Source organism: Maniola jurtina, chromosome 8 (genome assembly GCF_905333055.1).
Source record: "Maniola jurtina chromosome 8, ilManJurt1.1, whole genome shotgun sequence".
Classification (NCBI taxonomy): Eukaryota; Metazoa; Arthropoda; class Insecta; order Lepidoptera; family Nymphalidae; genus Maniola; species Maniola jurtina.
Genome location: NC_060036.1, coordinates 13,216,678 through 13,650,252, shown reverse-complemented (window position 1 = coordinate 13,650,252; position 433,575 = coordinate 13,216,678). Strand labels below are relative to the sequence as shown.

The following is a 433,575-nucleotide window of genomic DNA, read 5'->3' as shown; positions in this document are numbered from 1 at the left end:
ACTCAATTATTTTGCTGATTGTACATATTAAAGTGTTAGGAAAATGACTGCGTAATAATAAATTATTAAGTATTTTTATACATTAAAGATAACAGCGATATCTATTACAATAGTCAGAAACGAATGCAAAACCACAACGTACCACGAAGTATTATTTCTACGCGACAATAGATGGCGGTGTTACCCACAACATTGACATTTGACAGATCACGTTTCGGACGCGATGGAATGTCATCACAGTTTGGTAATGGCCGCCGCCGAGGTGGTCTGTTCGTGGTATTATCAGTGAAACACGAGTTAATTGGTTGTTTACCTTATTTACATCCACATTCTTATCATTACAAACGTTGTGACAAGTGTTCTATTGTTGTTTGATTGTCGGTTTGTGTTAATGGGACACTGGGGAGTGTAATTTGTGTGATTTTCGGCTGCGATGGCCGCGTTTACGTAGCATTGAGATGGGAAAGCGTCCGGCATAGTGTTGTGTTGTGTTACAAAGGTATCTTGCCTAGATGCTGGGGTACAGGAGCACGATGTGCAACCGGCAGCACACGCAGGCGTGTCTGAACACATCTCTGTCGATACGGCAAGAGATCCAAAGGTTCGAAAGCGTGCACCCCTCTATTTACGCGCTTTACGATCTCGTGGAACTGGTCCCCGACCCTTTGCTGGCTCAGCAGATTCGTGATCACGTCGTGGCTATCGAAGGTTGGTTCATAACATTGTAATACCTATCCGTAATACATAAACAGCTGTTAGTTTAATGTTTACATTCGTATTTTGCTCGCGTTTCTAAGGAGACGCTGTGTTTGGTATTGATAACGCTAAGGCACGCTGGATAACCTATTTTATCGATTGCTCTGCGTGTGCCGTGTAAGTAGGTAAACAATTTAATAGGTACTTGAACGCTAGTGGTGGCTAAAGTAAGTAAGTTAAGGTGGTAGAGTCTATTTGGTTAGTGCATGTTCATAGTGTTCAAAATAATTTTAGTAAATTGAACCCTAGACAGGTTGATAGTAGGTGCCTCTCTACCTACTTACATTCTTATTTTCATATCCGTAAAGTATAAAATATGATAATATTGGTAATGCATCTAATGTGATAAATAATACGTAACTTAATGGGAACTTAGATACTTAAGTAGGTAAGTACTAAGTACTAGATATAAGTTGAACTGACTTGCAGACTAGATAGCTGGGTACTTGGTAACCTAGTTCCTGCTAGTTTTTATCTAAGGGTAACTCTGATGACTTGACTTAGCTGCAAACCCCAAACCCATCAGTCAGATTTTGGAGTAATCCCATACTTACTTAGGTACCTATTATTTTCGTGATAAAAGGAATAGTCAAACTCCACGTGGGAAAGTCTCCAGCGAGTAGCTAGCCAGAATATCTTAATAAATAAAACGAAGCGTGAAGCAAAAGTTGTACATCGTGATCTCATAACAGTAATCTTCGGTCTTGCGTGTGGAACTGTTGACGTAGGTACAATACGCGGTTTTGTAGAGCGAATTTTGAGAACTCCCTCGCCATATTTGGTCTATGTGTTAACTTCATGTCCAAAGTACGGTTCATCCTTAAGAGGATCGTCTAGTTGTTAATTTTCATACAAAAATCGATAACTTTTTTAAAAATTCCCCCGGGAAAAAATTCGCTGGCTTTGATTTTCCGAAATAATGTGATAATTTAAAGTATAAGCTAATGCGAATTTCAACTAAATTACTTCAGTCATGGTGGTGTGAAGGGAGGAGTGAGAAACATCCAAATATTCAAACTTTCACTAATATTACAGTACCTAAGGCAGGTAAGAAAGTAAGATTAAAGTTTAGTCTAGAGGTGGGGGTGAAGGGGTTGCCAAAGTTGCGTTTTCCGGCGCAAAGTTACCATCCCAGAACCTTGGGACCACCAACGAGTATCGGTTCTTCAAACTATGTGCCCCTCACACTTCGCATTGCCAATACAGTTTCACAACCCGTTGAGCTTTGTCGGTTACTCTAGTTCTTCTACGGGTCTCCTCATTTCTGATTACCTCACATGTTAAGTGGTGCAGATAGATATTCACCCCTTTGGAGGAATATAGCACCGGAGGAACCCCCAATGCATTGCCCGCCCTTGAGGGATTTAGGTATTTATCCGCCCTTCAGCCAATGTAAGTACTAAGTATGTTGTTAGTTTTCAGGCTACGCAGCAGGTGAAAGCTGGTTCCACAATTCGCAAGTACCAGGCAGAAACGTCCTGGAATATTGGCCAGTGGAAAAATATCAGGCATCCAGGAGGTTAGGCCGTGCAAGTCGTATTGGTTGCTCACTTGGCAAATCACACTATCACACTAATATTATAAAGGCGAAAGTTTGTATGTGTGTATGTTTGTTACTCCTTCACGCAAAAACCACTGAACGGATTTGGCAGAAATTCAGAATGGAGATAGATAATATCCTGGATTAGCACATAGGCTACTCTTTATTCCGGAAAATCAAAGAGTTCCCACGGGATTTCAAAAAACCTACATTCACGCGGGCGAAGTCGCGGGCATCGGCTAGTACAATATAAAACCACAATGTGAAGAGCCATATGTGAACCACAATTATTTGCCAAAGTACTGGCCAAAGCATTGCAAAGCACTAATACTTCCTTCCAACGGTGCTCTACACGGAAGTGGAAATCAGCTTACTTGTTCTCCGAAAAGAGACATTGAACCTGAAATGTATTTGCCCAGGTACTGGCCAAAGAATGGGCCCTTGTAACATCTTTCAACGGTGCTCCATATAGTTCGGCGAACGAACTCTTCAGAGTATTTGTCGAAGTACTGGCCATTGGCTAAAGGCAATTGTACATCCTTCCAAAGATTCATTTATTGGTGACAAACTCTGCACAGTGTAGGTACTGGCTATTGGCCAAAGTTTCGGCACTTGTACTACCTTTCAACAGTGCGCCATATTGTTCAGTGAAGAAAGTCTGCAAGGTATTTCCCAAAGTACTGGCCGTTGGCCAAAGCTTTGGTAATCGTACCACCTTCCAACGGAGACAGTGAACTCTGCTAAACCACTTCTAATGCCAAGTTCGTGCGTGAGTCCATGCGCATGACCAATTACATAATTGATCGCGATCAATATTAATAGCTCCGTTGCGTTCGAAATCTAACGATGGATTTAATGTTGATCCACAAAAAATATGATCTGTCTTAGATCAGAGCGAAATATGTAATTAAGTAACTACATGTATGATGATTATTCATTAATCGTTTTTAGAAGATCTCTGTTTCAGTTCTCACTTGTATTAATTATTTAATTGTATTACTTAATATCACATTATTATTAAAAAAAAAGCCAGTCAGGAGACAATTTCAGAAGTGCATTCTAACTCTTTATCGAGAAAGTGCGCACTTAACTATGCTTAACTTACTCGTAAGTAAATAAAATGTAATGTTCATTATGACAGTAAAACCGACAGCATTATATATCTAATAAGCAATATTAACAGCACTTGAGCATAAGTTGAGCTGTTATCTATATAAATGGCAATCAAATAGGCTGTATTGGTTTTCCTTATCAGTGTCATGTGTCTAGCAGCTTTGCGCTAATAATAAACGATCTGATTGTATTAAGTTATTAAATAAATGCCAACTAGTTATTTACTTAACAAGTATATGTATTTAAGTTTTACATTTAACCTATGTTTTAAGACGTAACTAATCTGCTATTAGTTGATGGTTCAATTCAATTCAATTCAAAATATTTTTATTCAATTAAACTTTTACAAGTGCTTTTGAATCGTCAAAATAATCTACCACTGGTTCGGAATGCCGTTCCTACCGAGAAGAACCAGCAAGAAACTTAGGTTAGATACAACTTGATGTGTGTCATTGCGTTAACTTAGAAGTTGGATTTTTTCACAGCTCCAAGGTATTGCAAATTAGCTGGTCGATTCCGAAAAACCTGCATCAATCATTATTACAATTGCAATTGTTGTGATTGGCTGAATTTGTTCTAAGGTTCCGGTACGGCAGAATGATAGCTACAGAGTCACGATCGCAATCACCTCTGATTGGTTGCCGCTCGCTCACTATTGTCTACAATCCATTGTTGCAACAAGACTACCAAAAATTCAGCCAATCACAACAATTGAGATTGTAATCATGATTGATGCAGTTTTTCCGCAATCGACCAGCTGAGTATTTCATATTAATTCCAAGTGTTCCTGAGAAAAGTCAGCCAGACAACGAAGTGATCTTATAAGGGTTCCTTTTTTCCTTTTAACGTACGGAACTCTAATAAGAAAATGGATCCTAACCGGAAGAAGACAATAAAGTTCTATGAAATCGATCTACTTTACTTACCTTCCCTCTAGTTTAGTGCAAACAAACCATGTACAAAGTCGAAGCCATGAAATAAGCTATTGTTTTGACACCGGAAGTAAGTCCTACAAAGCTTAAAAATAATGCAGAATAACAAAACACTCCAAATAATTAAGTACCTTTTTTAGGGTTCCGTACCTCAAAAGGAAAAACGGAACCCTTATAGGATCACTTTGTTGTCTGTCTATCTGTCCGTCGTGTCTGTCAAGAAACCTATAGAGTACTTCCCGTTGACCCTAGAATCATGAAATTTGGTAGGTAGGTAGGTCTTATAGCACAAGTTCTGGAATAAATCTGAAAACCGCGAATTTGTGGTGACATCACTTAAAAAAAAAATTAAAATGTGTTTCAATTTTCAAAATAAGATAACTATACCAAGTGGGGAATCAGATGAAAGGGCTTTGACCTGTACATCCTAAAACAGATTTTTATTTATTTTTATATATATAGTTTTTGATTTATGGTGTAAAATGTTGGAAAAAATACCCGAGTACGGAACCCTCAGTGTGCGAGTCTGACTCGCACTTGGCCGGTTTTTGTAATTGTTCGACGAAACAATATGACCCGTTCAAAATGAAAGCAATGGGGAATGTAGAGTTTTATGGTACTGCTGTTTAGGGCGAACGATTGGCTTAATAGCGCGGGTTAATGTACCAGAACGATTCGCCGACTTCGGAATACCCATTGGAAGTTTGCTAGTAAATGTTAGACTGACGATAATTTCTCTTTATTTTAATGGTTCTCTATCAAATAAAGAAAATGCTTGCGTTTTAGAGGGAAGGGTGCCAACGGGACCCTAAGTATATCCAAGGGTAAGCCCGCACTGGAAATTTTCACCGCGCAATTTTATCCGCAGAATTCTGTGACACGAGGAAATTGTGTGAAGCCGTACGCACTTGCGAAACAAAAAGCGCGAACATCTAACTATGCTCGTGACTTCTCCGCGTGGTCCGATTGGTCTGGTCTGCTGGGAGGCTTCGGCCGTGGCTAGCTACCACCCTACCGGCAAAGCCGTGCCGCCAAACGATTTAGCTTTCCGGTACGATGCCATAGAAACCAAAGGAGTATGGGTTTAGTGAAAACTGCCCTTCCAGGTTAGCCCGCTTCCATCTTAGACTATCATCACTTACCATCAGGTGAGATTGCAGTCAAGGGCTAACTTGTATTTGAATTTAAAAAAAGTGGACTACTCAAATTTCAAATCCCTGTTTTACCCCCTTAGGCATTGAATTTTCTAAAATCCTTTCTCAGCGAATGTCTTCGAAGCTCGATCCGTCCAGTAATTTAAAACTAATCATGACTGACGCAGTCGTGATCAGTCTGTCAGTCACTTTTTTTAACCCCCGACCCAAAAAGAGGGGTGTTATAAGTTTGACGTGTGTATCTGTGTGTCTATGTATCTGTGTATCTGTGTATCTGTGTATCTGTCTGTGGCATCGTAGCGCCTAAACGAATGAACCGATTTTAATTTAGTTTTTTTTGTTTGAAAGGTGGCTTGATCGAGAGTGTTCTTAGCTATAATCTTAAAAAATTGGTTCAGCCGTTTAAGAGTTATCAGCTCTTTTCTAGTTTTCTTGTAGAAAAGAAGGTTAGATAACCGTAAGGTTCATAATATTATGTCAATAGACAAATGTCAAGCTGTCAAGATGGACGTTGCCTAAATACATAATTATTTATTTGAAAATGATGTTTTGGAAAACTCAAATACTTTGGATCGTCGGGGGTGTTATAAATTTTTAATTTACACTTGTTACATTTAGAAAATAGTAAGCAAATCAAATGATTCAGGATCGGTTTTTCTGAAAATGTGACTACACCGGATGAAGCGGCCGTTACAGTGCGATGAAAATAACATTCGAGATTAGAATATTGTAGTTATGAATAACTTTATCTAAATACGAATCTGCTGGGAACATGTTGTTTTCACAATTTAATGATTTATGCTCAGCTTTACACAGACGATATACCTACCCATTTTTAGGGTTTCGTAACTCAAAAGGGAGAACGGAACCCTTATAGGATCACTTTGTTGTCTGTGTCCGTCTGTCTATCAGTGTTTGTCTGTCTGTCCGTCTGTGCGTCTGTTAAGAAAACCTATGTGATGTAACCACTAATTCACGGTGTTCGGTTTTTTTTCTTTATTTGTACTATAAGACCTACCTTCCTGCCAAATTTCATGATTCTAGGTCAACGGGAAGTACCCTATAGGTTTTCTTGACAACAGATAAGACGGACATACAGACAGACACCAAAGTAATCATATAAGGGTTCCTTGTTGCTTTTGAGGTACGGTACCCTAAAAAACAAAATATGTATTACAATATAAGTAGGTACTCACGCGCATATTATGTATTGTTTAAAACAATAGATAGCAAAACAATGATTGCTTAAAAGCATTATCTAATCAAACTTAAGAGGAATCTCTCCGTCACTCGCTTCATACAAACGTAGTTCGTCTCTCATTGGAATACTAACCAATCATACTCAATATGGAATTTTATAGAAACGTTCCGGGAACTAATATCTATGCCTGTGGTTTTCCAGATTTCCGTTAAAATATTCGGTTTCAAAGTTACGCGTTCTTAAAAATTCTCATACAAATCTTTGAGCCCCTGTAATTTTAAAACTACATATTTTTAGAAAAATCTAAAACACCACAGACACAGATATTAGTTTCTAAAATATGTCTGCAAAATTTCATGGACTTTGGTTGCTTAATATTCAAATGAAATTGGAACTACGATTGTATAAAGCGAGTGACGGATAGAGTCCTGTTAAAAGCTTTATCTAATCAAACTTACTCGTAGGTTCAACAATCCCATATCTGCCCACAATAAACATTGGGAATATGTAAGGTCGATCAAGACGTTCTTGCCTCGAAGGTCATTCCCATTTAAGGTCGGCCGATGAGGCTCTAACTAATGAATATTACGCAATAGCCGTGAGTAATCGAGCCTTAAATTGAAAACGGCTTTCCTAAAAAGGCGATCAGTTTAATTACAACAAGAGGCCGGAGAGTTGTTTTTTTATACAATACTACTAGCGGCCCGCCCCGGTTTCATTGCTTATTGCAATGTTCATAGGGATCTCTAATATTTTTGAAAATAAAATATAGCCTATGTTACTTAGGAACAATGTACGAGTAGCTTTCTACTGGCGAAATAATTTTCAAAAGCAGTTTTGTAGTTTCAGAGATTACGCCTTACTTTCTACTGGTGAAAGAATTTTCAAAATCAGTTAAGTAGTTCCAGAGATTACGCCTTACAAACACCTCTTTATGATATTAGTATAGACTAGCGACCCGCCCCGGCTTCGAACGGGTGCAGTGTAGATATATTGAATTTGTGGTGTGAGTGTGGTTATTTTGTTAAATGTTTCAAAAGAATAAGACACCACTTTTGATAAAAACTCTCAAGCTGCTTGATTTCTTCCGACGCGACATCTTGTACAGTTATCGTCATACCCATTTCGACAAGTTAACACAATATTAACTCTTGAATCGCTCTATCTATTGATGAAAACCGCATTAAAATCCGTTGCGTAGTTTAAAAGATCTAAGCGTACAGAGGGACTGACGGCAGGAAGCGACTTTGTTTTAAACTACTAGAGATAGGTAATGACTATTGACTACCACAGCAATGATTAAGTGATGATGCAGACTAAGGTAGAGCGCGCCCGCATAGGAGATACCTATTCACGCTTCTTAACCTCCGACCCAAAAAGAGGGGTATTATAAGTTTGACGTGTGTATCTGTGTATCTGTCTGTGGCATCGTAGCTCCTAAACTAATGAACCGATTTTAATTTAGTTTTTTTTTTGTTTGAAAGGTGGCTTGATCGAGAGTGTTCTTAGCTATAATCCAAGAAAATCGGTTCAGCCGTTTGAAAGTTATCAGCTCTTTTCTATTTACTGTAACCTTCACTTGTCGGGGGTGTTATAAATTTTTAATTTATTTTGAAGGATGTTATTAGAGAACAAATCTTTTTTTTTTTTTTTGACGCTGGGGAATGCATTTACGCATCCCCCCCGGAGGGAGGGTATGTGGGACTCGCCGGCCGAGAGGCGACCGGTATACCCACTAAACCCCAGCGGCGCTACTGCGCGTCGCCTGGCGACTGGGTCACGGGAACGGCCGAAGCAAACAACCGCGACCCAGCCAGCGACGTCTGCCGAGGCAGACCCTCCACTGGGGACCTGCTCGGTCCCCATCGACGCACCTCCGGGACGCACCAACGAAGTGCGTCCCCCGACCTTGGGACGCGCACGTCGCCCGCGTCCCATCCTCCGCTTCATCCACTGTGCCCTCTGCTAGTCAGAGGGACACGCGGAGAAACCTCCCCCCCTGCCAGGTCATTAGCCATAGCCAACAATATCTCCGAAGAGAAATTATTAGCCATGTTACCGGGGCGCACCGGCCCGAACACTGCTCTTCCCCTCGGACGCATCCAAAAGGGACCAGCAGCATCCAGGCACACTGGGAGGTTACCTGGCGCAATCTAATATATTATTAAATGTTTACTTTTTCAAGTAGGGGTCTACTTGAAAAAGTAAACATTTTATCGTAACTAGATAAATATTGCTGAGAATCGAACGTTAGAATGTCACTTCTTTATCAAACTTCTAGCTTCGTGTTAGAGCAATCGGCAATACCTAGTTTCTCCTTTCATCAAAGGTTGCCTGGTGGAGATTGCTCTAAGCAATAAGGCCGCCTTTGCATACGATTGTTATTAGTTTTTAGTTTCTTTGTTTTGTCTTGCTCATGTTTTGTGTGCCATACAGTTTTCTACCTATCTTTCTACATTTACTTACAGCTCCGAAGGGGCACTGATTATTATTAACCGACTTCCAAAAAAGGAGGAGGTTCTCAATTCGTCGGAATCTTTTTTTTACCTGACTACCCGAAAGGAAGGGTTATGATTTTAGCAGTCTATGTATGTATTTTATGAGTGCTGTGCCCATACTTATATGTATTGAGCATTGTTCTGAAGCACGATAACGAGGTAAATCATCCCTTACCATCTATATTGTTCATGTAGTTTCTGTTATTAAATTGTTTCCTATTCAATGCATGCTGCATCGCCGCGAGCAATTCAGGCTAGTTTGTTTGCGCGGCCGGCATCAACACAAGTAAAGCAAATAACCGCTATTTGCCTTGCATTTTCGCCGATGTTGGCATTGTCAATAAACACGGAACACTTGCTACAGACGCCGTTTGTCCTTGTCCAAGTACGAGTACGAGTGCGGTGAGTGTTTTTAGGGTTCCGTACCTCAAAAGGAAAAACGGAACCCTTACGGAACGGATCACTTCGTTCATCTGTCCGTCGGTGTCTGTCAAGAAACCTACAGGGTACTTCCCGTTGACCTAGAATCATGAAATTTGGCAAGTAGGTAGGTCTTATAGCACAAGTACAGGAATAAATCTGAAAACCCCGAATTTGTGGTTACACCATTAAAAAAAAAGTGTTTCAATTTTTTTATTTAATGTTGTGCTTGACAACAACTTATATTTTGTAGGACATACCTTGCTACTTAATTTTGTATCTACAATTTGTGTGATATACCTACGTACTTATTACTTCTCATTCTGAGAGGATACTCATTCTCAGTAGTGGACCGGCCATGAATGTTTCCGCCTTCCACCATTCACCAGTTTCCCAAAACAGGTATGTATTCCAATCTGAAGTTGCAACATTGCGGTTTGCGCAGATCATAGACTAAAGGATTAAATACACAAGCCCGGCTAGAGTCCGGCTGTGATCTGTCTTTTTTGTACAACGCACAATGCATTCATATCCATATTTAATATTATAAATGTGAAACTGTGTCTGTCTGTCTGTCTGAGAGCTTTCATGGCCCAACAGTTTAACCGAATTTGATGATTTTTAGTACTGAAGTAGCTTGCATCCGGGAAACTGACATAGTCAACTTTTTATTCCGGAAAATCCAAATCAAAGAGTTCCCACGGGATTTCGAAAAAACCTAAATAATCCACGCGGACGAAGTAAGAGTGTGAGTTCAGTATTATGCCTCATGTTCATATTGGACCATGTACTTTGTCACACTAATATTATACAGGCGAAAGTTTGTATGTGTGTGTGTGTGTGTGTGTGTGTATGCTTGTTACTCCTTCACGCAAAAACTACTGGACGGATTTGGCTGAAATTTGGAATGGAGATAGATAATATCCTGGATTAGCACATAGGCTACTTTATCCCGGAAAATCAAAGAGTTTCCACGGGATTTCAAAAAACCTAAATCCACGCGGGCGAAGTCGCGGGCATCGGCTAGTGCACAATATAACTAACCCGCTTCTGAATATTTGGATTTGATTTGACGCGATGCTATCAAGCGAAGGCCGAGATGAAACTTATTCCACTCCACTTAGCTCGCCGAGTGTGAAATCGCAGGTGTACCGTTCCTAGATGATAACGGTTCATCATAAAGAACTCTTAGATAACACCGTAACATAGCCGCTAAGTGATCTGTCACGTATTTTTATTTACGAACCGTGAAGATGTACCACTTAGATACCCGATGTGCTTCTTTTTAACCCCCGACCCAAAAAGAGGGGTGTTATAAGTTTGACGTGTGTATCTGTGTGTCTGTGTATCTGTGTATCTGTCTGTGGCATCGTAGCGCCTAAACGAATGAACCGATTTTAATTTAGTTTTTTTTTGTTTGAAAGGTGGCTTGATCGAGAGTGTTCTTAGCTATAATCTAAAAAAATTGGTTCAGCCGTTTAAAAGTTATCAGCTATTTTCTAGTTTTCTTGTAGAAAAGAAGGTTAGATAACCGTTAGGTTCATAATATTATGTCAATAGACAAATGTCAAGCTGTCAAGATGGACGTTGCCTAAATACATAATTATTTATTTGAAAATGATGTTTTGGAAAACTTAGATACTTTGGATCGTCGGGGGTGTTATAAATTTTTAATTTACACTTGTTATGAAGGCAATATAGAAATAGGTAATTTTCTAGAAAGCTAACTAACTATGAAGATAAATTACTCAATTCACTATGTACCTATTTGCTCGATTTTTAGGATTCCGTACCTCAAATGGAAAAACGGAACCCTTATGGGATCACTTTGTTGTCTGTCTGTCTGTCCGTCTGTCCGTCCATCCGTTGTGTCTGTCAAGAAACCTATAGGGTACTTCCCGTTGACCTAGAATCATTAAATTTGGTAGGTAGGTAGGTCTTATAGCATAAGTACAGGAATAAATCTGAAAACCGCGAATTTGTGGTTACATCATTTAAAAAAAATTAACTATGTTGGCTCGTCTGTTATTGGGAACCAGTATGGTCAGTCAAATGGAAGATCCACCCACGTCGCGAAATAAAATATCTCATTAGTTTGACCTGGAGCAACGCACTCTTGTCTCTTGGGGACTAATAAGTTATGGTCTAAATTTAGACTCAGACTTATTTAAAACGGTCCAGTCATGATAGGATGTTATGAACGTGGCGTCATTTTCAAGTTTATTAATTAACTGTTCCCACTCAAACTTGTTGGAGTATGTAGGTTAACAATTAGACTTAGATAATACCACAGTTATATTGCATTTAGTTGGTACTTAGTAGATACTAGACTGTTTAACTTCTCATGTCTGTTAGCTTTTTACGGTGGTTTTTTAACTGATAAATAGATCGGCTTAGATAAGAGCTTAGATAAGCTGTAGATAAGGGCTTAGATAAGCTGTAGTTTAGTGGAAGGTCCCTGGTATGAATCTCGGTAGGGTCAATTTGGGATTTTTTATTATTTAAAAATAATTAAGTAACTCAGTGCTGATCTGATAGAAGACATCGGCCGTGGGAAGATTTTTTTATTTTTTTAAGAACATAAGTACTACGATACAAGCGTGATACAAGTAAGTCCTTAACTGCGATTTCCCAGCACGCTAAATCGCTTAGCGGTACAGCTTTGCCGATAAGGTGGTGGTTGTTGTCGAAAAGATTCGGATCTACTCCACTCCGTCTGTATGCGCTGACCCTTAGCTCAATTTACTCACACTTTTTAGCGAGGAATGCCATTGTGGTCGTTTAATTAAATATTCACTAATTGAGCAGAAACTTTTTCATTTTTTATTTTGTAACAATAGAGCTCGTGGGTTTTTTGCACGCGCCATCCAGCGAAATCAAGGTCGCAGACACTCAACAACAATTTCAACAAAGGGTTATGTTAGAGAACTTTTATAATCTTGTACACTTTGAGTTTGTATCACATTAACTGGCTAAACTGTTGACCAAAATTACAACTTTTTAACCCCCGACGCGCAGCGAGCTGAGTCCCTATGATAAGGGACCCCGGATGTGTTCGAAACTAGTCGGGCTTACGTCGACGAAATTACGTGAGCATAGCCAGAACAATCTGTACTTAACAGAGCTCTCTCCGTCACTTACTCCATACAATCGTAGTTCCCATTTCATTTGAATATTAAGCAACCAAAGTCCATGAAATTTTGCAGACATAGTCTAGAAACTAATATCTGTGTCTGTGGTGTTTTAGATTTTTCTAAAAATATGTAGTTTTAAAATTACAGGGGTTCAAAGATTTGTATTTTTCTTTAAAAAAAGGCCCAACTTTGTGCTCGTTTTTCTAGACAACGAAGCAATTTAATGAAATTTGGAAAAACCACAGACCTAGAAAATTTAATGAATATCATGCAGTAAAAAAATTATCGTTATATATTTTATATTGTTATAATTATGTTGGAACTACGAAAACCAGAAATTACACCCAGAAATCTTGAAAATTTCGTGCTGTCTCGATTTCTGCAAGAGGGGTGGTGAGGTTCGGGGGACGACCAACCCCCGACGGTGACGGGGGGCGGAAACTGACAGTCTAAACTGGTCTAAACACACGGGCCACATTTAAACTACACCCGACTCTAAACTTGTCGATAGGTCTAACTAAATACACTGGTACATTTCAACTTGCGTTAGACGTATGCGTTACCTACTCAGACGTTGCCTGTAGATAAAAATATGTCTCATGTTTGCTAGCAATAGCGCATGCATCAAACCCTGCAAGTTGCACCTATTCCTCACGCAATACGCAATTCCTCACGCAATACGCACAGCTTTAATATTATAATTTTTGACAATGTATACTATATGTAATGCCATATCACAGGTCACTCTCTGATTTATTGCTAACAATTTACTTCCAAATCAATTCCAAATGCAAAGAAATCTAAGTGTGTTCAATTCACACTGCCCAATACCAGGACCTTAAATGACATAAATTCATTGATTAATAATCATATGTTGAAAATAAAGGAGAACCCCGTGTTTCTCGGTATAACGTTAGATGCAAAGCTTCTATGGAACACCCACATATCAACACTTGATGGTAAACTCAACTCTGCTGCTTACACTGTTAGAAAAATTCGACAGGTACCGACGTGGAAACTGCAAAAATTGTATATTTTGCCTATATTCACTGTATTATGTCTTACGGACTCTTGCTATGAGATAAAGCGATAGATATTGAGAAAAAAATGTATTACAGAAAAGGACAGGACGTGCAATTTATAATTTAAAACCGCGCGCTGCCATACAATAAAAATATAAGGAAATAAGTACCTTATTTATTATCTTATAGTAGCTTTTAAATATATTTACAACTAGCTAATGCCCACAGCTTTGCTCGCGTGGATTTAGGTTTTTGAAAATCCCGATCCTTTCATTTCCCAGAACAAAAGTTGCCTCTCCGTAATAGCCCGTCCCCGGGATGCAACTTGTTTCTGTATCACGTAAGAACATTTAAACGGATGATCCTTTTCAAATCCCGAGGGATCACCAGGATTTAGGAATGCAATTTCTTACAGCATCAGGGTTGAGGTCAACGACAAAGTATTTACTTGGTATAGATACCTTCAATATCAATTAATAATCGACACTTTTTAAATCCCATTAGCTTTAGTAGTCAGGTCCCCTGCAACATCAGGATTGAGGAGTTGGAATCCAAATTTTTTATTGAACAATGTCGCAAACATTCTTTATCGATTAAAAAAACTAGCCAAAATTACGCAGTTAGGTTACCTGCCAAATTTCATGGTTTTGAGTCAACGGGAAGTACCCTAGAGGTTTTCTTGACACACTCGACAGACAGAGAGATAGACAACAAAGTGATCCTATAAGAGTTCTGTTTTTCGTTTTGAGGTACGAAACCCTAGAAACGTAGGAACGGCATTCCGAACCAGTGGTAAATTTTTCTGACCAAAAAACACTTTGAAGTTTACCTAAAAGTTTACAGGAATAAAAATTTATCATTGTACTCCATTCCATTTCATTCTATTCCATTCTGTTCAAAGATAAATAGATTATAAAAATATTTGTCACCGAAACAATAATTTACGATACATCAACCAATATCAATTTTACTGATGACAATCTGACTATTACCAAAGTGAACGACTACTATAATATCTATTATATACGACTAACATAATATGTATTATAAATTGTGTGCCGTTTGCATTCTCACTAAGTTCTCATTAAGTTTGTTTTATTTGGTTAAACTTTCTGGCATTTATATTGTTATGACGTTTAATTGGCAAACAGTCTGTTTATTGGCTGAAACTCAAAAATTCAGCCAATCACAACAAATAAAATATTTTAATAATGATTGATGCAGCTTTCTGTAATCGAAAACAAAATATTTGACATTAACTTGAATGTGACAGTGATTTCCGAGTAGGGTTGCCAGAGGCCCCGTATTTTACTGGTTACTGGTTGGTATTTCAGGATACAGAAACCCGTAATTATGAAAATAAAATATGGGGCAAATAAAACTAAATATTTTTAGGGTTCCGTACCTCAAAAGCAAAAAGGAAATAGGATCAATTCGCTGTCTGTCTGTCTGTCCGTCTGTCTGTCTTTCCGTCTGTCCGTCTGTCTGTCTGTCCATCTGTCCGTCTGCCCGTCTCTTCGTCTGTCATGTGTTCATGAACAAATATTAGTATTTTCAATTTTCAAAGTAACTAAATATTAAATCAAGTGGGTTATTATATGAAAGGACTTTACCAGTACATTCTAAGACAGTTTTTTATTTATTTTTATGCATATTTTTTTTAATGCATAACAGTTTTGATTTCTTGTGTAAAATGTCGAAAAAAAATACCCGAATACGGAACCCTCGGTGCGTGAGTCTGACTCGCACTTGGCCGGTTTTTTACAAATTCAGCCGGGCTGGCTTGCGAAACCAAACGCTGACGTTATGTCCAGTAGAAAGAATACATATTTTCCTTGTGCGACAATGCGTAGAATAATACCTGCGTAGCCGAAACCCACTCGATTTTGATCATGGCCGTAGCCAAAGAGGCGGAGGTTGGTTTTAGGATCTAAGCCTTTTTTTATACAAGTTAGCCCTTGACTTTAATCCCTCCTAGTGGTAATAGTGCAGTCTAATTTCTTGGCCGGTAGGGCCATACTAACCATATAACTAGCCATGACCCAAGCCTCCCACCAGACCAGAAATTTAGAAATGGCCACTGCGTCTGGGAGACCGTCAAAAACCTAAACCTAAAATAATACTTACACTATTTCTTGCATTTGCTTACCAATTTTTTTTGGAAATATATCAAACATTTCGCGCTCGCTTCACTCGCGTTTTGAATTTGTATTACTTGGTGATGCCCCGCAATTTCGTCTGCATGAATTTAGGTTTTTAAAAATTCCGTGGGAGATTTTCCGGGATAAAAAGCTTATGTTCGTTTCTGGGGTACAAGTTACCTCTGAATAGTAAGTATCAAAATTTTGGTAAAGAAGTATCTTGCTATGGCTAAACTCGTTTCCCTTTCACTTATTTTTTTCTGTATTGAACCAAAAACACTTACGCTCACTGCGCTGCGCTTTTTCATTGTTGTATTTTATTCCACTATCAAATTGAAAGGCGAAATTCAACTAACCAGGTAATTAGCCCATAAAGTTGAGCGAACGTATTTTTCCTCATGACAGGATTCAGTTCCGGCCCTGATAAAACCTCTCCCGAAATCAATTCCTGGCTACGGCCATGGTATTGATACTTTGAAGGTGGAATTACAAGTTAAATGTAATTTTAAGTTAACATGCAAAGATTGTATGCATGAAATGTATAACATTTTATTTTACAAAATGAAGAGTTTTTAAAAACTATTGAAATAAATAAATAATCTTTTATTTAAAACCACATTGTAAACACAGTTCACCGATCAAGACCCGGCAACATACAGAGAAAAAATACAAAACATACAAATAAACTGAAATACCTAAATAAGCTTTCAGAGAGAACCACCGCCTATTTCTTCAAATACAATAATAAACAATACAATAATACAACAATATATAAGAAACAATGTCTCCCGTAAACAAATCTAAACCCCGTATTTTTGATGGTGGTAGCCTGTAAATCTAAAAGAGGCAGGTGGCAACCCTACACCTACCCTACACCTAGACAGAATGAAAAATTTGTTTTCATTACTCGGCAGGCCTACTGCCAAAGTTTGACAGAAAGTGTGGCGGTAGTTGTGACCTCTGATTGGCCGACTCTCTTTCACTATTTGCTAAAATTGATGATTGCAACAACAATTTTTGCTTTTTTGTAATCGAAAACAGAACACGGACGTCAAACAGGTTGACTAATTGCAATCATTTCTGACCGGCTAACATTGTTCCGCTAGTGGCTCAAACTCACTGTCGCAGCAAGAACATGGTAAATTCAGCCAATCACAGCAATTTGAATTGGTTATCACAAATGTACCGATCTAGGAACCGAGAATGCACGAACCAGGGCAAATAGAGATAAGAACAATAATATCATACGTAGGAAATCGACGGGGGCTCGTTGACAAGTATCCTCTTAAAAATATTATATTAAACCAAAAAATACCATGGCCATGGAGTCTTAGTGCAAAGAAATTTTTACGAGACATTTCACCGCGTTTAATAGCCTCATCGGGTGACAGAAGGGCTGGCTCATTTTTTGCGCAACGGATCAGCCTGGCTGTCCAACGCGGAAATGCAGCCAGTATTCTTGGCACCATTCCACGCGGGCATGATTTTATAGTAATTAGATAAGGCTAGCTTTAAGTTTTATTGTAATATTTTCAATTAAAAAAAAAAAAATAACAAATGTTGCTTATCGACAAATTATAGATATAGATTAATTATTATTATTATTTATTAATGATTAAACTTCGGCCGTTGTTCTATTTAATATAAGATTTGTATGTAAACCTACGTAGACTAATCTATCAAACTTAAGTAAGTACGATCCCACCAAAAACATTTCATGTAAAATGTTGCCAAGACTCACAAGTTCATAATGCTTTCACTGTTAAAAAGTTATGAGATCTCTAGTAGAGCCAAGCCCCTAGCTGAGCTTAGAATTGCGCTGCCCATGGGACCTATCCCAAGTCCAAAGTATATAGCTCTTAAATGCTCTTGAGTATATCACATTTATAACAATAAAGAACAAATAACTCTACTTACAAGCTCTGATTTTACAAACCCTAAATCTTGGTTAAAAAAGGACGGCTTGGCCGTTTAATGTTCGTGGTACTTTTATCTGATATGACATTTAAGCCCGGAATAGCTTGTGCGACAATCATGAAGTATAATACAAATTAGTAATTGTCGAACAAACTATTCCTATGACCTTAATATAATATGTTATGACATGTAATAGTTTCACGAACATTAAACGGCCAAGCCGTACTTTTTTAACCAAGATTTAGGGTTTGTAAAATCAGAGCTTGTAAGTAGAGTTATTTGTTCTTTATTGTTATAAATGTGATATACTCAAGAGCATTTAAGAGCTATATACTTTGGACTTGGGATAGGTCCCATGGGCAGCGCAATTCTAAGCTCAGCTAGGGGCTTGGCTCTACTAGAGATCTCATAACTTTTTAACAGTGAAAGCATTATGAACTTGTGAGTCTTGGCAACATTTTACATGAAATGTTTTTGGTGGGATTTCATTTCTTTTTGGCAGGTGCCCTAGATTTTTTTTTTGGATCTATTTTTTGTAGGTACCTACATCATTTTCATGGCCCGCTCTCTATCGTTACCTCTTTTTTTAAAAGCTTTTATTCCACTTGCAATGTATGTAACTATGTTTGTTTGGTTGGAATCTTGCAACTCAATTTTAAAGCAGATATATCAAATTTCAGTCTTTTAGGACTTCAGGAAACACATTTTTTAAATGTACAGACTGGGAAAAGTTTATTTTCCTGTTGTTTGAATGAAATCCCTAGCCTACATACCAAATTTCAGTCTTCTAGGACTTAGGGAAGTACTTTAGAACTTTTGACTAGAGGGGTTTTGAATGGCAATAAATCTGAAACCATAACGGGTAGACAATTGATACTTGGTACGTTTGATAAGTCTGTCAAGGACATATTATCCTGAAAATATCAGCATTCTAGCGATAGACTTTACAAATAATTTGCTTCCCCCATACGTGGGAGTGGAGGGGGAAAATTTTGAATTTCTTAATTTTCCTGTAGTTTGTATGCAATTTCTAGTGTACACACCAAATTTCAGTCTTCTAGGACTTCGGGAAGTACCCTAGAATTACAGACTAGAAGTTTTGACTGTCAATAAATCTGAAACTATAAAAGCTAGACAATTGATACTCAATGCGTTTAATAAATTTACCAAGGACATCTTATCCTGAAAATATCAGCATTCTAGCGACAGAATTTACAGATTTGCTTCACCCGTAAGAGGCGTAGAGGGGGGGCATTTCCAATTTCTTAATTTTCCTGTAGTTTGTAGTCAATTTCTAGTCTACATACCAAATTTCAGTCTTCTAGGACTTCGGGAAGTACCTTAGAGGTTTTGAGTAGAGGTTTTGATGATCATCAGTGAGGGACGAAATCGGCGTATTTTAGGTATCAATAAATCTGTAACCATAAAAGCTAGATATTTGATACTTGGTATATTTGGTAAATTTGCTGAGGACACCTTATACTGAAAATTTCAGCTTTCTAGCGTCATCCAGACCGAAGTTATGACGAGTCGAAAATACGGCGAAACACTTCGAGAAAAAGGTACGTAGCGCCCCGGCCGCCGTTTGGCTCGTCTTGGCGGGGGCACTGCCGTGCCCCCTGATTTAAGTAGCAACCCTAGGTGATGCCCAAAATAGTGCCATTGTCTCAGTGTTAGATGACATCATTCAATTAAAGTCCCTTAACTTTGGATTCACAGTTATTATGCTGTTTGTTATTCAGAGTTGCGATGACCCAGTAGTTGGAATGTGTGGGTCACGCTTATGGCAGACGGTCCAACGGCCCTAGGTGGCTTTGCTTGGATTCTGGAGTGAGCTCGACTGGTTGGAGTTATCCGATAGTACTCCCTTAGTTCCAGATTAAATCGAATATAATCATAAAAGGTATCTCGATACAAAAGCAAAAAAAAATTAAGACCCCCACTGTTTTTGATGTAGGTACCTAACATCCGTCAGGTCAATTTTTTTTCGTATAAAATATAGCCTATGCCACCCGGATTTTTACAACGAATCAATTAACAACTCATTCATCAAAATCGGCTCAGTAGAGTAGGCGCTAGGGTGGAACAAACAGAATCTGGATACAAACATAGGTACATACAAACATAGACTGCTAAAATCATAACCCTTCCTTTTGACTTTGCCGTAGTCGGATAAAACAGCAGGATATAATAACGTTTAAATACTAGAAGGCTCTTCATCATTCTCATAATTCACCTGTGCAATTAATGTCTTGGAGTTGGTACGTCTACTTACGTAGTATGTACGTCACGACAACCTAGGAATTATATGAAAAAATATTGAAATAGGTCGCAGTAGTAAAACCATAACTTAACTAAGTGTAAGAATCTCGATGCTTGTAACAAGTTTGCGTTCGGTTTACATTGTAAAACATACCTACTTGTACTTGTGTCGATAAAAATAACTAGGTCTAAAAATATTGCAACATATTATACCTGTGAACATACAGGTCTTGGAGAAACATTTCTTAGGGCCAGTTGTACAACAGGTGATTATCTACTTTGATTTAAAAGGGTTGCAAAAATTAGGGCTTAGTAGCTTTGACCCAAAATTTAATGGAGGTGAATACGAACTTGTGTTATTCATTTTGATTTTTGTATTATTCCATAAAATCAAGAAGGTTTTACGGGTTTTTCCAAAAACAATATTGATATACCACGCGGCCTAAGTCGCGGGTCTAATAACATAGGAAAAATACATATAGCCGTAAATATTAAAAGCATATTTGGTCGAAAGTTTTTCGAATATTATCTTCAAGGCACTCAGTTTTTATGGCAATAGTTCCGCGCCAATTATTTTCATGAGCTTAGGGTTGCCATCCGTCCGGGTTTCTCCGGATTTGTCCTAGTCCTAGTGTCCCCACCCATACAAACTCCAGCGTCTAAGCGGGGGTCAGCATATTGAGTAGAGGTTTCAAATTTTCACGCGCTATCTATTAGGCGCGATTGAAATACCAACAGTCAGTTAAAAATATTTTGCTTTTTTAACCCCCGACCCAAAAGAGGGGTGTTATAAGTTTGACGTGTGTATCTGTCCGTGGCATCGTAGCTCCTAAACTAATGAACCGATTTTATTTTTTTTAAACCGATATCCATGCGGGCGAAGCCGCGGCCATCCTCTAGTAATTTATAAATGCGAAAAAGTGTTTTTGTTTGTTGGTTTATTCGTTTGCCCTACAATAACGTCGCCATGGAGCAACGGATCGACTTGATTTTTTACATAACATAGACTTACTTTTTATCCCGGCAAATTAAACAGTTACCAAGGGATTTTAAAAAATTTAAATACATGCAGTTAAAGTCGCGGGCAGCAGCTAGTAGACTGATATGATGTGTCCGGCTTTTAAAAACGTTTTGTAGTTTTGAAAGTCCGGTCTTTGTCCTAGTTTATCGATTTTACAGATGGCAACCCTACGTGAGCCAAATGTAACAGCAATGTTGCTGTACCGAAATGCCAGATGCTCACCTTTACTATAATAACTTACCGCTTTTGAAAGGCACAGCTAAAAGCTATGTAGGTGAGGTATACTCTATGGAATTGTTTTGGCGTCTTATCGTGGGAATTTCAATTATTAGATCTTTATGATATTGTTTATGATAGATACGAGCAACATGTAGAAACAATGTGATATTGCGAGTGAAACTTGAAGTTACCTATTGCATTTTTAGGGTTCCGTACCTCAAAAGGAAAAATGGAATCCTTATAGGATCATTTTGTTGTCTGTCTGTCTGTCTGTCTGTCTGTTGTGTCTGTCAAGAAAACCTATAGGGTACTTTCCGTTGATCTACAAAAAAAATGTGTTAGGCGTACCTTGTAGGATGGTGCGGAACCCTTCGTGTGCTAGTCCGACTCGCACTTGACCGGTTTTTTTTTTATTTTTACTTCCACCACTCTGCGAATGAAACTAACTCAAATTACTTTTACCTCTCTCGCAAAATTATTATATTACAACTAAACCCTCTTTGAGGAGAATTAATTAAATACATTCTCTGCGCGAAATTATTTTATTCCCCCGGGATGTTTAAAACCTGACGTCTAATTGAAAGCTTTGCCCGGGGGTGCGATGTTATTAGTTCGTCAAACTACTTTGCTTTCAAAAAACCTGCCAAGTGTGCGTCAAACTCGCGCACCGAGGGTTCTGTACTCGAGTGTTTTGTGGACATTTTGCACGATAAATCAAAAACTATCATATACTACTATACATAAAAATCTGTTTTAGAATGTACAGGCAAAGCCCTATCATATGATATCCCACTTGGTATAGTTATTATACTTGAAAATTGAAAATACTAATTACATTATTATTTGTTCCTGAACAATTTTTTTTGTAATGTAACCATTTTACGGTTTCCGGGTTTTGCCTTTAATTGTGCTATAAGACCTACCTACCTGCCAAATTTCATGACTAGGTCAACGGGAAGTTACCCTATAGGTTTTCTTGACAGACACGACAGACGGATAGACAGACAACAAAATGATCCTATAAGGGTTCCGTTTTACTTTTAGAGGTACGGAACCCTAAAAATGGTTCTAATTTAAATACTATATATTTATAGTTAGTTATATTTGAATGACTAAGTTCTGTAATATTTTATTGTTTGTTTCAGGTAATTAATCTACACGTAAGGTCCTGTAAGTAGATTGGTATACTATCCCACTGCGATGTTCAAAGTAAGTGGTCTCTTTTCGTGAGGCCAAGTTTAACTACTTCCCTTACCACAGGTAAAAATACTTAGGCCCATCACTGTTTTTGTATAGAAAATCTATCAAAACGTCAAATTTATTCCTCAGATAAAAGTTATTTGACGGTTGAAAAATCGGGCCTTAATACTTAATTTATTTTAGCTGTGGTTATAAAGTTTAGACTATAACTAATAACTAGCTTATTATTGTAACGGTTAAAGACAGAGCGAACGATGACTAACGAACGAAAGCGAACGAGTATTTTATTTTATTTTAGGAGTAGGTGTGGATGTCAAAGCGAATGCGAACAAATCGAAGCGAAGCTTTGACTCGTTTTCGCGATCAGCCCCCCGATTGGGTAAGAAAAACGTATTCATGGTTATCGTTATCGTCAAGAAATTCTGCCCTTTGATTGGCTGTGAAAAAAAGATAAACAGCGAATGAACCAATCAAAGGGCAGAATTTCTTGATCAGATCCAGATGTTCTCTCTATGGCGACAACCAGTGATGGCGAGTGAACGTGCGTTGTCCATCAATGAAAGTGGAAACCAACTGTTCGCCTTTGCTCGCCTTCATTCGCTTTATCTATACCCGCCACGTACTATAGCCGAGCTATTTAAATTATTGCAGTACCCTTCCCTGTTAGTTATTAAACTAGAAATATCACCCCTTGTAATTTCCGCCGCAGCCTACATACGTACCCACTCGTGATATATTACAGCCGTAATACGCCTAGCTATTACAGGATTGTCCTGTACCCCACGGCCGGATGCGGACAAGGGGCCCCATTAACTGTAGCAACATTTCTATATGCAATAGTAGAAACATATTTTAACTAACCCCGCTGTATTAACAGAACCAGGACACTGTATTAACAGGGTCAGGACTCATGAAACTCGCATGTTAAAGTCTTTTTGATTAATAAATTTGCATTTCAATTTTCATTTTCATTTTTCAAATTACAGAAAGCAGTGAAAGATTAGTGGTTAAGACTATGGCCTTCTGGTCGGGTGTTCCAGGGTTCGATCGCAGGCGCTACCTTTAACCTTTCGGAGTTTGAAGCTATAACACTTGTTTTAAAGGGGAAGGAAAACATTGTAAGAAAACCTGTAGGTATGCCCGAGAGTTCTCCATAATGTTCTCAAAGGTGTGTGAAGTCTGTCGATCCGTACTGGATAAAAAGTAGTTTATATCCGTTACCGGGATGCAAGCCATCTCTGTACTTAATAGACGATGCCCGGTACTTTTTCCAAGTGATTTTAGGTTTTTTATAAATCCTATGAGAAGTCTTTGATATTCCGGGACAAGAGGCAACCTGTGTCCATGAAATGCGAACTATTTCTGTATCAAATCTTGTCAGTCTGTTAAACGGATAGGCTGTGAAATGCTAGCAGACAGACGGACGGAATATTCCGCATTTATAATTATTATTAGTATGAAAATGAAGTCTGCTTCCATACAACATTTGTTAATTTTCGTGTAAGTGAAATATGTAATTAAATTATGTATAGCTAAATTACTCCTCGGTACCTACTCGTATAAAACAAATGGCTCAAAAATGCAAATACGTTTTGTTAAATGGTCTCTTCACATTGACCGACATAGCTTAATCTAATGAACGGTTCGTTGGCCGGTCTGACCCAATGCCCTCGACTTCACTCGACCTTTAAAACAGGCCTCACGCATCAATGAACTAACAACCCTTCTGTTTGTTATATCTACTTAAAACCACTGAGTAAACACATTTAGAGCTAGCCCGCACAGCTAATAAAAATCATGCAATATTTTATTTCGTAATTCTGTAACACTTACGATTATAGAGATGCACGCAATGCGATTTAAAATTAGCTATAATCCAAGAAAATCGGTTCAAATCCTTTGAAAGTTATCAGCTCTTTTCTAGTACCTAACTGTAACCTTCACTTGTCGGGGGTGTTATAAATTTTTATTTACACTTTTCTCTACAAATAAATAAGAAAGTCTAAAGATCCTTTAAGACGTCTTTTTCTAAGAATAGTTTTATCTTTTGATAGTCTTCAACCCTGGGGCTTAAGACGCTTACCAACTCAGTGAAAAGTGTTAGTTTTCAATAAAAGTTCCTGGAAGATTCCGGAATTCAAAAACTACACAACATTTAACAAGTTGGATGAGCTTTCGAAATGCAAACGTTAGGGGCGAACGCAATTTTCGAGAGTTTAGAAATTACAGTTTAACAAATAAATAACCTTTTCTGGTATTTCAAACAACTATTTCTGTACAAAGTGCAGTTGATTCATGCTGTATGCTGTTTGACTTGTTAAAAAATACTAAAAATGTTTTAGTTTTGGCTATCTTAAAGTATATTAAGTAAAATTTAATTTTAGAAATTTAAGTTGAGTTAGAAAATTAAATTTTAGTAAATTATCGTCTTAATCTCTTCTATAATATTCTAAAGATTGGTTTATGAAGTATAAACTCTGAATCTGGACCGATTTTAATAATTCTTTCATCTTTGAAAAGCTACTTTATCAAGAAGTACCTCAAGGCTGGGTGGAGTCTAAGATAAAGAATGCCTCCTTTATGTGAATATTTTCGCGGACACTTTTTGACGCCCATAGAACATCTTGTATTTTTTTGTAACAAAACGCTCCTATGAATAAAATCTGACGGTCCATTCTATAGGCAGTAGCATTTAAAGTGTTCTACAGTTCCACGAATAACCAATTGAGAAGGCGTTCAAAAGAACTGTCCGATCAGCTTTTGATGTTTTAAGCGGCAAAAAATTCGCCAACAATAGACCGTACAGAAATGTATGAAGGGGAATTCCTACAGCAAAAATTCCGAACCGGGTTCGTAAGTGGCTCTGCAAAATGTCGATTGTGTTCTATTGAGCGTGCTGAAAGGTTAGTACGACTCGAAAAGTCTAAAGTCTAAACTACTCTAAACCATCGAACTTCGAAACATAGCGATGGTAAAATGGACCTAAATGCAATTGTTTTAAAGTCTAAATCATCACTATACATACCTGGGTAAGAATCCGATGAGCGAATTCTGCCGATGACCAAAGCTGGACCTTTTTGGGGCTAGGGCGTGTCCTCATAGCTAGCATTTTGCTACGTAGCATCTTTTTGCTAACAGAGCCGTCGCCATGCCAATCCTGTGCTGACCTTGTTGTAATTTTAAGTAGGATGCTCGATATCTTTAGTAATATCGTCCAGTGATGTCAATTCCGGTTGTTGAGGCATCAAGTCAGGTGCGTTATCCTTTTCGTCGATTCCGATGCCAGCGTTGGGAGGTGACATTGATGCTGAAGGCAGAGTTGCCAGGCAGGGGATGCCGGTTCAGTGGCCTCCCTTGAATTGAGACTATTATTTTGGAGAAGGATGTGTTTACGCTAGCGAACAGAGCGCGTTAAAGTTGACTTTACGGAAAAACTTCTTTACGGTTGGTGTCCAGGTGTCTCTATAGGTAGCGTCATGAAAGACGTATCTCTATTCAAATTCAAAATATTTTTATTCAATTAGACTTTTACAAGTTCTTTTGAATCGTCAAAAGCATCTACCACTGGTTCGGATTGCCTTTCCTACCGAGAAGAACCAGCAAGAAACTCGGCGGTTGCTCTTTTCAAAGATTTGATATACAATATTATGCCATGTATAAAAGCAATTGAAGTCCTGCGCATTGCTGGAGCGAATTGCAGGTCAAATCCACGCTTTTTTATCATTTACATAATCTTCGATAGTATAATATGCTTTTCTCAGGAGCATATTTTTAATAGATTTTTTGAACCTGTGTAAAGGCAAGTCCAAAATTGGCTGAGGAATTTTGTTATAAAAGATTATACCCATTCCCACAAATGACTTTTGGACCTTCCTCTCTTACAACTAGGTACAGGTATCTGTCCTGCTGGATCATGTTTTAAGAGGTTGGTGATAGGGCGCTGACGTTGGACGAATACAATCCTAAAAACAAATGAGTTAGGGTCCATTTTGCTTTGACTTTATAATGTTTTGATACTCAAAACATATCAACATTGTCGAAATGGTAAGCTTGTACTAACCCTGCAGGAAGCCGCCTTATTCGGGCTCTCGAGCGGCCGCCTCGATGAATATGAAATGTATTTCAATAACCATTAAATTGTAATGCCCGGCCGATTTGGTGTCTGCTTCTTTTTTACTCGACTACGGCAAAGCCAGAATTTTGGCAGTCTATGTATGTATGTTTGTAACAAGATAAAGTTGAAAACTAAAACGTGACTGCGATCGTCTTAATTAACGCTGAAATATTAGAGTAAAATTGTTTTTCTGCCGCTTGGTATATTTTAATGTTGTTGTACATTTATACCAATCTGAACCGATTTTTTTTGATTATAGCTAAGAACACTCTCGATCAAGCCACCTTTCAAACACAATAAACTAAATTAAAATCGGTTCATTAGTTTAGGAGCTACGATGCCACAGACAGATACACACGTCAAACTTATGACACCCCTCTTTTTGGGTCGGGGGTCAAAAAGAATAAAAGTTGCCATTTCCTCTTAATCATTCTCATTTCTTTAACTTTGCTTAATGGCTTTAAATGCCCTCTGAATTCGTAAGTTGTTTACGCACTTTTACAATTTAAATTTAATGCAAATAGCAATAAAGCTCTGCATTTAATGTGCCTTTTGAATATGAATCGAGTTAACCAACTTCGCTGCATTATTTAAACAATTGTTGCGATGTAGCTGAAAGCAGTAAATAATAGCGCGCTGAAGTGAGATTAAACTTGTGAAAAACCGGCCAATTGTGAGACAGACTCGCGCACCGAGGGTTCCGTACTCAGGTTTTTTTCAAACATTTTGCACGATGAATCAAAAACTATTACGTATAACAAGTGTTAATTAAAAATTTTCAACACCCCCGACAAATCATTTTCAAATAAATAATTATGTATATCTAGGCAACGTCCATCTTGACAGCTTGACATTTGTCAATTGACACTTGAATATTATGAACCTAAGGGTTATCTAACCTTCTTTTCTACAAGAAAACTAGAAAATAGCTGATAACTTTTAAACGGCTGAACCAATTTTTTTGGATTATAGCTAAGAACACTCTCGATCAAGCCACCTTTCAAACAAAAAAAGTAAATTAAAATCGGTTCATTCGTTTAGGCGCTACGATGCCACAGACAGATACACAGATACACAGACACACAGATACACAGATACACACGTCAAACTTATAACACCCCTCTTTTTGGGTCGGGGGTTAAAAACAAATAAAAATCTGTTTTAGAATGAAAAGCCCTTTCATATGATACCCCACTTGGTATAGTTATCTTAATTTTAATTTTAACATACATTTTAAATTTTTCTTAGTGAAGTATCGAATTCGCTGTTTTCGGATCGCTCGCACTTGGCTGGTTTTTTTAAGGTTTTTACACTCATAAAATATTTACTAGGTCAAATCCGTCCCGCACAAACTACACCCTTTAATCATTTTAGTCTATATGTCATCAAGGAAATAAAGTTGCGCCATAATGTTTATGTGTGACCATCAAAACCCCCATCAATATGATGAGGCGTTTTATGGCGCCCGACATGGGACCTAATAAACTTAATCTGTCTTCCGTGTAACCCATGCCTTTGCGTTATGAAGTATTATCCACTATACCTGGGTTTATTAGGTTTATCTTCTGTACTAAATGTAATAAACTTTCATAATTTCCTGATAATAATTAGTATTAATTGGACTTCAGTTAACACAGATGTATGTAAAACACGTTGATTTTTACCTTATTTCAAGTACTAAAAAAACTGCGCTACTGGATTTTACATCTACCAAAGCCTTAGGCCTTAGGGTCATAGAACACTTATCGACTCGGAAACGAATCGTTACTGTATTATAAAATCGAGCCTTCCAGTATTCTTTGTATGGAACTCCTAGTTGATATTGTGTGCTATGACCATTATTCTACCTACCTATGCTACTGTACAAAATAATAGAAATGCATTATGCATATCACAGAATAATAAAAATCGGTCGTCGTCGGTCAAGGGTTCCGTAGCATAGTACAAGAAATAACACTTTTAATTTTTTTTTAATTTTCATAGCGACAATATTGAAATCTTAGTATTTCTTGTTATAGCGGCAATAGAAATACACATTCTGAGAATTCAACTCAACTTCAGCTCTCTACCTATCACAGTTCATGAGATATATAACCCGCTGACAGACTGACGGACGGACGGACAGTTATAGTTAAGTAATATGGCTCCGTTAGCACCCTTCGATTACGGAACCCTAAAAAGGAATTCCTAATAAGCTTCAGGCATTCCATTTTCAGAACTTAGTTTTCAATGCACGTAGCTGGAATTACGAAACAAATTCAATAGTCTGACCGGTCAGCCGTATGCAACAGATACGCCAAAACATCCGGCGATTTTTAGGGTTCCGTACTTCAAAAAGGAAAAACGGAACACTTATAGGATCACTCTGTTGTCTGTCTGTCTGTCTATCTGGCAGCCGTGTCTGTCAAGAAAACCTATAAGGTACTTCCCGTTGACCTAGAATCATGAAATTTGGCAGGTAGGTAGGTCTTATAACACAAGTAAGGAAAAAATTCGAAAACCATGAATTTGTGGTTACATCACACAAAAAAAAATTAAAATATGCTTCAATTTTCAAAGCAAGATAACTATACCAAGTGGGGTATCATATGAAAGGGCTTTACCTGTACATTCTAAACACATATAAAATAGATTTTTATTTTTATGCATAAGTTTTTGATTTATCGTGCAAAATATCGGAAAAAATACCCGAGTACGGAACCCTCGGTGCGCGAGTCTGACTCGAACTTAGCCGATTTTTTCCTACAAACTTGGACATTTTCCAAGCGTCGACGTGCCTCCTGTGATGGAAAATTTCTATGCACGGTGTAAGTAAGTGAATCTTGGAGCTAGTATGCTCCTGATTTTTAGCCAGGCCCTAGAGCCTGAATAACTTTCTAGTGAGAGAGATAGGGAAACTGGCTGGGGGCTAACGTAGTCTCCGGTGATTGGAGGAATGTAAAATTATATATCACCGATGGATGATATTTTGAAACACTGGCTTTCTTTCTTTCTTTTTTTCTCTCTGGGCTAGTTTCCGCACTTAAACGTTTCCGTCTGTTGTGTGTGAGTTGCCCCTCCCCGCCGAAGTCTTCACTCTAGCCATCCAAGCTCGCTCCAGAAGCCGAATAGACCGCCCAGGTTGCCGAGGGCTTCATGAAGTGAGGCTGGGGATCCCAGATGGCGTTCTCGTTGTTCTGTTCACGGTTTTCGGATTTTCTCCCTAATACCTTTGTTATATAATAACATCATCTACTGTTAAAGGTAAACTCAGTTTAAATATTATACTAACTAACTTTTCAATTATTATAAACCAGACCGCCATCGTCAAACGTTCCCAGAAAGTGCATAGAGTTGCCTAAAGCATAGACAAGGTGTATACACTATACACTATGAAAATATCAAGATTGAACTCCTATTATCCTATTATGTACAAATACAAATACAAATAATTTATTTCCACAAAAGATTAATAACTAAGTACATACAATTCAATTTACATCTTATTAAATACCTACAATCCTAAGTACCTACAACAAAGTGACTTTAAGCATATACAATTAGTAAGATAACTTATTTATTAAGCATAAGCATATAATTAAGCATATACAATTAGTAAGATAACTTAGTTATTAATACAATTTAGAGTGTTGCAAGATCAAGGACTGGCTATCCTAGCTAGATTTTTATATCTGTATTAAGGATAGCCAGAACTGGAAGTAACCTATAGGTTTCTTGACAGATAAACAACAAAGTGATCCTATAAGGTTTCCGTTTTTCATTTTGAGGTACGGAACCCTAAAAAAATTTTAAAAGTCAGGCCTAAAACGAGTTCAGCTATCTTTTGCTTCATAGCCATTACCATATTCTCGTGTCAACAGTCCCCCAGCCTCTTCGTAAACAGTGCAAACTTTGCTTGCGATAAATCTGTGATCAATTTATCCAATCCGGTTCCAACATTCCCGACACGTTGTGAATAAAGCCCACCGAAGAATACATCATCTCCATCTTTATGAAATGCGCGGGTAATAGAGTAGAAGGGTTATTTCCCCTTTTCATATTTATTGGTGCTCTTTTGAAGAACATTTTCTTTTTCATTTTGTTATTTTTGATCTCTCTTTGATATTTTGATTTCAAAATGGGCATTGATTTATTCATGATTGAATGTATGGAGTTACTTTGATGTTTATACTTACAGATTTTTTTATTTAAACGTAATCTCTACCCTTGGAAAAGTAACGTTATGCGAAGAACCGAACCCCCATGCAAAGGGTAGGAAGGACTATTGCAGTTTTTTTTAAAGACAAGATTCTCCCGGTACTGATATACTTAGCCTAGACTAGAATGACCACATTATCACACTAATCACACTAATATTATAAAGCCGAAAGTTTGTATGTGTGTGTGTGTGTGTATGTTTGTTACTCCTTCACGCAAAAACCACTGGACGGATTTGGCTGAAATTCGGGATGGAGATAGATAATATCCTGGATTAGCACATAGGCTACTTTTTATCCCGGAAAACCAAAGAGTTCCCACGGGATTTCGAAAAACCTAAATCCACGCGGACGAAGTCGCGGGCGTCAGCTAGTAGTTAATAATTGTAAAGGTAATTAATTATATTCAAATCTGATTACTAGATTCAAATTTCTTTCTTAAATTTTTAAGTACGCACCTATCTATTAATTAGGTCGTGCCAAAAAATTACAGCTATGAAAAAAAAGTCTATAAAAGTAGACTAAGCTAAATTAATAAATTCTAAAGCTAATATTAAAAATGCCGTCAATCACGCTGCAAATCGCAACGGAGCAAACGATTGACGTGGTGTTTTACAGGAATATTACATATAATAATAATAATAATAATAATCTCTCTCGGCTCTATTGGGACCGGTCCATCATCACGGACAGGACTATTCTAGCGAATAAGCCTGACATCGTGGTGGTGGACCGGGCACAGTCGAGGGTGTTTTTGGTGGACATCACCATTCCATATGACGAGAACCTCGTGAGAGCTGAGACGGAGAAAAAACGCAAGTATCTTGATCTGGCTCACGAGGTTTCCGACATGTGGCATGTGGAGTCCACCGAAATCATCCCAATCGTCATATCTGCAAACGGGTTGATCCCAGTCAGCCTCGCTCACCATCTGAGGCGACTGGGGTTCCGTGGCAGTTCGCTCGCAGCCAGGATGCAAAAAGCGGTCTTGCTAGACTCGGCTAGGATAGTCCGCCGCTTTCTCAACCTGTCGCCCTGACCCCCGGCCGTTTGGTCTCCCCTGCCGGGGCGTAATCCTCCGCCCGGTACAAGTATGTATTTATGTAAATGTGTATGTAGGTTTATTTATTTTTATGTATGTAAGTATATTATATTCCCTTTGGCTTTTATATATATCTATTTTGTAACCGGGCGTGAGAGTGAGTTATATACATAATAATAATAATAAAAACCTTTTATTCAGCCAAATTTACAAATACAGACAGGTAGGGTGTCGTAGTCCCTGGGGAACCAAGGAGCCGACCAGTGTCCATGCTCCCTGGTCCCCCAAGACCCAGGCACCCATTTCTTAATACTAGCTTAATGTCTATCTTGGCCGAACGGGGCGCTGCCTCAGCTTATTGCTGCAGTCGGTCGACTGCAGCGCTGATTTTCGGGCATGGCCCCCAAGTGAATATCACGGGCCGATCGGGAGCGCGAACATACCGTGCCTCTTTAATATTGACATATGCCAAGTTACTTGGTGCTCTTTTGGTAGTAAATTGTTGTTAAATCTATTGAATATATATCTATTGAATATATCTATTGAATTTATATCTAAAATGTCTACTTAACTATCTATTTTAACTATCTACATATATAATAAAATTATCCACTATCTATTTATAAGTCGCTAGGCGTTGTCCTGTAAAATTTGAAAAAAAATTAGATGTCCAAAAATGCTGTGTTACCTCTTACAACTGTTTCTGTCTTTCTAGTAAAAATTTTTTTATGGTTTGTTTAAAAGAGTATAACGATTTCGCTAAACGGGCTGGGGGAGGCAAGTCATTCCAAATTTTACAGGCTGCATACTTAAAAGTCCCCTTGAAGGAGGCAGACTTATGGTGTGGCCACGCAATTTTAGGAGCCGACCTTGACATATGTGTACTATTCTCACGAGCCCATTTTATCCTTGAGCGTAAGTAGCTAGGTTTACCCGTGGATATAGTTTTATCTTGAAAAATCAAAAAGCTCCCTCGGGATTCTTAGACCTAAATCCACGCGGACGAAATCGCGGACATCATCCAGATTCTAATGTTAAATATAGATGTGTAAGTTATATAGATCCACAATAATCTATCAGGAATTTATAATCTATCAGGAATTTTTAATCCATTACGGAGACGCTTAAGCCTTGATTTAGCTATTTCCGTTTTCCACCGGGCGGCCATTAATTATTTCAGTTTTGCGCGGCACCTGCGCTCACTTCACCCACTTAATTTGCCGGTGTTATTAAAATGGACGTTGGTATTATTTACTTGAAGGTCCTTAAAGGGCGCGATCATTGTTTGTTATTAATTATAATGTTACGTGTCAGGAGGTCTTAATTTCAATGACTTTTGCAGTGCAAGAAACCAACTTACCTAAATCCCAAAATATTACTTTGTGTAACTAAAATAAATCTCCAAATACTGCAGGAAAATAAGCCACCAAGCAAGCAGTAATAATATGAGATTAAAGTATAATTACGGCCCACCACCACGCAATACCACACAGCTTCATAACACACTCTACGTCGTCTCATACCGACACGAGTATTCTCAGGAAATGGTAGACCTACCACTGCCAACTTACCAATTATAAAGTTTTTGCAATGGTGCATTGTCAAGGTTGTTGTGGTTGTCAAAATTTAGTTCCGTGATCTTCAACTCTGCTACGTATAATAAAACTTGACAGCAGTTTTCTCGAATCCCGTAAAACCTGCTACGCAATTATTACTAAAGAACTAAAAAAACCGGTCATCCGCGAGTCGGATTCACACACGCAGGGTTCCGTACATCGTACAAGAAATAACACGTTTTTAAATTTTCATGGCAGCCATTTTGAATTTTTTATTATTTGTTGTCCAAGTTGTTGTCATAGCGGTAACAGAAGTACTCATTCTATGACAACTCTACCTATTACGGTTCATGAGATACAAACCGCTGACAGATAGACGAATGGATGGAATGACAGCGGAGTCTTAGTAATAGGGTCTCGTCGGCATCCTTCGGGAACGGAACTTTACAAATACCGTTTTGTAGTACAGTACCGAAGTTTTGTATAAAACACATTCCCCTAACGTTATTAGGGTTCCGTAGCTCAAAAGGTATTTATATGGTAACACTAGTCACCCTTTTACTGCAGACGCGGACGGTTTGGAGAGTGAAAGGTAATATCCCAGTGTAAATATTTTGGCAACATCAATCTTACCCCTTGGACGTCGGACGTTGATGAGATTGGATTTGTTACCGCAATCTGACTCGAGTGGGCCGGGGATACCGGTGTTCGTCGTAAATCAACAGTCAGGTAACTGCTGATTTACGACGAATTACAAGTTCTCGTCGGAATCATAATTTAACTGGAGAACTATTACAGAGATTTATTCTCGTTCGTCGAGATTTGTTCTCGGTGTTTGACCGGATTCTGGTTATAAAAGTTAAATAATGTTTGTAATAATTTTTGCATTCCGGCAAGCTGAGGTTAGGACAGATTATGATGTGAAGATGTACTAAGAGTTAGGTTAAAAAATAGAATCTCGTAACGTGATACCCATGGGAGATAATCTCTTGCACTATGGACTGACGATACAAAGAAGGTGGCAGGAGGTGGCTGCATGGTCTATGGTCAACAGTTTTATTTATTTATTCAGATACGAGTTAGCCCTTGACTGCAAACTCACTCGTAAGTGGTAATGCAGTCTAAGATGGAAGCGGGCTAACCTGGAAGGGGTATGGTAGTTTTTCATTAACCCCATACCATGACCGGTTTTGCGCCATAGTGCCGGAACGCTAAACCACTTGGCAGACAGCTTTGTCGGCTGGGTGGGTAACTAACCACGACCAAAGCCTCTCATTAGACCAGACCAGAGGAAATTTAAAAATTTCTAATTTTCCCCTGCCGGGATCGAATCTGGGGCATCCCACTCATAAGGTGGGAGATCCCAGCACTCAGTACTGTGCCAGGAACTAGGTATGACAGCGATAGTTATGTCAGTATAATGAATCTAGTTTAAAGTAATTTTTCTCTGCAAAATAATGAATATTGTCATTGTATTTGAATATAAAAGGCTTTTATGGTGTCATAATGGTCTAAAGTGCTAACCATTGTGCGTATGGACGCAGGTACGTGTCCATGCATATTGTACGCGCTCAAAATTTTATCATGATGTAATTTTTAACGCTATGCGAGTTTTTATTGTGGGACATTTCTTTGTGACTTATTGCTGTGAACAATGTTGATGCAACGAAATCCATCCATACTTCCATATTAATATTATAAATGCGAAAGTGTGTGTCTGTTTTTCTGAAACAAATAGTAAAAACAACATTTATAAAATTGTTAGCTGTACCAAAACAAACGAACATTTTTTTGGGTATTTCTTTCACAGATTATTGCGATGTTCTAACTCGGAAAAGAAATATTTCATAGGTACACCCAAAATAATATTGTTTACGGAACCTAAAAGAGCGAGGTCCGACTCGCACACCGGTTTTTTTTAAATATTCTTGAACTCGTGCTGGAGTTCGGGGATAACACCAAGCAAATCCAAAAGACGTGTTCGAGTAAAGTTTGGTCGCGTGCAGGTACCTACTTTGGTAAAAGAGGGTAGGTACAATTTAAATACGCATTATACATTCTAAACGGCTGTAGAAACACAGATAAAAGCTAGTAACTATCTAACCATTGTGAACCTCATTAAAGTAAAATAATGTTATCTTAACTGTTAGGTGCGAGGGTCGTTCTGCCGACCGTTAAGGGTTAACCTTTACGGGCTTATAAATAGTACTTATAGGAGTCATCCTGAATTTATATGCGGGGTTATAAATGCGCCTCTATGGCCCGGAGCCTATATGCCATAGGGGGTGCCTATATTATGTCATGGTGTATTTTTTTTTACTTCAATTCGGAAAATTATCTTTAAGTATCGGGTATCTTTAAAACAAGAGTGAATAGGCACCTTCTAGGTAAACGCGTCGCATCTTAGACCACATCATCACTTTCCATCAGGTGTGATTGTGGTCAAGCGCTTGCCTATAGTGAAAAAAAAGCTCTTATGTATGTATCACACACACACTTCACACAAATATTATAAAGGCGAAAGTTTGTGTGTATGTTTGTTACTCTTTCACGCAAAACTACTGGGCGGATTTGGCTGAAATTTAGAATGGAGATAGATTATACCCTGGATTATACACATAGGCTATTATTTATCCCGGAAAATTAAAGAGTTCCTACGGGATTATTAAAGGCTCCTCCGTTTAACCAATTTATATGTTTGGTACAGAGGTAGCTTGCATCTCGAAAACTGACTTCTTTATATCCCGGAAAATCAAAGAGTTCGTACGAGATATTTGAAAAACCTAAATCCACGCGGACGAAGTCGCGGGCATCATGATATATAGGGCTTAATCAGTATAGAGAATGTACTGAACCGTTAAAGGAGATCTCATTTAGGTATCAGAGACCATTCACATGCACTTAGACGAGCTAAGAATTAGGTTTAAGTGCAGATTACCGACTGATTCCTGTGATACTACGAAAAGAGAATAGAAAGGTGAAAACAATGTTATCGGATAACGGTCCATGAGTGTGGATTTACTCGATATGAGTCTTTATCTCAAAGGATTAAGAGCTACTAAAGTGTTTTTATTAATGGCAATGGATGCGAAGGTAGTTGGTAATATTTTAATGGGCATGTTAGTCTCTAAATGAGGGTAAATTGAAAACACTCTTGTTGTCAAACAAAATAAAGGTTTTATTCACATTACCGTTAAATCCGGAATTCTTGCGGATTGGGTAATTTTCTTGACAAGTTCTATGGTACATGCAATTATTTACTGGCTTATGCCTGTGGCTTTGACCGCAGTAGACTACACAAATTTTAAACCTCTATTTTACCCCTAAGGGTTCAATATTCCTTTCTGAACGAATGTCTACGTCATAATAGCTATCTTGCAAGGCTTTAAGCCCGATCTGTCCAGTAGTTTGAGATGTACGTTGATAGATCAGTCAATCCGATCATATGTCCGGTTTGAATCCGAGATATCGTCACGGATGACGAAAGTCGGAGCTAGTCCGTAAGCTACCATACAAATAGTTCTATGACTACTTCGGAACGTATTTTCACGGATTCGGATCGGATGCAGTGCGAAATCGCCCTTAGTCAAAACTCGACGAAGTTACTCGTATTTCATATAACAACTATGTACCTAGCTTCACTTGCAACTAACATTTAACAGGGCTCTCTCCGTCACTTACTCCATACAATCGTAGTCCCTATTTCATTTGAATATTAAGCAACCAAAGTCCATGAAATTTTGCAGACATATTCTAGAAACTAATAACTGTGCCTGTGGTGTTTTAGATTTTTCTAAAAATATGTAGCTTTTAAATTACAGGGGCTCAAAGATTTGTTTGTGAATTTTTAAGACCGCGTAACTTTGGAACCGAATATTTTAACGGAAATCTGGAAAACCACAGGCATAGATATTAGTTCCCGGAACGTTTCTACAAAATTCCATTGAGTATGATTGGTTAGTATTCCAATGAGAGACGAACTACGTTTGTATGGAGCGAGTGACGGAGAGATCCCTCTTAGCTGGAATCAAAAGCACGGTCATAGAAGGTAATTATCAAAGAACAAACTTATTAGCTAACTTTGCAGTTGGCACCAACGTGAGTGCCCTGAAGCAAAGTGCTTTGTAAGCACAAAGCTGCCCCTTGACTCGTAATAGGATTATTATGCACAAACCGAGTGATTTAAGCCGATTATAAGTTAAAATAAACTTATTTCAGTGTTTGTTGTTACAAGACGAATGTACTTAAAGCTCGGACCAAAACTCCCGTATGCATTCTTTGATTCTCTGGGATAAAAAATATCCTAACTTAACTTGGTAGAGGTACTATGGTAGTTTTAATAACTTACCCTTACCTATCGGTTTCTAATTTTCTACACGGCATTGTATGTCATGATCAACCCATTTCCGCCCCACTACTGAGTACGGGTCTCCTCTCAGAATGAGAAGGGTTTAGGCCATTGTCTGCCACGCTAGCCCAACTTGCAGACTTCACACACCTTTGAGAACATGGAGAACTCTCAGGCATGCAGGTTTCCTCACGATTTTTTTTTATTCACTATAGGTAAGCGCTTGACCACAATCACACCTGATGGAAAGTGATGATGTGGTCTAAGATGGGACGCGTTTACCTAGAAGGTGCCTATTCACTCTTATTTTAAAGATACCCGGATTGTAATTGGATGTTTTCTTTCACCGTTAAAGCAAGTGATATTTAATTGTTTAAAACGCACATAACTGAAAAGTTAGTGGTGCGTGCCCGGGATCGAACCCCCCACTTCCGATTAGCAGGCGGACGTTCTAACTAACCACTATGCTATCACAGATTTCATTTTATTGTATGTACCGAACGCTAAATTGCTTCGCGGCATGACTCTGCCATTAGGGTGGTAACTAGCCGTGGTCGAAGCCTCCCACCAGACCCAATAAATTCCCAAAATACTCCTGCCGGGAATCGAACCCGGGACCTCCCGCATATAAGACCACAGCCCTCACCACTGTGTCAGAAAGGTCGTCCAAACTGAACTTCCCGCCTTACCTATTTATTTACTAAGAGTAAAAGGGAGGTGTATTCAATTTCAGCAAGATCTTATTTTAAGGATCCGATTATGCAAACTGCAACTGTTTTCTGTAAGGGGTTACCTGCTGCCATTTTGCATGTATTTGCCTAAGTGAATCGAGAATCCAATTTACATTATATCGGCTTATCGTCTACGGTAAATATTGCCCTTATAGAGTTAACTTTTAATGGGATATTTTTATCGATAACTGGCTTGCGAGTTGCGACTTTTCCCACGGATACCTATCGATAATTTTTCCATTTAGGATCATCACTTTCTGTCATAATATATGAGATAAATAGTAAATTAATGTAAGTAATGGTAAAATTCTGCATGCATTTATAGGTTTTCTAAAGACATCGTATTCTTTTATAATGAGGCCTTAGTTACATATTTAAGAGTTACTAGAGGATGCCCGCGACTTCGTCCGCGTGGATTTAGGTTTTCCCGTGGGAACTGTTTGATTTTCCGGGATAAAAAGTTGCCTATATCAATTACAGGGACGAAAGCTACCTCGGTACCAAATTTCATACAAATCGGTTCAGCGGATGGGTTGTTAGGAATCCCATAGGAACTCTTTGATTTTCCGGGATAAAAAGTAGCCTATGTCCCTGAGCCTCAACCCTTTTGAGAGATCTGAGCTCAGTAGTGGCCCGGCGATGGTTTGAGATGATGATGATGAAATTGGTTCGAATTCGAATAATATGGAAACCCTCGAGGGGAGTATTAAAAACTCTTTTTGTAAAGTCGATACCCTTTGTCCTAATTTCCGAAATCTTTAAGCAAATCTGAGATCATTGATTGGGATTTAGAGGGAGGGGCTGTGAGGGTAATTGTCGCTCGGAACAATTTATCACTTCGTAGCTGGAGGGTAGAAGGCAATTAGTTTATGCGACAGATTCCTTTGCAGGTGCGAGGGGTGCGAATAATGCAAGGTGTTAAGCCGGTTCAAAGAAAGAAGCAAAGAAGAGGGAAGCCCGTTTTTTTCTTAAATTATGCCAAACATCATATTATGTTATAACCATGGGTTGGTTATCCCGGAAGCACCGGAATAAACTGTGTCATGTGGCACCACCCGAAAAAATTAGCTTTATGCTGTATGTCTTGATATGCAAGATCATATAGCGCTGCTTTTCAGCCAGGAACCTGCACCGGTTGTAGATCAAGGACTAAGCTAAGTTACGCTGGCAATACTTACACGATCAAAAATGTGTCGAGTGGGATATCAAATAAAAGAGCAAAAAATTCTGGGTTCAAGGTCAAAAATTTCCAGGGGAAAGATGGGGAACTTTCATATTTATAATTTTATATTTTGAACGATTTCACCAATTTTCAGCTTGTTGTAAATTTATGTAGCTGCGAATGTCTATTTTTTTTTTAAGTCAAATCATTTACTCATTTATTCAAATAAATATAATTCCAGGCATATTAATAAAATTAACAATGTACTTAAATTAATAATTATAAATTAAAATTACTATTAGTTATCGTCGTCACTCGTCAAAAAGACCACCCCTGGTTGCCCCTGGACCAAAAGTGCCCATGTCTATATTGACCGGACTATCTCATTTTCTTCATTAGTAGGTACATTGCACTCGTGCGAAGTGCAGACATTTAATAAGTGAGTATATGAGGTAATTGTACTATAGATAGGAACTTAATTCATATTTAATTAGCTGAAACCATTCATAACATAGTCTTTATGAATGAAATCCTCACCACAAAGCGGTCCTTTCATCGTAAAGATCAAAAGTAGGCCCGATTACTGGATTTCTTAGAATGTAATAATTCTCACAAAACATAATTACTTTTATTATTCCCTTCGACATTCAGTTCAAAGGGAGCTCTCATATTTATTTAGCGTGCTCGCTTTTTCTGCCAAAAATAATATTTTGTATAAATGATAAAGAAAATTTCCACAAAACGTCTACAGTATATCCAACTAATCAATGATATGATAGGTACCTACTAATCCATACAAACATGTATTATACAAAAGTCTGTCTGTCTGTCACGTCTGTTCGTGGCCCATCCATTTAAACCGGTTTTGACGAAATATTACGGAAATAGCCCGCGTCTCGAAGATTGACATTGGCTACTTTTAGTCCCCAAAAATCAAAAGTTCCCAAAGGATTTTTAGAAAACCTGATTCTACATGAGCAATGTCGTGGGAATCATCTTGTTTGTTAAAAAAATCATCTATGTCCGCCTTTGGGCAAGTGTATTACGTCCAAATTGGTTAATCGTAGGTATACCTAAGTATTGAAAGGGAGACACACTTTCGCATTTATGCACTTATTTTTTCGCACAAACCGTACCTAACCGTACCTAAACGCAGGTATTAATTAGACCCCCTTTTCTAGAATCTTCCAAGATTCAAGTGTAAGGAAACGGCAGCAAACTTTGATCTTGAATATTCAGTGGGTTCGGGGGCGAACTATTAAATAATTTGCATTACAAACACCCTTCGAACCTGTCGCCTTCATTTGAATAACAAGTTATTACCTGGCGCTTATTCTGACATTTTCAACATTCTCAACCCTGCTCGATATCTTGAACTATGTAAATCAACTTTGTGTAAACTGTGATTGGCAAACTTCACACACCTTTGAGATCATTGAAGAACTATGCAGCATAGCAGTTTCCTTGCAATGTTTTTCTTCACCGACCGGTAACTTTTCTTGTTGCAACAATGCATTGATTGTAACCAATGGTGAGCGAATATCAACCAATCAGAAGGTACCCTCAGTATAAGATTTTACTTCTCACCAATTTTGATAGTATTCGAGAGTCGAAACAAAATAACGTCAATGTAAATGGAACTAAAGTTTCTTGATACAAAAGTTAAAAATTCAGTACCATTGATTTTAATTTCGCAACATTTCCGCTTGGAGCGCTGGCTGTGCAAACTTGAGCACTAAAACAAGTCAGTTAAGGGTTATTTTACTTTAACGCTAAAGTTTTTCAACTAATATTCGACTATAACGTTGGTGAGATGTAAAATATTGTACAGAGGTGATTGTGATCGTCCTTAATTTCAAACAACAGCCAGGTCGTTCTAGTGAGCAAACATCTGTATAATTCCTAGTAACTCAAGGTCATTTGTGGCCCATCTATTTTTAGTATAAACCTTCGGCAATCCCGTATTAGGGCGGATAAAGAAAGCTCTCAAAAACTCTTTTCGAATAACTAGAGCCCTCAACGCCGATGTTTGCATTGAAAACTCGTTCGAAGAGTTTGATGTGGCGTAGTTACAGAGTCCTTCAAGTTTTAACTTTCATCGGATGCCTGGGCTTTGCGAATAAATGGGTAAATTGGAATGAAAGTTGTGCAAGAATTTAGGATTCGTGAAACTGCTTTGTGTATTATTGTATAGTCTGTTGGAAAAACAAAACTAATTTGCGGGATTTTTGTTGGCGTATTTATAGTGCTTGGAATAAATGTGCTTGTGGATTTAGGTTTTTAAACTTCTTGTGGGAACTCTACGATTTTCCGGGATCAAATGTAGTCTATGTCACTCTCCAGGACTTTAAATATATCCATGGAAATATCACGTATCCGTTGGTCCGTTGGGGCGTTAACGAAGGACAAACCCACAAACAAGCACACTTTCGGATTTATAATATGAGTAACAAGATGTACAAGCTAAACAAGTGTAAATTAAAAATTTATAACACCCCCACAAGTGAAGGTTACAGTAACTAGAAAAGAGCTGATAACTTTCAGACGACTGAACAGATTTTTTTGGATTATAGCTAAGAACACTCTCGATCAAGCCACCTAGCAAACAAAGAAAAAATGTTTTTGCTTGTAAATTAAAATCGGTTCATTAGTTTAGGAGCTGCGATGCCACAGACAGATACACAGATACACACGTCAAACTTATAACACCCCTCCTTTTGGGTCGGGGTTTAAAAAACAAGCAACTTGTAAGCAACATGTGTGGGTTTTGAACTTTGATACAAACTAACGGATTTTCAACATCAAGAGTCTTTCTAGTTTAAATATCATCAAAAATGATATAGCTAGCTTGCATGGCATTGATAAAAAATTAAAGGTAGCTACGACGTAGAGCTATTATCTATTCTGTGCCTGAAATAAGTCGTTGACCCGACGCGATGGTAACTCGTAGCTACTAGCTACGAATAGCTACAAGAAGTTTTCGCTTTCATGAACATTTCACTTCTCCGTACTCCGGCCGGGGCGGCTCGTTTCCATCACTATGAATATTTTATCCCACGAATTCGTTCCTCTCTGTTACTTGTTCGCGCTGGTGTTTAATACAAAGCAATTTGCTATGGTAATCAAATATTTAACCAGCCATTTTCATGTGTGCGCTAAGTACGTAGTATATTATTACTTACGTAGTACGTTATAGCCTAGTGGTTAAGATCTTGACCTCCTATTCGGGGGGAGGCCAGGGTTCTATTCCGGGTATGCACCTCTAAGCCCTTCTCATTCTGAGAGGCGCCTGTTCTCAGTAGTGACCTGGCGATGAGTTGATCATGATGATGATACGATAAAAACTTAGTAAATAAACTTCAACAAGTGTAAATTAAAAATTTATAACACCCCCGACAAGTGAAGGTTACAGTAACTAGAAAAGACCGAAAAGACCTGATAACTTTCAAACGGCTGAACTGATTTTCTTGGACTATTCCGTGCCTACGATCTAAAGTATCTGAGTTTTCCAAAACATCATTTTCAAATAAATAATTATGTATTTAGGCAGTCAATTGACATAATATTATGAACCTAACGTTCTAAAGGTTATCTAACCTTCTTTTCTACAAGAAAACTAGAAAAGAGCTGATAACTCTTAAACGGCTGAACCCTTTTTTTTTGGATTATAGCTAAGAACACTCTCGATCAAACCACCTTTCAAACAAAAAAACTAAATTAAAATCGGTTCATTCGTTTAGGAGCTACGATGCCACTGACAGATACACAGATACACACGTCAAACTTATAACACCCCTCGTTTTGGGTGGGGGGTTAAAAAGGTCATTAGTGCGACAGGTTTTTGATGCAATAGTTTCGCGGAATTGCTTCTCAAATTCTGAGACCGACCGTACTTTTGAAAAGTGTAAGGTACTAAGAACCTTTCCCTAATAAAATCGATTGCTTTTAAATTCGTTCATTTTCCCTAAATCGATTTTGTAAGCGTTCGAAGCTGCTTATCGCTTAGTGGGTGATTGCGCAAATGATTTGTTGAATGGCTGCAGTACTTGCTTGCTTTTATTGGCGACGCTCCAACGGGACCGCGGCAATATGACAAACAATATTTATTTGACCTTCCATATTTAGAGCGGCCACGCAGGAGAAGCTTGAGCAGTTGATCGTTGAATAACCGCTCGAGCAGTCGTTGTCGACTGCTCGAACAATCAGGAAGATTATGCAGTCGCAGTTTGAAGACGTCAGTCGAGTCAGTATGCGAGCTTCTATGAAATACTGGCATGTGACGTCACAATGATTTGACGTTCTTATTTAGTTTAATCGATAATTTAAAATAGTTATTATACTTAAAACTAACAAAAGACGCGGATATTGCCTATTTTGGAAGACTCTCTATTTAATGATGCCCAAGAAATTTTTTGACATGGGCAAATACCGTATTGCCCCTGCTGGGTATTGAACCCGGGACCTTCAACTTATAAGACCGCTGCGCCATGGAAGTCCTTTATCCCAAAAGGTCCAAAAAGGCAGCCTAAGTCTAAAATACAGTCCTTTCATTCGATCGAAATTAGAAAGTATTTTGATAAAACGACCAACCAATCTTTTAGTTTCAACCAACCAGGTCAAACCGCAGAATAAATATTGTATTTCACCGCAACTGATCAGTCACTGGGTTAGACCGCATTTAGTCCGAATTTAAATTACTTTTGCCAACCAATATAATTAATGGAAACAATACACTTACTTTTTATTCGATGACAAATTAGTCTCTTTGCGCATTGCATCCGATCCGAATGCGGGAAAATTCAGATCTAGTAAGCTCGGTTGTTTGCGTATTCTTGCTGGCATTCGCTCGGATTCGGATCGGACGCAGTGCGCAAACGTTTGCACGAGCGGTATTGTGGTTGATTTGGTCCGTGAACAATGCTCCAAATTATACATATACTCGGCATTAGAAAAGGCAATTCGGATCTAGTTATTAACCCTTTATACAAAAGTACGGTTGCTTCGGATCGAGAATTCTTAGGTCTTGATTGCGATCTTCTTGCTGGTTCTTCTCGGTAGAAACGGCATTCCGAACCATTTGTAGATTATCTTGATGATTCAAAAGCACTTGTAAAAGTTTATTTAAATAAAAATATATTCATTAGACATTTATTTTTAATCCATTGAAGGTTTTCTACGAAAAACTATTTTCGTATAACTCAATGAAGCAGCAATGTGGAACCAACCAAAATCAAAGGAGCTCGGTGACTATCATTCAGTGCTAGACTCCGAGTGATGACCAAGTATGCACAAGTCATTCCTGGATTTATTTTTGTTTGTCTGTTTAGATGGGCCCCTGAACAGATTAAATGGGTCTTTTAAGGTGCTATAAACGGGCAAAGTTACAGCTCTTACAGATTGTGGTACGCGGACCAATAAAAGCTTTATTGATTAACTACTTTCGCTACGTTGAAAGTTAAATTGAAAGAAGTACCTTTTTATGTTTCCCTTTTTACTATGCTTTTAATCATCTTTTCAACCCATCGCAGACCCACTATTAAGCAGATAGGTACTCCTCTCATAATGGGAAGCGTTTAGGCCATTGTTCATCACGTCGGCCAAGTGCGGATTGACAGACTTGAGAATATTGTGAAGAACTCCCAGGTATGCAGGTTTTACTGTTATACTGGTAAAGGTACATAATCGGTTACGCTGTTTCTGTTATACCTATTACGCCGACGTTAAGGTCTTGTTGTCCAAAAATACCTCCTCCACGGCTCCATTCTACTCTGCAGGTGTGCTTTGCCCCTTAGAACATAATATGTCTACTTTAGAGATAGCTCGCGCGTTCTATTTGACAATCAAAAACTTGAATAGTACATACAAAAAAATTCTAAAGAAAAATAAAACCGACTTGAAAAACCACAAACACTAAAAGTAAAAAATAATTTTTGTTTAGCTACCACGTGTAATGTACCTAGGTATGAAGTCGAGCGAGCATAATAAAACAAAAAAAAAAACCAAATCGGTCCAGGAGTCTTTGAGTAATCGGGGAACATACATAAAAAGAAGATTCCGACGAATTGAGAACCTCCTCTTTTTTTGGAAGTCGGTTAAAAACAAAGCAACGCTATAGCAGGGTGCTAGTAAGCGACGCTATTACGTCTTAACGCGCGATAACGCGTTCTGTTTGACGCAAGCTTTAGCTAGGTACTTCCATTGCCCCTTAATACAAAATCTCACCCCTAAACCCCATTTGTCCAGTTCACAGCACCCCATCAGCTCAGTAAAGTAGTTTCAAATCCACAGCATAATCCTGCATCCACAGGGGATTATTTTTGAGTGCATCTCTCTGATGTAGGTACTTATTAAAGGATCAGATCTGGTTATTACTTCCATCTGATAATAATGTCGCTGAAAATTCCGCTATGTGAAAAATCATAAGTTTTCAGGAGACTATTAAACTTTTTTGTGAAAAATCTTGCTTTACTTTTAGATAAACGTCGATCAAAAATCGAGGGTTCCGTACTCAGGTATTTTTTCGAGATGTTGCACAATAAATCAAAACTATTATGAATAAGAAATAAATAAAAATCTGTTTTCGAATTTACAGGTAAAGCCCTTTCATATTATGATACCCCACTTGGTATAGTTACTTTGAAAATTTAAAATACTAATTAATTATTTGTTCATGAACACATTTTAATTTATTTTTTGTGATGTAACCACAAAGTTACGGTTTTCAGTTTTTTTCTTTACTTGTGCTATAAGACCTACCTACCTGCCAAAAATGATTCTAGATCAACGGGAAGTACCCTATAGGTTTTCTTAGTCAACGGGAAGTACCTTATAGGTTTTTTTGACAGACACGACAAATGGATAGACAGACAGACAACGAAGTGATCTTATAAGGGTTTCTTTTTCCATATGAAGTACGGGACCCTAAAAATGACATTAAATTTCAAAAACGAAAATCGTAATTTACTTAGCGGATTTTGAATGCGTAGCGACGCTAAATAACTTTTGCAGGAATACATACCAATATTATATTTTTCAAGTCTTTCTGTGTGTTACAAATTCACGGCCCATCCGTTCAATTAATTTTGATGAAAGACACAGAGATAGCCAAAATTCAATAGTCCACTGCCAAAATTCTGGTACCTACCTTGTACTTATAGTGCCACTTGGAAAAGTTTGCTAGAAAAATAATTTGCATACTTGACAATTTTTTTTCTTCTTTTAACCAACATTTCGTAGATACTTACCCCGGAGACTGGCAGATTTCTAACAACGTGAACTAACTAATAAAACTGTATGCTTAAATGAAAATCTCGTACTAAGCACACTGTATCCACATGGCCATACTACGAATATGAAATGACAGGGATAAAATGAAAAGAGTTCCCGCCTTTGACGCCAGTGCAGTCGGGCGACAGAAATATGTAAAATATTTTATAAAATTTCCACTGTACAAAAGACGAAAACGCGGTAAGCCTGGCTGAATATTTCACTCTCATGAATACTGACTCGTATAAGGCCCAACAGGCTAACTTGAAGCCAATATATTAAAAGGGTGCTAGAATTTGGTTTCAATACCTTATAAATTTTCGCAGTACGTATCTACTATACTCTATCCGTGGAAAGAAGTTAGCATAGCGCTCTCTCTGTTACGTAATGCCATACCAATGATAGAGACAAAAATCTCATCATCATCATCATCGCGTGCCTTCTTCGAAACGAAGTTTGGCGATCATCATCCGAAAAGCTTCTCTATTAAAAGCCGCCTCTTTCAACTTCGGGTAACTAAGCCCTGTCCACCCCCTTATATCGTCCAACCATTTACGTCTTTGGCGACCTTGAGCTCTTTTGCCTGCAATTCTCCCTTCCAAAACTAATCTTGGGAATGAGAATTGCCCTCCTCTCTGTAAATGCCCAAAGAAAGCGAGCTTCCTTCGCATGATGGTGGACATGAGTTCTCTCTCTTTGTGGACCAATTCCAGTACCTTGGTGTTCGGTGTAAAACTGTTCCAGGTTATCTTGAGCATTTTCCTGTAAATCCACATTTCGAAAGCTTGTAGGCAACCGCCTACAGCAACTAACCAGTTGCTTCCTTTTTGAGAACCCAAGTTTCACAACCATACAAGAGGGTGGACCAGACATAGCACTTTACAAGGCGGCATCTCAGCTCAAGCTGTAATTTGGTGCTGCAGAGGATCTTGGACATCTTGTGGAACATGATTTTGGCTTGGCTAAACTCATTAACAAAAATCTCAGTGGACGCTAACCATTTTGAGTCACCGACCAATCACAAAGGACACTAGGTATGTTTTCTAATTGAATTTCGAATGTTTTTTTGAAAAAGTTTTCGAATTGATTTTCGAATGTTTTTGGAAACATGCTTGTGATTGGTTGGTGACTCTAAATGGTTAACTCTCACTGAGATGTTTGTCTCTGTCATTTGTATGTATTTCACTACCCTGTTACGTAGTTCACTGTTCCTGACTTATTCAAGCAGTCAGTCTTGACTGCTTCAAGCAGCCCGTGTAAGGCCAGCTTAAATTGTTGGTGGCAACTATCCACTTAAAACAGTACTTAAGTTTGGTAACTTTTGGGTTTTACTGCTTTGTTTTATTAGAGTTCTGGACCCTTGGAGCGTGGCATGAAAGATTTACAAATTGTCGCCCAAACTAGGGTCTCTTGTACCCTCTTCACATCTCTACATAATAGTAGTATACACTATATTATAGTCACATCACACTAATATTATAAAGGAGAAAGTTTTTTATGTGTGTGTGTGTGTATGTTTGTTACTCCTTCACTCAAAAACTACTGGGCGGATTGGGCTGAAATTTAGAATGGAGATAGATTATGCCCTGGATTAGCACATAGGCTACTTTTTATCCCGGAAAATCCACGCGAACGAAGTCGCGGGCATCAGCTAGTAGTAGTATAAAACAAAGTCGCCTCCCGCCGTCTGTCCCTATGTAGAAGAGTCTCTACATTTTCAAATCATCATCATCATCATTCCAACGTATCACCACCCACTGTGCACAGGTCTCCTGTCAGAATGAGAAGGATTTAAGCCATAGTCCACCACACAGATGGCAATTAGTATGACTCGGCTTTAGTTGTTCTATATTATCACACTAATAAAGGCGAAAGTTTGTCTGTATGTGTGTCTGTGCATGTTGTTACTCTTTCACGCAAAACTACTGAACAGATTTGGCTAAAATTCACAATGGAGATAGATTATACCCTGGATTAACAGATAGGCTACTTTTTATCCCTGAAAAATAATGAGTTTCGTCGGGATTTTTAAAACACCTATATCCAGGCGGGCGAAGTCGCGGGCGTCAGCTAGTAATAAATAAAACAAGTGTAAATTAAAAATTTATAACACCCCCGACAAGTGAAGGTTACAGTAACTAGAAAAGAGCTGATAACTTTCAAACGGCTGAATCGTTTTCTTGGATTATAGCTAAGAACACTCTCGATCAAGCCACCTTTCAAACAAAAAAACTAAATTAAAATCGGTTCATTAGTTTAGAAGCTACGATGCCACACGTCAAACTTATAACACCCCTCTTTTTGGGTCGGGGGTTAAAAATAAAAATAACTAAAAGTTTGAAGTGCGTGCCCGGGATCGAACCCCCGATCTCTCGAATAGGAGTCCGACGACGTCTTAACCATAGGCTATCAACGATTCTTCCTATTACCTATGTTATCTTAGGTCTCTTATTATTCCATTCCTTTTGTAACTAGACCGGGGTTAATGTTAAAATTGTAAATGTAACCCGGGCGCGTTTGTTCAGCTGTGCCCGGTCGGTCCGTACGCTGTCCCGGGTCGGCCCGGGGCATACGCTTCATAGGGATCCGTACCTCAAAATCTATTAAAGCTATGCTCCTGAGAAAAACATATTATACAATCGAAGATCATGTAAATGATAAAAGAGCGTGGATTTGACCTGCAGCTCGCTCCAGCAATGCACGGGACTTCAATTACTTTTATACATGGCATAATATTATATCAAATCTTTGAAAAGAGCAACCGCCGAGTTTCTTGTTGGTTCTTCTCGGTAGGAAAGGTATTCCGAACCAGTGGTAGATGCTTTTGACGATTCAAAAGTACTTGTAAAAATCTAATTGAATAAAAGTTATTGAATTTTTTGATTTTGAATGAAAAAAGGAACCGCCATAGGATCACTTTGTTGTCTGTCTGTCAAGAAACCTATAGGGTGACTTAACATCATAAAATTTGGCAGGTAGAGAGGTCTTACAGCGTAAGTAGAGGAAAACATCCGAAAACCATTAAATTGTGGTTACATTACAACAAAAAAAATGTGTTCACGGGAAAATTAATTTACTAAATCACATAATATAGATGGCGCAGTCCGTCATTAATTTGCAGTGTTCTACATAAAAGTGTTAGGTACCTATATCTTGTACGAGGGTACGGAACCCTTCGTGTGCGAGATCGGCTCGCACTTGACCAGTTTTATTAGAAGGATCGAGTTAAAGTACTTCTAAGGACTTTACCGTAACATGTAATTTAATTTCATATTATTTTTCTTGGGTTTGACCGTATTTGAATTACCATAGCGCTGCGATTATTGTTCTTTGTTTATCTTTATGCAGTATTTTCTTTATTCTATTGTATTTTTGTACTAAATGATGCCCGCGACTTCGCCCGCGTAGATATAGATTTTAAAAAATCCCACGGGAACTCTTTGACTCGGTCTTAAAGTGTGTGATATTTTTTTTGCAACATTTTGATAAACTTTTTAGGAAGCTTGAATTTTCTAAAAGAAATATCAATATATTTTCTCTTAGAAATCTTACGAAATAAATTAATTTACCTATTTTGCCAAAAACCCCATGCTGCTTAAGGCCACAAAATAATGTTTCCATTTGTAGCAGACCGCATTGTCGCGTCTTGTAGCTCCAGCGTAAAACAGCCTTCAGTTCTTAATCACTGAGAAGTGAGAACAATTTAATAGATAGCATTTATGAAAGCGAGCACTCATCCATTACTTGATATCCGATACTCCTCGTGTACGAAGGTACGCTGCTGATCAATCAACTTTTTAATCAATACCCAAGTTTCGGAGCGAGCATAGATTGCGTTAATAACAAAGTTTACAGGCACCTACTAACTTTGTGAAACTTTGAGACTCTCGGTACAGTACATAATTACTTATGTAATTAAGTACTACATGATGCCCGCGACTTTCTCCGCGTTGATTTAAGTTTCTATCACATTACTGATCGACCGATAAGGCGGTAACAAATTATCGGAGCCGGAAAGTCTTTGAGTTGAGACTGTTTTTAAGCAAGCGTGCTGGAGGGACGCCCTCCAGCACGATGGACCGACGATATAATGAAAGCCGCTGGCGGGAAGTGACTGGATCATGGATGAGGAAGGCTGAGGACCGGGTGTGGTGGCACTCTATAGGGAAGGCCTATGGCCAACATCGGACTTCGACAGGCTGATGATGAAGAAATAATTTAATTTTGACATAGGCATCATCCCCACTGTCTTATTGTTGAACAAATTACAGAATTAACCTTCTAGTTGAAAATAATTAATTTAATATTACAGCCAAGCTAATACACCCGCATATGCAGAGTGTTTAGAATAAGCGCAGGTGGTAAAGCCGTAATAATTAATGGCATGCTCGACGCAACAGGGAAATAACCGAAACAAAGCGGAACAACATCTCGCATAGATTCAACTTAGTTGGTCGGCGTTCTACCTGTTATATACGGGGTGTTTGGAAAACGACTGCAAACCTCTCAAAATAGAAAAAGTCTCGGAAAATGTACCATGTTTTAGGCTAATAAAATTAATCTAATATAGGTAAACTTTCGGCACAGGATTGCCGCTACTTTATTTAGTGTTTAAGTTTAAAATAAAAAATAACTTAGATAGTAATTTTCTTACACATATTGGCCACGTTATAAACTGGCATACCTATGCGGAGTGTTTAAACACTAAGTCATTATAAGCGCAGGTGGTAAAGCCGTAATAATTAATGGCATGCTCGACACAACAGGGAAATAACCGAAACAAAGCGGAACAACATCTCGCATAGATTCAACTTAGTCGGTCGGCGCTCTACCTGTTATATACGGGGTGTTTGGAAAACGACTGCAATCCTGTCAAAATAGAAAAAGCCTCGAAAAATGTACCATATTTTAGGCTAATAAAATTAATCTAATATAGGTAAACTTTCGGCACAGGATTGCCGCTACTTTAGTTAGTGTTTAAGTTTAAAATAAAAAATAACTTAGATAGTAATTTTCTTACACATATTGGCCACGTTATAAACTGGCATACCTATGCGGAGTGTTTAAACACTAAGTCATTATGTAAAGCCGTAATAATTAATGGCATGCTCGACACAACAGGGAAATAACCGAAACAAAGCGGAACAACATCTCGCATAGATTCAACTTAGTCGGTCGGCGCTCTACCTGTTATATACGGGGTGTTTGGAAAACGACTGCAATCCTGTCAAAATAGAAAAAGCCTCGAAAAATGTACCATATTTTAGGCTAATAAAATTAATCTAATATAGGTAAACTTTCGGCACAGGATTGCCGCTACTTTAGTTAGTGTTTAAGTTTAAAATAAAAAATAACTTAGATAGTAATTTTCTTACACATATTGGCCACGTTATAAACTGGCATACCTATGCAGAGTGTTTAAGAGGGCTCTCTCCGTCACTCGTTTCATACATTCGTAGTTCCAATTTCATTTGAATATTAAACAACCAAAGTCCATGAAATTTTACAGACATATTCTACAAACTAATATCTATGTCTGTGGTTTTCCAGATTTCTGTTAAAATATTCGGTTTCAAAATTACGTGGTCTTAAAAATTCACATACAAATCTTTGAGCCCCTGTAATTTTAAAACTACATATTTTTAGAAAAATCTAAAACACCACAGACACAGATATTAGTTTTTAGAATATGTCTGCAAAATTTCATGGACTTTGGTTGCTTAATATTCAAATGAAATTGGAACTACGATTGTATGAAACGAGTGACGGAGAGAGCCCTGTTAAACACTAAGTCATTATAAGCGCAGGTGGTAAAGCCGTAATAATTAATGGCATGCTCGACGCAACAGGGAAATAACCGAAACAACGCGGAACAACATCTCGCATAGATTCAACTTAGTCGGTCGGCGCTCTACCTGTAATATACGGGGTGTTTGGAAAACGACTGCAATCCTCTCAACCGGAAAAATGTAGCAAGCTTTGAAGCAAAAAAAACAAGTCTGTGCTAAAAGAATGAGTATTGGGTGCAAAATTGCCGGTACTTAATTTTCGTTTCTCGAAAACCGTTTTAGTAACTAGGTACTTTTACCTACGGCCGAAAGTATAGGTAATTTTTTCTAAAACTTGTATGCTTCGTAAAAAGCTACAACATTTTTTAGGGTTCCGTATCCGAAGGGTGACAATGGGACTTTATTTCAAAATGAAAATCCAAAATCATTTATTCATAACTAGAGGATGCCCGCGGCTTCGCCCGCGTGGATTTCGGTTTTTTAAAATCCCGTGGGAACTCTTTGATTTTCCGAGATAAAAAGTAGCCTATGTCCTTCCCCGGGATGTATCCCATGTCTATACCAAATTTCATTCAAATCGGTTCAGCGGTTGGGCCGTGAAAACGTAGCAGACAGACAGACAGACAGACAGACAGACCGACACACTTTCGCATTTATAATATTAGTATGGATTACCGATCCCAATACTTTTTCGTAATAAATACGTCCGCAATGGTGGCTCCTGCGAATAATAAATTTATTAAATCGGGTAATTTAATAAACGATTGCACACGTGTTCAGAAACATTTACCTACGCAACACCTATAAATAAATCGCAATTTGAATACATTAACATAATCATGCCGAAAAATAACACGTTAATTATATTATGAGGTCCTTCTCTTTGAGAATATAATCACACTAATATTATAAAGGCGAAAGTTTGTGTGTATGTTTGTTACTCCTTCACGCATAAACTACTGGAAGGATTTGGCTGGGAATGGACATAGATTATACCCTGGATTAACAACATATGCTACTTTTTATCCCGGAAAATCAAAGAGTTCCCATGGGATTTTGAAGAACGTAAATCCACGCGGACGAAGTCGCGGCATCAGCTAGTAAAGAATAAATAATCTGTGCACCAAACTCTAAAATATTCCCTAACCGAACCAATTTTCAATTTATTTCGTAACTAGCTGTGCCCGCGACTTCGTTCGCGTGGAATAGTGACTTTTCGCGCTTTATATAGCCACGGACGCTCAGGCGCGAGGCGCCGTGATTCTTTAAATTGACATAACTTTTTTATTTATGAACCGATTGACATGAAATAAACACTAAATCCTAAGTGAAGCTTACTACAATATATTAGTGAAAACCGTATCTAAATCGAATAAGCCGTTTCTGAGATTAGCGTGCACAAACACACAGACAAACAGACAAAAAAAAAATTAATTACAATTTCGGGTTCGGCATCGATATAATAACAACCCCTGCTACTTTTTTTTTATATATTTCCATTGTACAGACACCACTTTTCTACAATTTTATTATATGTATATAGATAAGTACATTTTGTTTGTTTGATTTGTTAGATTTGAAAGATGATATAGTGGTGATAATTAATTACGTAGATTTAAAACTAAAGCTACGAGCTAAACTAAAGCTATTATATGTATATTATACCCTCCGCTGTCCATCCTTCTGTCCGTGTGTCTGTCAGCGGGCAGTATCTCGTGAACCGTAAAATGTAGAGACTTGAAATTTTCACAGAATGTGTATTGCCGCTATAACAACAAATACTAAGAATTTCAAAATTGCCGCCATGAATATTAAAAACCAGCTTACGTCCGCGACTTCGTCCGCGTGGATTTAGGATTTTCGAAATCCCGTGGGAACTCTTTGGTTTTCCGGGATGAAAAGTAGCCTATGTGCTAATCCAGGATATTATCTATCTCCATTCCGAAAGCCAAATCCGTCCAGTGGTTTTTGCGTGAAGGAGTAACAAACATACACACAAACTTTCGCCTTTTTAATATTAGTGTGAAGTGTGATAAAATAAAAAGTGTTATGTGCGTACGATGGTATAGAACCCTTCGTGTGCGAGACTGACTCGAACTTAACCCGTTTTTTATAGGGACGGTCAACGCACCCCGCAAAATATTCTAACAAATATAGTGAGAAGGCCTGCTCACTCTGGCACTCCATCACGCAAACATTGCGTAGAGATGGAAATGATGTATCCATGGGAGGATTTATTTACGTGTCGGGAATTGGACGGGATCGGATAAATTGGTTAGGGGTTTATTGCGTGGAATAATACGCCGCTTACGGGCCCCTAATTTTGAAACCACTGCCCAAAAAGGGGTATGTTTTCAGGGTTCATGCATGTTAGAGTCCTTATTCCTCCTTAACTTCTAAATACCTGAACAGACCCAGATGTTTGGTGTTTTTGATGTTTATATCCTTAGAATCCTTAGATCACCTCAAGTGACACTGATTATGATTTGTTTTTGGAAAAAAAAACTTTTAATATGTGGCAATTTTTTAAAATGTGAAAATTTTACTTTATAGTTAGTTTTTTAGGGTCCCGTACCTCAAAGGAAAAACGGAACCATTTTAAACCATTAAATATCACTTTGATTCAACGGTGAAGGAAAACAACGACGTGAGGAAATCTGCATACCTGTGATATTGTTCTCGGAGGTGTCTACCAAACCGAACTTAGCTGGCGTGGTGGACTATGACCTAAATCTTTCTCATTCTGAAAGAAGACCCATTCTCAGTAGTGAGCCGTCGACAGATGATGATAATGGTGATTATCATTGCAGACAATAGAGTTTATTTAATTTAAACATTCGCAAGCAACTCCCATTAAAACAGAGCTTTTATTGCCATTCGCATTAAATCTGAATTGTTAATGTACGTAAACAACTGAACGTAGTACAAACGTTCATTAAGTGCCATTACACGAAGTTAAAGACTTGAAAACGATGGCTGAAATCACATTTACATTCATCTTCTGAACGTCCAGCATTATATTAGAAACTAAAGGATGCCCGCGACTTCGCCCGCGTAGATTTAGGTTTTTAAAGATCCCGTGGGAACTGTTTGATTTTCCGGGATAAAAAGTTGCCTATGTCAATTACAGGGACGCAAGCTACCTCGGTACAAAATTTCATACAAATCGGTTAAGCGGATAGGTTTTTGGGAATCCCGTGGGAGCTCTTTGATTTTCCGGGATAGAAATAGCCTATGTCCGTCCCTGGATATAAGATTTTTTATTGAAATAAACTTTATAAGAGTATTTTTAAATTGCCATGTTATAATAAAATATAAATGCACTAGCGACCCGCCCCGGCTTCGCACGGGTGGACACTACCACGAAAAATCCTATCTATTTTCCGGGATAAAATATAGCCTATACGGATTCGGAAGAATCCCTCTAAGTAATGGTAAAAGAAATTTTGAAATCGGTCCAGTAGTTTTTGAGCCTATTCAATACAAACATACAAAAATACAAAGGTTTCCTCTTTATAATATTAGTATAGATATATAACTGGTTTGGAATACCTTTCCAATCGAGAAGGATCAGCGAGAAACTCAGCGGTTGCTCTTTTTAAAGATTCGATTTACAATGATTTAAACAACTAACTTATACCCGCGATGTCGTCCGCATGGACTACACAAACAAACTTCTATTTTACCCCTAAAAGGGTTGAATTTTCAAAAATCCTTTCTTAGCGTATGTCTACTTCATAATAGCTACTTATCTGCATGCCTTTCAGCCTGATCCGTTCAGTAGTTTGAGCTGTGGATTGATATATCAGTCAATCAGTCAGTCAATCAGCTTTTTATTCTATATTCAAAATATATAGAAGAAAAGGTGACTGACTGACTGACTGATTGGTTTATGGACGCACAGCTCAAGCTACTGGACGGATCGGGCTGTTTGGCATGCAGATAGCTATCATGGCCTTGTCATCCGCTAAGAACTGATTTTTAACCCCCGACCCAAAAAGAGGGGTGTTATAAGTTTGACGTGTGTATCTGTGTATCTGTGTGTCTGTGTATCTGTGTATCTGTCTGTGGCATCGTAGCGCCTAAACGAATGAACCGATTTAAATTTACTTTTTTTTGTTTGAAAGGTGGCTTGATCGAGAGTGTTCCTAGCTATAATCCAAAAAAATTGGTTCAGCCGTTTAAAAGTTATCAGCTCTTTTCTAGTTTTCTTGTAGAAAAGAAGGTTAGATAACCCTTAGGTTCATAATATTCAAATGTCAATTGACAAATGTCAAGCTGTCAAGATGGACGTTGCTTAAATACATAATTATTTATTTGAAAATGATGTTTTGGAAAACTCAAATACTTTGGATCGTCGGGGGTGTTATAAATTTTTAATTTACACTTGTTATAAATTCGATTCCCTAAGGGGTTAAATGCGTAGTCCATGAAGCCGTGGACTTAGGCTAGTAGCTCATAATACCGCATTCGCCAATCAAATGAACGCTAAATGTGGAACAATGCAACTCTGGCACCTTCAAAGCTATTATTGCTATTCAGTGTCCATTGAATACAATCTAAATTCACCACGGGCGTTCGCAAAGGATAGACGAATAAGGTAGCTTCCTGCACACTCAGTCGAATACAATCGACATTTCGCTATGCCATTTATGCGCCAAATGGATGATGCTTCTTCAATAGCCGTAATGGCTAAGTGGTTAGACATTGTGTATTGTAGATAATTGGTACATACCATGATTAATTTGATGTTTTTAACCACCGACCCAAAAAGAGGGGTGCTATAAGTTTGACGTGTGTATCTGTGTATCTGTTTGTGGCATCGTAGCTCCTAAGCTAATGAACCGATTTTAATTTAGTTTTTTTTTATTTGAAATGTGGCTTGATCGAGAGTGTTCTTAGCTATAATCCAAGAAAATTGGTTCAGCCCTTTGAAAGTTTTCAGCTCTTTTCTAGTTACTGTACCCTTCTCTTGTCGGGGGTGTTATAAATTTTTAATTTACACTTGTTAACGAAACCCTAATTATTAGGGCCTTTTCAGTGCGATGCGGACGTCCGCGACGGACGGTAAAATGTATGAAACCTCTAGCTCTCGCGACGCGGACAGCTCCGCGACGCGGACAGCTCCGCGTCGCTCTGAACGCGCTGTTAAGGTTTCATACATTTTACCGTCCGTCGCGGACGTCCGCGTCGGTCATCCGCGTCACACTGAAAAGGCCCTTAGTGGTAAATAGCCGCTATCTACAATATACCAATCCTTGACTATGCTCTTGAGTTTTTAATCAGACAAACACTAGTATGAAATACATGCTATGCTAGCTAGTCCCCAACTCGATTGCCATCTAGATTCTAGACCTGTCGCGTACAGCCAGTTATAGGTACATTAATATCTGCATTTCACACATTTTGCATATATTCACGCTATGGAAGCTTTGAAAGCTTTGGCCCTCCAGGAATTCCTGCACATACAAAGCGTTAACTCGCAAAGTATCTCCGTTAACTATGTTAAGCTCAGCTTATTCTAGAATGTGCATTATTAATTCTACATATTATGTAGCACTACAAGCACTAATTATCCTGCAACTAAAGTTAAACAGCACTAAAACCCGAATACATACTGTGGTGTAACCGCAAATTCACGTTTTTCGGTTTTTTTCCTAATATTACTTGGCTATAAGACTTAACTACCCGCCAAACATAATTCTAGGTCAACGGGAAGTACCCTATAGATTTTCTTCACAGACACGACAGACAGACAACAAAGTGACCCTATCAAGGTTCCGTTTTTCCTTTTGAGGTACTGAACCTTAAAAAATCTAAATGGCGAATTTTAAGCGCTTTAATGCGCGGGCTGGAAAAGATGCAGTGCAAACCGCAGTCAGGGTTTTTAGTTAAACTTTTTAACACTCACTTAACCTTACGGATATAACCCAGAAAACAGGCTAGAGCTATTCAAATTAATTTCAGCGTATTTAAAAAAGAATTTTAAATGTGACCTTTAATGGAGACAATTGAGAAAAGTGAAAGACAAAAGTTAATTGAAAAAGGAAGATTAAAGCAGCATTTTTACATAGCTAAGGGACGAAAAGCGGCTTTAATAAAAAATTAACGCATAAGTACAAAGAATGATTGCTAACAATAGCGGCCCTTATCTTTGTCGTCTTGCTTATCCAGATGTTCAGAAATTCAGTCCAAATACCGTTAAGGACTAATTTACACAGTGCGAGCTACTGACGGGACAGTAGACAGCTGCTTGGATTATGTACTCGTACGCCAGTAGCGCGGCTCGGCTTAGCTGTGTTCACGAGAGAGTAGCTGCCTAATCTCATGTGAGTTGTATGCCCATAGGATCTTCTCGCCACTGGCGAGCTACCTGCCGAACGCGTCCGACCGTTACGAGTGACGGGCGAACTGCTGTCATGTTTTTTATACAGATACGAGTTAGCCTTTGACTGCAATCTCACCTGGTGGTAAGTGATGTTGCAGTCCAAGATGGAAGCGGGCTAACCTGGAAGGGGTATGACAGTTTGTATAAATAAATCCACACCCCTTTGGTTTCTACACGGCATCGTACCGGAATGCTTAATCGCTTGGCAAAACGGCTTTTCCGGTAACTAGCCACGGCCGAAGTCTCCCACCAGGCCGGACCAGACCAGTCCAAACAGTGCAGCATGCACTGCAGCTACTGCCCAGGCAAGCTTGCTAGCACCATGTAAACCAGGCATAACAAAAGAAAATTACCACTGTTAATTGAAAAAAAAGTATTTAAAAAAAGCATTTTCACATAGAGAGTAGAGACAAGAGTGGCTCAAATCAAAAATTAACGCATAAGTACAAAGAAAAATTGCCAACAATAGCGACTTTAGTCTTTGTCGTCGTATTTATCCAAATGTTCATTAAATCTTCGGAGATAATGAGAATCAAGGAGTAATTAGTAGGATCCCCCGTACGTAAATTACTTATACTCCAGTTAACAAGGCAAGGAATTGACAAAGCATTTGCGAAGAGAAAAAGAAAGAAAAAGTGGACAGGGAAGCACTTTTTTCTATAAGAGATCTCTACCAGTGACCCTTGGCAGTGCGAGAGGTTGTAAAGGAAGTAGAATACCAAAGATAAATAAATAAATAAATAAAAAGATAGAATAAAATATAAAGATAGAAAGTGTTCATGAAAAAAAGCTCAAAAGTAAAAAGTATTCGTGAAAAGTTTTAAGATTTGATCACGATAGATAGGCATGATAGCCCGGTGGGTAAGACGTCCGATTACATCATCACTTACCACCAAGTGAGATTGCAGTGAAGGGTTATTTTATAACTGAATAAAAAAAGACCTTTTATGTCCGGCTGTGGATGTCTATCGGTTGATAATGATGATGATGATGATGATAAAACCCCTGGAAGCGTTGCTTCCGTTTTCAACATTTTCATAAAGGCCTAGAGCTTTTGGTGATTCAATAAAACGATATTGATACAGCCGAGGTATACGTATGCGGAAGCACGTACGCACTCCGGTTAGCACTTTTAAAGCATTGTACACCTAGCGACGGCTTTCATAATATTCATGAAAGGAAAAATATTTTAGGTTACTCCTAAAATAGCATGATGGTGCCTATTTCTCTTGTACATCTGCGGTAAAACTCAACTAAATTGGTAGGTCTAGAAATCTAGTGTGGTTCCATACCTCAAAAGGAAAAAAGGAACCCTTGGAAGAAAGGTTGCCTGGAAGAGATCGCTATTTTAGCGATAAGGCCGCCTTTTGTACATAAATCTACAATGTTATTTATATATTACTGTCTTGTTGGTGTACAATAAAGAATATTTTACTTTTTACTTTACTTTACCCTTATAGGATTATTTCGTTGTCTTGTCTGTCAAGAAACCTATAGGATACTTCCCGTTGACCTAGAATCATGAAGTTTGGCAGGTAAGTAGGTCTTATAGCACATGTAAGCTGGAAAATCCGAGAACCGTACTTTTGTGGTTACATCACAACAAGTAATATTAGTATTTTCAACTTCCAAAGTAAAATTAATATACCATATTTTATAATAAAATTCCACATTTAATTTTAGACTTGCCTTTACACAAGTTTAAAAAATCTATTAAAAGTATGCTCTTGAAAAAAGCTTATTATACAATCGAAGATTGAAATGACAAAAAAGCTTGGATTTGACTCTCTCCAGCAATACACGGCGCTGCAATTGCTTGTATACAGTATGGCATATTATTGTAAATTGAATATGTACTTGAAAAGAGCAACCGCCGAGTTTCTTGCTAGTTCTTCTCGGTAGGAACGGCATTCCGAACCAGTGGTAGATTTTTTTGACGATTCAAAAGCACTTGTAAAAGTTTAATTGAATTAAAACATTTTGAATTTTGAATTTTTTTAAACCAAGTGGGATATCATATGAAAGAGACTACTAGAGCAACTAAAACTTCAATAGAATAGAATAGAATAGATTTTTATTCAAGTAGACTTTTACAAGTGCTTTTGAATCGTCAAAATAATTTATTTACCACCGGTTCGGAATGCCTAGAATAACTAGACTAATTTAAAATCTGACCTAGTCTGTGACTAAGTTTATAAATTGCAGACTAAGTGTAATTGTGCTAGATAATGCAAAGGAGTTAGAAAGCCTTGACCCTCTAATAAAGAGGTAAGTAGAGTCAACTAGTAATTTGGTCAGTTAATTGCAAACTGGCAGTGAAGAAGGGACGTAAAATGACCTCATTGCGTCAGTGCTTGTCAGTCTGTTGTAACCTAAGGTCATTAGAGACACCTTGCACCTTACATTACACTTAGTCCTTACATTATCCCGATTGACCCGGACTATAATTTTTTTGAAAACTATTCAATATGGCGGCTGCATGGCGCCATTTTCAAATATGACAATTTTTTACCTTTTTCTCGTACTTAGTTTGTGTTTTGGCTGGGCATGATATGTATTCATGGTTCATGTATGTATGTGAGTTTTTTTTTATTCCATCATAACTTCTAAATGCCTGAACAGATTTGGATGTATTTGGTCTTGTTAAAATCCTACATCACTTTCAAATTATAAAAAAATTAATATGCCAGAACAGTTTTGTAATTTTTTTAATCGCGACTTATTTAATTTTTTTTATTACCTAAGTAAACTTTTACCGTTTACAAGTTGATTATACCGTGCATGTCTGTCTACCTTTAATTAATTAGGCAGATGCCTATAGGTATTCTGAGCCTCGGGGCTTAATTTGTAATACTGATTACTATACCGCCTACACAAATACCTTTTGATGAAGCTTTAATTATAGGTATTACTTATTTACGAACCCGAAATTGGCATTCACTTTGAATATACACTATAATAGTTCTTATTTCTAAAATAATTAGGGTTCCTTTTGCCATGTGGTTCCATCAGAACCATCAGAACGTTATTATACCATCCGAATAGTGGATTCGAACGTAATAGACACATGCTTTTGAATAATTTAAGCCGTTGGGTGTTATTGGTAGGCAGCTTCTGAATAATATATTTCATTACACAATATGATGTCTAGTAGTATCAATGCGGTACATATATATACAGTAGATATTAGTATTATTTTAGGAATAATCACACTTCACACTAATATTATAACCCAATGCCGGCTCACTACTGAGTCTCCTTTCTGAATGAGAAGGGTTTGCCATAGTCTACCACGTATGCTCAACTCTGAGGTATGATGAATTCCTCATGATGTTTCCCTTCACCGTTACACCAAGTGATATCGCATATAACTCCTAAAAGTTAGAAGTGCGTGCCCGGGATCGAACCCCCGAACAGGAGGCTGACTTCTTAACCTTACATACAACCATAGCTCGCTCGCATCGATCTACAGTGGCGATCGATAAGAAACCAGCCAAGTGCGAGTCAGACTCGCGCACTGAGGGTTCCGTACTCGGGTATTTTTCCAACATTTTGCAGGTTACCATTAAAGCTGCTAATCGTGTATGTATTACAGAAAATCAATGAGATAGGTAATCTACTCATTACTCGACTGAATTGCAGTTAGATTCCAACATGGATTACAACCATGTAGACAGGTATTATATCGATGCAATAATGAGCTAAATTGTGGTCGTATTAACCTGTCGTACAGAACCGTTGTTTGATCTGGGTTAATTAACAAATACTAAACTTCGTTGTTACTAGCTTATGCCCGCGGCTTCAACCACGTGGGCTACACCAAACCCATAATGTAATGGTATGGGTTTAATAAAAAACTGCCATACCCCTTCCAGGCTAGCCCGCTTCCATCTTAGAGTGCATCATCACTTACCACCAGGTGAGATTGCAGTCGAGGGCTAACTTAAGAATAATTAACAAACCTCACCCGTTGCACTACTGTCGTACCCACTCCTGGCACAAGCTTTATGGTTAATTGGAGGGGAAAGGGGAGTACTAGTCATGATTAGCATGGCTAATATTCTTTAAAAAAAAGATGTTTTCAGCCTTTCATTGTAAAACAATTTTATTTGCTTAACTAGTTGATCTGCCCCGGCTTCGCTTGATTAAAATTTTCAAAATATACATAAACAGAAATCCCCCAGATAAAGTTTTATTATAACTAGAAGTATAGATAGATTAAACAAAAAGTTTAAGATGGCCTCTAGTATTAAGTACTTAGAATGTTATTAGTATTGTACGGGCGTAACAATCATATCAAGACTTCTACAGCGCAAGCCAGCAGCAGGTGCAATCCGCAAATTGGTTCCATAAATTGTGAACTTCATAATACCAGCCCTCCTTTTCCAATTTCGAGTACATTTTCCTTAACACAAACCCGGACAAGAGCTAGTTGTTCTTGCACAATCAGTGTTCCGTAACAAATACAACTTTTTGTGGTGGACTTAGACCAAACTTACTTGAAAAGAGCAACTGCCGAGTTTTTTGCTGGTTCTTCTCGGTAGGAACGGCATTCCGAACCAGTGGTAGATTATTTTGACGATTCAAAAGCACTTGTAAAGTTTGATTGAATAAAAATATTTTGAATTAGAATTTTTTTTTGAAAAAAAAAACGAGAAAGATGGAAAAATTTATCTAAAAAAGTATTTATATTTATATTAAAATAATATAAAAGTATTTATATTATATTTATTTATTATATTTTTAACTGAGCTAAGTGTCAGATTTAAACGTTTCTTTCCATGACAGACTGACACCAAAGTTAATCCATAAGTTTTCCGTATTTTAATTTCGCGTACAGAACGCTAAAAACAGAAGCCGTTTTGTAAAACATCCCCCAGGGAGTATATTTTCCTTAAATTAAGGCAATTTCTCGTCTGATGATCCAATTTGAATTACGGCTCTGTCCCTTAATGAAATATGTTTTAGGGGCCTCTTATTGTATAAACAACTTTTTTCCTGCGGCGGAGTAAGTTGCTAAAGATTATAACCACAAATATTTAGGTAAGAAATGTCATAGCTTTTCATCTATAGAAACTTGAGAAGAGTTCTATCTGAACCGATTTATTTTAAAATTGAAGTACATTTGTACGTAAACTGTAGAATAGTTCACTTTAAGAGCTTCCGAGCGCGCTTTATACAAACGTAGTTTGCCTTTATTTGAATATTAAAATGAATCAAATTCTTTATATTTAAATGACAATCAAATTACATTTGTATAGAGCATGCTCCGAATACACTTCTCTTTAAGTGTGACTACAAAACCCGGCTGAGTTAGTAAGGGCTTCTTTTCAGAGCCGCATTTAGAGCCCTCGGTGCTTAATTTTAAGATTTAGAAAGTTCCTAGTAGACTTCTAGGTAAACGCGTCCCATCTTAGATCACATCATCACTTTCCATCAGGTGTGATTGTGGTCAAGCGCTTACCTATAGTGAATAAAAAAAAAAAAAAAAAAAAAAAAGTTCCATGCCTAAGATTTTTATAATTCGTAAGACGAAGTAGAAATACCGTGAATATAATATCAAAGTCGTCAGTCAGTTCCAAGATAATTAATTCTCTCAGTTTGTATGAGCATTTCGGGTCACTGAGCTTAGCATGCTATCTTATCTAGTATATCTCAGTTCGGTTGGCCCGAAAGGAAACTCCACGCAAAACTGTGAATGGACTGAGTGAGCTTTGAGCTTTGGCCCAAAATATAAACGGAGCGCGTGTATTATATCACAAAAATTTGACTCTTTGACCAGTGGTTAAAGTTAAGTTAAAGTAACTTACGGTTACTAGTGTTAACAATTAAACTCTCAGATAGTAAAATCAACCCGTATAATGCAATGTAAATCGGTCGGAGCGCAAACAGCAACTGAAGCTTGTCGTTCCACGCCACGTCCTCGCCCTAGCGCCATCTTTTTCGTCTCGATGGAGGGGGCTCTGACGTCACGACCACAGCATAACCACCAACACCAAGCAACACCGAACGTGAGAACGAGGTGTTGCCAACACGGCCATGCTGCATGGTGCCCGCCCCGGGCACCCCACGAGTCGGGATAAAATTACTGCAAAATAAACAACCGTTAACACCTGATTCACATTACCTACTTGTAAGGATCCTTCCTAACTTCCTAAGGAATATTGCCCATTCATTGTCACTTATCACTTCACAATCATACGACAGCTTGCAACTTAACAAGACACCTCCACTATGTACTCGTAAGATCCAGGAATATTGTCCATTCGTTATCACTCATCACAACAACAGCTTTCAATTTAAAGAACAAAACAACCGCATCTAAAGGGACTTTGCCACACTTAGGGGACCAGATTTGTCGTAGTTGAAAACCAACTGCACTTAAAGAGCGTTTCGCTCACTTAAATGCAGCAAGTTGGTCAAGACCACTTGCACTTAAAGAACATTTCGCTCACTTAAGCATACCAAGTTGGTGAAGACCACTTGAAGATCACTTGCACTTAAAGAACATTTCGCTCACTTAAGTGTACCAAGTTCACCTTCAAGTTCCAAGCATCATAGAAGACCACTTGAAGACCACTTGCACTTAAAGAGCATTTCGCTCACTTAAGCGTACCAAGTTCGCCATCAAGTTCTAAGCATTATAGAAGACCACTTGAAGACTACTTGCACTTAAAGAGCATTTCACTCACTTAAGCGTACCAAGTTCGCCATCAAGGTCAAGCATCGTAGAAGATCACTTGAAGACCACTTGCACTTAAAGAGCATTTCACTCACTTAAGCGTACCAAGTTCGCCTTCAAGTTTAAGCATCGTATTCCAATGTGATATTTTATATTCATGGTACAATATTCCCAATTATCTTTCGAATATTTTATCAAAGTTCAAGCTTCGTATCCCAGTGTGATATCTTATATCCATGGTGCAATATTCCAACTAATTAATCTTCCAAAATTTTATCACGGCTCGCTGTATCAATTATGTTGCTATACATACTTAATTTTAAATAGATTACTCAACATAATACACAAGGTAGCCTTGCCAACACGGTTTTTAATACTCCATGAATATTCTTTAAAGAAGCAATGCATTAGCAGTCACGATTAAAATCAGATCATACCTCTTTACTAAATCTCAAAATTCTTTACTAAATTCTGAACACATACTCAATGCCATAGCATCGTGCACCCACACAGTGCTCCGACACTATTCATCCATGTATGCATCACCTCACTATCTTTATCTACCGCGCATCCACGCAAGGGATCACCGGTGCCTAGTTCACCATAATACAAGGTATTTGATCTCATAAGAATCATATTTGATCTTATCCATTTTATTTTAACTATCAATGCTTTATTATTATAAACGGATCATTTGATTGTAAAGCTGGTGCTATCAAAGTTAACTTTAAATAATTATTATCATACTAAAACTATCACTTTTTAAACTAATCAATATCTTAACTGCAGTTATATTAATGATTTCACTAGTTCACTGCATTATTAATTACGAGGGTTGGTCACCAAATATAATCTTATAACCCACAAACTATTTTAATTCATGAATTACTCTAGTATCAAACAATAATAATAATTGGTATTTCATATTCCATATATGCAAATATTAATTACGCTATCTCAAATAATTATTAGTCTAATTAAAAATGATAAACAGAGAGTCATGGATTATGAGCGACACTGATGCATGCCACTGCCAAAACCAAGACTTTCTTTTTAACTCATTCATCTGTCCATTCGCGCAGGGAATTCATCTACTGCCACTGTATGCTATCTAATATTCCTATTCGCACAATATACTCTTACTGTCACTCTTTATTATTTTCGGCCTGTCCTGATTATAGCACAGAATTGCAGCTGAGAGCATAAAAATGTTGCATTTGTCTACCCTCTTATTGTAATCTTTTAAATGAGAATTTCTCAAGTTAATAATACTCACTTAGCTATCCGGACAAGAATATTTCTTTGTTCAACGCATGTTTAAAGCATTTGTTACTCACTGTTGTTATTCTATAGGGCACACAATTTAAACATCACTGCACTTTTGATTTACACCTTTATTGCTAATAAATACACTATTTCACTACTCTTATACTGCTGCTATTGTTGCTCGAAACACAAATATGATTATCTCAATATATGGCTCCTATGGGCTTACATTTTAGCGTGAAGTAATATTCAACTAACGCCATCTATCGGCTGATAGGAAAAGTTCTCAAAAAACCTTTAATTAATTTAGACATACCGCCCATCAAGGACTTGTCCTTTAAATAATCAATTAACATTTAAGTGAAATTTACGACTCAAAGCAAATGTATTGACAATTTAAATGTTAAGTTGTCTACTCAACTAAGGTGATTTAACAATTAAGACAAGTGAAATCTATCATATTATCTAAGTTCGCTTAGCACTATAATGACACTGAAATTGATACTAAAAACAAGGTGATGTTGTTAGTTAGTAAGTACACAATGAATGACGTATTTAGATTGAGAAACGACATAAAATCAATTAAGTTTAACATTGTCTGCAAAGTAAAATACAACCAGATATAAGTGAACTGAACAATTAAATAACGTAAATTGATTTGACAACTCAGAACATTGTGACGTTGCAAACAAAGCATAAGTTAAATGACTAATTAAAATTAACTTGATAACAAACAATGTGTTGAAAATTACAACTAATTAAAGCTAATAATCAAAAACAAAGAGATTGAACACAGATTTAGATTAATCTCGTAAAATGTTATGATAAAATACAACTCAACTAACAATGTTATTGATGAGGTGGCTGCCGCCCATCATGACAACTATAAGGATACATATCACTTTGATACTAGAAATGTTTTTGATAGAGTGGAAGCCGCCCATCATGACAACTTCAATATACATAACATTTTGAAGTAATTTAGATAACATGGCAAAACAATTCTGATTTGATTAAACTCTGAATTTTTAAACAATTGTACATTTTTTATTTTATTTTTTACAATAAATTTTATATCATTGTATGCTAGTGATAGTATTCTTTTCTTCAGCTTCCCTGATGAATCTTTGTGTTCTATAAACCAATATTTCTCATGTAACAGATTCAGTATCATTTGAGGTTTGCTATGCAATGTTTTCTCATGAGTATCCTCTACTATCAACTTGATAAGAGGTCTCTTGTCGTAGCGTACCTTTAGGAATGTTATTGATTTAGTAGCTCTCAAAAGTGCTTTTTCATCTATGAAAGAGTGACGAGGGTAGATTGTGCTTTTCTTTCGTACATATCCTCGTTTTAGGATCTTATTCAAGCCTTCGTAAACTTCTTTTTCTTCCGACTCTTTCAAGTGATTTGGTAGCGAAATCTTCATTTCATCAATAGTTATAGGAACTTTTAGTTTATTTCTCTTTTCTTTTTTCGTTTCAGCTTCAGCTAAATTCTTGAATGTTTTCTCTGCCTTGTGTGTGGAGACGTCTGGTTTGTTAGGATAAATTATATGATCTTTCGTTCGTTGTTTGTATTCGATTATGTTGATGATTTCAGAGACTCGGTTGTTTATGAAATTCGAGCAATAATTTGGCAAACCCCTCAGCCATGTCAATATCACAGCCGAGTCACTCCAAACGTGAAGATCATAACATTTGAATACGTTTGAAATTCGGACCAACTCGTATATCAATTTTGCAACCAGAAATCTATCACAAAGTTTTAATCTTACAGTAGTTACTTTCTTTTGTATTGATGTAACCTTTATGTGGGCGGGAATCGGACTCATGTGAATTTGGTCTCCAGTGGCATGAGCTGATTTAGATGTATCGTTTGAAGCATGCACTTCTCGGCTAAAACTATCTATCAGTTGAATTTTTCTCAGAATCTTAAAAATCTTCATTCTTACTTGCTCTTTCGTTATTATTGTGTCATCCCATTCTAAATTTACTGCATGTAACCTTTGGAAGTGATTTTCTAATACTCTTAATAGCTTACTCATTTCTATGTAAATAACTCCTTCTACAGCTTCTCCTTTAGATCCATGAGTAGCCACAAGGTTGTCAACGTTAAATTTCATTTCCAAACCCTTTTCTACAGCGATTGCAAAATTATGTTCTTCGTCTTTAATTATTTGTTCCGAATACTTTTTATCTAGATAAGGTTCACAAACTGTTGCAAATTTTGAAGTTAGTAATTTATAGTGCTGCACTGGCTGAAAAGAATTATGTCTCCAGAATATACGCTGATATTTTGTATCTTTTTCATGTACTTTCACTTGATCGTACATTTTGTCTTCCCTTATTTCAGCGTGTTGATGGACAATATCTGCTGCAGAATCTTTTGTCTCTTTATTCTTTTCTATGAGTTCTATATTTGAATTTAAAGTGATATCTTCTTCCTGAATTTTCGGATCTTCTTCATAGTAATTAGAATTTTTCTTTAGTTTAATTTCTATAGAATGAGATCTCTTTAAAGCCTTGAACTGTTTTTCTTCACAATCAGGTGATTCTTTCTCTAACGGCAGCACAACGTACCGCCCATCGTTAGCACTCATAGTCGTTGGTAAGTTTTGTGATTTAATTTCTTCTCTAGTTAGATTCTTGTGGTAACTATCTATAAGCTCTGTCTCAATCTTCGGAAACTGTTTACGTTTGTTTTCTACTCTTATTTTGAGGTGCATGTTAACTACTCTTTTACTGTGTGAATTTGTATCATTCGATACTTCTCCGGTTACTATCCATCCAAAAATGGTGTTTTGTGCAATTAAGTTACCTTTTGGATGTTTGATCATGCCCTCAGTTAATATCTTACTGTACACTTCAGCTCCAAGCAAAAGATCAATTTTACCTGAAGTTGCGTAGCCTGGATCAGCTAGAACTAAATCTCCAAATTCTAGACAGTCAGGTGATGTAAGATTACTCGACGGAAGTACCCACGAAAATGATCTCAGCACATATGCATCTACTTGGATTGATTTTTCTGGGTTCTGGCGTGATTCGACATGGAGAGAAACCATGTACTTAACTCTCGTTCCACCAGGCCCTAGACCTGACACCCACGCATTGACCGGTGAGCGCTTAAGTCCAAGCAGTTGAATTGTAGCTTCCGTGATGAATGACGCCTGTGAGCCCTGATCTAAAAGAGCTCTAATGTGGTGCTCACAGCCGTTCTTTGCTCTAGTTTTAACAAGCGCGGTGGCCAGTAGGACTTCGTTAGGTTGTAGTTTCTCTTTTGCAAAGTTAGATATGATTCTCGTCTCAGTTCCCAACGAAGTTGATGATTGCGCATGTTTCTCAGAATTGTTAGTGTCAAGGTGTAAGTTCTCAGTAGTACTCAGAAAGCCTTCTTGGTCTCTGGCTTCTTTGTTGAAGTGCAATAATGTGTGGTGTTTTCGCCCGCATTTTTGACAAGATTTTGCCAGCCTACAATTTTTCACTGAATGAAATGGAGCTAAGCAGTTAAAACAAAGTCCCTTGGCTTGTACGAAGTCTTGTCTTTCCTTCGGTTGTTGCACACCAAATTTCTTACAAGCGTAAAGGTGATGATTTTCTTCGCATAGTGCACAAACTGGCTCTTTCTTATTCTGATTGTCAAGTGTGGTATGAAATGATTTGGGTTTTGATGCTTGGTTACTCTGAACTGGATGTTTGGCCTTATTAGTATCAATCATTTCTAGCGCTCGGAATCTAGCTTCTAAAAACTCAGCAAGTTGACTCCACGTGGGCATTTCTTCAGGTGCTAAATGGCTCATTTGGATTTCCCACTGCTTATGAGATTCAACATCTAATTTAGAAACCACTAAGTATATCAAAATTGAATCCCAAGATGTGACTTCAATACCCAAGTTCTTCAATTGTTTCAGACAGCTCAATGTTGTATCAAGAATAAGTTTAAGTGCACTAGCCGACTCATGGCTCGTTTGTTTAATGGAAAATAATGATTTAAGAACAGCGTTGCAATTAAATCTCTTGTTGTCGTATCGCCTTTTTAATAGCAACCACGCCTCCTCATAGTTTGCATCAGTAATAGTTAAGTCGCGCAATAAAACTTCAGGTTCTCCACTTAAGCAACTCTTCAAGTAATGAAGTTTTTGAACACTCTTTAACTTGCTGTTGTTGTGAATTAAACTATCAAATAAATCATGAAAAGATTGCCATTCATTATATTTTCCACTAAATGAGGGTAGTTTGATCAAAGGTAAATGTACTTCATCACGCGCTGAACATGATCCAGAGTTAGATATTGAAACAGTTTCAGTGTGTTTTGTAGGCTTAAATTGCTCGAGTTTATTTTTTAACATTGATTTGTAGTTAGTGTAAAGTTCTTCAAATTGCTCATATAAATCTTCTGTAAAATATGCTAAATCTTTTCTTGTGTCTTTAGTAGCCTGCGCCACTATTTGTCGATGATCCAACTTAAATTCGCTCCACAATGTTTCTAAGGACTCTAATCTAGATTCAGTATAACCCTTAGTTAGTCTCTCTTTAGGTGTCTTTTTGTAATTTTTATCAGCCTTGACTAAGTTTTCAAAACGATCTTCTTGAACAAGTATTAGCGGATTCATTTTTATTTGTAATTTTTTGAAGCACTAAGTTAACACAATACTAATGTTCAACAAAAAATAAAGTCCAGTTGTATCACAGAAATAATTTAAAAATGTCCAAAATACTTAAAACTTGATAGTGCAAGCATTACAAAATCATCCAGTTATTAGCTTCAAAGTTCATTTAAGTTCTAAAAACGAAGTCACTATTATGTTCAGAGACTAAGTCCACAAATGATTAAAAAGTTCTCTAAGTTTATTCACAAGTAAATGTTCAAAGTTAATTTAAATCGAAATTTTTATATGTCTTTACACAACCAATTTTTTTCTAAGTCCTTTTGAAGCGAAATTTAGTTTAAGTTTTTTCACATACGAAATTTTTCTAAGTTTTTTCACAGACGAAATTTTCTAAGTTAATTCACAGACGTTATTTTTCTAAGTTATTTCACAGGCGTTATTTTTCTAAGTTATTTCACAGACGTAATTTTTCTAAGTTATTTCACAGATGTAATTTTTCTAAGTTATTTCACAGACGTAATTTTTCTAAGTCTTTTTTAACACGATTTTTACTAAGTCTTTTTTCAACACGATTTGCACTAAGTCTTTTTTTCACTGATATTAACTTAAGTTCTATTACTTACAGTTTATTCCCGGGTTTCGGCACCATAATGTTTAAAGCATTTGTTACTCACTGTTGTTATTCTATAGGGCACACAATTTAAACGTCACTGCACTTTTGATTTACACCTTTATTGCTAATAAATACACTATTTCACTACTCTTATACTGCTGCTATTGTTGCTCGAAACACAAATATGATTATCTCAATATATGGCTCCTATGGGCTTACATTTTAGCGTGAAGTAATATTCAACTAACGCCATCTATCGGCTGATAGGAAAAGTTCTCAAAAAACCTTTAATTAATTTAGACAACGCAAATGTGAAGCTTTTACCCAAATTTGTAATATTAGGTATTAACTACCAACATAAATCATAGTTATTTTTTTTTAATATTATTCTAATTTGAATTATTAATGATATACTATGACTTTACAAACTAAATAAAGCTTCCTTATCATATTATACACACCACAATCCGTAATTATTATTTGTTTTTGAAGCAGGTACCCAACAAATGCAACAAAACTTTTGAATTGAACAAACTACAGGCAATAGTTCTAACTCTGAAGAGAAATATTACTTTCATCGTTACTAGTCTGTCTGTGTCTATTTTATTAAAATAAAATGTACAATCCTTTTACCTTCGTTCTAGTTCAATCTAATCGACTTGTACATGTATACAAAACGGTTCTCTGTTTGGATGGACAAAAAATAGCTAAAATGCTTTCAGAGGTCAATGTGTATACGAGTCTACTACTATTACATTACTTTTCTCGGGGATAAACCAAATCGGATCACTCTGTTACATTCCGTCCAAGCAAGTTATTACTCCCTAGTACCCAATAGGTACATACCTATAACGTAAAAATAAATTCGCTTAACGCAATTGAATCAAAAGGAATGTAAACACATTTTGTTTTTTATTACCTTTTTGTAATTCTGTTAAAAACCCTTGTATCAACAAAAAAAATCAGCTTTATCTTTAAATAGAAACCTTACGTGAAATTATTCATCTTGTATGCCAAAAGTACGCCCTAATATTATAACAATCTAGTCAAACATCATATTGTAATGCATGGTAAATTATTTTGACGATTCAAAAGCATTTGTACAAGTTTACTTGAATTATTATATCATATTCTATTCTAGTCTAGTCTATTCTATTCTATTGTATATTGAATAGTATATCGAAAAGGGGATGCCTATGTCGATGAGCACGCAGAATATAAAAAAATAAAACTAAAACTTCATATGTAAATAATCTTAACTGTAATAATTTAAAGTTATTATCTATCTAATTAATTATTTACTTAGGTAGCACTAAGGTAAACCTGTACAGTACTTATTTAAACTTAAACTTAAACTGCAACAAAGGCCCTTTTTTTAAATATTTACTGATTTAAATAACCTGTATAGCAATAATAATAGATGAAACAAAAGAAACAATATTTAAACAAAACTAAAAAAATGGCTAATCCAAAAATGTTACTACAGCGTGCATGAACTATTGAATGAATATACCTCAATAATATGATAATACGATATAAGAAGATTGTAATAACTTTGTTAACCACTTTTTATTTGTAAGTACTTTTTTTTAAAAGTCTGATTAGTTATAATAGGACATAATTTGAAAACTCCCATAATCTTTATTTATATGTGACCTTTTTATTTTATTTTTATTTAATGACCATATAATTAATTTATAATTTTTGCTATTCATATTTCATATTTCATAAGAATTGTAATATTACCTTTGATTATTTACATATGTTTTACTTTGCAACGCCCCAACGGGGCTTCATGTTGTAATATTATGATATTTTTTATTTATGATGTAAGACATGAATGCAAATAAAGAAGGAATAAAGAATTACCTCTATAAAGATACGAAAATTCTAAATATAAGTCACTCGTACGCGCTTCAAACTTGTATTCCTATCAGGAAAATTCCTATTCCTATCATAACAGGATATATACACTCCCAATTATGCTTTAAAAGAAGAACAATTACGAAAACTTCCCTAAAAACTAGTATTATAAACGTATGGATGTTATTACTTACCCACACAATTATTCGATGTAGATAATATGAAGTACTAAAATGGATACTTGATATCATGTGCGTAAGTACCTACCATTGTAAATGTAAATAGCTGTAATTCCTGATATCTAAAAGACTGTTATGCTCTTTATTGATAAATAAATGTTTTTAAACTGAAATCCCTTTACTAACGATTTTGATATGCGCGGACAACTACTTCCGGTATCTATAAACGCCTCGTGACATGTATCAAAAATATACACTTTTTAACCCCATATATTATGTAACATTTACTTACAATTAATATAATAACTTATTATTATAATATTAATATTGACATTTAATTAAGAGACATGTTACCATAGAAATTAATTCACTTTTTGGTCTCATCAGGATTATTTGTACGGATTATTCCTGATGAGTATTAAATATTTGCATGCTTATGAAGTAGAATATAAAGGTCGCTACTTAGTTATAATTTTGAACTCAACAACTGATATTCAGCAAATAAATAAATTTCATTTCATTTCAGTATACGAGTTCGGGATTGGTTATCATGATTTATATCTGAGCTAACATTTCACTCGTGAAGTTTGACTAACCTAAGACATTCTTCGATTACTTTTACCACTACCACTATAACATTTTAACTTGTTCGTCACGTATACTACCCACATGTTTAATATTTTTATTATAAAAACTTCTATGTAAATAACTAGCTCAATCGTCACACGTTTTTAAATTATTATCTTCTAAGGACGTATATTACTGATGCTACTATAATAATTGACCCACTATAATTTAAATAATATTTTGTTCGAAAAAAAAGTTGAGACAAACGTGAATTTAACATTTAGTTCCAAAATAAAATTCGAACAAACTAAAAATTAACCATTTTAAAAACATATTCCTTTGAATTTGGAACTAAAAGACAATTTCGTTTACCGATCACTATTCCCACGAGGACCACTTATAGACTGTACGCAATATTAAATCGTGCCAGACTTTTAGCTGATACCTTCAACTTAGTTTAGTAACGAATTATCTCACCTGGCTATACAAACGTTTGAGAATACGATTTAGTAATTTAAACCATATTCACTTAATCTTTAATAATTATTCAAAGTACTCACAGTTTCGGTATCTTTACGAGATACCTTATTACGTTTCCATCGCGGCCGACGGTGTCCTGGCACTTGAAGACCTCTAGGTGGAAAAGTACGTTTGCGTTTCGACCGATTTTTCCTCAAAGCGTAAGTTACTACACACTTCTGATGTTAACAATTAAACTCTCAGATAGTAAAATCAACCCGTATAATGCAATGTAAATCGGTCGGAGCGCAAACAGCAACTGAAGCTTGTCGTTCCACGCCACGTCCTCGCCCTAGCGCCATCTTTTTCGTCTCGATGGAGGGGGCTCTGACGTCACGACCACAGCATAACCACCAACACCAAGCAACACCGAACGTGAGAACGAGGTGTTGCCAACACTAGGAAAGTTGACCACCAATAAAAATAACGAATTCAAAAACAAGAAGAAAGAAGAAAATTCAGATATTATGATCAAGCCACTAGCCTTACTAATTTGCGTGACTAAGATTGATCAGAACAGTAAAACAAAGCCTGGAACTAAATCTTAGCCGATTCAATAAATTACCCCTTATTTATTTAATTGCCTATCGGCGTTCTTGACATTTTCATTTTTTTTTCTCAAAATGGGAAATGGGGAAATGACCAAATTATTAAATACAATATTGAGTGGCACCCTACAATAAAATTAGATAATTCGAAAGTGAAAGGTTTATTGTTTAAATAGTGCTACACATCGCATGTTATACCTGAAACCGAAGATTTTAACGGAAATCTGGAAAACCACAGGCATAGATATTAGTTTCCGGAACGTTTGAACTACAAAATTCCATTGAGTATGATTGGTTAGTATTCCAATGAGAGACGAACTACGTTTGTATGGAGCGAGTGACGGAGAGACCCCTCTTAAAGCTATCTGCTGAGCTGTTATTTTAATTTATATATTGAGACAGATAGCACCTATGACTTGCACCATGGAAAACTCTAGCTACGATAAGACGTCAGAGCCGTGACGGACAATAGTGGGTCCGACGTTGACGTTCATTGTTAGTTCACAACAGACGCCACGGACAGGAGTTGGGACGAGAACGATTCTTAAAATATACTTCTATTGTTTTTCAGCAAAATTGTCTGTCATATAAATACTTTACGATTATATTTAACCCCCGACCCAAAAAGAGGGGTGTTATAAGTTTGACGTGTGTATTGTGTATCTGTGTATCTGTCTGTGGCATCGTATCGCCTAAACGAATGAACCGATTTTAATTTACTTTTTTTTGTTTGAAAGGTGGCTTGATCGAGAGTGTTCTTAGCTATAATACAAAAAAATTGGTTCAGACGTTTAAGAGTTATCAGCTCTTTTCTAGTTTTCTTGTAGAAAAGAAGGTTAGATAACCGTTAGGTTCATAATATTATGTCAATTGACAAATGTCAAGCTGTCAAGATGGACGTTGCCTAGATATACATAATTATTTATTTGAAAATGATTTGTCGGGGGTGTTGAAAATTTTTAATTTACACTTGTAATTTATATATTGAGACAGATAGCACCTATAACTTGCACCATGGAAAACTCTAGCTACGATAAGACGTCAGAGCCGTGACGGACAATAGTGGGTCCGACGTTGACGTTCATTGTTAGTTCACAACAGACGCCACGGACAGGAGTTGGGACGAGAACGATTCTTAAAATATACTTCTATTGTTTTTCAGCAAAATTGTCTGTCATATAAATACTTTACGATTATATTTTCAGGTAAGTGTTTTTTTCGAGAGCCCCACTCCGATTGCCATCTCGACCTGTCGCGTACTATAGTAACGTTCTTAACATAAGGTTTCAATAGGAAACACGCTGAGAATGTTGATAGGGTTTGGAGGGGCGTCGAATTGCATTGAGGTGTTGCGTCCCGCTGTGAGGGTCCCGTTATTTATGTCCCCACATAATGTATTTTGTACCTACTCCTGCTGGACAGCCGTGAAGAGAGGCGGTGAAAATAATCGCAGCAAGTTAGCCCCAAACTTCGAACTAACCTGGTGACATATAAGTGATTATGCAGCCTAAATGGAAGAGGACTAACCTGTGCTGTAAGGCATGATTTTCACTGGCAGAATCGGAGTGAATGTCTAAAATTTTACACACATAACAGCATATAAGCTTGATAATAGAATAGAATTGAATAGATAAGAATAGAATAGATTTTTACTGTTTAATGGTCAAGAACTCTCGCTTTATATACTATAACTCTTGTGTACTTTATTATTATCTCCTGTCTTCCTGTCTCCATGTCTTCGTGGATACGGATATCCATTGCCGAGGCCGAAGTTCGACCGGGACCATTAGCACTAGGTAGTAGGTACTATTGCCACGAGCAACATCTAGTCATTCATATTCAAACTTGTTATTTGTCATATCATAGAACTTCAATATTGATGAACTAAGTGGAATCGCCTATCACATTTAAGGGGAGGATTCGAGAGTAATTGTCGTGAAAACAATTTATCACTCCCTAGCTCGAGGGATTGACAGATGATGATGAGGTATGAGCGTTGTGTTAGTGACAGATAGGATAAAGCGATTTAGAGCTGGGACACACCAAACGCGTATGCAGCACGTACACGTGACCACGCGATGACAGCACGCATTACGTCTACGCGAACGTTCACGTCACGCAAGCGGTATGCCATATCTCATACAGTTCCATACATTACAACGTCATGTTACGCGCTACGTCTACGCTTACGTGCTGCACACGCGTTTGGTGTGTCCCGGCTTTTAGGGTTGCTGGGTTGCTGCCTGAAATACACGCACTTTTCCGTCGCGCGTAGTGTTTGTTTCATGGCTCCTATAGACGTAAGATAGTCTGTTCAATATATTTCTGTCTCCTTTTATCGCTCAACCCAAGGATTTCTTTTGCTAAAATGCACTGGATTGGCCATTCCAAACAAAAATATTTCTGACTAGACCTCGTTTTTTCTTATAAGTACTTGATGAGTGATGACCCGTGTCGTATTAAGTTTGACAGCAACATGGCTATTCCGAACAAAACTTTTGTTCGGAAAAGCCATTTTATACTTTTAATTGAGGTCTCGACTCCTGAACTAATCTCGACTCAATTATTGGGACAGACATAGCTTACACTCTGCAACCAAAGCAAACTTTTTATCTGGAAAAACATTAAAGAGTTCCTTCGGAATTTTTAAAAACACAACACAGGGAGGTTGAACACGTGAACGAAGTCCGGGAATAAACTAGTATAAAATACTAGCGGAATTCGGAACCTCCTCCTTTTCTGAAGTCGGTTAGTAAAAACTATGAAGGCATTCACACTGGGAATCCCGAAGTCCAAACACAAATGTTCTCAATAGCCGCTCTACACTTGAGATAAATCTCTTCACGGGTGATTAATTAGACGGATCAAATTCCCAGGTGAGAGGAGAACAATGTACGTGAACAAACAACTCAAGTGAAACGGTTCAAAGGGTGAGAATGTGATTTCGTGAGTTGGAGGAAAGATTAAGGAATGCTCAAGGAATGATACGAATTTCTGCCAAAAACAACGGAAAAACAAATTTTACCTTACTTATTTTACGAGGGACCTGCGGTACAGATCACGACATTTATTTACCCCCTACCCAAAAAGAGGGGTGTTATAAGTTTGACGTGTGTATCTGTGTATGTGTCGGTGGCGTCGTAGCTTCTAAACTAATGAACCGATTTTAATTTAGTTTTTTTTCTGTTTGAAAGGGGGCTTGATCGAGAGTGTTCCTAGCTATAATCCAAGAAAATCGGTTCAGCCCTTTTCTAGTTACTGTAACCTTTACTTGTCGGGGGTGTTATAAATTTTTAATTTACACTTGTGGAGCTTGCATTTCAGAAAACCTCAAGGCTTCACCGATCAAATGTAGGTTTCTTCGCTCTTGTCTCTGGGCTGGTTTCCGCATCTAAACGTTTCCGTCTGTTGTGCGTGCGTTGCCCATCTCCACCGAGGTCAAATGTAGGCTATGAAACGACTGGGTCTGTGACATGAGCCGTCGTGACAGCTGTGTCACAAAAAGTTTATAGTACGCGACTGGTCGAGATGGCAATCGTGGTATGAGGCGAGGGGATGCTCTCCACACCCGCAATATCCCGCACCGTGTTAGCGCGGGCGCTGTATCGTCGTCTTAGAGTGAAAACCTCGGGAATGCATTTTTGCTCAAATTTATTTTATTGCGCTTCTAGGAAGAAAACCTCGCAACGCACATCCTGATCTGACTAATTTGTTCATTCGATACTCGTAACGCCATCTATGTATGACATTAAATGAGAAACTCGTAAATACTCGCTTCTGTTAGTTACAGCACGCAGTTTTTTCTTCCTCCTGAAAAGTTACTTCTTTTACACTTACGAGGTTTTCATTCTAAACCGTCGGTATGGGTCTGCGAAGTGTCCCCTGCCCCCGATTGCCATCGCGACCTGTCGCGAACTATAAATATAATATTCCATCATCCATGTTACCCCTGTACCCTATACCTAATACTTGACATTCCATTCAGGATCAAACCGAGAGCTTCCTCACTCTAGTTCACTCTGCCTGTGACCTAGTTGTGACAGCGCATGTCAGTCGATCGCGCTGTTTAAACAACGTTGATTCAGGTCGGTAACTGGATGGGTAACAACCTTGACAGCTTGGAATTTGGCCTTAATCGTTTCCTCCGTGTCTCGATTAGTATTATAAAGCCGTTGCACTTCGGCTCCGATTATTATCACTAACGATTTTGATTAGAGCCAAAATCTCGCTTACTCGAGACTTTGACTTGAAGAAAAAAGTGGTAAATTGCAAAACTTATTGAATATTACAGTGATTTCTTTAGTTATTTATCTCGCTTCTCTTCACAGAATATAAGAGATTCCACCATCACCATTGGACACACCACCATACATAAAAAGTGTCCCCATTTGTCCTATGATTTGTATATAAATAAATCCTTTTTCCCGTCACCAAAATCCAATATCTGTACGTCTCGATGCCGTAAAAAGAAAATATTTTCGTATCGGGAACACAAAAGGCAAATCGATACAGTGCTCTTGAAAAGGCAACAAGATAAAATAACCCACTCTATTTTACATAAATCCTTTTCCTTCTTTGACAAACCCAATACATGATTACGGCATACAAGAGACAAATATTTCGTATCAAATACGAGACAGATCGATTCAATAACCCTCGTAAACACACTTATATGAAATAAACCACTACACGAATATGAATCAAACTTGTATGACAGCTTCTAATATATTGTATTGTATAAGTCATAAGAGATGATATCTGGACGATATTTTGGTACAGATTAATTATAGCTATGTTCTGCATTAAATATTTCAATGCATTATTTAAATCCTTTCTTAGAGTATGTCTGCGTCATGAAGCCTCGATAGCTCAACGGTTGAGGAGCGGAATGAATTCCGAAAGGTCGGCGGTTCAAACCCCATCCGTTGCACTATTGTCGTACCCACCTTGGCACAAGCTTTACGCTTAATTGGAGGCGAAATTAGTCATGATTAGCATGGCTAATATTCTTTTTTCAAAAAAAAAAAAAAATATTATGAAGCCCTATTAGTGAAATGATCCTTATTTCTACGACTAAGCAATTTGAGAAGATACCAAATATGGGATAAAAAGAAGCTTATGTCGCTCTCCAGATCTTTGTATCAACGTAAAAAAATCACGTCGATCCGTTGATGATTGTTCCGTTGTGTTGTGACGTGACTGAAGGACAAACCTATGAACATACTTTCGCATTTATAATAATTAGTAGGATTTAAAAAAAATGGCATCGCATTTTGATGCACATTTTTCTAGAGTGCTGGTAACAATGCAAGCAATCTGCAGTTTCCTGTATTCAATGTCATATTGCCGCTTGACCGCCCGCGCTCTTGTTAACTCTGACATAATTGAACTCACAATGAGTGTAGTAGGGAACTGAGACTATGTATGGTAGAATCTTTGGACAAATTGTGAGCTATTTCTGCATAGACATTTTAGGGTTCCGTCCTGAAGGGTGCCAATGGGACTCAAAGTCAAAGTCGTTTATTCAAATTGGATACTATTACACTTTCTGATTGTCAAACAATGATGTAGTGGTGATAAATTAATTACGTTAACTTAAAACTAAAGCTACGATGATTCCAAACGCGCCCTAATCTGAGAAGAGCCCACAACAAACTCAGCCGGGTATTCTTTTTTTTATGCATAATAGTTTTTGATTTATCCTGAAAAAAGTAGAAAAAATACGATTGTAGTGCGGAACGGAACCCTCGGTGCGCGAGTCTTACTTGCACTTGGTTGATTTTTTAAATGAGATCCCATAATTTGGTAGGTACCTATTGGTAAACGTATTGAACTTTGTTTTTAAAAGCAGTCGAGAATACTGCGTCTGCCAACGTTTTCAGTTCAGAAACTCATTGGATTTGTTTAATGTTGTGCAGCTTTGCAGTTCAGTTTACTCAAACTTTCTCGACAACTGGATCTTTAAATCAATAGAATGCAAGAACAAAAACTTTGGGAAAGCAATTTACACCGAAAGCGCTCGCCATTGCCTTTTAACCCGACTAGGTACGGCAAAGCCAAAAGGAAGGGTTATGATTTTGTTTGTATTTATGTTGTTCGATTTTGAATTGTTATAATGGTCCATATTGATATTGTTCGTATAAAAAGTGGCCTATATGTCATAGGCCACATTTTATACGAACAATATCAATATGGTAGATGTTATATTTAAACAAGTGTAAATTAAAAATTTATAACACCCCCGACAAGTGAAGGTTACAGTAACTAGAAAAGAGCTGATAACTTTCAAACGGCTGAACCGATTTTCTTGGATTATAGCTAAGAACACTCTCGATCAAGCCACCTTTCAAACAAAAAAAAAAACTAAATTAAAATCGGTTAATTAGTTTAGGAGCTACGATGCCACAGACAGATATACAGATACACAGATACACACGTCAAACCTATAACACCCCTCGTTTTGGGTCGGAGGTTAAAATTTGGGGGTCTCTATCAATATTTTTTTGCTATCGCATTGAGTGGGATGTCTAATAAAAGAGGAGAAAATCCTGATTTCAGAGAACATTATGGAGAACTCCTAGACATGCAGACCGCAAATCACAGAAATCAATTTGATTATTCCTCTACGGAGCGACACATGACAATTGATAAAGGGGGTCAAATGAGGTGGGGTTAGCCGGTCAATGGTTATATTTGATTACGCAATAGCCCCTGCCGTGCCAACGGACAAATCGCATTGGGTTATTATTCGTATTTCCTACTGTACCTACTACATTCAGATCTATTTCCCATTTGTTTAAATTTTTATATTGTCAGATTATTTTTTAAATGTTTTTGTCTATCTGTCGGTACGTCTGTTACTTTCTTAAGATCCATCTGTTTAACCGTTTTTGACAAAAGAACAATAACTTGCAGTTCGGAGACGAATACAAAAATAGACTACTTTCTGTCCCAGAAAATCAAACAGCTACCGTGGGATTTTTAAAAACCTTTATCATCATATTTCATAGATATAAGATACTCGTAATGTATTTACTGAAGCCGCAACTGACTGACGCAAGTTGTAATAAATGGGGCGCCAGCCAGGTAACCTCCCAGTGTGCCTGGATGCTGCTGGTCCCTTTTGGATGCGTCCGAGGGGAAGAGCAGTGTTTGGGCCGGTGCGCCCCGGTAACATGGCTAATAATTTCTCTTCGGAGATATTGTTGGCTATGGCTAATGACCTGGCAGGGGGGGAGGTTTCTCCGCGTGTCCCTCTGACTAGCAGAGGGCACAGTGGATGAAGCGGAGGATGGGACGCGGGCGACGTGCGCGTCCCAAGGTCGGGGGACGCACTTCGTTGGTGCGTCCCGGAGGTGCGTCGATGGGGACCGAGTAGGTCCCCGGTGGAGGGTCTGCCTTGGCAGACGTCGCTGGCTGGGTCGCGGTTGTTTGCTTCGGCCGTTCCCGTGACCCAGTCGCCAGGCGACGCGCAGTAGCGCCGCTGGGGTTTAGTGGGTATTCCGGTCGCCTCTCGGCCGGCGAGTCCCACATACCCTCCCTCTGGGGGGGATGCGTAAATGCATTCCCCAGCGTCAACAAAAAAAAAAAAAAAAGTTGTAATAAATAACGCAATAACAAAACCCAGAACAAATAAATAGAATAACCCAACAGCAATTAAATAGTTACTGAATATCGTAAACGCTATTTTATACGGTGCTAACATTTAATCGATTTTCATTCGATGTTTTCTACACATTCCTCTTGAACCTGGGCTTTAAGCTACGGCCACACCTGACGTCATCAACCGTCATCAACGTCATCAACCGTCATCAACCGTCATCAACTGTCATCAACCGTCATCAACCGTCATCAACGTCATCAACCGTCATCAACGTCATCAACGCGGGACGCGGGAAGCTATGCGGGAGCGTCCACGACGCAAATCTATACGTGCACACTTACGCTACTCTTTTGATGATAATCACACCTGATGGAAAGTGATAATGTGGCCTAAGATGGGACGCGTTTACCTAAAAAATGCCTAAATAAGGATGGAAACTCGCCCGACGTCTTGCGGTTCGGTGGTAAAATTGTGAAGGGGGACCATGACAGACATATTTCCTCACCAATTTTAGCGATGTAGTATTTATCAATCCCGCAATGTATAGTGTGTAAAACTTTAGGTTCCACCTACAACGCCTCATTAGCCCCGCAGCACTTATCTACGAAACGTTCGTTGACCTCTTGAGTCAGCCAGATGTTTTTTTTGCAATACATTGCGAACTATTGCAAATGCGGGTTATTTTCGGGTTTGTTGTGGTATCTTGTCACTAAAGTCATCAGTACTATCATCTGTCTTCGTTTTGATACCGTTCTACTTATACTTCTATAATAATATAATAGTAAGGAATATGTGCGACTAGCCTATCACCGAGACGGCTTCCGACAACGATTAAACGTGTCTTTTATGACCCTATAAACGGTTAAAGTTAACGGTCGTTACAAATTTCTGGGAGGAATAACGATGAAAACTTTACGCTCATTAATCTTTCAGTTTGGGAAGTGCAATTATTATGTTGTAATATGAATTCTAATATTATGATCTCCCTGTGTTATACATGACACTACAAGCTTGTTATAATCTACTAATACAGAAGGCCAGAGACCATTTTAAGAGTTCGCCATACAAATGAATGATTTCGTCAAATAAGCCGAGCTGATTCCTAGTTCTACGACAACAATAAATTGAATCAACTCAAACAGTGCCTACTGGAGGTTCTATTTGAAATCTTTGTCTAATCTGCTGGTACATAATTTGCTAAGATCACGTAGCTTTTTAATCTAGTGTTACCTAAATATCACACTATATGTGTATACTAGTGACCATCCGGTCTACTGGTGAAAGAATTATCAAAATCGGTTCAGTATTTCCAGAGATTACTGTCTAGAAACATTAAAATTTACCTGTTTATAATATTAAGTATGTAATAAGTATAGATGGAATGTTATGGATCTTTACATGATACTTATTTGTTTCAGGTAAGGCACCCCGAGGCTATACAATTTTATTCAAATAAGAAACAACGGGACGGAGGAAGGTAAATATTATGCGATCCGAAAACATTTTAATTAAACGTTTCTTGTAATGTACCTGTACAATCTGCTAAGATGTTTTATAAAATTCGTAGTTATGTATGTTTGGTTTTCACAACCGCGGATAGATGGCGTTGTTGCACAATTACGTCGCGCGGTAATTTCTGACCGTCGTCGGAAGCATATAGTATCAGGTGCGGTGTTGATCGTTGTTGTACTCAGTGGTATACGAGTTAAGAAATAAACAACCATATAACCAGTGACCTGAAGTATCATTTTACTGTACACACCTGAAGTTGTAGCGTGTACATATGGTCCTTCGAGCCGGATATAGCGGACTATAGGGTTGGTGGTTTGTACAACCTAGTCGGCATCGACGTGGTGGCGGATTGTCATCGATGGTGTCAACCCTGGAGATTGGAGCCAGGGGTTTCAGCCTGAAGAGGAAGACCAGGCTGTGACGTCAGCGGCCAGTGGTGGAGCGAGAGGGAAGTTCAACCGAGGACGTCACGAGGACCCGATGACTACATGACCCGACCAGGAGTGCGAAGTTGGTGCGGAATATAGTGAGTGAAGTGTGCCGTGATAAATTGTGAGTACTTTATTAATTACTTATTTGTCAAGCTAATTTGGACCTTCAGTCAAAGAAATAAATTCAAGCAAAATTGGACCTTAAGTCAAAGAACAAATTAACTTTAACAAATTAAAGCTAGTGCATGGACATAGACTAATTCTCGAAGAAAAGTGAAGTGACGGGGAATCCATGCCCAAATTTCGTCTATGTCTGTAATTCTCAAACACTTAGAAAATTTTCTTGTAGATTGTAACATAGAATTAGTTAAGTTTAATAAGGACTTGTGATTTTTTAAGTTGAACTCTAACTTGTAAAATATTTTGCGTTCTATTTTGGACTTCAAATGAAATTTTCAAAATTGAACTTTAACTTGTGTTTTATGTTTAAATCTATTTATTGATTAGTTAAAAATTTCCTTTGTTTAAGTTTAAATTTCTCAGAGTTATTTGTTTATACACCACATATAATGGCCATGGAAGTTTTCGATAAACTTCAGGAGGATAATAAGGAGCTTATCTCTAAAGGTAAAGTCAACTTTAGGAAATCACCTAAAGATCGTATAACGATTTCATATGTAGAGACGCGTTTGGAGGCTTTAGAGAATCAATGGCAATTATTTGTGGACGTGCATAGACAGATAATTACAGAAGTAACTAAGGAAGAATTTGAAACGTCTAATTATTCTAGAAATTCAATCTATGATAGAAGGGAAGAAATATATTTAGATTATAAAACTGAATTAAAAGAAACATTACTAAAATTAAAAGGCAAAGGTAAAGCACCCGTAGAGTCAGTAAGTTTGTCAAGTGAAGATAGTAAATCTAAATATTTTGTTAAATTGCCTGAAATTTCTATACCAAAGTTTTCTGGAAAGTACACAGAGTGGACAAGTTTTAGGGATCTTTTTACTTCATTAATACACAACAATCCTAAATTAGATAACGTTCAGAAACTACATTATCTTAAGAGTCATTTGTCTGAAGAAGCAGAGCAGCTTTTGAGACATTTTCCCATTACTGATGAAAATTATAGTGTTTGCTGGACTCAGTTAACTAATCGTTATGATAATAAAAAATATTTGTCTAACAGCATTTTACGGCGTTTTATGAGTCAGAAAGTATTGCAAAATGAATCGTCTAGTGGCATTAGAGAATTATTAGACAATATGAACGAATGTCTTAGTGCTCTACAAAATATAGAGATAGACATTAGTAATTGGGACATTATTATCATTTACATTATGAGTCAAAAGCTGGATCCTGAGTCCAGGAAGCAATGGGAATCAAAGGCAAATGAATCTGATGAATTGCCTACTTTGTCTGCTTTTAAAGAGTTTCTTGAACATAAGTTTAGATCTCTAGAGTTTTTGGATGTTAAACCTAAGCCTTCTAATGTGAGCAATAAGGTCAATGTTTTTCATGTAGCGAATTTTAATGGTTCTAATACACCCAATCTGTCCAAATTTGGCTGTCAATATTGTAGAGGCGATCATAAGTTAATGAATTGTAAAGATTTTGCGAAGAGTGACTATAATACCCGGCATAACTTTGTCCAAACTAGTAGGCTGTGTTTCAATTGTATGAGCCCGGACCATTTTGTCTTTTCATGCCGTAAATCCTCTAGATGTAGAGTATGTAGAAGGAAACACCATTCTCTACTTCACCCCCAAGCAACGGAGAATGTAGAGTCAGAGAAGGTAGAGTCAGAGAATGGAGAGTCGAGTGAGAAAGATGTAGTTGTTTCGTCAGCAACCACATCACAAAACGAAGAAATTTCCCGTTTTTCAAGGGTTTGTAGCCAAGTCCTCTTGCCTACAGCTCTTGTTGAAATAGAGTCGGGAAGAGGTGCTGATGTAGTTGTTAGATGCTTGTTGGATCAAGGCTCAATGGCTTCTCTAATCACCGAGTCAGCTGTACAAGCGTTAGGACTGAAGAAAATTCCCAACACGGTTTACATTTCAGGAGTTGGTAATCAGGACAAGTCTGTAGCTTCTATGTCGATGGTAGAAATCAAGCTGAAGTCTATCCATGATCCTCAATACACTTTGGTAGTCAAAGCTCATGTGCTTAACAAACTGACGCCCTTTCTTCCCTCAAAGAAGGTAAACGTTCAGCTATGGCCAGAACTAACTAGGTTGAAGTTAGCTGACCCGAAGTTTGATATACCAAATAAAATAGATTTGCTGCTTGGTGCAGAAGTGCATAATCAGATTTTAGCTGAAGGTCTCATCAAGGGTCCTCCTGGGTCCCCTGTGGTCCAAAACACTCACTTTGGATGGATATTATATGGCCAGATCCATGCAAATCCTCAAAAATCTAAGTTGTGCCAAGAAAACAGTGTCATGGTCAGCATGCACACTCAGATAAATGAGAATGATATGTTGAAGAAATTCTGGGAGCCAGAATTACATGATATTTCATCCAAGGAGAAATTTCACGCTCGGACTGACTCTCCCGTAGTACTTGCGTCGCGTAGCAGTCAGCGAAGTAGGTGGAAGACGTTCAATCCTAATCGTAGATCGGATATTTTGAGAGCTGTCGAAGATCGCGATAGTTTAAATTTATGGAAGCAAGGTTCCTCTTGGCTAAGCAAAGTAAAAATAAATTACAGTCCACATAAAGAATGCCAAGATACCAAACTAGTTGAGAAAGATAGACAGACGTCACCGAAATCTTTTAGTCGTATTTCGCCATATAGTCAATCCATGGTACGTCCGATGGGTCAGTTTTCTCACTCAGCTAGATGGCTATAGGACGTAATCGTTGACAAGCATGCTGGTTTGGACAATGTTACGCATGATGTAAGATTAGATACAAGATTACTTTCTTGCGGTTAGCGATTAAGTCATTGAATTACAACCATCTTATAGATACCTCTTGTAGTCAAGAAATTTGAGAATTTTGTAATTTAGTTCCTAAGTAATTTGTTAAGTTGTGAGTAAATTGCTTTCTCGTGTAAGTTAAGTTTAACCTTTGTCAAATGTGTTACTTTGTGAATTTATTCTGTAGAGCCACCATGGACTAGAGATTAATGATCATCAAATTGTTAAGTTCTATAATTATTGTTATACTAGTTACTTATGAACCAGCGGTTCATGGTGGGCGGAATGTACAATCTGCTAAGATGTTTTATAAAATTCGTAGTTATGTATGTTTGGTTTTCACAACCGCGGATAGATGGCGTTGTTGCACAATTACGTCGCGCGGTAATTTCTGACCGTCGTCGGAAGCATATAGTATCAGGTGCGGTGTTGATCGTTGTTGTACTCAGTGGTATACGAGTTAAGAAATAAACAACCATATAACCAGTGACCTGAAGTATCATTTTACTGTACACACCTGAAGTTGTAGCGTGTACAGTACCCATCCCTTTAGAGGTCCAAAGTCCAAAGCGATCGTTGAGTCCAAATCAACTCGGACATACACCGACATCATTCAATGTTAGACAGTGTGTTAGCGAATCAGTAGGCTGAACTAGGCATGCATCAGATGCCCTTACAACATAACAGGTGATAAGCAATCAAGCTTTTTAGATTTCCGTACCTCGAGAGAAAAAAAAGGAACCCTTATAGAATCACTTCGTTGTCTGTCTGTCGTGTCTGTGGAGACCCGTCAAGTGAATACCTAGACCTATAGGATACTTCCGTTAACCTATTTAAGTCATGAAATTTCATGGAAAGTTTCAGAAGTCAGGGAAAGTTAGAAAACCGTTAATTTGTGGTTACTGCAGCGGGGTCTTCTCCATCTGACCTAGGTCAAGACGGGGGGTACGGGCCTCGAGGCGTGGCCTCCTTGCCCGGGTGTGGCGCGGGGAAGAACACTTCCCCGGTAATGTCCTTTAAGCCGTTATCGGCTAAGGCCTGCCTTCTTGGCTTTGGGCCTCGAGGTCTCGGTTGTGTGTTGGATCCAGGGCCCCCGTACTATGGGTGACAGGCTCGCCATCGCGCACAGGGGTATTGTCAAGTCCAGTAATGCTTGCGTCGTCCTCGTCGTCATCATCTTCATCAGCAAGTTGCGCTGGTGCGGGTGACTGCAGAAGCTCACGAGGTAGAGGACGCCCATTTGGTGGTCTGTATTGTAGTGGTGCTATCCCACGGAGGTGTATGTACGGTCCATGGTCCGCGCGGGCAAACATGCGCCGCGCAAGTGCGTGGACGTACTCCTCCACGGTGGGCGTCTTGGTGTCCCGATGAATGACGTCATTTCTGACGTACCTCGGAGCTCCTACAATCAGGCGCAGGCACTTGTTCTGTTGAACCTGTAGCCGGCGCTTCTGGTAAGCTGAACAAAGAGCGTACCACGCAGGGGCCGCGTACGTCAGGCGCGAACGGACATAGGCTCCGTAAATTCGAAGTTTGGTCTTCAGTGTTAGTCTTGAGGTGAGGACTTGGTACAGCATCGACGTGGCTGCCTTTGCATGGTTCACGGCGTGGTCCACCGTGGGAACCATGTTTAGGTTACAGTCAATGCGGCACCCCAAGTAGCACACCGAAGTCTGCCACTCTATGTCCTGGCCTCGAAGTTGGAGCTGACGTAGCGGCTTTCGAACTCCGAACAGAATGGCTGCCGTTTTCCCCACGTTGACAGCCATTCTCCATTTGTCCAGCCATTCAGGAAGCAGGTTCAACAGGCGTTGCATGCGATTAGTGGCAACGATTTGGTGATAGGACGACGCAAGATACGCACTGTCGTCAGCGTAGAGTGACAACAGTACGTCTTCCTCCCCCTCGCGCAGGTGTCCGGCGAGGGTAGGGATATCGTCTGTATACACCGCGTACAGACATGGTGATAGACAGCTGCCTTGGGGTACTCCGGCACGTATTGAGCGAGGCTGGGAGTCCGCGCCTTCCACAGATACATAAAATGACCTGCCTTCCAGGTATGATGCTACCAGCCGCACGATCGCGGGTGGCAAGTTAGTGGAGAGAAGTTTCGCCAGGAGTCCGACGTGCCACACGCGGTCGAAGGCCTTTTCAATATCGAGAAAGACCCCGACGGTGCAGTACCCTCTGTTCTTCTCACTGGCGATGTGGTGTAGTCCTCTTGCCAGCTGGAGCGTCGTGGAATGATTGCTGCGAAAGCCGAACTGCTCATCCCTCGGTTGTAAATGGGGAGTGAGCCTTCGCAGCAATAGACGCTCAAACAGCTTAGCAATGTGCGGCAGAAGGGTGATAGGACGGTAGCTCCCCGGCAGGCGGCGGTCCTTTCCTGGTTTGGGGATCGTGATAATCTTTACATCACAAAAAAAAATAGTTAACTTAATTCACATGTAGATAGCGCTGTCTGTCATTAACTTGCAGTGTTGCGTATAAAAGTGTTATAATATCTTGTGCGATGGCACAGAACCCTTCGTGTACGAGTCAGACTCGAACATTTTTTTAAATTTATTTGTCCATAAAGCCCCTAAATTAAATTTTTAATCTAAACTAATAGATTCTTCAATCGAATAGCAATAATCTGCGGCGCGGCGCCGGACGGAGAGCCAACAACGGCGTTCACTTTCCATTTCAATTTGCATTACAAGTCTAACGTAATCATCCGCAAACACCAAGATCCGATTTCCGCCCCCGAGATCGTTTTTACCCGACCGCGGCAAAGGAGGATTATGTGTTTGACTTTTATATGTGTATGTAATATGTATGTATGTAGTCCGGTCGTAACTTCTCGTAACCGATTTTGATAAATGATACGTGTTACGTCATTAGATTCCTCTTGATGTGTCATCTATACATATAATAAAATTGTAGAAAAGTGGTGTCTGTACAATGGAAATATATAAGAAAAAAGTAGTAGGGGTTGTTATTATATCGATGCCGAACCCGAAATTGTAATTAATTTTTTTTTGTCTGTTTGTCTGTGTATTTGTGCACGCTAATATCAGAAACGGCTTATTCGATTTAGATACGGTTTTCACTAATATATTGTAGTAAGCTTCACTTAACATTTAGTGTTTATTTCATGTCAATCGGTTAATAAATAAAAAAGTTATGTCAATTTAAAGAATCACGGCGAACATTTTTAACGTACAGAGTACGTACCTACTACACGCCTCGCGCCTGAGCGTCCGTGGGTATATAAAGCGCGCTGATTTCACGCGAACGAAGTCGCGGGCTCAGCTAGTGTGTACATAAATTCTTAAAATTCAAAATGGCGGAGGCGCTTGCCCAGTCGTGGGACAGTACAGGCTAATTTGGATTAGGTTAGTTATTTAAAGTAAAGTAGCAACTGTTACGTATGAAAAGGCTTCTCTCGTGATTTTTCACAACCTACCTACCTGTGAAATGGTCCACCTCTACTACAAACGATCGGTTTAATCAGTTAATTTATCTCGTTAACTTTCTGTCGATACTGTTTTGCATAGCTTCGTGTATTTCTTGCGAATCTTGCTAGGGATTTTTTAATTACTCAGACTGAACCAATTTATGTACATAGAGTGCTAATAATAATCTTCTATTAAACAAGATCTTATTCTGTTAAGATGCAGTGAAAGAATAACAAGTGTAAATTAAAAATTTATAACACCCCCGACGATCCAAAGTATTTGAGTTTTCCAAAACATCATTTTCAAATCTTTCAAATAAATAATTATGTATTTAGGCAACGTCCATCTTGACAGCTTGACATTTGTCTATTGACATAATATTATGAATCTAACGGTTATCTAACCTTCTTTTCTACAAGAAAACTAGAAAAGAGCTGATAACTCTTAAACGGCTGAACCAATTTTTTTAGATTATAGCTAAGAACACTCTCGATCAAGCCACCTTTCAAACAAAAAAAACTAAATTAAAATCGGTTCATTCGTTTAGGCGCTACGATGCCACAGACAGATACACAGGTACACAGACACACAGATACACAGATACACACGTCAAACTTATAACACCCCTCTTTTTGGGTCGGGGGTTAAAAAAGATTCCGACAGATTGACAACCTCCTCCTTTTTGAAGTCGGTTAATTTTTTTTTAAAAGATCAGCTTATATCAACAAGCTACTCTCATTTCGTTTATTATCTCAACACTAATTACTTGAACATTTTAAAATATGTTTACAAAATGCAACAGATGAGATTTTAATTACGAAATCTTTATAACTTGGTTCTAAAGTCTGAAAAACTTATAACAAACTTTTACATTAAACTTGAGAGCCAACGTAGTAAAACATACTCTGCTAACTAAAGGGTTTATTCCACTTTGATCTCCTGAGCGATACGAGCGAGCGAAATAACCTCCAATTTTAATATGCGTATTTTCAAAACAAGAGTCAATAGGTATTTTCTAGACAATTGCTTTAGCTTTGAAACCCATTAAGCTATGTTGGTTACTCTAGTTTTTCTACGGATCCCTTCGTTTCGATTTTATCACGTAGAGAAACTCCGGTCATATGTCCATCTCGCGCTGAATGACTCTGAACTTGATCTTTACTTTGACTTTGACTTTGATTTCTGACTTTGAAAGTGGATGCAGAACTCTTGATCGATAGAAAAGGAGGACTTAGAGTTTCGCAGCCTGTATCCAGGTGTAAGATGGCGACATGCGAAATTCCTTAACTTGTTTACAACTATATAGACTTGCGCTTGACTGCAATTACAGCAAGCAGGAGATGCTGCAGCCTAAGGTGGTGCGGAAAGTGCCTATTCAATCTTCTATTGAATGTACCAATATTATAGCTAGCGGGAAAAACGGAAGGTGGAGCTCTGTTCCTCAGAATAAATGAGTGGCGCTAGCAACATCAATGATCTATACTCATGTGCTATGGACGTCTTATCAGTTGATAACAAACGACAAACTTAAAGTTTCAAAGATTGTTTCTTTTTAACCCCCGATCCAAAAAGAGGGGTGTTATAAGTTTGACATGTGTATCTGTGTATCTGTCTGTGGCATCTCAGCTCCTAAACTAATGAACCGATTTTAATTTAGTTTTTTTTGTTTGAAAGCTTGCTTGACCGAGAGTGTTCTTAGCATTAATCCAAGAAAATCGGTTCAGCCGTTTGAAAGTTATCAGTTTTTTTCTAGTTACTGTTTAGGTAACCTTCATTTGTCGGGGGTGTTATAAATTTTTAATTTACACTTGTTGAAGTGTACCGTCGTGATCAAAGAGGAATAAACCAAGTAAAGGGCATCAGCCCGGGCGCGTCCCGGGGTATTAGCCCCACTAAGCACAGGTTAATTAACGAACTTAAATGTTAAACTAGCTAATGCACCTGATTTTCTTGAAATGTTCTTGAAGAAAATGCGAAAATGCACTTCAGAGAGTTGAGTAAAGTAAAATCTGTTCTTTCAGTGGGAATACTACCCGTATTCTATTCAAGTTTGGCTTGTATACAGCTAGACGCTGTAGCCTTAAATGGAAGGTCTCGGATTCGATTCCCGGCATGTGAATGGCTCTTGTATTATTTGGTGGCAGGCTTCGTCCGTGCCTAATTACCAGCGTTGTAGCAAAGACGGCTGCCATACGATTTAGCAATCCCTACAAGATCCCTTGGATGAATTAGATTCCTATTAACTACCAATTTTTTTGTAATTTCTGTTTGATGGCTATGTATTCTTCTGTTCTACCACCGGTTCTAAATGGCATTAGACATGAATGGCATGTTGTTTGAATTTCTTTAATTTGATTTTTGGTATATTGAAAAATTAACAAGCGTAGTGTGGGACGCCCTCCAGCACGATGGACCGACGATATAAAGAGGCTGGCAGGAAGTGGCTGGATGAGGAAGGCTGAGGACCGGGTGTTTTGGCGCTCTATAGGGAAGGCCTATGTCCAACAGTGGACATCCACAGACTGATGATGATGATGATATTGAAAAATCTCATTCCTCCAAAACAGGAAGAAAATTTAACGTTTTAAAATTGCTTGCATATTTCGCTGTCTACTAGCACCAGCAACACAAGATTAATGATGTTTTCCACATCTAATGCAACTGGATATTGAAGTTACCTACCTCGAAAGGACGCTGGAATCGGAAGTGAAACAAGTTACCTATATAACATGCAGAAACGGGAATTCTTGTTACATACACACTCGTCCCTTCAATGAAAGGGAAAGTTACTTTTCCTGTTTTAGTTTACCGTCGCCTATCGTTATCACTTATCGTTAAGTTCTAACACCGCTCATACACACACACACACACACACACACACACACACACACACACACACACACACACACACACACACACACACACACACACGCACGCACGCACGCACGCACGCACGCACACACAAACACACACACAACACACACACACACAATCGCTCAGCTTAAAGCGGTTACGCGGTCATCCAATCCAAGCCTCACATTAAATATATCAGTATCAGTCAGTAAGTTAATCCTTATATTAACCCCCGACCCAAAAAGGAGGGTGTTATAGGTTTGACGTGTGTATCTGTGTATCTGTCTGTGGTATCCTAAAACTATGAACCGATTTTAATTTAGTTTTTTTTTGTTTGAAAGGTGGCTTGATCGAGAGTGTTCTTAGCTATTATCCAAGAAAATCGGTTCAGAGCCGTTTGAAAGTTATCAGCTCTTTTCTAGTTACTGTAACCTTCACTTGTCGGGGGTGTTATAAATTTTTAATTTACACTTGTTATGTATATGTATGGAAGATAGATGAAGTTATAGTACTAGTAATCGATATAGAAGTGCAAATACTCATACGTATGGATTACGAAGTGACGGAGTGAAGCAGGATCGAGAGTGTTGCAATGGAGAGGGGTGAACGGGTTAATACCGCCTGGCGTAGCGCCAATGTTCCCATCGCTCAGGACAGATGGAAATCGACAAATCTCTTACACGCAAGCTACAATAAGAGGTAAGACTTTCATGATGGGCAGATTTTGGTTCGTAAACTTTTGATGACGATCAGAGTTTAACTAAGTACAATACCTATTAGGGTTCCGCATAACAAAAGGGAAAACGGAACCCTTGTAGGATCACTTTTTTTTTAGCAACAGGTACGAAATTAACTACATCACTGCTTATGCTGCTTACTAGTGGGAGGTCCCGGGTTTGAATCTCGGCAGGGTTTGAAATTTTATAATTTCTAAATCATTGGTCGGGTCTGGTGGTAGGTTCCGTTGTGCTATTGTGATACCGTGTAGAAGAAACCAAAGGTTTAATGAAAATTGCCATATCCCTTCCAGGTTAGTCCGCTCCCATCTTAGACTGCATCATCACTTACCACCAGGTGAGATTGCAGTCAAGGGCTACCTTGTATCTAGATAAAAAAATCAATGTGCTTCCAGAATAGCTGTCAATGTTTGTGAGCTGTTTGCAAAATGATTACGTCGGATACGGAATAGCGGAAATAGCGTCGTTCGGATCGATCTGGGAATACGCAATACATCATGTACGGGGCACGCTTAGTGGAGTATGTATTTGTGCGATTTGTGTCGGGGTAAATGAACACATGTTATCCCTATCCTATCTACTGTGATATTCAGTCACTATCCCTGTTATAAATGCGAAATAACTACCTAATTTAAAAAAATTGTATGTCAAGATATTTTGACTGGATATGTTGCGATTTGTGTCGGGATAAATGAACACATGTTATCCCTATCCTATCTACTGTGACATTCAGTCACTATCCCGGTTATAAATACGGAATAACTAAGTACCTAATTTTCAAAAAATTTGCATGACAAGATTTCCTGACCAGATGTGTTGGCTCAACTCTGTATTGTAAACACCTTGTCATTCCATATTTCACTCATTTGTTTTTTTTTTTTTTCATATCTCTTCCATCTGCAATCAGTCGGTGGACTATGAACAGATTTGAGGACCAAATGTTTTAAGTGAAGTGCATGCATACCATAGATATGATGCATACACAGAAATCCCCACAGTAAAGGAGGAAATAGACAGGTCACTTGAGGCCTACAAACAGAGACTTGAGGGTCATAAAAACAGCCTAGCAGACCAACTTCTGGATGCCAGTTACAGCACGTTCCGCCTTAAGAGGACACGATTGGCCAGCATATAGTAATTAATACTTATCTTGAAGGGATGTCACATCGCTGGATGTGCAAAGCCTAAACTGATAAAACTCATTTCATTTGAAAGTGTGTTTGTTGGTTTTTTGAACATTCACCCCCTAAGGTGGTTAAATTGGGGTTTTAAATTTGTGTAGTCCACGCAAATAAAGTCTAGTACTGTATAAGAGAAGTAAAATGATTATGTTGGATATAGCCGGAATAGCGGAAATAGCGAATCGGAATAGGATCGATCTGGGAGCTCGTAATAAATCATGTAGCCGCTGTGCAAGCGACGGAGCCACGGACACGTTTCATATGAGGATACTCGTGCAACTATTAGGTTAGATTAAATGAACAGATGTTATCTATGCTCAATCTACTAGTACTGAGACATTCAATAAGAGAAACAATGCAAAATGATTATGTTGGATATAGCCGGAATAGCGGAAATAGCGAATCGGAATAGGATCGATCTGGGAGCACGCCATAAATCATGTAGCCGCTGTGTAGGCGACGGAGCTATGAACACAATCCAGACTAGAATACTAGATACTATTGTGACTAGTATCAGAGTATATTAAACAGATACTATTTCTAGAGTATTTAATTGTATTGTATATACATATGTAATTGTACAGGATCTGAGGATTCTTTGCATGGATACATTCATCGACGGAGTTACGAACACGTTTCGTAATATGAGGATACTAGTGCAATTGCTGGTGTTGGATTAAATGAACAGATGTTAACCCTGCTGTATCTACTACTTATCATCATCATCAGCCTGTAGATGTCCACTGTTGGACATAGGCCTTCCCTAAAGAGCGCCGCCACACCCGGTCCTCAGCCTTCCTCTTCCACTTCACACCACTTATATCGCCGCTTTATATCGTCGGTCCATCGTGCTGGAGGGTTTTTTTTTTTATTCACTATAGGTAAGCGCTTGACCACAATCACACCTGATGGAAAGTGATGATGTGGTCTAAGATGGGACGCGTTTACCTAGAAGGTGCCTATTCACTCTTGTTTTAAAGATACCCGGATTGTAATTGGTTAAATTATATTTATATTGGTTTCCCGCACTACGCTTGCTTATGCGCGATCTCCACTCAAGGACTTTTCGGCTCCAACGGTTACCACCTCTACGACACCCATCGCCTGCCTACTGCCACTTCAGCTTGCTAATAGTTTGGGCCATGTCAGTGACCTTAGTTCTCCTGCGGATCTCCTCATTTCAGATCCTATCCTTCAGGGAAACTCCTAACATAGCCCTCTCTACCTACTAGTTATGCTCTGTTCAAATCCTGAAACTTGACATAAACTACTTTTTATCCCGGAAAATTACCAGAGCGTTACCGTAGGATTTTCAAAAGCCTAAATTCACGTGGACGAAGTCGCATCATCTACTTAGTAAGTATGTATGTAGCTATTAATTCACTCTATAGTCAATACTATCAGGATTTGGAATTATTCTTTAAATACCAATCCATTGCATTGGATAGGTACCTACCTATTATCTAGGTACCTATCACACACCCAATCCATCACACGTCATATAATATTCCATCTCATCCCAATCCATCAGCGAGGCAATTAGGTTAACAGTTTCCACTCGGTTTCAATGCAATGGCAAAAATGGCAACAAGAGTGAATAGGCACCTTCTAGGTAAACGCGTCCCATCTTAGACCACATCATCACTTTCCATCAGGTGTGATTGTGGTCAAGCGCTTGCCTATAGTGAATAAAAAAAAAAAATCTTTTATTGAACATTATAACGGGCTACCATCTGGATGTTGTGAAAAGAAGACAGTTGACTATGCGTCGATAGATCTTTAATCAGTCAGTTGAGACAAGTCTTTTTATATGCAACAAGCTTATGCCCGCGGCTCCGTCCGCGTTTATTTTACCTCCCAAGGGGTTGAATTTTCAAAAATCCCTTCTTAGCGGATGTCTATGACAAGCTACCTGCATGCCAAATTTTAGCCCGATCCGTCCGTTGATCAGTTAGCCAGTCAGTCACCTTTGCCTTTTACTAAAACTTCCAAAAAAAATACTGACGAGAACTGGCTAAAAGCACTGTTTGTAAAATGGGTCATCGGTAGCTTTTCTACCTGACCATTTCAAAGGCTTTATCCACTCCAGTCCATTGTTCCTAAATCCTTTGTAGCGGCTCCAAACCGATAGAACGTGTTATAAAACATGCCTTATATCGAAAAGACAAGCTGTATCATTTTTCCCGTTCCCGCAAATCACCCTTTCAATAAAGGAAAATCTGAGTCGTAAACATTGGTACCGCGAGCTGAGGTCGCTTTCTTATTTCAGCTCAAAAATGAAACTATAAAGCTGATATTATTACACTCTGGTACAGTCTGTCCCTGATGTACCTACTCGGAGAATATATGAACTCCTTAATAAGCATACACTTATTCCAAAGTAAATATTATATTAAGCTTAATTGGAGTTGTTATAAAATAATTAATTAATTATTCCACCATCACACCACTCTCCTCATAAATCTAGATTCTAGAGCATCGATCAGACTAAAATAAAAATCGTGGGGCAAGTCGTGGTGGCGGCCATGTTGGATTTGGAATTTTCCATTTCATTTGCTTGATTGCTGCGTAGGGGATAGGAGGGTACGCAAGATACTCTATTCCATCACTCCCATAATCCGATCGGATGGCAGTTCGTTACGACTAGAAAGATACCAGGCGCAGGTCTGACGGCATTACTGCTGGGGAAACTCATGCAGAGGACTAAATCCCTTTTAGTAATTAAGTACTAACGTAGTTTTTAAGTTTTTATTGTTACTAACTACTTAGTGTTAAAGTACTAACATAGTTTTTAAGTTTGTATTGTTACCAACTACTTAGTGTTTAAGTACTAACATAGTTTTTAAGTTTTTTGTTAGTAACACTATATAGATTTTTGTTGTCCGGTTAATAAATAAATTGAATAGAATTACATGTTCTCCTGTAACACTCCCAAGAATTTGTAAACAGAAAAACCCAATTATATTTTCTTTACTACTACTATAACTTTACTAAGTATTTGATAAAATCTAGATTGCAGAGAACTAATTCACACTTAAAAGGTAACTAACAGAGCGATAGAGATCGATTTATCTTAATGTTAGGAAGTGGTTTTTGTCTTATTTCCTCAGCGTCTATTAGATTGGCGCGCAGCCAGCGTTATTAACTCATTCGCGCCTCCCTCGCCGATGCGATCCTCTCAATGATTCTGCAATGCCCTCTGCAACTCCACAGCTCTACAATGATAGAAAACTGCGTACTTCGTAGTGTATTTTTTTTTCAAACTTCCAGTATCACATCACACTACAATATTATAAAGGCGAAAGTTTGTATGTGTGTGTGTGTGTGTGTGTGTGTGTGTTTGTTACTCCTTCACGCAAAATCTACTGGATGGATTGGGCTGAAATTTAGAATGGAGATAGATTATACTCTGGATTAGCACATAAGCTACTTTTTATCCCGGAAAATCAAAGAGTGCCCACGGGATTTTTAAAAAACAACATCCACGCGAACGAAGTCGCGGGCATCAGCTAGTATAGTATATGACGGAGGCAGAGGGTGTTATCAGGTTATCGTGGGCATATTTTCACTTTTTATTACTTTGTAGGCGCTTCTAATGATTATTAAGATTGAAGCATGATCTAACCACTAGTACCACTTTAGGTAACCACAATTCTACAGTACGACAGACTATGCCTACTGAGAAGTGTCCTCGGCAACAACCGGACGAATAATGCCCCGCTACGCACAGCGTGTCTGATTTTATAGTCCAATGACGACAGTGGGGAGATGACGTAATGCTCAGTGAGCAAAGTGTTGACAGCTAAAAGTCGGTACCGCCGACATACCAAAACTTACAATAACAACAACAATTAGTCATGTCTAAATCAACTCTGAGGGTATTTTAGTACTTGATGAACAAAGTAATGTTTAACTTTTGATTTGAATAGTTTGATTATTAGTAACTATTAACGCCTTCGCGCCGACATATATATAGGCTTGCACTTAACTGCAATTAATACCCATATTATAAATGAGATAATGTGTTTGTCCTTCAATCACTCCGCTGCAATGGAGTAGCGGATTAGTACTCGTCTATGTAGTCAAATCATATAGGTAACCGAATTTTAGACCAGTTCCCCCAACCGTTTGAGCTGAAATATGGAACACATGTATGTAACTAAATAAAAGCTTGTTTTTACAAGTGTAAATTAAAAATTTATAACACCCCCGACAAGTGAAGGTTACAGTAACTAGAAAAGAGCTGATAACTTTCAAACGGCTGAACCGATTTTCTTGGATTATAGCTAAGAGCACTTTCGATCAAACCACCTTTCAAACAAAAAAAAAAACTAAATTAAAATCGGTTTTTTAGTTTAGGAGTTACGATGCCACAGACAGATTCACAGATACACAGGTCAAACTTATAGCACCCCTCTTTTTGGGTTGGGGGTTAAAAAAGGTTTTTTAATTGAGAGTTTTATTTTATTCATCTGGGAGGTCGTCTACTGTCTGAAGCGGTAAGAGTATATCTTCAAAAATCGTTTACAGACTAAGCTAGGATCGTACCCAAAATATTCTAAGATCTTTTGATCTGGAACAACAAACATGTTAAGCCTTGAGATTCGCTGGAATATTAAAGCAAATAAATGGGATTCTCCGAGATTTATGCTCGTTTAAGTAATGCCACTTTATTATTTATGCCTCGTGTTTTCATCTCGCTATTTAATAATAACAATTTGGGAATTCAAATTTCGCGTTAAACGTGGATCCATGTTTATTTGAGGAGCTCCATGTTTATTAGGTTATGAAAAATTCTGTTGAATTTTTAACCCCCGATCCAAAAAGACGTTTTATAAGTTTGACGTGTGTATCTGTGTATCGTAGCTCCTAAACTAATGAACTGATTTTAATTTAGTTTTTTTTGTTTGAAAGGTGGCTTGGCTTAATCGAGAGTGTTCTTAGCTATAATCCAAGAAAATTGGTTCAGCCGTTTGAAAGTTATCAGATTTTTTCTAGTTATTACTGTAACCTTCACTTGTTGGGGGCGTTATAAATTTTTAATTTACACTTGTGACACCTACCATCCTACTTCAAAAATTGGCTGGAGCAATGGATTGGCGTGATTTTGTTCTCCCGGAAAGTTAACGAATTTAGTTTAGAAAATTCACAAGGAAGAAGTCGCGGGTGACAGCTAGTGTTATTGTTATATTTAACTTATATTACAAGTATGCGTGTTGAATGATAAATGAGGTATTGTAATCATGTTTTACCCTTACCTCTCTCCCTACCCCCTTTTATTTGCTCCGTCGCGGAACATTGTCCGCGCGAAGCCCCGCGGCGGACAATTCCGACATGAAACTAATTTATCTTATTCCGAGGGTAGGTAGATGTACAACACAGTTTAGCTAACATACAGTTCATATAGTATCATAGAGGAACGATAGATTTATTAAGCCAGTAGTTAAATGTTTGTGTGTTTGGTAAAACAACCGGCAGGAAAGATTACATATAGAACTTTAGAGCGATATCGACTTCATAGAGTGTCGTCTCTATCATTTAATAGTAAGTTTTTTTTTTTGTTTACTTAAAAGATAAACAAGTATACAAGGAACCAAAAGCTTAATTTGCTATAATCCGCCAAACCAAAGAAATCTGTATGGTGCAACATGCAGTTGCACCTTATTGCACCTGTATTTGCTACAAGAAGGTTAACTTGAGATATCAGTCTAACTAGTCTTATGAGCTATTTTGCAAACTACGGGCGCATTTCCACTCAGACTATAAGAAGATTACGTGACAAAATTATCACATTATACAACAATAAACTGATTGGTCTATTGACCACGTCTCCGCACCGCTTCGCTTCAGTGGATACGCACCCTAAGAGTGGGACGCGAGTCGCGACTCGCCCAAAGTCGTAATGTGTGCGTTATTTTCTGAACTGTATGATTGCTTAACAGTATTGTACAGTGAACACCTACTGTTATATTATACGAAAGCAATTAATTAAAACAAGTGTAAATCAAGGTGTAAATTAAAAATTTATAACACCCCCGACAAGTGAAGGTTACAGTAACTAGAAAAGACCGAAAATACCTGATAACTTTCAAACGGCTGAACCGATTTTCTTGGACTATTCCGCGCCTACGATCCAAAGTATCAGAGTTTTCCAAAACATCATTTTCAAATAAATAATTATGTATCAAGGCAACGTCCATCTTGACAGCTTGACATTTGTCAATTGACATAATATTATGAACCTAACGGTTATGTAACCTTCTTTTCTACAAGAAAACTAGAAAAGAGCTGATAACTCTTAAACGGCTGCACCAATTTTTTTGGATTATAGCTAAGAACACTCTCGATCAAGCCACCTTTCAAACAAAAAAAACTAAATTAAAATCGGTTCATTCGTTTAGGCGCTACGATGCCACAGACAGATACACAGATACACAGATACACAGATACACAGATACACAGACACACAGATACACAGATACACACGTCAAACTTATAACACCCCTCTTTTTGGGTCGGGGGTTAATGATACTAAAATGTCGCGGCAATTTTTAATTGCATTAAGTTTTTGATTGATGTTTTATATTATAATAATAATCGCTCAACCACACACGCAATTATCTATTTCTTTTCCTGTTTCTGTACCGTATATATTACAAATATATTATACAGAGTATTTGATAAATCATATAATATGACTTTATTCAATTCTAAAGTCTTCGTATCTGTATCACGCTTAGGAGCTCATTATTTTTTTAATACATTTACACATCGGTCCCAACCTCAGCTTGGCGGGATGTTACGGGCATTATTTCATACTTTGTAACTCTTATTAACAGAGCTCTCTCTGTCACTCGTTCCATACAATCGTAGTTCCAATTTCATTTGAATACTAAGCAACCAAAGTCCATGAAATGCAGACATATTCTAGAAACTCATGTCTGTGTCTGTGGTGTTTTAGATTTTTCTAAAAATATGTAGTTTTAAAATTACAGGGGCTCAAAGATTTGTATGAATTTTTTTAAGACCGCGTAACTTTGAAGCCGAATATTTTAACAGAAATCTGGAAAACCACAGACATAGATATTAGTTTCTAAAATATGTCTGCAAAATTTCATGGACTTTGGTTGCTTAATATTCAAATGAAATTGGAACTACGATTGTATGCAACGAGTGACGGAGAGAGCCCTCTTAAGAAAGGATTTCTTCAATTTTTCTCAAATATATTATATTTTAAAAATCCCGGCCAAGTCCAAGTCAGACTCGGCGAGGTTTCTGTACCTACTACAGTCGTATTTTATTACATTTTGCACGATAAATCAACAACTATTATGCATAAAAATAAATAAAAATCAGTTTTAGGATGTACAGGTAAAGCCCTTTTATGTGATACCCCGTTTGGTATAGTTATCTTACTTTGGAAAAATTGTAACATTGAACACGAGTTCTCTCGTATAACATGGCTAAATCTAAGTTGGAATCCAGCCGGGACGTGCTACTAATTGCAGATTTATTCGCCATCGAGACCACCTGCGCCCCCCCTCTGCATGCCTGGTTGTAACTAAATAACTTTATTTTTCTGCTGCAGCATTTTTAACCCCCGATCCAAAAAGAGGGGTGTTATAAGCTTGACGTGTGTACCTATCTGTGTATCTGTCTGTGGCATCGTAGCTCCTAAACTAATGAACCGATTTGTAATTTAGTTTTTTTTATTCGAAAGGTGGCTCGAGAGTGTTCTTAGCTGTAACCCAAGAAAATCGGTTCAGCCGTTTGAAAGTTATCAGCTCTTTTTTAGTTACTGTAACCTTCACTTGTCGGTGGTGTAATAAATTTTTTATTTACACTTGTTTTCACAGGCAATATCTGACTTTCTCTAGCTTCGGGGGGCTAAGTGGGGGTCTATGTTATAGAGAAACTCTATATTATCTCTAGCTTCTAGACTCAGCGTTTTGAGCTGTATGTCGATAGTCAGTCAATAACATAAGGTTCGAAAGTAAGTACAGTTGAAATTAAGTTGAGTTGAATATTTTGTTATATAAAACTTAAATACCCACGCCATGAATTAATATTAGTTAGGCAAAGTTATTCTAACACGAGTTCCCTCGTAGAACACGCTAAATCTAAGTTGGAATCCAGCCGGGACGTGAGACTAATTGCAGATTTATTCGCCATCGAGACCACCTGCGCCCCACCCCTGCATGCCTGGTTGTTACTAAATAACTTTATCCTTTTTTGCTGAAGCATTTTTATCAAGAACTCTCAGCCTTCCGATTGTGTAAGAAAAATGTATTTATCGTAATCGTAATCGATAGCAAATCCTGCCCCTTGATTGGCTGTAAAAAATGTGAACAGCGAATTCAACCAATCAAAGCACAGAATTTGCTGTCCATTACGATTACAAGAATACGTTTTTTTTCTTACCCAGTCGGGGGGCAGACTCGCTCCAGATAGATAGATAGAAAACTTTGTTGCACACAAAACATGAAATAATCAAGACGAAATAAAGAAACCAAAAACTAAAGACAATTGTATGCAAAGGCGGCCTTATTGCTCAGAGCTTCGAGACGTGGAATTTCGGAGAATTATTTCGTAGGGGAGTCTAGGTCTTTAGAGGTCTAGGTTAAACCCTTTAATAGCCTAATGGTTAATACGTCCGCCTATTAGGGAGCTCGTGGGTTCAAGTACGGACACGCACCTCTACCTAACTTTTCGGAGCTATGTGCGGTTGATATTTAATTACTTAATATGCGCAGAACTCCGATAATTTAGAGGGGAGTGCCCGGGACCAAACCCCCGACCTCCCATATAGAAGGCCGACGTCCTAACCACTGCGCTACCACCGTTCAATTAAAGACTATTTTTGCTAAATTATTATTTTAAAGAAACCTTGAAGTTGCCAAAGATTTCCTTAATATAATTCTATCTAAACGTTTAAATATCATCTCGTTCATATTTCTCTTTGTTTATTTAAAACAGAGTTTTACTTGCAAAGTAGCCGCAGGCCGGTAGTTACAAAGAACTTACTCGCCATCAAGCTACACGCCTAAGAGAAGACAGCCCACTCGTCTTCAATCCAATACAAATAGGTCTACCATTTCATTGGAATTCACTGGCATAGATGTGGTGTATTGATCGACCCTGGTTGATGAATTTTCAAAAATCTTTACATATTAATATAAGAAACTCTTCAGAAAACATGCTTCTAGACCCACCAGTTTAAGCTGTGCATCTGTCAGTTAGTATTGAGGGTTAAGCAGACGATCGTTCGCATCACAAAAAATAGAGGACCACATCATTACCATTATGGTGCAATTACATCGAGAAGGCAGCGGAGAAGAATTGAACGAACCTTTAACACTTCCTTTCTCTTTCCTCTGCATTTTCTTTCATCCACTTTGCACTAAAAATAACAATTAAATTTTTTATACGAAGATCCCATTCTATACTCGTATAATATAGCACTAGGCTATGGGAAGTCAGTCTTTCCTTCGAGATTACACATGCTTGTACGATATTGTTTAAGACCTCGTGGTCCAGCTCTTTGGCGATTGGGGGGACCGCGTCGCTTTTTGCTCTTTGCTATTTCAATTTGCATCAACTGAAGTTTGTCGAAATTATTATCTAATGTAAACATCGCGATTCGATTTCGCTTTGAAGATGCTCCGTCGTTTCCCGACAGCGAGTTTTATCAGCTAATCGATTTCGTAGAGGAAGCACAGTATTCCTTTTTCTGTTTTGTTATTTCCGCAGAGCTTCCTCAATTTCATCTGTTTGCAATAAAACATCGCTGCGAATTTTATTCCTGGAACGCTTTTTCCAGATAATAAAATCTAAGTCCAATTAGCAACTTTACATGAGAATACACGATACGGAGAGCGAAAAAAAACTTGCTGTTTTTAACCGACTTCAAAAAAAGGAGGAGGTTCTCAGATCGTCGGAATCTTTTTTTTTAATTTTTTTTATATACTTTTTATATTTTTATGTATGTTCCCCGATTACTTAAAGATGCCTGGACCGATTTGGTTTTTTTTTTAAATTTTAAAGGGTAGGTATACTTTTCAGATGGTCGCATATAAATTTGATGAAGATCTGATGAATATCTTCGGAGACTGAGAACAGAACTCAATGGATAAGAGTCGATCAGTGTTATCTATCAGTGTGCTATTGCTTAGTAAGCAGTAGGGTTTTAACTGTGCATAGCATACAGTGGGGCCACTAAAAATTGTGAAATAAAAAAATTTCAAAAGAAAAGTGCTTGTGGTTTTTGAAGTCGGTTTTATTTTTCTTTTGAAAATTTTCTGAAGTTTGGGTTGTTATGGATACCGTGTAGCTTTTGGCCCAGAAATCGGTGTTGGTAAGAAACGCATTAAATTGAGAACCTCCTCCTTTTTTTGAAGTCGGTTAAGGAACCAATATTTATTTGGAGTACACACACGCTATGAACCTTATGGCGTGTATACTCGAAGTAACTATATTTCTACGTGTTGTTTACGACTTAGTTATGCTAATGAGTCTGGACTGGATATAGAGCACCTTGACACTTTGCACCTCATTTGCACCTACGTCCTACACGGTACTTTCGCGAACGTTATTCACCAAACGTACCATAAATAATCTTGGCAACTACTATTTATATTCTTAGTACCAAAGCTTAGAATTTACAGTAGCCGGCAGGAAATATTGTACATCGGCCTTTAGAAAAGGATTTCGGCTTCGTAGAGCGTTGTCCCTGTCACTCATACCTAAGACCATAGAAAAAAAAAAACACTCCAAAAAGGCAGAGCACGCCCGCCAGCTAACACCAACACAGACGAAGTCCCGGGTAAAAAGTTATTTCAGTATTAAATCTAGGAAAACAGACTATATTTTATTTCCATATCACAGGCCTCAAGCGAAAAATTACCCAAACTATTTTACTCGCTATCCTGAATATATGGCAGCATTATTTTCTTTGTGCAATGGTGTAAAACGCTTACCCAAGTGCGTGCGAGAGCCGGGACGTGATCCTGCATATACTTACAGTTTGCTTTGTGCCAGCTCTCTTAAATTTCGTCCTCATTTTTTAGGGCTCCGTACCTCAAAAGGAAAGACGGAACCCTTAGGTATAAGATCGCTTTATTGTCTGTCTGCCTGTCTGTCTGTCCGTCTGTCAAGAAAACCTATAGGGTACTTCCCGTTGACCTAGAATCATGAAATTTGGCAGGTAGGTAGGTCTTATAGCACAGTAACGGGAAGTACCCTATAAGTTTTCTTGACAGACACGACAGACGGACAGACAGACAGACAACAAAGTGATCCTATAAGGGTTCCGTTTTTCCGTTTGAGGTACTGGTCCCTAAAAAGTACCAACCACTAATTTTTTCAAGTCTTTTTCTACCTATAGGACTCTACTGTACAGGGTCGTAGAGGCAGAGACAATCTTAACTGTTTTCCCCTAATAAGTATAAATTGAGTGCACTTAAGCGAATACTTAATATTTGTGTTCTCCCTAAATTAATGAACATTAAGATCGAGATTAATGCCGCAATAAAGATAAGAACCTATTTATGAGACGAGAATCTCCGGAGTTGCGCCCCTGTGCTCAGATTTAATAGGAAAAACCGGTCAAGTGCGAGTTGGTCTCGTACACGAAAGGTTCCGTACCATCAAAGATATAACACTATGTACTTTTTAATTTGCATCTTGCAATCATCATCAGCATATTAGATATGATAAAAATCCAAAGCCATCTTGGTTTTATAGCGGCAATATATACACACTCTGTGAAAATTTCACTCTATATACCTAACGGTTCATGAGATACAACCCGCTGATAGACAGACAGAGGTGTCTAGCGAAATTGTATGGGCAGAATATACCACAAAGCAGTTCGGCTTCACCTCCCAAGTATCGCTATCAGTTTTCAAAGAACTTATCAGTGTTGAGAGCCCTTTGAATGCGAGTGGCCATTGACTATTGAGCAAAGTGGCCCGGTCTGTTCCCCAACTCCTAATAGGATTATTATGATGTAGCGGTTGCCACATTCGCAAGAAGATGTCGCTTCTAAAACTCAATGAATCAACAACGCTCGAAACACTAGCTGATGGCAGCACGGGTAGCCTAATTGAAAAACTCAAAATAGAACACGCAACTTTCAATCGCAATGACAGAGCGTTTACCAGATTGCACTATATTATATAGGAGTTTCGACGCACAACGGTTGGCCCAGCTGGCGCTACCGAGCACAACACCGTTCGGTGGGAAATTTCCCTATTGGTACGGTCGAGCACACAGCACAGCTCCCGTACAATAATATAGGACAAAGCTATCATTATCATAAAATTGTATAGTATCTTTTGATGAGTAATTGGATATGCTTGTTATACCTATTATGTTGTTGACCATTGAATACGGTGTTTTGTAGTTCTGACGAAAGTTAGTGCTTCGAACCAAAAAAAAAACCCCTGACACAACGTACACTTTTAGCATTTAAGTAGCAATTATCGTAAGTTTAGATTCTCTAAGCTAAAGAGCTAAATAGGAGGTTTCTGGTAAAACAGTATGAGCTGAATATGCCACAAGCAGTTCGGCTTCACCTCACAAGTATCGTTATCAGTTTTCAAAGCACTTATCAGTGTTAAGAGCCCTTTGAATGCGAGTGGCCATTGACTGAGTAAAGTGGCCCGGCCGGTTCCTCAACCCCTAATAGGATTATTATACGGAACATAAATGTACTGTTATTTGGCTGTTATCTGGGGCTCATTTTGCATTGACGGAGTAGCCTGCTACTTTATACCATTTGAAAATTTTATTGAGCGTTATTTTGAGAAGGTTGCGTGTATCCGTAAACTGATTATAGCCGATCCTTGAATAAGATTCCAGTAAATCATTGCGTGAGCATATTTCTAGTAGCAAAACTTTTGTGTAATGTGCATACGATAGCGTACTTTTCATAGTATAAGAGCCAACTTTTCTCATGAGTAGTTGTTGAAAGATATCGTCACGTAAATTATTTATCGCCGGCCCACTACTGAGTACGAGTTTCCTCTCAGAATGAGACGGATTTGGGCCAGTATCCCACGGTGGCCAATTGCTGGTTGGCAGACTGCTCACACTGTTGAAAACATTATGGAGGTTTCCTCACGATGTTATTCCTTATAGATAACTAGAGGATGCCCGCGACTCCTCGAGGACTCGTCCACGTGGATTTAGGTTTTGAAAGATCCCGTGGGAACTGTTTGATTTTCCGGGATATAATGCCTATGTCAATTACAGGGACGCAAGCTACCTCGGTACCAAAGATACAAATCAGTTAAGCGGATGGGTTTTTAAGAATCCCGTGGGAACTCTTTTATTTTCCGGGATAAAAAGTAGCCTATATCCGTCCCCGGGATATAAGCTAACCCTGTACCAAATTTCGCCAGAATCAGTTAGACTGTTGGGCCGTGAAAAGGTAGCAGACATGACACTTTCGAATTTATAATATTAGTATGGAAGTATGGATGAGCTTAGAAATCTTCAGCTTGCGCCCAGCCTTACGTCATTATCCTGATTATAGTCCCTTAAATACAGAGTGCGACTACAGTCTACACCCTTTGTTCCCATTAAAGCCGTAAAGTCCGCCCTTGACGAAGATTTCAGTCGTTTCCACGCGGCCTTATCTCTAATAGCTGCACATAAAAGGGGTCACAATGATGTGTGTGTGCGTGCTCGAGCCCTAAAAGGTTGACGGTAAAGGACTTTATGGAATTTTGCCTTAAAACAAGAAGTATTATTTTCTGAGAGGATTTAGATTATAGGTTCTATTCATCCATACTAATCGACCATCCATACTAATATTATAAAGACTAGCTGTGCCCGCGACTTCGTTCGCGTGGAATAGTGACTTTTCGCGCTTTATATAGCCACGGACACTCAGGCGCGAGGCGCCGTGATTCTTTAAATTGACATAACTTTTTTATTTATGAACCGATTGACATGAAATAAACACTAAATCCTAAGTGAAGCTTACTACAACATATTAGTGAAAACCGTATCTAAATCGAATAAGCCGTTTCTGAGATTAGCGTGCACAAACACACAGACAAACAGACAAACAGACAAACAGACAAAAAAAAAAATTAATTACAATTTCGGGTTCGGCATCGATATAATAACAACCCCTGCTACTTTTTTTTTATATATTTCCATTGTACAGACACCACTTTTCTACAATTTTATTATATGTATAGATGAAAGTGCGCCTCTCTATTTGTCAGGTTTTTATAGTCCATCCTTTTGGTTTTACCGTTAAATCAAGTCATATTCATTGCTTTGAACCTAGGAATTGTCATTTGTAACTTAAAACGCACGTAACTCCAAAGAGCTAGAGTTCGATCGATCGACCCGAATTGATTGATCCCCGGACCCCCGAGTAGAGAACCGATGTCTTAACCACTGGGCTATCACTTCTTTCCTTTTTAACCCCTGACCCAAAAAGAGGGGTGTTATAAGTTTGACGTGTGTATCTGTGTAACTGTGTATCTGTCTGTGGCACCGTAGCGCCTAAACTAATGAACCGATTTTAATTTGGTTTTTTTTTTGTTTGAAAGGTGGCTTGATCGAGAGTGTTCTTATCTATAATTCAAGAAAATCGGTTCAGCCGTTTAAAAGTTATCAGCTATTTTCTAGTTTTCTTGATGAAAAGAAGGTTAGATAACCCTTAGGTTCATAATATTCAAGTGTCAATTGACAAATGTCAAGCTGTCAAGATGGACGTTGCCTAGATATACATAATTATTTATTTGAAAATGATTTGTCGGGGGTGTTGAAAATTTTTAATTTACATATTATTCTACAACCTTCTACAAGATATTCATAGCAAATACAAAAATTGTAGTACCTAATGTCAGAGTCGCTTCACCACCGTACTTCAATTCTATAAAGTCCTGGTCTATTTCAGGCACAGTTATCGATTTTCCCTCTAACTGGAGCCAGTGGGACAAAGCTTTGCGTATTGACAGGACATCCCAGAGTGCTGACAATAGCGACCTGTTCAACAACAACTATTGTTATTCGCACAACCGAACGGGGGATGTTGAGCAAAAAGACTCTTGAAGTCTAATCTTTGAATTAAACTTTCTATCCTAAGATTTTTGGCCTTTTAATCCACAGTATTCTAACAAAAACAATTGGGGTTTATCCTTTCGTCCTCCTACATAAGTCAGTAAATCGTAGTAGCATGGAAGTATCTCTCTGACGAATCTAAGTACCTATTCCTAGCAAATACAAAAAACCGGCCAAGTGCGAGTCAGACTCGCTCACTGAGGGTTCCGTACTCGGGTATTTTTTCCAACATTTTGCATGATCAATCAAAACTATTATTCATAAAACATGATGTACAGGTAAAGCCCTTTCATATGATACCCCACTTGGTATAGTTAGGTATCTTATTTTGAAAATTGAAACATTTTAATTTTTTTTTAAATGATATGTAACCACAAATTCGCGGTTTTCAGATTTATTCCTGTACTTGTGCTATGACCTACCTACCTACCAAATTTCATGATTCTAGGTCAACGGGAAGTGCCCTAGAGGTTTCTTGACAGACATGACGGACAGACAGACAGACAGACAGATAACGAAGTGATCCTATAGGGGTTCCGTTTTTCCTTTTGAGGTACGGAACCGTAAAATGACGGGTAGAAGGAGGTGGGTATAGGAATAGGATAATTTCCGAGTTGCTTCTCCACCTACACCAATTCTATAAAGTCCTGTTCTATTTCAGGCACAGTTATCGATTTTCCCTCTAACTGGTGCCAGTGGGACAAAGCTGTGCCGGCTTTGCGCTTCGACAGGGCGTCCCAGAGTGCTGACAATAGCGACCTGTTCCATGCCAACTATTGTTGCTCGCACAACCGAATCGAGAAACTGGATTGGATCATTGAGCAAAAAGATTCTCTGAAGTTCAATCTTTGATTAAAACCTTCTATTCTTGGACTTTTGCCTTTTAATCCACACTAATATAATAAAAGCAATTGGGTTTTGGCAGGTTTTGACCTCTGCTGCAATGCCTCGCTGCGGTGGTCCCGATGAGGTTTTAGATTTAATTAAATTCAGTTTTATTTAAGTTTATTTTATTACTAGCTGATGCCCGCAGCTTCGCCCGCATGGATTGATGATTGATGGTCAGATCCCCTGCAGCATCAGGATTGAAGAGTTGGAATCCAAATTTTTTATGAAACAATGTCGCAAAGTTCCTCTATCGATTAAAAAAGAAATGACGCAAATCGGTTCAGAAATCTCGGAGATTTCGGTGTACATAGGTAGAAAAACACAACTCTTTTCTTGAAAGTCGGTTAAAAAAGTAGCCTATGTTACACCCTGGTCAATCCTCTACTTGTATGTGAAAATCGCGTTAAAATCGGTTCAGCCGTTCCGAAGATTAGCCTTTTCAAACAGACAGACAGACAGACAGACAGACAGACAGACAAAAATTTTAAAAACGTGTGATTCAGTCATGGTATCGTTCAAATAACCATATGACCTTAATATGTGGTGGTTATTTCAAAATTACAGACAGACACTCCAATTTTATTTATTAGTATAGATGTATAAAATAATTTTTAAACTTCTTAACAATATTATAATAAACTACAAAGCATTAAAGTCAGCACACTTCTACCTTTAGCCTAAGGCAAAGAGTCTATGGGTCATCTGTTATTAGTATCTCGTGAAAAACTTAGAGTTCATTCATAGACTACAATTTATTAAGAGTACCTACGATGCTTTGAGATCGTAGAAAATGTTCTTGTAAAAATAATGAAAAGAACATTCTTTTAATAAAGAAGAAAGCGTAATCAAGTTTCAATTAAAAATTATGAGAATACAATAGGTATAACTAACTAACTATACTTTCTGGCGCAGTTTGCAGGAAGTGCTTTATCATCGAGAATGGACATTCACCAAATATTTGCTCATCATCATTATAATCAACCCATCACAATCCCACTATTGACCACAGGTCTCCTCTCAGAATGAGAAAGGTTTTTTTTTAATTTACAGACTAGCGCTTAGCTGCAATCAGACCTGCTAGCAAGTGATGATGCTGCCTAAAATGGAGCGTGCTTGCCTAGAAGTTGCCGATTCACTCTTGACTCGAAGATACCCATATTAAACGTGGAAGGGAAAACTAATGCCGGAAGGACGTTCCATAACCTAGCGGCTCGGATTAGAAACGAGGAAGCAAATCGCTTCATACGTGTCCGAGGAATTTCAACTACGTACGAATTACGGTTTAGACAAAAGTCTGCCACGCTGGTCGAAGTCTGCCAGACTTCAAACATCTATGAGAAGATTATGGAGAACTCTCAGGCACGCAAGTTGCCTCACGATGTTTTCCTTCACCGTTGAAGCTAGTGATGAAGTGATTAAATATTTGGTCATGTTTGCAACGCTTACCGTTGGGAAATCTCAACTGTGTGATGCTTATAATAAGTGGTCAAATATTTGAACCTGTTTGCTCCTAACAGAGGAACAATGACACAACTTTACATGGAGATTTTAGCGAGCTCTCTATACCTAGAGATTACTTATACGAGTATATGGCAATGCATCATTATCATCATCATCACAGCCCGTCATCAAGCTACTGGTTACGCCCGCTAATTTAGGGGTGGCGCTCCACAATGGTCCAATGGTTGAAGCCTAAGTTTGTCAAGAATAAATTTTATTCCTTAGGTAGTCGGATAAAAAGAGGGTCTTCCAAAATTCGTAAAATCCACATCCATGCTTTATCGATTTAACTAAAAAATCATCGGCCAAGTGCGAGTCTGACTCGCGCACTGAGGGTTCCGTACTCGGGTTTGTTTTCCGATATCTCGCACGATAAATCAAAAACTATTATGCATAAAAATAAATGTGAATATGTTTTAGAATGTACAAGGAAAGCTCTTTCATATCATACTTGATATGGTTATTTTACTTTGAAAATTGAAAATACTAATTATATTTGTTCATGAACACATTTTTTTTTGTGATGTAACAACAAATTCACGGTTTTCGGATTTTTTCTTTTACTTGTGCTATAAGATCTACTTGCCTGCCAAATTTCATGATTCTAGGTCAACGGGAAGTACCCTATAGATTTTCTTGATACACACGACAGATGGACAGACAGACAACAAAATCCTAAGGGTTCCGTTTTTCCTTTTGAGGTACGGAACCCTAAAAATGTAGAAGAATGAAGATGATGAGCCCTTATATTGTGTCGTACGTGTACTGTTACAACAAATTGTGCTTTAAAGTTTGAACAGCAAAGTTTCCGCCTCTGGCCGTTAAATGACTTTCATTTCCATGAAACTTTTACAATATCAATATTTTGTTGAAGCACGTACGGCGCGGCGTAGGTAAACCGGCGTTGAGTTTCGATGTAGTTTGCTGTTATTATATTTTTCAAGTTTTGTTCGGTTTTCGGGGCTTTTTCGTGTTACCGAATTTTTACCCGACTACGGCTAAGCCAAAAGGAAGGGTTATAATTTCAAAAGGTTTGTATTTATGTGTGTTCCACCGTAGCGTATAAACTACTGAGCCGATTTTGATGAATGAGGTGTCAATCGATTCGTTACTATGGTCCGGGTGACATAGGATACATTTTATACGACAATAAATGGACCTGAAGGATGTTACATCCAAAAAAGTGGGGGTCTCCAAATTTTTTTTTGCTATCGTATCGAGTGGGATATCAAATGAAAGAAGAAGAAATTCTGAGCTCATAAATATAAATGTAGTACAATGTTAAATACACCGAGCGACAGAAAAACAATTTTATTATATCTATCGCTATCTATCGGAAGTTCGCGGGTAGTAGTCGGGTTTAGTGCTGTTTAACTTCATCTTGTATTTAATAACCCCCGACCGAAAAAGAGGGGTGTTATAAGTTTGACGTGTGTATCTGTGTATCTGTCTGTGGCATCGTAGCTCCTAAACTAATGAACCGATTTTAATTTAGTTTTTTTTGTTTGAAAGGTGGCTTGATCGAGAGTGTTCTTAGCTATAATTCAAGAAAATCGGTTCAGCCGTTTGAAAGTTATCAGCTCTTTTCTAGTTATTACTGTAACCTTCACTTGTCGGGGGTGTTATAAATTTTTAATTAACACTTGTTCAAGTTTTGTTCGGTTTTCGGGGTTTTTTCGTGTTTCCGAATTAAACCCGACTACGGCGAAGCCAAAAGGAAGGGTTATAATTTCAAAAGGTTTTTATTTATGTGTGTTCCACCGTAGCGTATAAACTACTGAGCCGATTTTGATGAATGAGGTGTCAATCGATTCGTTACTATGGTCCGGGTGACATAGGATACATTTTATACGCCAATAAATCGACCTGACGGATGCTACATCCAAAAAAGTGGGGGTCTCAAAATTTTTTTTTGCATCTTACCATATCTATCGCTATCTATCGGAAGTTCGCGGGTAGTAGTCGGGTTTAGTGCTGTTTAACTTCATCTTGTATTTAATAACCCCCGACCGAACAAGAGGATATATTTAGATTTGTATGGAAGTATGGATTTCGTAAAATTATCGTTTTAAGTTGCTAGCAGAAATCAATCGTTCGAAATGTAAGTCGTCGCCGTCGCAGTGGGTTTCTGAAATGCCGTCAACTTGGAATCATTCCATTCCCATTCATTCATTTCCATCGCCCCATTGAGCTCGAAGCTGCAGTGGAGTTGACAATTGAACTCGAGTATTTCGTGTTATTAGACCACTTGTGGGTGCGAGAGCGTGTTAGAGTGCTCCTTCGTGTACAGAAACTATGTTAGAACAAGTTGTGTTTATTTTTCTTCCTCAATTTTGAACTGAAATCTAACGTACCTTTTTCTGATTGCATTTTGGCCGTTACAGTTTTTTGGAGAAATTCAGTGGTACAAGTATAGACCTTATTTTTTTATATATATAAAAAAGAATATTAGCCATGCTAATCATGACTAATACTCCCCTTTTCCCCTCCAATTAAGCGTGAAGCTTGTGCCAGGAGTGGGTACGACAATAGTGCAACGGATGGGGTTTGAACCGCCGACCTTTCGGGATTCAGTCCGGTCCTGAGCTATCGAGGCTATATATTTTACTTCGGCACCTAATTATTTATTACTAGTGCTGCTGGGGTACATCTTAGCTGTGGGTATACTGAAATCTATTCCAATTCGCCGTCCCCATTGAGTGTGAGGCTTTGTGCCGTTGACAATTGGACTCGAGTATTTCGTGTTATTAGACCACTTGTGGGTGCGAGAGCGTGTTAGAACGCTCCTTCGTGTGCAGAAACTGTTGAAGCAAGTTTTTTTTATTTTTCTTTCTCTATTTTGAATTGAAATCTAAGGTACCCTTTTCTTATCGTACTTATTTTGGCTGTTCTAGTTTTCTGAAAACATTTAGTGTATAATTAAGTACAGTTGTAATTTTACTCCGGGTCCGGTTTAATACGAGAGGATGCCCGCGATTTCGTCTGCGTGGTTTTAGGTTTTTAAAGATCCCGTCGGAACTGTTGGATTTTCCGGGATAAAAAATAGCCTATGTCCGTCCCCACGATATAAGCTAATCCTGTGCTCGTCGGAATCGGTTAAACTGTTGGGCCGTGAAAAGGTAGCAGACAGACAGACAGACACACTTTCACATTTATAATATTAGTATGGATTTATGCTGTGTGTATACGTTTGCTAATCCACACTTGACCAGCGTTGTGGACTTTAACCAAACGCTTTTCATTCTGAGAGGAGATTTGTGCTCAGTGGGTGAGCGATACGTTAAGATGATGAAAGAAATTTTGTTTAATCTAAGGTAAATGTTGAAACTAATGGTATCGTTTGAAATGGTTGAAAGGTACAAAAGATTTTTTGAAGGTTTTCGCGCCGCTTTCCTGTTTGATTTTATAAATTGACGCAATTAATCATTCCTTTGTTAATTAAGCAGCCACTCGGCGGCTGGGTCGACTTGAATGGCTTTTATTAATTTCACTTTTTACGTTAACGCGATGCGATGACTGTTATTTTTTATGGTTTCTTTTTTGACGCTCAATATACCTAATGACTTCGAATATGAGAAAGTTTTTATCGACTGTACAAGTGTGTTAATATTTGGTAGTAGGTCAGGTGTGTGTTTAATTAATTTTATATAAATTCAATCCCCAATAATATTAGAAATGCGAGAGTGTGTGAGCTGTGGCATTTATCACGCCTTCCCATTCAATCACCCTGCAACTGATATGGTTAACAGGACTCTCTCCGTCACTTACTCCATTTAGTCGTAGTCCCAATTTCATTTGAATATTAAGTAACCAAAGTCCATGAAATTTTGCAGACATATTATTCTAGATCTAGAAACTAATATCTGTGTCTGTGGTGTTTTAGATTTTTCTAAAAATATGTAGTTTTAAAATTACAGGGGCTCAAAGATTTGTATTTGAATTTTTAAGACCGCGTAACTTTGAAACCGAATATTTTAAAGGAAATCTGGAAAACTATAGGCATAGATATTAGTTCCCGGAACGTTTATACAAAATTCCATTGAGTATGATTGGTTAGTATTCAAATGAGAGACGAACTACGTTTGTATGGAGTGAGTGACGGAGAGACCCCTCTTAAAGACATAGAGAATAGATTTTGTACGGTTTTCTGCATGAAAACAGAACAATAACTTATAAACGAAATAAATAAACCTGAATATAAAAATTCCATAACAAAATTTCTACAAACTAATAAAACATTTGGGGCAGGTAACTGGAAAGATCCGAATTCATTTTCCCGGTCTTGGAGTCACAATGGGCGGCGGTCCCTGGACTATCTATTGTCCAGGATTCCGTCCGGGAATACCCGTTGTACCATGAAGTAAACTTAATATAATAATTTTTTAGGGTTCCGTACCGTTTGCAAAAATTCTTAAAAAAGCCTATAGGTGCTTTAGCACCCTTTAGGCTTTTTTAAGAAATTTGTGGGCCCATCCCTTAAAATAACTCATATTATCAAAGTTTAGTAAGAAAGCTAAAGGGAGTCTCATCATCATACAATGAGTCATAACTAACGGCAAACAAATGGGCTGTCAGTGGCAGAGGTAACCTCACCACACTAATATAATTACACACCTTAGGCAGCTCCCTGTGAGTTGCGACCCTTGTTAGCAGATCGCTAAAGCGAAGTCACGGCGAAGCGGGGTAATAGCGCCATGGGGCAACTTAGTTCATTATTACCCCGTATGTCTGTTATAATGAATGATGTTAAATAATAGGAGGATTATGCATAGTTTTCACAACGTTGTATAAACCTTAGAAATACGTTGCTAGCTTTTTTACGAATATGTTGATCTGTTATTCAAATAACTCGTACCAAAGTTTAGTAAAAACACCGCTGAAGGGAGTTGATCCCAATAATGCATAGTTATGGTGATATGTCATTAAATTTTGTACGAAACAACGAGTCACAACTAACGGCAAACAAATGGGCTGTCAGTGGCAGGGGTAACCTCGGCACGTTAATATAATTACACACCTCAGGCAGCTCCCTGCGACCCTCGTTAGCAAACCGCTAATGCAGGCCCGCGGCGGAGTGGGGGAACTGTGTTCATTATTACCCGATATATTAGTTAAACATTGTTGAAGTTAATATTAGGAGCAATATTTCGGGCATAGTTCTGACAAGTGAGAAGTGTGAATGATCATAAGTGTAATTGCAGTGTTCTGTTCGCCAGCTCTTCAAATACATAGTTTTGAATGCTTGAATATTTTTCTTGTTCCATTCCCATTCATTCAGCCTGTATGCGCCTGCTGGACATAGACCTTTCAAAGAGCGCGCCACCGAACAAGGTCCACCACCTTCCTCATCCACCCGCTCCCCTCTACCTTCTTCAGGTCATCGGTCCAGTGGACTGGAGGTCGTCCCACACTGCGCTTACCGGTACGCGGTCTCTACTCGAAAACACGTCTGTTCCATCGGCCGTCGGTTCTGCGACAGATATGACTAGCCCATTGCCACTTCAGCTTGCTAATCCTTTGAGCTATTTTGTTCTTCTGCGAATTTCCTCGTTCCGGATTTTTCTTGGGCTAAGTAGTAAATAATAAGGCAAATGCTGAAATAGAGCATCAGATCCGGACGAAGATGGAAAAGATAATTACACTCTCGCACAGTTGCATCTTGAAGACTCGAGTTGAATGCATAATTATAAAGTTTGAGAAGTTCTAGTTTCAAAAGTTTTCCCGTTTCCTGGTCATATTACGAGTTTTCCTTTCGAAAGTCTTCACTCTTATTTCAAACAATTTTACTTTATTAATGGATGGTTGGGTATAGAGTATAGAAAAACGTGTCAGGGAAACTTGCATGCCCGAGAATTCTCCATAATGTTATCAAAGATATGTGAAGTCTGTTAATCTGGTAGACTATGGCTTAAATCGTTCTCATTCTCAGAGTGACCCGTGCTCGGTAGGGGACCAGCGATAGGTTGATCACACACTTCATCACTTTACATCAGGTGTGATTGTGGTCAAGCGCTTGCCTATAGTGAATAAAAAAAAAAAAACATGATGACTTTGCAATTTTCTTGGTTTTAATTTTTAACTATTATTGCTTTGTGTGTAAAAATTTACCTAATCTAGCAAATTTTCACTTTTTCCTTTGCGTAGGCATTTTTGTTCGCATATTTTTCCACCCAGGCTTGTCAGGTATCGTTTATTAGATTATTAGAAGAAAGCTGTTGAAATAGACTCAAAAGTTAACGACTTAAGTCCAGTTGTATGAGAGGTGGTTAAAGTTACTTAGGGTTACCGTTAAACTTTGACCATCAATAAAAGGAAGGCTTGCACTGCACAAGTCAATATAATTATGTTAAATGTGAACCAAAATTGTGCCTTTAACCTTAATCATGGAGGTAACCATAAGTTAACTTTAACCGTCTTTCGTGTAAATGGACCTAAGTAGTAAATAAACACTATTTGTTCGTTCAGTTTGTGCAAATAGAAAATCAATCGGCTTTCACAGGAACATAACGCCAGTTACACAGTTTCATACTCGTTAGCAAATTTCCATTTGCAAATTGCTTGGTGAATAGTGGAAACTGGGGCTAATATTTATATGGGGTTCAACTATCGAGCTACATGTCGAAGAGAGGACATAGAGATACCTCGTCCATAGCAAAAAGTTCTGGTATTTTATAGAAGTGGTAGATGCATTTAATAATTTTCAAAAGTAGTAAACGTTTTACTAAAGTAGAGAATGTTTATTTGAATAAAGAACTTTCAATTCTATTCTGAGCAGAAAAAAATCCAAGTAATACTTCTTGACAGTATAGAAGCAGGCGTTATTTTTCGTAAGTCCGTGATATTCAAAGAACCACAAAAATAATTTACTACAACATGCACCACAGCAACGCAACACTACATTTTATGCATGTGCTGCTTGCTAGCTAGCTTTTCCTGGATGTTTAGCAGAGGGAGGGCGGGTGGTGCATATCACGCGCTGAATGTTGCACCATACAGATTTGTCTGTTTCAACGGATTATAGCAAATTAAACTTGTGGCCCCGAGTATATTTCTTGACCCCCGGATCCAAAACTTTGGCAGACGAGGTTGAGCTCTTCCGCAAAGATTCGTCGTGTAGCTTTTTGGGTTCAACTGATCAATCCAGCGTGGCAGTTTGAAAGCTCTTTGATTGCTCCATTCACAACCCCTTGCATAAGCCCCGTGAGCGAGGCAATTAGTCATTCAAACGTCCTGGAACATTAAAGATCGATTAATATCCAACTGTTACTCGTAAACGTATAACCAACTAGCTCCTGATGCCCGCGACTTCGTCCGTGTTAGGTTAGTTTAAAACCCCGTGGGAACTCTTTGATTTTCTAGGGTAAAAAGTAGCCTGTGTTAGTCCCGGGATTTCCCATACTATTTATTTATTTAAACATCTTTATTGTTTAGTACTTGAAAAAGAATAAAATAAGTATTTAGTATCATAATATCATAATAATAGTATTTAGTAGAATTAATCATCGATTAAATGAATGGGCCTGTCATAATCCCGTGAGAACTCTTTGTTTTTCCGGGATAAGAAATAGCCTATCTCCATCGCCGGGATGTAAGTTAACTCTGCACCAACTTCTTCAAAATCGGAAAGCTAGCAATCAGACAGACACTTTTGCATTTATGATATTAAATGGATTTCTTTATTCCCCGGGGAAATCGGTCTCAGGTCAAAATAAGCGGCGATGTAAAAATTTTATCATTAAAATTTTTCAATGAAAATTCCCTTACATATACACCCACTCAAAAGATTTTGTAAAGATGTAATGAAAACATGTAAAAAAGAGAAAAATTGGCGTATCTAATGAAGCCGCCATTCAAAAACCACATCGTCTAATGACGTTCTCATTCCGAAGTTTAAATAGGACCGGCCTAGGACAAAGCTGTGACCCAGAAACCGAATGGCCCACATTACATGACGTCTTGATCATACAAAATGATTTTTATCTTTTGATTGGCATTCCATTCTATTCTGGGATTCGATCCTTCTCATCGTCATGATTATCAAGCGACAGACGTCCACTGCTGGACAAAATATGTCTCTTGTAGAGACTTACACACGCCACGGTCTCGCCGCCTTAATCCAGCGGCTGATGGGACTTTCTAGGACTTCTTGTTAGTGACCACTTTGACACACAGTAGTCACATAGTTCGAAGAACTGATATAAGTTAACGTCCCAAGGTGCTGAATGATGGCACACCAGAAAGCGCAGTGTTGAAAAGTCTCCACAGTAGTGGACAAACGAAATCAAACAAATCACAGGGAAAGTCAAAGTGCGCTCTATAAATTTCAAGCTAAGAGTCTCTGAGCTGAGCCATAGACGGACGGATACATAAGGGTTCTTTGTTGACTGCGGAGCCCTAAAACTTGAATGAAACAAAAGCACAAATGTTCCTAATAATGGTAACAAGACTGGCAATAAGGCCGCGTGGGTAAGGGAAGCCGAGGAGAATCGCCGCGAGCTAATTGTGAGCTTTGCCGAAGACCCGCCGAGACGTGAGGCGAATACTGGGAAACTTTCGCATGGAGGAGGAAAAATTTATAAAGACAGACATTCTTACTGCAGGAATTTAATTTCATGTGCAATTGTTTTTATAATTGTGGTACTGGTTGCATTAACTGGACGCAAAATTCTGATTACATATTGAAGCTTAAAACAGGATGAGGTTAGGGAGAGAACGTTTTCTTTTAGGACGCTGCTATATCTTTTAGGATGCAAGTTCCTAGGTCCCTATATGAGCCGCGCTCACTTTGCGATTTCGTGCGTCTGATGGCGAGAGCACGTACGAAAAGGCATGAACGATCCCTATCCTTCAAGTAAATACTATGGGAGCGTTCACACTGGATGCGTATTTCGATAATCGCTTGCATTTGCAAGGATAGGTACTACGAAAACTTCTGAAATATAACTAAAGAAATTTACGAAATCCTTGAAATCTGATTCAATTGGTGAGATAATCTGCACTGGTGAAAATATCGGTCCATACTAGGGCGAAAACGCACTGCATCCAATCCGAGTCCGTAAAGATACGTTCCGAAGTAGTCATAGAACTATTTGTATGATAGCTTACGCACTAGCCCCGACTTTCGTCATCCGAGTTCTGTCCATCATCCGTGAGAATATCTCGGATGTGCATCGGATTCAAATCGGACATATGACGTAGATATGACCAAGATGTCCACTGAAAAGCCTAGATTTAGATCAGAGATCGGATTAGTGCTATGTTTGTTTGATTAGTGTGATTAGTATTGCTATAATCGCAAAGTAATAAAGTAATATCACAACTTAATTTGTAAGTTCAAGACATAATGGCGAAGCTATAACGGCTCATTTCTTGTAAGAGTTCCGAGTGATATTAATTTCCTATGGAGGGGAAATATACTAATAACGAAGACTGCGGCAGAATTCCTCATATACGTGAGATCAAACGAAGATCCCGGTTTATTGAAAAATTTCTTTGAAAATGACGTGGCTTAGTTTGGTTAGGTACCTAATTAGTTTTTTCATTCAAGAGAAAGAATTTCGGATTCTATTTACATGATTTTGTTAACTTGAAGTTTTTATGTAAGTTATCAGTATTTGGGTTCCGTACCTCAAAAAGAAATAAGGAACCCTTACAGGATCACTTCGTTGTCTGTCTGTTTGTCTGTCCGTCTGTCGTGTCTGTCAAGAAAACCTATAGGGTACTTTCCGTTGACCTACAATCATGTTTGGCAGGTAGTTAGGTCTTAAAGCACAAATAAGGGAAAAAACTGAAATCCGTGAATTTGTGGTACCATCACAAAAAAAAAATGTATCCATGAACAAATATTAGTATTTTCAATTTTCAAAGCAAGATAACTAACTAAACCTATATAGTGGGATATCATAATATGAAAGGGTTCTAACTGTACATTCTAAAACTGATTTTTATTTATTTCTATGCATAATAGTTTTTGATTTATCATGCAAAATGTAGGAAACGATATTGTTTGCGTTTTTATAAGGGAAAAGGTTTTTCACCCGTACCATGATTTTATTGTCAATTCGCGGTAACAAGGTCGTATGGGCCGCAGCGCCTCTTACTTTCAGCGAAAAGCTACTTGTTTACCTTTTACGTAAACTAAGGAAAACTAAATCTACCTTCAATGATTCCTATTCCCACAATGCAGGGAAGCATAGTGGGTTTATGAAATGAAATGTTCGTATCCTGTCATTCTGTGGACAGACGCCGTCAACAGCAGACGTTGCGCAGCTCTGATGGAAGCCAAGATGAAGCTTTTAATTAATTCTGTAATAGGATTCATGTCGTCGCGTCCTGTATGTGATATTTTGATGTTTAGAAGCAAATAGAATGGAGCTTTTTACTAATAGATAAACTGAAATAAACTGTTAGTTTTTTGGCCTTTTGTGTAACGGGTAAACGGATACCAACAAACACATTTCTCATTTATCATATTAGTATGGTTATAGAAGACGTATAATGAACATTAATGTTTGAGGTTCTGAAAAATCCTACTCAGCTAATTTCCATGGAACCCTTAGGGCCCAAACGATGTTTGTAAAGAAATAAAACTGTTTACGTTCCACCGCCTGAATATATTACGCTCATTATGGACTTTATTACCAGGGCGCCACAATCGTTAAGGGTAATGGCGAAACCTTTGCTGACGAAGCAACGTTTGCAGTTTGAATTGAAATCTGTTAGACCGGCTTTACACGGGCAGCATAAAGCAGTCAGGATTGACTGCTTCAAACTGCGACTGCATAGTTTTATTCTATATTCTATCTATACATGGAACCGCTCGAGCAGTTGCAAGTGCTCCGGGCAGTCAGCAGCACGTTGAAATTTTATCATGCGGTCAAGCAGTTGCCAGGCATACACTGATTACTCAAGCAGTCGACTGCTCTCGCGCAGTTACCCTCTCCACAAGCATCCTACCTCTGCGTCCGGTTGCCGCTGCGCAACTGCCCTTGCGTGGTTTACAACAAGGGTTGCATCTGTGGAAGCACTGTGGAATACGTGTTTACAACGGCGACATCCACACGCGGATGACAACGCGCGTCCGTTCACAGAGGTTGTTGAAGGTCAAACGAATTTTTGTTGCAAACAAGTGTTTACTCTGTTGTAAACCGCCGCCCGTTGGAGACCGATGTGGAGGGCTTGTTTAAAACAGTCTGGCCCAGGCTTTAGGCCGATCTCTGAATTTCACTAACGAGATTAGATATGTGTAAAAAGCAGTACTTAATAGAGTATAAATTATATTACTGCTTTTCATACTTTCTCTGATATTATAGACAAGAGAACAATGGAACTTAGTGTAAAGACCATCATTTTAAAAATGCTGAGCCATTATCAAAATGAGCCATTATCTCCACTATTGGGATTTGGCAAATGATGCATGATATCGCGTATTGCGAAAAAAATAAAAAAATAGGAGTTATAATAAATAAACGATTAGTGGTCGGGGAACTATCAGGAAACGATAAGCCAGATTGATGAATCAACGTGGAAAAGTCCCGTTAAAAAGAATTAAATTGCGTAAAAACATAAATAGTTACTTGATTGATGTATGAAACCCATTAAATAGTTTTGAAATAACTTTCTTAAAGTTCCGTCCTCGAAAAGTGCCAGGGGGGTACCCTATTATCACCAGCTCTACATATACCTACTCTATCGTCGCTGTCTGAAATAAAGTCATCAAATAATAATATGGTTCGGTCAAAACAACTTCAGCGTCCACCTGCAACCGAGCGCAGAGTTAATTGCTTGCATTCTGTGACCAGTCGCCGTCGAAAACAGACGTCAGAACGGTTGAAGTTTTTAATTACTTTCATAATGGGACGCGTGGCGACGCACAAAGCCTCTGTTTTGTAGTTTGGAAGCGAATGATAAAACGAATTGCGGTCGAGTCGGAGCGAGACTAAAGTGGTGTGATGGAATTCAGCCATTTTGGCGTGTGGCGTTTTAAATGAGGCATTATGTATAGGTACATGCAGTAGATCTCTCTGCTGGTCCTCTCCCTCCTCCCAGACTGCAAGGCGTACACAATGCGGAAAAAATATATTCAATACGAGTCAAACCTTTTTTTGCGGAAACCGGCCCAGAGAGAAGACCTACTCGTATCTCTGGGCGGGATGCGCACCTTTTTTTTTATTCAAATACAAGTTAGCCCTTGACCGCAATCTCACGGTATGGCAGTTAAACGTAGACCTACTCTTAACTTAGTCAAGTGTCAGTCAATTGAAATATGGACTAAATTGTCACTTGTATAGTACGCGACAGGTCGACATGGCAATCGGTCTCGGGACGCCCCGCACATCCGCACAGCCTCCGCGCCAATCCGGTGCGGAATAGCGCGGGTGACGTGCGGTTGCGCGGGGAGTCCCTCTGCCTCCCCGATTGCCATCTCGACCTGTTGTCAGGTACTATAGTTGTGTTGTATAGCTGTACCACGTCAGGTGCCTAAGCTACTGGAAGGAATTCGTCTGTGTTGGTGTTGGTATTAGCTGGTGGGCGTGCTCTGCTTTTTTGGAGTGTTTTTTTTTTTTGTTAAAACTGACTGGAAAGCGCTCTAAGGGGGTGCCGTGCGTGTGTCGACGAGCGCCGGCACAGACGGGGTCCATACTTGTATAGTTTCCCTAATTTGTTACAAATAACTACAAACTTGACATTGGCTAATCTTTGTAAAGCCAGACGAGAGAGATAAAAAAAGCTACTGGAAATAGCTCGCGCCCGCGCCCCTTATAAGGTAAGTTATAACCTAAGGTATCAAAAACTACTGGGTATATATGTCCCTCGACTCACAAAGTTCGTGTTTGTTCGGGTATTTAAATACAAATATAGCATTGTGGCATGGAAATGAGAACTGTCTATATTTAGGTATGAAACTGAGCGAGCATTATTCATTATTATGATTTTGCACAAGTATTATCATCGAGCGGATGTTTGGTACTTGATGTATTGCCTAGTGCCTACTGTCCGATAAATCGGTTGTATCTCATTTATGAGACGTACTATTTTGCGATTAATAGGGTGACAATATTTTTAACTGTTCCGAAAGTATCACAGATCTATGTGTATGTGTATGCATGTCATCAAAATGTTACAAAGGAAGAAGATTTATCTCTACACAGTACCATTCTACTCAACAAAACAATATGATTTGAAAACTGTAGATACCACGGCGCTTAAGAGGATACTTGTCAACGAGCCCCCGTCGATTTCCTACGTATGATATTATTGTTCTTATCTCTATTTGCCCTGGTTCGTGCATTCTCGGTTCCTAGATCGGTACATTTGTGATAACCAATTCAAATTGCTGTGATTGGCTGAATTTACCATGTTCTTGCTGCGACAGTGAGTTTGAGCCACTAGCGGAACAATGTTAGCCGGTCAGAAATGATTGCAATTAGTCAACCTGTTTGACGTCCGTGTTCTGTTTTCGATTACAAAAAAGCAAAAATTGTTGTTGCAATCATCAATTTTAGCAAATAGTGAAAGAGAGTCGGCCAATCAGAGGTCACAACTACCGCCACACTTTCTGTCAAACTTTGGCAGTAGGCCAGCCGAGTAATGAAAACAAATTTTTCATTCTGTCTTACTAGACACTACTACTACTACTTACTAGTAGGGTTGCCACCTGCCTCTTTTTGATTTACAGGCTACCACCATCAAAAATACGGGGTTTAGATTTGTTTACGGGAGACATTGTTTCTTATTTATTGTTGTATTATTGTATTGTTTATTATTGTATTTGAAGAAATAGGCGGTGGTTCTATCTGAAAGCCTATTTAGATATTACAATTTATTTGTATGTTTTGTATTTTTTCTCTGTATGTTGCCGTGTCTTGATTGGTGAACTGTGTTTGCAATGTGGTTTTAAATAAAAGATTATTTATTTATTTCAATGGCTTTTAAAAACTCTTCATTTTGTAAAACAAAATGTTATACATTTCATGCATACAATCTTTGCATGTTAACTTAAAATTACATTTAACTTGTAATTCCACCTTCAAAGTAACAATACCATGGCCGTAGCCAGAAATTGATTTCGGGAGAGGTTTTATCAGGGCCGGAACTGAATCCTGTCATGAGGAAAAACACGTTCGCTCAACTTTATGGGCTAATTACCTGGTTAGTTGAATTTCGCCTTTCAATTTGACAGTGGGATAAAATACAACAATGAAAAAGCGCAGCGCGCAGAAAAGGCACTGCGCGCATTCTTATTATTTTTCATGGATATATCGATGGTAAAAATGCCGTACAAAAATATATGACCAAAATGTACTCACTCTACCTGCACTTTTGAATTTTCACCAGCACTCAGTTGAACACCTTACAAGTGACGGCATCTTATTATTGCATGGTCTTATATCGTACTATATACATCATCTGGTGGTCCATATGACCCATCCATTTTTGAATATGGGCCTGTAGTCTATAAGTGTTTTTGGTTCAATACAGAAAAAATTAAGTGAAAGGGAAACGAGTTTAGCCATAGCAAGATACTTCTTTACCAAAATTTTGATACTTACTATTCAGAGGTAACTTGCACCCCAGAAACGAACATAAGCTTTTTATCCCGGAAAATCCCCCACGGAATTTTTAAAAACCTAAATTCATGCAGACGAAATTGCGGGGCATACACCAAGTAATACAAATTCAAAACGAATTTGTATTACTTGGTGAAGCGAGCGCGAAATGTTTGATATATTTCCAAAAAAAATTGGTTAGTTATATGGTTAGTATGGCCCTACCGGCCAAGAAATTAGACTGCACTATTACCACTAGGAGAGATTAAAGTCAAGGGCTAACTTGTATAAAAAAAGGCTTAGATCCTAAAACCAACCTCCGCCTCTTTGGCTACGGCCATGATCAAAATCGAGTGGGTTTCGGCTACGCAGGTATTATTCTACGCATTGTCGCACAAGGAAAATATGTATTCTTTCTACTTTATATTCTTTATACGCACCATTATTTCAGACTCACGCACCGAGGGTTCCGTATTCGGGTATTTTTTTTTCGACATTTTACACAAGAAATCAAAACTATTATGCATTAAAAAAAATATGCATAAAAATAAATAAAAATCTGTCTTAGAATGTACTGGTAAAGTCCTTTCATATAATAACCCACTTGATTTAATATTTAGTTACTTTGAAAATTGAAAATACTAATATTTGTTCATGAACACATGACAGACGAAGAGATGGACAGACGGACAGATGGACAGACAGACAGACGGACAGACGGACAGACGGAAAGACAGACAGACGGACAGACAGACAGACAGCGAATTGATCCTATTTCCTTTTTGCTTTTGAGGTACGGAACCCTAAAAATATTTAGTTTTATTTGCCCCATATTTTATTTTCATAATTACGGGTTTCTGTATCCTGAAACACCAACCAGTAACCAGTAAAATACGGGGCCTCTGGCAACCCTACTCGGAAATCACTGTCACATTCAAGTTAATGTCAAATATTTTGTTTTCGATTACAGAAAGCTGCATCAATCATTATTACAATATTTTATTTGTTGTGATTGGCTGAATTTTTGAGTTTCAGCCAATAAACAGACTGTTTACCAATTAAACGTCATAACAATATAAATGCCAGAAAGTTTAACCAAATAAAACAAAACTTAGTGAGAATGCAAACGGCACACAATTTATAATACATATTATGTTAGTCGTATATAATAGATATTATAGTAGTCGTTCACTTTGGTAATAGTCAGATTGTCATCAGTAAAATTGATATTGATTGATGTATCGTAAATTATTGTTTCGGTGACAAATTTTTTTTTATCTAAGTATAATCTTTGAACAGACTGGAATAGAATGAAGTGGAATGGAATAGAATGATAAATTTTTATTCCTGTAAACTATTAGGTAAACTTCAAAGTGTTCTTGAATGGTCAGAAAAATTTAACACTGGTTCGGAATGCCGTTCCTACGTTTTCTAGGGTTTCGTACCTCAAAACGAAAAACGGAACTCTTATAGGACCACTTTGTTGTCTATCTGTCTTTCTGTCGTGTGTGTCAAGAAAACCTCTAGGGTACTTCCCGTTGACTCAAAACCATGAAATTTGGCAAGTAACCTAACTGCGTAATTTTGGGTAGTTTTTTTAATCGATAAAGAAAGTTTGCGACATTGTTCAATAAAAAATTTGGAATCCAACTCCTCAATCCTGATGTTGCAGGGGACCTGACTACTAAAGCTAATGGGATTTAGAATGTGTCGATCATTTATTGATATTGAAGGTAGCTATACCAAGTAAACACTTTGTCGTTGACCTCAACTCTGATGCTGTAAGAAATTGCATTCCTAAATCCTGGTGATCCCTCGGGATTTGAAAAGGATCATTCGTTTAAATGTTTTTACGTGGTACAGAAACAAGTGCATTCCGGGGACGGGTTATTATGGAGAGGCAACTTTTGTTCTGGGAAATGAAAGGACCCCACAGGATTTTTAAAAACCTAAGTCCACGCGGGCGAAGCCGCGGGCATCAGCCAGTTGAAAATATATTTAGAAGCTACTATAAGAATAGGTACCTATTTCCTTATGTTTTCTTGTATGGCAGCGCGCGGTTTTAAATTATAAATTGCACGTCCTGTCCTTTTTTGCAATACAATTTTTTCTCAATATCTACCGCTTTATCTCATAGCAAGATTCCGTAAGACATAGTACAGTGAAAATAGGCAATATATACAATTTTTGCAGTTTCCACGTCAGTATCCGTCGAATAACAGCGTAAGCAGCAGAGCTGAGTTTACCATCCAGTGTTGATATATGGGTGTTCCATAGAAGCTTTGCATCTAACGTTATCCCGAAAAACACAGGGTTCTCCTTTATTTTCAACATATGATTATTTGAATGAATTTATGTCATTTAAGGTCCTGGTATTGGGCAGTGTGAACACACTTAGATTTCTTTGCATTTGGAAGTAAATTGTTAGCAATAAATCAGAGAGTGACCTGTGATATGGCATTATACTATACATTGTCAAAAATTATAATATTTAAGCTGTGCGTGTTGCGTGAGGAAGAGGTTGCAAGAGAGCTGCAGGGTTTGATGCATGCGCTATTGCCAGTGAACATGAGACATATTATTACCTACAGGCATACGTCTGAGTAGGTAACGTATACATACGTCTAACGCAAGTTGAAATGTACCAGTGTATTTAGGTCTAGATAGTAGACCTATCCACAAGTTTAGAGTCTGGTGCAGTTTCAATGTGGCCCGTGTGTTTAGACCAGTTTAGATTGTCAGTTTCCGCCCCCCGTCACCGTCGGGGGTTGGTCGTCCCCCGCACCTCACCACCCCTCTTGCACAAATCGAGACAGCACGAAATTTTCAAGATTTCTGGGTGTAATTTCTGGTTTTCGTAGTTCCCACATAATTATAACAATATAAAATATATAACGATAATTTTTTTACTACATAATATTCATTAAATTTTCTAGGTCTGTGGTTTTTCCAAATTTCATTAAATTGCTTCGTTGTCTAGAAAAACGAGCACAAAGTTGGGCCTTTTTTTAAAGAAAAATACAAATCTTTGAGCCCCTGTAATTTTAAAACTACATATTTTTAGAAAAATCTAAAACACCACAGACACAGATATTAGTTTCTAGACTATGTCTGCAAAATTTCACGGACTTTGGTTGCTTAATATTCAAATGAAATGGGAACTACGATTGTATGGAGTAAGTGACGGAGAGAGCTCTGTTAAAGCACCTAGGTATATAATGTCACGCACTTAGAATAAGTAAGTATCAGTAAAGCAGATACAGAAACATTTCTTTCATTAGGCGTCCAACATTACATAGATAACATACTAATATTATAAAGGAGAAAGTTTGTATGTGTGTGTGTGTGTGTGTGTGTGTGTGTGTGTGTGTGTGTATGTTTGTTATTCCTTCACGCAAAAACTACTGGACGGATTGGGCTGTTTAGAATGGAGATAGATTATACCCTGGATTAGCACATAGGCTACTTTTTATCCCGGAAAATCAAAGAGTTCCCACGGGAATTTTAAAAAACCTACATCCACGCGAACGAAGTCGCGGGTATCAGCTAGTATAAAGATATGGTAGATGCTTTTGACGATTCAGAAGTACTTGTAAAAGTTTTTTGAATTTTATTTAGAAGAATTTTGAATTTTAAGGGTAACAAGTAGGGTAGGGTAACTAACACATATCAACGCGGAAACGGATCGGCATCGCCGCAACTCGAGCCGTTCGATACCCATTGTGTGAAAATTCAAAATTCAAAATATTTTTATTACCCGACTGCGGCAAAGCCAAAAGGAAGGGTTATGATTTTAGCAGTCTATGTATGTATGTATATACGCCTGTATGTTTGTATGCAGATTCTGTGTGTTTCACCATAGCGCCTAAACTACTGGGCCGATTTTGATGAATGAGGTGTCAATTGATTCATTATAAAAGTCCGGGTGACATAGGCTATATTTTATACAAAAAAAGTTGACCTAACGGATGTTACATAAAAAAAGTGTCCAAAAATATTTTTTTGCTATTGTATCGAGTGGGATGTCAAATGAAAGAGAAGAAAATTTTAAATTTCACTATAATATTACAGCGTTTATTAAGACGATATCGGTCGGTTTTTAGTTTTCAACTTTATCTTGTTCAATTAAACGTTTACAAGTACTTTTGAATCGACAAAAGCATCTACCACTGCTTCGGAATGCCTTCACTACTGCAACGCACATTCAGCAACGTAACGACGACTCGCACTTGGTCGGTTTTTATGTAATTGAGATTGAGTAATACAAAAATAAATTATAGCCACCCTATTGATAATAAAGTGTAGGCGAAAAAATCCTCCGATATAGAATAATGTGTTGTGTGAATAATTTCTCATTTTGTCATTGTTCCGAGAGCGATACTGGTGCGAAAATAAAATTAATACGCTTAAATAATGGTTATACAACATGTTTCCGCCAAACTTAATGTTTAGAGCCAGTGCGTTTGTGCTGATTGCTGTGCTATCTTGTGCGGATTGTCAAATATGTAGTAGAAGAGTTCAGTGAGTATCAACCTTTGAGATATATATTAATTTTTTTAAAAGGCAAACATCTAACACTAAAATGAGGTATATCTTATCGCCGTTTAACTTAAGCCAAAGGTATTGAACCTCATCCATTTCAATTTTTTTTTCTTTATTTTTTACACTCCAAAATATATCTTCGCTTTAGTTACCATGAGACGCTAGTAAAGTACCTAGTCTCATTTTTTGCCAATTTTATTATTTATTATTCGAGGATTATTATTCAAGAGCTAACTTGTATCGGAATTTAAAAATATACATATTGGTTTTTAACCCCCGACCCAAAAAGAGGGGTGTTATAAGTTTGACGTGTGTATCTGTGTATCTGTGTGTCTGTGTATCTGTGTATCTGTGTATCTGTGTATCTGTCTGTGGCATCGTAGCGCCTAAACGAATGAACCGATTTTAATTTAGTTTTTTTTGTTTGAAAGGTGGCTTGATCGAGAGTGTTCTTAGCTATAATCCAAAAAAATTGGTTCAGCCGTTTAAGAGTTATCAGCTCTTTTCTAGTTTTCTTGTTGAAAAGAAGGTTAGATAACCGTTAGGTTCTTAATATTATGTCAATTGACAAATGTCAAGCTGTCAAGATGGACGTTGCCTAAATACATAATTATTTATTTGAAAATGATGTTTTGGAAAACTCAAATACTTTGGATCGTCGGGAGTGTTATAAATTTTTAATTTACACTTGTTATAGCAAATAGTTCAAGATTAACTTATTAACTTACACTCAAGCACCCTGAAATACAAATATCTAGAGGGTTTTCTGATTAAAATGTAAAAAAAAATCAAGGTTATTTTCTTATTGTGGTAGATGTTTTTGACGATTCAAAAGAACTTGTAAAAGTCTAATTGAATAAAAATATTTTGAATTTGAATTTGAATTTAGTTTTACTAAGTCTAGAGTAGGTACAGAGTGCCTTTACTCTTAGTTGAAAAGTAAAGTTTAATCATTTTCACTACTTGGTAACACCCCTCTTTTTGGGTCAGGGGTAAAAACCGACGCGCTGTGTTTGATTATATATTTGAATAGCTTCATAAGTTTTAACCTATAGATAAAATCTTTTATAGAAAATTTCATTAAATCACCCTTGGTTGACCGTGAATGCTATAGAAATTGATCAAGCTGTTGCATGTTTAATTTTTCAGTTTATTACGCTGGGTGCGGGAGACTTACATGCAAACTTATCGGGAATCTTATAACGGTCATTGCTTTTTCCGTTGCACCAAATATCGTACGCGTTCGTACCAAGCTGTAAGGACGGTGCCGGTAAGACTATCTGTTTATCTCTTCTAATCTCCTAAACTAATCCAGCATTACTTGTCGAAGGTGGTTCTCAGAGGTGAGAATAGCTAAAAGAAAGGTTGCCTGGTAGAGATTGCTCTAAGCAATAAGGCCGCCTTTGCACACAATTGTTTTTTTTTGTTTTCTTCCTTTTTTGTTGTGTTCCTTTTCATGTTATTGTGTGCAATAAAGATTGCATCTATCTATCATCTAAATTAAGAAAATGGCCAAATGGCTTACTTGATTAGGAACCTTTTTTTAGGACTAGCGCTTGGCTGCAATCAGACCTGATGGCAATTGATGATGTAGCCTAAGATGGAGCGCACTTATCTAAAAGATGCCTATTCAGCCTATTATTATATTAAAAGTAGAGGGGAGAACTGACGCCAGTAGGGCATTCCATATCCTTGCGATTTGGATTAGAAACGGGGAAGCAAATCGCTTCGTACGTGTCCGACGAATTTCAACTACGTACAGATATACTTTCGCCTTGATAGGATTTGATACAAGTTTGAAATGTTTAATATTTTTTCAGAGAAACGTCGTGGAGTTTAGAGATGAGTGTTGTCTTGGTTATTATCAAGCGGAAAGCCCTTCTAACCAGTAAGTTTGTATTGGGATAACTCTTTCGGTCTTATTAGAATTTCTTCACATTCACACAAATCAATGAACTAGCTATTGGTTTCAGGATTAAATGTGAACCGATCTGCAGACCCTCATGTCAAAACGGCTATTGCAAAGCCCCTGGCCAATGTGCTTGCTACGAAAGATATCAGCTCGCAAACTACATGTGCTATCCTATGTGCGATAAAAGTTGTGGGCACGGAAAATGTGTGGAGCCGAATAAATGCCAATGTGATTTTGGATACCATTTGCAAAATGACACTTGCGAACCGCGTTGTACTGAGCCTTGTGTCAACGCGACGTGTATCGCTCCAGATACATGCGAATGCCTTGTTGGATACAGAAAAAATGAGAACAACCTTTGTCTGCCATACTGTTCCAGCGGATGCCCTCATGGAACTTGCGTGAGTCCAGATAACTGCAGCTGTGATGATGGTTGGTATAAAAAGGAAAATGCTTGTCTACCACGTTGCGACACTGAGTGTGGAGGCGGTAGTTGTATAGCTTCTAATGTTTGCGAATGCTTCCTTGGCTATGAGAAGACGGAAAATGGAACATGTACACCTTATTGTTCAAGTGGATGTTTCCATGGAACTTGTGTCAGCCCAGAAAATTGCACTTGTAACAATGGGTACCGAAAAAATTCAGAGGATGAGGTTTGCTCACCTGTTTGTGATTTTGATTGTGGTGTAGGTGGTACATGTAGCGGTCCAAATGTTTGCGATTGTCACTTTGGATACGAAAAATCAGAAAACGGATCCTGTATTCCTCTCTGCCATAGCGGATGTGTTCATGGAACTTGTTTCACCCCGCATATCTGTACTTGCGACAATGGATGGGAAAAAAATGTAGAAAATGATACCTGTGAACCAGTTTGTGTTGTCGCTTGTGGTGAAGGTGGTACATGCGCTGGTCCAAATGTTTGTCAATGCCACAGTGGTTATAAACCACATATTAATGGGTCCTGTATACCTCATTGCTCTAATGAATGTCTCCATGGTACTTGTGTTGGACCCGAAAATTGCTCCTGTGATATTGGATGGCATAAAAAAATCGACGATGGTGCATGTTACCCTGTTTGTGATCCTAGTTGTGGCGAAGGCGGTACTTGTATAAGTCCAAATGTTTGCCAATGCAACTCTTCTTATGAAATAACAGTGAATGGGACATGTGCACCTCATTGTTCTAAAGGTTGTCCGAACGGCATTTGTGTACAACCAGAATTGTGCCAATGTTTGGAAGGCTGGAGCAAGAATGAATTGGGGGATTGTGAACCTAACTGTGACAAACCTTGTGGTAATGGTACGTGTATATCACCAAATATATGTCAATGTTTCAACGGTTATAAGTTAGATGAAGATAACTTATTTGATTTTTTCAATGAATCGCTGTGCATTCCTGAATGTAAGGGATGTAATGGAACATGTTTAGCGCCAGATGTATGCAGTTGCGGTGAACCATTTGAAGCAAAGTATGTTTCAATCAATGGCGGAGATTGTAATTGCGACACGAACTGTTCTGAAGACAGTATTGAATGTGACCATATTGTTTGTGTTCCAAATGTAAATGATTGGCAAACAACCACTGATGTGACAGATGATAATCTCTCAAATGCACCATACCGTCCTAGCATTCCTTACGGTGATAATGACGCAGTAACTGATGGACCAGTCGATAGTAAAGCTGTTACTGAAGAGTTAGATGTAGATGACAGCATTACTAAATCTATCAACAGTACTGAAATGAATGAAAGCAGTTCTTTAGTAAATTCTACGAAAAGTTATTGGTAAGCATTACTACTTAGTAGATACTTCACATTTACAATTAAGGTGGAAGCTTAATAACTCATCAACAATGAAGTTTTAAATTTCATTCTTCGTTTTAGATTTTTATTACTTAAGAGGGCTCTCTCCGTCACTCGTTTCATACAATCGTAGTTCCAATTTCATTTGAATATTAAGCAACCAAAGTCCATGAAATTTTGCAGACATATTCTAGAAACTAATATCTGTGTCTGTGGTGTTTTAGATTTTTCTAAAAATATGTAGTTTTAAAATTACAGAGCCTCAAAGATTTGTATGAAAATTTCTAAGACCGCGTAACTTTGAAACCAAATATTTTAACAGAAATCTGGAAAACCACAGACATAGATATTAGTTTCTAGAATATGTCTGCAAAATTTCATGGACTTTGGTTGCCTAATATTCAAATGAAATTGGAACTCCGATTGTATGAAACGAGTGACGGAGAGAGCCCTGTTAATCGTGATGATCCTGATATTTAGATACAATTTTCCAAGATTAGGTGATATTCTTGATATCAATGATATTTTTGCGTTAGGTTCAGTGGTTTAGATGCTTAAAAATAAATCTTTTTTCAGGTCCCAATACTGGATATACATCGTTGTTTCTGTTATAGTTTTAACAACAATTTTAGGCCTAGTTTTATTTTTGAAACGGAGAGCACTTTCGCATTACTTTAACGGAGGCGCTTACCCTGTTGAAGGTACGATTTTCAAATTCAAAAAATATATTTACTTCCGTATGCCAACTTGTGGCTTTCATGGTATGTCAAAACTACCACCAGTTTGGAAGCAAGTCCTGCTATTTTTTTTATTGTAATAACTACTTAATTAGTTTTGAATATAGGCGATTTCTGTCATTAGTAAAATTTTTAAAACAAACCGATATAACTCGCCTTCCCTATTCTTCAGAGGTTGATTCCACTTCTTCCTTATCATACTACTTGCCTACTTGAGCATAGTTCACCTAGTCACTAGATGAACAGACTTGTCACTAGGTCCTAGTGCATCATGCTTTTTTAAAATTAAATCTTTTTTTTTTTCAGAGGAAAAAGCAATCGATTTGTCGACATCTTTTTAATGAACCAAGATCTGGAATTCTGCCGTGAAATCTCAATTTAGAGCACCGTTAGTTATACCTGTCACAATGAATACTTTTAGGGAGGTAAAGGATCCTAGCTGGCTGTGTTTCTAAGGTTGAGATCTAAAAGCGTTCTTTAACTTTGCTCAGATTTAAGGCACTGTTAAAACGAGCATTATATCGCTAACATAAATCTGTCTCATTGTATATAATAATAAACATTGTAAATAATAATATTAAGTAACATAGTTTTCTTTATAATTATTATTAAAAAAATTGATTTTATGAATTGTTGTATTTTTATTAATTTCCTCCGCCCTATCAGTTTATTCCAGACGACATCTCTGTACAAGATGATCTCAGTTATTAACAGGGCTCTCTCCGTCACTCGTTTCATACAATCGTAGTGCCAATTTCATTTGAATATTAAGCAACCAAAGTCCATGAAGTTTTGCAGACATTCTAGAAACTAATATCTGTGTCTGTGGTGTTTTAGATTTTTCTGAAAATATGTAGTTTTAAAATTACAGGGGCTCAAAGATTTGTATGAAAATTTTTAAGACCGCGTAACTTTGGAACCGAATATTTTAGCCGCTTTTGCGTGATTGAGTAACAAACATCCAAACATCCACACTTTCACATTTATATTATTAAGTAGGATTAGTATTAGCATTAGTATGGATTAGATTAGAAGACATCTAAACTCGTGGCGTGTGGGAATCCCTACAAGAGACCTATGCCCAGCGGTGGGCGTCTATCGGCTGATAGTGATGATGATGGAGTTAAATTAGAGTTGATTGCTGAAGTGGCTGAACTCGGATTTCCGAGCATTCTAGGTCGCAGCTGTATCGAGGTTGACCCAATACTATTTAAAGCTTCAAACAACTGAATTAGGACGTTACTGACGACAACAGTTTATATTTATACTTACCAGCTGATTGCCCACGACTTCGTCCGCGTAGAGTGTTTTGTAAAAATCCCGTGGGAACTCGTTCCTTTTTCTGACCGACTTATTTTCAGTGCACTTAGGTAGAATAACTCAAAATTTAAAAAACTTCCGACACAAAAACCTCTATAAGAAAACTAGAAAAGAGCTGATACTTGAGCTGATACTTGAACTTTCAAACGGCTGAACCGATTTTCTTCGATTGTAGCTAAGAACTACCTCTCGGTACTACACTCTCGATCAAGCCACCATTTCAAACAAAAAACTAAATTAAAATCGGTTCATTCGTTTAGGAGCTACGATGCCACAGACAGATACTCAGATACACACGTCAAACTTATAACACCCCTCTTTTAGGGTCGTCTATATTTTCTTAATCTCGGGTCTGGTCTGCTGGAACGAAGTCGCGTGCGTAGGCTAGTTTAAAATACATAGGTACCTAAGTATTTACTATAAGGAACTTAATATTCAGTTTACTCATTTCAATTTATTTTTATTACATCGAAACGATTTCCTATCAATATATTTTAATACCATTATTAATAAACACGTTTTCATTGTTTCAGGTAAAACGCGGACAACATGCAGTCCAATTTTGTACAACAACACGACATGGCTTTGAGCTTTGTATAATGATATTGGCGTAAAATATTATAATTACATTTTCTATATGGATATTATATGTAAGTATAACGTTATTATAGGTAAATATAATTAATAATGGACGTAAAAATCATCATCATCACCCGATAGACGTCTTAGTCTGTTAGTCAGATCTATAGATCACTTATAGGGACTTCTACATACCTTCTATGGTATTGCGCCGCTTTAATGCAGTGGCTCGTTTGATGCAGTCTGCCCACCCTAATGAAGGGTCTTCCAACGCTGCGCTTTTTGGTGTAAGGTCGCCATTCCAGCAGCTTGGGATTCCAATGTCTATGGGTTTTTGAACTATGTGCCCTATCCATTGCCATTTCAACTCAATCCTCAACTTCGCAACCCGTTAGCTATGCCGTCAGCTATGTCAATTACTCTGGTTCTTCAACGAATCTCCTCATTTCTGATTTGATCACGTGAAGAAATTCCAATCATAGCTCTCTCCATCACCCGCTGAGTGACTCTGAACTTTCTTATGAGACTTAATAGTAAGAGCTTATAAAGTGAACTTCAATTAATAGGGCTCCGTTTTGGATACGGATCCCTAAAAAGGAGGGTTAGGTACTTGTTACCTACGTTAAAACAAACAGACGACATTTGTAGTCTAATTCTTTACTGAAACGACTACAAAGAGGGTTCATTCAAACAAACCCTCGAAGTTTCCGAATTTAGTACAGCTAAAGTGACAACTTGACATCGGTAAGGAAGCGGTTGGGTGTAAATAAAATAAATGGATTGAAACCCGCGCGGGAGCTTTGGCAGAGATGTCAAATGTGACGAATATTTATTGTCGCTATGAAAAGTTTCCTTTTCCGTTCCTTTTTTTAAAAAAAATTGGTCAAGTGCGAGTCAGACTTGCACAGAAAGGTTTCTGTATCATGTATCGTTCAAGAAATAACTTTTTTGTTTTAATTTTAGGGTTCCGTACCCGAAGGGCGCCAACGGGACTCTTTCGCTTAGCCTCCGCTGTCCATCCATCCATCCGTCTGTCTGTCAGCTGGCTGTAACTCGTCAACTGTAATAAGTAGAAAGTTGAGATCACAGAATGTGTATTTCTATTGCCACTATAATTTGACAAATAACAAAAATTTCAAAATGGTCGCCATGAAAATTTAAGAAAATAAAAAGTAAGTATTATTTTTTGTACGATGTGTGCAGGTGCGACTCGCACTTGACCAATTTTTCCCAAAAATGGTTTGGGTTTTTTTAGAAATTCCATGAAAACTCTTTGATTTGCTCGGATGAAAAGTATCCTATGCCAAAATTTATGAGCTTCAGGCTAAACATCAGGTATGAACCAATATTTATGAGCTTCTTCTATCAAATATTAAATGTAATATTCACATAAACGAATGTTACCGAAAACAGTATTTTCAAACAGAAAAAAATACTAGTGAAAGTTGTAAAATAGCATGATAAAATGCACACGTTGCTCGCAAATTAAAAAAAAAAAAAAACAAACGGGTGATTGAAAGTTACGAATACAAGTACAGTGAAAACGATATTTAATCAATACATTCTATCTACATTGTTCGGTATTTAATAATAACTTTGTGAACGGTGAATGTGAACTGAACGAATGGGAGTGAATACTGAATTTTGATGATACTCGTATCTGTGAAATTTTATGAACTTTTCGGTGTTCTAAATAAAGTAATGTTTAAACATTCGATCGTTGTGAAATACTTTCGACTCATAGTTCTACATGAGGCCGTGACGCTACTGCCCAAAAAAGGATCGTAATGTGTACAGGGTTCATTTATGTAGGTATGTATGTGAGTTTCTTTATTTCGCCATAATTTCTAAATGCCTGAACAAATCTGTTCTAATGATACCCCATGCCTGGATGTATGGGGTATCGTTAGAACTCTTACATCATGACGACTGACACTGCATAATTTTTGACGTGACAACGTCTTATAATTCGATAAAGCCGGCTGCACGCACGAAAAAACATGACTCATGCGGCGTTACCGAGGGAACGCCGCATGGAACGCCTCAGAGCGAGCTCTGAGGCGTTCCATGTAAGGCTTGAAGTGCAAGCGAGAGCGCGGAACGAGCGACAAAGAAGCACAATCGGCCTTTGTTGTCACGTTCAACTATCGTCAGTAAACCGACTTTACAGACAACCAATTATTTTTTTGAAAAAAAATCAATATGGCGGTTTGGACCCGCCAGTACAAGCGACTATGGACGGCTACAAACCTGGCTATGTTGCTGACTGTACTATAGGTATATGAAAATGTCGTGGTAAAACTTTACGGTTAACGTACCGAGCGCTTTCAAATTCGTCTACACAAGCCACCACTGGTAAGCGGGTCTTTCACTTGACCGATTTTTTAATTAAAACCATCCCCACACAAACTAAACTAAAACAACGTAGGTGTATATGCTTTTGTTTCAAAGGCTTTGTGCTATGAAAGCTGTGGCATTACGAGGGAGCGTCAAGAGAGAATATAAATAAACTTTATGAAAATGAGCATCACTATATTGTTGTATTTAACATTTTTACTAGAGGATGCCCCCGACTTCGTCCGCGTGGAATTAGGTTTTCAAAGATCCCGTGGGAACAGTTTGATTTTTCGGAATAAAAAGTTGTCTATGTCAATTACATGGACGCGAGCTACCTTGGTACCTTTCATACAAATTGATTTCATACAAGGATGGGTCTTTAGGAATTCCGTGGGAACTCCTTGATTTTCCGGGCAAAAAGTAGCCTATTTATTTATTTATTTATTTATTTTATTTTACATCTAATTGAACGGCAGTGCCACTTACACGAACTAGATGATTATTACACAAATACAAAAAGAGAAAAATAAAATAAAAGGTAAAGCTAGAACAAAATATGTTACAATAAAAGATTTTAAATTTTGAATGTATGTACGCTGAGAGCACTGAATGATCCTGTTCATTCAATGCTCTCCGCGTACCTCAGTAACTCCTGAACCAACGATGTCCACCCGTCATTGAATGGATCCCATTGATCATTTATATCCGAGAGCGCGTTGAAGGAAGCCAATGAACGCGGTATCGGTGCCATAGATCGAGCAACAGTACGATGAACTGGTACCACGAAAAGTTTATTCTTTCGTGGACGAAGATTATTATTTAATTTAGGTACTCGTATACGACAGAGTTGGTCATGAAGGTCTGGAGCGTCGACATCCCCTCGCAAAATTCGGCACATGATTTTTAGTTGGTCGCTAGTCCGTCTGACCTCCAAGGAGTTAAAACCCAAGCAACCTAAAAGAAATTTGGTTGGATATAGGAAGGGGTAATATCCATAGCAACGCTTATACAAGTATCTTAGGAAGGCCTTTTGCACTTTTTCTAACATAAGTCCATATTTTTTCTCGTACGGATGCCAGACACAGGTACTTGTTTCGAGTTTGCTTCGGACCAAGGCATAATATAGTAACCTTATTACTAAAGGGCTATGGAACTCCCGAGAGTTACGCAATACAAATCCTAATCTTCGAAATGAGTCAGCTGCCACTGTATTGATATGGTCTCGGAAGGTTAATTTGGTATCAAAAGTTACGCCTAAGTCTTTCACATTTTGTACTCTGGGAATGGGAATTCCATCCATTTTATATTCATGTATCAAGGGATACCGAACTTTACCAAAGGTCATGACTGAACATTTGTCACGGTTGAATTCCATTTTGTTCGTTTTACTCCAGTTACATACAGCTGTTAGATCGCGTTGCAACTTGAGGCAATCTTCGGCAGAAGTTATTTCTAATATAAGTTTTAGGTCATCAGCATATAATAGACATTTTGCATATTTTATACATTCTGGAAGATCGTTTATCATAATTAGGAAGAATAGGGGTCCTAAAATAGAGCCTTGGCTTACACCGGATCGCGTATGATAAGGTTTAGACTCATATATGCCATAGCGAACGAATTGCTGACGATCACGGAGATAGTCAGAAATCACGTGTAGAAGCTGAGGAGATAAACCAATAGCACTGAGTTTGCTAAGAAGAATATCGTTATTTACCCTATCAAAAGCTTTACGGTAATCAAAATAAAGGGCATCTGCTTGATGCCCTCTATCTAAGCAGGACGATATGTACTCAGCAGCTGTTAATAGGTTGGAGTTGACAGACTTCTTGGCCCTAAAACCATGCTGTTCGTCACGAAGTAAATTACCAATTTGCCGGCTTATCATTCTATGCACGATTCTTTCGAATACCTTGGCCGGCGTTGAGAGAATAGCTATAGGACGAAATTCCTGGACGGACGTCGTACCGGTTTTTTTAGGTATTGGTGTAACTCGGGTCAGCTTCCATTGAGAAGGATATTGTCCTGTTTTTAAGATCAAATTAAGTATATGACAAAGAGGGAGACAAAGATATTTTCGACACATTTTCAAAACATCTGCTGGTAAGTTATCTGGTCCAGTTGAGCAATTTAGCTTCAGTTTATCAATGCCATATTTTATGTCGGTTACTGTAAACTTTTGGATATGGCAGACAGTACTATTTAGCTTACCGTCATTAAGACATGCCTCAACTACACTCAACTTTGGCACCCCAGACAGAAACACGTTTGCAAAGAAATTCGCAAAGGCTTCAGCCGCATCTACTCCTGTGTGCATACTACCATTATATGTAACGTTAGGTTCAAATCCCCCTTTAGACCGAAGGCTACTGATGAAGTCCCAGAAATATACAGGATTGGTTTTAATGTTACTTTCGGCCCTCCTAATATAATCGTCAAACGCTTTTGGAATACGAGCCTTCAAATTGGACCTAATTTCTGAAAACCTAATATAAGTCTCAACACATTTAGTCTTAATCCATTTAGTATGCAATTTTAATTTCAATTCTGTTTCTCGTATTATATCGCTTGTAAACCAAACTGGATAGCGTTTAACCCTACTTTTTTTCCTACTCTTTTTAGGGATACATGAGTCAAAAACATCATACATGATATTATAGAAACAAGTTGTGGCTGACTGTACATCCATTGTGGCTAAAAGATCTTCCCAAGAAACTGAAGACATTATGTCCGTCCCAGGGATATAAACTAACTCTGTTCACTTTAATAACTATTTCAACATTATTTAAACTAAGTATAATCTTTAAAAAGTTTAAAAAAATTACAGCCCAAGAACCTAACTAAACTGGATAATAAAGCTCGTGACATTGCCAGCGTGGATTTAGGTATTTCTTTAAAATCCTGCAGGACTATTTTAATTTTCCGGGATGAAAGGTAGCCGGTGTCCATTTCCGAGATGCAAACAACTTTGTACCTTCCGACAAGATAACAGACAGTCACACATTTTCGGATTTATAATATTTGTATGGATTTTCCAAATTGCCCTTGCCGGGAATTGAACTTGGGATCTCCCATTGGTCCCATTTATAATAACCATCTTATTATCTGGTGGGAAGCTTCGGCCGTGGCTAGTTACCACCCTACTAACAAAGCCGTGACGCCAAGTGATTTAGCGTTCCTGTACATTACCGTGTAGAAACCAAAGGAGTATGGGTTTAATGGAAACTGCCATACCCCTTCCAGGTTAGCCCGCTTATATCTTAGACAGCATCATCACTTACCACCAGGTGAGATTGCAGTCAAGGACTAACTTGTATCTGAATATAAAAAACCACAACGTATGTTGCTACTTTGCCGGAAAGCTCAAGGCATTATGGGGAAAATATTTTTACTTATTATTTATCAAAGATTAGTTCGATTCATAATAATAGACACTTAATACTTTTCCGTGAGGAGCTCTTTCCTACTCAATAACCTCTATGTAAGCGGTTATCAATAGCCAACTACGAAGCAAACATATAAATCATATCTCGGATTTACACACCCCCATAAATACATGGCAGTGAAAACACGACTGTGTACGATTTACGACTGAAACTTTCAACGTTGTTGTGACCGATGTGATTTATTACCTACCGCTGTAAAAACTACAATACAGTACTTAGGTAACTTAACTGCCAACTGCCATACCCCTACCAGGTTACCTTCCGCTTCCATTTGAGGCTGTATTATCACCAGGTGAGAATGCTGTCCAGGGCTAACTATAAATCGTTTCAACGAATAGTTCCTATGGCGTTATGTTGGCTCCCCTGTCTGTCTAAGTCATTAGCACCATATTGGCATGAGAAGACGCAGATTTTGTTTATTTTCATTTGATTTTCATTTCATTCATTCATGAAAGCCAGAAGAAGGGGAGCCAACATAACGCCATAGGAACTATTCGTTGAAACGATCTATAGTAGGTATCTGAATAAAAAAATACAAGTGTAAATTTATAACACCCCCGACAAGTGAAGGTTACAGTAACTAGAAAAGAGCTGATAACTTTCAAACGGCTGAACCGATTTTCTTGGATTATAGCTAAGAACACTCTCGATCAAGCCAGCCACCTTTCAAACAAAAAAAACTAAATTAAAATCGGTTCATTAGTTTAGGCGCTATGGTGCCACAGACAGATACACAGATACACACGTCAAACTTATAACACCCCTCTTTTTGGGTCGGGGGTTAAAAATGAAAAAAAGTAACTTGCTTCCCTTTCTACTTTGACCTAGACGGCCTAGAGTTTATCCTGTAGTGGTAAACCTACTGCTAGAACCTACGGGATTTAAAAAAAACTCTTTTTCCACGCGAACGAAGTCGCGGGCATCAGCTAGTCTTACTGTACTTGTGTATCATTAATTTCAGCCCGAAATTAAGGTAGCAATATCTTTCTGAGACAGCGCACATCGATCTCGGTTAGGCTAAAGCCTAAAACAAATTTAAGACCTCAGCCAGAGCTCGCAATTTATTGCTATGAGTGAAATAAGAAAGGAATCCAGCTTCATAGAGATAAGCCACAGGTCTCGACGCGACGTTCGCAATCCAATTTCTCGTGGATTTACGGTTGATATACCTACGTATTACATGCGGGTTGGTTACTATCCAAATTTTTCAATCGTCAAACATCTTTATTTAGGTATGCATTGGGGCAAATAAAACACTAACTTTAGATATTAGCTGTTGTAGCTGTTGTAATAATCGGTCTGTACATGTCCTTTAGGCACCTCTTAGGCAAACAATGGCCGGGGCGCCAGCCAGGTAACCTCCCAGTGTGCCTGGATGCTGCTGGTCCCTTTTGGATGCGTCCGAGGGGAAGAGCAGTGTTCGGGCCGGTGCGCCCCGGTAACATGGCTAATAATTTCTCTTCGGAGATATTATTGGCTATGGCTAATGACCTGGCAGGTGGGGAGGTTTCTCCGCGTGTCCCTCTGACTAGCAGAGGGCACAGTGGATGAAGCGGAGGATGGGACGCGGGCGACGTGCGCGTCCCAAGGTCGGGGGACGCACTTCGTTGGTGCGTCCCGGAGGTGCGTCGATGGGGACCGAGCAGGTCCCCGGTGGAGGGTCTGCCTTGGCAGACGTCGCTGGCTGGGTCGCGGTTGTTTGCTTCGGCCGTTCCCGTGACCCAGTCGTCAGGCGACGCGCAGTAGCGCCGCTGGGGTTTAGTGGGTATTCCGGTCGCCTCTCGGCCGGTGAGTCCCACATACCCTCCCTCCGGGGGGGATGCGTAAATGCATTCCCCAGCGTCAACAAAAAAAAAAAAAAGGCAAACAATGGCCAACTGACTATTCACACAAATGTACAATATAACAAGATAACGCCTACTGTAAAATACACGCAATTAATTATCTACATCGAATACCACCATCGCACAATCATGACAAGGCGCTGCGCCGGAACATCTTTTATCTTAGGAATCACATTTTGACAGATTTCCTTTACAACAACTGTCAATACCTCACTATTCCTTAGATAAAAGTTATTTGGCGATTGAAAAATCGGCCATTTTAATATTTAAAAAATATTTTTCACTAAAAAGTAATATTTAATTATATTGACTGTCATCATCATCATTAGGCCATTGGCCAGGCAACTACTGAGCACGGGTAGGAGACCCGTCAGAATAAGAAGGGTTTAGGCTATAGTCTAACACACTGACCAATTGCGAATTGGTAGACTTTACACACCTTTGAGAATATTATGAAGAACTCCAAGGCTGTAGGTTTCCTTACTATGTTTTCCTTTACCGTTGAAGATTTGATGGCCTAAGATGCACATAACTCCTGAAGTTAGGGGTGCGTGCCCAGGATCGAACCCCGAACAGGAGGCCGACGCGACTTCTCAACTACTAGACCGCTGGTTTGTATTAAGACTAATAAAATGTTGTAACAAGTGTAAATTAAAAATTTATAACACCCCCGACGATCCAAAGTATCTGAGTTTTCCAAAACATCATTTTCAAATAAATAATTACCTATGTATTTAGGCAACGTCCATCTTGACAGCTTGACATTTGTCTATTGACATAATATTATGAACCTAACGGTTATCTAACCTTCTTTTCTACAAGAAAACTAGAAAAGAGCTGATAACTCTTAAACGGCTGAACCAATTTTTTTAGATTATAGCTAAGAACACTCTCGATCAAGCCACCTTTCAAACAAAAAAAACTAAATTAAAATCGGTTCATTCGTTTAGGCGCTACGATGCCACAGACAGATACACAGATACACAGATACACAGATACACAGATACACAGACACACAGATACACACGTCAAACTTATAACACCCCTCTTTTTGGGTCGGGGGTTAATAAGACCAGTACAGTTTAAAAAAGCCCAGAAGAATCACATACAAATATGCAGGTGGGCCATACAAAGTCACTGTTATTTTTTGGTGGGCCAAAATTGCGGTATAATTTATTTATTTTTGCTTCAAAAACAAATCGGCAATTGCAAATCCAGCACACTTGTATTAGTAGAGATCAGTGAGAAGAACTCATGATTCGCCTGTAACACAGTTCACGTAGCAAATAAGAATTAACCTATTTACTTAAGGTGCATGACACGGGTCTGCCCGCGAAATTCAAATTTAATTTGGTTTTTCGCAATTTGTAAACTAATACGACAACGTAGGCTTATGTTATTTATATATATGGTATAATTGCGCCAATGGCAGTATCATCCTCACAGGTTTATATAAAAATCTTTATTTGAAAGGGTCTAGTTTGAGAAATTAGTTATAGTATCGACTAATTTGTGAGTAACTTACGTCAAACTCATTATTTGGACTAATTTCTTGAACTGAACACTTTCAAGTAAAGATTTTTATGTAATCCTGTGAGGATGATACTGCCATTGGCGGAATTAGAATGCCATAAGCCTATTTTGTCGTATGAATTTATAAATTGCGAAAAACTAAATTAAATTTGAATTTCGCGGTCAGACCCGTGTAGTGCGTCTTCTCAGGCTTGGGCGCGTTTGGAACCCTCGTAGCTCAAAAAGAGTACAATTGTACCTACTTTGAATAAATGATTTTGACTTTGACTTTTGACTTTAAACAACTACCCTTTGAAATAGAAGTAGGTGTGTAGACTCCTGCTAAGTTTCGTTGTTAGCACATTGTTTGGAGTCTAAAAATCCTAAGTATTTCTCAACATAGGCAACAAAAGAAATAAGCTAGTTGAGTGTTGAAAGTTGCGAGCTGCAACAAAACGCAACAACTGACTGTCAGCGATAAAAAATGTTCCACTAGATCCGGCGCTTCGTAGTAACATGTTCCAACGAACATAGGTGTCCACACTCTTGTCATTCGTAAACTGCTTTAGAGGCAGTCCGTTTCTAGGAACATAAGTTAAGTTGGAACATAACATAAGTTGGAACAGATTATAGCTAATAATAATAATTAGGAATTTATTAAAATATGTGGATAATAACGTATACCTTTTCAAATATGTTGACATAAATAATAATTATAAGAGTCATCGCGCAAGTTTAATATTTACAAACGAAGAGCGCCAGAGTGAACTAGAGTGATGGAGCTCTCGGTTTGATCCTGAATCGACATCTCTCAAATATTAGGTATTTGAGCACTAGGGGCGACATGAAGTCAAAGATTCAAATGGTTCCTGTTTAAATCATAGTCTACGTTTAACGCGTCTACGTGTAGCCGAAGTCTCGAGGTTTTTAACCGACTTCCAAAAACGAGCATAATAAAAAGAACTGGAAATCTAAGCGTGAAACTCGTCTGACTTCATACATACACGTGTAGAAACAAAAGTTTTTTTCTTAATGTAGTGGTTTTGAAAGTCCGTTTTTTAAATTTGTTTTTAATTTTGCAAGTTTCATGACTATCGTGAACTGTGACTGCGTTCAAAGCTGATAACAATTGACAGGAGTGCGGACATTGGTTGGAATTAGAACACGTTACTATAAAACGCCGTATCCAGTGGAACATTTATATCGCTGCTGGCGGTACTTAACGCGAGCATTGAAACATAAGCCCTGTCGTTCGGAAGGAGAATAATTGTGTGCAAAATGGGAATTTACAGTTGCCGGTGAAAAACATGCATTCTCTGCGCCCCATTTGCTTCCCGTTTGCACTTAACTGATTGTTTAAGCACTTTTTTATAATTGTTTTTGTAAACTGCCTATTCAATAATGATATTATTTACAGTAACTATTTCAGTGAAGAGGAATCTCAGAGGAAACCTGCATGACTGAGAGTTCTCCATAACGTACTCAAAGGTATGTGAAGTCTGCCAATCTGCTCTTGGTCAGCGTAGTGGACCATGTCCAAACTCTCCTCATTCTGAGAAGAGACCTGTGCTCAGTAGTGAGCTGGCGATGGGTTGATGATGATCTGAGTGATGTTCCCAATACCAATGCAGTGTTCGCATTAAAAGTTTCCCTAGCGCGATCCTCAGTAAAGCTCCCTAGCAAACGTAATGTAGTTCTACTTTGAATACTAATGTATCAAACTCAATAAAATTTTGTATACATGTTCTGGAAAAAATAACTGTCTATGGTTTGTCAAATTTTCGTAAAAAAATGTGTAGTCTCAAAATAATACCGGCTCAAAGTTTGGTATGTAATGTTTGAACCCTACCTGAACCTGTCTTTATAACTACACATTTTTACAGAAATCAAACCACGTTTGTATGAAAATTGATGGGGAGCTGTTAATGTTAGGCCTCTTAATAGTTCTTTCTTGTCATATATTATAGCTATACCAAGTATTGGAATTTGGAAAGTAGTGTTACTCTTGCCATTTTTTACATCTGTCGAATAGCTTTTTACACGATTCTTATTTCCTACCTTACCTTACCTTCGTACTAAAATTGTAGCGGGGAGACTCTCAAAAATATTAATCAACAACTAAGAAAACTTATTATGCTCATTAAAGCTGCTTCAATACACGTAGTAGAGAAACGCTTATCTGCGAATTTCTCCCAAGGGAATACCTAATCAAAGTTTATAATATAGTTATCCAAATATAATCACACAAACGTCTGTTCCATGCATAATCTAAATTTCGGGGCAGAATACGCAACCTTGCGAAACTCCAGCATTAATATCTATTTATGGCTGCCTGGCGGCTTTACATAGTTCAGGTGGTTCTAGTTACTAAATCTAGTATTTAATAGAGTGGAATTGATGGCATCGTCTACATATCAGTTCGTAAAGATACATTATATATTTCATATTTATATAATATCTATACATATAAAAATACTTGTCCTAACTTACTTGACTGTAGGTTCTTTTTACGACGTAGACATTCACTAAGGAATGCTTTTTGGAAACTCCACCCCTGAGGAGATTAAATAAGGGATGAAAATTTTGTCGATTTCGAAGTTAGAAATATAGAAATTTGTGTATATAAGTAAAAGTAAGTTGCATTAGTGTTTTGGGAATTTCATCCCCTAAAGGGATAAAATAAGCGATGAAATTTTTCTATTTAACCGCTTTAGGGAAAGATTTAAAAAAAATCTTAGTGCTAACCTGTGTTATTTAAGGATTGTTCACATTTTTTACGTATCAGCAAAGGCGCGGATATAGATCACTGCATTGGAATGTTACTTGAATAATGTGTACCGGCCATCGCACATACATTAACGCCACAAACAGAAACACTAAGCTTTGTACTCGTTCTCCAAATTTCCATTCGCAAATGGTTCCTAAGGTGAAATTATTCGTGTGTGGGTTCGAACCTAGTGCCCACTGATCCGTGAGAACTACTAAAGCTATGTTGAAATTGAAATGTAAAATGTTTCGACCACTATTCCGTCTTTCAAGATTTTTTTAAATAAAACATAGCGAGCAAACGAGCAGGCGTGTCACCTGATGTTAAGTGTTTACCGCCACCCATGAACATGTGCAGCACCAGAGGAACCACCGATGCTTTGCCAGCCTTTCAGGAATTTGTTGGTCGGCACTTCGCCCCTTGAATATCCCCATGTTGAGAATTTTTTTTTAATAATAGACAAATTTATATTTTAATTCCTCAATTTTTTAATTTGTGTACCTATTTGTAACCGCATTCCATATACTTATATTATTATATACATTCAGATTACAGAGCAAGCATGTGTGCGTGTTTGTGTGTGTGTGTGTTTAAATGTTGTCAAATGAGTGCGTGTATAGGTTCGAGTGCGAAAACCAGACCAGAGAGAAGAAAGAAAGAAAAGAAAGAGTGCGTGTATGTTGGTTTAAATGGAGTTTTAGAATTTAGATAAAGGAAATTAATCGAACTTAGTTTGTACGGATTTACGTGAAATACATAGTTTATATCTACATCTTTTCTCTGCTACTTTTCTAACCTTTAGAATAATGGAATTCAATGATATGCGTGTTCTAACTTCTGACACGCACTTGACTAGCTGTTATTACACATATGTAAGGAATCCACTTTGCAAAAAGATTAAATGCGAATCTGTCAGTTAGATTGTGGTTTATATCCACGGTGATAACGGCAAAAACTGCACGCAAAGCTTGGAGGCTAAAATGCCCTAATTTCCATTTGCTAATGGGTCTGAAAGCTAAAACCGGCGTGTGGTTTAACCGACCCATCTGTAGGATGTACCCGAGCGCGGTTTGATTGCCAATTCGATCCTCTTTAACAATTCAATCGCCATTTTGTATTCACAGTGAATATAGATTATGGGTGATGTGTGGGAGAATATCCTACTAATATTGTAAACGCGAAAGTGTGTATCTCTGTCTGTCTGCTACACTGCTGTTTTCACGGCCCAATAGATAAACCGATTCTGACGTTTGGTACACGGTTAGCTTATATCCCGGGGAAGGACATAGGCTACTTTTTATCCCGGAAAATCAAACAGTTCCCACGGGTTTTTGAAAAACCTAAATCCACGCGGACCAAGTCGCGTGCATCCTCTAGTGTTATACTATTTTGTATGTGTATTGTTGTTTCTTTGGCTATGGCACACTAGACGATTCCTAGACGAATGTAACCTTAAGAATGTGTAATATTCACTGTGAATGTGTTATGATGTTTTGTGGAGTTGATTTCTTTGTCATATGCTACACTAGATGGCTTCTTGTTTTAGTATGGACCCTAAAAGCTCGTTCACACAGGCTGTGTAAGCGTAGACGTAGCGCGTACCATTGCGTTGTAATGTATGGAACTTTATGAAATATGGCACACCGCTTGCGTAAAGCGTGGTCGTATGCGTAACTCGGTGTATTAGAGTTTACGCGCGTCACTACGCACGTGTCACGTGTACGCAATTGGTGTGAATCGGCCTTAAAGTGTGTCATCTACCAGTGCTGTAGCAACGTTTTATGAATGGTGAGGATATCCGTCATCAATTTGCACTGATAACGGTGAAAACTACTTAGGGGCTGAAGTGCCCTAATTTCCATTCGCAAATGCCTCTAAAAGCTACCTAGTACCGTCGTCGTGCGGTTGAACCATTTAACCGACCCATCTGCAGGACGTACCCGAGCGCGGTTTGATTGCCAATTGGATCCTCTTTAACAATTCAATTGCCATTTTGTATTCACAGTGAATACAGAGGCGCTGCGAATGTGGTATGACGTTTTTGGAAAGTTATTATTTACTAAAGGATGCCCGCGACTTCGTCCGCGTGGATTTAGGTTTTTTAAAGATCCCGTGGGAACTGTTTGATTTTCCGGGATAAAAAGTTGCCTATGGCAATGACATGGATGCAAGCTATCTCGGTATTTTTCATACAAATCGGGTCTTTATGAGTCCCGTGGGAACTCCGGGATAAAAAGTAGCCCATGTCCGTCCCCGGAATATAAGCTAACTCTGTACCGAATTTCGTTAGAATCGGTTAAACTGTTGGGCTTTGAAAAGGTAGCAGACAGACAGACACACTTTCGCATTTATAATATTAAGTATGGATGGATAACAGTACCTAAATAGTTAAGTACATCTACAAAGTTAAATAAGTCACTGATGCTTTTGAACCTAATTCAACAGAGCGTAAGTTTATCAAGCGAACCGACTGTAAGTAGCAGACAGACAGACAGACACACTTTTGCATTTATAATATCACAGTATGGATTTGTTATTTGGTTATATGTGAAACGGTGATATCCTAGTGGTTCAGATGTCGGCTTCCTGAGCAGGCGGGCTACCTGATGGTGAATGTATTAGCGGACAGAACCGCGACTTTTTCCGCGCGGAGTTTATGTAGCTATGTTTTAAAATATTTTCGGGTTTTCACTAAGATATCACACTCGCATTAATATTGTAAAGGCGAAAGTTTGTGTGTATGTTTGTGTGTGTGTATGTTGGTTACTCTTTCACGCAAAAACTACTGGACTGGACTGGATTTGGCTGAAATTCAGAATGGAGGTACATTATACCATGGATTGACACATAGGCTACTTTTTATCCCGGAAATTCAAAGACTTCTCACGGGATTTTTGAAAACTTATATCCACGCGAACGAAGTCGCGGGCATGAGCTAGTTTTTAATATAAAGCCCCCGCGTTCAGGACGCATACTAAACAACTCTGTACCAAACAGGCAACGAAACTCGAAGACATCTTTTTCATTATTTTAAAGTCTCTCACAACAAGTAATGTTAACAAAATGTTTTCTTACTTTAACGATTTCCAAAATCCTTTGTGAGCTTTAGCGAATAACTTTATAATGTGAAAAATTTCCACACGAAAGCGTGTATCGGATTCTTTGGAGAAAGTCGTGTTTACGTACGTAAGGGTCGAGACATATTACCGCGGCACGACATCGTTTGTCGTCGCCGTCGTAACATGGTGTAGTGATATCTCATATCGTATTTAGTTTATATTTTTAATGTTTTCTGATTTAATTAATTGATTTACAACGTTCAAAAAGTGTACAATTGTACTTACTTTGAATAAAATATTTGACTTTGACTTTGAGGAAATAGATGTAATTTATTTCTAGATATGGACCGCCACTACACGCATATTCAGTCCATATTATCTAGAAAGAAACTTCTTCTCTATAATCTTGGTAACAAGGTCGTGTCCATCCTATGATCAACCCATCGCTGGCTAACTACTGAGCATCTGTCTCCTCTCATAATGAGAACGGTTTGGCCATAGTCCACCTCGCACCACGACTTATTGGCAGACTTCACATACCTTTAAGAAAATTATGGAGAACTCTCCATCCATGTGATGTAACTTATGATTTTAAGCTTATTTCGTGGTTAAACGACATTTTTTACTGTAGCTAACGGGTACATACCCCGATAATTAACCCTCGACCCAAAAAGAGGGGTGTTATAAGTTTGACCTTTTTTTTGTTTGAAAGGTGGCTTGATCGAGAGTGTTCTTAGCTATAATCCAAGAAAATCGGTTCAGCCGTTTGAAAGTTATCAGCTCTTTTCTAGTTACTGTAACCTTCACTTGTCGGGGGTGTTATAAATTTTTAATTTACACTTGTTTTAATATTTTAATTATTGCCGATTAAAATTATCGTGGTATGTGCCCGTTATCTACAATATATAAAAATCCAGGTGATGTGTTCCAATCCTTACTTGTTTATTATTTTGCGTTTGAAGCAAAACATTTCTTTAATCACAATATTTGTCTTACAGTATAAAAGGCAAACATTTTCCTTTGTACATTAATTCGCTTGTTGTTATAGAATGAAAGAAATCAACTTTTTTAAGCGAGGTATTTTATAAGACGCTCCAACAATCAAATAACATTCGATGGATAAGCGGCTACGGTGTTTAACTGGGGGTAAAAAAAGATAACGCCTAGGTCCTGACACATTCGATAGACCGACTCTTCAGTGCCCAGCCCAAATACTAGGACCTGCAAAGTGGAAATTGTGCACAGAGCTTTCCCTTATAATGTAGACAAAGAATAAGTAGACAAGCAATTATCGTCATATTTCAAAAAATTAACACCGAACAATATTAAAGCATACGTATACACCTTTCTCTTGAATTACTTTGTTTACATACTTAATGAAAACCGCATTAAAATCCGTTGCATAGTTAACAAGCGTAAATTAAAAATTTATAACACCCCCGACGATCCAAAGTATTTGAGTTTTCCAAAACATCATTTTCAAATAAATAATTATGTATTTAGGCAACGTCCATCTTGACAGCTTGACATTTGTCTATTGACATAATATTATGAACCTAACGGTTATCTAACCTTCTTTTCTACAAGAAAACTAGAAAAGAGCTGATAACTCTTAAACGGCTGAACTAATTTTTTTAGATTATACGAGGGTTTGAACCGCCGACCTTTCGGAATTCAGTCCGCTCTTCAAACGTTGAGCTATTGAGGCTCTTAATATTATAATATTAGTAAAAGTATGGACTAGGCACGTCGCTTTAAGAAACGCCGACTTGGCACACAAGTCGCGAACTCAATAACAAAATGGTTACAATTTGGAAGCCTCCAGTGTTCCATACGTCTCGTATCTCCACACTGCGGCAGACGAAGCAGTTTATATGTTAATGAACATGTTACCAACGTGTCACCCTGACGACTTAACGTGTGACTTGTAAGCTGCAGCGCGAACTTGGAAGACTACCAGCTCTGTTCCAAATGGAAATGTAAATGTGGAAAGACTACCTGTGTGACTGCGACATAGTTTTATAGTCAGTCTGGGGCTCGATAACGGTAAAATGATAGCTATAGTGTGATAGTATTATAGTGGTGACTAGCTGATGCCCGCAGCTTCGCCCGCGTGGATTGGTCAGATCCCCTGCAGCATCAGGATTGAGGAGTTGGACTCCAAATTTTTTATGAAACAATGTCGCAAAGTTCCTCTATCGATTAAAAAAGAAATGACGCAAATCGGTTCAGAAATCACGGAGATTTCGGTGTACATAGGTAGAAAAACACAACTCCCTTTTTAAAAGTCGGATAAAAAAGTAGCCTATGTTACTCCCTGGTCAATTCTCTACTTGTCTGTGAAACCCCCGTCAAAATCGGTCCAGCCGTTCCGAAGATTAGCCTTTTCAAACAGACAGACAGACAGACAGATAGACAGACAAAAATTTTAAAAACGTGTGATTCAGTGTTGGTATCGTTCAAATAACCATATGAGCTTAATATGAGGTAGTTATTTCGAAATTACAGACAGACACTCCAATTTTATTTATTAGTATAGATATTGATAATTAATTACGTAAACTTAAAACTAAAGCTACGAGGGTTTCAAATGCGCCCAAGTCTGAGAAGAGCCCACAACATACTCAGCCGGGTATCCTTTTCACGGCCGGGTTCGGCTATGAAATTCCTTACCGCTTCATATCAGGCGTACTCAATCCTTTGCAGCATTTACTGCGATATAGTTTTATAGTCAGTCTGGGGCTCGATTACGGTAAAATGATAGCTATAGTGTGACGATCGCAATCATCTCTGATTGGTTGACGCTCGCTAAATATTGGCTACAATGCATTGTTACAACAGGTATAGGTAATTACCATAAATTCAGCCAATCACAACAGTAATGTAATAATAATAATAGATATGCAAGTTTTCCAGATCCAACCAGCTAAGTAAACTTTTGCGTAGACATATATAAATTAAAATTTTAAATTAGTGTTGTTATGGATATCCATATCCGTAACCGAAACTATCGGATATCCGAAATAAAAAAATATCCGTAACCGTAACTGAATCCGTAACAAAAGTTTTGGATAGTTTCGGATAGGGCGGAGTCTAACTAAATATTACACTCGTACGAATTAACTGTGCACTCCGCTGGAATGCGACACCTTCATCAGTTCACATTTTACAGTTCCTTAAAAAATTAATATCCGTAACCGAAACTATCGGATAATCCGAAATAATTTAATATCCATAACCGTAACCTAAACCGATATTATTTTTTACCAATATCCATATCCATATCCGGATCCGAAATTATATATCCATAACATCCCTATTTTAAATCACCCAGAAGCTGTAAAATGTTCTTTCTAGTTAGTAGACCTATTACTTAATTTGATAAAATAGAACCACCCTTATTTATTATTAGATTTGTAATCCTATTAGATTTGCTTAAGTAACCGCTAAACTCTGAAACTACTGAACCGAGTTTAATAATATCTCACTAACTCACTCACTAATCTAACTAACTATGGATGTTAGTCAAAGTCAAAATCATTTATTTAAAATAGGTACTATTTGTACACCTTTTGTTTGTCCGATTTGTTAGATTTGACAGGTGATATCATAGTGGTGATAATTAATTAAGTAAACTTAAAACTAAAGCTACGAGGGTTCCAAACGCGCCCAAGTTTGAGAAGAGCCCACAACAAACTCTGCCAGCTTTTCATAGTCAGGTTCGGCTATGAAATTCCTTACCGCTTCATATCAGGCGTACTCAATCCCTTGCAGCATTTACAAAGCTCGTCAAAGCACTCTTTTTTAATTCATCTTCACTTACTTTACCATATATAAAAAATCCATCTTCGAATTTCTATCTACGTCGTCGTGTGGCTTTTATTTTATTTAACATATAAGTACATTTATTATTAAATTTAACCCTTCTCATTCTGAGAGGAGACCTGTACTCAGTAGTGGGCCGGCAATGGGTTGATCATCATCGTCATATTATTTATTTAACATAAATCATAAATATTAATATATAGATACTTTTAACATATTACAGTAGAGCCTCGATAATCCGAACTACCAAAAAATAACCCCTGTTCGGACTCACGGAGCGTTCGGATTACAGTATGTTAAAAAAAATGCAAATATATTTTGCCAAAAATATTTATTCAGGTACTATAAAACACATATTTAAACCACAAAATACGTTACTTATTCATAAAGTCATCAATTTTAGTTTGGCGGGTTCTATTTATTGACCAAAAAAAGGCTTTGTCCCTCAAATTACGCAGCATCATCTTTTCGGATAAAGACAAGTCATTTTCATCAGCCCAATCTAAACAAGTATTCAATGCTTGTGAATGAGGAATTTTCTTGACGTTTAAAGCTGAAGTATTGTCAACAAAAGACTCGTCATTCCCAGACTCGTCAGTCTCTTGCGTAACAAAATACATATAAGATCAGCGGTCACGGTAAGGAAGAGAGAGGGGCAGTCGGCAGTTCGGATTACAGCGGCGTTCGGATTATTCAGAGTACGGATTATCGAGGCTCTACTGTATACTAAACTAGAGGATGCCAGCGACTTCGTCCGCGTGGATTTAGGTTTTTAAAGATCCCGTGGGAACTGTTTGATTTTTCGGGATAAAAAATTGCCTATGTCAATTACAGGGGCGCAAGCTACCAAATATCATACAAATCGGTTAAGCGATAGGTCTTTAGGAATCCCGTGGGAACTCTTTGATTTTCCGGTTAGCACTTAGCCTAATGTCCGTCCCCGGGATGTAAGCTAAACCTGTACCTTTCGTCAGAATCGGTAAAACTGTGAAAAGGTAGCAGACAGACAGACACACTTTCGCATTTATGATATTAGTATGGATGCAAAGGAAAGGATGTAATATCAAATATGATAATCATAATATGTAGGTTTTATACATACACATGATACTAAGTTATTCTAATTCTATTTTATAGAGTAATTATATGTGTTAGTAAAGACAAAAGTCTAAACCACAACAATTCAAAAATACTTCAAAACTACTGAACCGATTTGCCTTATGCATGCGATTGTATACATCTTATGTCTCCAGCTCCACGGATAGAAAGCGTCACATACAAACCCACAAGCGCCATCTGTTGTTGCCCGGGGAAACTACACCTGGGCATATCAGAGCGACCGCGTTTCTATGTAGACTATTTCATTTCATTTATTCAATCTAGGTTCTTAAAATATTTTATGGCACAAAAAGTTATTCTAAATATTATTTTATTATATTTTGCTACGTATAATTTGTTAGTTGATGTGCCTTATAAACAGTAAGTATATACAATGTTAAAAAGTTGGTAAGAACGTACGAATAGGCATGACAACCCCTGTACTAGTAAACACTGACACTGTCTTACAGTGGTCCCATTCCGGAGTCCAGTACTGTTTAGTACCTTAGTACTATTACAATAACAGTAATAACAGTAGTAATAGTTGATAAGGGATAACATGAGAGTAAACTGCATAACCCATGTTATAATCAGCTATACTAACATTTATTCTGTAAATCAATCGAATTATGTTCCAAAAACTGTTAAAGAAACCTTATAAACATTTTTAAATACCAGTTCAACAATTTCCATTCATTATTATTAGGAGGCGACTGTGGTTTTCGGCGGAGGGTTATAATGGTAGGATTCTCTAGATCTGAACTTATTTTAATTAAGTATCAATTAAACCTAAACTTAAAAACTAAGTATGTACTTTAATATTAGACTGAAGAAAGGCTTGATGTGATGCTTTACAGAAAACATGTTTTGGCGATTTTTGACCTCTGATTAAGAGATCTGTTGTGTTTCATGTCAGCACATTAATTAATCAATTTCTAAAGGATCCATCGCGGAAGTAAATTTGTTAACAATTTCCACTTAGTTCAAAAACATCGCGTGCTCGAGCTGCATTCAATTTCATTTCCAGTTTATTGCTTCAAAATAATGAAATCGCGTTTTCCACAATATCTTTTATTGGTCTGGGTTTATCTTGGAATAAAACACCTTTGTATTTATTATTATAGCTTTTTTTACTTTTTTATAATCTTTAATTTAAGGATTTTTTTCCTTTCCTTTCCTAGTCAGTTTTTGTTTCCTAGTCAGTAAGCGAGCCTGTCTCGGATCCATAATCATCACTGGCAACACGCACTGTTCAACGACTTTAGTCTTCAAGCACTGACGAATTTTGAATGAGAAGACATCTCTGAGAACCATGTACATACCTATATGGATACATAAGGCCGGCAAAGCATCGGTGGTACCTCTGGTGCTGCAAGTGTTCATATGCGCGGTAAATCACTTAACATCAGCTGACCTGCCTGGTCGTTTGCTCGCTATTTTATTATTTAAAAAAAAAACATTACTTCGTGATGTTTTTCATTTTTGAGTGGCACTTCTGTTGAAACATTATAAGCCCAGTAAGATTATCTTTTGTTTTTCATAAAAGTGACCGCAAGCGAGCAAACGATCCGAAACCGCCGGCCTCTGAACATTACACGCCACATTTCTCCCTTCATAACCCTTAATTCTCCGATGACCTAACTGACACACTTATCTTACAAAGAAAATTATATCACGCAATACTAGATCTTTTTACTATACCTCCAGAAGTTATATTACCTTGTTATGATATTGTAGACGAAGGTGGAAGTTGTGTTGTTGACGCTGAGGTTACTTTATATGAAACATCTGCTGTAAATATGGTCTCGGTATTACAAAGGAATTTAGCTATTTGAGGACGTATGGTACTTACCTATATGATACGAAGTGCCTACAATACGTACGTCTTTAAAATATAAATTACATAATTATTTTATTTTGAGAAGGATTTTTCCTCTAGCAAAAGGTTTTTGAAGGTATATTTTCTAAACTGCTTACAGAATCGGTAATAGATTCTTGACTTTTCTAAAATTGTACCAAAAGAGTTGGTCTAAAATCTATATAAATATTTTTCATTTTATTTTAAAGTAGCAAGCCGCGAAAGTATGCGTTCAATTAACTAAAACGACGGTTGCCCATTTTTTGGAATTGTCAATTTTCCTAAAATGCATGTTACCGCTTGATCTACGTTATGGTGGTTTTGGTATCTTCTCAGACCAGGACGCATTAGGAACCCTCGTAAGTTTACGTAATTAATTTTATCACCAATTATCTGACAATTCAACAATTTATTGACACTCCAATAGTGTACAACGCTACCCAAGTTGAATAAAGGCTTTGACTTTGAGTACAATTTAGTAAAATTGATTAAAACTTCAATCAACCAGAATGACACCCTCTTTCCTCGACGTGTGCAAGTAGAATGAAAACTCAAAACAAAAACTAAATTTCGAATGCCATTCAGATCCATTGTGAAAATATTTTGACTACCGTATTTATTCTGTGTCATGTTTGATGTTAGCGACAGTTTCATAATGGAAAACGTTTCATATTGTTGCACCGTTATGGGAATTTGAATGGATCGCATGTATTGGATACAAACTGTTGATTGCCTGTCAACTTTAGTTTTCTTTTTACACGACTATCCAAAAAAAGGAGTGTAATGTTTTCAGGGTTAATGTGTGTATGTAATGTGAGTTTCTTTATCCCATCAAAACTTCTAAATGCCTGATCATCTATTGTATGTTAAAAGCTTACGTCAACCCGAATGACATTATTTGGATACACATTTTTATTACAGCTATACAGTTTTTGGAAAAAAATGGCCTCATTTTCAAATGTGAAAAAAATACATCGTCGATGGAGCAAAGTCCTTGAGCGGAGACCGCGTATAAGCAAACGTAGTGTGGGACGCCCTCCAGCACGATGGACCGACGATACTTAGCGGCTGGCGGGAAGAGGCTGGATGAGGAAGGCTGAGGACCGGGTGTGGTGGTGCTCTTTAGGGTGGCCTGTGTCCAACAGTGGATGTCCACAGGCTGATGATGATGATGATGATGATAGGCACCATCCCTATTAATACTGTGTGTTCTATGTAAACTGTAAACTGAGCGTTTAGTATGTAGTATGTAGTTAATGGTCCATTTACAAAAGTACTTTTTTTTTCAATCGAGCGTTAATGAAATTGGCTTCTCGCCAACGGGCGATATTAACTCATTCACGCCTGTAGGCATGTTTCAGTGCCTTTCGTCTAAATATTCCCTTTACTCCATGGCTATAAATAAGTTAATAATAAATACAGCATCATCATGATGTGATGACCTCCAACTCCAAGGCACAGTGGTCGTATCAGTGGGAGGTCCCGGGTTCGATTGAGGTCTCGTGGGAGGCTTCCGCCGTGGCTAGTTACCACCCTACCGGCAAAGCCTTGTCGCCAAGCGATTTAGCGTTCCGGTACGATGCCGTGTAACCACCAACCAAAAACCAAAGGGCTTTAATAAAAACTGCCATACCCCTTCCAGGTTAGCCCGCTTCCATCTAAGACTGCATCATCACTTACCACCAGGTGAGATTGCAATCAAGGGCTAACTTATATCTGAATAAAAAACTGGCCAAGTGCGAGTCAGACTCGCGCACCGAGGGTTGCGTACTCATGTACTTTTATGCATAATAGTTTTTGATTTATCGTGCAAAATGTCGGAAAAATACTTATAATACGGACTCGGATTATTAGTAGGATAAACTATGTAATTTTTTGCGAGCTTTAAAGCATCTGGCGCAAATTACCACCCAAAGAAAGTGTCTGGCAGTATTTTATATTGATTTATTAACAATATTCTGTTAAACATACATGAAAATCAGCAGTCAGACTTTAAGAAAAGTGAGTAAATTTTTTAAATAGGTACTTTCAGTAGCTGATACCTATAAATAGGCCCACAAGCTAGCAGATATGACTACTCTATCCCACACATTTTGTTTCTCAGAAAATAAGGAACGTCTGGTGGCCGTGGGATCTTACTCTATTAAGAAAAAATAGATTTAACTTTTTTTTTTGATGGTTAAAATTTTCCACACATTTAATTTGTACTGTAGGTTCATCTAGATAATGTCTAATTTCGAGGAAGAGGTTATCCGCCGAATTTTACTCGGCTGGGTACTGGGCAGTGTACGGTATGCTTTGAGAAGAAGGGTTTCTCCATAGTCTACCACGCTGACCAAGTCCGGATTAGCAGACGACTATAATTTTGCTAATTAATTTAATCAAAATATTAACTTCCGTTTCCAACAATGTATAGATTAGCCAATTTTTGGTTTAGCTTTAACCCACAAAATTCTTGTGAACATTTTCGCTCCCTAATCGACCGTTTGCGGCGGTAATGTTTTTAATTAACCGTAGCAAACACGGCTAACCGACTAATTAAGCATTAAACGGGTGGAAGAGAATCAGTTTGGCGAAGGAATTTGTTGAAAAAGCAAAAAAAATACGCACTAATTGGGCAATTATTACGAAAATTGATTACGCCGCATGAAATTTTTGCGTACCTTAAATGTTTAATACAAAAAAAATGATATGATTTAGGTGCACATGTTTTAATTACTTATGTAATGTAATTTTCATTAATAATAACTAGTTAATACTCGAACATTCGCGTGAATTTAAGTTTTTTGAAAAACCTGTAGGAACCTTTTAACTTTGTGCCGAAGCTCCGTTAAGAATCTCGTTGAGACATAAAGAAGTGCCTAACAAACAAACAAACTTGTGTTTATGTTAGGCTTTTTAGTACTTTAAAAGAAAACATGGTTCCGAAATTAGCGTATTTATGAGCAACTTACTTTACTTACCTTAAATTTTACATAAAAGCTTTTTTTCATGCGGCCATATCATAATAATATATTATGTATAAAATTTCGTGTGTTTTACCCTTGAAAGGGTCCTGATGACGGCCACACGCTGTGAATTTTGATAGCACGAGGGTCGGACAGGGTAGGAGGGTAAGAGGGTAAGAGGGTAGGAGGGTAGGAATGTAAAATTGCGTTTATGTGTTTCAGTCGCGGTGAGGGACACATTTTTGTGACCCTTGAATGTTGGGATAAAAATGTTGTGTATGTACAACATACGAATAGGTACTTGCCTCATACAGGTTATGCTATCAAGATATAGAAGCTATCAAAGTTGTACTGGTGGAGTCATCAGTTCAACAGTCTAGCCATCAGTACAACTTTGATAGTTTATATTATTTTGGAAACGTAACGCTTTGGAAGATTTTGTCTCATACAATACTTGTCTGCATTGATGCCAGCATCTATGTCTTTGATACCAGCTATTGATTAATGCAGGTTTTATGCGTGGCCTCTATTTTGAAAAAAAGAAAATATTGGATATATTATTATGTATAAGTAGGCCAGGCTCCATATACTAAAATATTCAAAGGCCTTTTGCTATCGATTTCAAACTAACTTCCCGATGAGCTAGAGGCCTGAAATTTTAAACAAACATGCATCAACAGTTGGAACTATGTGATAATGCAACATAAACTTGCTTTCTTATCTATTTGTTAGTTTTTTACAATAAGACTGTGATATGACCTCAAGACACAAACATAAGCCTCCTGGTCTGGTCCTACAATAACCTCAAACTCAAAACTCAAAATCATTTTTATTCAAAGTAGGTACGGTACACCTTTTGATAGTCAGAATATTTAGATTTGCAAGATGATATAGTGGTCATAAAAACTAATACATAAATACATATTATTGAAAATTGAATACTTGAAAAGAGCAACCGCCGAGTTTCTTGCTGGTTCTTCTTATTCAAAATATTTTGAATGAATTTGAATTTAAAGCTACGAAGAAAAGAGTCACTTGTAACCAAAAATACCGCACACATCACAAAACTCCATTCATTTCAAAAGGGAAACACACACGAGCACATAAAAGCAAGTGAAACTCTCGGCGTCAATAATAAATGAGCCATCCATCGCTCGGCTTGGGCTGTAACGCAATCACTCCACAGATTGCTCTGGGACCCGCTCGCGAAGCGTTATTGGCAGCTTAGAGGTATTTTCCAACTACATACTCGTATATGTGGCTAAGGACCTTTCTGTAACCGACTAAGGTACCACCTATAGTGATCATAGTAGACAATCAAATCTACTCGTCTATTTCGATTGTCGTCAACCGCAAGATAAAGTTGAAAACTAAAACCCGACTGCGATCGTCTTAATAAACGCTGAAATATTATAGTAAAATTGTTTTTCTGTCGCTTGGTATATTTTAATATTGTAGTATATTTATATTTATGAACTCAGAATTTTCTCCTCTTTCATTTGACGCCCCACTTGATACAATAGCAAAAAAAAAATTTGAGACCCCCACTTTTTTCATGTAACATCCGTTAGGTCAATTTTTTTCGTATAAAATGTAGCCTATGTCACCCGAACCTTGACCTTTACGACGAATCGATTGACACCTCATTCGTCAAAATCGGCCCAGTAGTTTAGGCGCTACGGTGGAACACACAGAATCTGGATACAAACATACACACATACATACATACATTCATACACAGTACACACATACATACATACATACATACATAGCCTGCTAAAATGTTGGCATCTGATAGGTATTTTCGAGGGTGAACCTCCGTACACAGTCCCCCAATTTCCAGGCCATTTTTCTTACCTTTTTATATGTAGCAAAGTATTGACAGTTGCATCTTGAAAGGATCAATAGTAATCTGAGTAGAAAAGCCGCAAAGCTACGAAAATAAATCGAGTTTATAAGTGGATTTCTAGGATTTAAGCTTCAAAGCCAAGATCCACAATTGAAATAAGAAGGTGATTAAATATGTTCGCCGTTATTTACGGAACCCTAAAATGAACAAGAAAAGAAACCACCCAAACGGAACAAGCAACGGAGGCGACGGTAAACGGAATTGTTATTTGAACCGGCAATTGAATAGGCCCTTCTGCGCCTTCTTACCCGCTGTTCCTATTAATTTGTTGAAACAAAACCCCTTTTCATCTCCCAGTCCGTTCATTTGTATCAAATAAACATTAGACGGTACTATTATGTATTCTGAGCATTAGATTAAATCCTTTCATTTTTACGGAAGGTTATGTATTGACTAGATGATGTTAGATGGTTTTGATCTTGATTTTCCGGGATAAAAAGAAACCTATGTCCTTCCCCAGGATACAAGCTACGAGTATATCTGTACATACTAAATTCCCTCAAAATAGGTGAATGGCTGGACCGTAAATACTAGCAGAAAAGACAGACACACTCACTTTCCCAAATGCTAATACTAGTATGAATGGCATTTCGTCCCACCGCCGACGACGAAGCGACTCGCTATCGACTATTTTCTCGCTCAAGAAAAATACAATCGATGCGTTAATCTTATAATATAAAAATGAATCGTCTTATAATATAAAAATGAATCGCAAAATGTGTTGGTAAGCGCATAACTCAACAACGCCTGGACCAATTTGGCCAAATCTTTTTTTTAAATGTTCGTTGAAGTTCAAGGATGGTTTTTACGGCGAGAAAAATTAGAATTATTGCTGGAAAAACCCTAAAAATAGCCCTTTTCTTTTTCCCATACAAATGATTTCTAACTAAAACGTAGTCAATTTGAGCTTTATTGCTATGGTATAAAGTTCATATTAAATTACAAGCACTCACTGTTGTCTAAGCAATGTAGGTGTGTTCCTAACGTCAACGGTTCTGTTCAGGAGAATTTTTTAAAATACGTAGGCACAAAAACTGCCACATTACAAATCTTTTTGACAGGACGAAGTCTGTCGGGTCAGCTAGTAAAATAAATTATTAGATAGTTTGATCGCTGACTAAACACGCGAGAACTCTCCTCCCACTAGTTTGTCGCAGCGACAAAAGCTATCAAAGACAAAAACTAGCTCACTCGTCAAACCCTGGCGAAGTTTGCACAGGGTTTCAAATAATATGCTCGTACATCACGGCACATTAACATTACGGCATATTCCTAGGTATGTCATAAGTCACAACTTAGCAAAACTACACACTCGCTTCTCGTTGCTCGCCAACTTGTTTCTATAGTTTCTCGCTAATCTTTAGATTTTATCTGGCTTTAGGTAACTAACTTTAAACAATTTCATACAGAAAACCTATTTTTAGATATAAGACAGCATAAATAGACTCATTCGCGTAACCACAATGCCACACGGGTTTTTATAAAAAAAAGTTTCAGTAAGTTTCTTCACTTTAATTCATTCGCAGCAGTAAAATCGAGCAGTGCAAATTGTCGTTACACTATTACAGTTCATTGCACGAATGATTTGTTCAACAGTCGCCTCGAGCTTGACTTGTGTTTATTGCTCGTTTCGCCAATTAAAACACTATCAGTTCGCTTGATAAACTTACGCTCTGTTGAGTAAGGTTCAAAAGCATCAGTGACTTATTTAACTTTGTAGATGTACTTACTGTTATCCATCTAACTAATATTATAAATGCTAAAGTGTGTCTGGCTGTCTGTTAGCTTGTCACGGCCCGACAATTTAACCGATTTTGATGAAATTTGGTACAGAGTTAGCTTACATCCCGGGGACGGACGGGTAACCAATGGGTTACTTTTTATCCCGGAAAATCAAAGAGTTCCCACGGGATACTTAATGGCCAGCCGTTTAACAGATTTATATGAAAGGTACAGTGCAGAGTTAGCTCACATCCCAGGGACGGACATAGGCTACTTTTTATCCCGGAATAGGAAAAACGGAACCCTTATAGGATCACTTTGTTGCCTGTCTGTCTGTCCGTCTGTCGTGTATGTCAAGAAAACCGATAGGGTTCACCTCTACCCCTATAGGTTTTCTTAACAGACACGTCAGACGAACAGACAGACAGACAACTAAGTGATCCTTTAAGGGTTCCTTTTTCTTTTTGAGTTACGGAACCCAAAAAAGAACACGGAAACCCATAAAAGTTTTAGGCCCTACGTAAACAGGCAAGCCTCGTTCGTAGCTTTCTAAATCAATGTGTAGCATTCAATAATTTACACGGGAAAGTACGCGAAGCTCGTGTAAAAGAGTACCTAGAACAAAGGCGAGCGTGACTCGACGCAGTTTCAGAAGTCAATTTCATAGTTGATTGACAACGCAGCGACCGTTTACCGTCTATCGGGAGGCGGGACGTGGCACAACTTTTTGTGCTGAACGAACTTTAAGTGAAATTGGTAACTGTCACGCGCGAGGATGGCATCCTTTTGTTTATTAGACAAAGAAACGTTTAACTTTAAAAAGATTCCGATGAATTGAGACCTCCTCCTTTTTTCGAAGTCGGTTAAAAAATCGGTCAAGCGCGAGTGGGACAGTTGACCTTGCACACACAGGGAGGGAGCCTTTTTTAAAGAAGCAAAGAAAGAAAAACTGTTTATTTGGTGCCACAAAAATAAGATAACATATATATATGTCGTAGAGTCAATATTAAAAAGAGGTTTTAATGACATAGACTCCGTGAAAAGTAACGTTACGTGAAGAACGCAGCCATATTTGTTTAGCTGTCATTGTCAGAGTTGGATTTTGATCGGCACGCGTTGCTGTGTTCAGAATTCACTCTCGCATTTTATTATCAGAATATTAGCGTAGCGATTGGCGATTCATTCGGATTATTGTTCTGGCTTCGGTGCGAGTAGGTTCTCAGTAGATACGGTGTGTGAGTGTCGTACTGTAACTGTAGGTTTTAGAATAGTGGTTACCTAAAGTGGTACTGGTGGTTGAACGAGTTGTTATTGTGGTGATTAGGTTAGATGGTTGGTTTGGGACCGGTGTAGGGGTGGAAGGAGCCGGTCTAGGTAGGTTAGGTTAGGTTTACCTAGTTACGCTGGTAGTTGTGACATGCAGTAAGTGAGAGTTATCGTGGTTGTAGTCGAAGGTTGTTCAATATCACTTGATAGTCCAAGAATATCGTTAGTACGCCCACGAAGGCTCGGTTAATCTAAAGATTGCTATCCTGACATATCCGCTTAGTTATTATCCAGGTTTGCTAGTGGTTAGATCATGCTTCAATCTTAATAATCATTAGAAGTGCCTACAAAGTAATAAAAAAGTGAAAAATATGCCCACGATAACCTGATAACACCCTCGGCCTCCGTTATATAAATTCGAAAAAAAATGAGAGGCGTGGTGTGTGGTACCAAAATGCACTCCACTCAGCATTTACTGCGCCTGTGTCGGGAACGCAGGCACAGCGCGGGTCTTCCGTGAAGCCAGTAGTTTGTGCAACTCCGCTGTCCATCCATACCATCGTATAAGAAATCACACTTAATTTTACTACTTTATTCATTTTTATGGGAGCTATTTTGAAATTTTTGGGGTTCCGTACCTCAAAAGGAAGAACAGAACCCTTATAGGATCACTCTTGTTGTCTGTCTGTCTGTTCTCAAAAACTAAACTAGTTAGGGGTATGAAATTTTGGTATATTTTGTAGGTACCATATACTATATTTAAACAACAAATACTGAAAATAACGATTTATAAAATAATTTGTAAGCTGTGACCCAAAATAAAGAACATTTTTTGGGTTTTGGTTTATTGGGAGATGTTCTAGCTCGGAAAAGAAATATTCCATACACCCAAAAGATGAAGTTCATAATTATTATCTACGGAACCCTAAAAGAGCGAGGCCCTACTCGCACTTGACCAGTTTTATCAATATAACCTACCAATTACCATTCAAAACATTTCAGCAGGACTTCGTCTGCGATGGCGTTTGCTGGCGCGCGTGCTGTGCTTGTTTGGAGTGTTTTTTTTTGTTAAGAGTGGCTGGTTTTTGTGTTAGTTGGTGTTTTTTGGTGGTGGAACTGACTGGGAAACGCTCTAAAGGGGCGCCGCGCGTTTGTCGGCGGGCGCCGGCGCAGACGGAGTCCATACTTGTATAAATTCAATAACTTGAAAATATCACAAACTTGACATTGGCTAATCTGAGTAAAGCCAGATTAAAGAAAAAAAAAAAAACATTTCAGCAACACATAAACCTATGTCTCTCTAACATGAAAATGAGCAACACGTAAATTGTGCTTTTTACCAAGTTTTTGCACACATTTAAGCTTTGTAGCTAAGAGGCTGCATCGTTAGTTGAAATAAATTTCCACTGAAACACGCCGGAACATTCCCAAGCTTTTCAAGATGCTCTCCATTTTAACATTAAAGTATTACTTATATTAAATTTTTGTAACTCTATGAAATTAAATTTACGGTTTCTTTTTTCTTTTTCAGGTAATATTTCACGGCAGGGAAAATTGTAGGAATTCCTGGTAAAGTAGAGGTTTCAATTTCTTTCGACGTGGTCCGAGGCAAGAATTTTTTTGGGATCCCGTATTAAAACAAAGGAACCCTTATAATTTTCTCCAGTCAAAATCAGGAAAAAAAATTTGACCTCCTGGAGCTTGTTAAATACGTACCTACTGAATTGAGCTTGTTAAATACGTGTGGTCTACTGTATTTTAAACTTGTTATGAGGTTAGGAACGTGTGGCCCAATTATGAAAACGCATATCAATCAATTGTGACTGTTAAGCAACGTTGACCCAAGTCGGTAACTGGATGGCTGAATTTGGCCTTTTCGTTTCCTCCCGGTCCCTTTTATTATATTTTTTGAAGAAATGAACACTTGAATACTTAAATCACCAATATGTAGAATGCATTTTTACAGTAAATTGTGTTATTATTGTAACATGCTTGTTAGCCAAGTGTCAGCTAAAGTAGCTAACTTTTTCTTCGAACGGTATTAACAGGGCTCTCTCCGTCACTCGTTTCATACAATCGTAGTTCCAATTTCATTTGAATATTAAGCAACCAAAGTCCATGAAATTTTGCAGACATATTCTAGAAACTAATATCTGTGTCTGTGGTGTTTTAGATTTTTCTAAAAATATGTAGTTTTAAAATTACAGGGGCTCAAAGATTTGTATGAAAATTTTTAAGACCGCGTAACTTTGAAACCGAATATTTTAACAGAAATCTGGAAAACCACAGACATAGATATTAGTTTCTAGAATATGTCTGCAAACATGGACTTTGGTTGCTTAATATTGAAATGAAATTGGAACTACGATTGTATGAAACGAGTGACGGAGAGAGCCCTCTTAAGTAGACTAGAATAGAATAGATGTAACAGCAATAACATTTATGTCCGTCGTAATCCTGGCTTCTAAGTAGAGGCATATAAAGGAAGGAAGTAGGTTAAGCGCTGCTTAGCGAGTAAGGAGCGACACTGCAAAACAACGTTTACAAGCACTAATGGAATAAACGTAAGAGTGGTCAGAAAAAGGGCCTTTTTGACCCCCGAGCCAAAAGGAGGGGTGTTATACATTTGACGTGTGTATCTGTGTACCTATCTGTCAGTATAAATCACAAATTTATAACACCCCCGACAAGTGAAGGTTACAGTAACTAGAAAAGAGCTGATAACTTTCAAACGGCTGAACCGATTTTCTTGGATTATAGCTAAGAACACTCTTGATCAAGCCACTTTTCAAACAAAAAAAAACTAAATTAAAATCAGTTCATTAGTTTAGAAGCTACGATGCCACAGACAGATACACAGATACACACGTCAAACTTATAACACCCCTCTTTTTGGGTCGGGGGTTAAAAATTAGTTAAATTATACCTGCTCTTCTGGCTTACGCTTTTACTTGTTTAATGAACTCCTTCTACCTTCTACTCTATCTTCTAGAGTTCTAGACTCTACCTGTAGGTAAATGCCGTATATTTTTGCCTACGTCACTGTGTACATTATTCGGTAGCGTGGTTTGCAAATAAAAGCACCGGCGAGGTGTTGCCGTCGCTCGGAGTGGCAATTACATGACTGCGCGTTATTTCCGCCCCCTGTGACAGAAGGCGCGTGGCGGACTCAGGATTAAAGGCCTGGACATACATGACGCGCGGCTGCAGCGTGTTCAATGCGGCTCTTAGCTAAATAAGAAGGAAAGAAAAACATTGATTAAGTAAATAGATGATTTCAATGTTTACAGTTTAATAGTATGTAAACCCTATGGTTGCAAAAAACAGTTAAAAAAGATTTAAGTTCTTTTTTTTTTAATTTGTACCGAAAATTTTACCATTTAATATAGAGTAGTTTCCTGCAAATAGTGCAATAATAATAATTGCTTTATCTCTGAGTTGAAAGTAAAATATTTAGTAAAGTGTTTATTTAGATTTTAGATAAGTGTACCTAAGTACTTATATCTTAGAAAAGTTTTCTAAATTGCAGTTATTTTACGAACATTTGTCAATGCGTTCATAAGTACCAATCGTGGGTCGTGCGGTACACATTTTTCTGAGTGGATTCTTCCCGTATTTGCGTACTCGTCGCCACCGCCGCGCGTTCTAATTGATCAAGTCTTTAAAAGTGTACGTGTGATTGATATTCCAGGGTGGGAATATTTTTCAAAAGTACTCTCATTCCTAACGTTTTCCGTGTAAAATGTTTTTTTTATTATTTTCTGTGGCGACTACCGACGTGAGGTCGGTTTTTATGAGAAATATTATTGTGCGGAAGTGAATGTAGGTTTTTTATTGTTTTCTGTTTTTTACTGTACCTACTAAATTTAAACCTTATATATGTAGTTTATTTTAAAATGGCTGTAAGTTGTAACACACAGTCAAGCTGACAAACGGACTGAACGAAACCGTAAAGGTACCTAAGGAACCCTAAAAATACGGCAAGAACAGTAAATAACAGCTAAAGCAAAGTGGAGAAGGCATTCGTACGCCCTAAATAAATATCTAATAAGAGCGAAATGAGTTCCTTCTCTACGGAATTAGCTTTTTACGAGCCAGGGAGATCGGAAGTGTTTCGTTACGTCTTTATGCATAAAATATATCTTTTACATTCGTACCTAAATTGAATAATAATATAATTTTTAGGGTTCCGTGCACAAATACATAGTATCCGTATACACTTTGCAATTTATGCATTGTAGTCTCTTGAGGAGGATTTATGCATTACCTTAGTAATTTTTTTTGAGGCTGACACAGAAATGTATACGCCTGTAAATAAAAGATTAAAAAAAGCAATTTTTTAACTTTAAATACTTCATTTTTTAGAATTCCGTAGCCAAGTGTAGTATAAATATGTACTTAGCTACTCCGTCCACAGTCCACCTTTGCAATTATGTTTATTTAATTAATTATAGTGTCTATATCTCCTAAGGATGATGGTGTTAGAGTGAAACGTAAAGATTTTTGTTGTGTAGAGTGGTGATGGTGCGCATTGTTTGCTTATCCTGCATGTTTAGCAGTGTGAGGACGAATGGTGCGTAGCGAATGTTGCACGTTGTACCATGCAGATTGGTCTGTTTTAGCGGATTCAATAGCGAATTAAACTTGTTGTTCCTTGTGTATCATGGTTTTCCGCTAAATAATCTGATATAGTAAAATATGGTACCTACTATGTTCAACTATGTAGTACTAATCTAATTTCCTTTGATTTAGATACATTATGCAATTTCTAATTTATATCCTACAAACTTAATGTAAGTTATTATTTCAATTACAATAAAAATGTTTGAGAGCTTTAAATGTCAGGTCGTAAATTATGAGGTTTCATAAAATATTTTATACCAACAACGCCATCTAGTGTTGAGGTGAGACAAACAAAAATGAAGCGCCATCTATTCGTGAATAGCGACATGTCCCAGATCTTTTGGTTTGTTTGTAAGTTTTACTAAATACGAACTACTTTTGTGTACTTCTGCTAGATGGCGTACCTAGTAAATAAAGATAAAAAGTTACAATAGTTAAATGTCAGAAAATTAATGTTTTTAGCTTACATTTGTTTTTATTAGTTTACCTTACAGTTTATTTACATTGTTGTTTGATAATAGATAAGTGCAGTATTTGTATAATATTATTATGTAAGTATTTCAATAAATAAATCGCAATCAATTGTACTGTTGGTATTTTGCGGTTTCACGAAAGTTGTTGCTAAGGAAATAAAAGGTAAAACAATAAAAATAAACGCTCCGCCATGACAGTGTGAACACTGCCGTGACCAGGATTCGAACCTGGGTTACTACGGCCACAACGTAGGGTCCTAACCACTAGACGATCACGGCTATCGGAGCGATAGTGACAATGTTGAAAATATGTACCAGTTTCTAATAGATAGCAATTTGAAACATTTTCTTCTTCTTTTTTGAAAGAAGACCTAAGTAGTTGATTCCAGAAATCTCGCATGGTTTTAGTTTGAACTATGCTTGGGTTGTTCTATTTGAACGCTTTTTTAACGGATGTAAAAAAAGCTCTCGTGCGAATGAGGCCTTAAAATTTTATCACACGCAGCTAGTGTCAATTTGATTTGATGGTGGGTTTTATTATAGTTTTAGGGTTCCGTACCCGTAGAGTGCCAAAGAGACCCTATTAAGCCTCCGCCATCCGTCTGTTTGTCAGCGGGATGTATCTCATGAACCGTAGTAGATAGAGCTCACGAAATTTTTTCAGAGTGTACTTCTATTGCCGCTATGACAACAAATAATAAAAAACCGACCAAGTGCGAGTCAGCTCGCGCACCGAGGGTCCCATACTCGGGTATTTTTTTTCGAAATTTTGCACGATAAATCAGAAACTATTATAAAAATAAATAACAATCTATTTCAGAAAATAAAGCCCTTTCATATAATACCCCACTTGGTGTATAAATCTTTCTTCGAAAGTTGAACCATAAAATTTACGGTTTTTGGATTTTTCCCCTTGTGTGTGCTATAAGACCTATCTATCTGCCAAACATGATTCTAGGTCAACGCGAAGTACCCTATAAGTTTCTTGACAGACGCGACAGGCAGACAGACAACGAAGTGATCCTATAAGAGCACCTTTTTTCCTTTTGAGGTACGAAACCCTAAAATTGTAAGTATTTGGTTGTTCAGTCTTGTCAGGGTATCTCAGAACTCCAAAACCAAGAACTCTAGACCGCTGACCGCTGGTTGTTTAATCGAACTCTTTTATTACCACATTATTTTCTTTAAGTATGTTACATCATCAGAGGGACCAACTTGGTTGGCGCCATATCTAAATATAACTTCGCACGTGGAACGGGTTAGTACTTGGTAACATCTCTGTATTTGGAGTTTTGAGACAAACGCAATAATTCGCGAGGGGCGTACAAGCTACAAACATGGTCATGTCATGTCGTCCATTGTCCCTTTGAAAGGACACAAAGGATGGCCGGGGCATGTTACCGGCCGTTTGATTGCTTTGCTTTACAATGATACAACTGGATTCTCTAGACGTCTCAAGAGTCTATGGTACAAATGTTACGCGATGTTTTAAGGTACACGAGACGGGTCTGCCCGCGAAATTCAAATTTAAATTTGGTTTTTCGCAATTTGTAAACTAATACGATAAATAAGGCTTATGGGACTTTAATTGCGCCAATGGCAGTATCATACTCACAGGTTTATATAAAAAAATCACTTGAAAGGGTCCGATTTAAGAAATTAGTTATAGTATCGACCAATTTGTGAGTAACTCACGTCAAACTCATTATTTTGACTAATTTCTTAAACTGAACACTTTCAAGTAAAGATTTTTATGTAATCCTGTGAAAATGATACTACCATTGGCGAAATTAGGATGCCATAAGCCTACTTTGTCGTATTAATTTACAAATTGTGAAAAACCAAATTAAATTTGAATTTCGCGGGCAGACCCTTCTTATGCACTTTAAATATTTCCACCGATTCTGTTGTCTTTCTCTTAACTAAATTTAGAGTACCCTGCATCTTTTTTTTTTGGTTTTACGTGACCGTCGCCTAATATTTGACATACCATCGATGCAGGATCAAACCGAGAGCTCCCTCGCTTTAGTTCACTCTGGTTCTGTTTGCCAGCTCTTTAATTTTAGTGTGGATTATTATATACGAGCCGATGCCCGCGACTTCGCCCGCGTGGTTTAGGTTTTTGGAATCCCGTGGGAACTCTTTGATTTTCCGGGATAAAAAGTTGTCTATGTGCTAATCCAGGATATTATCTATCTCCATGCCAAACTTCAGCCAAATCCGTCCAGTAGTTTTTGCGTGAAGGAGTAACAAACATACACACACATACGCACATACACACAAACTTTCGCCTTTATAATATTTGTGTGATTATAACAACAAGAGTTGGATTTTGGATTTGACCATAGTTATAAGCTTCGTCTATCAGTTGTTCCAAACGTGACCGTGAACTAAGACTACAATAGCAATTTTTACAATACGCCAATACAAACTAGAATAACAAAACTGAATTGTACAATACTCTAATCACATGTACAGGAAATTCACAAAAGGGATTAGCAGAACACAAAAAGTATAAGACATGGTAATGCTAACCGTCGATTTGCTTCGGGCAATATTCAAAATGTATAGATGATTGACGCGTGAAGGATTTTTACGCGGCTGTCTATTGTGATAAGGGAAAAAGATTACAAAAGGGGGAACATAGCAAGAAATATGTATAAATATATATGTGTGGGTATGCAATCTGAACATTTCGAAAATTGCGAAAAACCAAATTAAATTTGAATTTCGCGGGCAGGCCCGTCGCATGCACCTTAACCAAAAGACTAAGTTTTTTTGTCTCGCCACGCTACTTATTTTCTGTGTATTAGGTAGGTACAAGTAAATAAAACTGTAGTCGAATCACTGATTGAGTTTTTTCTGATGCTCCGTTTGTATAACAGTCTGTTTTGTGTACAGCATCGCTTTTTGTGTGAGTCAATCATTGGACCATAAAATTGTTTAGATGTAACAGTTCACTGTGAGTAGGTACCTACTGGTGCCTACGTACAGTAGCGTTTAGTGGTTTAACTATCAAAGCAGATGTTAGAATATGAGGATTAGTTTAAACTTTGAAAATAACTTAGGAAGCTCAATATTTTTGACAACAAAAAAATCTGGGTATTCATTTGTGTTCTAGCTCTATTTTTATATTACGTGAAATAGATTTTGATTAATTTCTTATTTTAAAGCAAAATATAATAAAAAAAAAATTTATTGCTAAACTATTGGCGTATGATCTAAAATTTTATTCAGATTGAAACTACACAATATGTGTTGTTGAGTTATTCGAATTTCAGCTGACCATCTTAGTTTAATAAAAACTGGATGACAAGTGTAAGTAAAAAATTTATAACACCCCCGACAAGTGAAGCTTACAGTAACTAGAAAAGAGCCAATGATGTTATAATAAAAAGAAGAAAAGAGCTGATAACTTTCAAATGGCTGAACCGATTTTCTTGGATTATAGCTAAGAATACTCTCGATCAAGCAACCTTTGAAACAAAAAAAAAAAACAAAATTAAAATCGGTTCATTACTTCAGAAGCTACGATGCCACAGACAGATACACAGATACACACGTCAAACTTATAACACCCCTCTTTTTGGATCGAGGGTTAAAAATATCTAAAACCTACTCGTATTCTAGAATCCTAAACTCAAACAATGCTGTAATGGTGGACTAATATTTCCATTGATCTTGGAAACAACACAAATCAAGCAACAAAAAGCAGTTATTTGATTTGTCCAAAGACGGTTCGAGCAATTTATGTGATGGGCCTCGCGAGTAGAGATGCCGGGAACAGTTGTTATAGCGAATAGGCGAATAGTCTACTAATACCGATTAATCGCCATTCCCTATGCCATCTAGTCGAATAACTCGCCATTATTATTCGATATAAATAAAAGATAAATATAATAAATAACTTGTATGTTATCAAACAATGATATCACGTTTGTACTTAGTAATCTTGAACTTACCAATCATTTAATTGTTACTGTACCTAATCTAATTTGTTTCTAAGGTTATGAGAAAATAAATATTAAAGTTAAAGAAACCATTCTCTTATTATACTGATCTGACTTTTTATATTAATAGTAATATTGTGTTTTGTTTTTTAAGAAAAATTGAAGTTTGATTATTATTTTTAAGCCTACCTATAGTTTTTTTGTTCATTAAAAGTTTATTTTAGACAGTTATTCGCCGAATGTCGATTAATATTATTCGGTATTCGACGAATAAAGTAGAATATTTTTTATTCAAATAAACTTTTACAAGTGCTTTTGAATCGTCAAAATAATTTACCACTGGTTCTGAATGCCGAATAACCAAAAAAAAAAATCGATTAATACCGAATAACGAATAATAGCGAGTATTCGGGACATCTCTACTCGCAAGTCACAATCGATAAACAATTGATTCTAAGCCCCAGTTTATCGTGATTTAGTGGACTGGACCCGGCCCCGGCGATTTGAGTCCCAATTTATCGGTTTCTTATCAACTTCGAAACTGTAACTAACTATACTGAACGCTGGGAACATAAAATATTTGTTTATTGTCTAGAATTTATGAGATCCTTCAACAGAATTACGAAGTTGCGCTGTTTTGGACATTTTCGAACTTGTGTCTTCAACTCACTCAAGAGAAATTTTGAAGACCAAAGACAATTTATTTGTCTTTGGTCTTTTCCTTCAAAACAACAGTGAAGAGGCATGATCTAGAAAACCGCTCTAATCTATCATCAATCACATACATATATAAGGCGTGATTATCTTCAAGCGTAAGCTTATCTTGAATTTTTAATCCCAAAAAAGTCTTGTTCAGGAAATAAGAAAGTTCTCCAACTATTCATAATGTTATGAAATGTTAGGACTTTGGATACCATAGAATGGACCAAAAGCTTATTTGAACAAAATGAACACAAATTGCATAAAAAAAGCATTTTTTGAGGATTCTGCATAATGCCTTCATAAACATGGTTTCCAAAACATTTTGTTACTATAACTACGGACCAATTATGTATACAATAATATGTACAAGTGTAAATTAAAAATTTTCAACACCCCCGACAAATCATTTTCAAATAAATAATTATGTATATCTTGACAGCTTGACATTTGTGAATTGACACTTGAATATTATGAACCTAAGAGTTATCTAACCTTCTTTTCTACAAGAAAACTAGAAAATAGCTGATAAGTTTTAAACGGCTGAACCAATTTTTTTGGATTATAGCTAAGAACACTCTCGATCAAGCCACCTTTCAAACAAAAAAAAGTAAATTAAAATCGGTTCATTCGTTTAGGCGCTACGATGCCACAGACAGATACACAGATACACAGACACACAGATACACAGATACACACGTCAAACTTATAACACCCCTCTTTTTGGGTCGGGGGTTAAAAAAGAGATGACGACCTTCAAAATATTCTCTTGAGAAATTACTTCCTCTTTCGACCCTTGACACGTCGTCATAAATACAATAGAGAGAACTTGTATGAAATTTTTACCGGTCATTCAACAACCATTAGAAGTGCATTTTGCATCTATGACTGACATACGTCATGGTTTACAAATCTTCTATTGTAACCTTGTGACAGATAACAAAGGGTTTAAATAAGGGTTATGACCCTAATTCACAATAATATTAGCTTATGACAATCTATCTAACTACGTTAGTATAGTTTTCAATGGGTTTGAAAGCAATCTTTTTGGAATTAAATACACTGTAACTAAAGCATTGTCGTATATTAACTAATCGTATTGCGTTTAGTTATTAGTAGATATATTTGTGTTAGAGATTAGCAACTCGAATTGTATCGTGGCTTTCATATATAAATGGATAACTTGCCTGCTTGCTGGAATCCGCAAGAAATTAAGTACAATGTAAGGTGCCATATACTTCTAATTCACATAATAACGTCACCATTTGGATAAGGTACTTATTTTGTTAAAAAAATTGAGTAGGTATTATTGGAGTTTGGAAGTCAATCAATATCAGTGAATCTAGCTTGTAATAACAAATAAACGCCTATTTTGTTCGTGTGTCGATATCTTTATCTTATATTTTTAGTTTTTCCTAGTTTTCCTTTTGTCAGATATTTTTCTCCCTTCACTCTTTCCAATTAACTACGTGCCTTATTTCAAAGATTTAAAATAGACAGTTTAAAACGCTTTTATTTTAAAATAGAGTTTTATCAATATCTTCTGCATTATTTTACAAGTCCATTAAAAAAAATGAATATTATTCAATGTTCTATTTTTTTTAACTGGTTGAAAATTTCAAATCCTTGCTTAGTGGTAATCTACTTTATAGAGAGAATTCACATGTTGAATCTCAAGTTTCTAGGTTTGGGCTGTACATACCTACGCGTTGAAGACTGAACATTTTTTTGTACATTTCTTCTTCTTTTAGTGCATCTTCTATCGAAGGTTGAACGTCAACTTAATCTAGTGAGCGGGTGCTTTTATTGAACCACTGGCTGGCTTGCCGGGTTCAATATAAGAAAATTATTCCCATGAGCTTAAAACTCTAAAATCGGCGTTTATTGTTAACATTTATACCGGACCGGTTTTGTGACGCGGAAGCTTAGCAGTTAGCGTCTCACGATTCCAGTTTTCTTGTAAAACTTTGTATTAAATAAAATACTTTCAAACATCTGTCAAGTCCACTCTGGTTTTGTTACAATATTATTTAAGTTACGGACCCTTTCCATCCTAAAAATACTGTTTGCTTTGAGGATAATTATTGATTTAGGTATGTTTTTGTTCCTCATTTATTTAGAAGTGGTTATATTTTACCTCTAATGGTAGAATTTGTACTTGATACAATGAAAAATTGCATTCTTTTTGTGAGCTCTCATGTAAAAATTGTTAAAATGTTACATTAGTTTAGAGACTATGCTGTAAGTAATAGTTTTACCAACTAGTTTTTATTATTATTTATAATTTTATTATATCAATTCGTCTTTCCTCCATGTTTTTTTTCGAATCACTGTTTTGAAGAGTAAAGTAGAGTTATATCTAATAGGATTCATAGACTTACTAATCCCAACTTTTAATCTAAACGTTAGCCCCGTTCCATCTTAGACTGCATCATCACTTACCACCAGGTGAGATTGCGGTCAAAGGCTGATAATATCTATATTTTATTCGGCAAGCGTTTTCGAGCATTAATTTGCAAGTGTACAAGTGCCTTTACCTGTTTATACTCCTTTGTTGCTGCCACGTCCGTTGCAGTTTTGTAGCATAATGCAATATGGATATTGTTCGTACGTCAAAATTTCTTACGCGATGCACTTTAAAAATCTTAAACGGGGGTTTTTAGGGTTCCGTACCTCAAAAGGAAAAACGGAACCCTTAGGTATAGAATCACTTTGTTGTCTGTCTGTCAAGAAACCTATAGGGTACTTCCCGTTGACCAAGAATCATGAAAGGCAGGTAGGTTGGTCTTATAGCACAAGTACAGGAATAAATCTGAAACCCCCGAATTTGTGGTTACATCATTTTAAAAAAATGTGTTTTAATGTTCAAAGTAAGATAACTATACCAAGTGGGGTATCATATGAAAGGGCTTTACCTGTACATTCTTAAACAGATTTTTATTTATTTTTATGTATTTTTTATCTATAGTTTTTGATTTATCGTGCAAAATGTTGGAAAAAATACCCGAGTACGGAACCCTCAATGCGCGAGTCTGACTCGCACTTGGCCGGTTTTTTATTGAAAAGCTTTTGGAAGTGAGATGTTCGCTGATAAAATATTGAATATACCGCCTAGTTTTTGAGAATACCTACTGTTTTTGAAATTAAGTGTGAAGTTTGAAGTTAAGGATTGTGGAGTAATGGCAAGATATTTAGTAGGTACAATGGTATTTAATGAGAAAAGATTAAGAATGGAATCTTTTATAACATTGGCACCATTCCATGGCATTATGTGATGAGAGAGAACAAATATTTTTGGTATTTTTTTTAATAGTTGCTAACCATAATATTATAGAAAAGGCCACCTTTTTGAAATCTTATAACTGTGCTCAAAACCTATGTTATTCTTGTCTTTATTGAGCATAGTTATTAAAATATCTATTTTAAAACTAGAGCTATGAAATAGTTTATGTTATTCATAAGAAACCCCAATAAGTTACACCCACGCGTTTGAATCATAGAATTTATAGGAATGTTTTGGCATCGCCGAAAATATCTGTATGATTAGTACAACTCAATTTAGAAATTTACGATCATTTCTCTCGACTCGATAATTGATTTGTAGTATTTATGATTTGAAAATGTTCAATAAACATCTGTTTCGTAACTCTTGTTTATTTTAACTTCTGTTGTATTTTACGATCTATATATTTTATGGTTACTAATATTAAATTGTTTAGAACATTTCTGAAATTCTTCAGAACCTTGTTGTTTTTAAATTGAATTCATATTTAGTGTTCTAACTCCTTTTTACCCGACTGCGGCAATGCCAAAAGGAAGAGTTATGATTTTAGCAGTCTGTTTACGTATGTTTGTATCCAAATTCTGTGTATTCCACCGTAGCGCCTAAACTACTGGGTCGATTTTGATGAATGAGGTGTCAATTGATTCATATAATATTTCAGCGTTTATTAAGACGATCGCAGTCGGGTTTTAGCTTTCATTTTTATCTTTAGTAGTATAGGTAATTAAATCAATTTGCTTGTATGGAAAATCGAGGGTGTGTTCTCCTACGACGTGTGCGGACGTGTATGCTATTAAAATCTTAACCTTTTACTAGTTGCTACTGCCCTCTCATCCAGATCCACAGTGCTCACTGAGATCAATGTAACTTGTCATGGAATAAAAACCGACCAAGTGCGAGTCAGACTCGCGCACAAAGGTTTCCGTACTCAGGTATTTTTTCCGACATTTTGCACGATAAATCAAAAACTATTATGCTTAAAAATAAATAAAATTCTGTTTTAGAATCTACAAGTAAAGCCCTTTCATGTGAAATCCCACATGGTATAGTTATCTTACTTTGAAAATTGAAAAACATATATTTTTTTCTGTAATATAACAAATTCACGGTTTTCGGATTTTTTCCTTTACTTGTGCACAAAAACCTACCTACCTGCCAAATTTCATGATTCTAGGTTAACGGAAAGTACCCTATAGGTTTTCTTCACAGATGCGACAGACGAACGGACAGACAGACAACAAAGTGATCCTATAAGGCTTCCGTTTTTCCTTTTGAGATACGGAATCCTAAAAACAGATCCTGTTAAAGATCCTGGTTGATCCACTAAATTCTCTTCTCATTCACACCGCAAACTTAAGAAGGTATCACGTTTTTTCTACCATCCCAATATATTTTCAATCAGCCGTGACTGATCTTCCATTAGACCGCGGAGCCGCAACGCCGCGAAATTGCGAATGCCGTTAAATTAGATGATGTACGCTCAGCGTAATAGTGATGCGATACGGGTAATAAATCCAGTTAACATTGATGGCGCATGCTTAGAACTTTGATTTGTGGGAAGCTCTTCTTATCAGGTACATGCTTATAAGGACAAGGGCTTAACAAGAATTCTAGACCAAAGATTTCGGCCAGTTATTGAAATCACTACCCACTTACTACCTTTTATATTATAATTAAGAAAGTGTGTTTGTTTATTGGTTTGTTAGTTTGCCGTTTAATCACGTCGCAATGGAGCTACGGATCGACGTGATTTTTGCATGGGTACTCGTATAGTTAAAGACCTGGAGAGTGAAGTAAGCTTTTTTTACTTTTTATACCGAAAAAATCAATGAGTTCCTACAGAATCATCAAAAACCACGCGGACGAAGTCGCTGACATCAAGTAGTACAAAATATTGTGACAGTTCAAGAATACAAGTTGTAAGAATACAATGTAAATAGTTGTAAGAATTATGTAAATACAATAAATAAATAAATAAACAAAAGTTAAATCGCTGGCCCCAGATTATTTGCTTGCAAGTTTAATAGTCTGCAACTATCAGCTGATAGCCTATGCACTGAACCTAATCAATAAAAATTAAATTAAAAATTTAAAAAACCCCCGACACATAAACCTCTAAAAAGTAAAAAAATAATAGGTAAGTATGTATGGGCCCTTTAAGAATAGTATAAATAGTAAAGTTTTTATCCAAGCGCTCGTTGCGCCAGGGGACCGCTACCTATCGTAAACTATGAAAGTCATCTGTTGTAGAAAGAATAGTCTTTAGCGGTCCCCCGACGCAACGAACGCTTGGATAAAAACTTTACTATTTATACTATTCTTAAAGGGCCCATACATACTTACCTATTCTTTTTTTACTTTTTAGAGGTTTATGTGTCGGGGGTTTTTTAAATTTTTAATTTAATTTTTATTTCACGCTTTTTAAACTTTTATTCATAAATTACCGTTTATTTGTGCCATTCTAAAACCCAATTTCTATAATAATATAAATCCAATAAGGCAGCTAATATCTCTTCAAAAGTAACATCAATGTTATGTTAATTATACGTTCCATGAAATATTTTTGACCGAACATTACTAAATCAAGAATTATCTGAATGACTCACATATATAGTTTAACACGACCAAAACGAAATATCTGTTTTGTCGTTGCTTTAAAAATGTACCCATTTTACGTAGTCGTATAGTAGTTCGCTTTTCAAGATATACCTACGATTAAATTGAAATCGACTTTCACCCGATGAAATAAGGAAAAAAGTGGCTTGTATTTCATTTTGTTTGTTATTGCATGTCAAATTTTTATTTGACATAACTTTCAAAAACCGGTCAAGTGCGAGTCTGCCTCACACATGAAGAGTTCCGTACAAGTTTTTTTTATGTAATGACAATTCAGTTGTCGGATTTTTCACTTTACTTGGGCCACAGGAGTAGAGTGCTTGGGCTATAAGATATTGCTACCTGCCTTTCATGATTCTACGTAAACGGGAAGTACCCAATTTATAAGTTTTGATTCTCTTGAAAGATGACACACAGACAGACAACGAAGTGGTGAAGGAAAACACCGTCAGGAAACCTGCATGCTTAAGAGTTGGCCATAATGTTCCCTCAAAGGTGCGTGAGGTGTGCTAATACGTGCTTGGCCAGTGTGGTAGCTTCTCATTCTGAGAGGAGACTTGTGCTCAGTAGTGAGCTGGCGATGGGTTGATCCTGATGATGATGAATTTTAAACGTATTTTGTCAAAGTAAATAAGCTGAGTTCAAGCAGATAAAATAAAAAGAAGGTGCGCCTAATGCATCATCCAAACCTGCGCGACAAAGCGACTACGATGCGGGAACCTCAGCCGCGCGGAGGGTCATCGCTTCCTACGATATTTAATGGTGCCATGCACACCTACGCGACTACAACAGTCGAGGCTACATCTTTTTTTTTCTACAGATACCTACTGAACCCTAAAAATTGTTTGACTATGGTTTGGGTTTGGGTTGATTGTTCGTGGCCTTTGGTTGACTGTTGGATATTATAATTGAATTGATGTTTTCTCGCTTTAACTGTGATTATAATATTTTATAAATTAGAAACTCCGCGCCAACGATCCAAAGTATCGGAGTTTTCCAAAACATTATTTTCAAATAAATAATTATGTATCTAGGCAACGTCCATCTTGACAGCTTGACATTTGCCAATTGACATAATATTATGAACCTCTGTTACAATAGTGAAAGATCCCAGGGCCACCAGCCGTCACGTATTTTCTGACGAAAGAAATGTGGACGATTGAGTAGTGTTAGTATGTACTAAGAACGCATGCTACAGACCTGCTGGCTTGCTTAGACGGCCAATTTTCAGGTATCAGGTAATCAAGGTACATAAAAACATTACTTACCTCACGTAAATTCTCCCATTTTTTTAATTTTTACCTGATTTTTTTTTAATATTAATAATTAATTGACAAGTAAACTATAAGAGAGTGAGAGAGAAGTCAATATATATCCTAATACATGTCTTACTCAGTCTCATGCGCGTAGATAATGATGCCCTCGCGCTCAAACCCACAGAGGCATTAAAATTGAATTTAGGGGATGATTGGCCCTCTGGATCAGTCTGTCTTCTTGTAAAAGGTTTTAAAATAGTTGTCTGGTGGACATATATAAAATGGAGCATCAGAATTTACGTGCAGTTAAGTAATTACTTATTTTGGGAGCTTTAAAGCGTCTGCAAAGCAATACGGCCGACGCGGGAAATGTCTGGGAGTATTGGCGACATATTTTTAAGGATATTGCCTAAAATATACGTAAAAATCAGTTTGGAGAATTTACGTGAGGTAAGTAATGGTTTTATGTACCTTGATTATCAGATACCTGAAAATTGGCCGTCTAAGCAAGCTAGCACGTAGGCTAGGCATGCTTTCTTAGTACTTACTAACACTACTCAATCGTACATATTTCCTGTGTCAGAAAATACGTAACCTCTGGTGGTCCTGGGATAAAAGTAATAAGAAAACCAGAAAAGAGCTGATAACTTCCAAACGGATGAACCAATTTTTTTGGATTATAGCTAAGAACACTCTCGATCAAGCCACCTTTCAAACAAAAAAAACTAAATTAAAATCGGTTCATTCGTTTAGGCGCTACGAGGCCACAGACAGATACACAGATACACAGAAACACAGATACACAGATACACAGATACACAGATACACAGATACACACGTCAAACTTATAACACCCCTCATTTTGGGTCGGGGGTTAAATAACACCCCTCATTTTGGGTCGGGGGTTAAAAAAAGTACCACCCGATATTTTTACAAGTGATTCTGTGTCATTGCACGGTTTTATGATTTTGAATGCCTGCCACAAATCCTATAATTACGTTGTTTGGTTTTTTCTCAAGTGTCTGGTAGAGATAGAGGTACACTGTGGTCTTTGTTATTGCTCCCTGCTCAAAAATCGTTTTTTTGTTGTCGGCAAAATTAAAAATTCTTTCGATTTTAAAAATGGGTTATTTATAAAATCTGTTGACAAAAGGCAATTTTAACAATTTCAAACCAATATTTTGTTAAAAATTATATTTTTCAAGTTTTTTCGTTTTAAAAGATAAGTAATCAATCGTCAAAGCGTATAAAGTCATGTTGTGTTCTGTATTTTTTCAATTTATAAGCTTGGTCTATTGTTGGTGTCTTGAGAGCTGACAAAAAAGATTTGCAGAAGGCACCCTTCTTTGTATCTACCCTCCTTCTGGGTGTCACCCTTCGCGAAAATTGGCCAATAGCAGTTGAGCATCTTCATCGTTGATCCCACAACAAGAACTTCATAAAAAATGGAGCAGCCGAGGGCTGAGCGACCCCAAATTTCTGCTCCTAAAAGCATCTGAATTGATTTTAGCATTTTTATTTTCTGCGCCACGGATTTGGGTCGTGTTCCGTGGTGAATTTTATCCAAATTGACTTTGAATTATGCGATTTACGTTACAATTAAATAAAGCTTTTATCAATGTAGCCTCGATAGCTCAACGGTTGAGGAGCGGACTGAATAACGAAAGGTCAGCGGTTCAAACCCCACCCGTTGCACTATTGTCGTACCCGCTCCTGGCACACACTTTACGCTTAATTGGAGGGGAAAGGGGAGTATTAGTCATGATAAGCATGTCTAATATTCTTTAAAAAAAAAAACCTATACGAACAATTTTTGGAGCGTTTTTACCCTACGAATGATAGAGTCGCAGGCAGGGACATAATATTATATTTAACAATCAACAGCCCGGCTAGCATGGGCAGTAGATAAAAATTATATCCCTCGATTATATCCACTGATGTCATACAAATCAGTGGATATAATCGGGGATATAATTTTTATGTACTGCCCATGCTAGCCGGGCAGTTTGTAAGCTCTTCTTGTATGTCCACGGCTGAGACGCTGCACTCAAGTTTAATTAACATTTGTTGACTTCTGCGCAGATTTGTAAAACCTCCCGTATTCGAGAGCCATACCTACAGTATGTACTTAGTTTACATTACAAAATTTATGCATTTTTTTAATCAAAATTCTAATTACAATATGTTTAATTCTCACAGCTTTCTTATTTTCTAACAATGAACGTGTTTGTTTGATGTCACATTATTATGTATTGTATGACTTGCTAGTTATGTAATGTTAACGGCTTTTTTGTGTTTATTGTTGAGTTTATAATATTCACAGCCGAAATTTCACTTTCTGTTTCACTGAGAAATCTTAGATCCAATGTTAATTGTGTAATTGTCACGCAAGTTTTTAATTTAATTTAAAACAACTTTGTTGTTAACAAAATTACAAAGAATAAGAATACAGAATACACTGAATACAAGTGTAAATTAAAAATTTATAACACCCCCGACAAGTGATGGTTACAGTGACTACAAAAGAGCTGATAACTTTAAACGGCTGAACCGATTTTCTTGGATTATAGCTAAGAACACTGTCGATTAAGCCACCTTTCAAAAAAAAACTTAATTAAAATCGGTTCATTAGTTAAGAAACTACGATGCCACAGACAGTTACACAGATAGACACGTCAAACTTATAACACCCCTCTTTTTGGGTCATCTCTTCCAGGTAACCCATACCTATTTAATCATTTTTTTTTAATTACACATTTTTTTTTCAACAAATAATAGATATATATTTTTATCAACAAGTGCTTAACTATATTCTATCCAAACTACACATTAAGTTGTTTATGGTTATTGAACTTAATAGAAACTACAATTTTCCAGGCTAGCCCAGGACTTCATATCATCATTTCTCTCTCTGCATCGTAATCCTCCTTGTTGAAGGTTACGAGAGATTCAAGTTTTTATAAAAATAAATAGGTACAATAAGTGAATTTACTCGTCCATTTGCTGTACTCAAGTCAGCAATCTCCTCGTATAACACCATTAATCAAAATTTCGCAACTCATATTATATCAGCAAATGTTGCCCGGAGCGACGTAAATGGAGCAAAAGTCCTTAATGGTGTAAACTTTGATCGATAATGGTGACGTTCGGAAGATCATCAATTTTGTTGGCACTAGTTTTTTTTTTTTTTTTTATAAAATTCGCTTTTATATTAAATCAGTTTAATTTTGTGTAATTTTGAATGGGTCAATTTAGCAATAATCTTTTACAAAAAACTTAAAAGTTTTTTTGAAGTCACTGAGTTAAATTTTCTGTAGATTTTGTAGCAAATGTATTGAATATGTAATAAAAAAAACCTAGCATATTATTTGATTATTACTTCAAAAGCTATGATTTGCCAAATAAAACCAAAATAATGTCTACGCCAGAAGCAAAAAAAGTCGGTCTGCTTAGTTACTACCTTGCTGAAAAACTCGAAAAGCCGTACTGAAGATAAACTAAGAGTTACGCATTTTTAGACTGGGTGTACAAATACCTACCTGGTTTATGCATCTGTGCCATAACGATATATTATTTTTAATAAAAAAAAAAAACGTAACTGTTCGAGTTACGTTATTCGGAAGAATTTGTATGAATATTGTTTGCTCTTCCATAGTAAATGATAGACGACGATAGACGACGATGTCACGTTAGCTAAACGATTACTTGAACAGTTATGCTGGAGCGGCTAGTTGTGCTGGTGATTTTACTCACAATTTCTAAAAAGAGGCCAAGTCTGTATACTGTCTGATTATAGGGGAGCTCTATGCGGCTAATAGCTGAGTATACGGCAGAAACTGACTTTCACCTTACATGGCTGTTTTGCTAATACGAACAGTTTTCTTAGGTACCTACAGAGATAGGCTATGTATCTCGGGGGAAGACATAGGTTACTTTTTATCCCCGAAAAGTTCCCACGGGAGTTGTCAAAACCTAAATCCACGCACAAGAAGTCGCGGTCATGAGCAGGGTTAAAATCCAGATCGAGGAGAAGAAAGCGATCGACATAGGTCAAAATAGTTGAAGGCAAGGTCATGCAACCGACAGTGAATGGGGCAGACATTTCTGGAGTGATAACCATATACCGATTACAGGTAAGTGCACTGTAGGAGGACCTAGCTCGCTGGACCGATGACCTGAAGAAGAGAAGCGCCCATAAATAGACCTATGTCAAGCTGTGGATGCAACACAGATCGATGAATGGATAGATGCCCTGGGTTTAACCCTGGACCCTTTGAATAGGTGATCGAGACGTCTTAAAGCCGATTCACACCAAGCACGTACACGTGAATCCGTAGACATAACTGCACGCATTACGTCTACGCGAACGTTCACGCCACGCAAGCGGTATGCCATGTCTCCTACAGTTCCATACATTACAACGCAATGGTACGCGCTACGTCTACGCTTACGCGACGCATACGCGGCCTGTGTGGCCGGCGCTTTAACCACTAGTCTATCACTTTATTTTTTCATATTATACTTAACATACACCCCCTGACGAGGCATTCAACTATGCAGCCCTCGCGTCGAGCAAGCCACGTGTGCGCGTTTTCTTCACACCCCGCTTGTTTTTCTAGAGTCCATTGATTTTCCCATCCCTCATACGCGGGGTTAATTTAAACTAGCTTAGTTAAATAAATATTTTCATCTCTAACACTGTTTGTTTATGCCGCTAGGACGTCATATTTGATTTATTACCCATACTTACATTCTCTTCTCTTATAGATAGATAGATAGATAGAAACTCTTTATTGCACACAAAAACACATATAAGGATAACAATACAGTAAGAAGAAAACAGAAAAAAACAATTGTGTGCAAAGGCGGCCTTATTGCTTGGAGCAATCTCTACCAGGCAACCTTTTCTTATCTAAATATATAAAAGGAAAAGGACTGACTTACTGACTGACTGATCCATCAATGCACAGCTCAAACTACTGGACCGATGGGGCTGAAAGGCATAAAGGATCCGTAATCATTTTGTTCTGGAAAATCAAACCTAAAGGCCAATTCACACCAATTGCGTACACGTGGCATGTGCGTAGTGACGCGCGTAAACCCCTAACACACCGGGTTACGCATACGTCCACGCTTTACGCAAACAATGTGCCATGTTTCATATAGTTCCATACATTACAACGCAATGGTACGCGCTACGTCAACGCTTACGCAACCTGTGTGAGCGAGCTATTAATCCACGTGAACGAATTCGCGGGCATCACCTAGTATGTAGAAATAAATTCTAAGGCAACTCGTGTGAACCTAGAAGGGAGTTAGCTATTTCCTGCTTAATAATCTATTACTTCGAAATATAAGGTTTCGTCGTAGGTATGAGTCCCTAGTTACACCAAAACTACACATCCATTATTCACAATCGAATAGTGATTTTTCCCAATCAGGGCTTAATCAAAGGGCGCGCAGCACGCCACGTGTGAGGGAGGCAATCTAGTTTCTTTACAATTTAGGAGGACCCTCCGAGTGCATGTAATTACTCCATTATGAGTACAAGTGGGTAGCGTTTATGTATCGATTCAATTGGATCGATATCGCTGCTTTCGATTTTGATTCTCGATTCATAATCGTCGTCGTAAGCGAATAGAGCTAGTTGTCTTGTACGGATTTCCACAGTCCATACTGCGCTGCCTGGATCCAGGGACTCCCTGCGTTTCGTTTGATGTCCACTGTCCACCTAGTAGACGTGGTCTGTATTCTCGGTGCGAGGTTTTCATTCGAGTATGTACGAACCTCAATATCTAGGCGGTTCTCTTAGAACTGTGTGCCCACCTCTTGCTACTTCAGCTTTGCAACCCGTTGGGTTATGTAGGTTATAATGTCATCATCGACATCAACGTGTGCATCCAAAATTAAAAACCGGCCAAGTGCGAGCCGGACTCGCACACGAAGGGTTCCGTATCCCGTACAAGAAATAACACTTTTTAATTTCATTGCGGTCATTTTGAAATCATTTTTATTTTGTTGTTATAGCGGCAATAGAAATAGACATTCGGTGAAAATTTCAATTCTCTACTTATTACGGTTCACGAGATACATATCCCACTGAAATTAGACGGACGGACGGACGCGACGGACGGACAGCGGACGTCTTAGTAATAGGGTCCCGTTGGCAACTTTTGTGTACGGAATTCTAATAGATACTTTCAGTACCCGGTAGGAAAGATTACACATTGAACATTAGAAAGAGATAATAATCGGCGGCTTCGGTTTCGTTGAGCATTGTCTTTGATGTTGAGACTGACAAGTCAGCGTCATAACGTCGTCGCAGATGTATGAGTGACAGAGACGACACTCTACGAAGCTAAAGCTGTCGATTATCTCTTTCTAAAATTCAAAGCGGATTCGCGGTACCTATAAAAGTAGGTATATGTAGGTAATAAATATAATATTTATTTTACGTCACAGAACTAACTTAAGCGGCTTATAAAATATGCCTCGTATATCGATCATAATGTTAATTTCACTGTACGCACAATTTGCCACGTGGTCAAGCCAATCCACCATAGCGTGACGGTTTTCTCGGCCCGCTGCGTTATGTCACCTAGGTATAAAATATATCTCGTCAAGTGTTTACCAGAACATGGTAGGGTTCCGTAATATTTTTGTCTAAAAGTATATCTACTACTTTTTGGTAAGCCAAAATCGAGAATTATTGTAACAAAGTTATTTTCATTATGGTTGACTCTGTCACCATAGAGTTTGCTACAAGTTGACGTTGGTGCTTTACATAATCTTGGTACCAAGATTATGTAATGTAGGTAGTACATACATAACGAAGGAAGGATCTGCGCGACTCCATCACTGAATGAAAGCCACCGAGATTATTTGACCCTTATTTTCAATTAATTGAAGAGTTTTTACAAAAAAATAGTGTTGATCACTGAGTTAGCGAATCACCCCGCTGGAGGCCTACCGCATTTTTATCCCAAGAAAATCACTCCTTTAATAGTGGTTTTCTTATTCTTCTTCTTCTCTAATTCGACGCAGAGAGAGACAGAGAGGGAAAGATTGATCATTTTGCTTATAACTTGGTCTATGATTTACCTTTTCCGAATGTGGTATTCATTGACTGAGAGGACTGATTTTTTTTGTGTATTTACAATTGGATGGTAAACTGGCTCTTGTGCCTATTATTATCAATAATAGAGTCAAATAACAGCCGTAAGAAAATCATTTTGCAGTCCTGAAAATGCACGTAATATCAGTAGCATCGAGCACGCTGTAAAATAGCGTGAGTAGATAGCGTCACCGTCCTATGCTATGTTATTGGCATTTCTTCAATGACATTAATACGGAACCCTAAATATTACAGCCAAATATATTGCTTGCAATTGTTGTAAATTAACCTTTATATACATGTAAATAAGATCTAAAATAATAATGAAAACAAAGTGCCAGAAATAATTATGGATTTTGTGACCAGATGTCTGAGCGTTTCGCCTAAGTAATTCGTGGTTCTCGTACCCCTTATGTTGGTGTAATTGTTTTAAATGCCGTTTTGAATTGCTGCAGGGTGCATTCAAATAATAAATATCCCCATTTTGAGGTAAAAACTAGCTACTCGGCTTCGTTCGGGTGGGTTTTCGGAAAACCTAGGTCCTACATTTACAGCGTATTTGATAAGTCATATATTATCTACTTATAACATATAACATGACAACGGTCCTTGGAGTTCATAATTGTTATTACGAGTTCATTTCCGTGATCAGCTGTTTGCAGGGTTGTCAATTGTTACATTGGAGTTTGGACTCCCTTCACAAAGTCACATTAATTGTCAATTTTACATGAGAATTGCTATAAGTTCAGATTATGACTAGCACAAAAATTGCACACAGATCATTTAGATACAGTGTGATCAGATACTGAATATATAGTGTGATCAAATAATATTAAATCAATACATATGTACCTAACTCCGAAAAGTTAGAGATGCGAATCGAACCCCCCCACCTCCTGAATTGGAGGCTGTCGTTATAACCACTAGGCTATCACCTCCCTTTATTACATTGCACGCGCATCTAGATATCATTAAAGACACCTATATAATTATTTTGGTCTGTCATCCTTTTAAAAGTTTCCATCAAGTTGGAATTGTATCATTTCATCTCCACAGTTTCATTTTGCGCGCCAGTGGCTCGTGCCTCGTTACAACCATTCATACTACTTTACACTAAGTAGATACCTGTTACCACAGTTTAGCTAGCGTACAGATGGGTCGCAGTCACATCATCATCTTTCATCATTATCAATCGATAGACGTCAACTGCTCTGGACTGGACATAGGTCTATTGTAGGCACTTCCAGACGCCAGGGTCTTGCGCCGCCTGAATTCAGTGGCTCCCTGTGACTCGTTTTATGTTATCGTCTCTTCACCTAACAAGGGTCTTCCAAGGCTACACTTTCCGGACGTCATTTGCGATGGTTGTGAAGCTGAAGGGTAGGGTAGATTGTTCGAAGAACAGCAATTTCGCACCAAAAAGCGCTGCGTTGGCAAACCCGTTACTAGTTGGACAGACGACATCAAACGAATCGCGTGTAGAGGTTGGGTTCAGGTGGCGTGTGGAAATTGCTACAAGAGATCTATGTCCAGCTGTGGGGAAGTGGGGATCTATCAGTTGCCAATGATGATGATGTATGATCCCCATGGAATTTATTTCGTGGTGATCATCAAGCGTAGTTTGCAAAGCCCTGCAGCACGCGCAATGGAATAACGATATTATAAAGAGGTTGGCGGGAAGTAGCTTAACTAGGAAGGACGAGGATTGGGTGTGGTGACGGTCTTTAGGAAAGGCCTATGTCTAACACTGGAGGTCCACAGGCTGATGGTATGATCCTTAACTGTGTGGTAGCTAAACTTTGACGCTGTATCTCGGAGGGAAAGTTCGCTGCAACAATAATTGCTACTCTGACGAAGGAAATGGTTCGTGCATTTATCTACTCTACTGTAACATCAGCTTTGTGTGTCGAGCGGCTAAAGTACTCTTGTAAGACGTAGGTAAGTAGACCATGATGGTACCTAGGTTCTATTCTAAACCCTAGGTAGCTATGGTGAGCCTATGGCAAAGTATGGTGCCCTAGTTTCGTATACAGGGTGTAACCAGAACGCTAGCGAAAACGAAGACAGCTGATAGTACTGATGATTACTGATAAGGTACCACAAAAAAATGCGATGTGTATGTCTGTATGTGTATATCGTACAAAGTATCTATTCAGGCATAACAAGAATAGCACGCTAAGATAAATAAAAGTAGAAATTTTGGTGTGTAACAAATAACCAAAGAACTCAAAATTTAAAAAAACCCCGACACAAAAACCTCTATAAGAAAACTAGAAAAGAGCTGATAACTTTCAAAAGGCTGAACCGATTTTCTTCGATTATAGCTAAGAACACTCTCGATCAAGCCACCTTTCAAACAAAACATTAAAATCGGTTAATTCGTTTAGGAGCTACGATGCCACAGACAGATACACAGATACGCACGTCAAACTTATAACACTCCTCTTTTTGGGTAGAGTGTTAAAAACGATAATATGTAATCAATTTAGGAATCGATAACAGCCAATAAATAATAATATAACGCCCGAATGATTCCCGCTCAAATAAATTAGCTGTAAGTACGGCTGTGCGATTGCGGTCGTTCTTCCGTAACTAATGTAAGGAAAGACGGAAGGAATTGAACGGTAGGAAGTTCAATTGGTTTTGGAGTTGAAAAGAAACAAAAAAAGATAGGTGTTTGTGCGTGATAGTTGTGTCACAAGTACAAATTAAAAATTTATAACACCCCCAACCAGTGAAGGTTACAGTAACCAGAAAAGAGCTGATAACTTTCAAACGGCTGAACCGATTTTCTTGGATTATAACCAAGAACACTCTCGATCAAGCCACCTTTCAAATAAAAAAAAACTAAATTAAAATCGGTTCATTAGTTTAGGAGCTACGGTGCCACAGACAGATACACACGTCAAGCTTATAACACCCCACTTTTTGGGTCGGGGGTTAAAAATGAACTACAGTGAAAGAGCGCTCGGTTTGATTCTGAATTATAAATAAATAAATAAATAAATAAAGCCTTTATTGCTGATAAATTTACAATAATAAACTTAAGTCTCGCACTTTGGTTATTTTGCAATCAGCGCGTCCTCCGACGCATAGGCCTCCTCCAGGCATTTCCAAACAAGTCTATCCCGTGCTTGCCTCGTCCACAATGACCCAGCCGTCTTCTTTATATCATCGGCCCAACGCTTTCTTTGTCTTCCCTTTTTCCGCTTCGAGCCATCCCTAACTTCCCATTCTGTCATAGCTTGGGTCCATTTCTTTGACTTCTCTCGAAGCATGTGTCACATGCTTGATTCTGAATTACGATATGTCAAATATTAGGCTATGGTGGAGTTATGGTGACATGAAATCATAGAACAAGTGTAAATTAAAAATCTATAAATCCCCCGACAAGTAACTAGAAAAGACCGAAAAGACCTGATAACTCTCAAACGGCTGAACCGATTTTCTTGGACTATTCCGCGCCTACGATCCAAAGTATCAGAGTTTTCCAAAACATCATTTTCTAATAAATAATTATGTATCAAGGCAACGTCCATCTTGACAGCTTGACATTTGTCAATTGACATAATATTATGAACCTAACGGTTATGTAACCTTCTTTTCTACAAGAAAACTAGAAAAGAGCTGATAACTCTTAAACGGCTGCACCAATTTTTTTGGATTATAGCTAAGAACACTCTCGATCAAGCCACCTTTCAAACAAAAAAAACTAAATTAAAATCGGTTCATTCGTTTAGGCGCTACGATGCCACAGACAGATACACAGATACACAGATACACATATACACAGATACACAGATACACAGACACACAGATACACACGTCAAACTTATAACACCCCTCTTTTTGGGTCGGGGGTTAAAAAATGAGCAGCATTTGTAAATCTAGAAAACAAAAACATGTGACATTATTTTCGAATCGATATTCCAACCGAATTATTTGACGGGATCAAGAGTCGCTCACTCGTGACTAATACAGGGAAGATGGGATAAGAACGGAAGGTAGTAAATAATGTCGGTTTTGGGTCGTAAAGAAATCGGGCCCCGACAATTGTGTCAAGTATTACGCTGTATATTTATGGCGCTACCGTGTAGAGATAGGGTGGGGCAGTTCCTTTGTGTCTCTATTGCCGTCATTTCTATAACATTTGCAATTTTTCATTCTGTATTGGGCATCTTTTTCTCTAGTGATTTTTTGATAAAGGTATCGACGAATATTTTTTTTTGTGTGTTATTATTTGGTTTTATGCCACTATTATTTTATGAAAGAGATCTCCAAAATAATAATGATATAAAACCAAATACTGCACTCTACACAGATCGGCTTCATTAGATCATTCATTTAGATCTACTGAATATGATTACATTACATTATCTTTAGTACTGTATACGACTGCATTAGTTATACCATCATATAGATACATTCCTATCCATTTGATGTACGAGTAGTAGAAGATTATGCTTATAAGGACTATATCTTCCCTAAGTCAAGATTAAATTGTCTCATTGACGATTAAAAATAGATATAAAAGAATTCATGCAAATTCCTGAATGGAGGCGGATGAAACTAATATTAATCCACGGAAACTTGTACAATATCTCAACAGTTTATATTTATGCTAATGTTTTTGGTACACACATGGAAAAAAATTATTGGGCACATGCGAACCCACGCGAAATATGATCTAAATTTAATCAGTGAGCGTGCTGGTGCATTGACGTCAAAAAAGTCGATGAAATTCTTTACTTATGTTTATGTGCTTATTAAATCAAACTGTGTCACTCCTCATTAATTAAAATTAATGCTTTGGGATTATTTTTAACCTCCGACCCAAAAAGAGGGGTGTTATAAGTTTGACGTGTGTATCTGTCTGTGTCATCGTAGCTCCTAAACTAATGAACCGATTTTAATTTAGTTTTTTTGGTTTGAAAGGTGGCTTGATCGATAATGTTCTTAGCTATAATCCAAGAAAATCGGTTCAGCCGTTTGAAAGTTATCAGCTCTTTTCTAGTTACTGTAACCTTGACTAATTGTGGGGAGTGCTATAAATTTTTAATTTACACTTGTGTAAAAAGCTATGCACTGTTTTTAACCCCCGACCCAAAAAGAGGGGTGTTATAAGTTTGACGTGTGTATCTGTGTATCTGTGTATCTGTGTATCTGTCTGTGGCATCGTAGCGCCTAAACGAATGAACCGATTTTAATTTACTTTTTTTTGTTTGAAAGGTGGCTTGATCGAGAGTGTTCTTAGCTATAATCCAAAAAAAATGGTTCAGCCGTTTAAGAGTTATCAGCTATTTTCTAGTTTTCTTGTAGAAAAGAAGGTTAGATAACCCTTAGGTTCATAATATTCAAGTGTCAATTGACAAATGTCAAGCTGTCAAGATGGATGTTGCCTAGATATACATAATTATTAATTTGAAAATGATGTTTTGGAAAACTCAGATACTTTGGATCGTAGGCGCGGAATAGTCCAAGAAAATCGGTTCAGCCGTTTGAAAGTTATCAGGTATTTTCGGTCTTTTCTAGTTACTGTAACCTTCACTTGTCGGGGGTGTTATAAATTTTTAATTTAGACTTGTTGATATGAAACATCAAATATGTAATGAACTGATTTTAATAAAGTTTTCAGCAACAGAAAGAAATTTTTCATCGATGACAAATTGACAAGTTGGTAGTAAGTGAAGATGGCGTACTCTTAAGATAGAAATGCGCTATTTAATCGCTTTTTACAGCTACGGCCGTAGCTTTCCACCAGACTAAGCGTACACTAATTTTGAAATTATAAATTCCTATAGGTCCAACCGGGAATCGAACCCAGAACACTCCATGTGTAATACCATCGCGCTAACCACTGTGCCAGGGATAGTAAGTGGCAAGTTGGGGTTTAGGAGAAAGGTAAAAAGGGCCTAAAACTATTTTGTATTCTATGGCTCTACGCCAGGCATATGTAACATAAGTCATGGGTAGGTATCCGTTTTTAAAGTATCATGTTGAAACAAAATAAACACACGATCTAATTTCCTCACCCTAGTCCTATTTTAACCTGCTCAAAAATAAACTCAGTTTTTACGATTATAAAAAATCTGATTCTGGGGAAATAGGTCGCAGTCTTTATGCCAAGGTGAGCCGACTAGTTAGTAGGAAATAATGTAAAATACCAGAATGTTTTCGCATTATTAAATACCGCATTAGTATACATATTTATTGATTAGTTACGTTACATATTTAACAGGGCTCTCTCCGTCACTCGTTTCATACAATCGTAGTTCCAATTTCATTTGAATATTAAGCAACCAAAGTCCATGAAATTTTGCAGACATATTCTAGAAACTAATATCTGTGTCTGTGGTGTTTAAGATTTTTCTAAAAATCTAAAACACCACAGACACAGATATTAGTTTCTAAAAATATGTAGTTTTAAAATTACAGGGGCTCAAAGATTTGTATGAAATTTTTTAAGACCGCGTAACTTTGAAACCGAATATTTTAAAAGAAATCTGGAAAACCACAGACAAAGATATTAGTTTCTAGAATATATCTGCAAAATTTCATGGACTTTGGTTGCTTAATATTCAAATGAAATTGGAACTACGATTGTATGAAATTAGTGACGGAGAGAGCCCTCTTAAATTGCACGTAGAGTTACCGATTAGGTAAAGAGGATTAGATAAAGGTACTAAACGCTGTCTAAAGTTAAGGCTTGTGAGTGGAATTCGTATAGCCACATAGACCGCTTTTTGTTTTAAATTACATCAATAACAGATGTCTCAAAATCACTGTCCCTAGAGCTAACCTTAGGTAGGAAAACTAAGTTTTCTATTTGCACCACATAAATAAATGGGAAGCTTCACAGCATTCAAACTACCAACTATTATGCAAGATCAAGGGCAAATCAGCATGAAATTGCCATGTTTTTGACTTCTGAGATCTGTCTCATAGTTTTTCCGATTGGATTGACGTATTGTTTTGTTACACTTTTTGGCTAAGGAAGGTAAGGTTTTTTCGCCGTACGGCTGGTGGCTTACAAAATCGCCTCACAAAGCATCATCGTTACCCCATTTATCTACTACACAGTTTACTGAAGTAACAAGGTATACTTAGTTCATTTTCTTCGAAAATACTCATATCAGATGTTTTTCGTGGTTGCGTCAAAATAGTTCTTTGATTCAGCAGAATCCTCGATCATTGAGAGCCACCCTGTTTTTCGAGCTGACGGGAGTCAAGATAGTACTGAATAAATTCTTCTAAAATTGCTTGAAGAACAAAGAAAGAATAAGAAATTTTATTTTGGGTACTCAGAAGCATTTCTCGACAAAAAAACATCAAAAAAAAATCGAAAGCTACATGAAAATGTTATTTCTAGTAAATATGAATATATCTTAGCTTAAACTATCTCTGTATTCATTCCATGGAGTACTTTACAGTGGATAGAGATTGGTTTTGATGAACGATGAATGAATTAGAGCTGATGTAATGCTAGTGACATTACTTGCATCACTTAAGATTTATAGGTCTCCAACCCATGTCATTAAATCTTTCATTGGTGTCGAAGCAACGTAATAAAACCCGGTCGTTGTGTGAAGTTATTTAGCTGTTACACTATGCTTATTCACATTTGATGAAGTTTTAAATGCTCTCGCTGTTTCTTGAGGTTTAATTTCCCTAGTTTTATGATCTCGCAACTAGCCTTATGATGCTTTAATGGTAGTTATTAGTGTAAACGTAATGTACAATGATTTGTTTTTGTTTGTTTCAGGTATAATTTTGGTTACGTTTTCATCCGGTCTTCATGTTGTCGGTGGTAATTATATACTTTATAAGGAGATATTATGGTTCACACTGGTTTCACATACCTGCACTAGTTAAATTGTCAAAGATCATTGGTAGAGAAAGATAAAATTAGTATTTACTCGTCCCTCTTAAAAAAAAAAAAAAAAAAAAACATAAAATTCATTGAAAAACAAAAATAAAAATCACAAAGCTGTAATATATTCCAAAAGAGGATTGTAGTACCAGTATGAAATACTCAAAAAGACGTTATCATGGCATGCAATAGCATACGAGTATAATTTTCGTTGAAATATTTCTTGTTTAAAATCTTCTTTTGCGATCTAACACGTCCCTCGAAAATGTACAGCTAGTCAGCTCAGTGTTTTAGTATTAGGATGATCTCTTTAACGAAGTACCTCGCTGAGGCATTCGAGTAATACAATCAAGGCTCTACATCCACCTTCCGCCCACACCCCGCCTGAGCGTGAACTTTAGACAATTTTAGAAAATAAATTATTGAACGGCCAAGATATATAATTATTATTAGTAGCAGATAAGTTATAGCAATGAAAGCCTTAATTTTATGTCGAGGAAACGTAACTCTTTAGCTACTACTACAAGGTAGCGTTGTTGTTATGAAGTTAGATCTGGCAAGTCAGTTGCATTGCACGTCACTCTGTAAAAACTCGGAACAAGTCAACTTCTATAAGTTTTGTATATTAAAACTTGCTAAATTAAAATTGCCATGGCAATGAAAAAAGACTTCTGAAAGTGTTGTTACTAGAGGACACGCAGAAAAAAAATTCTTCGTCCACGTGGATTTAACTTTTGAAAAATCCCGTGGGAACTCTTTGATTTTCCTGGACAAATCGTAGCCTATGTCGCTCTTCAGGTCTTTAACTATACCCTTACCCATACAAAATATCACGTCAATCGATTTCTCCGTTGCGATGTGATAAAAGGACAGACCAAATACCAACAAACCAACAAACACACTTTCGCATTTAAATATGGGTAATGATAATTATTATGTTATCTGGAAGAGCTAGGCCTTCAGCTACAGTTATTTTATATTTAGATACTAGACGACCTCAAAACGCCTATATTATGGCCTGGGCCATATATGTACCAATTAATTATGTAAATAAATCATTTCATTTTTAACTTCAATATTTTCATGAAAATACAGTAAGTAATTAAGCCGCTCTACGTTTTAGATATATCTTTGTCATTCAAACATGTCAATATAAATCCAGTGCTATAGAATAGGTAGATGCATTCTACCCACACGGCGTCCCACAAGGTTGTTTCCTCGGTCCTACACTTTTTATTTTATGTATCATTGGATAACTTTTATGACTTTCCTATTGTAAGTTTAGAACGTAATAGAATGAGACAACCGTAATAAAATTGGACTTGTTTATTCAACGGAACAGGTTTGATGTAGGGTTTAGTTCGGGTTTATTTTTTGTAAAGTAGGTTTATAGCAGCATTATAGTGTTATTTTCCTTAGTAAGTACAATTTTTATAGACGCGTACCTACCTAATGGCAGAACCATGCAACTTGTTACAACTATATTACGAACTAGAAAATTCTGCAGCTTTATTTTATTTTTAAGGTTTGTCTGTGTGTATTTCGCACACATCACAATAGTCGTTATATAAATGACGTCTTATGTATCGTCAATGTGCCTAAGTTACAAACTTTATGTTTTACTGCTTTTTATTATCTGTAAGCTTTGAAAATGATTTTTCTTCAAATATCTCTTACTATTTGATTGCCCGCTACGCGTGAATTTATGTGTTTTAAGAACCCCATTGGAACCATTGGAATTGGTTCTTTGTTTTTTCGAGATAAAAATCGGGGCAGGCCATGGATTGAGCATGATTCGTGATTCATGATTCGTTTATAGAACTTACATTAAACTTATTTCAATTAAGGCTTAAACGGTGGCTAATAGAAAGGTGCTTCTACACAATAGTTGAATTTTTGAAATTCAAAGAATAGTTTAAATATGAATTATACTTTGTACAAATTTTGCATACCGTATTATGTAAGGTGAAACATTTCTAATGGACAATATGTACTTACTTAAGAACATCTCATTGTAAAAAATGTTTCTGCAAATAAAAAATTTTGAATCTTGAATCTTGGATGATACTTACCTGTTGCTAGACCGACGAAATTGTAAAGGAAAAACAAAGAAATTGTATATCTTACCAACAAGTGAGTAGGAAGACTATCGCGAGGTAGAAATCAACGGGCGCATGGATACAACCGGTCCGATACCCTATCCAGACTTGGACAGGACGACATTCTCGAAATCTGGATAAATAATTAGCCCCATAATTGCTGGACCTGCTTTATTCGTATAAGGGGAATGCTGGATTGGTAAAATTACGAATTATGCTTACCTACTTAGCGAAGTCATTGCTTGTTTTAAATAATACTAAAGAAATTTTTCTGAAAAGTGACTCTAGACTAAAGGCATCAAATAGGATATATTATATAATAGCTTTGGAATTTACTTGAGGAATTTTACTTGACTAAAAATGGTTTTTTTTTATAAAAGTGTATGTGCTCTTTTATGCTTTTTTCAGGGTACCATAGTTAGAAAAATAGTATCATAATATCATACCTACTCGATTAATTTATTAATTTAATTAATTATGATAATAATTATGTTATGTTGTTTAATTATTATCTTTTAAGTTATTCAAAAGTTAACCATCACAAGTGTACAATGATCATACAACGGTATCATTTTGACTATGGCTTTGACTATGACTTATATGAGAGAGTAAAATCTAATGGTGATAATACTTAACGCTTAGGTATAATGACAAACTATCCAAAGACAAAGCGCATTGTGAAAATTCATAAATAAGAATTATTACCCGTTAAATAAAGTCCATTGAAATATTGATAGTTCACAACGGTTACAATATATTGGTCGGTGTCGGCTAGGGCTTGAACTCCGGCATTCCGGTTGTGGCGTAACTCCGGAGCTTCGAATGATCACAGATTCGTTTGCAAAACCGGAGTTATCGTGAACATAACCGGAATCTGGATTATCATATTTTTTCACAAAGTCACATTAATATGAAATTGTGTAAAGTTCATCCAATTTTATTGCTGGAAAACGTAATGAAAAATCTTAAAGCAAAATTTGGCTAATTAACAGGTCGTAAAATAAAGTTTCCTTTTGATTTTTCTCATTTGTTTTATATTTCATACTTAACAGACTTGAATATTCATTTGAGCGCAAGAAATATTCAAATTAAACACATTATTAAAACACATTTTTTTGAAAGAAGCTTAGAAACTCCGGAACTCCGCACTTGGGGCACTCAGCATTGAAACGCGACTCCGGAGCTGAAAAATAGTTCGATTTTCAAGCCCTAGTGTCGGCTTGTAACCGCAACATCGTGCGGTGATGCCACGATAAGAATTTGCACGATTCTCAAGAGTACGGAAGAAATACAGCATAAGGCGCACGGGAATGCATGAACTAGTTTGCATTGATATGTAACAATATACATGCTTGCATACGAACATTTATTTCACGCTTACAGATTTTTAACCCCCGACCCACAAAGAGGAGTGTTATAAGTTTGACGTGTATATCTGTGTATCTGTCTATGGCATCGTAGCTCCTAAACTAATGAACCGATTTTAATTTAGTTTTTTTTTGTTTGAAAGTTGGCTTGATCGAGAGTGTTCTTAGCTGTAATCCAAGAAAATCGGTTCAGCCGTTTGAAAGTTATCAGCTCTTTTCTAGTTACTGTAACCTTCACTTGTCGAGGGTGTTAATTAAATTTTTAATTTAAACTTGTTACATTTATCTCTCAAGTCTCAAACAATTAAAAATGTAAAATGCCACACGTGCTGTGGTTTTTCATTTAATTGAGTGAACTCTACAACTGAAATTTAAAAATCTAACTACACGTTTTCCAACTTTGCAATTACATTTTCGCTTGAGCTTCTAGTGGGTGCCTGACCCGAATATTCTTGAATGCAATTTGTTCAATTTTGAAAAGAATTGGGAAAAGCAATAAATATTCTATACCTACTAAGTTTTTGCAAAAAAAAGAAATTATTTTGTATAGAAGCAAGCGTTACTTTGCGGAAGTCCATGATATTGCTTGGTAAGGTCTACATCTCCTGAGGATGCTCCGGTGTCGGAGCGAAACGTGCGTCGAGTGTGTTCTGGTGGATTTGTGGTACCTAGCTTGGTGGCTGGCTTTTCCTGCATGCTTAGCAGTGGGAGGGCGGATGTTGCCTGTCGCTTGCTGCTTGTTATACCATACAGATTTGCTTTTTTCAGAGGATTATAGCAAATTAAGGTTTTTGTTCCTTGGATAATGTAATTTTAAAAATCCAAAATAAAGGTACGATCATCACATATCTACTGGACATAGTCTTTTGTAAGGACTTCCACACGCACTTTTCTAAGGAAATTCCATTTCCTTGAAAAAGTTTATAAGTCGCGGGTAAAGTAAATATTACTGAATAGTATTCAGTATTATTACATATTCATACTAATTGTACGAGAGGGGAGACAATGCAAACAAAAGAAGCTAAATATTCATTAGCCAGCTCTTGTGATGCTTTCAAAAGCGAGTGCTGCAGCGAGCGAAGCGCATAGAATATTAAAACTGCGATATAATAATATAACACTGTGAACTGAGAACTCTCCAGAGCCTTCCTAACCTATATACCTACCATATTGTATAATTAAAACATATTTGCAACTACAACAAGTGTAAATTAAAAAATAACACCCCCGACAAGTGAAGGTTACAGTAACTAGAAAAGAGCTGATAACTTTCAAACGGCTGAACCGATTTTCTTGGACTATAGCTAAGAACACTCTCGATCAAGCCAAGCCACCTTTCAAACAAAAAAAAACTTGATTAAAATCGGTTCATTAGTTTAGGAGCTACGATGCCACAGACAGATACACACGTCAAACTTATAACACCCCTCTTTTTGGGTCGGGGGTTAAAAAATCCAGAACTGCTCTTGCAATGTATCGGTAATGTAAACAGTTAAGCTAAATCAGACTGTCGGGGTATATTCGTATATCCTTTGTTATGGTTATTTCTGAAGGAAACGGCTCTTTAAACAAAGTGCACAAAATAACCAGCATTATGAGGGCATGGAGCTACGTAAATCCTCAAGTGTCCTGGCCTAAATATTTGGAATCTTTTCCGCCTTCAATATCGCGGCTACTTAGTGTCCATTCAGTCGGACCACATACCGCTGCAACAAGGATCATCGTGATCAACCAATTGCCGCCCCACTACTGAGTACGGGTCTCCTCTCAGAATGAGAAGGGTTTAGGCCATAGTCTGCCACGCTGGCCCAATGCGGATTGGTAGACTTCACACACCTTTGAGAACATGGAGAGCTCTCAGGCATGCAGGTTTCCTCACGATGTTTTCCTTCACCCTTAAAGCAAGTGATATTTAATTGCTTAAAACGCACATAACTGAAAAGTTAGTGGTGCGTGCCCGGAATCGAACCCCCGACCTCCGATTCGGAGGCGGACGTTCTAACCACTAGGCTACCGACAGCATCAACAAGGATGCTGTTGACATTTTTATGCTAACACGATAAAATTGAAAACTAAAACCCAACTTCGATCGTCTTAATAAACGCTGAAATATTAGAGTAAAAATTGAAATAGTAGTGATTTTTCTGTCGCTTGGTATATTTTAATGTCGTTGTACATTTATATTCACGAGCTCAGAATTTTCTCCTCTTTCTTTTGATATCCCACTCGATACAATAGCAAAAAAATTTTTTTGGAACCTCCACTTTTTTTGGTGTAACATCCATTAGGTCAATTTGTGACTACAATTTGTGTTAGGTCCGATCCGCAGTGATGGCCCACAGCTGATCCGATCTGAAATCTATCGATAAGCATTGTTATCTGTCAAAAAATTCCATACAATATTTGACAAATAACAACGTTGCTAAGTAATTTATCGACAGTTTACAGATTGTATGCCTCCTTTTCGGGAGATCGGGAGTTCGATCCTGGACACGCACTTCTAACTTTTAGGAAGTTAGGTACGTGAGTTTTAAGCATTTATATAATATATCACTTGCTTTAACGGCGAAGGAAAACATCGTGAGGAAACCTGCATGCCTGAGTTCTCAATAATGCGGTCAAAGGCGTGTAAAATCTGTCAATCCGCTCTTGGCCAGCAAAAAAGCTGTTAATTACAAAGGTGACCTGAAGACACCATTAAGACCTACACTTGATTGTGATAGAGGAGATGGAATATGAAAGCAGCAATGTGAAGCGGTAAGCGAGCGGAAGCGTCTCCAGAGGCCGTTTGACCCGAATGCACGTGAATGTAGTTTATTCTGCTTTCAATACTGGAGCGCTTTGAAGTGGGACGTGGCAAGGAATAATTAAGAAAACATCTTCTTGAGGAGAGGTCGCGTCCCTCGCACACTTATTGCTTACATAAATTAACTTTTGGTCTAGATTCCAGATAGCAACAAAGTCGAAAAGTGAGGCGATTATGGGGAAAAGAGTCAAGAACAAATGGACCAGGCAAAGGAAGGCAGCGTATTGTATAATTACATTTTGACTTAGACAGAAATACTAAGTCGCGAGGAAACCTACATACCTGGCGTTCTCCACTTTATTTTCAAAGATGTGTGAAGTCTGCCAATATCCGCAATGGGCCAGTGTGGCAAACTGTGCCCTAAAAACCCTCCTCATTCTGAGTGAAGACCCGTGCTCAGTAGTGGGCCAGCGATAGGTTGATCATGATGATGATGACGACGTAAGAGATCGTAAGTACCTAGGAACTTACGTAATCCTTAAGCTGGAGACTGACTTGTACCATTTGTTTGTAATGTACCATTCGAGGCGATCTTGTTACAATACGGCGACTCACAATGACTTGTAACATGTGTTTTTAATGTATCATACGTGCTCTTGGCTCAAGTGTGCTCTATTTTTACTCGAAATAACGTGATGACGCGACCTGCACTGACTTGTAATGTATCACTCAAAGGGAATTCGCGAAAAAACCAATGGAAAAACCGATATGATAGTGTGAAAACCGAGTGGAGCATTCGCTCGCCACGAATGATGGATATCAAACTGACGTTACAAGTCAGTCTCCAGCTTTAGATTAAGTGGGAAAAACATCGTGACCATTTTGTCTACTTGGAACAAGTTTGCGTAGACTAACAAGGTTTCTGTCAACGGACTAAAGTGGTCAGCAAATATTGGGTTATTACATAAGTCTTCAACTCTTGCTTTTTCCAGTTTACCATCCATATTTTACCATCCATACCTCCATGCTAATATTATTATTGTAAATGTGAAAGTGTCTGTCTGTATGTCTGCTAGTTTTTCACGGCTGAAATTTGGTGCAGTGTTAGTTAGTTCTTAGGGGATTTTTATAAAACCTAAATCTACTCTAGTGTTTCATATTTGCCACATACGGATAATGTACAATCATCATTACGCGTAATAGTTAGAAGAAAGAGAGCAAGTATTGAAAACCATTTGGATAGTGCCCGAATATAGATTTCTTCGTATGGCCGGATTTGTTATTCCAAACCATTATAAAAATATTTCAAAACGCAGATTGGCTCGCTTGACCATATTCGGTTAGGAAAATGGTAAGGAGAACATAATATAGGAGAGAAAATAACTTATAGTTATAATTTTAAAATAATTGGGTGCACGCATAAGAGGCACATTTTTAGGCTTGAACACTAATTCTAGAATCTAATAAAGCAAATGTATCTAGTGGACTAAGAGCCAGCGCGTGCGAGACCTTCGTTATTTTATAGAAGCTGGTAGCTTCTCTGCGTATTGTCCCCAGCACGGGGAAGAACGATCAGCAGCTATGAAGTTTTGATCATGGTGACTTTGGGAGATAACAGGTAATAAAAGTGTAAAAATTTTTACGTCAAAGCATAAAGTCTACTTTTTTATATGTTCTTTGGAATAGTACTACAAATCGTCATGCATTGCCAGGCACTATATATGGAGGCAACCGTTACCTCCCAAAGCCACCATGATCCGAACTTCATAGGCGCTATAACATAACTTCCTGGCATAACTCCCTGTGGTGAGGACAATACGCAGGGAAACTTTCAGCTTTTATTAAATAACCAAGGTCTGGCTCGCGCTGGCTCTCTCTCTATAGTCATGATTTATTAGGTAAGTAATAAAGAGCTAGCACGCGCAGTCTAGGGCGGTGACCGAAATGTTTCACTGAATGGAATGTTCATCATGGAAATTAACAAGGCTCTCTCCGTCACTCGTTTCATACAATCGTAGTTCCAATTTCATTTGAATACTAAGCAACCAAAGTCCATGAAATTTTGCAGACATATTCTAGAAACTAATATCTGTGTCTGTGGTGTTTTAGATTTTTCTAAAAATATGTAGATTTAAAGTTACAGGGGCTCAAAGATTTGTATGAAAATTTTTAAGACCGCGTAACTTTGAAACCGAATATTTTAACAGAAATCTGGAAAACCACAGACATAGATATTAGTTTCTAGCATATGTCTGCAAAATTTCATGGACTTTGGTTGCTTTATATTCAAATGAAATTGGAACTACCATTGTATGAAACGAGTGACGGAGAGAGCCCTCTTAATTAGGATGAATGGCGCATGCTGATTTAGGTACTAGACTACAGGCCCATGTTTAAAAATGGGTGGGTCATATGAACCACCAGGTGACGTATACAGGACGATATAAGAGCATAAAATAATAAGTTTCAGCACTATGCCGTCACTTGTAAGCTGTCCAACAGAGTGCTGGTGAGAATTGAAAAGTGCAGGTAGAGTGAGTACATTTTGGTCATATATTTTTGTACGGCATTTTTACCATCGATAGATCCATGAAAAATAATAAGAAAGCGCGCAGTGCCGTAAAAAAATGGTGCGCCACAAAGTCAGTAAATGTTTTGATTTTCTGACAATTTCCGGGGTAAATTTGGTCATTTAATTCTGTACGGCACTAGTTTCATACTGTTTCAATACAGCCTCTAATCCATTATTCCGCAACGCCGTACAAAAATCATGCGACAAGGGGAAAAAATTGAGGGTAGCAACCCCCTCTCTTTCCGTGGTCCGGGGGGTGATTTGAAACAACATAAAATTAATTTATTTTGAAAGTGTTTTATGCATAGATAATATTTTTTTACATGCCGTACATTTTCGTTGGTCCAAAGGTTTGTAGGGGATGTGGATATTATATACACACCCGTTCACTTCAGTTAGTCAATTTTTTCCCCTTGTCGCATGATTTTTGTACGGCGTTGCGGAATAATGGATTAGAGGCTGTATTGAAACAGTATGAAACTAGTGCCGTACAGAATTAAATGACCAAATTTACCCCGGAAATTGTCAGAAAATCAAAACATTTACTGACTTTGTGGCGCACCATTTTTTTACGGCACTGCGCGCTTTCTTATTATTTTTCATGGATCTATCGATGGTAAAAATGCCGTACAAAAATATATGACCAAAATGTACTCACTCTACCTGCACTTTTCAATTCTCACCAGCACTCTGTTGGACAGCTTACAAGTGACGGCATAGTGCTGAAACTTATTATTTTATGCTCTTATATCGTCCTGTATACGTCACCTGGTGGTTCATATGACCCACCCATTTTTAAACATGGGCCTGTAGTCTATACCATGGGGATGATGCCTAGGTCAAAAATACATTATTTCTAAGTTATATGTAGTAGTTAGTTCGAAATTACAGACAGACACTTCAATTTAATTTATTAGTATGTACAGATATTGTATCGATATTAATTGAATCGGTAGGTATTTATAATTAAGTGTTATTTGATTTACTAATGGTTATCGTTTGCTGTCTATTGGGTTGGTAAAGGTCAGTTCTCTTTTTGACTCCAACATGCTTGGCCAAGTTCATCCAATTCGCAACAATTTGAGTTACATAATCAACCCACTGGCTATTCGGCCTTCATTTGTCTGCTAGTTCTTGTAATTTGATATTGTATTTATACATCAAATATCTTCCCATTAGCGTAATCAATATTTTTTTTAAAGAAAAGTCGCTATCCAGCTTTGCCCGTAGCCTAAGCCGTAGGTATGACTGGTAATGTGTGGCACAGCTTTTAACGTTTTTTTTTTTTTGTTCGTCGTCATTAGAGTTTTAAGTTCTTCAGACAAACTTGGATAGTAAAACAATAGCTAAATTCTAAATAATATCCAAATAGTTACAGCCATTTATGTGAAACCAATCGTAACATAACAAGAATTGCTTATTGCTCGTTAAAACTACAGGAAACCCAGTTCTATGCGTCTCAATTTAATAACTATTAAACGGTTCACGAACTGGTTTCACTCTCATTTTAGCTCATCGCATTAGATACTTATCGTAATGACCTTTAAACATATGCTGAATATAAAAATAACTTGTGATAAGAGATAATCTTAGCGAGCATTGCCGGTGTTTGCCATGGATATTGACTCCACGTAATAATAAGACAGTTCGCGCTCGCCCCTCGTAGAATAAAGACGTGTCGCCGCCCTCGAAAATGAATATCGAACTTTAATCAGGACGTGAGTGGTCTTCGAATATGGTGACAGGATAAGTGAATTTGCGTGTTCCGAATCGTGATGTGGTTCAAACAATAGATATCAATATCAAAACAATAGATAATAGCGGATATTGTGAATCCATTGAGCTGTTTACAGGTGATAAAAGAATTGTGAAATCGGTTCCGTTTTGTACCGGGAAAGAGCTAATTTATTCGCGTAGAAAATTGAATCGATTATTTATTATTTGCGTACCAATGTTAAGTGCGCATTCAGAAAATAGGAAATGAAGAGGCAGTAGTAATGGAGTTCAAGACTATTGTTGGAAAATTGGATGTCTAATAGGAAAATCTAATCGATCATTTCTCTCCTGTCGTAAAGTGCACAAACATAAGAAAGTTATCAGTGAACAAGGAAATAGTGGTCGAATAATTTAGAATAGGCAATTAAATCAACTTAAATATTGAATCGGTTATTGAACCAATAATGCGAAAATCCAAGATGATTCTCAATAAAAATATTTATATTGGGAAGTAGTGAAATAGTGATGTAAATATTGAGAAGTTATTCTTAAAATTGAAAAGTAGTTGAGTATCTAGTGATGGATTAGATCGAGACTACGGGATTGTTGAAAATTTTATGAAAATGTTGGCGGTAAAGAATTTTTTTATGCCGGAGAAGAGAGTGGATTCTCCGAGGTTCTCCCGAATGCCGGAGGCGTTGATGCGGTCAATAAGGAGGAGGTCTTTGAGGGTGAAGAGGACCAAATCTTTGGTTCTGGTGAACGAAAAGAGGAAGTCTGGTGAGTGGTAGAGTATGATTCACTTATTTTGCTTTTATATGGACGTTGGGTAAATAATGTTTTGGCAAACCTGACGTGTGTGATACTAACGACCCGCCCCGGCTTCGCACAGGTGCAATGCAAATACTAATATGGTGTCATAATGGTTGATAACATTTCGATGAAAGCTCTCAGTTGGTTTGATTTCTTCCGACATCTTGAATAACTATCGTTATATTTTATCAAATGAAAACAAATCAATAATAAACCTTCCTTTTGAATCACTCTATCCAGTGATGAAATTTAAAAGCTTAAAAATCTAAGCGTACCGAAGGACATACAGGAAGTTACTATGTTTAATACTATGTAGACTCGTAGAGATACTTATGATAATAATAATTTGTTACCTAACTATAGTACCTATTAAGATCTAGTTTTAAGTGTTTGTATAGTATCTAGGCCTACGGGAGCCACATACCTAGTCGCAATAGTAACTGCGCTCTCTACAATAAGATTTTTTTTAAAAGGGATTAGGTATTTTCAACCCCCGACTCAAAAAGAGGGGTGTTATAAGTTTGACGTGTGTATCTGTGTATCTGTCTGTGGCATCGTAGCTCCTAGACTATTGAACCGATTTTAATTCAGTTTTTTTGTTTAAAAGATGGCTTGATCGAGAGTGTTCTTAGCTATAATCCAAGAAAATCGGTTCAGCCGTTTAAAAGTTATCAGCTCTTTTCTAGTTACTGTAACCTTCACTTGTCGGGGGTGTTATAAATTTTTAATTTACACTTGTTAACTGATTATGTTTGATGCAGTTTTGTTAGTCATTGTTAATTATTAAGTTACATTGGTAGATGTTTGTTTATACCTTTGGACTGATGCAATTTATGTTAATTATATCGTGGAAGATGATTGTGATCAGTTTATTCATTAGGTCATCGTCGCTGCAATGTTGTATTAAGTATAGATATTAAGTACTTCTTCGTAATATTAATTTTTATTTCAGTTTTTTTAATTCTTTTGATATGATATAGTAGAGTTATTTCACTTTGAGAAAATATCTTAACTGATTAGGTATTCTTGTTCCTTACTTGGTATTTTTTTTTCGTATAATTGTAGAATTTTAAATGATTAAGAATAATTTGCTAGTGGTAACTTATTTATTATTATTTATTTATCTAAACAACTTTATTGCTTAAAACTATGACAAAAAATAAAATAAGTACAGGAAAGATTTACAAACATAGGGTGACCTTAATCACTATATAGTGATCTCTTCCAGGCAACCCATACTTAACAGGGCTCTCTCCGTCACTCGTTTCATACAATCGTAGTTCCAATTTCATTTGAATACTAAGCAACCAAAGTCCATGAAATTTTGCAGACATATTCTAGAAACTAATATATATGTCTGTGGTTTTCCAGATTTCTGTTAAAATATTCGGTTTCAAAGTTACGCGGTCTTAAAAATTTTCATACAAATCTTTGAGCCCCTGTAATTTTAAAACTACATATTTTTAGAAAAATCTAAAACACCACAGACACAGATATTAGTTTCTAAAATATTTCTGCAAAATTTCATGGACTTTGGTTGCTTGATATTCAAATGAAATTGGAACTACGATTGTATGAAACGAGTGACGGAGAGAGCCCTGTTAATGTTATACAATTTACGAAGTCTTATTCAAAAGCAAAAGGTTGTTATTAAATCAATTATAAAACTAAATATAGTTTTATATAAACTTGCACACTTACATTTAATAATAGTAACTAAACTTCGTGCCACACTGTGAAAATACCGAGTCATAAAATTTACATTTGCCTCAAGGTTACATTAAATGTAAGTACCTAACTACGTGTTTTTACTTAAATCATTTTATAAGTGCTTACCTACTACACTGTTTATAAAGATATCTGATTTAGTCACGTACTTACTTAGAATGACCACCCAACGTAGGTACCTAAGGTGTGTTTAAAGGTGCTTTTGGAAAATGTGTTGTCATCGCAACCATAAAGTCTACCTAGGTACCTACCTACCTACCTAGTTTGTCGTTGTAGTTGATTGCTTGATTACTCCTTTATTTGCGTACAAAACTAGTAAATCGGCTTGTCACATAAAGAGGCGATCAAGCGAGGTGTTATGTCACTTATTTACTAGTTTTGTTGAATTACTAGATGATTTTTCGTGCATAAAAGAACTAGTTTTCTAATAAATAGTAATGTATAAGTTAAAACCGAATTTTTGAGCCTCATTTTTAATTTCATTATTAACAAGTTAAAGTTGAAAACTAAAACCCGACTGCGATTGTTTTAATAAACGCTGAAATATTAGAGTAACATTGCTTTTCTGTCGCTTGGTATATTTTAATGTTTTTGTATATTTATATTTATGAGCTCCGAATCTTCTCCTCTTTCATTTGACATCCTACTCGATATAATGGCAAAAAAAAAAATTTTGGAGACCTCCACTTTTTTTGATTTAACATCCGTTAGGTCAATTTTTTCTTGTATAAAATGTAGCCTATGTCACCCGGGCCTTTACAACGAATCAATTGACACCTCATTCATCAAAATCGGCCCATTAGTTTAGGCACTACGTAGGTACACACAGAATCTGGATACAAACATATAACAGGTGATTCATTTAGAGGTACTTTTTGTGGAGGGGATTTAACTGCAGATCGCGCATGCGTCGTGTCAACTGAAGTGGTATTCCTGTTCAGTAGTGTTTGACATTTCATAATCGAAAGACTTAGCCCGTCACAGCGTCTACAAATTGTTCAACTTTATTTACGAAAATGGGCGTTCAACGAGGAGTGTGTATCGGGCGCTTAGAGCAAGTTATGGTCCACATAATCGGCCTACCGAACGCACAATTCCCTCTTTTATCTGTAAGTTTGAGACCCAATTTTCATTATTGGATAACACTCGACCAAATAGACCACATTCAGCACGTAGTGAAGGAAATATAGGGACGGTAGCGGCGAGTGTACGCGAAGACCGTAAAGTGTCGATTCGTCGTCGTTCTCAACAGCTTGGCCTGTCGGATTCATCAACGTTGTCGTATTCAACAGGCTATTTGATACCTGAAATTGAAGACCGTGGTCTCAACGAAATTTGGTTCCAATAAGATGGCGCCATTTGCCATACAGCCCGTGAAACCATGGCTTTACTGCGAGAACGAGTCGGCGAACAGATCATTTCACGCTTTGGACCAGTGAATTGGCCGGCTAGACCATGTGACATCACACCTCTTGTCTTTTTCCTTTGGGCTTATGTAAAGTCCAAAGTCTACATGGATAAGCCAGCTACGATTTAGGCATTAGAGACCAATATTACTCAAGTCATTAGCCAAATACTTCTCAAAATACTCACACGAGTCATTGAAAATTGGAACTTCAGAATGGACCATGTTAACCGTAGTCACGGACAACATTTGAAAGAAATTATCTTTAAGAAATAATTGTGAAGAATGGTCCTTTTGTATGATGATAAAGATTATTAAATAAAATTGAATTTATTCTCTCATTTTTTTAAATTAAAAAAATACCTCTAAATGAATCACCCGTTACATACATAGACTGCTAAAATCACAACCCTTCCTTTTGGCTTTGCCGCAGTCGGGTAAAAAAGAAATGAAAGAACATGGTCTTCCATAGTTGCCTATCTTAGTACCATACCTATCTTAGTACAAGTAAGTTTTGGTTTACGAACAAATTGTGAGAACAAAATATGAGAGTTATTTGAGAGAAATAAGATATTTCCATATGATAGTGTTATCGTTATCTCAACAACCAATCCCCTAAGTAATGTAAATAAAGTTCTTCCATAATATCTTAACTAAACAGTTTCTTAAACGCAAAACACGTGAGCAGTACTTACCTAGAATAATCAGAAATGGTAAGATTTTTATTCCATTGAGTAATAATAATCTTCTACTATCTTTGAATCTACCATTGCATTTAGTTTGGAATACTCTTTCCACCGAAAAGACTTAGCAAGAAATTCGGCGGTCGCTATTTGCAAATATTCTTTTTGTAATATTATACCATGTAAATAATTGAATTGTGCTTGCTTGAATGCTTTTCTTTATCAATCACATAATCTTCGATTGCTTAATATAGGTACTTTTTTCAGGAGCATACTTTTAATAGATTTTTTATACTCTGTTATTATTGAAGTAATAAATGAATGAATTAATTCAGTTAAGTAATTAAATAAATATGTAATTTCAATAGAATTTTAGGTTAGTAAATTTTCATTTCATTTCAATTGAAAAGCATAAACAACTTCGACCAATTCGGATGATACATTATCGTCTCTGAATCGACACTCGGCAAACTTTTGAATGTACTAACTTCGCCACCAAACTGCAGTTTCAAAGCCTTGATAGTTTTCATAGATCCGCCTGAGTGTTGAGTTCGAAAGTAGAGCAGATTTGGAGAGATCCTTAGGAGGTGGCGATTGCATTGGTTTGGAAAACTATACAATGTATCTATACTCTATGGTATACTTTAGTTGTCCTTAGTTTTCTTTAAAGGTAAAGAAGTATCTACCTTCTCGATGAAATGCGTAAAGATGGTAAGAGATGCACTATACGCGGGTCATAGGTACGACGTTGTTACCGCGAAATGAAACAACATTAAAGTAATGATAGGACTGAAAATTTAACTCCTCTGTTCGTTTATCTTTTCGAAATTGTTTATCTTTTGAACAAATTAATTAAACATGTATAATTTTGGAAACCCCCACTTTTTTGGATGTAACATCCGTCAGGTCGATTTTTTTCGTATAAAATGTAGCCTATGTTACCCGGACCATAATGACAAATATTGTCTCCTCATTCATCAATATCGGTTCATTAGTTTAGGCGCTACAGTGGAACACACATAAATACAAACCTACATATAGACTGCTAAAGTAATAACCCTTCCTTTTGGCTTTGACGTAGTCGTGTAAAAAGAATATACCACCTCCTTTTTGGAAGTCGGTTAAAAATAGCTAAAGTTTATAAACAATTTCATAAATGATACGTGTATCTATTTTACCTTAGCTTTAAATCGTGTTTCTATATTAGGTATACTAGTTTACTTCAAACCTTGGTATATTTTTTTTATTTAGAAAGTAGCTTAAACCTAGTTAGGGTTTAAGCAGAAAGCATGTTTCGCGATCACTTCTCTAGTCTAGCTAGACTATAGTCTAGACCTTATATTTTAACAGGGCTCTCTCCGTCACTCGTTTCATACAATCGTAGTTCCGATTTCATTTGAATATTAAGCAATCAAAGTCCATGAAATTTTGCAGACATATTCTAGAAACTAATTTCTGTGTCTGTGGTGTTTTAGATTTTTCTAAAAATATGTAGTTTTAAAATTACAGGGGCTCAAAGATTTGTACGAAATTTTTTAAGACCGCGAAACTTTGAAACCGAATATTTTAACAGAAATCTGGAAAACCACAGACATAGATATTAGTTTCTAGAATATGTCTGCAAAATTTCATGGACTTTGGTTGCTTAATATTCAAATGAAATTGGAACTACGATTGTATGAAACGAGTGACGGAGAGAGCCCTCTTAACTGTGGAATTCCGGTTATTTAACAGTCACTAATCATAGCTTTCAGCTATTTATAACCGACTTCAAAAAAAGGAGGAGGTTCTAAATTCGTCGGTTTTTTTTTTAATGTATGTTCCCCGATTACTCAAAGACCCCTGGGCCGATTTGTATTTTTTTGTTTGAAAGGGTATACTGTGCAGGTGGTCCCATATTTTGGTGAAGATCTGATGAATATCTTCGGAGAGGGAGAACAGAACTCTTCAATGGATAAGAGCAAATTGCTTGCGATCAGTGTAATAGCTTAGTAAACAGTAGGGTTTTAACTGGCCATAGCATATTATAATAGTACAGTGGGGCCACTAAACATTGTAAAATAAAAAAATACCACTAACCACTAAAAATTACTTTTTAGTGTTTGTGGTTTTTGAAGTTGGTTTTATTTTTCTTTTGAAAAATTTTTTGTTACTTAGTTTTATACAATACCTATTACCTACGATCTACAAAGGTCACAAGGTGGCGTGTTTAGTATCAACTGACGTGACAATGTAACTAGAACCCCCGCCCACATAACCGCCTCAACTAATTGCTATCAATCGTACCGCAGATTAAAATCTATTTAATATTGTAAAAACGTTCACTAATGAAGGTTAATTGTGCAAGCTGTTTAACTTTTAGGGTTTCGTACCCGAATGCCAACGAGTTTTTTAAGTTTTTTGAAAATCTCGTGGAGACTTTAATTATCCAGGATAAAGTAGTCTACGACCGGGATGCAAGCTATCTTTGTATCAAACGTCAAAATAACATCCGTCAGGTCAATTTTTTTCGTATGAAATGTTGCCTAATGGTAGCCTATGCCACCCGGACCTTTACGACGAATCGATTGACACCCTTCTTTTGGCTTTGCCGCAGTTGGGTAAAAAGTGGCACACCCACGATCAAAGTGGCGACCTTTCAAACTTGAGTTTGCGTCTAATTATTGTATTGCACCTTTTTTTTTTTTTTTGTTGACGCTGGGGAATGCATTTACGCATCCCCCCCGGAAGCTAGCCAGCCAGCCGTGAGGCAGCCAGCCAGCTGAGGGAGGGTATGTGGGACTCGCCGGCCGAGAGGCGACCGGAATACCCACTAAACCCCAGCGGCGCTACTGCGCGTCGCCTGGCGACTGGGTCACGGGAACGGCCGAAGCAAACAACCGCGACCCAGCCAGCGACGTCTGCCGAGGCAGACCCTCCACCGGGGACCTACTCGGTCCCCAACACCGCACCTCCGTGACGCACTAACGAAGTGCGTCCCCCGACCTTGGGACGCGCACGTCGCCCGCGTCCCTTCCGCCGCTTCGTCCACTGTGCCCTCTGCTAGTCACCTGGTGCATGGACACGGGGGGGACATTGGGTAAAGTTAAAGATCATAATCATAAAAATCAAAGAAATGTGATTACTTACATAGGTATTTTGTTGAAAACGAATCAATTACGAATAACGAGGTTTTCGTGATAACAATAGTCAATAACCATATTCATTAATGAGTTATAGACCATTCTTTGAAATTTAAAAGCCGAGTTTAACGAATTCCGAACGACGAATCGAATCAATTTGGAGCAATAATTGAAGGGTTATTGAAAGTTTTAAAGAATTTTAACTAATGTGGGAGGGTTCACCCATCAACGTGGATTAAATACTGATAAGTTATATTTACGGAAATCTGCCTAATCACTAGTTAGTATTAGTTTCTAGAACGTGTCTACAAAATTACATCGAGTTTGACTGAGTAATATCCAAATGAGCACCAAACTACGTGTATATGGAGCGAGCGACGAAAAAACCGTCGTTAAAATCATACTTGCAATATTGTAATGCTTTTGTTGAGCGCAATAAAAACAAATGCTACTCCTATTATAACCAACGTTATAACAGATGTTTCGTGTACTCTCTGAGTAATTGAAACACACGACGAGATTGTTTTAACAGTAGGTATATCGTACCATTGCAAATAGCAATAACAATATGGCGATGTACCTAATTTATCTATGCCATTTTCTAAATGTGCAAAAGGTTTTTTCTTATAAGAAAACACTGAACGGTACTAAAAAGAAGCAATTAAAATTGCAATAACTTAAATTATTGTAGAACTACTTTTAGCATTAGGTACTTACTTTATCGTGTTTGTTTGTTTGTCCTTCCTCCACGCTGTAACTTGGCATTCTTGTCAACTAATCATCTTGAAATGGAATCGATTCCATTATATGGCATAAAGATTTGAGAAAAGACGAAGAGTAACTTTTCACGCCGGAGTTTCCGAGGGATTTTTAAAAACCTAAATCCACGCGAACGAAATCGCGGCCGGGCGGGCGGAAGTACCTAATTATTTGCAATTTGTCAATAAGTTACCTAATTTATCGATAGATCAAGGATAGGATTGATTTTATTATTAGTTTCGACCGTTAATCAATTGCACTTATTTAGTGAATATAGGTAGAATATTAAGTAAAATGAAAAAAACGCATTGATCTACCTGGCTTCGCGCCCACTGCAGTCAGGACAGATCAGTTGGAGGATTTCCAAAAACTCCGACATTAATCTAGATATTGCAGTCCTTTGTGAAAATTATCTTTCATTTTATCTCTATAAAGCACTATAAACATAAAATTACATCTACCTATAATACGTATTATACCGTTTGAGATAAACTGTCTGACTGATCAACGTACAGTCACGTGCGGTTCCGCATTTATAACATTAATATAGATGTGAAAGTGTGTCTGTCTGCTAGCTTTTCACACGGCTGATCTGTTAAACCAAGTTTGATGAGATCCAGGATAGGATCCCGGGGACGGACATTGCCTATGTCCGTCCCCGTGATGCAAGCCGCGGGATTTTTATAAAACCTAAATCCATGCGACCGAAGCTGTGCTCACCATCTATTACTTACATGAAAAAAAAATCCCAAATGAATTCAGACCTTAAGTTTAGGCTGGGTTTGAAGAGTCAGTCCAGGATTGACTCATCAACCCAGCCTTAACTCTTGAACTTACAAAAAGCTGAAGGTACAGGAGTTCCCTTTATAATGTAGATAAGGAATAACGCCAGATTTATGGAAAATTTTACGTGAACGAAGCCGCAGGCGCTCGCTAGTCTCAGATAGGTACCTATTTAGCCAAGGTCAGTGCAAGGGTGCAAGTAGACGCATGCAATATGTATGTCAGCGCTCCGCGATTGGCCCCAGGCCAATTGTTGGAATTGAACCTATTCACCATATTATTAGGTCATCTCAGTGTTCAACATATGAAGCGTAACGTTACAAATCTCGAAGCTAATTGATATTGTTTTGTATCACCATCATGATCAACCGGTCGCTGGTCCACTACTGATTTTGGCAAGTAGGTAGGTCTTATAGCACAAATACAGGAATAAATCTAAAAACCGCGATTTTGTGGTTACATAATTTAAAAAAAAATGTGTTTCAATTTTCAAAGCAAGATAACTATACCAAGTGGGGTATCATATGAAAGGGCTTTACCTGTGTATTCTAAAACGGATTTTTATTTATTATTATGTATAATAGTGTTTGATTTATTGTGCAAAATGTTGGAAAAAATACCCGAGTACGGAACCCTCAGTGCGCGAGTATGACTCGCACTTGGCCGGTTTTTTATTCAATATAGGCAAGCGCTTAACCACAATCACACCTGATGGAAAGTGATGATTTGCCAAAGATTGGACGCGTTTACCTAGAAGATGTCTATTCACTCTAAAATACTGTTTTAAATATGCCCTCAAATGGGGCCATATTGTGATGTACAACGTTAGTGCCACAAGTTTAAGGCACTGTTCACTACTTTGCAGGTTAATGTAACCAGTATGCTAGACAACAAGTACAACTAGGTAAGTACTTGCCTCTGTAATCGCCGGTCCTGATAAAGGATCGCTCGGCGCGTGAATCGGTCCGAACACGCCTGTTACATAAAGCCCCTCGATCGAAAATTGCAAAACTTTCGCGCGGTCCGCCAGTCATAATAAATTCATTTAATATCGGCTTACCCAAGTATGGATTAAGTGGTAAACTGGAGCGTCAAAAAGTAATTAAATATGTATCCGCAAATATGGGACCTAAAACATGGAAGGAAAGATGAGGAAAAATATGCTTCACCTAAAATTAAGTAAAAAACCGGCCAAGTGCGAGTCAGACTCGCGCACTGAGGGTTCCGTACTCGGGTATTTTTTCCGGCATTTGCACAATAAATGAAAAACTATTATACGTAAAAATAAATAAAAATCTGTTTTAGAATGTTCAAGTAAAGCCTTTTCATATGATATACCATTGGTATAGTTATCTTTCTTTGAAAATTGAAACACTCCTTTCAAAAATCCTTTTCTAGCGGATGTTTACATCATTAGGATAGCTATCTGCATGCCCCCGATCCATCCAGTAGTTTGAGCTATGCGTTGATAGATCAGTCAGTTAGTCAGCTTTTCCTTTTATATATTTAGATAAATCGTTACTACCACTCTAACGCTACGATCGTAGTTGCTACTATGTAATTTAGTGCATAAGTTCCTAAAATATTTCTTGCATAAGCTTGCGAGCGAAACTCGCATAAGAACCCTTATAAATTACGGCTAAGTATCGCTGGCTCTTGTGAACTAACGACGTCCCAAGACGACGCAAACTGTAAGAAGTTTATAGGGCACAAGGAAAAGTTTATGATATTAGACTTTAGAGGAATATTATTCAACATACTTATCTTGTGTGTCAATACGACTAGATAGAAGAATATAATTTACTAGCTGACGCCCGCGACTTCGTCCGCGTGGATTTAGGTTTTTCGAAATCCCGTGGGAACTCTTTAATTTTCCGGGTAAAAAAGTAGCCTATGTGCTAATCCAGGATATTATCTATCTACATTCTGAATTTCAGCGAAATCCGTCCAGTGGTTTTTGCGTGAAGGAGTAACAAACATACACACATACACACGCACACACACACACACACACATACAAACTTTCGCCTTTATAATATTAGTGTGATAACCAAGCCATTTAAGGCAAGGGACAATAATTAATTTAGTGAAACTCCGGTGCAATGTATATGTAATCACAAATAAATCAACATAGCAATAAAATTTTCCGCAAGCTAAATCTCTATATCTGTCATGTGAATTCTCCAGTTATTGACATAAAACAGGAAGCTATAAGCTTTGCAAATCGATTCAACTACTGTTTCGAGACTTGATTTTTTTCTCGAATACAAGTTTAGTTTGTACCTAGGTATATAACTCTAAGATAAAACAGTTAATTAGTCAAGAATTATCCATTCTGTGACTATGTATGAAGTATGGAGAACGCGCTAAAAAATACGCTACCTCTTTTACCTTGACCACTTGACGTCCCAAGGAGTTTATTGAGGGTTGGGGGTGGATTATGCTATTAAAAAGAATGAGGGGATAAAGGGGTTTTTTTAGATCACATGTTATGTCTTGACTATAAGCTTATGACTATAAGATGATCCAGGGAGAAAAAGAATCTCGGTCTCGTCATCAACGTTCAGAATGTCGTTGTTGTCGTCAACTGGCACACGTTCTTTGCTGGATACATGTCTCTTCTAGGACTTCCAGATGACATGGTCTTGCGGACATAGGCTACTTTTGATCCCGGAAAATCAAAGAGTTCCCACGGGATTCCTAAAAACCGAACCGCTGAACCGATTTGTATGAAAGGTACCGAGGTAGCTTGCGTCCCTGTATGCATTTTATCCCGGCAAATCAAACAGTTCCCACGGAATCTTTAAAAACCTAAATCCACGCAGACGAAGTAGCGGGCATCCTCTAGTTACAAATAATTTTTGATTTTAAAATGAGTATTGTTAAATAACGCTTGCTCTTATGTCTTGACGTCTTGATGTCCCAAGACGTTTGAAGTCGTTGTTTATTGCGGGCAAGAGGTGGGTTATGGTATTGAAAAGGTTCCGCAGATATACGGCGCTGTTTCCCCCATGGCGCTCATGGGAAACGTTCTGAGGTCGATTGGGAGTGACATGGGCTTTGTTATGGGGGATAAATTGTTTTGCCCTCGGGCCGTTACGTTTTTGTTTTTATGTAATTGTTTTTTGGTTGCCCTCCAAAATCATGAAAACTCGATTTGTTCACTATTTAGATGAACAGGTTTTTACACACAACAACAGGAACAAAATGTTTTGAATATTTTATTTAAATATAGTTGTTATATGTGTTGAAAATAAACCAGTATTATTCTAACTTCTATGTTGCCTATGCTGTCTTATTTTACTTGTTTGCCTTTTAAGTCAGTTATACCAAAACTAGCGACCCGCCCGGTAGCTTATTACAACAGCAGGTATATTTGTCGCAGGCCCACACAGAGGCACCGCCAAATTGGCTCCTATCTTGTTCACCCACTTGCCAAATCCATCCATCAGATTACTGAACGCTGTAACGTCACTGAAGCACGAATCCGAGCCAATGTCACAAACTGCGAACGATGAGTCACTGATACATCTCTAGTAGGGTGACCAGAATAACTAAAAGAACAGTGCCACACACTTAACCCGTGGGGCGATTCGCTAACCCAGTGTCTAACACTGGATGATAGCCGCCGATCTCATTTTTAGGGTTCCGTACCTCAAAAGTAAAAAGTAAAAACGGAGCCCTTATAGGATCACTTTGTTGTCTGTCTATCTGTCTGTCTGTCAAAAAAACCTATAGGGTAATAGGTATAAAAAAATAAAGGAAAAAATGAATAAAAAAATAAAAACTTCAAGACTCATAATATGGTTCTTGAACTAAGTTGACACATTAACAGGTCGAGATGGTAATTGGTGTGTGAGGTGGTGGGGACGTCCCGCACACCTGTACGTCACCCGCGATATCCCGGGTTAGCGTGGGGGCTTGCGGGTGTTCGGAGCGTCCCTACCCCGATTGCCATCTCGACCTGTCGTGTTATATACATATCATTCGTGAATTTCAAGGACTTGTGCTCACTATTTCAGAAGTCATAAGGCTAACAGACGGATTTAGAGATCTGACTTTGCTTGATCAGTCATAAAAATGTATGGCCATATCATTGTAATCGGGTACTATAAAGTGCCTGATGAATCGATACGGTCGCTTACATCATAGCTACAATCTCTAGCCAATAAGGTGTGGCGGTCAAAATCACTGCCTTTTATTGCGCTTTTGTTATGGCTCATTAAGGCATTAAGGTCAAACCTATTGTAGTTTACGACCATGTCTTATCGGGATTTTAGTCTGCTATTGAATAGAAGTTCCTAATAAAATAATGACAAAGGGAAGGTAACGCATTGGGAAGAAAATTACATTTAGGTACAAATGAAAAAGTATCGATAAGGGATATAGAATATAGAATATAGAATAATTTAAAAAAGTTTGCTTAAGCTCGCAACTGCGTCCGCGTGGACTGAACTTTAAAACCCCTATTTTACCCCGATCAGTTCAATCAATTTCAGTCCGATCCGTCCAGTAATTTGGGCTGTGGGTTGCTAAATCTGTCAGTCAGTCAGTTTTCGGGCGCCTTCTAATTTGCCACAAAATGCCGCGCGGAGGCAGCGCGGCTGCAGCGATGCCGTTGTGCGTTTTTTTATTTATATGGATTTACAAAGCAGCGCTGCAGCCGCGTCGCTGCCGCGCGGCACTTGGCGAGTTTTTTTTTTAAATTAATATTAGCCATTTTTGACGTAACAACGTCTTATAATTCGATAGAGCCGGCTGCACGCACGAAAAAACATGACTCATGCGGCGTTACCTCGCTCTGAGGCGTTCCATGTAAGGCTTGAAGTGCAAGCGAGAGCGCGGAACGAGCAAAAAAGAAGCACAATCGGCCTTTGTTGTCACGTTCAACTATCCTCAGTAAACCGACTTTACAGACAACCAATTTTTTTTAATCATGACTAACATTCTCCTTTCCCCTCCAACTAAGCGTAAAGCTTGTGCTAGGAATGGGTACGACAATAGTGCAACGCTTGGGGTTTGAACCGCCGACCTTTCGGAATTCAGTCCACTCCTATAACCGTTGAGCTATTGAGGCTATATTTAAGGGCGCCCTTCCCTTGGATATAAATGTATGTTCGAATATATTTGGTTATATGTTTTTGTCAGTCAGCGAATGAAGTAAGTTGGCAACAGCTAAGCTAGCCGTTTATTTTGTTAAAAGCTTAACAGTATAGAGAAGATGTATCGCTAAGGAGACTAGCACAGCGTAGGTAAATGTAGATACAGAGCAGTGCACAAGCGCCCGTAATTGACATGAAAAAGACCGAGCCAGTGTTTGCCGTGATGCCATGCTGAATGCAGCTCAGCGATTACTACGGCTTTAGAGGATGATGAGAATATGGTTACGTACATGCAAGTAGTGATGGCTGTGTTATGTTTATCGATACCGATGCCCAAGATAAACCAAATCTAGTTAGATAAAATTATACAAGTATAATATACACACATATACCTATACCCCCGACACATAAACCTCTAAAAAGTAAAAAAATAATAGGTAAATATGTATGGGCCCTTTAAGAATAGTATAAATAGTAAAGTTTTTATCCAAGCGCTCGTTGCGCCAGGGGGGGAAATAAAAAACTGAATTATCACCCCATTTATATTGACCAACAAAAGATACCTCATGCTAATACGGCAAAATATCTTGGAATGACTCTTGACAGCAAGCTACGCTGGAAAGCACATGTCAAGAAGAAAAAAGAAGAACTAGAGATAAGATACAAAAAATTGTACTGGCTCATAGGTAGAAACTCTCCACTGTCAATACAAAATAAGAAACTCTTATATAAACAGGTCCTAATGCCAGTGTGGACTTATGGTATCCAGTTGTGGGGCTGTACCAGAAAAAGTAATATTCAAATAATACAGCGATTCCAAAGTAAAGTCCTCAGGGGTATCGTCAATGCACCCTGGTACGTCAGAAATGAAGATATTCATCGCGATCTTCAAATGGACTTCGTGGACTCAGTTATTAGCAAACATGCTAAATCTCACGAACACAGGCTCCATCAACATGTGAACGTCGAGGCTATCCAGCTCCTCGATATCACAGACCTAAAACGTAGACTTAAAAGGACTAAGCCTTTTGAGCTAGTGTAGATATAGTGTTGGTGCAGTTTAAAGAACACTAGAAAAAAACAAAGTGAAAATTTAGTGCTAGTGCATTTCAAAGAACACAAGAACAAAGTGTCTTTCTATGAAAACTAACTGTAAACTAAGATAAGTTAATGGACCGATTCTTAGTTATAAGTAATTTTATAAGTTTAGGTTAATATAATATTGCTTATTAGCGCTATTCGTAGGCTAGATTGTAATGTTAGTAAAGTACTGTCCTCAGCACTTTATGATATTAAAAAAAAAAAAAAAAAAAAATTCTCTTGAAAGATGACACACAGACAGACAACGAAGTGGTGAAGGAAAACACCGTCAGGAAATCTGCATGCTTGAGAGTTAGCCATAATGCTCCCTCAAAGGTGCGTGAGGTGTGCCAATACGTGCTTGGCCAGTGTGGTAGCTTCTCATTCTGAGAGGAGACTTGTGCTCAGTAGTGAGCCGGCGATGGGTTGATCCTGATGATGATGAATTTTAAACGTATTTTGTCAAAGTAAATAAGCTGATGACGTATGGAGCAGAAACGTGGACACTGACAGTTGGCCTCGTCCACAAACTAAAAGTCGCTCAGCGCGCTATGGAGCGAGCTATGTTGGGTATTAGGGATAAAATCCGGAACGAGGAAATTCGCAGGAGAACAAAAGCGACCGACATAGCTCAAAGGATTAGCAAGCTGAAGTGGCAATGGGCAGGCCATGTCTGTCGCAGAACCGACGGCCGTTGGGGCAGACGTGTTCTGGAGTGGAGACCGCGTACCGGTAAGCGCAGTGTGGGACGACCTCCAGCCCGCTGGACCGATGACCTGAAGAAGGTGGCGGGGAGCGGGTGGATGAGGAAGGCGGAGGACCGTGTTTGGTGGCGCGCTCTTGGAAAGGCCTATGTCCAGCAGTGGACGCTTACAGGCTGATGGATGGATGGATGGATGAAATAAGCTGAGTTCAAGCAGATAAAATAAAAAGAAGGTGCGCCTAATGCATCATCCAAACCTGCGCGACAAAGCGACTACGATGCGGGAACCTCAGCCGCGCGGAGGGTCATCGCCTCCTACGATATTTAATGGTGCCATGCACACCTACGCGACTACAACAGTCGAGGCTACATCTTTTTTTTTCTACAGATACCTACTGAACCCTAAAAATAGTTTGACTATGGTTTGGGTTTGGGTTGATTGTTCGTGGCCTTTGGTTGACTGTTGGATATTATAATTGAATTGATGTTTTCTCGTTTAACTTTGATTATAATATTTTATAAATTAGAAACTCCGCTCCTACGATCCAAAGTATCGGAGTTTTCCAAAACATTATTTTCAAATAAATAATTATGTATCTAGGCAACGTCCATCTTGACAACTTGAAATTTGCCAATTGACATAATATTATGAACCTCTGTTACAATAGTGAAAGATCCCAGGGCCACCAGCCGTCACGTATTTTCTGACGAACGAAATGTGGACGATTGAGTAGTGTTACTATGTACTAAGAACGCATGCCTACAGACCTGCTAGCTTGCTTAGACGGCCAATTTTCAGGTATCAGGTAATCAAGGTACATAAAAACATTACTTACCTCGCGTAAATTCTCCAGTTTTTTTAATTTTTAGCTGATTTTTTTTTAATATTAATAATTAATTGACATAAGTAAACTATAATAGAGTGAGAGAGAAGTCAATATATCCTAATACATGTCTTACTCAGTCTCATGCGCGTAGATAATGATGCCCTCGCGCTCAAACCCACAGAGGCATTAAAATTGAATTTAGGGGATGATTGGCCCTCTGGATCGGTCTGTCTTCTTGTAAAAGGTTTTAAAATAGTTGTCTGGTGGACATATATAAAAATGGAGCATCAGAATTGACGTGCAGTTAAGTAATTACTTATTTTGGGAGCTTTAAAGCGTCTGCAAAGCAATACGGCCGACGCGGGAAGTGTCTGGGAGTATTGGCGACATATTTTTAAGGATATTGCCTAAAATATACGTAAAAATCAGTTTGGAGAATTTACGTGAGGTAAGTAATGTTTTTATGTACCTTGATTATCAGATACCTGAAAATTGGCCGTCTAAGCAAGCTAGCACGTAGGCTAGGCATGCTTTCTTAGTACTTACTAACACTACTCAATCGTACATATTTCCTGTGTCAGAAAATACGTAACCTCTGGTGGTCCTGGGATAAAAGTAATAAGAAAACCAGAAAAGAGCTGATAACTTCCAAACGGCTGAACCAATTTTTTTGGATTATAGCTAAGAACACTCTCGATCAAGCCACCTTTCAAACAAAAAAAACTAAATTAAAATCGGTTCATTCGTTTAGGCGCTACGAGGCCACAGACAGATACACAGATACACAGATACACAGATACACAGATACACAGATACACAGACACACAGATACACAGATACACAGATACACAGATACACACGTCAAACTTATAACACCCCTCTTTTTGGGTCGGGGGTTAAAAACACTTGTCCTAACTGATTGATATATATCAGTGTAGGTACAGCGTAAACCGCTGGCAGTAGAAACTTGAAATTTTGACAGTAGGTTCGTTTTATAATGTAGGCACTCACTAAGATGCGATTTTCTAAAGTTCCTCCACCAAGAGGTTAAAAAGAGGATGAAAGTTTGTATCTAAGTGCCTTATTTTTCAAATGTACGTAAATCCTGAAAATTGGTATGTAAGTTTTTGGGTTAAAATGGAGAAATACGTGTTTAAGGATTTTCATAAACTCCACCCTCAAACAAGGAGTTTTAATAAGGGATGATATTTTCTATTCAGGAAGACCATAATTTTTCAAGTTATATAACTATGAAAATTTTTATTTGGGCGTTCGGCCAAAAATGAAGAAGAACGTGTTCAAAAGCTCCTCTCGTGTGAAGTCGGGTGGAGTCCGTTTGGTTGCGTCACCATAGAGCTGTATACATTTGGTGGTAGCGCGACCTGGTTGCGCCACCACTGGTGTCAAGTTATCGAATAAAATTGGTCCAGTTTATCGCAGGCCCCATCCCTACGCAAGTGCAGTCTCGCCCCGCTCGGAGCATGGAGCGTTACCATGTTCGACGAAGTCGATATCACGCTTGATTTGTGGACGTAACTATGCGCTTAGGGTTGCCTATTTTAATTCTTAATTATTTTATAACTAGATCATTCGTCCGTGTGGATTAAGGTTTATTAAAAATCCCGTAGAAACTCTTTGATTTTTCGGGATAAAATGTAGCCTATTTGCTAATCCAGGGTATAATGTGTCTCCACTCCCAATTTCAGCCCGATCCGTCCAGTAGTTTTTGAGTGAAGGAATAACAAACATACACACGCTCACATACGCATAAACTTTTGACTTTATAATATTAGTGTGATTAATTCTATTGAAGTTACTGTGAAGTGACAGCCCTAACTTCCTCTCGCAAGTTTCGCAGCATCCGTCCCGCGCTTTTTAAATTTCTTTTTAAATTGTCGGTCGCATAGCAATACTTGCAATATTACATAATCTTACATATAATATGTATTTACGGTTTACATTTTGCATTAAAATGTGTTCGTTATTTTATTTTATTTCATATTTATTTATTAAACTTATAGAATACTAGCTGATGCCCGCGACTTCGTCCGCGTGGATTTACGTTTTTCAAAATCCCGCGGGATTTATTTATTTTATACACAATAGTTTTTGATTTATCGTGCAAAATGTCGGAAAAAATACCCAAGTACGGAACCCTCGTTGCGCGAGTCTGCAGATAGAACTTTCCGTCTCTTTTCCGTCCATACTGATAGCTGAATAAGGAGATTTACGCAGTCTTGAAAAGTTATATTAAGGCCTCACTATGCATATACAGGATGTTTGGTAATTAGTATATAATGACGACACGTCAGGTACCCATGCTACTTTGATCTGATAAATACAATGCTGAAGTAATTACTAAACACCCTGTATGCACGGCTAAAGTTGACTAGTTTCTTATAAACATGCCGATACATAGTGCATACTTTTCGTTCCATTTCGAGAAATTTCCAAGATTGGAATCTCTTAAAAAGACGATCTGGGTCACGTCTCGTCGCCAGCGACCTCTGCTTCTAGGCTTTTCAATTGGCCAGCGAGCGTTCCATTTTTAAAATCACGCTATATTTTCCAGCCAGCCTCTGAATTTTGAAATTGGAACGGTAGGCGGACTGGCGGGGCGCCTCTTTCGTGATAGGTTTTTTTTTAATAACGGTGTAGGTAGCAATTTCAATTTTCAATAGGCTACGGTGCTTGTTAGTATCGAGAATGTACCTACACTAACCGCGCCGAATCTAGTTTATCTCCACTCGGGTATCGTGCCGTGATATCAGATAAAATATGACAGGTAAGCTCAGTTTATTCGTCCTTTTTTAACCCCCGACCCAAAAATAGAGGTGTTATAGTTTGACGTGTGTATCTGTGTATCTGTCTGTGGCATCGTAGCTCCTAAACTAATGAACCGATTTTAATTTTGTTTTTTTTTTTGTTTGAAAGTTGGCTTGATCGAGAGTGTTCTTAGCTAAAATCGGTTCAGCAGTTTGAAAGTTATCAGCTCTTTTCTAGTTACTGTAACCTACACTTGTTGCGAGTGTTATGAATTTTTAATTTACGCTTATCTTTACTACACTTGAGTGATTAGTTATGATCTAATATTGCAACTTTTTTTGCAATGGCTATTCATATTCATTTTATACTACATATTTATTTTATTAATATTTGAATAGGTACCTAATTTGTTTGCGTCATCCACCGTGTAAAAATCCAAAACAATAGGATCTCACGTGTCAGCAGTGCAGCGCACGCGGCGGCGCGCGTGTGATGGCTTCGACGGAAACGGAAATCGCCGTTTGTTAACTTTGTGATCGCCGACGCCGATGCGCCCGCGCGTTAAATCGACTGATCGCACGAAATCGCACGGTCGCACGTGCGTTGTGACCAGTGTTCTTACTTAAGTAGGAATTCGCCCTAAATTACCCTAAATAAATGTGTTCATGCTTAAATAGAAATTGGCCCTAAATTACCCTAAATAAAGTGGAAATACCCTGATATAAGGCGCATAAATTAGGCGTTAGGTACTAAACTCAAACTCAAATCATTAATCAAAGTAGGTAGGAACTACTATTGTTGTACTCCTTTTGATGGTCAGAATAAAATAACTTTGAACTTGTTGAGAGACATCTCCAATCTTCAATATTCTGGAAGCTTATTGCGAAAACGTTTATTGTAAAAACGGGCATTACAAGTCTATTTTTACGGACGTTTGACAGACAGATATACAGACAGAAAGTAATCCTATAAGGCTTCCATTTTTACTCTAGAGGAACGGAGCCCTAAATATTACGTAATTCTGCCGTATTCAATTGCTACCGTAACCGCTAAAGTTAAACCGACGGTTAGCGACGGTTGACCTTTAGCCAGCAGATGCTAACTTAACTACACGCTGCCTTAACTAGACAAGTAGACATGTGACATTTATGCACGTGCCTGGGCACTCTAGGTATTCCAGCGTTGCACAATTTACTATGGTTTAAGTGTTTTACCATTTGCGGCTAAATTGCTGAAAATGCTTTTGCATTTTGCTTTTCATTCTACTTCCATGAAGCAACGTGCATTATTTCCGGATTGTTTTAAAAGTTTCGAAAAGTAGGTAGTTACACAGACTTTCCTTAAGTTCCTTCTGGTTTTCTTTCCGAAGCGTTTCCCTTACAGAAAAAGACTTTTCCTTTCCCGATTTCGGTATGATTTTCGCAGTTTTCCGACTCCATGGTAACAATCGGAAAAGAAAATGTTCTCCCTTTTGGAAGAAAATGCTTTTGGAAGGAGAAATGAAAAGGAACTTCCAGTTTTTAGAGATTTTTGTAATAAAGTATAGTGTCCTTAATAATAATCACCTGTGATTGGCTAACATTCTCTTATTATTGGCTAAAATGTTCAGTTGCAACAAGTGTACGAGTACCTTAAATTGAGCCAATTACAACAATTGCGATTGTAGCAATGACGTGATAATCAAAACTTCCGTATTAGGCCCCCAGGTTTGCACGACGCGCGTATCTATCAGACTACGTCGTTATTCGTCATCGTAGATCGACGAGGCAATTCGAGATTCGAGATCGGAGATGGTAAATGTAGCAATGTTGAATCAATCGTCAATCGTCACTAACCATCCATCCTCCTTATATAAAATATAAAAATGTTACTACTTATGTCCATTACCTATAAGACTTTGAAACCATCGAACCGATGTTTCATTACAAAGGCAATAATGCGAAGATGGTTATAGACAAAATAAAATAAAAAAACAATGCATTAGGCATAGGCACATTATTTTTTAGCCCAGTAGGTACCCCACGCTAGGTATCCGGTAGTTTACAAAATAGATCATCAAAGTCAATGCTAACTTTTCTTCGAATAAAAACTTTAGCTAGTTAGACTGAACAAACCGTATATTGCATGCTTAATGCAGAAGACCAGAACACGTCTCACATAAAATAATTATTATCTAAATAATTTGAATGAATTCAGAAGATCTTACAGTCCTGATTCGTATTAAATTATTATCAAAACGGTCACAGGCGTCATCCGTCTAAATTAAAAACCAATAAAGAACATGACACCGCGATCTAAAAATTATCGACACAAAAGCTTCCTTTCAATACAAGACGTATACAGGCTGCTCTAAAATCATTCTTCTTCCAACAAAACAATAAATAAAAGAAAACATCAAAACATATCATTAAGAGCGTGCGAAATACACCCCGTTTGCTTGGAGAAAAAAAAATGTGGGCGTCACCATGGTAACCGACGATAAATGACTTAATAATGATCCGGCAGACCGAGAAATTCACGTATCGGAAAACATGTAATTATGAACAAACTTGCATAAGAGGGCGGGGATTTTGAAAGAGAAATTATTAGTGATGTACATACACAATGTGTTATCGATAGAATTAATTTCAACAAGGTACTCGTGTAAACAAATTAGGTATTGTTATTTTTATATAATACAAGAAATTTTAAAATAAAGAAGAAATTTCATATTTGATTTCTAAAATTACAACTTTTTTCTTTTCAAAAGTATTCTAAAAGTTGACAATCACAATATTTAAGATTGATCCAATCAAACATTAATTTTTATGATCCGTTGTAAAAAAAGAGTTCTTTTGTTATCGAAAATAGACAATGTAGGTCAAAAGAAAGGACTATAAAATTTTACGATGTTTACGGATATTGTACACTTACTTAATTGTAAACCTAGGATTAAGATTAGATAACTTTGTAGGCTATCATCTTATCTAAGAAAGAAGAAAGAAATAATGAAAGTTCGATGACCTCTTTGATTTTATCTACTAACATTATCTGATATTTTAAATAGATTATTGGAACTCAGATAATAATTTGGATTACTTTTGACAAAATTCAACGATTAAAGGAAGTATAATTAAACTAATACCAATGAAGTAGATTGAAAGAAGTTCAGGCGTCGCGTAACAAAAGTAAAACTTCTACGCATTTTTCTATGAAAGTAATTCTTGGTAGAAGTAGGTATATTATATTTTTATCTCCACACATATCCGTTTCATTCCAGTCTGTCTGTCAATATGAAGAAGTCAAGTGATATGAGTCTTTTCTCATTCTACTCCCCAACGTCCTTAAAAAAAGTTCATCAAAAGCGCATGATTTTATTTCAAAATAATTATGCTCATACAGAAAAAAACCCCGAGGTGGGATGTTGCAGTAAACTACTTAATCAGAAAAAATTCGGAATTTATCGATTACAAAAATCTCGATTTTCTCGGCCCTAATCAAGATTAGGGCCCTGTATACAAAGATTGCATTATCTTTTCGCGAGGCAAAGGGATCTTCGCACAAAGGGCACTCTGAGATGGCAGATGTTCAGACTGGGTACAGGTATATCAGGGCAGATGTAAGTTACATCTTGTATCTGACAGCGTATTGTTCGTTTTAATTAAATTACTGCTCTTGAGATGTTCTTCAAGTGGTTTGCAAAATTGCTTTTTTTGTGTCTTCAGATTTTGGAGGTCTCTTTACATTTATCTGAATATAAAATGCCAACTAACTGACTGACATATTTTTAGAAACTTGAGCTTTTGCATCTGAGTTATCTCTATAACGTAGACTAGTAATTTTGAAGATATAAATGAGATTTGAGATAAAGCCGAAATATTTTGTGGTTAAGTGCGTGACTAGATAGTATTTATGCTAAGCCACTAATCAGAACTAAAACCTCTGCCTTTTTAAAGAGAAATCATAAGCAAGTTTAAAAACTATACTCGTTTCCTAAACAGAAAAGTAATAACTAGCAAGCAAACAAATCACCTTTTGATATCTTTTCATCGCCGTCGTTGTCTCAAACAATAGCTTTTTGGCATAAGTCTCTTGCAAGAATCTTTGACTAGGACGATGTTTTGCTATAGCGGGTCCTAGCGACTAGCTTGAGATCATCTGTATAGATCATATGCATGAGTGGGGGTCGTTCTACGCTGCGTTTTCCGCTGTGGCGTCGTCATTGAAGCACCTTGGAACCCCAACGTCTATGGGTTCTTTGAACTATGTGCTCCTTATCGCAACATAAGTACCTATTTTTGTTTCGGTATAGAAGTTCTCGGTCAAAAACCCAACAAAAACCGAACAACGGAGAAAGAACTAGTATTGTATTCCAAACAAATGATTAATTGCTGGATGATTCTTTACTTTTCCCTCCATTATATTAAAAATTCCCATAAAACAACAATATAACCATACAAAACCTTACACTCGGCGACAATGCACTTGTACCACCATACATTCTAATTAAGTTAGAACCATATTGTCTGTTTGCCCACTCTCAGTCATAACTCACCAGTGGGCCCGCCCGCGTCGTGACGCGCCCGCCCATTTATGATTTAATTGCCCATATTATTTATTTACGGGCATAAATAACTAGTATTAACACTCGTATTGCTGACACACCTTTAGCCCGCACAAAAAGCTTTTAATGTTAGATTCTTGAAAATTTTGTAGAGTCAAAACTTTTTGATTTTTTTATTATAATTGGGTACCCTATAGGTTTTCTTGACAGACACGATAGACGGGTAGACGGACAGACGGCAGACAGACAGACATGATACAACAAACTAATCCTATAAGGGTTCCATTTTTCCTTTTCTGGTACGGAACCCTAAAAATGCATGAGATAGATTTTGAAACATTCTGTAGTATCGTAGGAAATAGGTTTTTGCTCACGTCTACTGTACTACTTTCAGATTTCACAGTTCAGAAACTATTTATCGATGAAATTGCGAATCGCGAAGCAATTTCACGCGAAATATTTACTCGTACATTTTCTGGAACGTTCGGAAAGGGTTTGAATAAAAACTACCGTATAAAGGTGATTGCACACGGTCGTAAAAGCCGTAAGGAGGCGCAAGAACCGCAAGAGTTAAGTCATAACTGAACTCTGCGGACGTTATCAGAACTTCTTCTATGCACCCAATGTGACCGACTTTTGCTGCACATGCATTTTCAGTACTAATAAATGTGTCCCTTGAACTTTTGCGGCTTTTTGGTTTCTACAAAAGCCGCAAAAACCGTTTACGGCTCTTGTGGGTCATCTCTTTGACAACGATTACATTAAGGATCCGTCGATCGTGAAATTAAAAGTGCCCTAGGATTAGCACGACTTTATGCACAGACAGTTAATACGCTGGTACAATCTTGTTCCCCTTGACTGGATTGCGCTATTTTTAAGGTCGATTGCATCAGGTGTGCCGTAGAAATGCCTGAGCCGAAGTAACATCAATGCCGATCTCTGTGGACGTCATCAGCATTTATTCGATGCACCCGATGCGACCGACTTTTGCTGCTGATATTACACCAATTTTTAGTACCTATTAAAAATGACTTTACTCTCTTGAAACTTCTCTTGATCTTTTGCGGCTTTTACGGCTCTTGCGGCTCTTGTGGGTCATCTCGTTGACAACGATTACCTTAAGGCGCCGTCGACCGTGAAATTAGAAGTGTCCCAGGGTTAGCACAGGCTTTATTAAAGAACAATTAATATGCTAATGCAATCTTCTGTCCCCTGGGGAATGGATTGCTACTTTTTTAACGCTTGATAGTTACAATCTTTTTTATCATCGATGGCTTACGGTCATTTACAGAAGGTAATAATATTATGATCTCCCAGTCTCATGGTTAATGTGTCTACATCATTGAGCTTGATTGGTTTGAATATTCAGATGAGAACCAACCAAATTACGTTTGTTTTGAACGCGTTATGAATAGACTCCATTCAAAGCGAAAATAGGTACAGTCAATAAAGCTAGGTCCATAGTCGCTTGTACAGGCAGGTGAAAACCTTTGTTGCTTACTGTAACTATACCTATTTGATATGTTCTCTTCACTACTCTGCCGTCCTAACGAAGAGAGCAATAACTAGGTTTCGACTACTTTCGAGATATTCGCGGTTATGATTAGCTACTTACAAATCGTAATATTACATATTGCAGTTTTGATAACCAACAGAACCGAAACTACTGAAGATACAAAAAAGACGTCTAAGGCGAAAATATAGAGCTCATTTTCCTGATTACGGATATGGTCTTAAGTCAATTTGCCCAAAAACTTGACTTATTGCACTCTTTGTTAGGACGGCAGTACTTTAACCTCGTCTTCTATTACAGTACGAAGTCAAAACCCACGCTCCGCTCAGAAAACCCAAGTTTAACTTTGTCGTAACTTAAGACGACCCAAGTTTAACTTTGTCGTAACTTAAGACGAACTGGAATTACAGAGTGGAGGACTTTAATTTAAAGTATGCAGACTTACTGAGCACCTCTGAAACTTAATTATCTTGGCGATTTAATTAATGCACTATCCAACCAACCTAGTTTGGCCCTAGTGTTTAACTTAAGCACTAGAATAACAGTTCTAGGTTTGCATACAGTTCAAACTCAAAGCAATCAATCAATGAAAACTTTTTACTTATCTATGAACTCATACGTAGATGTAATGGTTTGTCCTTCAATCACGCCGCAACCTACCGCAACTTTAGAAAACTAAATCCACGCAGATGTATTCGTGGGCAATGATTATTAGCTTGTAAAATTTTATCTAAAGTGGACAATGTGCAGTATAAAGGTCATAGCTCATTAGAGCCTCCCGGCACCCGACCTGCACCGCCTCGGCCTGCGCGGTTGTATTCACCACGTGGATTTCTAATTCTATTCTTTTTCATACGCTCATCATGTCAACTCCGAGCGAGGCGTTCTGCTGAAAAACGTTATGGAGTTGATGTACTGAGTATGGGCTAGAGGTGTCAAATATGGTTACATTTACATATCTTAATACTAACGCTAGTTACTTAAAAATATTGAATATTTTTTACGATAGAATATATTCCTAAAAAAAATAAAAAAAAATTGAACTTCCCTTCATACTTTTACGGGCTTAGGACTGTCTAGTTCACACACTAGGCGTACTTAAAAGTTCATTTAGGATCACTTTGTTGTCTGTCTGTTTGTTTGTCCGTCCGTCCGTCGTGTCTGTCAAGAACCTAGACCTACAATCATGAAATTTGGCAGGCAGGTAGGTCTTACGTAGCCTAGTAGTCACCTGCCTGTACAATGTACATTCTAAAACAGATTTTTATTTAATTGTACTTCCCGTTCACCTACAATCATGAAATTTGGCAGGTAGGTAGGTTTTATAGCACAAGTAAGATACTATACCAAGTGGAGTATCATATGAAAGAGCTTTACTTGTACATTCTAAAACAGATTTTTATTTATTGTTTTTACAATAGAATATTATGTAAACCATAAAAAGCATGGATTTGACTCGCTTCAGCAATGCGCGAGGCTGCAATTGCTATTACATAATATTGTTATAAGTGTAAATTAAAAAATTATAACACCCCCGACAAGTGAAGGTTACAGTAACTAGAAAAAAGCTGATAAAACTTTCATACGGCTGAGCCGATTTTCTTGGACTATAGCAAAGAACACTTTCGATCAAGCCACATTTCAAACAAAAAAAACTAAATTAAAATCGGTTCATTAGTTTAGGAGCTACGATGCCACAGACAGATACACACGTCAAACTTATAGCGCCCCTCTTTTTGGGTCGGGGGTTAATAAACAACTGAACACTTGAAAAGAGCAACCGCCGAGTTTCTTGACGATTCAAAAGCACTTGTAAAATGTAAAAGTTTACTTGAATAAATATACCTACCTATATTTTATAGTATATTTATTAGTACAGCTACAAGGTTACAGTTACAAAAACAAATAATAGGTTCTCGTTGTTAGCACCCTTCCGATACAGAACCCTGAAAAACATAGAGAAATCCCGAACTTAAGAAAGTAGGTACAAGTTTGTCAATAGGTACATTGAAAATATTATTAACTATGTCAATTGAAATTATTTCATCACGCTAAAACAGGTACAAAAATCTAACAGGCCAAGCACGCCGAAGCTATAACGGACACTTGGATTCTATGGCCACCTTCCAGCTCCATCATGAGATTCTGGATATGATCTATATTCACTCTAAAGTACTTGTCAAGGCAAATCCAACGAGACCAAACACGACCGAGTTACCCTGTTCAGAAGTTGAGAAATTTTATGCCCACCCGGTTCCATCATCAAACCACCGATATGGTACCATAATTATTGCATTGTAATCGAAGTTAAATATCTGATTACTGTTTCAAATTTCAACTCAATCGGTTAGAAAAACTAATCTGAAGTTGAGTTGCAAGAATTAACCACATAAACACTAAGTAGATAGGTATTTACTACTTACTACTTAAAAAGAAAACATAGTAGCTAATTCATACGTGTTATAAAATTATGCACATATTTCCAAAAACATCAACTAGCACTTTACGTACCTAACTACCTAACCTATAAATAATAACTAACGCACGACACAAATCTATCTACGAAAAACGAAACAATTAATTATCCACATTCAAAATAATTATCGACACTCACGTTGACAAATAAATAAACTGCAGTCCTGATTTAATAGAATACGAAAACCTAGATAAATAATTTATTCTATCGCAGTATTCCACATTCGAACCAATCTCGGGTTAAATAGGCAAAATACTAAAAATGATGTAACAGTTACGCAATATCCAATATTTTTATTATTACTGTTGTGACTTGTGAGTTGTGACGTAGGCGTAGATCGTAGCTGTATCTTTAGCAAACGCCTCGTCAAATTTAAAAGCAATTCTAATGCTAGTAAGAATTTCTATTTTTTTTAAATTACTATATTTTGTAATCAATATGGGGTTTAATGAAAATCTAATATCCTGAATATTTTTCTATATTGAATATGTATTATAGATAAATTATTTTTTGACACCACTAGTATGGGCGTATGCCCATAGAATAAAGTATGCCTATAATATAAAGAATACTAATCGAAATACCTCAAGTCGAGGCGGTGCAGGTCGGGTGCCGGGTGGCTCTAATGAGCTATGACCTTTAGAGATATTTATTACCTATTACTTTGCTATTATTAAATGCACTGAAAATTGATATATATTGTTAATTTTTTTTATTATGCAAATATGTTGCATGGTTGATCTCTATATATTTTTTTTGAAATTATGACTACTGACTGATCCATCAACATCCAACGGTGCCCCTTGGATCTAGAAAACTGAAATTTTTCTCAGAGGTTTTCTTTAAAATCTAGACAAGAAATAAGGCAGAATTTTTTAAAATTCCCACGGGATCGATGCCGCGGGCGGTTGCTAGTGTAGTAAACAAATGCGGTTTAATAGAACAAAATAATCTTCCAAGCAGACTAAAGTAAGAAGTAGCTATATACCATTCTGACATAATTACCACATTCCTACTTAATTGAAATGTTCTAGTATTGCCAAGAAGTGAATCCCGCTAGACACGTAGACCGTATTCATTGCGACAGATACGGAGAAATGTTATTAACAGGGCTCCTCCGTCACTTACTCCATACAATCGTAGTCCCAATTTCATTTGAATACTAAGCAACCAAAGTCTATGAAATTTTGCAGACATATTCTAGAAACTAATATCTGTGCCTGTGGTGTTTTAGATTTTTCTAAAAATATGTAGTTTTAAAATTACAGGGGCTCAAAGATATGTATGTGAATTTTTAAGACCGCGTAACTTTGAAACCGAATATTTTATCGGAAATCTGGAAAACCACAGGCATAGATATTAGTTCCCGGAACGTTTCTACAAAATTCCATTAAGTATGATTGGTTAGTATTCCAATGAGATACGAACTACGTTTGTATGGAGCAAGTGACGCAGAGACCCCTCTTACGTATGATTACAAAGTTTGCTTGTAATTATATTGTGGTATATAAAAGGCTAATAATATTAATATCATCATGATGATTAAAGTTGGATTGAGTCGGAAAAAACTAGTTTTTTTCAGAAAAATCATAATTGACGTAGTTACTTAATGCTTACTAGTATAAAACTATAAACCTCATTATTTTAAAATATTATTATACATCCTCACAGCCTAATTTTATCAGTAAGGCGATAAAAAGAAAACGAAAGTTTTTTTTATCCTCTGCATATCTCTTCCATCTGCGATCAGTCCTTGGACTATGAACAGATTTGAGGACCGTTAATGTTTTAACAGTTGAGGCTTTGCACATCCAGCGATGTGACATCACTTCAAGATGAAGTATTACTATATGCTGGCCAATCTTGCCCTCTTAAGGCGGAACGTGCTGTAACTGGCATCCAGAAGTTGGGCTGCTAGGCTGTTTTTATGGCCCACAAGTCTCTGTTTGTAGGCCTCAAGTGACCTGTCTATTTCTTCCTTTACTGTGGGGATTTCTGTGTATGCATGCACTTCACTGTTTAGCAAACGAAAGTAACACAACTATTTTCCACCTCCTTGACCCTTTCTAGCCGGAAGGATGCCGGCTGGCGTGAAACTGTCCCATTACCCCCCATTACGTCCCTACTCCCTTCCGATCCGCGCCCCAATCCGGTGTTACGAGGCTTCGGAGGTCAATCCACGCGTTTATATTCAGAGAGGAATAAAACTGATCGCATACTGATTAGCACGTCACCGTCTTAGAATTCATTGTACTCGCAAAATTACACCGGAATTCATAGTCATGATTGGGGCTTCTTTAGAGGACGATTCAAAGGACATTTATATCCATAAAGTCCTCTAAAGAAGCCTTTATCTTGACTATGAACTCCAATGTTAATGTGCCGTACTGGAAATCCGAATAACATCTTCGAACATCCTAAAAAATCTAGAAAACCTCATCAGATTCAGTAAGCACGACATTTTACTCTTCTTCGAGTGTTTTTGATTTTCAACACAGATAAATGCAGTCATTCGCATTTGCAGTAATAAGCAGTACGTTGCTTACGGTGCACAGGTATGTTACTTTTGGCTTTGATTGATGACAGCATAGATGAAATTTATTTGAATTTAAAAAATCTGCGGGAATAATAACGCTCATGAAGGCTTAAAAAAATAATATCGCTAGACCCATTATTACACAGCTGATGGCTTTACTTTTACAATTAAATATTTATAAAATAACTAGCTCAGACGACATTACCACAGCATATTCGTGTCACGCTTCGAATGTGACTTTCGCTTCCAAACGATAAAATGATGTATGGGCACTTATTATTTTGAAAGCGGCTTGAGTCGAGACTTGAATCTTTTGTCTAATGTGCGATCAGTATTATTTGGCGTCAAATGAAGCGTTTATATTCAGGGAATAAGATGCTGCTTTTTCGGGTGCCAGCTTTGCATGATGATATCACATAATGTCGTTTTACAAATCTTTTTTTTCTTACCTTCAACTTACGAGGACCCTTATATTAGTCAGGATTGGTAATGGCTCAATTCCGGACCTTTTAGATCTGCTAATACATATTTCCTTATTGTTTTGATCGGACGGAGATACGGAAAGAGCATTTGACTTTTCACAAGTATTGGTAATCCATAATATCCATCTGTCTGCTACCTTGTCACGACTCATCCGTTCATCCGATTTGGACACAGAACCTGGGATAGAGATAGTTTACATCTCGGAGTTTACTGGAGAATAATACTCACAGTACTGGAAAGTAACGTAGGCTACTTTCATCCTGGAAAAACAAAGAGTTCTCACGGGAGTAAAAAAACCTAAATCGACGCGGATGAAGTCAGTGGCATTATCTGACATCTAGCTTAATATTTTAGAGCGGAATGAAACGATGCTCCTCTTAGAATTTTCAATTTATTCAAACTCAAGGAAAATTCAAGTACCTAAAATACAAATTGTAACTCAAACAATAATTATGTGACCTCCACAAAACATTCGTCTACTAACTACTTCTCTTTGAAGTTCGAGATTCATAAAGGTCACTACAAAATAATAATACGACAAAATTACACAATGAAGGCAAAACTATTCTCGTACTCAAAGAGGACCTTATTGTACAATATTTATGTCCATTGTCCGGTCTTAAAGTGGACTATTTCCTACAAAATACAAGGCAGATGTATACCGCGCTCTATTTTCGGTAAGCATTGATGTCTCTCGGCTGTGATCCAACAGAAGGTTGCGTCAGATTTATGTCCACGTACGGCATTATTTGTCTCTTTAGAAATATTTTTGTCTTCATTCAATGATTATACGGCTGTCGAACTAAATTTGTAAATGTATGTCGCCTGCGCACAAAAAATTGAAAAATAAACTGCGTTGAAATTATTTAATTTCTTATTTAAGATGACTTTTCTGGTAGGTATTCTAAAATTTGTTTTAATATCAATCCTAAGTAGATGACGTCCGCGACTTTTTTCGATTTTCCGGGATAAAAAGTAGCTTGTGTCCGTTTCTGGGATGCAAGTGACAAATTTCGAAATTGGTTAAATGAATGTTGACCTTAGAAACTTGTGTAGTATAGTCACCACTTTCGAATCTTGAAGTACTAGTAGGTAAACCAGTAATCCCAGTAATTGATTATACTATAAGGTTAGCTACGTAACAGGATCTCAGAGGCGCCTAGTATTCACACAGGATAATGTTACAGTGTGCACTCCGTTAAAAGGAACGCTTTTAGTGTACGATTACAATCTTTGCGAATAATGTTTGCTGTTCGTCTGAAGGGGATATCCTTTTATATGAAAATAAATGTGTAAGTGATATGAAAGACTCGAGTGCAGAAAATGTGGAATCTTAAGTGGTTTGCCAACGGACTATAAAATTGAATCTCACTGACCAATATTGAAAGGCAGAAAAAAAATATATAATTATAAAGTCGTTCTGGACCCTTAACATTGTATTTATTAGTAAATATATTTTAATAGTATTAAAAAAATCGTATCGTATTTGGCGACGTCTTTTGTATTTTCGATCTTGAGAAGTTGTATCTTTTACGTATTTTGAGAAAAAACAAAAAATACTTTTTCGACTTACTGCTATTATTCGTTACTGTCTAGCTAGTGTCTATGCTGTGGCACAAAATTGTTCTAAATTACAATTCACAATACAAATGTAACTTATCAATTTATCGTAATTTTCATAATTTGTCAATAGTTAAGAACAATGTAGCATTAAATTGATTACTCGCTCTATGATTTCGACATTGAGAATAGATCGCGAATAGATTAAGGTTAGACATCTGCAAGGTCGGTTATTGTCATTACAAGGTTGGTGCAATATTTCTTGTTCTCCTTCTTCTTTCAAAAGCTTTGACTTTGTCTTTGAATTTGACTTTGAATTTGACAAGTGTGTAATTTTTTAGTTCAATGATATTGGAATTGCTAGTTCTTAGATGGATAGATGAAATTTTATTCCACACAAAAAGAACCACAACACAAAAGGAAGAAAGAAAAAACAATTGCGTGTAAAGGCGGCCTTATTGCTTAGGGCAATCTCTACCAGGCAACCTTTGATGAAAGGAAAATTAGTTAGTGTTCGATAATAGATGATAATATGACTTGGGTTCCACACATAGCTAACACTGGTATGCGTATTAGAAGACTTATTTACATTTTTAAAACCCTACGCGCAGTATGTAGTACGGATATGTTAATCAAGCTTTATAAATCCCTTGGCGAATGTGTCCTCAGCTACTGCATCTGTGCCTGGGGTGGAGCTGCTAAAACGCATAATCTTGAGGTTGAGCGGGCTCAACGCGCCTTGCTCAAAGTCATTAAGTTTTATCCGTTTATCTTTCCAACTACAAGATTATATGAAGATTGTGACGTACTCTCGGTAAGAAAACTCTTTATCTACCAGACTCTGCGCAGATATCACAGTGAAGCGGTTCCACTCCTACCTGCGAGTACAAGGAGAATCGACAGATGCCCTGTACCTGCAGTCAAGAGTAGTTTTAGCGCGTAGACAGTACGACTTTCTTGCACCCTTCTTATATAACCTACTAAAAAAAAGAACATTGAAAGATATGACGAATAGAGACTTAAAAAGCTATGTCAAAACATGGCTGAAGAAATACGACTATGAGAATGTCGAGAAATTATTCTGCAAAAAGGATTAACAAATTAAATAAATGTAATTATTATATTTTATATTTCTTTTCACGCGCAAACGCACTCAAACTCGCACACACACACACACTCACACACACACACACACACTCACACTCACACACACACACACACACACACACACACACACACACACACACACACACACACCACACACACACACACACACACACACACACACACACACTACACTACACAAATCTCTTAGAATTGTAACAATCTATCTTTAAATATTAAGTATACCTTTAATTACGTGTTTTCAATTTAAACTTAATTTAATTATTATAAGTGGTTATATTATATTGTGCTGTACACTATTTATGGGAAGACACTGCCTCCTGAAACACAGTTTTCACTTCATCAGGAGGCAGGGCCTCACACCAAAGTCTGTAAATAATGTTCTGTTCAGATAATAAAGATTTATTTATTTATTTATTTATTTATTAGGTACCACCACGCAGAAGTAGTGTTCTTGTAGGCAGGTAGGATATTTTAGGTTTCAGTATCCGAAGGAGTTACTAAATAGTGCTACTATACTTTAAGAGGGGTCTCTCCGTCACTCGCTCCATACAAAGCTAGTTCGTCTCTCATTGGAATACTGACCAATCACACTCAATGGAATTTTGTAGAAACGTTCCGGGAATCTATGCCTGTGGTTTTCCAGATTTCAGTTCAAATACTCGGTTTCAAAGTTACGCGGCCTTAAAAATTCACATACAAATCTTTGAGCCCTTGTAATTTTAAAGCTAAATATTTGTTAGAAAAATCTAAAACACCAAAGGCACAGATATCTGTGCCTGTGGTGTGTGGTGTTCTAGAATATGTCTGCAAAATTTCATGGACTTTGGTTGCTTAGTATTCAAATGAAATTGGGACTACGATTGTATGGAGTAAGTGACGGAGAGAGCCCTGTTAAGTTTCTCCGTTTCAGAATCAGTATCAGAGCGGACTAGTCAGTACCAATATCAACAAACCCTTTAATAAGGACGTACATATTCATACGAAGCGCATTCTCACATGGCTCCTAATTATATATATGTATTATACTATAATAAATACTACAATATGAATATAGTGCAGAGGCGTGTTCTGCTTCCACTCGAAATGCTCTGCAAAATGCACTAATGAGTAATTTCGCGCCTCACTAACATCGCGGTTACTAAACGAGCGAGAATGTGAGAATTGAGTACCTAACTACCTATTCTTTAGATTTTTTTTTTCGGTCCGTACGTCCGTCCGCCCGACAGACAGACAGATAAGCAACAAAGTGATCCTATCAGGGTTCCATTATTTTCTTTTGAGATAAGGAACCGTAAAAAGGAACCCTTATAGGATTACTTTGTTGTCAGTCTCTCTAGCTGTCTGTCTGTCCGTCCGTCCGTCCGTCGTGTCTGTCAAGAAAACCTATAGGGTACTTCCCGTTGACCTAGAATCATGAGGCAGGTAGGTAGGTCTTATGGCACAAGTAAAGGAATAAATCTGAAAACCGTAAATTTGTGGTTACATCATGAAAAATACCCGAGTACGGAATCCTCGGTGCGCGAGTCTGACTTGCACTTGGCCGGTTTTTTGAAAATCTGGTTTTACTCCTAGCTTTTTTACAAAGATATTTTTTTGCTGTGGCTAGTGGCCCCGCTTATTCACCGCTGCTTTTGTGGCTTTAATTTGAGTGCTAAACTGAAGCGCAGTGAATTTATCTTAACTTAGTAGTCAGTGCAGCTTTTATTAACCTTTGTTCCTTTTAGCGAGAGAATGTGTGTTTGAATTCATTAATTAGACAAAACTTATTAACAAGTTCTGAATTAAATTCAGTTAGTTGCACTGTTTAGTGGTTTGGAAATGGAAAGTTTACATTATTATTTACAAGTTGATGCCCGCGACTTCGTCTACGTGGATTTAGGTTTTTTAAAAATCCCGTGGAAACTCTTTGATTTTCTGGGATAAAAAGGTGCCTTTGTCCTTCCTAGGGATGTACTCGAAATATAATCTGAGTTATTTAGCTAAAGCCTTATGTATTGCTATACCTGAATGCATGATATGCATTTATTACCTGAAATTCAGCGTCTAAACCTACTTTTAATGAATGCAAAATATTAGGTATTTTGTCGCATACTCGTTTGCCTTTATCGAATATTTAACTAAGAACCTTTATAAAACTTTGGGAAGTCGCTAAAAAACCAGCAAGAATAGCTTCGACTAGGGGATTTAATGAAGAGAAATTATGTTCAGTACAAAGATGTGATTAGAACGGTCATTTCCAGCTTCAATGGAGGGAAGAGGCTCATGGTTTCTACTTTCCATCGTGTGATAAAAAGCGGTAACGCGTGGCGCCCATTACGCAATTTGAGCTTGGACCTCTCTGCCATTTGTCTCACTCCATAAGAGACGCCTCCATGACACCAGCGGTGCAGAGATAGATAAAGATTTATTCTAAAAACCGGTCAAGTGAAAGAAAGAAAAATGTTTATTAGAGACAAAAGACCTAACTATGACCTAACTAAAACCTAACTAACCTAACTAGTCTTAAGAGGAGTTTATTTGTAGTGCGCTCCAAACAAACGTAGTTTGGCTCTCATTTGAATATCAACCAATCAAACTCAATGAGTAGTTAGGTACGTTCTAGGAACTAATATCTGTTTTTGTGGTTTGCAAGATTTCCGTTAATATATTGTAGTTTCAAAGTTACACGGGGCTAAGGGATTTACATGCACACCCTTAAACTCGTGTAATTTTAAAACTTCTTATAACACTATACTCTATCCACGAAGAAAAGTTAGTGTCACGTATCCCACACAATTAATGACAAAGAAAAAACCAATTTGTGTTGTTTAGAGTAGCTTGAACTGCAGTTTTGAGTGGCCAACCAATCGCAAATATGTTTCCAAAAAACATTCGAAATTCAATTCGAAACTGTTTTCAAAAAAGATTCGAAATCCAATTCGAAACCATAGTTTCGTTAGTTGGTGAGTCGAAATGGTTATCCCCACTGAGTTATTGTCTTTTATCATTTGTATGGGATAACGTAACAGAGCCCTATACCACACTCTACCGTATAAAAACACAGTAAGTAAATAACATATTATCCTTACTTTGTGCTTATACTAACTTCTCTCCGTGGATAGAGAGAGATAGAAGCTCATTTCGTGGCCACATCAAATGATCGCGTTAGAGGCTTAGCGCGCCAGCTTAGCGAGACAAATCAGCGAACGCGTTCGCCGGACAATAGCGAAACTTACTAGCCATTGTTATACATTCCTCCGACCACGAGAAAAAACCTTGCTACAAATCACAAGACCGAGCTTGCTCAATAGGTAAGAAACCGTATAAGAATGAAGAAAGAACCCTTTTTTGATACATATCTGTAGAGAATAGAGTGAACTAACACAGTTCCGTTTGAAACGAATTGAGAACGATAGACGAAGAATAAAATTCATTGTTTTATTTTAAATTTTTAACCCCCGACCCAAAAAGAGGGGTGTTATAAGTTTGATGAGTGTATCTGTGTATCTGTCTGTGGCATCGTAGCTCCTAAACTAATGAAGAGATTTTAGTTAAGTTTTTTTTTGTTTGAAAGGCGGCTTGATCAAGAGCGTTCTTAGCTATAATCTAAGGCTAAGACGATTTATGTCAAACATTATACGCTATGGTGACGTAAAATCAATGAAAAATAGAGCTACTTTAGGACAACCTGTTAAACTAACATTTGACGCCTGCCAGTGACGTCGAAAACTAAGTTTATTTTTCTCTTTTTAAAAGAATATTACTTATTAGCCATGCTAATCATGACTAATACTCCCCTTTCCCCTCCAATTAAGCATAAAGCGTGTGCCAGGAGTGGGTACGACAATAGTGCAACCGGTGGGGTTTGAACCGCCGACCTTTCGGAATTCAGTCAGCTCCTCAACCGTTGAGCTATCGAGGCTCTAAAGTTCCCCTGTCCTGAATGTAGCTAAAGTCGAAAGGAACTTTTGAGACTTGTTATTATAAATCGTGTAATAAATAAAGGGTTACAAAGAAAAACCCGTCCTATCAACATCGTGACATGACCTGGCACTTCAGACCTCGTCTCGTTTTAAGTTCTTAACACTCATTTCACACATTTACGACGTCGTAAAACCCCCATCGAAAACACTAATGGGCGGGCTATTTTCGTGTATGAATTTATAATTCGTGGCCCCATGGCGGTTGGGGTCTTTCGGACCTCGTGATTTATTGGCGGGTTGTTGGCTATAAACGTAATTTAGTGCGGGAATTTGGATCAGTGATCAGAATTAACACGTGTTAGTTTTATTGGGTGGTTTATGTTGTTAGTATGGGTTAATCACTTCTTACATATTTTAACCTATGCATTAAACGAATTCTCGGGATTTTTACATGACTGCTCAAAAAAAGAAGTATTATACTTTAGGGTGTATGTATGTGATGACTAGCTGATTTCCGCGATCCTTTGTTCGTGGTGGATATAGGTTTTTAAAATCCCGTGGGAACTCTTTGATTTCCCGGGATAAAAAGTAGCCTGTGTGTTAATCCAACCCGGCTAGCATGGGCAGTAGATAAAAATTATATCCCTGATTATATCCACGTTATAATCTATCTCCATTACCAGCCAGTTCTGTCCATTAGTTTTTGTGTGAAACATACACATAACACACAAACTTTCAATATTACTATGATAATTTTTGAATACCAGAATGGATTTTTAAAAAGCTTTTTAACGATTTTTCTCGTCTTTTCAGATTCTTTCGTCAACAGTCAAGAATGGACGGCGTCTCGGGGTGTGACGGAGTTGCGAGTTGGTGTCTTAGGCTCCCCGGACAGTGGCAAATCAGCTTTAGTGCACAGATACTTAACTGGGGCGTACATGCAGGAAGAAAGTCCAGAAGGTATGTTTATTATTTTCAGTTTCAATAAGATAAAGGATAATTAATTATGTTTAAAGAAACTAATGGTTAAGTAATCACTGCCATCTAGTGACGAGTAGTTGAGAGAGTCTAATTAGCGCCATCTATGTCGAATAGAAAAACTAAACGTTAGCGCATTCTAGTTGAACTTTTAGAACTGTTATGCTAATTATAACGTAGTGTAGCATGCTCATTATAGATGGCGCTAATTTTGTTTTTGAGATTTCTGCATAGATGGCGATAGTAGTACAACAAATGTTTTAAATAATATTTAATTTACTAAAGTTTCTTAGAATGAGATTTTGAGCCTTTTAACTTTTTATGGAATCCTTGAATTTAATCATAGTTAGTAGGTATTTTTCTTCGGATTTATTTCCATATTCGTTTTTAATTCTCAATTTTATTCGTTAATATTCAAATGAGAATCTAACTACGTTTGTATAGACTACTACTAAACACGACTACTACCCGCGAACTGCCGATAGATAGCGATACATATTACATCCCCGTGGGAACTCTTTGATTTTCCGGGATAAAAAGTAGCCTATGTGCTAATCCAGGATATTATCTATCTCCATTCCAAACAGCCAAATCTGTCCAGTAGTTTTTGCGTGAAGGAGTAACAAACATATACACACACACAAACTTTCCCCTTTATAATATTAGTGTGATAGTGTGATTAGTGTGATGTGATGTGAAGTGTGATTAAAGTTCGTTTTGCAGGCGGCAGATTCAAGAAGGAGGTGATAATCGACGGCCACAGCTACTTGCTTCTCATCCGGGACGAGGGCGGGTCCCCCGAGATGCAGGTCAGTGAGCTAATTGATTGTCTTCTAATATATTTGGCATATTTATTGGCGTCACCTTACGTACGGGTCAGAGGTATCTGAAACCGGATTGGGTACTTTAGGAAGGCACCTACCTCGTTAACATATGCTGAAGGGACATTAATAGGACCTTGGACTGTAGTAATAAAATTATGTGATGTTTTGTTAAGCGGTATTTTATGGGGCTACAATTCAAAAAGAGGGGTGTTATAAGTTTGACGTGTATATCTGTCTGTGGCGTCGTAAGCTCCTAAACTAATGAACCCATTTTAATTTAGTTTTTTTTGTTTGAGAGGTGGCTTGATCGAGAGTGTTCTAGCTATAATCCAAAAAAATCGGTTCAGCCGTTTAAAAGTTATCAGCTCTTTTCTAGTTACTGTAACCTTCACTTGTCGGGGTGTTATAAATTTTTAATTTACGCTTGTTATTAAAGAGAATAATTAAATAAAAATCTTTTTTACTGATCCGCCCCTTAGATAACTTCATGTTGAAAGTGAAACACCGCTATTCAGTTGATTTTACAAAAAAAAAAACGGTCTGTGACCAAAAATACCAAAAATTGTTTTTTTTTTTTGGAATATGAAATACCTAACTCACTTTAATAGATATTTTAATAGAGATTTTTGTATTCTGAATCCCAGCAATGATTTTTTTTTTCGTTTCCAATTAGTCCATATGCGATTGGCCCTCCGGCCATAATCAGATTTGGGGAGTTGTGAAAATTTGTTTGAAATGCTGTTAGCTGTTGTTGTTAGAAATGCCAACAATCAAAGAGGATCCCAGCAATGATGACAATAAAACAAAATAACGACATTTTCTCTTTACGAGTGTTGGCTGACTGACTGACTGATCAGGCTAAAGTTAGGTATGCCGATAGCTATTGTGACGTAGATATCCCCTAAGAATTTTGAAAATTCGACCCCTAAGGGGGTAAAAAACGGGTTCGAAGTTTGTGAAGCGGACGATGTTGCGGTTATAAGCTAGTATGTAAATACATAATAGCAAACAATATGAAAGAGCCATTAAAACTTAGCAGTACCTAGCCTTTATAGAGCGAATCGATAAGAGCATCCTGGAAGACGCGTTTCCATTGTTACTGTACGTCACGTTGCCAGAGAAAATATTCTTACTACTACCTAAGTAGGTATGTAATCTAAGACAGTTTTATAATATTTTTAGTTTCTACGATGCAGCTAGTGCACTAAATGTGAAATTGAAGCTTACATGACATGAGCTAGTAAAATTGTGTCATTCGACAAACTAGTGATTTGATATCAGAGGCCTACGCGCCACACACACACACACACACACACACACACACACACACACACACACACACACACACACACACACACACACACACACACACATTACACTGTAGTGAGTGAGTTTGTACTGTAGTGATCTTAACATTGGCATTCCGAAGCAGTGGTAGATGCTTTTGACGATTCAAAAGAACTTGTAAAAGTTTAATTGATAATAATATTTTGAATTTTGAATTTTGAATTGTAGTTTGATAGCTACAGTGTGACAATCCCAATCATCTGATTGGCTGACATTCTCACAATCGGCCATAACTTTTGCAGTAAGAATACCATAGTATTATCATAAATAACAGCTACGTGCCACGTTTAATTTGATGATTTTGAATATTATCGATATTTAGAAAATCTCGATTAAGATTGTAGCAATAATTGTACAGCTTTTCGAGAATCGACCAGGTGGGATATATGCTTTAATTTGAAAACTACTCAGAGCTATATTACTTTACAATGTGCATAATTCTATCATTTAATATGGACAAGAAAGTTACACTACAGACTCTAGAGTCTGGTCTTAAAAAAGTCGTGACGTTCTAAAACATTGGAACCAGACATTTCTATAGTAGGTCAGTGGAGCTAAACTTTTGGCTTGTAAATGTTTAAACAGTTTCCTTTGATAACAAGTAGATACTAAATCCAAATCACACGCCACTTACTGTACGTTGATGGTACTATGTGATATCTCAAGTGTCAACAACAACTGTAAAAAGTTTCTAGCCAATCGGATGAACGATAGTCCTAAGTCCACGCGGACGAAGTCGCGGGCATAAATAAATAAGTAAGGCTTTTATTTACTGAGGGTGTACACTTCAGTTTGTCAGTATGAATTTAAAATTATTAAATAGGAACTCTTTGATTTTCCGGGATAAAAGTGGCATATGCCTTTCCCTGGGATGTATCCCAAGTCTGTGCCAAATTTCATTAAAATCGGTTCAGCGGTTGGGCCGTGAAAACGTAGCAGACAGAAAGACAGACAGACACACTTACGCATTTATAAATTAATTTTGCAGTATGAATATTATATGGATGGATATGGATATGGATGGATAATGGATATCAAGTTGCATTAATCGGCAGCCGTTGTAATACCCCAGTGTCTTTCGACATAGGCCTCTTCCATTCCCTTCCAAAGTGTTCTGTCTTTGGTTTTTCTCTGCCACGTAAAATGCGATAGACTGCGAGTCTATACTAATACTTACTAATAAATAAAATTGAAGTGACTGTCTGTCTGAACGGGCTAATCTTCGGAATGGCTGAACCTATTTTGACGGGACTTTCACAGACAAGTAGAGGATTAACCAAGGAGTAACATACGCTACTTTTTTAACCGACTTTAAATATGGAGGAGTTGTGTTTTTCTACCTAAGCACTGATATCTCCGAGATTTCTGAACCGATTTGCGTAATTTTTTTTAATCGATAGAGTTAAAACCATCCATAACCATAAAAAAATTGGATTCCACGTCCTCAATCCGGATGCTGCAGGGGATCTGATCAATCCACGCGGGTAAAGCTGCGGGCATCATCTATTCATTAATAAATAGGCATCTTGAACAAAATATGTCCACCATCTCTTGATCACACTTTTACTTCAGCTTTACTTCAATAAACGTTTTGCGGATTGTCTTCAAGTCGTAAAATAACGATCCGAGCTGCAAATAACTCTGACTTTGCCATTTTACGTTTACCCTGCGAGACCCGAGGGTTTATGGTGATTATCACAGCTACTGAACTTTAAAGGTTAGATGAACCCTACCTAAGTTGCAGTAAAAGGTAGGTAAGTAGGTACTTGGTACAGTCGCTTCACACCACTGAGTAGATAGTTGTTTCTGTTATCTCTGTTTCAGACTTTTAGAAAATATAAATTATATGAAAATTGACATACCCAATTTATAGGTAGACCTATTTTTATTATTATTCCTTTTATTTATTCCTTTACTTGTGCTATAAGAGCAACCTACCTGCCAAATTTCACAATTCTAGATCAACGGGAAGTACGCTATAGGTTTTGTCGACAGACGGACAGACGGACAGACAGACAACAAAGTGATCCTATAAGGGTTCAAGGTGTCAAGTGCGATTTGGATTTGCACACTCTAAGGGTTCCATAGCATTGTTCTTGGCAAGATATTGTACTTAACACTTTTATGTGCAAAACTGCAAGTTGATGACGGACAGAGCCATATTATGTGATTTAATAAACTAATTCGTTCGTGAGCCCATTTTAAATATTTTTGTTACATAACCTCGGTTTTCGGATTTATACCTTTCCTACCACTTTTCTACCTAGGCATTATTCTTATATTATTCTAGGTCAATGGGAAGTATCGTATCCTACTTAGGTTTAGATTCCCTTTAGAAAGACAAAACCGACAGACAATCCAGATTCTATAAGAGATTCTTTTATCCTTTTTGGTATAGGGCCCTAAAAAATGCACAGTGCGAATTCCGTGTGAAACCCAAAGGTGAAACCAGTCTATTATTATATTTATTGTAGGTAGGTATCATGCGGGGATTAATGTACTTAGGGGTATTGAACTAAACACCTGCAAGTACGTACTCACAGGTTATAACACTTCTAGTGTTTGTCAAATAGTGCCTAGATTAGGTACTTAATGATATACTTACATAACTAGTTCTAAAAGATTAGTCACGCAATGAAAGTACCTATTCCGAGTTCAACTTCCCTACATTGCCATCGTAGGTGTAGACAAATTGACGAATATGAATATGAAATAGGATGTCCGTGTTAACGCAACCTACATACCTAACTACTAGGTAGGTAAGTACATAACACAGCATTCTATAGGTAGTGTACTTCTATCCCGTTTGCGGTAAGCTACTCGGGTAAATATGGGTTGACTAATTTTAGATTGACCCGACTTTAACTTTGACATCTCTTTAACCCTGATCATCTATAACAGAACCAGAAAATGATTTTTAGGGTCCATAACAAAACAAGAAACCCTTACAATTTACAATAGTTTTTTCAGTCTGTCTGTAGGAAGGTTAGATAGGCATATCATGGCAATTTTATTTAATTCCTAAGTAGATATATACAGTGTTTTTTTTAACTGGGACAGCACGGGGAAATCCAAAACCGTAGGAGATACAGGGAAACTGTCAGAGGAAACTTCAGCTCAGTGAAAACAATTTTGGCATAGTCAATTTTTTGGCCAAGCGTGAATTGTCCATGAAAATCAATGAAATAGACTAAATTTTTTTAATGCCGATCGACTCAGTTTCACGTAAGAATCATTTCATTGTATGGAAAGAAAAAAATCAGGTCAGCAGAAGCAATCGGGTTATGAGGCGGGGAGGGCGCCCCGCACACCCGCACGTCACCGATTGCCATCTCGACCAGTCGCGTAGTAGGTATATTTATGACTCATAATTTTTTTACCAGCTTCATTTTACCTGAAGTAATTTTCTCTGATCTTGTAGCAATGTTTTCATAGGCTGAAATAAATGACGTCACACTTGCTTGCCTACATAATTTATATTTAGAGTGCTATATCAGGGCACCCTTTGGGTCCGACCCGTCAACCCTAATATTGTGACGTCATATTATTTTGTCAGCACATTTAAGCCAGTACTGGGTAGAATTTTCTTCTAGAGATGGACCATTTCCCAGATCATCATCATCATCATCATCATTGTCAACCGATAGACGTTCACGATGGTACGGAACCCTTCGTGTGCGAGCTCCACTCACACATGACTAGCTTGTTTATGAATGGCCATTGGCCATGTCTCATATTATGTCCCGGCCACATTAACGGCCAACAACGCGATGTTCAACGGCGTTTCCCGTTAAACGTAGATGTAGCCACGATCAATGTACAACGGCATTCACAATACCGTTTGGCGTTAGACGATTTTAACTAAAATTCAATTGGCATTAACCGTTCACGTGTGGTCACTCAGTTTTACGCGTTGATTATCGCGATAATTATGGCGTTGTTGGGCATTGACGTTAACCTTAATGTAGCAGCACATAACAAAAATGGAGCCTGTAGGCACTATGAATATTAGTAATGTAGGAAAAAAATATAAGCCTAATAAAATCTTTTCAAAAATCATAGGTAAGGTTCCACAGCCCCGGGCGTTTCCGCGTCCTATCCTGTCTCTATTGTGAGCCAGCACGCCACAGTACGCAGATAATTACGCCCTACTTTCATCACTAACTCCTCACTTTTCATATTTCTCCCGCTTGTTTAGTTTTATTTTGTCAGTTCCTGCTTTGCTGTATAACTCTCCAACGAGTATCTACTCATTCGACGGCTACAATACCTAATACCTACTAGGTACCTATTTACTTGAATTTACATGACTTGTTGCTTGTATCTCACACATCTAGAAGAGCTATTTGATTTTTGAGCGTCAGTGAGTAGATACATTATTATCATTAGGTAAAATGTAATTTAAACAAGAGAAATCGGAAAACTGAAGCCCAACATACTTGTCGTATCTAACAAAACTATTAGGCCATCATAGATCATAGGATACACAGTTTACCAAATGGGCAGAAGCTTTCAACCAGCCTCAGGTTATTTCACCGTCGCGTCGCATCCTGACCCCGATACGTCTCTTTGCGACCGGTAATTGCGGCCCACTTCCATCGGGGAACTCTTTTCCACATTTTTAGGGTTCCGTATCTCCAGTTCAGGGACGTGTTGCCTAGTTGTGACAACGCATATCAATCGGTTATGATTGTTAAGCAGCGTTGACCCAAGTCGGTAACTGGATGGGTGACCGACTTCAGGAGTCCGAATTTAGCCTTTTCGTGTCCTCCGTGCCTCGGAGAACATGTTAAGCCGTCGGTTATTATCACTAACATCTGATAATAACTGTAAATTAACCTAAAGGCCGATTCACACCAAGCACTTACACCGTTACACGTGACACGTGCGTAGTGACGCGCGTGAATCCGTAGACATAACTGCACGCATTACGTCCACGCGAACGTTCACGCCACGCAAGCGGTATGCCATGCCTCATAAAGTTCCATACATTACAACGCAATGGTACGCGCTACGTCTACGTTTACGCAACGGTTACGCAACCTGTGTGAACGAGCTGTTAGAGTCGAAATTTCGTTCTCGAAATTTTATTTATTAGTATAGATTTTTAAGTACTAGTGAAGATTAAATAACACTAGGCTATAATTTGGGTTCAAAGCAAACTTGGCAATTCTCAACATAAGTAGAGCCCTTCAGCCGTCGCCTGCAGCTAATTTGTAGATTCTATTACTCAACTAAAGAGCAAGAAGGGCCTCTTCTCCAGAGAAGGAGAAGTTATACGCAACTTAAGCCTCTGTCAAATAACCGGACCATTGGATCTAAAAATGTAGGTGCTACCGAACTAAGAATTTGTTATTCCTTCTTGAGCTTTTCTTTTTCCAATGCGGTGCTCAATATTAAGTGAGGAAAGTAAATTTTAGCTGTACACTTAGAGTTCTTAATAATTTGATAGGAAAAGTTGCCAATTGTCAGTTATGTTTACATAAATATGATTATTTCTAGCATAGAAAGCTGCGCGAAGTTAAAAGGTAACTTACCTACCGGTAAAGCTTTGCAACTAAGCCTGTCTTTACAATATCACACATTGATGATTGTCTCAAGTCATTTTCGCGATGAGAAGTTCAAGCTCCATTGCTATTTCTATACCTATTTTGAATTCTGAAGGTATGCATTCATAATATGTGTAATTGGGCTATATTATGTCCGTTCTAATTAAATAATAAATAAATAATAAGAAAAGACATTCTCAATAGCGAACTCGTTTTTGAAATAGTAAATATATTGTACTATTTTCATGACGAGTGATATTATGGAGATTACAAAATCCCGTGGGAGTCAAGGATTTTTACGTGATAAGTAGCCTGTGTGAATCCAAGCTATGGTCTATCTCCATTCCAAATTACAACCAAATTCGTTCAGTAGTTTTTGCGTGAAAGTGTAACAAACAAACACACACACACACACACACAAACTATCGTTTTTTTTGGTTTTTTTTTGGGGTTATGTCTTCTCTTAAGCGCGTTGCTTGATGTATCCAAGTTACTTTGCCCTCTCTACTCCCTATGTTAGGAGTTTTCTGTGTAACTTCACAAAGAATATTTAATTCGTTAATACATTGGCTTGCTGACAGCTGTAATATTATATTGTAGGGAAAATGGCCCACCCTAACATCAAATGGAATTTAGAAGTGACGCTGATGAACTTTGTTTTTGGGTAATACCTAACGCAACGGGGCTAAATGGAAAAATATTAATGTCACACTTCACACTGATATTAAAAAGGCGAAAGTTTGTGTGTATGTGTGTTTGTTACTCTTGCACGCAAAAACTACTCAACGAATTTGGCTGGGAGAGGAGACGGATTATACCCTGATTATAGATTATAGATTATATTTTATTATACCCTGGATATAATTTTACATCGATCGCTACAGCGCCACACTTGTAGAGATACGTCGCGTGTGAAATGCTTTTATTTGTTTCAACTGATGAGGTATACTTACAATACTACATAATTATATCAGATGGAAACCGATAACGCTACCCACGAGGCATTTTCACCGTTCATTAATTATCATGTCAATAATACTGTTTGTGGCCGACCTATTATCAAGCGATGTATTTATCGGTATACTATTTCTTTTTGTATTTGCCATAATTTATTGCTATAGACATAGTCGGTTCGGCACGGCTTCTTGATTTATGTAAGGAGAAACAAAACAACATAGGCGACGAATAGATACACAAATATGTATGTGTATGACAACACAACGCAATGCAATCAAGGCAAATTCAATTGCCACCTCTGTCTTATTAACTTATTGATCTATGTCCCTTTTTATAACGACGATCGATTTTATGTCGTGTGTTGTTAGATTAAGGTTTATTTCAGCATGCCAATCAGGCGACCCTTCACAGGTCACGCATGGCGACTGGTTGGCGCCAAAAACGAAAAGTTTTGTTTGTATTGCCGTCTTTAAAAGTTGATCGATGTAGGGGGAAAGTACGCTTTCCTCGTGCCTAGTTAAAAATTTAAATTCGTTATCGCTTTGGATTTGTAGGTATACCTATCTAGGTTCGCGACTCAAAAAAATGAGTATGATATTCTTACAATGGACATGGTCTGCTTCCCTTGGGTGGAATTTCCAAAATATCCTGAACCAAGCAGGCAGGTAGGTACCCTTATTTCTGAATTTTTATGTGAAAGCCCAAATACCAAATCGTTACTATTTTCATTGATATTTTAACTTGAAACATGACGGACTTTCAAATACTTAAACTTTTATGCCCTATTTTTAACTGTCAAAGAGGTAGATTTCTGCATTTTTTATGTATTTATTGTTTATAAGTATCTAGGTAGGTACATACCAATATCATAGGTATATATCATAGTACCTCTATAAAATAAAATAATCTTTGTACTGCATGCATTATGAAATTAGATGTTTACACGTGCAATTCATAATGAAATTAATGTCGTGAAATTAATTTCGTAATGTAAAGTCCGCTTTATTTTGCCCAATAAGAAAATCCAAAATGGGTTTGGAAAAAATCGGTTATAATAACCTTATATCGGGTTTGTTTTGGTATGGCTACAGCTTTGTTATTTACATAAAGGTGACTTTAATAAAAGATAAGAAAGAATTACCATTTTCTGAAACCCCGTGTCGTTTCCTTTATACTTTTTGGTAAAAGAATTTCATATTTGATAAGATATTTCCATACGCCCTTTTTACATTTGAATTTTGATAACTCTACCTCTACAAAACCTGTTTCAGAAGAAAAAACCTTTTTACTAATCTGTATTGATTATTTCAGATATTAACTTTAGTCAAGGATTTAGTCAGATCCTATATTTAAACAAGTGTAAATTAAAAATTAACAACACCACCGACAAGTGAAATTTACAGTAACTAGAAAATAGCTGATAACTTTCAAACGGCTGAACCGATTTTCTTGGATTATAGCTAAGAACTCTCTCTCGATCAAGCCACCTTTCAAACAAAAAAAAACTAAGTAAATTAAAATTGGTTCATTAGTTTAGGAACTACGGTGCCACAAACAGATACACAGATACACACGTCAAACTTATAACACCCCTCGTTTTGGGTCAGGGGTTAAAAAAAACTAACAAAAAAAAATCTGGCTTTTCATGCTTCATTGGAATAAAAAAAATAACCAAGAAAAGTGTTGAAGTTTTAAGAGAAGTTTTGTTAGTGTGTTCTCAAGCACTAGCTCTATCCATACAAACGTAGTTTGGTTCTCATTTGAATATTACCCAATTAAACTCTGTATGAGCCCGTATAACTTTGGAAAATAAGAAATATTTTCACAGAAATCTGGACAACCACCGACACACATACAGATAAGTACATAAAACGTGGCTACAAAACATTGAATTGGATAAGATCAAAAGTACGTTTGTATGCGGCGTGCTACGAGTATATCTATTCATTTAAAAGTTTTTACCTACTTTAAACGATCCATTTTCGACTAAAGCACTTATTCTGTCTGCCTCAGCGATTTTTACGTTTAAAAGCAAAATTACACACATAGGTGTAGAGAACAATGCTCCATTCTGGTCCTCCGTGGAAACATAAAACGAAATGGTTTAAAAATTTTGCACAAACAAGAATAAAAAAGCTAATTTTCAACTCGCTCCAGACTTTGAGCTCCACAACTAGAAGAAGAAATTGCCCTCAAAGCTCGTACTACTAAAGACAGCTTGTGCGGACGTCACCTCAAGAAATCTTTACAGCGTATTTTGACTTCACTCAGACATAAATAGTTATAATGAGACAGATTTAAGTCTCTCACATAAATCTATCTCGTTTAAACTTTAAGTTTGAGCAAAGTCTAAGGACACTTTATAAATCTCAGCATACGACTATATTGCACTACTTAACAGCGTTGCGTCAAGCCTCCATAGACAGGTCAAACGGAACAGGTATACATCCTCATATCTATTTATCCAAAAGGAAGCTGTAAGTTATCGCATACTTTGATATTAGATAGATTCGGTCGTTATTAATTCAGACCATGTGGGCCGGTGTTTTGGCAGACGTAGCAACTCCCCGCGATCTGCCATTTGGTTTTGATTCCAGACGTCCAGCCGTGCTTGAGCAAATTTTAATATTACAGAAAACTGCAGCGAGCAGCATCGCGCGGTGTGCATGTGTAGTTTACTAGCTGACGCACGCAGCTTCGTCCGCATGGATTTATGTTTCTAAAAATCCCGTGGGAATTCTTTGATTTTCCGGGGTAAAAAGTAGCCTATGTGCTAATCCAGGATATTATCTATCTCCATTACAAATTTCAGCCAAATCTGTCCAGTAATTTTTGCGTGAAAAAGTAACAAACATAACACACACATGATATGTTTCAATTTTCAAAGTAAGATAACTATATCAAGTGGGGTATCATATGAAAGGGCTTTACCTGTGTATTCTAAAACAGATTTTTATTTATTTTTATGCGTAATAGTTTTTGATTTATCGTGCAAAATGTCGGAAAAATTACTCGAGTACGGAACCCTCAGTGCGCGAGTCTGACTCGCACTTGGCCGGTTTTTTAGTAGTTGAGGCACCCGCCCAAGTCACGTGTGCTATACGTAAGGACACACTTGCTTCTGACATTTTATTATTTATTAGTAGATTTAAATAAGTAATTATTCAATAGCTGTTTCATTAAAGTATAATATTATTACGTATTTAATTTGCATGGAATAAAATAATAAGTTTGCTAGTAGGTGGTAGATTCCTTCTAAAACCGGTTGACAATTGAAATACAGGTAGCTCAATCTAATACATTCCATTCCATACTAATAATATGTGTGTTTGTTTGTCTGTTATTATAACTTATTACCTTTCCACGGCTCATCCGTTTGGGTAAATTGAGTAGGTACAGTAGAGATTGCTTGCATTCTAGAGGCAGCTTACATCTCCCCCAAAAATTAACGAGTAAATACCTACGTACTGAATTACTATCTAGATGTAGACCTACTATCTTATGTACTAGTAAATGTAAAAATGATTCCTCAAAGTACTTACTAGGTAGGTGCTATGACCTGTCCATTTTCAATTTTGTTTAATGGCCGATTCACACTAATTGCGTATGCAGCACGTACACGTGACACGTGCGTAGTGACACGCGTAAACCCATAACTTATACGTAACTGCACGCATTACGTCTACGCGAACGTTCACGCCACGCAAGCGGTATGCCATGTTTCATACAGTTCCATACATTACAACGCAATGGTACGCGTTACGTCTACGCTTACGCAGCCTGTGTGAACGAGCTCTAAATCAACAGCCTGCTGAAGTTCAAAAGTTCGGCGTAATTACAACTTGTGGGACTTGTAGAGCGAAGGTCTAATATTTGAATTTCGAATAATATCATGTAAATAAGCAATGGAACGCTACAGTTTGTTTTTGGCGTCGCATTCGTGGTTTGAATTTTAAATTTGAAAACGCTGAGCCAATGACTGCTGAGTGACGTAAGCACCGAATGAATAAGATTTGGGTATTCCAAAATTTGGTGTTGCCTGCAAAAATAATTTTCCCCATTTTATTTCAATCTAAATTTCGCCTCAATTGCTTGAGGGTAATTCTGGTCATGTTGTATCTCGGGTTTTAGTGAACCGATTTTGATCAGAGTTAGAGCAATGTTTATATCTAATTGATTATTATGTACCTAACCCATATGCTTTATATAATTGCAATTTAGTTAAACAGATTTTTAATTTTCATTGTGCCTGATTCAGTAACAAAAATAGTGTTCCTTTTTTTATAAATAAGTGAAAGAAGACAGTTAGATATTGACTTTACGCTACTAATCAAATAGGAATACTGAAATAAACTTATCCTTTGTAGGAAAAGTTATTTTTCTAAACTCGCATTTTTTTTTGTACATTTACAAAGCTAGAAAATCATCGTATTGATCGTTTCCAAAGTTAACATTGTAATACTAAATATACGAGTAAGTTAGCGATATATTTGTTTATCAAATTCACTACCCACCCTCGTTGTTAGGGCGCAAGGTTATAAAGTTGTAACTCGATAAAATGGGCTTTTCCGTTCTGTGTTTCCCGAAAAGCCTTATTTGCTTTGGGGACAAGAGGCTGTTTGGAATTTTATGAGCGCCCCTTTTAAAAAAAAAATCTTCCCATATTGGCACTGAAGCAACGTAACAACATTACGTAAATAGGTATAGAAAGTGTAATGGATGAGTACAAAGAAGATAGGTGAGTTTCCATGAACCTTGGACCTGAGCTGTGCAAGATTCAAGCATACCGAAATGATATTTTTTAATCCCATAAGTTAGCTTTCAATTGCTATCTCAATTCTCAACTGGTGGTATGTGCAAGATACATAATAACTACAAAACCTAGAGTTTAAATATAAATGCGGAAGGAGCTGGGTACTCAAGTCATGTATTATTGTCCCAAGAGAACTCCTATCATTTCATTTTAATAGAAATAGAGCACGACCCTCCGCAATGAGGAATAAGACAATAAAGAAAAATTGGTCCAGCTGAGAGTCAAACTTCAAATCATTGCATTTCATGGCCTATTTTCGATCGTACAACAATAATGTCAAATCGATTCACCTGGCGTACAAACTGTTTACAGCGATTTTACATGTAAACGGTCGTAACAAAGCAGCATAACGTCATGATTTATTTATGAGTCTAAGTAGTCGGTTTAAAGAATATAGATCAAGAGCACACTGTTTTTATTGAATAGGTATAAAAGTATAATTCAGCAGAAAGTAAATTTCAGTAAAACAGACAGATTTCTGCATTTACCTGCTCACGAGCGAACCCGTACGAAATTTGGTAGGTACACTGGATAGCTTGCATATTGGAGACAGACGTAGGTTACGTCTTTTGTCCCAGAAAATTAAAGAGTTCCCATGGCATTAAAAAAATCTGAATGCAAGTGGATGAAGTCGCGGGCATCATCTAGTAATTTTATAAATTGGTCCAGTTAACAACTATGTAACTGCATGTTTGACCATACAGATTTTTTCTGTTGGCGGATTATAGCAAAATAATTTTTAACTGTTTCTTGCTAACTATGTAACTTCTGGCTTTAACTTCTAAAGTTGAACCCCTCCTAAAAATAATAAATTATCAGTAACACTTTGTTAGTTTTGTCCAGACTGCAGACAATGTAAACAATAAATTTTAAGGGTTTTAAGATAATTTTGTGATCTATTTATTCTATGAAAAAAAGAAAAACGTTACGTTTATTGAATCTAACTAGTTTACTTAGCTACTTCATTAAGTATGGAAAAAATAGAGCCAATGATTTAGAACTATTATATTTTACATTTCCAGTGTATTTCCTTTTTTATGAAAGCATTGTTGATTATGATTTCAGCCTCGACGCCTAGGTACAGTTCCTAAATAACCTACTGTAATACCAATTTATTTATCATAATATTGTACTTATTATCTATTACATATTATTATATAGTGTCTGTTTCGTTGTAAAAGACCTTTTCTACAAAACATTTCACGAAGAGATAAACAACGCGCTTAAATTTCGACGCAAAGCCATTTGTAGGAAAACAGTCGACTTGAGACAATTAAATTACAATAGGGCCTTTTAATTAGGTAGTAATTTGTGCTTCGTTTTGTTTCCCACTGTCCCCCGTGGTGTTTATTACAGGATGTAATTTTACACTTGAAATTTATTCACTCATTCCGCCGTTAAATCCCTAATTGAGTGTAATTTTTGACACGTGCTTGGCCACCGTAGAGTGAAGAATGCATAGAAGAATGTTGTTTTGAGGTTGATTGTTGTGTTCATACATTTTGGAAACAAAACAGACCCTTTTCGAACGAAAGTAATGTTCTTGTTACTTCCGAATGGCCGGCCACCAAACAGAACATCTGTTTTATCCAAGAGAATATTATGTGTTTTATCAAACAATTTCATATATTAAAAGCTCTTCCTTTTACTTATTAGGTAGCTAGGTACTACATGATACGATAATTTTTATTTTGCATTTTCAAAAAGGAAATCCGACACGAGTTTAGTGTTACTTTATCACTAATTTTATCGTAATTCGAGGTTTGTTAGTTTGAAATATGCTAGCTAGTTACAAATGGAAAAACAACCAGCTAAATAGATACCGTAGATAATCTGTTTTCAACAAACATAATGTACCTTGCTCCTATGAATATTGAATAGCACTATTCATTTATTCAAATTATATTTGTATGTCTTGTCTCTGTTTTCAAATCACCATAATACATCACTGTCCATTCTGTGTCACGTTTCTTTTTATTCCCATAAGGTTAATGAGCCTGAATCAATTGGGTTTGATGTTTCTATCCCTCATCTCTCAGTCATGTTCTTTACAAAAATATTCGTGCAACATGGCTGTAACATGACTTTTCCTTTTGGTATCTTTTCTTTCTATAAATCTTTCGTCTAAGTCGTAGAAGAACCATAGAAGTAGCTAAATCTTTCGCTCCTAATATTCAAACTATTAAGTTTGAGCTTCGAAAATAGATCTATAGTAATAAATACCTAACTTAGGAGTTAAGGACTCAATGTCGTTCACCCTAATTTAAAGATTTCATATACGCTTCATGAGCTCAACTTTAGTTATCACTATTTTCATGAAAGATAAATCTCTTTAAAGTTGCACAAAGATGGAGCGATAATGTCACTCACCTTATTTATACTGCAGACGACCTTTACCATTTCAATTTCTAAAGCTTTATTAAAATTTAAAACGATAGATGTTACTAAAATGAAATTCTTGAATACAAGAGAAGCCATTTATCCTTTAGGTATACTTACTTTTGTGAAATAACCTGTCAGAAATCTAATCTATCTATCTTAAGCTTTATAATCGCAAAATTTAACAGAACAAATACAAATTACAACAGAATGCAAAGTTATTTTTTGTGCGTATTATCTTTTGCGTACAATACACAGCTTTTACAGCTCTTAGATCATCGATATGTAGTAGAACCTCAGAACACAGAAAGTAGACCTTGGTATTTGCAATTAAAAGACGCAAATTCTTTCCTTATTGACATTTCTGACTGCATCAGCGAAGAACATTGAAAGAAAATTAAAAACATAGTCACTCATTGAAAATAGTGATAAATTAAAAAGGTAACCAATTTCATTTGTTTTATGCAAACTGTAATACTTAATGCGGTTAAGGAAGCAGCCAAACCACAAAGTAATACCTAGCTAAAGTATCACGTTCTGTAAACGTCATTGTAGGTGGGACTGAGAGCCACACGAGTACCCCCTGTATCGAGTTACCAGCCCGCATTATGCTTGCCTCTATTCATGCTCTTAAAAAAACAAAGTCAACGCGTCTGCATACTGTATTGTATAGACCTTTTGTTAACATCTCACCCCGGTTTTACGGGGGCTTGAAAACCTGTTCCCGATTACTTGTAACAAGATAACAAAAGGTCTTTACTCTTACGACATGCATGACCCCATATTGTTTTATACTTTCCTTTTTAAACATGTAGGCTTTTCTAGGCTATGGAAATGTTACTGGAATAATATTGTACTTAGATTAGTTTTCATTTCAGTCAAGATGTTGATGTTAGGCTTGAATAATTCATGAGCGAAAATTTCATTTCAATTTTGCTTAGATCTTCAAGACTTCAAGGTTCAAGTCTCTAACAGAAATAGCGTCTATTATTGTAAATATATTTGTAAAGCATAAAAATTGTCTTCTAAGTGCTAGTTTTGAATTAAAAGCTTCATTTCATGCAGTTAAATCACTGTAACTCAATTTTAGGTCAGCAACCCCTGATAATGCGATAAGAGGTACGTATGCATGTATCTATCTTCGCTAGGATATAACATAATATGTAGTGTATTGTATCAGTACCTACAATACAAAGCCAGCCTGATATGCCTGATCCCATCTACTCATTTTTAAATGATTTTAAATGCGGTTGACAAGAAAATGAAAATTGCCTTTATTTTATCGTTTATTCGTTCTGAGTTTCGCATTGTTCGTAAATATCCTTTCGATTGTTCAAATCATTAAATGGTCGTGGACTATGGAACAATTTTCATCGTGCCCTACAGCAAATAACTATTTCTATTCTCTATAACAAGTACGTTGCCCTAAAATGATAATGTATTCGTAAATACACTATCAGCGGAAGTAGTGCGAATGAATGAAATTCGTTCTAAAAACCAACATCCTTTTCCGCACTGCAAGGCGAAATATACCTATAGTTTGATCAGTATCCTGGATTCGCCTTGCAAATATGATTGGAATATTAAAGACATTTTTTTTTGTCACTAACAAGTAGGTACATCGTCTTAGTTTAGCTATAAAATTTTACGTGTTTCAATTTTATTATTTTTTCAATATTTATCTCCCATGCTTAGGGGAAAATATTGAATTATTCTTCCGTTTTACCGATAAAGTGCACGCACGCTTGACAGGTAGGTACGTCACAGCGTCATTCAATTACTTTCCAGTTTCCGAACGTTTCGCTTCCTATCTCGTGGATTGCATGGTTTCTTGAATTTTTTGATCTTTATTTGTCTGATTTAAATTTTACTCTCTGTTGTTTTCGTTACTTTTTCTAAACAATTTGGAATTTATTATTTCTACGCAGTTCAAGTGATAAAAAAAAACATTTTTATCTTCTCAGGTTAACTTTATCATCGCCATCCATAATATTTATCTGATCAGAGATTAGCAGTTTATTATCAGGAGGAGCATGAGAATATTTCGATGAGATAGTGAAATGTAACAACCTAAATATTTAATATTATAGATCAACGTTGCCGTCGTTGGAATTAGTTTTCTCTAATATCAAATTGAATTCTCAACCCATTAGCTATCCTCTAACATATAATATAGAGGAACAAGTACGTTTACGTTAGGTATACGAATATTGCAAGGCTCAGGAGCGATGCATTTATGTGGCATTTCTCTCTGCAAAGGGCTTTCAGTGCGTTAAAGAGAGATGGGAATATGTAAAGGCTTCGCAACAAGGCTCCGATCCGCCCGCCCGCCCAGTCGACTTCAGTGGTCTGGCCTGTTCACAACACTATTGTTTTTGGATTTTTTTAAATTATACAAGGTTCAACAATTTTTTGTAAATAACGTGTAAAATTCAAATTATATAACAGTGTGATTAGTGCAAAATATAACGCAATTATGGATTGGTGAGATCATTAAAATACGTATTTGTATTGAATATTATAATTACTTTGGCTGTGTTCGGTATTTAAGACTAGAATAGTGCAATCGTTTTTTACTTATCAGTTGTCACTAATGGACTAGGAATAAAAGCTTTTGTCATCTTTCTGTGCAGGATACTATGCAAATTATAGGAAATGATAAGATAACGTATTCAAAAATGATAAATAATATATTTGATGTCGAACAACAACAAAATATAGGTGACAAAATAAATAGTGCAATTTGTAAAAATATACAGCATTTTGTAATTTGAGTGATATTTGTGACTGCAGCTAAAGAGCTGACTCTAATTTCAGTATTCGTTTTTGTAATTTACGTTCCCTTTGAGAATAGTATACTTATGAATATTAATGGAATATTTGCTCGTCTCTAAGGTGTAACACACACCTGCAGACTGGATTGAAAATGAGGCCCAGCATTTTTTGATAAAAACTCAAAATAAACTTTATTTATTTTCTTTGACAAAGCGGTGACAATGTGCGACGCGCATTGGCCGCGACCGACGTGCCACGTACTTTTTAAGTTTCTTTTATTATCTTTTGTTTTCATTACACCAATTTCAACTGTATATTTGATTGAATAAGGTTGAGTTTAAGTTGTTATTAAAAAACGCTGTGCCTTGGCTTCAGTCTACTGCGTAGGTATGCGTTGGACCTAACTCGTTTAGAAAGGGGCTCAGAAAAAGATTTTTTTTATGGTCTGCCGTGTCAGCATCACGCAATCTGGATCCGACATGTACCATCAAATGCTATTCAAGAGGAAAGGGGTGACACCCTCCCACGCACATATCTTCATTGAAGTGGAAGCTGAGTTATTCATGCACTTTGTGTTAGCTTTTGCTTACGCACGACAGTTTTTCCGTTCTTTTATTAGTTCATCAAAGCTATACACTTCACTTCCTTCAGTCAGCCTACTTCATAAAAAGAGCGGATTCATTATAATTAGATCTGTATTTTTTTTTGCATTTTTTTTGGATGGATGTAACTTAATATTTTCATTAGATTTGAAATAATTTTTAAAAATCATTTTTTATTCGAAATTGTGTTCAAGTTGCTTTTATAAAACTTTGGTGGACTCAGATGAAGGTACGATCTGAAGTACAGAACTCCTTATTATAAACCACACTAAAACAGTCTAATGCTGAATAGTGCTATAAGAGTGTCCACTTATGCTGGATAGTTTTATTTAATGTATTTTATTAGCAATATTTAGCAAATCTTATATCATTTTATTTAAATTTTGACCACATCACATACCTACCTTTGATTACAACCGTTACGTTATATTTCGCAATCCACAATGTGTGCCGGAATAGTTGTGTCATAAACCCCTTTCATTCCATAACCCTCAACGCGACACGATATTACCCCTCGTAATTATCATGGGTTTTTACGTAGGGTGCGGTTTCCTCTAGGTACAATTTTGCAAAGTATTTTTTTTTTGTAATTTGAGTTCTTTCATTGAAAATGCTTTTGATGTCGATTTCAGTCTTTGTCCCTTTAATTTGTTCAGTTGTATCGTTTTCTTGTTAACTTTATTAATTAAAAGTTTTCGGAGACGTCTCAATGATGTCAAAGATGTTAAGCTATAGGAAGGTATATTTTGATCGTGAAAAAGTAACAGACATACAGACGCATTTTCGCATTTTTTGCGTAAAAGTTTTAAGTAGCGACAAATTAGTGTCACCGTTAATTAGTATTAGTGTGAGTTATAATAATTAGGTTCTTTTTCATTGTTTCAGTTTACTGCGTGGGTGGATGCCGTAATCTTCGTTTTTAGCCTCGAAAACGACGCCAGCTACAACACCGTTTCAAATTACTTCAATAAGATGTCTCACTATCGGAATTCAGCTGAAATTCCGATCATATTAGTTGGGACTCAAGGTGACTATATTGCACAAGATAATAGACTAGACTTTTAATAGACTTTAAACTATCACTAAAAGTATTTCTAGAACATTCTCTTTGTTTGAGCGACGGTTATTTATCGTTGATAGGTAGTAAAATTGGATTTAAAGATTAAAAGAAATGAGTTTAAGATTTCAATTTACATTCATTACAATATTGAGTTTTATATTTCTGTTTTATTTATGCTGATCATAATATATTGTTTCAATTTCAAATGACTTTGACCTAAAAGTGAAAGTTATTATTGATTTTTAACACCTGTCCTCTATCATTTTATAAATTAAGCACATTAGGTACGTTATTAATATTAGAAAATTATGTGGCGATCAATTTTCATAATTTAATTCCGCTCGATGTTTCTAATAGAGTGTTTCCTATTTAATGATTGGTTACTCTTCCAGATGCCATAAGTGAAAGCAGTCCGCGCGTGGTGGACGACAACCGAGCTCGTAAACTGTCGAATGAACTACGAAGGTGTTCTTACTACGAGACGTGTGCGACGTATGGTTTAAATGTTGAACGGGTATTTCAAGATGGTATGTGATCTGATGAAAATTATACCTAGACTACCTACCTATCTATATCATAACTCTTATTGGTAGTTATTTGTACAATTGGTACGGAATAATTAACAATAACTGGTACCGATTATTTGTTCCTAATAACTGAGCTACCTAAATACATAAAATTAACAAATATCTACGTGCACGGACACTTTTCTATGCTTATTTATATCGCACTGAATTGTTTTGTTTTTCAGTAGTTACTAAATACGTACCTATGTAATATCATTACTGCCTTAATATTATAAATGCGAAAGTGCGTCTGTTCTCTGAATGCCACTAGCTTTTCACGGCTCATCCGTTAAACAGATTTTGATGAGTATAGGAATAGCTTACATCTCGGCAGTCAATATTTATATATTTAGGATATTTTTTATCCTATAAAATTTTCAAAAATTTCCAAAATTTCACGGGATTTCCAAAAATTCCGATACCTAAATCTCCGTTGACGAAATCGCGAGCATAGGCTGGTAGAACATAAACTCTGAAATTAGGTAAGTATTAATAGGCTTTAATTATTTATAATTTAATTTGAAAGTTGTTCTGAATATAATAAATAACATAGTTAGTTTGGAATTTAGATCTGCCAACGAATCAATTTACGCCCAATTGATTCATTCAACTCTATGATTATCATCGCATTCCATGTTACATAACATTGTTTTTACACCGAATACGTCTTGCATTGCGTGATGATATCGGATAGGATAGCTGGTGGTTGATTGTTTGATATTTAGTTCGCCGCGTGGGGAGACTGGCGTTCGAGCAGTGGTAACACCGGCGCCTGGCCGTGCGGTCGTTGTCATGCGCTTGGCTTTCATTCGGTCATTCGTTCCGCATTGTTTACAATTTTTTGACATTCTTCGTACGCCGGGTGAAGAGAAAAGTGTCAGTTTGTGTTAATTTCCCAAGTTTTTAAAGTTTCACGCGCAAATATTACGGGTTTCTGAATGGCGAAATGGATAAAACGCTCATATTCAAGTCGAACATGTCGCCCATATCGAGTTTGAGGCGTCGAAGTTCGTGTTACAATATACAAAGAGCTGAGGCACGCGATCGTCGAAAATCCGCTAAATTTGAATGTGTGTTGATTTGATCATTATTCTTTACCGAACGCGAACGTTATTTACCGTTTGGGATTGTGTTGTTTTTGTGTTTTGAATCGAAATTACGAACTTACGAGTATTTTACAGTTGTGTGTTTTATAGTTTGCATGGTGTTTTTTACAGCGTGCCAGAAGATCGTTGGTACAAGACTATCGGCATCATCCCAATGCCTCTCTGGAGGTTCAAGGCCGGTGACTCCTCAGCCTTTAGCGAATTCACCAAGTCACAACCATTCCACATTCCTTTATAAGGTAAGACATTTGAATTTAAGTAATGCATCATTAAATGCTTCAGTGAAGCTTAATTTACTATTGAATTTGGTTTTAAATTGTGTTGTACGGAAATCTATTAAGTACTTATTTCAGATTTTAATAGCCTGTTAATGATGTTTTTAGTAGAGTCCTATAATTCAAATGTTCAAATTGAATTAAAATGTAATTTGAAAGCTGCATTTCTGCCTCTTTCTAAACTGTAATGGCTAGTGGTTATTGCCTATAACTACTCAGAATATTAAAACCCATGCTAATTTTACTTGCCAAATAAATAAATAAAATATAATTTCTAAGTAATTACCTGATTATTTTCACATTATTTCTGTCTAATATTAAGCCTAATTCTTGCTTCATCTAAATAGTTGTGCAGACCTCAGAATAATGGTTTTTTTTTCAATTTTCACCAATGATCCTGTTAAAATAAACTTGTTACTTTGAACTAGGCGACTCAGGAAGGTATGGAGTTATAGACCCATCTTGACTGGCTAATTAGGATTCTAACTGTCCTATAAAATATTGATTACACTTTCATAAATCTTACTAAGAACTTCAAAGTAGGTAGGTAGTAATAAGTTTCATGTAGCTTTTCGAACTTTAAACTAATGTGAAACAATTTTAATTTTACTTAATCAAAGGGCAAATAATTATTTTCTCTTTTTCATAAATGGCCATGTTCTTACACGTTACATATTGGGTATCTACTGTAAAATATGCTTAATATTAAGTACATACTTCAATCATAGTAATAATTCACAGAAATGAAGATTACAAATTAGGCAATAAAAGATTATTCAAAACCCAGCTATCAATTGAGTCATATCTGATTAGCTGATAATTTTGTGTCATTTCAAATAAAAAGCTTTGTCATCTTAAATCTTTTTATATCCTATATAAAACTATAGTAATAATACTCAATAACTTAGTATATGATTTGATTTTGATTACTTATCTCTTTTGATTTCTAGTACATATAAGTTCAAACTTTGATTCCCAGTTTAGGTCAGATAATATGTTTCTAAATACTACATTTCTGGAATGATAACTAATTTTCTTATACATAAAGGCTTGGTTTTGACAACTGGTTGGGTAAAGTCAAAGTGATGGTTTTGTAAAATACAATCTATTTAGAGATTAAATTATATTACATTAGTGCATTGCTTAAGTATCAGATTCTATTCCCGATTAGGTTAATTTATTTGCCTTGATGCTTGCAAAAGGAATGGCCTATAGGTCAATTAGGAAAATATGCATCAGTCATTATCACACTTGCAATTGTTGTGATTGGCTGAATTTATAGTATTCTTGTTGCAACAATGCATTGCAGCCAATAGTGAGTGAGTGTCGGCCAATCAGAGGTGATTCGACCATCACACTGTAGCTGTCATTTTAACGTTATAGATAACAATATGAATGTTGGAAAGAGATACCTTTGTCCAGATTACTTTTTATGAAAAAAAAATCTAAGCAATAATTCCAAAAGCTAAAAAAAAGTAAGTTTCATAGACTGTGCTGTATTTTTGCACTTGGTTTAAAAATAAGTTTCATAAAAAATCCAAAATTATCAACGAAAAATGAATTGTCTCTGAATGCAAGCAGGCAGATAGATTAAGATAAGGATTTGCTTATTTCACTGTTATCAAATCATATCATAAATGAGTTATCATAAACATGACCTTGTTATTATACCTAGTAATTATTTCAAAACATTAATAAAAACCCACTTATCTAATTTTTTTTTAAAGAATATTAGCTATTTTAATTATGACTAACTTCTAAGTGCTAAGCTTGTGCTAGGAGTGGGTAGGACAATAGTGCAATGGGTGGGGTTTGAGCCGCCGACCTTTCGGATTTCAGTCCCTACTAAAACTGTTGAGCTATTGAGGCTTAATTTATACATCTCAGTTATAATTCATTATAAAGGCAATCAAAATCCATACTAAAAATCTCTGTTTAGAGATAAGCATTTCCAATGAAACTTAATTTATTATTACATTGTAACTACAATTTTGGTACATGAAAAATAAAAATAAATAAATAAAATTATGAATGCAAAAGTGTATCTGTCTGTCTTCTTCTAGCTTTTCACGGCCCATTTAACTGATTTTGATGATAAATACAGAAATATCTTCCCAAGCTTAAAGCTAAGCTAAAAGTTTAGTCACTTATAGTTTAAAATTAAAAAAAACCCAGACACAAAAACTAGAAATAATAAGAAAACTCGACAAGAGTTGATAACTTTCAAACTGATAAATTTCAACATTTTCTTCGATTATTATAGCTAAGAAAACTCTCGATCAAGTCACCTTTCAAACAAAAAAAACTAAATTAAAATCGGTGCATTTGTTTAGGAGCGACGATGCCGCAGACAGATACAAAGATACACACGTCAAACTTATAACACCCCTCTTTTTGGGTCGGGGGTTAAAAATCAAAGAGTTTCTCTTTAGACTAGGTACTTCGTCACCTTTCTACTATCGTAACGCAAGGCATAGTCAAGGTCTACAGCCATACATAATCGAAATTCCACGGACACGTACGAAGCGGTTTGCCTCCTCGTTTCTAATTCGAATCGCTGGGATATGGAACGCCGCCGACAATAAGTCAGGAGTGAATTACGTCATTTTGTTCACCTGTATATTTACAGCAATTTTTTTTTAATTTTTTTATTCAGTTACAAGTTATCCATTGACTGCAATCTCATCTGGTGGCAAGCAATGATGCAGTCTAAGATGAAAGTGGGCTAACCTGAAACCTTTAATGAACCTTTATTAAACCCATACCCCTTTGGTTTGTACTCGGCATTGTACCAGGGTGCCTAGTGGGAGATTTTTAACCTATTCGATCGCGTAAAAGTTAACTGCGTTTTGTATGGAATTGAAACAGCGCCATCTTCTTGTCACTAGATGGCGCTGTTTCAATTCCATACAAAACACAGTTAACTTTTACGCGATCGAATAGGTTAAAAATCTCCCACTAGGCACACAGAACACTAAATCGCTTGGCGACACGGCCTTGCCGGTAGGGTGGTAATTAGCCACGGCCGAAGCTTCCCACCAGATCCAGACCGGAAATATAGAAATTACAAATTTCCAAAACCCTGCCGGGAATCGAACCCGGGACCTTGCACTAATAAGACCACAGTGCTTACCATTGCGCCAGGGAGGTCAAGTATTCAAGTATTTATTTGCTCAAAAAAATGATAACAGGGTCTTATTGGGTCTTCAAATAAATGATTGATTGATTGAGAGCATCTTTTAGGCAAGCATGCTCCATCTTAGGCTGCACCATCACTTGCAGGCTGCAGCAGGTCTGATTACAGTCAAGCACTAGTCTACAATTGAAAAAAAAACTTTGATTCCAGGACTCCCTTCCACGCGGTCACCACACACTATCCGCTTCATCCCACCACCTCCACAGAGGCGCGTCATCCTTCGACGCTTCATCAAACAGCAGTGGAATATCCTCAACTCACGTGGTAGAAATACACAGCACCAACGGCTCAGACACCTCCTCAAGATGGGGGAACTCCCTAGGCAGCCACGGCTCCTCATCAGGCCTCGTCTCCATAGCAACGGAGAACAACAACGTCAAATTCACCGCGCCACACTGTTTGGACAACCTCCAACCTTCCAAAGACGTAAAAGACCTCCCAACTCCATCATCTACCCCAACAACGTCAAGGAAATCAAGAAGAAGATCGAATTTGTTCACGCCGTCAAAGAAAGGGGATGACAGACTGAAGAATGGGGAGCTGGGGTCTGGAAGGGCAATTCCTCTGAAACAGGGATACTTGTATAAGAAGAGTAGTAAAGCACTGAATAAGGAGTGGAAGAAGAAGTATGTGACGCTGTGCGATGATGGGCGGTTGACCTATCATCCTAGTTTACATGTGAGTTAACTGTTTCCTATTTTAATGTAATTAGCTATTTCAAATGGCAACAAGCACAGTTTGACACCAATTATTAACTTTACTAGCCGATGCCCGCGACTTCGCCCGCGTGGATTTAGGTTTTTCGAAATCCCGTGGGAACTCTTTCATTTTCCGGGATAAAAAGTAGCCTATATGCTAACCCAGGATATTATCTATCTCCATTCCAAATTTCAGCCAAATCCGTCTAGTGGTTTTTGCGTGAAGGAGTAACAAACTTACACACACACGTACACACAAACTTTCGCCTTTATAATATTAGTGTGAAGTGATACTTGGTAACATAAGGACGTAAGCAGTATGCAAAACAGCGCCTGTTATCATTTGAATGGTATAAAAATTTCTGTTGATCACTTACGGTTTCAGCACACAAAGTAATTAATGAAAAAAAGAGACACTTTTGTTTGATAACTATGTCAAGGAGAGGACAAAATTAAATTAGGCGCCATCTTGGAAAACTCGTCATACATTTTTGGCTTTGCTTGATCTATTTTGAATGATCCTCATATTAAGATGGTTGTAAATCAATTCAAATCTGTTATTATGGGAGGAACCTCTGTATAAGTACTGTATATACTTCTTTTTTTTTTTATTCAGATACATGTTAGCCCTTGATTGCAATCTCACCTGGTAGTAAGTGGTGATGCAGTCTAAGATAAAAGCTGGCTGATCTGGAAGGGGTATGGCAGTTTTTATTAAACCCATACTCCCTTTGCTAAATCCTATATTTGCACTTGTGTTCCGACTACAATTTATGACAACAAAGCATTAATGTTCAAATGATTAAGTTATTTAATCTGGAAACGAATAGGCAATTTTCATAATACGACAGAACTATAAAACACTAGCTGACGCCCGCGACTTCGTCCGCGTGGATTTAGGTTTTTCGAAATCCCGAAGGAACTTTTTGATTTTCCGAGATAAAAAGTAGCCTATGTGTTAATCCAGGATATTATCTATCTCCATTCCAAATTTCAGCCAAATCCGTTCAGTAGTTATTGCGTGAAAGAGTAACAAACATACACACACACACATACACATACACACAAACTTTCGCCTTTATAATATTAGTGTGAAGTGTGATTAGACTCAAAAGGGCTAAAAACCAGAGCCGTAAAACCAGTTTAAAAAAACCATTTTTTTTTAATTACAGGATTACATGGAGGACGTGAACGGCAAAGAGATATCACTACAGTATGTAACGGTTAAGGTGCCTGGACAGAAGCCTCGAGGGTCAAAGTCCATCATCACGACGGTTCCCGGGTACAATGGGTACACTAGTATGGATATACATGATAGCATTGGAGGGTTATCACTAGGTGAGTATATTTTTCGGAGTTAATGGCATTTCAAAGGTTGTAACCCACTTAGATGACACAGTTCCTGCACAACACCGCCTGTACAGCTAGCAGGGTACTCGCTGCCTTACGTCTACAGGCAGCAGGCTTCAAGCGAGCAGAAGCTGTGCTCACAGCGCGCGGGCCGCTCTCTTGAAGTGTGCGGTTACAGTACGCGAGATGTAAACTATTGAGTAGCAAGAAGCGGCAAGCTCACTTACCGCGCGCTGTCTGCTATTTTGTGTTGTCACTAAAGTGCATCTCCGAGCATCGATGTCCATATTTGAATGCTCATACTTTGGTTGGGTGGGAGCGGAGTTGTGTAAGTTGGCTACCACCTTTAAATGTCACTTGCTTTGACAACATAGAAAAATGGACTTCATCTGTGTTGGTGTTAGCTGGCAGACGTGTTCTGCCTTTTTGGAGTGTTTTTTTTTTTGTTAAATCTGACTGGAAAGCGCTCTAAGGGGGTGCTGTGTGTATGTCGGCGAGCGCCGGCACAGACGGGGTCCATACTTGTATAATTTAACTAACTTGTTACAAATAACTACAAACTTGACATTGGCTAATCTTTGTAAAGCCAGACGAGAGAGAAAAAAAAACAACGTAGGAAAACATCGTGAATAAACCTGCATGTCTGAGAGTTCTCCATAATGTGCTGAAAGGTGCTGGTCTATTGTCAAACCCTTCTCATTCTATGAGGAGAGTAGTTCCCAGCTATTCTCAGTAGTCTCTCAGTACCTAGTTATCAGTTCTTTAATACAGATCTGGCATTGTATTCTACTGAGACATCTGTTTCCTTCTATAACTATTCTGCTTCTGTCTTAAGGCTACAAAGACAAGCCAACGCGAGCGACGGACAAAGCCCTGCTATCAGCATTTGACACAATGAAGGAACCAGCATCAAGTAGACAGTCCTTAGCCTCTGAGGTGGACATCTGTGCCAGCAATGGCACGGATAAGGACACGCCTCATGTCAAAAAGCGCCATCGGAGGATGAAGAGCAGCGGGGTGAAGAAGGATGGGGATGAGGGTGAGATATTGATGCCTATACTTTATTTAAGAATAGTGAGGAAAGGTGCATAAGTACGTACTATCTGAAAAGAGAAAAGACATTGTTAACTTTCCCAGAACACACGAAATAGCAACTTATTCTACTTAACTTTTCGTATTGGATTGACTGACTTAACTGGGCCGAATCACACCGGATCAGACTGGTTTTGTCCAGTACAATCCGGTCCAATCCAGTCCAGTCCGGCCAAAATTATTTTTACGACGTGCGACGCCAGATTTGTTTTTTATTAATACACTATAATTTGTTTATAGATGCGGAAAGTGCAACGTCGTGCGAGTTCACGATAGTCAGTTTGGACGGGAAAAGATGGCGGTGGGAGGTGGGTGCGGGAGGCACGCCGGCCGCGTCGGCCGCTGAGAGGGACGCTTGGGTCGCCGCTGTGGAGGCGCAGATACTGGCCTCACTACAGGGCAGGGTGAGTTGGGGAACAGTGGAGCAATGTATGGGGTCAGGGGAGTTTGGGGAGATAATGTAACATCGTGCAAGTCAGGCTGGTTGGGTAAAGATGGCGGTGGGAGGTGGATGCGGGAGGCACGTCGGCTGCTGAGAGGAACGCTTGGGTCGCCGCTGTGGAGGCGCAGATACTGGCCTCACTACAGGGCAGGGTGAGTTGGGGGACAGTGGAGCAATGTATGGGGTCAGGGGAGTTTGGGGCGATAGTGTAACGTCGTGCAAGTCAGGCTGGTTGGGTAAAGATGGCGGTGGGAGGTGAGTGCGGGAGGCACGCCGGCCGCGTCGGCCGCTGAGAGGGACGCTTGGGTCGCCGCTGTGGAGGCGCAGATACTGGCCTCACTACAGGGCAGGGTGAGTTGGGGGACAGTGGAGCAATGTATGGAATCAGGGAAGTTTGGGGAGATAATGCAATGTTGTGGGATACAGGGTTAGGTTACTTGACTTGTTTCGGTGCCTTCATATATTATTTACTAGAGGATGCCTGCGACTTCGTCCGCGTGGATTTCGGTTTTTAAAGATCCCATGGGAACTATTTGATTTTCCAGGATAAAAAGTAACCTATATCCATCCCCGGGATATAAGCTAACTCTGTACCAAATTTCGTCAAAATCGGTTAAACTGTTGGGCCGTGAAAAGGTAGCAGACAGACAGACAGACACACTTTCGCATTTATAATATTAGTATGGTTGGTAATCTCATTATTATGATGATAAATTTAATTTTGTGTTCGCAGACGTCCCGGCAGCCCGCGCCGACGGGCGCCAACTCGACGGGCGACGTGCGAGCCACGTATTACATACGCAGGGTCAAAGGGAATGACAAGTGCTGTGATTGCGGAGCGCAAGGTGAAACTAGTATATATATACATTATACGCTGAAATAGAACTATGGAAACATAAACATAAATTTTAGAGTACAATTCGCATCCTCTTCTTACTAATGTAATATGAAAAGGACAGATACAGTTTGACAGTTTTAAATTTAATTTAGAGCTACCAAACCTCATGACTTTATCTGCCAGTCGCGAGCCTATTGTTTAAATTTGTAGCGTGCACTAAAATTTAGAGTGTTTAAATGTAAAGTTTATGATCTGTACTTTTTTAGCAATATAAAAATAAGATGCAGATACTCTAAATTTCAAATACTAAGTATCAGAAGCTTAATTTGCTATAATTCGCTAGAAAAGGCAAATTTGTATGGTACAACATGCAGCATGCGACATGCTGTATATGCTGTCCACTCCCACTGCTAAGCATGCAGGAAAAGCCAGCCACCAAGCCAGCACCAAGTATCATCACTTTCATGCGCATGTGTATCTTAAAAATAAATGATTCAAATATCTACATAATATCTTAATTCATAACAAAATCAATAGTTTGGTAATATTTTTATGTCCTGGCTATAAAAATAAAAGAATCTGACAAATGTCTAAGGACAGTCTAACTAAGGACTAAGGACTGTCTGGCGAGTCTAAGGACCGAGGGCGTAATTTGTATCCTAATGTGATAATTCATGTAATATTCCAGACCCGGACTGGGCGAGCCTCAACCTGGGCGTGCTGATATGCATCGAGTGTTCGGGCGTACACCGCAACCTCGGCTCGCACATCTCCCGCGTGCGCTCGCTCGACCTCGACGAGTGGCCGTGAGTAGATACATATACTTACTGATTGGATTGGATTGGACCGGACTGATCTGGTCTGGTTCAGTCCAGTCTTCTCAAAATTACTTCCACCAAAGGGGCGTAGAAGCTTCGCTTCTGTCGAGCCTTTCCTGATGCCTGAATTTTTTTCTGTTATCAAGACTGATTGAATTGGAATGTCTCTTGCTAAATGTACTGTTAAATGTAATGTACGGTTTATTTTTTACTAGATGATATCCGCGACTTTGCCTGCATGGTCTTAGGTTTTTAAAAATCCCGTGGGAACTCTTCGATTTTCTGGGATAAAAGCCTATGTCCGTCCCCGGAATGTAAGCTGTGTTAGCTGTGGTAAGGTGTGTTAACCTTTCATCAAAATCGGTTAAACTGTTGGGCCGTGAAAAAGCTAGCAGACTGACAGAGAGACCCACACTTTCGCATTTATAATATTAGTATGGATATTGATTTTATTGCTTGATTGATTTTTTCTAATAAATATTTCAAATGGGTGATTTGCTTTTCAGACTGGGTCATGTGAGCGTAATGGTGACGATGGGTAACTCGCTCGCCAACTCGATATGGGAGGCTGACCTGCGGGGACACATCAAACCCATCGCGACCTCCACGAGGGAAGAGAAGGAAAGGTAAGGTTTACTTCTTTCTTGCCAAAATCTTTCCTTTTTATTGAAGTGAAGCTCCTATCAAGTTATGCGCTCGAATACCGCGAAGTGAAACGAGGAAAGATCGAAGGAGCAACGTTAGTTTAACCACGCGTAAAGATTATACACTCTATTTTTTTGTTTTCTAGATGGATACGTTTGAAATACGAGCGACGGGCGTTCCTCTCATGCGAGCCGGCGGTATCAGGCGGATCAGGGGGTGAAGCTCTAAGAGCGGCGGGAGCGAGGGGGGCCGTGGGTACTCTAGCGAGGCTACTGGCCGCGCCCCCACCGCGCGCCCCCGCGCCCGTCGAACGGGCACTAGCGTTGAGAGCTGCGGCCGCTGCGGGACATCTGGCGGCTGCACAGCTGCTGATATGGGTGAGTAAAAGAGAGAGAGAGGGAGAAGGGGAGTAAGATAGAAAGAGAAAGATATATTTGGAGTATGAGAAATGAGCGTTCCTCTCATGCGAGCCAGCGGTATTAGGTGGATTGGGGGTGAAGCTTTGAGACCGGCGGGAACGAGGGTGACCGTGGGTACTATTGGCTGCGCCCCCGTGCCCGTCGAACGGGCACTAGCGTTGAGAGCCGCGGCCGCTGCGGGCATCTGGCGGCTGCACAGCTGCTGATATGGGTGAGTGACAGAGAGAAAGAGTGAGTGAGTGGCTCAGTGACAGAGCGAGAGAGCGCGCATTGGCGTTGAGAGCTGCGGCCACCGCAGGGCATCTGTTGGCCGATCAGCTGCTGATATGGGTGAGTGACAAAGACAAAGAGTGAGTGAGTGGCTCAGTGACAGAGCGAGAGAGCGCGCATTGGCGTTGAGAGCTGCGGCCACCGCAGGGCATCTGTTGGCCGATCAGCTGCTGATATGGGTGAGTGACAAAGACAAAGAGTGAGTGAGTGGCTCAGTGACAGAGCGAGAGAGCGCGCATTGGCGTTGAGAGCTGCGGCCACCGCAGGGCATCTGTTGGCCGATCAGCTGCTGATATGGGTGAGTGACAAAGACAAAGAGTGAGTGAGTGGCTCAGTGACAGAGCGAGAGAGCGCGCATTGGCGTTGAGAGCTGCGGCCACCGCAGGGCATCTGTTGGCCGATCAGCTGCTGATATGGGTGAGTGACAAAGACAAAGAGTGAGTGAGTGGCTCAGTGACAGAGCGAGAGAGCGCGCATTGGCGTTGAGAGCTGCGGCCACCGCAGGGCATCTGTTGGCCGATCAGCTGCTGATATGGGTGAGTGACAAAGACAAAGAGTGAGTGAGTGGCTCAGTGACAGAGCGAGAGAGCGCGCATTGGCGTTGAGAGCTGCGGCCACCGCAGGGCATCTGTTGGCCGATCAGCTGCTGATATGGGTGAGTGACAAAGACAAAGAGTGAGTGAGTGGCTCAGTGACAGAGCGAGAGAGCGCGCATTGGCGTTCAGAGTTGCGGCCGCCGCGGCACATCATCGTGGCGGAGGATAAACAGAATAACCAGTCTTGCGGGGTGTGCTCTCGTCATAGCCTTGGCAAAGGCTGATTTTTATCCCTGAAGATCAAAGAATTCCAAGTCAGTCAGTTAGTTTTTTTTAAATATAAATAGATGTTTTTTGTCCACAGCACAACGGCAACCCAAACTTCCCCGACGCAGACGGCCATACCTGCGTGTTCTACGCCCGCGCCGCCGCCAACCATCTCTCGGGCATACCCACCCAATTCCCCAAAAACCTCCAAATCACCTGCCCCCTCCACCCAAACCCCCCCACCAGCTCCGGAACTAACTCCACTAGCTCTAGTTCCAGCGCGAAAAGTACCAAGACCCCAGAACCGGAGTGCAATTGCATCATTTTCGATTTACTAAATGCCCAGAGCGCCTCTAACGCCCTAGTAGAAATCCTAATCGGTCTACAGAACAACCAGTACATGAATAATGGTTTTGATTATAACCAAACTCTAGGCAGGCCCTCTTTTGGACATAATCTATCTTTGACTAATGGTAAATGTGGGAGTATTGTGTAATATAAATAATAAAATATACGTACAATTGTTGTACTTTTTTCTTTGTGCGCTGTCTGATGATTTGTTAGAATGAGGCGTTAATGAATGTAAATTGTGTTTTCAAGTTATACGTATAAAGTGGTCAATTCTGTTGTTCACAATCTCTAAACTTACGGATGAAATTAATAATAACAAAATCATTATCAATAGGGTCTTGGACTGTACTCTGTACAGCGGTAGTTTATGGCCTAGAGTTCATTATTAAAAAGAATAATTAAAAAAAAAAACATTTATTTTTACATATAATAATATTATATTTAGTTTATTAAGGTCAATGATGACAAATATTTTTCAATTTTTTGACATAAAAATAATTTTTATGTTAAAAATTGTCGTTTACGGCTTGTGACGTCATTAATTGCTTCCATACAAGGTGATGTTAATATAATTAATATGTTAAAAATAAATAAAAGTCATGACTTTTAAAAATTAATGACTTCTAGCCCCCATAAACTACCGCTATACAAAACATCACATCATTTTATTAGTACACTCCAAGGTCCTATTAATAGACGTCCACTGCTGGGCATAGGTCTCTTATAAGGACTTGTAATTTTTGATGGTAACGTTAATTATAATAATATTTGATAATAACAACGTTAATTAATTATTGATTATTAATTTCAGCCATAAATTGACAGATCTAAATCTAGTGCTGTCCTTTTTCGCGGAGAGCTTTATGAAAGGGATAACAATATTATGTTTATGATATTTGAGGTTAGATTGTGTTCAACAGTATTAGCCGCACTGTTATATTTAGATTATATTCGTTATAATTGTATCGATTTTTTAATATTCACATTCATAATAATTATCATGAAAATTATACGCACAAATTATTTTAGTGCAAAATGTCATATTTTCTTCTAAAAAGGTAGTCTTAGTCTATTCTAATAAATCGTCAGAACGGCAAAAGATAATTTAATATAATTAAATTAATTTTGTAATTAATAATGTAATTAAATAAAAAAAAGTTTAATTAACGAATGTTTTTATTGATATTCGACTGATGTTAAACAAATATGACATAGTTACCATACATCACTACATAACTGAATCATAACTATTATCTACTAAATATACATACAACTACTTACTTAAAATAGTTTACCAACAAAGCTTATTAGAGCTATTACTTTTTTTTTTAATCAATTTTTTTTTTAATATACAGTTTATTTTGAAATGTAGCCGACTTTTGTGATCTTCTTGTGTTTTTACATATTATTCAAATATAGTTGGCTATTTTAAATCAAAACCTAGTATTTGAAAACTTGTTTATTTGTGACAACAATTAAATTTAATTACATAAATGTAAATCCTTACTTTGTAATGTATTTTTACCTGGTTTTATTTAAAGTATCTTATTTATATTGTACATAAAATTATTGGTTTTATTTAGTGTACCTATGTAGCATACACACAATAACTAATTATTATATTGTTCTCGAAGTTTGTAAAAATATTTTATTCCAATTTGAAAAATGGTACAGAGGTGCTATTTTTAAAACTGCATAATAATTGTCAAAAATTGGGTCTTTGTTTTGTATCACTAAATACTACTAGGCTGGGCTATTACGAAGAGAATTAGACAATTGAAACCGACACCTCCCATGTGCTAGATAAATTTCATAATTTTGGTGCTCATTTTTTACGTTTGGTGAATGCCTCTTAGGTGGTTTCGTTTTTCAGTGGTGTTAATTTTTTTATCGAATTTATTCTAAAGTTTGAGTTTTCTTAAAAGTGGCGGATTTTAAACTTCTGAACCGCTTAATTTTGTAATGAAAAATAGAGACGTAATATATTATCATAATAATAGAAAGAATCACTATGAACATAAGTTTTATAATTAGATAATTATTATTAATCGTAATTAAAAAAAATATGATGTGTCATATTTATATTTTGTTTTCACGAACGTCCAGTGTGAATGATTTGAGTCATTGAACGTTTTAAAAGCTGATTACCACAGAATCGCAAATGATGTAATAGAAATGGTATCTGTTGATTCAGTGTGTCGCTGATTCTTATTAATTTCGCATATATGTGTATTTAGATAATAACGTCTCTGGCGTCCAAAGCAAATAAAAACGATATCTGCTAAATAGGTCTGTTTTTACAAAACGACTATTAGGCTGAGATCTATAGAACGCACTTTGCACTTTGTCTTTGCTCAGATTTAAGACACTGTTAAAACGAGACAGCGTTATACTGCTGACATAAATCTGTCTCTTTTTAACTGAAATTAAGTCTAAGCAAATTCAAAGTGCGGTCTATAGATTTCAACCTAAGAATCCACACGATACGTTTCCGGTGCATTACGGCGCCACATCGCTGTGAAATGGGTACCACACGGGAACTGTGTGACCGCAACGCAGAAAGTATGGCGTTGTATCGCACTACCTTTCCCCGCCGCGTTGGGACGCCGCGTCCCTAGTGGTAGGTCCACCGTAGTGGTAGGTCCCAAATCCGTTGCGCATGCGTTGCGACGTCGTACGACGTAACGCGTGGTGTCGCATGGTATAGCGATTTCTATGTAGGATGTAGGATGATGTAGCAGCACTGCTCATGCGTCGCACTGCCAACGCAACGCAACGTATCGCATCGTGTGGCTTCACTATTACTCATGTTTCACTTTACATCTGCGAGGCGACAAGCTGATGAACCTTTGCCATTTCTATACCTATTTTGAATTCTGTGCTGGGCACACTTGCAACACCCTACGCCACCCAACAACACACTATCAACACCCAACAACACGCAACGTTGCGTATTGGTTGTGTGCTTCTGAACTTACTAAATTTAAGCCCTCCTACGCATAGACGCTTTTCTAAGAAGGGTTTTTAAAAAGTTTAAAGCTAAATTAGATTCTATATTTATCGCCGAGAGTTGAAAATCAAACATAATTGCAAAGAATCGCTTAAGAAAAGCCCTGACGTGTGAAAAAATCTTTTTAAATCCGTTTTACTTATTTTATTTCGGTACACGGTCATGTAGACAAAGCGCTTAAATTTTAAATAATACAGCTGATAAATAATCTTTTTATCTAGATCTAGATTTCGTCTTTATTTTTTATACGATTTTCATTTGGATCATTAGAATCCAGTGATCCAAACCCAATCCAAGCGAAAAATGTACGCCCTGTACATTGGCCGAATGCATTGGGCCAATGTTTATCGCTGTTTCTTACATGCGTTAAAAAAGATTCCGACGAATTGAGAACCTCCTCCTTTTTTGGAAGTCGGTTAAAAAGCGTTAGTGTGTACGAGGGCTTATTCCACATGCGCCATATGGGCTGGAGTGGGTGGGTGTACTAATGTGTTTCTAGTAACTAATTAGTAATTTTGTAAAAAAAACAACAATTTCACAGAAAATCTAGGTAAGTTTTTGTAAATTGTCAATTTGAATCATTCAATTTTATAGGCGAATTGTTTATTAGTAATTAATTATTATTATTAAAAAATAATTGTTTTCTAATACGCAGTATAATAAATATTCAAAATTATAAACTTCAAGTCAGTATTCCAGAAAGTGCGGCAACTATCAAAAAAATTATATAAATAACTATAAACATCACAAAATATGTGTTTTGAGCATCGGAAACTCCGATTTGATCAATATTCTCATCGATTTATCGAAACGAAGGTAAAAACTGGGTCTGTAAATATTTTTGTCTATTGGTGTGAAAGATCATTTAATATTTCATTAATAAGTAATTAAAACAGTTATTCTCAATTTCTTAAATTTAATTTTTGATATCTTTTTTTTTTTTGCATAAATGATTATTATTTACCTTCAGTCCGATACGATATCGATTCGAACGTAGATATAGAACGTTTTTTTTACTAGATATAACAATAAATTATTGAATTAGTATACAAGATCTCAGCTCAACGCTATCGTAGGGTAAATTTAGAGTAATTATTTAGTAGTATAAATATTATATCGTCGCTTTTTATCTAAACTCCCTTGGGGTAAACTATCAATTTTATATTTTCTTGGTTTTTTGACTTTGATGAACTACCTACATAAATGTCATCTTGCATTCTGCACTCATGCGGGGCGCAAGTGTGGCAGTAGCTTAAAGCAGTAATTCTAAACTTTTGTAATATGTCAAAAAACCAAGGACTAACAAACATTCCATTTTTTATCCTAAATATAAAACAATTTCTTTCGACCCAAGGGATTAGTGGATGTGATATTCCTAAGATTTCCCGTATTAAGCCAAATGTACTGAACCCTTCTGTGCCTGCTCTAAGTAGACTACGCTTTATGTCAAACAACCGTTTATAGACCGGGGGTGAGTGCAAATTAACTTAAATTTTAATCCACCTACTCTTGGTCTATGATCAGTGGTTTTTAATGTATGTAAAAAATATGTACTTCTTAAAGCTGTTCGCGCATTACAGTACACGCCGCACGCGACGTAACCAACTTACGCTTCTGTACTGAAAATTCGAATTTCTTTTGTCATAGTTCGATTTCGGGCTGGGAAATGAAGTGATTAAGAATTTCCAGCATTAACTATTCCATCAAGTCGAATCGTATCAATTTGCGTTGCGTCTATAGGTGTCCAATATAAAAAGTAATGTTTGTGTTTTGTTCTTTATCTATGCGTTCGCGCAGCGTTCATGTTATAGAGATGAAACTGTACAGTTGTTGTCGATACTTGCGCGAAGGTATACAACTGGCAAACAATACTAGCAGAGTAACATCAACTGGTGGCGCGTGAATCGCATTGCAAAACATGAAGGCTAATATTTACTAAAAATCTGCGTCTATTGTTATTCCTACCAAAAAGTCGCGCCGGTTACTTTGCTTCTACTTTGCTTATATATTGAACGCTAAATAAAATGTCTAGCTATAACTTGTGGAATATAAAAAAAACTGATACTGACTAACTGACTGAATTTGATTTAATGACGTCGCTCGCTTTTAGTTTCAAAAATGCGTTGTTTGCGTCGCGTGCGGTGCGCACTGTAATGCGCGTACATCATAATAGAATTAATGCGATAGTTATAGAGTGATTCTCAAAACGTGCATTTAGTTCTAGCGTTGTTCAAAGTACATAGTGTAAGCGCTGAAGTTGCAATTTTTCTAAGTAATATAATAAATATCGTTGCACACTCGACACTTTTAGGGCTAATATTTGAATTGCTATGTACAGTTTTTGATAATATTTTCTGTATCTATGTTTTTAATAGAATATTTGTAATTTTTTTATCACGTAAAACCTGTAAGGTGCAACAAACATGGGCAGAGCCGCGCGGTGTCTTTTCATGACAACTCAAACATAAGCCTTATTTACTTTGGCAGAAGTACGAAAATACATCGAAGCGAAGCGACGTCATGACGCCCAAATTGGCGGCGGGCGTTCATAGGAGTTGTTTGTGAGCAGAATGTCCATTTCCGCGTTGCGATGCTGTAACGCTTCGATGTGTTTTCACATACAACCGTACATGAGTCGCGATTGGGCGTTTGTGCACTCATTCGTACAGTGGCCGACAAACAACTTGAGCATGGACGCGATTGGCTGGCGAGTGGCGCGTGCACGCGATTGGTTGATCAGTCGGCGCGGGTGCACGCGATTGGTTGATACGTCGACTTCCGCTTCCCGGATTTGCCAACTTTTTCCCACTACACGTTTAGGCCCACGTTGTTTGCCAGGCACTATATTCAATTCGTTGTCGTGATAATACGACTCGATGTGAAAAAAATCACTTATCTAAAACACTTGGATATAAGCCACGTGTTTTTATATACGTGATTTTTATAAATACTCATACAGTAGTGATGCGTCGCTGTCCCGTTGTACCTTTGCCCACGATTCTGTATGGCTATTGTCGCGATTTAAAATCGCGTTTAAGCTATATCGCTACAAAAAGCCGTGGGTGATGTCCCGCTTGTTGCGTTTTATTTGTAACCATGTTCACACAGTATGAGTACGAATTACGCATGAGTCTGGGCCTAAAATATTGAGGCATTCGATTTTCGTATGCCACAAACGAAGTTCTTTAGATCAGGAAAAATATTCACTAGTTTTAGTAGGTACCTAACGCTTTTTAAATTTCGACCCCGGTGGTCGTAACAGACTAACCGAAGTGGACAAATGTGTGACAGGTGACTTCTATTGCCGCACTCATGGGATGGCAGTCCAACACGTTCGGAGAGATATCGCTCCAGTTTGATACTTTTTTTTAAAAGAATATTAGCCATGCTAATCATGACTAATACTCCCCTTTCCCCTCCAATTAAGCGTAAAGCTTGTGCCAGGAGTGGAGTACGACAAAAGTGCAACGGGTGGGGTTTGAACCGCCGACCTTTCGGAATTCAGTCCGCTCCTCAACCGTTGAGCTATCGAGGGTCTTTGATTGAAAGTGAATCGTGGCGAGAGTGTATTCGTACTGTGTGTATGCAGCAATATAGATTTTTTATCAGTTGATGTAAAGTTATTTTTTTATAAATGGGGGTAATTCGTGTATATTTTAACAATACCGAGTTCAGTATTCGAGGGTACGTGATAACGTATTGTAGAACTTTACGCTGTAAAACGCACCTTGTATATTTTTTTAAACCTATTTTCGGATAGTTACGTTGAAATTTTATTGATAATTTTAAATTCGTTACCCTGACTTTTGCTGTTGCTGTTAACAGACGAACCAACTTTATTGGGTCCAATAATACGACCAGACCATAAAAAGATAGGTTATTTTTTTTAGCCACGCCCCTTCCAAGAGGTCCAGTATCCACCTAAGCAGAGAGGAAAGGAGATGTGTACATTCAATCAACCAATCAGATTTTTAAAAGATGACGAGATAATTTATCCGCGTCATCTATTATGAATCCGATTGGTCGGCAGAATACATCTCCTCACCTCTCCGCTTAGGTGGATACCGGGTCTAAGCCTGCTACCATCTTAGATTGCGTCATCGTTTTACATCAGTTCAGATAGCAGTCAAGGGCTAACTTGTAATGGGATTAAAAATAAGTCGGACTAAGCCTGCCTCAGACTCTTTAAGTCTGAGGCAGATCTATAGAGCGCACTTTAACTTTGCTCAGACTTAAATCACTGTTAAAACGAGACAACGTTATAACGCTCACATCAGTCTCGTTTTAACTCTGACTTAAATCTGAGCAAAGTCAAAGTACGCTCTTTAGATCTCAGCCTAAAAGTGCTTGGGAGTCGTATTTAAAAAGAGGAAGTTTAAGTTGATTTAATTGTTTTTATTTAGTTTTTGTGATTATTATTAATAATATACTAAAATGTATAGTTATTTTGACTGTTGAACTTAGGGTAAAAATTCGGAAGAACAATCCGAAGTGAATTCCGATTATTCCCCCGTCTAGGGGAAATACTTAGATTAACTCGCGTTTCCGAGACGGATTTTTTTAGGGGCATAAACGGAATTGCTGGCACCAGTAAAATTGGTTCGTCTGTTAACAAATTGATTTGCGAGTCTATTCACATTATTTTTTAATGTTTTTTTTTTTTTTGTATATTTTTTGTGGTGGCCAAAGAGCTTAAAGTTGTAAATAGAAATAGCGCAGCTGACCTTAGCTGTACTCTGAACCTTCGTTACTGTAATTATTAAGTGATTTGTTGATGTTCTTGATCTTGTGAAAATAAAGTGGAAAATGAACACGATGCTTTTGAGTTTTCTTTTACGAAATCCTTTGTGACCTTCGGCTGAGCGCTGAAATTGCAGCAAATATGACCTGTACCTACAGGTGTAACCAAAAAGTTGACAAAAACTTAGCGTGCCAAAATCCAATGCCAATAACCATTTGCTTTATCTTGTAGTTTTAGTGGTTTAACGTGCAAAACTGGGGTCAATGCTCCACCCACGACGTGGCATTGACTGAGTGACCTAGTTACGGAACGTTCGTTGACCTCTAGCGTCAGTCAGATGTTTTATTTGCAATGTATAATATTAATATACACGATAGTACTGATGATTACTGATAAGATACCATAAAAAAAACTACGAATGTTTTATTTCATAATCCTGTATTTTTAAAAGTTCACAATCGATTATAAATAAAACATCTGATTGACGCTAGAGATCAACGAACATTCCATAAATAAGTCACTCGAAGTCAATGCCGCGTCGTAGGTGGGGCACTTGACGCGAGTTTTGTACGCAATACCTACAATGCGGGTTTGAAAAATACTAAATCACTAAAACTACAAGATAAGGCAAATGGTTATTGACATTGCATTATGCTAAGGTAGTATAATATTTATTATAACCCACAATTTGGCTAGCGTTCTGGTTACACCCTATTTATTGGGGAGTCCGTTTCTACACAGTGAAACAGTGGTAACGGAGCGCTGTTCTAATCTCCGTATATGAGGTGTTTACATTGGTCCTATTGAGTAGTCTGGGATGCTGCTCCTAGGTTCCGATAAGTTGAAGAATCGCATTGCCGATGAATATGATGTACTTTCGAGTAATTTATAGTAGTATAATATTCATTATAACCCACAATTTGGCTAGCGTTCTGGTTACACCCTATTTATTACTAACGTTATTACCTAAAATAATAATAGTGTAATTACATAGTCTTATTCCCCAGCCCCTCAATTATAATATGTATCACCTGGTACACATGTATGTATATGCAATAATGCAATACGAACGTTTCGAAGCATGTCTCCTATTAATCTGTACATGTCTCCGAAGCTCGGAAATACCTGGAACGTAATCCGATTAGAATGAACAATAGGTACCTACCTAACAAACTTGTCCACAATGTACAACCCAACTCTGTCATCTCAACATTCTCAACTCAATTAAGTACCACAGAATTTACATTGTCGTTTGTTACCGTACTCCATTAGGCCGTAGATGCATAGCGATAGGACTAATGTCTAATAACCAACTATGTGGTTACTTGTACCTAATCAAGGACGATACCGTTTCCAAATTTTTACTGGTCGGTGACCATATATAATTTGTTTTGTCATTAGTTTAATCCATACTAATCCATACTCCATACTTAATATTATAAATGCGAAAGTGTGTCTGTCTTCTGTCTGTCTGTCTGCTACCTTCTCACGGCCCAACAGTTTAATCGATTCTGACGAAACACATATACACAGGGTTAGCTTATATATCCCGGGGACGGACATAGGCTACTTTTTATCCTGGTAAATCAAAGAGTTCCCACGGGATTCCTAAAACACATCCACTTAACCGATTTATTTGAAAGGTACCGAGGTAGCTTGCGTCCCTGTAATTGACATAGGTATTTTACCCCGGAAAATCAAACAGTTCCCACGGGAGCTTTACAAACCTAAATCCACGCGGACGAAGTCGCGGGCATCCTCTATAATAGGGCACCATAATAATCAGAAACTAAACCAACAACTAATATCACAGACTAACTTTTAAAAGCTTTTAAACCACGGAGACTAATTATAAAATTATTATATTCTATAATCTAGGCTTTTTAGCCATTTGGAAAAGGTCGGGTAGGTAAATTCATCCAAAATTAATTGTAACTTTTGAAACGTACATACCATCATACGTTCATCATACATACATAGTTTGTTTTGTAGGTAGGTAGGTGCCTAGTTAGAGCATATTGTACTTATTACATCACACTATCACACTAATATTATAAAGGAGAAAGTTTGTATGTGTGTGTATGTTTGTTACTCCTTCACGCAAAAACTACTGGACGGATTTGGCTGAAATTCGGAATGGAGATAGATAATATCCTGGATTAGCACATACTTTTTATCCCGGAAAACCAAAGAGTTCCCACGGGATTTCGAAAAACCTAAATCCACGCGAACGAAGTCGCGGGTTTCAGATAGTTATGGCTATTCTCAACTGTCACCGCAATTGAATTAAGCATACAAGACTAGTTCGTAAACATTGTTTGAGGTTTGAGCTTAGTTCTGTAGTTTCAAAGTTCAACCGCAGTATGTATAACAAGTGTAAATTAAAAATTTATAACACCCCCGACAAGTGAAGGTTACAGTAACTAGAAAAGAGCTGATAACTCTCAAACGGTTGAACCGATTTTCTTGGCTATATAGCTAAGAACACTCTCGATCAAGCCGCCTTTCAAACAAAAAAAAAACTAAGTTAAAATCGGTTCATTAGTTTAGGAGCTACGATGCCACAGACAGATACACAGATACGCAGATACACAGATACACACGTCAAACTTATAACACCCCTCTTTTTGGGTCGGGGGTTAAAAATCCTCCCACACATTTAATCCAAAGGTATCTAGTATACTTAGATAGGTATAGCAAAATCATAAACTTTATATTTGCTAGTTTTTCATCGAAAAGGGTACTTATCTATTATTCTTATTATTATTGTTTTTTTTTATAAATTTTTATTATAAAAGAACATTTTACACCAATTGTTGTAGACCAAAGCACTAGACAAAAACTGAGACTGGTGGTTGAAATTTTGCAGCCCAAATAGACCGTAGTCTGTGCGCTAGGTCTAAAATAATAAATAAATAAATAAAATATCTTTATTTTCAAACAGTTTTAACAAAGTCGTTTGCTTGTGGTCTCCACACTAGGTAACCTGTATTGTGGGGACCGTGTAAGACTTCCTAGAAGATTTCACTGAGGACTGTCGACTATGTTATATACAGTTATGTTTGAAAACTGCCACAGGACTTAAAAAATTGTGTTTCTCCCCTTAACGCACGTTCTAAATTTTTTGCCCGCGAGCTCACTGCGAAATTGGAGTCATTGTTCAGGCTTCACAAGTTTTATCGAGCGTGTATTCATATGCAAATTAATGAATAATACAGCGGAATTAAATAATTTTGGTCACGGCTATGCCCTTAATGACGGATGTATTGTGTGAACGGGCCTTAACAACGCGCTGAATGTAGGCAATCAAGCTGAATATTGTATGAAATAATAATTAGGTTTTGTGGGTAAGGTGGATTCAGGCTTTGCTGAATATTTTCTGGCTCCTACCCCGTAATGTAGATAACTCAATAAAATGAGTCTGAAAATGTAAGCCTGGACGGAGCCTGTTGCTGAGACAATAAGGTTTGCCGTCCCATAAATTAACAATTGAAGCACATTTTTTTTTCTGTGATGTAACCACAAACTCACGGTTTTCGGATTTATCCCTTTACTTGTGCTATAGGATCTACTTATCTACCGAACATGATTCTAGGACAACGGGAAGTAGGTACCCTATAGGTTTTCTTGGCAGACACGACGGACGGACGGACACATGACAGACAGACATACGAACAGACAGACAGGCAGACATACAGACAGACATACTAACAGGCAGACATACAGACCTACAACAAAGCGATCCTATAACGGTTCTTTTTTTTCCTTTAAAGGAACGGAACCCTAAAAAAATTTTTATTTTGAAAAACTGCCATTTTTAGTAGGTAATAGGTATATTCCCGTCTTACAGCATTAAAAATGAGCGCTCTATGTAAATTGGATAAATCGTGTAAACGTGATTTCCCTCCCACGAGGAGGTAAAGTGCTTACGGGTTACACGTGTAAAATGGGGTTCCTTAACAAATAATATTATGTACCTACGTAATGACACTTTGAAAAACCTGTTTGGACAAATACATACCTACCGATTTATAAGATTAGATATAGTATATCTACGAATTTCTTGCTGAATTTCTTGCTAGTTCTTCTCAGCAGGAAAGGAACTAGCAGTTTGGACAAATACATACCTAACAATGGATAAGATCAGATATAGTATATCTATGAATTTCTTGCTGGCTCTTCTCAGCAGGAAAGGAACTAGCAGTTTGGCCAAATACGTACATATACCTAACGATGGATAAGATCAGATAATTAGTATATATATGAATTTCTTGCCGAATTTCTTGCTGTTTCTTCTCAGCAGGAAAGGAACTAGGAGATAGATGCATTTCATTCACCACGCAAATAAGTTTTTGGCGGTTTTAACATTTCGAAGTCATTCGCGAGAAACACAGAAACTCTTAAAGAAATAAAATAAGTACCTAAGTAGATATCCATAACAACCCAAGGGTTTTTCGTTCTCCCGTAAAATTGCTAATTTTTAACCGACTTCAAAAAGGCGGAAGCCTATGAGTGACATAGGCTAATTTTTATTTCCAAAAAATTAGAAATCCATACGAAAATTTTAATAAGCTACCCGTGCGGAGCCTGTATTGTATTCTAAAAATGATTTACCTACTTTTCTATCCAGACCCCAGAGCTTGAAGGTGCAATTCGATATTTTTTGTAGAAAATAAATAGCGCGCGGTTCTTTTTTGTTTTTGTGATCTATACCTACCGCTTTGCGAAAATAGGAGCCTTTGTGAATGGATATGTGCATCGCTATGTCTATACACTCAGTCGAATAGAGCGGTCGAATGTAAACATAGACACAATATTGCACTGTGAATGAATAAATGTAGTCCGTCCGATACGGGAGAAGAAATAAATCATGAACGTAACCTAGGATTATATTTTTGAAGCCAATTTTGCACCTGCCTAGTGCTTTTACTAGGTTGTTAAGCCAGGGATAGAATTTTTCATGAGTTCAATCTTCTAGCGCTTATTATACAGTACTAGCTGATGCCCGCGACTTCGTCCGCGTGGATATAGGTTTATCAAAATCCCGTGGGAACTCATTGATTTTTCGGGATAAAAAGTAGCCTATATGCTAATCCAGGATATTATTATCTATCTCCATTCTAAACAGTCAAATCCGTCTAGTATTTTTTGCGTGAAGGAGTAACCTTTCGCCTTTACTTATAAGATTAGTAATAACTAGCTGACGCCTGCGACTTCCTCCGCGTGGATTTAGGTTTTTCGAAATCCCGTGGGAACTCTTTGATTTTCCGGGATAATAAGTAGCCTATGTGCTAATCGAGAATACTATCTATCCCCATTCCGAATTTTAGCCAAATCCGTCCAGTGGTTTTTGCGTGAAGGAGTAACAATCATACACACACACACACACACACACACACACACACACAAACTTTCGCTTTCATAATATTAGTGTAATTGACTATAAAAGTTTCTTTGAAGAAGCACAACAAAGAATTCGTTAAACAATCAGTCGATCGTCAACTTCAAAGGCCTATAAATATAATATTAAGTCTATCAAATCGTATGAGATCGTTGCCACCGTTTAATAAAGTCGCTAATCCTTAAATGGTTAAGCAATTTTCATAAAACATAGGAAACCACCTAAGAACTATCACAAATAAAAAAACGCAATTAAATCAATAAGTACATTTACTACTACTTAGATGCTATAGAAAAACACACAGACAAAGCGGTCAAACGTCAATTTTCCGAAAAGAGTCATTGTAATAACTGTGGGCAAGTCTCAAGAGCCTTCATAGTATATGAGACAGAACGGAAGTCCGATAAATGTCTTTTCCGAATTCTTTTGTCCAAGCCGCATCAAATACTTGGAACAAAAGAGACGAACTTTCCCACAATAGTGCCTCGGTCCATTGTGGTAGATGAGGAAAATCTTCGGAAAATTGACGTTAATGTACTGTTGAGTGCAGCACAAATTGTATTGCACATCTTTCGATAAAGTATCGTCTATAGAAACAACAAAACAAAGAGCCTCAATAGCTCAACGGTTGAGGAGCCGACTGAATTCCGAAAGGTCGGCGGTTCAAACCCCACCCGTTGCACTATTGTCGTACCTTTCCTAACACAGCTTTAAAACAAGAGTGAATAGGCACCTTCTAGGTAAACGCGTCCCATCTTAGACCACATCATCACTTTCCATCAGGTGTGATTGTGGTCAAGCGCTTACCTATAGTGAATAATAAAATAAAAAACACAGCTTTGCGCTTAGTTGGAGGGGAAAGGGGAATATTAGTCATGATTAGCATGGCTAATGAATCTTTTTTTAAAAAAAAGGTTATTAGTCTATTTCTGAAAATTCAACCCTTAAAGAGGTAAAATAGGGGTTTGAAATTCGTGTAGACTACGCGGTCGAAGTCGCGGACATAAGATGGTTATATAATTATGGTGTCATACAAAAGTTTACATCACACAATATAAGATTTAGACACCCTCAAACCGTCAAGCTTCCTTTGGGAAATAAAAGGTCAGTTTTCATACAGAAAACTGATTTTCTTGAGATGAGAGTTTTCGGTTGCCCGCATATTGAAGAGGCTAAGGCTCTAAGGGGCGGAAGAAATGAGGAAACGATTTTAGAGGCGTTTTGATGAAGGCTATACAAAATATTTCGTAACTAGCCGATGCCCGCGACTTGGCCCGCGTGGATTTTGGTATTTCGAATTGCCGTGGAAACTCTTTGATTTGCCGGGATAAAAAGTAGCCTATGTGTTAATCCAGGATATAACCTATCTCCGTTCCAAATTTCAGCCAAATCCGTCAAGTAGTTTTTGCGTGAAGGAGCAACAAACACACACACACATACACATACACACAAACTTTCGCCTTTATAATAATAGTGTGATTTTTGCATTAACTACTTAATATTTTTATTTTTTACCAATAAGTAAACGCTTCTTTTCCAATAGATGGGTAAGTAAAATTGTTGTTAAACGTGTTATGCAACCAAAGATCTGGATTGAGGATGCAGCTTTAAGAGGAGTTTATTCGTTGCGCGATCCATACAAACAAACTCAAACTCCAAGCAAACTCAGTGAATTTTGTTGAGACGTTTTGGAAACTAATATGTGTGTCTGTGGCTTTTCAGATTTCTGTAAAATGTGTAGGTAGTTTTAAAGTTAGACGGGGTCAAAAATTAACATACAAATCTCTAGGCCAGTGTCACTTTAAAACTAAGTACACATTTTCACGGAAAACCGACAAACCACAGCGACAAATATTAGTTTCTAGAACAAACATCAAGTTTGATTGGTTAATATTCAAATGTGAATCAAACTACGTTTGTGTGGAGAGTGCTGAGGAGCGTTCTATGGATACTTCGCTAGATTAATGAAATGGTTGTCCTTTTCTGAAAGAAGTATTTGGTACTTCATCATCATCATCATCAACCGATAGACGTCTACTGGTGGACATCGACTCTTGTAGAGACTTCCACACGCTGCGGTCATAAGCCGCCTGAATCCAGCGGCTTTCTGCGCCTCGTTTGATATCGTTTGTCCACCTAGTGTGGACTGTGGAGTGTTCCAACGCTGTGCTTTCAACGAGTTCGCCATTCAAGAACATTGGCACCACAACGTCCTCATTTTTTAACCCCCGACCCAAAAAGAGGGGTGTTATAAGTTTGACGTGTGTATCTTTGTATCTGTTTATCTGTCTGTGGCATCGTAGCTCGTAAACGAATGAACCGATTTGAATTTTTTTTTGTTTGATAGGTAAGATCGAGAGTGTCCCTAGCTATAATCGGAGAAAATCGGTGCAGCCGTTTGAAAGTTATCAGCTCTTTTCTAGTTTTCTTATAGAGGTTTTTGTGTCGGGTTTTTTTTTTTTTGAGTTATTTTGAATTATGTGCTCTGCCCATTACGACTTCAGCTTCGCATCCCGTTGAGTTATGTTCGTTACTCTGATTCTCCTTCTGAGCTTTTTCTGATTTGATCACGTAGAGAACGTTTGATCACTTATCATCAAGTATACTTTGAGTAAGTATGGCTCTCTGCTACCTAATGGAAGTTAATACCGCAAAATGGAAGAAAAAAGCGCGAAAAAATCCACTCGCAATTTACCCGATTGGGCTACAGAGTAGCTACAGAGTATCTTATCGTATTAGTAGCGTTTTTCCGTTCCTCATGTTCCCTGGGTCCATTTATCTCGACATGCCCGCTGGGAGATGAGATCGTTAACCAACACGTGATGTTCGGTAATCATTTCCTTTCGCCCATCAACCAAAGAGCATCAACGAGTTTCTTCCTCTTTCTTCTCGGTAGAACGGAATTCCGAACCAGTGGTAAATAATTTTGACGATTCAAAAGCACTTGTAAAAGTTACTTGAATAAAGATATTTAATTCAAAAAAATTGGTGATCAAATCAGTTTGCTAAGTAGTATCAGGGGTGTGGCTTAAGTAACTAATACAAACTACCAATGTAATTCCTACCAATTACAATCCGGGTATCTTTAAAACAAGAGTGAATAGGCACCTTCTAGGTAAACGCGTCCCATCTTAGACCACATCATCACTTTCCATCAGGTGTGATTGTGGTCAAGCGCTTACCTATAGTGAATAAAAAAAAATTTATATCCATTAATCCACTTGACCTTGAAAGCTATAAAAAGCAACAGAACCCGCCCTTATTCCCCTCGTGTTGTCGTACGTGTGCTTACTCACAATATTGACTCTATTCCATCGGTATGCGGGGAAGACTTTTCGATTACCTTTCCATAAGAACATGAAAGTAACTGTAAATAACATGGATGGTAAATAAGTAGGTATAAAGCTTGCTTTCAGTCGCCTACTTGGTATGTGGGTGAGATGTTTGTATTGAATGTATATTCTTTTACTGTTCACCATAAAAATTTGTCATCATCATAATCAATCCATCGTCGGCCCACTACTGAGACGGGTCTCCTATCAGACTGAGAAGGGTTTCAAAGTTCATAACGCTGACCAAGTGCATATTGGCAGACTTCACACACCTTTCAGGACATCTATACTAATAAATAAAATTGGAGTGTCTGTCTGTAATTTCGAAATAACTACCTCATATTAAGCTCATATGGTTATTTGAACGATACCAACACTGAATAACACGTTTTTAAAATTTTTGTCTGTCTGTCTGTCTGTCTGTCTGTCTGTCTGTCTGTCTGTTTGAAAAGGCTAATCTCCGGAACGGCTGAACCGATTTTGACGGGATTTTCACAGACAAGTTGAGGATTGACCAGGGCGTAACATAGGCTACTTTTTTAACCGACTTTGAAAAAGGAAGTTGTGTTTTTCTACCTATGTACACCGAAATCTCCGAGATTTCTGAACCGATTTGCGTAATTTTTTTTTTAATCGATAGAGAAACTTTGCGACATTGTTTCATAAAAAATTTGGAGTCCAACTCCTCAATCCTGATGCTGCAGGGGATCTGACCAATCCACGCGGGCGAAGCTGCGGGCATCAGCTAGTTATAAATAACTCTCAAGCGTGTAGGTTTCCTCACGATGCATTCCTCTGTTAAATATTAGTACAGAAAACGAGGCATAAAAAGCAAAACTAAGTACCTACTAAGCTATAGAGCTACAATTTCTCTTCCAGGCAACCAATGGCAACGATGCACATAGCTGATGTTGTGAAGACCAGTAACAGTTAATAAAAATAATAATCTTGTCTTGGGACTTGTCTTGCGTCTATGGTGTGGTGTATAGTTACCAATGATTTTCCCAGCGAACAACAAAGCATAGAAAGCGCATTTCTAAGAATTATCATTCGAAAACATGGGCCAAAAACTCACGCGTGTTAAACGTGTAAAACTGTGCTCATGATTCCTTTATTATGTCATGTGACACTAGCAACTGCCGTGATTGGTGTGTTCAAAAATCGAAATGACAGTTATATCACAGTTTTATCGTAAAACTGTGGTAAACATACTCACATATACATGTGGTAACTGTGGTATACTCTATACCTCTCTACCTGTTACTCTACCTATAACTATTATATACTTACTACGATCGAAATTGAAGGCGTAAGTATGCGGTAGAGTAGGTATAATTAATGTTCCGCCTAATGTACAGAGCGTACGGAATATTTCTATGCTTTGTCGTTCACTGGACGACTATTACAAATTAATGACGGTTGATAAATGATTAATGAGGTTTTCGGTTTCGTCGCTGATTAATTTCAGATTGCAAATGACGTACCTTTAGGGAATTAACTATCTGAGTAATTTGATCCGCCCCTTGATGAGCTTCACGGGTGGAATCATTCTTCTAATTTATAAAGGAATAAGAAAGATTATACCTACCTACTTATATTGCACAAGTGTAAATTAAAAAATTTATTACGCCCCGGACAATTAGTGAAGGTTACAGTAACTAGAAAAGAGCTGATAAGTGATAACTTTCAAACGGCTGAACCGATTTTCTTGGATTATAGCTAAGAACACTCTCGATCAAGCCACCTTTCAAACAAAAAATAAGTAAATTACAATCGGTTCATTAGTTTAGGAGCTACTATGCCACAGACAGATACACAGATACACACTTCAAACTTATAACACCTCTCTTTTTGGGTCGGGGGTTAAAAACCTCAGGATTATATAGCGGTTATATATTTTATAAAAGACTAGCGACCCGCCCCAGCTTCGCACGGATAACTTATTACAATTTTCGTAGGGATCTCTATTTTTCGTGAAAAGAAAATATAGCCTGTCACTCAAGAATAATGTAGCTTTCTACTGGTGAAAGAATTATCTAAATGTTGCACTATTGTCGTACCCACTCCTGGCACAAGCTTTATGCTTAATTGGAGGGGAAAGGGGAGAATTAGTCATGATTAGCATGGCTAATATTTAAAAAAAAAATAGGTTGAGTAGTTCCAGAGATTACTTCCTATAAACAAACTTACAATCTTTACCTCTTTATAGTTTAGGAATGATTATGCCGCCTGCCGGTAATCTCTTCCGCTTGGACTTACCTAGGTTTTAAAAATTCTTTAAGAAGTCTGATTTTCCGGGATAAGAAGTATCAAGTAACATATAACAGATGTCCAAGCAAAAAGTCACATTTAATAGTAAAGATTTAGATATAAGTACCTGGATCTCCCGTCGTTTCCAGCACTTACGCAAAACTTCATTAGTCTACATCCATACTAACATTATAAATGCGAAAGTGTGTCTATTTGTTTGTGTCTGACTACCGGGTTTTCACGGTCCGTTTGACTAAACTTGTTGGTATATAAAGATAAGGGCGAGACAGGGACCCGGAAAATCAAAGAGTAGAAAAAGTTAGGCGTAGTTAGTTCGTTGTGGGTATGAGAACTCGTAAAAGTCGAACGGAAATCAGGTTACGAGTACCATGTATGAGAGTGGTGAGTACAGGAAATACTTATTTACTTAGTTAGGCCGGGCTCTCAAACTTTTAAGAGCACGGAACCCTCATTTATTCCTTCATATTTTATGGATCCCCAAATACTAATAATATCTTAAGTACGCGACGGACTTTGTCTGTGTTGGTGTTAGCTGGCGGGCGTGCTCTGCCTTTTTACCCGACTACGGCAAAGCCGAAAGGAAGGGTTATGATTTTAGCAGTCTATGTATGTATGTATGTAAATATGTATGTATGTTTGTAACCAGTTTCTGTGTGTTCCACCGTAGCGCCTAAACTGCTGGGCCGATTTTGATGAATGAGGTGTCAATCGATTCTTTGTAATGGCCCGGGTGACATAGGCTATACTTTTTACGAAAAAAATCGGCCTGACGGAAGTTACATCAAAAAAAGTAAGGGTCTCAAATTTTTTTTTATTCCTATTTCTTTCTTTTTAGTTTATTTTACTTGTACCAAATCTGGTTCAAGTTGTTTCAATTTTTTCCGTAGTCGGGTTTATAGTTTTTTCAACTTTTTTTGGGGTGTTTTTTTTTTGTTAAAACTGACTGGAAAACGCTCTAAGGGGGTGCCGTGCGTATGTAGGCGAGCGCCGGCACAGACGGGGTCCATACTTGTATAGTTTAACTTGTTACAAATAACTACAAACTTGACATTGGCTAATCTTTGTAAAGCCAGACGAAAGAGAAAAAAAAAAGTACGCGACAGATTGAAATGGCACCTCGACCTTTAGCGAACTATAGTTAGATACTAGCTGTGCCCGCGACTTCGTTCGCGTGGAATAGCTCTCAGCGCGCTTTATACGCGCGGCCACGGACGCTCAGGCGCGAGGCGTGTAGTACTCTGTACGTTAAAAATGTTCGCCGTGATTCTTTAAATTGACATAACTTTTTTATTTATGAACCGATTTACATGAAATAAACACTAAATGTTAAGTGAAACTTACTACAATATATTAGTGAAAACCGTATCTAAATCGAATAAGCCGTTTCTGATATTAGCGTGCACAAACACACGGACAATCAGACAAAAAAAAAATTAATTACAATTTCGGGTTCGGCATCGATATAATAACAACCCCTGCTACTTTTTTTTTATATATTTCCATTGTACAGACACCACTTTTCTACAATTTTATTATATGTATAGTATATAGATAGATAGCCAAAGATAGCAAGTTCGTTGTAAGAACTCGGAAAAGTCGAGCGGAAATTAAGTTACGCGTGTAGGAGAGTGGCGAGGTTTACGGGAAATAGGTATTCGTAGACGATCGGAAATGAGATTCAGTCAGCACTCAGCTTTAATAGAGCATTTGTACGGTCTCTCTCTATCTATACCCATCACTACCCATCACTACCCATATTACTATCCATATAAATTATTATAAATGCGAAATTGTTTGTTTGTTGGTTTGTTCGTTTATTAGTTTGCTAGTTAGTTGGTTAATCCCTCAATCACTTAGCTATACTTATCGATGTATAATATCACTACTCATCACTACACATCTATACTAATCTATATCTATACTAATAAATAAAATTGAAGTGTTTGTCTGTTTGAACGGGCTAATCTTCGGAATGGCTAAACCTATTTTGACGGGACTTTCACAGACAAGTAGAGGATTAACCAAGGAGTAGCATAGGCTACTTTTTTAACCGACTTTGAAAATGGAGGAGTTGTGTTTTTGTAACTATGTACCCACACTGATATCTCCGAGATTTCTGAACCGATTTGCGTAATTTTTTGAAATCGTTATCGGTTTAAAAAAAATTACGCAAATCGGTTCGCAAATCCTTTATAGGAACTTTGCGACATTGTTCCATAAAAAATTTGGATTCCAACTCCTCAATCCTGATGCTGCAGGGGCTCTGACCACTCCACGCGGGCGAAGCTGCGGGCATCAGCTAGTAATAATTAATTATGAATGCGAAAATGTATTTGTTTGTTGGTGTGTCCTTTGATCACGTCACAACGGAGCAACGCGACGAATCGAACGATAGGCCCAGTAATTTTTATACAGGAACTGTTTAGTATGCAAAAATGTCCTTAGACGATTTTATTCCGATAAAAGCCGGATTTGTTTCTTTCCGTGTCTAGAATGGCCAGAATCATAACTTTGCGAATTCAGATAGCTATTCCAAGAATGATAAAATAAAGCAATTTCATTTTAATGATGATGAATGATTTGGTATATTTTAATTACCTTACGCAATACTAGCTGATGCCCGCGACTTCGTCCACGTGGTTTTTTTTTCAATAATCCCGTGGGAATTATTTGATTTTCCGGGATAAAAAGTAGCCTATGTCCTTCCCCGGCATGTAAGCTAACTCTGTACGAAATTTTATAAAAATCGGTTAATCTATTGGGCTATTAAAAGCTATTGTCAATCGATTGACGTCCACGTCTGGACGTAGTCTCTTCCATACGCCACGGTTTTGCGCCGCCTGAATCCAGCGGCTCTCTGCGACTCGATTGATCTGTCCACTAGTGGGGGGAGAGGTCCTCCAACCATAGAATACATACTTCTTTATTTATTACATACCCGGCTGAATTTGTTGTGGGCTCTTCTCTGACTTGGGCGCGTTTGGAACCCTCGTAGCTTCAGTTTAACATAGTAAATTATCACCACTATATCTTTGAAATCTAACAAATCGGACAAACAAAAGGTGAACTACTTTGAAAAAATGATTTTGATATTTTGATTTTACTGACTCGTTTCTTCAGTGAAATATTTTGAGTCTCTTAAATCCCACTTTGTTTCAATCTGGCGAGACTCATATTAACATACTAAGCAACGTTCTTCAATTAAGAGATAAGCAAAGGTAGAGAGCGGTTCTAGTGTGTGTGGCCCAAGTTGTGGAAAACTGCTATTTTTATACGAGTTTTTATAGTTCCGTACCTCAAAAGGTCTGTCGTGTCTGTCCTAAGGTAACCGAAGGTAGGTAGATCTTATATATAGGACAAGTAAAGAAAAACATGAATTTTTGGTTAAATCACAAAAAAAATATTAAAATATTGTGTTTATGAAAACATAATTAGTATTTTCAATTTTCAAAGCAAGATAACTATACCAAGTGGTGTATCATATGAATGAGCTTTACTTGTACATTCTAAAACAGACTTTTATTTATTTTTATGCATAACTAGCTGACGCCCGCAACTTCGTCCGCGTGGATTTCGGTTTTTCGAAATCCCGTAGGAACTCTTTGGTTTTCCGGGATAAAAAGTAGCCTATGTGCTAATCCAGGATATTATCTATCTCCATTCCGAATTTCAGCCAAATCCGTCCAGTAGTTTTTGCGTGAAGGAGTAACCAACACACACACACACACATACAAACTTTCGCCTTTATAATATTAGTGTGATAGTTTTGATTTATCCTGCAAAATATCATATGAAAAAATGTCATAATGTTTCATACAAAATGTATACAAGCGATGAGACCCAAGATATACAGAGCTGGCATGCCATGGTTGAGGCGCCTATGTATAACTAAACCAAATGACCGTATCTGCGCCGCGCCTTGCGCTCGTCCGCAATGGCCACCTCTTGTACGCGTATGATTGTAAATAAGGCCCCAAACCAGTGGTAGATTCTTTAAGAACCTCAGAAAATCCAAAATTATTTCTTAGTTTTAAAGCTGTTCGATAAAAAACGTCAATCGCTTACTCCTATGACTTGTACCACAGTAAATTCTCCTTTCAGTCGGTATTACCTACTTATGCGTTGAAAGCCCGCCATTAGTGGGCTTTGTAGACATTCCAGGCAGATTCCAGGCTAATTCCAACAACGTATCCGATAGCACTATTTACCGGCCCCTAGAGAGGCCTTAATCACCCTGAAATGTTAGACGTACGTACGGACGGTCGAAAGATTTTGCCTAGAATGAAGTGTCTTATTTCCATTAAAAGAGCAACCGCCGATTTACGTGCTGATTCTTTTCGGTAGGAAGAGCATTCCAAAAGCCAAAAGTGGTTTTGAAAGACGATTGAAAACACTTTGTAAAAGTTTAATTTCCAAAATTAAATATCACTTGTTTCAGTAGTAGGGCCGGCAAAATGTTGATCATGAAAATGATGATGATAATTTTCGTAGTAAGTAAGCTAAACAATTGTTATTAAAAAAAAACGACTTTCAAAACCAAAGTAAAAAAAATAATTTTTGTTTCTTTACGTGTAGGTTTGTATGTGTGAAGTCGGACGAGATTCACGTTTAGATTCCTATGTAGTTTCTTTTATTATGCTCGCCCGACTTCATACACGCGTAGAAACAAATATTTTTTTAATTTGTAGTGGTTTTGGAAGTCGGTTTTTAATTTTTTATTTAGTGTCATTGCTTGGTATCTGCAATATCAATTCACCAGCAACACTTTCCAAATCCACACAGCTTAGAAGTTCAGTGCCTTGGCAGAGAAGTCGTGCCAGAAGAAATTTCCGCTTTCCGAGACTAATGAGACGTCTCAAGTCTCGACTAATCCCTTCGTAACCTCTTCTGCAAATGAGTCCAATTTCCACAGATTGTCGAAGGATTATGGTATCCAACGTTGAGTTAGTTACAATATGCTGTATAATGCATCTGATCTAATAAAAATTGGTCAAGTGTGAGTTGGACTCGTACACAAGGGTTCCGTACCATCGTATACAAGAAATAAAACACTTAGTTATTTTTTTTAATTTCTTGGCGGTATTTTTGAATTTTGTATTTATTTGTTTTTATAGCGGCAACAGAAATACACATTCTGTAAAAATTTCAAATCTCTGTCTATTACGGTTCATGAGATACAGCCGACTGACAGACAAATGGACGGACGGACGAACAGACAGTCTTAGCAATAGGGTTCCGTCGGCACCCTTCGGGTATGAACCCTAAAACCACAGTTATTTAGGTCCATTAATACAAAAATGTTAAAGGTGCGTCCCCGGGGTCGAACCTTCGGGCCTCCGGAATTGAAGGCGGACGTCTTAACCACTGGGCCAATAGGAACGTGTGTTTGCCCACAATGGGATTGCAAATACCTAATTAATATTATATGAGCTACTATATGGCTTCGGTACTAATATGAAATAGATTAAAATTCATAAATTATGTACTTACATAACATTAGTATGCATTAAGCCTTATGAATTTTAATAAGCGGTTTCCAATTAATGTTGTTTTAACATAAGCTATTTACTTAATAATAATAATTAATTTGTCATTTGTCATCATTTTGTCATGTTAATGAGAGTGCCCCCAGGACATACATTTATCATAGTAGATATAGTCCATAAAAAATTACTTCTCACGCGCCATTTTAACGTTATATGTCAAATGCCCTGTGAAAAGGACGATTTTAGACCCTAATTTAAAGGTGAACCCGTATTTTAGACATGACACTTGACCCATAGAGTTAAAATGGCACGTGTGAAGTCAATTTATACGGACTAAATACGTCTTATATTAAAAAAAAGTGCGTTATAATAACTAGCCGATGCCCGCGACTTCACCCGCGTGGATATAGTTTTTTCGCAATCCTGTGGAAACTCTTTAATTTTCCGGGATAAAAAGTAGCATATGTGCTAATCTAGGATATTATCTATCTCCATTCCAAATTTCAGCCAAATCCGTCTTGTAGTTTTTGTGTGAAGGAGTAACAAACATACACACACACACACATGCACACAAACTTTCGCCTTTATAATATTAGTGTGATACTGAAAAATAAACACATTAAACCGACTCTCGACGGCTTTAAGCACAAAAACAAAATGAACTTTTGTTTTCTCAACAAAACAAAACGAGAATTTAACCAACCATTTAACGCAAAGTTCCCGCAATGTTATTATTATGCCTCGTAACCCCGAATTATGCTAATTTGCAATTTCCAAATATTATCGCTCCAAGAGCCGGTGGACGGAGGGTTGATGGACTTTTAATGCCTCAACTTGATAAGAAAACCTTACTAAAAGTTTTTATATGCAATAGTAAAAAACCGGCCAAGTGCGAGTCAAACTCGCGCACTAAGGGTTCCGTACTCGGGTATTTTTTTCCAACATTTTGCACGATAAATCAAAAATTATTATACCTACATAAAAATACATAAAAATCTGTTTTAGGATGTACAGGTAAAGCCCTTTCATATGATGACACCCCACTTGGTATAGTTATCTTATTTTGAGAATTGAAACACATTTTAAATTTTTTTTAATTCGCCAATTTATTTAACGAAAAAAATTTTTTTTTCGCTAAATAAACCACAAACACGCGGTTTTCAGATTTATTCCTGTACTTGTGCTATAAGACCTATCTACCTACCAAATTTCATGATTGTAGGTCAACGGGAAGTACCCTATAGGTTTCTTGACAGACACGACGAACAGACGGACAACAAAGTGATCCTATAAGGGTTCCGTTTTTTCTTTTGAGGTACGGAACTCTAAAAACATTAAAATATGAGGGTTGGTGTGATCTTTTCTTTGTTTTATCATTACATAGTTAGACTAGCTTATGTCCGCGACTTTGCGTGTAATACACAAATTTCAATCCATTATTGGGTACGGAACCCAAAAAACGGCAAATATCTTTTCTGTTATTTTATTTAGTACTAGCCGATGCCCGCGACTTCGTCCGCGTGGATTTAGGTTTTTAAAGATCCCGTGGGAACTGTTTGATTTTCCGGGATAAAAAGTTACCTACGTCAATTACAGGGACGCAAGCTACTTCGGTAGGTACCACATTTCGTCAGAATCGGTTAAACTGTTGGGACGTGAAAAGGTAGCAGACAGACAGACAGACACACTTCGCATTTATAATATTAGTATGGATTCTGTGATTTTAAACTACTTAAGCCAGACTTTCATTAGTTGAGTTAAGATAATTAATATCACCTGACAACGAGCTTATAAGAAAATTCCAACCCCTAGGGACTCTTCAATCTGTTGACATTTTGACCTGATTCTTTTGTTTTTCTTTTTAAGTATAAGTGCGTCGTATCACTCGTATACAAGTGAAGTGATGACGTAGTTATTTCGACCAAAGAAATGAAATACTTGAAGAAGATGCCGGGGTAGGTACTTGGCGTTCTTAATGATCTGTGAAAAGCTTACGATTTTCTAGATTTTCTTCAAGTAACATAAACGGGGTCTTCAAGTAATGTACTTAGCTGTAAACGGGTTTCTTCTCATTCTTTGGAAAGGAGAATGGTTCTCAGTAGTGGGTCGGCATTGGGTTGATCATGATGATGATGATGAATGTAAACTGAGAGTTGGAGCGGTAAACCTTCCAGTCGGGAGATAGAGATGAGATCCCGCGCACGCACCTCTCTCTTCGGAGTTAAGTAGGTATACCAATTATTTACTAGCACACAATTAAACTTGTAGAGCTCCTTGACACACTGATGTGTGCTTCGGACTAATAAACAAGAGGGCTCGGGTTCGATTCCCGACTAAGGCAAGTTGGGAATTCATAATTACGAAATTGTCTCTGGTATTAAGTCTAGTGGGGTTGAGAGACCACAGTGGTCAACACTGCGCCCTTGTTTGTAAAATATAATATACCTTTATACCTATAGCACAGTTGTCCTTTTCACAACTAACTGTGGAAAATCTTTCGTAACTCTACAGTAGAATTTCCTCCGTACCTAACTTACTTGCGGTGGAAATTAAAATACAACCCTCAAATAGTAATAAATACTCGGTATTTATTGTATCAACCCGGGGTAGTAGGTACCCCAATAACCCCTGTCGGACCCGTATAACAAATGAACTCCATTCCTACCCAGATTTAAGGCTTAACCCTTCCCTGGGAACGTTTTATTCTCAGCGATAAGTGGAACAAAAATGCGATAAAGTTTTCTTCGGTTAGATAATATTTTAAACTAGCTGATACCCGCGACTTCGTTCGCGTGGATGTGGGATTTTAAAATTCCCGTGGGAACTCTATGATTTTACGGGATAAAAAGTAGCCTATGTGCTAATCCAGGCTATAATCTATCTCCATTCTAAATTTCAGCCCAATCCGTCCAGTAGTTTTTGCGTGAAGAAGTAACAAACATACACACACACACACACATACAAACTTTCTCCTTTATAATATTAGTGTGATGGATTGTCTATCCTTTTTGTACTTTTCAGGGTTATGTTTTTTCCATTAAAGAGATAACCCTTCTAAAACACTCCTATGTTATCTTTATACAGTGTAAGTTTTTTTTTGATGACCTCTTTGGTGCAGTGGTAAGCGCTGTGACCTTATAGGTCCCGGGTTCGATTTTCGTCTGGGGTTTAGAATTTTATAATTTCTAAATTTCTAGTCTAGTCTGGTGGAAGGCTTCGGCTAGTTCCAGGTTAGCCTGCTTCCATCTTAGACTGCATCATCACTTACCACCAGGTAAGATTACAGTTAAAGGGCTAACTTGTATCTGAATAAAGATTTTTTATAGATATTAGTTCCTAGGACGTATCTGCAAAATATATTGTTTGGTTAGTATTGTTTGTTAGGAGCGTTCTACGAATAAACCCCGCTTAATGCCCGCTTTTACTTGAGTGCGAATCTTGAAATCCTGTTGAATCTCTTCAATTTTTCGTGATAAAAAGTAGACTACGTCACTCTTCCGTTCTTTGACTATATCTACGCAAAAAATGATGTTTATCCGTTGATACATTTGAAGGACAAACCAACCAACATACAAACAAACTTTCGCGCTAGTTAAATCCCGTGGGAACTTTTTGCTTTTTCGGGATAAATTGTAGCCTATATTATAAATACTACTTCTCTACAGATCTTTAACTATACGATCTGTTAATCTAACGCGGTGTGATTGCAGGACCAACCAGACAATAACACAATTTCGCATATGATCTGATCCTAGGATGGTCTGATCTATCCTATAGATCATCTTCGCCTTATCGTCGATTTATAGATCTGATCCTCAACATACCCCTCTATGAATGTACCTACCTAACATTCATAGAGGGGTATGTTGCGTTAACTGCACCGAACTAAAAACCCTCAAGCGAATAGCTTTTTATTTCATATTAATATACGTACTGTATGTTTTGTTTAAAAGGGTCTATTTATATAGGATTGAAGCAGAAGTAAAATAGCGAAGGGTGAAGAAACATTTTATTACAAAAATACAAGTTCAATGTTAGTAGAACAGAAAATAATTATTCCTTAACATCTATATATTATGGTATTTAACAATAGTTATTGGAAGTAGGTATAAATGGTATAAGCTACTACAGGGTACTTATGCACATATGGTTGTGTAACATGTAGGTATACCTACCTATTAGAGTTAGTGATTAAGTAATTAATTAAAAAGATAAATAATTGCGAATTCACATCTGAATATGCAGTTAATAAATCCTAGATGGTAATTTTAATAAGTAGGTAGGTACTATTTACAATAATTCCTAAGTTGTTACGTATTTTTACGTAGGTATTTCTTAATACTATTCTAATCTTTGTGATTTTAAATACCTATTATTTATAATAAATAATTTTATTAACTAAGCATCTGTAAAGAATTATGTCAAAATTTAAAATAAATTAATATCCAATAAATTGATTCAACGATATAGCTTTAGTATTATGTACTTACTAACTAATGAGTTAAAATAACTTTATTAAGATAGTGAAAATATTTAATACGCATAATGTTATTAAAGTCACATAATTAAGAGGGGTCTCTCCGTCACTCGCTTCATACAAACGTAGTTCCAATTTCATTTGAATACAAAGCAACCAAAGTCCATGAAATTTTGCAGACATATTCTAGAAACTAATATCTATGCCTGTGGTTTTCCAGATTTCTGTTAAAATATTCGGTTTCAAAGTTACGCGGTCTTAAAATTCACATACAAATCTTTGAGCCCCTGTAATTTTAAAACTACATATTTTTAGAAAAATCTAAAACACCGGAGGCACAGATATTAGTTTCTGGAATATGTGTGCCAAATTTCATGGACTTTGGTTGCTTAAGCATCTGTAAAGAATTATGTCAAAAATTAAAATAAATTAATATTCAATAAATTGATTCAACGATATATCGTTGAATTAATTTATTGAAAGCTATAGCTTTAGTATTATGTATTTACTAACTATAATAATGAGTTAAAATAACTTTATTAAGATAGTGAAAAATATGTAATACGCATAATGTTAGTAAAGTCACATAATAATTAATGTAATTAACAGCAGTCTCTGACGATATGGCTAAAGTTTCACTTCATCTAACCACCTACTATTTAGTTGAGAGTATTCTAAGTAGAAAAAAAACCGGCCAAGTGCGAGTCAAACTCGCGCATCAAGGGTTCCGTACTCGGGTATTTTTCCGACATTTTGCATGACAAATCAAAACTATACTTAATGCAAAAAAAAAACTATTTTAGAATGTTCAGGTAAAGCCCTTTCATAATATTATGATACCCCACTTGGTATAGTTATCTACTTTGCGAATTGAAAATACTAATTATTCTTTCATGGACAAATATTTTTTTTTTGTGATGTAACCACAAATTCGCGGTTTTCGGATTTTTTCCTTTACTTGTGCTATAAGACCTACCTACCTCCCGAATTTCATGATTCTAGGTCAACGGGAAGTACTCTAGAGGTTTTCTTGACAGACACGACAGATGGACAGACAGACAGACAAACAACAAAGTGATCCTATGAGGGTTTCGTTTTTCCTTTTTTTTTAAAAGGGTTTTTAGGGAAAAAGAAAGAAAATCGTCACTTGGGTAAAAGTCTAAATAAGCCAGGCAACGCGTCCTCCTTTCTCGCGTTCAGCGTCGGGCGGCGGCACGCTGGGAGCGGGAGCGGGAGCGGGCGCGGAGGCGGGCGCCTCGCTGACGCGGCGCCGCGCGAGGGCGCCCGCCGGCTCGCGTCATGCGCTGCAGTCGATGCGCGCGCAGATCACCGCACTCAGCAGCGTCGCGGCCGCGAGAGCGATTTGCACGCACGCTATGACGACTAGGTCGCGCGATGATGGCTTTGCTTCTTCGTCGGGACCGTCCCTGCGATAAAATGTTTCTTCAGTAAAATATAATTCGTGAAGTATTATGATTTATTTTCTTATCCTAGCACTATTCACGATTATAATCACTGTGTGTGTGTGTGTGTGTGTGTGTGCATGTGCGTGTGCGCGCAAGAAGTAGGTAGTATTATTGTAAAATATGAAAGTGTTTCTGTGTATCGTTGTTACTTTTTCACTCTATCTGCTTAAGGGGCATGAGACCGGCTTGCCCGCGAAATTCAAATTTAATTTGGTTTTTCACAATTTGTAAACTAATACGACATTCTGATTCCGACAGTGGCAGTATCATCCTCACAGGTTTATATAAAAATCTTTACTTGAAAAGGTCCAGTTTAAGAAATTAATTAAAGTATCGACTATTAAAGTATCGACTAATTTGTGAGAATAGTCGATACTTTAATTAATTAATTGTAGTAAATAAATCAGAGACTTAACATTGTCTCATTTGAATCATATAACTGAGATCTACCGTGCTTTCTGATTTGCAATTTGATTGATTGCAATCTCACCTGGTGGTAAGTGATGAATGATGGTGCAGTCTAAGATGGAAGCGGGATAACTCAGACTTATGTTTTAGTTAAAACGAGACAGTTTCATGCCAGCAATAGAACGCTGTCTCTCTTTAACAGTGTCTTCAGTCTGAGAAAGGTCAAAGTAAGTTCTATAACCTACGTTATATATATTAAGGCAACACTGTAATTAAATGCAAAATACGCTAATTATTTTATGTCTTTATATCTCTCTGGTGCGCCACTAATTTGATGCCGAGCCAAAGTTAATTACTTTAGCGTTCACGCCTACACGCCACCGCACTTACGAAATTATATTATTCAAGTAAATAAGTTAGTTATATTCAATTATTTGTATCACTCAGTTGTTCACCTGTAAGCATTTTGTACTTTTACAGAACACTTGCGGTATTAAAATATTAATAAATTAGCAGGTTATATTATATTCACAAAATAATATTATATTATAGCCTATCTAACTATCTATTTTTCAAATGGTGAATGAATTTTTGATAAAGCTGCATACATCTCTACGATTACCATCCACTTACAAAATTGCCACTCATTATTAATAATAGTACTAGGTACAGATTCGATCATTACTAACAGTAATGATCGAATTTCGGAGGGTCCAGTATGGTCCTTGAGCACTGTAGGTACCATCAATGCTATCAGCTTGAAGCAGCCGCTGCTGTGCGCGCGCTAGTCTCTGGTGGTGGTGGTGGTGGTGGTCTGGTGGTCGAGTGTGGTGGTGGTGGTGGTGGTCTGGTGGTGGTGGTCTACATCTATCTTACATCACTACACATCTTACCCATGGTTGAAGCCAGGAGGGTCGAGTATGGTCCTTGAGCACTGCACTATCAATGCTATCAGGAGACAGCTTGAAGCAGCCCACAGTATCGCCGCTGCTGTGCCCGCACTAGCACCGCTGGAGACGCCCCAACCACGTGACGTGTGTATTGAGACCGCTGAGGAACAATAAAATTAAAATTTGTAGATACCACAGGTTACTTTGCCTGAATTTTCATAAATAGATCATTATTCTTTATGGTACAGGGTGTTATTATAACGCTAGCAAATACGAAGACAGGTGATAGAGATTATCACTCATAATCATAGATATCACAAAAACACGAAAAAAATAATCCTGTATTTAAAAAGTTCGCAATGTATTGCAAATAAAATATCTGACTGACGCTGGAGGTCAACGAACGTTGCGTATATACACCCCGCGGATAGACACCGGGTTTTGCACGCTATACAATGTGGGTTTCAAATACTAAATCACTAAAACTATAAGTATATAAGTATAAGCAAATAGTTAATTGTTGTGTTTAGGTAGTACGATAATTATAGCGCTAAGTTTGTGCTAGCGTTCTAATTACACCCTGTATTTTTGACCTACCAAATGACCTTGACCTTACCTGCTGCTAACACACTAAGACTTCCGGCCGGTATACCGAGCCCCATGTTGAATTTGTGTCGCTCCTCGATGAACGCAACACTACCCATCACCAGCGTGGAAATGCCGCATACGATCTGCAACAAATAAGTGTTATTAATGTAACATGCGACAATGCGACATGCTACAAAAAGAAAATTAATCAGCTAGAGCCTCGATAGCTCAACGGTTGAAGAGCGGATTGAATTCCGAAAGGTCGGCGGTTCAAACACCACCCGTTGCACAAAAAAAAAATCATTGCAGTATGGTTGTCTATTACAGGTGCACTTATAAATGAAAACTGTTCTACTTGTAAAGGATTATGTCTTCTTTATTTTGTAAAAGTCTGTCAGAAAATGTGTAACAATATACTTTGGATTTAAAAAAATACACGTTAAAATTCAAATATAGCTATAAAGCTACCTTCACCACTAACAGGTTTAACAAATAATTAAAAGTAAGCCACCGTGAAAACCTGGTTAGCAAACTTAATTAAAAACTTGTCGAAAAAACACCACCCGCACTAGCCAGCGCGTCGCATTTTGTTTTGTGTGAACTTTGGCGGAGTTTCAACTTTCAACTGTGGGTGTAAGCTTTCCAACTTCAAAGCTTCAAAGTTGCTTGGTTCCAAAGGGAAGTTAGTAAAAAGTAAAAGTAAAATATTCTTTATTGTACACCAACAAGACAGTAATATATAAATAATAACAATAAAGATTTATGTACAAGAGGCGGCCTTATCGCTAAAATAGCGATCTCTTCCAGGCAACCTTAGGGTGAGGAGATAATAAAAATTAAAGAAAGTGGAAGGGGTGTACTAATAAAATAAAGTAAATAAACATAATGTATTAAAATTTAAAATAAGTTAGCTGGATATTTACCTTTGAGTATACATATACTAACCAGAATGCTTGCAAAAACTTAGCGTTATTATTATACTACCTTAACACAATCCTATGCCAATAATCATTTGCCTTATATTGTAGTTTAAGTGATTTAGTATTTTTCAAACCCGCCTTGTATAGCGTGCAAAACTCGGGTCAATACCCCTACTACGAAGCGACATTGACTTCGAGTGACCTATTTACGGGACGTTCGTTGACCTCTAGCGTCAGTCAGATGTTTTATTTGCAATATATTGTGAAATTTTAAAAAATACGGGATTTTAAAAATTTATCTTATCACTATAACTTCGTACCAATTACTATCACGTCTTCGTTTTTGCCAGCGTTATGGTTACACCCTATATACCTAGTGTAATTTTTTCTTAATAAACTTGCAGCGAGATCTGTATAGCGCACTTTGAATTTGGTCAGATTTAAGTCACTGCTAAAACGAGACAGCGTTATAGCTGAGATGAATCTGTCTCATTTTAACTGAAGCTTAGATCCCAGCAGTCAAACTGTGGCCAAATTACCTACCCCCTCTATAAATCTCCGCCTGAGTTTTTTCGCACAAATTGAAACTGACTTAGTCATCAATAAAAAAGGTAGGTATCGATACCTATTCAATCAGATGGTCCCTTTGTTCGACAAAGTACCAGATCAATGACGTCTCAAGAAGAATCATAAATGGCTCAAATCTCTGTTCGGGAAATCCAATTACTTCCCGACACGGGCGTCGGGATATGAAAGCGTTTCTGGTGTTCCATACAATATTACATTGAAAGATTGTGCGGTTTGAGAAAATGAGCGAGGGTGAACATAGAATTTTAAGTAAGGTAGGTAATCCTTAGCAGATATGTTAAATAATGCGTAAACAAGTGTAAATTATAAATTTATAACACACCCGACAAGTGAAGGTTACAGTAACTAGAAAAGATCTGATAACTTACAAACGACTGAACCGATTTTCGTGGATTATAGCTAAGAACACTCTCGATCAAGCCACCTTTCAAACAAAAAAAACTAAATTAAAATCGGTTCATTAGTTTAGGAGCTACGATGCCACAGACAGATACACAGATACGCACGTCAAACTTATAACACCCCTCTTTTTGGGTCGGGGATTAAAAATATAATCTGCCTAAATTGGTTGAAGCCGCACCATTACGTTTCAGATCGAGTTTAGAAGATTTTAACTGAAATTCAAGTAAAAGCATCCCGCAGGATTTCAATAGGATTAAGATCGGAATATTAATTAAGATAATCGCAAAGATGGTTTTCTGGGCTTCCTAAGTAATTAAACGTTGCGTAGCTTAGAATAATATTTAATACAGAGGATTACTTTTTCTATTATGATACCTAATTATTATGTCATCACTTTCAGGTAAATCAGAAATAAGGAGATCCTTTATAGACCCTAGGAGAACCAGATACATTAATTGTCAAATTGCGAAGCTGAAGTGGCAATGGGCAGGGCACATACTAGTTTGAAAAATCAATACGTAAATGGTGCTAGAATGTGGACCTCCCACCGGAAAGCGCAGCGTTTGAAGACCCCCCACTAGGTGGAATCCACTAGGTGAAATCCACCAGGTGGAATCCACCAGGTGGAATCCACTAGGTGGAATCCACTAGGTGAAATCCACTAGGTGAAATCCACTAGGTGGAATCTGGAATCGGAAGGAGCCGTTGGATTCAGGTGCTGCAAAACCGTGGCGTGTCAAGCCCCTACAAGAGACCTATGTCCAGCAGTGGACGTCTAACGGTTGATAATGATGATGATGATGATGAATCAATGTTACCTGCAAAACCCGAAGTCGTAGCACCAACGCGAGGGGGTACGACAGAGGGTGACGGAAGATAGTGCCGTCCCTCTCTGCCGTCAGCGGCGCCGCCGACTCCTTGCGGTGTGATAATGCTGCCTGCAAATAATAAAATTGATCCATTGAACTAAATTACTATAGAAGGGCTATGTCAAACAAAAATCGTGTCTACGCTTCTACGAACTTACGAAATATTTGTCTGACGAGCGCAGCGAGAAAGAAAATATCACTTTGGCCCCTTGTAACAGTTAACACAAATAACTGTACGTCTTATATAAAATTATTTTTAAAAATCCCGTGGGAACTCCTTGATTTTTCGGGATACAAAGTCGCCTATCTCAATTTCCGGGACGCTAGCTACCTCTCTAACTTTCATATAAATCGGTTAAACAGATGGACCTTTATGAATCCCGTGGGAACTTCTTTAATTTTCCCGGATAAAAAGTTGCCTATGCCCATCCCCGGGATGTAAGCTAACTCTGTACCAAACATCAAAATCGGTTCAACTGAAAAGCTAGCAGAAAAACAGACAGATAGACACTTTCGCATTTATAATATTAGTACGGATACATGTTTATTATTTCCAGTACTTACTTATGTATTTTATTAAACGTTTGTGTGACGTAGGCGACGTACTTGTAATATTTCGACCTTACGGAAGGTCTAAGCTGTTTAAGCTCTTACATGGGCAAAGTAGCGACCCTTCGCTTTTCGGGCAGTTACACAAACAAAGGAACGTATTCGTACATTATGTACGTACCTATTGTACTAATAGTGTAAGCACAAAGGCTAAGGACGTTGCGGGAGTTATATGTGGAGTATTTGACAAAAGGTAAAAGTACCTACTGTATTCATATCATGGTGCTTTGAACCAGGTCCAGTTAAGTGCCAGTCAGGTCATAGGTCTTTAGAATTTATATTTACACTAGCGTATGCCCGCGATTTCGTCCGCGAGGGCTCATATCATATTATTGTACGTAGGTACACACGTAGGTGCCTACTTTTCCTACGAACTCATATTTTGCTCTCTATATCAAATATTGTGTATGTAGTTATTTAGTCTTCATCTACCTAACAGTGCGCTTGCGTAGATAGGTAGGTACCTACAGCAAGTTTGCTTGGCAACAGCTACCTGCATTTTAACGATATTGAATGTAACATATAATATTATAGCAACGAAGAAGATCGAAAGTACTTTGGTAATTGCAAACTTAGTCATATATCTACCTACCTAGTTATAGTGGTCAAAAATTGGTTGGGTTAAAGCCATACCATAGGCCATAGTTTCTATTAGATAGGTTTCTGTGAACTGTGATCTATCAGTGCACAATAATATTATACCACCACCAAATATATATATTAATTATATAAATAAAGAAAAAGTGTCTGTCTGTGATTTGATAGACTAACCGCCTTTCGTTATTTACGACTAATCAGAACCGGAACTCAGCACCAAATTCCATTTCCGAAAATTGTAAAAGCTTACTAGGTGTACAGAAATAAAGTATGGTGTATTCATTGTGTTTTCAGAAGAAATGAGTGATTCTGAGAGTGATGAAGAATCAAAACAGCCCAAAAAAATTGAAGAACATTCTTCAGATTCCAGCTACGATGAAGAAGAGGTCGTGAAAAAGCGCGAAGATGAAGAAGGTAAGATATTAAGAAGCACGTCATAGAAATTAGTAGAATGGTGCCCGCAATTTCGACCACGATTAGGTTTTTGAAAATCCCGCGGAAACTGTTTGATCTTCTGTAATAAGAACCGGCCAAGTGCGAGTCAGACTCGCACACCGAGGGTTCCGTACTCGGGTAATTATTCCGACATTTTGCTTGATAAATAAAAACTGTAATTTATAAAAATAAATAAAAATCTGTTTTAGAATATACAGGAAAAGCCCTTTCATATGATAACCCCACTTGGTGTAGTTATCTTACTTTGAAAATTAAAGCATTTTAATTTTTTTTAATGATGTAACCACAAATTTACGGTTTTTGGATTTATTCCTTTATTTTGGGTAAGGTCTGACGAAATCACAAACACAATCTTCATGATAAATTATTATACTTTTATTTCATATTTAAATTTATTAACTTTTACATTTGTGTCAAATAAATGTTGTTCCTCTTACGTTAGTATATTTCCGAATGTCGTCGTTTTAAAACCACTCTTACAGGTAACCTCTCCACGTTTATTAGCCACTCCCCTTTTTATCTTATCGTTATCGGCCAATCCAAATTGTACAATGAATAAACTTAGTGACTAATATACAAATCATCAAGCTCGTTTAACAAATCATCTAAGTAATAAAGATGTTTTCATCTTATATATTGATTACAAATATTATCCTTTATTATGCTACAATTCATCAACTAAAAACTATAAGAATTTTATATACAGTACGTTTATCGATCAGATGTTGAACAACTTCAGCCAATCAATGACGCCTTCTAATATGATGTTATGATTTGTTATGATTTGAGTGGCGCCAACTATCTAATCAGTAACTTCTATACGTTTATAGATAATTAAGATGGGCCAAGCTTACAGCTCGGCCATCCTGTTTTAAGCGAGTCTCATCGCTTTTAAAAAAAAAATTAAAACTTAAGTAACATGTAAACTTCACAACCAAAATGACAAAGACTTAGTTCAACAAAACAAAAAAAAATTAAGATAGTAATTAATTAAATTAATATTCTTGCTAACCTTAACTAGAAGGAATATACAGTTTTATTGATACATTGGTATTGATTATGATTGCAACTTAATTTTAGAGCACTCGCAGCAACCCTTTCCATCCGATATAATTAGAACAAACTATTTACCCTCGCAACTTTACCTGCCAGTCTACAGTAGCACTCAAATTTAGCCTTTAATCTAAAATTCATTTTTCTGTTCTCTTCCGCTAATATTAAAATAAAAAGATGCAGACACTCTAAATTTATAAATAATTTTTCAAAAATCATAAAGATATCAAAAATTGCGAGACCAGTAGCAACTAAAGGAGGCCTCCATTTAATCAAAGAAGGTAGGTACATGCATAAAGTCCGAAGTATCAATTATAACTCACAAGCCAATATTTTACAGGAACACTCAATAGAGATTTGGGGATGAGCATGTAAAACTAATTACTAAAAACTACTTTAAAGGGTTTCAAGTATCTCAAAATAAATTGTTAAAAGTTCTGTTCCAACTAGACTCTCCTTCCCACTAAAGAATTATATAAGAAAACTGATGAACTATATTATATAAGTCAATTATACAAATTCAAAATATAGAGATTTGGGGATGAGCATGTAAAACTAATTACTAAAAACTACTTTAAAGGGTTTCAAGTATCTCAAAATAAATTGTTAAAAGTTCTGTTCCAACTAGACTCTCCTTCCCACTAAAGAATTATATAAGAAAACTGATGAACTATATTATATAAGTCAATTATACAAATTCAAAATATGTCTATTTGTTAGGAAAATACTATTAAAGTCCGTACATACACGCATCACTTTAAAGCTAAATCTCATAAATATGGTACACAAAACGAACATACCTATTATGCTACAATTACATAAAGCTAGGACTAATTATGGTATGTAAACTACCTAGCTCTACTACATAATGTACTTGCCGAAACTCATACTGGAGGAAAAATCTTTTACAAAGTTTAAAGTTTAATCAAACAGTGTCAAACACCATAGATATCTTAGCTAGATGTAGGTATAGTTTGTTAACGAATATAACGTGTTTTGACTTTTTATATTATTGTATAGTCACCATACCTTTAAAGATTATGTTTTCTTCTATATTTATATTTAGAATCGGGAGCGATTCTTAATATGAATATGTGTAAGTGAACTTCTTGTCCTTTTGATAAAATAAACTCTCTAAACTTAAAGTTAATCGCCGCCAGTTCTCGATTTAAATCACAAAACATTTTCATACACTTTCAACGCAATAGTTTTACGCACATATTTTCTTCTTCCCTTCTTATTGGAAAATCGCGGATTCCGAGCCTTGGCGCGTCTCTCTTCTACCGGGATACATATATGATTGTCCTTATTTCCCTCCAGATCCAAATTTTTAATGACCCTTATCCTAGGGTCCTTTCCCTCCAGATCCAAATTTTTAATGACCCTTATCCTAGGGTCCACCTCCTTCCTCCTATAGGACTTTTTGTCCATAGCCCGTAACCTCGGGGCTTTTCCATCCTTTCCTTCCTTGGGACTTTGTGTCCTTGACCCATACCTAGTTTTGGGTCTTCCTTTCCCTCATTTGTTCATTTCCAACATCCTTGGATCCTGCAAACATAAAACACTTTGAGTAGACCGTTCATTTAATTTTGTTTCATAAGCATCCATCATAATACAATCCGACCTAAGAGAAGTAATTTTACTTGGTAACCTAGAAAACCTATTATCATTATTATAATTTAGTTTTCTCCAGTTCCGTACCCCTCGAAGGGCGCCTACGAGACCCTATTTTCTAAACCTCTGCTCTCCGTTCGTCTGTCCGTCTGCACGTGCGTCACGGCCTGAACCGCGAACGGCGTATCGTGAACCGTGATAGATAGAGAGTTGAAAGGAACGTGATTACGGATGTATGAAAATCCTATGCCTGGTTGCTTCCAATTCAAACTTTTTCTTTTAATGCAGATTACGCTTCCCATATTTCTTACAATTACCTATTGTTTTTTTTTTCTAGCAAAATCCACATTCTGAAGTACTAATGGACAATGTTAAACAAACGCCAGGGTACAGTAGTTGCGTCACTTGTGCCTCTTAACCATATAATATCTACATGCAAAAAGAATCTTTGATTTATAATTTCACATGATACTTATATATTTTATTTTAGCCATAATATGCACCATATGGCGTACTTTGTCGTTTCGAGTAACATAAGCAGAACTACCAAATTCGACCCTGGGAACGACACAGTCGCGACTCGCCGCCGAATGATACCTATTAGTTTATCATTAATTCCTTTTCATAGAGAAAAGCGATATCAACATAATAGCAGGAAAAAAATGAAATAAATATTCCGTTCGATACATCTCTATTCTCTACGACATCAAAATCTCTATCACAAGCTGATCGATCATAAAGATAAGAAGAAAGTAGGTACCTTATACATTATTTTATATGTTAACCGTAATGACCCGCATCTGTTCGATTTCCCTTTATTCGTTTCGTAAAAGATTCATCCTCGTACGTCCATCATCATCATCATCGTCATCTACATCGTCATCATCATAAGGTCACTGTTGAACATAAACCTTCCCTAGTAAGCACCACACGTACTGTCCTCAGCCTTCCTCATTCAACCCCTGGTTCCTATTGATACAAACCACTAAACCCCCCCCCATCAAATGTGTACCTATCTACATCCATCCATCATACCCAAATGCCGTGCTGGTTGATGTGATGAGCGACAAAGTGTTAACCTCTTCAATACGTCATGGAACTGTAGGAATAGCCATGGAAGACCTCCAAACCGAACGTTGATATTTTGTGTAAGTGGTCCCACGAGTCAAAAAAAAAAATTCTTGTCCATAAAGGAACAAGCCACGATATAGATTCTTCTATCGGAACTTAAATATTCCAATCACTGCATGTATTCCAACTAATCAGTTTGCTACTGTATATTTGAAGTTGATAATAAATAAAAATGTTAGCTTAATTAAATTCCTATGATAATTCGATTTTTGGTGCATCAACCAGCTTCACCTATTATGTAAAATTAAATATATATATATTTTTTTTAAATTACCGGCTGTACATTTTAAACTAACCTAAGCAAAATATACTTTCTTACTAATAACTTAATCTTAAAAATTTTCAAGAGGATCCTTCCGCCTCAAATTAACTCAATGATAAAAATGAACAGGAAACTTTAAATGTTGTAAAATCCAGCCAATGCTTCGTACCTTGCCTTATTAATCCAATAGGTACTTCTTTGGATTTTGTCAAAACAAAATACTTTTACTTGTTGAGTGTATAATAAATAAATAATGTAATAAATCAATTAACTGTTAAAGCTAATAACTTTTACAGAAAGCGAACCTCATGATATCTCTTATGAGTTTTAAGCGTAAAATTACCACGCCGAAAACAAAACATGAGCTGACAGTATTCTTATTTGATATACGTAATCCAGTAATACTATATCTATCTACATAATTCGTAAATATGTATGTATAGTTTGTAAGTTACTATTTCACTTTATGCTGTTTCAATGCTTTAAGTTATTATTTTTATCTTTGTCTCATTATTTTAGTTTAGCCTCATTCTATTTTTAAACTTACTATTTCGCTATAATATTTACAAGTAACCTCATCGAAGACTACACGGTCTTCTGATAACCCAACAAGCATTTATCCAACAGCTATCGCTTTCACCCGAACGGAGGTTCCCTGAAATATACTGAGATAACAATATCTAGTCGACACATGGATGTACAAGAGCGGCAACAAGCTATGACCTCCTCTAGTCATAACTATATCTTTATGATTGTAACATTTCAAACAGTGAAAGTATGTATAAACGATTTCGTCCATAGGACATGCGCTCTAAAGAATGTTAATATAATTATCAGCAACTAAAAGCTTGAAGAAACTAATAGGTACAACTTGTCTTTGAAGTATGAAAATATGCACATTTATCAAGTATACCAGTCCATCAAACATTAAAGTACGCATTTATAAAATGATAACTCACTTATTAATCAAGATAACTACCTGTTTATCAAACCTACCCTACCAAATATAAATAACTACTCACCAAATGTAATACTTTATAACTTAAGTAAAAAATATGAAACAAATGTGCATCAACCACATACATACACTCTTCAAATTCATCCATTTATCAAAATGTTATATAATATAACCATTCACCAAATCCATTATATACTTAGTTCATTAAATAGTTTAGTCAAACTTTACTCCACTTGCCACGATTGCAAATTTTCCAAAATAATCAGCCGCAAACATTGCAGCTCACCTCACTTGATAATGCATCCCTCCCTCAGAAAAACAGGCATTAGGAATGTCTTTCCAAGACGCGCGAGAGACAGCCACCGTGGCTTTTCGCGAGATTTAATCCAAATTGAACTAATGCCTAAATAAATGATTTAATTAGAGGGCGATTGCTTTTGCAACCTCTAACCGTCCAATCAAACACCGAAAGTATTCAATAATCCGAGACGTAAATAAAAACCCGTCAGAACACCGTATTTATAAAAACAGAGACAAGAAAAAGATTCCTCCTCGCAATAGATCGCGTGACATCCAACAAGTGAATTATCGACTTTATTACACAACTTATCCTCAACATGTTTTACATCATTTCCTACAATTGAAATCTTTCTATTTTAAATACCCTAACTACAACTTCATAATCCAACCAAAAATCAAACTAGATTTATCCCTCGGTCCCACATCTTTAATGCTTTTTTTTTTCTGTTTGGGTAACTAAAACAAAAAAAAATATATACTCATGTTATAAAACGTTGTCAAAGCTTTCCTGAACGCGCTAAATAAGCAAAAACATAAAATCAGGCGAAATGCCAGACCAGCCGAAAACCCTTCAATGCTTAATCATCCTAAAAAAAATAAATTATGATCAATATTCATATTATTATCATGAGATACTACCGGCGCTCCTAAGCGAAATTTATAAGGCACCGCATTTCGATTTTATCAAATAGACTGATCAATTTCGAGAGCACAACAAACGTGGTTTCCTGAGAGTTTTGTTAACTAAATGCATATCGAAACTGAACTATCGCGAAGCGAGTCAAGCGAGCGTGAATTTTTTTTAAAATATATTTCTGGGATAATGTCATGCCACAAACGCGAGCGTAGTGCAAAGATATTTGCCTAAAATTTCTTGCGTACAACAAAGAAAATAGTATTTTGGTAGTAGGTACTTATTATCGCGCCCTGCCCTAAGGGCAGTACTGTAGGTATATTACCATTAAAAAAAACTTACTCTAATTTTAATAGAACATTTGCCAGGAATTTAACCCGCCAAGCGATGTTAATCCAATAAAAACAAAATCATATTGCATTTAAATGCGGCAGTACACAGTTAATTGCGTGAATACAGGTAAAAAAAACCCCGCTGCCCATATACTATACCTACCTACTACTCGTAGTACTCAAATTATTGTGCCAGTATTAAAAGTAAATTAGCTGTTATCTAGCGTGGTAGACTACGGCCTAAACCCTTCTCATTCTGTGAGGAGACACTTGTTGCTCAGTAGTGGGCCGGCCATGGGTTGTTCATGGTGAGCTGTTATCAGCAAAGTTATGTTTGAAACTCAAACATTACGCGTTTCAAGTGGTAAAAATAGATAAATGAAAACATTTCTCCTCACTTTTGTAAAAAAAAACACTTATTTATGCACCCCGTATTTAAAACTATCTGACTACCTACCTACCATAATTTTAAATTTAGTTAAAGAATAACCAGATAAGATAAACCTACTTTTACACCCATTTTAGGATTTATATTTCTCAAAATGCTCAATTTATTAACCCTGGTCACTATTACTTTATTACAACGGATCACCTTCATTTTTATCAATTAACATTTTATATCCCCAATCACTCAGTAACCATTACAAGTAGAGGCGGATTATTTCACTGGCAGGCGTAAAACGAAAAGCTATTTCATGTAACTTTTTCTACCTTATCCCAAAGCGGTTTACAAAAAATAATAATTTCACAAAACAACATTCAAGATGCCCAATGAGTGCTGTGTGATAATATCGCGTCACTGTGTGCTAGAAAAAGGAAAACATCTATCTATACAATGAATGCAGCAAACGATTGAACCTAAATCCAGAAATTCACCTTCCGTAAAACAAAACCACTATGTGAAAATAAATCCCTATCGTAACTCTTAACCAAACTAATTCGGCACACGATTACAAGTGTGAAGATTGAAATACCACGTTCCGTGAGATATTCACCTGTGAAATCATTTAATGAGAAATAAAACCCCGGCAGGACATAGTAGATACATCCTGAAAACTATTTAAAAGTAACAATAACGCCCATCATTAAGTAAACCACACTTTTTATATTGTTTAACACTATGTTCACTATCTATTCCATTGTACCCACGATACAGGATAACCTAGTGCGGGTACCACCAGAAACAGGAAAATTGTACAAGACTGTATTTTGTAAATAAACATTTTTCATTTTTCATTGTAAATAAGCCTTCTAAATACCTCAATGTTATTTAAACCACAATTTGAAGGTCGATCGCATTTGTATAACCAATATACAAGATGAATTATAAACATGTGGGTAATTCTAGGTATCATAACGTTATATAATTTCCATTCCAACTCGGAGCAAAGCTTTTTAACAAAATGATAACTAAATGTAGAACAAACAAAACGAAAACCCACACAAATAAAAATAAAAAAAAATTACCATTAATAGCTATCAATAAAAATAAAATCATGGAAAGATCCTACCCGTTTATCCAGAAATCCTTTGATGCCATGACTAGGTACTTTGATATATTGAGGCCCAAATATTGGCCTTGTGCTCCAAAATGTCTGTGGTCTACTAGACCTCCACTTCTTTCTCGTTCCTCTGTATATTTCCACTTGTTTCTCTGAGTCGTGAGCGTGACAAGAAAATATTATATTTTCTTGATGTCCCTCTTCTGACCTTTTGGGTAAGGTCTGACGAAATCACAAACACAATCTTCATGATAAATTATTATACTTTTATTTCATATTTAAATTTATTAACTTTTACATTTGTGTCAAATAAATGTTGTTCCTCTTACGTTAGTATATTTCCGAATGTCGTCGTTTTAAAACCACTCTTACAGGTAACCTCTCCACGTTTATTAGCCACTCCCCTTTTTATCTTATCGTTATCGGCCAATCCAAATTGTACAATGAATAAACTTAGTGACTAATATACAAATCATCAAGCTCGTTTAACAAATCATCTAAGTAATAAAGATGTTTTCATCTTATATATTGATTACAAATATTATCCTTTATTATGCTACAATTCATCAACTAAAAACTATAAGAATTTTATATACAGTACGTTTATCGATCAGATGTTGAACAACTTCAGCCAATCAATGACGCCTTCTAATATGATGTTATGATTTGTTATGATTTGAGTGGCGCCAACTATCTAATCAGTAACTTCTATACGTTTATAGATAATTAAGATGGGCCAAGCTTACATTTACTTGTGCTATAAGGCCTATCTACCTGCCAAATTTCATGATTCTAGGTCAACGGGAAGTACACTATAGGTTTTCTTCTGCGGACAGACAACAAAGTGATCCTATAAGGGTTCCGTTTTTCCTTTTGAGGTACGGAACCCTAAAAATGGCCTAAGTAGGTATATTATATCGGTTTTCGAGATGCAAGTACGTCTGTCTATACGATACATATACGACGAATATGAATTCCCTCGTTAGCATCAGAAATCAATTGAAGCAACCGAAGCTTTATTAATCAATACATCCATTCACGTCTCTTAATTAATACCAGAACAATAAACAGTCCATACAATTATACCTATTGTATATTCATTGTGCTTCATAACATCTACCTAATACCTATAGTCCGTACAAAATGACTTTTTAAGGTGGCCACGCACTCGAACTGAACTGCAGCTGAACTGCGCGTCGCGGCAGCGTGCTGCACGATATTCTCTCCAGCCGCGACACAGATACACAGACACACGTCAAACTTATAACACCCCTCACACCCCCCACACCCAATGATTTTCAGAAAAAGTTACATCACTCACATTCAATCCTTTTTAACTTCATATTTTATTCACGAACATTCACTCTCTATGCTTGATGTTACTCGTATTGTTTGAGAGAAAGTGAAATAAAAGCAAATATTAAAATCGAGTTTAATGTACTTTGCTAACATTGCTACAAAGTTTGAAACGATGTTGGCTTTGTTACCTAAGCCCTGGTAATTTTGAACAAATTGAAATTAATTTGAACATACACATTTTTAATGAACACTTAACACTGAAAAGGACATAATATACAAGTAGGTAGGTACGCTGGAAACTAATTTTTACGTGCCGTACCGGAGCGTACCGGGTATTACAATTGACATTTTGTGTCAAATGGTCACCGTTTTGACGTTTTGACAGATGTCTCATCACTAATATTTTAATTCCGAGTACGCATTGTGACACTATCAGCACTGATGCTATCAGCGGCAAAATGCTGAAATTAAAGTTTCTTCAAAATCAGCTCAGCAATCGTAATTCCAGCGTACGTGTACTGGTTAGAGGTTAGCGATATTTAAGATCTATTTTTTACGCATTCGTAGATTGCATAGGTCCACTCATAGGTCAAGTCAAAAAAGTTTCACAGTGTACAAATTGTCAAATTATAAAAAAAAAAACATTTTAGTAAGTCACTTTGAAGTGTCGTGTCATAATAATTATAATAGAAGTATAATAGTGAAAAAGATTGGAATAGTGTTATTATCATTTATTATTTAAAATACTAAAGTACAATCATACCATATAGAATCATACTGATCTAAAAAGGGTATCAAAAAATAATGAAGAGCTAATTTATTTATCAAATATTTTACAGAAAAGGGAGCAGACGAGAAAATGGCAACCCAACAACCTTTGCCTCGGAGAAAGCGATTTATTCCTAAATATGAAGTCGAAGGGGTTTCCAAATTAGTTCTTGGTGAAGAAACGCAAATGCAGATCGAGATGGTTATTGGCACTCATATTAACGCTCAAAATCCATGGAAATTTGTTGAGAAGGAAAAAATAATAGAAAGCATTGATCTTAATGGTGAAGCATCAGAATTTTTCAATTTAAGGGAACTTTTAAATGATTACACAGAAGAATTAGTGTTGATGGGATACATTGTCGATGAATCTAAAGATGTTGATGAGTTCTATGTGTGCTTGACCACAGAAGCGAGAGATCATTGTAAACAGCAATCTGACAAGTTCATAAAAAGGCAACAAAAAAAACTTGAGAAAGCAATTCTTAAGAAACCTATGCCGTGGAAGAGCTTAGGAAGCGAAACTGAAATAATAGAATTAATACCAATCAACTCCCGACCATTACTGGAAATAGAAATTAAGGCAAAGTTTCCTAAGTACTATGAACCTAAAAAGTTTAATATAAGAGATACCAATTCCGTTAGAGATGGCTATATAGAACTAACACCGTATAGACAAAAGTTTAATAACATATTTCGACAAAGAGTTGATTGTGCATCACAGGCAGCACCGTCTACTGTTCAAAGACATGCACAAACTGAGTTACGATATCCACAAAATGTGTGGACTCAATCGATTGCAGATGCCTTAGGCAAAGTCACTATTACTGATACTGAAGCAGGTGGAGACGCAGGGCAAGATAAACGAGATGAAGACCAGCTAAAAGAAAATGAAAGCTCCGACGAGGATGATGAAGAGTTCAAAGAGCCACCAGATGAAGTTGGCCTACAAGCCTACAGAAATGCTTTCAGACGCATGCGTAGACCATCTTACGTAAAAATGATTAACAATTTTATGAAAGACAAGGTAACAGATATGGGTTCAATCATAGAACTGAATACTGTAATGGACATGTACTGTAATGACTATCCGAATCTGATAGCAGAGAAGGCCATTGATATTTATGATACGATGACTTTTGAAGAATACGTGTGCTTTACAGACATAAGAGCTAAAGATAAATATATATCCAGCGCAGTTTTTCACCCAATGTGGTCTGGAATTGTAGCTATTTGCTATTCTGATGGATCGCCAAATGCAATGAAAACTTTGGGTTCTCATCCTGATCCTATTCAAAGAGCTGTCTATGGGATTAATCCGGTTTTAATTTGGAGCCATATCGATACTTTAATACCAAAACTCACATTAGAAGCTTCGCGGGAGGTTAAAGTCCTTTCTTTTTGTCCATTTGATGAGAACATCTTAATAGGAGGATGCATCAATGGTCAAGTTATTATTTGGGATATAGCAAATAAATTAGAAAATGTTGATAGAATAGAAGTATTAAGTGAAACAAGAGAGAAATATCGAATAGCAATGAATGCTCATATGGGGTGGATGAAAAACGTACAAGACAAGTCAATCGTACAGTGTACTGCTTTAAGTAATTTAATGACCAGTCATTATGGAGCTATTACCGCTATTAATTGGCTATCACCAAATTTTAACGTTACTACAACTGGAAAGTGTATGATGTTGGCGGATTCAAAAAAATCGATGATGTTTTTCACTGGATCAGAAGATGGGTCAATATTAATTTGGAGCTTGTCTGTGGAAAATGTAAGCCAATTCGAAGGCAAGAAAGTAAAAAAATCCAAAAGAGTACTAATAAGGCCTCCAGGTTTACTTGTTGACTATTCGCCATACAAAGTTTTTGATCGTACTTTGCAACCGTGTTATAAGATTCATGTAGGCGTTGCCGGTCGTCCTCAAACTTTGCCCCTTCAAAGTTTCGGAATGAATCCTCCAGTAATCAAATACACGTACGCTCCGAGAAAAACAGGGACAGGAAGAAAATATTTTACGAGCGAAATTATACCACAAAGCGAATCCGAAATAAATACGATACTCTATTGTGGTTCACAACATGGCGAATTGGCTAGAATAACATGGGAAGGACATGAATTCAACACGGGAGAAGTAGTGAACTCTGAGTATTGCGATATAATGTTTAGTTGTCACATTCACGACGGCGCGGTAACGAGAACGCAGAAAAATCCCTTCATCAGTCATATGACACTCACAATTGGTGGGAAAATTTTTGCTATTTGGTCAGATAAATTAAAAAATCGACCAATAATTTGGAAAAAGCGACCTTGTCGGTTAACTGATGGAGCTTGGTCACAGTATAAGCCTAGCTTGCTGTTTGTTACCACATCTGAAGGCGATTTAGAAACCTGGGATCTTCTTGCAAGAAGTGATCAGCCAATATCCGTTCAAACACTCTCCGGTATGATGCTTACTAGTGTAAGTTTACACACGCTTCCTCTAGCCAAAAATATAATCGGGGTAAGTGACATAAATGGCGCTTTCAGAATGTTTTTATATCCTCCCATTTTTATGATTGAAAATCCAGCTTATATAGGGCGCACTGAAAATATGATTAATAGGGAGTTGAAAGTAATGAATACTTTTATAGAATGGCAAGAGGAATGGATGAGAAATAACCCTGAGATTTTACTTGAAATCAGACGGAAAGAAGGAGAGTTATTAGCGTTAAAAGAGGAAGAAAAACGTAGGCAGCGGGAAGAAGAAGAAAGAAAGCTTGAAGAAGAAGCGGAGGCCAAACGGCAACAGAAATTGAAAGTTATAGGTCCAGAAGAAAGATGGCAGATGATTATTCAAAAACTTATAGAAAAAACCATTGCAGTGAAAAAGAGAATAAACAGAGCTGAGCTAATTGAACAGGAGAAACCATTGAGAGAATTAGAAGCGCAACGGTTAGAGAAAGAAAGACGGATGTTGGAAATTATGAAAAATCAAAAATCTATTTTTAATGATACAGTTGCTATCCTATTTCCGGAAGCTATCAAAAAAGAAGCTAAAGTAAAAAAAAGTTACCTTGGGGATGATAAGAATAGTCTTAAAATAACTTATTTAGAAGAGTACGAATCCTTAAAGGATACTGCTAGCAGAACTGTGCAGGAACATCCATATAAAATAGCCTTTTCTTGGGAGAACACTTTGGCTGAGGGAAAAGAAAGGAGATTGGCGCTTAACGCTCATGAGGAGTTTATTAAGATGCATATATGTAGATTGGATAAAGATGGTGGAGAAACTCCGATAAAACCAACAATTCAAAACTTTTTGAGTGAGAAAGAGGAAACGGAAGCAGAAGCAGGCAATACAGATGGTTAAGTTTTATTATTTTTGTCTAGTATTTATTGTGTGTATTTGTGATTTATTAAAAAAAAACTGAACTGGCAATATTTTTTTAATACTTTAACCCAGTACATTCTTTGTTTCAAGAGCTAAATACTGCCGAATTTCATGATTCTAGATCAACGGGAAGTATCCTATAGGTATTCTTGACAGTGTCTGTCTGACAGACGGACAGACAGACAAACAACAAAGTGATCCTATAAGGGTTCCGTTTTTCCTTTTGAGGCACGGAACCCTAAAAACTAAATCCACGCGGATGACGTCGCAGGCATCATCTAGTAAATAATACAATACATACCACATTCAGCTCCTCCATGTCGTCGTCACACGTGAAGGATGGTGTTACACATAGTTTGCGCTTCATAAGTACCTCGGGTGTGACACTTCACTGCACAGATCACTATCACATCTGGAAAGAAGGAAAAAGATTTGTTATTATGATTTACGAGATTCCGTGTAGTCCCGTTGCCCCCGCTGACCGTGTCCCCGTTAACAGGGACAGCGAGATTCGAATAAAATTATTAAAAACTTGTCCCGTTGTCCCAGCTAACCGTGTCCCCGTTAACAGGGACAGCGAGATTCGAATAAAATTATTAAAAACTTGTCCCGTCGTCCCTGTTCTCTATTCCTGTTCAACGGAGACTGCTCGCTTGCCTTTTCAAGTGTCAAGTTAGTAAGTCAATTTCTGCAAATTTTAGTATACATAACTTGCAGAAGTTGATTTGGCAGACGATAAGTGGGAACCGGCTCTTAATTGGCCTATTTTTAACCGATTTCAACAAAAGGTTCTAAATTCTACTGTACATTGTATCTGAAAAACGTTCCAACGCCAACCAGCAAGTTAGAATTGAGATAGGTACCTGTTATAAAAGGACTTATAACAACTGGATGGTTCAAAAAAATATTATTCATCTTCTTTCTGTTATTTCCGATATAATTTTTGTACCCTAACACAATTATTTAGAGTTGTGAACTATAACCATGGGTAAATAATTTCCTTTTTAACCCCCGACCCAAAAAGAAGGGTGTTATAAATTTGACGTGTGTATCTGTCTGTGGCATCATAGCTCCTAAACTAATGAACCGATTTTAATTTAGTTTTTTTTGTTTGAAAGGTGGCTTGATCGAGAGTGTTCTTAACTATAATCCAAGAAAATCGGTTCAGCCATTTGAAAGTTATCAGCTCTTTTCTAGTTACTGTAACCTTCACTCGTCGGGGGTGTTATAAATTTTTAATTTACACTTGTTAAATTAAGGTATTCGATCTAGACTGTATTATGATCACAATCAAACTGGGTAGAAGAAAAGAAGATTCTCGGAATTTATACGATTCGCTTGCCCTTTGTGATCTGCAATTTAACAAATTGAAACGAATGTCGTCTACAAGTACAATTCACAATTTTGTTGACGACCAAATTGATTGGAGGGCTAGTTTGACGAAAGAATTGCTCGATTTCATACTCGAATACTGGACACCTGCTCGTGATTAATTCTTTTTGAGGTTTCATAGTAAACACCGAACCCTTATTGTTTCACCATGTTTATCTGTCTGTCCGTCCGTCCGTGGCTTAGCTCAAAAACTTAGTACTTAAAGCTATAATTTTGAATAAGTATGGTTACGGCATATTCGTCTCGCAGAGAAAGTGCTATAGTAAAATCTTGAAAATTTGGATTTTTTTGAGAAATAACTGACCTCAAAGTATTTATTTTATGACATTTTAAAGCAACGGGGCTTTAAAATTTCATAAAATAGGGATTTTAAATTTATCTAGTCCATGTGGATGAAATCGCAGGCTTACGCTAGTACTCAATAAGTCAGAAGTCAGAACTCCGAACCAAATATTATACGTATGTGAGAATCACTAGAATGGTTATTGGGGAACCAACCCGATTTCTGAGAATAATGTTATCGCATAAACAATAGGAATACACAGAGATCGCTGACTATTCCTGGCACGCTTTATTTATACGTAGGGCTGACACTGTTTTTCAGAAAATAAAGTGGTATATCACAAGAAAGCTGTTTAAAATATGCAGTATTTTTTCAACTATTAAATACTGTAAGAGGTATTACCATCTCTATTCACCAGTTGACTATCTGCTAACAATGAGAAACTTTTGTGACAAATTAATGACATACGAGTATAATGAAGAGTAAGTTCTTCAGTCCGTCCAGTTCTTGCTGGTTTCTTGCTGGTTCTTCTCGATAGGAACGGCATTCCAAACCAGTGGTAAATTATTTGACGATTCAAACTTGTAAAAGTTAATTTGAATAAAATCTATTCTATTTTATTCAATTCTAAAAGCTAGCGCGCACTGCAGTCTGCCGTACATTTTTTCATGCAAAATCTGTGAACTATAGAACTGCATAGAAGCCGAATACTGCGAAATTAATTCCACACCCGATTTAAATTCTGTAGATTATAACAGTTTAATCTGTGAACATTATTATAATGTATGTCAGTCATTCATCAGTTTCGTTTGAGTTTAATTTTCATTTTGCTGTTTCGTGATCGTGACATTTTTATTTTTTTCTGCTTCATATCGAACTGCACGAACTCTGTATATGACATCTCGATACCGATTCTGTAGTACTCATCTTCTACTAGCTGTGTCAATTTTTTCAGACCAACTTTGGACTCTGATTTTATTTTATTTTATTTTATTTTATTGAAAAGGTACACAAAACAGGTTGTTACTAAAAATGGTCCAAACATAAAAACAAAAGATCCTAATCTAAGGTGACAAGCCCTAATAGGTGTACACAGCAATACAATGATTAAATTTATACGACTACTAGCTGATGCCCGCGACTTCGTTCGCGTGGATGTAGGTTTTTTAAAATTCCCGCGGGAACTCTTTGATTTTCCGGGATAAAAAGTAGCCTATGTGCTAATCTAGGGTATAATCTATCTCCATTCTCAGCCCGATCCGTCCAGTAGTTTTTGCGTGAAGGAGTAACAAACATACACACACACACACACACACACATACAAACTTTCTCCTTTATAATATTAGTGTGATTTGAAAAAAAAACGTAACAATGGTTGGAAGATGCAATGTACCTGGGATCAATGGATTTGAAAAACAGGGAGGCAACCCTACTGCAGATAACTCGTAGTCATAAAGTATAAATATTATGATCTTGTGCGAAGTTGATGATGTGCGAGGACTTGTTTATGTGCAATCAAAAGATGATCGTACGGATTTCTGCAACATTGTTTGAACTTTATTACTTGGTGATGATATGATTTGGCGCATGTTGCTCTAAAATCGACGATATCAATGACTTCTGTAGCAGTGGTTAAAGCTGTCTTATATGTGGCAGGTCCATGGTTCGATTTCCGGTCGGAGAAATTTGATAATTTATAATTTGTAGGGTTCCGTACCTCAAAAGGAAAACGGAACCCTTATATGGTCACTTTGTTGTATGTGTGTCTGTCTGTGTGTCCGCCTGTCCATCTATCAGTCTGCCCGTCTGTCCGTCTGTCGTGTCTGTCAAGAAAACCTAATGGTACTTCCCGTTAACTTAGAATCAACAAATGGCAAGAAGGTATGTCTTATAGCACAAGTAAAGGAAAAAGCCCGAAAACCGTGAATTCGTGATTCCATTCCAAAAAAAAAAAAAAACTTAAAATGTGTTCATGAAAAAATAATTTGTATTTTCCATTTTAAAACTAAGATAACTAAACCAAGTGGGTATTATTATGAAGGGGCTTTACATTCTAAAACAGATTTTTGTTTATTTTTATGCCTAATAGTTTTTGATTTATCGTGCAAACAGTCGGAAAAATACCCGAGTACGGAATCCTCGGTGCGTGAGTCTGGCTCGAACTTGGCCGGGTTTTTAAGAGAAGTAGCGCTGGCGCGCTTCTCAATGCATTCTATACAAACGTAGTTTGGTTCTCATTTTAATATTATTAATAAATCAAAATTTATGTATAGTTAATATAGTAGATACATTCTAATCTGTGTCTGTGGTTTTACAGACTTCTGTAAAAAGTAATTTTGAAGCCCATGTTATTTTGAGCTATTGATCTCTAAGAACTATTTATCTACAATTTGGCTGAATATTTTATAGTATACAACGCCTCTAGACCTAGAGCAACCTTCGTCTTACTATGAAAAGAATAGTAATACAATTCGGAAGTCATTTTAGTTTAGAGATCAGTGATCACACTTACAACAAAATTAGACATAACACTCTAAATCAGGGGTTCCCAACCTTTTTTTGTCTACTGCCCACTTTAAGGATAAATTATTTTTAACGCCCCCCTTTTTAAACATACTTAAAAACCGCTAAGTACTTATAACTGATTATTGAAACGCAAATTTATAGTATTCGGACAGAGTATCTTTTATTGAAAATAAAACAAACATAATCAATTCTTATATAAAAACTAATGTGAAGGTTGAATCTGTGCTGTTCAATAAGTTTGTTGATATCAGGTTCCAATTTACTCAAAAACAGCCGCAAGTCGCCACGTTCGGTAACACGCAAACGATTTCTCTTTTTAGTAAGCAGCGTTGCCACAGCACTAAATCCACGTTCACACAAATATGACGATGGGAATGCTATCAAAAATCGTTGAACAATTGACCACAATCCAGGGTACAATTGCGGGATCGGTTTTTGTAGCCAAAATTCTTGATATCCATTTTTGAACTTGATTTTTATTTGTTCATTTTGTTCGTTTGTTGTCAATTCTATAAGTTCTTCTTCCGGCTGAGGCTCAGTCGGTGTCTAAGAGTCTTCCTAGCTAGGTTGATGAAATTATAAATCGACCCCAAAGCCCTACACAATGCCCCCTTTTTTTTCTGGGTCTCTTACCGCCCCCCTTTAGGCCTGCAGCGCCCACAAGGGGGCGTTATCGCCCACGTTGGGAAAGACTGCTCTAAATGAATTCTGTAAATACCTGAAGGTAAAAACGAAGTATCTCTGTTTGGAATAAAATTAGCATTGTGACGACATCCAATTTTAATTTACAACAGAAAACGTCAGTACCTATTTCTCATTTTGTGTTAGGCCTTAGGGGAAAAGGCGTTTTCAAAAGACCTCTCCTTGGTGTGTAATGAATTTAAATTATTTGGTTGTTTATTTTTCGGTGTTCTTAGTATTTGTTACTATGTAGGGTTAGAAAGGTAAATTACCGATGTAGTCATAAGCCTTTGTTCTGAGCTTTTTAAAGTAAATTAATAAATATTTATTTATATACAGACAACAACAGATCTACAATATCTGTTAGTGTTACAGTCTTATCTTATGTTAGTACTTAAATATAAATAATATTATACATATATGCTATTTAATATTATAATCCATACTTCCATACTTACTAATATTATAAATGCGAAAGTGTGTCTGTCTGTCTGCTCTCCCGGGGACGGACATAGGCTTTTATCCCGGAAAATCAAACAGTTCCCGAGGGATTCCTAGAGACCCATCCGCTTAACCGATTTGTATGATATTTGGTAAAGAAGTAGCTCGCGTCCTTGTAATTGACATTGGCAACTTTTTATCCCGGACAATCAAACAGTTCCCACGGGATCTTTAAAAACATAAATCCACGCAGACGAAGTCGCGGGCATCCTCTAGTAATTAATATACCTAAATACTTATAAACTAAAACAGATAGCTGACATCTCCAGTGTGTTTTATACCTACGCTACTTCTTACGCTGACTTGACATAAAAGGCACCAATCAAAATCTGAAAAGCTCGCGGTATTTCGCATACTATTTAAAAATCCCGATTGAGGGCAGCGAACGCCGGGTATAAATGATATTTTATTGAAGTTATTTCCGGCATTTTGTATACTGACTAAGCTTGAGGTTATTTAGGTTACTACCCTTATACATTAGTACCTAAAATTAGTACTTTCAAAGAAGAGGGCATAGGTAGCTTTTAGGCAGGCACGCTCCATTTTAGGCTACATCATCTCCTACTTTTTGGTGTGATTGCAGTTACACCAAATAACTGCAACCTGCAAATATGCAGGAAAAGCAAGTTTCCTGCATATTTTGCAGTGGAAGAGCGGGCGGTGCATACCTACTTACCCTATTTTGTATACTGCACGTTGGACCACACATGTTTGTCTGTTTTGGCGGATTATAGCGAAATAAGATTGTTGTTCGCGACAGGTGAACATGGCAATCGGGGTATGAGGCGGGGGACGCCCCGCACACCCCTAAGTTACCCGCGCTATTCCGGTACGGGATCCCCACTCCGATTGCCATGTCGGCTATACTTAGGTGATCAATGATCATTACCTACTGTTATATTATTTACAAAAGTATAACATAAATAGGCAGTAGACGCTTGACGCTTCAATTTCACAGAATAATTCAAATTTCTATTTCCAAGTAAGTTACCTTCGGGATGCTATCGCAACCAGACAGATCAAATATTCGTAGATTCGTAGAATTTGTCGAACATTTTCATCGAACTACGAAATGTATATTTTGATTGAATAGAGTTGGCCGCAGGCTTTAGTTATTTTTAAGGTGCCGTACCTCAAAATGAAAAACGGAACTCTTATAGGATCACTTTGTTGTCTGTCTGTCTGTCCGTCTGCCGTGTCGGACAAGAAAATCTATAGGGTACTTCCGTTGACCTAGAGTCATGAAATTTGGCAGGTAGGTAGGTCCTATAGCAAAAGAAAAGGAAAACCCGTGAATTTGTGGTTATATCACAAAAAAAATTAAAACGTTAGAGAATTATTTTTAGTACTAAATATTTTAAAATGACTAATTTCTACTTCAATTTTATAATAATAGTTCTAAAGTAGGCGCATACTTACCTACTTCATATTTTATGATGTTGTCCGTCGGCGCGCCTTTTAAAAGGATCGTAACTCGGAGCGGAGTACCTACCTACCTACTGCTATTTTATTCCGCGATTCAGCCAAAGTGCAGCCCCACTAGGATTTAAACGGTATAAATAATAAACTAACCAGCCGCTATTTTCCGGAATTAAATTGCGAGTTTTCTCTTATTAAAAGTCTAAAGCCATGAACTTGTAGATATTTAAACCCTAGGTACTACTAAAAGTCTACATACCTGATGCATACATTATGAGAAAGGATTCGCCTGTTTGCTGTATAGATAATTGTCAATTGTCATGTGAAAATAACGATTTAGTTACGGGTATGCAGGGAAACGTACTTTTGACTTCGTTTCGAAGAAGTCACGCGATGATGAATAGCGAAAACCAACACATTTGGAGAATAAATAATTATTTTATTTTCGAATCCTGCAAGAAATTAGCTTGGAACAGGGAATAAAAGACGTGGTATAAATATTATGTAGGTATAAATGCGAAAATGTGCCTGTCTGTCTCTCATAGATTTTTTCACGGCCCTCCGTTCAATGGGTTTTGATGAAAGCTACAGAAAAAACTTATAATATCACAGAGAAGCACAAGTTATGTTAATCCAGAAAAAATAAAGAGTTCCCACGGGGTTTTTGGAAATAACCTAAATCCACGTTTATTCTATAAAATAAATAAGTATTTTTTTTCATTTCCGAATAACATATAATATTACCGTGATAATACCTAGCCATTGAACTAATAATCTACCTGTAATAATAGCACAAACTTATGAGTTAAAGAAAGACCTTCCCAATTTCGAGCGAAAGTTCATATAATATGTGATAAAAATAGAACATAATTGTTGATCTAATAATATAGAGCAGCGGTTCCCAAAAGGTGTTCCGCGGAACCCTGAGGTTCCGTGAAAGACCCTCAGGGGTTCCGCGAAAATTCAAGATTTCCATATTGTAAATCGTTTCACTTGTGATAATATTAAATTGACGTAATTTATTATTCATTTTCAATCAACTTGTTTTAAAATACTGCATTCCAAAATTCCATTTAGGCGCCATGTAGGTAGGTAGGTACGCTGTGCGTGTCACGTGTCGCGTCGCCCGATCGCGCCGCTCGTCGTCCTCCCACCGCCCGCGCCGCTCGTCGTCCTCCCACCGCCCGCGCCGTTCGTCGCTCTCCCGCCGCCCGCGGCATACCGCGGCAGCTTGCGACCATTCAGTTGAGTCAATACGATTACTAGGACTGCACGTGATCAAGTTTTTGATACCAAATTTTAAAACTCGAAAATAAGCTAAGAATAAATTCCGTACCTAGATAGTGATTGTTTATAGTTTTACGAGCACTGTTTTAAGCAGGTATGTTTTTATTATTTTTACGTATTATAATGATAAATCAAATGCTACTTATAATAGTTCCACAAAAACAGGTCGTTTTTGCCTAAAATATTGCTGTGTTTTACTTACAGTTCACGATGGATAAATGGCTAAAACCTGGGATTGCTAAGGGGAAACGTGGTGCTAGCTTTGTGGACAGTAATGTTAATACTTATCAATCTAATCAAGCTTTTGACCAAGTCTCATCTTCACCAGAAGGAGAGACAATTGAAAAAAAAACGGAAATTACCAGTGGTGCTAGTTGTTCAGTAAGAACTTAATTCTATTTTTTATAATTTATTTCAATTTGTTAAAGTTGTATGTGTCCGCGCTTATACGAACTGTTTTTTATTGCATTTTTTTTTCAGGGTATTGGTACGGAAGACACTTTTGTTGAACAAAATCAGCAAAACACAGTGATACCATCTACTACCGACCATACTGAACGTCAAGCGGGAATATCTTCAAAAAAGAGAAAATATGATGAGTCCTATCTGTCCTATGGATTTATACCGATAGGGAATGCTGAAAATCCTGATGGAAAATGTGTTGTTTGCAGCAAGATTTTGTTGAATAGCTCCCTGGCACCTGCAAAGCTTAAGCGTCACCTTGATACTAATCATCCTCACCTCAAAAATAAAAACATTAGTTTTTTTGAAAGACAAAGAGATGTACATCAAGCAGGTGTGACCGCTTTACAAAAATATGCAAAAACTGATAATGAAAACGCCACGAAAGCCTCATTCATGCTAAGTTATAAGATTGCACGAGCTGGAAAACCTCACACAATAGCCGAGGATTTTTTGAAACCATGCATGACTGAAGTTGTTGCCTGCTTGCTTGGAGAGGATTCAGCTAAGAAAGTGGCAACGGTACAGTGTTCGAACAACATCGTATCTGACCGTATTCATAAGATTTCAGACCACATTGAAGATGAATTGATTGATAGATTGAAAGAGAGCAATGCATTTGCAATGCAACTGGACGAAAGTACGGATGTTGCCGGACTAGCAATACTGCTAGTTTTTGTCAGATATCCATACAGAGAATCTATCGAAGAAGATTTGTTTCTCTGTGCTCCTTTGGAGGCCAATACAACTGGAGAAGAAATTTTTAAAGTTATTGATGAATACATGAAAAAAAACAAAATTGATTGGAATAAATGTATTGATGTATGCAGCGATGGAGCTGCAGCCATGATTGGTAAAGTAAAAGGAACAGTGTCAAGAATTAAAACTGTTGCGCAAAATTGTACTAGCAGTCATTGTATTTTACATCGTCATGCTCTTGCCGTGAAAAGAGTGCCATCTGATTTAAAACAAGTCCTTGATCAAGCCGTACAAATCGTCAATTTTGTGAAAACACGTCCACTGCAGTCAAGGCTATTCAAAAAAACGTGTGAAGACATGAAAAGTCAGCATCAATCACTCCTTCTACACACGGAAGTGAGGTGGCTTTCCAGAGGAAGGGTTTTAAACAGATTATATGAATTGCGCGATGAACTGAAAGTTTTCTTACAGACCCTTCCTTCGCCTGCAAGTGCTAGCTATCTTGAACTGTTACGAGACGAGCGATGGTTGATGAGATTGGCTTATTTGGCTGACATATTTGATAAACTGAACACAGTGAGCAGCTCTTTGCAGGGAAGAATGATAACCATATTTACAGTGAGTGACAAAGTATCTTCATTGAAAGAGAAAATCGCCTTGTGGATTGAATGTCTTGGACAAAAAAGGTATGAGTGTTTTCCACTACTTGAGCAATTTCTCAAAAAATATAATCATCTTCAAATCGCTACAGACGTAGAGATAAGTATACGTGAACATTTGACAAACCTAAAAACATCTTTGGAGGAATATTTTCCAGAAGAAAAGCTTCGGTTACGGGAAATCGAATGGGTCCGAAATCCATTTAGGATTAGTACCAAACCTTTAACACTGACTGTATTGGAATATGAAAATTTAATTGATATTAAAAATTCATCCACACTCCAACAACTTTTCGAATCTGAAGCTATCATGAACCCGAGTCAATTTTGGATTGGCCTGAAAAACGAATACCCGGGCATTGCTGAAAAAGCTATCATAGCATTACTCCCATTTGTGACAACTTACAGATGCGAGGCTGGGTTTTCAGCGTACGCCTACACGAAAAATAAGTTTAGGAGTAGGTTGAATGCTGCACCAGACCTCCGCATCCAATTGTCGGACATAAAACCTGACTTCGATGTAATTTTAAGGAAAACTATGAAGAGATTTCATTCATCACATTAAAATTTTTGTAATTACCTTTTCTTCTAACTAAGTAAATATTTTTATCTTAAAAAGTCTTTCTCTTAACATCAAACTTTGCGGACACCAATCCAAAAAGCCTCAGATGGTGTGATTTCACGAAAAAAAATGTTGCTGTTAAGGCGGAAATATACTTACGTGGCGTGGCATGTCGTGGCGCGCCAGGATCATACGTTTTCATACATTTGACAGGACGTGACACGACAAGGCATACAAGTATGTCTTTAACCATATTAAATGTATGAAACCGATATGCTTCTGGCGCGCTACCACACGCCACGAGATGTAAGTGTATTTCCGTCTTTAGTTTACTTCTTACTAAAAGCTAGGGTTCCGCCGAAAAATGGTGAAACAAAAAGGGTTCCGAAGCCAAAAGAATTCGGGAACCGCTGATATAGAGTTCCTCATAAACAATGAACCCTTTCTGACTTATTTTATTACTTTGTTACTTTGAGACTTAAGTTACGTGATACGTCCCACGTAAAGAACAAAATGAAGATAAAAACGCGCTGCAAAAGACGTAATGTTTAGAAAGTTATTTTCTTTTCATTTCCGAATAATTTAATACAAACTTACAATGTAAAATAAGATCCTCCATATCAGATTCAGGTAATGTCGAGCGATAATTCATAAAATGTGTAAAAACATAAGGTATATCACAAAGTAAGTTCTATGGTACCTCAAAAAGAAGTCGGCTAGCAATGAACCCTACCTTAATTTTTGATAAATAAATTGAAATGAGGTCCTAGATGACGGTTGAAAAGAAAGTAGGTGATAACTGATAATATTATGTCCGCTATAAAGGACATAATGTTCCAAAAATATAAATTACTCGCCTTGGCCCGCGAATTCATCCAAGTAATTTAATTTATAGCCAACTGATAACACTCGGGTGTCTATTCAACAGTGAAAGAATTTTCAGATTCGGATCAGTAGTTCCGGAGATTCATCAAACACAAAGCTCCTTTTTGTAATATCAGTGTACATTTCCATAATTTACAATATAATACAAATTTTCAAGGTACCTAATCAAAGGTACCCTTCGAGACTCGAGACTCAAACGAGAGTCGTTTAAACACGATAAAAATAGAACATAATTTGTTGATCCAATATACATATATGTATTATAAAATAGGCTGTAAGACTTCATAAACTCTCTTACTTATTGATTCGTTGCTTTGAGTAACGTCCTACGTAAAGGACAGAAGAAGGTAACGGATAGGTCCGCTATAAAAGACCTAATGTTCTGTCTGGGAAATATTTTCTTGCCATTTCGAATGAGTGTTCAATTATCTCTGATATAGGGGTTTGACACGCAGTACTACTAAATAAGTTAGACTGTGGCCGCACTGGAGTCAAAAAACTTTGCTTTAAAATCTGGCATTGATACGTACTATACTATAGAAGCATAGATAAACGCAATTAGGCTACCATTGGGTGACAGAAACGGTGTTTAGAGAAGTATATTTGTGTACGAAGTGGCTTTGGCAGATAACAGTAACGGATGACAAAGGTGTATACAATCTTTCATCAAAATATATTATACTAGAGGAAAGCCGCGACTTCGCCAGCGCGGATTTCGGTTTTGTAAAATCCCGTAGGAACTCTTTGATTTTCCGGGATAAAAAGTAGCCTATGTCCTTCCCCGTGCTGATGTTACCCATATCTGTACCAAATTTAATTAAAATTGGTTCAACGGTTAGGCCGTGAAACATAGCAGACAGACAGACAGACAGACAGACACACTTTCACATTTATAATATTAGCATGGAAGTATGGATGGAAGTATGGATTTTCTTCGGGTATTACAAAATACCTCATGCATTGCCAGACACTTAGTGTCGTGGAAACCCCCTGCCAGATACCCTTAAACTTTAACAATTCATTAAAGTTTAAGGCGTCTGGCACGGGGTTACCACGATAATGTCTGGCAATTAATTATTATCATAGAGTTAGTCCATTATAACTTGCTAACCACACCAAACAGTATCCTCAAACGTTGAGTTTGCACGCTTGACCGAAATTGTCGGCGCACGTGGGTAATCTTTTTCTATATCACCTAACATTGTGAGAAAGAGATCCTCGGTACAAAGATGCGCCGGCTGGTCCTTCCCTCCACCATCCGCGTGGAATCGAATGTTTTAGTGAGGGGCACGATGATCTTCACAAATCCACACGGCTTAGGAGTTCAGTACCTTACAGGATCAGGATTGAAGAGGTGGGACTTGGAACTCAATAAAAAAGTCTATGCTCGGCATTTATTTCACCAGGAACAGTTTCTGAATCTCTATGGCTTAGGATTGCTGTACCTTGCATCATCAGGTTTGAGGAGTTTGTACTTGGAGTGTTATCATGAAGCCGTTGCATCTTAAATATCAATGCACCATCAGAAATTCCCAAATCGCCAAACACGCGAAATTCCCAATTCGGTCAAACGCGCGAAAAGAGTTGAACTGTCGTTTGGGAAAATTATATTTGAGAAAAAACAACAAAATTTTTGGCTACAATGTAAAGTTATTTCAACTAATGAATAAATAAACTATGTTTTAAGGAAAGCTGTTTTAGAAAGTTGTCAAAAATTTAGTTTTAAAATAGGCTAAAAAATCTTTCAAGGCTCATAACTTAAATATCAATATTTTTTTGCAATGTTCTATGTATCAATAAACCTAGATACTAACGAGACAAATCGATATAATACTTAGTTTTGATCGTATAATATCAAAAATAATGTAGTGACCGCCCTCCTACATTTATATGAAGAAAGCACCGGAATGCGTCATCTTAATATTCATATGAGAACCAAAACGTTTGTATGGAGAGTCCTGGAGAGCGCGCTAGGGAAACTTCTCTTAATTAATAAAGGAAACCTGACACTAATGAGAGTCGAAACTGTTTCAAATGATTTACCACGTAGTAAATTCTAATTACGTAGGAAAAGGCGACCTAATTACGGAATCTGCAACCAACAGGTTGTAACAACTAACAAGTTGTAATTAAGCGATGTTTTAACGCATTTAAAGGCTTAATTAAGCGGTGTTTTAACGCTTATAAAAGCGTTGATTAACCAAAAGGTGCATAGGGGGGTGGCGTTTTTAAAATCAATGTACAAAACATATTATAGAACCTTCAAATATGCATAGCAAAAAGGATTTTAAATATTCTGATTAAAAAATTAGTACCTAACTACTATGAATTTTAGGCATTTTTTTATTTATTTATTTAAAATGACAAAAAGTATAATTCTTACATGTAGTTGTTGACTCCGGCTGAAACCGCATAGGTTTATTTGCTGGAGACCTATCCTAAACCATACATAAAATACATTAAGTCGAGTTATTAGTTAGGTACCAACACCAATCAAGTGAAGAAGTAGGTACTCGTAGTTAGGTACCTACCTTTCCATTTTTTTCGAAGGTGTGTTATTATCATGATCAATCATCTCCGGCCTACTACTGAGCACGGGGCTCCTCTCAATAAGGGAACTGAGTCTCCTCTCAAGAAGGGATAAGGCCGTAGTCCTCCAAGCCGGCTCAGTGCGAATTGGCAGATTTCACACACCTGAAGAACTCTCAGGCATGCAGGTTTCCTAACGATGTTTTCCATCATAGTTAAAGTAGTGTAGTTGAACAATATACCTACTCGATTTTACTATTTGCTTTTATTTCATTTTCTCTTAAACGATACCATTAAGCAAAGAGAGTGAATGTTCTTGAATAAAATATGAAGTTAAAAAGGGTTGGATGTGAGCATGATGTGAGTGATGTAAATTGTTTTAAAACATAAAATTAGGTATTACAGTATTGATATAAGTACAATACATATTCTCGTAACCTCGAAATGTCAAAGGTCGAACCTCCGATCTCCCGAATAGAAGGCCGTCGCGATGTCTTAACCACTAGGCAAAGGTGTGTGAAGTCTGCTCATTAACACTTGGCCAGCGTGATGGACTATGAGCTAAACCCTTCTTATTCTGAGAGTAGAGCCGTGATCAGTAGTGGGCTGGTGAGGTTTGAGATCATGATTAGGCAAAGAAAATATGTACAAAGATAGTAGCTACAAGAAACAATTTCTTTGGATTTAATTAAAATGTTTGTAAAGTTATGCTAAGTAGGTAGGTACGCATTTTTCACTAATTCGAAAATTAATGAGTTTGTGCGGACCAGGCCGTCTTACGTTTATTAAAGCTGGACTTAGGACTTAGGATGTAATAAACAGCAAAGAAGATATTATTTTAATAATTAAGGTTAGTTTTAGTTAGTTATATGCGATGGCGGAGCGCAGCGCAGAACATGCCCGCGAAGTTTTCTAATCGCATGACACATTATGCGAATTTGTACCAGAGAATGCGCGAGCACGCGCGAGACTGCGCGCGGATGCGCGAGTATCTGCACGGATGCACAATTGATTTTAGATATTATATCAATGAGGACAATGTCGATAATACTTTGACTGTGAAAAATGCTCTGCGCTGCGCTCCGCCATATGTGCGCGGCCCTTAGGCGGGTCAAGTAGTATTATAATATGTACAGGGACCGACCGTGAGTTTGTTGGGCCCCGGGCTGATACTATTTGGGGGTCTGCCTAATTAATCAACTAATTACTTACTATTTTTTGTCAAAAACTTTTCGATAATGATGACAGTACACGACACGCCGAACAGATGCACAAAGCCCATTCGCTGCGTTTGTGAGAAAATACATCGAAAATAAAATATATACACTATAACATATAGTATAATATCAGTTATACACTATAACATTTAGTATAGTTAAGTAGTATTGTAGGAGAAAAGAGACCAAAACAAACGAACATTTTTTGGGGTTTTCTTTCACGGTTTATTGCGATGTTCTAGCTCAGAAAAGAAATATTCCATACACCTAAAATATGATGTTCACAATTATAGGTGCGGAACCCTAAAAAAGCGAGTCCCGACTCGCACTTGACCGGGTTTTTAAGACTTTGTTACCTTTAGTTTCTAGTCTAGTAAATACATAACAGTTTCCGTCGCGCGTTGTTATGTTTCAGGCTTCTAAAAGCCAGACAAATACAATTACGTTCGCATTTTATTGTATTAGTCAGCCTGGCTTGAGGCTAATGAGTGAATTAATTAGTTAATGGAAGCGCGTCCTATATAACGAGAGACAGGCGTGAATTTGAGTCATTGTATAAAAACATGCAATATTTTTTTTCACAGTTTACGAGCATACGTCATACAGTAAAAATAGGTCTAGTCCCGTTCGTACAAGAAATAACGCTTTTAATTTTTTTTAAATTTTCATGGCAGTCATTTTGAAACTTTTATTGTGTCTTGTCATAGCGGCAATAGAAAAACACATTCTGTGAAAATTTTCCCTATTATCGTTCACGAGATACAGCCCCCTGACAGACGGACGGGGCTTAGTAATAGCACAATAGGGCCCTGTTGGCACCGTTTGGGATCATTTTACGGAACCCTAAAAACTTTATCCACTGCCTGCACTTGTACCACATACTACAAAATTAAATTAAAAGTGCTCTATCTGTGCATTGAATTTACCTGTTAAATGCATGAATAGAATAGAATATATTTTTATTCAAATAAACTTTTAAACAAATGTTTTTGAATCATGCTCGTAAATTATGGTGCAACTATGTCCGTCCGTCTGTCACAGCCGATTATACGTAACTATTGACACTATTTGTACATAATAGTGGCGCAACATCATTCGAATACAAAAATTTAACAGTACTAGGTACCTACAACTGTGCATTGAATTTACCTGTTAAATGCATGCTCGTACACATTTGCATATTACAACAGACTGCAGTGCAGTGCTCTCTGCATGCTGATACAGTCCATTTGCTTTTAACTGATATCGGAAAATGCTCAGCACTTTGCTTTTTACTGCAGGCAAATGACTCTCGGGACTCGACTACCTACCTGTATAATTGTAGATTTGTATTTTTTATTCTTTTATGTTTTATACCTACTTCTAATGATGATATTGTGTGTGCCTATGTATTATTCATACTTAATAATAATAATTGGTCAAGTGCCAGTTGGACTTGCATATAAAGGGTTCCGTATCCTCGTGCAAAAAATAACACTTGTCAATTTTTTATTATTATTGGGTGTTATAGCGGCAGTAGAAATATACATTCTGAGACAATTTCAACTCACGATCTCTTCTACTGTATTTAGATCACAGAACACACATCTAGAACACAGTTTTAGATCGTAAAACTGTGGTAATAGGTAGAAAATTCAGTCCGCTGACAGGCAGACAAATGGATGGACGGACAGCGGAAGCTAAGGCTCCCGTCCTGTTGGCCCCATCTGCATCCGGGCAAGGAACCCTGATAATGCGAAAATGTGTCTGTCTATCTGTCTGCTGCAATTTCACGGCCCATCTGCTTAACCTTTTCATCCCGGAAAATTAAAGAGTTCCCTTGTAATTTAAAAAAAACCTAGCATAGGTAGTTCTAGTACTGTATATTATATTAAAAGGGTATAGTATATAAAAACTAGAGTAGGCATTGCAAAGAAAAGAAAGTTGTAGCATTTATCAGAAACAAATTAAGGTTTTGGGTCTAGCTCAATACTTCGATGCCTTTGATGAGGGTCCGTTTCGTCCCTTCCCTAGGGACTGTCTCCAACTTTAATATTCTGCAAAACCTCCGATCAAGGCACATACCTTAATAAAACGTTTACGAAATAACTGTATGGCCTATATGCACACAGACAGAAAAAAGTACAGTTAAAAGTGAAAAACATGGTGCGCATGCAATAGATAAAACGACAGCTACACTCATATCTATTGCATGCGCACCATGTTTTCGTTATTTTATACTTTTTAGTCCGTTTTAAAAATGTGATATTTTTAGGGTTCCGTACCTCAAAAGAAAAAACGGAACCCTTATAGGATCACTTTGTTGTCTGTCTGTCCGTCGTGTCTGTCAAGAAACACATGGGGTACTTCCCGTTGTCCTAGAATCATAAAATTTAGCAGGTAGGTAGGTCTTATAGCACAAATACAGAAATAAATCTGAAAACCGCGAATTTGTGGTTACATCATTTAAAAAAAAAAATGTGTTTCAATTTTCAAAGTAAGATAACTATACCAAATGGGGTATCATAATGAAAGGGCTGTACATTCTAAAACTGATTTTTATTTATTTTTATGCATAATAGTTATTGATTTTTCGTGCAAAATGTTGGAAAAAATACCCGAGTACGGAACCCTCAGTGCGCGACTCTGACTCGCACTTGGCCGGTTTTTTAAAATGTAAATAATTATATTGTGCACATTAGTCTTGTTATTTCTGTTCTTTTCCCTCTCTATGAGCTGATTAAATTACGTCTAGCTCATTATGGCACGTTTGGACGTTTTCAATACGTAAACACATTTTGCAATTTTATTTTTAACAATTTAAAATCTTTTGATTTTATATAGTTGGCAATATTGTCATGTTCTAAGCTGATTCCTAGTTCTATAAGAGTAGCAGTACATGCCCAGTAAAGGTTACCTCCCACTTGATCTTTATTTCATACAAATCCCTTGGGAACTCTGCTCTTCCGGGATAAAAAGATGTACATGTCAATTTCCAAATTACCAAGTAGCTTTCATATAAATCGGTTAATCGGATGGACCTATATGAATCCCATGGGAACTTATTGATTTTCCTAGATAGAAAGTACTCTATGTCCGTCCCCGGGATATAATATGCTAACTCTGTACCTTTCATCAAAATCGGTTAAGCTGTTGGACCGGGAAAAGCTAGCAGACGGACAGACAGACAGACACACTTTCGCATTTAAAACATTAGCATGGACAGGCTAACAGTTTTGTTCATCGGGAAATTAAAGGTATAAAAATAACTCAAACAGTAAATTAACGTCCAACTAACGAAAGGCAACAACAGACCTCTAAATCAACCCTTTGGGATGGACGGGTGAAGTTTTTCACTTAACCGAATCAACTAATTGGGCAAAGGGTCTGCTTGTGTATTCTAGACCTAATAGCGTAGGAGATGGTACAGGCGGTTTGTGTTGAATTATTTATGGGCAAACATATTTTCTTCTTTATACGCAGAACTAGCCGATGCCCGCGACTTCGCCCGCGTGGATTTAGGTTTTTCGAAATCCCGTGGGAACTCTTTGATTTTCCGGCATAAAAGTAGCCTATGTGCTAATCCAGGATATTATCTATCTCCATTCCAAATTTCAGCCAAATCCGTCACGTGGTTTTTGCGTGAAGGAGTAACAAACATACACACACACACACACACACATACAAACTTTCGCCTTTATAATATTAGTGTGATACCTAATTTCTATAGGCCTCATATGGAAGCTCAGAGTCAATCAGCAGGCGATGGAAATAGCTACTCTCTAGAGTTACTTACTAGAGTTATTCCTCTCACTATACGTTATCAAATCAGATATGAAAAGATTAGTAGGAGAGCAGAGTAAGCGATATAGCTCAGCTCAGTTCGAAAAAAGCGGCCAAGTGCGAGTCAGACTTGCGAACTGAGGGTTCCGTGCTCAGGTATTTTTTCAAACTTTTTCCACGATAAATCAAAAACTATTATACATAAAAATAAATAAAAATGTTTTAGAATGTACGGGTAAAACCCTTTCATATGATACCTCACTCGGTATAGTTATCTTACTTTGAAAATTGAAACACATTTTAATTTTTTTTAATGATATAACCACAAATTCGCGGTTTTCAGATTTATTCCTGTATCTGTGCTATAATACCTACCTACCTGCCAAATTTCATGATTCTAGGTCAACGGGAAGTACCCTATAGGTTTCTTGACAGACACGACGGACAGACAGACAGACAACAAAGTGATCCTATAAGGATTCCGTTTTTCCTTTTAAGGTACGGAACCCTAAAAACCGGCCAAGTGCGAGTCAGACTCGCGCACTGAGGGTTCCGTGCTCAGGTATTTTTTCCAACATTTTTAACGATACATAAAATAAATAAAAATGTTTAAGAATGTACAGGTAAATCCCTTTCATATTATGATACCCCACTTGGTATAGTTATCTTACTTTGAAAATTGAAACACATTTTAATTTTTTTAAATGATGTAACCACAAATTCGCGCGCTGGTAGACCCCCAGTAAGTGGGCAGACGATATCAAACGATTCGCAGAAAGCCGCTGAATTCAGGCGGCCACTTCAACTACGCAACTTGGCAAGTACCTACATACTTTCATCCCTTATTTAATAGGGGTAAAATTTCCAAAAATCCTTTCTAAGTGAGTGCTTACATTATAAAGCGAACACATTCCCATAATGTGAATCACATTTAAAATAGATAAGTAAGGTAAGCCACCCGTGCGAATCTGGGTCGATTCAGTAGTTAAGCGAGTAAGCTGGTTGAGCCCCTTGGTCCTAAAATAGATTAGCAAGGCGTAGCCAGTAGCGTGTAACAGAATGTTTAGTTAGATAGAATATTACAGCAAACCGACCGTTTATGGCTCATTTACATTAGGTTGTTTTAACCGATTCGGTTGCACCCCTTATTCGGTCATCGGGTCGGGTTTTTAGTTAATCGTATTCGACCACAGCTCGTATTCGGTCACCGATTAGTGTAAACAGGTTTTCGGTTAACCGTAATCGATCGCATAGGTACCGTTTTTACGCGGTTCGCACACAGTTAAAATTCCTTATCGTAACACAAGATGTCAGTCCATGATGATGCTTTCAACACGAGTTTACACAGTTCGCCTGAATGGTCGCTGAATCCGGTAAATCGATAACATAAACGAATATGGTTGCCGGATTCGGTGACCGACAATGTAAACGCGCCATTATCAGTGCTCACTGAGGGAATCAGACTAATGGCTTCCAATGTAATTGCAGGTTGAGACTATATAACTTAGTTGTGTAAGACCACTGAAATGGACATAATATATTTATTTAGTATCTGATTTTAATCAATCTTAATTATAAACAACTAGCTGGTGCCCGCGACTTCGTCCGCGTGGATTTAGGTTTTTCAAAATCCCATAGGAACTCTTTGATTTTCCGAGATAAAAAGTAGCCTATGTGTTAATACAGGGTATAATTTATCTCCATTATAAATGTCAGCCAAATCTGTTCAGTAGTTTCTGCGTAAAAGAGTAACAAACATACACACACATACTAACTTTCGCCTTTATGATATTAATAATTAGTGTGATGATTGTATGGAAAGGCACTGGCCCCTATAATACGGGTTGTGCTAGTTTAGAGGACTCCACGAAACGCATGTGCCTACTTAAATTTGATATATAAAAAAACATATAAGTACGTTGGAAGATGTGCGCACGCAACTGCGCGGGAGATGAAGAAGCGTAGGCTATTCCTCAATCTCATAGCCTGATGGGACGGAAATCTGACACGACCGGAGAGACACTTGGGCAGGACTAACGGTTTTACGCGCTCTGCGAGACACGGGGTGACGGGGGTGAATCACCACCAACTTCCTTACCTAGGAATAAATGTTAAATTCGCAGTGGAACATGTTAACCACTAACCAACGAGGCAGTACCTTATGGCCGATTTAGACCAATTGCGTATGCAGCACGTACACGTGACACGTGCGTAGTGACACGCGTGAACTCGTAGACATAACGTCTACGCGAACGTTCACGCCACGCAAGCGGTATGCCATGTCTCATACAGTTCCATGCATTACAACGCAATGGTACGCGCTACGTCTACGCTTACGCAGCCTGTGTGAACGAGCTCTAAACCTTACATAACGTATTACGTGATACTATATCCGCATCACTGAAAAAGCAATTAGCATAGCGCCGAAACAAATTACAGTGAAACCTTGCAAGAGATTTATTTTCACTTTCGCACCAATAAGTAACAAAGTAATTAATAGGTCCCAACTCCCAACGTGTAAAGAGAAACGGCCAGAATAAATCTCTTAATCTAAAGGTTAATCGGTTAAAGGTTTTAACAGAAATATTTTTAAAATTTAAATAAAAAGAAAAGAAGCATATTATATCCCGCAGGATGCATGCTATCATTGTATCTTTTTCAAAACTTGTTAAAGAATGGGCTGTGAAAATGTTACAGACAGACAGTGACACTTTTGCATATTTTATAATATTAGTATGGAGCACAGAACACCTCATAATAATATGTTCTGTGGTATAGAGTATGGATTATTCCATACCTACAATCTCTTAATACCATTCTCACGGTAGGTTACGAGTACATCCTGTTTTAACCCAATGCTGAATTTTGTACAATCCTTTCTCATGAAAGGGAAAACCTCTTCATAGTTCATCGGTTTAGGTTAGATTTATTGTCAATGAATAAATTACCTAAAACCTTTCAAAATCCTAGTGAGATAATCCAATGTTTGCCGTTGCTATTAAATTCCATTAGGCGCTTCTTGCATAATTAAGTAGGTATTTATTTTTACCCGACTACGGCAAACCCAAAAGGAAGGGTTATGAATTAGCAGTCTATGTATGTAAGTTTGCATTTATATGTGTTTGACCATAGTGTCTAAATTACTGAGCCGATTTTGATGTATGAAGTATCAATCGGTTCGTTATGTTGGTGACAAAATCGGTCTGTCGAATGTTACACCCAAAAAGTGTGCAAAAAAGCATGGCGAGGGTTTAGTTTACTTAATACCTTAAACTTTAAGGAATTAAGTATCCCTTGCTTTAACGGTGAAGGAAAACTTGGTGAGGAAATCTGCATGTCTGAAAGTTCTCCATAATGTTCTCAAAGGTGTGTGAAGTTTGCTGATCTGCACTTAGCCAGCGTGGTAGACTATGGCCGAATCCTTCTTATTCCGAGAGGAAATCCGTGCTCAATAGTGAGCCGGCGATGGGTCGATGATTATGGTGATAATGATTAAGATATTAGGATTTTTTCGATAACCCCAAGAATCCCGTACGCTTTTCTAGCGGTAACATCCATATACCAATATTATAAATGCGAAAGTGTGTCTGTCTGTCTGTCTGCTACGTTTTCACGGCCCAACCACTGAACCGATTTTAATGTTTGGTACAGGCTTGGGATACGCCCCGGGGAAGGCCATAGGCTACTTTTTATCCCGGAAAATCAAAGAATTCCTACGGGATTTAAAAAAAATCGAAATCCACGCGAGCGAAGCCGCGGGCATCCCCTAGTATTACATAAAAGTAAATTCATTTCATTTCCTTTTGATAAAATACCTACGTCTTCATCATGTAATCTAGGGATTGAAAGGCGATTAAAGTTTTTACTTTCTGTCTGCTTCCATTATAGAAACAAACTTTGAACGTCTCCAAGGAAATTAAATTACGGACCCTTTTCATCTCTTAAAAGTTTTCCTAAAATAGTTTTTCTCTAGGTAACATTTTCTAGGGAATCACTTAAAAAGAAACACTTATCTTAATGCATTGCATAAAAGATCGATCTAGCGACCTCCCGAATATGAGGCGGACGTCTTAACCACCAAGCTGTTACAGCTTTTTTAATCCTAATAGAAACACAAGAATGTGTCTAGCTATGGCTGTTTAGACTTTAAAACCATTCAACCGATGTGCCCCAAACCGGTTCCATTAGAAAGGCAATAATGCGAAGATGGTTTTAGCCAAAAAAAACAATGCATTAGCACAGAATATACAACAGTCTAACGTACTTTTTTAGCGTAGTAGCACACGCCGGGTATCAGCTAGGTTGGACATTAATTAGCAGATTTCTAGACTATTATCAAACTAAAAGTTGCTAATTTGATTGTTATTTTCCGTTTCCGTATCCATTAAAAAAACCCCGTTAAGTGCGAGTTGGACTTCCACACGCAGGGTCCAGTACTCCAGTACCACATCATACAAGGTATATTTTTATTTACCTAACACTTTTATGAAGAGCACTGCAAATTAATATCGGACTGCGCCATCATATTATGTGATTTAGTAAATTAAATTTTTCGTGACACATTTTAATTTTTTTTTGTGTGATGGAACCACAAATTCTCAGTTTTCGGATTTTTTCCTTACTTGTGCTATAAGATCTACCTACTTGCCAAACATGAATTTAGGTCAACGGAAAGTATCCTGTAGGTTTTCTTGCTAGACAAAACGGACGGACAGACGAACAGACATACAAACAACAAAGTGATTCTTTGTTGGGTTCCGTTTTCCCTTTATTCTTTTGAGGTACGGAACCCTAAAAAAAGGTGCAGATATCCAAAACAAAAGATCAAAAATAAAAGATGCAGGTATCCAAATTTAGTTTAGAGAAAAACATGACAATCGACGCCGTTGTTTACTCGGAGGAAATTCTGGAGAAGTAATTAAAAAGCAAATAAAACTTTGGCTATACCTACCTACTCGTATTAACAGCAATTATTTCAGAACGACTTGCTTTTCTTTCGTGTATTTTATAGGATGAAAATATAACATTGTTTTGTATTCTTAACCTCGGATAGGGTTGACATCTTTTGTTTTGGAGCAAACAACTTTACTTTTACGACCTAAGAAAATACAAGTTGAAATAAAAGAATAACATTTACACGCTTTTAACATTGCAATAACAAAATGTTAACAGAGTAGGATGTTGGAATATAGGTAAGTATTTTTTGCATATATTATTAAGTTTATGTTATACTTACCTACAGCGTCTTTGATCACACTTAATATTATAAAGGTGAAAGTTTGTACGTGTGTGTGTGTGAGTGTGTGTGTGTGTATGTTTGTTACTCCTTCACGCAAAAACTACTGGACGGATTTGGCTGAAATTTGGAATGGAGATAGATAATATCCAGGATTAGCACATAGGCTACTTTTTATCCCGGAAAATCAAAGAGTTCCCACGGGATTTCAAAAAACTTAAATACAAGCGGACGAAGTCGCGGGCATCATCTAGAAATCATAACATGACAATTAATAAAGTACCTATGTAGAGTACCAAAAAGATAGTGCTCTATCTAGATTATTTCGTTGACTCTGCTACTTGACAGATGTTCAAACTGTTATCGGAGTTTACAGAGGTTTTTTAACAAGTTCATTTACACGATCAGCTGTGTACAGGGTTGTCACATTGAAGTTTTAAACTAATTTTTTATGTCCTCATAATCTCCAACGGGTACCACACTACGAGGCTCATTATTTTTCTGATACATCTACACATGGGACCGGGTTTTGGAAATGTAGGTCCTGCGCGTTTCAAATTAAAAGCTGCCATAATAAATTAAAAATACGAAAAGTGTACAGCACTTACCACTCGGAAAAATCAACAAACGTATTTTGATCACCACGTAAACACTTCAGTTAATGGGGTACACCAGGAAATAAGTTTTTAACATAAAATTATTTCAAAATATAATTTATTACTATACTAATACTTAGTTTAAACTTTCAATATTTATTAAAAAGTCAGTTAAATTTTCCTCCTTGAATTGAAAGCCTTTTAATTTTTCGTAAGCTTTCAATCGTAAGTTCGGGAAAATGTAGTAAAGCGGTTCGCAACGCGCGGACCATCGCCAAAGGTCGGGCTTAGACTGAAGCTGAATTCTGAAATGATATGAGAACCTGGGAATCGGGATAGTATGAAATGCTTCGGCGATGCGCTCAATTATTTGGTCCAGTTCAGGCATGCATCTCTAACTTTTCGGAGTTGTGTGCGTTCTTTTAAGCCAATTTCACTTGTTTTAAAGGTGAAGGTTCACCATTAGCAATTAAAATTTAAACTTTTGCAATGTTCTTGAAATCAATGCAATGTGGCTAGCTGCATTTTGGTATTACTTGGTCAAAATATTTCCCCCAATAACTTTGTATGAATTCCTTAAGCTATCTAATATCTCACTGACTACTTTTGGGATCCAAATTGGTATATAACTCATCTTATAATAATCTTAGCTGTCCATCCGTAGCATAAATCACAAGTTATTAAACGGAGTTGGAAGTTGTAACTGCATGAAAAATTGCCAGATTATGCCACGTGCCACCGTTTATTTGAATTTATTTTACACGTAATTTGCTAGGAGCTGATATTATTAGAGTTATTATTCTTCACTGTGTTCCGTCGTTTTTTAGGATTCCGTAAGAGAAAAAAGGAACCCTGAATAGGATCATTTCGTTGTCTACCTGTCGTGTCTGTCAAGACCCGTCAAGAAATCAAAACCGATATGGTACTTCCTGTTGACCTTTAATCATGAAATTTGGCACGTTGCAATGTCTTAGTTATAGCACAAGTAAAGGGAAAAATCCGAATTAGTTATTATACATCACAAAAAAAAAGTTTTATATCTTTTATGACGATACGGAACTCTTCGTGTCCGAGCTCGATTCGCACTTGACTGATTTTTATTCAGTTAAATTACCTAAAAACATCATGACCAGACCATTGCCGGCTCACTACTAAGAACTGTGAACAGGTCTCCTCTCAGAATGAAACCTCTGAAAAGCATAAATAATTGACTTTAAGGTTTAAGCGTCAACAGTTAAAATCCGACGTGATTAAATTTTATAATTGACAGGAACATGTCATGAACTCGGGGAGAAGTTTGTAATTTTTAATGACTACGAACAATTTGTAGAATTTATATGAGGAGCATTATTAAATTTTATCGCGTCGGAATCCAATATTAAGAGATAATAAAATTAAATACTTAAGCTAAAAATATTCGCAAATATTTAAATACTCGTTTACTGCAGAAATAAGAGAGTAAGGGCCTTTGCACACCACGTTTTTTAAACGCGCCGTTGACGCGCGTTTTAGAAACGTGCGTCGACGTCGCGCTTTTATCCTACAGAGCAGTTTGTTGTTGTTTGTATCGATACACACGCGCGTTAGGATCGACGGGCGGGGTTTCCCCCGCAACTAGGGAGCTGTGAATCTACGCTAGTTGCAATCGAGCAATTTGGTGCACCGCACGTCTTTGAAACAAATAAAATGGAGCCTTTCGATGCTGAGACGCAAACAAAGCGCATGCAATCAATGCTTTCTCGACCAACGCCATCTTGCTACTGTTGACGAGGTTCTGCTTAAAAACGCATGCCGGTACGATGCCGTAACCATGATGCAGAAACCGATCAGGAGTACCTAAGGGTTTAATGCAACTGATATACCCCTTCCAAGTAAGCCTGCTTCCTTCTTAGACTACATGATCACTTAGGTACTACCAGGTGAAATCGCAGTCAAGGGCTAACTTGTAGTTGAGTAATAAAATAACATTTAAAGGTCACCACAGCAATTCTCCTTAATTTAGGAACCTAACAAGGAATGGAATTTGGGGCGCAATTACTTTACGCCAAATTTCCCAATACTGATATATCAAATTGAGGTCAAAAAGTATTATTATAATTAAATTCTTTTGAAACATTATTATGAAGCACTTAATTTTATTATCGGGTACGAGGCAGGCGAGCGAGTTTTTCCAATATTTAAGGGTCTTCTAATAATAATCCCTCACGAAAAAGGCAATTTTCCATTGAAAACAAACTTCGGGGAAACTGATTAGTAAAATAATTCTGGCAATATTCTTCAGTGAGCCTTAGCAGCATAGATTAACTTATATGGTTATCTGTATCGACTGCCTCATTGGTTTAGTGATTAGCTTATTTGATTGTAGATCATGAAGTTACCGGGTTCGATTCTGAGTGAAGCCAAGAAAATTGATTTTACTATCAAGGAATTTTCAGCAGCGGTACGGAGTTAAAAGGTTGTGTGTGTCGTCCCGTGTATCGAAGGGCGAAATCTGCCTGATCTATATCCGGTCGTGTTTGATTGCCGTCCCATTGGATGGAGTGAGGGAATATGTAGAGATACGTTTACATTGTGCACTATAATATCTCCAGAGTAGTTAACTAATTTCCATTGAGATGATCAAACTTACATTACAATATTGGGCGTTGGTGGACTGATTGATTGATCGAATGCATAAATTAAGAAGTAAAAACCCGGTCTAGAGCGAGCCAGACGCGCATACGATGGGTTCCCTACAATTGCACAAGAAGTTATACGTTATTTTAACAGCCCGCTGACAAATAAACAGGCAAACAGATAGACGGATAGACAGATGGATGGAGAGTAGAGATTTAGTAATAGGGTCCCGTTGAAACCCCTTTTTTGTACGGAACCCTAAAGGAGTTCAGGACATAGAAATGAGAGTATAATATGAAGGTCTTATGGGACTTCGTCTGTGTTGGTGTTAGCTGGCGGTCGATCTCTGCCTTTTTGGAGTGTTTTTTTGTTAAAACTGACTGGAAAGCGCTCTAAGGAGGTGCCGTGCATATGTCGGCGAGCGCCGGCACAGACGGGGTCCACACTTGTATAGTTTAACTAACTTGTTACAAATAACTACAAACTTGACATTGGCTAATCTATATGGTTAATCGAGAGAGGAAAAAAAAGGTCTTATCACTAAGTAATAATGTCCAGCAACCCTTTCAGAAAAAAGCTCACGGTCTCAATAGATATGTAATAAAGTCAAATTTGGGTCGCTACGAACATTCTTTTCTGAACAAAGACCCAAACGTTTTTGCGTGACTGCGGCGTGATGGACATGACGCTATCTGGATCCCATTCAGGTTTTCTAAAGAGGTCCGCCATTGAGAATGATGTGATAAATTGGAAGTTAGAAATGAAAGGAAGTTTTATTTGGTTCACACCATTGAATCGGTTAAGAGTAGGTGCTATTTAGGATGTTCAGGAAATCAAGTGTCGTATATCGTATAAAATAAATAAAGAAAGCCTTAGAGCCTCGATAGCTCAACAGTTGAGGAGCGGACTGAATTCCGAAAGCTCGGGCGGTTCAAACCCCACCCGTTGAACTTTTGTCGTACCCACTCCTGGCACAAGCTTTACGCTTAATTGGAGGGGAAAGGGGAGTATTAGTCATGGTTAGCATGGCTGATATTCTTTTTGATTGAATTAAATCTTCGGCATCGTATTAGTCGACGGACACCCACAGGTGACCATCTAAGTTCAGTTGGCATTATTTCCCAGCTTCATCTGTATTTTGACTTTTTACACTACGTATGTTTGTTACTCCTTCACGCAAAATATATTGGACAGATTTGGCTCAAATTTGGAATGTAGATAAATCATACCCTGGATTAGCACATAGGCTACTTTTTATTCAGTAAACCCCCATGGTTCCCGTGGAATTTTGAAAACCCGCAATTCACATTTTTGCTCCTTCACGCCACAAATAGCTAGAGATCGATAGCAGTATGAGCAAAGTTTAAACGCTTTCGGCTGTTATCAACCGTTTTCGAATAACGTGTTTATTTATTTTCGCTTTTATTCCAATGTTTTTGTAAATTGAGCGACTGTTTTCTGTAACGCTATCTAATTACCATGAATCTAATTAGTAATGCTAATTACATTTTGTAGACTGGCTATAAGTACGGCTTGGCCGTTTAATGTTCGTAAAACTATTACATGACATAACATATTAAACGTTAAAAGTTATTAAACGGCCAAGCCGTCCTTTTTTTACCAAGATGTAGGGTTTGTAGAATCAGAGCTTGTAAGTAGAGTGATTTGTTATTTATTGTTATAAATGTGATATAGTCAAGAACATTTAAGAGCTATATTACTTTGGACTTGGGATAGGTCCCATGGCCAGCACAAATCTAAGCTCAGCTAGGGACTTGGCTCTACTAGAGATCTCATAACTTTTTAACAGTGAAAACATTATGAACTTGTGAGTCTTGGCTAACTTTTTACATGAAATGTTTTTGGTGGGTTGATTGTTTAAATATCTCCAGACCGACGAAATATTGCCGTTGTACAGATAGGAGTGGGTTGGTTTGATAGGTATAGACAGAAATATTGCAAGAAAAAGTCACACAATTTTCCCAGGTTACGTTAATTTGAATGACATTGGTCTTTGTATGTAGGAACTTTTTCGTATGGGCAGGTGCAGATCTGCTGAGTGACATAGTTACTTTTTATCACGGAAAATCGAAGAGTTCCACAGGAATTTAGAACAGTTCTAAATTCACGCGGACAAAGTCGTGGGCATTAGCTAGTCCTATCTATCCATACTAGTATTATAAATGTGATAGTGTGTCTGTCTGTCTGTCTGCTAGCTTTTAACCGATTTTGACCAAAGGGTCTAGCCGGATAAGCATAGCGAATCGGCCCCCAAATGACAACCTATTTCGAAACTTAGGTATCAATATCGCCTTGATGTACGAATACGATTTATACAAGTTTCGCCTCCCTACTCCGCTTTTCCCCTGAGATATTAAAAAAAATGTGCGTGAGTACGACTATCGTTCAAAGTGTCATATCTCGGAAAGTTTTAAAGATACAAACGTGAAACCAACGCGAGATTTTAGGTGACCTTTAAGAGCATATTTTGTATTTTTTTCAGACTTTTGGAATGGTTACGAACATTTTTTTTTAAATAAATAAAAATTTAATTATTATTATTTCAGTGTTCCTTCTTAGGTACAATCACTGAAAAAAAAAATGTTATAGTACTTGACATGTTACTAATACTCAAAAAAAAAATCGTTTAAAAAAATATAGTGCAACACTGCAAAAAAAAATTAAGTTCCACGGAACTAGGTTATACAAGGATATAGACATAGGCACATGTACAGTGTTACTAGGTAAGTCGACCTAGATTCGTTATAAGGTTGTAGGGGAGGTCAAATGCTATCAAAAACTCCATAGGTTCGAAAGTTTCGAAATAGGTTGTCATTTGGGGGCCGATTCGCTATGCTTATCCGGCTAGACCCTTTGGCAAAGAGATAGCACGCATCCCGGTGAAGCACATAGGCTACTTTGTATCCGGAAAATCGAAGAGTTCCACAGGATTTTCAGAAACCTAAATTCACGCGGACAAAGTCGTAGGTATCAGATAGTATAGAATGAAAGTGGATACCTATTCGCAAATTGGTTTCGGAATTGAGGCGAGCCCGCGGCGATGGCACAATTATTAACAAAGGCTTGGAGACGAAGTGGAAATCTAATTTGTACGACGCCTGCGGTTTTGGTTGTTATTGTGTAATGCTACAGACTAAGTAAGAGCAGTTAGATAACAGTGAAATTTTATCAATATACAGTGGATTCTCGGTAATCCGGTCCCTGTCTAATCCGGCACCCCCTGTAATACGACATGTCTATTAATTATTATTGAATTTACTGACATACATATAGTGAATTATGATTTGTACTTCAGAGTATATATAACATATAGATTATAGAATCTTATCATTGGATCTGTAATTTGTCGGATTACAAAGTACTCTTTTGTAAAAAATTCCGGACTATAGGGGGTCTTAGGGAGTACTCTATAATCCGACAAATTCGATAGTTCGACAATGTCCTGCAAAGCGTTTGTCGCATTACCGGGGGTCCACTGTACCTACTTACATCCAAATCCAAACTAATATTACAAATGCGAAAGTGTGTCTGTCTGTCTGTCTGCTAGTTTTTCACGGTCCAACACTTTAACGGATTTTGATTTGCATGTCAACTTCATGACAATCGGTTAAATAAATGGACCGTGAAAAGATAACAGACAGACAGATAGACACAGTTTCGCATTTATAATATAAGTGTGGACGATGTGAAAATTAAAAAAAAAGCCTTTAAAACAGGAAAAAGGAAGTAAAACTAAAATTGAAACGACTAGTCATATATTTTACTGTTCTTAATTTTATTTAATTGATTTTTAATTACTATATTTACACATTTGGCAGTAATTTTAAGGTTTAATATCTAAATTTAAAAAATTAGAAACAGAAAACAATAATTTTACGCTTAAAATAATAGTTTCATAAAATTACATAACATTTGGCACTTGCGATTATAGCTACCTATTTATTATTACTGGCTTAATGATAATTACTTATTTAATAGTATGAAGGCACAACATACCAGACTTTTAACATAAGCTTAAGTCTAGTCTTAAGATAAGCCTTATAGTAGAATGTATTGTTTCGCAAAGAATAGATTTATTTTGCAAAACAATATATTCTATGATTTCAAAACTATAAGAGTCCTTTCAGACAACACACAACACCACAGAGACAAAAACGTCGCCAGGCAAATTACGATTTACAAATGGTACGGTGGTTCACCGTGGTTCACGACCAGTTAGACCATTAGCAGTTTTTTTTAAAGGATATTAGCCATTTTAATCATGACTAACATTCCCCTTTCCCCTCCAACTAAGCGTAAAACTTGTGCTAGGAGTGGGTACGAGTTACGACAATAGTGCAACGGGTGGGGTTTGAACCGCCGACCTTACGGAATTCAGTCCACTCCTATAACCGTTGAGCTATTGAGGCTTAATTTAAAAGTTGGGTTGTGACTTGTGGTCCGCTTGAATAAACACTAACAGGACTTATGTATTGATATTACAAAGCCAATGTAAAAACATTTCCCAAAGCTACGTACTAATTATGCAAGAACTCGATACCCTATGTACCTGTGTACCTACTTATTTCAACAAACTATTTATTTTACCAATTCAGACAACATTTGTGATTAAAGGAGAGTCAAGAATAAACTAAAATAATTATATGGGTGTAAAGATTGAACTTTAAAGGTTAATTTAGTCATTTAAAATCTTGGATGAAAAGTTTAAAATTAGTAGATAGTGAAATTAGTATTCTGCTTTAGTTTAGATGTGACAGATATTGATAAATATAGTTCACGACAGGTCGAGATGGCAATCGGGGTATGAGGGACGCCCCTGAAGTTTTTGTTAGCACGTATCCGAAAGATTGGGCTTACGATGCGTCCAAATCAAGAATAGGAATGAGCTTCCGCTGTTCTGATGTCTTATCTAAAAAAAAATTTAGAACTGAGACTTATTTAAATGCATAATGTAGTAGAAAAAAAAAACACTTTTAATTAAGTACTAAATAAGTAAGTACATGATTTGATAAAAAACCTTTTGCCAGGCTGTAATTTAAAAAAAAAACTTAGAGAATTCAAAAATGGAATTCTGCACGTGTTCAATTTTCGTAAAGTAGGTAAATGTTACACCGAGTTACAAGCACAATTTTTTTTAATTGATCTGTCAGACACTTTAGAACTTAATTAATTTTTCTTATGGAAATCACTAACTTTTGATTTAGATCAGTTTTGAAGCACTAAATCGCCTCAACGTAACCATATACTTACAAGTGTAAATTAAAAATTTATAACACCCCCGACAAGTGAAGGTTACAGTAACTAGAAAATAGCCGATAACTTTCAAACGGCTGAACCGATTTTCTTGGATTATAGCTAAGAACACTCTCGATCAAGCCACCTTTCAAACAAAAAAAACTAAATTAAAATTGGTTCATTCGTTTAGGCGCTACGATGCCACAGACAGATACACAGATACACAGATACACACGTCAAACTTATAACACCCCTCTTTTTGGGTCGGGGGTTAAAAACCAATACAAAACATTACCATCCATACATTTTTAACAATTTCAACATTGATCACGCAACTTTTAACAAACAATCACTTAAATCTAATCAACTTTTTTCTTAATTTCTAGAAGTTTCAACGTATGTAGGCACCAGAACATGGCAGATACTACGTAGAACATTTGCAGGGCTGTCAGAAGGGGGCTGGTAGCCAGGCTCCTAGTTAAAAAGGCTAGGGCTGAACATCTGACGACTTCAAGCATTGGTGCGTATTTGGAGTTGTCGAAGATCATGCCTATGATTGTTAGGGATGCCATCACGTAGAATACGAAGACTATCACTGATAACGGAGTCATGCCCTGTGGACAAAAAAAATGTTTTATTTTTTTGTTAGTTGCAGCCTACTAAAGATACGGGTAAGGTTTAGACTCTTTGAATTTCAGTGTGTCTTCTTTTTAGAGTTCCGTACCTCAAAAGGAACCCTCATAAGATCACTTCTTGCCTGTCTGTCTGTCCTTCTGTCTATCAAGAAATCCAATAGGGTTCTTCCCGGTGACTAAGAATCATAAAATTGTGCAGGTAGGTAATTCATTCTGTAAAATTTCAACTCTACCTATTATGGTTCACGAGATACAGTCCGCTGATAGACAAACGGACGGACCGACACGTGCGTTGGCACCCGTCGGGTACGAAACCCTAAAGAGGTCGTTGATCTCAACGTAGTTGCTAATTAAATAGAAAAAATTTAGTAAGAAGATTTAATTAGCTTACCATATACCGGGAAGCCAGTTCGAAGAAGCCATACAAAACGACCGCGTAATGCAAAACGATGTAAGTGTTGCACCATGCGGGCAGCAAAACGTCGTATTTGGGACGGTTTTCCACCTGTGGGCAAAATATTCAGAAACATTAGTTAAAGTTCTTCTTGTCTTTAGCATTACGCTCTTGACAGAGCTGTCTTGGCCGTTACTTAGTGCTGTGGAATGCTTTTTTTATTTATTTACTTATTTTATTTATTTACTTTTTTATTTATATTTATTTAACTTATAGAATTTACAGAACATTTTTGTAACATTCAGTGCCATTTTTATTCAGATACAATGCCGTCTGAGATGGAAGCGGGCTAAACCTGGAAGGGGTATGGTAGTTATCATTAAACCCATAGCCCTTTAGTTTCTACACGGCATCGTACCGGAACGCTAAATCGTTTGGCGGCACGGCTTTGCCGGTAGGGTGGTAACTAGCCACGGCCGAAGTTTCCCACCAGGCCAGACCAGAGATTTAGAAATTATAAAATTCCAAGCCCCTGCCGCGAATCGAACCCGGGACCTCCCACTAATATGACCACAGCGCTTATAACTGCGCCAGGAGGTCTCCGAAATAAAGAGTAGTGGACGTTTATCGATATCTCAACGGTTGACGAGCGGACTGAATTCCGAAAAGTCGGCGGTTCAAACCCCACCTGTTGCACTATTGTCGTACCCTCTCCTGGCACAAGCTTTACGCTTAACTGTAGGGGAAAGGGGAGTACTAGTCATGATTAGCATGGCTAATATTCTTTAAAAAACAACTTACTTCAACTTTCATGTCTTCGTCGCCGAGTCGAGGAGTACCAGGTTCCCAGCTGGGACCCCACACGACTGCCTTCAGCTTATCACTCCAGGTCTCCAGACGGCGGCACTTCTGGATTACGTAGCGAGTGTAGAACGACTGTTAAAACAAAAAAAAATCATTATTGACATCCTCTTAATTAATATTGACATTAATAGGCACAAAAAAATTAAAAAACCTGTATTTCTTAAAAGTTCGCAATGTATTGCAAATAAAACATCTGACTGACGCTAGAGGTCAAGATACGTTGCGTAGATATGTGCTGCGGGGTCAATGCCGCGTCGTAGTCAGGGCATTGACCCCGATTTTGCTCGCTACTTTGCACTTTGGGGGTTCGAAAACTACTAAATTACTAAAACTACAAGTACAACGCTAGTTGTTATTGGTATTGAATTGTGTTTAGGTAGTATAAAAATTACAACCTGTATATTATGTTTGTAAATAACTAAAAATTTAAAAAACCCCCGACACAAAAACCTCTATAAGAAAACTAGAAAAGAGCTGATAACTTTCAAACTGCTGAACCGATTTCCTTCGATTATAGCTAAGAACACTCTCGATCAAGCCACCTTTCAAACGAAAAAAACTAAATTAAAATCGGTTCATTCGTTTAGGAGCTACGATGCCACAGACAGATACACAGACACACAGATACACATCTGTGTATCAGTGACGTGTGTATCAGTGTATCTCACTGATACATACGTCAAACTTATAACACCCCTCTTTTTGGGGCGGGGGTTAATTATAATACCCCTCTTTTTGGGTCGCGGGTTAATGCGAAATTAAATATGTAGTTAAAATGTATGTACCTGTAGGTAAGCCGGGTTGAAAGAAGGCTGGTTGTAAATGAGTCCGTAAATGATCTCGATCTTGTCGGTCTCGGGTCGGAAGGTGCCGAATAGCCGGTCCCAGATGATGAGGACTCCACCGTAGTTCACGTCTAAGCAGTATTTGTTGCTGCCTTTAATAAAGATATGAAATAAATACAAGCTTTAAATAAATCCATACGATATAAAAGCGAAAGTGTGTCTGTCTGTCAATCTGTCTGCTACGTTTTCACGGCCCAACCGCTGAACCGATTTTAATGAAAGGTACAGACTTGCGATACATCCCGAAGAAGGATTCTTTGATTTTCCGGGATAAAAAGTAGCCTATGTCTGTCCCCGGGATGTAAGCTAACTCTGTACCGAATTTCATTAAATTCGGTTCAGCGGTTGTGTCGTGGAAACGTAGCAGACAGACAGGCACTTTCGCATTTATAATATTATGGAAGTACGGATTAAAAAAATGTAATGTATGAAGTTTATTTACCTACTATGGAAATATTAAAAACAAATACACAACACCCCCGACAAGTGAAGCTTACAGTAACTAGAAAAGAGCTGGTAATTTTCAAACCTGCTGAACCGATTTTCTTGGATTATAGCTAAGAACACTCTCGATCAAGCTCCCTTTCAAACTAAAAAAAACTAAATCAAAATCGGTTCATTAGTTTAGGAGCTACGATGCTACAGACAGATACACACACACGTCAAACTTATAACACCCCTATTTTTGGGTCGGGGGTTAAAAATATGAGGATTCTCCGAGAAGCTTTCTGCCAATCTGTTATGTTGTAAACAAACTAAGGACAAACAGACCATACATGCACCTTTAATATTTAAATGAGGATAGAATTACAAGTGACTTTTGCCTTTGAATCCTAAGCCCCTGAGAGATTTTTCTTGGGATTCATAACGCGCTCTGTTTGTTTAAGTATTCCCTTTCTATTTTACGAAAGAAACTAAATATAACTCAAGTTTTTCTCTCTTATATTTAATAATTCATGTTTAACATATAAAAGTCTTAGAGGGTATGCGAATTGTATTCACAAAAGTGAAATAATAATCTGGGATAGATTTGTTAAAATATCGGATTTTGTTTTCATTTTTAGAAGCCAAACCTCCAAATTTAAAAAAAAAAAACAATTTTGATGAAGTCGACTGCATCATCACAGATGAGACCGCAGTCAAGGGCTAACTTGTAACGGAATAAAGAAACCGACCAAATGCGAGTCGTTCTCGCACAGGACGGGTTCCGTACAAGAAACTGGACTTTTATTTTTTCATGGCAGCAATTTTGAAATTTTTAGTAGGTATTTGTTGTCGTAGCAGGAATAGAAATACACATTCGGTGAATATTTCAGGTCTCTACCTGTGAGATATTATAGGTAGTTCATGTGATACAGCCCGCTGAGACAGACGGACGGATAGATTGGACGGACAGACGGACGAACGGAATGTACGGAAATTTAAAAAGTACAAATATCTTACCATGATGAACTCTATGGTGGCTAGGAGTGTTGAGGATGTACTCCAAAGGTCCAAGGCTCTTAATGGTCTCAGTGTGGATCCAGAACATGTAGAGGTAGCTGAACTGGTGGTGCATCACGAACTGTGCTGGTGGTATCGCCAGCGCCAGTGGGAGGTAGAAGATCTGTAGAAAAATACCAATATAAATCATCATCATCAACCTATAGATAGATAACTATACCAAGTGGGGTATCATATTATTATGAAAGGGCTTTACCTGTACTTTCTAAAACAGATATTTATTTATTTTTATGTATAATAGTTTTTCATGTATTGTGCAAAATTTTGGAAAAAATACCGGGGTATGGAACCCTCAGTGCGCGAGTCTGACTCGCACTTGGCCGATTTTTCGAACTATGTGCCCTGCCCATTGCCCCTTCAGCTTCGCTATGTCGGTTACTCTGTTTCTTATACGGATCTCCTCATTTCTGATTTGTTCATAGATGAATATATAAATAAAACCACATTTTGCCCGCAATTAGTAGTCTCTATACTCTATTAGAGAGTTCTATTATTATAAAGAAAAACTAGTTTATAACTGCTGTTTTGTCGGCTCTTCTCAGTAGAATCTACATTCTGAATCGATGGTAGTCAGACGTAGCGTAAGATAGACTAATTTTCCTACATGAAATACATTTTGGTTTTGATTTAATATGCAAAATTCCAAGTTTTTAGACCCATTTGTTTCAGCTACATTTTGAGCAAATTATGTTAACCCTTCATAAATGAATATCTTTTTAAAAATGAAATCTTTACTCTCAATAGAAAACAATGTCTGGTCAGACAAAGCTTTTTAGTTTTTGTTTTTAATTAAAAAGGCTAATAGGTACCTATTATTTAATATGAAAACAAAATTAAAAAGCAGAATTCCTTTTGTTTTCTAATTAAATAGGTAGCTAAGTAGCCTATGTGCTATTTAGTTAGAAAACAAAAGAGAATTCCGTCGCAAAGATTTTAATAAAAGTGCTGAGTAAATACTAACTATTATATTACCTATTTAGTTTGAAACCCTCGTAGCTTTGGTTTTAAGTTAACGTAATTAATTATCACCATTAATATCATCATTATCTTACAAATCCCACAAAGGTTCTAATTTGAATAAATGATTTGATTTGATACTGTTATCATTTTGAAATCGAAATCTAGGAAGTTAGTATGAGTTTATTATTGTATTTTTATATGATTTTTATATATGTATTATAATATACAGACCATAAAGATTTGTCTATCTTGATGGATTATAGCAAGTAAGATACTATACGATAATGTGGGAAGAAAAGATTTTACTTACAAATCCGCACCATCCCTGTAGAACTGACTGTCTTATGCCGACACCCATGTTGAAGTCCTCAGAAGTATGGTGCACTTGATGTTGGGCCCATAAGATGTGGACCTCTGGGGAAGAAAATTGAACTTTAATAGGCTATATACGTAGGTAAAGTATGCGCATGTTTTAAGGCTTCAGTACACAATGGTTCACCACACAATGCATTTAGCAACTGCCATGAATTGCTAGTTGCGTCAAGACCCTTTGAAGTTTTGTATGCAAAAAGATTTAAGTTTATTCTGTATGCAAACTCAGAATAGCAGCAAACGGGTCAGAGGAACTTTTCGATCTTGTCCCCCCTTCACCATTTTACCATCGAACCGCAAGACGTCGGGCGAGTTTCCATCCTTATGTCGTCGACATTCCATCTACACGCACGAAACGTTTTGCGTCTTCATTCCTCATACGCATGGCTAAGGTTTGGAATACTCTTCCGCGATCTGTGTTTCCTACCATTTACAATCCGGGTATCTTTAAAACAAGAGTGAATAGGCACCTTCTAGGTAAACGCGTCCCATCTTAGACCACACATCACCTTCCATCAGGTGTGATTGTGGTCAAGCGCTTGCCTATTGTGAATAAAAAAAAATGTACGCCAAGTTTTGTAATAGTTTATGACTCTTTACCCGTCATCCAATTTAGGGTCCTGTTTGAAAATCAGCGCTGATACACAAGAGTATTCTTGTGTATCAAGGCATACAGCATTATTATATTATGCTTTTTTCGGGTCGCGCCACACATATTATTAACACAGTTTATAGTTTATACCGGCGTTTCTTCTGCTTGAGACAGTCATGTTGGCTTTAAGAGGGGTCTCTCCATCACTCGCTCCATACAAACGTAGTTCCAATTTCATTTGAATATTAAGCAACCAAAGTCCATGAGATTTTGCAGACATATTCTAGAAACTAATATCTATGTCTGCGGTTTTACAGATTTCTGTTAAAATATTCGGTTTCAAAGTTACGCGGTCTTAAAAATTCACATACAAATCTTTGAGCCCGTGTAATTTTAAAACTATATATTTTTAGAAAAACCTAAAACACTACAGGCACAGATATTTGTTTCTAAAATATGTCTGTAAAATTTCATGGACTTTGGTTGCTTAATATTCAAATGAAATTGGAACTACGATTGTATGGAGTAAGTGACGGAGAGAGCCCTGTTAATGCTCACGTGGAGAGATAACCAGCTCTCAGGTATATGACGTATGGCACCATTTAAGAAATAAACATTTTTCTTTCTTTTTATAAGTGAAGAAATTCTAACTTACCATGACAAGCTCTATGCATCCAGTAGTAACAGAAGTCGACGCCCAAGGCCGCTGCATACCAGGTGAGTGTATTGTTCCAGGGCAACTCTACTATCCTGAAGTTGCAGTATATCCAGGTGTACAGATACGACTCCGCCCCGCGCCATATTAACCTGCGGGAAGTATCTTCATCATCATCCTTTCACCAGCTCACTACTGAACGCAGGTTTGCTCTTAGAATGAGAAGGACTTGGCCATAAATAATTCATAGTAAGATTTTATTATTACAACAAAAAATTAGGACTATACATTCTTAAAGTACTCGAAATGGTTCCTAGTATTTTACAAAGTTTTGCCTTCTTATTAATACTGAAGAAACTCTGATTTGGTCACCATTTAATTTAGGAGAATCACTTTGAATCTAGGTAAATTAAAAACTTTACTAACTTTGTAAAACAAAACTCAATACTGCCAAAATGTTATAGAATCCCAAGAAATCATTAAAAGTTTTTGAGACGTGTAAACCTATACTGGGCATATTGTTTGCTTGTTGTAACTTGTGATCTATACTAATAAATAAAATTGGAGTGTCTGTCTGTAATTTCGAAATAACTACCTCATATTAAGCTCATATGGTTATTTGAACGATACCAACACTGAATCACACGTTTTTAAAATTTTTGTCTGTCTGTCTATCTGTCTGTCTGTCTGTCTGTTTGAAAAGGCTAATCTTTGGAACGGCTGAACCGATTTTGAAGGGATTTTCACAGATAAGTAGAGGATTGACCAGGGTGTAACATAGGCTACTTTTTTAACCGACTTTCAAAAAGGGAGTTGTGTTTTTCTACCTATGTACACCGAAATCTCCGAGATTTCTGAACCGATTTGTGTAATTTTTTTTTAAATCGATAGAGGAACTTTGTGACATTGTTTCATAAAAAAATTGGATTCCAACTCCTCAATTCTGATGCTGCAGGGGACCTCACCATCAATACTGATGGGATTTAGAAACTGTCTTGATTGATATTGAAGGTATCTGTACCAAGTAAAGACTTTGTCGTTGACTTTTGGGAAATCAAAAGTTCCCACGGGATTTTAGACCCTAAATCCACGCGTGCGAAGCTGCGGGCATCAGCTAGTAAATAATAATTAATTCGAGCAAAGGTTCTAGCGCACTGCTAAGTCAAAGATGTATGAAATTGCCTCTTACCTTCCACATTCCTGGAATATTCCATGAGATATGCTGGTAATTCCGTCGTTGAGCCGGATTCCTTTCTTGCCTTCCAGCCTCAGGACTATGTGCTCGATGATCATGAATATTAAGAAGTACGGATACGACTGAAACAAACGAGAAATTTATATGAATAAATGCATTTTTGAAAGAATTTAACTTTTCACGAATGCACTCTAGAAAGAGCTTTCCTTTTAATGCTACTTCGGATCGTAGCATCCATACTAATATTATAAATGCGAAAGTGTGTCTGTCTGTCTAACGGTCTATCTGTCCGTCTGTCTGTCTGCTACCTTTTCACGGCCCAACAGTTTAACCGATTCTGACGAAATTTGGTACAGGGTCAGCTTATATCCCGGGGACGGACATAGGCAACTTTTTATCTCGGAAAATCAAACAGTTCCCACGGGATCTTTAAAAACCTAACTCCACGCGGACGAAGTCGCGGCCATCCTCTAGTTTATTATAATTCTCGGAGTCGAATCCGATTCAGTGCTTAAAGAGTTTAAGAAGAGGCATAGCGTCCCATTGAATCTCATGTTTATAAGAATGAGTTCCCCAATATGTAGTTGTGTATTTAATTACCTAATTATTTCAATCAATGTAGACGGGCCCTAAAAACATGATATTAAAAGTTTCCGATCCTGTAGTTGCTAGCCACTGGAATATGATCCCAAATGATATTATTACCATGGTTAATGTTTATGTAACATAGTTTCCGCCTTAAATGATATTATTAAATTATCAGTATTGAAAGATATTATTTATGTTTTTCTTACGAACTTCTATTGAGTTCTGCCTACTGTATTCTTAACCGTAGGCGATTTATTATTCCATTATTAACGAATTCCAGAAATAATTTCGGTCAAAGTTAAAATATTAACATAATTCGAGCTCTGTACATTTTACTAAAGGAAAAGTTGTTCGAAAAGAAAATAATAAAATTGGGTAAGTATTTTTCATGACTTCTTTTCGATATTACATCGGGCTATGAGAGTGGGAGTAGAGAATTCACCCGTATCTGCTTTTACGTTCGCACTCGTACCAAAGTGAACTAGAGTGAGGGAACTCTTGGTTTGATCTTGAATGACGATCTGTCAAATATTAAGTGGGCTCTACACTCGCGGCGCGAACGGCCGCGAAAGCCCGCGACAACTGCGAATCACGAGTGTAGATGTTGTTCACGCCTTCGCGTTCGCGCTTCGCGCCTTTCCCCGATCAGTGTCGGTTTTTGGTCCGCGACAAAGGGTTTCATCCATAGTCACGAACAAGACTGTGAAGATTTGCGAGTGTGGAAGGGACACAGTTCACGCGTGGATCGCGGTATGTATCACGGCGTGAAATAACGGCGCGACTTCACGTGCGAGTGTAGAGCCGGCTCTAGGCTATGTGAAATTTAAGAAACCTAGTCGTTTCATAGCCCACCTAGCGTCAAAGCGAAGCCTCGACGTTTTGTTAGAAGTTGTAGTATAGAAGCAGGCGTTATTTTGCGGAAGTCCATGATATACAAGGAACCAAAAGCGTAATTTGCTATAATCCGCTAAACCAAACAAATCTATATGGTGCAACATGCAGCATGTGACATGCACCGCCCGCCCTTCCACTGATAAACATACGGGAAAAGCCAGCCATCAAGCAAGCCACGCGCACCACCACGCAGCACCACACAAATCCCAAAACCACTCGACACCGGAGCATCCTCAGGAGAAGGCCTCAATGCCTACTTGCCAAAGTTCCCTAACTCTCGTGAACTGTGCTTGTGCACTATAATAACTTCCGCGTAGACGACTACATAATCTTTATGGAGATTGGCTGCCCCCGTAGCTCCGACTCGGTCGGGAAGTATTAAAAAGACTACTCCGTCTGTGTGCGTCAGCACTTATTTTCTTGCTGACTGTAAACCTTATTTCCCAAAAGAGTAAACCTTTCATGGTTCTTTTGTGTTGTCTTCGAGTTGCTTGACAGCACTCAACTTCTCAGCTGGAGATCTTTATAATGGTGAGAGATTTCTTTCCTTTCAAAAATAACTAGCTCATTCCCGCGGCTTCGTCCACGTGGACTATACAAATTTCTACCCCCTTACGGGATGAGTTTTCAAAAATCTTTTAGCGCATGTCTACGTCATATCTACGTCATAGCTATCTGCATGCTGAATTTATCCGTCCAGTAGAATGAGTCAGTCAGCTTTTCTTTTTATTTATATTTAGATAATATCAATTAGTGATAAAAGATTTTTCGTCATTGTTTTTTGCGATTTCCCGCATGATTTCCTTATAATACTTAAACTAGCTGATGATTGCGACTTTGTCCTCGTGGATTTAGTTTTTTGAAGTCCCGTGGGAACCTCTTTCGATTTAAAATCCTATGTCACTCTCCAGACGTCTTCAACTATACCTAATACCTATGCAATTAATTCGTCGATTCGTTGCTTAGTTGCGATGTTATTGAAGGACAGCCCAACAAACCAACAAACAGACACACTTTCGCATTTATGATATGGGTAGTGATTTAACTCGATTGAGTGTACCGTAATAGTGCTAGAACAGCAATCACGTTTAACAAGATCGACTGCCTTTAAAGGATGTTCTCTAGCATTAATTGGTTTTCAATCGCAGGCTGCCCGGAATAGGTACTTAACGACTACTTAAGGGGCAACTACACATTTCCAAGTCGTAATATCCTAGTATTCCTATCAAAGTTAGGAAACTATTCTTGGCACCATTCCACACAGACATTATTCATACAGTAATTAGGCTAGCTTTAAGTTTTATTGTAATAAATATATTTTCAATAAAAAAGTCACTCCACAACAGCTAAACCGATTTAGCTCTTTGAATGGAATTAGATTATACCCTGGAGTAACATAGGTTACTTTTTATCCTGGAAACTCAAACAGTTCTCGCGGGATTTTTTAATTTTAATTAGAACCTTGATACGTAGACTCTTACTGCAATAGTTAACTTTTCGTTTCACTGATCGTTGCCAAATATTAATTATCCAACTAATTATACAATTATGTATTGTATAATGTACATACCTATTATGTTCAAAAATAAATAATCTGGCTTATATCCAAATGATTAAAAATAAATCTTAAACATCGCAATATATATCGCAGATATAAATTTGCGATGTTTAAGATGTTCTTTAAAAATCCCATGGGAACTCTTTGATTTTCCGAGATAAAAAGTAGGCTATGTATGTCACTCTCCAGGTCTTTAACTAAAACTATGCAAAATCACGTCGATCCGTTGCGATGTGTTTAGAGGACAAATCAGTAAACCAACAAAACCACTTACACAATTATAATATGTCTGTGGGGGCCATAATAAAAAAATCTTTTATTATCGAATATTTTCAAATTGATTCTAGAGTGTAAAGGTCACTTAATAAGTCAAAGATCATTTTATATTTTTATCAGATCGCCCTCGTTCCATTGCTGCCTACTCCCAGAATTCTCAGATATAAACGACTTTTCTTCAATTTCAATACTATTAGAAGTATCATTAACAAAAGGTCAAACGTGGGTCATTGCCTACTTATTTCTGTAACTTTCCTGTGTTATTCCAGTTCTAATCTAAATGTGATTCATCGTTATCATCATTCCAACCCATTTCCGGTCGACAACTGAGTTCAGATTTATTCTCAGATTTTAAAGGGTTAAAGGCTATAATCCACCACGCTGTGGCCAATTGCGGATTGATACACTTCACACACATTTGAGAAGATTATGGAGAACTGTCAGGCATGCAGGTTTCTTCACTATGTTTTCCTTTACCGTTAAAACAAGTAGTATTTAATTGCTGAAAACGCACATAACTCCAAAGAGTTATGTGCGTGCCCGGAGTTGAACCCCTGACCTCACGAAGAAGAGGCGATGGTCTTAGTAACTAGGCTATAGTGGTCTGTTATGGTGGTGTTATGGATCGGAATCTTGTACTAACCAACCAAAAACAAAAAAAAAAGTTCTTTGTCTCAAGCACGCGTGGTTGCGAACGTGTTAAAGAATGACAACATTAGCAATAGCAATAAATCTGCAAGCTGTTAATCTTACTAATATTATAAATGCGAAACAAACCCATTTGTTTTTTGGTTTGTTCTTCAATCATACCGCAATGGGGCAGCGTATCGACAAGATTTTTGCAATGATTAATTTTCCTTAAAATAATTAAAAATATTTATCACTGAGGGATATATTTAAAGAGAATTTAAAATCATAGAGATTTTTTTCCCCCAGAAAACCCCTTGATATTCATATTTCAGGGTCTTTGAATGTACGTGGAAGAATTTGACGCCTAACAATATATTAATGTAGCCATACCCTTGGATAAAAATAATAGTAGATTAAATATGTTATTGATATATTTTTTAAACAGATAGGGAAGGTCTTAAGTATCAACAAGCCAATGAAAAAATTGTAAGTAATAAGTATATTCAAAAATAACAGTAAATAACTGAAATAATGGAATGTGTGCAATGCATTGACTAATATGGCCTTCGTTTCGTATGTATAAAAAGTAATCAAAGGATTACAAACTAAGAGAATATGTCGTAATCTTTGGTCGTAAGCAATAATTACGGACGACAATATATTTGCTTAGTAATGTAAAAACCTTGTATCTATACTGTTTTAATGATTTGTTTTATATCTTTTGCATGTTTTTGTCAATATACAAAATGCCGACGGAATAATTTATCCATTCGTGATCGATATAATTTGACACTTTAATACTTTGTGAATGCTTATGTTTTTTATTGCTTTTTAATGTACCTTCAGTGCGTTTAAACCATTTGCGAGCCTGGCGGGGTCTCAAAAGCCCGAAACATTTTTAAAACCTTATTTTTATTTTCAGTTAACGAAGTTTATATTTTTGGCTCAGTTTTTGTGTTTTATGGTCTTGTCTGACCGGGCTGAAAGGCATACCTATTATGAGTTATGATGTAGGAATCCTCTATGACAGGATTTTTGAAAAGTCAACCCTTAATGGGATAATATAGGGGTTTGCAATTTATATATTTGAAGTCAAACGCTTTTAAAGTTGTATCCATAAAACTTGGTGTTTTGGCTTTCGGTTAAAACGGTTTGGGTTCGGATGAAAACATAGGATTTTGGGAGGTTCTAAAGTAAAGGGGAAAGAACATTTAATGGGACTTTCACAGGCAGGTTGAAGATTATACAAGAAGTGATCTAGATTAGAACGGGGTTTTAAGAACCTGATCTACGTGGACGAAGTCGCGGGCAAAAGCTAGTAAGTTATCCAAAGAAGAATTTACTTCCAGGTCTTCTGGACCCCACCCAGGCTAACACTGTAAATTTTTTCACTAAGATTATGTAGGGTTAGTAATCAATTAGCGACAAAAAACGTGTCAACATGTTTTGTTGCTTATAATATGCTAATGATTGATATGTGAATGGTCATATTTTTTTATTGCATTTTAATGTATTCAAAGTGCGTTTTAACCACCGCGAGCCTGATGTGGTCTCAAAAGCCCGAACTATTTTTGAAACCTTATAATAATTTTAAATACGTATTATGTTTCACTTAAGTATAAAATGAGCCCAAAATATTAAGATTTTCATGTTTAAACGAAAAGAAGTTCATATGTTACATGAAATAATGTTTAAGTTTGTTTTTTATGATCATCAAAATTATTATGAAGTATTTTGGAAAATTATTAAAATGTTAAGATTATTTAAGTAATGAATGAGTTTGAGTAAATATTCGTATATGTATTTAGAAAATCTTTAAAATCTTATTTCCAGGTCTCTTGCACCCCATCAGGCTAATTGCGTAATTTTTCCATCAAGCGTAGGTCCAGTTAATAATATCAATCAGCAACAAAAAATGTGTCAGCATTTTTTGCTATGCTGTCATTTGTGAATGATTATAAATATTTTTTGCTTTCATTGCTAAGTAGTAAGTGTAGCGCCTTTTAACCACCCGTGAACCTGATGGGGTCTAAAAAGCCCGAACTTCTGAAAATCTTATTTTTAGTTTATGTTTCACTTAATGCGTACTAATACTATAATTAATGCAAATGTGTGTCTGTCTGTTTGTCTCTCTGCCTGTTACGTCTTTCCAGCCCATCCATGTAACAGTACCTATGGAGATAGCTTGACTGTATCCCGGAGATGGGCGTTGTCAACTTTTTATCCTAGACAATCGAAGTCTTAGTATGGGATTTTTATAAACCTTAATTCCCACGAATAATAAAGTTAAAATTAGATTAGCATGGGTTTAAAAAAAAGAGGTCAGACTTGTAGTTACATTAAAGTTTAAGTTTGTGGTAAGGTAGCATTATCATGAGATGTAAGTATTGTACCATATTGTGGTCCACACTATTTAATATTTCAAAGTTTTTTAAAATAAGCTACAAAATGAAAAATCTTCCGCCAGGTCTCTCAGACCCCGCCGGGCTAGCAGCGTTATTTATTTCACCAAGGTTAAGTTGGGTTAATAATAAATAGTCGCAACAAAAAACGAGAGGCAACTTGTTTTGTAACTTATACGCTGTGACTTGTGAATATTCATATTATGTTTTTGCTTTCAATAGCTAGTTGTAGTACGTTTTAACCGTATGTGTGGCTCGCAGGGCCTCAGAAGCCCAAACTATTTCGTTACTCTCGTGAAACTGAAATAATTAGGTTAAAATTAGATTCAGTCATGTATTTTAAAGAAAACAAACTTATATTTTCGTAAAAACAGAGAATGTTAAGGTTTTTTTATGGTCCTAAAATTATTATCATGAATATATACGGAAAAACTTTTAAGATTAGGACATGATTAGAATTAAGATAAAAACGTGATTAGAATTAATGGCTTATTCTAAAATAAAGAACCTCATTTCCAGACCTCCTGTACCCCATCAGATTAGATAGCGGTGTAATTTTTTCACCAAGCTTACGTAGGGTTTATAATAATAATCATTCAGTAACAAGAAACGTGTAGTCAACATTTTTTTTGCTTTCAGTAGCTATAGTACGTTTTAACCACACTTGAGTATTGTGGGTCTCAAAAGCCCAAACCGTTTTAAAAATATTATATTCATGTTTTTTTATATTATAATACCGTAACAATAACGTTAAAATTAGATCAAGTCGTGTATTTCGAAGAAAATAAATTAGTATTTTTCAAAAACAGCTTTAAGGTTTTGGTTTCTGTTTTATGGTCAAATTATAATGAAATATCTTACATATTTTCAGACATAAATAATATTATTTCAATAATAACTTATAATCTTGCAGCCCAATATTTAGTCTATTTTCCATCATTAGTAAAATAAGCCTTAAAACAACAAATTTCATTTCCAGGCCCCCCGGACCCTATCAGGTTAACGGTGTATTTTTGTCAGCAATACTTATATAGGGTTTATAATAAAACCAATTATTACATAGCAATAAAAACGTGTAGTCATTATTTTTTGTTACACATACGCTGTGATTTGTGAATGTTTATATACTTATTTTTTTCTTTCGGTAGCTATAATGTGATTTAACCAGTTACTTTGGCACGGTCTCAAGATCCCGAACCTTTTTGAAATATTATATTCATGTTTTGTTTCACTTATATTATGAAATTGAAATAAGTAGGATAAAATATTAAGCTGTATTTTGCCGACTTGGTTTACTAAAAGTTTGTGCAATTATAGTACTATGGTCATAATAATAATATCATGACAAAAAAAGTTTTTTTTAAATCAAAGTCCTGTTCAAACCACACGACTCAGAAACTTGTGATTTTGCATGTAAGTCATAGACCTGACAAAGAAGCGAATATATCCTACTGAAGCAAAACCCGGATGTTCAGTTATAAGAACAATTTCTATATTTTCAAAATACTTCCTGAAATGTAGAATCTACTTCCAGGTCCCCTGCATCCCATCAAATTAACGGCGTACGTAATTTTTCGCCAAGCTTACGTAGGGTTGATAGTAATAAGTTAGCAACAAGAAACATTGAATCAACATACGGCGTGATTTGTGTTTGTTTTTCTTGCTTAACCAGTTTTTTAATGTGATTTTTTACTATTTAATTTTTTTTGCTTTCAGTAGCTTAAATTATAATGCGTTTTAACCGCACGTGTTTGTGGTTGGGTCTTAAAAGCCCGAACCTTTTTAAAAACATTATCTTCATGTTTTGTTTCAATTATGTTATGAAACTGAAATAAACAGGCTCAAAACTTAAGTTTAGGTTTTGTGGTTATACTTGCTTTAAATGCCCGCGACTTCGTCCGCATGGCCTATACAAATTTTGGACGCCTGTTTTATACCTTTAGGGATTCAATTTTCAAAAATCCTTTCATAACAGATGTCTACTTCATAATAGCTAACTGCATGCCAAATTTCAAACCGATCAGTCTAGTCGTTTAAGCTGTGCGTTGATAGATCAGTCAGCCAGTCAGTCAGTCAGTCAGACTTTTCATTTTCTATATACAAGATTAATAGATTCAAATTAAAAAAAAAACTTTTTGTTTCAGTTATAACTTATCAACGTACCGCTCAAACTACACGGTCTAGATACTTGAAATTTTTTTGATTCCTTTTTAACTTAGATCCACATAAAAAAAGAGATTTTAAGATATTCCACTTGAGCAAAGTTAGTAGTACTTTTGCGTTTTTTTCAAAATAAAAATAAAAAGGCATATAATAAAGAATCTTATTTTCAGGTCTTTTGGACCCCGCCAAGCTAAAGGTGTTATTTTCCTCACCAAGTTTATGTAGGGATAATAAATAACGAAGCAATAAAAAACATTGAATGAATAACATATTTTGCCACGTATTATAGTGATTTGTGAATGCTTATAGTATATTTTTTGCATTCAACAGTTACAGTTCGTTTTGATTATATTGTGTCTGGCACGGTCTCAAAAGCCTCAATCGTTTTGTAAAACATTACACTCATGTTTTGTTATATTTATTTTACGAAAACGATGTTATTAAATTGTATGAGATACAATTAGTGTTTTAAAAGAAGAAAAGTTTAAATCTTTGGTATACAAAATAATAGTTGTACATTCTTATAGGAAAAGGAAACTTTTTGGGTTTGTGAGCTATGGTTATACATATAATAATGAGTATAAAATATTTTTCAGAAATCTCGCACTGGAAAGCGTAGCGTTGGAAGATCACAGGTGGACAAACTATATTAAACGAGTCGGAGGGAACCGCTGAATTCAGTCGGCGCAAAACCGTGGCATTTTTTTGGTGCAAGTCTTTAGACCAAGAGACCAATATAATATGTCCAGCAGTGGACGTCTATTGATTGATAATAATTACTATGATGATGACTTTTCAGAAAAACATTAAAAATATCATTAACTAAACAAGGCCTTAATAAGTTCATATTATTACCAAATAACATTTTCTATTTTCAAAATACCTAAGCCATGAAATGAAAATTCTTATTTCCAGGCCCCCTTGACCACACCAGGTTAATGGTATAATTATTTTTTTCACCAAGATTACGTAGGATTATAATATTATTCCTGCGTAATCTTGGTAAAAAAAAATAATTATATGCAAAATAATAATAATAATTATTATTTATCAGTTAGCAACAAAAACCGTCGAGTCAATAATGTTTTGTTTGTTATTATATAGCTTTGAAATTATGATTCCGTTGATTGAAATTGAATGTTATTATTTAGCGATTTGTTTGATGATGATTGAATTGCATATTGGTGTAATACGTCACATTTTCAAATGGAATTGCAAAAAGACAGAGTAGTCAATGACATAGATTTAGTTATGTTAATTAGGTTGCACATGTTGTTTGCATTGAATTTAAGCGAAGTTTTAAATTAATCAGCTGATTTAAATAGAGAATTAGATATATAGAGTCAAGATTTCAGTTTCATTACAGCTTCAAGATCCTAATGTAGGGTGTAATTTGAAATATATATATTTTGAAATTTTTTTTTAGCAAAGCACGTGATATTTATCCGAGGAACTCAAGAAATAGGGGTAATATCATATAGAGGCAATAATGCAGCATACCGAAAGTGTATAGTCATGCCATGTGTGTAAAATATGTAATAAACTACCCCCAGGCTTACATCAGTTAAATTCTTTAGCACGTTTCAAAAAAGATCTTTTTTTGTGGTTGATAAATAAATGTTTATATTCAATAAATGACATGTTGTAAAATAATAGATAGATAACAATAAGTTTTGTGACATAATACTAATTTTTAACATCTTTAATTTTTGACATTATTCTACTTGGTTAATTATATAAGAACATTATATCTGCATGCCAGAAATGGTTGAATATATTGGACTCATTGTATACTCTTTGTACCACCTTTTATACTTGTACTCAGAAAAAAATATGTTTATGATTATAATTATATTACCTATTACTATATTGTCTATGGGTGTGCCAGTAAGTAAGGACTTAGTAGTTTAACTACATTGAACTACATTTTCGTACATATCGACTCGACCGTTCAACGACCTCCAATGTCGCGAGTTGCGACATGTAGGTATTACAGGTACCCATATACCTACTCGTAATTACTGTTGTGAAATGCATTTGTAATATCTGTGGTTAACTATTAAAAATATGTACTTACTTATTTTTAGTTGCATTAATGTGACAGTGTTACTGTGGTTTACAGTTTTGTCCATCATCAGTTTATTATTTGGTCCGTTTGTCTTACTCATCTGTGGTCTGAATGTTACAACTTTTTAACCGATTCAAAAATGGATGAAGTTTTCATGTCCACTGAATGTTTCTAGGACCCTATTAAGCGCTAAACCTCCGCTGTCCGTCCGTCTTTTCGTCAGTCTGTCAATGGGTTTTAATCTAATCAACCGTAATAGGTAGATAGTTGTCACAGAATGTATATTTTTCTATTGCCGCTATAACAACAAATTAATTATTTCAATATGTGATTTTTTTTTGTAATTAATTAAAAAAGTATTTTGTATTGCTATGTTACTGCTGTTAGGTAGGTACCTATTTTTCCCAATAAAACTTATTTCACTTTATGGCGTCCTTGATCTTGTTAGATATATTTGAGTTTATTCTAATTTATTTAAATTGCTTTTTAATATTAATTTGATGATAATATTATTAGCAACTCTAAGATCATTGAGACATGAATAATTTATTCATTATTATTTTTATGAACTATATTTTCATTTATGATATGACATTATGTGGTTAGTTTATTTATGGTTTTATTATTTTATAAATGCGTTTTAGCAACAAAAAAAAAACAAGTTTTTCTTCTATTTTTGAATTAAAGGCTAACACAAACCGAGTATCAAAATACTTAGTTAATTTGCAATGCGCAAAGTTTCTAGAATATTAAAAATTTTAATCGACTGCAGGTTAGTAATTATTAGTTACTTAAGTAGGTATAATTTATTTGAAAACCAGAAATGTTCGTTGTCTAAATGAATTATTTCGGTGCAAGCTTACATCAGCCTGTTAAGTTTAAGAAAATTTTCTATATCTGTACTTTTTTTGTCTGCTAGTTACCGAATAAGCTTGAACTAAATCGGTTTTGCTGTTTGGAGAAATCTCCAAACTCCAATCTGAAAAATCTGAAAACCTATATTTTTATTTAACATTTTTATGTAAATAAATAGTAAATATATTGCAAGATCAGAATGTTCTAACTTATCTTCAATCTTGCAACTAGATTTTATTTTGGATTTTAAATAAAACACAAACATTTTACTAACGACATTTTTATGTGTACCTACTCACGCACCTTTGAATCATAAAGCCATAATATCTAAAGTATTACAGCCTCGTCATCCTGTTTCCAAGGATACAATATTATTATAAAAGTATTATGGGAAAACAACGCCGAAATTTTCTTTTAGGAGCGCTAAAATTGAAATATTATGCTTCCCTTGAGCGTGTTTGTAAAATATTCTTTCTGCATTCCGAGTTAAAGCTAAAAAAGTAACGCATCATTTGAATTTTACTAGGTACCATAGAGACGTCGTAAAACCACTTAAAATTATTTTTGTATGTATTAAACTTTAGCGAAAATAGTACGAAGTACTTATATTCTCCGAAAAAAGGCTTCTTCTAAATTTTTCTGAAATCCGAACCGATCCAGTGGTAGGTATAATATTATATCTAACAAGTTGTTATACAAGAAATACCTAATTATTTGATGCTTTTGAAATTATATTTTACAGTGCAAAAAAAAAAATTATATGCTATTAGTAAATAAATGTACATAACGCCTAGTCCCGTTGTCCCCGTCAGCCGTGTCCCCGTTAATGGGGACATCGGGAATTAAATAAAATAATTAAAAATCCACCCCGTTGTCCCCGTTCGCAGGAGTAGCCTCGGAGCAAAAGGCAATTTTGGTAGTGTGTAGCCTAAAGTAAGCGCCTGCCTAACAATGCCTATTCACTTTCGACTTTTAGGTACCTATAATAAAAGTGGAGGGGAAAACTGCTACCATAAACATGCTATTCGCATAACATGGCGTATAAAATCTGTTCTCGCCTTTGAGTGAGACAGAAGAAGTGGAGTGATAGTAACTACGAATGCGACCCACACGCGGTATATTTAAGTCTTTACTTCAGACTCTTCCGCGATCTGTGTTTCCTATCCTACCAATTACATTCCGGGTATCTTTAAAACAAGAGTGAATAGGCACCTTCTAGGTAAACGCGTCCCATCTTAGACCACATCATCACTTTCCATCAGGTGTGATTGTGCTCAAGCGCTTACCTATAGTGAATAAAAAAAAAAGACACATATACTATGTAACGTATGTACTATGTAGGTACTTCTTTTTCACATACAATGTAAATATATTATCATTGAATTTAATATAAATGTTTGTGAACAATAAAACTGTCTTACCTGTCTAAAGAAGTTAGGCACATCTTCAACTTTCTCATACAGCTGTTCCTTTGGCGAATGTATATAGAACATTCTTCCCAGCCCTTTCATATGGTTCGCGAACACGTCGGAGAAACCGGTGTCAGCTGTCGCGTTGGCGAAAGACATTTCCGCCGCCATTTTCTTTTCTATTTTATCTGAAAAGATAGAAAAAATTGTTAAAAAGTTCTATTATTTTCGAATATATTACATTACAGGACGTAAGAATCGTATCTGTCTGTGGCATCGTAGCTCCTAAAATAATGAACCGATTCTAATTTAGTCTTTTTTGTTTGAAAGGTGGCTTGATCGAGAGTGTTCTTAGTTATAATCCAAGAAAATCGGTTCAGCCGTTTGAAAGTTATCAGCTCTTTTCTAGTTAATGTAACCTTCACTTGTCGGGGGTGTTAAAATTTTTTAATTTACACTTGTTTTACTGAAATGAGAATTGCCAGCACGAGTCAGTTCGCATCGAAAGTGGCGAAAAAATTTGGAATTTGTTAGCAGACATCAAGGTCTCGTCTAATGCTGCTCACTCGTGTCGTGCCAACTATGTCTCTCTCTTTGTTACTTTTCTATGGCTGAACCTATCAAATGTTTAATGAATATTTACTAATAATAGGTATAGAAAACGCCCAGTTTCAAATTACTCTGAACCAATAATAAACAGATTTTACGCGACTAAGGTTTAAGGTTTATTTTTTTACTTTGTTTTTTTAAAGGTAAAATTAATGTAACTTGCGGTCAAACTTAAAGCTAGCCTTATCTATTTAGTGTATAAATCACCTAATCAATATTTTAATTTTAATCTGTTTAAAAGTTTTTGTAGTTGAAAATTATGTAAAGTATCTATATTTCTTTGCAACAACAAAAACTGTTTAAAAAACGAAGTATAAAACAACGTTTCAAACAAATCGCTCGAAAAGTGAATGGAGTGAAATTGGAAAACTTTGTAAAAAGTCCGTATCAAAAATCTCAAGTCTCACAACAAATATTAACGGGTATTGCAGAGATTGTATTTTCATACTTCTGAAGGCAAATGGGTCGAAAATCTATTGAATTCTAGATTATAAAGTTGAAGTCTGAAGTTACTAGAAAGCTGGAAAGTTATTAAAAAGTTCTGCGAGGTGGACGCTTTGAGTAAAGTTAAACTAGTTTCTCTTTTATTTTGAAAAATGCGTTGAGTGATCTAGAACAATATTTTGCGAGTAAGTACCAACTTTTTGACTTTATAGAAGGGCAGCATTCTAATCGATATGTTTATTAGGGTTCTCTAGTTTCTAAAGCAGGACCTACACCAATTTGATTAAAATATCTAAGAAATAGAAATATTTTTTTCACAAGTACTTTTGAATCGTCAATTGCATCTACTACGGAAAAAAACCAGTAAGAAACTCGGAGGCTGCTCATTTAAATGCTTCGATATGCTGGAGTAAGTTGCGAGTCAAATCTACGCTATAATTCATCACAATTTACGTACCTTCCTGTTTTATTAAAATCGTTTTAATACCAAGTAGGTGCCAAGTACCAAGTAACCATACCAAGTAACTAGTACCGAGTTTCAAGTTAAGTAGTAGTACAAAGTTGGGTATCTATCGAAATTGATATGTTCAGATATAGATTCGCTCAATTAAAAAGAAAAAAATGGTTTAGTATACCTGGATAAAAATATCAGACTGACAAGCAAGAGCTTGTACTCGGAAAAGTTACAAAAGCCTATTTAAAAGTTTTTAGAAATATTTTTATTGATACGTGTACAGAAATATCTACAAATTATTGAAATCCTACAAACACGAATATGAGTTATGGAACTTCCAAAATGAAATATGAGCGAATCTTTTGCATTTTTAGCAACGCGCTTTCATATTTGAAATTTAAATTCTTTCATGAGATTTTTTCGGTAAAAACTTTTTATTTTAACTTGTGCAGACTGGAATTACTTTTTTTAATTCTCTTTTTTTCTCTCTCCATCTCTCACGGATCACGTTTGTTTCGGTGGTTTTACATGCGTATAATACCAACCTATGTGTACATAATTTACTTGCGAATAGCGACCAAGCGCCATTTTTGAAGCAGCTCGTAGGTGTCAAAAGGTGTATAAATCCAATGCCAATATCAAAGTCAAAGTCAAAATCTAAAGTAAATTTAAAGTAGGTACTATTGTACTCCTTTTGATGGTTGGAATTGTTATATTTGTACGATATAGTGGTGATAATTAATTCCGAACTTAAAACTAAAGCTACGAGGGTTCCAAACGCGCCCAAGTCTGAGAAGAGCCCACAACAAACTCAGTCGAGCAACGAGTATTCAAATATATACTTATAATAATATCAACGAGTATGTAGTCTGTATCGCTACGGGTAGGTTTGTATCACACATACAAGCGAATTTGTCTTCACTTTTAAAATATGATTGTATGAGCTTTATCCATCTGGTTTTATAATATCTTTGGATGATAAGTTAGACCTTGACAGAGATCTTTCAATGGTATGGTACTTGGCTCTTTCCCAGTAGGGTGTTAACTATAGTCACGGTCCAAACCTGCCACCAGCAAATATTACGTAACATAAACTCAAACGATGTCAAGTAAAAACTTTAAATGCATTTTATCTAATCATGGTGACAACTGATTAGAATTTATCTCAGACTGGCCTTGGGTGCGACCTGTTCGCGGTTAATTATTACTTGTTAATTATGTGGTCAATGACCAGGTGGCCTTAGTGAGGAGAAAAATAAATGTTTTGTAATTCCATTTTATTACTATTATATGCTATTATATTGATTTTAATTATTTCAGAGTTAATGAGTTCCCAAGATTGTACTTTGTATAATTTTGTGCAAAATAAATTATTTTTAGACGTGTATAATAAATTATGTTATGCCATTGTTTTCAATTATATCTTTAGTAATATTAATAATGACAAATTTTACAAAAATAGGTGTAATAACTTAAAATTTAAAAAACCCCGACACAAAAACCTCTATAAAAAACTAGAAAAGAGCTGATAACTTTCAAACGGCTGAACCGATTTTCTTCGATTATAGCTAAGAATACTCTCGATCAAGCTACCTTTCAAACAAAAAAAACTAAATTAAAATCGGTTCATTGGTTTAGGAGCTACGATGCCACAGACAGATACACAGATACCTACACACGTCAAACTTATAACACCCCTCTTTTAGGGTCGGGGGTTAAAAGTAGGGGTGAAATAGGGGTTTGAAATTTGTGTAGTCGCGGGATAAGCTTGTAACATTGCTTGACGTGTGATTGGGTGTTGAAACACTTCGTATCTCAAAGGACAATGAAAGGAAACTGACAGGCGAGGAGGTTCAACACCTACAACTCAAATCCCGCGGGGAATTATTGCCTTGGCATCATATTATGCTTAGGCTGCGTAATTTGAGACGTCTTTCAAAGTGAACTACCGCCGTGGTAGAACTAGTTAATACTGGTTAATAAACCCCAGATGAGTTTCAACCGGAATCTGGAGGCTCCCGAATATTCGCTAGTTCGGCTATACCAGGTTCCCCCATCATCGCCGGTGTCCCCAGGTCCCTGGACAAGAAGGGACTGCTTCGGTATCACCCCCAACACCTGAGCAGGGTCCTAGAAACCATTTTCCCATGTTTTCCACTCCAAGAAAGTAGAAAAAGCGTCCATGAACCGAAAACTTTGGCGTCATTTTCAATTAGGCTCCACAAAAACCTTCGCAATCTTGCAAAATCGCGTGCCAAATAAAGTCAAGTCATTCGAGCTTACCAAGATTTATGATCTGAAAATTTCATAAGTTATCTGTTATATTTTAATGAGATTTTGTGAATATCATTTTTTCCTATAAAAAAACAATTCATACTTTTATTATTAATATTTATAAATTCGAAAGTGTGTCTGTCTGCTACGTTTTCACGGCTCAACGGCTAAACCGATTTTAACGAAAGGTACAGAGTATTGGCGTCACTCAGAAAAGCAGGTATTATTTAAATATTTTTATCGAATTATTGGAATGTCCTCTCCAAAACCAACACAAAAAAAACACAAGTTTAATGTGTAAGGTTATCCGAGAGTTTTAATCTAAACAAACTAATGCCAAAATAAATAATTTAATTAGAGCGTGATTGCTATCACAACATCTAATTATTCAGTTCACAACCCAAATTCCGAAAATATGCGATATCGCTCCGAATCTCAGAAGGAGACTGAACTAAAACCTTCGAAACACCCGTATTTATGCAAGTTCAATCTTGTTGGCCTCCTAGCAACAGATTGTATGACATCGAATGAGCCAAATATCGATTTTACCAAACTACCTTCATCAGCTAAATTAATAATTTTATATTTTTTTTGACAACTCAAATCAACTTTTTAAAAATAACCTTACAAGAGTTAGCTTACATCCTGGGGACGGACATAGGCTACTTTTGATTCCGGAAAACCAAACCCATCCGCTTAACCGAATTGTATGTATGAAATCTGGTACCGAGGTAGCTTGCGTCCCTGCAATTGATATAAGCTTTTTATCCCGGAGAATCAAACAGTTCTCACGGGATCTTTAAAAACCTAGATGCACGCGGACGAAGTCGCGGGCATCCTCTAGTTAAATATAATATAAATCTTACCCGAAGGTAGTGACAGCCTGTGTCCACGATATTAATTGCATAGTTATCGGTTGATTGAAATAAGTCAGTACTTTGAATAATACAGTAATATTTTAAATATCTGTAATTTAAAGTAGTAGATTCTTCAATATAGTATTTAATAAGTAGGTATTATCCACAGTTTAAGCACATTAAGATAAAATTGTTGCAGAATGTAATATTTACAGAACGCAAGCCTAAACTTTATGGAAATTGTATAAATAAAGTAAAACTTATAAAATAAATAAGTATAATGATCGAATCGTTTTTATTCAAGTATTTATTTGCTCAAAAACATAATAACAGGATCTTATTAAAATGAACAATCTTTATTCAAGTTTGGTAGTCGAATACCCACCTATCCAATAAAAAGTATTTTCGTATTCTTTCCCCATACATAACATAAAGACAATGGGTCCTTATTTCCTTATGGATGTTATTTATTACTTAAGAAGTAAATTACTACCTACTTGTTAAACATAGTTGCATGGAGGTAAATATATTTTACTGTTATGACTATAATTTTCTAATAAATTATATTAATTACATACAACATGATTACGTTGAAGCATAATATTGCTGTACATACGTCATATGACACATTATTATTGCGTGCATACTATAATTATTATAGGTATACGAATATATAAATTACACTTACGAATATATTAAATTAATGAGATATATTATAGTAAAACATATTCTTAGTTATTGATTTTATATAAAAATATGCCTATTTCTATATCTATACTAATAAATAAAATTGGAGTGTCTGTCTGTAATTTCGAAATAACTCCCTCATGTTAAGCTCATATGGTTATTTGAACGATACCATAACTGAATCACACGTTTGTCTGTCTGTCTGTTTGTTTGAACGGGCTAATCTTCGGAACGGCTGAACCGATTTAGACGGGATTTTCACAGACAAATAGAGGATTGACCAGGGAGTAAATAGGCTACTTTTTTTAGAAACCTAAATCCACGCGGGCGAAGCTGCGGGCATCAGCTAGTATGTAATAATAATTCATGTCACCAATACCTCGCCTACCCGCGTGCATCCGGGACGAACCAGCTAAGTAATTTATTATATTACATCAAAAATATTGATTTATACATAATATGATGTTTAAAAGCTATCAAACGTTGTAGCCATCATTATAAAAATAACAAAGTAATAAAATGACCACAAACTATTATAGCCTTATATATAACCTATGTTTATTCAACATAATACCGTAGGTAACTACTTTGCAAAATATTCAAATTGGTTCATACATATGCAGATGCTATAAATAACAGTGACATCTCTTATTCAAGTTCACTGACCTATTATGATCCTGATAATTATTATACTTACCAGGATCTTCTTAATTACCATCATCATCTTTTCAAATCATCGCCGGCCCAAAAACGAGTCTCCTCTCAAAATGAGGGATCTCTAAACTTTTTAGCCTGAGATTCCTCCACTAGTCTACAAGGCCAAGATCTATCTAGAAACTTTTATACTTAGATTTTATTTTTTGTATGAGTTTCTTACACCATAAATAGAATGTAATCTTATTAAACTGTGGTCATCGGACATTTTCAGCTCGCTGAAACTTGGGCCAGCAAGCCAAGCCCAAGGATCTTAGCTTGGAGGCCGCTGGTTTAGACCATAGTCTACCACTCTGGTCACTTCTCTGACCAAGTGCAGATCAGCAGACTTCACACACCTTTGAGAACATAATGGAAAATTCTCAGGCATGCAGGTTTCCCCACATGTTTTTCTTCACCGTTGCACATAACTTTTTTACCTAAATATACACCGAGGAGGTTAAATTAAAATTGTAAGATATGCGTGGAAGCTTCTGATATCGAAGGCCAAGAGTATCTTTGGGTCAATGAACCAGCTAAGTACCTACTTACGTATAAAGGTGTCAATGATAGATAGGAAAGCTGGCAAGTTCCCAGGATCCAAGTTTTTTTTAATTGCGATACAAGTTAACCCTTGGCTGCTATCTCACTAAGGTCACCTAGGCATCATTAAGCCCCTAATTAGTTTCTACGCCCACTAAATTACTCATAACTGCCAGATAAACTTTATCTAACGAATAAATTTATCATTTTGACAGATTCCAAATACAAAACTGTCATAACGTCTAATTTATTCGTTGGATAAAGTTTGTCTGGCGTTGTGAAATATGCCCTTAAACATTAGAGCTTGACCAGCGTGTTTATTTTTTATTAAGGTCGTTCCAAAAATAGTAAGTAATGCGCATGTTTTTCATGCCTAACTGATGCGCAAAATAATTTGTTTTACCTAACCATAAATCAATATAATATATTATAATAACTCAAACATGTGCTAATTTTCTATTTATTTTCTAGATAGGTTCGAGATATTTGTACAGTATGTTTGATAATAATGGGTCTTAACACCCAAGGTAAAATAGGTAAATACTTATTAAGATCTTTAGATAAAAGTGTTTGTTATGACTTATATCATAAGTAGGTACAATATACATAATACTGTACCTATCGTCAATATCTTCTTCTGTAAGTACATACATAATATGATATGATGCTTATATTTTGACATTGACTTGACTTTTGATAAAAATTACCTTCCATTTAAGCCCTAATACAAATAAAAAATAATATACTATGTAACACACACATACATTTATTTACATGTAGTACCAGAAACTTATTTTTGAAAAATCTTTTATGGACACAAAACATTTTTAACACCCAATATTAAACGTATTTTCCCAAGTCAATGTCAAAATATTTTACGAAATTAAAATAATAAGGTCGGTTGGAATAAGAAAACGTATTTACATACTCTGAGGTCCCAGCATTAATTATATTATTATTAAAAAAATATACTTCATTTTTATATCTTAAATTAAATTAGTTATTATTTTATCAAAACAAGTACCTATTATAAAAAGTCAATATTTTAGACTTATACCTACATAATATGAGCAAGTCTTACGAATCGGCTTTAGGTATATATATTTATTCATTTTAAATATAGGATGTACCGGCTTTTTGGTCAAATCCTGAATCCGGAGTGTCCCAATTGAGATGCCCAAAAATACTTACCGAAATCAGTACCTACTACTTATAAACTTTTCAATTAAACTAAAATGTGACACCGATTATAATTATAAATGCTCATTATAACGTGATAAGTATAAAATTGTTGGACCGTTATCTACGCGTTATCAATTTGCCGGTCTTCAAAATAGCACACACGTTTGTTGCAATCTTCTACAATGAAAGCATGTTTTGTATATTTTGTTTCTTTTAAGGGGTGATTCACATTAGGCTATGCCGCGCACGAGCCAGACAAATAGGACACACGGACGAGGCACGCAATGGAATCACTATCTTAAAATATGCGAAAGTGGGTTTGTTAGTTCTTCAATCACGTTAGTTAAAAACTAGAGAGCGACGTAGGCATCCATGGACGTAGGTGTCTTTTTATCCCTAAACTTCAAAGAGTTTCCATAGTTTCTAAAATCCTAATGCACTCGGAAACGTTTCTGGCATCACAACTAGTTTTATAAGGGATGATTCGCATTGATCATTACCTTTTGGGCCATATAGCTCAAAACATGGACATGATAAAGTCGTGAGTGTCCATGATTTACATTAGACCGTGCTGGACCAGTGTGTCCAGCACGGTCTAATGTAAATCATCCCTAAGTCCGATAGTAAAATTATAATATCTGTCGTTGAACTTTTAGTACCTACTTGACCACGTTGACGTTAATCTTTATATTTTAGGCTAAACGTTATAATATATATATATGTTGTTCAAAGCAAAACCTTTGACAATAATTATTGTTAGTAAATGTTTAGTGGAAAAAGTATGAAAATAGAAAAGTAGTATGCAAAGATGTATAGTGTTAGACAAAAATGCTTAAGACATAGTACATCTACATAGTGACCTATTTATAATGAATCTAGGTATACTATATTATAAAGAGGGAAGATTTGATTGTTTGTTTGTAATCTAAAAAAAATCTGTAACTACTGAACCGATTTTAATAATTCTGTAACCATTCGAAAACTACTTTATCCAGAACTATCAATCATCAATGCTCAGCCATGCTGAGTTTGCGGCCTATTGCTAATTGTTAGTTTTTTTTTTATAGATTTAATATACTTATAACACATGATTGTCACTAGCAATAAGAAAGCAATAAAGCCTATTTATTATTATTATTATTAACTAGCCGATGCCCGCGACTTCGCCCGCGTGGATTTAGGTTTTTCGAAATCCCGTGGGAACTCTTTGATTTTCCGGGATAAAAAGTAGCCTATGTGCTAATCCAGGATATTATCTATCTCCATTCTAAATTTCAGCTAAATCCGTCCAGTGGTTTTTGCGTGAAGGAGTAACAAACATACACACACACACACACACACACACACACACACACATACAAACTTTCGCCTTTATAATATTAGTGTGATTAACCAAAACTGTACATCATGTAGGTATGTATATCAAATTTAACCCGAGCGAAGCCTGGTGGATCAGTTAAAAGTAGTATTATGATAAAAACATTACACCTACTGAAAAAACATTGAAAAAAAAAGATGAGTTATAATATATGTACCTATTACCAAAATGTAGAAAGCCAATGAATATTAAAATATTTAAAAAAAAACTTACAAATTTATACAGTAAGAATTTAGCAGATTTTCAGCTTTATTACACTGAAGAAGTCATCACACACGATTAAAAACACAAGAGTCTAAATATAAATGTACCACTCCGATCGAAAAACGATTGGAAAATCGTCAAAGTTAAAATATAGGAATAATAAGTACGAAAAAATTCAATGTCTATGAAAATCCTCAATAAAAGTTCAAACGAAATCGATATAAATATCGATATTAAAATTCCAATATATTGATCGCGTCGCCCGCGCACGTTCTTGTCGCAAGTATGACATACAATGCTGGCAAGTGGCACTCCGTGGTCCTATTTGTATAAATAGCTGACACTAATAAGCTAAGCGAATTAACACTGCGCCCGTCGCGTCTGTTTGAAACACACGTCATTTTCATCTGGTACTTAAGACCGTTATTAGAAATCAATTCCTATTTTTTTACAATTTAAACGAATCTGCGAAAAATATTTTTGGTTTCCTTAGATCCTTTTTTCTGTGCATTTTTTTTAAAAATAGCCATGGAATTTACCCAATCTACAATTTTGAAGATAATATTTTGAAAATTTTATCGTGTTGTTTGTTTGGTTGGATAAGACTGACAGATTTTATTTACTATCATCACAGATGTCAGAAATTGTATTGGTATTGAATTTTTCCTATTTTATTATAGCAGAGTTAAATAACATAATAATTATGTATGTTATGATGAAAATTAGAAGTGGATTGTATTAAGATAATGCAGATAAAAATAAATGGTCTTTTTTACCAAACATTTTTGCTTTTGTTTTGTTTTGGTCGGATGCAGTGGAGTGTTAAATTTAAATAGCATTGTAGTAAGAGTCGTGCCTCCACCATTATTATGCGTTGTAAACAAGTCAAATAGGTATACTTATGTACATATATTGTGGATATTTTTTAACGCCGACACTGCATTTACCTGTCGTTATGTGTTACATGTAGGTACTAGGTACCTACTTCTTATATTGTTGTCACTTTTAGTATATTTCGAAGGCTTTATATTGTATTGCATAATGTTACATAATCGCTTTGGTTAAGCGACATCCAGGTTCGTCTATTATTGGATTAATAGCTTAGCAATATGAATTTTATAATTGAAAAAATATTAAAACCTTGTATTCGTAAAATCTTTCGACGTACCTATTTAATTAAAACAAAAAATTAAAACAATATGCCTTTTGGCGAAATATTTATTTAATTTTATCGACATAAAATATATCATCATCACCACCATCACCATCATAATCACAATTATCATCACAATCATCATCATCATCACCACCACCACCACCAACATCATCACAATCATCATCATCCTCACCATCACCACCATACTCACAATCATCACCATCATCATCATCACCATAATCACAATCATTATCATCATCATCATAACAATCATCATCATCACCATCAGCACCACTATCATCACAATCATCATCACCACCACGACTATCATCACAATCATCATCACCATCATCATCACCACCATCACCGCCATCACCACTACCACCATCATCACAATCATCATCATCATCATCATCACCATCATCATCACCACCATCATCACAATAATAATTATCATCATCATCATCATCAACCAATCAACGGCTCCCTTCTGAAGATGGGTCTCCTCTCAGAAAGAGAACGCTTTGGAGCCTATAGTTTTCCACGCTGACCAAGTGTGGATTGACTGACTTCACACTCGTTTTGACAGCATTGTGGGAACTTTCAGGCATGCAGGTTTCACCACGATGCTTTCCTTCACCGTTAAAGCAACTGAGAATATATATTTATTTAATTGCTTGACATAACTCTGAAAAATAAGAGATCCGTGTCGTGAGTCAAACCCCGGATTTTCTGAATAAAAAGCCAACGTTTAAACCACTATGTTATCACCGCTTCACATAAATATAAATAGACAGGTATATACCTTTTTACTTAATATTCATGAATGAAAAGAACGACCCTGAAAATTTTTTATTAGTCTCAATTTACTGAAAGAACTAAAGGGTTAATAAGTTCATCATTTATAAGTACCTACTTTAAAAGTTCACTTGAATAAAGCTTTAGTACTAGTTACTTCCATAATTTAAAGAGTTATTAACAAGAAACTGGCCAAGTGCTGATCGGAACATGCATTTAAGGACGAAGTTAGGTAAGGAAGGTTCCGTAGACATGTTGCTAAAAACTTTAGCGGTGAATAAAATATAATCCATAAAGGAAATACATAGTACAGGATATACGATGTTTTAATAAAAAGAAAAAGAGGGCTCTCTCCGTCACTCGTTTCATACAATCGTAGTTCCAATTTCATTTGAATATTAAGCAACCAAAGTCCATGAAATTTTGCAGACATATTCTAGAAACATGGACTTTGGTTGCTTAACATTCAAATGAAATTGGAACTACGATTGTATGGAACGAGTGACGGAGAGAGCCCTGTTAAACTTTGGAACATTCAATCTGAGAATGCAAGTAAGTATGATTCACAATCTCTGTACTCTATCACTGTAGTTTTAGAGTTTAACGATTTCAAGCATATAAATCTCTCCTTTATAGTATATAGAAATATAGAAATATCTATATATTATAATAAGTATATACTATAGAAAATGGCTCTGATACACGAACAGACGGACGGGACGAAACAGTACATAAAAGCTTATACATACCTCGTTTTAAAACGGAACTCTAAAAACGCAGTGTTCTTGGAAAATGTCATTCGAAATAATACTCCCAGGATGGTACGACCTTGGAGGAATATTATCACACTAATATTATAAAGGCGAAAGTTTGTATGTGTGTGTGTGTGTGTGTGTGTATGTTTGTTACTCCTTCACGCAAAAACTACTGGATGGATTGGGCTGAAATTTAGAATGGAGATAGATTATACTTTTTATCCCGGAAAATCAAAGAGTTCCCACGGGATTTTTAAAAAACTACATCCCTGTGAACGAAGTCGCAGTCATCAGCTAGTATTACTAATATAACATAGTACGTTTATGTGTTTATTTTTTTGCACACACATCACACATATAGGTACTCACATTCAGACACATACTAGAAAACATTTAGGTATTCTAGAAATTCTAGACTCTAATAAAAACAAGCGTAATCCCATTTTCTTTCTCTTTGAAAGTAATTATTTTATTCTCATTTCTAAGAACAGAAAGTAAACCTGCTATTAGGTAAGTATTGTTTACCGTTGTATAATTATCGTGGATTGATTCATAATAAATAGTAATAATCTGAGCCTTAGAAACTAATTGTTAAGTAATTTATAGCATTGAAAAGTAGAGTAAAACAATAACTCGATCATTAAAATTTAAAAACAGCATCTTGGAAGTAAAGCTTCATTTAAACTAGAGCAACATAGTGAGACAGACATTGCGACATGCATCGGTACCCATATCAAAAATGCAAATGTGTGTTATCGGTTTGTCCTTCAATCACGCTGCAACGGAGTAACGGATCGATATGATATTTGGCATGAATATATTAGCTCAAGACCTGGACAGTGACATAGACTTAGTTATATCCGGGAAAATCACAGAGTTCTCACGGGATTTTAAAAAATCTAAATCCACTCAGATGAAGTCATGTGTATCAGCCAATGGCACAATAATTGAAAATGTAGTTTGACAGCTAATATAGAGTCCCGATCGGAATCATTTTCAATTAGCCAACGCTCTCCCACCATGTTGCCTGAGATGAATTATTGCAGTAAGAATGTCATGAATTCACCAAGGAATTCACCTAATTATTGTAACAACTGAAATTGTAACATTGGTTAATGCAGATTTTTTCTTCTATTGACCATCAAGAATATTCTAACTCACGCACATGACGTCTGCCAATCCGTACTAAAAGATAAACAAACACAATCCCGTGGGAACTCTTTGCTTTTCCGGGATAAAAAGTAGCCTATGAGTAAATTCAGGATATAATCTATCTCCGCAACCAAATCCGTTCAGTAGTTTTTGCGTGAAAGAGTAACAAACACACACATACACACACACACACACACATACAAACCTTCGCCTTTATAATATTATAGTTTGAAGTACCTGCCTTATACCTTACATCCCTGAACTTACTTCAAACAATTTAGATTGCTCTATGCTACTTAAGGTCGCAAAATTAATGTCTCAATTTGTAGCATGTCACATTGTCGCAAGTTGTTGCTTCGGTGTGAAACAGCCTTTATGAATGAGAATTGTCGTCGGGCGGAAAGGGTTTTAATTAAAAAGAGGTCGCTCGATTTTTAATGATGAAATCGAGTATGGATTGTAAACAAGTTTTATATGTACCTAATACCTATTTATTACGTTTTTATAAAAGCTTAATTGGAATTTTTAACCCTACATATCTGTCTCCCTTTTGTATCATATTTCTCATTGTTGAGGGTCTGAGCGCAATTCCATCAATCTTATAATGGTAGGGGATTTCTTGGGATAACAACGGGGAGGGTTCCCATAAATCTTTCATGTATCTGCCGATACATATCCTTTTGGTGGTTAGGTGTAAAAGTAAATATATAAAAATAGGGGTGGCGCTTCCAAAATCAATGGGGAAAACATTTTGCTCTGTGTATTGTAATACCAAAATTTTTGTCAAGAGAAAGTAAAACAGGAAAATTGCGGCTAGGGTTGCCCTTGCCACGCTATAATGTTGTCAGCGTTATAAATATTGTAGACTATTATTTGCTGTTTCGCATAAAATTCGATTAAGAGTACGTTTTTGACTCTTGGGCTTAAGGGTTATTACAGGTGTAAGAGACCAGAATTTGACGAAAAGGCTGATTTGGATCCGATACCGATTAATTTTTAACCGACTTCCAAAAAAGGAGGAGGTTCTCAATTCGTCGGGATCTTTTTTTTTTTTTTTTTTTTTATTTTTTATGTATGTTCCCCGATTACTCAAGGACCGATTTGGAAAAATTTTTTTTTGTTTGAAAGGGTATACTGTGCAGGTGGTCCCATATAAATTTAGTGAAGATCTGATGAATATCTTCGGAGATGGAGAACAGAACTCCTCAATGGATAAGAGCAAATTGCTCGCGATCAGTGTAATATCTTAGTAAACAGTAGGGTTTTAACTGGGCATAGCATATTATAGTACAGTGGGGCCACTAAAAATTGTGAAATTAAAAATTTTCAAAAGAAAAATAAAACCGACTTCAAAAACCAAAAATACTAAAAAGTAGAAAATAATTTTTGTTTAGCTACACATGTAATGTACCTAGGTATGAAGTCGGGCGAGCTTCACTCTTGGATTTCTAATTTTGTTTTATAATATGCTCGCTCGACTTCATACCTAGGTACATTACATGTGTAGCTAAACAAAAATTATTTTCTACTTTTTAGTATTTTTGGTTTTTGAAGTCGGTTTTATTTTTCTTTTCTAATGTTATCGATTCATTATCGCTACCGGTGTCGCTACTGGGCCAAGATCAACTAAGATAGAAGGCTCACGAGGTAAGGCGCGGGTTGCGGGAAGGTGATATCATCATCAACCGATAGACGTTCTCTGCTAGACATAGGTATCTAGTAGGAACTTCCACACGCCACGGTCTTGCGCCGCCTGAATACAGCGGCTCCCTGCGACTCGCCTGATGTGGTCCGTCCACATAGTCCAACATAGCCAGCGGGTGGCGAAGCTGAAGTGGCAATGGGCAGGGCACATAGTTCGAAAAACCTATAGACCTTGGGGTCCCAAGGAGATGGAATGGCGACCTCGCACCGTAAAGCGCAGCGTTGGAAGGTCCCCCACTAGGTGGTGGTAGTTGACGTAAAAATCAAGGAATTCAACGTCACTGTAATATTCCCGCGACCTGTACCCTAGTATACAACGAACCAGAAGCTTAATTTGCTATGATCCGCTAAACCAAACAAATCTGTTTGGTGCAACATGCACCACACAAATCCCAAAACCACTCGATGCACGTTTCGCCGTGTGGTGCTGCGTGGTGGTGGTGCGTATGTCTTGCTTGGTGGCTGGCTTTTCCTGTATATTTATCAGTGGGAGGGCGGACGGTGTATGTTACATGCTGCATGTTGCACCATACAGATTTGTTTGGTTTAGCGGATTGTGGTGTGGCTAGTGGTTGTAGTATGGATTGTGATGCTGTCCACACCACCACGGACCGCTCAGTGTGGTCCGTCTGAATGGACACTTAGCCAGTGTAATTTTTCTACTGTAATTTATAACTTGAATGTTTTTAGACATTGATAATATTTGTGAACCTACTTAATAAATGATTTACTATCGTACATTGTTGGAAATGGAGAGTAATTTTAATCATGCGTAGTAGTCATGTAAAAAACGTGCTCGGCACACTTTTTCTAATAGTCTGATAACCACCCATAGTTACTTTGCTTTATTTTATTATCACTTAAGGCTTGACCCGAAGTGCGATGGAACGACATTAAGGCTCTCTTACACCGTTTTGTGGAATGAAGTATTCCTGGAGGTTGCAGAACAATTAACAATACAAAAGGAAAGAAAAAGGAAAGTTACATAGATGACTAGAGGATGCCCGCGACTTCGTTCGCGTGGATTTAGGTTTTTAAGCCGTGGGAACTGTTGATTTTCCGGGATAAAAGTTGCCTATGTCCTTCCCCGGAAAGTATCCTAAGTCTGTACGAAACATTAAAATCGGTTCAGCGGTTGAGCCGTTAAAGCGTAGCAGACAGACAGACCGACAGATAGACAGACAGACACACTTTCGCATTTATAATATTAGTATGGATTATCCTAAATCGGAGTTTTGTGCTAAAGAAAGCAGAGAGTGATTACTTAGCGTTTTTAGAAAACTAAAACACTGTAAACAGTGTCATTTGTTGTTTTTATAACCTCACCTGGGTTTGATACTAGTACTAATACTACTACTAATATACAACAGGTAAACTGATTGACTAATATATGATCTATCAACGCACAGCTCAAACTACAGGACAGATTTAGCTGAAACTTGGCACGCAGATAGCTGTTATGCAAAACATCCGCTAAAAGGGTTTTTGAAAATTCATCCCCTAAAAGGCTGAAATAGGGGTTAGAAAATGAAGTCCATGCGGATGAAGTCGCGGGCATGAGCTAGTATATTACCAAATCCTATTTCCTTGGCAATGCATGAACATCGCCATCTACTTATAATGCTTTTAAGGAAAGGGCTTGGAAAGTTCCTTATTGTAGGCCACATTGCCATCGCGCGTTGTCTGTGCCCAAGTCTTTAGTTACAATTATAAATATTTGTGGAAAATTATATGATTATGTTGTTTGTTTAGTCATGGTTGACCCGTTAGGTTGGCCGGCCCGTCAAGCGATAATCACTATGCGTAAAACTGATAGTGAAATAATATAAGATTTAAGTGGGGTCTCTCTCCGTCACTCGCTCCATACAAATGTAGTTCCAATTTCATTTGAGTATTAAGCAACCAAAGTCCATGAGATTTTGCAGACATATTCTAGAAACTAATATCTATGCCTGTAGTTTTCCAGATTTCTGTTAAAATATTCGATTTCAAAGTTAATTACATACAAATCTTTGAGCCCCTGTTATTTTGAAACTACATATTTTTAGAAAAATCTAAAACACCACAGGCACAGATATTAGTTTCTAGAATACGTCTGCAAAATTTCATGGACTTTGGTTGCTTAATATTCAAATGAAATTGGTACTACGATTGTATGGAGTAAGTGACGGAGAGAGCCCTGTTAAATGAAGCGTCTCTAAATGAAGCATCTCTTGTCTCTCTAAACAAATTTTGCACACGCCTAAAGTGTGCAAAATGAAAATGCGTTTACGTGGATTCACAGATCCTGATGAATTTTTTTGCTTTTTCAGCACTAACATGCCGTCTCCCCACTCCAAAGTACAAGGAATAAATACTTAGTTTAAATATATAAAATATAAACTTTCTGGCAGATAATAACACAAATAATAATAACAGCAGATAATGTGTTATAAGTGTTCCAATTGGAAAGTAAAACTGAATTGTATTTTACTCAAATACAGTTTACTTATGGAATGTTATGATAAGGTCGGTAGGTCATAATATTATTATTGACAATTTATTTTTTCAATTCATTTGTACCAAGAATTAGTAATAGTAACAGTAATAAAAAGATTCAGACGAGTTGAGAACCTCCTCCTTTTTTGAAGTCGGTTAAAAAGCTAAAACGGGGACGAAGCACTTATATCCTAACCGTAATGAAACTCTACCAGGGACATCGTCTGTGTTGGTGTTAGCTGGCGGGCGTGCTCTGCCTTTTTGGTGTTTTTTTGTTAAAACTGACTGGAAAGTGCTCTAAGGGGGTGCCGCGCGTATGTCTGCGAGCGCCGGCACAGACGGGGTCCATACTTGTATAGTTTAACTAACTTGTTACAAATAACTACAAACTTGACATTGGCTAATCTTTATAAAGCCAGACGAGAGAGAAAAAAAAACTCTACCAGTGACCCTTGGCAGTGGGAGAAGTTGTTAAAGAAAAGAAATAGGTAGAACAAAAAATATAAAGTAGGACTTATGTATTATGTAGGTACAGAGGTATGTAATAAATATTATGTAGGTACAGAGGTTTTATCGAATTAAAAACTTATCGTCGAAAAAATTACAAGAACAACATAACCACAAATGGGTACAATGGCATTAAAAACCAATTAAGAAATTATTTACTATCATTTTCTCTAAGGAAGTTTTCCCTTTCAAATCTAACTATATCTAGCGTTAGAATAGATTCTTGTATTGTGTAATATTGTGAAAATGTCTACCTTGTATTGTACTTATTATTTAATTCACTATCGTAATAGCAGTTCAACTTTTTCTAAAATAAAACTTTTTGATTCGTTTAAAATATAGGGTATAATGAAAAAAGTTGAAAAAACTATAACCCGACTACGGAAAAATTAAACAACTTGATCCCGACTTGGTATAAGTAATAAGTAATAAGTAAAATAAACTGAAAATAAAGAAACCTGATAAGTGCTTATAATGCTATCATCGTCTTGAGTTAGATAAGTCTTATGATATGTTAGATATACCTGTTTATTTAGGTCTATTAAAGTTTTTTGGCAGTTTACCATTAATAACGTTATATAAATTAATTCAAATGCCGTTGTCGTGCGTATTTCTTATCCTTGATTGACGGCATTCCCAATGATTTTATTTGTCTAGCAAATTAGAATATTTTCTTTTTGTAGTCGAAGCAAGCTATAAACATATATGTACATACATACATACGTAGACTGCTAAACTCATAACCCTTCCTTTCGGCTTTGCCGTAGTCGAGTAACAATACTTCTGTTCTGTTAGGCGCAATGCGCACTGGCATAGATGAGTAGAGCCAAGACAAGAAATCAAAGAGATCTCATGGGATTAAAAATAAACTTTAAAAAATCGAATGACGACACGGGCACCGTCCAGTCATATGCTTCCGGGAATGTCAACTTTACGGGAACCTCTTTCTAAATTTCTCTTTACATTAACTTGAAAACTTAATCTAGAGCCTATAATAACTCATTTAATTCGACATTGTAGTGGAATCGATGAATTACCTACTTCCGTAAAAAAAGTTTTCGTAAAAACTTTAAAAAATCGAATGACGACGCGGGCACCGTCCAGTCATATGCTTCCGGGAATGTCAACTTTACGGGAACCTCTTTCTAAATTTCTCTTTACATTAACTTGAAAACTTAATCTAGAGCCTATAATAACTCATTTAATTCGACATTGTAGTGGAATCGATGAATTACCTACTTCCGTAAAAAAAGTTTTCGTAAAAACTTTAAAAAATCGAATGACGACGCGGGCACCGTCCAGTCATATGCTTCCGGGAATGTCAACTTTACGGGAACCTCTTTCTAAATTTCTCTTTACATTAACTTGAAAACTTAATCTAGAGCCTATAATAACTCATTTAATTCGACATTGTAGTGGAATCGATGAATTACCTGCTTCCGTAAAAAAAGTTTTCGTAAAAATCAAGTTCAAAGTACCGGTCTCAATGTCAAGTAGACAAAACAGGTGTGAGTTCCGATGAATTCTCGTATTTTCGTGCGGTCAAGTGCGAATCGAACGTACACCAAAGGTTCCGTACCATCCACTGACCTACCATCGTACAAGAAATTGTAACATTTTTATGTGCAACACTGCATGTTAATGACGGATAGCGTCATCTATGTGTGATTTAGCAAACTAATTATTATGTTCGTGAACATTTAAATTTTGCTTCTGCAATCACCCGTACCAGCACAACTTGCTGGTGAAGATGACGACGACAAGGATGACGCAAGCCCATCGCCCACAGTACGTGGGCCCTGGATCCAACAAAACCGAGACCTCAAGGCCCTAAGCCAAGAAGCCAGGCTTAAAGAACGTTACCGGGGAAGCGTTCTTCCCCGCGCCACACCCGGGCAAGGAGACCATGCCTTGACCAGGGCAAACGTAGAAGACCCTGCTGCTGACATATCAATTTTTTCTTGTAATGTTACCACAAATTCATGATTTTCGGATTTTTTACTTGTGTAATAAGACCAACCTAACTACCAAATTTCATGATTCTAGGTCAACGGGAAGTACTCTATAGGTTTTTCTTGACAGACATGAAAAATAGACAGACTGACAACAAAGTGATCCTATATGGGTTTCCTTTTTTCCTTTTGAAGAACGGAACCCTAAAAATGTTCATTGGGCGGATACGGAAGTTTTGTCGAAACGCCTCTGAGCATGTGTGTGGAACCTTGACTTACCTTGGTTAGCATTTTAACGAACGGTAAATATAAATAACTAGCTGATGCCCGCGACTTCGTCCGCGTGGATTTAGGTTTTTGAAAATCCCGTGGGACCTCTTTGTTTTTTTTGGGATAATAAGTAGGCTATGTCACTCTCCCGGTCTTTAAATATACCCATGCAAAAAATCAAGTTGAATCCGTTGCTCTGTTACGACTTGATTGAAGGACAAACCAGCAAATCAATAAACCAACAAGCAAAACACTTCGCATCAACAATATCTATATAGTACTATATTACATTATTACCTACTTTTTATTCCGGAAAATCAAAGAGTCCCCACTGGGACTTTTTTTAAACCTAAATCCACGCGGACGAAGTCGCGGGCATCAGCTAGTAAGTTCATAGATAAAGACTTTGTTCTAGTAACATCCTATTGAAGATTACAATAACTAGGTAGGTACCTACTACGTACGTGTGATATCAAATAAGCAAAACAAAATTTTACAGAAATAAATTATTTACTCATCTATGAATAAGTAGTTTAAAAAAAACGGTCAAGTGCGAATCGGAATCGCATACGAAGAGTTCCGTACCGTCGCTCGTACAAAAACCCCTTGTTTATTCTTTTTTAACTGCCACGGCGGCCATTTTATTATTAAGTTCTTATAGCCGCAATAGCAATACACATTCTGTAAAAATTCAACTGTAACCCATTACGGCTTACGAGATACAGCTCGCTGACAGACAGGCGGATGAATGGATGGACAGAGAAGGCATAGTATTAGAGTCCTGTTTGGACCCTTCGGGTATGGAATCTTAAATATGATATAACCCCTGAAACCCCAAAGCTGGAATCTAATATCTATATTATATTTCCAAGTATACCTAAGTCTAAACAAATGTTCTAATGAACACTCCAAAAATTGAATAAGAGTAAGTATTTGGTTCGCAATTACATGCGGTTGCGACAATCTTTATATCAAACCGTGACTATGAACTACCAGCGTCTTGCATAATACAACTGGCGACATCTATGTTAATACGTATGAATTAGAATAGCTGAACGAATTTCGCTTTCGATAGACCGTGAATATCATGTCTTGTCTTCGTCTGTGTATCTAATACGTAAAAACCCGTAAAATGCGAGTCAGAGTCTATTAGAGTTCCGTACATAAAATAATTATGAACATTATATTATTTTATAGGTGTATGAAATATTAATTCTTTTCCGAGCTAGAACATCGCAATAAACCGTGAAAGAAATATCCAAAAAATGTTCGTTTATTTTGGCCACACTTTACAAACTAATTCATTAATCGCTGCTTTTAGTATTTGTTTTGTTTAAATACAGTATACAAAACATATGTACCTACATTCACATATTATATATAACATAATATTATATACAATCGGTATATGGTACATAATATACCGAAATTTCATATTCCTAACTAGTAGGACAAACAGACAGACAGGCAGAGTGACATTACCGTTTTTACTCTTTGGATACGGAACCCTAAAACAATCAGAAAACAATATTTTTAGGAGAATATCAATCTAGTGGACCTTATTGTATCAAGGTACAAAGTTTAATAATAATATTATTCATGCCGTGTAGAAACCGATAAAAGTATGGTCATTATACCATTAGCCCGCTTTTACCTTTGACTGCATCGTCACTTACCACCAGGTGAGATTGCAGTCAATAGCTATCTTGTAATAGTTTAAAAGAAATGTTTGCTCTTCATATCAGTTTTTTGACGTATAGGTACAAACAGTTTGGTAAAAAAATCAGGAAAACAAAGGTTTAAAAGTCAGTATGTGGAGGGCGGAGGGGAGGTGTGAGATGGATTCCTGAATCGAAAAATGGTTTTCACTCACTGTGGAGATCCTTACAAGAGGTCCTCAGCCTTCCTCATCCAGCCACTTTCCGCTATCCTCTTTATACCATCGTTGGTCCATCGTGCTCGAGGGTTTCCCACGCTACGCTTGCTTCTACGATTTCTACTCAAGGACTTGTCTTGGGCATGACCTGCCCACTGCCATTTTAACTTGGGCTATGTCAGTGACCCTGGTTCTCTTATGGATCTCCTCATTTCAGATCTTATCCCTCAGGGAAACTTACTCACTCATTTTTAGATATTTTCAAAGATTTCAAAATTATCTTATTTTCAGATAGTTGCCTATGCTACAAAGTGTTTTGTTTACAAAAATATATATTAGATAATTAATCGCAGGTACAGATAAATAAACAAACGTTTTCCTTAAGATCAGCTGTCAGGCGTGTGGCCATGCAATAAGCGACTTCAACAATTATTATTTATTACAGTATAATATATATGACGCAGAAGCAGTCTCATTATTATTTTTAAAAAGGGCAGAACCGTCGACCCCACTTGGGTCACCGGCTCTGCTATCACTATCCATTATAGAAACCGGCAGCAACAGCTAATCAGAATAAACTGATCTAAATATCTCAACCTAATTTAATGAGGGTAGGTAGAAAATCTATCCAACACCGTAGGTTTAATCAAAACATTTTATTAAATTAACTTTCTCCATAAATTATTTTAAAACAGCAATAATGTAGGTAGGTAGTAAATTAAATTTAGCACCGAAGGTTTATTTACAATCGAACATTTTATTACGATTATAATTACTCAAGAAAACTAACACTGAACTAAGCTCATAGTATGTAACATTTTAATTTACTAATCAAGAAAACGCACTATTTAAATTTAGATGTTAGTTTATAATAATTTGTAAGAAATCACTAATATTAATTCACAACTTGGTTGATAATATTTTAGCACTGATTTATTAATTTACAACTCATATGATGTTTCAAATTAGACTAATAATAATAAGACCTAACTAAAACACTAGATTTCTTATTACGGTTGGACAGAGTTTCCCCTTACCAACCGTCGCTAGCGCGTCTCGAAAAATTAATGAATTTATTTCATGATTCCAAACGCATCCAAGTCGACCGCGCCCCACTCTTTTTCGCTGTTCCTAACGACAGCCATAATTGGCTCCTATTGGTCGGATCGCATTGCATGCGTTTGGATTGGATCTTGTTCAGATAGTAACAAACAATTTAAATCCTTACTTAATAACAAATAGGTAAACTGAGCTTAGAACTAATTTAAATAGCTTCTAAAATTATCTCAATATTTTAACATAGATTCTCCAGCAATTTGAACAGAATAATATTTACACAAAAATAAATAGGAAACAAAACGAGTGCTTACTTCAAAGCATACAAGGACATTGTTTAGAAACATTTTTAAATGCTATTTATTAACTAATAGACTAACTAAGATTAAACAAATTAAAACAATTCCTAAAATTATCATAATATTTTAGCATAGGTTTCCTGGTGATTAATTAATCTTTACATAAAAATTACTTTAGGAACAAACAAGTGGGTACCTACTTATTTCAAAAACTCTTCTTTCACAATTGAATTTAAAATTTCACAATTTGATCAGAATGTATGTGGTTTTGGACATTATTTAAGGGATTTATAATAAAGATGAGTTGATTGGAAGCTGGGCAAGCCTCCGCGGCGACACGGCCATTCTGCGCGCGATGCGTGCTCTGCAGCGCTTTGTTTCCAGGTCCATTTCTGTAGACAAAGAAATTAGCTTTGAGGCTAGGCACTTCCACAGTTAACCTATACCTATAAATTCACATTTATTATTTATTTAGAAGCAAGATTTTTGCAATGTAGGATTCCCTTAGACCAAGGAAAACCCTAAGCGTTGAGAAACTTAATTCATATTTAAATTTGAAAGAAGTTATTATTGCATAATATTAACATTGCTCGCTCTACGTGAAAACAGATCAAAGTAAATTAAGTTGTGTTTAACTGTTCATACTCATATGACAACAGTGAAATAAATAATCTTACACATAGCACATGGCATTTGTTGAGTAAATAAATTATTTTTATGTAATGTGTAACTGGTCATTCCATATGACAACAGTTAAGTTAGTAAATTATTTCATAAAATGTAACTGCTCATTCCACATGACAACAGTCAAGTAAATAAATTATTTCATAATGCGTAGCTGCTCATTCCACATGACAACAGCGATTTTTTTTTTTTTTTTAACACACAAAACACTGCTCATAATTGATATGAATACAGTTATATGAAGTGTTAAGGGGCAGGATGTGAGGGGGACAGGTCCACGAAGAAGTCTCTAAAAGAAGGAAGAATGGATAGGAAGTTGGAAAGGTCGATGCTGTGCCTCTGAGCGGTCCTGAGCGCCGTGTATCACAGGGGACCATAATTCTTTTCGGATAGGGTTAACCATTGAACGGCTCCACACGTCAATAGTTATTTTAAATATGTTGGTCGTTGATCGGCTCCACACGTCAACGTTCATTTTTTTTTTTTTTTTTTCAGTCAAAGTCAGAGTCTATGTCCAAATAGAATGCCAATATTAATATTTATTTGCCATGTGATATGAGTAAGAGAAATTAAAGAAAGATAGGTAATAAGTAAAATTATACCCTCACCGGGTGGAGATCCCAAGTTCTTCCTGGACAATGGTCGACAGCCTAGGATGTCTTCTGTGCAACAGCAACAGGAGACGCAGCCAAGGGTTGCGAGGCTGCAGAGATGCTCGAAGTGCCAGGCTGCTGTTCATCTTGAGGCGACTCGGCCGCCTGAAGGGTTGCGCCTGGTTGTGGAGCGCGTCGTAGCTGATCATGCGCGACTTTGCGAGGCCGCCCATGGTGACCGATGACTTTCTTGACCAGGTACCTGTCATTCTCGAGCACTCTGTAAACTTCATAAGGCTCACTAAATCTGAGATCAAGTGAGGTCTGATTTCTAGGGTTGTTTTTAATTAAGACAAAGTCCCCTCGTTGGAAATGATGGATTTTTGCCCGTCCTTTATCAAACCTTGCTTTATCTTTGGCAGCCGCCTCGGTCATCCGCCGCTGAACATGTATTTGTAATGCTTCAATATTTACAGAAGCGTCATCGAAGTTGACTAGGTTCAGAAGTTCCGCTGGTACACAGTTTTGACGTCGTGTAAGGAGTGTTAAGGGAGCTGTACCAGTAGTTCTATGAACAGTGCAATTAAAAGCCAGTTGTAAACCTTCTAGAGCTGAGTGCCACTCCGGAGTCTCGTAATTTTTGATCATGATTAGACCGTTTTTCAATGTTGTCATTACTCGTTCCACTTGGCCATTAGCTCTACTCACACCAGAAGCTATAACGTGAAGATCAATACCGAAACTGTCGCAGTAATTCTTAAATTCCCCTAGGAATTCTCTTCCGCCATCCACGATGACCTGCCGAGGCGCTCCAAATAGGTGAATAACTTGCTTCAAGGCTGCTAGGGTACTGTATTGGCTTTTATCATTAGTATAACGTAATAATACGTACTTTGAATAAGCGTCGATTGTCACGATGACGTATTCTTGATCTTCAGGAGTGCCAAGCTTACCGGTAATGTCCATATGTATGACTTCAAATGCCACTGCTGGTTTCACGATCGGATGAAGTGTAACTTGTGTGGCTCCCGAGGTTTGCTTTGATGATCTGCACACTACGCAGTTATCCACGAAGTTACGAACTATAGAGTTCATTCTATCAAAATAGTACGTCTCCTTAATTTTGTGAACAGTCTTTTCCCAGCCTGGATGTTTGAGAGCAGTGTGGTAGGTGTTGATTAAGCTCCATTGAAAAGACTTCGGCACAACTATCAGATTTTGTGTGCCCAAGACTGGATCTACCTTTTTATACTTAAGGATATTACCTTCTAGCAGATATCCTTGGACATCATCTCCGTTGTGAAGGGAATCTATTATAGGACGAAGCTGAGCATCACGGCGCTGTTCAATGTTGACCCACTCTGCATTCCTCGTCATGACGTTGACGGTTATGGGTTCTGGATTTCTACTGAAGAAATCTGCATGCTGCATACGCTCGCCTTTTCTGTATTCTATGTCGAATTCAAAGTTCTGAAGGTATGCCCACCATCTATGTATGCGAGGTAGAAGATCTTGTTTATGCTTTGAAGCTTTTAGCGCATTGCAGTCGGTTATTACCGTGAACCTACGCCCGTAAAGAAAGTGCCGGAAGTGCTTAATGGCACGCACGACCGCTAGAGTCTCAAGCTCATAGAAATGATACCTACTTTCAGTGTCCGTGGTACGCATGCTGAAGTAGGCAATCACATGCTGACGACCATTGATGACCTGGATTAGTATGGCTCCGAACCCAGGGCTGCTGGCATCAGTATATAATTCAATAGGTTCTCCTTCTTGAAATATAGTGAGAACTGGTGCGGAGGTGAGGTGCTGGATTACTTTTTGACGTGCTTCTTCATGAGCGTGGCTCCATTGCCACTTAGTGTCCTTCTTAGTCAAGTTATACAAAGGGATCATAAGTCGCGCAAAATCTGGAATAAATCTTCGAAAGTATCCGGCTAAACCGTTAAATTGACGGACTTGTTTGACCGTAGTTGGAGCTGGGGCTTTTAATAGGGCTTCAACCTTTTTTGGACTAGGGCGAACTTGTCCGTCTTCTATCACATTACCGAGGTACTCAATAGATTGTTTAAAGAAAAGACATTTATCAATGTTAATTGAAAACCCAGAATCGCGTAAGGCGATCAAAATTCTTTCTAAATATGAAAGGCCATCACAGAAATCACGACATTTACTTATGACATCATCAATATAAACCTGGGCTACACTATCATGATCATTATTGGCACTGCCAGGGTTTAAAAGTGACCCTAATGCCCGATTGATGCACCTCTGATACACAGCGGGTGCATTGCAAAGGCCAAAAGGCATCGTGAGGTACTCGTATAGCCCATCTGGGGTAACAAAGGCGGTTTTTTCGACAGAAGATGCTGAGATTGGGATCTGGTGGAAACCTGATGCCATATCAAGTGTGGTGAAGTATTTTCCGCCCGCTAATTGGTTGATCTGATCTCCAATCAGAGGAAGAGGGTAATGATCGCGTATTGTATTTGCATTTAACTCTCGATAGTCAACACACATGCGATCATTTCCATCTTTCTTTTTCACAAGGATGATTGGGCTAGAATATGGAGATTTACTTTCCCGGACAATATTATTTTCAATCAGTTCGCTAACAATTTGCTTGACCTTCTCACGTTCTACTGGACTTAACCTATAAGGCCTTCGTTCGACATATTTATCCGGGTTTTTTAATCGGATCTCTAATTCACCGGTGCTAACACGGGACTTTGAAAAGCCTCGAGTGAAGAGATGGGCAAAATTATTCAACAAGCTTAGTAATTGATTGACCTCGGATTCATTAGTTAAATCATGGTTTAGGTTTTCGAATACAGGACTATTATTTTGCAATTGCATTACACGTTTTTGGGGTAACAAAGTCGCGCTGTTTTGGGTAACTATTACACTTAATCCGGTTTCAAATAACAAATTTGCACCAATAAGTATGTCTGATGTCATCTCGTAATCAGGTAAAATATGGAATAGGATCTCTACATTAATGTTATCAATAACACAAATGGCGGTCAAAGTACTCATTGAAATAACTGGGAATGAACCGATTCCTTGTAAACAATTAACTACTTTATTTCTACGTCCTGGTAATTTATTAGCAACAGACTCGCGCATTAGAGAGCATTCCGCACCACTATCGAACACAGTATTTAAAATGACGTCACCGACTCTAATTTGCATGGTATTTAAATTTGATTTATTTTTACCGTACACACAGTTTACGTTGGAGCTAATCTGTCTTTCGCGCTGAAAGCATACATCAAAAGTGTGACCAGGTTTTGAACAGAACGAACAGAATTTATTACCGTTGTTATTTGGCTTAGCTGATTTCACTGAGTTTTCTGGCGCTGCTACGGATTTGCTATTAGTTGAATTGCTTAACGCAGGTTTGCGACGACAGTTAGTTAAGTCGTGCCCCCCCCCTTTTGCAAAATGTACAGTAAGAATTATTCCAATTATCATGAAAAATTTTCGATCGCTTGTTTGGGGGTTGATTCGAAGATTTTAAGATTGACTAGGCCGTTTAACGCGTATTGAAGAAGCGACCGAAATTAATTCTGGCACTGAGGTAGCACGTACATTCATCAAATCAATTCTTAAGTGTTCATCACTTACCGTTCCAATGACTGCTTCGACGGCATCGCTGTTGTCAAGCTTGTCCTTGGTGATGCGCCGCCATAGGAGCCAAGAACGCGTTAGAAATTCTGCTATATCTTTAGAGGAATTGTAAACATGCTCTCTAAACCTGAGTATGTCTCGTGAGTAACGGGTCTCGGGCTCGAACGTGGTGATGATGATTTGGCGCAGCTCCTCCCAAGTAGATGTAGTAACTAGCCAGTTGTCAGCCCAAATTTTAGCACGACCTTTGAGTAAGCTTGTTACTTTCATACGAATATCATAATCACTAAGTTGATAATTATTTTTAGCTGTGGAAATATGATCACACCACTCACGTACTCCCACGTTACCATCCGGGTCATATGAAGGCAGGAAGACGTCCGTTATCTTCACTTTATCACCTGGTGGATGCAGCAGTCGCTCGCTCATGCTCTGCATCATGGATGCCATGTGCGTGAAGAACTCAGGCGGGATGGCGCCCGTCGGTAGCGGCTGCGGTAGCAGAATAGCAGGGCTATTCACGCTCTGTGTGGTTGGCGTCGGCGCGCTTGGACCAGGCACGTGGGCTGGTGGTGCCTCTGGATCCACATCGTGAGGGCCTGGATCTGCAACAAACTGAGCGGCAGAAAGGGATCGTTGGACCGATCCCACTTCTGATGACGCAGAAGCAGTCTCATTATTATTTTTAAAAAGGGCAGAACCGTCGACCCCACTTGGGTCACCGGCTCTGCTATCACTATCCATTATAGAAACCGGCAGCAACAGCTAATCAGAATAAACTGATCTAAATATCTCAACCTAATTTAATGAGGGTAGGTAGAAAATCTATCCAACACCGTAGGTTTAATCAAAACATTTTATTAAATTAACTTTCTCCATAAATTATTTTAAAACAGCAATAATGTAGGTAGGTAGTAAATTAAATTTAGCACCGAAGGTTTATTTACAATCGAACATTTTATTACGATTATAATTACTCAAGAAAACTAACACTGAACTAAGCTCATAGTATGTAACATTTTAATTTACTAATCAAGAAAACGCACTATTTAAATTTAGATGTTAGTTTATAATAATTTGTAAGAAATCACTAATATTAATTCACAACTTGGTTGATAATATTTTAGCACTGATTTATTAATTTACAACTCATATGATGTTTCAAATTAGACTAATAATAATAAGACCTAACTAAAACACTAGATTTCTTATTACGGTTGGACAGAGTTTCCCCTTACCAACCGTCGCTAGCGCGTCTCGAAAAATTAATGAATTTATTTCATGATTCCAAACGCATCCAAGTCGACCGCGCCCCACTCTTTTTCGCTGTTCCTAACGACAGCCATAATTGGCTCCTATTGGTCGGATCGCATTGCATGCGTTTGGATTGGATCTTGTTCAGATAGTAACAAACAATTTAAATCCTTACTTAATAACAAATAGGTAAACTGAGCTTAGAACTAATTTAAATAGCTTCTAAAATTATCTCAATATTTTAACATAGATTCTCCAGCAATTTGAACAGAATAATATTTACACAAAAATAAATAGGAAACAAAACGAGTGCTTACTTCAAAGCATACAAGGACATTGTTTAGAAACATTTTTAAATGCTATTTATTAACTAATAGACTAACTAAGATTAAACAAATTAAAACAATTCCTAAAATTATCATAATATTTTAGCATAGGTTTCCTGGTGATTAATTAATCTTTACATAAAAATTACTTTAGGAACAAACAAGTGGGTACCTACTTATTTCAAAAACTCTTCTTTCACAATTGAATTTAAAATTTCACAATTTGATCAGAATGTATGTGGTTTTGGACATTATTTAAGGGATTTATAATAAAGATGAGTTGATTGGAAGCTGGGCAAGCCTCCGCGGCGACATATAAATTCGAAATTATATATCACACTAATATTATGAAGGCGAAAGTTTGTGTGTATGTTTGTTACTCCTTCACGCAAAAACTACTGAACGGATTTGGCTGAAATTTGGAATGGAGATAGATAATATCCTGGATTAGCATATAGGCTATTTTTTATCCCGGAAAATCAAAGAGTTCCCACGGGATTTCTAAAAAAATAAATCCACGCGGGCGAAGTCGCGGGCATCGGCTAGTTTTAATTATGTAATTGCCTCATAAAACGTTATTTTTATAGCCACACATGCTGCCAGCACTATTAATTTCCGACTTCCGCAATATATCCGGGTTTACAATTACATCTGTCCTTTTATAAAACGATCAATTTGTCTTGAAAATAGAACCTTGCGCTAAAATAAAGGCGGCTTAATTAGAAAGGACTGAGTTAATTTAGGAAATGTTCCAGGCTCTAACGCAAGGAATATAAACTGTCACATATTATGTGCACTTTACCCTACAATATTTTTTCAGGTTATACAGGCTGTTGATATGAAATTTTAATAAGCGTTAAACATTTTGCTAGCGTCTAAGTAACCGGCCACAGCGCAGCGGGCGAACAGCCGCCTCCTTGCCGCGAAACGCTAGCAAAAACAAAGACAGGTGATAGTACTGATAATTACTGATTAGATATATGTATTACTATAAGAAACCTATGAAAAAAAAAATTAAAAATCCTGTATTTTTAAAAGTTCACAATATAATGCAAATTAAAACATCTGACTGACACTAGAGGTCAACGAATCTTCCGTAAATAGGTCACTCAAATTCAATGCCGCGTCGTAGGTGGGGTATTGACCCGAGTTTGCTCGCTATATACAATGCGGGGTTAAAAATACCTACTAAATCACTTAAATTACAAGATTAGGCAAAAATTTATTGACATTGGATTGTGTTACGTTAGTAATAATAACGCCAAGTTTTTGCTAGCGTTCTGGTTACACACTATATACCGAAAATGTAGGGCTCATCTAATTTAAAGAAAGAAAAATTCATTTATTCATCTTGTTAGTAGGTTAGTAGTTTTTAATAATTACTCAATAATAATCGAAAAACTTCCTGCACCCACATGGCACAAGATGAAAAGGCCCCGGCTGAGCATTAATGCTGCAGGTTTTAAAATAAAACCTGATTTCTATGTGTATTTTAAATTATTTGACGATTCAAAAGCACTTGTAAAAGTTTATTTGAATAAAAATCTATTCTATTCTATTCTATTCTATTCTATTCTATTTATGTATTTTACTGAAAGCCTCTCTGATCAAAGGTTTTATACCCAAACTTGCTTATACCCGCGTCTTCGTCAGCGGGGATTAGAAAATTTGGAAACCTATTTTACCCCCTTAGGGGTTAAATTCTCAAAAATCCTTTCTTAGCAAATGTCTACCTCATAATAGCTATCTGCATGCCCAGCCCGATCCGTCCAGTAGAAGCTGTGCGTTGATAGATCAATCAGTCAGTCACCTTTTCATTATTTTATACAATACCTACTAGCGTATGCCTGCGACTTTGTTCGCGTGGACTACACTAATTTCAAACCCCCATTTTACCCCTTTAGTGATTAAATTTCCCAAAATTCTTTCTTAGCACATGTCTACGTTAGAATAGCTATTTGCATTTTATTTTATTTAATTTATTTTTATATATCAGACAGTCAGTCAGTTTTTCCTTTTATAAATACAGACTAGTGACTCGCCTCGGCTTCGCACGGGTAGCTTATAACAATTTTCGCAGGGATCTTAAATATTTTTGAAAATAAAATATATTCTACGTTATTAAGGAATAATGTAGCTTTCTACTGGTGAAAAAATTTTCAAAATCAGTTCAGTAGTTCCAAACAAACTTATAAAAAAACTTACAAAGAACCTCTTTTAGTATAGATTGTGAACGGAAACCAACGATGTTTTACGAAAACCAGAAATATTCGGAAATCAATATGTCAAGAGCAAGCATAAGGCGGAAGGCCGCTCACCCGAAAAAGACCGGCCAAGTGCGAGTCAGACTCGTGCACCGAGGGTTCCATACTCGGATATTTTTCGACATTTATGACCAACCAACCATTTTGCAAAAAACCATTATGCATAAAAATAAATAAAAATGTGTTTTAGAATGTACAGTTAAAGCCCTTTCATATGATACCCCACTTTGTTTTTTTCATGAACACATTTTTTTTGTGACGTTACCACAAATTCGCGGTTTTCGCATTTTTTCCTTTGTGCTATAAAAACCTACCTACCTTCATGATTCTAGGTCAACGGGAAGTACTCTATAGGTTTTCTTGACAGACACGACAGACGGACCGACAGACAATAAAGTGATCCTATAAGGGTTCCATTTTCCTTTTGAGGTACGGAACCCTAAAATTAATGAACGACGCTGATCGCTCTCGCTATGAGCGGCAAAAAGGATATTAAAAATCCATCTTTCATTCGTCATGCTAATGATAGGACAATCATCATATAATCTATATATACTATTTGTAGGTACACCACACATTTTTGATTACCATAAAAAATCAGCTTTGTCAGGATTCTTTTTTTTTTCTCTCTCTCGTCTGGCTTTACAAAGATTAGCCAATGTCAAGTTTGTAGTTATTTGTAACAAGTTAGTTAAACTATACAAGTATGGACCCCGTCTGTGCCTGCGCTCGCCGACATACGCACGGCACCCCCTTAGAGCGCTTTCCAGTCAGTTTTAACAAAAAAAACACTCCAAAAAGGCAGAGCACGCTCGCCAGCTAACACCAACACAGACGAAGTCCTCGTCAGGATTCAGTATCTATTCATTTATGTAGTTTAAAAAATTGATTCTATTAATCTAAAATTAAGATGTGTAATTTTTGACGTGTGATTTGAGACGTGTAATGTTTCAACTTAGTAACGATTGCTTTGAAAAGTGTGATACATTAGTAACGTTGTAATTATTGTAAGTTAATTATGTAAGCTACTTAGGTACTTACGTGAATAAAACTGACAGGTGTAATCGCAGCCTGATAATAATTATTAATTACAGCACGTCAATTATTCATTATTAATTATGTGACACTGTCATAAATCATTAGGTATACTCTTTGATTTCTCTGAATACGTGCAAACCCTAGCCAAGTAAAAGTTACGTAACACAGGCGTTGACATTGTATTTTGTTCGAGGGTGTCAATGATCTCGATGTTTATCTCCTAATTGGACGGAAAATAAACAATTATTTATAAATTTGTTATCTAAACTAAGTAATATTACATGAAATACATAAAATTGTTATGTAACATGAATGGACAAAGGTCTCTTTTGATAAAACGAATCAGATTATAATAATATTAACATCCCGCAAAATGAAAGTAGGAAAGGAAATTCCAAAATATTAAATCAGGTCTAATAAAATTTCTGGAGCTAAAAAGTTACCAGCAGCGATGTTAAAAATGTCTTCTATGAACTAATAGACAAGTATCTAATAAAATCATTTAGATTCTCATTTATTTACAATATTTACTCATTAGTCTCATTATTATCATTTTTTTTAATGTTTACAAAAAATAAAATAACAGAAACATCACTACCAATATAAATTCGAAAGTGTGTTTTTGTTGGTTTATTGGTTTGTCCTTCAATCACATCGCAACGGAGCAATGGATGGTGGTGTTTTTCTTGCATGGATATACAGTGACCTGAAGACTGTCATAGGCTACTTTTTATCCCAAAAAATTGGAAGAGTTCCCATGGGATTATAGAAACCAAAATCCATGCTATCATCAGCATCAGATAGCTCCTCATAAAAATACGGTTCAAAGGGCTTGAGCTCTGGAATTCCGGTGTTCGTGAAACTCCGGAGTTTCGTTTGTGAAATCATGGTAATCGTGAACATAACCGGACTTTCGATTTTTATAATTTTAGAAGAAAGTCGAGGCGGTTACATATACATATAAAGGGAAATCTTACTTACTAATTTTACCAGGTCATTAAATAAAGTTACCTTTTTATTATTCTAACTGATTAGTTTTATTTCATAGAAATATTCAAATTAAACACATTATTTAATCACATACAACTTTTTAATGAAGCTTCTAAATTCCGGAACTCTGGACTTGAAACCCTTAGCATCAAAACCCGATTCCGGAGCTGAAAAAATATTCCCATTTTCAGGCCCTTGAATGGGTTTGGTAGCAACGGGATAGGACCTAAGCTACCGGTGTACACCATCTTGTGTCTCTTCTATTCATCGAATATCAGCATTTCACTAAATAAGAAGATCGTCCGTTCTTATCACTGAGAAGGACTTACTCCTCACCTAACCCTGGCTTTGTCGGGGTCGTCATTCTGGTACCTTGGGACTCCAACCGATTTCACAATATTTACTCAATGTATAAATTTGATAACAATTTTATCAAATAGTTCGCGTAGCTACTTATCTATTAAAAAACTTAATTATCTCCAAACCACAACGAAGTTTAATTATTAAAACAAACAGGAACCTTTGTTATCTAGAAGCTAGAAGCCAATAGAAAGGTCGTGATTTCTTGAATTTTAGTGGATAGGTAAGTATCTAATGTTGTACGATTTTTATTAACTTACATCCGAGGTAAAAATAACTGATTGCTACGATTATTTAAACTATAGATTCCACTATCACCACTCTTTAGCTCTTTTTAACCCCCGACCCAAAAAGAGGGGTGTTATAAGTTTAACGTGTGTATCTGTGTGTCTGTGTATCTGTGTATCTGTCTGTGGCATCGTAGCGCCTAAACGAATGAACCGATTTCAATTTACTTTTTTTTGTTTGAAAGGTGGCTTGATCGAGAGTGTTCTTAGCTATAATTCAAAAAAATTGGTTCAGCCGTTTAAGAGTTATCAGCTCTTTTCTAGTTTTCTTGCAGAAAAGAAGGTTAGATAACCGTTAGGTTCATAATATTATGTCAATTGACAAATGTCAAGCTGTCAAGAGGGACGTTGGCTAGATACATAATTATTTATTTGAAAATGATGTTTTGGAAAACTCAGATACTTTGGATCGTAGGCGCGGAATAGTCCAAGAAAATCGGTTCAGCCGTTTGAAAGTTATCAGGTCTTTCCTAGTTACTGTAACCTTAATTTGTCGGGGGTGTTATAAATTTTTAATTTACACTTGTTGTATCTAATGTTAAAAGTTAACTATTAGGTATATATAGTTAAAACTACCATATGGTAATTATGGGATACCGCAAGGTCTCAGTTCTGGGCGAACCACTACTAATACAAGTGTAAATTAAAAATTTATAACACCCCCGACAAGTGAAGATTACTGTAACTAGAAAAGAGCTGATAACTCTCAAACGGCTGAACCGATTTTCTTGGATTACAGCTAAGAACACTCTCGATCAAGCCACCTTTCAAACGAAAAAAAACTAAAGTAAAATCGGCTCATTAGTTTAGGAGCTACGATGCCACAGACAGATATACAGATACACACGTCAAACTTATAACACCCCTCTTTTTGGGTCGGGGGTTAATTAGTGATCTATAAATGACATATACCCTTATTTGACTTTGAAAGGACGGATTGAGAAGTTTCGATTAACATTGATCAATTTGTTATTAATAACAAATCAATCACTGCCAAGTCCCAAACTTTGGAGTTTATAGGTACAAAGATCCATTTTCAAGTGACATTGATACTCTATTATTATTCATCTTGTTTATTAATTAATACAGAGAGTAGGGGTAAGTCCGAACTCCAAATGGATTTTGTTGATTACAAGCACTAGATAAGTGTTCATTTGAAAATATTGAATCACTAGCTGATGCCCGTGACTTCGTCCGCGTGGATTTAGGTTTTTAGTGAGTTTTTTCTTTCGAATATTACGTTGGTAAGAAAGAGATGCGAATAACTACTCTAAAATTAAGTTGCAATCGGAATTAGTACCACTGTGTAACTCAAATTTTTGATGTATAAGTAACAAACATAAATAAATAGGGTATCTCTAGCGTCCATAAGCAACGTAAATTCAACTATTTAACGGCGTTTTGGGGATATAATTATGTAAGTCTGTTTTTACTTAATCACTTGTATCTCTTATTACTAATTTGACAGTTGACTCAACTTTAAACTCTACTACTTCTGTATGTAATCTTAATTCTGTGCTTAAAATTCATCTTTATAGTAGATATATCATTAAATGTAGATCACAATATTACAATGATGCAATAATCCTCTCGGCTTTCATAATAATCGATTTTAATAACTGGTTTTGAAAATTAATCGATTAAATAGTTATTATTTGTCAGTGCTGAGTAGATTTCCATGATGCGAGCATTAATGTACCTAAACGATTTAAATGACATGTACCTACTCCTTTATTTATAAACCGACTTCAAATAAGATAAAGTGAGAAGCCTTTTTTTGAATTTTACTAAAAAGGATTTACACTTATGAAAATAATAAAACATCCTATGAAAAAAAATGAACACAGGGTGCTATTTTTTTCATAAGTTTAAATCCATTAAGTTGTTACAGGGTGATGTGAGCAATAATGTACCTAAACCAGCAACCTAAACTTTTTTTCAGCTTTACCACATAGGGTATGTGGTACTGCTGAAAAAAACTAAATCACTATAAAAGTACAAGTAGGTATAGAACAAAATGGTTATTGGTATTTGGTTGTCTTGGTATTAGGCAGTACTAGCTGATGCCCACCACTTCGTCCGCGTGCAATGCGATTTTCAAAATCTCGTGGGAACTCTTCTATACATATAATAAAATTGTAGAAAAGTGGTGTCTGTACAATGGAAATATATAAAAAAAAAGTAGCAGGGGTTGTTATTGTATCGATGCCGAACCCGAAATTGTAATTAATTTTTTTTTTGTCTGTTTGTCTGTTTGTCTGTTTGTCTGTGTGTTTGTGCACGCTAATATCAGAAATGGCTTATTCGATTTAGATACGGTTTTCACTAATATATTGTAGTAAGCTTCACTTAACATTTAGTGTTTATTTCATGTCAATCGGTTCATAAATAAAAAAGTTATGTCAATTTAAAGAATCACGGCGAACATTTTTAACGTACAGAGTACGTTCTACACGCCTCGCGCCTGAGCGTCCGGTCACTTCCACGCGAACGAAGTCGCGGGCACAGGTAGTTCATAAATAAATTACTTTGAGCCTCAATAGCTCAACGGTTATAGGAGCGGACTGAAATCCGAAAGGTCGCGGCGGTTCAAACCCCACCCGTTGCACTATTGTCGTACCCACTCCTAGCACAAGCTTTACGCTTAGTTGGAGAGGAAAGGGGAATGTTAGTCATGATTCAAAGGGCTAATATTCTTTAAAAAAACAATTTTAAAAATGCCCTTACACTTTGGAACGCGCTAGAAATAAAATCTTCTTAATATATATCAGTACTAGCTGATGCTCGCGACTTCGTCCGCGTGGATTTACATTTTTTTAAATCCCGCGGGAACTCTTTAATTTTCCGGGATAAAAAGTAGCCTATGTGTTAATCCAGGGTATAATCTACCTTCATTATTGATTGAGTAACAAACATCCAAACATTCACACTTTCGCATATATAATATGTATTAGTAGGATTACGATTAGGATAAGTATAATACTTATAAGTTACTTGTTTCAGTCAACGACCTAACATCGTAGAGCCTCGATCTACATCTCAAGACCTGCGTTGAGGTCAACGACCGGAGGCAACCTGATATGAGTTTTGCAAGGTGATACCGCGTTAGAATGTGGGACCAAACTTATTCGGGTCACTTAATAACTACTAGGACTGTATGCTAAGTATCTATAATCCGTACAAAATGTAGTGGTTTGTGGTCAGCTATCATGTCGAAAGTACGGTTCACCCTTGGCTCACCTTTTGATATGATATTTGACACATAAATGGCGCATATTTAGGGTTTCGTACCTCAAAGGAAAAAACTTTGTTGTCTGCCTGTCTGTCCGTCTATCCATCCGTCCGTTCGTCCATCCGTCCGGTTGTCTGTCTGTCTGTCTTTTTTTAGTATTTACGTCTTACGCCAACAGAAAAGGTACAATAACGGTCAATGATTCGTTTCTTTTTTTGGATGGGAAAATATATGACGAAATCAAGTGAAGCTACATGCTCTTACCCTATGCTCGTTATGCTAGAATACTATAACATTTTGCCTTTACATCACGCGGCGTCTCGTCCATCCCTGCGCCCGGGACGCGTAAGTCTTTGGTGTACAAAATAAAAACATGTGAGCTGGCTTGGATTTATTGCATTAACAGGGCTCTCTCCGTCACTTACTCCATACAATCGTAGTCCCAATTTCATTTGAATATTAAGCAACCAAAGTCCATGAAATTTTGCAGACGTATTCTAGAAACTAATTTCTGTGCCTGTGGTGTTTTAAATTTTTCTAAAAATATGTAGTTTTAATATTACAGGGGCTCAAAAATTTGTATGTGAATTTTAAAGACCGCGTAACTTTGAAACCGAATATTTTAACGGAAATCTGGAAAACCACAGGTATAGATATTAGTTCCCGGAACGTTTCTACAAAATTCCATTGAGTATGATTCAAATGAGAGACGAACTACGTTTGTATGGAGTGACGGAGAGACCCCGCTTAACACAATTCTAATTAACAAATGAAAAAAAAAACATTATCATAATAATGTGATTATCTAAATAAAGTATACGAAAAAAAATGCACATGACTGTAACTTATGCTTTCGTAAATATTTATCAAACTAGGTGTTTTTTTCTCAAAAAAATGAATAAAACATAATTAGCTGTAGTAGTGCAAGAAAAATTGTATATTGCATCAGTTCTATTACAATAATAGGTAAATTAGTACAATAATAGTTACAGGTTAGTCTCACTCAACTTCAATGTTTGTTACATGGGTTAGAATATGCTAATTTCTGTTGATCATTTGATTATTATTTCCTTATGGTCTTTTAGTTTTAAAACAATTGTTTTTTCCATGTTGAGAAATAGTGATAAAACTCAAGTGACACATTCACATTCACATTGACCGCACTTGGTGTATGCATTCGGCGAAGTGAACGTGAACTTCGAATATTTTAACTGAGATCTGGAAAACCACAGACATAGATATTAGTTTCTAGAATATGTCTGCAAAATTTCATGGACTTTGGTTGCTTAATATTCAAATGAAATTGGAACTACGATTGTATGAAACGAGTGACGGGGAGAGCCCTCTTAAACGTAGTATTTGCACGGTCATCATTGCAGTAGATTTTTTTACGTCAAACATAATATTCAAACGTAGACAAAAAATTAATACTTACCCACTGAATTCTTGTATTAACATGTTGACCTACATATTTTTTACCCACAGATCACTGTGTTTACTACATTTTATACCAATGAATTTTAAATACTGGACAAGTTCATAGTATGACCGATATGGCATAGTGTCATCTACTTGTTTTGCTTTGGGTCTATATTATTATGTAAAAGCGTGCTTAGAAAAATAACTTAGGCAGGTGAACACTAGTGTCAGTTAATTTAAAAACAACAACGTTGCAGGTCTCCAGCTGGTTTGAAAACCGCAATATTGTTTCGATAATTTTGAATCAAGCTGCACGTGTTTACAGTACCTAGGGACCTACCTATCTAAAGTATTTCTAAGCACGCTTTTGGCTTTTACATAAAATTAAAGAAAGCGGAAGGGGTGTACTTATTAAATAAATTAAATACACATAATACCTGATATCATAGTGTATGTGTATGTATAATAATAAATTTTCAAAAGTAAATAATAGAGGAATAAAAGAGAACGCGTTCTGATCTAAGTGATGTCTCGGAAGCTTCCACGAAGATAATTCAGCTTCCGGAAGATATCCCAGCTTTTACTATTCAGAGAACTTTCCCAAACATTCATTTTCCCCAATCCCACGTTTTAGTGCGACCGGAGAATTCGCCTAGTTCCTTGTAATAGGCCTTTTGGGGTGAATTGGAGGCTCGATTAGGCTTAATGACTGTTGAAATGACTTTATTAAGTACTGAAGTCATAGCTCCCATCGATGGAGGTAAGCACCCTTAAATACGACTTTTGACTTGTAGTTTGATGTTCAGTTTGGTATTTTTTTTACCTATCTGCGGCAAAACCAAAAGGAAGGGTTTTGATTTTAGTAGTCTATGTATGCATGTATGTATGTATTTATGTATGTATGTACGTATGTATGATATGCCCACCGTAGTGCCTAAACTTCTGGGCCGATTTTGCTGAATGAGGTGTCAATTGATTCGTTATAGAAGTGTAAATTAAAAATTTATAACACCCCCGACAAGTGAAAGTTACAGTAATAACTAGAAAAGAGCTGATAACTTTCAAACGGCTGAACCGATTTTCTTGAATTATGGCTAAGAACACTCTCGATCAAGCCACCTTTCAAACAAAAAAAACTAAATTAAAATCGGTTCATTAGTTTAGGAGCTACGATGCCACAGACAGATACACAGATACACAGATACACACATACACACGTCAAACTTATAACACCCCTCTTTTTCGGTCGGGGGTGAAAAATAAACCGTTACTTGCCCGTTGCACTCGCAAACTTAAAAGCCCAACGACAAAACTATGCCAATTAAATACACTCGCGTCTCGTTGCTCGCCAACTCGTTACTAGTTTCTAGCTCAACTCGTTTCCTGCTAACCGTCGGCGATTGGACAGCTGTCTTATAAGCAAAAACATAAATAGTAACATAAGTGACTGCAGCATAACGCTAACTCAAAATAAGAGCACAGTAACTAAGTAAGGACAAGTTCGTAACAAGTTGGTAAGTATATGGTTAATGAACATAGGTTGGGTAGGTATATAGCGACAAGACCGTTGGCAACTTTTCTATCTTCCTCGCAGAGATCCATCATTCACGGAGCTGCGGTCGCGGTAATACATGGGACGAAGTTTTAATGCTCTTTTAGATGTTTTAGTTACTTTATTTATGTTATTATAATACCTACATATCATGGTTTGGAATACTCTTCCGCGATCTGTGTTTCCTACCAATTACAATCCGGGTATCTTTAAAACAAAAGTGAATATAGGCATCTTCTAGGCAAACGCGTCCCGTCTTAGGCCACATCACCACTTTCCATCAGGTCATTGTGGTCAAGCGCTTAACTATAATGAATAAAAAAAAACGTGACGTACACGACTTCATCGCAAAAACTCGTTCTCCTGATGGCGCTGAAAACACTCGCTCGTCGCACTCTCACACTCGTTTCGCATTGCTCTCGTTCCTAGTTTCTAGCTCAACTCATTTCTCGCTAATCTTTTAAATGATAATTTTAATTTTTTAAATCGTCAAAGTTTAAGGGTGTCTGGCAGGGGGTTGCCACGCAAAATTTTATACGTCTTTGTTACCTCTTATCTGCCAAAGTCACCATGATCAAAACTTTATAGTAAGTGTAGCTGATCGTTCGCCGCTGTGTTGGGGATAATGCTCAGAGAAACTTTCAGTTTTTATAATATAATGAAGGCCCAGCCCTTACGCGCTCTTAGACTTTAGTCCATTAGATAAGAATAGAATTAGAATTCTAGATTTTGAACATAATCAAACTAACTAGCGCCATCTATTTTATATACATCTAACTACAATTAAATTGAATATCAGCGCCATCTACCTTACTAACCGTATATTAGTATATAGAAAAGTCACTAACAACGCCATCTATAAAACATACAAAGCTAAGAAAAGTTTCATAACTTTCCCGCTAGATGGCACATTAAATTTGTTTAATGTGCCAAGGGAGATATTATAATTTAATAAAAAAAATATTTGGAAATGCATATTATTATTTTTTTGAAATTGTATACTTACAATAATTTTACTCATAATTACATAAGAAAATATTATAATAGTTCTACATAAACGATGATCACGTACTTATAACTAGGCGGGTTCTTACTTTTAATAGTGTTTGTTTGTTTTAAAATGCATGCATGCAAGCTCATTAGTTTTTCTATTGCGATTAATCACGGTTGACCGCGGCTAACCGGGTCACAGGTTACATTCTCACTTGAGTTACCCTTATAAAGGGGGTATTTTCAGCGATGTAAAACCACTGTATTATTAACGCCTAGGATAGGGTGGAAATATGTCAAGTGACGATTCCCTGTAGGTACTAATTTTTTTTTTTTTGATGATACGATAGCTCTTTTTAAGTGAAAGAGAGGAAGAAAAAGTTTATGATATAAAATTAATCAGTTATTTTATGCATTATGTTGAATGTTCATATTTTAGTAGTTTAATGGTCATATTTTTTTAATTTGCTGACTTAGACGCTTGATTTTTTTACAGCAGCTGCGAGGAACTGTATCATATTTTTAAATGTAAATAGACTAAATGTTTGATATTAATCTTCCACGCGTTCCTGAGAACAAGAGTCTTTATAGACAGACAGACAGACGACAACAAAGTGATCTTATAAAGGTTCCTTTTCATGGTTCCATAGTCCATACCCGAAGTACTTACTCTGTCTGTTAGCGAGCAGCTGTAGGTACATGTATCTCATGAATCGTAACAGGTAGAGGGTTGAAATTTTCACAGTGCTATAACAACAAAACAAAAAAAAAAAAAAAAAAAAAATATAAACAGAAAATGGCTGCCATGGAAATTTAAAAAAAAATGAGAAAGTGTTGAATTAATGAAATGAATTTCTTGTACTCTTGTACGGGGCCCTTCGTGTAAGAGTCTTTATCGCACTTGACTGGTTTTATTTTTTGAGATACGGAACCCTAGAAAAATATCGCTCTTTTAATCAGAGCAGATATTTATTAGCAACTCATCGCTTTGTGTTCAATTTCCCACGGGAAATAATGTTGCTACCTTTTACCTATCTATTAAATATTTAAACGAAGCAGCCGTGCGTGATCTTTGGTAATTTTTTCTGTCATTCGATTTTTTTTTTTTCAGAGTGGAGTCAGACCTTTCATTTGCAGTGAATCATTTTTAGTGAAAGAATAATGAACAGTAGTTAATCATCACAAAATCAGCAATGAAAGATAAATTAAAAAGATCGAAGCTTCATAATATCTCAATTAATTTGTAGATTTATTGAAATGAAAATGAAACAAATGAATCAATATACATTAATTACTGTATAGGTTATTTATTCTACTTTACGGTAGATCTTCGGGTATTTACTTAAAAATAACTATGATAAAAAAATATTAATCAAATTCACAGATTTCTAAAAGCTCTTTTCACGAATTATATGTAGGTGCAGCGCCCCTGGCGGTTACGAGGTAAACTATAATAATATCGTAGGCTGCTACGGCTGGCCAACTTACATCCATGCTATTTTTTTTAATTTACAGACTAATACTAATATATACTAATATTTTAAAATATGAACGTGTCTCGAAGGTCTTCTGTTTGTCTGCCTGTTACCTTTTTACGGCTCGTTAGCTTAACCAGTTTTGACATTTGTAACAGATATCGGGGACGGACATAGGCAATGATATTAGAAGTTTTCTTTTAATATCATTGGACACAGGCAATTTTTTATTTCGGATAATCAAGAGTTACCATGGGATTTTTAATACCTTAAATTCGCGGTTATTACCTTAATCACGCGGGCATTAAGGTGTGTAGATACTTTAAGTATTTTGTGATATAACTCCAATTCATAAGTTTTCATCAGTAGAAAAAAAACCAGGCCAAGTGCGCGTCGGACTCGCACATCAAGGGTTCCGTCACATCGTACAGGGATATATCACTTTTATGTACAACACGCAAATTAAGGACGGACAGCGCCATCTATACGAGATTTAGTAAATTAAATATTTGTTCGTGAACATATACCTACCTATTAATTTTTTTGTGATGTAACAACAGATTCACGGTTTTCGGATTTGTCCCTTACAAGACATTGCTACCTGCCAAACATGATTCTAGGTCAACGGGAAGTAGGTACCTACCCCATAACTTTTGATTCCTTTTTCTTGTCAGACACAGACAAGTTTAGTGATCCTATAAGGGTTCCTTTTTCATTTTGAGGTGCGGAGCCCTAAAAATTACGTATTCTATCCAGACCCCGGGTCATTTTGTAGGTCATGACAAATACCTATTCTTCGTAGCTGGGAATTCCACGTCACCTGAACTATGTAGTGGCATTCTTGCAATCGATATCAGTGACTGCAGTACGCAATAGTCATTATGCGCTGGTTAGGAATCCGTGGCGCATACAAAAGGATTAATAATGTAAGGCTTCTATGCAACCTATATCACAGCTTCTGCCTATTATTAAGGCTATTACTAGACTAGCTTTTGCCCGCAACTTAATCCGCGTGATTTAACTTATCCATACTAATATTATAAATGCGAAAGTGTGTCTGTCTGTCTGTCTGTCTGTTACGTTTCCACGGCCCAACCGCTGAACCGATTTTAATGAAATTTGGTACAGACTTGGGATAAATCCCGGGGAAGGACATAGGCTACCTTTATCCCGGAAAATCATAGAGTTCCTGCGGGATTAAAAAAATTGAAATCCACGCGGGCGAAGCCGCGGGCATCCCCCTAGCCTAATATTCAGGGACTAGCTGTGCCCGCGACTTCGTTCGCGTGGAATAGCTCTCAGCGCGCTTTATATAATAGCCACGGACGCTCAGGCGCGAGGCGTGTAGTACGTACCTACTCTGTACGTTTAAAATGTTCGCCGTGATTTTTAAATTGACATAACTTTTTTATTTATGAACCGATTGACATGAAATAAACACTAAATGTTAAGTGAAGCTTGCTACTATATATTAGTGAAAACCGTATCTAAATCGAATAAGCTGTTTCTGATATTAGCGTGCACAAACACACAGACAAACAGACAAAAAAAAATTAATTACAATTTCGGGTTCAGCATCGATATAATAACAACCCCTGCTACTTTTTTTGTATGGCAGCGTTTTGAGATGTAAGTTGTCAGTCAGTCAGTTTATCTTTTTATACATCCATCCATCCATCCATCAGCCTGTATGCGTCCACTGCTGGACATAGGCCTTTCCAAGAGCGCGCCACCACACACGGTCCTCCGCCTTCCTCATCCACCCGCTCCCCGCCACCTTCTTCAGGTCATCGGTCCAGCGGGCTGGAGGTCGTCCCACACTGCGCTTACCGGTACGCGGTCTCCACTCCAGAACACTTTTTATACATACTTACCTAAAGCCTTATAGGTATAGAATATAGTAAATCAGTATGTTCCGCTATTTTACATTGAAAACGACGTCTCTACTGAATCGAATAAAACAAACCTGACGAAGCATTTTTGGTATCCGTATGAGTACACCGAGATCTATCTAAATGGAAAAATATTTTCCCAAAAAGCTCCATCGGGTCCCGTTTGTATGTTGTGTTTCACTTTATTTTACTTTCAGTTATTTCCAGTTTAGGTATTGACTTTAATCAAATGTTTTGGATTTACAACAAAAATTTTAATATTTGGTTTTGTTCGTATAATGAAAAGCATGATAAAAAACCGGCCAAGTGCGAGTTGGACTCGCACGAGAAAGGTTCCGTGCCATTGCACCTACAAGATATTAAGACTTTACATACTTTTTAATTTTTACTATTAATTTGTCACTATAGCGATTTTCCGGGATTAAAAGCCTATGTCCTTCCCCGGGATGTAAGCTAACTCTGTACCAAATTTCATCAAAATCGGTTAAACTGTTGGACTATGAAAAGGTAGCAGACAGACAGACAGACGGAAAGACAGACACACTTTCACATTTATAATATTAAGTATGGATGGATAATCGGTGGCATGTTCATCCTTTACTTCTTCCACGTGGATTTGGGTTTTTGAATCCGGTGTGAACTTTTGATTTTTTATGATTATGGATGCACAGCCCTATCTTTATGGATAGCAAGTTACGTCTAAATCAGTTAAATGGAAAAGACGTACTCGTAAGTACCCACATTTGCATTTTGTAATATTGGTAGATATGAATTTTACATGATCTGATGAAGTACGAGAGAGTTTCACGAGATGTTCAAAGTTAGCTTCAATTTTATGAAGTTCAAATTGTGTTTCGAAGTAATTTTCACCTTAACAGAATGTTTAACAATGAATTAAGGGTGCAATTTATCTGACTAGATACGTTGAATTTTGAAAAGTCTGACTTAGGTTGAAATCTATAGAGCGCACTTTGATTTTGCTTAAGTTACAGTTAAAACGAGACAGAATTATGCCAGCGGTACAACGCTGTCTCGTTTTAACAGTGTCTTAAGTCTAAGCAAAGTCAGAGTGCGCTCTTTAGATCTCAGCCTAAGACTTTAGAACTTACGGTCGGTCGTGCGAATACGTACGAAAAGACACGAACAGTCCCGACCCTTCAAGTATACTTCAGTTTTTCTTAGTTCCATAGGTGAACGTAGCTTCTCACTGGAATGCGTAAGAGCCGCACTCTATAGGGATATCAATTTATGTGCACTATAATATATTTTTTTTAATTAAAAAAGAATATTAGCCATGTTAAATGACTAATATTCCCCTTTCCTCTCCAACTAAGCGTCAGGCTTGTGCTAGGAGTAGGTACGACAATAGTGCAACGGGCGGGGTTTGAACCGTCGACCTTTCGGTTTTCAGTCCACTCCTTTACCGGTTGAGCTATTGAGGCTTTTATATATAATATATGCGGCATATACGTCCTTGTTATTGCGAACTGA

At 37.1% G+C, this 433,575-nt stretch overlaps 6 protein-coding genes, 3 long non-coding RNA genes and 1 other non-coding gene across 12 annotated transcripts; 6 read left to right on the top strand and 4 right to left on the bottom strand.

Moving 5' to 3' along the window:
* Positions 1-250: 250 nt before the first annotated feature.
* On the top strand, positions 251-308,171 carry LOC123867369 (centaurin-gamma-1A). Its single transcript, XM_045909371.1, has 17 exons — positions 251-708; positions 250,262-250,408; positions 251,150-251,235; positions 270,558-270,699; positions 271,125-271,259; positions 272,516-272,643; positions 276,026-276,553; positions 277,746-277,911; positions 278,759-278,962; positions 279,256-279,419; positions 280,191-280,302; positions 280,984-281,101; positions 281,620-281,739; positions 281,904-282,135; positions 283,348-283,763; positions 298,483-298,488; positions 308,010-308,171. Exons 1-15 carry the CDS (start codon positions 513-515, stop codon positions 283,744-283,746), a joined length of 2,877 nt encoding a protein of 958 aa, XP_045765327.1. The 5' UTR covers positions 251-512; the 3' UTR covers positions 283,747-283,763; positions 298,483-298,488; positions 308,010-308,171.
* On the bottom strand, positions 47,767-72,297 carry LOC123867401. The gene is made up of 3 exons (XR_006796409.1): positions 72,285-72,297; positions 69,404-69,410; positions 47,767-47,912 (listed from the first exon to the last, which is right to left on the bottom strand). It is a non-coding gene; the product is annotated as an uncharacterized LOC123867401 (long non-coding RNA).
* LOC123867373 (platelet endothelial aggregation receptor 1-like) lies at positions 133,007-138,199 on the top strand. The gene is made up of 6 exons (XM_045909377.1): positions 133,007-133,191; positions 134,362-134,482; positions 135,033-135,100; positions 135,186-136,907; positions 137,502-137,626; positions 137,969-138,199. Exons 1-6 carry the CDS (start codon positions 133,097-133,099, stop codon positions 138,001-138,003), a joined length of 2,166 nt encoding a protein of 721 aa, XP_045765333.1. The 5' UTR covers positions 133,007-133,096; the 3' UTR covers positions 138,004-138,199.
* Trnah-gug lies at positions 174,456-174,527 on the bottom strand. The gene has a single exon. It is a non-coding gene; the product is annotated as a tRNA-His (tRNA).
* LOC123867402 lies at positions 191,664-207,993 on the top strand. The gene is made up of 3 exons (XR_006796410.1): positions 191,664-191,675; positions 192,819-192,823; positions 207,772-207,993. It is a non-coding gene; the product is annotated as an uncharacterized LOC123867402 (long non-coding RNA).
* On the top strand, positions 253,631-257,250 carry LOC123867400. The gene is made up of 3 exons (XR_006796408.1): positions 253,631-253,735; positions 255,384-255,388; positions 257,239-257,250. It is a non-coding gene; the product is annotated as an uncharacterized LOC123867400 (long non-coding RNA).
* A 5,207-nt stretch (positions 308,172-313,378) lies between the features above and the next one.
* LOC123867386 lies at positions 313,379-358,318 on the bottom strand. The gene is made up of 6 exons (XM_045909397.1): positions 358,053-358,318; positions 333,646-333,756; positions 318,400-318,519; positions 315,700-315,814; positions 315,087-315,243; positions 313,379-313,746 (listed from the first exon to the last, which is right to left on the bottom strand). Exons 2-6 carry the CDS (start codon positions 333,709-333,711, stop codon positions 313,617-313,619), a joined length of 588 nt encoding a protein of 195 aa, XP_045765353.1. The 5' UTR covers positions 333,712-333,756; positions 358,053-358,318; the 3' UTR covers positions 313,379-313,616.
* On the top strand, positions 320,002-333,345 carry LOC123867367 (dynein axonemal intermediate chain 3). Its single transcript, XM_045909364.1, has 2 exons — positions 320,002-320,070; positions 330,037-333,345. Exon 2 carries the CDS (start codon positions 330,057-330,059, stop codon positions 333,321-333,323), a length of 3,267 nt encoding a protein of 1,088 aa, XP_045765320.1. The 5' UTR covers positions 320,002-320,070; positions 330,037-330,056; the 3' UTR covers positions 333,324-333,345.
* Positions 341,261-343,935, top strand: LOC123867374 (zinc finger BED domain-containing protein 5-like). Its single transcript, XM_045909378.1, has 3 exons — positions 341,261-341,527; positions 341,638-341,814; positions 341,914-343,935. The coding sequence occupies exons 2-3, from the start codon at positions 341,644-341,646 to the stop codon at positions 343,816-343,818; spliced, it is 2,076 nt and encodes a 691-aa protein (XP_045765334.1). The 5' UTR covers positions 341,261-341,527; positions 341,638-341,643; the 3' UTR covers positions 343,819-343,935.
* Positions 358,319-364,431: 6,113 nt separating the features above from the next.
* LOC123867379 (alkylglycerol monooxygenase-like) lies at positions 364,432-396,401 on the bottom strand. Of its 3 annotated transcripts, XM_045909390.1 has the most exons (12): positions 396,115-396,401; positions 390,533-390,540; positions 386,783-386,957; positions 373,922-374,049; positions 372,733-372,884; positions 371,424-371,527; positions 370,094-370,256; positions 368,591-368,742; positions 367,743-367,877; positions 366,939-367,052; positions 366,189-366,526; positions 364,432-365,929 (listed from the first exon to the last, which is right to left on the bottom strand). In XM_045909390.1, exons 3-11 carry the CDS (start codon positions 386,939-386,941, stop codon positions 366,272-366,274), a joined length of 1,362 nt encoding a protein of 453 aa, XP_045765346.1. In that variant the 5' UTR covers positions 386,942-386,957; positions 390,533-390,540; positions 396,115-396,401; the 3' UTR covers positions 364,432-365,929; positions 366,189-366,271. The 3 variants fall into 3 exon arrangements, with proteins under 3 accessions (XP_045765346.1, XP_045765345.1, XP_045765344.1); XM_045909389.1 differs by lacking the exon at positions 390,533-390,540 and having other exon boundaries at positions 364,432-365,926; positions 366,186-366,526; positions 386,783-386,958; positions 396,105-396,401; XM_045909388.1 differs by lacking the exon at positions 390,533-390,540 and having other exon boundaries at positions 386,783-386,958; positions 396,105-396,401.
* Positions 396,402-433,575: the final 37,174 nt, after the last annotated feature.

Bases quoted from the DNA above. Each gene is read 5' to 3' on its own strand.
- LOC123867367 (XM_045909364.1), top strand. From the start codon at position 330,057: ATGGCAACCCAACAACCTTTGCCTCGGAGAAAGCGATTTATTCCTAAA.
- LOC123867374 (XM_045909378.1), top strand. From the start codon at position 341,644: ATGGATAAATGGCTAAAACCTGGGATTGCTAAGGGGAAACGTGGTGCT. The intron at 341,815-341,913 runs GTAAGAACTTAA...TTTTTTTTTCAG, and splicing joins CCAGTGGTGCTAGTTGTTCA to GGTATTGGTACGGAAGACAC.
- LOC123867373 (XM_045909377.1), top strand. From the start codon at position 133,097: ATGTTTCCGCCAAACTTAATGTTTAGAGCCAGTGCGTTTGTGCTGATT. The intron at 133,192-134,361 runs GTGAGTATCAAC...TTAATTTTTCAG, and splicing joins ATATGTAGTAGAAGAGTTCA to TTTATTACGCTGGGTGCGGG. The intron at 137,627-137,968 runs GTACGATTTTCA...TTTTTTTTTCAG, and splicing joins AGGCGCTTACCCTGTTGAAG to AGGAAAAAGCAATCGATTTG.
- LOC123867369 (XM_045909371.1), top strand. From the start codon at position 513: ATGCTGGGGTACAGGAGCACGATGTGCAACCGGCAGCACACGCAGGCG. The intron at 276,554-277,745 runs GTGAGTTAACTG...TTTTAATTACAG, and splicing joins CCTATCATCCTAGTTTACAT to GATTACATGGAGGACGTGAA. The intron at 282,136-283,347 runs GTGAGTAAAAGA...TTTTGTCCACAG, and splicing joins CTGCACAGCTGCTGATATGG to CACAACGGCAACCCAAACTT.
- LOC123867386 (XM_045909397.1), bottom strand. From the start codon at position 333,711: ATGAAGCGCAAACTATGTGTAACACCATCCTTCACGTGTGACGACGAC. The intron at 315,815-318,399 runs GTAACATTGATT...TATTTGTTGCAG, and splicing joins TACGACTTCGGGTTTTGCAG to ATCGTATGCGGCATTTCCAC. The intron at 313,747-315,086 runs GTAAGATGTGTA...ATTTTATCGCAG, and splicing joins CCTCCTGGCTTCAACCATGG to GGACGGTCCCGACGAAGAAG.
- LOC123867379 (XM_045909389.1), bottom strand. From the start codon at position 386,941: ATGGCGGCGGAAATGTCTTTCGCCAACGCGACAGCTGACACCGGTTTC. The intron at 367,053-367,742 runs GTAAGTTGTTTT...TTTTGCCCACAG, and splicing joins ACGAAGACATGAAAGTTGAA to GTGGAAAACCGTCCCAAATA. The intron at 366,527-366,938 runs GTAAGCTAATTA...TTTTGTCCACAG, and splicing joins AACTGGCTTCCCGGTATATG to GGCATGACTCCGTTATCAGT.